This window comes from Lepus europaeus, chromosome 1, assembly GCF_033115175.1.
Source record: "Lepus europaeus isolate LE1 chromosome 1, mLepTim1.pri, whole genome shotgun sequence".
Taxonomy (NCBI): Eukaryota; Metazoa; Chordata; class Mammalia; order Lagomorpha; family Leporidae; genus Lepus; species Lepus europaeus.
In genome coordinates this window covers 100,928,832-101,369,634 of record NC_084827.1, presented here as the reverse complement: position 1 = coordinate 101,369,634, position 440,803 = coordinate 100,928,832, and the positions used below count along the sequence as shown (strand labels likewise).

Sequence of the window (440,803 nt, the reverse complement as noted above, 5' to 3'; positions counted from 1 at the left end):
AGTGGCATTGTTACCAGGAGCAGGACTAGAAATTATTGATAAAATAAGATTTCTATCAAAAAATAGGATTGTCAATAGCTACATAATTAAAGAATGAAATGTATAAAACATTTGTATCTTTAATATTTCAAGTCAAAGATCTATTTTAACACTGTACTATGAAATAAGGTAACCAGTTCATTCATATGTTCAAAGATCTCTACAAATTCTTATAAATTTATCTCCATAAATTGTTTCTACAGTATATTGGCAAACTTCCAAATGTTTGCACACTCCTAGATTGCAAACTAATATGACAAAATTCCTCTTGAGGTCATTGTTCTTAAATTGTTGCCACGTGTAGGCAGGGATTTCTTACATATTTTATTTTGAAGAAATATGCTCAATTTTGCTTATCAAATTAGTGGGGGAAAAGATATTATGCTTATTATAATGGGGTTGCCTTTGTAGTACAGTGGGTGAAGCTGTGGCCTGCGATGCTGGTATCACATATGAATGATGCTGCTCCACTTTGATCCAGCTCCCTGCTAATAATGTAGGTCAAAAGCAGCAGATGATGGCCCAAGTACTTGGGGCCCTGCACCCACATGGAGACCTGGAGGGAGTTCCAGTCTCCTAGATTTGTCCTGTCCTGGCTGTTGTGTCCATTTGGGGAGTTATGCAGCAGATGGAGGTTCTCTCCCTTTCTCTCTCTCTCTCTCTCCCTCTCTTACCCCCTCTTTCTGTCATTTGGTCTATCAAATAAATAAAGAAGCCTTAAAAACAAAAACTCATTTTTTAAAAATACTGATCTGGCAGTGCTTTGTCATGTAGTTAGATGTTCAGGGTCTCAGTCGGATGCACTCTGTTAGCCAATTTAAAAATCACAAGCGCTTCACAGTCATCAGTTTTGATCTCCACTTTTCCTTTGGTCTTTTTCACCACAAATCATTTCCCATGATCTCCACTGCACCTTTAAATGTAAGCGCTTTAGGTTATTATTCTTCAAATGTTTAATTTCCGTTTCCTGAGGCTGATCAGCTTTTAATGTTTCCTCATTAAAGAAAACTCTAAAGGTGTGTGGATTAGAAATAAAAGCTATCTGATCTTTCATTTTCATCTGAACAGTCCTACAACAGATAGTGCATTTAGTTACCGAGTGGTAACATGCCTAGGAACGTTTTTCTCGATAACCTTGTACCTCAAAAGGGACTGTCAGGCCCACTGCTCAGCCAGTCGCCAAGGAAACCAGTCCACCTGTGAATCTGGGGGACTCTGGGAAAGGCTGGAGAAAAAGGAAGCAGATTTTAAAACTTAAAGCTGCCAGGCCGGTGCCGTGGCTTAACAGGCTAATCCTCCGCCTTGTGGCGCTGGCACACCAGGTTCTAGTCCTGGTTGGGGCGCCGGATTCTATCCCGGTTGCCCCTCTTCCAGGCCAGCTCTCTGCTGTGGCCCAGGAAGGCAGTGGAGGATGGCCCAAGTGCTTGGGTCCTGCACCCGCATGGGAGACCAGGAGAAGCACCTGGCTCCTGGCTTCGGATCAGCGTGATGCGCCAGCTCAGCGGCCATTGGAGGGTGAACCAACAGCAAAAAGGAAAACCTTTCTCTCTGTCTCTCTCTCTCTCTCACTATCCACTCTGCCTGGCAAAAAAAAAAAAAAAAAAAAAAAAAAAACTTAAAGCTGGGATGAGGACGGCTGATGCTGCGCCCCCTATAAAATTGGCACAGTGGGTAAGCCACCACTTGGGACACCCGCTTCCCGTATTGGAGCCCCTGGGATCCAGTCGGATCTAGCTGCCCGCTAATGCACACCCTGGGAGGCAGCAGATGATGGCTCAAGTGCTTGGGTCCCTGCCCCCCTGCGGGAAATCCGCATGGAGCCCTTGTCCCGGCTTTGGCCTGGTCCAGCCCTGGAAGCTGTGGGCTGTGGGCATCTGGAGAGTGAACCAGGGGATGGAAGATGTTGTTGTCTCTCGCTGCCTTTCAAACAGAACAAAACAAAAGCTCCACATTTCAGGCATTGACTAGACCTTGGAACTTCTGCTTCCTCAGCTGAGGGAAAACTGCAGCGATGATACTCAAGTCAGAACTCCTGATTCTCCTAGGGCCTTAATTCCTGGACCTCTCCGACGGGGGGGGGGGGGGGGGGGGACGCGCATGCGCCCAGCTAATCCCTGTGTGGGTGGGGCCTGCCCTTGTGGGCGGGGCCCACTCCTTCCGTTTCACGGTCTCTCCGGGCACCAACTTCTCCCGCCGCACCTGCGCCTCACGTGACCTGCGCAGCCCGCGGGGCACCTGAGGGCGGATCCCGCGCTCGCAGGGGTCCCAGCGGGGAGAAGGGCGGCGCCCGCGGCAGGGGCAGGTCGGGAAGCTCGACTGGGTTCCACCCGCGGAGCGTCCTCTTTCGGGGCCTCTGAAGCCTCCATTTTCCCGGAATCCGGTTGTAAGCGCGCCACAGGGGCCGGCGGCGGTGTGGACGGCGGTGAGGCGCGCACCTGAGGCTGGCGGCGTGGACGCCGTCCGAACAGCTGGGGGTGAGCGCCTGGCCCAAGAGGCCGCGCCGCCCGGCTGTCCCCCTCCCGGCTTTGGGTCTCTTGGTCCGCGGAGACCCGGCAGGTCTCGGAGTTGGACACATTTCCAGTGCTTTCGTGCCGGAGAAGTAAGTGGCGTTGTTTTGGGGTGCTTGGCGCGTTTCGGGTCGGCTTTCGAGTGGATGGGGAGGCGTGTGCTGACACCGCCTAGGTGGCCCGTGTGCCCAGGGATTTAGCCGACAGTTGAGGTCCGGGTAGGCTTAGAGAGCTTTTTTCCAAACCAATGTTCCTCTGATGAAAGTCTCCGTGCTTCCGATTGTAGGGCGTCCGCAACGGGAGCTGAGTGCCCCGGGGGTGGAAGACAAAGTTTGTTTGGAAAATCACCCGAGTGCACTCGCACCCTTGGGATTTGAGAGTTCTCCAGAAAGCACCACCTGATCTTGTGTAATCAAGGCGATTATTATTTTTTTTTAGGCTTTATTGAAATTTGTGTTTGGGGAAAAAAGAGGCTGAACTTTTAGGGTAAGATGTAGATGAAAAAAAGATGCCTTTTTTTGGTAGAGATTATATACATAAGATTAGGACAGGCAATTATGATTTTTTAAAAAAGATTTATTTGAAAGGCAGAATTAGGGAGAGAAGAGAAAGTTCTTCCATCCTCTGGTTCTCTCCAAATGGCTGCAATGGCTAGGGCTTGGCCTATGAGAAGGCAGGAGCCAGGAGCTTCATCTGGGTCTCCCGTGTGGGTGCAGAAGCCCAAGGATATGGAATCATCTTCCACGGCTTTCCCAGGCACGTTAGCAGGGAGCTGGATTGGAAGAGGAGCAGCTGGGACTCCAGCCTGCACACACACACACAGAAGGTCGGCACTGCAGACGGCCCTCAAATTAAGAACAGGTTTTGCCTGTTCTTTCAGCAGGGCTGATTACTGCCTCCTTCTGCACCATTTTCCAATCAGTGTCAGGTTTTTTTTTACATTTGCTAGCCTTATTTTCTTACGGTTTCATATTATATTCCATATGCATATATGTAATATGAGAGACCTGGAATTAAAAAGATAAATTTATTTTGGTGCAGATTTTTTTACAACCCATGGATAATTTTTTTCATATTATGCATTCTCCATGAATTTTTTTTTTTTTAAGATTTATTTATTTGGGGGGCTGGTGCTGTGGTGTAGCAGGTGAAGCTGCAGCCTGCAGTGCCAGCAACCCATATGGGTGCTGGTTCGGGTCCTGACTGCTCCACTTCCAAGCCAGATCTCTGCTGTGGCCTGGGAAGGCAGTGGAAGATGGCCCAAGTGCTTGGGCCCCTGTGCCTGTGTGGGAGACCTGGAAGGAGCTTCTGGCTCCTGGCTTTGGATCAGCACAGCTCTGGCCATTGTGGCCAATTGGGGAGTGAACCAGCGGATGGAAGGCCTCCCTCCCTCCCTCCCTCCCTCCCCCCCACCCTCTGTCTCTCCTCCCTCTGTGTAACTCTGACTTTCAAATAAATAAATCTATGAAAAAAAAAAAACAAACCTGTCATATATTTGGGTGTAACATTTAAAGGCTAGAACTGGATTTAGAGAAAAAACTGAAATCTTCAAATTACATATTTGAACATTTTAGGCGCCTGATGCCGTCTTGACATGCAGCGGGTATAATAAATGATTACATTCTAGTTGGGGGACAGAAAGTATCTGATCACGCTAGCGATTGCTAGACTGAGAATTAAGACAGGCTGATGTGCTAGCCGAGAGATAGTAGTGTCCCTGCTTCAGGGACACCTGCTCTGAGGAAGCACCCTGACACTGCGACCTAACTGAGAAATAGGATCCCCAGGGCAGTTCTGCTGAAAGAAAACCACTTTATGAAGATGGGAGGACTAGAGCGAGGTTGACCAGGAAAGGTGAGAGGAAGAGAGGGGGAGGCAAGTGTTGAGGTCTGAGCAGACAAGCACAAAGCTCTCCACACAGGATTTTCTTGGCCTCGGAGAGGAGTTTGGGTTTTATTGTGAATTTCTGAATTTGTTCTTGAAGGATAAGTCCATGTTTTGCCACTCTTTCTTTTTGGTTTCTTTGTTTTACCCAGGGATGGTTCCTCTCCTAAATGTTTTATATTATTTTGTTCTTTGTTAGTTGATATATGACAATATAGCTTTCAATACTGCCACTTAAATTTTGTTGTTTTTTTATGAGTGAATCACACGGTTGCATCTTAAAGGCAGAGCGAATAGCCTTGGCCCCGCCCTGTGGAAGGAGCAGCTGAGACAGTTTAAGAGTTAAAAGAAGCCTTTGGGGTTTGAGATGAGCAGATCTGGAACGAGGCAGTGTGTAGAATTAATTCGTTATGGGGAAGGCTTCAAAGATGAAATAAATAGCCGAGGTTTTGGAAGTTCAACATCAAATCAGTCTGAAGTTACTCGACAAGAGTTGCACAACAGTGGTGGCTGGGATCATCCTCTGAGGTTACAGTTTTATAAATGTTTTCTGTCTCTCCAAATTATCCCTGTCCCAAGCAGTAGATTGTCCTTTAACAACATCAATGTAGGATCTTTCGCTGAGAAAAGTCTTGAACTGGTTTTGGCCCTTTTATATGGGTTGATGTTGCGTTTATCTGACTCCCAGGATGAAGTAACCTTTATCTGTTTAAAACCTGCAGGCTGTTTTACATCCAGTGAGGAACATGGTGAAACTGCTTCGCACACTGACCGATCACGGTGATGATGTCAACTGCTGTGCCTTCTCCTCTTCCCTCCTGGCCACCTGCTCCTTGGACAAAACCATCCGCCTGTACTCCTTAGGTGACTTCACTGAACTGCCACACTCTCCGTTGAAGTTCCACTCCTACGCTGTGCACTGCTGCTGTTTCTCCCCTTCAGGACACGTGTTGGCTTCGTGTTCGACAGATGGGACCACTGTCCTCTGGGATACTCAGAACGGACAGACTTTGGCAGTGATGGCACAGCCCAGTGGGAGCCCCGTGCGGGTCTGCCGCTTCTCCCCAGACTCCACTTGTTTGGCGTCAGGCGCAGCTGATGGAACAGTTGTTTTGTGGAATGCGCAGTCGCACAAGTTGTATAGGTATGGATATCTAAGTCCTGTTTGTTTTCATAACAAGATAGACCCTCCTAAATAAAAAAAGTCAAGAAGGAAAACAGCCCAAAATAACTTTGATGACTTTAGGAAGTAGATAGTTTTCCTGAAGCACTGGGAAACCTTTTCATTTGTCTGAAGGTCAAGAAAATGGACAGATGTTTTAAATTCCCAGTCTTTTTAAAATAAAGACTAATCTTATTAGACTTTCATTTCTTTCCTTTTTTTAAAACTGTAAGAGTTAGGCAAAGAAAGCAGTCTTTTGAATAAGCTTTGGTAATTTTAGGCTTCATTTTTGTCACTCACGGCACAACCGTTCTCAGTAATAAAGCAGTGGTGGGTATGGCTGGTGAAGCCGTGCAGTCCTTTCCCAGACTGGGGGATACCTGCTGGGTGAGGACCAAGCCCAGAAGAACAAAATTTATGACTGTGGTGGTGCTGAGTTGCTGATGATTTCTTTAAAAACGCACTGGAAAAACTCTTTTGGGAAAAGATACATCAGTTTACTTACCATGGATGTTTTGCACCTAACAACATTAAGATCATAGCCATTTATATTGTGGTGAAATACACATAATATGAAATTTACCATTTTAACTGTGTTTTAAGTGTATAAAGTGGCAGTAAAAACAATTCATGTTTAAAATGTTGGTAGGTAAAATAACCTCCTGTGCTTCTCCCTCGTTGTCCTCAGGCATCATACAGAGCACAGATCAGATCTAGCCTCCCTCAGCTAGCCAGGTGCTGATTTAAGGTCAGGTCTTTGAGATGAAGAAGTGAAGAGCATATGTGTTTGTGTGTGTTTTACTGTCTATTTATTTTGAGAGAGTTCCCATTCACTGGTTCATTCTCCATGCCCTCAAAGGCCAGGGCTAGGCCAGGCTGAAGTTAGAAATTTAAGAATTCACACGAGGTCTCCCATGTGTGTGGTAAGAGCTGTCACCTGCTGCCTCCTGGGGTATGCATTAGCAGGAAGCTAGAACTTGGAACAAAGCCAGGACTATAATTCAGGCTCTTAACAGCCTAAATGCCCGCCCTCCCCTGCAAGATAATTTTAACTTGTTCACAACATTTTCTTTCCATAAAAAATTTATATTTGAATTTGGGTTTAAAGGCATTACTAGTATGTCTGGGTGATTTTAATACAGAAGTTCAAAATACATTTGACTCCAATAATGTGTTTTTCATTAAAAATGGTTTTATACTATCTTTTTATTTATTTTTAAAATTTATTTGACAGAGTTATAGACAGTGAAAGACAGAGAGAAAGGTCTTCCTTCCATTGGTTCACTCTCCAAATGGCCACTATGGCCAGCACTGCGCTGATCCAGGTGCTTCTTCCTGGTCTCCCATGTGAGTGCAGGGGCCCAAGCCCTTGGCCATCCTCCACTGCCCTCCCAGGCCACAGCAGAGAGCTGGACTGGAAGAGGGGCAACTGGGACTAGAACCCGGCGCCCATATGGGATGCCGGCGCCACAGGCGGAGGATTAACCAAGTGAGCCATGGCGCTGGCCCCTCATACTATCTTTTTAAAAATACATATATGGCGGCCGGCGCCACGGCTCAATGGGGCTAATCCTCCGCTTTGCGGCGCCAGCACACCGGGTTCTAGTCCCAGTCGGGGTGCCAGATTCTGTCCTGGTTGCCCTTCTTCCAGTCCATCTCTATGCTGTGGCCCGGGAGGGCAGTGGAGGATGGCCCAAGTGCTTGGGCCCTGCACCTGCATGGGAGACCAGGAGAAGCACCTAGCTCCTGGCTTTGGATCAGCGCAATGCACCGGCCGTGGCGGCCATTGGAGGGTGAACCAACGGCAAAGGAAGACCTTTCTCTCTGTATCTCTCTCTCTCTCTCTCTCACTGTCCACTCTGCCTGTCAAAAAAAAAAAAAAAAAAAAAAAAGGCTATAGTTGATAATGTTGGTTGTCATGTTTTTTTTTTGTTTTTTTAGGTGTTTATTTTCATCTACTTGAAAGGCAGAGTGACAGAGAGAGAGAGAGAGAGAGAGAGAGATGTTTCATCTGCTGCTTTACTTCCCAGCCACAGCAACCAGGGCTGGGCCAAGCTGAAACCAGGGGCCTAGAACTTCATCCATGTCTCCCATATGGGTGACAGAGGCCCGAGCACTTGAGCTGTCATCCTCTGCCTCCCAGCAGGCATCAGGCTGGGACTCTGACATGGGATGTGGGTGTTGCAAGAGGCAGCTTAAACGTCTGCACCACAACACCTGCCTCACTGTTTGTGAAGTTTTATAGAGTTTAGTGTTTTCATATTGAGTTGCCTATAAGGGAAAATACAGACATAAAGGACTTTGGTTTAGATCCCTGTGATTTAGGCTTACTTGTGTTAGTTCTTCCCTATTTTTGGAAAGCATATGTCCATTGATAGCATGTAAGTGATACTTTATTGCTATAGGTATCAGCTTCCCTTTCTCTCCAGTTCTGTTATAGCTTTTCTCCTCCTTTGACGGTTGATATCAAACTGCTGTTATCTACTATGATACATAGTAAGGATGCTCCAAAATGGAAATCCTCTTTCTTGCTTTATTTCAGATGCGGTAGTGTTAAGGATGGCTCCTTGGTGGCCTGTGCGTTTTCTCCTAATGGAAGCTTCTTTGTCACTGGCTCCTCGTGTGGAGATTTAACAGTGTGGGATGATAAAATGAGATGTCTGCATAGTGAAAAAGCGCATGATCTTGGAATTACTTGCTGCGATTTTTCTTCGCAGCCAGTTTCTGGTTAGTAGTTTTACACTTTTAAGTACTAGAGATTCCTCTTTGTAATTTTCATGTCTTTTTATTCTTTTATTCATTTTCATTTCATCATTAGTAAAGTCAGGAGCTCTCAATTCATTCCTCTTAAGGAATCATCCCTCTGTATCTTTTTTAATATAAATCTTTTTTTAATATAAAATCATGAAATATTATATACACTTTAGTATATGTAGTGGATAACTTGACACAACAGATTGGGAGTTCTTGAATATGACAATTTAGAGAATTTTACCCCGTTGGTTTCATTGTGATTTTTAAAATACACTATCTTGATATTCAAATAGAAATGTGAGATTAAAAAATTGGAAACAAGCTATTTTCTATTAACTAGCTTAATCTTCCAAAAGTTAACTTTGTAAGTTATTTGACAACATAATCCTGTTTTAAAATGCTCTTACTGTAGAATCTTGGGTTTAAACACAATTGGGAAATTGTCTCTCTTTGTTTTCATTTTTTGTGTTAGGATGAAAGCTCTGCCTTTGACCTCTCCAGTCTTGTCACCAAACTGGTGCTGTCTATAGCAATATAATGCAAGATACATAGGTAAATTAAAATTTTTCTAGATGAAATTAATTTAAATACATTTTAATCAATATTTTGATAATTGAAAACCAATAGATATTATTAATGAGATATTTTACCTATTTTTGTGCTAAGTCTTTGAAATCTGATATATGTTAGAGCTGTAAGCACATCTGTTTGAACCAGACACATTTCAGGTTTTTGGTAGCTGTGTGTGGCTCAGTCATTATGTTACTGGGCACCACTGGTCCAGACTTGGACAGGGTTGCCTTGGCATTGCCCCATTTCACATCTGTCAGTGAATTGTTAAGATGTAATTAAGTTAGATAAAAGCCCACATCCAAAAAGCAAAGTCTGTAAGTACTTCTATATTCTGTTTCTCCCTAGTCTCAAATCATTCTTGGCTTTGTGTATTCTCTCTTGCCTTCTTTCATTCCTTGCGTGTTTCTTTTTCTGGGTTTTACATGTGGCTCCTTTAGATTTTGTCTGAAAAATCGCTTCAGTTGAGCCTCCGCAGCTCTCACTCTGCACTAAATTCAGATCGTTTTTTTATAGTCTTTTATTTTCACATTGCATTTTAAAAACAGTATTTAGGGAAATACCACATTCTAAAAGTATAGTTATTTAAATGGATAATGTTTAATTTTTTTTAAGATTTATTTTATTTACTTGAAAGAGTGAAAGGGGGAGACAGAGAAGAAAGAGATTTTCCAACTACTGGTTCAATACCCAAATGACCACAGTGGCTAGGGCTGGATCAGGTGAAAACAGGAGCCTCGAATTCCACCAGGGTCTCCCACTCTAGGAGCAGGGGCCCAAGCACTTGGGCCATCTTCCACTGTTTTCCTAGGCATGCTAGAAAGGAGCTGGATTGGAAGTGGAGCAGCTGGGACTCGAACCAGCACTCTGCTATGAGATGTCGGCTTCACAAGCCTGCCTTAACTTGCTGCACCACAACACTGGCCTTTGTTACATGATTTTCAAGTAGTTATCATAGGAATTATGGCAGTTAGGCTGTGCCTACTTAAAATATTAAGTACATATACTTTGGACTTGTTACTCTTTGATTTGGTGTTCATGTCTGTGAATGCCGGGACATTGACTCTTTTGTGACATTTTGCTTAAATTTATGTTCTCATTTGCACCTGAGGATAAAGGATCTCTCCAGTTTTTAACTGAGGAAGAAAGCTTGGGTTCAGTTATACTGAAACTTAAATAGTTTTCCTGAGGAAAAGTACATTTCTAATATTATTTTTAAATATCAAGCACAGGCATTTTAAGCTCTGTAATTTTCCATTGTCCTAGCTGAATTCTAATTACTTAACATAATTCAGAATTGGAAAGAAACTATTTAGTCAAGAAACAAAAAAATTGGTTTTCCTATCAGATTTAATAATTCATGTTTGCTCTTAGCCTTTTATTGAGTATTTAGCTTAAAAAGACTTAGTAGAGTGGATGTTGAACCTACTAGTTGAGACACTTGTGTCCCACCCACTTGCAAGTCCTTGGGTTAGAGTCCTAACTCCAGCTTCCTTCCAGCTCCTTCCTGGGAGGTAGCAGTGATGATTCAAGTAATTGAGTTCCTGCAAGCCTCATGGGAGACCCAGACTGAATTCCTTGTTCTAGGCTTAAGCCTCACCCATTGTGAACATTTGGGGAGTAAACGAGGCAGATGGGAGCTCCCTGTCACTCTGCCTTTCACATACATCTTTAAAAAAAAAAAAAACAACAAAAAACTTTTACTGATCACTGGAATTACTTATGTTCATCAAGGGTTCTCTGTGAAGAGTTATACTTTGAAACTGTGCTACAAAAACCAAAATGCTGTTGAAATGTGGGACTCTATTACAGAGTTAGAGAAACCTCCAATGAAACAGGCATTGCTTTGTTGTATGTTAATAAAACATACCTGCTTTCTATAAGAGTCCATAGAAAAAATTACATACCCAAGTTATAAATCGGTATATCTGCTAAATGTTTTTGAATCCGAGTGCAATCATAAGATGAAAATTAAGCTTCTTAGTTTTGCTTTATGAGTGCTGTGCCCTTCTCTGATGGAACAGCATCTGTGACACCAGGTGGGATGCATGTAACATCAAGGTGACAATATCAGTGTTTATATTACTCACAAATATTTAGGAAGTTAACCTACTGGATTTGTAACAATACACTGAAATTGTCTAAGTAAACAAACTACTAAGTGGATTTTCGAGATGCCAAGTTTAATTGACTACTTTCTTTAAATTATGTAGTATTTCCCACTGAATAGGCTGATTTGATGTTATTTTGGATTAATATAGTTCCAGCCTATATCTTGATTAAAGCAAATGGAAAAAATTCCAATTATTATTCTGTTCAAATTATAGACCAAACTTAAAAAAAAAAAAAAGATACATCCTAAGAAAGTTAACATTCTGATTATGACTGACTCTTCTAAGTTTTCCCAACAGCACTAGCCTTATAGCCCCTAAAATTGCATTGGAAGATGCCCTACTTTAGTATCTAACCATTGAAACCTTTCAGCTTTGAATTTTATTCTTAGTGGAAGGTAAATAAAAAACTTTTTATTGTTGCAGCTTTTTTAAAAAAAGTCTTTAACAAGTGTTTCATTAGGTGGGGTAAGTTAACATGTTTCTTGTGAACATTAAGTGAATTGCTTCAACAGATCTCACTATAAGAAATTGAAAGTTTTTGAGTTTATATGTTTTATCAGTTATTTATTTTAAAATAAATGTACATTTTTAGGTGGAGAGCAGTACTTTCAGTTTTTTCGATTGGCATCATGTGGTCAGGACTGCCAAGTCAAAATTTGGCTTGTTTCTACCCATATCTTAGGTATGTATTCTTCTAGTGTGTCTAAACTTTTTATGATCTGGAAAAAACTTGTTTAGTCTTTTTACATAAGGTACTCTGGATATCTGAAAGTGATTGTAAAAATATATTTCCAGAAACTTCCAATCAAGTAATTCATACACATGAATTAAAAATGAGGTACTCACTGCTGATTCTGGCTTCACCCCCGTCTCATCACACATATTCCTGTCCTCGAGAGGGAATTGCTTTGCGCTTGATAACGTTTTTAGCTCTTGGTGATTTTCACAGTTTCTGTAAACATTATTTATGCCACTGTCCTTGTATTGATTCACTTACTGTTTTTTTATATTTGTGGGTCCTTTTCCTATTCAGTGCACTATTCCCTCAGGTGACCCTTTCATTCAAGCGGCTGTGTTGTTCAGTTTTGAAATACGTTGTTCCTTTATATTATTTCCTTAATAAATTTTTGTCTATTTTCCCTGCTTCTCCTGACTCCCATCAGTTGAGTTGTTGGACCTCTTGAATTGATTCTTGATGTCTTATATTTTTCCCCTATATACCTCTTTTAAGTTTTTTTCTACTTACAGAAAAATTCTCAGCTTTATCTTAACCCTCTTTAGAATTTTTCACTTCATCTTTCTCATTGCAAATTTATAAAAGTACTTTTTTGTTTCCTTTTTATAAGGCCCTTTTAGTTTATGAATGTAAGATCTTCGCAAAACTCTCAGGATGTCAGTTGGGTTTTGTTATTGTTGTTCATTTGTTTTTAAGTTCCCTCTGTTTTCTTTTCTTTCTTTGCTCTTGGGCTCGTTTTTCCTTACCCTGATTCTGCTGTTTCATTTTGTTCTTTTCCAATGTCTGGTGATCTGTAGTGTTCTAAGTATATTAAAAACTAGACAGGGCTGGCCTTGTGGCATAGCGGGTAAACTGACACACGTGATACTGGTGTCCCATATGGACACTGATTCATGTCCCAACTGCTCCACTTCCAATCCAGCTTCCTGACAATGGCCTGGGAAAAGCAGTAGAAGATGGCCCAAGTGCTTGGGCCCCTGCCACCTGTGTGGGAGACCTGGCTGAAGCCCCTGACTCCTGGCTTAGCCCTGGCCCAGCCTGGGCTGTTGCAACCATCTGGAGAGTGAACCAGCAGATGGAAGATATCTTCTTCTGGTTCTCTTCCTCTCTCTGTAACTCATTCAAATAATTTTTTTTTTTTAAAAAGAACTAGATAATCACATGTTTAGAAGGCCTTTGTTGTTACTGGTTCCCTTTGGATGAAGAGGTGGGGAGTTGACCCATGCTGGAAAGGAGGGTGAAGAGATGGATGTCTGTGTGGCCCTAGAGCTCCCCATGCTGCAGTCATTATTTTCCTTAGAAAAGCTTTGCCTTTGGATAGCCCCTGTCTTTTGTGGAACATGCTGTGGGTGGGCCTGGGGAGGGATTAGAAATGGATACTAGCATTCCATGTACCGACTTTGAGTTAACCTTTCTGTTTTCAAGTGTATTATCTGTATCATTCTGATTTTCCTTTTCTCAGTTGTTGATAGTCCTCAGTCTTGAAGAGTTTTCTAGGTCAGAGTAACTTTCTGATCCTACCTTTGCCCTGTGTGCTGTTATCCCTCCATTACTGCTTTATTGGTTAATCTGCTTCCTGCCCTCCCAAAATTGGTTTCCATTTCTGATTTGCTGTTGATCCGCCTCTCATTCTCTTCATTCATCTACCCTTATATCTTTATTAGTTTCTTCCTTATTATTTTAATGGTGAGTTTGAAATTTTGCAGTCAGTTGGCCTTCTTCAGTCAGATGCTTCAAAATATGTTGTTTGTACCTTGTACCTCTGATTACAATAGTGTACACAGGAGAGTCCACATATTTTTAAGAAAGAAGTACATTGCCTCTTTTTAAATTAATTAATTAATTTTTTTATTTTGACAGGCAGAGTTAGAGAGAGAGAGAGAGACAGAGAAAGGTCTTCCCTCCGTTGGTTTACCCCCCAAATGGCTGCTGCAGCCGGTGCGCTGCGCCAATCCGAAGCCAGGAGCCAGGTGCTTCCTCCTGGTCTCCTATGCGGGTGCAGGGCCCAAGCACTTGGGCCATCCTCCACTGCCTTCCCGGGCCACAGCAGAGAGCTGGACTGGAAGAGGAGCAACTGGGACAGAATCAAGCGCCCCAACCAGGATTAGAACCCAAGGCCAAGGTGCCGGTGCCACAGGCGGAGGATTAGCCTAGTGAGCCGCAACGCTGGCCAGTCCATTGCTTTTTGAGTGGAAATGTAGCTATCCATTGCCTGTTAGGTTACAGTTAGTACTTAATTTAATATGTGGTTTGCTGGTGAGGATAAGAGTTCCTTTTATCTGGTCTACCCAGGTTCTTCATTATGTTTCTTCCTTTTAAAATTTTAAATAATTAAAAAAAATTTTTTTAAGGTATACAAGTTTCATATATTCCATATATACAGATTTAGGAACATAGTGATCCTTCTCAATCTAATCTTTCCTGCCAGCACTCCCACCCTTCTTCCTCTTCCTCCTATTCCCGCTCAGAATTTTTACGACATATTTTGAGTTTACATAATAGTCATAACATTAACTTTATACTAAATAAAAGTTCAACAAATAGTATGAAGGGAAAAAAACACTTCTTTAATAGCTGAGACAAGGGCTGTAAACAATCTTCGAATCTCAAAATGTCAATTTCACTTTTAAACATCACCTTTTAGGTATTCTATTAGTTACCACATATCAAGGAAAACATATAGTATTTGTCTTTTTGAGACTGGCTTATTTCACTAAGTATAATGGTTTCCAGTTGCATCCATTTTGTTGCGAAAGACAATATTTCATTTTTTTTTTAAACTCTGAGTAGTATTCCATGGTGTGTGTGTGTTTGTGTGTGTGTGTGTCTATCTACCATAATTTTTTCCCAGTCATTAGTTGATGAACATCTGGGTTGATTCCATACCTTAGCTATTGTGAATCGAGCTGCAATGAATGGTACAGATGGATCATATGGTAGGTCTGAATTCAGATTTCTGAGTTATCTCCATATTGTTTCCACAATGGCTGCACCAACAGTGGATTAGGGTATCCCTTCCCCCTACATCCTCACCAGCATTTATTGTTTATTGATTTCTGTATGAGAGCCATTCCACTGGGGTGAGGTAAAACCTCATTGTGGTTTTGATTTTCATTTTCCTGATGGCTAATGAACCTGAGCTTTTTTTTTTTTTTTTTTTTTAAGATCTATTTATTTATTTGAAAGTCAGGGTTACACAGAGAGAGAGAAGGAGAGGCAGAGAGACAAAGAGGTCTTCCATCTGCTGGTTCACTCCCCAATTGGCTACAACGATCCGGAGCTGTGCTGATCCATAGCTGGGAGCCAGGAGCTTCCTCTGGTCTCCCATGCGGGTGCAGGGACCCAAGCACTTGGGCCATCTTGTACTGCTTTCCCAGGCCATAGCAGAGGGCTAGATCAGAAGTGGAGCAGCCGGGACTTGAACCGGCCTCCATATGGGAGGCTGGCACTACAGGCACCAGCTTTACCAGCTACGCCATAGCACCAGCACTCCTGAGCATTTTTTGAAGTGTCTGTTGCCCATTTGAATTTCCTCTTTGGATCAATGCCTGCTCAAGTCCTTTGCCCATTTCTTAACTGGATTGTTGATTTTGTTGAGTTTCTTGAGCTCTTTATAGATTCTGGATATTAATCCTTTATCAGTTGCATAGTTTCTCCCATTCTGTCTACTGCCTCACTTTGCTGAGTATTTCTTTGGCAGTACTGAAGCTTCTCAGCTTAATATATTTCCGTTTGCCAATTTTGGCTTTGATCGCCTATGCCTCTGGGGTCTTTTCCAAAGTCTTTGCCTATGCCAATTTCCTGCAGAATTTCCCAGATGTTCTCAAGTAATTTGATGGTATTGGCTTGTAGATTTAGGATCTTGATCCATTTTGAATGGATTTTAATGTAAAGTATAAGGTAGGGGTCTAGTTTCATACTTCTGCATGCAGAGATCCAGCATTTCCCAGTACCGTTTGTCGAAGAGACTCCTGGTTCCAGGGATTGATTTTAGCTTCTTTGTCAAATATAAGTTAATTTCTATTCTGTTCCATTGGTCTACACATCTATTTTTTTTGCCTGTACTAGGCTGTTTTGATTATAACTGTCCTGTAATATGTCTTAAAATCTGGTATTCTGATGCCTCCAGCTTTGCTTTTGTTGTATAAGCTTGTTTTAACTATTTGGGATCTTTGTATTTCCATATACATTTTAGCATTGTTTCTTGATCTGAGAAGAATTTATTGGTATTTTGATTTGGATTGCATTGAATCTGTAAATTGCTTTGGATGGTATGGACATTTTGATGATATTGATTCTTTCATTCCACAAACATGGAAGATTTTTCCATATTGACATTTCTCAAAAAAGGAAATCCAAATGGCCAACAGACACATGAAAAAATGCTCAAGATCACTAGCCATCAGGGAAATGCAAATCAAAAAGGTTTCACCTCACTCCAGTTAGAATGGCTTTCATACAGAAATCAACAAACAACAAATGCTGGTGAGGATGTGGGGAAAAGGTACCCTAAGCCATTGCTGGTGGGAATGCAAACTGGTAAAGCCACTATGGAAGACAGTTTGGAGATACCTCAGATATCTGAATATAGTCCTACCATACGACCCATCCATCCCAGTCCTTGGAATTTACCCAAAGGAAATTAAATCAGCAAATGAAAGAGACATCTGCATCTCTATGTTTATTGCAGCTCAATTCACGATAGCTAAGACATGGAATCAACCTACATGCCCATCAACGAAAGATGGGATAAAGAAACTATGGGATATGTACTCTATGGAATACTGCACAGCAGTTAAAAATACAAAATCTGTTCATTTACAGCTAAATGGATAAATCTGGAAAATATCATACTTAGTGAAATAAGCCAGTCTCAAAGGGACAAATATCATATGTTCTCCCTCATCTGTGACAACTAACAGAGCACCTAAAAGGAAACCTGTTGAAGTGAAACAGACACTATGAGAAGCAGTTACTTGAACAGCCCTTGTGCTGACTGTCCAGGAACACTTTATTATTTCACTTTGTCTATTTCTTTATTCTTTTTTTCCTTCTCTACTTAATACCATTGGCTAAACTCCTTACTTAACATAGAATTAATCATACATGTATTAAGTCAATTGAAAATAGATCCCAGTTAAAAATAAGAGTGGGAATGAGAGAGGGAGGAGCTGTACAGATCAGCACACATTCCCACAGACCTACCCTTAAGAGGTGAAGCTTAAGGGGTGAACTTGCCATGGGGCTCCAAATCCCATTTAACTGGGTGGCACTAATCCCATCTTATGTGAAAAAGTGATCATAGTAAGTATGGAATTGATCATATACATAGAGATCATGAGTCAAAGGGATCACATAAATAAGACCAAGTGCCTGGTAATAACAATAGAAAGAATTACAAAGGAAAAAGCTGAAAATTAACAACTGAAGAATCTCTAGAACATATTGTAAACACATGGAGACTGAACAACATGCTCCTGAATGAACAATGGATCATAGAAGAAATCAAAAGAGAAATAAAAAATTTCTGGAAACAAAGATTATAATACAAGAAATCAAAATTTGTGGAATACAGCAAAAGCAGTGTTAAGAGGAATGTTTATAACAATTGGTGCCTACATCAAGAAACTGGAAAGTCACCAAATAAACTATCTTTGTGGTTAGAAAAGATACATGGTTTGTTTGTGATTATTTTTTTGAGTTTGCTGAAACTTGTTTTATGGCCTTCTGATTCTTTTAGGCAGAAGTGAAATCCTGGTAAGAAACAACAGCTGCAGTCGTGTGTGTGGATGTCCTGGTTAATGGTTAAAAAAAAAAGCCGTTCATTCTTTATCTGAAAAACATTTTTATACTGTTTTTTTTTAAAAACTATACGATAGTTTATAAATGTTCAGTTTAGGGGACCGGCATCGTGGCTCACTTGGTTAATCCTCCACCTGCGGCGCCGGCATCCCATATGGGCGTTGGGTTCTAGTCCTGGTTGCTCCTCTTCCAGTCCAGCTCTCTGCTGTGGCTCAGGAGTGCAGTGGAGGATGGCCCAAGTCCTTGGGCCCTGCACCTGCGTGGGAGACCAGGAGGAAGCACCTGGTTCCTGGCTTCGGATCAGCACAGTGCACTGGCTGTAGTGGCCATTTGGAGGGTGAACCAACGGAAAGAAGACCTTTCTCTCTGTCTCTCTCTCTCACTGTCTAACTCTTCCTGTCAAATAAATTTAAAAAAAAAATGTTTAAAGCCTTATTTTTTTTGACAGGCAGAGTGGACAGTGAGAGAGAGAGGCAGAGAGAAAGGTCTTCCTTTGCTGTTGGTTCACCCTCCAATGGCTGCCGTGGCCGTTGCGCTGCGGCCGGCACATTGCGCTGATCTGAAGGCAGGAGCCAGGTGCTTCTCCTGGTCTCCCATAGGGTGCAGGGCCCAAGAACCTGGGCCATCCTCCACTGCACTCCCTGGCCACAGCAGAGAGCTGGCCTGGAAGAGGGGCAACCGGGACAGAATCCGGCGCCCCGACCAGGACTAGAACCCGGTGTGCCGGAGCCGCAAGGAGGAGGATTAGCCTATTGAGCCACGGCGCCGGCCTAAAGCCTTTTTATAAAGCATTTTTCTTTATTCCTTATACTTTGACTTCCTTGTTTGTAGGGAGGAATAGTCAGACATTGGGTCATATACTGGGAGCATAACCTATTTTTATAGTCATGTTGCATATTTTATTTGGTTTATAGCTTTGTACTTTTGCTTTATTTCATTTTTAGAATGAAAATCTTTTGCAGTTCATTTAGTCTTTCTAGCACTTAGCATAGTGGCTTTAGTGTTCATATCTGTTCTTTCAGATAACAGTTTTTTTTTTTTTTTTCCTATTTTGAACCTTTACCTGCCCTGATGAGCTTTTGTTCAGTGAAGTACTGGCTGTCTTTATTGTGAGCCATTTCATAGGAGGCTTTATTTTGTGCCTACAGAGTTATAGATTTCACTTATTTCCTTGCCACCCTCAGGCTAACTTTGTAATAATTATTTTTATAGGTGGTTGCCTATATATTGAATTCCCTTTATTTACCTTTAAAATAGTAGTGATATTTATTTTCAGTAATTCTAGGAAGCATAAGAAGGATTTTAGTGTTATCATAATTTATCAGTGTTATGAAGATTTATTGGAATTACAAGATATGTAAATTACCTTTGATTGTTTATTTACAGAAGAAGAAAATGTTTTGCTAGTGCCAGATTTTAAAAAATTAAAGCATTCACTATTTTAGTCTTTGCAGTCAATTATTTTCTTGCCATCAGGCCCTAAAATTGCTTGTGGTACTGTTTAAAATTAATTTTGTAGTATAAAATTACCCCCTCCCTAGCCTTTGCTAAGTACACTGTTTCTTCCATCCATTACTGAGTTCTTGAAACCACTGAACAGGCAGTATTCCAGTTAATTCCTTGTATGTATAGATACCAGAGCATGAGGATTTTTAATTTTTGTGTTCTTTAGCCACTCAAAGATTATTGAGTAAATAAGTGAAGTCATGTTGGGTTAAAAATAAATTTTGTGTGTGGTCAGCTTACTAATTTCTCTCACTTGCTGTTTGTAGGTTTGGAACTAAAATATAAAAGTACACTAAGTGGGCACTGTGCTCCTGTTCTGGCCTGTGCTTTTTCCCACGATGGGCAGATGCTAGTCTCAGGGTAAGTTATTTAATTTTCTTAAACCATTTTGACGTGAAATAGAGCAGACATCAGAAAAGCACCTAAGAGAAAACTCTTGATGAGTTATTATAACTCTAGCAATGAAAAGCACTACTCAGGTCAAGAAAGAATAGTGCTGCTTCTGTGTCTGAAACCGTTACTTTGCAAGCGCCTCTTTTTGGTGACACTTCAGATCATATGCAGTGCTGCTTTTTGAACATTTTAAACTGATTTCAGATAAACCGTATTGTATGAGTTATTTTGTGTCTGGCTTTCTTTACCCAGCGTTATGAGTGTGCTGGTGAAATTCACTCACATTGGTGTAGCTGTGGTTCACTAATTGTCATTGCTGTCTAATATTCCACGGCATGTAGACATCACAGTATAATCCCTTTTAGTGTTCTTGGACGTATGGATCATTTCCAATTTAGCAGAAGCAATTACAATAATTCTGTGAATATGTTTTCTCTCTTTGTGTACATGTTCCTGCATTTCTGTCAGCTAAATACAAAGGAATGGAATTTCTGGATCATAGAATACTTCAATTTCCAATTTTGCTAGATGACACTGAAGTGTTTCCAAGTGATTGGATAATTAATATTCCTGTGGCAATGCTCTTTCTTTTTTTTTTTTTTAAGATTTATTTATTTATTTGCAAGTCAGAGTTACAGAGAGGGGAGAGGCAGAGACGGAGAGAAAGGTCTTCCATCTTATGGTTCACTCCCCAATTGCCCGCAATGGCTGGAGCTGCGCCAATCTGAAGCCAGGAGCTTCCTCCAGGTCTCCCATGCGGGTGCAGGGGCCCAAGGACTTGGGCCATCTTCTACTGCTTTCCCAGGCCATAGCAGAGAGCTGGATCAGAAGTAGAGCAGTTGGGACTAGAACCAGCGCCCATATGGGATGCCAGCACTTCAGGCCAGAGCATTAACCTGCTGTGCCACAGTGCTGGCCCCCAGCAATGTTCTTTCTTGTCCTAACCTATACTTGGTATTGCAGGCCTTTTAATCGTCAGTTAGTCTAACAGATGTCTGTTGTTACTGTACTATGCTTCTAATTGGCGTTTCTCCAAGGCAATGAGCTTGAAACCTTTATTAGCCATACGTATGTCCTCTTGTGACGTGCCTGTTTGTGTCTGTTGCTCATTTTTCCTTGGGTTACCTTTTTCATATTGATTTGTTTTGGTTGATGTGTGTGTGTTTATGTGAGCCCTTTGTTGGTTATGTATGTTTCAAGTATCTTACCAGCCTGTGGGTTTACTTTTGCGTGGTTGGTAATTTTAGCATAGTCAGTTTCTTTATGTTCTCTTTCTCCAGAGCAATGCAGTGGTGTGATAACCAAGCAACACCCTAAACAGCTCAGGCCTGTAAGGGCTTTACGGGGTTCTCCAGCAGTAAATGCCTTGGATGTATATGGTGTGAATAGAAACTGCTAGGGGTTTCCTGTTGACTTTTTTCCCACTGAACAAAGTTTCTCTTGGTTCAGGGTTGGTGTGGAGAGATGGATTGACAGCTGCTGTGTACTTAGTTTCCTTTTAAGGCCATTGTATATCTCTGCTGTGTAGTGTTTAGTCCTGTGCTTACTTTCTAGCCTCACACCCCATAGGTAATCTTCCATTCTGTGCTGCCTGAGACTGGGGGGGTGGTAATAGAGGAGGCAGTCTCTCCATCACTTGGCTCAGTTTCAGAGGCTCAGTGGGTGGGTACTAGCCTGGGGAAGGGTCTGGGCTCTGCCTGGCAGTAGATTTCACTGCGGCAGGCATGGTACTGGGCCTGGCACTAAGGCATACAGTGAGTTCTACCCCAAGGGCCACATTGTGCTGCTTGAAATTGAGGCAGCAGGTGGGCAACTCTTTACTTCCCGTCTTTCTTAATGTGTCTTGTCTCGCTGTATACTAAACCTGGGCACTGTGATGTCTTACCTGGCTTCCCCATTTCTTCCTCAGATGTATTGGTGTGTGACTAGCTCTTCAAATGGGTGTATTTGTGAGAAGATGATTGGTGGAGGACTTCCTGAACCTTTTAAAGTTTCTTATTTTAAAATTTTTGTATACAAAATTCTTATACCTTTGATATCTTCTGTGCCTTTGTGAACTGGCTAATAACTACTAGTGTAGTGTAAACAGTGATGTGAGGTGTCTTTGCCTCGTTCTTCCTTGGTGAGGGGGAAGCTTTCATTATTAAATATGACTTTTGTAGGCCTCAAGGAATTAAGTTTTGTTAGTTTTTTTTTTTTTTTCCTAGTGTTGGATTTCATCAGATGATTTTTCTTCCTGTGTCTTTTGAAATGACCATATAATTTTTCTGTGGGTGAATTACAGTGGTTTTCAAATGCTAAACCAACCTTGCTTTGTTGGGACAAATACAACTTAGGACTTTTTTTTAAATTGCTTTGGAGAAATTTGTCTCATTTTAATTTAATTTAATTTAATTTAATTTTTTTATATTTTTTTGACAGACAGAGTGGACAGTGAGAGAGAGAGGGAGAGAGAGAGAGAGAGAGAAAGGTTTTCCTTTGCCGTTGGTTCACCCTCCAATGGCCACTGCGGCCGGCGCACTGCGCTGATCGAAGCCAGGAGCCAGATGCTTCTCCTGGTCTCCCCTGCAGGTGCAGGGCCCAAGGACTTGGGCCATCCTCCACTGCCTTCCCGGGCCATAGCAGAGAGCTGGCCTGGAAGAGGGGCACCCAGGACAGAATCCGGCGCCCCGACCGGGACTAGAACCCGGTGTGCCTGCGCCGCAGTTGGAGGATTAGCCTATTGAGCCGTGGCGCCGGCTGGTCTCATTTTAATTTTTACTTTGAATGTGTTTAATTGTTCCTTTGAGTATATTTTTTCTCTGGCTTTACTTTTAAAATTTCTCTTTGTGGTTTTCTACAAGTTTCTACAAGTTCACTTCAGTGTATCTTTATTCAGTCTACTTGGAATTTATTGAGCGTTTATTATATCTGTTGTGATATTTCATCAGTTTTGGGAAATGTTAACTCATTTTCTCTTTAGATATCACCTGTACCTTTCTTTTTTTCTCTAATTCTAGAACTTTAATTAAACGCAAAGTGTACTTTCTCATTGTAAACCTGATGTGTCTAATCCTCTCATGTTTTTCCTTGTTTCTCTTCTGTTTCCTGTGTTTCCTTCTGAATTATTTACTATTTCTCGTTTCAGCTAATGCGATGCTAAACTGGTCACTGGAGTTCTTAATTTTGCTTATTTTATTCTTTGACTCTAGCATTTTTATTTGGCTTTCTTTTTTAAGTCTACTCTGACTTTTTGTGATTTTTAGTTTTCTATTGAAATTTTTAACCTTGGCTTTTATTGTTCAAAGCCTTAATTTCTGAAGTCATCGGTTTGGAACACAGTAGCATGATTTAATTACTTTCTACTCTCCTTTTGAATACTTTTATGTACTTTATCTTCCCTCGCTTTCCTGTCTCGTCTAGCAGGCAGTAGCATTCCAGCCCATGTTCATGGTTCTTCACAGCAGGCATTCGCATGTGGGATGCGGGCATCTTTAGTGGCATCTTCACTACTATGGCAAATGCCTACTCCTACATATTTTTCTATGTAATCCAAAACATCAAAGAGTTGTATAGCATCATTTTACCTCTTTGTTATTGCTGCTCTTTCTGAATGGACCTTTTACCATTGGCATTTCAAGACAGCTCTTTTGAGACTCACTGTGTTCATTCAGGAAGAGTTGTTGAGGACTTCATTTCTGTTTCATAAATCCTCGCTGTAAAGAACTTGGTAGAAGTAGTTCTGTTAGCGGTCAGTCTAGGGAATGGGTATCTTTTTTCCAAGCGCTGGATTGTGTTTATGTCATAAATTGTGTAACTGGTTATATTTCTATTTTTGCATTGTTGTGGAAGAAGCTCAGAAGTAACCTTGCAGCCCTCCTTAGCCAAGTAGATTGGATCTTATGTGTATTTTGCACTCATCTTAACCTTCATTGCTCTCCCTAATTTCATCCTTGTGTGCCTTTCCTCTGTAGTTTCCTCACATAATATTTATCTTGTTTTTGTCATGTCTTGTAAGAGACTGCACATCCTTTCTGTGTGAGAAGAAACAAATGGATTGAAAATGAAAATATTGATGTATAAAATAAATCTTTAACTTTAGGAGCATACTTGACCTTGAGAACTAACTGTTGGTAGCTTCATTTGATGACTTCTGTGGCCACTGTGCAAAGTTAGTTTGGAACAAAGTGCTTTAGGTGCTGACGTATGTTGCTATCCAGCATCTTGGCAGTGTAATGGATCTGCTTTGTTTTTTGTATGCTCTGCCATGTCCTACATGTAATTTCATGTGTTACTGATCTTGCCCAGTAGCTGTCTAGATAATAACTATTGTATTTTCTTTTGTGTTCTTGCACGAGCACAGTTGCGGTTTTGGAGAACTACAAAACCTTAGGGATGGAGTATCAGAGGCTTGAATACTAGTACCTGCCGCGTAACGAAAAGTCAGGTGCGGCACAGATTTGCTGGAACGTGTGTACTGAAAAGTTGGAGGAAGATTTATAGCGTGCAGAAAGTTTACAGCCAGGGACATCAAACAGTTGGAATTTTTGTTTATTGTTGATTCTATGTCAAATTAGGGGGTATGTTCAGGCTTTTCTATTTTCATAGTTCAGAGGTTTTTTGAGTCTGCTCTTGAGTCAACATTTTAGTCAAGTGAGAGGCAATAGGAGGTGAGTTTAAAATCCTTTTTATCTCTGATATTCTGTGGGTCTCTGGATTCTTTTTGCTTAAATTTGTAAGACTTCTAATAGTTTCTGATAGACTTCCAATAGTTGGGCCTTTTACTTCTCCATTCATTCCTTTATCTCATCCACAAGTGAACCTGTCCCACTGCCTTCACCTGCTATCTACTTGCTACTTGTGAAATTGAATTCCTTGGATAGACACTCAAGGTGCTTTATCCTTTCAAATATCCTGTCTACATTTTCAGCCTAACTGCTTGCAGTTCCCATATGTGGACTTCTGCATGTTACCCTATTTTCTGTCTTCCCTGTTCAGTACTCATAAAGATTACTAATGGTGATCCTGCTTCTCAAGAGAGATGTCAAAAAATGATTTAGTTTTAATTGCATCTGGTGGTAGTCTCAGAAGGTGGAATTTCCTGTTAGTTTTGTTGTTTTGACACCAGTGAGGATTGTATTTGAGATACAGTGTAATGGGAACCAGATGGAAGGACCATTTTCTATGTAAAATTAGCATGACTGAGTTCTAGCTGTTTCCAAATGAAATTTTGGCTATTAATATGTTTAGAAGGGCCGGGCTCAAGTAAGCAAGTAACCAAAAGTCAGTTCACCCAATAACCAGTTCACTTATTTTTTTAGAGTGTATTAATTTCAGTTGGCTGGTTTCCCTTTTGTCATCATAAAATAATTTTTAAAAAAATGTTGTGTTCCTTTATTTTAATCTTACTTGAATGGCAGAGAGAGAGATTAAGATTAAGGTGTCAAAAGAGATTTTCCATCTGTTGGTTCACTCTCCAAATACCTACAATAGTCAGGGCTGGGGCAGGCCAAAGCCAGGAGCACCATCCTGCATGTGGATGACAGGGACCCAAGTACTTGGACCATCTGCTGCTTTTCCAGGCACATTAGCAGGAAGTTGAATTGGAAGTGGAGAGCCAAGATTCAAACCTGCACTCCAGTATGAGATGAAGGTGGCACAGAGAGCATTTTAAACTGTTGTGCCAGAATGCTTGTCCCAGTTGTCATAAATCTTTATTAAAAAAAAAAAAAGTTGGAAAAAAAAATTCACTCCTGATTCCTAGTCATGTTGCTGTAGCTAGAGACTTGGTTTTCTTATCTTTTATTAAGGTGTTTTCATGCATGGGTAGTTGTTCAAATTGATGTTTCTGTAATGGGATGAGTACCAGGAAGCCCTAGTGTGCTATCTTGCTAGCATCACTCCTTAGTAGTTGTTGTTTTTAAGATGCTCAGAACTAATGGAATTTTCCCCAAGAATTCTAGGTATTCCAGAAGTAAGAGTTTGTACCTTGAGGAATCTAGGACTGCATAAAGTGCCTGTAAATTATGTCTAATGTACATACTCAAGTCATGTTAGCTGCTAATATTATTTCTGACTGGATTGTCTTTCTGTCTTAATTGTGTAACTGGTTATATTTCTATTTTTGCATTGCTGTTGAAGAAGCTCAGAAGCGACTTTGCAGGGTGTCGTCCCCCCCATTGCCCCCACAGCCCTCCTTAGCCAAGTAGATTGGATCTTACATGTATTTTGTACACTCATCTTAACCTTCATTTCTCTCCCTTGGTTTCATCCTTGTGTTCGTTTCCTCTGTAGTTTCCTCACATAATATTTATCTTGTTTTTGTCACATTTTGTAAGAGACTGCAAATCCTTTCTATATGGGAAGAAACATTAATGCATTGAAAATAAACGGTGATGTATAATTCCTATTTGGAACTGATGACATTGATTTTATAGTTGATATCATATGATGAACATTGAATGGCCTACTGAGCAAAGAATGGATTTCAAACCTCCTAATAAGTGTGATCAGCTACCTTTTAGTAATAATAAGTATAGATATTATTTAGAAAGTATTAACATTTATATTGCTGATATACAAATACTATTTTCGCACCATGCATTGTATAACAGGGTGGTGAAAAACACTATTATTAATATTAGAGAAAACAATAGAAGTAAATTTATTTGTTTTTTTAAACAATTATTTTATTTATTTGAAAGAGTAACAGAGGTAGAGCTAGAGAGAGAGAGAGGTCTTCCATTCCACTGGTTCACTTCCCAAATGACCGTAATGGCCAGAGCTGAGCTAATCTGAAGCCAGGAGGAGCTTCTTCTGGGTCTCCCATGTGGATGCAAGGGCCCAAGGACTTGGGCCATCTTCTACTGCTTTCCCAGGCCACAGCAGAGAGCTGAATTGGAAGAGGGGCAGCCGGAACTAGAACCGGCGCCCATATGGGATGCCGGTGCCGCAGGTGAAAGATTAACCTACTGTGCCACGGAGCTGGCCCCTGGACTTGGGTCTTAATTAAACATCCTAGATGCCTATTCTGTTTATGGCTATGTAGTATAAATAGAATATGCCATTTTAAATAGTTATTTTTTGACTTACGTATCATATAATTTTTTAATAAAAGTTTATTACATTTGAACTGTAAGAGACTGCTTTCTCGGTGTTTGTATGTCACTATTAGCCTTTTCTAAAAATGTTATAGAAGTGCTAGAAAAATATTAATTATTTAAATGGTATAATTTCTTTTTATAGACCTTTTCACTCATAATTTCCTTTTTTCCTTCCAAAGATCAGTGGATAAGTCTGTCATAGTATATGATACTGTAAGTATTTCAAAATCTTGTGACCTATGTAAATTATTTATTAGAATATTAAATTAAATTTACATAGACATAATAGAAAAATCTCTTTTTTGTTTAGTTTGCCCAAAAATATATACATTTTCATAAATACTAAAATAATTATGCAAGTATTTGTTCTGAGGCAAGCTTGCCCTTAAATATTTAATTAACAATTTTAAGATGGGCAGTTTTCTTTTTTAAAGATTTATTTATTTATTTGAAAGGCAAAATTACAGAGAGGCAGAGAGAGAGAGAGAGAGGTCTTCCATCTGTTAGTTCACTCTCCAGATGGCCCTGATGGCTGGAGGTGTGCTATCTGCAGCCAGGAACCAGGAGCTTCTTCCGGGTCTCCCACGTGGGTGCAGTGGACAAAGGACTTGGGCCATCTTTCACTGCTCTCCCAGGCCACAGCAGAGAGCTGCATCAGAAGTGGAGCAGCTGGAACTGGAACTGGCGCTCAAATAGGATGCTGGTATTGCAGGTGGCGGCTTTACCCGCTATGACACAGCACTGGCCCCAAGGTGGACAGTTTTGAAATCTGATCATAAAAGATAAAGATTGAAAAAGCACCAGAATAAAGAAAATATATTCAGTCAATTATTAAGTATTCATGAATGTGTACATCAGGGTTTTTAGAGAGTGCACTTGATAGTGGAGCACCATTCTCAGAGTTTTGAGATTTAGAGACTAGCATAAGAGTGAATTATCCTGGGACTAGAAAAATGATATTTTTTTGTGGATCCATCTGGGCAAAAAATCAAATTGCCTGAGTATGCAGAAAAGTGAATGTCTGACATATAACGAGATGTGGTATTCTCCAAGATAAATCAGTGTTGAATGGAGCCATGTAATGATTGAGTTCACTTTGTAGTTATGCCAGCAGTTAGAGGAGTAAATCACCAAAATATAGTAGGGTCCAGCAGATAAGCTAAACTATTTCTTTAAAATACATCCTTAATGGGGCCAGCACTGTGGCTCATTTGGTTAATCCTCCACCTGTGGCACTGGCATCCCATATGGGCGCTGGTTCTAGTCCCGGTTGCTCCTCTTTCAGTCCAACTCTCTGCTGTGGCCCGGGAGGGCAGTGGAGGATGGCCCAAGTGCTTGGGCCCCTGCACCCGCATGGGAGACCAGAAAGAAGCACCTGGCTCCTGGCTTTGGATCGGTCCAGCGCCGTTAGTGGTGACCATTTGGGGAGTGAACCAATGGAAGGAGGACCTTTCTCTCTCTCTCTCTCTCTCACTGTCCATAACTCTACCTGTCAAATAAAAAAAAAAAAAACACATCATTAATATTTCTCCTGGCCTTTTCATGAGATTTTACATTCACAAAATGGTTACAACACTAAATGTTCTCTGTAAAATATCTCTGGGTCCCAAACATCTTTGAATGTTTGAAGTGTATGTATATATTACATGATATGTGTTTATGTGTTTTGTAATATATTCTTATATCTGTGTCAGGTATATATAATTATATACCTGAGTGTACTTGAATTCCAAGTGACTGACAACTGCTCACTGGTTTGTAGTGTGTCCAAATCAAATATAGAAAAAATGCAAATTATATTAGATGGTTCAGTTATCATTAGTAAGTTCAAACAAATCAGCAAGAGCCACGGATGGACTGCACTAAAATTTGTAACAGGTATGAGTTACAGTAATGCTGACAATTAAGAAGGTGAAATACCTGATAATACTCTAACTAATGCCATTTCCTATTTATTGAATGAAGTTTTGATTTTTTAGTCAGTAATAAATATTAGAATAAATTTAGCACATAAACCATTTATGTCAGGTGAGTGTTCATTATAATTGTTAGTCTTGCCTGAATAAATATAAACTTTTCTTTGTTGTTTTTCAGAATACTGAGAATATTCTTCACACGTTGACTCAGCACACCAGGTCTGAACTTAACAACCTTGCTGTGTGTTAATTAATTGGCTAATTAAAAAATTAGAAGATATATAAAAGTTGTTTTTAATAACTAGGTATGTCACAACTTGTGCCTTTGCACCCACTACCCTTTTACTTGCTACTGGTTCAATGGACAAAACGGTGAACATCTGGCAGTTTGACCTGGAAACACTTGGCCAAGGTTAGTAAGTACATCATCTGTCACCCAGCGCAACCCCACTGTCCATTAAAATCAGCAATTCAACAAATCTGACAAGTACTCACATTGCTTTTCTCAATATAAAGAATACATTCCAGTGTAATACAACTTAGACATTTTAGAGAAGCTAGTGTTAAGGTAGCTGACCCATGTTAAAATTGTTGGTAAATGCTTTGGGTGCATGCTTGTGTGTATTACTAGTCGCATGGTGCTGCAGGCTGTTTGTTTATACTTTACACTAGCTTTTTAGATAAATATGTTCTGAGGACAGAAAAGAAGTTATAGTTGTATTTTGTTGGTTTTATTTTCTGTCTCATCAAACAACATTGGTGCTTAATTTTGGAGTTTTATTTTTATCACTGTTGTAGTTAACCAAATAATGGTGCTACTATGCAGTTGACAGAGCAAATAGAATGCTTTTGCTGGTATGAGCTTTATATAATAAAGTTCCAAAAGAGTAGTATTTAATGTAGTATTAAATAGATACTGTTAAATAATGTTGTTTGAAATTCTTAAAAGGAAGTTAAAGTATTAAAACATAAATTTAAGGAAACTATTTACTTTAATTCAGAGTAGAAATGTTTCCGAAAGACTTTATTGTTTGATATTATTTCACTTGCCTTTTTGTTGACTTTTTTAAGCACGGAGCCTGGAAGATCAGCCAAAGCAGTTTACTGAAGATTGGTCAGAGGAGGATGTCTCATCATGGCTTTGTGCACAAGGTTTAAAAGACCTTGTTGATGTATTCAAGATAAATAACATTGATGGAAAAGAACTATTAAATCTTACAAAAGAAAGTCTGGCTGATGATTTGAAAATTGGTAAGATTAGTAGAAAATAGTCAATCTTAAAAATAACAATACCTTAATCTGAGGTTGATTTTAATTCTGTTAATGGTTTATTCTTAATATTCTAGCACTAGAATTATTCTGGTGTATGTTTTTATACAGAAGGAGAGTCTATTTTTATTACATTAGGGAGACAATTTATTTTTTATTTACTTGAAATGTAGAGTTACGGGATTGAGGATGCAAGAGAGAGAGATAGAGATAGGTAGGTAGATAGAGATAGATATCTTCCATCTGCTGGTTCATTTCCTCAAATGGCTGCAATGGCTGGGGCTGGGCCAGGCTGAAGCCAGAAGCCTGCAGCTTCATCCATGTCTCCCACATGGGTGCAGGGTTCCAAGTACCTGTCCATCTTCCATTGCTTTCCCAGGATGCAGTAGCAGAGAGCTAGATCAGAAATAAAGCAGCCAGGTCTCAAGCGGTGCCCATATGAGATGCTGGCAACATAGGCAAGAGGCTTGACCTGCCATGGCACAACACTGGCCCCAAGAAAATATTATATAGCATTTCTTGGGGTAGCTAACACATCCTGTAATTGTAAGTTTAAAAAAATTGTGATTTATTGTTGATGTTTTAGAAAGTCATTTTAAATTTACTGTTATAACTTCCTTTATATATCAAATATAGTATCTTAGCCTATTTAAATCTCTTGGAAGCTTACGGTTTTTTTAAGAAATTAACAGAATGATGATGATGTGAGATTTCTCAAAAGTTGAGGTAATTGTGTACTGTATGCATACCATACCAAGATAGTTACTTTTGTATCACAAGTAACTTATTTTCCTTATAATTTACTTTTTTCTCTAGCGAGTAGGTAATAGAGTGAGGGTTTCTTTTGATAAAATATTTTTTAAAATTTTATTTCAAGTATACAAGTTTCATGTATTTCATATATGCAGATTTAGGAACATGATACTTCCCACCTACCTTCCCCCTGCCCATGCTCCAGCCCAGCCTCCTCCCTCTCCTATTCTCACTCTTAATTTTAACAAAGATCTATTTTCAGTATACTTTGTACTCATAAAATTAACTCTAAAAAATAACACTAAGTAAAGAGTTCAGGAAATAGTATGAAGAAAAAAACACTGTTCCTCAACAGTAGAGATAAGGGCTGTAAATAGTTACTGAATCTGAAAATGTCCATTTCTCTCCAGTACGTTACATTCTAGGTACTCTGTTAGTTACCCCAGGTCAGGGAAAACATAGGAAACCTGTCTTTTTGGAACCGGCTTATTTTACCAAGTATAATGGTTTTCAGTTGAATCCATTTTGTTGTAAATGATAGGATTTCAGTTTTTTGTTTGTTTGTTTTACAGCTGAATAGTACTCTATAGTGTATACATACCATAATTTCTTTATCCAGTCATCAGTTGATGGACATCTGGGTTGATTCCATACCTTAGCTATTGTGAATTGAGCTGCAGTGAACATGGGGGTACAGATTACTCTTTCATATGCCAATTTATTTTCATCTGGGTAAATGCCCAGGAGTAGAATTGCTTGGTCATATTGTAGGTCTGTATTCAGATTTCTAAGGTGTCTTCATACTGTCTTCAACACTGGCTGCACCAGTGTACATTCTGCCAACAATGGAATAGCGTACCTTTGCCCCCACATCCTTGTGGGCATTTATTATTCTGTATGAGAGCCATTCTAACTAGGATGAGATGAAACTTCATTGTGGTTCTGATTTGCATTTCCTGATGATTTTTTGAAGTATCGGGCAATTTGAATCTCCACTTTTGAACAATGCCTGTTCAAGTCCTCTGCCCGTTTCTTCACTGAGTTGTTTGTTTTGTTGTTGTTGAATTTCTTGAGCTCTTTATAGATTGTGGATGTTAACCCTTTAACAGTTGTGTAGGTTGAGATATTTTCTCCCATTCTGTCAGTTACCTCTTTGCTGAGTGTTTCCTTTGTAGTGTAGAAGCTTCTCAGCTTGCTGTAATCCCATTTGTCTCTTTTTTTTTTTTTTTTTGACAGAGTGGACAGTGAGAGAGAGAGACAGAGAGAAAGGTCTTCCTTTGCCGTTGGTTCACCCTCCAATGGCCGCCGCGGTTGGTGTGCTGCGGCCGGCGCACCGCGCTGATCCGATGGCAGGAGCCAGGTGCTTATCCTGGTCTCCCATGGAGTGCAGGGCCCAAGGACTTGGGCCATCCTCCACTGCACTCCCTGGCCACAGCAGAGAGCTGGCCTGGAAGAGGGGCAACCGGGACAGAATCTGGTACCCCGACCGGGACTAGAACCCGGTGTGCCGGCGCTGCAAGGTGGAGGTGTAATCCCATTTCTCAATTTTCGCTTTGATTGCTTGTGCTTCTGGGTATTTTCCAAGAAGTCTTTGCCTATGCTAACATCTTGCAGAGTTTCCCCAGTGTTCTGTAGTAATTTGATGCCATAAGGTCATAGATTTAGGTCTTTGATCCATTTTGAGTGGGTTTTTGTGTAAGGCGCAAGGTAAGGGTCTTGTTTCATACTTCTGCAGATGGAGATCCAGTTTTCCCAGCACTATTATTTCTCCAAGGATTGATTTTAGCTCTTTTGTCAAAGATTAGTTGGTTATAGATGAGTGGATTGATTTCGGGGGTTTCTATTCTGTTCCATTGGTCTGCATGTCCATTTTTGTGCCAGTACCAGGATGTTTTGACTATAACTGCCCTGTAGTATGTCTTGAAATCTGATATTGTGATGCCTCCAGCTTTGTTTTGTTGTATAAGTTTGTTTTAGCTATTCAGGGTCTCGTGTTTCCATATGAATTTTAGCATCATTTTTTTCTAGATTTGAGAAGAATGTCCTTGGTATTTTGATTGGTTTCACATTGAATCTGTAAATTGCTTTCAGTAGTATGGACATTTTGATGATTCTGATTCTTCCAATCCATGACCTTGGGAGAGTTCTCCATTTTTTGTATCTTCTTCTATTTTTTTTTTTAATGTTTTGTAATTTGGATCATAGAGATCTTTGACATCCGTGGTTAAATTTATTCCAAGGTATTTAATTCTTCTAGCTATTGTGAATAGGGATTGATCTTAGAAGTTCTTCCTCAGCCATGACATTTCCTCTGTATACAAAGGCTATTTTTTTGTGTTTTTTTAAAAATTTTTATTTATTTATTTGAGAAGTAGAGTTACAGACAGAGGGAGAGACAGAGAGAAAGGTCTTCCATCCGTTGTTCACTCCCCAAATGGCTGCAATGGCCAGAGCTGGGTCGGTCCAAAACCTGGAGCCAGGAGCTTCTTCCAGGTCTCCCATGTGGTTGCAGGGGTCCAGGCACTTGAGCCATCTTCCACTGCTTTCCGAGGCCATAGCAGAGAGCTGGATTGGAAGAGGAGCAGTTGGGACATGAATCAGTGCCCGTATGGGATGCCATGACAGCAGGCAGAGGCTTAGCCGACTATGCCACAGCACTGGCCCCTGTTTGTAAATTTTATATTCTGCCACTTTTCTGAACGCATGAGTTCCAGTTGTCTCAGTAGAGTCATGTGTATATAGAATCATGTCATCTGCAAACAGGGATAATTTGACTTCTTCCTTTTGATTTCTTTTTGATTCCCTTTGATTTCTTTTTCTTGCCTAATGGCTCTGGCCAAAACTTCCAGGACTATATCGAATAGCAGTGGTGGGAGTGGGTATCCTTGCCTGGATCTGGATGTTAGTGGGAATGCCTCCAACTTGTCCCCATTCAGTAAGGTGCTGGCTATGGGTTTGTCCTAAGTTGCCCTGATTGTTAGAGGAATGTTCATTCTATACCCAATTTATATCATAAAAAGTTGTTGTATTTTATCTCAGATGCTTTCTCCACATCTATTGAGATAATCATGTTTTTTGTTGTGATGTGTCACATTTATTGATTTGTGAATGTTGAACCATCCCTGCATACCAGGGATAAATCCCACTTGGTCCAGGTGAATGATCTTTCTGATGTGTAGTTGGATTCGATTAGCTAGTATTTTATTGAGGATTTCGGCATCTGTGTTCATCAGGGATATTGGTCTATAGTTTTCTTTCTGTGTTGTATCTTTTTCTGGTTTAGGAATTAAGGTGATGCTGCCCTCATACAAGGAGTTTGGGAGGCTTCCCTTTCTTCAGTTGTTTTGAATAGCTTGAGAAGAATTGGAATTAGTTCTTCTTTAAATGTCTGGTAGAATTCAGCAGTGAAGGGGCTGGTGCTGTGGTGTAGCGGGTAAAGCCGCTGCCTGTAGTGCCGGCATCCCATATGTCTCCGGTTTGAGTTCTTGCTGCTCTACTTCTGATCCAGCTCTCTGCTGTGGCCTGGGAAAGCAGTAGAAGATGGCCCAAGTCCTTGGGCTCCTGCACCCGCGTGGGAGACCCGGAAGCTCTTGGCTCCTGGATTCGGATCAGCACAGCTTCAGGCTTTGCAGCTATCTGAGGGAGTGAACCAGCGGATGGAAGACCTCTCTGTCTCTCTGCCTCTCTTTTTCTGTGTAGCTCTGACTTTCAAATAAATAAATAAATATTTTTAAAAATTCAGTGGTGAAGCTATCCGGTCCTGGGCTTTTCATTGTTGGGAGGGTCTTTATTAGTGATTCAATCTCTGGCATGGTTATTGGTCCGTTTAGAATTTCCCTGTCTTCTTGACTTCATTTTGATAGATTGTGTGTGTCCAGGAATTTGTCCATTACTTCTAGGTTTCCCAGTTTGTTGGCATACAGCTCTTTGCAGTTATTCCTGATGAAATTTTTTTCCTGTAGTATCTGTTATTACATTTTCATTCTCATCTCTGATTTTATTGATTTAGGTCTTCTCCCTCTCTTTTATGATGTGAATGGTATATCTGTTTTGTTTATTTTTTGGAAAAAAAAAGCTCTTCATTTCACTGAGACTTTTTTGTTTTTTGGTTCAATTTTGTTTATTTTTTCTCTAATTATTTCTTTCCTGCTACTAATTTTGGGTTCAGTTTGTTTCTCTAGGTCCTTGAGGTGCATTGATTGCTCATTTATTTGGTACCTTTCCAATTTCTTGACGTAGGCACCAACTTCTTGTTTTTTTTGGACAGGCAGAGTTAGTGAGAGAGACAGAGAGAAAGGTCTTCCTTCCATTGGTTCACCCCCCAAATGGCTGCTGTGGCCAGCGTGCTGCGCTGATCCGAAGCCAGGAACCAGGTGCTTCCTCCTGGTCTCCCATGCAGGTGCAGGGCCCAAGCATTTGGGCCATCCTCCACTGCCTTCCTGGGCCACAGCAGAAAGCTGGACTGGAAGAGGAGCAACTGGGATGGAATCTGGCACCCTGACCAGGACTAGAACCCGGGGTGTTGGCGCCGCAGGCGGAGGATTAGCCTAGTGAGCCGCGGTGCCAGCCCCAGAAACTTTTTTATTTCTCTTTTGATTTCTTCTATGACCCGCTGTTCATTCAGGAACTTGTTGTTCAGTCTCCATGTGTTTGTACATGTTCTAGAGATTGTTGAGTGTTGATTTCCAGCTTCAGTCTATTGTGGTTAGAGAAGATGCATGGTATGATTTTGATTTTTTTTTGATTTTGAGACTTGCTTTATGGCCTAGCCTATGGTGTATGCTAGTGACAGTTCCTTGCACTGATGAAAAGAATGTGTATTCTCCAACTTTGGGATGAAAAGTTCTGTAGATATCACTTAGGTTCAGTTTCTGTCTAATTGATCTTTCCATTGCTAAAAGTGTGGTGTTGATGTCCCCCATTACTATTGTATAGAAGTCTATGTCTCTCTTTAGATCTATTAACATTTCTTTTAAATAGCCAAATGCACTGTAATTGGGTGCATATACATTTATCATAGTCACATCTCCTATTGAATTGATCCCTAATACATTACATAGTGCCCTCCTTTATCTCTTTTAACAGTTTTTTTGTTAAAGTCTATATTGTATGATACTAGGATGGCTAAACCAGCTCTTTTTTGGTTTCTGTTAGCATGGAATATCTTTTTCTATCCTTTCACTTTTAGTCTGGCTGCAGTTTTGTTGGTGAGATGTGTTTCTTGTACGTAGCAAATAGATGGGTGTTGTTTTTAATCCATTCAGCCAGTCTGTGTCTTTTAACTGGAGAGTTGAGGCCATTTACATTCAAGGTTACTATTGATAAATAATAACTGGCTGGCACTGCGGCTCAATAGGCTAATCCTCCGCCTGCAGCGCCGGCATACCGGGTTCTAGTCCTGGTCGGGGTGCTGGATTCTGTCCCAGTTCCCCCTCTTCCAGGCCAGCTCTCTGCTGTGGCCCGGGAGTGCAGTGGAGGATGGCCCAAGTGCTTGGGCCCTGCACCCCATGGGAGACCAGGAGAAGCACTTGGCGCCTGCCTTTGGATCAGCGCGGTGCGCTGGCCGCAGCGTGCTGGCCGCAGCGGCCATTGGAGGATGAACCAACGGCAAAGGAAGACCTTTCTCTCTGTCTCTCTCTCTCACTCTCTCACTGTCCACTCTGCCTGTTAAAAAAAAAAAAAAAGATAAATAATAACTTGGCCCTGCCATTTTCCCCTAAATAGCCCTCTTGTTTACTTTGGATTTCCTTTGTGCTATTATTGGAAGATTTTAATTGGTTGATTTCTTGTTAATGTCTTACAGTAAATCTCAACAATATAAGCAGTACTTAACAATGTGAAATAGTTTGATTTGAAAGAAAAAAAATTAGTATAATAAAAATAATTGCATTTTTATATTTAGTCTTTAATTTTATATTTAGTTTTTGTAGCCAGGTAAATAAAGATTAAGCAAAATTCCAGGTTCAATGAATGGATTGAAATGTTTTTCAAAGATGAACCTCAAATTTAGTAGTAATAATTTCATAAATTTTTGTATAGCTTGTGTAATAAAGGACCAAGGAGCTAAGTCAAATCTTTTATAAATTATTTTTTAGTTATACTGAATTTCTTTTTGTGTTGAATTTTAAGGAAAGTGTACCCTTTCTCAAAACAGTAAGTTGGACTAATAGAAAATTAAAACTAAGTCTAGAAACAAATGTTAGGAGGCAAATGCATGAGTGTATGAATATATGCTAATGAATTTTACTGTGTAAATGCATAACTTTCACTTTTTTTTGTCTTTGAAGTATACTATTAGACAGTTCCCGTGTCAGTGTAACTCTAAATTTAACATTCAGCTTATGGAGAAGGTTGATTAATTGTGCAGTAAAATACACTGCAGTGGTTAGAGACCAAAGTAATTATGTATTATGTTTGACTTTAAAAATTATGAGTATTTTTAAGGAATTGAGCAGTCTCTCAAATCTTTTTTTCAGTTTGCCTTTTCCAAACATTCCATAAGGAAGTTTGTGCAGGCTTGAATGTCTGCATCAGGTACTTTAACTATGGATAATAGTCATTTTCTAGGATTGGGTTAATGAACACCTGAGGTAGAACAAACTTAGAGTTTTAGGAAGGAAATAACTGTCTGGCATTACATTAACATAGGAATGTCCAGATTATACATTCAGAAGATCTAAGATATTCTAAGGCACTTGTGCACCCTTGAATTTGTGAACACTACTATAACATTTAATATCTTTCCCTTTTAAACTTCATGCTATTAAGAGCAGTGAACTCACAGAGGTCATCTCGGGCAAGCAGGAAGTCCACTGGCTGCCACATGTGTCTGCACATTGGTCTCAGTTTGTATCTGGGCTGTGAGATTATTATGGTTCGCTGTGTTCTTAGGGTTTGGAATTACTGTAGCACGTGCAGTGGCAAAAACTTGGTGTGATAGATGCCAAGGAGCAGTTATCAATCATGGAATCATAGATTACTACTTGGGAAAGAGGTTTTTTTTTTAGAGGGTCACTGTTTTGTTCTTTTTTCCCCCAAAATACCATGAAAACACACAAGACATTTTTACAATTTTCTAAGTTAAAAATTGTATCAAATTCTTTTTCAAACTTTATACTTCAATTGTCTTCATATCCTCAGATTTTGAAAATTTCATGGCTCAGTTTGTAGTAATACCTCATTATGTGGATTTTCACATATAGCCCAGCTATGTAACTGCATATATCATTAAGGAATCGAACAGTTACCATTTTTTCCTTACGTACCATTAAAGCAGAATCACTTGTTCCAATGTAGTAGCTGTGCACTGGCCCACTGTTGAACTGGGCATGGCTCTTCCTGGTTGCCTGCTGTTCCCGTGAGTTCTCAGTGGGTTTTTGTGGCCACCTTTACTCAGGCCTAGTCAGTTGTCTCGTAGCTTCCGTCCACACAGATGTCATCACACAGATGTCGTCCACACAGATGTGGACACTGGTGGTTTGCCCGTAGTCACTCAAAGTGAGGTTCGTGAGGCTATCTGGCTACCTTTCTTTCTCCATGGGGTTTGAGTTTGCCATCAAGTTGCTTTGATTCAGAGACATTAAAAAAAATTAGACTGCTTCTACCACCATCTTCTCCAAATCTCCCTTTAAAAGTCCCTGATATACCTGGAGTTGTGTTGTCCACTCCTATGCTAATATCATTTTTGTCTTGTCTTCCTGTTTCTCTCTATATATTTTATCTTGGTCATTCTTTTCTGAAATTTGCTTTTTAAAATAAAAATTTCTTTAAAAAAATTAGAAGGAGTTCTGTAGTTGTCTTTCCCAGCAGCTAGCGTTTGGTTCTGTTGTTCTGAGGGCTGCACAGGGTGAGCGAGCGAGCAGGCAGGTGCTTGGGGAGCCTTTGTCTCCAGTCTCCACCGCCGCTGTGGCAGTGACCCTCCCACCACACACATGGGGAGAGTAAGGGCACCAGAGAATGGTCTCTCTCCCTTCGTGCATGCAGATCGCTGCCCTGTGCTGTCGTTTTCCATCTTCCAGGATGGAAACCCCGGGAACCCACTCAGCATCTGTTTCCTCAGGGCTTTTCAGAGTCTTGCTGTATGTTGTTTTGTACATTAGATGGTTATTAGAATGACAGAATTTTCCGGAATGACATACGAGGGAAAAAGGCAGGCACTGGAGCTAGTGCTCATTATAACCTGTCAAGAGCAGATGCTTCCTCAGGATGGTGAATCCTAGCCAGACAGCGTCCCTTGCCTGTACGGCGTTTACGGAGTAATCAGATTTATAGTGCTTATTCCCACCCCCAGTCCAAAGGAGGTGTTTGTGTCTGGGGATATGGCTAAGCGCTGTGGATGTGGTTTGGTAAAGGCTTTCCTGAGAGCATAGTGCTCTGACTCTGCTTTTAAAGTGACCTAAAATTGGACAAGGATAACACCCTAATGTAACCTTTTCTTATCTAGAACATTTTGAATTAGACCTCCTGTATCCTCTATTGTAAATACTGTAAGCACTCAAAATGTTAGTACAAATATATAATATTTTTGATAGGAAAAAGACCTTTGTTCCAGATTATTAAATGCCTCTGTTTTTATTATGAATAGTTTAGTTAGCTCTTTAAATGAGATGGCTATGTCTAATGGCAGCGTGTTCCACACATACAAAAAAACCAGGAGCTAGTTTGTCAAGCCCTGTGTGTGCACGGTGGAGGATTTTCACTGGGCAAGGTGTCAGGAAGCACAGCAGTCTTGTTTCTGCCATCTTGTCCTCTAGTACCCATACTGCAGTCAGTCCCCCCATTCCCAACCTTTTTCTGTTCATTTTACTTGTTAAATTATGTCTCTACTCTGATTTCATTCCTTACTTAGAGCACAGGGTCCATCCTAACTTCTTTTAAACCCTCCATTGTATTTGCCTGGCAAAATAAAAACACGCAGTTCAGGGAGCAGGCGTTTAGCCTAATGGTGAAGTGTTCTGCATTCCACATCCGAGGGCCTGGGGTTGATTCCTGGCTGCGGCTCCTGACTTCAGCTTCCTGCCACTGGAAATCCTAGCAAGCCGCAGAGATGGCTTGGGTAGTTGGATTCTTGGCTCCCAGCTCCTGGCTTTGGCCCTCGCTGTTGTGGGCATTTGGAAAGTGAACCAGCAGATGGCAGCTCCCTCTCTGTCTCTGTCTCTCAACTGAAAAAAAAAAAAAAAAAAAAAAAAAAAAAAAAAAAAAAAAGAATGTAACTCTGTCAACCCTTGGGAAATGCAGTAATTTGGAGGGGAGAATCCCAGTCCTGGGAATACATGGACCCAATAAACCATGGGAGTGAGTGTTTCTCTGACTTGTTGCATTAAGACCACTGTGATGGGCAGCTGACATGCTTGATTTTAGAGGCACCTTCCATAAATAGGCACTTCTGTCTTGCAATGGCTTCCTCTTGAATCTGGGTAGTGATCTCATAAGGAATCTCAGGGAATCTCTGTGACTCATCTGTAACTGTGTGAAATAGTCTCTATTTGGTTTCAGTGAATTCTGTAAGACAGAAGTCACAGCAGCCATCAGCAGCTAGCCCGACTGCCACATTTGTTTAACTACGGGCACCAGGCCCCCAGGTAGATTGAGCAGTTTATTGCTATCGGCCCTTCTTCCCGACTCCCCTGTCCTCCTGGGTGTCACAGGGGTGATTGGTGTTTGTGACAAAGCTGAGGAACCCTGAACTTAGCAAACTCCTGGTCTTCTAATGGGACCACCAGCAAATTAGCTCAGAAGGAAGATGTTGTCTCTACCCAGGTCGAGACCTGCCCTCTGGGCAGAGGACAGCATGGCTAGCTTCCTTTGAGAGACTGTCTGGGACAAAAGGAGGTCTAGAACGGGGAGCATTGGCTCCCTGCAGAGAGCAGGCTGGTTTTGCTTTTGTTGGGAAATAGGAAGCATCCTGAAATGTGATTTTTTTTCTTCTACCGCCCAGCCTCCCAACATCCCAGCCTACAGCAGCACTGTCAGGTGGTTTCACAAATGTAAACATTTCCCAGCATTCAGTATACTAGACCTTGTAAAACTGAAAAGTAAGGTAAAAAATGAAATTTGTGAAGTTTTGAACATACAGGTGGGCTTTATGATTTTCATATAAGAATCGGCAAATATATTTAACTTCATAGTTTCAGAATATTATAACATGAAATTTTATGTAATTAACATGAAGTAGTTTAAAAATGATTTTAGGGAAAAGTTTTTGTTGTGTAAATAACCCATAATAGTCTTTTGGTTTTGTGGATTATATTAAGATCTGGCAACCTAAAATTCTTGAACTTTTAGAATCTGAGATATTTAAAATAAACTGCATTAGCTGCTGTTGTGTTTTAACCATAGATTGTATGTTACGAACACTGGCTAAGTAATCTGTAAAGAAGAGTGCTGTGGTACAATGAAGATTCTGGGTTGGAATAGATAAAATGTGTGTTTGCTGGAGACTTTGTTGCATCAGGATTATCAGTAGTTCTCCAGGCCTAACAGATGATTTCTCTTCAGAATCTCTAGGGCTGCGTAATAAAGTGCTAAGGAAAATTGAAGAGCTCAGGACCCAAGTGAAATCCCTTTCTTCTGGAATTCCTGATGAATTTATCTGCCCAATAACTCGAGAACTTATGAAAGATCCTGTCATTGCGTCAGGTATGTGTGGCTCCCTCCATCCTGAGTTGAAGGGTGTGTTATGTGTTATGTCAATAAATAATGAAGGCAATTCAATTTAAGTTTGCTTAAATTTGGAAAATTTAAAAATTCATGTTTTATATCTCATAAGTTGCTTCTGCTTTTAAAAACTATTTTCAGTTGTAACTGCTCTACTTCAACTCTCCTACTAGTTGGTGTGTATATATGTTTGCAAATCTTTGTATTGTAAATAGCATTGTGCTGATGTTACAATACATGTTTGTTTCTATCCTTACATTTACTTAGGCCATTTCCACAGGATATATGCCCCAAAGCAGAATTAGTCAATTGGGAAATATATTTTATGAGTATGAAGAATCTTCCTCCTAAATTTTGTTAGATTTGTTACTTGATTGTTTTCTATAAAAAAGAACCTTGATTAGAATGCTCCCAGCAATATATTTAAGTGGATCTGTTTTACCTTAGTTTTGTCATCATTGAGTTTTGTAACTCCAATTATTCTTGTTTAATAGTAGCTTGAATGAGTTAATGTATGTTTTGTACTTAAAATAGTACCTGCATACAGTGGGCACTCAGTGAATGTCAGCTGTTTTTATTTCAGGCCGGGAAATTTTCCATTTATATAACAGTGGCTATTTAATTTTTGGTTTTGGTATACCAGGACTCTTGTTTGCATTGAAAGAAACTTGGTTAAGTTTAAGCAGAAATGGCAGTTGATTTATAAGCATCAGTCTCAGGAAAAAGTGACATGGAGACTTGGTGTTGCAGCGTTCTTTTATTTCTTCAGAGATTTCTCAATTTTTACTTTCTGTGATGTTCACTGTGCCTTTTACACATTTTGGTTTGACCCGCCAAAGGGGGACCACTCTGCCTTTCTTTCTGGTCCAGGGCCCTGCCAGTCGTACTCTATTACAAGCTGGAAGGAGGAGCTTGGGATCGGCCCCACTGTGTGGGCTAGGGTTATATGTCAACAAGGCGATGTCATGAGGAGGATGGGGTAGAAGGACCTTTCCCAAAGATGGGGACCAAACACAAATACCAAGACAAAGATTTTTCCATGTTTTTGAGTAATGCGTGTTTTCAGTTTGTGTCACTTTTAAATAGTGTTAATTTCAGAATAGTTTTAAGTTTACAAATGAAATTGTATAGTATGAGGAGTCCCATAAACACCATATCCAGCTTCCCTTATTAGCATCTTTTATATTTGTAACAATCATTATATATAATGTATATATGTCGTATTTGTCACAATAGTATAATTACTATATATTGTATATACAGTATACAATATATATACAATATATAGTATATATTACTACATATATTGTACATATATACAATATATGTAGTAATATATACTATTGTAACAAATATACTAAAAAGATGTTAATAACAGGATTAAAGATTAAGAAAATGGTTTTAAAGTTGTGGTTGAGGCTGGTTTTTAAGAGGAAAGGTGCCTAGTTTTGTTGCATGGGGTCAAACTCATGGTTAATTTCTGTAAGATTTAAGGTCACTCTTTAGTTGCAAAATTATTTTTTGCAACATTGCAGTATCAACATACAGATATCAAGCTTGTCAGGTGTCTGATTATATCCTCTAAGATTGCTGTCCAAGGGAACATTATTTTAATGATGGGAATGTTTTTTGTTTAATATCCATCAGACACATTGTAATTATCAAGCACTTGAAATGTGGTTGAGGATCTGAATTTTATTTCATTTCATTAACTAGGATATTTGTCTACTGTATTGGACAGTGCAGCTGTATAATCTTTTTTGATGAAATTAAGGCATAATTTTCACAGTCATCTCACTATTTTAAATATATGCTTGATGACAAATTTTTTGCAAAGTTTTATTTATTCATTTTTATTTATTTGAAAGGCAGAAGTCTTCCAGCTGCTGGTTCACATCCCAAATGCTCACAATAGTTAGGGCTGGGCCAGGCCAAAGCCAGGAGACTGACTCCATCCAGGTCCTATGTGTGGGCAGCACAGACTTGAGTACATGAGCAACCATCTTAGCAGGAAGCCAGATCAGTAACATAAAACCAAATCTGATGTGGGTTGAGGGCATCCCAAGTGGCATCTGAACCACTGTGCAACATACTCGTTAAGATTTGATAAGGAATGTTTCCACCATCCCAATAAAAATATAAATATTACCATGCCAGAAAGTTCTCTTGTGCCCTTTTTAACCAGTCCATCCTGGCCTTAAGTAACCACTGATCTGCTTTTTGGCACTATAGATTATATTACTATTTTTAGAATTTCGTATAAATAGAATCAGCATCATGTCTTTTGTGTCTGGCTTTTTTTGCTCAGTGGATGTTTTCCAGATTGATCTATCTTGTTACATGGATCAGGGATCTATTTTTCTTGCTGAGTAGTGTTCCTTTGAAAAGATGACCCGTAATGCTTTCATTCACCTGTAAGTGGACTTCTAGATCTCTTCCACTTTGTGGCTGTTACGAGTTAAGGTACTCTAACATTTGTCTACAAATGTTTGTTCACGTCTCATTTCTCTTGGTTAATATTTGAGCGGAATTGCTAGACCATATGGTGAGTGAATATGTAGCTTTGAATACACTGCCAAATGTTTCTCAGTGCAGTTGAACCATTTTAAGTTACCAAATGAGAATTCCCATTTCTCCACATCCTTGCCAGCACTTGGTTTGTTAGTCTTTAATTTTTACCATTTTGGTGAGTCTGAAGTGGTTCTTGTTGCACTTGTAGTTTAGTTTCCATGAGGACTAATGGTGCCGAGAATCTCTGATGTGTTTATTACCCATTCATGTACCTTTTAAAAGTATGCCTTGAACTCTTTTCTCCCATTTTGTATTGGGTTGATGGAGTTCTTTGTAAATTCCAGATACAACTCTGTTGTAAGATAGTGTGTTGCCTATATGTTCTCCCAGTCTGTAGCTTGCCTAGTCATTTAGAGACAGAGATGTCTTTCATCTGCTAGTTCACTCCCCAAATGGCCGCATCCGCTGAGCTGATCCAAAGCAGGAGCCAGGAGCTTCTTCTGGGTCTCCCAAATGGGTTAAGGGGCAAATGAACCAGGCCACTTTCCCAGGCCATTAGCAGGGAGCTAGATTGGAAGTGAAGCAGCTGGGACTCGAAGCTGCAGGCAGAGGCTTAACCTAGTATGCCACAGCGTCGGCTGTAATCAATTTTCCAATGGTATCATTTAAATTGGAGCAAAAACGTTTTAATTTTGATGAAGTTGAATTATTTTTCACTTTGATTCATACCTTTGGAGGCCTAAGAAATTGCCCTACCCCAAAGATTTCAAAAATTTCTGTTATGTTCTAAGTATCTTGTAGTGTTATGTTTAGGGCTGTAATTCATTGCAAATTATTGTGTATGGCCTGACATAAGAGTAACCTTTTTTAAAAATGGATAGCCACTTGTTCTGAGATGATTTATTGAGAAATCCTTTTCCTATTGTATTACTCTTAGCATCTTTGTTGAAATCAGCTATCTTTATATTGAGTTTATTTCTAAACTTTCCATTATGTTCTGTTCATCTTGTATGTTTCTGCACTAATTACCACAGTGCGTTGACTACTATTGCTTTGTAATTAGTCTCACAAGCAGGAAGTATCAGTCATCTGACAGTTCTTCCTAAAACCCGTGTTGGCTATTCTTGATTGATTGTTTGCATTTCCATATAGATTTCAGAAAAACCTTGCCAGAATTTTCACTGGGATGGTGGGGGTAAGTTGTAGATCAATTTGAAAATGATAGTTCAATGCATGAACATGATGATGTCGCTATATTTATTTAGGTCTTGCTTCCGTTGGTTCACCCCCATGTGACTGCTAGGCCCAAGCACTTGGGCCATCCTCCACTGCACTCCTGGGCCACAGCAGAGAGCTAGACAGGAAAAGGAGCAACTGGGACAGAATCCGGCACTCCAACTGGGACTAGAACCCGGGGTGCTGGCGCCGCAGGCAGAGGATTAGCCTATTGAGCCGTGGTGCCGGCCTAGGTCTTCTTTTAACAGTGCTCCGAATTTATTTTGTTCAGTACATATTTTATTAAAGTGATCCTTAGGTAGTTCATGTTTTTATAACATTACAGAGTTTAAAAAATTTCCACTTGCTGGTAATAGTACCGTTGATTGTGTATACTGACTTTGCTACATTTAATAGTAATAGCTTTGTGATAAGTCCTTAAGACAACTTTGTTCACACATGATGGCTCCATCTACAAGCAGATGTTTGTATTTCTTTGTATATAATTTTTTTTTTCCTTTTCTTGTCATACTGGCCAGGATTTCCAGTACAGTTTTGAAAAGTGATGAGAAGTGGCTGGCGCTGCGGCTCACTAGGCTAATCCTCCACCTGCGGCGCCAGCACCCTGGGTTCTAGTTCCGGTTGCCCCTCTTCCAGTCTAGCTCTCTGCTGTGGCCTGGAAAGGCAGTGGAGGATGGCCCAAGTGCTTGGGCCCTGCACCCGCATGGGAGACCAGGAGGAAGCACCCAGCTCCTGGCTTCGGATAGGCGCAGCGGGCCGGCTGTAGCAGCCATTGGGGGGGGTGAACCAACGGAAAAGGAGGACCTTTCTCTAACTCTGTCAAAAACAAAAAAAGTGATGAGAAGTAAACATTTTCACCTTTATTTGCTCATAGGGAGAAAGCCTTCAACCTTAGCATTAATTAATTAAACTGCCTAAAAGAAGTTCCTTTCTATCTTGAGTTTGAGAATTTTTAAATTTTTGTCCTTTAGTCTGTAATACAGTAGTTTTCTGTCGAGTCCTAAAATGTGTCTTTTAGGTCTTTCATTAAGTGTGTTTGTGAGATTTGTCCGTATTATTACGTAAAGTATGTCTCATTACTATAGGAATCCACTACGTGAGTATAATGTCTGTATTCAGTCGCTGTTGATGGGAATTATTGACTTACTTTCTGCATATGCTTTTTTGTGGACATGGTATGCATTTCTGTTGGGTATACTCTGGGACTGGATACATAAATTATTTTCTAGAGAGTTTGAATCACTGCGGTTCTACCAGCCGTGTGAAAAATTCTCATTGATCCATAGCCTTGCTTACTATTTAGTATTGTGCTATTCATTTTTTAAAAAGATTTGAAAGAGTTACAGAGATAGGTGTCTTCTATCCACTGGTTCACTCCCCACATGGCCGGAGCTGCGCCGATCCGAAGCCAGGAGCCTCTTCCTGGTCTCCCATGTGGGTGCAGGGGCCCAAGGGCTTGAGCCATCTTCTACTGCCTTCCCAGGCCATAGCAGAGAGCTGGATCGGAAGTGGTGCCTCTGGGTCTTAAACTCACTGTGTCACAGCACCGGCCCCTGTGCCATTCATTTTTAACCATTCTGGTATAACCCATTTATTTTCATTGAAATAACTGTCGATTCAACATGCAGTTGTAAGAAACAATAATAGACATACCTTCCATACTTTGCCTGGTTTCCTCTGCGCCCAAGTGTTTTTCAGAATTACACTGCATCACAATCATGATGTTCACGTTGATAGGCTCCATGATCTCATTTAGATCTGCCCAGTTTTCCTTGTTTTTATTTGTGTGCATGAAGTTGGACAGTTATATCTCATTTGGAATTTCTATATTCACCATTGCAGTCAAGACTTAGCAGTTTCCAAACCGCAGGGTTGTCCCTGTGGCTTTTTTTTGTTTGTTTGTTTTTCAAACCACATTCCACTCATCTGTCCACTTCTGAGATCTTGTTACTTTAAGAATGTTACATGAACTGAATCATGCAGTAAAATAACCGTTTGGGTGTTTTTCCCTGCTTAGCATAATTCATGGGGATTCATTACCCAATTCATTTTTAACCTTTCTGTGAGAATTGTAGTTGTGTTAATTTAACACCTAATCCTATCTTCAAACAGAATTGAACAAATTTATATTGTGATTATTGATACATTTAAGCTAATTCCTGCCAGCCCAGGGTCCTAGTTTGCTGCTTCCCTCTCTGTAGAGTTCCAAAGGCGTACTTCCAAGAACTGTTTATGTATGTCAATTTCTATTCATCTTTTAATTCGTGAAAGCAGCATGTGCGTGGTACAAAATAGTCCAGTGGTGGAGAACACGGAGCCTTTGCACTGGGCAGCAGTTGCTGGCAGAGCTTAGTTGTACCATTCCAGGTATTTGTGTTTGTAACATTGCTCACCAACACATGGGGCGGGCTGCATACATTTTAAAAGTGGTTTTCATTGACTCAGCAGTGGTGCCCCAGAGCACGCTCTTTCATTTTCTCATGCAGGATAGGACTTCATGGCATTGAGCCTGAATCCTGTTGAAAGCTCTTACCACTTAGTGCCAACTTGATAGAAATGGGTGTACATGTTACTGTTGGGTCACTTCCATATCCCAATAAACATTTATTGTCTTCATTATGTTTACCCTTCACTCTTTGAAAAAATTGCCATGGTCATTTCTGTCCATTCAACCCCCCAGAGAAATTTTCTAAGTTTCATTAAAAAAATCTGACTAGAATAACAGAAAACCTAAAACATAAATGTCTATGAGGGGGAGGTGAGGAGCAGAAATGACAGCTTTGCATCAGGCAGGTATTCCCCCTGTCTGTCCTTTATTCCTTTTGAGGCTAATTGGAACATTTAAAGGGGTGTTAACTCATTTGCATAGCTTTTTACAAAAGAAGTGATTAAAATTAGAGAACAACTAACCCAAAAGAGAGGGAGAAAGACCCAAATCAAAAAAATCAGAGATGAATAAAGGAGATGTAATGACAAGTACTGCAGAACTAAAAAGAATCACCAGGAATTGCAACAGAGTGTTGTATGCCAACAAATTGGGAAAGCTAGAAGAAATGGACAGATTCCTGGACGCATAGAGTCTACCAAAATTGAGTCGTGAAGACAGAAGGAAACCTTAACAGACCAGTAACCAAGACAGAGATTGAATCTGTAATAAAGACCCTCCCTAAACAGAAAATCCCAGGACTGGATGGATTCACTGCTGAATTCTACCAGACCTTTAAAGAAGAACTAATTCCAATTCTTCTTAAGCTATTCAAAACAATTGAAAGGGAGAGAAGCCTCCCAAACTCCTTCTGTGAGGTCAGCATCACCTTAATTCCTAAACCAGAAAAAGGTAGAACAGAGAAGGAGAACTGTAGACCAATATCCCCGATAAACACAGATGCCAAAATCCTCAGTAAAGTATGAGCTAATCAAATCCAACAACACATCAGAAAGATCATTCACCTGGACCAAGTGGGATTTTTTCCTGATATGCAGGGATGTTTCAGCATACAATAATTGATAAATGTGATATCACATTAACAATTAAAGAATAAAAACCATACAATTTTCTCAATAGATGCAGAGAAAGAATTTGATACAATACAACATCCTTTCATAAATGAAAACCTTGAACAAATTGTATAGAGGAATGTTCCTTCAATACCCAATTTATGACAAACCCATGGCCAGCATATTATTGAATGAGAAAAAGTTTAGAAGCCTTCCCACTAAGATCTGGAGCCCACTCTCACCACTGCTATTCGGTATAGTCCTGGAAGTTTTAGCCACAGCCTTTAGCAAGAAAAAGAAATCAAAGGGATACAAATTGGGAAGGAGGATGTCAAACTGTCCCTAGTTGTGATTCTATGTATAGGGGATCCAGAGACTCCACTGAGAGACGATTTGGGAAAAAAAACACACACAAAAATCAATAGTGTTTGTATACATGGACAATGCCATGGCTGAGAAAGAACTTCTAGAAACAATCCCATTCACAGTAGCTACAAAAAGAATCAAATACCTTGGAATATATATATATATATTTTTTTTGACAGGCAGAGTGGACAGTGAGAGAGAGACAGAGAGAAAGGTCTTCCTTTTTTTGCCGTTGGTTCACCCTCCAATGGCCGCCACGGTAGCGCGCTGCGGCCAGCGCACCGCGCTGATCCGATGGCAGGAGCCAGGTGCTTCTCCTGGTCTCCCATGGGGTGCAGGACCCAAGGACTTGGGCCATCCTCCACTGCACTCCCTGGCCACAGCAGAGAGCTGGCCTGGAAGAGGGGCAACCGGGACTAGAACCCGGTGTGCCGGCGCCGCAAGGCAGAGGATTAGCCTGTTGAGCCACGGCGCCGGCCCTTGGAATATATTTTAACCAGAGATGTCAAAGATCTCTACAATGAAAATTACAAAACATTAAAGAAATAGAAGACACAGATTCACTGTGATCCCAATCAAAATAGCAAAGCCATTTTTCTCAGATCTAGAAAGAACTATGCTAAAAATTCATATGGAAACACCAGAGACCCTAAATAGCCAAAGCAATTTTAACAAAAACAAAGTCTGAGGCATCACAATTAGGGCAGTTATCAAAACAGTCTGGACTCAAACAAAAATGGACATGTAGACCAGTGGAACAGAATACAAACCTCAGAAATCAATCCACATATCTACAATAAACTAATATTTGATGGAGTTAAAGTAAATCCTTGGAGAAAGGACAGTCCATTCTACAAATCATGCTGGGAAAATTGGATCTCCATGTGTAGAAGTATGAAAGAAGATCCCTACTTTATACCTTATAAAAAAAGCAACTCAAAATAGACCAAGGACCTAAATCTGTGACCTGATAACATCAAATTACTAGAGGAAAACACTGGAGAAACTCTGTAAGACGTTGGCATAGGCAGACTTCTTAGAAAAACCCCAGAAACACAGGCAGTAAAAGCAAAAATAGACTAATGGGATTATACCAAGCTATGAAACTTCTGCATTACAAAGGAAACACTCAAAGTGAAGAGGCAACTGACAGAATAGGAGAAAATATTTGCAGGCTGTGCAACTGATAAGGTATTAATATCTAGAATCTCTAAAGAGCTCAAGAAACTCCAGCAACAACAAAATAATCCAGTTAATAAATGGGCAAGGGACTTGAATAAGCATTTTTCCGTAGAGGAAATTCAAATGGCCAGCAGACACATGAAAAAATGCTCAGGATAACTAGCCATCAGGGAAAAGCAAATCAAAACTACAATGAGATTTCACCTCACCCCAGTTAGAATGGCATTCATACAGAAATCCGCAAATGTTGGTGAGGATGTGGGGAAAAAGGTGCCCTAATCCACTGTTGGTGGGAGTGTAAACTGGTAAAGCCACTATGGAAGACCGTATGGAGATACTTCTGAAATCTGAATATAGCCCTACCATATGACCCAGCCTTCCCATTCTTGGGAATTTACCCAAGGGAAATGAAGTCAGTATATGAAAGAGTTACCTGTACCCACAAGTTTATTGTAGCTTAATTGACAATAGCTAAGATACAGAATCAACCATATGTCCATCAACTGATGACTGGATAAAGAAATTATGGTATATTTACACTATGGGATGTTACTTAGCTGTAAAAAAATGAAATCCTGGCTTTTGCAACAAAATAGATGTACCTGGAAACCACTGTACTTAGTGAAATAAGCCAGTCCCAAAAAGACAAATATGTTTTCCCTGATCTGTGGTCACTAATAGAGTAAAAAATATATATATATATGAATAAAATTGACATTTTGAAATTTGGTTATGTTTTATAGCCCTTTTCTGTACTATTGAGGGATAGTGGTTTTTTTTTTTTTTCCTTCTATTTGTTGAATACTTAGTGGAGGGTTAGGCTCATGAGTATAAAATAGACAAGAAGTAGGTCATTCTAAAAATTTTTTAAGAAGGAGGAAGGGGCCAGTGCTGTGGCATAGTAGGTTAAGCTTCCACCTGTGTCACTAGCATCCTTGCGTCCTGGCTGCTCCTGTTCTGATCCAGCTCTCTGTTTTTGGCCTGGGAAAGCAGTGGACAATGGCCCAAGTGTTTGGGCCCCTGCACCCACATGAGAGACCTGGGGGAAGCTCCTGGCTTTAGATTGCCCAGCTCTTGCCATTGCAGCCATTTGGGGAATGAACCAGTGGATGAAATTCTCTAACTCTGCCTCTCCACTAAATAAATAAATAAAAGAGGGAGAATAGAATGAGATGTATTTTTCATAGATACAGATTTAGGAACATAGTGATACATGAAATTTGTTTACCTTTTATAAATTGAAAAAAATTCCATGTACACATTTATAATTCATGCCATAAAAACTAGACCTGCCCATTTTTTTTTTTTTTTTACAAAGGCTTCCTAGGGTTTTGTCTTTTTTTAAGATTTATTTATTTGAAAGTCAGAGTTATGCAGAGAGAGGTCTTCCATCTGATGGTTCATTCCCCAATTGGCCGCTGTCATTTCCAGAAGTCCTGCACAGCGTGTAGGTTAAGAGCACAGGCCCTAGAGCCAGACTGCTTGGGTTGAAATCACAGCTCTGTCCGTGTGACGCTGGGAGGTTATTGAGGCCATGCCCCAGTTTCCTCATCTGTAAGGCAGGGAGAAACAGTGTTACCTGTGTCATAGGTTGCTGTGCAGGGCAAGTGAGTTAAGTAACAGTGCCTTCTAAGATTACGCAGTGAGCAATGGGATATTGTATATTACATATTTGCATTTCATAGTATATTGGTTGGGCCTATTCATTTCATTTTTTGAGGGTCCTGGGATCCTAAACCTGCTCCTTGCTGTCTTTTTGTCTTGGGCTCCACTGCAGGATGAGCTGAGTGGTTGTGGTGGGAGAGAGGGCGTCACCGCGCTGGGGTGTGCCCTTACTCGGTCTACTTGTTTTCCTGAACAGAATTAGTAAATAAGTAGAGTCCTGACCAATGAGCTAATAGCTTATCCTTCAGCGGTCACTGAAGCCACTTAAATAATGCGTTTTTAATTTATTTGTAGGTAAAATGTTACAAGAAATTTTTTTTGTTTACTTTGCTTTATTTTGCCTTATAAAAAGAAGACTGAGGCAATGAATAAATTTTGTATTATGACTTAGTATTCTGTCAGAATTTACTCATCTGAGTTTTCAAACTGAATTATAGAATAAAGTTATCGGAACATACCCACTTAAATCACTTAGGAACTTCTTAAATATTATTTTACTGCTATAGCTCTTGTCAAACTATATGGATTTTACAATTTTAAAATTAGTAAAAACACAAACATTACTGAATTTATTTTTTCCTTCCTGGTGACTTTGTTTAATCTTAGCTATTAATAGTAGCAGTACATTTCTTAATTGTGGTTTCTTTTCTAAACTTCATATATCAGAAAGGTTCTGGTGGTCTCACCTGGTGCTTTGGGATGGTATCTGAATGTAACACAGTAGCACTGCAGACCCACTCAGATTCTGTTTGTCACTGTTGAAAGACTGATCAACCATGGCCAGGATAACCGAGCTCCCTATAGTAAGAAACCTGTACCACTCCCCAGAATGAACAATTTTGCATTTCCGTCACTGTTACACTCTGACAAAGAAAAAGTGTTCCTTTAAGAGAATTCAGCCATAGGTGACAAACATCATGTAATACAACTTTAACAAATGGAGAATAGATAATATAAAAATTTGAGTAAGCTTACTGATTAACTGTAAATAAAAGCTTACTTTACACACTGGAGAGAAAAAATTATTACCTTATTTAAATGTTACTCATAAAGGAACAGTAAACAATGATATTCTCGATCCCTTTCTTTTAGAAGATAGCCACTAAGTAAAAACCACAAACCTAAGCATTAAAAGCAGTGTAGGAAGCCAGCTCTCATGGCAGAAACCTTTTATCTGCCAATCTGATAAACACTACAGGGAAAGGCATTGAGCTAGTGAAGCAGAACTGGCCTCTGCGTAATCTATCCTCCAGCAAGACCCCTGCCGCTCAGAGAAGGTTCACCTGGACAGTGGACATCAGACCCAAGCTTTTTTTTTTTTTTTTAAAGATTAAAAGTGGATGCTATTTAATACCTGAGGCAACCATTGCTGGTCCTGGCACTGCAAACACAGCTACAGCTTTCACAAACCTGAAGTTATAGCAAATTTAGATCTGAGCATGGTTCTCCGTCCAAAATAGATCAGAGTACACAAAACGTTTATAAAACATCAAATTTTGAACCTTCAAAATAAAAAGTACACCTTCTTTGTGAACACCTGTGAAACATTCATATATATCAACCATACTTAGGGACATCACGACCCAAAGTAACAGGAACAGCATTATGTCACCTCAACGGAAAGTCACCACGTTAGGAACAATAAAGGGCCCTTGCACTGTGAAAGTGAAAAACATGCTCTTATCAGACTTATCTGGCCTGATGGCAAATGAATTAGCTGCCATCGAACTCAACAGTGTTTCCCACAGCAATACTAAATGAACATCATTCATCAGGAAAAAGCCAGCCTGTGTAAGATTGGGGTTCAGTATACTCAGCTTTTTATAAATAAAATTGAGCACCTTTACCTACTCAAATTGTTCTTACAACTCCACAATAAGAAATAATCCAATTAAGAATATGCAAATAATTTTTTTCAAAAGAACTTCCTCCAAGGAACATGTACAAATGACCAATAAGCACTCTAAAAAGATGCACAGTATCATTAGGGAAATACAAATCAATAACACAGTAAGAAACCATGTCACATCCACTAAGATGGCTGGAATCAAAAGTTGAAAAATGAATGTTGGTAAGGATGTGCTGAAATTGGAACCTTCCTATGTGAGAGAATGAAATGGTGTGGCTGTTATACTGCAGTTTGGAGTTCTTCCGAGTTAAACAGTTAGCATGCGACTCAACAATCCTACCTCAGGATAAACCAGAGATGTTCATAAAGTTGTGCAACAAGAGCAGCATTATTGGTAATTGTCAAAAAGGAGAAAAAATGGAAATGTCCATCAACCGATGAGTGGATAAATTAAATGTGGTGTAGGCACAATGGAATACTTTTTGGCCATAAAAAGGAACAAATACGTGCTGAAAGTATGGACAAACCTTGAAAACATAATGGTAGGTCAAAGCAGCTGGATACCAAATTCTATGATTCCACTAATACGAAGTGTCCCAAAGAGGCAGATTTATTGAGAAGGAAAGTAGATCCGTGGTTGCCAGAGGGTGGGAGAGTGATGAGCACAGGATTGCTTTGCTGAGTAATGAGACAATTCTGAAATTAAATGGTGATGGTTGCACAGCTCTGGGAAATAAACCAAGAGTCACTAATTTTACTATAAAAGTAGGTATCAAAACAGAGCAAAACGACACAGCTGCATCTGCAGAAAGCACCATCTCTAGGACTGAGGGAACACAGAGCAGCTGAGGTTATGAGAACTCATTTGGGCCCAGAGCCAGCACTCAGGCCCGAGAGGAGGCAGCGAGCTGGTGCTCACTTTAAGGGGCCAGATACAGCAGATTTGGGAAGCCCACACAAGTGTTCTTACCGAATGAATGGCCATGGACAGGAGCCTGCACCCTGGTTTCCAGTCTTCCTCTGGAGCGCCCATTGCTGGCTCTAATTAAGGAGGTGGATGCCCAAGCAGGTGCATGGTCTACAGGGTGCAGATTCAGCATGCCGAATCCTCCTCAGCCCTTAGGCTCATCTCCTCAAATGCCAAGAAACCTAAATAGAAATTGATGGAAATTTTCCTGCTATGTGTATGTGTTTGGTTCAAAAGCTAATGAAAGTGTTACCACTGAAGTCAGAAACACACAAGGTTGCTCAGCTCTCTCTGCTATTTGAGATATTAGCCAAGAAAATTAGAGACCTTCTCAAAAGGTAAAGAAGAGGGGGAGGGGAAGCCCTTTCTGTAGGACAATGGTGTTGTGGTGTAGCCAGTCAAGCTGTGCCACCGGCTTCCTGTATTCGAGCATTGGTTGGAGTCCTAGCTGCTCTGCTTCCGACCCAACTTCTGGCTAATGCTCCCTGGAAGCAGCAGATGATGGCTCAAGCACGGGGCCCCTGCCACCCAGAGAGTCCCCGGATAGAGTTCTCCGCTCCTGGCTTCAGCCTGGCCAAGACCTGGTTGTTGCAGCCATTTGGGGAGATGGAAGCTGTCACTCCCTTGCTGTTGCTTTGCCTTTCAAATATATAAGTAAACCCTTCCAAGGCCTAATGAGACAATTTACAGTAACAAACTAGAAGCCTACACATACACATTCAAAATTGACCAAATACATGAAGAAAGCTTTAAACTGCCCTCGTAACGTTTCCATGCGTAAATGGAAAGCACAGCACGCCACTGGACTGGAAGCGGTGAGGCGGGTTTTGTCCAGTTTCTTGAGATGTACCATCCACACAGATGCTGTAATACTCCCAGAGACACAGGAAGGTGCCCTCCAGGTCCCCTTTCCGAGACCTGGCAGCGACAACCCAGGAAAGAGCAGCAAGGCAGGCCCCTCGCCCTCCCAGAGAGCAGAACGTGTGCGTGAAAATGGAGTCCTGGCATGTGAACAGGCCAGTGGAACCAAGTTTAAGAAGCCCAGACTTTGATCCAAGGGCACTTGGAAATTTAGCGAAAGATCATACATTCTAAGTTGATGGTAAAAAGTAAGTAGTTTTAAACAAGTGGTATTCTGACAGCTAACAGCCATCTGGAAAAGGATAAAAGTGAATCTCTCATACAGTACATTCTAATTCCAGAAGCCCAGAAGTTTAAATAAAGAAACTTTAAATTCCATTAGAAGTTTAGGTGAATTCCTTGATGAAATTGGGGGGGGGGGGGAGCTTTCCTAAACAAGACTCAAGGGGAAAATCCATAAAGTATTGATTTTCCACATACATCAAATTTTCCCAAGGACAGGACTGCCTGATAGCAAACTGGGCAAAAAAAAAAAAAAAAAAGCACGAAGAGTCAGTTCATAGGAAAAGAGAGAAGCAGCTGGCGCAGTAAGTGTTCTGTCCGCGGCACGCCACTGCTCACCCACAGACGGACGAACATCCGAGAGTTTGCAGCACCTCCTGTTACTGATGCTGTAGGGAAAACAGCTGTTCTCATGGACACTGCTGGTCTGAGTGAAAACCAATAACTTTCCTGTGGAAGGAAGCTGGTGTTAGCTAGCAAATCAGTAAACGTATACAGTTAGTCCCCCTTCTTGAATGCTCCCAGATTGTTCAGACACCCAAGTGACAGAGGCACAGAACTGTTCATAAAAGGCCCAATCGGGAAACCACCAGGTGTCTGTGGGAACATCTCTGTACAGTGTCACGGAGACCCCTGCCTCCCACACAGAGGTGCAGAGTGGTGTGTGCGCTGCAGCTGGTGCAAGTGTACGACTGCGCACTAAGGGTGTGTACATGCATTCGCTTAGATTTTCCAAAAAACTCAGAGGTTACAAACATGGATGTCATTACCTGTATCGGAAGAGAGGGAACAAGGACTGGACAGCAATAAAACAAACTCTTCTAAATGTACCTTGTTTTATCGTTTTTACTTTGAAACACAACATTTCAAATAGATTCCTGTAGTTGGAGGCAGCTAGATGATAAAATCACAGGGAAGTCTTAGGTCCCTTCAGTATTGTTAGCAATGTTCTGTCATGATCTTGGAACACTCATAGGCGCTGGAGACGAAAGCTCCTCAGTTAGTGCATAAACGTAGTTAGAAACCAAGATTTTCATCTTCATGGCTACAAAATGCAGTGGAGTAAAAATTCCAATCTGTTTGTGTTTTGTAAATAATTTTCCAAGAACACGGTGTTAATAAAGCTCGGCCACTCTAAGTCCCTGTGCTGCAAGTCCTTGGCAGGGCAAGTTCCGTCATCTCTGGTGGCCACGTCCCTGACTGCCGGCGTGGGAAGCTCTGCTGAGCAACTCCTGAGGCTCGGCGTCCTCTCGCGTGGTGTTCACACACAGCTCACAGCTGTGAGGGGGCGGTTAGCGTCACTGCCACTGCCCAGCTCTTCTCTGCCTGCTTCTGAATTTTTGACAGGATTCCGAGTTGTAGTGTTCAGATAATGTAGTAAGAGTGTAGACTGACACCATTCTAGGTAATGGGTGCTTCGCAGAGCACAGTCCAATCTTACCGTAACTCAGATGGTAGGAATTTGAGTGGCAGAGATGTTCCGTATTCACTTTAGTTATCCTAATTTCTCTTTCCTACCTCACGAATAACCTGTTGGTTTCTTTTAGATGGCTATTCATACGAAAAGGAAGCAATGGAAAATTGGATCAGCAAAAAGAAACGTACAAGTCCCATGACAAATCTTGTTCTTTCTTCAGTGGTACTGACCCCAAACCGGACTCTGAAAATGGCCATCAATCGATGGCTAGAGACACATCAAAAATAAAGTTGTTTCTCTTGGATTGCTTGTATTTCTCAGTGAGCTCATTTGAATGATTCAAGGGTAATTTTACTTACAAGACAATATTAAAGACCAAAAGTGAAAGAGAAAGGTTAACTTACCTTGAAAATCGTTAATTTTTATTCTTTAAAATATGTGGACTAACTTCCACATCTTAACATCATTTCTGTTTTTACTCTAAAAACATCTGTACTAGTAAAAATGGTATAGAAATAAAGTTCTATTTCATCTTTAAGTTGCAGTGTCCAAATTTATTGTTAGGTTTAGGTCATATCCCAAAGTAACTAAAGATTGGAATACTCTAGAATATGTGACATATTTACATACTAGTTAATACCCATTCATTTGGTAATTCTTTAAGATATTTTAAAAAGACTGCAGCAAAATAATTATAGATGGTCCAGTTGAGCAAATTACTTCGGACCTTGTCTGATAAGCATTTTTGTTGGATTTTTAATTGCAGGATGGTACCTTTCCCTCATTGTCCAAACCTAGGTACAAATTAGGTTGTGTAAATAGTCAGGAATAAGTTGACTTTGCTGAGATGCAGAAAGGGATTGACCACTACGAGCACTGGCATGTCACGTTACCCAGAGAACTCTGCAAACAAGTACCCGAAATCCACCTGCTGTCTGAGGACGGATGGAGGTGACCTGGCGTGCAGCAGAGTCTAGAGTGGGTTCACTACATGATTCATGAGCCAGAGCCGCATATTCTTCTCTTCAGACGACCTCTTCCAAAAGATCAACAGAAATGAAGTGTGCCCGGAGATCGTCAGCTCTTCCCAAGTTCATGTGTATGTGTACAGAAGGGAGTAGTCAGTGAATACTTGAGGCGTGCACACATCTTCATCCATGCCTGTGCATGCTGTATTCTTCACAGCAGCAGAGCTCAGTTAATGCAGCTGCAAGCAGGAAGGTGTTTCCTCTGGCCGGTGTCTCAGATGTAAGTGCTTGTTTGACTTCCCTGTTTTGTTAAATAAAGTTTGTATGTTGTATTTGAAAAAACAAAACCAGTCCTCACATACAATTCAAACTAGGGTGACCAGACCAGGGTATTTTTACACAACAGCTTTGATATTTATTACAACGCCCTGACAATGCACCGAGAAGAAACTGTACAGCTGAGGAAGTTAAGGTTGTACTGACTCCTCACATGGCTGTTCTGAGCTGTGCTGCAGTGCCCTGCCCCTCAGCTGTTGTTTGGTTTTGATGAACAGATTTAATTCCCAAAGGAGGATGCTGGTTTTACGTAAGTCACTATCACTGCAAGAATAAAAAAAAAAAAAAAAAAAGTTATTTTTGTAGACATGCTAAAGAAAGTACTTTGTGGGACCAGTGTTGTAGTGTAGCAGGTAAAGCCACAGTCTGCAGTGCCGGCATCACACAGGGGTGCCGGTTCAAGTCCCAGCTGCTCCACTTCTGATCCAGCTCTCTGCTATGGCCTGGGAAAGCACAAGATGGCCCACGTCCTTGGGCCCCTGCACCCACGGAGACCTGGAAGAAGCTCCTAGCTCCCGGCTTTGGATCAGCCCCGCCCCAGCCATTGCAGCCATTTGGGGAGTGAACCAGCAGATCAAAGACTTCTTTCTCTCTGCCTCTGCCTGTCAAATAAATAAATCTTTAAAAGAAAAAAAAAAAAAAAAAAACTTTGCTTTTCTGTTTCACCAGGAAAGTTTCCTGTAAAATAAAATGAGAAAACTTAGATGCCAATAACTTACCAAACCCAAGGACCTGTTTTCCACAACACAGACAAATTACAAACACATCTGTACTGCAAATGCATCAAAACGGGGCAGGCCTTTAGCCTGGTGGGTAAGACGCTGCCACATGGCACACGGGAGTACTGGGCTCAGCCCCGGGCGGCAGCTCCCTGCTAATGCAGGCCCTGGGAGGCAGAGGTGATAGCTAAGTAGCCGAGTCCCTGCCACCCATGTGGGAGACCCAGCTCCCAGCTTTGGTCCTCCTGCATCGCCCTGCCCCCACCACTGCAGGCATTTTGAAGCATGAATCTGCAGATAGGACCTGTCTCTCCACCTCAAATAAGTTGGAAGAAGAATAAAAAATATATATGTATACCTTCGATCAAAATAAAAACGTCATGTTTAATACTGATACACTGGCTGCTGTACAGGAAATCAGTGACGAGAATTATCTATTAGCTGATAACAGTTTTTCCTCCCTGCCCCATTTTTTGTTTTTAATAATAATTTCACTGTATGGCTTTAAAGTGAGACTGAAAATACTTAACACTCGCTAGCAATAGTCAGTAGACAGTAACCTAAAGTAATCTTGGGTTTAAGATTCCAAATTAGAACTTTCGTGATACCAACAGTTTGCTGTTTGCTCCCCTTCACACAACTTTGAAACCTGTCAGCACAGACAAGTACACGCTTTTAACCTCCAGATAACACGAACAGGCCGGGAACAAGCCCTCCGCAGAGTTTGGGGCTGCCAGTCTTAGTCCTGGTATTGAAGATGCACTGTTGCCAGTAAAAAGAGATGTCAGAAATGACAGACTGCTCTCCTTCGTGCTTCCCATGTAAGGCAAAGAGACCGATTTGACCATGAGTATTCTGGAGTTTCTGAAGATGTCACTCTTGTTCTGAAAGCACAACGTGAAGCCAGATACACTTTTGGTAGTATTAATACAAAATATGCTTTCACTCTTTTCTTGAGGGTAACATGGATTAAAGCAAGGCAAACAGCTGGCACCAGGGTATTTTTCTACTTAACTGTCAAATCAGTTGATACAGAACCAATTCTATTAACAGTCTTTATTCTGGATGGAAAAGTACAGTAGTTGTGCAGAAACAAAACTACGTAACAAAAGAGTAAGACTTTCACAAATATTAAGGAAAACAATAAATAAGCCACAGTAATAGCAGACCTCACGGAAAGCTCGTAAAAAAGGGGCCGGCCACTGTCCGCAGCACGCTGTACACGGGGCCGGGAGGCACGCCACAGTGCTGCCGTGTGAACCGCGATGCTGCCCTCAGGAACGTCACCGCGACGATGCATTAAAACATTCTGCAAATATAGAACTTCCTTCTCCCTGGTTCTAGAAAATAAACTTCACATCCCAACATAGAAAACAAATACTCTCCCACCTCTTTCAAACTAGCATTTTTAACATCCTCCAATAACACCCATTTTCATAGAAAAATACCTTTAAACCAAGGTTCATTCCTGTACCTTAACTTTACAAGTGGATAATACATCAGGTTGGACTTGCGTAGCACCTCAGAGGTGTTCGTATAATGAGATAAAGTGCCTTACTGGTACACTGCTAGCATGCCCGAATGCCATTCAGTGCAGTCCCAGCACGGGGGAAGCTGACAGAGAACATGCAGATGTGTGACTGGGGCTCTGTTTGTAAATGAACTGCCTTGAAATCCTTCTATTTACAAGTCTGGAGAAAACTGGGCTACTTCATATAAATGGCATGTACCCATAAAGGAATGATTGTACGATAAAGCAGGAGCAATGACCAGCCATACCTTTTAAGTGTCCAGATTTACTGCTGTCCTTAGAGGACCGTGGAAGGCTTGCTCCAGGAGCACTGTCATTGTCCCCAGTGGTTCTGGAGCCAGGCGAGAGCTCGTCTCCAAGTGCCAGAGAACACTGCCTGGCATTGCCGCAGGCCCCAGCTTGCTCACCAGTCCCGATTCCAAATAGCTTCTGTACTGTTCCCAATATCCAGAACACCTTGAGGCACAAATACAGCTTCAAAAAAGGTGCTCTAAGTATCTTATGAAGACCCATAGGATGGAAATAAGTGTACAATCCTCTTAAAGGAATTGCTATCAAGGGATCAATACTTGTATGTTCTCATATTTTGCTTTTAAAAAAAGCAAAAAAACAAAAAAACCCAACCCTACTATGTTTACAGTCATATTTAGCTAGAAATCACTCAGGTCCTAGTTTTATGCTCTTACATGTATAAATAAAATCGGGATCTGACTCAGTGGACTGCAACTTGAAAATTCTTTTTCAGAAGACTTTACGTGGACTTTACACCATGAGTTACACCTACCCTTCTCTGTCAGTGGGCATTTGTATTCTCTAAGCAAATACTGATTTTGCCACATAGCAAAAGCTACGAGAAAAGTGATTAAAACCAAATCATTTCAGGAGAAAAGCACGAGTTAATATCTGCTTGGCTGTCTTATATTTTGAAGTTGATAGGTACAGCTAATTATTATTTTCGATTCCGTTTCTTGTTCTTATTTAAGGTGGCTTCTAGCTCTTTATAAGTTTTATTCCATATTTTTAAATATATCAATAACATTAGATTCACCCCAGAGGAAGAAAGGGAAAAAATACAGCTAAAAAGGTGGGTGTGTGTGTTAAATGAAAGAGCCCACGGGATGCTCCGTCCCCAGGCGCACGCCGCCCTCCAGGTGCGGCGCGGGCTCACACGTTGGACTCTATGAACGATCGCTTCGGCTTGCCCGAGGGCAAGTGGCTCCGGTGCACCTCGCCGCCAGCGTGAGGCTGCGGCTTCACCAGGCCTTCGTGATACAGGTGAGAGACGCCCTTGGCGACCCTGCTGTCCTGACAGGGGGCCTCTTCCAGCTGCTTCCCCTGCGCCCCGTTGCGGACGCTGCCACCCATGGGGCAGGCTTTGGCTTGGTTAGCGTAGGTGCCTCCGGGCTTGAGCGGGGGCTTCTCAGAGTTCGAGGCCTGCAGGCCAGCTGCAGGGGCCGGGCCCGGCAGGAGCCCCTCGGTGCCCTGGCAGTGCCAGGTGCGGTGCGTGGGGTGGCTCTGCGGCTGGAACCGGGCCGTCTTGTCCATGATGCCCATGAACGGGGTGTTGCGGGGCCTGTGCTCCGCCGTGCCACCAAGGACCTGGTGGCCAGCCTTGTCTTTCATCCGCGCGTCTGCACCTTGGACCTTGAAGCCGTCGGAGAAGCTGCTGCTTGACGTCAAACTGCTGGTTGAACTTGACATCTTTATGCTGCTGCAGGGAGACCCCGAAGAGCCGGAACTGGCCAGGGAGGCCGCGTCCACAGCCCCCGGGGCTTTCACCTGGCCGGGCAGCTGAGCGTGGTGGCTGGGGCCACGCCGTTCCCCTCCGTGGCTACAGCCCGCGCCCGCGTGGACGAGGCCTGCTCCCTCCACATGCTGGCCTCTGCCCGCCGTGGCCGCAGGGATCCGAGGGGGCATGGGACTCGGCGGAGGGTTCTGGGGCACGGCCCTCGCTCCCGGGCTGGGTGCCGGCCGCGGGCTCGTCTTCACGATCTGCGCCTGTTTGCTGGGCTGCAGGATGAGCCCTGGCTGGGCCACAGGCTCCCGCAGGGGCTTGCCCACAGCGGCCCTGCTCTGGGGCGAGCTGGGCCGGCCTTTGGACTGCAGCCCTTCTTGAAGGTTCCGGATGTAGGGCGACGGCTGGCACCTGGGCGGCGGGGAGACGGGCTCCTCCGGGGGAGACGTTTCTTCCTCTTCCACCTCCTCTAGATCGAAGCGGTCGTCGAGGCCTGCGGCCGGGACCTCCTCTTCATTGTCGGAGTCGTTGTGAGGAGCCGGCGGCGGGCCCGGCTGTTTCTGCTGCTGGCTCCTCTGTAGCTGCTTGCACTCCTCTTCCACGCGGGCCAGGAGCCGCTTGATTTCCTGATTGCTGGGACAGAGCTTCACAGCCTCCTGCAAGTCCGCCAGTGCTGCCAGGAACTGCCTATGGCAAGCATAGGAGACAGAATGACATGCCACGTGTGAACATGCTCCCAGTGCCACTCTGCGGGCCACAGCTACAGTCGGCGGCAGGGACCCACTTCCTTAGCCCGGAGTTCCTCAGCTGGGCCGCTGCAACCCCACCCACACCTGTGTGCCACCTGGGCACTGGGCACCCTAACTCAAGTATCACCTACAAGCCCCCCTTTCCGCTTCACTCCCCAGGTGGGCAGCTCCACTGAAATGTGGACACTGGGGGCTTTATTTTGCCATAAGTCTCAACCAGGCGTGGGGCGGTGGCGTTACTGTGGGGTCAGGAGCAATCACATCAGCCTTGCTGCTCAGAGCCACCCGCTGGCTTTTGGAAGCTATTTGGCAACAAAAGGCACATGAGGCAGCCCAGGAGCCCATATGGAGCAGGTGTGATCCTGTAGGGAAGGCTGCCCGACCCCTGGAAATAAGCCCGCCGGTACCTGCTGTTTCTCTTCGCCCTCGCCCTGGCATAGAAGGCTTCATGGGACTTGGGTTTCAATTCGAGGGCCTTGGAAGCAAACTCTTCTGCCATGCCGAAGTCCTGGTGTCAAGACGTAAACACAGGCATCAGAAGCAACCAGTACCCCGCCAGGCAGCCGCTGCTCTGGGACTCTGCTCTAAAGGAGAACGGGTGTGGGAGCAGCCAGGGGCTGACGCCAGGGAAGGCTTCTGTTCAGCTTGCTTTACTGCACAGTTAGGATCTTGTTGCAGCTTATGGATGCACCCAAGAGCAGAACCCCACAGAGAAGCAAGAGAGATGGTCCCGGGGAGCGAGCACAGTCTAGGCACAGCACACAGAAGGTGGGAGAGGGCGGCCTGGCCTGGCCAGCAGGGGGAGGCAGCACAAGGGTGCAGAGCTGGTGGGGGAGGAGAGTGGGAAAAAGGAGGAAGAAGGCAGCACAGGGGCAAACCCATTTAGAAGGCAACCTTGGGTGGGCCACTGCTTCTTGCAGGCAGACATTCGGGGCCGGCAGCTGGTGACCCCTGCTCCAAACAGAGTGCAGGCAGTCTGCACCTGCTTCTTCTCATGGAGGCAGCAGGAATTAAACCCCAGTGCACGCCAGCAACGTGGGGCGAGGTGGGTGTCACCACGCCCACCAGCAGCTGGCACCCAGGAGAGGCAGCTCGGCAGGAGCTCCGGATGTGGCCTGCACAGGGGCCAGCGAGCAGGCGGAGTGGGGTGGAGGAACAACGGGTCCAGCTTACGTTCGTTTTCCTTCGGCAGCGCGACAGGTTGAGATAGAGGGAAACCCTCAGCTCGTTGAACGGCCTCATGTCCTCTCCGAGCCCGTCTCGGGGGAACTTCCTTAGGGCGTACTGGTACCTCTGCGCCGCCTCCTTCATCTTCCCTTTCTAGAGGGGTTCAGAGTCACAGACAGGGAAGGGGCGCTTTTTCAGGGTCTAGAATAGGAGTAGGTGCCCGCTGACCCGGGGCAGGGCTCTCCCCCGCCCACCCCCACCAGGGAAGGCTGCCAGCCGCCACACATAGGGCCCCGCCGCCGCTGTGACACAAGGCCAGGTGGAGCAGGGCAGGATGTGGGACGGCAGGCGCCAGCCGGCTGCCAGGTGGATGGAGGCCTTAAAGCAGCAGATTAGCTTCTCTGTTACGTGCTTCCGACAATTGTTTCAGGAACGTGTTTCATCTGAGGATATTTTAATGCCCAGCAGCACAGAAATCAGGGTGGGGTAGGGGAGTGAGGCCGTTCCTAAGGCAGTATGTGGATGAGCCTAGAACCTGCTGCAGAATAATAATTTTTCTTTTCAGAGTGAGGACAGCATGGTCTTCAAAATCAGAATAGCACCACACCCTGCTTTCAAGGCTACAAAAATCCCGGTGCTCAGCCAGGCCCACCGCGCAGCGGGAAGCAGCCTGTGGAAAATGGCCGGACCAGCAGATGTAATTGCCAACCAGAATCCATATGAAAGCCACTTCAAAGCCACACAGCACAGTCTGAACTCAGCTTCAAACTGATTCCAAGCCGGGACTCCCACTGGGTTCCACGCTCTGCCCATTTATTTGTTACTATTAAATAAATGAAAAGGGAAAAACCTAGCAGCTCCAGCGGAAAGGATTAAAAGGGTTACCATATAGTGTTTTTTTCCCCTCCTAATTTTTAAATTCTAAATAATCACAGACCCAGAAGGAATAGTGATCTGTGTGAATAGCACCCAATCTATCTACACCAGCGCTGCAGGCCCTGTCTAGCCTGCCACCGGAGTTTCCTACTACAGTTTCACTGGGATACAGCCACATCTGTCCACTCGTGTGCCTGCTTTTGTGCCCCTTCCGCTGAGCAGAGAGCCGTGACAGAGACCACGTTGTCTGCGAAGTCTGAAATGTCCCCTGGCTGGTTCTGATCTGACCGAGGAAAAGCTGAAGTCAGGTTCATCAGTCTGTGTATCGTTATCTCCACTCTCCCTGGGGAAATATTTAATTCAGTCTCCTGAGTATTAGATGCTACTTGACTGTGTTCAATCGAGCTGTCTTGGAGGGCTGTGAAGGGAGGACGGCCAATGGGGAAAGTGTGCAGAACAGGGGGCCACATTCCAGTCTCCACAGCATGGGGTGCATGTGGTTCACAGTAACACAGAGAAGGGAGGAGCTTGAAGACTCAAACAGAAAGCAGCGACAAGAAGAGGGGACAGGGTACTGACCCTGACTGAAATACCACAGTGTACCCCGTGGATACACAGCATCACCAAGTGTCAGTCAGAAATTAAAAAATGATTAAGGAAGGAGATGGAAATGCTAACTTGATTTGATCATGATACGTCATTTGTATATATTAAATTACCACACTGTACTCTATAAATATGTTCAATTAAAACTTTCTTGAAGTATATTTCTGGAAAGTTTTAAATTCCATTAGTTTCTAGATATTAAGATTCAGATAGTAAAGGCTTGGGAGACTGAATGATTCTTTTCTTCTGGAAACATCTCCCGGGTGTTCCTTTCCCACGTGGTATTGCCACAGGCCGTGCAGCTGACAGAAAGGATGGGCAGGGCTGAGGGAGCTCCCGCGTGATATGCCACAGCTTCGGGCAGGAGGCCACAGCCATGGCCTCCAGGGCTGCTTAGAGTAACAGTTCCCAGACACAAGGAGAGTGCTTGCCACTTTCGAGGCCCTGCGGTTAGGACATTAAACAGAGCTGGGGCAGGAGGCCAGCTCCACCTCCCCTGCACCTTCCAGACCACATTGTTACCCCTGGGGCACGGCTGTGGCTGGGCAAGCCTGCGGGAAGAAGATGCTGGGAGCAGTGCTGTCAGCAGAGAGCAGGGCGCCACCACTTACTTTGTACATCACATTTCCTTCCTCCATCAATTTCTGCAAGAGTATAATCAGAATATCAGGTTTGGAGGTGGCCATCGCCCACGCAGCATTTCCTGCAGAAGAAACACGCGTTCAGAGCAGAGGAATGGCGCTCAGGCTCCTAGGCCCTACCACGCTGCGTGACACCAACACAGGGGCCACAGCATGACGAAGGCAAGGGGCAAGGCCCCGGGAGCTGGTGTGGCCCGTGACCTATCTGACGCTGCACTAGGCAGGCACTCGGGAGGGGCCGGTGCTGGGCAAGGCCGTCCTTGTCATCTACTGAAGAAAGCAATGAGAAGTTGGGGTGGCTGGGGAGAGCTTGGGGCGCAGCCCCAAATGCCCTCCTTGCTTCCTGCAGCAGCCTGCCCTCACAGTCTGCCCACCTGCTTTCAGGGCCCTGCCATCCCGCCCCGCTTCTCCTCCACACCCCACCACCGCTGTCCCGGCCACTGCGCTCTCAGCAACCCCTGGGGATGCGGGGGCCGGGGCACCTGGCTGTCCCTCCTGTCACCTGCCTTGGGAAGCTATGTAGCGCCTCTGTGCTCAGTTTTCCCATGGGGAAGACGATGTCATCATTACCACCTCCTTGCAGAGCTGTGGGGAGGGGACTGCACTGAAGTGGGCACCTGCACAGGACAGGGCGCTGCTGCCTCCAGCTGGCTCATCTCATTTCCACCACGGCTCCTGGCCCGAGGTCTCGCCTACCAGACCTAAACCCGGCCACTCTCTTCACTGCCTCTTCCACACATTCGGAGTGTGGGCCATGCTGCACCTGGCTACACAGACGGGGCTTCCCCGCCCAGTCCCTGCCCCTGCAGTCACAGTCTCCCAGAGACTGTGCAGGGGTCCGTCCCGCAACCCCTCCCTCCAGTGGACTTCTGCAACCCTGGAGCCACACATCTCAGCCTGGGCTGCTCTTCACAGTTGCCAGATGAGCATCGCCAGGTGGGCTCACACACCTGTCCAGGCCAACCCCACCCACTCCAGGCCCAACACTCCCTGGGCAGCGCTTGGGCATCTGAAGCGTCTGCAACACCAGACGACCCTTTGCCGTGAACCGATGCCTTCTCCCCACGCTGGCAGTGATAAGAGCCAGCTGAGCACTTCTGAGGGGACAGTGAGCCCCGCAGACATCGGCCATCCTCCTCCCTAACTGGCAGCAGGTGGGTGTGCGAGGCCTGGAGCTGCCCTCCCCCTCCCTGCTCTGCCGGGGCGGGTGGACTGCACTGACCCAGTTTGGCTCCTTTCCTGAGGAGTGTCACCACCACAGAGGTGTTTCGGCAGCCGATGGCTCTGTCCAGGGGACGCATTCCACTGTGGTCCACGTGCTCGATCACGGCTCCCTTCTCCACCAGATACAGCACCTGCAGTGGGAGAGCACAGGCCTCGGGTGGCAGCCAGCACAGGTGCACCGCCCTCTGACTTGGGGGCTGACTGAGCTTTACTGCTACTCCAGGTGCCTCTGGCCATGAGCGATCCTGGAACAGAAACGAAGGAGATGCGAAACACAGAGGAGCTGTGAGCCAGATAAGCCTGCTCTGTGATGGTGACCTTGCTGTCATTGACGGGCAAAGCGCCGGCCGCTGCCCCACACATGCCCTCAGCACCACAGGCGAGCGTTGGCAGGTGTGCGGGGTGTGTCTCAGCCTCCCCCACTCAGCAGCCACCTCCCTGCCTCCAGCTCACTTGGAAGTAGGCTTCTCTGATGAATTCCAACATGCAGCCCTTCAGAAACATCCACACCCACACCCACACAGCCTGGAGACTGTGAGCCACAAATGCCAGCAGCGCGGGACCAGTTGGGCCTGCAGACAGTTCACATGAAGACTCAGGAAGGAGACCTGGAGTGTGCCGAGACTGGAAAGACACATTTCACACCACGGCAGAAAGACTGACCCCATGTGATCAATCGCTGTCACCTGGACTGACCAGGGAATGGCAGGGGAACCGCTCTGGCCTCTGCAGTTCCTCTGCTTGCTGAAGTAACCCTGTGCCCAGTTTAGATGTCCACATGGATCTGACAGGACAGGCTGTCAGTCCACCAGTCAGTCACAGTTACTAAAGGGTTAACACCTAGAAAATACAGAGAACTACAACTCAACAACAAAGCAACCCAATCTTTTTTAAAGATGTATTCATTTGTTTGAAAGTCATTTATCAAGAGAGGGAAAGAGAGAGAGCTTCCATCCACTGGTTCACCCCCCCAAATGACCACAGCAGCCAGCAATGGGCCAGGTCAAGCCAGGAACTTCTTTCAGGTCTCCCACATGAGTGGCAGGGGTGCAAGCACTTGAGCCATCTTCCACTGCTTTTTCTAGGCCATTACCCAAGAGCTGGATAGGAAGTGGAACAGCTGGGACACAAACTGGCACCTATATGGAATGCTAGCATTGCAGGCAGTGGCTTTAGCCTGTTAAGACAATGCCAGCTGACAACCCAATTTTTAAAATGGACAAAGGACCTGAACACGTATTTCTCCAAAGATGATAAAGAGGGCCTAGAGGCATATGAGAAGATGTCCGACTTTACCAATCATTAGGAAAATGCAAATCAATACTACAATGGAATATCAACTCATACCCATTAGTATAGCTGCTATTAAAAAAAAAAAAACATAAAATAACAAGTGTTGGTGAAGAGGTGGAGAAATGGAAAGCCTGTGCCCTGATAGTGGGAATCTAAAATGATGCAGCTATTGTGGAAAGGATTGTGGCAATTCCTCAAAAATGTAAAAATGAGAGTAGAATGAAGGACTGGCATTGTAGCGCAGCGGGGTAAACTGCTGACTTAAGTAACTTAAGTGGCGCCTGCATCGCATACGGGAACCAGTTTGAGTACTGGCTGCTCCATTTCCAGCCCAGCTTCCTACTGATGGCCTGGGAAAGCAGAGGAAAATGATTGGGCCCCTGGCTCCATGTGGGAGACCCAGATGAAGCTCCTGGCTCCTGGCTTTGGTCTGGGCCAGCCCTGGCCATTGAGGCCATCTGGGACCAAACCAGCAGATGGAGGACCTCTCTACAACTATGCCTTTCAAATAAAAAAAAAAAATGACCACATGACCCAGAATTTCCACTTCCAGGCATAAGCTCAAAAGAACTGAGCAGGGTTGTGAAGAGATTTCTGCATGCTCACGGCAGCATTGTTCACAACAGCTAAAACTGAAAGCAACCCAAGTGTCCATCAATGGATGATGTGATACACACACCAAGGAATATCACTCAGCCTTAGAGGCTGGGGCCGGGCTGGAGCTTGCAGCCAAGAACTCAGTCTGGGTCCCACTACTTGAGCCACCACCTGTTCCTCTCAGGGGTGTGTTAACAGGAAGTTGGAGTCAGTAGCAGAGCCAGGACGTAAACTCAAGGACTCCAGTAGGAGATGTGAATGTCGTGATCACAGTCTTAACTGCAACGCCCATCCCCCCAGTATCTTTCAATTCCATTTTCCTCACATTTTCAAGTCCCCTGTATATACATAGTGGGATGCTGTTCAGCCTTGACAAAGCAGGAAATTCTGCCATGCAGTACCACAGAGGTGATCCTACAGGATATTACGCTTAGTGAAATGGGCCAGGTATACAGGACAAACATGGCATGATCTCACATGCTGTGTGGAACCTAAAAAAACTGAATCCACAAAAGTAGACAGTTGCAAGGTCGTCACCAGGGGCGGGGCGGGGCCAAGGATCAGAAGGGAAAAGAGCCATCAGTCACTGGATGCAGTCACCATAAGACACTGAAAGCTCTGGGGTAAATGGCAGCCACATCCCAGAGGCCCTGCAGCTGGAGACTGTATCACATACTTGAGAACGGCTAAGACAGATTTTAAATGTTCCCGTCACAAGAAATGCTAAAACCTGAGGGGATGGACATGCTCAGCCTGATCTGATCATTCTACAACGTATCCATGCATCCAGCATCACAGTGTACCTCATAAACACACACAATTACGACCTGGCAGCTAACCTAGGTTCTCCCCTATGGAAGTGGTTTCTAAGTGATCTATGCACGAACTCTATTTCAATGCATTACTATCAACCTGAAATGAAAACTACATGTGTGTGTGTATATATTGACTACGTGGTTTGCAGGCAGGTACCGTGAAGTGTTTTAGAGTCGACTGGTATCTTCAGTGCATCCTGGAACAGACGGCATGGCACAGAATTAGAAGACAATGCAGGGCCTCCACAGCACACAGCCTACGCTTGGGGATGGCTTCACGCCAACCCCGAAGCACGCAGTCCCCGGGCCTGTGTTTAGGTGCCAGGTGCCAGCCTGGGCACGGAGGGGAGTGAGCACCTGTCAGCACTTACAGTGTCAGCGTCGCCACAGAAGGCAGCCAGGTCCAAGGGCGTGCGGCCGTTCTTGTCTGTCTGGTCTATCTCGGCTCCCTCCTCCACCAGATGCTGGACCACGGCCCGGTGGCCTTTCAGACAAGCCCAGCTCAGCGCCGACAGGCCCTCTTTGTCCAGAGAAGAAAGCGCAGCGCCTGAAAGAAAAGCCCATTCACAGCGCGGGAACCTTGCAGGGCAGACCCCGTGGGGCCCTGTGGAGTGACAGGGCAGTGGCACAGCGGGCAGGTGGGCTGTGCTGCCTACCCTGCCCCTGGGAGCGCTGGACGTCCACCACGGCAGAGCCTTTCCTAATCGGAGCCCCAGAGTCCTGCCAGAGCCGGCTCTCTGACCCGCACAAGCCTGCCCGTGCAGGGCCCTGGGCAGCTACCTTTGGAGAGGAGAAACTCCACAGTGTTCAAGTGGCCTTCACAGGCGGCCACCATGAGGGGCGTCCGGCCCTGCTTGTCACTCAGGTTCACGTCGCAGCCGCGCTCCAACAGCAGCCTCACGATCTGAAAAAAAGGCTCAGGTTCAGAGTCTTCCTGCTGCATTGCACAACACACTCCCTCTACCCAGACACTTTCTCTATGGGGCCTGGGGTGTGGTGGCTCCCGTGTCCTCTGGCTCGGTCGGGGAACTGCCATCTACTCCAGCACAGCCAGCGGAGAGGATGCCAATCGCTCCAGATGCAAAGAAATGACAGACGCTTGGGTGGATGGGCATGCCAAGTGCCCTGGCCTGAGCACTGTGCACAGGCTGTACCCATCAAGGGGTGCAGTTCTTACCTGACAGCTTAAAACAAAAATGCATACAAATTTCAAAGCTCAGATGACTTAGAAACCCTTTCGTGTTGCATGAACTATAGGACCTGTAAGATCTTTCTGCTGCATTCCTTTGAGCAGAATCTCTTTTCCAAAAGTACACTCTTTAGCGCACCCCTTCATCGCTGTATCTCCAAACCACACGCATGCCAGGCAGAAGCAGTGCCCTCGAGGAGGGAGGGGATGTCAATCATGAGCAGTGACAAGGCAGCCAGAAGGTGAGCATCCCCAGGGACCTGAGCTGGCACAGAAGCTCATTCAGCAGGTGCAGAAGAAGGGCGTGGGGCAGGGGTGAGGGAGCAGTGAGGAGCTCACCCATCACACCCCAGGCAATGTGCTTCGCTAAGAGTCGGGGTTGGGGGGCAGAGCAAAGCTTCCCAAAGGAGGTTTTCGGCCTCAGGAACACACCTTGAAACTGCCTGCCGGGAAGGAGGCAGAAAAAAGGAACAGCCAGACAGGCATCCCATGCAGCCACCTTCCCGGGAGCAGCTTCATCTAAGGGTGAGCCCAGAGTTTCTCCCGCCTCACTCTTCAGAACGTGGCCACCATGCCATACGGCCTTGTGCTCCTGTAGCCCTCTCACCCCACACTAACAAATGCTTTCAGATTGTCCCATGACCTGGAAAACCTGGAGGCCAGGAGGCGGGGGTCTCCGGGGCATCAAGCTGGAGTTGCTGAGGATGCACGGACAACCCCAGCCCTCTGGACCGCAAGGGCGAAAGGCCAGAACCTCAGTGGGGAGTCACCATGGCTTCTACCAATGGAGCTGGGAGCAGTCAGCAGAGACTCCACTCCACAGTGTAAACTTTGGTCTAGAAACTTCTTACGACGGGTGTGGTAAGACTCTCTGCGTGTGTAGCTTATGTGTTGCCTGGCGCCAGGCACAGGGTCGGGGTGTGCAGGGATGCATGGCTGAACCGCTGCCATCCACGGCGAAAGTCAGCCAGGCGGACACAACACTGCACAGGAGGCAGCTGTTTTTCCCCCCGGCAGGCAAGCAGAAAAGCCCTTCTTCTCGCTGTGCCGGACACATGTGCAGCAGTAGCAGGCAGGTCAGGGCCAACTGGCCTTCCCACGTTGAGTCTGCCCATCTGATGCCCTCTGCAGCCACGGGCAGCAGCACGGGTCTGGCCCGGTTGCAGGCTCGCTTCCAACCCCGTGGGGCTGCTGCCCACCCTGTCCAGGGCACAAGTGGAAGCCAAGAACAGAAAGACCCAAACGGGGCTTGGGGAGCCACAGGAAGGCTCACCAGTGACCTCCAGGACCATTTGCAGTTTCTGGGACACTCAGGGCCCCCCCCGGGTACCTGCCAGTGCCCCTGGCGTGCGGCACAGAACAAAGGTGGGACCCCTCTCCTGTTGGTCCGAGACACGGCGGCTCCATGCTCCAGCAGCAGCTCGCACACCTCCAGCTTGCCCCGTCCCGTGGCGGCTGTCAGGGCTGAAGGAAGAGCACAGGGGAGGGCACATGAGTGCACGGTGGGCTACATGCAGCCACGCCTTCCCACTGAGAGGTGGGCTACACACGGCCATGCCTTCCCGCTGACAGGTGGCTCTCTATCTTCCACCCCTTCCCCGCCCTTGGAAACTGGGCAGGCTTGGAGGCGGCTCTCACCAGCCGGACATGGTGGTGAGCATGCCGGGCCATGTCTGGGCCCAGGGCCTGGGGGAGATGCTACGTGCTCCTCCTGGGGACTCGGGTGCAGGCTGTGGGGCAGTCCCGACAGAACTTGCCACGCCGCGCTCCACCAGATATAGGTGGGGAGCAGGGTGAGCCACCCTGCCAGGCCCTGCCCACACTGCACAGCCAGGAACCACCAAGTCTTGTTCTCCACAGCAGGAGGGGCGAGAATACAGTGCAACACAACAAACCAGTCAGTACTATCGTCCAGTATGGCTTGTTCCCCTACAGTCACACCGTCCATTCGATAATAATAACTACCAAGCCAAACGTGTATCCCAGCATTCCTGCCTTTCAGAAGCTCTGAATCTCTAACATGTCAAGGCTGAGGGTTAAGAAAGTCACAGAAGAAAAAAAGAGGGCCCTTGGGGTCAGCACTGTGGTGCAGGTTAATCCTCCACCTGTGGCGCTGGCATCCCATATGGGCACCGGTTCTAGTCCCGGCTGTTCCTCTTCCAGTCCAGCTCTCTGCTATAGCCTGGGAAAGCAGTAGAAGATGACCCAAGTCCTTGGGCCCCTGCACCCACGTGGAAGACCTGGAAGAAGCACCTGGCTCCTGGCTTTGGGTCGGCGCTGCTCTGGCTGTTGCGGCCATTTGGAGAGTGAACCAACGGAAGGAAGACTTTCTGTCTATCCCTGTCTATAATTCTACCTCTCAAATAAATAAATAAAAATCTTAAAAAAAAAAAAAGAGGGCCCTTGAGTGCTGGGTGAATCTGCTGGGGTGCCGTGGGGGCACTGTGGGGAAGTTTGTGAGGCTCAGAGGGGAAGGAAGAGCCAGGGTCCTCATGCCCCCCTCACGTCGGGGTCCCGGCCTCCCCTTGCCCTGATTATCAGTGAGGGCAGGTCGGGAACACAAGGGGTACCACTAGAACAGGTGCTTGTGCTGTGGAAAGGGTGCCCATGGCTGGCAGGGATGACCCCGGGTGGGACAACAGCTCTACACTGGGGCGAGCGGACACTCCTCAGAAGGGGCGTGCAGGAGCCCAGGAGGAAGACGGGGTGGTGCAGTGGAGTGTGAAGCTGGGGCTCCTGGGAACAGCTCTGTTTTGAAATGCAGCTTCCAACCCACACATGCCCATCTTCAGGAAGACACTGCGACAGACTTCTTAGGCTAGCATGAGCAAACACAGGGACAGGCCCCTCACAGAAAGGGAAGCCCAAATGCCAACCTCCTCAGCAGTCCAGGCCATCGGGAAAGGGAACGGCGGGAATCCGCCTACCCTGCTGGTGGGAATGAGGGTGGGTGACTACTCTGAAGAGCAGGCAGACTCCAGGGCTGCCTGGGAGATGCACGCATCTCATGGCCGGGCAAGCTGACTGGCAGGCAGGTGCCCACAGACACAGGCAACAAGGCTCATGGCAGCCCAAGCTGGAAGCACCCAGAAGGCCTGTGGCCACAGAGCACATCAGGAAACTGTGGTACAGAAGAGAATTACTCATCAGTGAAAACAAACGCTGTGCAGCCAAATGCCACAGTGTCATCAACTCGGTATTCAAAGAAACAAAATGCAAGACATACACACAGAGTTCAAGACACGGCACTGCTGGGGCTCCTTTTACAAACAGCGGGCCTGGCGCAATCTCGTGGGCATTCAGCAGCTTGGAGTCACGTGCTCAGGAAAGCTGATCCCCACACCCATGTGCAGCAAGGCCCACCTGTCCCCCGTGGGCCCCCCAGGACCGCTGGCTGATGCCTGCTCCCTCGGCGCCTGCAGGAAAGCCTGCTCAGGCTGGGAGTCAGTGCCTGACCTCCGACTCTTCTGGGTGCCCTACTCCAGCTTCCAACCCAGGGATGGAAACAGGACACCTGTGTCTAACCTCCTGGGACCAGCAGCAGCTCCACAGGGACCAGAGTCTCTAAGGATGGTCCTCAGGTCCCAGGGTCGTAACTTCACCTCATCACGTGCCACAGGGAGGCACCCACAGTATGCCTGAGCGCTGCTTCCAAGCTGCAAAGGGGAAAGACGCAGGCCTTGGGAGGGAGCAAGGGCACCGGGCAGCCCTAAGCCTGGGGTCCTGGGACATCAAGGCCTGGCCAAGGAAGACGGTGGGGCAGGTGCACCTTCTCCGTCCTTCCACAGGGCGAGTCGGCTCTCACTGTGCTTATGGCCCTCAGTCCGTGTGAGGCAGCGAGTGGGGACCTCAGCAGGAAAGGGACTGTGGCCTCACCGGGGACAGGCCATGAGGTGCAGTCTGCAGACGTGGCCCATTCCGACTGTTCCACTCCCTGTCACTCACCCGCTCCTGGACTGGGGCAGGTTCTCCCTCAGGAGAACACAGTGAAAACACAGAAAACACACTGAAAGGGGTCTGTCCTGACTCATGACTTCACTCAAGGGTGTGGTGGTGGGGGCAGGGGAGGTCACAGATCAGGAGCTGACTCCAGACAGCCCCAGCTGAGGGAGCCAGCTTCTAACTGGCCAAGAGCGGTCCCCATCCAAAGCGGCTGGCGTTTCCCATGAGGATTTGCTCTCCTCAGCTCCTCCCCACCCTGGCACAGCACTGTCCCCTGGAGCACTCTAAGCAGCTGCTACACATGGCTAAGGTCCTCATGAGAAGTCAGGGCTGGCAGCAGCGTTGTGTTCAGTGAGTTCCTGGTGCAGGGTGCAGAAGGCCTATAGACCAAGGTTCTAGAATACAAGCAAACCCAAGGATCAAGGACACAGGACAGGAGGCATGAAGACACAGTTCTGGTCCCACTTGCTGTGTGGGACCCTGACAAACCTGCCAGCTCTCTGGGCCTCTCAGCACCCACATTTGTAAAGCTGGAGTCCTGGTGTTTAATTCTGATTCCATTCTCTCAATGCACCTATTTATTTTTTTTATTTATTTTTTTGACAGGCAGAGTGGACAGTGAGAGAGAGAGACAGAGAGAAAGGTCTTCCTTTTGCCGTTGGTTCACCCTCCAATGGCCGCCGTGGTAGGCGCGCAGCGGCCAGCGCACCGCGCTGATCCGATGGCAGGAGCCAGGTGCTTCTCCTGGTCTCCCATGGGGTGCAGGACCCAAGCACTTGGGCCATCCTCCACTGCACTCCCTGGCCACAGCAGAGAGCTGGCCTGGAAGAGGGGCAACCGGGACAGGATCGGTGCCCCGACCGGGACTAGAACCTGGTGTGCCGGCGCCGCAAGGCGGAGGATTAGCCTAGTGAGCCGCGGCGCCGGCCGCACCTAACTATTTAAAAGTTTATGACAAGTGTAACACTGAACCATCCCATCTGCCATTACTAAGTTTGAACACTCTGAGGCCGCCCAGTGCATGAACACAGCTGGCCTAAGTCGCCAGTCATTGGGCAGTGACCATAACAATGCTTTTCCTGTCATCTGTCTCATCCCAGCATTCCTTGTCTAGGAAGAGCCACAGTAACAACAGCTGCCATCTGCCGCACTGATCTGGGTGGAAGCGGACCTTCTGCAGACGGTGTGATGGGGCAGAACACGGAATAGAAGTGGACGCTGCAGCAGGTGCCATTCACATGAAGTCCTGGTCCTTACCGAGCACACATTTAAGCTTATAAATAAATGGTCATTAACAGTTTTGATGCCAGTTTTAGAAACTGATGGACTGGGGTGCACGAGGGGAGAGTCCTGTATGCAAAATGTTTGCAGACCAGTGGCCTAGGTGACCCTGTCCATGCTAATTGAGTCTATACAGGCCAGTCGCAGTCTCTGTTGCCATGGCACTGTTAGCCTCTGTTTCTGCCAGGACAATGATGGGGCCTGTTACACTTACACAGTGCAGGAGGTCAAAACACGCCTCTTTGGTATAAGGATTGTTTAGCACTGATAATTTTGAGAAACTGCAGATTTAGAAGCAGAAGTGTATGTGCTGGGGGCAGGGGCTACAGTGGCTAAGCTGCAGCTTGGGACACCTGCATCCCACATCAGAGTACGTGGATGGAATCTTGGCTGTTGCCCTTCTGATCCAGCTCCTTGCTAATGCACGCCTTGGGAGGCAGCAGGTGATGATGGTTCAAGTACTTGGATCCTTGCCACTCACATGAGAGACCTGGATTGAGTTCTAGGTACCTGGATTTGTCCTGGTTCAGCCCTGGCAAATGCAGATGGAAGAGCTCTGCCTGTCTCCCTCTGTCTGCTTTTCAAATAAAATGAGAAACAAAACAGAGCTGGAATTACCCTCATGAGCGGGAAACTGTCATCTCTGAAGGAAATCTCCACATGGAAGGGTGTCTCTGACTGCATCACCAGAGACTTGACCAATGGAGCCCCAGACTCACCAACCTGCCCCTGCTGACCATGGTTTTCCTGGATGCTCGCCCATCACCAGCCTCCATACATCCTTCACCTTGGTTTCAGGTGCAGTGGTATTTAAGCTGAAGTCAATGCCTCCTCTCTCAGATCTACTCACTTCTCTGAGAGTCTCCTACTTATACAAGAGGTATTCACGGGGCCAGCATTGTGGCGTGGTGGGTAAAGCCACCTCCTGCAACACCCTCAGCTCATGTGGGTGCTGGGTCCTGTCCTGGCTGCTCCACTTCTGACACAGCTTCCTGCTAATGGCCTCGGGAAAGCAGCAGAAAAAGGCCCAAATGCCAGGGCCCCTGCCACACACGGCAGAGACCTGGACGAAGCTCCTGGATGCTGGCTTCAACCTGGCCCAGGCCTGGCTATTGTGGCCACCCAGTTAGTGAACCGGTGGATAGAAGATCTGTCTCTCTGCAACTCAACAAATCTTTAAAAAAATAAATAAATAAAAAGCCAGTACTCATGTTACAGCACGGCTTTGTCTTCCTGGTAACCTGGATGTTGTCCTGAGCTCTGTCCCAACTCAGAAGCATGAAGCAGGAGCAGAAAGCCACTTTTTCCTGCCCTACAACATATGCAGCTGGGCTGATACGGATGCGACCTGTGGTAGGTAGGATGGGAGAGCTGGAAATGAGCCGCTGGGACCTGCTGTACCTCACCAGCTCTGCTCCACAGGGGAACAGCTCTTCCTCCAGTAGCTGTGACTCACTGGAGAAGAACGGACCCACAGACACACACGAGCACGTACAGACATGCTCAGGTCTGCAGCCCGGGGAAGGCAGGGCTGGTGGGACACCACAGACACCGTCACATGGGACTGCCCCATCCCCACACAGGTCGGTCTTTTATTTGCTAAACAAGTTTGGTGCCCCTTAGAAATGGGGCCTCTAAACGAAGGCAGCTGGGCTGTTGCAGCTGGGGCTGACCTCCTGCAAGAGTGGGACATCAGGAATGACAGCTGGCACTGAAAATAGGGAGGAGCCAGACGCTGGAGCAGCTGACAGGCAGCAGCCGGGAATGCCACCCCAGACATGGCCACTTGGCCGGGCCCATCTTCCCGCATAGGTTGGCTTGCTGTGTACCAAGTGGTTAACTTCCTTGTGAAGGGATAAAGAACCTGCCAGCACAGGCAGCCTTTGCTCACATCTGAACACAAAGCCCTAACCAGGCTCTCGGTGATACATGATGCCACACACAAGGAGCCCTGTGTTTCTGGCGTGCTTCTGGGATTCAGTATTTCTGGCCGCATTGCCGCCAACTCCCTGGGGCAAGGATGCATCTCCAGGGTCAGCTGCATGAGGACTTGGGAATACCATATTGGGAAACAAAGGAGACAAAGGAATGCTCAGCCACAAGCCTGAGCAGACAGAGCACTGGCAAGGCCACGCCCAGGAATTCCTGTCACTGTGGCAAAGGTCACTGCTCTCTGCAAGCCGGGGGCGGGGCCAGAGCCCTGCTGGTACTCAATGGTCCGCATGTCTTCGGGCCAAGAACATCCAAGGGGGACTCTAAAATCAATGTGGACACATAGCACTTTTTAGAATGCAAATCAGACATGATCCCATTCCTTTGAGAAACCCTGAACAAGATGGCATTTCTGTAATTAAATCTGCAGGAAAGCACATGTGGTTTTTCAAAGACCCTGAGCTGGGGCGGGCCTGTCGCCACAGCTGCTAGTCTCAAGACAAACCTGATGCGCAACAGTCTCAACGGATTGAAAATATCAGTGAGGAACAGTTCTTTGTATCATAAGACGGATCAGCTGCACGACTCTAAAAAATTGCAGTTCTCTGGATAAAGATCTGAATTATCTAAACTCAACTGTCAATGAGGAACACACTCATTCCATCAGTAGGGCCGTTCACAAAGTTTTATAGCAGATCAGTCACTCAAACGCGCGGGGATGTGCTGCTGGGACCAAGGGTCATAACCGGGCATTATGCCTTCCTGAGCCACTAGAGACCTGGCGAGAAGGGGGCGAGTCAGCGCACACAGGCAGCTCCCACCTTGCCCATGCTACCCCTGCTGCCCCCGATGTCACATCAGCCAAATGGACTGCACTTGCAGGACACACTTCCTGTTGGCTAAGAGGTGTCTGGGCAGAGCGGCTTCTGCTTTGCTTGTATACTTGTGTTCACTTCTGCAACTTATTTCCTCTTATACTGGTCTTTCCTATCTTTCAAAAACATGAGAGAAAAATGAAAAACAAACCACCAAGTTTAGCAGTAAGCATAACTATCACTGATTTGTGGCCAAAGTGGAAGCATTAGAAGGGACAAAGGCTGTGATGTTTGACTCTCCACATAGACACCCCACCTGACTGTAAAGGAAAAGAAATGTCCTCAATTTCTCAGTTATCTAACATTTGGTAGACTGCCATTAGGGACTTTATCACTTTTTAAAAACCTTGTAGGAGTGACAGCCCCTCCCTGTGCCCTGCCCTGTGAGGTCGGCTGCGGCCTGTGTTTTGCTTTGCTGCCATCTGCACGTGGCTGTCATCTTGTGGGTCTCAGACAGGCTGGCCCACAGTAGCCCTGGCTCTAGTAGGGCTGAGCCCTGCAGCAGTCATCCTCACGGCGTGTTTGGTTGGGCAGTTCCTTGTGTCTTTGTGAGAGGGCCAGTTCCATGAGATGAAATGAACTTCCTAAGACCTGTACACTCTTCCACTCCACCCAGACTGGTGGGAAAAAATGGAAGTGAGGAACGATGGCTCTGTGGTGTTGGCATCCCATATGGGCACAGGTTCAAGTCCTGGCTGCTCCACTTACCATTCAACTCCCTGCTAATGCACCTGGATAAGCAGGGGAGGATGGCCCAAGCACTTGGCCCCCTGCCACCCATGTGGGAGACCTGGAAGAAGCCTCTGGCTCCTGGCTTCAGATCAGCCCAGCTCTGGCCATTGAGGCCATTTGGGGAGTAAACCGGCATATGGGATTTCTCTCTGTTTCTCTAACTCTGCCTTTCAAACAAAGAAATCCTGTTTTAAAAAGTGGTAAGCACCAACATCCACATCTTTAAGGAAAGAAAAATTGTACCTTTGTTCAGACCGACAAAAACCTGGATTTCAACACCCACTTCTTTTCCTGTGCCCTCTTAAAACATTCGCTGCAGAGGAAGGAATGCCTGGCTGAAGACTCCCCTGTGCTGATGAGATCTCAAATCTATCATTCTGCTTGTACAGCAAGAAGTCACTCAGCTTCTCCGTGCAGGAGAAATTTCATCTGTTGTTCATGGTCACACACACATGCATGGCCAACGTCAGGCAGACTCCTTCCTTTTGGTCCCTCACTTGAAATGCTTGCCCTGAGTGAGATGTGCATAGATGAATGACAAACTCAATCCAGAAATCCTTACCAAACAGCAGCACCTTCTCTCTAAAAATCCCAAGCTAAAGTGTCAATGAACCAAGGGTCACTTTTAAAGCAACAACAGGGCATCCCTCTGCCATCTGCAGTGGCCTCAGAGGCCATATGCCCAGCCATCCACAGCCTGAGTCCATGCATGCTGGGAGCTACAGGAGCTACAGTGTGGTGAATTGAAGCAGGTCCACAGAGACAAGAGGGAAACTTCTAAATCATCAAGTATGGAGCACAACTCATTACCCAGCTTCATGGCCCAACATGGAAACAGGTGTGAGCCACTCCACCTCCAACTGACAGGGTTGAGACTCAAGTTCACCATGATTGGCATACACGCTGAACTAAAGCGCTTCAAAGCACTTCCAAAAACAATGTATACTAACACAACCCAGTACCTCCACTGACAGTGGACAAAATCCAGGCCCTCTTAAAAAACGGAGGCAAATAACACGTTTTTTATAATAGCTTTAGCCATAACACATGATTGTTTACAAGGACTAAATCCTTTGGAAAGCATTTACCAATTAAAGCAGCACTTACTTGGGGAAGGTGCGTAGCCTAGTGGTTGAGATGCCTGCTTCCCATGCCAGAGTGCTTGGGTTTGATACTTGGCTCTGGCTCCAGACTCCGACTTCCTCCTAATGCAGATCCTGCTACCCATGTAGGAGCCTAGATTGAGTTCCCAGCTTCTCCTCCAGCCCTGGCTGGTGCAGGCATTTGAAGACTGAATCAGCGGATGGGAGTTCTCTGATTCTTAACTTAATTTTTGGGTTTGTTTGTTTTAGTTAGCACTGACTTCACACTGCATATGAGTTGTTTTAGGCTGAGATCCAGCCAGCTCTGATGGGGCACCCTCTTTCAGAAGCCTGGGTAGGGCAGCCCTTGGAAGCAGTAGGTATCCTGTCGTCATGAAGCCCAGGCCCTGGGCCTGAAGGCAGCTTGGGAGAGCTGAGTCAGGGTGGGACCTCCACGAGGGCCCAGCCCACCCGGGGTGCAGAGCAGGGGATGTTAGGAACGCAAACATGGAATGGGCATGGTCATCTTGCTGGGTCAGCCATGCTTACGCTGGGGTACGCTCAGCTGCCTCAGCGCAGACATGGCACCAACAACTTGGACCAGAGGAATCCAGCAGGACACGACACAAGGCCATCGGGACACAGGGTGCTTCTGAGTGGCCAGGCTCCTGACCCCTTCCTCACCGCCACAAATAACATGGACGTCCTCAAGATGTTCTGCAAAGTGACTACCACCCATCCTAAACATGAAAAGGCTTTGTTTTCTTGAAGCTCACCAGTCCAATCTGTCAAGAGCAATGGGACAGCCCGGCACTGGTCCTGCACTGCCAGTCTGGTGGCCACTCGTCACATGTAGATATTTAAAGTAAGAGGGTAAAATGTGACTCTTCTACAGCACTTGTCACACTTCAAGTGCTCAGTATACATGGTGGGCCAGTGGCTACCATGCTCGACGGCACACACAGAACATTTCCATCAAGACGGCAAGTTCTCTTGGACAGCACTTGATAAGGGGCACAGCTAGGGGAACGCAAGACAGAGATTTCTGTCCTCAATGAGAAAAACAGCCCCGTGTCAAATGAGCAGCATCAGGGAAAGTCCTGCAAAGGGACAGAGAGCAGCAGAAGAGGCATGGGGGCGAGGCTCTGCTCAGAACACAGCACGCGTGCACTGGCCAGCACTGGAACACAAGGAGCTCTCGTCTCTCCTGGCAGAGGGCAGGCTCCCACACTTGACAGTGGCCTGGAGTTCTGAAAGACAGGCTCTCTAACCATTTCCAGCAGCATGAGGTCACCAGCTAAGCATCTCTGGTCATTTCAGTTTGAGCTGATTCACATCGTACACTGACATGAAAACAGGAACTCTGTTTAGTCGAGACTTCACGGGAGCTGGCGTGAATGCGTCACAGCTGTGGAATGCCAGAGACAGATAACACAAGCATTGGATGGGTGCACGCCACGGTCCAGGCTGCCCAGAAACTGCAGGACTTCCTGAGTCTGTAAAAGCCACCAGAGCCAGGGGCCCCGGCAGCAGAGGGCTGTGCTGTTAGGTGCAAGTACCCGGCATGTGCTCTGTGCTCTCTTCTGGTGGGTCACAGGCCTCCTCATTCTGCACGACAGCCTTTAACAGCTGGAGGAGTGCTGAGTGCTAAAGGGCTGGGGAACCACACAACTCATCTCTCAAGAGCTGGTCCCTAAGAATTAGACCGTAAGGAAATGCAGATACTGATGGAAGAGGAAACTTCCTCAAGTTAAGTGCATTGCTCTCCAAAATTGGTAGAGATGGTCTGGAAGTTTCCAACACACTGCAGGTTTGCAGCAATAAACCCCCAAATTAAACACTGCTCCTGATGTCCATGAATGTCTCCAAAATCTGACGCATAGTTCCTCATCCCTTTGAACCTCAGATGGGAACCATGGCTTCCTGGGACAATGTCTGATAGACCCGGAGGGCCTGGCAGGGCCATGCTCAGGACACTGAAGGTGCAGGACCCTCCCGGCTCCTGACTGCCGGAAGGCAGGGGGCCCTCATGCCAGCCTGCTGACCCCTGCACTCTCTCCTCCCTGGCTGGCAGTGGTCATCATGTCTCAGTGAGGGCAGGTGCTTCCAGCCAGCAGCAGGCATGACCACCACACTCCGCAGTGTGAGGGAGGCACACTGGGACTCCAAGGGGCTCTGCTGTCAGGAAACCAAGAAGAACTCAATGCACAGATGTAGTACCCCCACCTCTGGACTGTGGCTCTGAGTGAGGGAAGAGGTGGGCAGGCAGCTGCACTCCACAGAGGGTGATGCCCAGAAAACAACGCAGACGGGCAGCTGAGCCGAGAACAGATGCAGCTGGAATTCAGGGCCAAGGTGCTCACAGCTACGTCTACACTGATCAGGGAGGTATACACACCAACAGAGAAATAACGACCTGCACTGTAAGCACAGAGCTTCCAGCTGTTCTGGGGCCTTCCACCACCCCACATGGCAGTCACTCACGGGACTCTTGTCCTTGTGCTGTAGCTAATGCCAAACAAGGTTCATTCCAAAGTGTTTTGGACACAAATCATCATTGAATGCATCTAAAAACAAGCACCAAACAAAACCAGGAAGCAAAATACCTGCTGTTCCTCCCTAGGGTTCCTACTGCAATTGTAGACCATGCACATGGCAGTACAGCCCACACAGATAGGGGAAGTGCCCGGGGCTGCTGCTGCAAGTGGAGGCGTGGCGAGAACTGGGAGCGTGAGCTGACCTGTCTGCTCCTGCCATCACTACCCAGGCTCTCAATTCTCTGCGGACTGCAGCCAGCAGGTGCTCTAGAAAGCTACTGAAATGGCTTATCTGCCATCATTCCCACACTCAGGGTCAAGTAGCACAGACCCCATGTTCCGGATGATGGAGGCTATATCCCTACGAAGCCCTACATTTGCATGTGTTCTCTCATCTAAAATTTTCCCTGCAAGATTTGAAGGCATTCCTATGACTAACACAGACCTGGAAAACAGGAAGGGTTGGGGGCAGACAAAGGTGGTCATTTCAAAGGAGCACAGGTGCACAGAGAAGGTAAGGTTGGTTTTATTGACAGGCAGTTCACTGAGACCTACAGTGGATCTCTTAAGATTAAAAAATACTGCTTTGCTTGCTTTTTCATGGTCTGCATTTTAAAAAGTGTCTCAGATAAGCTGTTGGCTGATGAAATTCACCCTGCAGCCTGCTGAGAAAGGGTGTGAACTGCTTCCCAGGCCGCAGGGATCTGCAGGTTATGCCCAGGTTTTGGAAGAATGGGGCTGAACCATCATGCACCTTTTCATTAAGACTCAGGACATAACCATGAAGAGGGGGACTCTGCCTACAACCAGACAGAGGCTGGAAACTGGTCCTTCCCCAGCTGACTCTGCTGAGAACATAACCCAGGCCAATGGTTAGAGTGCAGCCTGGTAAGACCCTCAAGCAGAGAACATAGCTAAGCTGTGCCCAGACTTCTTGCCTACAGATACTGACAGATATTCAATGTGTATTGCTTCAAAGAAAAACAAGACTGGGGCAGGTGCTGGGTGCAGCAGTTAAGATGCTTGCATCCCGTATCAAAGCGCGTGGGTTCCATTGCCCTGGCTCTGCTCCCCATTCTAGCTTCCTGCTAATGTGTACTCTGAGAGGCAGCAGGTGATGGCTCAAGTAGTTGAGTCCTTGCCACCCATATGGGAAATCCAGATTAAATTCCTAGCTCCTAGTTTCAGCCTGGCCCAGCCCCAGCTGTTATGGGCATTTAGGGGAGTGAACCAGTAGATGGGAGAACTCTTTCTCCCTCTCCCACTCCCTCCCTCTTTCTCTTTTTAATAAGTTGGGAAAAAAAAAAAAAAGATTGGTGGGAAGCCTGGAGTCTCTCCACATTTCTTTCTTTCTTTTTTTTTTTTTTTTTTTTGACAGGTAGAGTGGACAGTGAGAGTGAGAGAGAGAGATAGGGAGAAAGGTCTTCCTTTACCGTTGGTTCACCCTCCAATGGCCGCTGCGGCTGGTGCGTTGTGGCCAGTGCACCCGTGCTGATCCAAAGCCGGGAGCCAGGTGCTTCTCCTGGTCTCCCATGCGGGTGCAGGGCCCAAGCACTTGGGCCATCCTCCACTGACTTCCCGGGCCACAGCAGAGAGCTGGACTGGAAGAGGGGCAACTGGGACTGAACCGGCGCCCCGACCGGGACTAGAACCTGGTGTGCCGGTGCCGCAGGCGGAGGATTAGCCTAGTGAGCTGCGGCGCCGGCCTTTCCACATCTCTTTAGCTATCCACTGGCAGGCAGATTCTCAAGGAGAAACTGAAATTCAGGAGTGCTCACTGAGAGAAAAACTGAAGAGCTCACACGGAGCCTTCAGAGTCATCCCTTCTGGATTCTTCTTTCAGGAGAAAAAAACAAACCGTTCCTGCAGCTCACAGAGTCCTACCTGAGGTGAGTGGGTGGTGTCCCACGACTAGCTCTATCCTGTGCCGTTGTCATGGGCACCACACTGCACAACTACACCTGGGACGGCTCTGCACAGCTCTGCTCTCCCTCAAGCTATGCGTCACTGAAACGCCCTGGGACTCTGGCCTAGAAAACAGTCCCAGGCTCTCCCCAGACCCAGTGAATCAGAATGTCTAAGTGCAAATGCCCCAGGAGATTCTCGTCATCAGGTGCACCTGGGCAAGATGGAGTTGCCTCCCTACGTCCTCACTCAGCCCCAGGCAGCTACTGTTCACCTCACTGGATCAGAAACAGTAACTTGTCCAAAGTTGGGGACGTTGGCAATGTAAGTGCAGGGATTCGAACCTCTGGCAACCAGCAAATCAGGTTATTTATGGAGCTATGCTGCTGCCCACAACACAATATGGAATTTGGTGGAAACTTGTCTCTGACCAAATTGTAGACTGCACTGTTATTATTTGCAGGTGAGAAGAGGACTCCACTCAGAGCTAGTGCCGGGCACACTTAAACCTGCACACTTTTAGCCCTACATAGGACCCAACCAGTTGGGAGTCTGGCACTTCCTCTGCAGCCTAGAGCCTTGCCAAGCTCTGTCTCTGGCCCCACCATGACCAGCGGCAAACAGCGATAGCCCTGGAGGGAGCTGAGGCCCTTCCGCAGGGTAAATAGGTAATAACCTCTCCAAGCCCCCATTTGGCTCATGAGGAAATCATTTAGAACATCTGGAAAAAAAATCTGTGAGGAATGGAAACCACATATACCACGGACACACAAGAATATGACCTGACAGTGCTTATTAAACAGTCTGACTGTATCGATTGTAAACAACTCAGTTTAAAGTCTTGTTGTTCAGTCAAATAGAGAATTTCAAAACAGCACCACTGCCACTACAAATCTTCATGAAAACGTATTCCTCTAAGACTTTCTTCCCCTGCAACACGTCCCTGACCTTGTGTTCGGTGTTTTAAGTGGGCCCCGTGAGTCCCGAGTTCTCCCCTCGTTCTACAAAGCCTGCAGGACACAGCTGCCCTCCTGAGCCACCTTCCAATCCCCTGAACATTGGGAGGGAAGTTTCCACCCGGCTCACTTTGCCCTAGGTGCAGGGAGATCAGTGGGTTAGGGTTAGGCCGTGTGAAGGCTGGGAAACCAGAAGACGATACCTTCTCCATCCATCTGACATTCATTAGATGCATGGTAACTGCTGGTCTCATTCAACACAACCCCAATTCCATATGCTTCTAGCAAAATTTTACCGCTCATTTGGAAAATTTACAAAGCTTGAAACTTCAAATGCCTCACGATGGAGTAAAAATAGGACAAGCATCACCAGTCACTCTTAAGACAATTAGGCCACGACGGGGCTAACACGTCAGGCAGCTGCCCGGACTACAAGCAGTGGAAGCATAATTACCTGTTTCTCCCCACAGTGTGTCGGTGCCATTGACTTCTATTTCATGTTCCTTTTCCATTCCCAGCAAGCACTGGACCACCTGTCAGAAGTGGCAAGGTGATTTAATGAGTTCTCGTAGCAATGGGTGCTTATTATATCCCACGTATCAAAGGAGAGAGAGTGTTGTTTTTTAACCATTGTTATCTCATGCTGCACAAGGAGAGAAAATATAATGAAAATCGTTTTCGAGCATAATTCATATGCTATTCACACTTCCACTTGGAGAAGAATCTGAAAAAAAAAATCTCAGTGAATTTCAGCAATGTCGTTCGGGATTACTAGGTACTCAGAATTCTAATGAATTCCAACATGACCCAAATACGCCAGCCTAATCAACAAAGGACAGGGCAGATCACACAAAGTGCGGTTTCTGCAGAAATCAGAAGGTGGTAAACCCATTTTTATTTACTAAAAAGGAAAACACTGTGATATATGGCTTTTTCAATTAAAAATTGCTTTCTAAGTATTGTCCCAATAACTCTTCTACTGGCAGCTTTGTTCTTTTCCCTCCTGGGACTCTTCCTGTTGAAGAGCAGGCTGGGTCACACACGGAGGCAGGGGTGCTGGTTCTCAGGGAGACAGACACATCCGTGCTGGACCTGAGCAACAGCAGTGACAGGAGAGAAAGACAAAGCCATTATCCTGTCTCCCAGCCCTTACGCTTCCTGCTAGGCTGAATAATGGCTCCCAAGTACAACCACATCCTCCCCATAGAACCCGTGCTTGTTAAATGGCACGGGGGCACCGCAGATCTGAGTAGGAATTTTGAAACAAGGCAATTATCCCAAATCGCCAAGGAGTGTCTGATATACACCTGACACAAGCATGGCAGTATTCATCAGAGGCAAGAGGGGAAGGGGAGATGGGAGCTGAAGGTAAAATGAGGCTCTCAGAAGAGGGGGGAAAGGGCTGTGGCTTTGAGCAGACAGAAAGTGCCAGGAGACAGATTCTCCCCCAGAGGCATCAGAAGGAGCATGGCCACCTGCCACCCTAGGGTCAGACTCTGCCCCCAGAGCTGTACGAGGAAATGGGCACTGTTTTCAACACCCCATCTGTGGCCACCAGTTGGGACGCCATTAGGAAACCAATATACCCTTCATGACTCTGGAATAGACCCTGCTGTCTTCAATGAGACCGTCATCGGCTGTGCTCAGGCCTGTTCGCTCAGCGCTCCTGCCGGCCGGCTCTGAACAGAGCGGGAGCGGGAGCCAAGCCCAGGGCCACATCCACACGTGGCCCACATGTGCCTCCCAAGGGGGATTTTTCATAGCTCAGACCCGCTCTGACTTGGGCAGCAGGGTAAAAAGGAAAAACATCTACATGTTTGGACGTGTGTATGTAACACACTCCCTGTGTATATCTGCAGGCAAAATGTTTTATTTTTAATGCCAGAAGTTAGCCAGCCCGCAGGACATGATAACTTACGTGTGTGTCTGTCCATGGGTTTTAAATGCCAAAAGAGAGCTATCCAGCTCTGCATTTAAATTTACTTTTAGCCATTTTAGGGAAAGAATCTTACCAAACATTGGTACCTCTAATTGTTTACTATAATAGGGAGTAAGAAGTACAAGAAGAGAGAGAGAGAGAGAGAGAGAGAGAAATGTTATTAAATTCATGGATAAAGCTCAGACACACAGGTTAGGAGATGACAAATCTTTGAACTGAGGAATGCCGACACCTCTCAGAAATAAACGCCCTGGGTAACGACTGCATGGAGGGTCCCCCCCACCGCGTGCAGGAGGCCAATGGCCAGCATTCTTACATGCTATCCAAACATTCAAGTCCTATTTTTAAAAATTCTTCAAATACTCAGGGACAATTTTAGAATGAGGATTCCATGCAATTATTTTTAAAAGATCCCAAGGATGAACAAATCAATCAAAGTGGGGGAGGGGGCAGCAGCATAAGCTAGCGAGGCTGCAAGGTAAAAGACGACCAGGGAAGGAAAAATGGCAGAGGGAGGCGAGGGAACACCACTGCCAGGCTGTGCTGCAGGAGTGCCAGGCCTGCATGGGAAAGACACCTGCTAGGCCCCAGCACATGTGGAGCAGCGACAGGTCTCTGCCTTGGTTTCCACTCGCAGGCAGGATCCAAGGCCAAAGCCAGCAGCTAGTTCTTGAAATCCTGTTTTCCTTCATTCCGCCAGTGGTCACAGGCTCACAGCAATAAAGCTGGCTACAGCGTCTCATTTCCCCCAGCGGAGCCCCAGGTCCCCACTCACCGAGCTGTGGCCCATGCTGGCGGCGGCAGTCAGCGCCTGCTGCAGGGCTTGGCTCTTCCTCAGTGTCCCCGGCTGTGGCGGCCCCACTGACCACTCACAGGTCAGCAGGAAGCGGAGGATGTCACTGTGGCCCCGCAGGGCGCTGTGGACCAGCGCACACTGGCCTTTCTTATCCAAGTGGTCCACCTGGGGACAGCAGCAGGGGAAGAACACATGTGAGCGTTGCTTCTCCTCTGAGAACAGGAGGGTACCACACGTCCAATGTGCAAACCCCATCCCTAGTCCGACTTCCTTCATGGTAATGATGTAGCGCTCAGGGCCCGGGTTCCCTGTGTGGAACCAAGGATCAAGGAACACCTGCCTCACTCCATGTTGCCCCAGCAACCTGTACCCATGCCCGAGGACAGAGACCAAAACCTCAGCCATAGTCTTGCTTCCAGCTCTGGGTGTCCTGGTGGAGCACCCCAGACTGCTGTGACGAGCTGCAGATTCGGGGATGACAGCAGTTCTCTGTCACTGACCCAGGGAAGCAGGGAGAGCGAGGAATCTGGAAAACAGCTCTGACCCAGGAAGAGAAGGGAGTGAAAGTACACCTGCCTGGGGCAGGAAGCTGCCTGCAGGCAGGAGACCTGGACACGCTGGCAGGAGTCAGGGGAGCTGAGCTAGTCAGAAAGGGCGTGTGCATGTGCACTGCACACTTCCTACTGGCCCATCACTCCCTGTCTAACCCCAGGAGTACCGGTGCTAAAGAGGAGCTCAGGGCTCAACCTCGTCATGCTCACAAATCCTGGAGAGTTATGCACCCTCACTTGGAGGCTTGGCAAGAGCCACCAACATGACAGTCTCCCCCCAGTGCTTTCAGCTGTGATGGGAGGTGTCTGCTGCCCTCAGATCAAAGCTAAGGGACAGGTGGGCCTGGGAATGGAGGTGAGGTGACCTGCAGCAGTAATGCCATGTTTAGCTGCAACTTTTCCCTTCTTCTAGGAGTTCAACTTCAACTGTCTCAAGTGCTGGACTTTGGAAAGGGAAAAAAAAACAGAAATCAAAAGGTTCGGATAGCTACTATAAGCCTAATTTTTTTGTTGTTGTTTTTGAGCTTGAAATACCTCAATTCATTAACAAAAGATAATCACTAACAGTTTACCTCAATTGTTACTCAGAAGGCACATTTCCCAATGAAATGCTAATAGTAAACCTAGTGAGAGCTTACTGTGAGTTCAGTGTCCTTCCTGTTTGTTAACACTAGCAGTTCCAGGGTAACTTGTCTGATAATATGCAGTCATTTCATATGACTGTTAACACACTGGCTTAAGGCTCACACAAAGCCCTGTGGTGGACACTACTTGCTCTTTTGGCAGACAAGAATTCTGAGATGTAGAGGCTCAGTAATGCCCAGCACCCTTGCTGGCAGGAGCGCAGAGGGCGATTCTGAGCAGTGTAGCTCCTGTAGCTCAAGCACATGGCTTCCTAGACCCGTACCTTAAGCCTCATTGTTTTTTAAAGGGACATGAAAAGAAAAGGTAGAAGAGGAGAGAGAAAACCTCCACACTTCAGTGGAATCTGTTCAACCAGTCATGGTGCCACGCTCACTGCTGCTGTGAGCTCTAGGTCAACACTGGCAGGCTTCTTAACGGCCAGTCCGGTTCACGGGGCAGGTGGCCGGGAGTCTCCCCACCACTTGGCCTTTCTTTTCTGTGTTTCCTATAGTTTCTCCACTCACTGTGATTCAACAACACAGAGACAAAAGGGAGAGGAGACTGGCCCAGAAGGTAACAACCCAGCAAGGCAATGAGGCCACCTCCCCACCCGCATGCCCACGCCCCAGGCACAGGCTGCTGCTTACCCTCGCCCCCTTCTTGGTCAGCAGACACACCAGCTTCATGTGGCCAGCAGCTGCCGCGTAGCACAGGGCGGTCATGCCGTTCTCCGACATCCCGTCCAGGCAGGCGCCGAACTCCAGGAGCAGAGTGACGACCTCCTCGTGGCCGAGGTGAGACTGGACGCACAGGATGGGGGCGTTGTTTAACACTTCCGTCCTGTAGTTCACGTTGGCCCCTCCCAAGATCAGGAGACGGCTCACCTGCCAGACAGTGTCCCGAACAAGATTAATTTTTCACAGAACTGTCAGTCTCACCAGCATCAGTGGAGAAGGGCGGCACCCCTGGGTGTCTGCATCGTCATTTCTATGCAGGGGTTCTCAGGTGCACTGAGTGTGTGCCCTGTCACCTGGGAACATGGCCATCGCATATGCATGTTCTCATCGGTAGGGATCCGAGGTGGTGCAGCTGCAGGGGGAACCAGTATAGGGGGTCATGAAAACTAGAAACAGAACTGCTGTGCGAGACAGTAATCCTACATCTGGGTACATGTCCAAAGGAGTTGAAAACAGGACCTCTGGCCAGCGCCGTGGCTCAATAGGCTGATCCTCTGCCTGCGGCGACGGCACCCCGGGTTCTAGAATCCGGTTGGGGAGCCAGATTCTGCCCAGGTTGCTCCTCTTCCAGTCCAGCTCTCTGCTATGGCCCGGGAAGGCAGTGGAGGATGGCCCAAGTGCTTGGGCCCTGCACCCGCCTGGGAGACCAGGAGAAGCACCTGGCTCCTGCCTTCGGATCAGCGTGGTACGCTGGTAAAGGGTAAAGGAAGACCTTTCTCTCTCTCTCTCTGTCTACTCTGCCTGTCAAAAAAAAAAAAAAAAAAGGAAAAAAAAGAAAACAGGACCTCGAAGACACACCTGCACACTCACATTCACTACAGCCATGTTCACAACAGCTCAGACACAGAGCTACACAACAGCTAACGTCCACAGAGGGAGGAACAGATACAGACTATGTGGCAGACACACTCAGTACTCTCGAGCCTTACAAAGTCTGACACGTGCTATGGCACGGATGCATTTGGAAGATGGTGTGCCAAGTGACATAAGCCACACACACAAGGGCAGATACTGTATGCTACTACTTCTGAGGTCCCTAGAAGGGTCAAATTCACAGGGATAGAAAGAACACGAGGTGGGGGGGTTTCCAGGACATACAGAGATAGGAAAATGACAGTCGTTATGCATATAGTTCCAGTTTTGCAAGATGAGGAATTGTGAAGATTTCCTGCACAAGTATGAAAATATACAACATGACTGAACTATACTCCTAAAAATGGTTAACATGGTCCGGTCCCCATGATGTGTTTCCCCCTATTAAAAATAAGAAATTACAAAGCACACATGATCATCCCTTCCTGGATTTGTCTCTGGGGGACATGCTTCTAATGGGTTCCCAGGTGACGCTGATGCTCTTGGTTTGTGTGAACCATGCTTTGAAAAGTTGCTGATTAGCTTAAATAAAGCTAAAAAAATCATTTCTTCTGGCAAAGAAATAATTACAGGATTAAATAATTAACAGTGAGATAAGGCTACAAGTAAGCAGAAATACTTTCTTACTTTTCAAGGATTTATTCCTAAAGGAATAAGCAGAACAAATGGAAATGTGCACATGCCCTGGGCTGCCAGCAGCTCAACACTGCCACCACCCACGAACTCCTGCACCCAGCCATGGGGGAAAGGCATCTAGCTACGGATTTTAAAGTACAACCACTGCGTCTCCTTCGAATCTTCAGGTCCCTGGGAAAAGCGAGCCTCCATAAACACTACTGACATGCCCTGTGCATTTTCTCAGCAACTCCCTCAATGGCCCTGCTCTGCATCAATTGCTCCCCTCCAAACCAGGCAGGTCCTCTGGGTGGCCCTGGAGGTGTGACACCACAGAGACTGTGTCATTTATCAGACACACGGATAAAAAGACACACACAGATGACAAAGCATATGACACGCAGGATATACTTCAGTGATAAAAAGCTTGTGGAGTGAAACTGAAAGATAAGTTTATCTTGGTGCAAAATGCTTTTAGATCTATGCATACATGAGACTTCCAAAAAAGTTCACAGAAAATGCATATTAGGAAAAAATGCATGCAGGAAGAAATATTCTGCACTGAGATGAACTTATCTTTTACTTCCATTTTCCATGAGCTTTTTGAAGCACCTTTGTGTATGTCCCCAAGAGGAACTGGCAGAACATTTACAAGCTGATAGGTGCGCAATGGGAACACTACCAGGAAGTGAAACCATAGCTTGCAACGGTAAGTTAGACAGGTTGGAACCCAGACGTGAAGTCACAAGATGTCTCAGTGGCTGCAGAAGCTTGAGCCCCTCATGACCCAGGCTCATTTCCTCTCTGACCTTTTCTCTAGAGCCTTTTCCCTGGCTTCTCCCACTGCAGCCACCGCGGCTCCCATGCTTGTCCTGTGACAGTGCCAAGCCAGCCTCAGCTTTGCGGCTCTGCCCTGACAGTGCCTGCAGACCGAGGCCAGGGGATCCGTTCTTTTAGGTGTTTGCTCTAACACCTGGACCCCAGAGAGAAGCCCCCTCCTCTATAGCAAATCCTTACTCCTACCCCTGTGCACATGGCTCCTCCCCCACCACGTGCATAAAGCCCAGGCCTCTCCAGCCCTCAGCACACCCAGGGCACCTCACGCTGGTTCCACAATGCAGAAGTCTGCAGAGGAGAAAAACAGGCAAACAAAGCCCCTCTGTGGACAGGGGTGGCCCATGAGTCAGGTCCTTAAAATGTAAGGAGGACAGACCATGTGTGAGTGATGAGCCGGCCCTGTCTGGCCAGCCAACCACTTGGCTGCCTGCCCAGCAGCTTACCCCATCACAGGCCCACTGTGAAGCCTGACCCAGGTCTGCACCCACCCAGCCTCCTGCTGTCAGCCAGTACTTGTCAGTGAATGGCAGAAACACACCAAGGGACAAGCAAGTAGAAAGGCGTCCCCGGCCCAGTGCTGACATTTCACCAGGGACCTTGGGCCAACCGCCCAATTCACCCCTGCAGAACCTACTGTATAAATCAACACAGGTTTTTTTTTTTTTTTTTTTTTGACAGGCAGAGTGGACAGTGAGAGAGAGAGACAGAGAGAAAGGTCTTCCTTTACCATTGGTTCACCCTCCAATGGCCGCCATGGCCGGCGCACCGCGCTGATCCAAAGGCAGGAGCCAGGTGCTTCTCTTGGTCTCCCATGGGGTGCAGGGCCCAAGCACTTGGGCCATCCTCCACTGCACTCCCTGGCCACAGCAGAGAGCTGGCCTGGAAGAGGGGCAACCGGGACAGGATCGGTGCCCCGACCGGGACTAGAACCCGGTGTGCTGGCGCCGCAGGCGGAGGATTAGCCTATTGAGCTGCTGCGCCAGCCTAGCACTTAGTTTTTAAAAACGAACCAGTGGCCGGCGCCGTGGCTCAACAGGCTAATCCTCCGCCTGCGGCGCCAGCACACCGGGTTCTAGTCCCGGTCGGGGCGCCGGATTCTGTCCCGGTTGCCCCTCTTCCAGGCCAGCTCTCTGCTATGGCCCGGGAAGGCAGTGGAGGATGGCCCAAGTGCTTGGGCCCTGCACCCACATGGGAGACCAGGAGAAGCACCTGGCTCCTGCCTTCGGATCAGCGCAGTGCGCCGGCCGCGGCGGCCATTGGAGGGTGAACCAATGGTAAAGGAAGACCTTTCTCTCTGTCTCTCTCTCAATATCCACTCTGCCTGTCAAAAAAATCCAAAAAACAAAAAACTAAGTGCTAAATAAAAGTCATTATTATCAGTATGGAAACAAATGGACTATGCTGAAGCAACACTTGGGGGCTGTATCAAGGCCTAGGAGAACAGTTCTGACCAATGAGCAATGTAGAAGAAATTTCTGGATGCGTACAGAAACACTCACACCCCCACAGGGCCACCCCAGATGCTGGTCGCCACAGGACAGGCAGGCAGAGTCTGCACATTCCCTGCATGACTTTGCCAGCCCCACCCACTGTGTCGTTTTCAGATAATTACTCAACCTCTCAGAGCTTCAGAGCAGGCGTAGCAGGCCACCCTACTGTACCCAGCGGGTCCTCTTTGGGGTACGCTTCCAGCAATCTGGGGCACCCCGTACAGGACCTGACTTGGACGGTGTGTGCTTCTGACAGAGCTTTCTGAAAGATGAGTCATCAGGTCTCACTGCTTCCGGGGACATTTCCTCTGCCAGGGCGATGCTGTGGTGCTTTTGGCACTTACGCCGACGATGTCAGTCTGTGGCTCTTTCCTCCACCCACAGTTCTCAACCCAGCTGCACACTGAAACCACCTGGGAGCTTAGAACTTTCCAACGCCTGGGCCCCACCCTTGGAGACTCTGACTTAACTGGGGCTGCAGCGCTGGCACCCAGAGCTCCCTAGTGATTCCAGTTGGCAGTCAGGGCTGTAAACACAGCAGGTGACAAATGCACCTGCAGACAGGGCTTGGACTTTCTGAACACCAGGCACCCTTCTAACTGCATGATTTGGGGAAAGCTACCCACTAACCTTAACCTCAGTTTCCTCCTCTGAAATAGCTGGATTAAAGTGTTTCACTCCACTGGGTGGTTGTGACATTGAAACATGAGTATGCAAAAAACATGTGTATATCTACATGCATGTATCACTTCTTGGCCTTTTGGCTAAGATCAAGTGTGTCTATATGCAGGTAAATAAAAAAACTTCAAAAGGTTTGTGCAAAACAGAGTTAAGAGATAAGGTTGTTGTGGTGCAAAAAATTGTGAAACTCATGCTCATTTTGCATAATACACATTTTCTGCAAGTACCCACGTGTACATCAGCACATGCATAAAGCATTTAGCACAGTGCTCAGCATTCTGTAAGTGCTGATTTAACATTAACTGCTATTTGTTCAATCCCCTGTACTGCAGGCTTCAGAATGGACAAGGGCCCAGGTCTCTGACCCATAGGAGGTATAGGTGGGAGCTCCCTCGAGGCGCCTGCCTCCGTCCCCATCGCCTGTGTGCCCACCCTGAGCTGCTCCACAGCTCAGAGCGGCAGGCGGTCTCGTGCAGAGGTGAGGGCAGACCTGAGTCACTCAGAACCAGCAAACCTCTAGGCAGGCAGCTCCTGACAGCAGGCACTGCCACAGTCCCCAGGAGCCCGTGGCAGAGCCACAGGTTCCAGAGGAGAGGCAATGCAGCGACACAAACATTTCACTCAGACACCAAAGAGATGCCAAGTGTTTTCTCAAGAGCTTTAGCGTCTGTGACGCCTCCATCTTCATTCTCAGCACTCACTTCCCAGCCCCGGAACGTGGGCTCAGGGCGGATGACGCAGAGATGAGCTCTGAGCACAGAGCCCGCTGTGTCCCGAGCAGGGCAGTGGCACAGGATTCCTTCTGCACAGTTTTTCCTAACTGCATGGAAAGCTTGCCATCACCACCACAGCCACTCTGCTCCGATAACACTCAGAAGTGGCAATGTTACCTGTAAACGTACGAATTTAATAAAGGCAAGAAGACAAGGAAGGGGGCTAGCGAGGACAGGCAAAGCAATGGGACCACAAGGAACGAAGAGGCGCTTCCCAGTGGCTCATGAGACTTCCTCACTATGTATACTGTATGCCCCCATCAGCGCAGCCACTTCACAAAGTGATGTAGAATATGACCAGACCCCCAACCCTCACCAGCCAAGGGAAGTCAGGCCAGGCCTCAGACAAGAAGCTCCGCTCGCATTTTCCCCTGGGGCTGGCAGCCAGTCCTGTGAGACGGTGGGAGCAAAACCAGGCAGGTGCACAGGAGGCTGGAGTCAGTGGCAGCAAGGACCCTGGGGGCATCCGGGTACAGGTGGGTGAGACCCCGGCCTGGCAGCGGGGGCCCACGTCCTTGACAGCCAGCAAACCATGAAGTTAAAACCCTCCGACCAGTAATCACTGCAGAGCAAGCCACTTTAATTTACCAAAGTGGCAAACTGCAATTATTGCTCAGAATGACATTCATTCCTGTATGACAACATTTAATACTCTCTAAAAAAAGGTCCTTAATTGCAGGCACAATTTTAAATTACTGTAATTTGTTCAAGATTCTGTGAAAACCTTTTCCTCCTTTGAAAGATGAAAGAAACAGAAGGGCAACAGAAAGCTTTAAGACTCTGTAGCCACATAATGTTGGTCGTGTTATGTACATAGGTGACCACGGACCTTTAGAGAACAAAGTAGAAATGAACAACTCTTCAAAGCGCAACTAGTTCTAGTCCTGATTGCTCCTCTTCCAGTCCAGCTCTCTGCTGTGGCCCAAGAGGGCAGTGGAGGATGGCCCAAGTCCTTGGGCCCCTGCACCCCCATGGGAGACCAGGAGAAGCACCTGGCTCCTGGCTTTGGATTGGTGCAGCACCAGCCATAGTGGCCATTTGGGGAATGGAAGGAAGACCTTCTCTCTGTCTCCCTCTCTCTGTCTATAACTCTAGCTGTCAAAAAAAAAAACTTCTAAGGGCCAGCATTGTGGTGTAGTGGGTAAAGCTGCAGTCTACAATGCCTGATGCCAGCATCCCATATAGGTGATGGTTCACATCCCAGCTGCTCCACCTCCAATCCAACTTCCTGCTAATGTGCCTGGGGAACACAGTGGAAGATGGCCCAAGTGTTTGGGCCCCTGTCAACCTTGTGGGATGAAGATCCTGGCTTCAGCCTGGCCTAGCTCTAGTCATTGCAGCCATCTGGGGAGTGAACCAGAAGATGGAAGGTATATCTCTGTCTCTCCCTCTTGATCTGTAGCTCTGCCTTTCAAATAAATAAATAAATCTTTAAAAAATTCTATACCCATAAATTCATTAATGTAGTGAAAAAATATCACCATTTTTATTCTTTTTTGTCATCATTATATAATTTTATTAATTATGGGGAGGCTAAAAGATAAAAGTGCACTTTAAAAAGTTCATAGTAAGAGGAATTAAAGGGTAAATTTAAAATTTTTTTAGTCTTTATTTATCTATGTGAAAGAATGACGGAGAGGGGGTTGGGGGTGGAGAGAGATCTTTCAACTGCTGGTTCACTCCCCAAATGGCAACAGGCAGGGCTGGGCCAGGCCAAAACCAGGAGCCAGGAACTCCATCTGGGTCTCTCACATGAGTGGCTAGGGGCCAAGTACGTGAGCCACCCTCTCTGCCTTCCCAAGTGCATTAGCAGGTAGCTGGGTGAGCAGCACAGTAGGTGAGAGCTGAACTGGTATTCTAATAAGGGATACTGGTGTTGCAAGCAGCGGCTTAATCCATCACAAGCCCTAACACTGGCCTCTTGGTGTAAAAAATGTTTGAAATCCACGCATGGTGTTTTCATGATACACATTTTTCATCAACTTTTTGAAATACCTTGGTATCCTGTTAGCTGAAAGATTAAACAGTGTTATTATGAAAGTAATTTCAACTAATTTTTAAAGAATCTGAGTTGAAAAAATTCCTTAACAGAGCTTCTTCACTATGTGCATTCCACTTCCTGTTTCTTTTAGCCAATTCCTCTCTTTTAGACTAACTCCATCTCAAAGGTATGAGCTCCCGCTGATGAAGGGCAGCAGCTTAGCACTCGTTCTCCAGAGCGTGTCCACACTGTAACACCTGCGGGGCCTGCTCAGTGGGGCACAAGCACCCTGGCCTCCAGTCTGCAGCACAAGGGAAAGCTGGCAAGGAGTAGCACAGAGAGGGCAGGGCGCCAGGTCATGGGCCCTGCATTTGTGCTGCACCCTGAGGTGCCCAGCCACGGGAATCAATCGAGGCTAAAATCCAACACAGCTTCTATCCCTGAGTGCAGTGCTGAGCCTGCTGGATGTGGTGCAACTTTTACCTCCGCAAAGACACCACCTGTGTCTACCTGAAGGTGGCAGCTGCTCTGCAGGCCATGCCGAGGCCCTGACCGGGTAGCAGGGGTCTGGGCAGGCCGCCCTCAGGGTCCTCAGGCAGCTTCATGATGCCCTCACCTGCTCGAGACTCAGGAAGAGGGAGAAGGAAGAAGCACACACAGGAAAGTGCTCTGCAGATGCACTCCCTTCCCAGACGCAAGCACTGAGGGTGTGGGGTGTGGACAGAGGGCCCCTGATGGTCCCCCAGGGAGCCCACTCCGGCACACACAGTCCTCTCCCAGGTGGTGTTGGTGAACACAGTGAGGAGCAGGGAACAGCAGCTGCCAGCCAGTGCTTGGCTGACACCAAGCCAAGAGCTTGACGGGGGAGACACGGCTCTCTGGGAATTGCTCCAGAGTTCCCGTGGACAGCCTTAGGCTAGAAGACCTGGGCCCCAACATTCTTTGTGGCCCGTGAGTTTTTGATTCTCAGATGGCGTCACGAGGAGAGAAATAAAAGCTGAGCGTAATGGTGTGATGTGACAGCCACAGACCAAGGAGCCAGGAAGGTCTTGGCTCAGCAGCAGGGAACCTAACACCCTCTGGGTGGTCGGAAGTCTGTGTCCACAGAACCTTTGGTGGCCGTGGTTTTTCTACATCCCACCTCCGGTGTCATTCAGCAGTGCTTCAGTTCCCCTGAGCCAGAACGAGGCAGTTGGCATCAGGAGCCCGGGCACTTCAAGAATCCCTTTCCCTGGTTGTCTTTGCACCCTTTCGTTTCCTTTGTGAAATGCCTCCTGATGGCCTCCATCCAGAACGGTCACCAGTGCTCCCACGGCAGCCCCGAACGCAGTCACCAGTGCTCCCACGGCAGCCCTGACCACCACATCTTCCCACCAGAGAAAAAGCTCAGCTTCCAGAAGGCAGTGTGCAGTAGCAGCCTCCTCCTCCTCCTGCCAGGCCCCGGCGCAGGGGAAGCGGGCCTGCAGGAGGGACCGCGGGCTGGGGTGCTCCCCTGCTCCCCTGCACAGCCTTGCTCACCTTCACGTTGGGAGTATAGAGATTCCTGAGAGATGCGAGGGCAGCAGACAGCCCTTCGGTGCTGTAACTGATCCACAGGGCTTGGAGATGGCTCGATGAGATTCCCGTCTTCTTACTGAGGCCCTGGAAGCAATCAGAGACAGGTCTGCCGACGTCTCTTTCCCATCTACAGTGTCAGTGGCAAAGCAGGAACCGGAGGGGGCAGGTATATGAATGGCCAGCAACTGGCACAGAGGAAGCCTGGGGCTGTGAGCCTTCCCTGCCTAAAACCTGGGGCCAAGCCATTGGCACGCCCAGGCCACCCGACCTATGTGCCGGGAGGGAGGTGGAGGCCAAGGAGAAGGCTTCTTTGTACCGAAGTAATGTGGGGAAGGAATCAAGGGTAGGGTTAGAGGAGGACTGTTATCTGGAATTCCTAATGGACAGAGGGGCCTGGTGTGGCCAGTAATGGCTGATGGCATCACAAACTTGTGTTCCTTCTAGATTCTTATCACTGTAAGGGGATCCTCACACCTGCATGGAGACAATGAGAATCAAACCCATACACAACTCTCTAGGAACAACTACCAAATGACAGGGAGGCTGGTGGGGCGAGAGGCACATATTCCAGGATGCCACGAGAAACGAACGCCCCGGCGGTGTAAAACCATACAGCGCAGGAACTTGGGGTCCTCCACGCAGAACACTAAGGCAACCAAAGGGAGTGAGTGAAGTGGAGCCTTCAGACGCAAACAAGCAAGAGGGGGCAACAGCACAACTTAACCACAGCACGTAGGTCCTGGCTTGAGCGATAAACTACCAAGAGGTGCGAGGCAAGGGACTGTAAGAATGGGGGGCACTTTCAGGGAGGGGCTCTCGGAGGGCTCCTGAGACAGCTGCCGAAGCGGCACCGAATCTCTACAACCACGACCTCAAAGCAAAAACCAGAGGCACTGGCGGCGCCTCTCACCTTGAAGATGTGCGCCTTCAGGACGTGGTGGCCGAGCTCCATGGTCTGCTGGCGGTTCAGCTTGCCCTCTTGCCGCGAGAACATGAACGCCAGGAGTGCATGTCCATTCCTAGGGCAAGAAGCACAGTGTCTGGTGGCCAGAGGTCCATGCCGCTGCTCCCCTGGCCTTGGGGTGTGGGCATGGCCAGGTGGCTTCCGCACTGCCACCTGGAGTGTGCAAGCCACTGCCTGAAGAGGACAGCGAGGCTGCTGCAACCACGATTGTTTCTGGGCTTGTGCTGGAGTGCCCCGTGGCTGTGCACAGGCTCTTACAGATGCCTGGGGGCAGGCCAGGGCTTCCTCTGTGGAAGCACCGCTCCCTGCTGCCACCTTTCAAACTCTCGGCACCTAATTTACTGATTTCTGCCTGTCACAAAAGCATAGACGCCATAAGACAAAGGGTCTCGCCGAAGTTGCAGCAACAGCCACTAACAAAAGTGTCCAACTCTTAGCAATCACTCAAGTATGTGCTCCATAAGAAACTACATCATTTAATGCATCAACCTTTTCCTGGAATTCTAACTTAAAGAATAATCAAACACAGGAGGGAAGAAAGGAAAGAAGAGAGGGAGAGAGGTGCCAGATTCTCTTAAGAGCCACCATCAGTGTGGGAGAAGAAACTCCTGCTCTCTACAGATAAGGAACTAAGGCTTGGAGAATTAACTGCACAAGAAACACACAAGAACTGGTGGAGTCAGGATTTGAACCTTACTCTGTAAGGCACCAAGATATTCACCATAGGATTTTATGTTCATAAGTAAACTAGAAAGGACTAGAGGGTCCTAGAAAGAACAAGCGCGTGGTGAAGTCTATTGTGATTTGCCTGCTAGGAGGCTTGCACAGTCATAAAAAACAGAAATGACACTTTTTTTTAGATTCCCTAGCAGCTTACTAGCATGTCAGCAACATGTTAAGCAAACAATAAGATACGGACCCTAAGAGAAAAAGTTTGTATAGTGTTTAAAATGCTATGGAAAGAAGCAGGAATTTAAAAAAGAAAGAAGTTATTGTTTCTGGGTATGGGGCTTTGCTCCCATTTTTCCCTCTATAATTGGAGCAAAAATACAAGTAGTTGGTATGAGGGGTGAGTTGCTTAACCTCTTACAAGGTCACCATGTCTGGGAAATGATTTCCAGAAATTGCCTCCCTCCATGAGTCCCTAGTGCAGCGTGGCTCCCCTCCCCCTTCTCCCCCCACCATGGGAAGCCCTGCGGAGAGGGACCCTGCCCAGCAATCTCTGTATCTACCACAGTGCTGTGCACACAGCGGGGTCTCAGAACCTGCCTCCAACCTTGTCTGCTAGCCTCTGTGTGCTGGGTGAAGCTCAAGGACGACAGGGGTCTTGGGAAGCAGCCACGTGCCCAACTCAAGAAAGGTTTAGGCCGGCGCTGTGGCTCACTAGGCTAATCCTCAGCCTGCGGTGCCGGCACCCCTGGTTCTAGTTCTAGTCGGGGCCTCTTCCAGGCCAGCTCTCTGCTGTGGCCCGGGAAGGCAGTGGAGGATGGCCCAAGTGCTTGGGCCCTGCATCCACATGGGAGACCAGGAAGAAGCTCCTGGCTTTGGATCAGTGCAGCGCCGGCCGTGGTGGCCATTTGAGGGGTGAACCAACAGAGGGAAGACCTTTCTCTCTGTCACTCTAACTCTGGCTGTCAAAAAAAAAAAAAAAAAAGGCTTCGTTCAGTTCTATACCTGTCTCTCCTGCTTACACTTAGGCCGGACCCTGGCACAGAGCGATGTCCCCAGGCCCACCATGAGAAGTCACAGCACTCTGGAGCCTGTGACTACTGGTACAACTGTTTGTCACCCCACTGCAGACTGAAAAACCCTAGGGGCCCCATCTACCCAGGATGGAGCAAAGCTGAAGGATCACTACAGTCCAATCCTCCTGCCTCAAATCCCAGCAGCAGCCCACCCTCCCCACCCCCCCCACCCCCCGCCCACTGAAGTCTTTCCATGTTCTTATAAACTCAACTATACTCACCTCCCTGGAAAATGATCTGCCTTCCAGGAGATAATCTGACTTGGCTAGATAAATCTGGGTAAGCCGGCCTGGCTAAATATTGCCCCAAGGGAGGCTCCAAAGCTTACAGGCATGGTACGAAGCAGTAGCTAGACCTATAAGGTCAGTGTCAAGTCAACACCCTAAGGAAGGAAGGTGCTGTACCACTCACCAGGACTCCACTTCTGGAAACCAGCATCTGGTCCAGCGCCCACTGGAGTTCCCCGTCACTGAAATAGTGGGCAATCCTGACACAGAGAGAAGCTGTTCAAGACAGCACAGGCCAGGCCCAAGGGCAGGGCTTGGCAAGCTCTCATTTGAAAGCACCAATATCCTCAGATCCCCTAACCTCCTACCCTCACTGGTCCCTGGTCAAAGACAGACAACAGATGGCCGGCCTTCCCCCCATGGCACCAGCAACCCTGGCAATGCAGAAAGCTGTGCCTTGCCTGGACCAGTTTGTCCCACTACACCAGCAAAACAAGGTGGTCAGGTTGGATCATGACCACAGAGCCCCACTCCGTGCCTGCAGACACATCTGGCCCCTGGGCCGAGCTGCTACGCATTTAGGAGGTGGTGGTGTGTGTTTTTTTGGGGGTGTGTGGGAAATACCTTTATTTCATGAAATGAAGCAATTGTGTGACTGTAGAATCGAAAATAAAGCCAATGAAGATCATGGAACTAAATTATTGCAATTCAATTGTTTGACAGATCTGGCAGCCATGACAGGAATTGCGGAAGATGGCCAACTATGCCCGAGGCCCCTGAGGAAGGCAGGAGAGGTGCTACTGACCTTGTTGAGGCCCCTGTCCCGCTCACAAGGCCCTGTGAGTTCTGGTGAGACCTTCTCGGGCACTGAGTCCCAGGGTTAGCCTAACCTGTGGAAGACTGCTTGACCATGGGGCTGCAGTAGCTGAGATTCCCGAATTATAAAGAAAGTCAATTAAGATGGTTTAATACCAACAACAGCACAGGGGCTGGGGGCAGTGCTACTGAGGCTCCCACACAGTCCCCAGACACATATGCGGGCGGGCACACTGCCAGAGAAGCCCGCTTTCCCAGGAGTGGAGCTCACACCTTCCACGGGACCCCTGCCAACGTGGTGGCCAGGGTGCAGATGGGGATCCAGGAGATGATGGCCAGTAAAGAACACTTAGGAACTGCCTGGTTTCTCTTCCATCCCGGCACAGGGGGGAGCCCTAAAATCCTAGCAACCAAAGGACGCTTTTGGATAGGAGCAGCAAGAATTTTCCATGGCAGTCGCCTCTGCCAAAAGCAGGGAAGTGAGAGGAGCGGAAGAAATGAAGACACAAAGTAGCCGAGACTAAGGCATTCAGTCTGGGCTGCCTTTCCCTTAAAAGCCACGGACCACGACTGAAATCCTCCTAGCCACAGGGGCTCCCTGGCAGGCTACGGGGACTGTCGTACCTGGGCTCGCACAGGAAGGCTGTGTTCTCGCCGTCTGCCCTCCACACGAGCCATTCCCTGAAGGAGGGGTGGCAGAACATGCGGGTTTTGTCTCTCCTCTTGACGAGGAAGCAGGAGAGGGCATCCATCCGCTGCTGAAAGTCTTCCCATCCCTGCTCCCCATGGACGTGGCCGGCGTTCACAGCCTGGAATATCTGCTCGTCCGTCATGGGGTGCAGGGATGCTAGGGCCACGTTCAGAATGGGGAGCACTCGCTCAAAGGCCGACTGCGTCCTGAACTTCATGTTGCACTGCAGCAGGTAGAGCTCAGACAGAGACACCGGCACCACCTTGTAGCTGGCACTTTTGATGACCAGGTGGCCCCTCTGGAAGAGGTCCAGGGTGAGCTTGAGGTACAGGTAGGAGCCGAGGCTGCGCAGGACCAGGTGGCTGCTCACTTTCCCGATGAGGGCGGCGTCCGCCTTGCCGTTCAGGGAGATGTTGCTGAGGATGTCCTGGCTGCTCTGCACCCTGTGCTGGACGTAGGCATGCAGGTCGCTGTGGATGTGCTGGTTGTCTGGAAAGTCGTCCAAGGAGAGCTTGACGAAGGGCAGTGCACTTATGATTTCCTGCAGGGGGACAAAAGCCCAAAACCCCACAGTATCACTCTACAGATTGTTTTCAATTTCAGTAGTATTGCGAACCACATTCACTAGTTTTCTTTCAAGGAGGATTTTCATGGATTAGAGTGACTCATTGTTCTGTATTAAAACTTGTAATAGGATCAGGTGAAGATAAAAAGCTTATGTGAAAGAAATCCTGATGTGAGATGGAATCAGTAAAGGCTTTCCCAAGGCCCTGATCCAAGGACTTGGAGCCCCGAGCTGACGCTGGTAACCAAGCCAGCAGCAGCACTCGGGCAGCAAGAACGTGCAGTGTCCCAGTGCCCGTAATCCCTACACCTTGCAAGTGGTTAAACACCGAGGAAGAACACAAGCCAACAGCACACATCTGAGAGCACAGCCGGACAGGAGATCAAGAAGCATCCTCCCTGAGCTGGGAGAGGCTGTGCAACCCAGTCGGGAAGCCTGAGCCTGCTCCCAGGCTGTGTCCCAGCGACAGAGGGCAGTAGCAAAGCTGTCTCTTCAGTGTAGCACAGCAGTATCTGTGAAGCTGTTTTTGAGTAAACATTTATGAAGTACAACATACAGTGGTAAATGAATCACAGTTGCACAGTGTCGTTAATTTTAACAAAGACAAATATGTCTGTGTAGGACACCCCCAGAAGCCCAAGGCTTTGATCCATCCCTCCTCCACGGTAAAAGTTAGCAGAGAGGAGTTTCACCTCCCACTACCTTTTTGGAAGTATTTAAGTACATGTCCTCATTAAATGCAGTAATTGTAGGCAGAGGACAGAGTGTAGCTACTCCCATTCCACACGAGTGCTAACTAAACCTCTGACTGTTCACACAGCCAGCAAATGAGGCATATAGGGTCTTCTCTTCCTCTACTCTGTTGATTGCCAAATTATTCTTGGTGAAAAATGACTGGAAGGGGCCAGTGTTGTGGCACAGCAAGACTCTGCTTGCAACACCAGTACCCCCTGTAAGTACTGGTTCCAGTCCTGGCTGCTCTGCTTCTGATTCAGCTACCTGCTAATGTGCCTGGAAAGGCAGAAGAGGAAGGTCCAAATACTTGGGTCCCTGCCACCCACATGGGAGACCTGGATGGAGTTTCAGGCTCCTGGCTTCAGCCTGGATCAGCTTTGGCCATCACAGCTATTTGGAGACTGAACCAGCAGATAGAAACATGCATGCTCTCTTTATCACTTTACTTTTCAAATGAATAAAAATAAATCTTTTAAAACAATGACTGAAAAGCATAGGAATCAAATTTCCCTAAGAATAAATAACAAGTTAGGCTAAGCTCTAATTCTACTTTTAATGAGGAAAAAACAATAAATAACCTGAATGCTGTTTTAAAGTATCATCAAAAATCGGCCGGCGCCATGGCTCAACAGGCTAATTCTCCACCTGCGGCACCAGCACCCCGGGTACTAGTCCCAGTCGGGGCGCCGGATTCTGTCCGGGTTGCCCCTCTTCCAGGCCAGCTGTCTGCTGTGGCCCGGGAAGGCAGTGGAGGATGGCCCAAGTGCTTGGGCCCTTCATCCACATGGGAGACCAGGAGAAGCACCTGGCTCCTGGCTTTGGATTAGCGCGATGCGTCGGCCGCAGCTCACCGGCCGCGGCGGCCATTGGAGGGTGAACCAATGGTAAAGGAAGACCTTTCCTCTCTGTCTTTCTCTGTCCACTCTGCCTGTCAAAAAAAAAAAAAAAAAAAGTATCATCAAAAATCACAATCAAATGTTGAAATGCGGGGCCAGTGCTGTGGCATAGCTGGTTAAGCCGCTGCCTGCAACACCAGCATCCCACATGGATGCCAATTCGATTCCTAGATGCTCCACTTCCAATCCAGCTCCTGGCTAATGTGCCTGGGAAGGCAGCAGAAGATGTTCCAAGTGCTTGAGCCTCTACACCTACATAGCAAACCTGGAAGAAGCTCCTGGCTCCTGGCTTTCATCTGGCCCCGATCCAGCCATTGAGGACATTTGGGGAGTGAACCAGAGCTGATCAAAGATCTTTCTTTCCCCCTCTCTGTAACTCTTTCAAATAAATAAATCAATCTTTAAAAACAAAGTCAAAATGCTTTTACTAAAAAAAGGATAGGTCTGGAGAGACTGCTACTGATTAAGACATACATTGAGTTTCAATGAGGTAAGAGATGGAGGATGAAAAAAAATCACTTTTCTTCACTGCAAATGTTAACTCACGTTTAAGTCTGATGAAAAAAATAGCTCTCTCAGAACAGGCCTCACAATCTCTCTTCATCCCTCACTTTTCTCTCCAAAAAAAGCTCAAAGCCCTACCACAAACCCATGCAGATACGCACACGCAGAAATAGCATTCAACTCTGGTAGACCAACTGGCCCCATACACTGCCCAGTGAGAAGGCAGGCGGTACTCAGCACCAACCACATGCCACCTGAGTGTCCGTGAACACACGGTAGGGACTGACAAGGACAGAGTTCCTCCCAGAGCCGGGCTCTGTGAACTCACTGCTCAAAGTTGTCACTGTTTCCAAATTCAGCAGCCACATTGTTTATAACAGTTCGGGTCATTAGTATTTATCACACAGTAAAACTGGAGTACAGGGACTTGGAAAGAGATTTGAGAATTGTTTTGTACCTGAAAATTCGCACGCACAGTCACAATCAACTTCAGCCAGGCAGGAAATTTAGAAATTATTTTGGTAATAAATGAAGAAAGTGTATCTCCATAATCAGGTTTATGAAACTCAGCTTCATTTAAGCCATCTATCAAGATAATGTACTCTTCTTCAGGAATTTTCTGCTCTGAAGGATAAAATAAAGTCAAATTAAGAAATCATACATTTCTATCAGATGGCACCACCCCGTGTATGTTAACGCACAAAGTGTTAGGAAAAACTAAAAGGTTTACATATGGCAGAAGACATAGTTTTCACAGAAGCATATTTTCTATTAAATTTATCATGAAAACCAGAGCACAGAGCCAAAAGAAAACCAATTCTCACAAAGCAGTTTCCAGAAACATACTGTGTTACACACATGAGCAGAATCTCACTCATGTACGTAACACAGTTAGCTCCTCATAAGGCAGCATCACCGTGGGGGCCACAGCTGCAAACTGACACACACAGACACAGTCTGAAGAGACCCTCCGTCCCCTCTGGGAACCCTCCAGACGATCCTGTACAGTCCAAGGGCCGCCCACCCTCCAGAGCTAACTGCCACACAGTGGTGAGGGTGAGGCCAGGCTCCCGGAGCACCAGCCACCACCTAGCTTCCTACTGCTGAGGGCCAACTCTGGGTGCAGGGATGCAGAAGGAACGGTGGCATCCCTTCCCAACCTTCTCCCTTGCACCGTCTGGCAGAGGTGCCACGAGACAGATGAACGAGCCCCGAGGGTGGGGAGGAAGGATGGAAACCCGAAGGTTCCACCACGTCACTAATATCCTCTACCCTGCAGAATATTCAGGGGAAACCAAATCAGATGAAACCTCTAGAAAGCAACTCTTAGTATCAACTCAGGCAAAGAGGGTCCCTGGAAAAAAACAAACAGGCAGTAAGTTCCCCAAACAATCTGCTTATTTCCCTGTCACCTAGGAGTGTCAAACACAGCAGCAACATTCTGTTTTTGCCTGCAAGTCATCTAAACAGCTTCGTTTCAAGGGAGATACCCCTCCCCTGAGGCCGTCCACTGGCGCTGGGGGCACGTGGGCTCCCCAGACATAGGTAGGATGTCCCTCCCAAGCAAGCTGTCAGCTGTGGCTGGTAAGCCTGTCTCCAGACTCACCGGCATCTCCCTCACTAACAGCTTCTTGTGCTGCATGTTGTGACCCTGTGGCTTTAAATCACACCTCCAGGGTGGTTGCAATCTTTCACTCAGAGCTAGCAGAGGAGGGGGCTGAGCCCCTAAGGGAGAGACAGACGTCTCCAGGAGACCCATGCTATCTCCACAAGCCCCAAGCCAATCAACATACAGTATGTGAAACCCCCCATCCAATGGGCAGCCCCACAGAATGACCCAATGGAAAAAAATACAGCAATGCCTTAAAAACCCAGGACACTTCCTCAAAGCCAGTGTCCCACTCGGCACTCCGCCTCGTCTCCTCTTGGACCAGACACTTTCTCTGTAGCTTGCCAATAAAATAAAAGTTTCTTTTCTAATAAAAGCATCTGCCTCTTTGCAAACTGTTTCCTGGCTTTTTATTTCTATACTGAGCTGAGGAAAAGAACCCACGAAACTCACTCCCGTAACCGTCCTCCCCTCCAAGACCGGTAACATCTCCCAGACACGCAAGATCCTTGCTGAGGAAGGCAATTGGGAAACATGGAAAGGCTCTCTGCCCTCCCGTTTTGCCTAGGAGCAAACACAAAATTGCCAGTCTTCCTTCCCCACGGGGAAGGACAGCAGGTAATCACTGGACAGCACCAAAGGCTCCCAACCATCAGCTTTCCCGGTTTTGCCCTCCCAGGGTTTCCTGCCTTCTAAAGTTTACTGCTGTTTGTTGAAGATTCAGGATCAGCAGGAGGTTCTAGCCACTGCTTTGAGCTGCCTTTCCCTGCGGCTTCCCCTGCGTGACCCCTGGTAACAGCCTTGCTCCTCTCGTCAGTCTGTCTACTGTGGGTACACTGCACAGCCTCAGATGCCCCGGACCCTCAAGAGCATGGAGAGAAGACCTCCTCTCGTTCCAGTTACAGGCGGCCGTCTTGTACTTCTTAGCTGAGGCAGTTTACACTCTACCTTCAGGGCAAAAGGAGGGCCCACAAGGAGATGGTTCCCAGGAAGAGGACGGACATGTGTCATTCATCCACACCTCTCTCCTGCCCCGAGCCCAGTGAACCACCGAGCACCCGAGCCACGACTGGGAGGGGCTGTGGGTGACCGGCCACAGGTACCGTTTCTCAGGGTGATGAGCGGCTCCAGCACACCCCTCTTGAAAGCGGCCACGGGGTCCTGCACGCAGGATCTGAGGCTGAGCATGCTCTGCAGCTGTGGCTCCTTGATCAGAAGGTCTCTGTAGGCGGCCAGCTGATGGGAGCGGCAGAGCAAGGCCGCCACGCTGTGCACGAACTCGGGGACCAGGCAGGTGTACGTGTTGTCAGCCTGGCAGTAGTGGTAGGCCACCACCTAGAGGGGAAACAGAGCGGTCAGTGTCTCCCTGCCTCTTCACAGCAGGATCTCACAGGAAAACACAACTCCACCCATCCACTGCGACACCAAAATCCACTGCCGCCGCTCCCTAGGACTGCGTCGTTAATTTGCTTAATGGCTTCGTTTATTCCCTTCCTTTTTTCACGTGGTTTCTAAGTTCTCAGCATACCTTAAATTGCAGCCACAAATGCAGTTTGATTAGCAAAAAACAACACAACTGACAGTTCGGGAATATAATGATAGTCATTTTATAACCTGGCATAAAGCAATGCCCATGTTCTCAACACTACAAAATGCCACCTTCACTATATTAAAAAAAAATTTATTTATTTGAAAGTCAGAGTTACAGAAAGAAAGGAAAGATAGAGAGATTCTCCATCCGCTGGTTCACTCCCCAGATGGCCACAATGGCCAGGGCTGAGCCAGGCTGAAGCCAGGAGCTAGGAGCTTCATCTGGGTCTCCCACGTGGGCAGGAGGGGCCCAGGTATTTGGGCCACCTTCTGCTGCTTTCCCAGGCACATAAGCAGGGAGCTAGATCAGAAGTGAAGCAGCTGGGACTCAAATCGGCCCTCTTCACTACATTTCTTCCTCAGGAACATTGGCACTCTTCAGGGAGCCCTCTGCTCATCCCAGGAAACAGGTGAGGCTGCAGGCAGCCCAGGTCATAATGATCACTTGCTCAGGCCCTCAGCCCCTCCCCACACCTGCACTTCTTCAAGGAAGGCGAGAACATGATGGAGATGGTACACGGGATGTCTGAGGAAGCAAATCAGCAGGGAGCACGTGCCTGCCCATCCTGTTCAGGCAGGCACAGGGGGACAGCAGGGGCTGCCCTGGCACCGAAGGGTGAGGAGTAGTCCTGGTCACAGCGGGTGATTTGCTGGAGACCCCAAGGAAAGTGCTGGAAGCAGAGCTCCTTGGAGTGGAGGCACGCTGTGGATAAATGATAGCTTCACGACTGTCCCAAAGGAGTGTGTAGTGAGCAAGGTGAAAAGGCTAAACACAAGCAGAAAGGGCTCTTTGTTTTCTCCTGTTTAACGTTCAGCTAGCACAGCTGCAGAGCTACTGGCCCTGGGGCACAGCTGAAGCTCCTTGCCAAAGCCACAGGGACAGTCCTGGATGGGGGGAGGGGATCCAGGTCTGTGGGCTCTTAGAAAGGAAGCTGCAACAGCAAAGGTGGAGCAGCTTTTTCCAGGCCCACCTGGACGGGCCAGGCCAGTACTGATTGAGACTAACTTCTTCAGCACTCAGGAAAGCTGCCGGCTCTCCAGCTCTTACCTGGACAGAGATTAACAGGATCACACAGGAGACCCCAGGAGCTTGTGCAAACTGCCATGAGAATCCGAGAGCATGGTCTCACACGCTGTGGACAAGGCAGCTGAATGGTGGGGCCACCAACAGGGTGTTTTCCTGTTTTTTTAATTTATTTATTTCTAACTGGCTCATAAAAACTGTACATATTTACAGGGCACCAGGTGTTATCCTCATACATTTACACATTTGTACAATGTTCAAGTCAGTGTAAACCTATCTGTCTTTCCTCTGTTTTAGATCCACTTTAAATCACCAACATGTACTGTCAGATACAAGCATAAGCCTAGTCTTAGAGTAACTTTTATAATGCTTTTGCGTCTGTTACGTGGGTAATTATGTGTTCCTGAGTACTGGGTCTTGACTGAAAGACATATTTCTTGGTGTGGGTCATAGTCAGAGGGCTTTGAAAAGTCCCTGGAGCAGAGGAGGCTCTGCAGCTTGCAACACACACCATCAACCCAAGTGGCAAACCAGGGGTGAGAGATGCAGTTGCTCAAATGCAGGAGGGTGGATTATGAGCCAGGGATGGAGGATGTGGTTCAGAAAGAAACTTCCTGAAGGACCTTGATGACCATGAAGTTAGGAAGCAAGTGTCAACTGAGCCTCTCTCACAACCTCACAAGAAGCCACTGCTGCAAAGAGGCAGGGAACCAAGGGCCTCGGGTGACAGAACACAGGCAGAAGCCTAGGTCACGCTGAAAGCTCCAATCTCCTGCTCACATAAAAACTAAGGAGAGCATGTGCATATAAATCAGGATGGATGGGTGGTGGGCGTGCGCTATTTCCTGCTACTCTAATGAACAAAAGTTCACTGATGGTGTCGTAGGATATTTATTCTCATTCATACATTTGGAGTATTCTATCATACTTTTATCAACAGCTATATTTAGCATTAAGCAGTTGCTCTGTTTTTTAAGACCACCCTTTCAGTTCACCGCACAGAAACCAAACTAGCACGCTGCCCTATCAGATTACCTTAGAAGCGAGGTATTTTACTGCATCCTCTCTTGGTCTCTGGTTTTCGGGGGCCCCAGACCCAGCAGGTGCTTTAGCCGCATTGGGACCACTTGTAGAAGAAGCCGGTGAGAGCAGCGGAGCGAAAGGAAGCTCCTGGGAGGGATCCGCCGCTGCCAAGAGATGCATTTCATTATTTCCATCCACACAGGGATACAGTGGACACAGCATATTTCTTGACTGTCTCAGAGAGTGTTATCACAGGTAATGAGTGAAGACGGCCAAAATGAGAACACAAGTCCCTGTCTTCCACCCACCCAGTCTCCTTCCTGCAGAACACTGTTTCTGGTTTCCTTTATTAAATTAATTTTGGTTTAAAAAAAAAAAAAACTCTCATATGGCTCCCTTGTTGTTCACCATGTGTGGAGATGCTTTCTTTTAATGGGCCTGTAACACAGACAGGAAACAATGAACAGGCAAAGATCTGGCTACTCTATCCACCACTAACTCGGTCTTCATAATTTTGCAAACCCAGAATAGAAGACAAAGCCTGTGGCAAACAGGAAATGAAAGAATTTTCCATGATTCCCTTTGGCTTGTTCTGCGAGGAGCCCTACTCCTTGGGTTTTAGGACAAAAAACTCCACAGGCTTTTGGTCAGTCCTCACTGCCCACCTCTGCCCGTGTGAAGAGGGGCACAGGAAGGCTCTAGGTCAGGAGGAGAGCAGTAAAGGCGGGCCTCACCAGGCCACAGCCAGACACACACTATGACAGACACGCGTGTTCAGAGAGCTCACTTAACACACCTACACCACATCTGGAACAACCCGAGGAAGTTATGTAATTTATGTCTACGCAAACAGCCACTGCCTTTATCTAGCCTGCATCAATGTAACAAACTGGACAAGTAATTAAACACAGCCTTACCCTTGGGTGACGAGCTGGGGCTGTGGGAGGCAATCTGCCTCATGCGGCTCCCATGGCAGCTAAGTGCCACCAACTTGGAAATGATTGCTGTCTTCCCAAATCCCACGTTCCCAACGACAACCGCTCCTCTGTTTTCTGTCAGTTCCGTGTTCCTCAAGTTCTCTTCTATCTGGTGAAAGAGCCAGTCCCTTCCCACAAACACAGAGTCCGTCGTTATGCTTGGTACTTCAAACAGCAGGGGTTTCAACAAGATGTCTTGTGGCTTATATGGAGCAAATCGTGCTATATAAAAAAAAAAAAAGCATTGTTTTAGAATGTCAAAATGCCACACTCTAAGAAATTCAATATATCATTGCCTGTGTGTGTGTGTGACACTTACTAGAGCCTTCATCAGCCACATAAGGAATCAGTATTTTCAATCTGGTGCCAACAATGCTTCTGTAATTCCTCATTTCACACACTCTGTTGGTCTTACAAAGTGTCCTGCTAAATGGCCTTCCAGTCCATTCCTGCTACCAAGTTATTCTCATGACTCAACTCAGACACACAGAGGATGTGGTGCAAGGGTCAAACCGTGTCTCGCTGGTGTATCTGAAACTGTCTTTAAGACAGGTTTCTTGGGGCCAGGGTTTTAGCATAGAGGGCAAATCCACTGCCTGCCATGCTGGCAATTCATATGGGCACCAGTTTGATTCCAGGCTGATCCACTTCTGAACCAGCTCCCTGCTAATGTGCCTGGGAAATCAGCCGAGGATGGCCTGAGGACTTGGGCCCCTGCCACCCATGTGGGAGACTTGCCAGATGCCCGTGGCTGCTGCTGGCTTCAGCTCTGCCCAACCCTGGATGTTGTGGCCACCTATGGAACGAACCAGAGGATGGAAGACCTTTCTCTCTCTCTGTAACTCTTTCAAACAAATAAATGAATCTTAAAAAAACAAACAATAAAAAGCATCTTCCATGTTTCTTTCACTACTGAAGTAGTCACATGGAAGCACTCTGCCTGCAGACAGGAGCAGAGCTCTCGGCCGGGAGGGGTGGTGCTTTGCCCATGCAGTGAGGCTGTGCCTGCGTCACTGGCAGACACAGGACACGGCTGATGCGATCCAAGGAACCAAAGCAAAGCTGACTCTGTTAGGAACACAAAATCTAATCAGTGTTCAACCACTCTTCACTGCAGAGTAACTTCCTGCAGAGCTCCAGAAGCAAGCAGAGCACATATTTTAAGGAAGAAGCTCAAAACTGTTAGGGATGCTCTCCGAAACCACCCTATTGGTATTTTTTAAGCTCATGCATTTGTGCACACACTTCCCATCGTGCTCTAAGCACGGTCGGTCTGAACACTGGTTATCACGGACTTTCAGTGTGAAGTGAAGGAGTTCCTCAAGTCCATTATCACAGTGGATGCAAGGATAAATACCTGTAACTTCCTGTGCCCTACCTCCTGCCGTATTGTGCCATGGTAATCGAATTGATGTTCTTAGAGGGGCATTTCTCTGTCCATCTAAGTAGCTCAGATCTTCCAACTTCGTTGAGCTTGTTGCTGTAATATTAAACAGAAATTTAGTCTATTGCAAGTTGAGTTCAACATGGTACCTAAAATAGTTATAAACTGCAAAGCTGTTCAGGTCAGGCTTTGAACAAAATTTATTTGTTTGCCTTGGTTTATTCTTCTAGCAACGTCATGCATTGAAAAAACATAAAAACAAAGTTTAAAAATTTTTTAAAAGCAAAGTTACATTGGTATGTTTGTCAGAATTCTCCAACTCTCCTTAAAAAACAGTTTGCCATAATTTTTTTTAATGTAAAAACTTGACAATAAAAAGCATCACACAGAAAGCTGCTTCATACTTACTGCAAACACATGGCACGATACTAGATTCTCCTGCAGCCCTGGGGAGCTTTCTCAGTGTCTGGAACACCAACCTTACTAATTAAATGAGCAGATCTGTACATTCAATTCCACAGCCCTCAGAATACTGCAAGGTGGCTCTTGATGGTATAAGTATCAACATACTCCTAAGCTTCAAATATATTTTGGTATATTTTAATGTAGAATACATTTATACTATATTATGTATAATATATTGTGTATGTTTTTTCCAATTCTGAAAATAACCTCTGACCAAATCAAGAGATCATATAGCACATAACACATAGGCACTTGATAAAAAGCATTAAGGCTGAATTCTAAAAATAACCAGTGCAGAATAATTTTGTTAATTCTCTGCAAATCACAGAAGTAAATACACAGTTCATCTTTGCAGTAAAAAAAAAAAAAATCCTCCTTGTATTTACATACACATCCCAGGTCACAGGGAGAGAAATCTAAATAACGTTAGCCGCATGTGGTTTATGAGTTAAGTGGCTGCTGATCTTGGACGTAAGATTATCTTTCAAGATGACTAAGTGCACACATCATTTGAGGGCAAATGAGGAGGCTAATGGGAGCTGCATTCCAAGGGTTGAGGCTTCGATGGCTTCGTGAAGTCCTAAGTGGGACCAGGCTGCAGGGGACACAAATCAATTTGGGCCATCTGTCCTCTGAAAACCCTCTGGCCACCCACAGGCCCTGAGTCAGCATCCAGCGGCTGACCAGCGCCATCTGTCCTACCTGAGACTTCCTCATTTCCCCTCTTACAGTTTCAGACCTTTTCTTCCTCACCATCTGCACATCCCCCCATTTGTTCAGTGCGTACATGGGAGGCTCTGGGTCTGACTGTGGGAGAGTGTATCCCAGAAGGCCACAACAGCCAGGGCTGGGCTAGGCTGAAGCCATGAGCCAGGAGCTTCTTCAAGTTCTCCCACGAGGGTGGCAGGGACCATCTTGAGCCATCTTCTGCTGCTTTCCCCAGCTACCAGCCAGGAGCTGGATCGTAAGTGGAGCAGCACGGAATAGAACCAGAGCCCATATGGGATGCTGGCATTGCAGGCAGAGGCTAACCCTGCTATACCACAACGCTGTTCCCTTGCACAAACCTTTAAGTGAATCCTCTGCATCAGCTAATGACCATGCAAATCTTTCTGGTTCAGACAATTCCCCACACAGCACTTCCAACTGGAGCAAAGTATGACCATTTAAGGCTACCTCTGGCTCCTCTCCAGGACCCCCTGACTAAGCTGTGTGCAACTTCCGGGATGGCTAACAGGACACACCCCCAGGTCCCAAGCAGGATCACAGCTTGCGACTTATTTCTAGGCTCTGGCCCTCATGGTGAAGGGACCCGTCCTGGCCAGGGGAGAAGGGGAAGCCACCGCCAAGCACAGGGCTCATTTCTGAGCGGGAACAGCCATGCCTGTGTGAGAGGCTGCCTCAGCCCTGGAGAATGCAAACGTTCCCACCTCCCTCCTTTGCTGACCAATTAGAACATGACACTCGTTTTACAATTTGTGACAACTGCAAGGAGTAAAATTACAGGAGTCTGAAGGGCATTCCAAAGAAAGGCTGAAAAGCCCTAGTTCGACCCAGGTGGGGCTGAGAGGGAGACTGGAAATGCCTCTGCTGTCCGTTGTCCAGTTAACAGGGCTTCAGCTTCAGAGTGCACAGAACTGCCTCAGCAACCCCCAGCCTGGCTAACTTGATTTCAACCTTGACTGAGCTGAGCCGAAAGCCGCAGCAGGGCCACAAGCCACCAGCTACGCCTGCTTCCTATGGCATTTGGAGACACTTGAGAGAGCAGTGAAGCTTCAGCGGCTTGGCCATGGGCCCCGGTGGCCCCCACCTACTGGAGCGTGTCCTCACTCATGCCTATGGGGGATGCTCAGACATTTCCGGCACCTGTCTCAGACTCACCTTCAGTATTTAACAAGAAATGCTTTCAAAGTCCTAAACGCCACTCAGGGCCGAGAAAAATCAGAGGCAAAGCAATAATTTCATGCTGCACTAAACCTATGCTAATGCCTCTACAATTAAATAATTTATACACTGATATGTACGCGCACATACTGCTTGTAACATCTGGGTGAGAAACACACCCCAAGATGCAGCACGAGTCTGATTTGGAGGCAAAGTGAGGATGAGAAGGAAGGGGTAGCTTGTCTGCAGCAGAGAGAGAGAAACATCCACTGAAACTGGAAGTCACGGACCAAACGTTCCAAGGCGAATGCCAGTGAGTCCAGGGCAATTACCAGTTAGCGCTTTAAGAAAACTGAAACCCAACTGGTAACTATGTCTGTTGACTCCCTAGAACACTACACACAGTCCTATGATCCACTGGGAGTATTTCAAAAGGAAAAAAGTAGTCAAAAATAGTAGAAAAGATGACCCCACTTCTGGATTAATTTTAAAGGTTTCACATTCTACTTTTTCAATAAAGGAAAAAAAGTGTTCATGTCATGTATTTTTGAAGATGCACAGCATTCCAAATCAATCCCACTCTAACAAAGAAAATCTCTGTGTGGTCAAATTATCTCCAAATCTAGCCAACTCTTACAATCTTTCATCAAAAAAAAAAAAAAAAAATCCCACTATACTATCCCTCTGTACTACACAGTTAACACACAGAACACTTGCTGGCCTCAGGAACTAGTCTGTACCCTGAAACCCCAGCAGCCGGGTCCCCCAGGGGCAGTGAGCCAGGCCTGCAGTTACCCTTCCTTCACATGCCAGACCCTTCTCTGCCCCACACACCAGCACGCCTTTCCTACCAAACTCCTGTCCAGGTGGATCTAGACATGCAAATGCTGAGAGATTTCAGTCCACACTGCTTCAGGTTTTACTCCAATCCTTTCAACACTGAGCACTGCCTGCTGCCTGCCTTCTAATGACTCAACAGAGTCTGTATAACTTGAATTGTACTTTGTGTTCATACTTAAAAAATCTTTCCATTCCCTCAGAGCTGGGGGTCAGCATTAGGAGCAGGAAGCTGGACAATAAAGAATCTACCAGGTTCTAGTTTGCTAACAGATACCATGAGATAAGGCACTTGACTATTTCCTTGCAAAATATGCAGTCAGATTTTAAAACATGCAACACAGAAGAATGAAGCAAACCCATCAGGCCAAGTAGACTCTGCTAAACCAGGAGGTTTCACCGGAAGTCTAGCTCAAGGCATATGTGGAAGACAACGAATGAACACAGCAGAGATCAGCCTACAGGTGAAGCTCAGCTCACGCCCACTGTCATTTCACATGGCAGGAGACCACATGAAAGAACACCACGCAGAAAACACACCCCAAATGGGGTACTTTGAACACTGTTCAAGTTAATGTCTTAATGCATTGTAACAATTTTGAAGTAGCTTGATTAAACTGAATACCAGTTTGCTTTTTTGTTGAAGAAAATAAAGCTGTCATGTTCCAGGGTAATACAAATGACCCATTCATCACAATAAAGTAAATACGGCCTAAAGTGCCTTGGGTGTGATGTGTCACGGGTGCCGGGGACAGCAGTGGGGGGACACAGAGAGCTTTTGGAAGAACCCTCAGTCGATACCAGCACATCTCCCTGGCAGAAGGGCCAAATCCTTCTTCTGGAACAAGGCCATTCTGCTTGCTTTGAAGCAGAATTAAGAGTTATGCCTCAAAACTTTTCCATTAGGGCCATTTATTTATCGGCAGCTTCAGAGTTCCATTGTAAAAAGCACCCGACAGCAGCCAGTGTGACCCACCACATTCTGAAGCAGCAGTATACATTACAGGAAAAGCCTTTGATGTAGGAAAAGAGAACGTGGGTCCCGGTGTTAGTAGGGGAGACACCCTAAGCACTGCATTAGCACCGAGAATTACCCTAACAAGCTCCTCTTCTAAATTCAGCCCATGAGAATGGAGTTTAGAAACTCAAGATCTTAAAAAGCCGGCACAACGGCTTGTCTGCAGAGTGGCCCTCTCCTTGGCCTCTCCAAACTCCTCTCCTTGTTTGACAGCTACCCGCTGACCAGTCCAGGGAGAAACAGTCACCTGCATTTGTCATCTCCTCTCTCTCAGTTCTGGTGCTGGATCTTGCTAAAGCATCTCTGTCCTGCCTGTTTGCACCTCCTGCATTGACTGCTCTCCCTTCTGCTGCTTGGGTTTTAATCTGTGAGCTCTGTTATAACCAAATGATCTAAAAACTTGCTGTATGACGGACTTTCAACCATACAAAAGTGAGTCTGAAAGTTAAACATTTTTGGATACTAACAAACTCACTCCAAAAAATTTCTGTTTACCAAGATGCAATATGAAGTTACATTTTTATTCAGGCTTAAAGTAACAAAGAACCAAGGGAAGAGATTCTGTCTTTTCTTCCCTTCTATCCAAAGAGCCATATGGTCCATATCACAGATTTAAAGAAGAAAAGGTAAGGACCTGACCCAAGATCACAAGCTAGCTTCGGTCTGGATCAGATTCCCAGGGGGACGACCACTGGGCACCTGGGACTCCGTGAGATGCCCTTCCCAGGAGGGGCGTGCCTTACCTGCAACTGAGTTGGGCCGCGGCATTATTAGCGAGCTGGAGCTCTGAGAATAGGGGACTGGACCATCTCCAGCTGAGGATTCCGCTTTGGGCAGGCCGCTCTCCGCCGGCCCAGGGGGCTCCTCTTCTGCCACCGGGGAGCAGTTATCTGCCCTGCGATCATGAAGCACTCCCTTCTGAACCCCTAACCTTAGGCTTCCGTCTTTATTCCACTCCAAACTGGAGCCACTCCGGTCATCATTTTCAGAAGAACTCGTAATTGTGGCTGAAATGAGAGACCAAAACACTTTGAAGGAGGCCGGGCACAGCTGGGCCTGCCGAGAGTTAAAACCCACACACGCTGCCCTCCCCGGGATCAATGGAAAGTTTTCCGGTCTGCACAGATTTTTATCAAAGTATGTTTCATACAATGTGTTTTGGTAAATTAAAAGAATGCTGCTTATCAGGGGAAATAAACTGCTAAATCACTCTACAGGGAAGGAAAAAAACTGATGGGAAGATAATGAAAAAGCTGTCTGAAAGATCTCAGAGTTAACGGTAAATATATGTAGTCAGGAGATAATGTATCTTCTCCTTTTAACAAAGATGGATTGCTCACACAAGAATTCATATCCCATTAAATTCCTCTGAATCTTAAAATATCCTTCCAAATTAACAACATTTGTCTGCAGGGCGTTGTAGGAGGGTACAGGGGCCAGCAAGAGGATGGTTAATGCAGAAAAGATACAGGAGAAAGTCTACGGAAACAGAAACACAATTATAAAGTCAAACAGAGAATTTGATCCTTAGAATGAAAGTTTATAACATCTGTTCATCTTGATCCGGGGAGACTGGCTTGACTGATGCCTTCAGCAGCGCAGAATGGAAAATCTCTACGCACCCAGCACAGGGAAAGTACTAGCACGGGAAGGTATGCTCTCACTGCAGAATGAAAATGTAACCTCTAACAAAGAAAACCAGCACGTGAGGGGGAAAAAAAGGAGGAAATTTTTTCACAAACATTTTGGCAAAAGAGCAAGAGCAATACCATGGCAGACAGCAGCAATATCCACCCTACAGAGCTTCTGCAAATAGCCACTTGGCATTGAAAGACCCTAAGGAGCGTGGGATCCCTGACCAGGACAGGTGACCCAGGCCCCAAACACTGCCGCACTGCTGAGTCCTTGAGAACAGGGACTGTGCCTGCTAATTCTTCTGTGTTCCCTCTTTGGTGCCTGGCCTTTAACTGTGAGCCTACTGAGCTGGAAGTGTGCCCGGCCAAAGTGCATTCAAACCCAGGGGCCTGGATGAGGCGGTTTTATCCATACACCATGATGCTCACTTCACACTTCATGAGCTGATTGGTGGATCAGCTCAAACAGAGTCAAAGGGTCTGGGCTTGAAGTAAAGACAAAACAATTTCCTTGCTGTGACACAATTTACAATTCCAAGACCGCCCAAGCTTCTGGGGCGGCCCTTTCTAGCCCTCGGGCTACTCCCTATTAAACATCACCCCTGCACAAGGAAGTCTCCTTAGAGTATCTACTGCAGGCTCATCGTTCCTTTCTTCTTCTTCCTTTTTAGTATTTATTTATTTGAAAGGCAGAAATACAGAGGTGGGAAACAGGGAGAGAGAGATACAGATAGATATTAAGAGAGAGAGAGGGAGGAGAGAGAGCGCTATTGATCAATCTTCCATCCTTTGGTTTACTTCCCCCAAATGGCCGCAAAGGCCAGAGCTGGGCTGATCCAAAGCCAGGAGTCAGGAGCTTCTTCCACGTCTCCCAGATGGCTGCAGGGGCCCAAATACTTGGACCATGTTCCTCTGCTTTCGCAGGTGTGTTAGTAGGGAGCAGGATTGGAAGTGGAGCAGCTGAGACATGAACCAGTGCTCATATGGCATGCTGGCACTGCAGGCGGAGGCTTTACCCATTACGCCAGTGCCAACCCAAGCTCATCCGTCCTTTTTCTGTACAGCACAGGATCTGGCACACAGTAAGTGCTGAATAAGCAATTACTTATTGCATCACAGAGGAAATGAATAAACATGAATTCCACTTGTGGTCAGAAACACTGGGCTTAACTGTACTGTTACCAGCTGGGGGTCTGACCAAAGCCCAAGCTGACTTGTAATGGAGTCTGTCACGCCTTTGGATGCTCATTTCCAATATTCTATCAGCAGTGTTAAACCACACCTCCATCTCTCTGGAACCAATCACAACCTTCCCTGTTTTCAAATGGATCATTTATCTGAGCACAAATATACCAGGTAAGACTCTGCTATACAAATGCTGCTGTGGGTGCTGGTAATAGCAGCAACTAACAGTTACTGAAAGTTTATTGGATACCAGGGACTACGCCAATGCTTTACAGAACAGTCTTATTTATTAATGAGTATCACTTATTAATGGTGATTAATTATGAATGATATCAAATTAGTAAGTTGAAAGCACAATAATACAAACAGTCGTGGAACACAGGCTATGTTGTAAGTCCAATATTTGGAGGCACAATTAGGTAGGTTCTAGGCTATCCCACCATGCAAGTGAGAGGAACAGATTCAGATGAGCAGTGGGGGTAATTGAAATTGGCTTTACTTTTGTGGCTGCTTTATTTGGGGCACTTTTTTTTTTTTTTCCATTTTTGAGAAGCAGAGACACACAGAAACAGAAAGACAGAATTCCCATCCAGTGGCTTCGTATCCAAGTGGCCACAATGAGTCTGCAGCCAGGGGCCAGGAACACAGTCCAGGTCTCCCCCATTGATGGCAAGAACTCAACTACTTAAGCCACCATCACTGATCCCCAGGGTCCTCATTGGGGGGAAGCTGCACTCAGGAATCAAATCCAGGCACTCTGATGTGGGAGGCAGGCATCTTAACTGCAAGGCTGAACTGTCCACTCCTGGCACATAGTCTTATCGAAAAATAAACAAAGCCAGAGTGTTGTTTTTCCTCATTTGTTCCCTGAAATTACCACACACTTCAGAATCAAAGCCCCAAAGACCTCAGGCAGCAGAGACTGGGGACCAGACTCCTCCACTTCCCATTACAAGTGACAGCCCTGACTTTAGGGCCCAAAGAGCAGCTGGCGCAGCCAGGAAAGCCTAGCCAGAGCCCACAGATTGCAGGGCAGGCTGCAGCACCAGGACTCACTAAGAGCACACACCCTACACAGTGTCCAGGACCTGAAAGGTGGAGCCCTGAGGTCCCAGAAGAGAGAGGAAGGAAAAGGGGTGGGAGGGAAAGGCTACAGCGACAGCAGCTGGGAAGAAAAGCCCCAGAAAGGCAGCCGTTTCCTAAGGAGGATGCTCTAAAGCCAGTGTTTCTAAGTGAGGAAGGAGAGGCAGTCTTCCCTCATGGCCCTTAGGAAGTTCAAGTAAGAGAACCCAAGAGAACTGAGCCCCAAGGAGCCGAGAGGCTCTGACACCACGGGGCTCCCAACAGAGATGCCCCTCTTCACAAACATTCCTCCACAAGACCCAACACCAAACCCAGCCTCCGCGGGCGGAAGTCCCAGCGGTGGACCCCACACCCAGCCTCCATGGGCGGAAGTCATGGCGGTGGACCCCAGACCCAGTCTCCGTGGGCGGAAGTCATGGCAGAGGACCCCAGACCCCAGCCTCCACAGGTGGAAGTCCCCGTGATGGACTTTCACGTGAGCTCAAAGAGATCTGCTAAGTCATGGAGCAGCTCCATGCCCCGTGAGTACAGCTTCCCCACACAACCTACAAAGCACACGGAATAGCACAGCTCAATGGGCTCCAAAGGAGAAGGCTAGTTCCTTCCATACGCCACAGGCTACTCAAAAACCTCTCTCTTCCAGGCTAACAGAATTCAAACTCTTACCTACTCGTCCCCTCCAAGCAGGTGTGTATATACACACAAACATAACTAGGGCAGCACCTTAACTACGATGATTTAAAAATAAATAAATAAAAAAATAAATGCTATTTGCCATTTTCCAGAGATTAAATAACCTTTAAAGGTCTCTGACGACTCACAAATTCTTTTCTTTGAGAGGCAGAGAGACAGACAGCAAGCTCCCATTGGTTGGTTTACTCCCCAAATGCCTGCAACAGCACAGGTTGGGCCAGGCTGAAGCCAGGAGCAAAGGACACCACCTAGGTCTCCCACACAGGTGGCAGAAACCCAATTACTTGAGCCACAGCCTGCTACCTTGCAGGGTCAGCATTAGGAAGCTGGAATCAGAAAGTGGGAGCTGGGACTTGAGCCCAGGTATGCTGAGTAGGACGTGGGCATCTCAGCTGGAGTTTAAGCCACAAGCCAACCACCTCCAAATTCCAACATTTTATTCCTTCAACTGGTAGAGATGCCAGCTCAGTCAATGGAGGCCATTATTACCCAAACTGGGTCGCAATCACTCTTCCAACAGGTGTTCCAACCCTGCAACACGAGTGATCTGTCAGCCCCTAAGCCTCTTGTGGTCGTCAGGTTGGGCAGTGCCTCACAAGCCAGCGTTGTGTTAGGTTTGCTGCTGCTCACTGATTTCCATGCACTACTGTAGTTTGTAGTTTGAAAATCTTCCTCTGGAATCACAGCACATTAAACCAGTCCTACCAGTACCCAGGGCTGGAATAGTTCCAAGGGATCTTCTCAATATATTAGGGTATAGACAAGCTCCTCACAATCCACGAGAAGAGGCGGGCAGGCTGAGAACCATCAGCTCCACTTCACTGGTACAGAGAGACACAGGAAGAACTAATCACACACATGTACACGCACACAGAAACACACACACACACACACACGCACGAATACCGGCTCATGCAACCACAGCTCTTCTGACTACACAAGCAGTGTGATTTGGAAAGCCCCTTAACTTGCTCAACACCTAAGAGGAGTCCTGAGGGTGCTTCAAAAAGTCCATGCAAAATTAAAAAAAAACCCTTTTGCACCAAATAAACTTTAATTCCATTTCCATGAACTTTCCGAAGTACCCTTATTACCTAATGCTAAACATCAGTTTGCAGATCACGAAGTCACCCACTCAGGTTTTGCTATGAAAGCTTCTACAAGAAAATGGTAATCCTTGTCCTTCCAAACTTTTCCTCTTAAAGGCTCTTTTGATATTGAATGGGGATCTGAATACCATCAGAGAAAGAAAAAAATGTGAGTACAGGTCTAGAGCCCAGTAAGTAGTTTGGCGGGATCTAAATCAAGTTATAGCGGGCATGTTTGTCTTGACAAATGCCACCTTCTGTAGGCAAGTATTTCAAAAAGCTTGTGAAAAATGGGTATTACCCTTAGGTTCCATCTTTCCATGAATGATTTAAAGTACCCTCATGCTTGATTGTGGTTCTGTCTTTCCTTTGACAAGCAGGGAGCTTCACAGCAAACTTTCTGAGCACTTGGAAGAACAAAGTTCTATTAACCTGACTCCTGCCTGACTGCATCTTTTCTCTCACACCTATTTCTTCTCCCCAGTTCATAAACCCACTTAAAAAGGAAAACCTGACCTGTGCTTACTGCACATCTATTTGTGAGCAATTCTTATCCACTGGGGAGGAATTAATAAATAAACAAAGTAACCTTTGGAAATAACAGCTTAACCTTGTGAGCTATGTCCCAGGCTCTGTTCCAAGTCTTCCTTGGATCCCCACTCAGACTCCCTGTAACAGTCCCCTGGCCATGGAAGCCCCTAGCACCGGCTCCAGGATGGTGCTACACACTGTTCTGATCGTAAAACACCAGTAATAGACAATTTGTGGCACTCATCCCAAATACATGTTATATACAAAAATACACATTTTGAAAGGATGGCAAAAAAACCAAAATTTCAATTTTCTTCAAGTACTCCATAGATCATCTAACCCTATCCATTTTCAAAACAAGGGCTCTATATAGAGTAATTTTCCTTTCCTGGATTGTAGAGAAAAGCAGATACACAGGTATATGTAAAATGTCCAATATATTATAAGGACTCAAGAGTGTTATCCTTACAGACAGTGTTGTAGCACAGTGGGTTAAAACCACTGCTTGAGATGCCCAAATCCCTTGTGAGCACCAGTTCGAGTCCTAGCTGCTCTGCTTCTGATCCAGCTCCCTGAAAATGCACCTGGGAGCACAGTGGCAGATAGCCCAGATATATCCAGATAGCAGACCTGTAGGGAATTAGCCTGGCCCAGCCCTGGCAATTGCATCCATTTGGGGAATAAAGCAGTGGACAGAAGCTCACTCTATCTCTCCTCTGTCACTCTGCCTTTCAAATAAATAAATCTTTTTTTTTTTTTTTTGGGACAGGCAGAGTGGACAGTGAGAGAGAGAGACAGAGAGAAAGGTCTTCCTTTTCCTTTGGTTCACCCTCCAATGGCCACTGCGGCTGGCGCACTGTACTGATCCGAAGCCAGGAGCCAGGTGCTTCTCCTGGTCTCCCATGGGGTGCAGAACCCAAGCACTTGGGCCATCCTCCACTGCACTCCCGGGCCACAGCAGAGAGCTGGGACTGGAAGAGGAGCAACCCGGACAGAATCTGGCGCCCCAACCAGGACTAGAACCCAGGGTGCTGGCGCCGCCGGCACCGCTAGGTTGGAGGATTAGCCTATTGAGCCTTGGCGCTGGCCAATAAATCTTTTTTTTAAAAAAAAAAAGTTCTCCTCACCATAAAAAAAGGATTTGTAGCACTTAAAAAAATGTTAAGCCTATATTCAGTTTAATGGTTGACAGAAGTTTAACAATTTAAAACACTGGGCCAATGAATTAAAGATCACAGAAGAAAAGAGCTAGTACTCTACCATTATTATCCAGATTCTGTGGAAATGAGAGACGGAAACAAGTGAATACAAAAGGCAAAACCAACTACCACAGAGACTGCCTCCTTGGAGCCGTCTCAGTGAAGATCACCAGCAGCCTTGGATTGCTAGGTCTAAGTGAGAGGGTGGCAGATGAGAGTGAAGTTGAGGCAGCAAGGATGGGCAATTCCCGAGTCCCCTTGACCGGACAGAGGGCTCAGCTTCTCTCCTTTGCACTCCTGCCTCACACCCACCTGTCAGTCGTTCAAGCTGCCAGGCCGCATTCTGAGTTCTCCCTAAGTGACAAAGAGAAAGCCTGCGTGGATGAAGCCAGCCTGCCTTCAACCTTTCTGGCCAGAAATGCCAGCCTATGCTTCTCTCCCCAACTCGGACCCTGACCCTCAAGCCCATCCCACCTGCAAAATCCTAACCTACACACAGAACAGAATCCCCTGGCTCACCTGCAACTCTTGACCTCCCTCAGGAGAGGGGTCCAGGGCAGGCCTAGGACGCCAAAGGGAATGTCCCAGGTGGGGTGCCCCGGAACCTTCAGCTCTGCCTGATTTCTGGTTCTGCAACTGCTCCCGGATGACAGCTTTGCACTCGAGGCCAGCCCCGTCCAACGAGCTGCAGGGCCCCACTCCCCTCCTGGCCTGGTGCCGAGAGCCCTGTGCATTGGATTGTGACAGCCAGATCTCTGTACCAAATCTCCAGCCCGATGCTCGCCCATGTTGCGCAAGGCGTGCTCTGCTGTGACATGCAGCAGGGCCGGGGAACCAAGCCATGGTGCCCAGCCTCATGTACCAGGCCCCCTGCCTGTGGGAACACCTAAAGGGAAAGCTGGGGGCCGGCTGGGGTGGGAGGGGGAGCACCGGAGCTGCCTGGCCCAGCCAGACTGTCTCAGCCCCACCTGCCACCAGAGAAGAGCCTGAGGACTGAGCTGCGGAGGTCTGCGGTGACCACAGGCTGCATGGGTTTCCAGTGAAGCTTCGCAGGAGCCGTCCATGGCATCCACAGACAAGTGGGCTCCTGGCCCGCCAGACGACTCCCCTCCCTGGAACTCTCCCCCACCTTTGGAAAAGAGCTTGAGGCACTTAGTGGTTGGCATTATTATGCACCTAGGGTGTGCAGCTTCCCTCAGAGGTGTCAATCAATGCCCTGTTTTAAACTCTTGTCAGCAATTCACAGGTGGACAGGTTTTGAAAACAGAGCTAGTACTCTACCATTATTATCCAGTACTGAAGGAATCTGCTCTTGGTACACACAAGGGAGTCAATACATGCTTGCTCCACCGACAGAACAGCCCAAAGATGACACCGTAGTCAGCAACACAGTAGAGCCGGCGCTCTGCTGACTCAGTCATCACCAAGGATTCTCTCTCATCCACTCTATGACCAAATTATATGTGTAGAGAAGAATTCTCCTCCTTCACCCAAGAGATAAAAAGGCTTCTATAATTAAGGATGATTTTTAAAATTGCAGGCAATGTAGCAAAATGAGTATTAACCCAGATTTGAAGCACTCTAAATAGTTATTACCAAATCAATTTCAAAGCATTTCAATTTTGGAGGGAGCAGGGCAACACAGGGGGCAACAAAGGGGCACTAGCATAAAAATCCAAAGGGCAGGATTTACAAGTCAAAACGCAAAGAAAGTACAGCTCGCCAGCCATCGCTGTGTGCCTCTGCATCTGATCATCTCCTGGGGACACAAAGTGCAGGAAATGAAAGGACTAAAGTTACTTCTGGAATCACTTTCATTTTGCAAGCCTGGGGGAGGTAAAGGAGAGAGTCAAGGGAAGATAAAAGTCAGCCCATAACTTTTTCTTCCCCTAATGTCCTAAGCAACTGGGCAGAAAACCAAATATTATACTCCAGCAAGCAGCGCAGGTTACTAACCTAGAGGCCAATAAGATACCACAACCCGCTTTTGCAGGAGGAATATGTCAGCGAGGATATTCCCCTGTCTTTCTTCCTTTCTTCCGTACCTCAAAATGCACGAGAAGAGAACAAATGAAGCCCCACGAGGAAGGAAAGGGGAGGGGCAGCAGGAAGAGCTGAAATTCTGAGCGCTCAGCCATCCGGAAAGTTACCCAGGCCGGTGGAATGTGGTGGCTCCTGCATGCCTTAGCTGGGGCGGCCAGGCCAGGTGGGAGACACACCTGGAGAGGGAGCTGTCCTAACATCACTTCTCCGAAGGAAGCAGGTGCAGGCCACTACAAAAAGACCTGGGGGATTTTAAACCTCAATCGAGAATGAAAGGGGGGGACTCGCTTTTAATGGGCACCCTCCCTCAGCCAGAATTTTTCTAACTGCTACCTGTAAGTCCTTCCCCTTGACACATCTATCATTAATATATGGGAAGGATTTTTTGTTTTAATCTTGAGAGAAAAGTTGGGTTTTATTTGTTTCTACTCATCTGGTCCCTATTCTCTTTCTTCCTAAATGCAGAAATAGTCCACTTTCTTGAAATAAATAACTAAAATATTTATCATGCTATGGACATAAGCAAAAATTAAACAATGTATTTAATTCAAAAGGTGCTTTAAAGCCCACTACTCATATCCTTAGTAATGCATTTTTTTAAAAAAAGGTTGGTTTTCACACACATTCCTATGAATACACATACTTTATTTTCTCTAAGCTGGGATTAATGCAGCTTACAATTTCCATTTGTAACAGTTGGAAGCAAGTTACATCCAAAGGAGTGTCACTAAGAAAAAATGTTTTCTCAAGCATGGAGGAAACACCTTTCAAAGCAAATTTCTTTATGAAGTTTTTCTTTTCAAAGCCAGTCATTGAGAGCTATTTTATGATGATTGGGTACAGCTGGGTTTCACATTTAGACGATTTTCACGTTGCAAATTTGAAATCAGACACTAACTTCTAGGCAGTGCCAATGATTTTAATATGTAAAGAGTGAGGAACTGTACTTAGAAAAATAAATAGATTAGATAGTCACAGGGAATTCAGTTAATCCCATCCAGCTTAGACAGTATTTTCACATGACAGAATTATGACATTTCTAAAGACATTTATGTTGCAAGAACAAGGGCCTTCTGAAATTGGATAAAGTGGGACTCCCCCTCTGGATAACAAGATGAAGTTGAAACGGGTGGGGGTTGGGGAGGGAGCGCAGTCTGCTAAGCCCTGGCCCCCACAGAGAAAGACTGGAAGGAGCCCAATAAAGTCTCGTGGTCATTGGCCTGTCTCTTCTCCTTCCGACACCTGTGGCAGCCCTGAGCAGGTTGCCCGGGCATGTGGGAACACAGGCTGCCCGCCCCTGTATCTGCTGGGCAAAAATACGTGGGTTAAATATAACCAGCATGCCAGAAATCGGCATATGTGATAAAGGGAGGTCAGGGCATTTTTAAAGATGGATTAGTGCTGGTTGAAACTTCCCTGAATGCCCTAAATAAACTGTGCTGATACTGTAAGTGGAACACGGGATTGGGCTCAATGCCGCCCACAGTGGGCAACGCCATGGCAGCTGTGTGCCCTTTATACTGACCCAGCCCAAACCGTCACCATTCCCACCCCAGCTCGACTGGTTGACAGATTGTAAACTACTTACAAAGGAACAGTACACGGGAAGCCGCCACCTCCTGTCTGGGGCCTGTGGAATGTGGAATGTGGATCCTCACCAGCCTATTCACAAGCCACGGCTGGGCCTCCCAAAGCCAGAAGCCAAAGCATCTCACTTGTGTTTCTGCCTGCCAGGATCACGGTGCTCGCGATAGTGTCCCCTAATATTTAAGATGCCCAAACGCTGCCATTCCCAGGCTACACCTTCTAAAACAGGCGTGTTCTTCAGAGAGAAAGGACACGCAGCCCGGCCCAGCCAGCAGGCAAGCACAGTGCGTCACAGACACCTACTCTGTTAAGAAGCAGAGTGCTTTCAGAGTACAAGGTACTTTCCTCTGCCTATGGCACAGTCTATCTGGGGAGGAAATCCTTGCTTCTTTCCCTTCTCCTCCCTACCACACCTCCAGTGTGTCCCTTGTTCTAACTCAGCGGGACATGGAAGGAGAGAACACTGCCCTAGCACAGTGCTTCCCTGTCATCCACCTATGTCCTCAAGCCCTTCAAGGGAACAGCAATGGCAGGAGGTGGGGGGAGATGATGTCCAAAAGCTGGGGCCTTCCAAAAAGAGGGATTTATGACTACTTCCTAATCCCCCCGCTTGTATCAGCTGTGTCACTTTCCATGTTCAGCTGAATCAAGGCACAGTGCTGGCTTCAGCCACGGAACGCAGGGCAGCCTCAGAGACACACACAGTATCCTTTCCCACTGAGGCAGGCATTAAGAGGCGTGGCCCAGACAGCTAGGCTTCTGGAAAAGCCAACTGGAGGCTTCCTCCTTCAGCTTGAGAGCAGCAATGATTCTCTCCTCTTAATTTCTCTTTCCCAAAACCATGCTAGGAAGCCAGGAGATAGCTGGAATAATATGGGACTTCCATCCATGTGGAAACTAAATCAAATAAAACAAGAAGAAATCTGAAAGAAAATATTGAGAACTATAGGGACCATATAGAGGAACCTCAAAAAGTTCACAGAAAATGGAATTAAAAGGTATGATGGAGCAAGTGCTCCATCCTACACTGGAGTGCTGAGGTTCAGTTCCTGTGTCTAACATTCTGATCATGTATACCCTAGGAGGCAGAAATGATAACTCACATAATTGGGTTCCTGCCACCCACAGGGGACACCTAGATTTAATTCCTGCTCTGGCCTGGTCCAGTTCCAATACCGTAGGGATCTGGGGAGTGAACCAGCAGATGAGAACTCATTGCCCCCCCCCCCAACCCCCATCTCTGCCTCTCAAATTAAAAAAAAAAAAGATAAATGTATTTTGGCAGATTAAAAAATCAAAATCTCCCCATTATTATTTCATAATATGCATTTTCCATGAACCTTTTGAAGGCTCTGTATATCAATAGGGAACTCATTGGTCCGGGACTATATTAAGTTAGGAATTAAGAGCTCTCCCAGTGGCTCAATCTTTTGTCCACAATACAGAAAATCAAGGTAGGACCTTTTCTTTCCTCTGTTTAACACTTCTAAAATTTCAGCACTGGATCTCAATGAGACGGAGAGAGGACAGAGCAACAAATGAAGAGGTAGTCTTCTGTTGCTGAGAAAGTCTAGAACTGTCCAAAGGAAAAGCTGACTTGGTTATAATCGAAGGTGTGAAATGCCAGTGACCAGAACATACAAACAAAAAGTCTGTTGAAAATAATGATTATGATAACACAGCACTGCCCAAATCCTTGGGAAAAAGAAAGCCTCTAGAGGAGATGAGATTTCACAAGAGCTAGGAGAGCTGTGGAGGAAGTCACCTGGGCATCCCGGAAGGAATACCCAAGACCTACCTGTGGTGGGTGCTTCCAAAAGAGGCAGGGGATGGGGACAAAGCAACATGGAAACCAAACCTCATGACGTGTGCAGATATCCCAAAATCACAAAAACTTTGGAATCTGAAACTTCCGATCCCAACCATTTTAGATAAGGATACACAATCTGTGCCAAAATTCATTCCACAGTTTAAATAGGTGAATGTTATGGGATGTAAGTTTTATCTCAAGAAAGCAATTAAAGCAACATGAAGCAAAAACCCATGGAAGATTCTGACTGCAGTGAAAAGTGAGGGAAGAGGCTGCCTGCCTTGTGCTAAGGGTTCCCTCCCAAAGCTATAGTAAGGTCTACACAGAGGAACCCACTCCTTAGACTTTCTGGACATTCTCCAGAGTACAAATTGGATGACCCTGAACTTGGATAGTGAAAGTACACTGGAAAGAAACTGCAAGTGACTGAATAAGGAGCTTGAATGCCTTTTATTCCTTTTAATAACACATTAACGTGGACTGGGTGTTCCGCCTCACATGCCTCAAAGACATGAGCACAGCTGAGCAAGTGGAAGAGCTCCACTGTGAACCACCACCAGCACCTTAGAGCAGAGGAAGGCTGACCCATTCCGCCCGTCTCCCAAGGGTCTCACCAGCCTGTGACTGGAAAGGCACTAAGCCACGGACGCCCAAGCCCACCTGCAGAAACACGGATGTGGTCTGTCTGGGACGGGATGGACAAACAAGGGCACTTAAATGACCTGCATGGCTCTAGCACACACCTGCAGCCTAGACTCTTATGATTTAATAGAAATTCTCGAGTTCTAGGGAAGGAAAGATGTGGACGGAAATGTCAATTTAATGTTATTCAAGTCACCTAGCAAACTGGCCTAAAAGTAAGGAATAGTACCCTTGTCCCCCAAGCATCAGTTCAAGATAACCACACTTACTGTGGGGCTTGTGGGTGCGTCCGGGCTCAGGGAGGGCATCCTTTGGTTTCAAACAGTGGTCAGACCCCATTACTAGAAACTTGAGGGAACAGACGTCTGTGCAGTTGTCACAGACATGACCTTGAGATTGGGCAAGGAAGACTTCCCAAGGTGCAGGGATTTCACTGCCCTGCCATGCGTCCGGCCATTGGAACTGACTGGTGAGGAGGGAAGGTTTTCTGAACTTCCCAGACCACGTCTGATCTGGAAATTTTACCAAGTGAGCCCAGTATTGCAAAATAAACCTCAAGGAATGTAGAAGTTGATGCTGCGTTCTCTCGGCTGCATGCGGAACCACAGCCTTCTGCAAAAACCGGGGCAGGCAGAGTGCCCTTCATGGACCGTGTGGAAACTCTCTTCAGCAGTGCCTGGTGAACGCTCCAGGGGACGTGCACAAGCATTCCACTGCGAAGCGTGTGCTTCTTACCTATGATTCCACTGTCCTTGCTTTCCAAGGTGGAGCTGGGGCTGCTAATGGTCTCACAGGGGCTTTTGTTGGCTGCCGTCTTGCTGACACAGCTATTCAAAGTTGAGCAGGGGCTATCGGTGCTAGGAGATGCGGTGCTGCTTGTCAGTGTGGAGCAAGGGCTGATGCCTTGGCTCAGAGCTGTGCACTGCAAGACGAACGGAAGGAGGAGTTAGCACGGCTTCCACCCGACGCTTCCGCGCACGCTTTTATTTTTGACACTAAAACAGTAAAATGGAAAAAAAAAAAACAAACAGGAAACTGGAACACAGTTTTTTTAAAATTCAGGGAGATATCTGAGTAGACATAAATATATATGGGTACATATATGTATGGCTTTCCAAAGTTTAAAAAATAAATAGCTTTGTTCTGTTCCCCTCCTCGGGGACTTTCTTTTGTATTTAAAAGGGCAGTGCTGGCATTAATTTAGAGGAATGCACATTTGTGAAACAGAAATGGCAAACAGGCAGACTTCCTCTCATTTAAAGTCTGCAGAAGACAAATGGGTTATTTGACCTCTGCACAGAAAACCTGAGAATTCTGTTTTTGTGAGTTTCATGAGCATGGCAACCTCATTCAATGCCTGGAGATTTACGGGCTCTGCGATCAGGGGAAGGAGACTGGTGGCCACTGCAGCCTCCATCAAGGCAGGACACCCTCCTTGCAGAGAGCTCGCAGCGGGCAGAAACTGAGCACCTCCTGAGTGGCGGGGAGGTCTCCGGAAAGATCACCCCTTTGATCTCACCTCATTTTGTCTCTGCCTCATCTCCTACAAACCTTTTCCTCACCCCACTGAGCCTCCAAAAATCTCAACAGCCATAAAAGCAGGGGACAGCGTGGACCAAAGCAGCCAGCTGAAAAGAGTGGCGCTATAAAGATAACAGTCGTATCATTACGAAGGAATTCCTTTAGCCACTCTCATTCACATCACTGCAGTTCTCCGGGTGGTGACTGGAAGGTCAGCGTGGACATTTTCTCAGATGCAGTTCCCTTTTTCTCCCCCACCTCCCCATTACAAAAGCCCAGGAAGAAACATCTGCAATAAATCTCGATGCACAGCAGCCCAGACTCCTGGGGCTGAACAATGACTTCGCCACCCAAGGATGACGGAGAGATGGTCATGGCGTCCTGTGTCCTCTGAGCAGCTACGAAATGCACGTCTTCCTCAGCCATTACCATGGTTTCGTTTTTGTCTTCCATGGTTATATGTGTGGCACTCGGGATCCCTTCTCCCAGTAAAAATCCCAGCCTTGTCAACAGTTCTTGAGCTGCCGGCGAACAGCTCGGTTCATTATCAGCCTTTGCTTCTGGAACAAAGAAAGACAACAATGAAGCATTCCCTCCGGGGAATTTCAGGATCACATCTGGATGAGTCTGCACGGTAGCTGCGTGTCTGGCACTTTTGTCTATTTTTACACAATGCACAAAGTTTGACAATGCTGCCTGTCCTCTAAGTAATGCATTCCAATTAAGGGGCAGTGACAAGGGAAGAAAACTGTAAAAACGAAACTTCAAGTGCAAAGGGTGACATATTTGACCTGAGCCAGAGCAGCCCAGTGCCATCAAGCTGATAGCATTCCTGTTTCCATGTCAAGTGAAAAAGAGATATGTCAGAGAGCCACCCTTCATCTTACCCTGAAAGAGCCTAGTGCTGCCAGTGCCCACAGGAAGCTGAAGTAAAGGGAAACCCAGGCGGCATGCTGGCAGGGACCACACTGCTTAGATGCCAAGGTAAGACCCAATCCGAGTTCTCATTAAAGAAAGACGGAAGCCTGCTGCACATATCCCCCAGCAGTCAAAGTCAAAGCCGGGATTCCAACTCGGGGATCAATCACTGAGCATCCATGCTGAAGTACAGACTTTAAGTCCCAGGGAGATGTGTCCTGAGAGACAAGGCCCCGCAGCGTGGCCCACGCAGGCCAATCAGGCTGCCGTCTCAGGCCGCTCCATGGCAAAGTTGGCAAGCCTGGCCTCCCTGGGACTCTCTCTGAGAGTGCTCATCTGGTTTTTTGCATTTAAGAGAACTTTACTGTTGCAAAAGATTTAAACATTGAGCTATAGAGCAGGGGTGGGGGACCATTTTCTGCTAAGGGCCATTTGGATATTTATAATATCCTTCAAGGGTCATATAAAACTTCCAGCCTACAAATTAGTCTGTTATAGATTGACTGAGTTGTGCATCCTGCCTGCAGTTGCCTTGGCAAGGTCAGACTGCGTGATTTTGCAGGCCTTATACAGCCCACAGGCCAGAAGTTACCCACCCCAGAGCTAGAGGTCCATCTTATGTCCAAAAGCCCTAAGAGGAATTCATTACAGTTGCAGAATAAAATGATTTCTGTGTCATTCTAACACCCATAAGGAGGACAAACGTGCAAAGAAAACTGATACGAGGCAGAATTTGAGAACAACATGTACCATACACTATAGGCATTCAACGTCCTACTCTTTTCTACTGGTCTAGGTACACAGAACCATACACACAGGAACCCATTTACTGTAGATGTGGAAATCATCAGACATTGAGTAAGGGTCTTAGAAAAAATGAGGAAAGAGCCTTTGAGATACAACATCACCAACAACAGGCAATGCTACATTTGCCTTTTATAGGGAACCACAAAAAACAGAACAGAGTTTTCCAGAAGACCATGTGGATTATCACCACTCACACAAGTTCCGCTAAGTCATGCATGCAGGGTGGCAGTAACAAGGGACATGAGACTGGCAGTATCTTCCAAAAAGGAAAAGCACCCTCCAGTTGCATGCTCTCAAGTGCAGGGTGTTGAGGAAGAGTTGTTTTCCGGTGTGTAAGTTCTTCAGTCACTCTGGAAGACTACAGGGGTAAGGGAACCTAGGTTTAAGTGATCTGGGTTAACAGGGCCCATAAGATCAGTTTCTAGATCTTTTCAGTTAAACTCAATGGCAGTGGCCCCCAAGCCAACCCCAGGGAAGAGCCTCACCCCAGGGCAGACTCACCACACCCCTAAAGCGGGCTACGGATGTCCTTCAAGCCACATTTTGATTCTCGAGGTAGATGCGCACTTGGGCACGGAGGGCGGGGACCAAAACAAATCAGCAGGATCCCGGCACACCCAAGGGCTGCACCACTCAGAACAGGATGGGTGCTGCCCCCTTTCCTGCCCTCCCCTGGCCCAAGGTGTGGTCAGGGTGGCTGCTTTATCTTAGGTGGCAGCTGGGCTAGGGGAGGGAAGAGGATCCCTCTTCCCCTCTCAGGAGGAGGGGAAGAACTACGCAAGGGCTGGATCTCAGCAGTTTCTCTACTGCAAGCCCCCCTTTCCTTTTGAAACAACCTCCACACAGTTTCCCAATTGTGAATGTCTTGCTTCTGGTTCAACCTTAAGCACTCTGGGGACAGAGCCAGAAGCTCCTCCCAGTTGGCAGCTCTGGAGGCAGAGTGCAGCTGCACAGGCTTGGCTGCCACAAAAGTGCCCGACAACAAGCAAGACCACAGCCTGTGGCTCACCTGGGATTCTCCGCAAGACCCCGGACGCTGCGTAGGTCCCCCGTGCAGCCGTCCTTGCTACCTCCACGCTGTGACTGCAGACGCACACCCTGGGTTCTCGAGGTTTCCACTTAAGAGAAATCCCACACAACCAACCATCCAACCCCCTTCCACCTTCAGGAAAACTGGGGAACAGTGGGCTGAACTGAACGGCGATGCCCACATTCATGATTAACTGTTCTGTCACTTGTTCAACCCAGACTCCGTTACTATACTAAATTGTAAAACACAACCCAGGGCAGAATGAGTGGAGACTATTTCATCTCACATCCATCAGCCCACAGCAATTTTCTTTCTTCCAAAGGCTTCCCAATGGTCTTTCTCTTCTAAAATGCCATCCTAGGGACCTTCCTCTTACAATGCCCGTTTGCTTGAACTCCTGAATCCACATCAAGCCTGCTCCATCTCTTCCCAAACGCACAGGACTCTTGTGTCACTCAACTTTTCGTCCTGGCAAAAGGACGCGTGGGTGAAGAATGACAGTGCCATTCTGGGAGATGAGTTACCTGGGAACTCACAGTGATAAACCTGACTGTGAAATGCAAATGCATTTCTACCTCCACAGCACTTCCCCAAGCACTCTGCTCTGAACACAGATGATTATCTCCAAGGTAATTATTACTCTAAAACGACCTCCAAACAAAATTCTAATGGGCTATTCTAAATGGTCTATATTTATTCACACTGTTAATATGAAATCAGTCAGCAATAATGGGTATGCCTTACCTAACACCAGAGGGATAAGGGCTGCACACAAGAAAGGCCTCATTTCTTAACAACACTTTGCATGCCATATCCTTAAAAATCCAAAGAATTTATGGTGGGCATGTTTGGAATTGAGAGAATAGTTGGCCTTGTACCTGCTAGGGATCCCTTGGGCAAGTAGAGAATGGTATTCCTCACAAAGACATTTCCACAAAGTTCTTAACACGACACTATTGCAGAAGGTTAGCCGTAGGAGGAAGGTAATGGCCCATGCTGGGATTGCCTCCTGCCTGCCTCCATTTTTCTACTCACGTCTTGTTGGACTCACGTCTTGTTGGACTACGTTTGGGGGCACAGCACTGAGCAATAGCTTATAACCTGACCAGATCCCCAGTTACCACCACCATAACTCCTAACCATCAGTGCCTCTCCCAGTTCTCCTCTCACCCCTCTCTACTGTCTTGGAAGAAGAATGCTGTCTATCCTAAAGCCTTATGCTGCTGAACCTCAACTGCCTCATCACTGAAGTGGCTGCATCCACTTCCTACTGGTCATGAGGCTCAAAACTAATCGTGTGTGTGAAACACCTTAAAATCCACAGGATGCTAGCAAACTGATCATTATGTCTACAATTTTAACACCAACAGCCCACACTTCCTCACCCTTATTTCATTTTTTGGTTTTACAAGTTCATACCTATTTTGAATGTGCTTGTATGTATTTCTCCTACCTAAAAATATAAATGTTTATAATTTATCCGCCTCAAATAGCTTTTTCTGAATGTACTATCCCAAGACAACAAATCTACCCCCTTTTCTGATTACCAAACACCAAGTTGCCTGGGAGCTACTGCTTTCCTCTGTCATCTAATTCCTGCTTCTTCAAGCCACACTCCAGAGCAGCCAGGAGGCTCCCTGGAGACTGGCAGTGCTCATTCCAGCAAAAGGATACTTCTCTCCGCTCATCTCCTCCTCAAACTCTGCAGAGCACTGGGCATTGTTAAGAATATGATTATGGGACCTTCAACAACTGACTCAATGCCAAGTTTCCAAGATGGTACTTGTGAATCAGGTTTGTTAAGTGGGACAGGCCCTTGATTGCCCCGCCTTTACTTCCCCATGGCTGCTTCCTGTTGAATCTGTTGCCTTCCCTGACTTCTAGGTGCCAGCATCTTCCTGTTTCTTTCTGGCTGCTCCTCCTCCTCAGCCATCGACATTCCCTCCCTCCTTGGACTTCAAAAAAAGTGGTACTTAAAAAGGACCATCTATCAATGAACCTGCTGTCTCAATAATTATTTCTAGTCTGCAATACTAGAACAGAGTGATCATGCAATTATCTTTAAGCTTTTCATCTCATTCACTTCATCCTAACACCAAACTTACAATTTCTTCTTTATTTTTTTTCTCAAAGATTTATTTATTTGAGAGATGGAGTTACAGACAGAGGGAGAGACAGAAAGGTCTTCCATCCACAGGTTCACTCCCCAAATGGCTACAATGGCCAGAACTGAGTTGATCTGAAGCTGGGAGCCAGGAGCCAGGAGCCAGGAGCTTCTTATAGCTCTCTCATAAGGATGCAGAGGCCCAAGCACTTGCACCATCTTCCACTGCTTTCTCAGGCCACCAGCAGAAAGCGGGATTGGAAGAGGAGCAGTCAAGACTTGAATCAGTGCCTATATGGGATACAGGTGCCTCAGGCAGAAACTTAGCCCACTACATCACAGCACTGACCCCTGATTTCTTTAGAAAAGTGTCCTGAATGTACGTTTTCTCTTTAGTCAGATTGGCGCTTACCTCCTCCACCCTTCAACCTAGCAACTAACAGACTGCAGATCCATTTTCTCATCTTCTTGTTTTCCTCCCTCTCTTCTCTTCCTTCAAGCCAGTGGGTTTTCAAACTTTAAGGTTTCAGGGCTCAATCTTAAAAATTACTGAGGACTCCAAAGAGCTTGGTTCATGAATTATATCAATATTTATTGTACTAGAAATTAAAACTAAGAGTTTATATTACTTAAAATGACTCTGACAGTTTAATAAAAATTAACTATAGACTTTCAATTTTAAAAGTTCAGAAGAATGACGTAGTTTTACATTTTTTACTAATCTCTTTAATGCCTGATTTAATGGAAGACAGCTGAATTCTGTCTGCTTCTGCATTCGATCTGTTGAGCTATGTTCTTTGGATTACAGGATGTGAAAAACTGCAGCCAGAGAGAGGGGCCTCTTCAGTTAATTACAGATTATTTTTTGATACCTAAACAAAATCTGATAATTAGTTTCTTTAAGGTAAGTCACAACATTGACTCTGAATCCGATCAATGAACTTCTTGTACTCTTATGGAAAATCCAATGATCCCTTTTTACACATTAAATGGGACTATTTTTTATGCAAGATTTTGTAACATCGTACATTGGATCATTTGGGAAATACTGACTTTGTAGCTCTTAGAAATGTTGGTACACTATATCATATCAAAATTCCTTAATATCAACACAGATCTCAAACAAAAAGTCTTAGAGAGCCATCAGAATCACTGTGACAGATGCACATTTCCCAAACCCCTGATTCTCATTTGAAAGGTCAAGCTTTTTCATTAGCAACTAATCCTTTCAGGCTTTTGCTTTTGTTCTTGTTTTCCATTAGAAGTGACAGGCTCATTTCATGCTTTTTTGAGAAAATGTGTGCCAAATACCTATTTATGACTAACCATGGTTTGTAGATCATTCTTTCAAATAACACTGATGCTCCATTTAAAAAGTGGCTAGTTCAGCTTGCAACTCAAGCCATCACACAAGCACTTTCCCTCAAGACAACCACCCTACTTCAGCACGCAGGAGTGCTTTGTACACATTTCCCATCTTGTCACACAGAACATTAAAAACATGGGTAGTCAAGGGTCAAGATTTAACACCATCATTTTAAGTGCTCTGCCAAGGACATTCTTCGGTGAACTATTTTGATACTTCCATACCAGTAAAGGATGCCCTGACTACTAGTGCAGCCACTGTCCCTGCTTTGATGTGCATTTATTAAGGTGTTACAAGCTTCACTGACAACTGCTGCTTTGTACCATAAGTGCAAATGTCAACACAAGGGAAATGGAAACTCCTGTTAGTATTATTATACAAAGAGTTTTCACCTTACAAACCCCAGGAGGGTCCTGGGGACACCTATAAGATCAGGTGCACACTCTGAAAACCTTTGCACAAAGTTTACAATTGTGTTTAATTTTCCTTCTTAAAACATCAATCAATAAAAACCATAGCCACAGCAATTCGCACCCTAATAACTGATGTCTTATATTCCCTGACCCACTCAACTTCCCCCGGGGGTAAGAGAATTAGGTCTATTCCCATCAATCAGATTTCCTGATCATATCCTTGTAACTTCAACTCATCCTCACAACTCTCCTGAAATAGCCCTTTTTCCATTTCTTCCTTCCTTCCTTCCTTCCTTCCTTCCTTCCTTCCTTCCTCCCTCCCTCCCTCCCTCTCTCTTTCTTTCTTTTTAATACTGCACCTCTTCTTTTGATTTTCCTGCAGAGTTCTGATCCTATAAAAGCTCTGTCCTACATGGAGAAAGTGGCAATTGTCATTGGAGGCATGCAGAGGGAAAGTCCATGGTTCTAGGCACTGTGCTCTGATGAGCTCTCCTCCCAATGGCTCCTGCTGGTGCTTCTTTCACATGTTATTCACCACTCAGAAATCAAGAAACAAAGTGTCTCAGTCCTGCTGTCTCCTTTCCCCTTGTCTAACTCATATTGCCTTGCCCCATGACCACAAGCAAACAGCTGCCCAGCTGACATCCTGAACTCAGCTCTATTTTCCACCTGTTGGCTGGACATACTTCTCTTGGCTCCACCAGCACTTCAAAGCCAGCATGCCTGAAACTGAACTCAAACCACAATGGATGGTTCCTTCCCTTCCAGCAGACGTTGTCATATTTGTCTCTGACAGCTCCCAGGACCCTGGAATTCAAGAACCATCCATTTCTCACTTCTTCCCTGTCCCTGGTCTAATGTGAGACTTCATTCTCTCATTTAATTACTGAAGTCTTTCTCTAACCATTCTCCCTAGCCTCATCTCTTTCCAGCCCTACCCCATCCCAGTCTGCTCCCAGGTGCTATGATCTGAATGCTTGTGCCCTTTCCCCTCCCAATTACACCTTGAAATCCTGGCCCCCAGTGTTGGGATTAGGAAGGAAGGCCTTTGGGGAGTGGTTGGGTCCTGGGGGCTATATCCAGGGGGTCTCATCTGACCTTTAACCTGGAGGTCACAGTATAAAGATGGCTCTCTGGGAGTCAGGGAGCCCACCTTCATCAGATACCAAACCTGCAGGCTCCTCATTTCAGCTTCCAAGCCTCCCAAATATGAAAAATAACTATTGGGTTTTTTCTAGGCCATCTGGTTTATGATACTTTTACTACAGCAGCCCAAATGGACTAAGACACCAGGAAATCCTGAGGCCTACCTAGCTGCGAGAAAATCTTTCGATGCTCTAAATCTCCATCTGCTGAACTCCCAACTTATCCCAAAGCTAAGTCAGTATTAGTTCCTCCCTTGTATGACAGTCACTCTGTCTTTACAGGTCCTTAATCCTCTACCAGACCCTATGGCTCTGTGCAAAAAGATCCTGTGCTTGATAACCCATCTGAAATAGCATCCAGGATAGTGCTCTTCACAAAACTCAACTAGTATTTATTCACGGAAATGCAGAAAGAATGGACATGCTACCTCTGTCACCACCCACATACCAGGGAAGCCGCCTCTCTGTACTTCCATCGAACTAAACATTCAACCATTGGTTGAATGATGCATCACCATTCTAAGAAGCTGAAAGCCAAAGATAAAATAGGCCTGGGGTTAACTCCTGAGAAAGGAAGAATATGATCGGGATATACGTAGTTAGATCTTAAACTCAGAAGTGGGTAGATAAGTGCCCATCTTTGTTTATACTTCTTTAATCATTTTGAATGTCTGATAGAGTAATCAAAATAAGGCACAAGAGGCAGCATCATGACACAGTAAGCTAAGCTGCTGCCTGCCAACTGGTTTGAGTCCCACTGTTCCGCTTCAGGTCCAGCTCCCTGCTAATGCACCTAGAAAAGCAGCAGAAGATGGCCCAGTACTTGGGCCCCTGACAACAACGTGGGAGACCTAGATGGAGCTCCAGGCTCCTGGCTTTGGCCTGGACCAGTCCTAGTTGTTGTGGCCATCTGGGGAATAAATCAGCAGATGGAAGATTCTCTTCTCGTCCATCTCTGTATCTTTATCACTCTGTCTTTCAAATAAATAAATAAATCCTTTTCTAAAGAAAGGCATCAGTAAAATATTTATTTAAATCTGTATCTTAAAAAGATCCTTTCCTCCTAATAAGATAGTTTGATGTTAAATTATGCTATTTTTCACATATGATAATTTTATTGGCTAACCATACTTCCAGATAACAAGTTTCATAATGATTTGAGATTGATCCTCCCTGAGCAGTGACTCATGAGCCTAAAAACTTTCTCACCCCTCCCCCAAAGGTTGCTCAAGTTGCTAATGACATATGAAGCAAAGCTAAATGGACTGCTCCTAATTTTTTAAAAAAGGCTGTGAATTATGTTATAATTTAATATTTATCTCTAATGTACCTAAGAGATGACATTTTTCCCCTAAACAATTACAATGGTTTAACAGAAGGTAGCTCATTTATAAAAAGCTCACTCTGTATGACACACAGCTTATTAAGACTATCCGATAGGAAAAAGGGATTTGTATTTTTGATGACCTTATTAAGTCACTTTTTTTTTTTTTAACAGAGTACTGGGTTTCAAAAATAGTTTACAATTCCGAAATTCCTTTTCCTAAAAAATGTTTCCAGGTAAACTTTTTAAAAAAGGTTCTTTCTTAGCTTCTCAGATGGCTGAAACATGAAATTGTCCTACAGTGGGCACTTTGAAAAGTTCATGGGAAAAAAGTCTATTTTGGTGCCCCTGAAATTTGAAACTCATGCATAATTTTTTCAAAATGTGCATTTTCTACTAACTTGATAAAGACTCCTTCCTACATTCACTTATAAACTAATAAGCAAATTCAAATGGTCCTTGACTTTCTTTTATTTTGATTTAAACTTCAGGGAGTTAACAATTACAATTTCTGGTGCTGCATGACCACTAGAGCAAAAACAAGACACTACAGACTGGAAAGAATTTTTTTTTTATAAAAGCTTTTGCTTAATGAATGCAAATTTCATAGGTACAACTTTTGGAATATAGTGGTTCTTCCCCTCATACCTGCCCTCCCACCCCCACTCTCATCCCACTTCCTACTTCCTCTCCCATACCATTCTTCATGAAGATTAATTTTTCATAATTTTTCATTTAACTTTATATACAGAAGACCAACTCTATGCTAGTAAAGATTTCAACAGTTTGTATCCCCCCCCCACACACACACACAACGTATAAAGTGGTGCTTGAGAAAAAGTTTTGCAGTTAATTCTCATAGTACCTCTCATTAAGGACCACAGTCCTATGTGGGGAGTAAGTGCACAGTGACTTCTGTTATTCATTTAACAATTAACACTCTTATTTATGACATCAGTGATCATCCAAGACTCTTGCCATGAGCTGCCAAGGCTTGGAAGCCTTTTGTGACCACAATCTCCTTTCAGTATTTGGACAAGGCCACGAGCAAAGTGGAAGTTCTCCCCTCCTTTCAGAGAAAAGTACATCCTTCTTTGATGGCCCCTTTGGAAAGAGTATTTTAAATATTTAGGAATAACTTGGTATTTCACAAATCTTCACTATTTCACAAAATTTCAAAAGCATTTCAAGGAGTGGTTTTCAATGGGCTTTGCTGGGTGAAAATTGCCATGCAATTACTGACAGCACCAGGAAAAGAGTGTTCAAGAATTACCTAAGGGGGGCGGCGCTGTGGCATAGGGGGTGAAGCCTGAAGTGCTGGCATCCCATGTAGGAGCCAGTTTGAGTCCCGGCTGCTCCACTTCCAATCCAGCTCTCTTCTATTGCCTGGGAGGGCAGTGGAAGATGGCTCTGGTTCTTGGGCCCCTGCACCCACTTGGGAGACCCGGAGGAAGCTCCAGGCTCCTGGCTTCAGATCGGCCCAGCTCTGGCTGTTGCAGCCATCTGGGGAGTGAACCAGCAGATGAAAGATCTCTCTCTCTCTCTGCCTCTGCCTCTCTGTAACTCTGCCTTTCAAATAAATAAATAATCTTTAAAAAAACAAAAAGAATTACTCAAGAATGTCCAGTGGAAGTACTCAAAACAGAAGACCAAATTTTAAAGGAAAACCAAGTCATGATGCTAATACAAATCCTATAAATTAGGGCTTGATCATGATGCACCTGTATGTGCCTGAGCCAATTTTTACCCTTGATTAGTTCTTGTTGGCTTGAACCTTTCCTTTAGGTTCAATGTCCTCCACACAAAAATCTACCCTTTAATACGGCCGTCTTAATTAACCCCACTGAAACGTAAAGGACTCCATAAGGGTTACAGAACACCTCACTCTTCACTAATTGCCAAATTCAATTCTCTTCATCAACCAAAGACCAGAAAGCTCCCTTCGATGTCATGTTGACCTTCACACATGACCATGCACCCACGAACACAAGCCACATGCCTTCCCCATACACCTACAAAGATGAAAATGCACCCGGCCTCTTAATTTGGGGTGAAATGGAAACCTCTGGGCCTGTGTGCACAGCCCACATGCATCGTACATTTGGTCCCCATGAGACTCATGGCGTCAAATCACAGCCCTTGGGTCTCAGGAGAGAGCACATGTGCAAACGTCAGTGGTGCCAGCAAGACCAAGGACTGAGTGTGAACTCCACTCAGTGCACAGCCAAGCCCAAGAATGCCTCCTCTTGCCAAGAAAGGGAGCCAGCTCTGCCTTGGACAAGGGGAGGAGAGCTGACAACAGGAACTATTTATAACCTCCTTTCTTTGCACAATCAAAATCCTAAATTCTTTCTCCAGTCCCACACCAGAAGATGAAGATGTCCTCAACCCTACACAGAGCCTGGACAATCCTCCTAGGCAGCCAGGGAGGTTAAGGGTTACATCATGAAGTGCCGGCTGGCCAAATCGTCAGGGACATCATCCACAGGACTGCAAAGGGGAAGGCGTGGCAGAGCCCAAAATAGGCAGACAGCCTGGAACACTCGGTGACTGGTGCTCATTTCAGAGGAACAGGTCTGATTTTCCTTTTGACACACTGAAGAGAAATGAGAGAGAACAGACCTGCTGCACACGTGATCTCACAGCCGAGAAAGCCCTCCTGCAGTCGCAGATGGCTGACCTCACCACACACCGCCTTTGTCATGCACACTGGTGCTGTGCCCTCCTGGGAACAAGTCCTCTGATCCAGCCCACACAACAGGGGGCCCAGGCACAAAGGACAGGTGGCCGTTCTCACGTCTACAATAGCACCTCTCGCCTTCCCATAGTGCCCTGCACCATCTCTCCCCGACCCTGCCCCAAGCTCCTCTTCTCTTCCTGATTTTCAGCAGTGTCCCCAGGTCGGCTCCTTTCCAGCTATATTCCCAAAGCCACTACTAATGCTCCATCTTCCCACCACATGCTCCTTCCCTCCTGCCCTCTACTGCCCATCACCAGGGGCACCAAATGCACACACGTGGTTAGAACACAAGGGGCTGTATCCCCAGCCCCACAGATGCAGAGAAGGGATCCCAGTGTTCCAAAGTGGGTGAGTTTTCTTCCCCAAGCTCTCTTTCACCGTTATTCCCTAAACTGAGGGTCAAACAGGCTCCCTTGTACAAGCCAAACCAGAGGCCCCAGAACAGGCAGGCAGAGGCTCCTCAGAGGGCAAAGTCCTGAATGGATTTTAAAAACCAAGAATTGGTAATATATATCGATTAAATGCTGCAAGTATGTGATCCTATTAAACATATTTTCAAACATAGAAGAAAACACAAAACAACTTCATGGAAAGTTTTAATTAACCTGGATTTTTTTTTTTCCTTTTGCCCCTAGTTCAACATCCCCTAAAGAAGTTTCAGATATTAAAACAAAAAGTCACCAATGCTATAAAGAAAGCTATTAACAAGCTTTGCCCAGGTCAAGTTCCAGCAGCCAAAGCCTGTTGTTAAATACCCTGAAGCAGAGTATTAAGAACTATATAATCGCAGACACAGACTGCTGCTGACTTCTGCTGTCTCCCAAGCTGGGTAGGTCCCGATGCAGAGGAGAGGGGACTCAGCCCTTACACGATGTGTCTGCATCTATACTAGGTTCCCTACCCTGTGGGCACAGCCCCAGGTATTCATACTAGGGAAACATTCCTGCAATGGAGGTCCCGCCACGTAAAAGCTTGAACACGTGGGGGGAAATCACTGAAGACATTCTTACCATTCTCACTGGGCTCTGCTGGCTTGGCCACTTCTCTGAACGGGATTAGCGCTGCATCTCCGGGCACCCTGGGGCTTTCCACATACTTGGGCTTCCTGACGGGACCTGCAGGGGGAAAGATCTGAGTGTGGCTCATCTTTTCCAGAGGCAAAGCAAGCTTCACAGTGCACACTGGGGGTCCTCACCAGGACCAAGAATGCCTGCAGGAAGAGCAGGACCTCCCCAACCCTGCCCTGGAAAACACACACACACACAAATGCACACACGTCACTGGGGAACGCCCTGCCAGAGCTGCCGAGGGGAAAAAGGGTGCACTCGTTTTCCAGAATGTAAACTCTGACAAGAACTGAAGCTGCTGATCTGCTGTGAGGCCTCTGTCGCCGCCTGCACCATGTGTCAAGTAGGTGATTCTGACGTGTTCAAACCGGATGGCTTGGGATGAAGACATTTTTTACGCAATTTTCCCCTAGCTGGGATGAAGACAGTTTGGTGGCTTGGTATCTCCACAGTCCAGAGGGGAAAACTACAAACAGCTGGCCTCTAACAGGCTCTGCTCTGAGTGGGCAGGGACTAAGGCATCCTATCAGGACAGTGACACACACAGCGACTGTCATGGGCACGGGAGACAGGCTTTCTTGGCAGCTGACACAGCTGCTCCCAAGAGGGCACAGCAGCCAGTCCATCATATGATTCAGGGACACAAGAGGCCGCTTCCTCCTCCAAGCCCCATTTCTCAGAAAAATCTATAGAGTTTGTAGACTGGATAGAACCCTCACACGCAGCTGCTGGGGATGCACAGTGGTAGAACCACTTAGGAAAAAGTCATGCAGTTGCTCCAAAGGCTCAACGAGGAGTTGCCATAGGGCTGGTGATTCCACAATTACATGAGTATACATTCACACAAACTTTGACAGCACTACTCGTCATCACCAATGTCCCTTCAATGGATGACAACAAAATATGGTCTAGCCACACATGGATTATTGGACAGTGAAAAGGAATGAAGCACTGATTCATGCTACAATATGGATAGACCTTGAACACTTCATGGTAAGTGAAACAAGCCAGTCACAAAATGATCCTAGTATATGATGCCATTCACATGGAATGCTTACAACAGGCAAAACTAAAGAAACAGCAAGCATGAAAGGTTGCCAGGGTTGTAGGGTGATGGCTAAGGGGAATGGAACTTCTTTTTGAGGTGACAGAATGTTCTAAAATTACATCATAGTTATGGTTGGACAACCTTGTGGATATACTAAACAAGTACCGTATTACATACTTTTGAATAGATGAATTGTATGGTATCTGAATTGCATTTAAATTACGTTGCTTTTAAAAATAGGTCTGCCTATCCTGTCTACACTTTTCAAACATCACATTATATTTTGGTCCAGACTCACTCCCTTGTTTACCTTATTCCTAAAGGGGTAGTGGAAAGAACACCAGGCAGGTCTACAACTCTGGTCCCTACTCAGCCCTGAGCCAGCCCTGACCATCCTGGGGGGCTCAGCTCTGTCATCACACAAGGAAGAGTTGACGCAGGAGGACCCTGTGTACCTTACCATCTCAAGCACCGGATGCATCTGAGAAATTCCATTTGAAATACGATTTATGGTGAGGGATGCTGCCATCTAAAGGTTCACTGCAAAAGCATCTATACTACTATTTTAAAAAATCCAGTCCCCAGAAAGCTATGCTCCTCATGTACAACATCTTAAAATAAGCCACGTTATCAAAGACATTTCTTGTACTTTACAAATAAGGATGCTATTTCAAACATCAGACACCAGGACTTTTAAATGACTAATGTAGTATTTAATCATATGGCTGTCTCCATGTTTTATTTAACCCTGTAGAAAGAGGATTTTTTAAAAAGTGAAAATGGCTATGAGAGAAAGAGATAATATGCTCAATATCTAAGTGAGGAATGCAGGCTACAAAGCAGTATCCAGACTTTACCTAAAACACTTCACAAACATCCACACAGAAATACGTGTGGGGGAAACACAGGGGATTAGATAGTGTATGTGTAGTAGAACAAAGTAACAAGAAGTACAGACAGAAATGGAACCAGGGCAAGCATCAGAATCTGCCTATGGGGCCGGCGCCGTGGCTCAACAGGCTAATCCTCCGCCTTGCGGCGCCGGCACACCGGGTTCTAGTCCCGGTCGGGGCACCGATCCTGTCCCGGTTGCCCCTCTTCCAGGCCAGCTCTCTGCTGTGGCCAGGGAGTGCAGTGGAGGATGGCCCAAGTGTTTGGGCTCTGCACCCCATGGGAGACCAGGAGAAGCACCTGGCTCCTGCCATCGGAACAGCGCGGTGCGCCGGCCGCAGCGCGCTACCGCGGCGGCCATTGGAGGGTGAACCAACGGCAAAAAGGAAGACCTTTCTCTCTGTCTCTCTCTCTCACTGTCCACTCTGCCTGTCAAAAATAAAAAAAAAAAAAAAAAAAAAAAAAAAAGAATCTGCCTATGCGTGTGGCTCCCACGTGCTCCCTAGGGTAAGATGACTACTTGTATCTGTCCTCCCTCCATCTGCTCTCTTTCACTTCGAGGATTTGGGGAGGTAAAGTCCTCTATTATTACCGTCTGCTGTCTCACAACCCCCCAATCAACAGCAATACTGCTTCTCAAGACACCTTTGCTTCTGCTCAGCTGAACTCTTCAGAGTGAGCTAAACCTAGAGAGATCTCTACCCAGGCCCTAATCTACCTGCCCAAAACATGCTTCAAAAGCATTCTAGGAGTTAGTACTTTCTTAAAACGTGAGTTCTGGGGCTGGCGATGTGGCATAGTGGGTAAAGCTGCTGCCTGCAGTGCTGGTTCGAGACCTGCTGCTCCACTTCTGATCCAGCTCCCTGCTAATATGCCTGGTAAAGCAGCAGAAGATGGCCCAAATACGTGGGCCTGTGTACCCATGTAGGGGACCTGGCAGAAGCTCCTGGCTCCTGGTTTTGGACTGGCCTAGCTCCAGCCATCACAGACTTTGGGGGAGTGAACCAGCAGATGGAAGATCTTTCTGTGTCTCTCTCCCTCTGCCTCTCCCTCTCTTTAACTCCACCTTTCAAATAAATGAATAAATCTTTAAAAAAAAAAAAAGCAGGCTCTGTCATGTGAATGCATAACGGTTGCTATGAATGGCTGGAACGTGGAACTAGTGCAACACAGAGGCTGCAGAGAGCATCCAGACCAGAGTGTTTGTAACTTCTATCCAGAGGCTCAGGAGCAACCAGTGACTACAAGGAAGACTCAGCACTGAGTAGTCAGGAGATTATTTGTGTGATGGGTACACATGGGTGTACCCATCAAATACCGTATCCCTCCCTCCTCAGCTCCCCTAATCAGGCCTCCATCTGTTCCAGAGCTAAAAGCCGTGAGTGACCCTCCTACAACAAGGGGCACAGAGTAGGCCAGGGTGCTCCCAGGCTCAGTTACCATTAATGTCAGGCATGGAAGGAAACCTGGAACATACTAAAGAACATGATATATACAGGCAGCGGTCACACAAGGTTAACCATTTACATATGCTAATCCACCCCTAATTACTTTAGGAGAAAAGCACCATTTCCCCCAATCTGAGGCCTGCAGATGAAGGTTCAACAGTGCATCAGTTTGTTTGTGGCCGATACACGGTGCTATGGTGCAGATATGGGTTGAGTTTATCCCCAAAGGTTCCTGTGTCCTGTCATCCACCAGTTGATGCCGACTCCCAGAGCCGTGAGCTAAATAAACTCTCTTCTTTATAGAGTTGACCTGCCTCGGGTATTTTATTATGGCAACAACAGGTGAAAAGCAGAAGGAATCCAAACCCTGGTCTATGCAGTTCTGAAGCACATGCACAGAACCACTTCTTAGTATCTCTAGAACACTGACATCTAGATTAAATACGCAAAATTTCAGAAATCCAAGGCCTTCCACCACCCTGCTGTCCACAGTCCTTGGCTGTTCATTCTACTTGTCTCCGATCTCCTCAAACTTTCACTGGCAGCTGAAGTGTCATGAAGTGAATGTCAACACGCGTTCTCCAGCACGGCCCTCCACAAACTGCTGAGCCTCAAACCCTGTACCACGGGGTAAGCCGACAGCCACAGAGGGCGGGCTCTCTGCCCCTTTCAATCACTCAGTAGAGAATCTCGGCGTGCTTTCTAGGAGACAGAGCAGAGGAGCCCTCGCTGGCCTCTACTCCCTTTTGAAACATCCTAGACATGCAGTAAAGGGACTAACAGGAGACCATGGAGAAAGGGGGCAGACAAGAAACCAAACCTGTGAGAGTAGAAAGGGGGTGCCAAGGAATAGGAGGGCTGGACACAGCAGAAAAGATCCAAGCTGAGGGAGGCAGGACAAGGACTCAGTGCAGTCCACGGAGACCTCTGTGAACGCAGGGGCAGGGGTGAGGCTCCACACAGCGTGACTGGTTGAAAATCTACCTAAGGAAAAGTGAGGGGTAGGCGTCTGACCAAGCTGTTAGGACATGGGCACCTGCATCCCACATCTGAGTACCTTGTTCAAGTGCTGGCTCTGGCTCCTGATTCCAGCTTCCTGCCAATGCAGATGCTGGGAGATAGCTGGTGATGGCTCAAGCAGCTGGGGCTCTGCCACCTATACAGGAGACCTGAATTGAGTTCCCAGTTCCTGGCTTCAGCCTGGCGTGGCCCTGGTTGTTGTGGGCACTGGACAAGGGAGTCAGCAGATGGCAACTCTTTCCGCATGAGATATCGCCCCCACCCCGAATCTCTTCCCAAGCCAAGCGCACTCCCTCCCCCATCGTGGAGGCTGTGCCTTCTCTATTATTGGCTGAATTCCAAGTCTGTGGACTTTCAAGAGCTATCAGCTCCTGAGTGCTCAACCAAAGTATCCTGATTGAGAACAGTTCTGCCAGAGAAGACTGGTGGGTTCAAGGTATGTTCCCCACTCAGCTGTGAGAACAATGCCAGCCAAGCTTGCTCACCTGGGGGAAGAGATCAGAGGAACCCTCCCTGGGAGAACTTGCTAAGAGAACAGACCCATCAACAATCATAGAAACCTGCCCCATCCCCCTCCCCAAGAGCCACACACCAAGAAATGGCAGATCCCAGACAATCATGCTGCAGCTCAGCTTGCTGTCAATATCTACCTTCCAGACAGCTGTTTAGCCCTTAACACACAAACCAAGGATTGCTAGGCAGTAAAGACTCTTCCTGCAATACAGAAAAAAGGAACCACAAAGAATCAGAGAAACAAGCAGGACGTCCACCAGAGGACAAAACCATGCTGCACCTACAACCCAAGTGACAAAGCGCATCCAGGGTTCAGGAGGCAGCACAGGCTGTGGCTGCACAAGGCAGCTGGGTCACCCCAGTTATGAGCGGTTGCCTTCAGCCAAGCATGATCTTTAAGATTTATTTATTTTAAAGGCAGAATGACATGGACATCTTCTATCACTGGTTCACTCCCCAAATGGCCACGATGGTAGGGGCTGGGCCAGGCAGAAGCCAGGAGTCTAGAATTCCAGCCAGATCTCACATGTGGATGGCCGCAGGCCAAGTACTTGGGGCAAGATCTGCTGCCTTCCCAGGCATATTAGCAGGGAGCTGATCAGAAGCAGAGCTGCTGGGACTTGAACCAGGGCTCTGATATGAAATGCCAGTGTCACAAGCTGTGGCTTAAACTGCTGCACAGTATCACCAGGCCTCTATACCTAAACAGCCATTGACAGAAACACAATGACACAGACTTTTGTGCCACTGCTATGACAAAACTCTCTTGGATAAACAGGCATTAAGCCTAGAGTTAAGACACCTGTGTCCCACATCAGAGTTCCTGGGTTCAATACTCAGCTCTGACTCCTGACTGTAGCTTCCTGTTAGTGCAAGCCCATGTTCACTCAAATAACTGGGTCTCTGTCACCCATGTGGCAGACCTGGACTGGGCAGAAGGAGTGAGAGGGTTGAGCCCATATACTTGTTTACCCCTCAAATGAGTGTATGGGCTCAACCCTCTCATTCTCTCTGCCCCTCAAATCAATGAACTTGAAAGTTTTTTTAAAGATTTATTAAAAAAAAAAACATGTATTTATTAATTTTGAAGACAAGTGACAGTGAGAGAGAGAGAGACAGAGAGAGACAGAAATCCTCTACCTGCTGCTCTACTCCCCAAATAGCCACAACAGCTGGTCTCTCATGGGGGGCAGGGACCCAAGTACTTGGGTCACCACCTACGGCTTTGCAGGTACTTTTCAGGAAGCTGAATAGGAAGAAAAGTAGCTAGGACTCGGGGCTGGCTCTGTGGCACAGCGGGTTAAACCCTTGGCCTGAAGCACCAGCATCCCATATGGGCGCCGGTTCTAGTCCCAGCTGCTCCTCTTCCGATCTAGCTCTCTGCTATGGCCCGGAATAGCAGCAGAAGATGATCCAAGTCCTTGGACCCCTGCACCTGTGTGGGAGACCTGGATGAAGCTCCTGGCTCCTGGTTTTGGATCAGCGCAGCTCTGTCTGTTGCAGCCATCTGGGGAGTGAACCAGCGGATGGAAGACCTCTCTCTCTGTAACTCTTTCAAATAAATAAATCTTTAAAAAAAGAAAAGTAACTAGGACTCAAACCAAGACTGCAAAATGGGATGCAGACATCCTAAGCAAAGGCTTAGCCTACTGTAGCACAACATTCACCCCAAAAGCATTTGTAAGAAAAAAAAAAAAGTAGAGCAATCACATTTCTTGTTGACAGAGCTCAAGACTGAAAAATCCACCTCCACAAAACCCCCATACAGTCAGGAAAACTATTGCCCAATGTCTTTCTACACGAAGCTCCTTGTTTAAAAGAAAACACTACTCCAGATGCCCAAGCACAAGCTGCCTTCAAGGAAAATAATTTCCTCCTTTTACACAGACCAAATGATAAAAGGTTAATCCCCTCCACTTAACCAGAATGTAATACCACACCATAATTACCCAGATAGCATGATATTCTGGCTACTAGCTATGACTTTAGGCAAGAGGCTCTTAGGAACAAGACCTGACTGTCAGGTATTAGCTCATCTGGAAGCTGCTTGGTCTCCCAGGGGCAGGCCTGCCTCTCCAGCACTCCCGGCGGCTGATCACCACACAAGATCAAGCAGCGTGTCCACCTTCAGCATGCACAGGGTACCCTGGGGGTCTGGACACAATGTGGATTCAGATGCTCTAGGTATGGGGCAGGACTCAGACCATGCTTTGACAGCCAGGGCAAGCCCCTAAGGGAGGCCACTGCTGACCACCGACTCTTGTCAGCTCGCGGCAGGAGTCAGTGGCTGTGGCTGGAGCATCAACCTGCCCAGTTTCCAAGAATTCAGATCAACAGGGGTTGTTCTTGATCATAAATTAAACCAACTCTGCCTGAACTCGAGATGGATTTCCTCATCACAACTCTCCCGAGCCCCAACATATGATCCAAGGGCAAGGGGCTCTTAAAATGCCAATAAGCAATAGACACGCCCACAAGAGGTTAACAGCCATGAACCTGCAGGTGCCACGTATGCAGTTTGCAAAAGAATGGCCTCTTCCAGCTTGGAGAAGGGGGTACGTGGGCCTGGAAGGAGCGGCCAGAATCTTTCCTGAAGTTTGCCACCCCACACCTCAAAGGCACAGCCTTCTCCCAATTCAGGGTTCTCCCTTTACATAAATCTCCAAATACACTCTTCCCCGAGGCCAGGTTCCTCACTCTTTTTGACATTTTAATCACACAGCTATGTTGCTGCTTAGAAACTGCCATATAAGGAGTATCTTTTAAAAGGAGGTGGTGGAAATAAACCAAACTGGGCTTTATCTGCAGGCAGTGAAAGAGAGAAGGGCAGGGGTTACTTTTCATTTCTGAGTGTTTCAGTTAAAAATAATTACATATATATGAAAGCAATATTTGGGGCGCAGGAGCACCTGAGGCTACTTATTGCATTTAAAGTAGAGCTTGCATTTTTCACGACATCTGGGGACTATGAAAAGTGGCACTTTGGGTTATCAATCATTTGGGGGATTTTTTTAGTATCTTGAACTTTCACAGTAAAGGTTCCTGTCAATTTTATCTGGTCTAGGCTTTCATTTCACATCAGGAAATGTTCACATAAAGATGAGAAAAACAGAAGATGAGTAAGCAGTCTTGGGGTATGAGGTGGAGGGCCAATCTATCACAAAAGCAGACGTCCTTAAGTCACCAGTTCAAAGGGTAAACTGAGGTAATTGGCCAGATCACAGAGCTGGGCTTTTAAAGAGACAGGCATCCAGATAAATAAAATCTTTTTTAAAAAAGAAGCTCTATCTATTTGAAAGGCAGAGTTACAGAGAGGGAGAGACAGAGAGAAAGGTCTTCCATCTGCTGGTTCACTCCCCAAATGGCCGCAACGGCCTGGGCTGGGCCAGATCAGAGCCAGGAGCTTCATCTGGGTCTCCCATGTGGGTGTGGGGCCCAAGCACTTGGGTCATCCTCAGCTGCTTTCCCAGATGCATTAGCAGGGAGCTTGATGGGACTTCCAACTTCTGATCCCATAGGGAATGACAGCACTACAGGTGGCTCCTTAACCCACTGTGCCACAGCACCAGCCCCTAGACAGAGCTTTTGAAATCTGACACACTTCTTCCCTCTGGTACCCCAAAAGAAAGTTTAGCAGAGAAAAGACACACAATTTGGGCCTAGAAAACAGGAAAAGTTGGCCTAGCCATAGCTAAAGGGAGAGCTCTCTGGTTCCCTCCTGGAGTAGAGGCAGGGCTGGTGAGCTGGTGTCACTGTCCCAGGCACACTCTAGGAGGGGTAAGAGGCTCTGGGAAGAATTTACTCTGAGGGTAAAACCAACAGAAGCAGTCAGAAAGCTGTGGCCAAAGACCTGGGCAATTTCTCCCAGCATGGTGTCCTTTACTCGGATTTCTCCCACGAGAAGCCGTACAGAGGCTGCAAATAAAAAATCTGCAATGCTGCTGGCAACCACTGTGTCTACACCAAGGACTGGTATGAGTAGCACTCGGCTTCCCTGCCCCACAACGCCTGGAGGCGGGAGGGAAGTGCACCAGCTGCCCCAGCTGACAGAGCACTGGGGACTTCCAGAAACTTTCAGAAGCAATTGTACAAGGGCCTGGGACCTTGTGTGATAAGAGTAGGAGAGCAGCTGGGTGCAAATTGAGTTATGACTGCTACTGTGACCTCATCTGTCACAGAGCTGCGGCAATTCCAGGGAAGAAAAACTGAAGGCCCAAGACAAAAACCGGGCCACCTGCGGATGGTGAATAAAGTACGAAGGCTACTGACTCTGCTCCCGGTGAGCCTCCTTCTCCATAGCCCACATACGTTTAGGAGTGCCCTGGGAAAGGGTGGGTAGCCTTCACTCCTGCACACAATGCACAGGGCACCGTGGAGATGCACACAGGCACTGCCACCGAGGCGCTCAAACCTGCTAGGAAAACAGGCTGTTAACATGTTTCCTTCAACAACATGGGCAAAGACTGTCAAATGTCAGTTTGCAGGCTGCCTGTGCATGTACTATGAGCACAAGAAGCTTCTAGAACACAGGAACATGACGATGTTTCTACTTTCAAAGCACCAACGCAGTGTGACCTCTCATGCTGCTCCTGTACTGCACCTGTATTGTTTTGATATATTAAAGCATGGCAATGCATTAAATCACTCTATTTACTCAGCAAGTATCTGTGGCACAGGTATCGTAAGCCAGGCCAAGGCTGAGAGCCAGACACGATGGAGCTCTCTCAAAGCCCTCGTCAGAGAGGGCAAGAGTCTATTACAGCCCCTGGATTTTATTTTAAAGCACGGCCACATAGAGAGAGGGAGAGAAATGCAAGAAGAGCAGCTTTCCACCCTCACCCAAAAGCAGTTAGTTGTCTTAATCTGGAACACAGGCTCCGGGAGTAGTTAACTGTGTTTTGTTTTGTTTTGTTTTGTTTTTTTTGTTTGCTTGTTTTTTTTTTTTTGACAGGCAGAGTGGACAGTGAGAGAGAGAGAGATAGAGAGAAAGGTCTTCCTTTTTGCCATTGGTTCACCCTCCAATGGCCGCCGCGGCAGGCGCGCTGTGGCCGGTGCACCACGCTGATCTGAAGGCAGGAGCCAGGTGCTTCTCCTGGTCTCCCATGGGGAGCAGGGCCCAAGGACTTGGGCCATCCTCCACTGCACTCCCAGGCCACAGCAGAGAGCTGGCCTGGAAGAGGGGCAACCGGGACAGGATCGGTGCCCCGACTGGGACTAGAACCCGGTGTGCCAATGCCGCAAGGCGGAGGATTAGCCTATTGAGCCACGGCGCCAGCCCTTTTTTTTAATTAATTAATTTATTTACTTGAAAGTCAGAGTTACACAGAAAGAGAAGGAGAGGCAGAGAGAGAGGTCTTCCAACCCTTCCTGGTTCACTCCTCAATTGGATGCAACTGTCAGAGTTGTGCAGATCCAAGCCAGGAGCTTCTTCTAGGTCTCCCACGTGGGTGCAGGGGCCCAAGCACTTGGGCCATCTTCTGCTGCTTTCCCAGGCCATAACAGAGAACTAGATCAGAAGTAAAGCAGCTGGGACTTGAACTGGTGTCCATATGGTATGCTGGCACTGCAGGCAGCAGCTCCACCTGCTACGCCACAGTGCTGGCCCCTTAACTGGCTTTTAATGGCAGGGCCATGCCCAGAAGGGGCTGTGGGAAGCAGTCCACTGGCCACCCTTGTCACCACCTGCAGCAGGCATACTTCCTAGGCTTCAGGTCAGAGACAAGCACTGCTCATCAGCATTATGGCCGCCGGTAAGTGCAATTCAGTGGTGAGAGTCGTGACATTCAAGGTGAGGGCATCACCCAGAAATGTCATAGAAGCAACTCTGCCTTGCAGACACCTGGTCCAAGAATCTGGTCCTCAGATGTGAGGGCTCTCAGTAGGAACACCCTGGGTTTGAAAAGTGAATGGCCCCAGACCCAGCTGCTAAGTCCAGGGACTTGTTGGGCCCCTGCTGTGGATGGGCTGGCAATCCTGCATCCTCCCTGGGAGGCCGGATTCTAAACATGTCATTCCACGATTCCCCCTGCTCTTGAATCAACACAATCTCTGTGTTGTAGTGGGCAGCACCCCGGGCTCTGCGAGGAACTAAGAAGAAAGGTTACTAATTAGCTGACCTTGAAATAAGGCGATTACCCTGGATTACGGGGGTGGGCCTGATATAATCACTTGAGCTTTTAAAAGCAGGAGTCAGGCAGAGGAGAGAGGAGGCCGAGGTGGGAGGGATTCCAAGGGTGGGATGGACTCCAGCCTCTGATCTTGACATCCTGAAGGAGGAAGGCAACAAAGGCATACAGGCAGCCTTAGAAGCTAAGGGTGATCCCCAGCTGACAGCTAGCAGGGACGTGGGAACCTCAATCCTACAGCTGCATGGATTCTGCCATCTGAACGAGTTTGGAGGTATCTCATCCCGAGATGCCACGAAGAAAGGCTACCATCTTGGTTTCGGCTCCATGAAACCCAGGGCAGAGAGCCAGCTGGGCCATGCTGGACACAGACGGCCGACCTACACGACTGTCAATAACACGCCTATTTTAAGCTGATAAGTTTGTAGTCATAGCGCAGCAAGAGAACACACATGTAACGTCTTGGAAATACTGTCTTGTGTGCCACAGGGAAAAACGTCGACTGCTAGGTGCTGTCAGCACCACTTCTGGAGCGGGGCAGAGCTGGGGCGCAACCAGGTGTCTGAGGGAGGCTGCAGGGCTGCCCCACCCCAAGGTGGCTAAGAGACCACTGTGGGGGCAAAACACAGGCTGGGCCCCGTTCCCCTCCCACCTGCTGGCGGTTTAGGGGGAGAACTGTCTAGCCCTAACTTCCTCTAACTCTGTGTGTGCATGCGAAGTGGGGGGTATGTAATTATAATTTACCTGAAGCTGGTTTCACCGGGTTTGTAAGAATCATTAACCAAATCATTACAAACAAAACGAACTGCCCATGAAGCTTGATTTTAAGGTGTCTCAGAAAGAGGTCTGGATCCTTCCTGAAATGGCGATTTCAGAATGCCTCCAAGGAACTAGGGAAACAGGCCAGAAGGCAAAGGGGCTTCTGTTCCACAGAGGCAGGGCCTGCGCCCTCACTGCACAAGGAGGCAGAACCCTTGATGGCCTTCTATCCTGGTCTGAGGGAGGTCCCTGGACCAGAGCACCAGGAGCCCATAGAACTGGCTGCATGGGCAAACTCTCAGCTCCCCTCTGACCGTGCAGGGATTCCGACGGCCACTCAGGGGTGCAAACCTCTGGCCGCATCCATCAGGACCTTGCGGCACCAGGAGAGGAAGCTTGCAATAAAGTATGCAGACAGACACAGCAATTATGGGATATGTACATCATGGAATACTACATAGAGGTTAAAAAAATGAAATCATGTTTGCATTTAGTTTGCAACTAAATGGATGAAACTGGAAAACATCATACGTAGTGAAATACGCCAGTCCCAAAAGGACAAATACCACATGTTCTCCATGATCTATAATAACTAACAGAGCACCTAAAAGATAATCTATGGAAGTGAAATTGACACTTTGAGATGCAATGACTTTGAACGGCCCTTGTCTCAGCTGTTGAGGAACAGGGTTTTGTGTTTTTTTTTTTTTTCATATTATTTGAACTCTTTATTAATATAGTTAATAGTACGTGTATGAAGTTAATTGAAAATAGATCTTAGTAAAAAATAAGAATGAGAATAGGAGAGGGAGAAGGAAGAGGGTTGGGAGTGTGGATGGGAAGGCAGGTAGGGTGGGAAGAATCACTGTGTTCCTAAAGTTGCATTTATGGAATGCATAAAGTTTGTATTCCTTAAACAAAAGGTTTCCCCAAAGGCTCCACCTGTTGAAAGGTGCTCCGTGGCCCTCCATAACCATGCAGGAGAAGCTAAGAGCAGAGCAATCCTCTGCCCCACTCGTCTGCTCACTCCAGTCTCCACAATGGCCTTGCATTCTATCCCACCCACACACGCATGTACATCCGGCACCCTTCCCACTACACTGGAAGCCTCATGTCCTCCACACCACAGAGAAAATGGCCGGCAGAGGGAAGGACCCGGAACTTTCTGCCTCACCCTCACACTCATCTGCACTGGCACTCATCCCATCACATCAACCTCAAGCTACTCCTCTCCTGGAGTAGCCGGGTTCCACACCTGGCTCTGGCTTCTGACCCCTGTTTCCTGCTTATGCAGATCATGGGAGGCAGTGATAATGCTTCAAGTAATTGTGCCTCTGCCATCCTCAGGGGAAACCTGGATTGAGTTCCTGTCTCCCAGCTTTGGCCCCAGCCCCAGCTGTCAAGAGCATCTGCGGAGTGAGCCATGGGATGGGAGCTCTGCCATTCAAATGAGAGAGAGATTGAGAAAGAGAGAGAAGGAGAAAGAGAGGGAGAGAGAGAGGGAAGTAGGTTTATATTTTCTTTAAATTATTTTGCAGTTGATGGTTTTTCACTTGAGGCCACACCTAAGCCTAACACAGTAGCATAAACCCCACCATGCCTGAGTTTTGTCCTACTGGTCTGTCCTGCAACTTGAGCAAGGTTTAGAGACAAAGAAAGAGTTGCAATAAATCAGTCTTGAAAATTGATACAATTGCTTTACATTTAGGAATAAGTTTGCCATCTTTGCACAGAGAATACAAAAGGTCTTCAAAAACCTTCAAGGGAACCTATTATTAAAATACTCTGCATGGATTTCAAATTTTGATGCTCAAATAAGTAATACACTTACTTACATGAAAGGCAGGGATAAAGATCTGCCATCTGCTGGTGCAGCCCCAAATGCCTAAACAGCCAAGGCTGGGCCAGGAGCCTACAATTCAATCCAGGTCTCACATGTAGATGGCAGGGACCCACGCAGCTGAGCCAGCCCCTGTGCCTCCAAGGGTGCACATTAGCAGCAAGCCAGGACCAGAGGCAGAGCCGGAACTCAGACCCAAACATTCCAACACAAGACATGGGTGTACCAGGTATCCACCCCCAGCTTATCATTTGCTTTTATTTTTCCCACATGCTTTTTGAAGTACTCTTGTATATCTACAGAATTTTTAATGCTTTTTTAAAAAAGTGATATCTTGGAGTACCTGACTGATGAGGCTTAAGATATTTTAAATATGCAAAATTTTAGCTTTAAACAAAATTCATTTTAAATATGATTTTGGATTAGTTTCTAATTACAAGATTTGTGAGTTTAGAGGCTTGTGGGAAACCATGCTTCCAAATTTTAACTAGAATGTAATGAACGAGAACTGGAAACTTATCTGTACACACATGCTGCTCTCAGACGTCAAAAGGCTCATCCTGTAATAGGCGCTGGGCAAAGGCAGCCTCTCCCTTTGAGAGTGCTCAGTGGAAGGTGAGTCAAGACTCTCTCACCTAAAACGGAAACACGTGTCCTTACTCCAGGGCACACGGTCTGCTGCCTTCTCCACAGCTCCTGCTGGGCTACCAAGGGTAGTCCCTCAGCTGAGTTCTGGAACCTTCTGTGCACTGCTGCCCTGCTGCCCACACAGAGCCACATGTAACGTCATCGCCATGTACTCTCCAGCATCTGCACAGAGACAGCCCTGTGGCCCGGAACCCCTTCTGCTGCTTTTTTACAAGGTCATCAGCAGGGAGCTGGAACAGAAGTGGATTGATTACCCAGGACACGAAACAGCACCCATATTGGATGCCGGCATCACAGGTGGTAGTTTTACCCACCGTGCCACAGCACCGGCCCCTGGCCAATGACATTTTAAACCATCTTAGCAACTCCCTCATCAACCCAGGTGAAGTCACCTTTGATGGATGTCACCATTCCAGGGGCAGACACAGTCCCAGGTGGCATGCAGGGACTTTGCAGACTGCCTGGCTATGCCCCACACAGGCTTCAGCATTTCAGGCATGGGCACAAAAACATTTGGGGCAAAGATGAATGTGAGACTTTAAAAAAAAAAACGCCCCAGCCTGCCTGCGCCAGACTAGCTCCAAGGTTCAGAACGTTGACCTGTTTTACCTGTAGACCTCAGCATTAAACAATCTCGAGAAATCTGGGAAAAATCTTACCTGGAGATACTTATTTTGTATGCCAAAAGAAATGACTACTGAGATTTCTTACTTTAAACTTTCTTTTCTGTGTAAACTTGATCATGTGTAAGGCAAAGTCAGAAGAAAGCCTCTTTCTTTAAGAACTTAATATTTTTTTCCTGGTAAGAACGGGGCCATCAAAGAAGGAGGTACCCTTCTCCGAAGGGAGGAGAGAACTTCCACTTTGACCATGACCCTATCGGAATAAGATCAAAGTCAGCGAACTCTAAAGGCTTCCATAGCCCTGGCAACTCATGACTAGAGCCTAGGGAGATTACTGACGCCATGAACAGGAGTGTCAAATTGTTAAATCAGCAACAGGAGTCACTGTGTACTTACACCCCATGTGGGATCTGTCCCTAATGTGTCGTCTAAAGCCAAGTGATGCTATAACTAGTACTGAAACAGTATTTTTATACCTTGTATTTCTGTGTGGGCACAAACTGATGAGGTCTTTACTAATTATATACTGAAGTGATCTTCTGTATATAAAGAGAATTGGAAATGAAAAAAAAAAAAACAACCTGGTGTTAAAATGGAAATGGCATAGAAAATTAATTAATTTGAAAAAAAATTATGTAGGATCTCTGTCTTTAATGTGCTGTACATTGCTATTTAATGCTATAATTAGTAATCCAATGGTAGTTTTTTCACTTTATGTTGCTATATGGGCAAAATGTTGAAATCTTTACCTAATATATACTAAACTGATCTTCTGTATACAAAGAGAATTGAAAATGAATCTTTACATGAATGGAAGGGGAAAGGGAGCGGGAAAGGGGAGGGTTGCGGGCGGGAGGGAAGTTATGGGAGGGGGGAAGCCATTGTAACCCATAAGCTATACTTTGGAAATTTATATTCATTAAATAAAAGTTTAATAAAAAAAAAAGAAAAGAAAAAAAAATATTTTTTTCCTGGTGCAGGTCTTGTAGAGCCGCGGGTTAGGCTACGCTGGCAAGGTTGGCATTCTACACTGGAGTGCTAGTGGCTGCTCTGCTTCCAATCCAGCTCTCTGCTATGGCCTGGGAAAGCAGCAGAAGATGGCTCAAGTGCTTGGGCACCTGCACCCACCTGGAGAACAGGGTGGTACAGGCTCCTGGCTTCAACCAGGCCCAGTTCTGGCTGTTGTTGGTATTTGACGAGTAGACCATTCGATGGGAGGTATGTGTGTATGTGTGTGTGTGTGTGTGTGTGAGAGAGAGAGAGAGAGAGACTCTACCTTCTGAATAGATAAATCTTTTTAATTTTTTTTTTCTTTAAAAGCGCTTTAACTAGTAGAATAGCACACAGGCCACATCTGTCACAACTCTGCCTAAATTGCTCCTAGACTAGGAGCACAAGCTTACTCAGAGTTTACCACAAGGTGGCGCTGCTTCAATGCTAATTCCAGACAAGTTCACCATCAGTGACAAGGCCTGTGGCCCTGGAGCATCACATTTCTTGTTGGGGCTCCAGGCCACACAATGGCTGACAGCCTATGTGGGGAATTAAGGCACTGAGGCAACAACCTTCCGCCCCACTGTAGGCCCGGCCTCACAGAACGCATTCTGACATACTCGGTCCCTGCAAAAATTCATTTCAGGCTCACCTGCGACCAGCAAGGCACCTAAGGGAGGCAGGAAGGCCTGAGCACTCCTGCAGCAGACAGAAGTGCAGCACTGAAGGGTCAGTGACCCTTAGGTCCACACTGAAATACAGGGTGACGACAGACAGGGAGATTCCAAACAACCCACACAGACTTACATAAGTTACAGTGGTCCACTCTATTGCCAGGAAGGGGACGGCTGATGCCACCCCTGACGTGTGCATAGGGAGTTTCTTCCAGAGAGCATGGAACACTTCAGGAGCAGGGAGGAAAATCAAAATAACTCCTCCCACGGAGAACACTGGCAACCACACCTCAGCCAGGCCAACGTCGCCCGAGACACAGCACATCGCCAGTGCGTGCCATCCACACGGGTGCTGACAAGGACACTTCTGGGCTTCCCAGACGTCCCTAACTCGAGCCGAACCACGAGAACAATACCACACAAATTCCTATAGAGCCAGGGCTCGTCAAAACCATGAAGGTCACCCAAACAAGCACAGTTGGAGCCACTGGCCCAGCCACGCGGCGTCTGAGACGTGGCAACTCACGTGCCGGGTTGGGGTCCCGGAAGCAGAACAGGACATGAGGTATAGGCTACGGCATTGGTTCAGGAGTTGTGAGAAATGCACTGTGCTCATGAGCTATGTCAGTGACAGAGCAAAACTCCGTACCACCCCTCACAACTTCTCCATAAATCTATTCTGAAACAAAAAGTTCTCTGAAGGGAAGAGTTCAGCCAAGGCTCAATGGTCACTACGAGGTGCTGTCGCACAAGGGATCCCCTTACCTCCTGCGTTGAGGTGTTTGGGCTGTGTCCCCTGCAGTCCCTGGACAATCGATCGTCACAGAGGAAGAAGCCAAAGCAGGAAAATGCTGCCCCGCGGTAGACCCCATGAAGGACGGGGGGCGGGAGCACAGTGCTCGCCGGCACCCGTGCGCCCTGCACATTGTGAGACTGATCTGCCCTAAGGCAGCTGTCCTGGGTGGCAGCAGAGCGAAACGGAAATGACCCCGGCTCTGGAACCAGACGGGCCCAGGTTCAAGTGCCAGCCAGTCATTAACCAGCTGGGTGACCTTCAAGAAAGTTATCTAAACTCTAGGGGCTCCCCATCTACTGCCTGTGGTGCTTGCACTGGCACCTCAGGGCTGGAAGTGTTTATAAAGTGTGCCGTATGTGATAAGTACTGAGCAAACGCTAGGTCTCCATTCCTCCTTTCCCTTCCTCTGAGGCCAGAGGCACGCAGGGAAACTAGAGTCCAGGGCTCAACTCAGACCACGACGTGTTTGCCCAAGTAAAACTTTACCGGCACAACAGCCATGACTCTATGAATTCTCTCTGGCAGCTCTGAGCTGTAAAACAGAGTTTTTAACTCACAGAGTTAAACAACAGAGGCTGTATGGCTCTCGAAGCCTAAACTATTTACTGCCTGGCCTTTGATAGAGAAACTTGGCCAATTCTGCATGAAGGTCATCAGTTACTGAATTCCCAAAGCTAACAGGTACCTTTCATCTCTTATTGTACTTGACCCTCAAGATACCTGCCTCAGATGTCACATCTAGGAATCCATTCTCCTTCCCCAGGGCCTGGGATCCGAGCTCAGTCTGCACTTCAGCTTCCTGGCGCTCCTCGCACACAGAACTCCAAGGGAGCACCAGATGGTCCAGACACGCAAAGTGCACCTGCTCCAAGCTGCGGCTCATCATGGCCACACCTGCACCTCCGGTAGTGAAGAAGCAGCAGCATTATTTGGAGTGCTAAGACGATACTCTACCTTTCAGAGCCTTCAAATCCTCACCCAAAATACAGGTGGAATGCCTGCCTTGGGAATACCACAAAAACTGAAGCTGAAGAAAATGTAAAGCTACTAGGCACAACATTTAGAAAAATCTGGATCCATCCAGCAAACCACCTCAAAAGCCAGGCCTTCCCAAGCGTCCCCAGTGGCATGCAAGCGGTGAGTAAATTATGACTCCCCTAGGCTGTCAGGCAGCATGTGGAGCACGCCTCAATGGACAGTACACTCATCCAAGGGCTGTCCCAAAAGTCCCTGGACTCCTATGTGTGCGATATGAAAGGGGCAGTGCTTGTCTTCCTCCCCAGTCTCCTATACAAAAACATTTCCCTAAAATGTTCTCAAGTCACCCTCCACTCCACGCCATTCTCCTCTGCCGGGCAAAGGTTTAAACCCCTCTACTTAGTACAAGGGTCCCAACCAGCCTCCTCAACTGCAAGACGGCCTGCAGGAAGCCACCACGGCCCTGAAACTCAGACCTATTTATACACATCTCCCTGCCTGAAAATGGCCGCAGGACACCACTGCCGAAGGAATCAAATCCGTGCTCATCTCATCCCTGATCTGCTCCAACTCTGCTCACCTCCCACACTACCCTCCCCTAGGCTCCAGCAGCACAGCCTCTGTGTGCCCTGGGGACCTCACGTGGGGCTCCTCTTTCCCTATGGGAAACCCACCTCCTGAAAGCTCCCGTTTGCCACGGAGCTCCTAACTCCTCTTTAAGAAGCCCCTCGGCAGTCACACTCACCGGGAAACCTCCCAGTGTCCACGAGGTAACACCCCTTTGCTACCCTTCCTCCCCAGCATCATTCTCCCCCAACCCGAGGTCTCCAAGGCGTAGGGCCAAGCGTTCCTGACGTTTGTATCCACCTCATGTCCAGCCCAGTGCCCAACACATGGCAGAGGCTCAAAAACCAGCACAGAACCAGTGTTGACGGAACCTCACGGAATCATCGATTTAAAGGTTTCACTAACTCCGGGCCATTCGGAAAATAAAGCTCACCACCAGAAAGCGTCAATCCACCTCCACCATGCCGTCTGACAGTCGCAGGGATCCTGGCACAGTCCCCGGCCAACTCGGCTGCCAACCTGTCCAGGAGAGCCGGGGGCGGAAAGGGCTTACGAGGGCACGGCAGCAGAGCACGGGCGCTGAGAATCCCAGCATGGAAGGAAGCAGCACGGACGCGAACCAGGAACAACGGACGGGTGTCAAAATGCAAGCAAAGCACGATTCTCGGAAGCCACGTGCTGGAAAGCATCTTTCCAATCCCAGGACCCGTGTCAGGCTCCACAGGCCTCCTGTATATGTCCCTGTGCCTACCACAGATATCTACGAGCCACAGTGTCAGTCCACAGGACTCACGGAATTCTGGGCACAGCTAAGATTCCTTTTTTTCTGCCTTAAAGGGATCTTCTATTCCTCAGTTTCTTATTAGTACATCACAAACTACAGGAAAAATAAAGTGCTGGGGCTGGCATTGGGGTGTATCAGGTTAAGCCGCCACCTGTGATACTGGCATCCCATATAGGTGCCAGTTCGGGTCCCGGCTGTTCCACTTCCCATCCAGCTCCCTACTAATGCGCCTGGGAAAGCAGCAGAGGATGTCCCAAGTGCTTGGGCCCCTGCACCCAACTGGGAAACCTGGAGGAAGCTTCTGGCTCCTGGCTTTGGCCTGGTCCAGTCCTGGCCATTGTGGCCATTTAGGGGAGTCAACCAATAGATGGCAGATCTCTGTCTCTCTGCCTTTCAAATAAGTAAATTTAAATATTAAGAAACAAAACAAAAAGGAAGTATAGAACATATAGTATAAAACATCTTTCACCCAGCCTGATTTCATTTTTTTTCCCTGAGAATATTCTAGGATTTGGCAGTCGCTGTGAGGTATCTTCATGTCCAGGCCAAATCCATCCCTCAGCTCAAGACAAGGCCAGGTGCGGGGTAGCTGTCCTACCCCCATTCCCCAAAATCTTTAAGATCAGTTTGCTTTGTGACTTGCTTCTCACACACCTCCCACACTTGTGCTCTCACTGGCTGATCTTTATCATGTTCAATAAGAGCTACAACAGAACCAAGAATAAACAACATAGGCATTTAGCTGGAAGCAACTCACACTATGGGAAATAAGAACCAATTAAGTATCCAGCCAGAAGGGAGCCGCGGGGTCAGCTCATCCACAAAGCCGTGCTCAGGATTTCCAAAAGCAAATCCAAATATGGACTTTGTCAACATCTACTAACCCAATCCCAACTACAGGCAATTAGGTGGAGTCCCTGCATCTGAACAGTGGTGACTTCCCTGTCCTCCACGTCACAGCCACAGACAAAAGTCACAAGTAGCTGACATAAGCGAGAGGACAACAGAAGGCAGAGGGGAAACGTGCCACATCTCAGCAGTGAGGACCAGTCTGCTGCAATACAGAAGAAGCTTCCCTCCAGCCCCTTCTAGGAGTCAGGCACTGTACAAACAATCCCTCCCTCTCCCCTTCTCACAGACCCATACGGTACAAAGTTCATCCTCAGTTCCAAAGAAACCAAGGATCAGAGAGGTAAGTGTAGGAAGTTCCAGGGACACAGAGGTACCAAGAAGAGGGACTTGGCGGGCCGGCGCTGTGGCACAGCGTGTAAAAGCTGCGCTTGCATCCCATATGGGCACTGGTTCAGTTCCTGGCTGCTCCACTTCCCATCCAGTTTCCTGCTAATGCACCAGGGAAAGCAACAGAAGATATCCCAAGTGCTTCGGCCCCTATACCCACATGGGAAACCTGGAAGAATCTCCTGGTTGTGGTCTGGCCCAGTTTTGGCTGTTACGGCCATTTGGAGAGTGGTAGCAGATGGAAGATCTCTATCTCTGTCTCTCTTTGTAACTTCACCTTTCAAATAAATAAAATAAATCTTAAAAACAAGATCAAGGATTCGGGATTTTGAACCCAGGTCCATCTGTCTTCCAGCACACTAGGTAGCCTGGGTAGAACTTTCTCAACAAGACGGTAAGAGAAAAGGGGTAGCATTCAGAAGTTCAATTTTATGCAGTGCAGCTAAGGTCTGCTTAAACTTCACAACCTCCTAAAGAAAACAGTAACAATACTCCCTCTATGAATCTTGTGTGCACATATCAAATTTTAATGTATATAAGACTATAAACATACACAATCCTCAGAGTACACATCTGGCTCTAAAAAAAAACTGTATAAAATTTGGCCGGCACCGCGGCTCACTAGGTTAATCCTCTGCCTGTGGCGCTGGCACCCCGGGGTTCTAGTCCTGGTTGGGGTGCCAGATTCTGTCCCTGCTTCTCCTCTTCCAGGCCAGCTCTCTGCTGTGGCCCGGGAAGTCAATGGAGGATGGCCCAAGTGCTTGGGTTCTGCACCCGCATGGGAGACCAGGAGGAAGCACCTGGCTCATAGCTTCGGATCAGTGCAGCACGCTGGCCATAGTGGCCATTTGGGGGGTGAACCAAGGGAAGGAAGACCTTTCTCTCTCTCTCTCTCTCTCACTGTTTAACTCTGCCTGTAAAAAAAAATAAATAAAAAAAAACTATAAAATTTTTTAAAAGTGGCACATTATTTTATAAAATATTTTAATAAGGAAATCTCGATTAATTTAAAAATCCTTTACCAATTGATTTGAAAGGCAGAAACATACACATACACAGCGTGCACTTCCACCTGCTGATTCACTCCAGGGCTGGGGTAGGCCAAAGCCAGGTGCCTTGAACTCAATCCGTATCTCTCAGGTGTGTGGCAGAGACCCATGTATTTGGGCCATACCTGCCACCTCCCAGGATGCACATTAGCAGGAAGCTGGACTGGAAGCAGAGCAGGGACTCAAACCCATGCACTCCAATATGTGATGCAGGTGCCCCAAGAGTTGACTTAAGTGCTGTGCCAAATACCTGCCCCCTGAATTTTCCGCCTCACAAGAGTTGCCTAGTGGCTGGCGCCGTGACTCAATAGGCTAATCCTCCACCTTGCGGCGCTAGCACACTGGGTTTTAGTCCCGGTCGGGGCGCCAGATTCTGTCCCGGTTGCCCCTCTTCCAGGCCAGCTCTCTGCTATGGCCCGGGAGTGCAGTGGAGGATGGCCCAAGTCCTTGGGCCCTGCACCCGCATGGGAGACCAGGAGAAGCACCTGGCTCCTGGCTTTGGATCAGCGCAGTGTGCCGGCCGCAGTGCGCCAGCCGCAGCGCGCCAGCCGCAGCGGTCATTAGAGGGTGAACAAACGGCAAAGGAAGACCTTTCTCTCTGTCTCTCTCACTGTCCACTCTGCCTGTCAAAAAACAAACAAACAAAAAACCCAACCAAACAACAACAACAACCCAAGAGTTGCCTCGTAACTACGTAGATTCCTATTCCATGTACCTCACTTCAGCACCTCTATCCACAGCTAATATTAACACTTGATCCCATGATGCACACCTGGGCATGAGTTTCCTGTGGTTACCAAACACCCTCAATGCCCAGTGTTAGAGCCAGAGCCTTTGTGAAACTTCAGGCTGCGCAAGACAGAAGCATCCATGATACCTGCTGCATTCTCAAACAGCTCCTCCCTCCAGCACCACAGGGGCGTCATGAGCGGGGCGCAGCAACCCCACTTGTATCCCACTATGTGCACTCCACTGAGGCGAGTAAGCGAGGATGTGGCCCACTGGGGCGCACTCTCACCAGCCTGGTGCCTTGGCCAGCCTCTGCCCGTGAGCCCCTCACACCATGGAATGTGGCATACAAGGGATCTATTTCTGGTACGGGGTAGTCCTAACTGCAGTACCTGCTTCATCTGGGGCTCATGCAAATAAACAACAGTCTGTTTCAGCAGCAGAGTAGGACCACTGTGCCATCGAGAGGAAGGACATCTGCGCAGGGCTTTCCTGGGCAATTTAAGGGATGCGTAAACAACCCTGGACACACAGGCCTCTGCCTCATGTGCTGACTTGGTCAGCTGCCTGCGCCGGGCGCCTCACTGGGATTCTGCTCTCACGCGGCATACCAAGCATCACACAGCCCCTCTGCAGTGCTGTCTTCTTCCAGCTTGGGGAGCAGACCTAGACCATTCTGGAGCACTCACTCCATCAGTTCCCTGAATCACGAGCTCTCGTGTCCATAGAGAGCACAGGGGAGAGCCACGAACCGCGGAGGTAGGGCACCGCCAGGCATCCCACCTTTTGGCTTCACCGAAACTGCTCTTAGAGCTTTCCACCCACGCCGACAGTCTAAGAGCCGGCTTCCTGCATCAGGCAATTTTACACGCACAGCATTTTAGTCACTTCGCATGGACCACATACAAACTGAGAGATGAATAATCCAGGGAGCTGGCGGCAGAGCTGCACCTGGAACTCACGGCACTCTGCCACACTCATGTCCTGTTCCGCAGGGCAGTGCTGCCCACCACGCTGCCACACCAGCAAGCACGTGGCCAAGGGTCGAGTCCCACGGAAGGCATCCGGTTGAGGACAATCGCTGCCGAGGGACTCATTCACCAAGGAAGCCGAGACCTCGCGATCACCCACCACAGCCCTACTTGTGATGGCCACATCTCATTTATGTTCTACTGCGCTTGTCTTGCTAGCCCAGGCCGCTATAACGCAAGTACCATAAGCAGGGTCGTTTAAATGCCAATTTATTTCTCACAGAGCTAAGAGAGCCAAGTGCAGTGTCCATCCCTACCTGCATGCAGCCTGGTATGCCTGGGCAGGCTGTAAGGGTTTCTTCACGTGAGATATAGGTTTACTCTTTCTTTTCCCAGCCAAGAGGTTGCTATCCCCACAAACTCCTCTGAACCTAATCACCTCTCTCAAGGTCCCACCCCCTACTACAGGGCCACCTGGGGTTTAGATTTCACTATGGAGTTTTTGGGAAGACATAAATGGGCAAGGTCATGACAACCTTAGGAGAAGCTTCATCACCACCCCATCTCCCAGGCAAGGAAACCCCTACAACCCGCCCGGGCACACCAGGCTGCAGGTGAGTTCCATCCCGACTGCCCATCATAGGGCAGATGGAGACAGATGGCATCTACCAGGCCCCTTCACACTTCAGTCAAAACCAGAACCTCACGAGGGAACTTCCAGCGACTTGAGGTATAGAATTTATTCTCCTGGGCTCTTCAAATGGTGAGCTCATGAGCTGCACCTGGGACCTGCAGCCAGGCGGCAGGACTTTGTTGGTGATGGAAGCAAGGAGAGAATCACACCACCTTGGGAGAGTGTTTCCTAAATTATGTCTCTCATCATCCTTGAATGGAGAAAGGGTCCCATGAGTGACAGCAAGAGGTACTCTAGATAAGACTCTGTCCCAGGAAAGATTACTGATTTCAGCACTCAGAGCCCTGATAATGAAGACTTTTCCCAGGTACTCTAGTGCTCTCTGGGCTCTTTCTTGCAGAAATCACCATGCTACATGCACCTTAGCTTCCCAGCTCCAGCCTTTGCACACCTCTACCTGGTACATGGTCAGCCACAGCTGCTCAGGCACAGCCACACCCAGGCACATATGTGTGTACGCGCACGCACACACACACACACAATTTGAAGATTCAAGCCAGAGCATCATTAGGCTTTTCTTCCTGTCTTTCTTAGCTTTGCAGTAATGTGCATTAATGTTAGATATAATAGCTTCCATGGGCTCTGTGGTTTCTGTGTCTGTGAATTAGAAATGATTAAAAAAAAAAAAAGTCCCTATCACCACTGCCCCTGCCCCCATCCATTTCCTTTGAGGGAAAAACATTCGTTTCTGAGCATGGCACTGGGTTTGTTCCAGGCGCCATCTGACACCACCATGGGGTGCAGCTGACACTGCTACAAAGTGTGAGTGGAGAAACCTCCAGTCATCATTAACTGCAGGCAGTGAGGCAAATACAGCAAAACCCCCAAACGCCTAAGAAAACGGGAGAGTGACAAGAGCATGAGAAAGCAAGGATGCAAGACTGCTGAAAACCCCAGCTTAAAACAGAACCTCTGCTCACCACCTCATGGCAGACAAGACCTGAAAAGGAAGCAGTCCCTTAATTAAACCACCAGCTCTCTCTAGATAGGTCCCCAGCTTTATAAATGTAAGGGACCCTTACCTCTAATTGTTTATGCAGTCACTGGTACTTTCAACCTACCACATGGAGCTTATGAACATGGAATACTAAAATCTACTGGTCTTAACAGTTGTAGACCCATCACCAGGACAAGGGCAGTAATGGGATCCTATTTTTAGGACTCCCATGGGGAAAAGACTCCTGTCCTAAGAAGCTCATGGAATATCAGGGCAAAGGAAGGTGATAAAAGGCTATGCCGAGGGAAGCAGCACAGTACAACAGGCATTTGGAGCAAGAAGAGGCTACTTCTCATGCACGGTAAAGGACCCAAAGCAAGGCTGGAGGAAGCAAGAGATGCAAGCCACAGGTGAGGCTGATGCCAAAGGAAAAAGGGAAGAGATTGAGCAGAGGGGAAAGTGTGGCAACAGAACTGATTTAGGCGATGAAAACCATCCAAAGGGAAAAGAACAGTTTTTTTAATACACAGGTCTGGGACAACCGGTATCTACCTCTCAAAGAATGAGGTTCGTCTGTACCTCACACCACACACAAATAATTCAAAATAAATTGATCACAGATTTCAGTGTAAAACCGTAAAACTTTTAGTAGAACACATGGGTCTATATTTTTGTGACCTTGAATTATGCGGTGGTTACTTAGACATGGCATCAAAATACAGGAATAAAATAGTAACAAACTGGGGCCAGGGTTGTTGAAAGTGGGTCAAGATGCTGTCGCCTGCCATGCCAGCATCCTATATGGGTTCTGGTTCCAAGTCCCAACTGCTCCACCTTTGATCTAGCTCCCTGCTAATGCACCTGGGAAAGCAATGGAAGATGGCCCAAGTACTTGGGCTCCTGTACTCACATAGGAAAGCCAGAAGCTTCTGGCTTCAGCCTGGTCCAGCCCTAGATACATCAGCCATTTGGGAAGTGGATGGAAGATATCGCCCTCCCTCTCCCTCCATCCCTCCTTCTCTCTAACTATTTCAAATAAATAAATCTTTAAAAAAATAATAAACTGGACTATAGAAAAGTTTTCATGCTTTAAACAATATTGCTGCGGAGGGTGTTGGGGTGCAATGGGTTAAGCTGCTGCTTGGGACACTGCATCCCATATTTTAGAGTCCCTGATTCAAGTCCTGGCTGCTCTGCTTTAGACCCAGCTCCCTGCTAACATGCCTGGGAGACAGCAGATGATGGTCCAAGTATTTGAGTCTCTGCCACTCATGTGGGAGACCTGGGTGGAGTTCTAGGCTCCTGGCTTTCCTCTGGCCCAGCCCCAGCTGTTGTGACCATTTGGCAAGTCAACTACCGGGCAAAATACTGATCAATATCTCTCTCTCTGACACCCTGCCTTTCAAATAGATAAGGAAATTTTAAAAAAATATCAAGAAAATGAAAAACAGATAATCCACAGAATGCAAGAAAATATTTGCAAATCACATATCTGATGAAGAACTTGTACCCAGAATATTTTAAAAAAAAAATTTTTTTTTTTGACAGGCAGAGTGGACAGTGAGAGAGAGAAACAGAGAGAAAAGTCTTCCTTTGCGGTTGGTTCACCCTCCAATGGCCGTCGCACCACGCTGATCCGAAGGCAGGAGCCAGGTGCTTCTCCTGGTCTCCCATGGGGTGCAGGGCCCAAAGACTTGGGCCATCCTCCACTGCCTTCCCGGGCCATAGCAGAGAGCTGGCCTGGAAGAGGGGCAACCGGGACAGAATCCGGTGCCTCGACCGGGACTAGAACCCGGTGTGCCAGTGCCGCAAGGCGGAGGATTAGCCTGTTGAGCCACGGCGCCGGCCATTAAAAAAACTCTTACAACTTAATAAATCTACAGTGAGACACCAGTTCACACATACTAGGATGGCTAAAATAAAAAGACAGACAAGGACAAGTGTTGACAGGATGCAGAGAAACCTCATACTTGGCTGGTAGTAATATAAATGTTCAGCCATTGTAGAAAATAATTTGGCAGTACCTTAAAAGGATAAACACAGACTTATAGCATCCAGCAATTCTACTTTTATATATACCCAAGAAGAAAATAAGACAGCTATCCATACAAAAATTCAAACACAAACCTTCATGGTAGCATTATTTATAACAGCCCAAAGTAGAACCCAACCCAAAATCCATCAACCAAGAAATGCATAAACAAAATACATATTTACATACAAAAATATTACTTGGCAATAAAGCAGAATACTGATACCTATAGCATGGATGAAGCTAGAAAATGTTACACTCCATAAATGATCACATGTGATTCTAGTAATATGAAACGCCCAAATAAGCAAACCCATAGATACGGAAAGTAGATGAGTGGTTGCTCCAGGCCGGCTGGAAGGGAGTGAGCGTAACATTAGAGAGGAATACAAAGTGACTAATAATGGGTATGAGTTTTGGGTTTTTTTAGAGGAGATTTTAAAAAGTCCTAAATTGAGACTGTGGAAATTGTTGCCCAACTATATGAAAATGCTAAAAAACACTTTGAACTGAAAACATTTAATGGGTGAAATATATGGTCTGTGAATGACTTCTAAATAAACCTGTTTTTTAAAAATGCAATAGGATAAATCACAACGGGAAAACATATAAATTTGACTTGAGAAAATGAAAAACTTATGGATGTCATAAAACACTATAACCTAATTAAATGGAAAATGATTAGCTAGGAATTTTTTTACAACATACATGACTAATAGCCTCAAAACAAACAGCAACAAAGTTATGATAATTCAGTAAGAACCACATATTGCCCCAATAGAATCAAGAACAATTACGACAAAAAAGTCCCTGAAGAAAAAAATCACAATTAACCAATATATATTAAAATACTTCATCCTCAATGTTAGTAAGTCGATGGATTAATCCAACACTTATTGTCTACCTGATGAAAACATGAGACAGCTTTAGGTATTAAGATATAAGAATGTTCTAGGCCGGCGCCTGCGGCGCCAGCACAGCGAGTTCTAGTCCTGGTTAAGGCGCAGGATTCTGCTCCTCTTCCAGTCCAGCTCCCTGCTGTGGCCTGGGAAGGCAGTGGAGGATGGCCCAAGTCCTTGGGCCCTGCACCCCATGGGAGACCAGGAAGAAGTACCTGGCTCCTGGCTTCGGATCAGCGCAGCACGCCAGCAGTAGTGGCCATTTGGGGAGTGAGCCAACGGAAGGAAGACCTTTCTCTCTGTCTCTCTCTCTAACTGCCTGTCCAAAAAAAAAAAAAAAAAAAAAATACAAGAATGTTCTTGCACTGTTCTTTATTTAGTAGGAAACTGGAAATATTTTGTCTAAAGCAACAGGGAATGGGCATTACTACTGGGCATGTACCAAAGAAATAAGGCAGGAAAGTGGCTGTCTTCTAGAAGGAACAAAGGAAATCAAGATTATATTGCGGGGTCGGCACTGTGTAGCAGGTGAAGCCGCCGCCTGAAATGCCTGCATCCCATATGGGCACTGGGTTCTAGTCCCGGTTGCTCCTCTTCCAGTCCAGCTCTCTGCTGTGGCCCGGGAGGGCAGTGGAGGATGGCCCAAGTGCTTGGGCCCCTGCACCAGCATGGGAGACCCGGAGGAGACTCCTGGCTTTGGATCGGTGCAGCTCCAGCCATTGCAGCCATCTGGGTAGTGAACCAGCAGATGGAAGACATTTCTTTCTTTCTCTTTCTCTCTCTCTCTCTCTCTCTCTGAAACTCTACCTTTCAAACACATAAATAAATCTTTAAAAAAAAAGATTATACTGCATCACTATTTTATCTATTTTTATGATATATTTACTCCTCAAATACTGTTTCTAAACTTTAGAAGATAAAAAAGATATATGCACTTATCTTCACTGAACTATGTATTCAAAGAATTATGTAAGGTAATCACATATTTCTTATGAATAGTTCTTATACTTGCTACATCTTAGAATCAGCTGAGCAGTCAAAGAAAATCTGAGTTCCCAGGCCTTTCCTTAGATGCATCTAAATGATATTAGAATCTCTCAAAGTAGCACCTAGATACTAATACTTTTTTAAACTCTGGGGTGGGGGCCAGGCCGACACTGTAGTGCAGCAGGTAAAGATGCTGACTTCGACACCAGCATCCCCTAAGACTGCCTAAGAGTGCTGGCTGCTTCACTTCTAATCCAGCTCCCTGCTAATGCACCTGGGACAGCGTGGAAGATGGCCCACATACTCGCACTGAGGAGCTCCAGGCTCCTGGACTTGTCCTAGTCCAGCCCTGGCTGTTGCAGCCATTTGGGGAGTGACGGAAGTGCATGGAAGATCTCTCCCTCCAACTCTGCCTTTCAAATAAATAAATAATTCTTAGGAAAAAAAACTTCTGGGTAAATCCAAAATTTATAATGAAATTGAATAAGGATGGGGGCCAGCCCTGTGGCATAGTGAGTAAAGCCGCCATCTATAGTGCTGGCATCCCATATGGGTGCCAGTTCAAGTCCTGGCTGTACCACTTCCGATCCAGCTCTCTGCTGTGGCCTGGGGATGCAGCAGAAGATGGCCCAAGTCCTTGGGCCCCTGCACCCGTATGTGGGAGACCAGGAAGAAGCTCCTGACTTTGGATCAGTGCAGCTCCGGCCATTGCAGCCATCTGGGGAGTGAACCAGAGGATGGAGGATCTCCCCTCCCCCACCGCCTCTCTCGGCCTCGGCCTCTCTGTAATTCTGCCTTCCAAATAAAATAAATCTTTAAAAAAAAAAAAAAAAACTAAATAAGGGTGAACTATGTCCAAAGTGGAGTAAATGCACGCACACTGGTTCTCCATGCAAACGCACATGCTCATCAGAACAACAGAAAATGTGTCACTTTTCACAGCTGGACAAGCAGTGAGGCTCAGGGAAGGCTGTCTCCTCCTTGGGCTATCACATCACAGGACTCCAGGAGGAAACCAAGAATGTCTCCCTGTCGGCCACTTGACGAAGGGCTGTCCTTGCTGAAGGGCAGGTTCCGGGCTGTGGCCCTGACCTCAGAGATGAAAGCAAGCGCTGGACTAGCAGAACGGTGCATGCCCCCAGAAAGCTCCAGACACACCTGTGCACAACCTCGCACCACCCCTGTGCATGACGGAGAACACAAACTGTGGCCCCATCCTGCTCACGTGTCAACCTACAGGCAGAACCCCAGGGCCGACTGGCACGAGAGGACCAAGCCCTGCATGGACTGGGGGCAAGTTCCACCACAGTTGAGAGGCCTTGGCTTGTTGTGCACCGAGGCCCTCGCGCCCCGACATGCCTGTGAGGTTCCACAGGGTTCTCCAGGAGCCTCGCCGAGCACTAATGACCACGGTGGAGGGGAAATCTCAAAACCAGCTGAGTGTTTTTCTGCCCATGAACTTGATCTGACTCAGCTGTGATAATTCCCCTGACACACTATCCTGGAAAGAAAGAAAATGGAAACTGTCTGAGAAGTGCAGACAGAAGGAAAAGTTCAAAAGATGAAAGGGCACAGAACGACGTCTCCCCACCGCCTCTTAAAATTCTCCCTAGTCACAGCGAAGCCTGATAAAACAGCTGGGAGCACTAGCCATTAGCAGGTCCCAGAAGATGTTAACTTCTGAGAGAAGCCTCTCAAAGAGCTGCTGGGAGGAATGTGCAATCAATACAGCCTCTCTGCAAGGCAACTGGGCACTGGGCATCAAGGTCCCATTGGCTCGGTAATGCCACTGCTGGGAACGTGCCCCCTCAAGGAGCGCGCAGAGCGCGTATATGTTACTGGGGAGAAATATTCACGCCAGTTCTGCAGAGAGGTACCTTCTCACTGTTGTACAACCCACTATGCAGCATATAGGCTTAAAAATGGCTCAGGTGGCAAATTTTATTTCACCACAGCTGAAAATAAGAAATTTAATAGCAAAACCAAAGCAAAACACCTTGGCTGGAGCTACAATTCTAACAATCAGAATTCAGTTTAAAAGTTTTTTGATCGCAGGATATTTAAACTATGGCAGTAAGTCTCAAGTCCTTCAAGCAAACTGAGCCTTGCTCATGTGAACATACAGGGTGAAAAAAAGGCAGAATGTGAAGGTTATACAGTGGGGTCACAGGTTTAGGAGCAGTAAATTAAAGGGGAAAAAAACATATATATCAAAAATGCTAACAGCAGTTCTCTCTCCATGATGAGATTTCCAAATTTTCTGTAGGAAACACTTTTGTGGGGTGGCAGGAGGGGGCTCTTGGCCTATGTTAACTCTGGGTCTAAGTATCAAAGAGCCGGTGTGAGCTCCACTTCATGGCCTGTCAGCATGGAGGATTCCCCCTTAAGGAAACTGCCGGATCAGCCATGGCAACAGTGAGACCCAACCGGAAGTGGAACGGCAGAAGTGGGAAGGCTTGCTTTCTCCGGTCTCCCCACACAGCAGGGCCCAGGACAGGAGCGATGTCACCCTCTGGTTACCACGTGCTGCAGCACTCTAGCACAGTGTTTCAAAAGGCTGCTTCTCCATGACGTCCACCTTTCGGATGGTCTCCTAATGGGCCCACAGTGATCTGGCAAAGAGTAACGCAAACACCAAGTAACTAATGATATTACTAATAAACAAGCCGCCGGAAGCAGGCGTTTCTCCTCTCGGGAAGACAAAAGGATACACGGCAAACACTGACAAATTCTCAATCCACAAAGACTTGCATCAGCCACAGAACTACTTTCATGGAGGCTGGTCATTGTTTTCATGACCAGAAAATGGATTTTCCATTGAGGAAAAACACAAAAGATTCTGAAACAATAGTCTGAAAATAGAATTTCTGGCTAGCATGAAAAAGCGTAAGAAACAATGGAGAAAGGTGGCAGAAGAGTAAGTATAAACAGTGACTCTCAATACAAGTGTCAGAAACTTGATCACATAAAACGTATAGCCACATGATGATCAGGTTAATGAAACTACCCCTGGCCCAGAGTTCTCAGGACCCAGCAGCTAACTGCCAACTGCGTTAATATACACATTCCCATCAATGCAGGCCTTTGTACACAGTGGACAGTCTTGGGCCCTAGCTAGAATAATAGCTCCAGTCCCTGACAGTTTCTTAATTAGCATCAATTATAAAGAGTTTCTACCCAGACAAGTAAAACAGGCTTGTATTTTTTTTTTTTTTTTTTTTTTTGCAGAGTCAACCAAGAGGAAGAGGAAGGGGCCTAACCCTTCAAATCAGAACAGAAGTCACCAAGGGAATGGAGGAGCTGTGTGTAAAGGGAGCACGGCCTTTGTGTAAAGGGTTGGGGACAGGGCTCGATACCCTCCAGGCGCTGCTGTATTTCCTGTATCACTAGTGGGTGACAACAGGGCTAGCTTTTAAAATAGATGGGTATTTTTAAATCCACAGCACATTCACAACCATATGTCAACTTTTTTTTTTTTTAACCAGCAGGTAGAACATTAGGGCTCTGGGTACCTTTTTAACAGAAAGGATGTGTGTTAAGAGACTGTGGAAAAGTATTGTGTATAGTTTGATGTATTCAGTCTCTGCCATTTTTCAGCAAGCATCTCTGCCCTTAATGTTTCTTTTCCAATTAAAATTGCTGAGGTAATGAAGCCAAATTACCACTGTGAGCCATCAATTTGCTGCAGAAGCACTGCTCTGTTAGACATATCTGCTTAGCTGATTTCATTATCATTTGGACCAAAACATCTAAGACAGGATATTTTCTTCAAGGCAGGGAAAGGTTGAATGGTACAGAACTACGACTCCCTTCTACTCGCAAAGTCCTGCAAAGCATTTGGCAAAAATAAATTTCACTCCCACAGAGAAAACCTTTGGGATGTTCTCTCAAAACCATAAATACCTCATCTGGTCTGGACATAGAAGGACGCAGGCCTTGCCCCCATTTCCCTGCCCACACACCTGCAGCATCTACAAAACCCTTCTGGAAATCCACACTTCCCAGTTTTCCACCGCTACTCCAGGTGCCCACTGAAACAAACACTGAATGTGTTAATAAGAAAATTATATCAGAAACGCAGTATTTCCTGGACTCTCTCAAGTCTTGCCCAGTCCTAAGGTCCAAGCAACATCAATTCATTTGCAGTAGTGCAGACAACAGGAAGGAAATGTTGTCCAAAGGCTCCAATCTCTGCACTTGGCCTTACCTTCAACTGAGGTCCCTTAAAGAGACAGATAGGCAGGGAATACTCAGAAAAGGCACCTTGAGGATGGTGTTATGGCACAGTGGGTTAAGCTGCCATCTGTGATGTATAGGATCACCAGTTCAAGTCCTAGCTGCTCCACTTCTGATCTATCTCCCTGCTAATGCACCTGGGAAAGTAGAGGAAGATGGTTCAAATTCTTGGGCCCCTGAAACCCATGTGGGAGACTGGGATTGAGTTCTGGGTTCCTGGCTGTTGTAGCCATTTAAGGAGAGAACCAGAAGATGGAGGATCTCTGTGTGTGTGTCTCCCTGTAACTTTGCCTTTCAAATAAATAAAAATCAATCTTTTAGACAAAAGAAAAGACTTGCTGCTTGCCCTCAAGCATCAGACATGGAAAGCACATATTAAAGAAAAAATTACTGATACTGGTCAATGCACAGTAAGGCAGACTTTATTTGGATGTAGGGCAGGACACTGCAGTGGAATTTTGCAGTTGAGAGACAGATGGGGCTCAACCCCCTATACAGCATGGACCAGTGGGAGTTTATGGCCAAGCAGCCCAGTTGCAGAGGGTGGGGTGGGGGGAGGGTGTCCATGGATGGAAAATTAAGAAGGGGAAAGGGGAGTCTGGCTAAACTGACCTAACAGGGTTCTTGCTGCAGCCAGGCCAGGGTGATCAGACACCACCCGGGGGACAAGGGATGGGCATTAGGCTCCCAATCCGGTCAGAGGAGTTATTGCTAAACTGACTTAGCAGGTTTGTTTGCCTCATACTGGATTTTTACAAGAAAGTGCACAGACGGCCCTGCAAGAAGTTTCTGCAGCCTCACTAAATGTCAGTTATAGACACCATTTCAGAGTAACACAACAAAAGACACAGTTGGTATCAAAAAGTAAAATCCTGTGCACAATTTTTAGCAAGTCGAGTAATTCCAGTAGGCACAGGCCAGCGAGAGAGGCAGTGTGGGGCCTGGGCTTTGAAGCAATGAGGAACTTTGACAGCTATGCAACAGGGGAAGCCAAAGACAAAAGCAAGGATGCTCCAGGGATTTTCCCTGATTTGATAGACAGGTTGAACACCTTGGCACAGGAGTCACTTCACACCCAAGCCTTCTCCAAGCTCCAGCCGATGACTGGGTTGTAAACAATGCCATCCCAAATTTTTATGTAAAAGAATCCTAGAGTGGCTGGCACCGCGGCTCACTAGGCTAATCCTCCGCCTTGCGGCGCCGGCACACCAAGTTCTAGTCCCAGTCAGGGCACCGATCCTGTCCTGGTTGCCCCTCTTCCAGGCCAGCTCTCTGCTGTGGCCAGGGAGTGCAGTGCAGGATGGCCCAAGTGCTTGGGCCCTGCACCCCATGGGAGACCAGGAGAAGCACCTGGCTCCTGCCATTGGATCAGCGCGGTGTGCCGGCCACAGCGTGCTACCGCGGCGGCCATTGGAGGGTGAACCAACGGCAAAGGAAGACCTTTCTTTCTGTCTCTCTCTCACTGTCCACTCTGCCTGTCAAAAAAAAAAAAAAAGAATCCTAGAGCAATAAAAAAAAATCTGGACCAAATCCACAGCAACATTTCCAACTGAACATTTGCCCTCTTAATTTCATCCCTAAACCTCAAATATCCATTAAATGACTCAGAAATAATGCAGATATCTTTTCTAGGAATATAAATATCTAGAAGACCAGCAAAACAGATACCAATTAATTCCACAGCCTCAGGGCACCTGTTAGATGAATTCCAAATATGTTTGCACAGAATTGAAAAGAACCCTTGAGTGGCACATGATGCAGAAGTCTCAATTTATCCTGCCTTTTGTAAATAAACACTCAGCAAGCCTGTAGGAGTATCCAAGAACTCTTCATGACTTCCAGGCAATGGCATTGTGGAAAGGCTGTCCTCACCTCTGAATCATAACCTCTCAAAGTGCAATCATGTTTGACTTTTTCAGTAACACTAAGTGGGAAAAGCACATGACAATGGGGGAAACCAAACTATATCACATGAGTGATCCCTAAGTCCCTGTGCCCCATCCCGTCACAGGTCTGTGTCTCTACAAACACCTGAATGTTACAGCTACTCAAACACTGATGCAATCGATTAAGCACATCAGTATCAAACACTTGGCAGTAACAGATGGACTGTTGTCAGGTGATACTTGCCTACATCCATAATCTTTAAACATACCTCATGTGAGTTTAGATTTTGGTGCTCCTTAATTCATCAACAAGAAAACTATACAACTGATGGCTAACACTAGCACTGATATTAATATCTTGACTCTAAAAAATTTTAGCCTGAGCAGTCCAAACAGTTTTCATAGAGAACAGGACAAATCTATTAAAACCATACTTCTTTCTTACAGAATTTTTTCTTCTCCCAGAAGCTACTGTAACAAAGACAAAACACTCTCCCAGATTTCCTATGGGCACTAGTTTCGCTCATGTCACAACACGCAGTACCCTTGTTTGGGTCCTGTTCTGAGGCTTCTTTACCTGGGGACTTTTTGTTTGATCTTGACTGCACCAAGTGAGACTGTCGAGGCAGCAAGGGCGATGAAGGCAGAGACATTGAGACACCTTTGGCCAAGCTCACCCTATAGGTGTCCTCTGCTAGGGGAAGGCTGCTGATGGGAGAGTCGCCAGGAGGCAGGACTGCAGAAGTCTCAGGACCGAAGTCTCCTCCTGGAGTGGAGAGAGAAAATAACTCCAGTTAGACCATCCGGTACCAACTCATGCAAATTTAACTGCTACAAACTATATTCTTAGAATATAATTCTCATGTACCAGATGCATGTGTGTTGAGTATTTTTAAAATTTATTTATTTGAAAGTTGAGAATTACAGAGTGGGATATCATCCATCTGGTGGTTCACTCCCCAGATGGCTGCAATGGCCAGGGCTGGGCCAGGCTGAAGCCAGGATCCAAGAGTTTCATTTGGGTAGCTCACGTGGATTCAGGGGCTCAAACAATTGGGCCATCTTCTGCTGCTTTTCCCAGGCACATTAGCAGGGAGCTGGACGCTAAGTGGAGCAGCTGGGACACAAACTGTCACTCATATGGGATGCCAACATTGCAGGTGGCAGCTTTACCCAAAATAGCAGCCCCTGTGCTGAATATTTTTAAATGACTTTCCTCTGGCCTTCTCGAAACTTTTTACCACATAAGGAAAACTCAAGCCTCACCCACAAGCATCAATAACTGCCCTCTATCCCTTTTTGTCCCACCCCAACAGGTTTGGTTTCACTCTTAAAAACAGGCCCAGAAAGCCACTGACCTAAGATTAGATCAAGTAGGAAAGACCCATTTTTTTTTTAAAAACTTTTATTTAATGAATACAAATTTCCAAAGTACAGCTTATGGATTACAATGGCTTCCCCCACCCCATAACTTCCCTCCCACCCGCAACCCTCCCCTTTCCCGTTCCCTCTCCCCTTCCATTCACATCAAGATTCATTTTCCATTCTCTTTATATAAAGAAGATCAGTTTAGTATATATTAAGTAAAGATTTCAACAGTTTTCACCCACATAGAAACACAAAGTGAAAAATACTGTTTGAGTACTAGTATAGTATTAAATCACAATGTACAGCACATTAAGGACAGAGATCCTACATGAGGAGTAAGTGCACAGTGACTCCTGTTGTTGACTTAACAAATTGACACTCTTGTTTATGGCATCAGTAATCACCCTAGGCTCTTGTCATGAGTTGCCAAAGCTATGGAAGCCTTTTGAGTTCACCAACTCTTATCATATTTAGACAGGGTCATAGTCAAAGTGGAAGTTCTCCCTTCAGAGAAAGGTAACTCCTTCTTTGATGACCTGTTCGGAAAGACCCATTAAAAGCTTTGATTTCAATGGAAGTAAGAGAGGTGGCTTACTGGCCTCACACAGCTATCACTGGAAGAGAGTCACACACCTTGAGCCTTCCATAGCTCCTCTCCAATAAGGCAAGCCAAGGGAGGAGCCAGACTTCTTCCATGACCCTCCCCATCACCACCCCTCTGGCCTCTCATCCCACTACTCCACACCCCCTAACACAGGGCCCAGCGCCCTAATACTTGGCAAGCCACAAACAAGTCACAGGACTAAACCATGGCTTGCTTACTGGCCAGGATCCCCTGGGTGCTCAACCCCTAAATGAACCTGGGCACAAAGAAGCTTACTCTTATGACACTGAACACTCTAGGGCAGGCAGATCCCTGGAAGAGAGGATGCAACCACAGTGTAGGCAAAGCAGGCAAAGGGGGCCACCATTGTGGCTCAGTCACGGCCTGCAACACTGGTGTCCCTTATGGGCGCCGGTTTGAGTCCTAGCTGTTCCACTTCTGATCCAGATCTTTGCTAATATCCCTGGGAAAAGCAGTGGAAGACAGCTCACGTCTTTCAACCCCTGTCACCCATGTGGAAGACCTAGACGGAGTTCCAGGCTTCCTGGCTTTGGTCTGGACCAGCCATTGCTGTTGCGCCATTTGGAGCGAAAATCAGCAGATGAAAAAATCTCTGACTCTGCCTCTCCCTCTCTCTGTAACTCTTCCTTTCAAATAAAAAAAATAAATCTTATTTAAAAAACAAACTATACAAGAATACAAGCAACAGAGTATCTTATTTGGGGCAGCCTCTCCAATAATATACAGCCAGTCCTCAAGTACTCAGAAAATATTCTTTCCTCCTAACTGCTACTACTCCTCTCCCCAGCACACATGTAAGAAGCAACCAGAGGGGGGCCAGTGTCCTGGCATAGCAGGTAATGCTACACCTGCAACATCAGCATCCATATGGGTGCCAGTTTGAGTCCTGGCTGCTCCACTTCCCATCTAGCTCCCCACTAATGGCCTGAGAAAATCAGTGGAGGATGATCCAAGTGCTTGGACCCCTGCACCCATGTGGGAGACCCAGAGGAAGCTCCTGGCTTCAGTCTGGCTCAGCCCTGGCCATTGCGGCCATCTGGGGAGTGAACCAGTGGATGGAAGATTGATCAATTTCTCTTTCAAAATAAATAAATCGTAAAAAAAAGAGAGAGAGAGAGAGAGAGAGAGAGAGAGAGAGAGAGAGAGAGAAGCAACCAAGGATGTGCAGGAAAATCACTACCCTGACAACCACAAAGTATCTGCAAACTCTCAAAGACTGACAGCAGAGTCAGGAAGACAGGAGTACGTAATGTTTTCCACAAGCAAACCATTCTGTCTGACAAAAGCTATCAAACTGGTCTTTGCAATGCCTAACTTCAAAAACTCAAGGACTAGATTTGAGAAAAGAAGAAAAATGGAAGCTGACTAGCTGGGCAGGAACTCAATTTTTGCAGATCTTTGTGTACGAGGCTTGGAACCACCCTGTTCCAAATGGCTTCACTGAGTTTGTTTTTCACGTTAGGAGCCATGGCAGGTAGAGTCACTGTCTTGGCAGCCTGTGGTGAGCTCATTTCTTACTTCCAAAGGCAACTCCAAACCAGCAGAGCTGTGAGCGGAAAAGGAGTGAGCTCTGCAATGGATAAGTCGGCAAAATGAGAAATAGAACTTTGGTTTCATCTGAGCCAGCTGTGCGTGAATAGATTTTAATAAACTTAGGTAACTAAAGATTCATCCTCGATGACTGGCATGTGAAGCAATAACAGAAATACTAGGACATCCTTACTGGAATTACAAAAACAAGGACATTTGTGCAAACACCCAGTTCTGCCCTGTAGGAGGGAAGCAGGCAGGCGCAGGTACAGGCCTCCGCCCCCGGGGACCATGCGAACAGCAACAGTCTGTCACCCACCCTGTTTCCCTACTGGGCACCCCATGGTAGCACTGTCACCATATTCCCAGGCCCACAGGAGCCAGCCTGGACCCTTCAGAAGCCTTGAGCCAGTGCCTGAAGCTTCCTGGCTGTCTCCTTCCACTGTCTGGCAATGAAACAGACCTCATGGCAATGGGCTGCTGCACCTTAAACTATTGGGATGGAACGCTCACTGCTGTGACGAGCCTGGTAAGAGAAGGGGGACGGCAGTTTGTTTTGGCCTAATACCTGGTTCTCATGGGAAGGAGGCAGATCTGTGGATGTTTAGGCAGCAAATACAGGAGTTAGCCAAGAGCTGCAACTCCAAGGGGCTACACACACACACACACACACACACGAGGGTTGTGAGGAGCTTTAAAGAGGTGCCACTTGGGTCCCTTGTGTTCTGAAGAGAGCCACAGTACCCTGTGGCTGTCCTTACGTTGCCTAAATCACAGGCCTGGGTAGCCAGACAGCTGTGGAATGGCCACAAAGACAGTCTCCCCAGTCATTCAGGACGGTTCCTGACCTACACAAAAAACAAATAAAAATCCAGGCTTCGAGTCCCTTAATTTGGATGGGTATACAAAACAAGGGAGAAATACGTATATTTTAATGACACACGAAATAAAGCCAAGATCATTACTGAGAAAATACTGAGAAAAAGTATTTTCCTAAATACTTAAAATTCTCCAACATGATATGTAACAAAAGGGTAAAAGAAAATTAAAGAGTTTCCTAATTACAAGTTCTGCCCATAGAGTTTGTTTATATCAAGCAAAGCAAATATTTTCATTAACTGCAAATCTGGTGGGGCTGAATTTCCAGAACGTGCCATGGCAGCCGGGACCAGCAGCCTTGCAGCAGCTGTGTATCAGCTGCAAGGCAGCCTGGGGCCAGGGCAGGGGCCTCTCCTTCAGCGTCCCCTCGCGGGCCCACCTCTGTCCCAGACCCAGAGACACGCAGTTCTGTTTGGTGTGTTTTTTCAGAAACACTTGAACTTGTGGCTTCCTTAGAAAGGCATGGAGCAGGGAGAGATATGGATGAGGAGGAGGAGGCCAGAGCTTCCCACAGGCGCCAGGGCAGGGGTGGGGTGGGGGTCCCAGAAGGCCTGGAGAGTCCTGGAGCCAGAGGCAGGAAGTGGAAGTCCCTCGCAGCATCCACACCCAACAGCGCCACCAGAGGCTCCGCATGACTGAACGTTTCTCTGCAGCTGCTTGGAGAGCCTTAGGAGGAACGAAACACACTTCATGGCCACAAGGGCACACCCGCAGCAGTGCCCTGAGCTTTGAGCAGATGTTGCTTCCTTTTCTCTGTGACCTCTCTCACTGCCCCCTCCACTGGGGACAGAGGGCACCCTTGCATCCCCCATCCCGGGGCAGAGGGTGAGGCGGCTGCAGAAGCGCCCTCTCCGGGGTACGCGAAGCCAGTGACCAACCGAGGCTGACGTGTGAGGCTGCCTCCTGCTCCTCGGGCAGCAGGTGCATGTGCACGCCACAGCCAGGGCCTCCCACCGTGCCACACTTTCATCTCAGACAGCACGCGTCCAGTCCCTGTCCTGGACAGCAAGCTGAGGTGGGAGCACTCATGAGGGGCCGGGCCCCACAGCGTCCACCACCCTTGCCTCTGCGAGCACTTAAGAACCGGACTCAGCAAAGATGCTCCCCACAACAGACGCATTTCAGCTGGGTTAGAAGTGGTCAGCACAGGTCACACGTTTTCCATAAAGGCCTGAGAGTAAGACTTAAGGCTTTGCAGTCACAGCCTTTCATTTCTCTCTCTCTCTCTCTCTCTCTCTCTCACACACACACACACACACATTTTAAAGACACCAATTCTTGCAATTCCAAAAATAAAACCCCAGAAAGGGCATGGAGTCACAGGGACATTTATGAGGTCCTTTCTGTTCATAATAAACACATACAAACACACACACACACACACACATGAAATGTTAAGCACACATCATAATTTGCAAACATGATGGAATTATCAAAAGGGATAAAGCCATCCAATAGGGTACTTGTAAATTAGCTATTGATAATAGTTCTGAATGTCAACATTTTTGCAATATTGCAGATTGTGAAAAGGGATTTCAAGTCACAATGGAAGAAAAACGCAGATCTGGGAGATGAAAGCACACAGGCGGCAACACAGAATGTTAAATCCAGTGTTACAGATTAGAGTACCCAGAGTGCAGGATTAGAGAAGGGCTTTAAAAATGAGGGCGGGCAAGGCAGGGAGATGAAAGCGAGTGCGTATTTCAGAAAGGGGAGACCCACGAAAGGCACGGGTGAGCTCAGACATTCAGGTAAATAGGTCTGCAGAGGCAGGAAATAAGATTTCCCATTTACTGTGCCACTGAAGTGGCTGGTGGCAAGAGGGGGATGGAGGCTTAGAATAGACAAGATGTTCTGTTTAATCAGCTCCAGAAAACAGGACTTGTTCCATACGCTTATCTGGGGCATTAAATGTATTAGGGCATCTTTTGAACAGGACCTGCCTTAGACTGTGCCAATATTTCTTAAACATATTTTCCATCATAAAATTTTATAACCATACAAGTCATATATGTTTACAGAAACCTACAAAATTGGAAAAAATTTCCACACCATGATGTAGTGTCGCTGCTGGACTCTGCAGAAGAAGGCTCTCTGGGCACCTAAGAGCACTTGAAGCCATTTTGCTTCTTAGAGGATCTCCCAGTGTCCAGGCAGAGCTACTGACTGTTGATGCACACTGTCAACAAGGAAGTTAAGATATATGCATTCAAGAAAAATTTTTCAAAGATAGTCATACAATCATGAGTAACTCAAACAATACAACTAAAAGGCAAGAAAGCAACTAACTCAAGGGCACAGAAAAACCTGCCAATGGGAACAAATTCCCTCTGTCTTCCAAAGCCCTGGAGGCCAGTTCTAAATACATGGTAAATAGCACCCTCACAATGTTATTCTTACTTCTCAACAGTTACAGAACAAAGTGCACAAGTGTGCTCTACCCTGGACAGAGGGGCACACAGACTAGTGCTTCTTCTCTAATTGCCCAAGTTTTGGGGAAGGTGGATAGCATATTAGTTAAGACACGGGGACAGGGACCGGCGTTGTAGCTTAGCGGGTAAAGCACATGAGCACCAGTTCAAGTCCCAGCTGCTCCACTTCAGATCCAACTCCCTGCTAATGGCCTGAGGAAAGCAGCAGAAGATGGCTTAAGTGTTCATGCCCCTGCAACCCAAACAGGAGACCCAGATAAAGCTTCTGGTTCCTGGCTTTGGTCTGGCTCAGCCCCAACCACTGAGGTCATGTCAGGAGTGAACAAGTGGATAGAAGATCTGTCTCTCCCATTCTCTCTGTAACTATGACTTTCAAATAAATAAATCAATAAATCTGAAAACAAAACAAAACAACAACAACACTGGGATGTCCACATCCCATATCAGAGTACCTGAGTTTGAGCCAAACTCTAATTCTGATTCTAGCGTCCTGCTAATGCACACCTGGCAGGCAGCAGGTGACGGCTCAAGTACATGAGTCACTGCCACCCATGTGGGAGATCCAGATTGGGCTCCCGGTAACTAGCTTCGGACTGGCTCATCCTTGCCTACTGCGGTCCTTTGGGGAGTAAACCAACTTATAAAACCTCTCTCCCTCCCCACACTCTTCAAATAAATAATTTTTTTTAAATTTGTCTATGTCTTTCCATAAGACATGTCACCATACAAGAGTTTCTATGATTTGGGCCTGCTTGGTGGTGCACTAGGTTAATCCTCCACCTGTGGCCCCGGCATCCCATATGGGCGCCAGGTTCTAGTCCCGGCTGCTCCTCTTCTAGTCCAGCTCTCTGCTGTGGCCTGGGAAGGCAGTGGAGGATGGCCTGAGTGCTTGGGCACCTGCACCTGTGTGGGAGACAAGGAAAGAAGCTCCTGGCTCCTGACTTTGGATCGGCATAGTTCCGGCCATGGCGGCCATTTAGAGAGTGAACCAACAGAAGGAAGACCTTTTTGTCTGTCTCTCTCTCTCTCTCACTGTCTATAACTCTACCTGTCAAATAAATTTTTTAAAAAAAGAGTTTTTGTGATTTAAAAAATATAACTGCAGGGGCATTTGGTATAGTGGTTAAGACACTACCTGGAATGCCTGCATCTCATATGGAAGTACCTGGGTTCGAGTCCTGCCTCCACTTCCAATCCAGCTCTCTGCTAATGTGCACTCCAGTTGGCAGTGGGTAGTGGCTCAAGTACTTAGGTCCCTGCTACCTATGTGGGAGACCCAGAATGGACTCCTGGCTTTGGCCTAGTCCAGTCTTAGCTGCTGTGGGCATTTGGGAAGTGAACCAACAGATGGCAGCTTTCTGGCTGGCTGGCTCTGGTGGCTCTTTCTCCACCTCTCAGCTTTTCAAATAAAAAATAAGAATAAATATTTAACATATATGACCTCAGAAACACTGTCACTACAGAACCCCAAATAAATATACCTTGAAATAATAAATGTTGGGGCCAGCACTGTGGCATAGTGGGTGAGGCCACTGCCTGCAGTGCCAGCATTCCATATGGGCACCGGTTCAAGTTCTGGCTGCTCCACTTCTGATCCAGCTCTCAGCTATGGCCTTCACAGCAGTGAAGGATGGCCCACGTCGTTGGGCACCCATACCACTGGGAGACCCAGAAGAAACTCCTGGCTTCTGGCTTTGGATCGGCTCAGCTCTGGCCATTGTGGCCAGTTAGGGAGTAAACCAGCAGATGGAAAACTCTCTTTCTGCCTCTCAAATAAATAAATACACCTTTAAAGAAATAAAATAATAAATGTTTTCTTAGAGGTAACAGGTGCCAGGATGGGGTTTTAGGTGCTTTATGTACCTTATCTCATTTCATTACCTGTCTTCTTTGGATGAGAAAACCAAGGCACTGAAAGAGGATGCCAACAAATGACAGAGCTGAGTTTAAACCTCCCAGCACCTGCTGAGGAATGTTCAATCAACTGGAGACTCATGTCATGTTGTCCAGGCCAGCATCATGTGGATAGTATGGATGGATCCAAGTCAACTGTCCCAGCACCTCTGCCCTTTGAGAACGCTTGTGAGACAGGCTTTCAATATTATGTCACTTTGTATACTTAATAGGGAAAACCAAAAATAGTGTATGTAGGTCTGTGCACAGTACTGGGCCACAGGAAGAAACCCGTCCCCCTGTCTGTGTTCCCTTTCCTGCCAGCTGCTTAATTAGTTCCCCAGCACTGGGGAGGTACCCAGGCCCCGCGATCATTAATTTTCCTTCAGTCATACCTTTTTCCGTTGCCACACAAGTGAGGCATATCTGAGACAGATGTTTAGTCATCAGGCACCCTAAATAGTTCCTTCTGCTTCCCTTGGTACTGAGCGTTCATTAACTCTGGCAGCATTGGGGTCTGCTGCTTCCCTGCCACCACACAGATACCCCAGCTTGGCCCAGATGAGAGAGGACACTGCAGGCAAGCTGGGGCTCAGAGCTGCCAGTCAGGGCTCACCTGGCATCGATGAGGAATTCACCACTCTACATTTCTTAAGGAGCACACAGCCTACCTTGGTCCTTGGGTCCTGGCCCATACCACAACACAGGCTCTGTGGCTCAGCAGGGTCTGCATTGGGCGCCTAATTGTAGCAGTGGCTCCTATGCCCTGCACACAGAAGGAAGCTGGAACCCTGCCCAAGCTCAGTGTTTTTGTTTTTGTTTTTTTCTTTTAAAGATTTACCTATTTGAAAGTCAGAATCACAGAGAGAGAGAGAGAGGAGAGACAGAGAGAGAGAGGTCTCCCATCTGCTGGTTCACTCCCCAATTGGCCGCAACTGCCGGAGCTGTGCTCATCCAAAGCCAGGAGCCAGGAGCTTCTTCCAGGTCTCCCATGTGGGTGCAGGGGCCCAAGGATGTGGGCCATCTTCCACTGCCCTCCAAGGCCAGAGCAGAGAGCTGGATCAGAAATGGAGCAGCTGGGACTTCAACTGGCACCCATATGGGATGCCAGCACTGCAGGCGGTGGCTTTTACTTGCTACACCACAGTGCCAGCCCCACAGGCAGTGGTTTTTAAAGCTCAACGAGTGACTCTCCTATGCAGGCAGGACGGACAGCCTTTGAGGCCAGAAGGCAACAAAAAGATGCCAGAGGTGTGTGTTCTGATCATCTCGAAACAAAGAGGTAGGAGAGAAGAAAAGGGCAAGAAGCTCAGCAGGTAGCCCATTAGGATTTCCACTATTTAAAATGTCCATTCTTGGGGCTGGCACTATGGTACAACAGGCTAATCCACTGCTTGCAACACCAGAATCCCTTATCAGAGTGCCAGTCGAGCCCCAGCTACTCCATTTTCAATACAGCTACCTACTAATGTTCCAGGGAAAGCAGAGAAAGATGGCCCAAGTGCTTGGGCCCCTTGGGCCCCTCCCACTCAGGTGGGAGACCTGGTGGGAGCTCTTGGCTCCAGGCATTGATCCAGCCCACGTGGCTGTGGCAGCCACTTGGAGAGTGAACCAGCAGATGCAAGTTATGGGAAATCCATCTGCGTGTGTGTGTGTCTTCTTCTCTATGGCATTTTGCATTATGAATTAATAAATAGATCTTTATTAAAAAAAAATCCATTCCTTAACTGTGTATAGGAACAAATACAAGTATACTTGTATACATAGCCAGACATATGCACACACTGAATATTTGTAAATATATACGAACATACTAACACAAACATGCATGGAGGCCTCTAAAAGGACACACATGAACTAGAGGCAGTGGCCATCTCTGGGAATGGGCAGTGACCAGCCAAGAACACAGGTGCAAGGCAGACACACTGATAGGCTCGCACTGTTTTCCATAAATATTTATATTCCCTGGGACGGAGCCATGTGTAGATTTGAGAGGATCTGTAGGTTAAATGGGCCACCCAGGTGGCCTAGCTTGCTAAAGGGGTGAAATAAAGCTCTATTACTGCTTGGCAGTGAGCCTGGCAGAGGTGACTGAAGTCAGCATGGGACACGAGGAAGGGTGCCAGCGACCCGCTCTGAAGGTCGGGTGCCGGCAACACTGAGCGCCACACTCTCATCTCTGCTGGGCTTGGAGCTCACAGCATCTCTTCTCTGCCTATCCTGAACTCAGTCCCCTCTGCTGAGAATGGCAGGCTGTGAGTACAGCTGCTGCTGCTCACTTACCTGGGGATGCTTGGGAAACTGGAGTTTTGCTGGAGAGGGAAGAAGGGAAGAGAGGAACAGGAGAGGGGTGGGGTAGGGATAAGAGAAGAAGGCTGATGGTCAAAGGGAAAGAAATGAGGCAAGACAGGAACAAGGAACAGAGTTGGAAAGGGCAGAGGGAGAACAGCCAGTTCAGGGGCCGGGAAGGCAGGTGGTAAAAGCATGCATTCCTGGTTCTGTTTAAACTACATTGGGCTCACAGGCCAAGCAAAATCTCTCAACACCTTGGTTAAAGCATCTCTCACTGCAAAGGACAGGACAAAAACCAGGTGCAAAACTACACCAAAGATAAAGGGCTCCTAGGAGAGGCAAGAGTTCCTGGGAACTTTAAGGAGGATAAAGGAGCATCCTTTGTTGTTGCAATGAAGAGTGACCTAACTACAGTGGCACAACAGCAGAGCACAGCCCACTGAGGGGCAAGATGTGGGATCCCTCATCCTGCGGTCTGCTCCAGGCCACATATGCCTCGGAGCTGGATAAAACAAAAACTCTCCTGGAATAATCAACTGTGGGAACTGGGAAAACATACAGCATATTAGTGGAAGGAGAGGGCACATCTTCCAGAAGACTTAAAGACAGAGAACAAAACACAGTGGACTGCTCTGCACCCCGCAACAGGAGGCTGTGGCCTCTGCATTCCATGTGGTGCCTCCTTCTGATTATTTAACAGGTATCAAAGACCAAGGTTAAAGACAAGGGAAAAAAAAGTAAATTTAAAAAGCAATAACAACATTATGATCCATACTCAGACAGTGAAACAGAATTAACACCACTGGGCTGGGCATTTGGTGCAGTAGCTAAGATATCACTTGTGATGACCGCATCCCATATCAAAGTGCCTGGGTTCAAGCCCTGCCTCCACTTCCAATTCCAGCTTCTTGGATGTATACCTGGGAGGTATCAGGTGATGACTCAACTACCTGTGTCCCCATCACCTATGTGGGAGACCAGGATGGAGTTCTAGGCTTTGGCCTAGCTCAGCTCCAGCTGTTATGGGCATTTGGGGAATGAACCAGTCAATGGGAGATATCTTCCCCACACCCTGCCTTTCAAATAAAGAAATTATTTTGAATAATTAACACTATAGAAGAACCAACTGATTACATGGAAAATACAAAAGCTTGAAAAGTTTTCCCAGGATAGAGAAAGAAGGGATAAAACTTTGTAACAATGCATAAAAACATTACAGTTGTGGAACACAAGTAGTATTTCTGCAACAAAATAATTTTTAAAAATACTTTTGCACTGAATAATATAGGACAAGAGGAGTCACCATGCTCTAGGCTCTTTCACTAAAGGGTGACTGACCCACACCTAGGCTCATCTGGCAAAGCTTCTAATTGAAAGTTCAAGAAAAAATGAACACAGGCATCCAGGAAGGATAAACCAATGTTTAACAGAAAACAAAGACACAGGGGCTTTGAAAAGAACCAGAACCCAGCAGCCCTGGGGTCCAGGGTGGAGGACTTCTGGGGGAGCACAAGGGGCAGCCTGCAAAAACAGGCTGCCCCTGGATTCTGCAGGTGCACCTCCACCATCAAGGGGATAGCCATGCCTCCAAAGCTCCTGGTCAGTCTAGTCCATGTCTTTCTCCAGTTCTACTGTCACTAGCAATTCCCTGGCATACCCTGACTTGTGGACACACCACTCCAATCTCTGCCTGTGTCACAAGGTGCCCTCCCTGCGTCTACATCTCTCCTAAGGACACCATTCACACCATTTCAGGGTCCACTGTAATCCAGCAGGACCTCATTTTAACTTGATTACATCTGCAAAGACCCAATTTCCAAATAGGGTCATTTTCATAAGGATCAAGGGGTGGGAATTCAATGAATTTTTTGGGAAAAGAAACAATTTAGCCGACAACACGTCTCTCCAATACCAAAAACCACAAGCCAAAAAGCCACAGCTACGCAGGCTGAAGGGGGGAACGGCAGCATCACAATCAAGTCCTGGTAAAGCTGCAGCAAGTTTCCATCATGTGCCACATCAACAGGAAACACTCTCAGCTGGTTAACGACTCAGAAAACCCACTGTCCAATTATCCTCCTGAAGAAAAAAAAATCAGCTACTTAGAGAAGAATCAAAATTAACTACTGAACAGTGGGGACATTATGGCTTAAAAAAAAAAAAAAGGCAATAAACTCTATAATCCAGGCCTGGCCTTCCAGCACTTCACTCAACTGTCCCCCCTCGCACTCCCTTCACATTCAGGAAATGTGTTTTCTGAACCACATCTTTCACCCCATGGTGCAGAAAGACTGTCTTAGCTCATCTGGCAACCTCTGAAAACAGTAACTGGCACTGCCCTGCAGGAACTTGCTAACAATGGCCCACATTTTTCACATGACTGGGACACTGCCTCCCAGCCCTGAGCAGGAAAACAAGTACAGTAGTACAGAACATCACAATGACTGCAGTGACCATTGTCACAGCCAAGGAGCTAAAGTTCAACAGGGAAAAAGGCCAGTGCGGGCTGGGGGACAGCTAAGGAAGACAGAGTTTAAACCTTGTGATGAGCATTTCTTAAAACACGAGGAATACACCTTGAAGTAGCATACACAATTTTTCCATGCCATCTGACGATGGGGAAAGAGTACACGCAACCCCAGGCTGGAAGCCTTTCAAGAGAATGCTGATGATGGTTACTCTTAAGGGGGTGAGGTAAGGATGGTTTCTCCCTCCCTTTGACATTTTCAGCTTCACAGATTCTGACACTTTTTATAATAAGGATGTTTTATAAACGCAAATACACTTTATTTCCCAGTAGGCAATTATTTAAAACATGAATTTCTATCCACCTCCTTTTACTTCTTGCCAGCAAACTACTTCACTGGGTACCTGTCCAGTTCCTGCAGTTCTGCCCTCATTAGTCCCATTCCCCAGGCACAAAAGAAAGAGGCCCCCTGTTCCCACTCTGTTCTCTTGGGGCAGGCTTGCCCTTGTCTGCCCCTGGCTCAAACTGCCCAGAGCTCACTGACGTTGAATGATCTTTGGGGACTGTTCTTATAGGGAAGGTCTGACCAGCTTCCCCTGCAGGCACCATGGGGATCAACACCTAGGGCTTCTATTTAGCTCACTGGTTGAAGGCTCAGCATCCAAACAGCCATGTCCCAGGCTTAGAGTTTGGTCCTGTCCAGGAGCCTCTGCTGGAAGGGAGACAGCATACAGAGGAAGGATCACAAGGCAAGTCAGACAGGGGAAGGGGGTGGGGAGGCCTGGGCCCAAACTCAGGCTTTTATGACAACCCTCTTACAAGAACTACTTTCTGAAGGCAAGCCCCCAGCTACTGAAGGACCTCCCCCGAGGCCAAGCTCTTTCAACATATAATGGCTTTGGAGTTTCAAGTCTTGCGTGCATTTGAGAGCCAAGTCATATTCAAACCACCACATACATTAGTTTATCATTCATTCTATTCCATCTGAAATAGATGCTCATTGTCCCCTCATTCCAAATGAGGACACTAAGACTTACAGGGACACAGTCAGGGGCCTCAGGCCCCACAGCCTGAAGGGATAGATGTGGCATGGAACCCAGGGAGTCTGGCTCCAGGTCAGAACTCCTCTTAATTGCACTGGCACACTAGAGGGTCATCCCAGACAGTGGATTCCCTAACCAAGGTGCAAACAGCACAGAGCACTATTCGGCAATTGAGAAATTCTGACTGTTATCCAGAGATAGTTTAGCAATACATGTTTCCCTGAATGATAATCACCAGGAACATTCTGTCACATTGGACATGCTGACATTTTGGGGGTGGAAAAATAAGTGGAGGGAAAAAGACTTTTAGAACAATGCCATCACCAGTACTCCACCCCCTCGCCAACTACTGAAACCCAAACTCTGGCAATCCCGTCAGCAAAGCTGTCTGCCAACAGGCCTCGGTACAAGAGACAGAATCAAAGGGAGCTGCTACCATTTATCTCATTTCAATTCCTTACAAGGAAAATAGGATCTATAAACATTTTGGGAAAAAATGGCCCAGAGTTTCTAGGCAGCATTTAAAGTTTCCTCCCCAGAAAAACATGTTGAAAAAGGCAACACAACCAACTCAGTTCACACTCTAGAAAAAGGCAGACGAAATCAACTGCATACATGTGGCTATGAGCAAGATCCTTCACAGGGCTGTGTTGAGAGGCAGGGAATAGGGAGACAACCAGATGACTTTGTATTTTCTCTATCTTGTTTATATGGATCTTATTTTATTTCTTATATCCTTGCTCCACCACCACCACCAAAAACAAAAAAAAGCATTGCTCAGTTTTCAAAGCAACAGGCTCAATGGCATGTCTGGTAAAACAGCTTAGCAACAATGTCAATATTGTCTCACTACAGCTAACCATATTAACATTCCACTCTAATCATGATTTCTCAAATATAAAATGGAATGTGAGTTACTCACTTCATTCATTCTGTAGCTATCTGGTAAAAAAGCCCTCTAACAATTGCTATAAATGTTGTATATAAACTAAACATCAACATTATTTTCAATAGCTATTCTTTTTTTGTGTATCTAACTTGCAAGTGTAAGCCTGAAAATAAGCCACTGTTGACAAGGAATCAACATAAACACAAGAGCCAAATAAAATATACTGACAAACTGCTTTGATCAAATCCTGTCCCTTGTTATAGACTCCTTTCACTCACCAGCTTATCTGTATTTAAGTTCATCTTTATAGAATTGCCAAGAATAGGGTTTTCCAAATAATGGGCAATATGCTTCCCCTAAGAGTTTTCAAAGTCACATACATGAGTATCTACATGGCCAGTAGGGAGTGGTCCTGCAGAGACACAGGAACAAGTCTCATTGCAGTGCATCCCAATCCTGGCCAACCAGTCAAAAATCACTATCACGGAAACAACAACAACTGGTGATTCAGTGGATGTGGTGAGAAGCTGAATCATGGAAGCCTAGGTGAACCAGCAGGGTTGGGAATCACTGTATTAGTACACTAGAGCCCACTGGAGTAAAGCCGCGGTGAACCCTGAGTTACATGTGTGTAATACCCTTGAATGCACACACATCTTCTTTGCAGACGTACACACTTCTGCTCCAGATCCTTGTATTCTAACTTCGTATCCCTGCCCCCTTTCCATCTCCTAGCACACGCATGCCCTCCCAGCAACTGTCCCTGCAGCAGTCTGCCAGGACATGCCCACGACTACAGCCTTTCCTCCATCTGTACCAGATGGGATAGCAAGGGTTGTCTGTCATGCAGAGGACTGAGCTAAGGAAACAAGTCTCCAAGATGCTGCCGTTCACTGAAGTCTAAAGAGTCAAGAGGCAGAATGGTGTCAAAATGATCATAAATTATAATAAGAACAAACATTTCTAAAATGCTTATTATGGTACCAGCAATAGTCTAAGCACTTCAACTCATTTAATCCTCACAACCAACAGCCGAGGAGAAGTGGATACAGCTGTCCCTTGGTGTCCATGAAGACTGGGTTCCAGGATTCATCCGCTCACCAACCCCTGAGACACCAAAACGGGAGGGTGCTCAAGTCTTTACAGAAAATGGCATAGTACCTGCATACAACTTACCCACATCCTCCCATATGCTTATTAAAAAAAGATTTTATTTATTTATTTATTGTCTATTTATTTGAAAGGCAGAGCACCAGACACAGAGATCTTCAGGCACTGGTTCACTCCCCAGATGGCCACAACAGCCAGGAATTCTACACAATGGAATATTATGAATAAGAACGAAAGCCTGGGGCTGGCGCTGTGGCACAGCGGGTTAATGCCCGGGCCTGGAGTGCCAGCATCCCGAGAGCCGGCTGCCCCTCTTCCAGGCCAGCTCTCTGCTGAGGCCTTGGAAGGCAGTGGATGATGGCCCAAGTGCTTGGGCCCTGCACCCGTGTGGGAGACCTGGAAGAAGCACCTGGCTCCTGGCTTGGCATTGGCACAGCTCCAGCCATTGTGGCCAATTGGGGAGTGAACCAGCGGATGGGAGACCTCTCTCTCTCTCTCTCTCTACCTTTTCTCTCTCTGTGTGTGTAACTCTGACTTGCAAATAAATAAATAAATCTAAAAGAAAGGAAAAGGAAAGGAAGGACTATACCTCAGTCTCCCATGTGGGTAGCAGGGCCCAACCACTTCAGTCATCTTCCGCTGCTTTCCCAGGCACATTAGCCAGAAGCTGGATCGTAATCAGAGCAGCTGGGACTCAAACCAGCATACCAACATAAATGCCATGCAAATAGCTGTTGTAATGTTTACAGAATAGTAACAAGAAAAAAAGTTGATACACTGATCAGGGCAGGTGCAATTTTTTTCTCCAAATATGTTTGATCCAAGGTTGGTTGAACCCATAGATGCCAAGGGCCTACCATGTTGCTATTATCCCCATTTTACAGATGCAAAATGGAAGCACAGCACAGTCAAGTAACTCGAGTAGAAATTAAGCCCAAGCAGCCTGGCTGTTGTATTGCCCAGATGGCAGGCTTTGGAGACCATGAAACTGGATTCAAATCCTGACTCTAACACTTAGTAATGCATAGTATTTTAGGGGAGGTTTTTTAACCTGTATGAATAAGCTAATGATAGTATGAGGTAACAGTTTATAAGCATCTAGCCCACTGCCTGACATACCGTACATATTCAATAAAGATCTACTTTTCCTAAGTACATGTTTCTCTAGAACAATTACTTCCTGGTGAACTGAGGTTCACTTCCTGGTTTCCTTAATATTTTGAGTAAGAAGAGAGCTATCTCACTCCTTCCCCCACATCTGGAGACAAAAACTTCAATACAAACTTAAATATTTGTATGCGTACACTGCATTTTCTTGTTTAATGAGCACTTCTCAAATACAAGGATACCATGTGCTTCTGTTTTTTAAAGGACTATTTGCTAAGATTTGATTTTTTAAAATATTTATTTATTTGAAAGGCAGAGTTACAAAGACAGAAACAAAGAGATACATCTTCCATCTGCTGGTTCACTCCCCAAATGGCCACAAAGGCCAGAGCAAGGCTGTTCCAAAGCCAGGAGCTTCTTCCAGGTCTCCCATGTGGGTGCAGGGGCCCAAGCACTTGAGCCAGATTCTGCTGACTTATAAGGCACATTAGCAGAGAGCTGGATCAGAAGTGGAACAGCTGGACTCAAACCATATGGGATGCCGGCGCTCCAGGCAATGGCTTTACCCACTATGCCACAGCACCAGTCCCTACTGTGTGGTTTAAAAAATTCCTCACATCTTCAACATTTTGTTCACAATATTACAAACTTCATTTCATTTGACCCTCATAATTGTTATGCCACATCTTTGTGTTATGAAGTTCAGAAACATAAAACTAGACCAGGTACACTCAGACTGAGATTCCTACTTGAGTTTTTTGAAGCCAAATCAGCAGGGCTCTTGTTCATCTTTAAATCAGAAGAGATCTGAGGTACCATTTGCGGAGTCCAAAAACCATGGTAACAACTTAATGGATGCAGGGGGAAAAGCCTTCACAAACTCTAATCTTCAGAATCTGGGAGCTAAGAATGTAGCTCTAAGAGGTTTAACCCGATTAGCAGCATCAAAACTCACACACAAAGGAGGGAAATAAAGAGAGCTGACCTTCCTGAAATAATGTTTGTAACTGTTTGGTCAATTTCAACACTGAACTTACAGAATTTATTCACAATCCTTCACTTAATCCTATCAAAAATAAAGGATGACTTAAATGAATCCCTTTATAATTCAAAATTAGATACAACACATTTGCTTTGTTTAAAACTTCAGCTACTAAGTTAACAGTTAACCACTTACTGAGATAATAAAACAGCTACTGAACCCAACAGAAAATCAGTTAAATAGGCAAGACAATGTTAAGAAATTTAAATTTTTATTCATTTCCAACAAATACTTTAAGAACATGAATTATGTGCAAAGCAAGGACTTAAGCAGTTTATAAATATTAATTCATTTAAAAAGATAAATAAATAAATATTAATTCATTTAATCCTGATCATCAAACCAGGAGGCACAGAAAGGTCAGGTACTTTGTCTACATTTACACAGTTGGTTCAGCTGCGGAGCCAGGGTACAAACTCAGCCAGCATGGTTTCAAATGGTGAATACACATCCAAAAGTGTGTGTGACTTCATTCTAAAGAACTGCATAATTGGCCGGCGCCGTGGCTCAACAGGCTAATCCTCCACCTTGTGGCGCCGGCACACTGGGTTCTAGTCCCGGTCGGGGTGCCGGATTCTGTCCCGGTTGCCCCTCCTCCAGGCCAGCTCTCTGCTGTGGCCAAGGAGTGCAGTGGAGGATGGCCCAAGTGCTTGGGCCCTGCACCCCATGGGAGACCAGGAGAAGCACCTGGCTCCTGCCATCGGATCAGCGCGATGTGCCGGCTGCAGCGCGCTGGCCGCAGTGGCCATTGGAGGGTGAACCAACGGCAAAGGAAGACCTTTCTCTGTCTCTCTCTCTCACTGTCCACTCCGTCTGTCAAAAAAAATAAATAAAATAAAATAAATAAAAATAAAATAAAAAATAATAATATTAAAAAAGAACTGCATAATTAAAATGAGATGAAATTTGTACATCATAGTCATAAAGATGAAATAGCTCGACCGTAACCTATGTCATTGAAAATTTGAATAAGCAAGTATCCTCATATATTGCTGGTGGAATTGTAAATTTAATACCATCTTTTCAAATAACAATGACAAAAATCTACAAAAATTATTAGTGAACAAAGTTGTTGCCCAACAATTTCTCTTACAATTTATATGAAAGCATGGTAAGCTTTATGTATATGGAGATTCACTCTAGGATTGATTTGTAAAGACAACAAAAAAAAAAGACAACAACCTGTCCAGCAACATGGGAATAATAAATTATAGTCTATTGGCCTGAAGTAATACTGAACAACTTCTTATAAGTCTATTTTTCTTTTTTTTTTTTGACAGGCAGAGTGGACAGTGAGAGAGAGAGAGACAGAGAGAAAGGTCTTCCTTTGCCGTTGGTTCACCCTCCAATGGCCGCCGCGCTGCAGCCGGCGCACCGCGCTGATCCAATGGCAGGAGCCAGGTGCTTACCCTGGTCTCCCATGGGGTGCAGGGCCCAAGCACTTGGGCCATCCTCCACTGCACTCCCTGGCCACAGCAGAGAGCTGGCCTGGAAGAGGGGCAACCAGGACAGAATCCGGTGCCCCGACTGGGACTAGGACCTGGTGTGTCGGCGCCGCTAGGCGGAGGATTAGCCTAGTGAGCCGCGGCGCCGGCCAGAAGTCTATTTATTGGTATTCACTTATATGTAAACATATCTAAAACTCCACATGGTAACTTACAGAATAAAACACATTTGGGACACAGTAGGTTAAGTTGCTGTCTACAACGCTGGCATCCCATATCGTAGTGCTGATTCAAATCCTGGCTGCTCCACTTGCTATTGAGCTCCCTGCTAATATGTCTGAGAAAGCAGTGGAAGATGGTCTAGTGCATGGGCCCCTGCCATCCAGGTGGGAGACTGGGGTGGAGTTCTGGACTCTGGGCTGTGGCAGGAGGGCTGCTTTGACCATTTGAGAATGAACTAGTAGATGGGGCAAACCATGTCTCTCTTTCTCTCTCTCTCTCTCTCTTTCTCTCTCACTTTGCCTTTCAAGTTAATAAAACCTTAAACAACAGCAGCAGCAGCTGTCTTTAGGGCAGTGAAAATGGAAACAAAATAGCAATGGTGTCTAGTCTTTACTTTTGCTTTAATATCACTGCCTAGCTTTTGCTTTGACAATTAAGGATGTTTAACTATTACATGTATGGCCTATTTGAATGGCTTTAAAAAACTGGTTTCTGAATAGGATGAAATCCTAACAGCATCAAGGAACCAAGGAGAATTTCACTTTAAAATCTAGAAAAATAAAGATATTACTCAGTGACTATGATCAGAATCTCAGAAATAATCCTTCTAGCAGAAAGAAAAAAATCTAGAGAAGAAAAAAATCCTCAAAATAAACATCCCCAAAGAGAAATTACAAATGAGGTGTATTATCTTCTATCCCTGGAACAGAGACAAAACATGGAAATATGTTTTCCTTTACATTTACTCAGCGAAGACATAAAGGCCAGAGACATAGTGTAAAAAACCCATTTGGAGTAAAAAATGATCATCTGATCCCTTCTTTGTTTTAACTATGTGACTGTAGGTGGCTGCTCAATGCCTTTTTCCCAAACAGTACTGAACTCAATTTCTAAGTTACCTCTAGATGTAAAACTTCTGAAAAACTTTGTTACTTTATCATAGTTTGAAAAAGAATTCCTACGCAAAGGGAACCAGGAGCACGGAGCTGTAGTAAGAGCCTCACTTATGAATACACAGCTCATTATTACAGCGATGCTGCTGGCACTGTCCCTGCCTGCAGTTCGGAGTCAGCGTCAGGATTACAGAACGTCCAGTGAGGGAGGGGCACAGAACACTGTCAAATACTGTGCACCACTTGATGATTCATTTTAGTGGCCTCCATGTTTCTATTTGGAGTTCCCTATAAAGTTCTTGAATCTAAGCCAGAGTAGCACATTTCTAGCCTTTGCATAAATGTGCAGTTTTAACAATGCATTGAGACACTTATATCCACAAACATAGGCAGTTTCAGTATCACCAAAAACTCCCCAATGAGTGACTTTATAAGAAAACCCCATTAATACACACCAGGGGCCACAGCAGAAAAAGCAAAAAAACAGCCCAAAAAGGCTCTCACAATGCCAACTAAAAAATAATCATAAAAAGGACATGCAGGGCCAGTTCTGAAGCATAATGGGTGACACTGCCACCTGAGGTGCCAGCATCCCATGTGGGCAGCGGTTCGAGTCCCAGCTGCTCCACTCCCGATCCAGCTCTCTGCTGTGACCTGGGAAAGCAGTGGAAGATGGCCCAGGTCCTTGGGCCCCTGCACCCACATGGGAGACCTACAAGAAACGCCTGGCTTGGGATCAGCCCAGCTCCATCCATTGTAGCCATTTGGGGAGTAAGCTAGCAGATGGAAGACCTCTCTCTCTGCAACTCTGCCTTTCAGGTAAATACATAAAATCTTTTAAAAAAATAAAAAGGACATGAAAAGGCAACCATGAAAGAATATAAACAACCACTAAATAAAGACATCTACCAATCTAAAAGACTCAAAGATTTGCTAAAAACAATGGAACTCGTTTTAACCTATTCAATTGGCAAAGAGTATTTAAAACCACAATACAGTAAGAATTATGGGGTAGACAGCCTTAACAATTAAGATGCCGGTGTCTCACAATGGAGTACCTGGGTTGGATGCCTGGCTCTGACTACCTGATTCCAGCTTCCTGCTAACGTGGACCTTGGGAGACAGCCGGGATGGTTCAAGTAATCAGGTCCCTGTCACTCATGTAGGAGAACTAGATGAAGTTCTGGGCTCCCAGCTTTTACTGGCCCAGTCCTGCAGATTGTCGCAAATATTTATGGACTGAGCCAGCCAACTGGGAGCTTACTCTGTCTATCTCTGTCTCTCTCTTTTTTAAGAATCATGCAAGCAGGCATGTTCACATACTGTTCATATAGGTGGTACCAATACAGCTTTCCTGGAAAACAATGTGGCAAAAGCAAGAGCTTATAAAAAGCTTGTTTCCTTTTACTGTTAATTCCATGCCAAGAAATATTCTATTAAAATAATCAGCAATTCATACAAAAGGTACTTATTTTCTGGAGGGTTTTTTAATGAATGAGAAAAATCTGGGGGGAAAATGGGCACAAATCATAATATACTGGTCCTATAAAATATTAAACATTGTGCAAAGACTAATGACATTATGTATAAGTAGGATAAAGCAGAAGATACGCAATATCTTTGTTTTTATTTTCCTTCATTCTTATCAGTATTTTCCAGATTTCCTACCAGGGGCATAAACCATATTGGGTATTGATTCAAAGACCAATACTTATTCCTCTGTACTTCTGTTGTAGAAATCTTAAGCATAACAAACACTTTAAGTGACTAAGTATCATGGCAGTTTAACTGACAGCTTTTTCTTCCTTAGTAGTACATAATATAATGGTATGTTTTATAATCATTGAAATATGGTGTAATTAAAACAATAACTTAACAGTTGGCAGCATCTCAACATCGCACGCAGGCAGTAGCTGTGACGTGGCAGTCACGGCCTGAGCAAGCCTGGGTCAGCATGCATGACGGAGTAATGAGGTAACTACTGTAGGCCCTTCCAGGTTTCAGCTACCAACCACTGATGGGCCACTGTGGAAGGAATACGAGCTCTGGGTTTTATGCGAAAGCCTTCCATTAAAACCTCCCTTTGAGATTGTGAAAGGGATGACATCAAACTTGCAGAACAGACATTTGTAGCTAGGAACGAAGCCCTGCAGAAAACAGGGAAGAGACAAAAAACACTGCATCCCCAACACCTCACAGCAGGAAGACAACACAGTGTGGAGAACAACAGACTCGGCAATCACAACAGAAAAAAAATCACACTGAATATATTTTTAAAAATTCCTTAATCCATTTATTTCATTTCTGTTTTCCTTTTATTTTCTGGAAAACGGAAAGATGACTAAAGATCAGTTTAAGAGAAATTTTAACTGATGAAGTATTGTGGTAGTTCAGTTGACAACAGCTTTTTCTGCCTTAGAAGTACACAAAATAGTGGTGTGCTTTATAATCAATGGTATGATGTCTATGATCACAGGAATACAGTGCTGTGGAGGAACCCATGTGGAACTTAACCCCCAAGGCAATGGTATTTATGAATGGTGAGGGTGGGGTCCTGGTGATGAGGCTAGTATCCTTACAGGAAGAGACCAGAGCACTCGCTGTCTCTCCTCTATACGAGCCCAGGACAGCCCTCACGAGAACCTGCCCATGCTGGCATCTTCATCTCTGACTTCCAGCTTCCAGAACCGTGAGAAAGCAGATTTCCATTGCTTAAACCACCCAGTCTATGACATTTAGTCACGGCATCCCAAGAAGATTATAAGATGTCCTTATCAAAAATCAGAATACTTCTAACATCTAGTACTTGGAAAGAAGTTTTCTAAATAATTTTATAGTTACCTAGGCAATTTGTTTCTCTGGTTGGGGAAAGAAACAAGCCGTTGGGGCAGGAACTATGGCATGGTGCAGGTTAAGCTGCAGCTTGGGATGCCCACATCCCATATCAGAGCGCCAGCTCAAGTCCCAGCTACTGCACTTCTGGTCTGGCTTCCTGCTATGGTGTCTTGGAAGGCAGAGGTTGACGGCCCAAGTACTAGGGCCCTGGCCACCCATGTGGGAGACTAGAACGGAGTCCTTGACTCCTGGCTTTGGCCTGGCCCAGCACTGGTTTTTGCAGGCATTTGGGGAGTGAACCAGTGTCTGTCTCTCTGTTTCAATCACTCAACCTTTCAAATAAATAATAACTCTCATTAAAAACAGAAACAGGCCGGCGCCGTGGCTCAACAGGCTAATCCTCCGCCTTGCGGCGCCGGCACACCGGGTTCTAGTCCCGGTCGGGGCACCGATCCTGTCCCGGTTGCCCCTCTTCCAGGCCAGCTCTCTGCTGTGGCCAGGGAGTGCAGTGCAGGATGGCCCAAGTCCTTGGGCCCTGCACCCCATGGGAGACCAGGAGAAGCACCTGGCTCCTGCCATCGGAACAGCGCGGTGCGCCGGCCGCAGCGCGCTACCGCGGCGGCCATTGGAGGGTGAACCAACGGCAAAGGAAGACCTTTCTCTCTGTCTCTCTCTCTCTCACTGTCCACTCTGCCTGTCAAAAAAAAAAAAAAAAAAAAAAAAAAATTAAAAAAAAAAAATTTAAAAAAAAAAAAAAAAAAAAAAAAAACAGAAACAAGCCCTCACAAAGCAACTTTGCATTTACAAACTGCTCAATTTCAGGAAGTGAAATTAAAACACAACCAGCCATGTATAACCATGCTCTATCATACTTAACCTGGAATGTCTATGTAGGCTCCTGGCCTCTGCTGTCAGCCAGTTCTCTGATTTCCAAAAACTCCATACAAGAGTCCAAACCACAACAGCCACCCTAGTGCATGTCCCACATCAGAGATGACAACATTCCTGAATACTCTGTGTCTGAATGTCATCATGTACTGATCTAGCAGTAAGCTCCCTTTGTTTGTTTATTGCTTGTTCAAACATCTTCTCCCCTCTAAGGAAGCTCCCCTTAAAACTGGAAACTCTGACAAACTTTCTGAATTAAAACAAATTGCTCAGGTACATGTTTAATCTTTACTGTTAAGACAGCATGCTGTGGTCTCCAAAACAGGACAAGAACTTGAGTCCCCCTGGCACTTTAATGGCCGGTATGTTCTCACTAGCCTGCCATCAGTGAGAGAGGTGTGGGATAGAGGGTCAAGAGACAAGGGTTCTACTTTCCACTTCTACCATGGCCATCTTAGTCAACCGCAAAGCAATTGCAAAGCCAAAGTCCCCATCCTCTTCATATTCTGATGAGAAATACAGGCTACATCAACCTCCACAAAATAAAAGCCAACAAGGCCAAAATCTTTGGTATTCTACCACACCCCCCAAACCCAGGAACTTCATGTGCCAGCAAGTTAAATGTAATCAATTTTTTTTTTCAGACTGCTCTTCATTTGTTTTACTATTTTTTAAATTGCAGTTTTTTTAAATTTTAATTAGTTTTTAACAGATTTAATATGGTTTGTAGATACAATGCTTTTTCTTTTTTCCTCAAAGAAACCTTTTATTTAATGAGTACAAATTTCATAAGTACAACTTTTGGAAGACAGTGATTCTTTTCACTATACCCGCCCTCCCACTCCCACTCCCATCACACCTCCTCCTCCCTCTCCCATTCCCATTCTCCATTAAGATTCATTTTCAATTAACTTTATATGCAGAAGACCCACTCTATACTAAGTAAAGATTTCAACAATTAGCACACACATGTATACCAAAAAAAACTGTTTGAGAACAAGTTTTACAGTTAATTCTCATAATACAACTCACTGAGAACAGAGGTCCTGCATGGGAAGTAAGTGCACAGAGACTCCTGTTCTTAATTTAACAATTAACACTCTTACATATGATGCCAGTGACCACCCGAGGCTCTTGTCGTGAGCTGCCAAGGCTATGGAAGCCTTTTGAGTCCACAATCTCTGTGAGCATTTAGACAAGGCCATAAGCAAAGCAGAAATTCTCTCCTCTCTTTAGAGAAAAGTACATCCTTCTTTGATGACTTTTTTCCACTGGGGTCTCATTCACAGAGGTCCTTCGTATAGGACATTTTTTGCCACAGTATCTTGGCTTTCCATGCCTGAAACACTCACATGGGCTTTTCAGCCAGACTAGAATGCCTTAAGGACTGATTCTGAGGTCACAGTGCTATCTAAAGCTGTTGTCTTTCTGAGTCTGCTGTGTGAACTGCTTCGTATGCTGGAACATTCTCTCCTTTTTAATTCTATTATTATTACCAGACATCTGATCTTATTTATATGATCCCTTTAAAACTTAATCCTTGGGGCCGGCTCTGTGGCACAGTGGGTTAATCCTCCACCTGCGGCGCTGGCATCAATATGGGAGCCAGTTCTAGTCCTGGCTGCTCCTCTTCCAATCTAGCTCTCTGCTATGTACTGGGATAGCAGTGGAAGATGGTCCAAGTCCTTGGGCCCCTGTACTCACATGGGAGACCCAGAAGAAACTCCTGGCTCCTGGCTTCAAATCAGTACAGTTCCGGCCACTGCGGCCATCTGGGGAGTGAACCAATGGAAGGAAGACCTTTCTCTCTGTCTCTCCCTCTCACTACCTGTAACTCTACCTCTCAAATAAATAAATCTTTAAAAAACAAAAAAAACAAAAAAACTTAATCCTATCTATATGATAAAGTGACCATATTCAGTGTTAAAATTAACACTTAAGATGCCATTTTTACTACCCAGCTTAATTAGATTTGAGGAAGCTTTTAGACCATACCCTTGGAAGTAATTCCATAGGAACGTATGCAGAATCATACAGCTTTACAATTACAATCCCTTTTATTCCCATTTTTTACTGAGATCTATTTTCCATTGACTTCATACACATATGATTAACTCTATGTTAAGTGAAGAGTTCAATAAATAGCATGAAGACAATTGAAAAAAAAAAACAAAACACTGTTCCTTGACAGTCAATCAAGGGCTGTTTAAGTCATTGCTTCTCGGTGTCAATTTAACAGGGAGAATATGTGGTGTTTGTCCCTTTGAGACTGGCTTATCTCACTAAGTATGATGGTTTCCAGATTCATCCATTTTGTTGCAAATGACTGGGTTTCATTTTTTTCTTTTTACCTCTGTGTAGTATTCCATAGAGTTCATATCTTTATACAGTCTTCAGTGACGGGCATTTAGGTTGATTCCATGTTTTAGCTTTTGTGAATTGAGCTGCAGTAAACATGGGGGTACAGATAACTCGTTTATTTGATGATTGCATTTCCCTTGGGTAAATTTCCAGGAGTAGGATGGCTGGGTCATATGGTAGGTCTATATTCAGATTTTTGAGGTATAACCGCACTGTCGTCCACAGTAGTTTTACCAGTTTACATTCCCACCAAGAGCGGATTAGGGTACCTTTTTCCCCATATCCTCACCAGCATTTGTTGTTTGTTGATTTCTCTGTGAAAGCCATTCCTTTTCACCAGTGGCTTGGGCTACTGCAGTCTGGTCTCACCTCACTCTCCAACGCTGTTGTGGAGGTTCTTGACTACTGGGGTCCTGAGTTGTGCATGTCCTCACCCTGCATGTAAGTCCATTCTGCCCCTCCAATTTGTATAGAGTTTCCTCTGCTGTTTTCTCCCTAACTCTTCCCTGAGACTTCACTTTTTCCACGTTTTTCAATCTTCTCCTAGATTAGAGCAGCAAACTCCCTCCCTACTCCACCATCAAATTGTTAACATTTCTGTAGAACAGAAATAAAACCTTAGAATTCCAATTCTAGGAAGTTCAAACAGGTCCCATGGAAAAAAAATACAAAATTTTCCATGGGAATTCAGTTACAAATGGATGCATCTCTTTGAAAACTAAGTTTATATAAAATATGACCATTGTTTTGTATTTGCATGAAAACGCTTTAATGGAAAATTTTTTTAAATGAGGCAGCTGTTTGACTCAACAGTTAAAGCACTGCTTGGGAGACCTAGGTTCAAATCCTGGTCCTGCTTCCAATTCCAGCTTCCTGCTAACACACATCCTGACAGCAGGTACAGGCTCAAGTGGTTGGTCGCTGCTACCCACGTAGGGGACACAGATTGAGTTCTTGGCTCCTGGCCTCAAGTGGGCACTTAGAGAGTGAACCAACAGATGGACCTCTGTCTATCTTTCTCCCATTCAAATAAATTTAAATGAAAAATCACTCTGAATTACAAATTTAAGCTTCCTACTGCATTTACACATATATGCATATATGTACAAACATGGGCCCAAGTAAAAAAGTGTTGTTTAGGAGTTTTGCCACATTCTTTATCATGATCAAGTTATGTCATGTCTTGCTGAAGGTCTCATTGGCAATAAAGGGTGGAAGATCAGGGTAGCTGACTCTCCTTCTCTTGGGTCCAGAGCTTCTACAAAGTACACCCCTCACAAGAAAGGCAGTTCATTACAAACCAGTGTGTCCCATGATGTGTAGGTGCCTGGAACATGATAAAAGTCTTTTATCCTTTATCGCTCTCTAAAACACACAGGAATGCCAGAAAGAGAATGAATGCCAGCGGCCCTCCACCTTCACTAACACACAATGTGTTGCAACAAAGTTCTATAAACAGGTAGAACTTTATTCTCAAAACTATTGGCTGGATCCTTAAATCTCTTTAGCATGGGAAAAAATGTTTTTCTATTTAATTTTACAAAGAAAAAGGGTAAGATGCAAGTACTTGATAGAGGATAGAAAGTAAAATAAACAATGTTAAAGTATAAGCCATCAGATAAAGTCACAAATGACTCAGAACTCTCCCCGATTCATTTTGGGGGAAAGGACAACCAGGGGAGAAGCATCCTCAGTATCTGAAGTAAATGGGCAAAGACAGATTCTGGGAGTGGCAAGTCATGGGGCTATCAGTCCTGCTTCTCTTCAACAGGGAAGGAACAAGAAGTTTTCAGGGAATTTGGATTGTGCTTTTCGCTACTAGTTTTCTTAAGAAAGAAAAGACAGGGCCCAGTGCTATGTTGTATTGAGTAAAGCTGCCGCCTGCCATGATAGCTAGCATCCCATGTGGGCCCTGGTTCAAGTCCCGGCTGCTTCACTTCTGATCCAGTTCTCTGCTAATGGCCTGGGAAAAGCAGCAGAGGATGACCCAAGTGTTTGGGCCCCTGCCACCCAGGTGGGAAATCCAGAGGAAGCTCCCAGCTCCTGGCTCTGGCCTTGCCCAGTGCTGGCCATTCATGGCCATTTGGAGAGTCAACCAGCGGATGGCTCTCCTTCTGTAATTCTTTCAAATAAAATAAATAAATCTTTAAAAAAAAAAAAAAAAACAGAAAGAGTGAATGTCTAGCAGAAGCCAAATGCAAAGTGAGACACTTTTACAGACGGGTTCTCTCATCCTGGTTACAGTTGTGAGGCTAACACATTTGTCCAAGTTCAAGTTCACCTGGAAGTGACCAGACAAGGGTCTGAATCTGTGTCTTTTCATTCTGAAGTCTGTTTTTTCAGACTTTGCGACATGCATGAGGGATAAGAAAAATAAGATGGAATCCATCAAACCAGAGGGAACAAACAGCATTCCTGCCCCTACTAAAAACCAGCCTGATTGCATTCTGTGCTTAAATCGTGCCCTAATATTTTGCAGAATGTTTAAAAGCCTGGTTCAGAAAAATACAGCACCTTTAGAATGAACTGTTTGCGCTTGTTTTATTGTTTGGGGAACATTTTTGGAGTTTGTTAACAAGACACCAAAACCCACAGCTCAGCAAGACGGTCAGCTGCACTGAGTTTCTGAGAGTCCACAACCACAGAAGACAGGCAAGGCAGCCCAGAGTAATCAGAAGCAGCCTCATATTTTCTGGATAAAACAAAGCATCGTTTGTACTGAGGCATTTTTAGAAGGTACCACTGAAAGCCAGACTACAGCCTGGAATGGCTTAAAATACCAAGCTTAACAATCACATCAATGGCTTTTAAACTTTGGAGGCAAACAGCTTCCTTTAACTTCAAATTCAAAGTGAAGAATTAGATGCAAAGCTAACAGATTAATTCAGTACACACAGCCCTAGAGACTATCCAATACCTTAATTAACACTATTACAAGTGGATTTAACCAACCACCTGGGTTTTAATGATGGGAAAGGTGAAAGTCAAATGCTGTTTAGTAAATCGTTTCAAACTAAGCCCCCCTGCTGAAAAAGAACACAAATAATTAAACTGAAAGGGGAAGACTAATAAAAAGTTATTATTTTTACCCATTAAGAAACTATTCCTTAGTCAGCCTACATTATAACTGAAGCGAGACCACAATTAAAAGTTCACTTAACTTCGCCTTTTTCATCAACTTCAACCCACTTCCATACCAATAATAGACAACTTGAAGAGATGGGGCAAAATATTATGGGCTTGGGACTGGCGTTGTGGTGCAGCGGGCAGCATCCCATAACAAAGCACAGGTTCAAGTCCCGGTTGCTCCACCTCCCATCCAGCTCCCTGCTAATGCACCTGGCAAAGGAGCAGAAGATAGCCCAAATGCTTGGGTCCCTGCCACCCATGTGGGAGACCCAGCTGGAGTTTCAGGCTCCTGGCTTCAGCCTGACCCATCCCTTGATGTTGAAGTCATTTGCAGAGCAAATCAGTGGATGGATGATCTCTACTTCTTTCCATCTTCCCCCCCACCCTGTAACTCTGCCCTTTAAATAAATACTTATATATATACACACACATACATATATACACACATATACACATATATTGTAGACTCAAAATAGCCAGAGTACAAGACACAGAAACAGAAAGAAAGGGATCAGTCTCCTCTAGAGGAGGGAAAAGGACTTGCCTATCTAATGCTTCCACAGAGAGGGCAAAAATCTGAGGTTTACAAACAAAAACACTATCAACTGTGAACTTCTGAATCTAACATAGGTGTTAGACAAAATTGTTTCATTTCTTCAAGACCAGTAGAGGAAACACAACCCACAAGACCTAGATGACCACTTATCTGCTATGTTCAAGCAGCAGCTACGACCAGGAACTGTACTACATATACTGTTAGTTTTGGAAAGAGAGGAGGACCTGCCCAATATGCACAACATTAACATCTACAAAGTGCCAGTTGGTGAAGGTAAAGTCTGATTTGCCCTATAAAGCTAAGAAATCTGGACACACACTCTACTGGCCTCTCTTGCAGCTGGAGGCCAGGCATTTGAAGCAGGATCAGCCATTACATGCACCTGCCCCACCTGGCTACGCTTAAGCATTTTTCCCTTCTAGAGGAATTTTTAAATCAACTTTATGCTATGTTAGGAGGAAAAAAATGACATGATTTTCAGGACAGTAAAAATATTCCATGTAACACTATGATGGGGTAACACGTCATTATCTGTTTGTCCAAATCCATAGCATGTGAGAGAACCCTAAGTAAATCACAGACTTTGGGTGATTAGGATGTATCCATGCAGATTCATCAATCACAACAAATGCACTATTGGGGGGGGGGGGGCGCAGCTGTGACAATGGGAGGGGCTAGGCAGGGGTCAGGAAAAATCTCTGGACCTTCAATTTTGCTGTAAACCTAAAATTGCTCTAAAAACACTAAAGGTTTTTTCCCTTAAATTGGGATTTCATTAGAGATTAAATGAAATATACAAATAATTTTCATATGAATCTGCCTATTCAGGAAAATGGCATTTCTGTCCATCTACTCAGGTCTCCCTTCAAGTCATTCCATCAAGTTTTGACATTTCCTATTGTAAAATGGGATTTTTTCTCCCTACCCATTTCCTAAACAGTGTTGCAGTAATGAAAGGATATTAACTTCCTGTATTGATCTTAAAGCCACTCCAAACTCTTATTAGGTCCGGATTTGATTATCAGAATACTCCTAATCTTAGAATACTTATTTAATTTTTAACTTAGGTAACAGTTTAATAGTGGTTACCATAAAGTTTTCTGATAATACAGGTCACTTAAAATAAACATATGGTAGAAGGTTGTGGACCTCTCTGGAGAGTCTCAAAATAAAAGAACGGGTCTCACGTGCTTGTTTTACATCAGCGTCCAAACTTAAGAGCAGAGAGAGGGAAAAAATAACTGATGTCCTCGCCTGGCTCTCCCCCATTATGGTTTAATATTGATTTCTGTTCCTTTAGGCCTAACTCAAGGTCAAGAGAAACAGAGTGCTCATTTGTACTGAAGGCACCACGGGGACAAGGTGAATGTGAACATGCTTTCCAAAAAAGACACTTTCAGGTATTTATGACTACATTCTCCAACGTGCCTCTGCAGCCTCCAGAATACCTTTCTGTCCAGCTATAAGCATTTCCTAGGTACAAGAAAAAAACAGCATCATCAAAAAAGTTTTGCTGACTTCTTCAGAATTCTGTCAATTACCTTCTGTTAAATCTCACTGTATATATTTCCAATAAACTTACCTACATGTAACTTGAATTTGAACACCTGTTTAAATTCTGCCGAAGTGTAAAGTACATACATGTGACGTACGTTTAGGTATTGGAGCTGAGGAAATAACTTTTCAACATTTCTGAAACATATTTGGTTTCTTTTGAAGAATATTCAATGTAACACACTGATTGTACTTTCCAAATTCTCAAAACAGGTTCTGACATAAAAGTATAGTAAAAGGTTGTCTGGAAAAACAATCTCCAAAGGCTATGAAAAGCTAAATTCAATTTTTCAGACATAAATATTTCCTAAATTTCTATATGATTGTGAGTTCAAGCACGTTAAAATGAATTTTCTTTTGTCTCTGCCACAAAGATTGGTTTTAATTGGAAACAGTAGAGCAACATTTTTCCATATTGCAGGAGATGCTGTTATCCAAGTTTCAGAGTAGTCTCAGTAGATCAGCCAGCTTTAATTTATATAGAAACGTAGCTATAATTTACTTATATAATGAGTGCTGGCACAGAAATCAGTGTAAGAACGGTCGAATTCCAAGTACTTCCCCCAATCATGTTGTGACATAACTTCATCAGGATTTCAAATTCCATCTGCTTTGTTCCCAACCTAATACAACCAGGTTCCAGTTAAGAGCAAACAGGCACATACCATACAGATGTTTTATGAGAAATGTTCCCATTGCTTTTTCAACTTGGTTTGCATTAGTGAAAAAGTCATAGTGTGTGGGACTTATTATAAAGAAATGATTCAGAGAAAGCAGTAGTTGCTTTTAAAGACCAAAGGGAGACAAAAACCCCAAATCACATGCTCTGAAGCTGGAAGAGTTTCAAAGGCAAACTATGTTCCCTGTCTGGCCTCTCTGCCTCAGATCATTCTTACTACACTGCTACTTCACACGATCCTGGTACTGCTCAAAGAGGATGGGAGCTCTGCTTGGGAAGACTCTGTTACAGAGCAGGGAGCTTGGGCTTGGAGACCTCACACTTTAGGGTCCAACTTTATGGTAGAAATTACAAAAGATGAGCCAAAATGTCAGGGAGGGGTGGGTGAGATTTTTTTTTTTTTTTAAGCAGCTTTCAGAGAATGAATGAATAAGAAAGATGTTTTTGGGGCCAGCGCTGTGGCGTAGAGGGTAAGGCCGCCGCCTGCAATGCCGGCATCCCATATGGGTGTCGGTTCGAGTCCCAGCTGCTCCTCTTCCCATCTATTTCTCTGCTATCAACTGGGAAAGCAGTAGAAGATGGTCCAAGTCTTTGAGCCCCTGCACCCACATAGGAGACCCAGAAGAAGCTCCTGGCTCTTGGCTCTTGGCTTTGGATCGGCGCAGCTCCAGCCAGTTGCGGCCAGTTGGGGAGTGAACCAACTAATAGAAGACCTCTCTCTCTCTCTCCCTCTGCCTCTCCTCTCTCTGTGTAACTCTTTCAAATAAATAAATAAATCTTAAAAAAAATACATCTTGGCCATGACACAGCATAGGATGAGCGTGTTCCCTAGATATAAAGATGAACTGAAGGACCAGCGCCTGCAGCACCAGCATCCCATATGGGTGCTGGTTTGAGTCCCAGCTGCTCTACTTCCAATCTAACTTGCTGCTAATACGCCTGGGAAAGCAGCAAAGGATGCCCCAAGTGCTTAGGCCTCAGAATCCACGTGGCAGGCCCAGAAGCAGCTCCTGGTTCCTGGCTTTGGCCTGGCCCAGCCCCAGTCATTGTTGCCATTTGGGGAGTGAACCAGCAGATGGAAGACCTCTGTCTCTCAGTCTCTACCTCTCTCTGTAACTCTGTCTTTCAAATAAATAAAATAAACCTTTAAAAATAAAAGATGAACTGAAATTCTCCAAAGTACAATTATAACATTATTTGAAGTCAGAGGTTGAGCCTTAGGGTTAGAACTGACTATGGTTTATTGTTTGTATCATTAAAAACTGGTTTCTGGGGTGAGCACTTGGCACAGCAACTAAGAGGCTGCTTGGGACACCCACATCCCATAGCAGAGTGCATGAGTTTGCGTCCCAGCCCTGCTCCTGACTCCAGCTTCCTGCTTATGTGCACCCTGGGAGGCAGCAGGTGATGGCTCAAGTACTTGGGTCCCCAGCACCCATGTAGGAAACCAACATTGAGTTCCCAGCTCCTGGCTTTGGTCTGGGAAGCCCCTGCTATTGCAGGCATTTGGGAAGTGAATCAGTGGATGAGAGATGTCTATGTCTCTCAAATAAGTAAAATAATAATTTTTTTAATTTAAAAAACCCTTTCTTCTTTTCATCTGTTTTCTCGAACACTAAGGAAAAGCTTATAATGAATTTTCACAACAACCCTACAGTAAGGGCTCTACTTTTAAGTGAGATTGACTGAGTTTTTAAGGTATAGTTGGTCATAAACAGAAAATTTGTCTAGGTTCCATATAACCAAAACATTTAGAATTGCAATTAGTCCTTTACATAAATACAGAAACAACTGACATTAAAAATATTACTGCAAGATATTACAGGATCTTTTGAATCGAGTTAATCATAATTTGGTGATGTTTCATTAGTAAGCACACTTATATAAGGGTACTTCGAAAAGTTAATGGATGATGGGATTAAAAGATGTTTCTTTTGGTGTGAATATTTTTGGAATCCATGCATAGTTTTTCATAATATGCATTTTCCAAAAACTTTTGTAGAAGACCCTTCATATGTATGGATTTCAAAATTTGTTTGCACTGAAATAAAGTGATCTTTTAATTCAATTTTCTACAAACTTTACGAGATATCCCCACATTTTAATAGAAATCAGAACAAAAATGTTATCTAATAAACAATAACTAATAAAATCAACCATTCTCCAATGGGACAGGATTGACGTAAGTTTAAGAATGAAATGCACCCTTTCAGGAAAGTCACTTTAGCCTAACAGAGTTTAATTGTGCAATATGGGTTGACAAAGAGTGGTTTTTCCAGGGTGTGACACTAGCAATCACCAAAATAACCAGTGAAGAGGCTACCCCATGCAATGAAATGCTAAGAGCGCCACAATGACCACACATGCATCAGAACACAGGAATACTCAGCATTATGACAACTACAAGTCTGCATTAAGTCTTGTATTTAGTGGGACTACACCTGTTGGGAGTAAAATCCGATACTCAAAAAAAAAAAAAAAAAAAAAAAAAGGAAGGACCCGTCAGCCAGCAGTTAGTCAAAGCTATAAAATTCAACTGCAAGTGGGACAAAGGAAATGGCTTTCTAGCAATCAAATTCCTGAACACACAGGCTACCTCAATGTCCTTAATCTGACTACTTCTGGATCTGGCCGACCTGTTAAAATGACGAACCCTGAAAGCCTACTGGGGAAGAATTTGGTTCATAGACCGAACTCAATTTTCAAAGTCCGACTTCTAATAAGCGCAGACATTTATTGAGTTTCTCGTAGCCCCTATTCCACTGTTTGTTCTAACCTTCTCTGACCCATTCCCACAGCAATGCACCCACCCAGGCTCGAGGCAGCAGGGGCCGCTGTCGATGCCCACCCCGCAGGCTCAGGTCGTTCCTGCACACATACCGGCTTCCTTCTTGCTTCCCTTTCCTCCCTCTCGGCTCTTCTTCAGCACAGCCTTTAACATTTTCAACACGCTGTCGTCTCTGACGAGAAAAGGAGGGGAGAGAAGAGGAATTAAGGGTTGAGCATTGGAATATAACTTGCATATTGTTACAAGAGATAATTTGGGTCCAATTGTTTGAGATAATATCAGGGTACCCTGGGTTTTACACTGATTTTCCATGAGCAAACTGTGGTGGAAAACTAAATGCTCAAGACACAAGGAATGTTTTACAACTTTTAATGCAGTGACCAGAAGTTCACTGTCTTGTTATAGAAGTTAGAAAACCAAACACAACAGTGCATTCTCAGAATTCCACATCTAATTAAGGTTATGAGGCTAAACCTGGGTACGTTACTGTATGATATTTGGCACAGTCCCCAAACCCCAGTTCATCAAAAGAAGAAAACATAAAAGAGGAATCAAAAAGATAATGGTTAAGAAGGAAGCCACATGGTTAAAGGCAATGTTTTACAGGTGCTACTAATTAAATAACCACAAGGAAAACATTTCAGAAGGTTATGGGAATGGAACATACCAAATGAGCATTTGCAAGGCAAATACAGTGGGAATGCATTTTAACCCTGATGTCAGGAGATCCAATTCAACAGCACACACACACATCGCTGTGGGATTTGCTAAATATAGTTATGACTTTGGGTGTGGGGAGCGAGTAGAATAGGCCTGTGGCATTATGGCCGAATCCTTTAAATAAGGAGCTGTATTTTTAAGCAGGGCTGTACTGAGCTTGTAAAAACAACACAATGGCCCAGGCCTAAGATGAAACACGAAACCATCTCTATGGAAAAGACAAACAAAAGGACCATTATTTCACTGTGAAGCTAGTCTCCCTCAGCTCTCTCTTCCTCCCCCAACTCAGAGGAGATGGCTGGTCAGCCCCAAACAGTAACAAATCCTGGTGTATTGTGTTACCATCACACCTTTGCTAATGCACAGAGAGAGGAAAGTAGAGGGCAGGCAGGTCACTCCTGATTAGACAAGAAAGGAGAGGGGAAGAGAGGGAAGATGGGGAGAGCACTCCCAACCCATCTAGTGAACTTGAATGCTCTGAATGGCTTCAGTGTAACCCCCACACCACCTCTCAACCCTCAGAGTAAAGCAGAGGCTTGGCGGGTCCCATTGAGAAGGAAAAGGAGCACCCCACCCCCGCCCAAGGTTCTGCCATTCACAGAATCACACACCATAAGCACACAGGGTGACCTTTCTTATCGCTTAGTCCAGGCCTATATTTATTTTTCCAAGCCTTTGTTTTACTGAGGAAGAAACAGAGACCCTGGGAGGCTGACTTGCCCAGGGGTCACGCAGCTAATTAACAGCAGGGCCTGAATCCAAGTCTGCAGATGCCCGGCAAGGGTCTGCCTTCCTCCACTCCACTGGCCAGCCCAGGCTTCTCATCTAGGATCAATGAAAGCTTTGGGCAATGAACAAACAAAGCTTAGAGGTACTAGGAAGATATCATTTTAGGCAGAATTGGGAGAAAGCCATATTGATTATTGGGTTAAATCATCTTACCAACAAGTCTTCACACACGAAGGGAGCATGGATTAAAATCTAATTCTTTTAAAATGTTACTTGATGAACCCTGGTAAAAGCATTAGGTCTCATCTAAATGGCAAGCATGAAGGAGACGCTTCCATATGGGGAGCTGTGGCACACAAATTTCTCCCAACAGTCATGCTTAAAGCAAACTGTGAAATGTGGCATTAAGAAGTGGTATACCCATGTGGGAGACCTGAAAGAAAATTCTGGCTTCAGCCTGGCCCAGCCCCAGCCATTAAGCCATTTGGGATTAAAATAAACCAGAAGATGGAAGATCTGTCTCTCCCTCCATAACTCTGCCTTTCAAGTAAATAAAATTTTTTAAATGATAAAAAATAGCAACGGAGCCTGTGCCATCATTGTCTAAGGTCACACGTACAAGCCTTGCTAACCTCTTCCAGAGCCGTGTATGCACCCGGATCACTGACCAGCTCAGGCCCCACCATGGCTATGAAGGTCATCATCATTGCAGTGGCCCTATGCCAATCAGAACACACATCCCATCAGGCAACCACTAGGTGACACTGACTTTGCATCTCAACCCAGACACCTTGTTAGCCTGTTCTGGGACCCTCAGCTGTTACTAGAATAGTCACATCTTTCACATCAGTGGTCTTGAATTAGGTCAAAGAGGCTATCAAAATTTTTGCTACACTTTGTTCTTCCAGTTTATGTTCTGCTCCATAAATAGCAACTCCACACTGTGACCCAGAGGACCTTTAACTAATTATAACTGAATGCAAAGGCAAGGAACCTATCAGCACTGCTGCACGTGCACAAATACATACATACACACACACACGGCAAAAATACTTCCCAGCACATTGAGAAATTAACATGGATCAGAGTGGAGTCCTGCAGAGTCACGTATATATCTGAGGCCTAAAATTCCTAACTAGAACTTGATATTAATCAACAAACCTAAAGACTGTGCCAGTCTGAAAGCAGACCATCAGAACTAGCAGGTACAGCTACAGACCGGAGAGGCCCAAACTGGCAGTGTATTCCTGAGCGGATGACCGGGCACATCTGACAGTCTCTAAGCCCTTATAAACACACACACACCTCCTAACATCCAGTTCTGGGAATGGATGTGTTGGACTGATGGAGCCATGTGGCATTAAACATTGGCATAGTATGAATACTTCCTCTTGTGATTCTGTTCTCACAGAAAGCTCACCTCATAATCTGGCTCCTTCCTCAGTTTGCCAACAGTGGGGAGACAGTGTAGTGGTCCAGTCAACATAACTGTCTGGGCTGCTGTCAGGACTCTGAGAGTAAATTAATAAACCAGTATTCTGGCTTTTAACTGAAGCTTTCATGTATTGCAGCACAGCACATTAAGCTGCAGTTTGCACGCCAGCATCCCATATGAGAGCACTGGTTCGTGTCCTGGCTGCTCCACTTCCAGTCCAGCTCCCTGCTAATGCACCTGGGAAAGCAGCAGAGAAAAATCCAATGTTTCAGCTCCTGCTACATGTGTGGGAGACCTGGATTGAGCTCTTGGCTTCTGCCTGCAGCAGCCCAGGCTGTGGCAGACATTTGGAGGGTGAACCAGTGAATGGAAGATTCTCTCTCTCTCTCTCTCTCTCTCGCTCTCTCTCTCTCTCTCTCCCTGTGTCACTCTTTCAAATAAATAAATGTCTTAAAAAAAAAAAAAAAAAAGCTCTCATGAACTTTGTTAAAAGGCAGTCACTTTGCCAAGTCTCATCTACTTAAGCAATGGAGAATTCTGGGTTTCTGACACCCCAGTTTGAGGACCAAAAGGCCGAGTGTGATAAGTTCTTCAATGGCGAAGCCATAGTGAAGCCACAGTGAAGGAGATTTGTGAGGGCAGCCAGCAGGCTCTACGTGAAGGATTCTCTCTGAATCACACATTTCACCAGTGGCAACTTCTTTTTTTTTTTTTTTTTTTTTTTTTGACAGGCAGAGTGGACAGTGAGAGAGAGACAGAGAGAAAGGTCTTCCTTTTTTGCCGTTGATTCACCCTCCAATGGCCGCCGCGGTAGCGCGCTGTGGCCGGCGCACCGCGCTGATCCGATGGCAGGAGCCAGGTGCTTCTCCTGGTCTCCCATGGGGTGCAGAGCCCAAACACTTGGGCCATCCTCCACTGCACTCCCGGGCCACAGCAGAGAGCTGGCCTGGAAGAGGGGCAACCGGGACAGGATCGGTGCCCCGACCGGGACTAGAACCCAGTGTGCCGGCGCCGCAAGGCGGAGGATTAGCCTTGAGCCACGGCGCCGGCTCCGGTGGCAACTTCTAATACTGTCATTGCCCCCAATAAGGGTGAACGTCAACTTGTAATGGCCAAGAAGCATGTTAAAATGATGTGAACCAGCCTTCCCGACACAGTGAGACCCAACTGATTACATGACAAGCCCTACACACAGAAACTTCCAGAAGCAAGTTGTTACTAGAGACCCATATATGTAGTAAGGAAGACTTACATACAAATGTCACAGGACAAAATGTAAGAAACAATCCCTTTTTACTTTCAATAGTATAATACAGACCAAAGGCACAGGTATAACTGGTCAAATAGAATTCCTTCATTTCTGCCTCATGAAACCACAGTCCCTGTGACACTGAGTAGAACAAATACACGGTTGGGTTAAAATACTTAAGAATAAATCTTTGACAAAACTGGGAACGCCAGCTGTCATCTTTATTTTATATTCTTTGAAGGAAGAAGCTGTAGTATCTTTTCCTTAGCCACTGTGCAAGGTGCATGGCTGAAACCTCGATAACAAGAGATAGATTAACAATAGAAAAGCATACACTTTTGTAAACCAAATTTTAGGAGACACAGGAGCCTTCAGAATGGAAGACCCAAAGCTCCATGGAAAAGTTTTTATACTTAGGTTCAAAGAAGAACGACAGTCATGCAGACTGTGAGTGAACAAAAAGGGGGTGTGAGGGCCAGGGTTGTGGCGCAGCGGGTTAAGTCACTGCTTGCAATGCCACATCTCTTATCAGAGTGCCAGTGTGAGTCACAGCTGCTCTGTTTCCCTGTTAAGGCGCCTGGGGAAGCAGCAGAGGATGTACTTGGGCCCCTGCCACTCATATTGGAGACCTGGATGGAGTTCCTGGCTCCTGGCTTCGGCCTGGCTGTTGTGGCCATTTGGGAAGTTAACCAGCAGATGGAAGGTCTCTCTCCCTCTGTCTCTCTGCCTTTCCAATGAATAAATCTTTCAAAAGGGGGAGGGTGTGCAAATGATAACAAACTGGGGGGAACTCAGCAAGGCCTCATCCAGGAATAGGGCAGGACACCTTTGGAACAGGGATCTTATGACCGACCTTCAGGTGAGGTCAGCGAATTCCTTTAAGACCACACTTAGGTAGCAGGAGGTCAGAGCGATTCACAAGTCTGTGGCTTTCTCAAAACCCAACTTGCCATATTTTGTGGTACCATGATCAGAGTCCCAACAAGATGAAAGGTCAGCCTCTAGGTTACTACAACTGAAATTAACCTACAGGAGATGATTTCCTATGATGTTCATTTAAAGGAAAAAGTGAATATATGACATCATACTTAAAAGGTCAATGACCTAAAGTCAAATGCCATAGATTATTCTCCCAGAAGTTAGGCAAACTATCAAAAGCTTATTTTAACTGTGGGCATTTCCCTTTCTGCACATCAAGTCTTTGGGTGCAGGCACATCTCAATGTTACATGTTACGATTCTGCACAGCACATTACACTAGCATAACAGAAGAAAATTCAACCTAGATAAAACAGGAAGTTGATTTCAAAACAAGAAAAAATCTACTCCAGCTTGCAATCACAATGGCATCAAAATCATGAGCACCTTGTCTGAGACCACAGAACAGCACTGGAGTGAAAACGTTCTTCTCCTATGTGCCACAGCCTCTACTTACTCAGTTCCAAGTTGAATCTGGGCACTGAGGGCAGGGCACTGTTTCTTCTTTGGTAGATGCTAACAGAAACCAGGACACAAACTTCCTACCTACTGTTCTCCGTATCTGTTGACAGAGTTAGCTAGGCGCAGTGAATACAGATGAGTGATTTCCTCCCAATGAAGCAATTATTCAACACTTACAGCAGTTTATAATTGACAAGGAACATTCCTAGATATTCTCATTCACAAGGAATGCAAGAAAACAGCTAAATCCGGGTGACATCAAGGCAATGAGAAACTAGAGAGGAAAATGTTACACTTCATAATACCCCTTTTCATGTCTACACCTGAATTAACCTTAAAATCTCAGGGCAGTGATCCCAATACCTAAAGTCACATGTTTTTGAGATGGAAAGGCAGGCAGCTAGCTTGGTCTGCTGAGCTGGAAGTTCTAAGCCTCCATGTAATTGTATCCTCCTATCTGTCAATCAAAATGCCCCCTTTCCCAAGATGTATCTTCTTCATTCAAGACCTAAGAGAGGACACCATGAATATATAGGTAATGAGTTCCACATGGAAATTTTGAAGGTGACATAATTCCCGGGTAGCTTTAAGCCAGGAGGCACAGCCCGCAACCTCATAAAAAAGACCAGCAATTGGGAAGGGCTTGTTCAATCACGGTCTTCCACCAGACTACAGCTGGAGAGGCTACTGGGTGCTTGCTCTAACCCTCCCTCACCCCTCCTCCGTTTGGTAATCTGGTCCAGTGCCTCCTTATCACAAAGATTTGTGTGGGGCAACCCATGCTTGTGTATGTGTGTTAATTTTCTCACCTTTCATATTTAATCACCTTATATGTGTCAGCACTTGTGTATGACCAGAGTCTGGAATAAAACTAATACAGCCCTGTCCACATCACTTTGTGTATGCTCCCATCCAACCACCTACCAGGCCTCAAAGCAAAACTGAAGATGCCTCCTTTCTTTTACAAAATAAATAACAGAAGTGGACATTTGGTGGAGCAGTTAAGATGTCCAGAGTGCTGGCTCCGCTTCTGATTGCAGCTTCCTGCTACCGTATACCCTGGAAGGTGGCAGGTGATGGCTCAAGTAGTTGGGTCCCTGCCAGCCATGTGGGAGACCCAGATGGAGTTCTGAGCTCTTGGTACTGCCTGGTCCAGTCCTAGTTATGGGGGGTATTTGGGGATTGAACCAGCAGATGAGTGACCTCTGTTTGCTTTTCAAGTAAATAAAAACTAAAATAATAGAGTTGCAATATTTGCAAGTGAAAGACTGGAAAATAAGGTACACAGAACTATGAAGAATTTTTTTTTTTTTTAACTTCAGAGGAGATAACAAAAATATCCTCAATATTAGGTGTTCAAAAAGTTTTTTCAAATCCTGCTGGTTCTGACCCATTAGGATATCTTCTATATGGTCACCTTCAGAATCTTTCTATCAGCAACATTTATGTTTGTCCAAAGAAAGGAAAAGGGTGGTGGCAGCAGTCCTGCAGCAGCCTACAAGACAAATAAGACAGAATGGGGTAAACAGGAGAAAACAAAGGGAAGCAGAGACCACAAAAGGAAACAAGGAGGACTGCTGGCAGGACCTTGCTTGTTGGCTGCAAATTCATGGAAAAGCCTGCACCACAGAAGCTTCCTGAAAGAGAGAGCGGCTCCACACTCTCAGGGATCCCACGAGGCCAGGGGAAAATCAACCCTCTGTGGGTTCTTGAAATTCCAGAATCTCTCACAATTTTTCCCCTGTAGTAGAAATAGCCTAGAAGCTGAGAGCCCTGGTCTTAGCAATATGCCTGGGAACAAGTGGTGGGACTTCTTTAGGATTCAGCTGCCTCATCCACGTGGGGGTGAGGGTGTAAAACAGCCAGAGAGCAACTGCAACAGTAAGTGAAGAGTTAGCCTTCGGTTTTGCTTAACTTGCAAAATAGGAAAAGGGGCTGTCATTAAGCTATAATTTATTTTATAGGACACACAGCCCCAGCCATGCATTTTCATTATTCAAACCTGTTCTATAAACTGAATCTGTAATTCTGTCTCCTCCTTTACAGTTTGGTTTGTCAGAGGCAAAAAAATAACAAAAAAATCATATTTGTGTTATTTAAAAAACAATAAATTTACAGTCATAAATAGTTTTCTTTTTTTAGAAGTTTTTTTAAGTTTTAGGTATGAAGTCTGAACTCATGCTGAAGTTCTGATGCCCAAAATTAAGTGGAAATCCCCCATGATGACATAGTCACTTATAACCTATACTTAAAATATTCTGTAGGAGGAGATACAAATTGTTTCAGGAAGAGTTTCTTCAAAAAGTAAAAAAAGCCAAAAAACAAAACAAAAAAAAACCTTTCCTAAGCCAATGCTTCAAATTCCCAGAAAATTGCTATACACAAATCTGTTTACAGAAGTTTTCATTTTGTAGCTACTTGGCAGTAATGAAATCTCCCTCTTGGAGGAAGCTAGGTTACTGCTGGGTATGGACGCACTTTCATGTACACCCGGACCTGTTCAGTCTCACTTTCAACACTACCTCCTGCAGAAAGCTTCTCAGGCCACATCCTGTCTCCAGTTCTGCATCCCACCTGACATGATCATCCATCAAAATCAAACACCAAACTACAAACCCTCCATGACACCTTGTGTTGCACCTCATACACAGCGAACACTACAGAAAGTCCTTACGTGAGCTGGAGGGCTGTTACAGAACGGAAACCAAAATCAGTGGCAATTGTCTCCCAAAAGGGGTTCTGACTACTAAAGAAATCTAGTACCAACTAGTTACTGATGCCGCCATGGTTATGGTCTTAATCTGGATCGTGTGTGAACAGCAGCACAGTAACATGGCAGGAACTGTTCTAACACCAAGCCTTCAGAGCACCAGCTCAGGGAGCCTTCAGCCTGTTACTTCACATATGCATCCAGAAGGAATGAGAGCAGTGACAGAAAGATCAAAGTCTGAAATTAATCCATTCTCCCTCAAACCAGGAAAGGCTCCGAAGTAGCAATAACCACGGGCAGCATGCGTGGCAGTTATCACTATTCCTCTGAGGGCCAATGGCTATGATGCAAAGATGGGGCTCCAGCCTTGTAGAAAAGCCCTTGCTCATCCACAGCTTGTCTGTCTTCTCACCGGGATGCTCCCCAACCAAGTCTCGCCTGCCCACTGCAGCGGCAGAACCTACTAACTAGAAGACAAGTAACTGCAAGGCTGAAGCAGGCAACTGGTGCAGTGGTTATGGTGTGGGATGCCCTAGGCATTCTGTCCTTTCCTCCCTTCTCCTTCCTGTTAACTCTTCCACTTGAATCAAACAACAGGGCTACAGGCCCTAGTTTACACTGCCCACTTTCTTCTTGTGGGTGGCAGTCACCACCCCCTGAACTAAGGTAGGCAGCATTCTGTATACAAAGTCATCTGGGGCAAGTTCCTTCACCTCCCGTGGATTATCAAACAGGAATACTGCTCCCTTGCTCACTGGACTAGATAATCTCAGGTCTTTACCCCTAAAGGTGCTATAATTTTTAGGAGGAACCTTTATTGCTTGTTGACAAGACCACTGTCATCACAGTAGCTAATAAACCATCACCACAAATGAAAAAAGGTCCACTTCAAAGGTGCCCCACGGAAGGCAGCTATTCATTACTGAAGGACCTCTTGCTCCCAGAGCTGACAATGGCTCCTTCCCTTAGTGCTCCAGAATAAAAGACATCGCATTCTCTCCTGCACTCTGCTGGCGACTTGCAATGATGATGAGCAAGATCATAACCCCCTCTCCCGGGTCCTAACTTCAGCAGGATGGGAGTTCTCAGTACCCATCTTGTTTTCTAAATCTCCCCAACCTGAGTCTCACAGCCAGCCAGCAACACTTGTTTAGCAGTAGCCATATGCCAAGCCCTGCTCTTAAACCTCACAACCTTCCTCTGAGGAGGGTGATAGTCATACCCATTTCACAGAAGCACAGATAGGCAAGTGACCTGCCCAGGGTCTCACAGCTCATCCAGGGCAGAGCCTTGGTGCCCATCTAAGCAATCTGGCTCCAGAGCCCAGCCATGCAGACTGTTTTATGCCTTTTCTTTTGTATAAAGAGTGAGACTCCCTTCCAGGAGCCTGGTGAAGAAGCCAAAGGCAAAATCTAAATAGGGAAACAAATAATCATCTTCGCCTTTCACCTCCCTGCCTGCCCTTCACACCCATGTGTACTCCCAGAGCAGCATCCCGTGCCTCAAATCTATCCCAAAAAAAAAAAAACCTGCTTTCCCTGCAAGACACCCACAGCCCAGTTCCTCCAGTTCTGCTAGGCCTCCAACTAATCAGCTATTTTGAAGCACAGTGTTGAGACCTGTAGGCTCCATGGAATAGCACACAGGCTAAATGGCAATCAACACTGAGAGTTGAGAGATCTTTGTGTCACATGGGCAATGCTTCTTGAATTCTTACCACTTACCTAGAAGTTAGAATTACATCTCAGAGGAACACAAAAGTCACCCCAGGTTTGGGCATCCAGCCTAGCAGTGAAGATACCCGTGTTCCACATTTGCGTGCCTGTGTTCAATACCTGACTCTGGTTTCTGATTCCAGCTTCCTGCTTATGCAGACTCTGGAAGACAGCAAGTGATGGATCAAGTAAATCAGTTCCTGCCACTCACATGGGAGACCTGGATTGAGTTTCCAGATCCTGGCCTTGGCGTTGCCCAGCCAGAGCCTCTGTGAGCATAAGGGGAATGAACCAGCGGATGTGAGTGATCTCACTCTGGGCCCCTCAAATATCTAAATTAAAATTTGGAAAGAAAGAAAACAAAGCTACTCCACTTCTCACTGACCGAACTGCACCAAGCTTTTTAAAAGGTTGTGGGATGCAGCATACTATATGGAGTGACACCTTGGATTTCCTTCTCTGGGCAGTTTCACGTTGATAAATAAAGCTAGTAAGGTTTTAAACTTGGACATCAGATGCTAAATTAAATCAGGGTATGCCTGTAGTGATGATGCAGGGAAGAGCAGAATCCAACTCTCAAGCCACACGGCTTCATCTCTTCCATTGCTAAAGCAGATGTCAGAATATGCACCATTGTACTCACCTCTGAAGACTCTAAGGGAAAGCATCGTGGTCACAAACATTTGGCTGCAGTAAGCAGCCTTCAAGGGGACTGCCACCAGGGCCCGTGAGAAAGATCACTTGGGTACGGGTGATGGCTTTATTTCTTAATTGATTCCAACAGCCCCCAAATGGGGAATACCAGAATGCCAGATGATAAAAGTCAAAGACAAGTCATTCTGGGAAACAAAAGCCAAGTAAGTTATGACTGTTTTTTACAAAAATGTTAACAGATCCAGGTTTAATGTTAACAAATCCAGTCTCAAAACAAAATGAGAAATATTCAAGAGTGTCATCCAAGGCCTAAGTCTGTAACCTTTTGTATGCCATGGATTGCTTTAAAAATCTGGACACTCTCATCAGAACAATGTTTTTTGAATAGTTTTTACATAGAAAAATATGATTATGAAGGAAACTATATTGAACACCTATCAAATTATTTAAGAAGCAAATTGGTGATTCAGTCATAAGTAAGACCCAGAAGCATGTCAAAGAACTTTGGCAATTTTTAAAGTGGTGATGAGTATAAATGATACTTTCAACTATGAGATACAAAACTCCAATTTCTATGTGACAGAGTCATAGAAGTTGATAATATCACATGGCTTCTTGCCTACTTTTAGGACTGAAGCAGAGGCTACATTTTGGCTAGAGTTAGTGAAAACAGAATTCTAATTTTTTTTCTCCCATTCTCTCATACCCAAATCCATCCAAAGCTTAAGGACACTGATGCAGAGGAGAGATCAAGACTTCCCCAAAATCCATGCTAATCACTTAGGTGCTTCAAAACAAACAGCAACTCAGTTTTGTCCCACCCGAGGAAACAACGAAATGCAGAAAATTAGGCAGGAACCCGTGGACTGGCTCACACGAGCAGGCTCAGGTATTCCAGGGACGCACCACTGCCAGCCACTTGATGCTGACTCCCAGAGCCGGTGTCCAGAGGAGTCTGGGAAAGCTCTGTTTAACGAGGAAGTCCATCACCACCAAGCTATGAGCCCAGCTACAGTAACCAGGCCTGGCACTGCAGGAGAGACCTCGGGAATGCTCAGGCTGAGACAATGCGCAAAGGCTGAAAAGCGAGGTTTGGTATTTGGGACAAGCATATTTTACATACACCACTGGTTTTTTTTTTTTTTTTCTTGGTACTCTCCTCCCTTTTAAAAATATCTATGGCCTGGCAACCACAGATCTTCAGTTAACTGGATCAGGCGTCCTGGGTGAGGGGACAGCCGAAGCTCAGCTTCTCCCTCCCCCTTTTGCCTCATACAGTCAGGCATGTTTCCCAGCTGCCCTAAATCAGGGGATGCCCATAGGAAGATAAATATAATTCAGAGTCTAAAACACAGACTCATATTGGACCACTGCCAATTTCTCATGGATCCTGGGTAACTGAGATGGTTTCTGTTTTCATGGTTAGGAACTACAACAGCAGCTGCAAGAGTGCAATACTTTTTCTAGACCAATAAAATTACCTAAGTCTGGCTGACTCTCAGCTGTGGTAGCAGCCACGCTGCCCAGAAAGATTCATGTCCATGCAGTCTTCACGAGCTGGAGTGGTAGCTCTGACCTAACTGGAAAGCATTCACTTCAACCCAAGAGCAAAAACAAAAACCAAGACTAACAAAAAGTTACTTCAGCTAGATTTTGAGTTCCAGAGTAATTCTTATCGGTGGAGATGACAAATGTTATTTTAGGACCAACTCCCCTCCCAGCCCCAGTAAAACCTTAATCAAACCTATGCACAATTCTAGCTTTGCACTTGAAGGTTTGTCACACACCACGTTAGAACATTAGCATTTTTCCTCCTTTAAACCAAATGGAAGGTTCAGTTAAAGCCCTGAGTTAACTCTGCAGTGAAACCTTTGATCACCGCTTCTGTCACCACTTCGCCAAAGACATAGACAGGAGGAAACCCAGCTCAGACCTAAGAAACAAAACTGGTATTATGAAGTTGCCCAGAAACCACACATGTACGTAAATGCACGGGCAGATCTCTTCTCCTGTGGGGAGGAGTCTCAGAAGCTTTGGTTTCCAATCCAAACGAGAGGTTCCTTACACTTTGGTATATATGAAGCACACTTAACAAAGTTACTTGCTAAATGAACGTGTGTGGTCCAAATGCTTCCCTTTAAACAGCCCAATTAGAATTTAGTGGAAAAAAGGACACATGTTTCTTGAATGGCTTTGCATCACAGACAGTGGATGTGAAATTATTCTAGAAATAATGAAGATGTTGCACAGATGTACAAAGTTTTCATGGTCTCAGCAAAACATCTTTCTAGTGCAGCATGTGAATCTGCAACAAAGCTAGATACATAAAACAAATTTTTCCAAGATCTGAATCTTGTTTTTATGCAGAACTTCCCTAGCCAACCCGCTGCTGCCTTCTCACAAACCTAAGGAAACCCATATTTCAGGATAATTTACTGAAAGTCATAAATTATGTTCATTACAAATTAAGACTTAGAATCTGTTAGGGGCAGGCATTTGGCACAGTGTTTAAGGTGCCATCGGGGATGACTATATCCTGAATCTGAGTGGTTGGGTTCGAGTTTGGATTCCACTCAGAATTCCAGCTTCCTGCTAATGTATACCCTGTGAGGCAGTGGTATTGGCTACAGTACTTGGGTCCCTAGCCGTGTAGGAAAACCCACACTGGGTTCTGAGCTCCTGGCTTTGGCCTGGCCTAGCCCTAGCTGTTGAAGTGAACCCGGGAATGGAAGATATCTCTGCCTTCCAATTAAAAAGTAAGAATTTATAACTTAAATCTGTTACAAGCGAAAGAACTTTACCCAACAAATTCAACCATAAAAACAGTAACAGAGCTCAAGGTGCTCATTTCACAGACATCGCCTTGTTTAGTTCCCACCATCACAAAAGCATATATGAACTATATCCTGTGTTACTCCCTTCTGACAGAGATCAAGACTCAGGAAATCTCAGCAGCCTGCTCCAGATCACACCTTAGTTCCTAATGTCTCAGTCCACTCCCTCCTATAGAGTCAAAACACACCCTGGAACCTTGCCTTGCACCCTAAGCCTAGATCCCAAGATGATGTCCAAGAAGTCTCTACTACACAGCATGGAGCCTACAACTAACAAAACTTCATCACTTGTGATGACTTGGTTTTAACTGGGAGTCATGATTCCCAACACCAGTCCCATAGCAGTCTCTCTCTGGCTTTCTTCTCTATGCCATTTTCCTTGGGAAAAGTGATCAGAAATGCCCATTTCAATGTCTACCTCCATGGAGGTGACTCACAAAATCTGTTTGCCATTGTTTAACCTAATATGGTACTTTATTTCCACCCTGCTGACTACAGCCTGGACAACACAAACTCAACATGTCCAAAATTAAACTTTCCCTCATCCCTACCTCCAAAATCCACTCACCTCCTGTGTTCCAGGGTCCTGCCATTAAACACCAACCCACCGTCAGTGCACCAGACACACAGCCTCTGTGTCCTTGTGGCCCCCTTCCTTATCTGACAATCAATGACTCTGCCTCGCCTTTTCCAGGCTTCCTCTGCACTCTCTCCCACCAGTCAGTCTCAGGACGTCCTGGCTGCCCTGGGCCACTCCCAACACTTCCAGGTGGATGTCTATAACTCTAGGTCAGTTAACTGCATGAGGATCTCCTGGAGGGCAGACCACTGGGTCCCACTCCCAGAGTTTGTGATTAGCAGGTCTGGGGTGCAGCTGAGAATTCACATTTCCAGTGGATCCCATCTGATGAGGAAGCCTTAAGAACTGCTGTAGACTCTGCTCTCTCCCCAAGTCTCTCACAGCAATTCTCCCTGAATCTTTCTAAAATGTAAAAGTGTTGGCTTCGGAGAGCTGGGTTAGAACAGTCATGGCTCCACCCACCAAGTCCCTCCTGTGTATCAAGGACATTCTGTCAGGCTGCAGTCAAAACCACCCTGCAAAAACACATGGCACAACCCTCTAAAGCACACAGCAATTTTGTAGGGAACCAAGACTTTGAAAATTAAACAACTCCTGAACTCCACAATGACCAACTGGGTTTTACAAACTCTCCAAAGGGGACTCTCTCCTTAGACAATCCTTGTTACCAAAATAATGATGGAAAAGGGAGAACGACTGGGGGTGATGGGTGCGGGGAGGGAGAACATGTCCTTCTCAGAACCCAGCAACAGGAAAGACTAGGGAAACAGAATACAAAGCCATCTGTGGCACAACTTAGGGTATACTTGGTATAGCACGAAACAGGTCCACATCCATCCTCCCCAGTCAGCTTCACAGAATAAAGACAACTCTAGTAGACGCTGCTTTATTTTATTTGCCTATACCTGAACAGCATCTGATTCCTGTAGATCATAACCTATTCTGTCCTGCAATAGTTGTACTAGGAACCAACAACAGAAACTAGTTCTATGTGCATCATGTTTATTAACAAGGTCTTTACTTGAAAGAGTTTTTCCTGCTATTTCTTGCATGTGAATGATTCAATAAGCACAAACACTCGAGATCCACGAGAGTTTATATTTTCACAGGCTGTCACTTATGAACAAGGAGAGACTCATCTGGAACAGGTAATTATCAACTCTCAGAACCCCACAGAACTTCTCAAAAATTCCCTTGGGTTGTAGACCGGTTTCCCTCATGGTGATCCATTTGCTTCTCCTAAAAATCCTGCGAGGGCAACAGCATGACCCCATTGCTCTTGTCTCAGGCCACACAGCTGACACACAGCTGGGAGAAAACCAAGGCTGGAGGCTAGATGAAGCTGCAGATGATATAGACCACGGTTTTGCCTTTAAGACTCTCATCCCTAGCATCCATTATGTAAGACAACATATAAATCTTGACAGATGCAAATTTGAATAAGACCCAATTCCTACCCTCCACGTCAATGCCTCTGACCAAAGTTCAAAGCAGAACCTTAACACGATGGGGACAGGGCAAGCCAGAGGGCAAACCAGCCCCTGGTGCAAACCCCAACTCCATGCAATTTCCTTGCCATGTGACCCTGGGCCTGTGCTCATCTCTCTGAACCCTACATTCCCCACTTAGAACAGAGGTTATACCTTAGAATCATTATAAATATAAAAATCCAGAACTACGCATAGCATGAAATGTACATAACATAAATGGTTATAATTGTCTTACATTATTGTACCGACTTAAGAGACAGAGCTACAAGTTTTAAAGCCCATAAGAATTAACCATTAGTGCCATTACTCTAAAATGTCCCTTATCCTTGTTTATTTATGATATTAAGATGACAGCACTTAATCAACAATTAAATTATGGGGTTGACAGGGAGGGGGAAGGATGAGTCACAGATTTCTGGCTTGAGCGATAGAGTAAAAAGTAGTGCCAAAAACCAAAACGGGAAAAGCAGACAGAAGCATGGGGGTGAGGGGTTTGAAGTGGGGGCAGGAAGCAGGCGATAATTAGGGGGGAAATGAGTTTGCTTCAGATATCCTTGTAAAGCACCTATGAATCATCCAAATAGAAATGCCCCAAAGATTTGGATTGCGGGTGAATTCAGAGAACATTTTGGAGGTCATGAATGTGTGGGTGGTGCCTGAAGGCTCAGATGTACTGAAATCCCCCGAAAGGAGCTGAGTAGACTGTAAGAAAACTAGCAAGGATGAACGTGGCCTGGAGAACAAGAACACATCAGGGCAGACACAGCAGGACCCTGGAGAAAAGCAAAGTGATGAAGAATGGGGCAGAGGATCCCAGAGGAGAAAGATTCAAATGGGGGATGCAGAAGCATCAACAGCTGCCAAAAAGCCACATAAAGGATGAAAAAGTGACCACAGGCCATTGTGACCTCAACAACCGCAGTTTCTACTGAGTTGAGACCATGGGAATCAGACCACAGGCTGCCTGCCTCTGAGGTCCTTCCTTACCTGTAAAAGTCTTTCACTTCAAACTCAGGAGCCCACATTGTGGCACAGTGGTTAAGCTACCCAACACACTGGCATCCCAGAAAAGCACTGGTTCTAGTCCTGGCTGCTCCACTTCCAATCCAGCTCCTTGTTAATGTGCCTGGGAAAGTAAGGAATATGATTCGAGTGTTTGGGCCCCTGCCACTCACGTGGAAAATAAGGATTAGGCCTGGCCCAAGCCCAGCCATTTAGGGAGTGAACCAGTAGATAAAAGATCTTTTTCCGGTATCTCTCCCTCTAACTCTGGCTTTCAAATAAACAAATAAATATTTAAAATAAAAACAAAAACCTGATGTTCACCATTCTCTGCAAACCCATATGCCTGATAAAGCCTCAATAGCAATGGGTTCTAAGGTTTATTTTCACAGAAAATGAATTTGCACAAAACAGACTCAGTTAACAAAAGCAGTTAACATGATTTTTGCAAGTCCACTGCTATCTATTTCTTGAAGTTGACCCAAGGGAAAGAGAAAAATCAGCTAATTCTTGGGGCATACAAATTTGGAGGGGGAAAAACCTTTACTAAATAAACTCAACTGGGTCAGTCTTTAAGGGCAATACATCTAAGTGCTATTTCTTAGGAAATGTGTTTCCACATGTAGAAAGTCGGGCTTTTAACATGCAAATCTCTTATAAAATTCCACCTAAACAGATTTCCACCTGGATTTCTAAAAAAACCTAAACTCTTGCTGAATTTAGCAAATTACTCTATAATGTCACTTGCCTTGTTCTTCATATAGTTACGATCACAGAAAATGTTGTCCCATGTAGTATTAAGCTGAAGTTGTACAGCTGCTCTACTCATCGCATTATGGCACAAGAAGGGCATGTTTGGCTTGGCAGTGTCAACTGGCAAAACTCGTCAGTGGAGTTCAAAAATTCCCCCAAACATCTGCTCATGCTAAGAAAGAGTTTTTTGTTTTTGAGTCTACTCCACACACAAATATTTTTCAAAAATTTAAGCATCTCAAATATCAGTAACTAGAACAGTCATCCATATATAGCAAAAATCTGACTATCTGAGAATGCTGAAATGTGTTCCCCTAAAAATACAACTTACTCTGTGCAGATGTTGTTGAATCTAAGCAGGTGGTTTCTTCAGATCCTCTGGCATGAATTCTGCGTGTCCTTCAAACTCTATCCTATGGGGCTATCCGTCTTAAGTAGGGATATACACCATCACCTCTTATAGAATCTTAACCGAAAAATCCACCTACGCAGCGAGTTCCCACGGCTGGAATTTTAGTTCTGCCTACCTGGGGTCAGCCCCACAATCCTAATCTTTGCAGCATCACAGGAGATTCTGATATGCGCACCACTGCCAAGCCCCTGTTGAAAAGCTTTGCCTTTTGGCAGGATTCCTCAAAGTTTTGTGGAGCAATGTGGTTACTCTGTCCTTCGTGGATTAGCAGGACTCAGCAGGGGAGGCGAATGCAGAAAATGAAATCCTGCTGGCTAGGCACACAGGACAGATGGCAGAGCACAGGGACACATCACACAAGCATTTCAAGAACTCACAGAGGTTTGGAAGTAGCTTTAACCTTGACCCTGTCCCCAGTGGAAGCACATTTCCAGTACCCACAAGCAGGGATCCAGCTCAGAGCCCTCAGTACTCCCCCATTAGCCATTCTGTCCTGGAGGTGATGCGTTTCACCTATAGGCAGCCGATCGTAAACAGCATCAACCCTCCAAGCTGTGCTCACTTCACATCCAACTGGAGATTAGTCTCAGAAAATCCCCCTCTTCTTCCAGGAAAGAAGGGTTCACTTGAGTCCTACTACACACAACCCATTGGAGACAGGGAGCAGAAATGCAAGCATGCATGCATGGATTCTAAAAAATTTTTGCACCAAAAATCAGCTTCTGTTTTAATTCCATTTTCCCTGGGGCTTTTTGAAGCCCCTCCCCCCTCATAAAAAGATGAAAGAAAAACCCTCAGCATTCTGAAGCCTCCAGCTTCCCCAACACCCCCTCCCCAGAGGTATGTCTGCAACACGGCTCACACAGAAGACCACGATAAGGAAGCCACAGCACAGGTTCAACCATTTTCCCAAAGATTCCGAGGCCACACAACCAGCAAGTCCTCCAAACAACCTGGTGCAGGTGGAAGTGGAGGAGGAGGAGACAACCCAACTCCCAGTTAACACAGAAGTCTATGGAACCTGCAGGGAACAGGACCTGAGCCAGCGTCAACCCACAGGAACCCAGGAAGCCATTCTATGAAATGCATTTGGGGCAAGGCAGGTTGTAAATGACCTCCCTGGAAGTGAGGAGGCGACTTGTTATTAATTACACTTTACAAAGTTTTCAGGGGAATGAGGAACTGGAGAATGACAGTGACAGAGAACAAAGAGCCAGTGTGACCTTATTAAAAACCTGAGAAAACTTTATCAGGTTGTACTAATTCATATGCAAACTAAACCTGCCATTCAGTCAACATACATTAGATGCATTCAGTGGGAAAGTACCGTCCTAGACTCCACGAAGAGAGGGCCAAAAGCTCAGAAATGGGCCCAAGTTAATAAAATTAGAAAAGCTTTGAACAGATGGCAAACACTTCCCTGTGATTAGGAGTGTTCAACACAACAAGCCCTGGCTAAATTAAAAGTCATGCTTCATTTTCTTTAAATAAATTTTAAAATAACAATTTACTTTCAAAGTCCTCAATGTATTCAAGAGAGAGCCTGTCTCGGAGCTGTCAGTGGGACCAGGGGTCTCCCTGGGCTCGCTCACCCCAAGTTCCACTTGTAGCCACCCAGAGTGGCTGTCTCACTTTCTCAGGGCACCTGGGAAGTTCCTCAGTGCAAGGTGACCACAGAAGCTGGGAACAAACTACAGAAAGGGAAACCTGCCAGCCACGCATCACACAGTTGCCAGAACCAGCCCACAGCAGCAGAGAGAACCCAGGCCCTTCTCAGGTACCCTCTACCCAAACGACTGTTACTGAAAGTGCCCGGGCTTCAGCAAGGTGCGGCAAGTGTCCTGGTTACCTGCACTACCTCAGTTCTCTGTGTGTGACGCCAGTGAGTAGGCAGCCTCACCCACAATGATCTGCTTTAAAGCAGGGTTGGGGAACAGCCAGCCCGTGGGCCATATACGATCTGTGAAATCCTTTGGTCTGGCCCTGCCAAGGAAACCACAGGCGGGAAACTGAACTTCCACACACCTATAGCAGGCTGGTTTTTAAGTTGATAATTCTGTATGGCCCGTGAATGATGTCATCAGTGGTTAAGTGGCCCTTGGCAGAAAACGGTTCAAAGGTTTCAGCCAATGAGCCAAGAACGTCTCTCACCGGGTTCAGGGCACTGTTTTCGCACAGTCCCCCGGGTCTCACTCCTCCCCAGTCCCAGCTTTCCAGGCACCTCCTCACTCCCCCCACTTCACACTCTCCCGGAGAGGCTCCCCCGCCCTGGAAATTAGTCAGCCTCCAAGCAGAGTCCAACTGTCACCTGCACGCCCGCCCCACCCAGGATCTCACCAGCCTTCCTCTGCGCTCAACACCTGCCTGGGACCTAGCGCCAGCACTTGCCTCTCTCTGCCTCCAACTCCCCGCCTTCTGCCTTCTGCCTTCCGCGGGGCCACCCTCCTGTTCTTTCACAAGCAGAGGCAGATGCTCAACGCATGCTTGTCGACGGAAGGATTCCAAAGACACGCTTCCCGGGACTGACTCAGAGCCTATTTCCCTGGGAAACAGTCATTTCGCTGCTACACCTGTCCTGGAAAATGCAAACTTTCAAAGGTGCTCTCCATGCTCAAACACACCGGCACCCAGGCTCTGACCGAAATCAATCCCCTCCCAGTAACGCTGCCAAAGAGCAGCAGGGAATCGTGTGGAGTCACGTTTGGGCCAACAAAACCGCCTTGGCAGGGCACTGGGGCACTAATAGGTCTGTGCTTGCATAGGCTGGGTGGAGGCCCCCTCCCCCCCCCCCCCCCCCCGCTCCCCTTCAAGCTGTTTAACAAGCAGCTCTCGGGGACACACCCCCGCCTCCTTAGCCCGCAAGACTTCAAAGGTGAGAATGGAGTGCAGGAGTTGTTCTCTGGAGGGCAACCAGGGACTGATACAAGGCACAGGCTCAATGCCACGCCCCCCCCGGGGGGGGGGGTCAGCTAAGGTCTCACTGGAGCAGAACAGTGGAACGTGGAGGAGAACCCTCCATGAGTCGCATCAAATGTTTAATGTTTTCTCTGAAGGGCCTCGGCTCAGGTCCCGCAACAGCCCACACCAGCCACACAAAGCCTCTGAGCTGCCCGGGTGTCTCCCTCCCGGGGCTGGCCCTTGTGGGCCTTGCATTTCAGCATTCACTGCAGGACAGCACCACCTGGTGAACAATCATTCAAGTACTGCAGGTGTCCTCCTGTTATATGCGCACAAACAGGATCACCTGCCCCTTTCCCCGGGGCTCTGGCAGCCAGGAGGGGCGCCATCTCCCAGCTGCCATGAGTCCTTCAGCCAAACCTCCTCTGACAAGGCACACCTCAGCAGAGAAGGCAGGCTTCTCATCTGTCCAGACCACAGCCGCCAGGCAAGTGGAAAAGGACATTTATCATAGCCCGCGACGTGCCTGCTGCCACGCAGGCCCTCTGCCCAGAGCCCCCTGACCTGCCTGTATCCAAAAACCAGACTGCAACCAGCTAGGGGCATACTCACTTCCTCTCTGGCCTCTTCCCCACCTGGAGCCACCCAAGAGCCACTCCACTTCTGTAGGAGCAAAGGAAACAAGTACTTTCTGAGCCTGAGACTACAAAGGCGCCATCGTAAATTACAGAGCTCCAGAGGTCCCAAGGGGAGGCGGCCTTCCGAGAGCAGGACTGTCCCCACAGAGCCTGTGTTTGTGGGGACCAGATCACAGAGTCTAGATGCTGTATTTGGTTCTCCATGGAATGTAAGGGCCTCGTGCAGTAATTACAGAAAGGAAAAAGGGAGGTCAGCGGGGCAGAGGAAGGCAGTGGAGCTCAGAAGTCAGACAGCTGCAGTCAGTCGTCCACCAGTCTCAGAAGGGAACCTGGATCTCAAGTTTTTGTGTCCTCTGACATCAAAGTTAGATTATAAAAAAAAAAAAAAGCTACTTTTTACTGACCTGTCTGGGCACCCCCCTATTGAAAAGCCTTTCCAGTGTAGAACCCACCCTTTGAGACCAAGAAAGTTCCAGGAAAAAACAAGCATTATGCCACAAAATATTCTTAACTAAAAGATGACAAAACCTGGGCCAGCATTGTGGCATGGTGGGTAAAGCCACTGCCTGCGCTGCCGGCATCCCATATGGGTGCTGGTTGGAGTCACGGCTCCTCTACATCCGATCCAGATCCCTAATGCTCCTGGGAAAGCAGCAGCAGAAGGCCCAAGTACTTGGGCCCCTGCACCCAAGTGGGAGACCTAGAAGAAGCTCCTGCCTCTCGGCTTTGGTCTGGCCCAGCCCTAGCTGTTGTGCCATTTGGGAAGTGAACCAATGGATAGAAGATTGCTCCCTCTCCCTTCCCTCTAACTCTGCCTTTTAAATAAAAAGATGACAAAATATTCATATGAAATAATTTTTATAATATATATTTTTAAAGATTTATTTGAAAGAGTTACAGAGAAAAAGAGAGAGATTCCATCCACTGGTTCACTCCCTAGATGGCCGCAACAGCTCAGGCTGAGCCAGGCCAAAGCCAGGAGCTTCTTCCATGTTTCCCACATGAGTATAGGGCCCAAGCATTTGGACCACCTTCTGCTGCCTTCTGAAGCCATTAGCTGGGAGCTGGATTAGAAGTGGAGCAGTCAGGCTGGCACCGTGGCTCAACAGGCTAATCCTCCACCTAGTGGCGCCAGCACACTGGGTTCTAGTCCCGGTCGGGGTGCCGGATTCTGTCCCAGTTGCCCCTCTTCCAGGCCAGCTCTCTGCTATAGCCCGGGAAAGCAGTGGAGGATGGCCCAAGTGCTTGGGCTCTGCACCCCATGGGAGACCAGAAGTGCCTGGCTCCTGCCTTCAGATCAGCGTGTTGCGCCGGCCGCAGCACACCGGCCGCGGCGGCCATTGGAGGGTGAACCAATGGCAAAGGAAGACCTTTCTCTCTCTCTCTCTCTCTCTCACTGTCCACTCTGCCTGTCAAAAATAAAAATAAATAAATAAATAAAAACAGAACATGAGAACATGAGCTGATGCCCAAATGGGATGCCAGCATTGCAGGCAATGTCTTTACTGGCTATACCACAAGGCCAGCCCCATATGGAAGAATTCTTGTGGAACCTAAAACACAGGAGTTTAGAGACTAGCTGAATAAGAATTTCAACTGCCTATCACTAGCTTTTTATTTTCAGATCTAATTTCTAACTGACTCCTTAAAAAAGGAAAAGAAAACCCTAGAGGGGGCAAGCACTTAGCCCGGGGAAGACACAGGTCTCCTGTGTGGGAGTGTCTGGGTTTGTTGCCCAGTTCCAGCTCCTGATTCCAGCCCTTTGCTAATGTAGACCCTGGGAGGCAGTCTGAGGGCTCAAGTCACTGGGTCCCTGCCACCCACAAGGGAGGATGCACTGTATTCCCAGCTTCCAGCCTCCACTTGCCCAGTCCAGACTGTTGTGAACATACAGGGAGTGAACCAGTGGATGGGAGACTGTCTCTCCCTCTATCCCTCTGTCTCTCTGCCTCTCAAACAGAAATTTTAAAATGCATTAACTTTACAGTGCTTTTCAGTAGCATTGTTAGGTTTTACCCTGCTTGTCTTCATCTGTTTTAAGGATGAACAGACTTCAAAGTTGTTTACCCAATTGAAGCAAATATTCAAAAAAATGTTTTCTCTGAAGTATTTTCCTAAAACTCTAGTATTGGGCCTCCTCAGATCACAAAACAAAGACTACTGTAGCCCAAATGGATCAAAGGGTGCCTCCGTGGATTCCACCCCAGGGCAGTGCAGCCTGCCTGGAGCATCAGGCAACACTGCCTGACAAAAGCCAGTCAGTCACACAGGGAGGATTCAAGCCCCACTCAGCTGTGAGATGAGGTGGGAAACAGCAGCACAGAAACTCTAAGCAAATAAAAAACTCCTGGGTTTGTTGGTTGGTTTGTTTTTTGCTTGGTTTTTTTGTTTTTTTTGTTTTTTTGTTTTTTTGGTTTCTTCTCAAACGTTGGTGCTTAACAGAAAGCAGGCTTACAAAACAGGGGCCAGTGTTGTGGTAAGTGGGTTAAGCCACCGCCTGCAATGTTGGCATCCCATATGGGTGCCGGTTTGAGTCCTGGCTGCTTCACTTCCAACCCAGCTCACTGCTAATGTGCCTGGGAAACCAGTGAAAGATGGAAGATACTCCTCCCTCCCTCCCTCCCTTTCTCTCTCTCTCTCTCTCGCTCTCTCGCTCTCTCCCCACTCCCCTCTCTGTAACACTGCCTTTCAAATAAATAAAAAAAGAAATCTTCAAAAAAAATCAGGAACAGAGGGAAGAGGAGAACACTGTGGGGATTCCTCTCAACACTTTGAGGCTTGATTGGCAAAAGGCATGATTTTTAAAATATCCATTTCCATTGTAAATCTTGTAAGCCCTCCATTTCCTTGCATCTTCTAGACATGTGTGCCTACCAATCACTCTGTGGTGGGTTTGATCCAACTGCCCGTCAGGGTCTCCTGAGAGAATGAGGACAGATTCTCTTGGGAAGAGGGTCCAAACACTAGTACTTTTAAACTTGGCCCTCTGATATGAATGTAGCCCGGGCTGGGAATCACTATACCGAACCAATCCCCAGGGCGGGAATTATTTATTCTAAGAAGCAGGGAGACCAGGGGAGAGAGCAGAAGGAAGCAGAGGTGACTAGCAGCATGCAGGGGATGAGCCCGGGGTGCACGGAGCAGCCGGAGAGGGAAAGCAGGAGCAGGGAGAGTCTGGTTCACCACCTAAGCAAGCCCTGCTTGGCACTGTCATGTAGCTGCAGCGCAGGCAGAGGTAAGAGGCAGCAATGCAAAGCTCACCTGCAAAGAACATCCCTACATGAAGTGTTTACTATGTGAGAAGTGACTGCATGATGGTTTTCATACGTGAAGATGCACTTAGCCACATGAGGACAGAGGGCAGGAGCCGCAGGAACACCAGCGCCCCCTGAGTTGCTGACTGTTCACACTCGTGTTTTTCTTTACTCCCAGGGCTACCTGTCCTTTTGGAGGAGGAGTGAGAACCATCTACTCAGCTTGGATGCCTCCTTCCCTGTCTCTGTTTCTCAGCCTCGCCTCACCCACCCTTTCGCAGAGCTCCTTAGGGGTGTCCCATCTGTAGCAGTGACCTGGCCTGTTCCTGGGCACCACGCAGGAGCGCAGGTGACAGTCACACCGCCATCTGTGCACCAGTCCCCAGACCCCACCAGTTCTCCCTCTGCAATGGCTTCCTCAGTGTACAGCTAAATCTCTCCCTAACCTCTGCCACTTCCTAACTGGGGTTTCACGAGCTCACCCCCCTCGGTGGTCTCCCAGAAGGTTCTCTCCAATGCACCATTTGCCCCTGAAATCCGTGGTTAGGCATGTGTTGATGCAACCAATTGTGGACCAAAAATACACACACACAGAAAATTGAGTCATTTCTTGTCATTATTCCCCAAATAATGCTATTTAACAACTACTGCCACAGCACTGGGTATTAAGAGTAACCGAGAGAGGATTTAAAGTATACAGGAGGAGGTGTGCAAGACAAATGCAAATATTATGTCATTTTATAGAAGGGACTCGAGCATCTGTGGATTTCTGGTATCCTCGGGAAGACTTCAACCTCCTGGCTTCAATTCCTGACTCAGCTCACTTTTTTTTTTTTTTTTTAAGATTTATTTATTTATTTGAAAGGCAGAGACACAGAGAGAAGGAGGACAGAGAGAGCTCCTCCATCCACAAGTTCACTCCCCCAAATGACTGCAACAGCCAGAGTTGAGCCAGGCTGAAGACAGAAGCCAGGAGCTTCTTCCAGGTCTCCCACATGGGTGGCAGGGGCCCAACAACTTGAGCTATCCTCTGCTACCTTCCCAGGCACACCAGCAGGGAACAAGACTGGAAGTGGGGCCGGCGCCATGGCTCAATAGGCTAATCCTCCACCTTGCGGCACCGGCACACCGGGTTCTAGACCCGGTCGGGGCGCCGGATTCTGTCCCGGTTGCCCCTCTTCCAGGCCAGCTCTCTGCTGTGGCCAGGGAGTGCAGTGGAGGATGGCTCAAATGCTTGGGCCCTGTACCCCATGGGAGACCAGGAGAAGCACCTGGCTCCTGCCATCGGATCAGCGCCTTGTGCTGGCCGCGGCGGCCATTGGAAGGTGAACCAACGGCAAAAAGGAAGACCTTTCTCTCTGTCTCTCTCTCTCACTGTCCATTCTGCCTGTCAAAAATAAACAAATAAATAAATATTAAAAAAAAAAAAAGACTGGAAGTGGAGCAGCCACGTCTCAAACTGGGGTCCATATGGGATACTGTTTGTACTCAAACTGCACCCAAAACTACTGAGTCCAATTGACCAAAGCTACTGCATTCAATTGAGAGTTTCAGGTCTGTCAGCTCTGTCTGTCAACAATGCTTCTTGATGACTGGGCCCTGGGAATCACCCACAGCACGCAGACGGCCTTAGGTCTCGGAACGGTGGTTGACAGACAAGACAAGCGCTTGCCTCAGCCCCAGTTCTTCCTTCATTCACTTTCTTGCTTTCCCTGAGAATGCTTTCATTTTCTCATTTCCATACAAAATTGATTCAGGCAAGGGAGAGGAAAAGATTGACATGTTCCTGGACAGCACAGGGGGAGCCTAAGAAAGATGGAAGTCATAACCTGCGACCCCCACTCTCCTGGAAAACAGCCAGGGACCAGACTCAAAGCAGCCTCTGGAACTGCCCAAATCTGCACACACAACGCAGAGAAGGGCTCCCCTTCCTCTACCCAGCATCTCTTCCGGGGCCTCCCTTGCAGCCATTTTACTGTTTAACTTTTTATTTACCTGCTATATTTATACAAAAGGCAGAGACACAGAGAGAGGTATCTCCCATTTGGTGGTTCACTCTCCAAAATGCCAGCAATAGCTAGGGCTGGGCCAGGCTGAAGCCAGGAGCCTAGAACTCAGCCTGGGTCTCCACTGTGGGTGGCAGGGACCCAGCTGCTACGGCCATCACCTGCTGCCTCCCAGGATGCACATCAGCAGGACGCTGGAATCAGCAGCACCAGGACTCAAACTCAGGCACTCCCCTAGGCAATGTGCACGTCCCAGGCAGGGTCTTAACCACTAGGCCAAACATCTCCTTTTAAATACAATTCTAATAGAAGGGAATATTTGGTTTGGATGACTGCCAGATCAAGGCACAATGACAGCCCTGAGAAGTGACAACTGACGGGACACATTAAAAAAAAAAAAAAATCCAAACCAATACATTATAGCCTTTCAGTCCCTAAAAGTGCCCCCAAGACACCAAGACAAAGCACTTCAGGGCCACACCAGTCACTGTGACAACAGTCACTGTCGGTTTTGTTGCAAGTTCATTTTTGAAGTTGCCTCTTAAACCCTGAGACCCATTCACATACAAACAGGCTGCAGTGACCAGGCCACTGACAACCTCTCCACGGAGGTCGGGGCTGTCAGGACTCCCAGGGCAGGGCCTGCTGTCCTCAGCGTCTGCAACCCTTCCTTCCTCCCAGTGAAGCCTCCTCGGCCCTCGCCCCCACGCCCCTGGCTGGCTCTGTCCAGTGGGAATTTCTAAGATAGAGATTTAAATAGCTCTTGCTGCTTAGCAGGTCCTGACCTTGTGTCTAACAACTTGGCATCTTTCTCCTGCATTCCACAGGCCGAACCCACCCTCCAGCTCTGCTCTGATAAGGAGCACAAGGCTCTCTGCACAACCTACTAAGTCCCTGGGGGCTGAGGTGCTGCCTTGCTCCAGGCCACCTTCGGGGGGGGGGGGGGGGGGCTGGAGGTCCCTCTGAATCCATAAGGCCAAGGCGGGTTGAGGACAAGGGTGGCTGTGTCCCCCATTTGCCAGGCACCCCTCCTGAAGACAGCCCCTCCCCCACTTCCTCCTGACACAGGGACTTCCTCCCACTGGGGCTGCAGGCCCCACTCCACCCTCATGCCAGGAGTTCCAGACCCAAGGCCTGGGGCCGCACTCGGAAATGACTCAGATCACAAAAATCTGAGGGTCCTCTGTCCGGAACACAAATAAGTCACAGGATCTGGATCTCACCTATCAAAAATAAAACTCCACCAACAAAAACAAGAGAAAATAGGACGTCTCTTTTCCTTGCAAATACAATACCCCTATGTTGGCTTGGGTATGCTGAAACCACTGCGCTCTGGTTCATTATTTCTAAGGTGAAAACCAAAGAAAAAAATCAAAGAAATGGCTGCAACTATGTCTTTCCTGGGTGGATGAGAATCAAAGAAGGCTTCTTATCGACAGCTTCAAGGGTAGCACCATGGTTACTGAAATTACAAATATGAAAATAACTGCAAAGGTCTTCTCTAAGAAATCAAGTCATCTTCTAAAACCCTATTAAACTAAGCTAAAAGTTTATGTGTGTTTTTATCGATGCCCTTGAAAAATCAGAAATTAAAACTCTAGCTGGCTGAAGTACCTCAACTTCAGAACAATATGAACAAGATTCATTTTGTGAGCAAAGCTTAGTTTTTCAATACCTAGTATCATCTACAAAGTTCTAGCATTTTCTGCTTTCTATCACTGTTTGTTTTATACAAAGACTTTTGCCCTTGGCTTTCTAGCTTTGCTTTTTGATCTAGTTAACAATCCAGAAAATTCCAAGCTTGCAACTTTTTCACTCCTGGGAAGGAATAATACAGTCATTTAAAAACCAGAAGCAGTGTCAACACTTCCTCAATGACACAGCTGCTAGGAGTGACCAGCGAACAAAAGGTTTTGGAGAGAATGTTGAGTTCTCTCCAAAACTGTCAGCGTTATTGATGACATGGTAAAAATAATAAGGCATTATTAGTAAACAAGAAGAATGGCCACCCATGATGAAGTACAGTGAATATACAACAACTATGGGTGCCAGCTCTCAGAAAGGCTGCCCAAACAGGAGAAGACACTCTCAGCTGGCCAGGAGTTACAGGAGGAGATGTACAATTTCTTTGTTACAACTTTTCACTTCAAAAACAAAAAAAGTAGGGACAGGTATTTGGCCTAGTAGTTATGACACAAGTAGGATGCCTATATCCCATATCTGAGCACTGGCTCTCGACTCATATCCTGCTAATGAGCACCCAGTGAGCAGCAGTTGATGGCTGAAGCAGTTGGGTCTCTGCCCTCCATGTGAGACCTGGATAGAGTCACTGGTTGTTGCTGGCATTTGGGGAGTGAAATGGTACTTTTTCTCTGTCTCTCTGCCCCTCAAATAAATAAAATTTTAAAAAATGCTTAAAGGTGAATATAAACCAGCAATGTCATTTCTGGATATTTATCCAAAAGAACTAAAGTCAGGCTCCCAAAGAGATCCATGTATTGGCACTCTCATTCACTGCAGCCCTAGAACCAAAACATAGAAGCAACCAAAATATCCATTGACAGAAGAAAGGATCAACAAAATGTGGCATATACACCTACAAAGGAATATTTACTTAGCCTTAACAAGGAAGGTGTGATACATGCTACCATGTGGATGAACCTTGAGGACGTTATGCTAACAGAAATAAGCCAGCCCCAGAAAGACAAATCCTGAGTGATCCCCCCCGCATGAGTATGGAAAGCAGTCAGATCACAGGAGGAGAGCAGAGTGGTGGCTGATAGGGTCTGGGAAGGGGCTGTAAGCGATGAAGAATTCTAGAGAGCTCTGAGCAGCACTTTGCTTACCATGAATGGTACTGTACACCAGACCATCTACCCAGGGGAAGAGCTCCCATTATGTATTTTGTTTTGTATTTTATCTATAATTTTTTAAAATACAAAAAAAAAAAAAAAAACAGTCTCAGGAACTCAGACTACATTGACTTCAAGGTGTCAGTGGTTTTTACTACTTCATTTTGTCTACACGGCAAGAGACGTATACACAATAGAGATCAGCATCTAACTATGGGCTAGAGTTCAAGAGAAGAGGAGCCAAAGGAGCTGAAGATGGAGCAGCAGCAAGGAGGCAACATGGGTCCAAGCCTGAAGAATCGCACGGAGGCTGAGGGGGCTACTGCTGCAAGAATGAGCAAGACGGCAAGGGCAGCTCTCAGACTGCCGGCAGGTGGTGATGTAGAATCGGCTCCCTACTTGCCGCTCATGCGCGCGACACTGGAAAGCTGAACAGAGGTGAAAGTCCACGGAACGGGCGGAACAACCTAAACCCTTCAGAACTGAGTATTGCCTGAATCCTGGAAAAGGCCATGGCATATGGCAAACAAGCAATATAAAAACACGCTAAGGCACCACTCTCCCCTGGGGCCAGTCTCATCAGTAAAATGAACAGAAATAGGATCAAAGTGTATAACATTTCTAAAGAAAAGAATAAAAAATATAAGGCTGGGGCTGGCGTTGTGGCACAGCAGGTAAAGCCGCCGTCTACAGTGCTGGCATCCCTTATGGGAGCCAGTTCGAGACCCAGCTGCTCCACTTCCAATTCAGCTCTCTGCTATGGCCTGGGAAAGCAGTAGAAGATGGCCCAAGTGCTTTGGCCCCTGCACCCAAACGGGAAGACCTGGAGGAAGCTCCTGGCTCCTGGCTTCAGATGGGAGCAGCTCCGGCCGTTGAAGCTAATTGGGGAGTGAACCATCAGATGGAAGACCTCTCTCCGCCTCTCCTCTCTCTGCATAACTCTGACTTTCATATAAGTAAATAAATCTTTAAAATATATATATACACATATATGTATATATGTGTATATAAAATGTATATATAAATATATAAATATATATAAAATATATATATATATAATGTTAAAATTCACTGATACAATATCACTCAAGAAAACAGATGTCCTGAGGGGCCGGCACTGTGGGGAATGGGTTATATTGCCGGAGCGCCAGTTTGAGTTCCAGTTACTCCACTTCCAAATCAACATCCTGCTGATGTGCCTGGGAAAGCAGTGGATGATGTCCCAAGCACCTGGGTTCCTGACATGCATGTAGGAGACCAGCATGGTGTTTGTGGCTCCTGGCTTCTAGCCCTGGCTGTTGCAGCCATCTGGAGAGTTAACCAGGGGCTGGAAGATTTCTCTTTCTCTTTCTCTCTTTCTCTCTTTCTTTCTCTCCCTCTCTCCCTCTCTCTCCCTCTTTCCCTCTCTCTCTCTGTCACCATGCCTGTCAAGTAAATAGATGAATAAATAAAAATCCGTGTGTTAGATGAATCTGTTGGATAATTAAACCTGTGTTAACAGGGAAAATCCACATGTTGACTGGGTATTTTATAACTATCATGGAGTTACCCTCATTTACTGTATGACAATAACATGAGAGGGGAAGTCAGTTAGAGATGTGTACTATTTACAGGTAAAATTACATAATGTCTGGGATTTTCTTTCAACTGCTGGGGGAACATGGGGAGAGGTAATATAAAGGTGACAAAGTTGAGTTATGTAGGGTGAACAAAGTCCAGAGATATATTGTTCAAATGAGAACTGTTGTTAATAATAACAATACTGTATAGTGGTAATTTGCCAAGAGAGTAGGCCTGAGAGATGGAGGATGAGAAGTATTTAATGATGGATATGTTGCTTTTCTTGACTGTAGTAATCACTTCACTTCGTATGTCAGGCTGTACACTTTAAATGATAAATAATAAGTAAGTTGCTCCAGCCACGAACAACAACATAGGGCTACTGGAACAAGACTGACAAGATACTGGTTTTTGTGACACTGATGAATGAGTGCATGAGTAGCAATTAATTTTGTGCATCACTACTTGCATCTTTTTAACAATTTTTATAATGACATTTTAAAAACCCTCCACTACCCATTGTTATAACATTTTCTCAAAACTTTCCTACCAAAGGGTGTGCATTTAGCTTAGCAGTTAAGATGCCAGTTAGAGGCCAGCGCTGTGACAGTGGGTTAAAGCCCCAGCCTGCAGAGCCGGCTTCCCAAATGGGTACCAGTTCAAGTCCCAGCTGTTCTGCTTCCAATCCAGCTCCCTGCTAATGCTTCTGGGAAAGCAGCAGAGGTTGGCCCAAGTCCTTGGGCCCCTGCACCCTTGTGGGAGACCCAGAAGAAGTTCCTGGCTCCTGGCTGTGGATCCGCTCAGCTTCTGTCACTGCAACCATTTGGGGAGTGAACCAGTGAATGGAAGACTTCTCTGTCTCTACCTCTCTTTGTAACTCTGTCTTTCAAATAAAAAAAAAATATAGTCCAGTTAGGATGCCTGTATCCCACGTAAGAATGTCCAAGTCCTCGGCTCCTGCTCCTAATTCCAGCTTCCTGCTCATGTATACCCTGAGAAGCAGTGACAGCTCAAGTGTCTGGGTTCCTGCCACTCAAATGGAAGACCAAGATTGAGCTCCCAGCTCCCAGCTTCAGCTCCAGTCCAGCTCCAGCTGTTGTATGTATTTAGGGAGTTAGCTGATGGGTGGCAGCTTTCTCTGATTCTCTCAAGTATAAAAATAAATATATATTGTGTTTAAACTTGTCACCTAAATTTCAGCCCTTTTACTGACATGCAGTGATCTCTCTCTACCTCCCTACCTACCAACCTAGAATGTCCCTTTATTACACCTGGACAACTCTTATTCACCCCCTAAGTTCCTTTCACTCTCAATTTCCCCTGTGCTCCCACTATATTCTCTTCATTTTCCTGTGTACTTCTCATTACACTGTCTTGTATTTGCATATAAAACCATCTGCCACAGCAGTGCTGTGGTGCAATGGGTTAAGCCACCTCCTGCAGCGCTAGCATCCCATATGGGCACTGGTTCAAGTCCCGGCTGCTCCACTTCCAATCCTGCACCTTGATAATGCTTCTGGGAAAGCAATGGAAGATGAGCCCCTGCACCCACATGGGAGACCCAGATGAAGCTCCTGGCTTTGTTCTGGCCTAGCCCTAGTCATTGTAGCTACTTAGAGTGATGGAAGATATTTTCCCCCAACCCTTCTGTCTATGCCTTCTAGTCATTGTAGCTACTTAGAGTGATGGAAGATATTTTCCCCCAACCCTTCTGTCTATGCCTTCTCCCTATCTCTGTAACTCTTTCAAATAAATAAATAAATCTGAGGGTTAAAAAAAATCTGCCCTCCTAGATGTGAACAAGAAGGTCCTAATTTGCTTGTCATCATATAGCCAGGGCCTGGTACATGGTATGCACCCGATAAATACCTAGGAATTAAATAAGAACTCACCTGCACTCACTATAAAAACCCAGTTATTAAGTTGGCACTGTGGCACAGTGAGTAAAACTGCCGTCTGCAGTGCCAGCATCCCACGTGGGCACCAGTTCTAGTCCCGGTTGCTCCACTTCCGATCCAACTCTCTGCTGTGGCCTGGGATGGCAATACAGGATGGCCCAAGTCCTTGGGCCCCTGTACCCACGTGGGAGACCCGGAAGAAGCTCCTGGCTCCTGGCATTGGATCAGCTCAGCTCTGGCCGTTTGTGGCCACCTGGGGAGTAAACCAGCAGATGGAAGACTCCTCTCTTCTCTCTTTCTCTCTCTCTGTGCCTCTCCTTCTCTCTCTTTATAACTCTTTCAAATAAATAAATAAATCTTTAAAAAATAATAAATAAATAAATCTTAAAAAAGAAACAGTCATCGTCCTGCCAAGGGACCTAAGGAAGGTCTGCCAGGCTGCAGAGCTCAAGCTGTTCCCCAGCTGATGTCCTTACACAAACCACCTGCGCTCTGACTTGTTATTTAGTATGGGCAGAACTCGAACACGCATCCTTGATTCAAACAGCCTCCAATCAAAGACAGAGGTCCTGGGCACATACTTACGAGAAAAGTATCCTCATGGCAGTGTTCGTACCATACATGTACCACATGCACCTGCTACACCGGCACTGTCTGCCCACAGGGCGTTCTTGCTTGATTCCTAAGTTGCAACAAGATTTTCCAGGCAATACCCACATCTCCTGCCCAGGCAACAGACCATCAACCAGCAAGAGAGGGTGGCAATCAGGTCATTCCCTGATAACCAGAGTCACCTCTAGGAAGTCAAGTCACTTCCCCTCCATCAGCCTCCAAATCTTCCATGATAAAAACAAAGTCTGCCAAAGGTTGTGAGCAAGTAAAAGAATGTATACCCAGGATTTTCAAATCTACTTTAAGGAAGTGGAACATTTTTTTCATATTTTTGAAATGATGACAAAGATACTGATGTCTCCATCAATTTTTGTTGGAAAATGTCCAGCTGTCTATGTCTCTTTTCCAGTCTTCCTCTAGCTCTATGGCCCGCACACACATCCTGGCTCTCAATGACATGCCCATCTGAACCATTTACACTTCTCCTGCATGCAGACAGAATGGTGAAGCAACAAAGATGAGAACTGGAAAGTCACAATATTCTGGATTTCTACAGCTGACTCATCAATATTTTTCATAAGTAAACAGTCCCCAAATTCCAATGGTTCAACTTTGATTTTTCTTCCTTTACAGAGGTAAAAAACGATGTGCATTCAACAGAAATCGTACTTCAAAATTCTATCCACCCTGGGCTAGACACATGTAGTACAATATTCCGTGGCAATGCTGTGCAGCGACAGTGAGCTGCAGCCCCCTGCCAGCCGGAGATCACGAGCAGATACCACCATACTCTACGTGTGCTGAACTGCAAGTGCTTCTTGGATATTGTGTTTTTACAGCCTATCACGTCTGCAAAATGTCTACCTATGAGCACACATAAGATAGTCAACACTTTTATCATAAAATAAGATTTTAGACTGGCATTTGGACTTGCAACTAAGATGCGTATCAGAGTTCCTGGATTCAGCAGTGTCCTGCTCCTCACTCCAGTTCCACGCTAATGTAGACTCTGGGAGGCAGTATTGATAGCTCAAGTGGTTGGGTCCGTGCCACTCACATGAGAGACCTGGATGGAGTTCCTGCTTCAGCCCCAGCTGTTGCAGGCCATTGGAAGACTAAAACAATGGATGGAAGATATGTGTCTATAGATCCCCACTGCCCTCGACCCTCCCACCCCCAGGCCACCAATTCTGCCTTTCAAATTAAAAAAAAAAAAAAAAAAAGGTAGACTAGGCAAGTACAAACTCTGGACCAACCAAAGCCTGCACATTGCTGCATCCTTGCGCCCCGCGCCTCTGTCTCACTGCTGCGGCTGCCACCCTCCCCAAGAGAAAGGCTGAAGGGGTGCTGAAGGGAATCAGGCCAAGGTGAAGGACAAACCAGAGAATATCCGCATGGCTGTCTGCTAAACCAGCTCCTCCAAGCCTAAAAGGGCCTTGCAGAAAACAGAGAGAAGGTGCCCAAAGGGGAAAAGGCAAAAGCCAATGCTGGCAAAGAAGGAAATAACCCTGCAGACAATGGAGACGCCAGACGGACCAGGCCCGGAAAGCTACAGGTGCTGGAGACCCGAAGTGAAGCATATGTGTTTTTAATAATTGCATGCTTCTGGTGACTACAGTTGGAGATACTATCTTTTATCAAGTTTCATAAAGAATTTTGTTTTACTTTTTTCAACCTTGTTGTTAGGACACTGAACACTTCAGTGTTGTTTTAGGGTGAAGGGGCATAGGTCACTAACAGAAAGTCTCCGAGGCTGGTTTGATGAGGGGGAAAACACCTTTCCCTTGGAGTTTCGACAGACTTCCTCTTGGCTCCCAGGAAGGATCCCCTGCCAGCGACACACAGCCACCAGGGCACAACACCTTGTGGTGTGGAAAAACTAAATTCAGTTTATGTCCTCTTCCTCCACCCTGTCTGCCTTCAGCACAGATAACGCCCTCAGACTCAGAGACCTGCTGGGCCTGACCCCCAGAAACTTGGTACAAGCGTGATGGGAAATCTGGACTCCACAGTGACGCCGCTGAGGTGTCCCTCGAAAGGGCAGTGGAGCCTTGTCTAGATGGTGGATCTTCAGCCTGATCATCCTGTCGTTTTCATTTCGTTTCCTGAAACTCAGGGTCGGCTTGTAAGAAGCTGCTAAACAACATGCCAGAACTTTGCCTTTTCAGAGCTTCAAATGAAGACTTCACTGGGTTTCTGATCTTGGTAGTCCACTGAGGAAAGGAATTGAAAGTTGTTGTGCACATTCCCAGTGGAAAGAACGGGGCTATCAAGGTAGGAAGGGAGGAGAGAACTTCCACTTTGACTATGACCCTGTCGGAATAAGATCGAAGTCGGCGAACCCTAAAGGCTTCCATAGCCTTGGCAACTCATGACTAGAGCCTAGGGAGATTACTGACGCCATAAACAAGAGTGTCAAATTGTTAAATCAACATCAAGAGTCACTGTGTACTTACGTCCCATGTGGGATCTGTCCTTAATGGGTTGTCCAATGTGAAGTGATGCTATAGCTAGTACTGAAACAGTATTTTTACACTTTGTGTTTCTGTGTGGGTGCAAACTGATGAAATCTTTACTTAGTATATACTGAATCGATCTTCTGTATATAAAGATAATTGAAAATGAAAAAAAAAAACAAACTTGGGGTTAAATTGGAAATTACATAGAAAATTAATCAATTTTTAAAAAAAATATCATGTGGGATCTCTGTCATTAATGTGCTGTACACTGTTATTTAATGCTATAACTAGTACTCCAACAGTATTTTTCACTTTGTGTTGCTATGTGAGGGCAAACTGTTGAAATCTATACTTTATGTATACTAAACTGATTTTCTGTATATAAAGAGAATTGAAAATGAATCTTGATGTGAATGGAAGGGGAGAGGGAGCGGGAAAGGGGAGGGTTGCGGGTGGGAGGGAAGTTATGGGGGGGAAGCCATTGTAATCCATAAGCTGTACTTTGGAAATTTATATTCATTAAATAAAAGATAAAAAAAAATTTTTTTCATAGATATATTAAAAAAAAAAAAAGAAAGTTGTTGTGCACTGAAAATAATTGTCTGCCTGGGTCCTGCCTGAAATACCATGATTTTTATGAAAAGAATCTTAAATAAGGTATAGTTTGGCTTGGGAAAAAATAAACTGTTTTTGTAAAAAAAGCTTTGATGATTGTCAGCTGAATGAGAGAAGGGTATAAATTCTGTTCCTTCGTCCTCCCCACTAGAGAGAGACTTGAGACCCACTGATATCTAACAAAGTATAGGCCATCAGAGATGTGATGACAGTGATACCATCCATTTGGAAATTATCTGTTTTAATTTAAAATTCTCCCTGCATTCTCATGGACATTATTATCCATAAGTTTATCTGATCGTTTGGTTAAGGGGCCTATGCCAATGAGGTAGGACTTGGGACTCTTAACAGGAACTCCAGACCGAGGCATCTCACAAGGGCATAATATACGCTCCAAACCCTAGTGTCAATGTGTACGTCCCTCAAAAATTCATGTCGCAACCTAATATCCTGGTGCTAGCACAGCAGTCCTCCCCCATCCATGGTTTCCCTTTACGCAACTTCACCCTTGGTCAACTGCAATACCAAAGCATTGCATGGAAAATTCCAGAAATAAGCAATTCATAAATTTTAAGCAGTGTGATGGAATCTTGCACTGTCTCTGTCTAGCACATCTCTGCTGGAAATACTACTCAATCATTAGTCACTTAGTAGATGTCTTGGTTATCTTGTTGACTATCATGATGTATTAGTATATTGTTACAATTGCTCCATTTTATCTTACTGCGCCTAATTCATAAATTAAACCTTATCAAAGGTATGTATGTATATACATATAGGGTCTGGAACTATCTGCAGTTTCAGACATCCACTAGGGGTCTTGGAATATACCTCCAAGGATTATGGAAGACTATTGCATAAAGAAGAGGAGGAAGGAAGGGCATGCGTTTGGTGCAGCAATTAAAATGATTCTTGGGACACCTGCATCCTTATCAGAGTGCTGTGGTTCGAGTCCCAGCTCCATTCCATTCCAGCTTCCTGCTAGTGTGCACCCTGGGAGGCAGTAGGTGATGGTTCAAGTAATTTGGTCCCTGCCACCCATGTGGGAGTCCCAGACTGGGTTTCAGGATCCTAGCTTCAAGCTGGCTGGGTCTGGCTGTTACAGGTATTTGGGAAGGCAACCAGCAGACAGAAGACACCTCTCTGTTTCTCCCCCTCCCTCCCTTCCACCTTTCCTCCCTTCCTGCCTCACAAATAAATTTTAAAAACAAATATATTTCAGCATGATTGACTATCTGCAAATCTCCTCTTAAAGAAAATAAAAGTGGCAGAGCCTTTTGGAAGGTGGATAAATTGTGAGGGCAGAGCCTTATACAAGGGGCTGAACAGAATGCCGTAATGCCCTTGCTGCCCTTCCACCTTCGGCCACAGGAGTGCAGCAACAAGGTGCTAGCCCAGCAGCAGGGAGCAAGCAGCCCTCGTCTCATGGCACCTCCATCCTGGATTTTCCACCCTCCAGAATACCTGGAATAAAAAAATTACCCAGTCTCAGGTATTCGGTTATAGTGGCACAAAGGGACCAAGACACTAACTATTTCAAATACTCTGGTGATGACTGGCAGTTCAGAAGCTATTTATTTGAACGATAACACATTAGTACATTGCAACAAAACCCATCTTTCCAGAGATGATGGGCAGATAAAAGCAGAAGTGCTAAAGTATCTAAAAAAAGATTATTGGACCAGAGGCCAGAGGGAGAGGAATGGTAGACTCTGGCTGCATATGCTGCAGATGTGGGTATCCAGAGGGGTTCTGGCTGTGCAACAGATCTATGACTTTGGGTTAGCCTCTTAGATTGGCTGGCCCATCAGCTTCACATGTAAAGTCAATAAACTGAAATAGATACATTCCAGTCCTTCCAATTCTCAAATTCAACAAAAATCCACAAATTCTTAATTGATTGACTCCACAGTAAAAGAAGACAGACAGACATGTAAAAGCCTTTACACAGTAGCTAGTAACTGGGATACATATCCTAAGTGCTGGCAGCCATTATTAAAATAAAGGGGTTTAGGTTTGCATGTGTTATTCATAGCATATATTTGAACATCTTTGGTGAGATTTTTTCTAAAAGAAAAAAAAAAAACCACCACATTAAAGTCCTATTTTAATCAATGTTGTTAAATCAAAGGAGCCCAAAATGAAACAATAAATTATGAAGCTCCACATGAAAGGATGTATGCTTCTCAAAGTCGCCTGGCTGTGTTTTGTTTTAAATTAGACTTTCAGTGAACTCTTGGCAGCACTTGGGAAGAAATCATGAGAGCTGTGAAGAGTCATTCACTCGGCACACATTACTGAAAATTGGGATATGAAGGTTGCAGCTGGGGAAGCAAAAAGCGGCAAGACCTGACCTCCGTGCCCAAGCAATGCAAATAACGCAGTTCCTAGGGGTGCACGGGGGCTGCTATCTGGAAACCTCCAAGGCAAAGGCCTCCAAGTGATGGGCCACAGAGAGTGAGTCTTTAGTTTTTAACTGATTTAGGTTGCCCTACAAATCAGGAGGTCACCCGTGAGTAAGGATCTCCAGCTTCTCTTGAAAACCTAGACGTGCTGGCAGGATGGAGCCTGCACTGCCACTCAGTAGCAACCAACAGTGTCTGAGCAGAATCTGTCTCCACTACTCCCTTAATGAACCCCAACACTGGGGCTCAGGACTGGCTGCCAGGTGGCACCAGCTCACTCCCTGGCTGGCTCTGCGGCAGTTTCCCTTTGCCCAGCCCACTGCACCTGTGCATAATCAGGAAGCCCTCAGGAGCTCGGGCTCTGGCGCAGACGACTGAGCTGGAATACCTGCTCTGCCACACGCTAGCCAGTTACTCTCTTAAGCAACGGATTCGTCTCTATGGACATCAGTTTCCCATTGCAAAACTGAAGTATTAACAGTATCTAGCTCACAGTGCGGTATGAGGGTCAACGTGTCATTTTCTGCAGAGCGCTTAGAGCTGTGTCTGATACACAGCGTCTGCTGTATAAATATCAGATGTCACTACTGCTGATCCCTGAAGGCATGAGAGTTTTGACTTTCTGTGCTACAGCTCTAATGTTCTGCGGTTATCTACCAAATTATTTTATGATCAAAAAGAAAATGGTATATAGTGAAAGCTGTAGAGATACAACCGAAGAGTCACTAGAGCTGCCAGACACACGGGCACAAATCCGTGATCCTACTGTATGAGGTACACAGAATAGGCGAATTCAGAGACAGCAAGAAGAAATTAGAGAGGAGGGAGTCAGGGAATTCTCTTTTTAATGGGTAGAAAATTTCTTTTTGGGATGATGAAAAAGGCCTGGAGATGGATAGTGGTGATGGGTTTACAACAGCACAGACATATTTAAAGCTGCTGAGCACTGCACACATTAATGTCTGTGTCCGGTTTTTGTTACTGCAACAGACACCTGAGAGGAGCTTCCTAGGAACAAAGGTCTAGTTTGGCTTAAGGTTCTGGAGGTTCACAGCCCAGGAGCAGGCAGCCTCATTAGTCTGAAGGCTGCAAGACTACATGGCGAGCCAGGAGGCAGAGAAGCTGGGCCAGACTTGGCTTATAAAACCAACCTGCTCTCAAGAACCACTTTCCAAGGGCAAGCCACAAACAACCTGAAGACCTCCCGTTGGTTCCATAGCTTAGATGTCATAATTAGATCAGATCTCCATTCTTACTCCCTCAACTGTAACATAAGACTTTGGGACCAGGTCCCCAATACAGGAGACTTTAGGAGACATCCAAACTGCTATCCTCACTTTGGTGTGCTGCTATTTGCTAAAATTAAAGTAATGACCCCAGTGATCCCAAATGTACTATAAGCTCATGCTCTCAAAGCCACACGCTGCACACCTCATAACAGTAAGGGAAGCACAGTATTAACAGCTGTGCAGCCAACAGTGGGCTCTCTTCAATCTGGAGGTCCTACGGGAATGCATCTGTAGCAAATGCAGGGTGAGGCCGGTGGGCTGGTCTTTTAAAACCTGTCTACAACAGCTGGGCTGTTCTTCCTTCACTATAAAATACTCCACACGGACTCCTCATTCTCTCCTTTCTCTCAACGATATTTAAAATGGGAGGCTTCCTGCCAAGCAATATGTAACGGGCTGCCTTTGAACTATGGGATGCTATGTTACACTGATGAAAGGTTTTGATCCACACCCAGTCTATAGTAGGATTCAGCACACACACACACACACACATGCACACACACACTCATCCTACCCTGCTGCAAATCAACACACAGAGGAGACTGTCCCGATAAGGATCTTATTTTTACATCTCTAAACGTCGCTGCTTTCCAAGGCATCTGTCTTTGATTTTTCTGAAAAAGAAAAAAGCTTAAAACATACGCAAATTTAAAGTTGTTTTGGAAACGACCATTAACCTGAGAAGCACATATAAAACAAGTATATCCAGTATGTGTTCTCAATCTTCCAACCCAGATCCACTGCAAATATTTATTTCCTAACATTTACAGGGCCATCCCCCCGGAGGCCACAATCTTGAGTTAAGACAGACGGCACTGAGCTCAGAAAAGAAACTTCCTTACACTTTGGGAATTTCTTAAACAAACTGGTGTACTTTGGATGCAAATATTGTCTGGCATAAAAGATTCCTTGAAATAGCACTGAAAATTCAAAGTAACAGAGTTACTATCGTTTATCTTCTAAATACTACATCCTGAGTGCCAACCCGAATTTGGGGTGGGAGAAGAACCCGGCTCCTTGGTTTCTACAGCTGCCTGATAGTTAAGGCAGCAACTCCCAGGTGCTGTCCTATATAACAAGCCCTCCAACAAGGATAATTTTCCCATACTAGGGCACAAAAAACTGTTCTAGAAAGAGTAAAAAGGAAAAGATCACAGGCAAAGTGTACAGTTTTAACCCCTTTAAAAACCAATGTATACATCAAACAACAAGTATTTTTATATGCTAGAGATCAAACAGGAAGAAGATAGCTGTTTTAAAAATTCAATGAAAAACATCCTCAAGCAAAACTGTCACCATCTAAGAAGTGGTTTCGATCTATAAACCAGCAGGTAGGAAAAGGTAAGGAGCGGGATAGCTATTTCTATAAGCAGGAAACTTGGCCTTCCCAGTCCAAGTCACATATAAACCAAACAAATATTTAACAAAGAAGGCAGGGGGTGTTACTGAATTAGGAGACAAAGTGGGACAGTGGACCCAGCTCTCTGGTGTCATTGTTATGTCACTCCAAAATTCATGCTGAGGTCCTGGTGCCCAGTTCCCCAAGACAATGGCCATATTTATACATATGGACTTCACAGAGAAGTAATCAAGTTACAACGAGGTCACTGGCATAGGTTCTAATCCATTGTGACTGTTTCCTTATTAAAAAAAAAAAAATGGAGGGAGGAAAGAAGGGCAGAATTGAACACAGAGACAGACAGGACTACAGAGGAAATGGGGTGAAGAAGTACAGGGAGAAGAGGCTGTCTCCATGCTGAGGAGAGAGAGGGGCCTGGGTCAGATCCCTCCCTCACAGCCCTCAGAAGGAACCAACCCTGGCGACAGCATGAACTTGGACCTCTGGCCTCAACAGCCTGAGCCAAGTGCTTGGGTGCCTCTCCTACCCAAGTGGATAGAAGACACCATGCACTCCAGTGCCCCACAGACCTGTGGACGGCTGCACTGCGGTCAGCAGTGTGTCCAGCATAGTGGATTACAGGAGAGACTGTATTCTCTTCACCCTCTCCTGCAAAGATCCTACCAGCTGGCCCACACAGGGAACACACACTAGGAAAACATACCACCCATTTGCCAAGTTGCTGTAACTCAGGGACAAGTATTTATCAACACAAATAACAAATTCTTTGCTTATCAGTCAACAACCACCACCAAAATAAATAAATAAAAATAACCCAAGACCAATTAAGACGGAACATTTTCCTGGGACAAATGGTAACTGGATTAGAAGCATCCTTGTGCTGTGAAGTTTGGGTTCATCCTGTGTGCCTCACCCTCTGGGTAAACAGTTTCACTGCAGGAGTATGATGACGTAACTGTCTTGCTTGCATCCACCAAACCGAGTACAATGTGCCTTCAATATGTCAGCCTGCTTCATCTCCCTAAATACATAATTGATTGTCAACATTTTATGCTCCAGTTACTGTCTGAACACAGGTCGGGACAAGTTCCTATTTCAAAAGTTCCCTCCTTTAAAGTAGAAAAGGAGGGAGCAGGAAGAACCATTTGTGATTGTCTTCCATTTTTCTTGGACAGTCACCGACGGCCTTCTACAGTCACTCTCACGGATCAGGAAGGTCAGAGAATTCACGTAGCCTCACTCAATACACAGGGCTCTGAGCGCTTCAAGAAAGGACCAGCAAGGAAGGACACTCTGTCTTCATTTGGAAGGAAGAAAGAGTAGCCACTTCCACTCCACACAGCAGCAGAATTAGCACCAATGTCAAACAAAAATTAAAAGCTTAAACTTCCCGTTTACAAAAAGTAGAGCTATATATTTAGGTCGTTTTATTTTTAACCACAGCCTCCTGAATGACCTGAATATCCCAGCATCCATTCTAAGTGACAAGTTCTGTAATTCCTATGAATAATTTAGATGGGAAAATTTGTTACACTGTTGAATAAAAATGTTACTTCAGAAATTGACAAGCCAGTTGCCCACAGAGTTAACAGGATGTGAGGGGAGAGCACAACTTTAAAGCTGGGTCTCCTGCACAGTGGAGACTTCCACAGCCCTGCATGAAGGGGTGGTTTGTGCTCACACGACATCTGTGATCCAGCCACTATGGGCAAAGAGCAGGTGCCAAGGTTCCTTCAGGCTCCAAAGACATATGTTTCAATTCAGGTTCAAAAAGACATTGCTATTAGCACCATCACAGAAGATGACTTTCTCTGAACACTCAGTGAATAATACTAGGGTACTCCAGAAAGTTTATGGGGAAATGGACTTAAAAGATAATTTATTTTTATGTGAAACAATTCTTCAATTAGTTTTTTTATCATATACATTTCCCATAAACTATCTGAAGACTTCTCATGTGCATAGGTTTCAAAATAAATAAAATAAATTTATCCTTTGACTCCGTTTTCCACAAACTTCTTGAAGTTCCCTCATCCATGCCGAGTATCTCACTTTGACTTCTACCAAGAGAGAAACAGTGGCATCACTGACCTCGGCAGCAAGGCTAAGGTGCATTTTTGGCTTTCTGGGTTTTTTCTAACCCAATATCACTTTTTACAAAAGCTGCTACCTCAAACAGGAAAAACAGTTTATCCAGAATGATGCTGGCTTTGGGCAACAGAAAAGCCCTTGTTATTGAGGAGATTAGGATGGGGATCATCTGCCTGGCTCCTGGTTCCTCTTAGCATAAGAACAGGCCTCCAACTCAGCTTCTGAGCCTCTTTCCTGGCTCCTCACTGACAACTTTCTACAGGCCTGGTGACTTACCTAACCTGTGAGGCTTGGTAGCAGCAACTGGGCACGGGCCCTGGCCTCTCCCTCCATCTTTTTGGGGGCCATGCTCCTTTCTGGAAGTACACAATGAAGTCTGGGTGCAGCTAGCTCTGAGAAGTAGGCTTCCTGTGGGGCAGGCTTGCCCGCCCTGAACTTCTGGTGAGCAGGGAGGCAAACCTACCATAGCATTCTGAACTGGGAAGCCCACTGTTGATACAGATGGAAATCACTGTTATAAGTATTTATGTCTTTGGGGCCAGCACTGCGGCATAGCCGCCGCCTGCAGTGCTGGCATCCCATATGGGTGCCGGTTCAAATCCTGGCTGCTCCACTTCTGATCCAGCTCTGTGCTATGGCCTGGGAAAGCAGTAGAAGATGGCCCAAGTCCTAGGGCCTCTGCACCCACGTGGGAGACCCGGAAGAAGCTCCTGGCTCCTGGCTTCGGATCAGTGCAGTTCTGGTTGTTGTGGCCAATTAGGGAGTGAACCAGCAGATGGAAGACCCCTCTCTATCTGCCTCTCTTTCTCTGTGTGTAACTCTTTCAAATAAACAAATAAATGTTTTTTTTTAAAAAAAAAATAAGTATTTATGTCTTATTCTCCTATACAAGTTCTACTGACTTGTTTTAAAAAGTGCAATCTGAATTTCATGTGTCTTCTTTCTCCTTGTCTCTTCCAGACTCAGGGGAAAGGGGAGTGCCATTTACTCTGCTGCTCCCGCTCAAATCTCAGTAAGCCAAAAAAGGCTTTTCCGCTTCAAGGGGGGAAAATCTGAGTTCTCACTGTCTTTTAAAACATTTATGGGGGGCCCAGGTTGTGGAGCAGCGGGGTAAGCTGCCTCCTGCCACCCTGGTGTACCATATGAGCCTGGTTCAAGTCCCAGCTGCTCCACTTCCGATCCAGCTCTCTGCTAATGTGCCTCGGAAAGGAGTGGAAGACAGCCTAAGTTCTTGGATTCCTGTCACCTGTGTGGGAGACCTGGATGGGATTCCTGGCTTCTGAGTTCAGTTTGGCCCAATCCTGGTCATTTGGGGTCATTTGGAGAGTGAACCAGTGGATGAAATATCCATATCTTCCCTTTCTCCCTCCCTCCCTCTTTTACCCCTCCTCCTCCTCCTCCCTCCTTCCCTCTCTCTCTAACTCTGCCTCTCAAATAATGTCTTTTCAAAAAATTAAAAAATAACAAGTTCATGTACCTTGAAATACATAGGAAAGCACATGAGAATAGAGAAAAGAGAATAATTCTAATACTCAAAACATTAACTTGTTCTCCTTTCATCCAAATCTTATAAGTGACAATAAAATTCATATATTATGGCCGTTTCCCAGTGCATCCCAACTCAGCCCACATTCAAGTGGGAGCCAAGTGAACTTTGCACATCATTCACCCTCATTTGTAAAGTGGGAGTAGTATTACCCCTACCTCAATGAGCATGAGGTATAGAGTAAATGAAGTAACGAAGGATTAAAGGAACTATAGTGCACAAAGACCCTGGAACAGATATAGCAGGCAGGATTAGATAAACGTCACCTTCCATATCACCTATTCAAAATGGATGCACACAGTCAGAAACAGCAGGAGTGTGACAAGATAATTCCAATAATCCTGTCTTGCAGGCCAGGCATTTGGCCAGGCACTAAGACTCCTATTAAGATGCCCATGTTCCATATCAGACAACCTGAGCTGGATGCTCAGCTCTGCTTCTTGGAGGCAGAAGCAAGTCCTGGGAGGCAGCAGGTGAAGGCTCAAGCCCTTGGGTCCCTACTACCCCAGGGGAGACCTGGATTGAGTTCTTAAGCTCCCAGCTTTGACCTGGCCCAGCCACCACCATTGTGGGCATTTAGGGAGTAAAGCAGTGGAAAGGAGAGCTGTCTGCTTCTCAAATTTTTTTTTAATAAAGCCTGTCTTCCATTTTCAGATGAGGAAATTGAGGCCAGTGTGAACAAGCAATCTGCCAAAGGCCACTCAGAGAAAACTTCACAGCTCTTCATTCATTTCTCCACAGTTAGAGCTCTGAGTGTTGCTCCCTTCCCATATCCTTGTCTCGGGCCTCGACAGATTACAGTCTGGGAACTACAGCTCCATGTTCTAGATCCTTCTTTACTGTTCACTCACAGGGAGGGGCCTCACGGGGCTTCGGGCCCTCCCCTAGGCTCCCACGGCCTCCCATTCAGAGGGTGAGGAAGGCCATGCTTGCCTTCTGCGCGTGAGTCATGTTCCTGGAAGCAGCATCGTTCTGATTCACTCTCTGGTGCGGCCACTTTTCTCAAGGACTCCCGATTCTATTCCTGTCGCTCTGACTTGCAGTTGGCCCTCCCTACATGTGGGCTGTGCTGTGTGTGTGCTGACACAGGCTTTTCTTCTTTGCCACGACTCCCTCCTTACAGCTATGTACACACTGTTTACATGGCGTTTAGTAAGTAATTCAGAGATGACTTCAAGTAAGGAGGATTGTGTAGGTTACATAAGAGACTTGAGCATCTGGGGATTCTGGTATCCACAGGATTTCCAAACCCATTCGCTTCTGAGTACAGAAGGATGACTGAATTTGTCAAGTAGTAGAGCTTTTCAAATTTTCCCCATCTAAGCCACAAATACTTATCAACTAATTAGTTATACAAGTGACTAGGTCTTTTTATATAAAATTAAGTAAGTAGGAATACTTACTACTACTGTTCTCTGCATGATTCTGCAACTAGCTTTTAAGAGAATTTCTCCAGGGGCAGGCACTGGAGCATAGCACAGTCCCCGCTGCTCTACTTCTGGCCCAGCTTCCTGCTGTTACAATTTGGCAGGAAATGATGGCTCAAGTACACAGGTCCCTGTCATCCATGTGGGAGACCCGGACTGAGTTCCACATTTCACACTTCAGCCTGGCCCAGCCATGGGTATCACAGGCATTTGGGGAATCAAACAGCAGATGGAAGATATTTCTCTCTCTTTCTCTGCCTTTAAAGTAGAGGAAAATAAGTATTTTTTAAATAAAACTTCTCCAGCACAGAATACTGCCAAAGACTAGGCCCCTACAGAACCCATCGTGCATGGAAGTCCCTGATGGGCTAGAAGGTACCCCTCCATCAGCCTGTATTTGCCATTTCCACTGGTTCTTTCCTATCTGACCCACCTATTTCCAGAGCAGCTCTCTTCTCACCCGCTGTGAAATGCTTAATACTTCAGTAACACATGACTATCTTACCTGCTGATAATCCACAAACTGCCTCACTGCTGAAATGCCCTCAGATTCCACCTTCTTTTCCGTACTATGGACATAGCTTTAACACGCTCAAATGAAAACGCAGCATTGGGCAACCCATCATTTATTTCTTAAGCCTGCTTCAGTTCTTCAAGAAACAATCATTTGAATTCTAAATCTGCCTAAAATTCCCAACTTACTTCAGTGGTTGAACCCAGTCCCTAAGACCGACAGAAAGGTATGGATGATCAGCCCACCACAACCATCATCCCAGACCAATTCCTGTTCCTGACCCTGCTTGGGTGGCTACTGACCCTACTGGGGCTGCAGGGCTGGTACATTCTGCCTGGAGTCCAATACAAGACTTCCTAGGAGTACCAGGCCAACTTAACTTGAGAATCCCCATTCACATGAGCTTTTAAATACAGAAACAGGCAAGGGATTTGAGAAAATAGTAAGCCGTAGGGAAATCAAAGAATTACCAACAAATACTCCACAATAAGGAGAGCCTAGCACCCCACTCTGCGTGCTCATCTTGCCTTTCCGGTTTTCAGCCAGCCTCTACCCTGGTCTCTCCTGGAGGCCAGAGACACAGTCACCTCCCCATGATCCTCTGTCTTTCACCCACGCCACTCAGTAAGGTCAAGTTCAATGATTTCATCTTACATGTACTTCCAAGTGATTAACTTGATTTTCTTTCCACTTCATTCAGGTTTATTCCTTTATAAACTCGCTGAAATGCCTTTCAATTTTACATGCCTTGTGTATGAACTACACTTTTCCTCTATTCCCCAGTGACTAGCACTATCAGTTACGAGCAAGTTTCCAATGGGGACTCTTTAATCCTTAGGGGTCACGTTTGTGATACCTCACCAATATTTTTAGATCCCACGGCCAAGGATGGCTTTCTGGTTTACTCCCCAAACCTCCTGCACTCAATCTGCCTGATAGTTTACGTCTGTGTCAATTTTTCATGCACAGACCACTCCACAAAACTGGCACACTGCCTTCAAACGCTGCTATGTGCTCCCTCCTCTAGGTGACTGCCTTTCTAAAACAGAAGTCTCCAAAGTGGAGGGTGCAAGGTGACTCCAGGGACACAGGAAGAAACGGTTTCTAATCATGTTTACTTGTCTCGGTATTTTACTTCTATTTCTGTGTATTTTAGAATGCAAATAACTTCTTACTAAACAAGTGTGTAATTATAACATAAATATAGAAATGTCACAGGTGTGAAGAAAACTATTTTATTGATAGGATTGCAATGTCAAAAATGTTTAAAGACTACTGGGATGACACTTTCTCCTAACATACCTTCTTGGAGCTCAATGAACTATCCTACTAAAATTATATATTTGTTATTTAATATTTTGTTTTCATATAGTGTTTAAATGGTAACAAAACATCCTTATTACTAAAATCAGACCTCACTCTTGGCTTTCCTCTTTTATCTTGAATTATACTTTTGTAAAACTCAACACACCTCTAAAACCATGGCCAGCACTATCTTCATGAGGAGGTTCTTTGTGATGTCCACTTGCTTCATGCCCACTGTGAGTAACCCAGTCGCCAACTGTATGGCCTTGGGAGGCAAAGTAACCTCCCTGTGCATTAGAATCCCTACCCGGGGGTGTCATTTGCTGTAGCGATTAAGTCGCTGTTTGGGACACCTGCATCCCATATCAGAGTGCCTGGTTAAAGTCCTGGCTCCTCGGCCAGCGCCGTGGCTTAACAGGTTAATCCTCCGCCTTGTGGCGCCACCACACCGGGTTCTAGTCCCGGTTGGGGCACCGGATTCTATCCCGGTTACCCCTCTTCCAGGCCAGCTCTCTGCTATGGCCCGGGAAGGCAGTGGAGGATGGCCCAAGTCCTTGGGCCCTGCACCCGCATGGGAGACCAGGAGAAGCACCTGGCTCCTGGCTTCGGATCAGCGAGATGCGCCGGCCGCAGTGGCCATTGGAGGGTGAACCAACGGCAAAAAGGAGACCTTTCTGTCTCTCTCTCTCACTATCCACTCTGCCTGTCCAAAAAAAAAAAAAAAAAGTCCTGGCTCCTCTGCCAGTATCCTGCTAATGCACACCCTGGGAGGCGGCAGGCAATGGCTCAAGTACTTGGGTTTCTGTCACCCACACAGGAGACATGAGTGAGTTTTGGGCTGTTTCAGTCTGCCCAGCCCAGGATGTTGCAGGCATTTGGGGAGTAAACCAGCAGATGGAAGCTATTGCTCTGTCTGGCGTCTCTCTCTCTCTCTCTCTCTCTCTCTCTCTCTCTCTCTCTCTGCCTTTCAATCAAAATGAAAATAAATAAAAAACATTTTAAAAAATCCTTCTCTGCATTAAGTTCATTCACTGGATCACCTACAATGAATGCACCAGGCACTATTCCTGGCTGATGGATACAGCAGTGAATAAAAGACAAAATTCCTGGTCTGAAGCAGCCTGTTGGGTAATTCTGAGACAGCCCGGAAGATAACTAGTCATTATACCACCAACCATTGTTATTTCCCAAAAGGAAGGGCTACTTTAGTAATCATTGCTCCAGTCCCACTTGCACTGAAAGGTAAATCCAATCCAGCTCCCAGCTGTTTCTTAGCTGGTGAAGGAAGGGAAGAAAAGGGGACAGTGGGACTGGCCCGGTGGCAGAGAAGGTTAATCCTCCGCCTGCAGTGTCGGCATCCCATACGAACGGCGTTTGGAGTACTGGCTGCTCCTGATCCAGCTCCCTACTGATGCACATGGGAAAGCAGTGGAAGATGGCCCAGGAGCTCCTGGCTCCTGGCTATATGGCCTCGCCCAGCCCTGGCTGTTGTAGCCATTTGGGTCATGAATCAGTGGATGGAAGATCGATCTCTCTTTCTCTTCCTTTCTCTCTGTATCTCTGCCTTTTGAATAAATAAATAAATCTTACTTAAAATTATTTAAAAATAAAAGGGTACAGTTAGGTTCTCAATCAGAATTAGGCACCAGTGAGCACATACAACCTCCACCTTTCCTTGAAAAGAACCACCAGAAAGCTCTATAGATCCAGCCAGCTCGTGGGAGCAAAACTTAGCTGGCAACAAGGTTGTGCCAATGCCTTCTGATGGACAGCATTCCTCAGTGCTCTGAGCCTCCCCACCCTTTCCAACGACGCTGATGAAGGTCTATTTACACCTGGAGGTTACAGCGCCTGTACCACGGCGCATGACAGCTGCAAAACCAACCGCAGTGCACTTGCTTCCAGGCTGCCCTCGCAGGACCTGCCATCAGACAGCTTCTGATGTGTTCCAAATTATGATACCATCACAGGCCTCACGCTCCACGGTCTCCACTGTTACACAGAAAGCAGTGCTCAGGCAGCCTGCCTTTCAGCACACGATTTAAAACAATCAGCAGGAGAATCAAAGAATCCTGCTGAATCCAAAGTAAACACATGAAGTAGAATGATAACAGAACTCTCAAAGGAACACTTCCTTATAAACAGCTTAGATCATTTCACAAACACCTCACCAAATGCAAATCTCTGAGACAGGCCCACGTCCGGGGTCACAAATAACACTGGCTACCGCGGAGGAGTGGACACAGACTCCAAATCTCCATGGGGAGCCAGGCACAGTCTGCTTCTTCACACACAAACGTCACTCCACTCTGCAGGAAAGAAAGAAAACTCACAACAACCCAGCTTGTGGATGGTCCACACAGCCAGGTAGCTGGCCGTGACTTGACCTCACCCTTGGTATTTGCTCTGTCAGCGTCAGAAGAGTGCTCAGCCCTGCTCAGTGCCTCCTCCTCCCTGAGCCTGCACACCTCCGCTCAGGATCAGGTTGCTGACGGCAGACTCCACGGGCAGGTTAGCAGGAAGGAGGGAGGACGGGCAGGCGAGGACAGGCCGAGCCCACCTCTGCACTGTGCCTACCTCCGGCCCTAGGTCCCAGTCTAGGGAGACTCTGCCGAGATGTCTGCTGATGGCATAGACTCCCCCACACCAGGCCTGAGGCTTCTCTGTCACACAGCCCCCTTCTGTCCTTCAGGCCTGTCCCACCCCAACACAGGGCAGCTGGAACACAGGACAGTGCCTTCCACCCAGCTTCTCATTCCTGTGGTCCTGCTGCTCCCCCAGGCCCCACCCTCTCTCCTCATTGTCCTCTTCCACAGGCTTCCTCAATCAACAACCTCCTCTGTGCTCCCTTCCCCCGTAGTCTCTGGAACTCTTTCAGTTCTCCAGGAGTCACAGGCAAGGGCTTTGGAGTCAGGGGGATGTGGGAGCACCCACTTCCACCATTTCCCGGAAGTAGGCCCTTGGGCAAACTGCCTAATCTCTTTTAACCTGAGAGTCCTCATCTGTCCAACAGGGCTTACCTCATCTCTGAGAGTGAGGATTAAATGAAAAAAAAAAAAAATACACATAAAGCATGCAGCAAAAGCCCTAGCATGCATTCAAATATTTAAGCAGTGTCATTCAGTACCAGGCCAAGGTTCTACTAATGATAGCAATTATTATTCTCTTCCTCCACCACTTTTTATTTTTTATGGTGATAAGATAGACATAACGTACAATTTACCATTTTCAGTGCACCGTTAGCTCAGCGGCACTACGCACATCCACTGTTCTACAACAATCACCTCCACCCTAACTCTTTCACCTTCGCAGCAGAAATCTATAGCCATGAGAACACACCAAGCTCCCCCGACCTGGAGGTGCTGGCTCAGGGTGGATCCTGGCGGCAGAGAGACGGCACCAAGTTCTCGTCCAAGCACTTGTGACAATTCCCCTCCTTTGAGGCTCTCACTACCCCCAGTCACACCACCCCTACCCCAATCCTCAGCTGTCACCTACCTATTTTTGGTGACCTTTCATTCAGCAGGAAAAAGGAAGGGAGGGTTAGGTCCCAATTCTCTCGTCCTGCCTGACAGACGTTTGTGCCCAGTAGTCGGCTCCTAAAGAATAGAGCAGATGGGACAATCTGAGTTAGAGTCCCAACTTCTTCACTGATCAGCTGGGTGACCCTAAGTGATGACATCCCCCCCCCTGGGCCTTGGTGGCCTCATCTATAAAGGGGGACGATAACGGTACAAATTGGGGGAGTTAGTGTTGAATGGGCCACTCGGGGTGGTGGCCAGCCCAGGCTTGGTGCATGACGGCAGATTGTAGTGCTGTTAGCACACTGGGCTCCAATCTGGGCTCTTCACCCCAGCCAGCCATTCCCAGGGCCACATGTCACGGCTGGAGGCACAATGTGACGTTCTTGGTTGGTGAACGCAACCTTCTTTTCACCCCTTCTCTCCAAAGGCCCTTGCCCTTTGCTGTCCCTCGAGTCTGTCCCATCTTCATCACCGACGGCACAGACAGCCTGCTTGCTGGCCCTCCATTCTCTGCGGCACTCTCCTTGGGCCACACCATAGGCATGAACACCACGCTCTGCTTCTCTACACCTACACCCTGGGCACAGGAGACCACAGAGAAACGCCGTACCAGCACTGACACAGAAGCCATGACACTGGAATTCTCTGGCCAGAAAGGCCCTCAGTTATCCTCAAAACCAAACAAAATCATCCCCACCTGTTCCCCTCGATCACTCTCCTCAATCCTGTTCGGCGAGGGTCCTTTCTTCCCACTTGAAAATCCAAGCCAGCAGGTGTAACACCCTGACTTCCTGTGGCCTTTATGCACCTCCCTCCCCTGGCTCCTCCTGTCCACTGAGATTCCAAGCCAGCATTTCCATTTGTCCCTCTTATAGCTGGTTCTCTGCTCCATCCACAGCTGCCCATCCACACCTCTCCCGAACCTGGCTGTTCCCTTGAGAGGCAAGGCAACATCACCTCCTCCAGGAAGCCTCCCCTCCCTTCTCCAGCTGCTCTCACCCTCCAGGCACCCCTCCATAACCCTCAGGGCGCTACTTCCTCTGGTCCTGTCTCACCCAAGAACAGGAGCTACATCATGCACTGTGAATCCTCAGGGCTCGGCACACTAGTGCACCAGTAACTGCTGAATGAATACGACGATGAGTTTGGTGCACCCTGCTTTCCGCTCTGAAATGTTTTATTCAAACGTCTCAGTAAATGACCGCCAGGTAGGAGCCACGAGCAGCTGCATAGGTAGGGTGCCGTACGTTTTCTTCCTCTGATCGAGACTGAGGGACACCCATCCCTTCCCCTTGCCATCCCAGAACAGATATGCCTTTGATGAAAGAAAAAAAAAAAAAAACAAAACAGAAATAAAAACACAACTTCCTCCTCAACCAAAGCAGAAAACCTAAAATAGCAAGATGGCTTATGAAAAAAAAAAAAAAAATCCAGCTGACGCAGGCTTAGGTAGGGATCAAGGCAGTTGTCCAGGCTTAAGTGGACACAGGGAGGCCTACGTTCACGTGCTATAAGAGAAAGCTGACCAAAATAATACATCTCGGGCTTACTGACAACACAGGGAGGAAGAAGAGACGGGCGGCTCCAGCGGAAATTCCCTGCCTTTGACGAGTCTGACTTCCGGTGTGGCTGCCACACTCACTCCTCAGCACTGACTTAGGATCTGATTTGCAGGCAGTGACTTACAGGGAGCTGCAGGTGGTACCTCGGGGGCCCATCTGTTTAGGGATGAAAGCCCAGCACACAACCACCCTTACGTCACTTTGACCTTCCTCCACAAGTTCCTAGCCATGCTCTGTCAACAAGATATTTGTGTTTGTCCCCGGCTGCAGGCTTCAGCTCCTGATTAGTTTTAAAATCATTATGCACCCACACTGAATAGGGCTACTGTTAGCAGCTGGAAGGTCCTCTTCCGGGCAAACCCCCAGCTCTGTGGCCTTAGGGAGTGATTTCTGTTCCTTCTGCATAATTGCACACTCCCCTGATGGATGAGCTGGCCAGTCCTCCTAGCCCCCCCAGAGCTGAAGCCTCTCCCGCCTGCCTCTATTCATTTCCCTAGGAGAATGACAAGGTGAGGCGGGGCTTAGCTGCTTCCCAAGCAAGTGCTCAGGCACTCCACGCTGCAGCCTTAGCAGCTCGGGACGGTCCCAGACCAGAACTCAGGCCCTGCCAGCCACCCTTGAACTGCCTCTGTGCCAGGGAAACAGCTGTTACCTCCTGGATGCTCAGAACACTGCACCCCACACACCCCACCCCAAAGCACAGCCCCACACAGTGAAGTGTGGTCACCCAGCCACACACATCTGTGATCCCCTTGAAAAGCGTCCACGTGGCCCACGTCCTCCTCAACTTTCGCCAGCCCAGCCCCAGACCCTGGCTGGGGCTGGACAGCAACCTGGGCAGAGAGTACAGCAATCACATTCCAAACGGGAAGGGGCATGCACTCAAGCGTCCAACTTACTTTGAAATATTTTGTAAAATACGACAGATGGGTTCACAGATACATAATAAAGCAAAGATCACAAAATCTTAACTGCAGAACCTATGTAGAGATTCACTGTACATTTTTTTTCAACTTTTCCTTTTTTAAAAAAAATATATTTGAGAGGCAGAGACAGAAAGAAAAACCAAAGACAGAGAGCTTCCATCCACGGAGGCAGGGCTGAAGCTGCAAGCCAGGGAACACAATCCAGGTCCCCCATGTGGGTGGCAGGGACCCAGTTACTTGAGCCATCACCACTGCCTCCCAGGATCTGTATCAGCAGGAAAAGGGAGCCAGAGCCCAGGATCAAACTCAGGCATCTTAATTGGTAGGTTAACCACTCACTCCCCAACTTAATGTTTGAATGTTTTCTTAATATAATGTGGTTGGGGGGAATGTTTTTAGTGTCTTCTAAAAAAAATTAACTAAACTCTGGACTTGATTCTGGCTTCACTCATCTTTCCACTGATGACTTTTTTCTTCTCCAGGATCCTACATGCTGCTTTCACTAGTTGCTGCCTCCTTGTTTTCCCTGGTCTGTCCCAGTTTCTCAGTCTTTCCAGGTTCACGGTAAGAACAGCCTTGATGAGTCCTGGTCAAGGTCCTTTGCTGACTCTCCCTCCACTGGGGTTTGCCTGATGTTTTCCCATGGAGACTGACAGGGGCTTTGGGTTTTAAGGGGAAGACCACAGAGGACAGCGGCCTTCTCATCACGCCATGTCAAGACTAGATGCTAGCAACATGATGTGCTACCGCTGAGGCTGGTCAAGGTGGTGTCTCTCACATTCCTCCCCTGTAAATTTACTTTGCTCCTTCCCTTCCATACTCCATCCTGTAGCCACGAATCACTAAATTCAGCCTACACTTAAGAGGCAGGGACATTAAGCTCCAGCTCTCGAAGGGGGAAGTGTCAACAAACTATATGAAGCTCTTCTACAAGGAAGGTGTGTCTTTTGCTGCTGTACATTTATGGACTTTTATTTTATACGTTGGGTTATACTGCACTACCATATTTGCTTTGTTGCTCAAATTATTCCTGCTTTGGCTATTAGGAGTTCTCGGAGGTTGGCTCCTGTGACCTCGTCATGCCCACATCCTTTGTTTTTTGAGCACTTCCTTATTTTCTTGGCAAGACAAGGTGGCCCAGACCTATAATTATCTATTTCTGCAAGGAGTCCTGGTCACTGTTATTGGAAAATGGCACTAAGGAACCACGAGCTTGGTGTGGTTGTTGCTATGCAGGTCACTGCTTCTAGGCCCTCTCAAGTGAACAGATCTGGGACACACGTGTATCAAACCATGAATGTACTCTTATCAGTAGTTATGCTTGTACCTAAGCCAAACCTAAGTCCATACTGATGTCTCTTTAAAAAGAAAAAAAGATTTATTTATTTGGAAAGTCAGAGCTAAAGGCAGAGGGGAAGACACACAGAAAGAGAGATCTTCCATCCACTGATGCACCCTCCAAGATGACCGCAATGGCCAGTGCCAGGCAGTAGTAGCCAGGAGCTTTATCCAAGTCTCCACGTTGGTAGCAGGGGTTCAAGCACTTGAACCATCTTCCACTAATTTTCCCAGGCCATCATCAGGGAGCTATCAGAAGTAGAGCAGCTGAGGCATAAACCGGCACCCATGTGGGATGCTGGTGTTGCAGGCAGTGGCTTTACCCACTGTATCACAGGGCCAGCCCCTATATTGATATCTCTGATTCTACCACAGTACCACTTGGTTCATTCTAGGCTCCCCCTTTTGCTTGCCTGTAACTTCCCTCTCATTACCCACCTCCTATTAATGATCTATTTAATCATCTATATAACACGCAGTGGTTCACCAGTGCCGCGTGTGAAACTTCACCATGAACCCAGTGTTTGTGTGTAGCTCCTATTGTCTTCAGACTTACAGTTTACAGTCGCAACACCACCTGTCAGTTACCCAGTGCAGCTTTTGTGACCTCACTCTCAGTGTTTATGCCATACACATGTCTCTCGTTATAGCCTACATCTTCGTACCCATCCCTTAACACACACAAGAAAGCTTAAAGTCTTCTTCAATTTACATATGCTAATGTTCTTAAGTGCTTATTTTTATCTAAATAAATCAAGCCTACTTATTTAAATACCTGGTAGACTTCTTATTGGTATACCTGTTGCATTTCATCCTTAGCACTACAGTACTTATTTCTGAGCAGATTCCATGACACCAAGACAGCCCGCTCAGATCCAGACCACAGTGACCTCCCAGATATTAGTAACATGAACTCAGAAAAACTTACTATGCTTTAATTAGTGGAAGTCATTCAGTAAGACTAGAAGCACAGTATTCACAGTAGTGTCACTTAAAATTCAGTGACAAAGGAGCAGGCGTCTGGCTCAGCAGGTGAGACATAACTTTTTGACACTCAAATTCCCATATTGGAGAGCCTGGGTTTGAGTTCTAGCTCAGTTTCTGATTCCAACTTCCTGCTAAATGTGCACCCTGGGAAGCAGGGGTGATGCTCCCTGCTCCCCACATGAGAGGATCCTGGCCTCAGTCTGGCCCAGCCCTGGTTGTTGTAGACACTTTGGGAGTGACAGCAGATGGGAGCTCGGTCTATTTCTCCCTCTTGACCTTTCAAATAATTTTTGAATGTTTCTTAAACAAGTAATAAGCAAATACAGTCCACCCTCTAAGTCTAAGGGATATGTATCTGGGAAGATGTGTATAGACTGTTTGCAAATACTATATCATTTGTAAATAGAACTTCAACATTTGTAAATTTTGGTTTCTTCTGGGGTCCAGGAACAAATCCCCAGTGAAAACTGAAAGACAACCATAGCTGAAAAAACATGTTACACCTACAGGCTGGAAAATGAATTACATGCCATCATTAGAAATAATCTGTAGAAGAATACGTATTGATAGGAGATAACACACACCATACGTTTGTGTACAAAAATAGCAAGCTATACCACAGGAAGAGTGCATATATTTAACATATGTCTAAGAAAAAGAAAACGTTGAAGGAAGGACACATACCAAGTTATTTTAAGTTCTTTTCTTCTGTTGGCATTAAAACCAAATAAGAGAACTGTGCTCACTGTGTGGGAAACCTTACAGACAGCATTCTCCCAAGACAGAGTGTGTCGGACTCAACAAAGAGTACCAAGCTCCACAGGGCATCCAAGACTGAGCTGGGCGGTGTTGTACAGAGAGTACAACCAGCTCACCAGAGCATGCCCTCTGGTCAGCCACCATCCGAGACGAACATTCACAGGGCAGGACAGTGAGTGGTGTCACCAGTGTGCCACTAGACAGAACAAGGCAGAAGGCAGTGTTTGGTGCAGCAGTTAAGGCAACACTTTAGATGCCCTCTTCCAATACCGGATTGCCTGGATTTGGATCCTGACTCTGCTCCTGACTCCAGCTTCCTACTAATACACAGCTTGGGAGGCAACAGATGAAGGCTCAAGTATTTGGGTCCCTGTCACCTACACGGGAGACCCACGACATCTAGGGAGTAAACCAGTGGATGGAAGACATCTTCTATTTCTGTCTCTATACCTGTCAAATAAATGAAATGAAATGAAATGAAATGAATGAACATCTGATTTTTTTATTTAAAACAAAACAAAACAAAAAGAAATACCAGGGTGGAACAGTGAGCTGTCTGGGGCAGTGCCCTGAGCAATGTGAGGTTTAAAGGATAGGGAAGATTTAAATGGGGACAGGGAGGAGGAAGGGAGGTAGAGTGAATGGAGAGTGATAAAAGTAAGAGCAGTCCTCTGCCTGGAAGGTTTCTCATCACCCCATTCTTCTAAAGACCAAAGGAAGAACTTAAGCCGTGAGCACCACAGCCAGCCTAGTGTAAGGTTTCCACATGCCTGGCCCTCCCTCCAGTAGCTCTGCGGCAATGCTATGGGAGAGGGAGAACTGCCTTACAGGATCTGGGTAGCCTCTGCAAATGTGATAACACTCAAGTGGCTGATAACAGGAGCCTAGCTCTGAGTGTTTGAAGATTAACATTTTTACACTGGAATTTCCACCACCACCACCACCCTCCTTAAATAAAGCACTTTTTAACAAGGAGTAAGAGAAACATGTGGTGGGTATTCATGACACAGCAAAGTCCAAAGACAGTAGTCACAAACCCTTAGTTTGTAACAATTTTCATCACATGACACTGTACCCACTAGCCAGTTACCTTCATGACCACATCACATGCTAAAATACAGAGCTGGGGCAGGGATTTGGTCCCCTGGTTAGGATGTAGCTTGGGATGCCTGCATCCCACATCAGAGCACCCAGGTCCAACTGCAGACTCCACTCTAGAGTCCAGCTTCCCACTGATGTGTACCTTGAGAGGCAGCAGGTGATGACAGCTCAAGCAGGTGGGTCCTTGCCCCTACATGGGACACCTGGATTGAGTTCCCAACTTCTGATGATGTTGTGGAGTATGCAAGTGTCTCCAGCTCGATTTATTCCAAGTTCTCATCTTGATGTGAGAAAAGAATTCAAAGCAGAGATACACAGGGCAAGAATGGGACAGGATTTATTTAAGAGACTGAAGGGATAGTACATACTCAGCAGTGCAGGCAACCTCATGGGGGAGAAGCGCTTTCACCTCAGTTCGGCTGCCACGTTTATCAGGTACAGGGTGCTGCCCTAACTGAATATACAATTGGGGTGAACTCAAGGTGAGGTTCAGCGCACAGGGTGATCTCCGGGAAAGTTTCATGGCATGTCCATGTAGAGCTCAGCAAACATATGTGTTCATCATGGTGTCTTCTGCGTGATGGAGGTTCAGATGCATCATGGGAAAAATGGTGTAGCAAACTGGCATGGAACAGGACAGGTTTTAAGCCATGCAGGGCTACAGAAAGGAGACAGCTGGCAGCCTCCTACTTCCTGCCTATCCCACATCACTTTCAGGCCTGGCTGTTAAAGGCATTTGGGGAGTGAACCAGCAGATGAGAGGGTGTGTGTGTGTGTGTCTGTCTGTCTGTCTGTCTCTGTCTCCCTTTTGAATAAATTAAATATATTTTTAATAGAACTACAGTACAACCTTACACACACAGGGGCAACACACACAAAGATTTCCCCATTGGAACTCCATTAGCCTAGGAAGAACTAGCATTTGCAAACTAAACAATGAGTAGATGTATCACATGTTTTGTTTCTTGATCACACCAAAAAGGCAGAGATTAGCCCATAAATAGCCACTGGAATGGAAACAGCAAGATTTAAATTCACACCCAGATCTGTCCGGTGCCAAGGCCATCAAGTTTTCACTGAAGAGTGGTTTCAAGCAACTCAACAAATCGAAAGTAGGCTGAAACATACAATTAGTCTCACTGGATACAAGTAAGGAATCTGATCAGTTCCTTCTCCAAATAGCTGTTACTAGTGAGATCATTCATTAGTAACGCCAAGAAGGCAACTTTAAAGCATATGCTCAAGTTCCAATGGAGCAGAGTTCCGAACCTGAGATTTAACGCAGCTTCACAATGCCCACAAAAAAATCAAATTGATTACAAACTTGTAAATTAAAAAAATGCAAATGCAAAACATAACTCAACTTCTTGCAACATGAAGGTCTCAAATTGAGACACACATCTAAACTGTTGTTCTTCTCAATGAGGACTAACCTAGTTTGCATCCTGAAATGAATCCAGTGAACCCTTCCACACTCCCCCTCCCACCCTTCACCTGCGTTCTCCTCGTAATCCACTCAGCCGCCAGCCCCAAACAGGATTCTGCTTCTATAGTTAACCGAAATACAATTCTCTCCTGTGACCTGTAAGCCGTGAAACTGAAAAGGTTAGGAGATGGAAATCCTCCAGGAAAGTCAAAACAGCAGGTACCAGAGATCCTTCAAGCTACACAATGCACCAGAGACACCTTCAGTGTGTGCAATGCCCGGAAGGCACTTGCCCAAACCACCCAGCAGCTTTTCCATATTAAAGCAAGTTAATTTTTAAGCAAGCTGTAAATGGTTTAGTGTGATAGTGCTGTTGGTGTTCAGGACACACTGCTCCATAATATGACTGTAGGAGACCAGAACATGTCACACGAAACATACCGCTTAGGTGTATCCTGAGCTGGTTTTTCTGAGTGACTGCAGATACTGGGGCAGCTCTGGGAAGCAGCGATGGGGAGAAAAGACTCTGTAGCCATAAAGGAAGTAGGAAATCAGTGGATGTCTGTATCAGGAAGAGGGCTGCTCCAGGACAACTTCTATCACCTGAGAAACTTTATCTGCATAACCAGGCAAGCTTTATTCACCCTGCATTTCTTCCCTCCCATAACCTGTGTTCCACCACCTTCCAGAAGCCCCCAACCCCTGTGCCTTTCTGTAGCTCAGGACCCTCTGTAGGTTTCAATCAGCTGACCCCTCCTCTGCTCTCCTGTTTTGTGGAACTCCTGCACATATGCACATAATTGAACCTGGTCTCTCTCCTGTTAATCTGTCCTATGCTAACCTAATGTCATGAGGTTGGTGTGGACCATTTCCCCTCCCTGCAGTGTAGCTATGGGAGGTGCTTCTGGCAAGTACCCCCACTCAGCACACTCCTTTACACAGTGGGCTCTCCAGTACTATTTATCAAGAAGGAAAAGCAGTTCAGGACAAAAAACAGCATCTTCTCTCCCGAAAAGAAAGAACAGCCAGGCCACCATGGAGCTGGACAGAACAGCTAAGGAGAACTCCCCCACCCCCACCGGGGATGCACACACAACCACACTGACCAGAAAACCTGTAGTACATGGATACTTCCATCCCAACTGTATTTTTTCAAAAGGTATATGCACAGAAAGGGGATAAAACTGTGGCTATTGCACCACACACATCACATCCATCTTTTCCAAATCTCATAGAGCATCTTTTAGCATTTATAATTCTTAAAATACTGTAATTGCTATGAGAGCACAGATGGAGGAGTGATTAATTCTGACTGAAATAATGTACGTGAAAGGTGGAAACTCTGAAACCCTCCATGAATGGTATTATTGTCAGAGTGTAGAATAATCTAGCATTATGCATAATACCATCACAGAACAGGAACACAGGATATTTTTATGTTCTGCCACTTGGCTTCCGGCTCACCTGATAATGTACAATGTTAGTCATTTCTTTACAGTATTTTTTTTTCCTAGAGAAATGCATGAATATGGGAAAATAGCCGAACAGTATAAAAAGGCATGCAGTAAAAATCAAGACCTTCCCTCCCAAGCCCCGGTACCCTTCCCAAAGACAATCATCATTAGTTGTTTCTAATGTATACTCTCCAAAATACTCTGCTTATATACTTTTCATTTAATATTACTGGAGATTTCTCCCTTAGAATACACATAAATCTGTTATTATTTTAATATCCACAGATCACTTTATTGTAGTTTTGCCATAACGTACGTAATCATACTGGGCACTGCGGGGGTTAGCACTGTGGCTTAGTGAGTAAAGCCACCCTCTGCAGGACTGCCATTCCACATGGGTACCAGTTGAGTTCTGGCTGCTCCACTTCTGATTCAGCTCCCTGCTAATATACCTCAGAAAAAAGCAGAAGGCGGCCCAAGTACTTTGGACCTTGCACTCATATGGAGACCTGGATGAAGCTCTGGCTTCAGCCTGGGCCAGCGCATACTGTTGTGGCCATCTGGGGAGAGAACCAGGGGATGGAAGATCTCTCTCAGTCTCTCCCTCTCTCTCTTTTTCAAATAAATACATCTTTAAATATATACATCACAATGTTATTAAACACGATTTACATATTTCCCCCTTACATTTTTATTTTCTATCCTAGAAAGTTCTTCCCTACCTCAACCTGAAATTTACATGTGAGTAGCACTAGCATTTTATCGGAGTGCATTTTAATCCCTAAACTTTCTCTAATCAGCCAGTACCCAGCTACTTGCTGAACTTGACCTAAATTCCAACAGCCACCTCAATAGCACGTGCCCCTAACACCCCACCTTCCTGGGGGAGGAAGAGCGTGCTTCTTGTCCTGCATTCTTTCCCTCAGCACCCAGTACCCAGAAATCAGGACCCCGGCCTCTCCCTTTTACCTTCCCTCCACACTTTGTCAGTCAACTGCTACGGATTTCACCATTTTAATATTCCTTTCTGCTTCTTCCATTCATGCCCAAGTTGACCTTATCAGCTCCAACCACGGAAGAGCTTCCTGCCAGGTTTCCTATCTTCCTCACACTCTTCCTAAATTCATGCCATTCCCAACCTCTGCTTGCATGTGATGCAACGTTGCCCTTCCCCTACTTAAAGCCCCTAGGTGCTTCCTTACGGCCTACGGAACCAAGTATGAGTTCTTCTGCAGAGCACACAAGGCTCCCCAGCAACTTCGCTCACCAGGCTCTCCGAGTTCACTTCCAGGACCTCCTGCTTCCCACTGGACTCCGGCGGTCAAACCCAGGCCACACACAGCTCTCCTGAAGATTCCATCCATTGTTCAAGCTGCTGCTTTGGCTGTAAGCCATCCACCTCGCTTGCTTAGCTAATTCTTACTCTGCCCTTCAAGATAGGGCTTAGGCATCAGATCCTTCTGGAAGGAAAAGATCTCCCGAGCCTGGAGACAGTGCTGAGCTCAGGCCCCATGGATGCTGATGGCACCTGACCTCCTCCTGATAAACGTGCATGTGTCAGTCTTGCCCAGGATGGCGGAAGCGCCTCTGGGACAGAAACCACATCTCACTCATCCTAATCCCCAGAGCTTGCTACAAGTTAAAGTTCACTAAATCAAATAAGACAGGAACTTCCAAACACCTGTTAGATGCCCAGCCCTTCTTCTAGATATACCGAACAATGAGTCCCATTCTACAGTGAAGAAACTGAGGCTCCAAAACTAAGAAACTTCCCCAAAGGCATTAGAGGGATTTTGAAACCCAGTCTACTAGGGCTGGTGCTGTGATGTAGCAGGTAAAACCTCTGCCTGCAGTGCCAGCATCCCATACTGGCACTGGTTCAAGTCCCCACTGCTCCACTACTGATCCAGCTCCTGCTAATGCACCTAGGAAAGCAGCAAAAGATGGCCCAAGTGCCTGGGCCCCTGAACCTATGTGGAAGACTGGGAAGAAGCTCCTGACTTCTGATCAGCCCAGCTCCGGCCATTGCAGCCATCTGGGGAGTGAACCAGCTGATGGAAGAACTCTCTTGGTATCTCTCTGTACCTCTGCCTTTTAAATAAATACTAAATGAATATCTAAAAAAAAAAAAAAAAAAGAAACCCAGTGTATTTTACTCCGGAATCACTGATCTTTCTGTTATGACATCCCATGCACATGTTGATGCTCGGTGAGAGGGCCAAAAGCAGGATTCTGAAACACGTGACATCTTCCTGATGACCATGAACAATCCCCTTCCCCTGCCCTCACTCCAGGAGAGCTGGTCAAAAGCTCTAGAATGTAGCATGAGACAGCAGAAGGCAAAAAGGATATTAACGAGAAAAATCCTGTGAACAGCATCCACAAATCCGCTTTGAGCACATCCCGTTTTTCGAGGCCAGTCCAAATCAAGACGGCCCAGGGTTGAGCAATGGCAATGGCCCCAGCTTGCTTTCCCCATGAATGGTCAGCTGCATCCCAAGTGTGTCTCCCTCCCCTCCCCTCTACAACACCACAGCCCACACCACTCATTAAAGATAAACTTTGGGGAAGGATCCCTAAAGGATTTAAAAGCTGATTGATTCAGGACAGTCACCCCAAGAAAACAGCTATGGGGGAAGCCTACAGTGGAATGGCAAAGGGACAGGCAAGAAGAGCAGCAGCTCAGTGCTCAGTAGCAGGCGTGGATGCGGGAGCTGCTGCAAGACCTGGGGCACAGAACTTCATCTGCAGCACACACCTAGCAAGAATGCCTGCCCGCACTCCAGGCTTTTGAAAGCACTGAACTGTACAGCCTAAGAACCAGCACTCAGCATAGAGCCTGGTACAGTGGAAGGCCTCGCCCAGCTTCTGTTAAAGGGTTGAACAAAGGGGCCAGTGCTGTGGTGCAATGGATTTAGCCACTGTCTGCAGTGCTGCCATCCCCAGTGGGTTCTGGTTCCAGTCCTGGCTGCTCCACTTCCAATCCAGCTCCCTGCTGGTGACCTTGGAAAGCAGCAGAAGATGACCCAAGTCCTTGGATCCCCTGCATCTATGTGGGAGATTTGGATGAAGCCCCTGATTCCTGACTTTGGCCTGGCCCAGCATTAGCTATTGTGACCATTTGGAGAGTGAACCAGCAGATGGAGGATCTCTCTGTCTCCCTCCTCCCCTGTAATCTTGATTTTCAAATAAATAAATAAACCTTTTAAAAAATCATAAAAATAAAGGGTTGAACAAGCCAATCACTGGGCAAGCAGACTTCTGCCATTCCCTGCCCAGCAGAATGGGGGCTGTGGAATACAGGAGCTGGGAGCTGAGAAGCTGGTCACTGAGACAGGAAGCAGCAATGGCATTCGGCACAGGGGGTAGAAAGAAAAGAAAGCAGATTGTGCCTCCCTTGCACCTGAGGGACGAATCGATCGGCAGCAAGCAGTTAATAAACCCAAATCATGGTCACTAGGATAGGTAAGCAAAAATTATCCTGAAGGTAACCAGTCACAACAAAAACAAGACATAAACACTGAAACCAAAACATAAAACCTTCTTTCTCAACGACTGTCAACCAGAAACACACAGACATGCCGTCCCACCCTGGAGAAGAAGTGGAACAAGGTAAGTAAGGGTTGTAAAGCAACACAGTCAGCACTAGCAGAGTAAGCCAGAACCTGACTTCTGTGGAACGAGGCCCATGCCCAGGGCCCACGCTTCCTCCCAAAAACAACCCAGTGTGGTCAGCTCAGCTCTGGGTGCTTTGACTTTAGGTCTCTCGCAAACAGCCTTCAAAAGTACCCACTTTCCAAACCCACAGAAGACACACTTTGGAAGGCTATGCAATCTGCCAGGGTCAAACCGGGACCAGGCCTGGGTTAGGACCTTAAGTCAGTCTGTCTCGCTTCAAAGACTCCACTCATCAAGGACAGACACACTTGGCCAAGAACGGGCAACAGACTTAATTATGCTCATGACTAATTATAAGCCAATGACCAAATAAATGATTGATTAGGTTTACAACTCAGATCCCCAGGCATTAAGTACTTTTCAGTGACTTTTTAAAAGGTTTTTTTTTTTTAAGTCTGACACAGAGAGAGGGAGAGATACAGATGGACAGAGAGGACAAGCTCTCATCCATGCATCATACCCTAAATGCCTGCAACCACGCCAGGATGAACCTGAGAGCCAGGAACCTGATTATGGGTCTCCCACATGGGTAGCAAGGACCCAAGTACTTGTGCCATCATTGCTGAGCCCAGGGTCTGCACTGGCAGGAAAACTGGAATCAGGAACAGAGATGGGACCCAAACCCAGGCACGCCAATATGGGATGTGGGCATCCCAACCTGCACCCCAACCACCACACCAACACGCACCCCTCCAGTAACTTTTTAATCTGTGACAATCTTGGCAAAGCAAGCACTCCAAAACATTACTCCTCACTCTCCACCCACTTTTATACCCAAGAAAAAGACTTGGAATCTAATTTCACTAGAAACCTTGCTGGGGCAGGATTAAGATACTGCTTGGGGTGGACATTTGGTGCAGGAGTTAAGACACCCACATCAGGTGTCAGAAGGCCTGGGTTCCCATCCCAGTTCCACTTCCAACTCCAGCTTCCTGCAAACGCACCCCCTGGGAAGCAGCAGGTGACGGCTGAAGTAACTTGGTCCTGCCACCCATGCGGGAGACCTGGATGAAGTTCCTGTCTTCAGGCTTTGGCCTGGCCCAGAAAGTGAGAAGTGAACCAGTAGATGGAGGATCTCTCTATATGTCTCTTTCTGCCTTTAAATAAATAAATACATAAATTATAAAGACTATTTTCCTTTACAAAAAAAAAAAAAAAAAAAGCTCTTGCCAAATGCCCACTTAGAAGGCAACAACAAAGCTAATTTTGCAAGCTTGCTGCTTTTGAGTGTTAATCCAAATAACTAAAAAGCATCTTTGGCAGAATCCACTATGAATGTGCACAAGTTCCTAAAAACCAGTGTGTTTCCTAGGTGTTGCGTTTTAGCAGACATCCATGTCATGCTGTCTGACAGCTATCAAAAGCTCCCTGAGGCCGGCACCGTGGCTCAACAGGCTAATCCTCCACCTAGCGGCACCAGCATACCGGGTTCTAGTCCCGGTTGCCCCTCTTCCAGGCCAGCTCTCTGCTATGGCCCGGCAATGCAGTGGAGGATGGCCCAAGTGCTTGGGCCCTGCACCCCATGGGAGACCAGGAGAAGCACCTGGCTCCTGGCTTCGGATCAGTGCGGTGCGCCGGTCACAGCGCGCCAGCGGCGGCAGCCATTGGAGGGTGAACCAAGGGCAAAGGAAGACCTTTCTCTCTGTCTCTCTCTCTCACTGTCCACTCTGCCTGTCAAAAAAAAAAAAAAAAAAAAAAAAAAGCTCCCTGAAAGAAGTGAAATTAAGGGACAGGCTATTCGGAGTCAAACATTCTCACAACTACGATCCTGCTGCAGCCACCTCACTCAGCCTAGACCCAGTGCAGATTCCCAAACTGCACCCTAGAAATGCTCAACCCCCTGCAGGGCAGCACCTGACATCACCTCCTGAACAGCGTCCCAGGAGACTCACCCACACCTACCCAGAGACACGACCCTGACTTAAAGACTGTCTATAAGAAGGCTGGGGACCACTTCAATAACCAAACGTGCCTCCTGAGCATCTCCAACTGGATGCCCCAGAGCAGGGCCCAAACCCTGCCCCTGTCCTGCAGAGAGAACACGGGACACCAGCATCACCCACCACCCTCACCTTGCAGTCCCACCTGTACACTCTACCCTCAGTCAGTGGCCAAGTTTTTCTTTTCTGTTCTGGCAGAAGCTTCCATTTCACTGCAAAAACCATCTCCCATCTGCATCCTCTCCTTGTGTTCTCATTCTCCCTTGTTAAATAAAACTTCTCGGAAGCCAGTGGTTTGGACTAGCTTCTGCACAAGACCCTAACAGACCAACCCAAAACAGAGTCACTCACACCAAAGCTTCACATCAGCAAACCATGACCTAGACTGGTTTTCTTTTTAAGACTGATTTATGTATTTACTTGAAAGCCAGAGTGAGAGAGTGAGGGGGAGACACAGAGAGATCTTCCATCTGTTGGTTCACTCCCCTAAATGGCCACAACAGCCACAGGTCTAAGCCAGGCTGAAGCCAGGAGCCAAGAACTCAATACTAGTCTCCAACATGGGGGCAGGGACCCAAGTACCTCGGCCATCTTCTACTGCCTTCCCAGGCCCATTAGCAGGGAACCAGATCAGAAGCAGAGCAGCAGGGACTCAAACCAGCACTCTGACATGGGATGCTGGCATCCCAGGCAGCGCCTTAACCTGCTGTACCACAATGCTGGCACCATAGCCTAGGCTGTTTACTTGTAAGATCTGGCTTTCTGAAACACTGGAAGAGAGATGATACTAAAATTCCCAAATAGTCTAGTTTTTTCAAAGGACAGATTATAGCAACCAATCCAAGGGTCCCTTCCAGCCTGAGCAGGCATGGGAAGTCCCCACCCGTGGGAGTCACCCACGCACTCTGCACTATGCAGTTGCCTTGCTCCTGCTCAAACTATCTTACAAAAACAGTCGGCTCTGCCATGCCTGGTGGAGCGTCTGTTTTGTAGATGAGCTGCCACTCACTTTGTGAATCACTAATAAAAGCCCATGAAACCTTTAAAACTCGATGTGTTGAAATGTCATCCTCTGACGTCCTCTCTGACAGTGTGGTGGCACAAGACATTCAGGCCGAGTTCAAATCCTGACTGAGCCTGGACTTGGAGTCCCCTTGCTTCTCTGTAGCCTGTGAAGTTTTTCTGGGTGGATCGGCCATCTTCTACTGCCTTCCCAGGCCCATTAGCAGGGAACCAGATCGGAAGCAGAGCAGCTGGGACTCAAACCAGCACTCTGACATTATGGGATGCTGGCATCCCAGGCAGCAGCTTAACCTGCTGTGCCACAATGCTGGCACCATAGCCTAGGCTGTGGTGCTACTATACCTTAAATGCACCATACAAGGTATTCAGCTGGCATCAATTCTCTTCCTCTCCCTAATTCAGGTCTCAAACACATCTCTCACCTGACCTGCCTCAACCACCTCCTAACCGGGAGCGCTGCCGCCCATCTGTTCCCACGCCAGTCTCTCCCTCACACCACCCACACCACTGCTGCCAAAGTGTCCTCCACCACACAGATCTGACCGCATCATGCCCTGGCTGAAGAGCCTCTGACAGCCATCACTTCACGATCAGGTCCACATTTCTTAGGCTGGCATGCAGGGCCCTAGCAATCTGGCTCTCTCCTCGCTGCCACTGCACCCAAATGCCAGGCACCGTCTGTTCTAGCAACACCACCCCAAACATGATGTGTATTTTCATGCCTTCCAGCCTCGACTCACTGAGCTCCCCGCACCCCCTCCCCCCTGCCCAAGTCCTACGCACCACCCTTCACCTCCTCCCAGAGCCCTTCCCCAGCCACCACGGCTGCCTCAGTCCGAGATTCTCCTCTTCCTCCTGCTGCTCCTGAGTCTCCACCACACCTCCCATTAGCACCCGCCCGGAGACACAGAGCTGGGCCTCAAAGTGATGGGCACAGCGACAGCTCTCAGGAACCAGTTGTTGGAAAGATTCATGCAAGACCTCCAACCCTGTGACAAATGAAAACGGTTTCTAATTTGGCAGTTAACACTTTCTTGGTAACTTTTTAATTCTAAAAAAACTCCCAAGGATATTCATTGGTTGATCTGCCTACACAAAGAAGCAAATGCCTTCGAAGATGCAATCTCTATCACCTCCATCAGCTTGGAACTCAGTCACTGTCCCCCTAGAAACAGCATCACTCGTGCTATGAGGGAAGAGGGAAATCACTCTGACTCCCGCTGGCTTGATGTTCGGTTTATGGGGCTGGACTGTGGAAGGGCCCCTGCTGCTTAAACAAAACCTTTCAGAAAGGAAGACGTCAACGATGCTGTCACTTAGTAATAGGGACACAGTATAAAAAGCTCAAATGCAGCTGGACTTGGGCACCCTTGGGGCACTGCATTCGTCTGTCTCCATTGCCAAAAGCACAGTGCCACAGACTGGGCCAGCTATAGAAGAGAGGTTTGTTTTGGCTCCAGTTCTGGAAGTGCAGGTCTAGGGGCCCCATCTGGTGATGCGCTCTTGCTCACGGTCCCGAGGTGCTGCAAGGCCTCACGTGGCAGGAGACAGGTGTGTGCATGTGCGTCTCTTCTGGTCTCTGCCTCTTCTTACAAAGCCACCAGTGTTCAGTCTCAGGGGCTCCACCCCATGACCTTACCTAATCCTAATCACCTCCTGAGGCCCCCCCACCTCTAAACACCACAGCTGGATTAAGTTTCTACCCTCTTACTGCCTCACAGTGGGGATTAAATTTCTACACGTGAAGCCTTGGGGGCCATGCAAGTCATCCAAACCACAGCAGGAATCAAGTTCATTCTCAGAGAACAAGTCTACAGAGGCAGGGAGCAATGTGAGCCCTCATTCTGCCAAGATCCTTTCTCATATAAAGCCAAATATCCTAAAACTTGCAGACAGCTGAAATGAGAAAACGCTTCTTGGTTTACCCATAGAAGTTGAGGCGCCTTCCAAACTGTTCCTTGACTTCTCTTGTTCAAAAACTTAATATGTAGGAATTCTATCTTCACATTAGAATTTTACAAGACACAAGTCCACCTCGCTCCTCTCCAAATGTGGGACCTATCTCTAGAAACCGGCTCTCCTGGCTGGCAATAGACTGTTCATAGGTAAAAGCGTATGTATGATGAGTGTGGCACTTCCCACTAACTCTGAATAAAGTTTACTGTTCTAAACCACACTCAAGTACTACTTTAGTAGTCCGAGGAGCTTCTTGAGTTCTCAGAGTCTAACTAAATGGACTTTTTTTAAAAAAAAGATTTATTTATTTGAAAGGGAGGATGATGAGAGAGAGGGAGGGAGAGAGAAAGAGAGAGGGAAAGAGAGAGAGAGAGGCCTTCTGTCTACTGGTTCACTTCCCAAATGGCCATAATAACCAGGTCTGGGCCAGGAGCCAGGAACCCCCATGTATTTGGGCCACCATCCACTGCCTTCTTAGGTGCATTAGCAGGCAGTTGGGTCAAAAGTGAAGTAGCTAAGACTCAAACTGGCACTCCAGGGACTTACGTTGTGCACAATGAGTTCAGCAGCTGCTTGCAATGCTGGCATCCCACATCAGAGCACCAGTTCAAGGCCCAGCTGCTCCACTTGTGATCTAGCTTCCTGCTGATGCATCTGGAAGGCAGCAGGTGATGGTCCAAGTACTTGGGTTCCTGCCACTCTGTGGGAGACCAGGACAGAACTCCAAACTTCTGGCTTGAGCCTAGCTTACCCCTGTCATTGTGGCCATTTAGGAAGAACACCAGCAAATGGAAAATATTCATTCATATTCCCTCTCCCTCCCTCCCTCCTAAATCAATCAATCAATCAATCAATCAATCTTAAAACAAAAAACTGGCATCCTCATCAGGGATGTAGGCATCCCAAGCAGGGACTTAACCCATTGCACCACAACACCAGTCCCATTTAAAAAAAAAAAAAAAAAGATTTCTTTATTTGAAAGTCAAAGAGATAGAGAGAGGGAGAGAGAGAGATCTTCCATGCACAGGCTCATTCCCCAAATGCTCATAATATCCAGGACTGGGCCAGGCCAAAGCCAAGAACCAGGAATTCTATCTGGTCTCCCATATGGGTGACAGAAATCCAAGTATCTGGGCATCATCCAGTGCCTTCCCAGATGCATCAGCAGGAAGCTGGATCAGAAGGCAGCAGAGAAGCCAGGACTCAAAACGACGCTCTAATATAAGACACAGGCATCTCAAGCAGGGGCTTACCAACCGCAACACAACACCCACTCCATTTTTTAAAAAAGGATTTATTTATTTATTTATTTATTTATTTATTTGAAAGCCAAAGTGACAGAGAGAGAGAGACAGACAGGCAAGAGCAAGAGAGAGCAAGAAGGAATTTTCCATCAACTGGTTCATTCCCCAAATGCCCTAAACAACCAGGCTGAGCCAGGCTGAAGCCAGGTACCAAGCATTCTATCAGGGCCTCCCACATAGACGACAGGAACCCAACTATCTGGGCCATCATCTGCTGCCTCCCAGGTGTATCAGCAGGAAGCTGGATTAGAAGCAGAGGAGCTGGGACTCAAACTGGAACTCACCCCAGTATGGGTTGCAGATATTCCAAGTAGCAGTTTAACCCACCGTATCACAACACCTGTCCCAAATGAATGTTTAAAATTCTGATTTTCATAATGGTCAGTTTGTTAGCAATATTCTTGTGGCAACACCAAATATCCTTTTTTTCCCTCTGGTTGCTTCTTCTCCATCAATCACCAAAGGTCACACTTGTTCAAAACATTTCCTACACTCAGCTGTTTTTATATAAACAACCAAACAGCACCTATGCACGTTACCTTGAAACCTAGATCTTTCCTGGACTTCTGTAGCAAGTACCATGACTTATCAACTTTAAAAACACTCAGAACAAATAAAAACTTCCAAATAAAAACAACTGACAGAGAATGTCCCAGTTAAACATAGAAAAGTGGGCAGTGGAAAAGAGGCTGCGGCTCTGGCACCTCTGGGTGAAGCTGAGCAGCCAGCAGCTTATGTTGAGTCCTGCCTGCAGCCCTGGTGCACAGCTCACGAAACAGGAATCACGGCCCCATTTTACAGACACAGAAGCAGGTCACGGCACAGCCAGAGAAACACACAAAACCAAGCTTTCACCTGGCCTCAGTGATCATGCTTTTTTCACCACACCCTATATATTTTGGTTTTTCTAAGATGGAGGGGGGAGAAAAGGAGTATGTATGTATATTTTTAGTGCACTACTATAGTTAGAAAACATTGATTCGTCCAAAGCACCTTGTTATTCACAACAGGCGAATTTTAATGTATGTAAGAGCCTCTCTGCCAGATAAGGGGTTGAATCTAAGAATGTGCTGGGAACTGCTTCTGATACCTACCATTCATCATGCAAAGCTACTTTATATATAGCAAGCTATTCTTCATTAAGACATGCAGAATTCTTTTAAGTTTAATTTTTCCCAGACATACAATAAGCACTTGGAAGAATATCAAGGGGAAAAAAACTTAAACAGCAAATTAAGTTAGCAAAGTCAGCTATGATAGGAACTTTTATTTACATGTCTGAGCTTCCAAGACAATGTATATATAAAATTATCACCCTGAGGGTATCCTTAAATTTATGGCTCTACTTTAGATTAGCCTAAGCATTTATCACACACAAAAAATTCTGTTAAATATCTACCCAGTAGACAAAGGATTAATGCACACACCTAAATTAACATGCTAAAAAAAAGTCTTTATAGAATAGTATTTTATGATTACAACTCAGATACACTGTCATTATGAATAAAGTTCAACCACCAACTATGCTTAACACCCAAGCCACTTTACCCAAGAGATACATAGTTTATAGTCTTAAAATATACTGAAAACTTATATCCCTTTAACCAGGCCAACTACTCAGAATATCTTTCCAACCACAACTGGAATAAATTCAACTTGTGTCCCTTTGATATACTAATAAGACTCTATGCCATTATTTCTCTATATTAAAAAAATTAAAAGTAACTTAAAAATTAAAAATTTTAAAAACTTAATGAGTTGCTAAAATGGAATGCCTATTCCCAAAAAAGCATAATCTAGGGCCTATTTTTGCCAACAGCATTTAACTTGAATCTAACCAAGCCATTAGAGCTAACCTTTGGCTTATAGGAAATACAGGGGACAGAGTGACAAGTTAACACTACAAGAAAACAAAGTTAGAATATGGGACATCTAGCCGGCGCCGCGGCTGAATAGGCTAATCCTCCACCTTGCGGCGCCTTGCGGTTCTAGTCCCGGTCGGGGCGCCGGATTCTGTCCCGCTTGCCCCTCTTCCAGGCCAGCTCTCTGCTGTGGCCAGGGAGTGCAGTGGAGGATGGCCCAAGTGCTTGGGCTCTGCACCCCATGGGAGACCAGAAGAAGCACTTGGCTCCTGCCATCGGATCAGCATGGTGCGCTGGCCACAGCGCGCCAGCTGCAGCGGCCATTGGAGGGTAAACCAACGGCAAAAAGAAGACCTTTCTCTCTCTCTCTCTCTCTCTCTCTCTCTCTCTCTCTCACTGTCCACTCTGCCTGTCAAAAATTTTAAAAAATTTAAAAAAAAAAAAAGAATATGGGACATCTTACAGGTTCTTTTCTAAAAGCTAAGACAGCGAGGGAGGGAGGTGATGAAATAGTATTTTTCTACATTTAAAACAACTACAGGGACAAAATACACAAAATATGTCAACCTTGATTGAATCTTGGTTCTAAAACAAAAATGGTGGCAAGTGACATTAAGGGAGCAATTATATGATACTAAGAAAGTATTAACAATTTTATTAAAAGTGATAATGGAATAGTACTCATATATAGTATATTATATATCCCCAAACAATATAGTAATCATGTAATTATATACTAGATATTATAATGAAGCCCTCAGAGGAGCTGGTGCTGTGGCACCAGTGGGTTAAAGCTGCCACCAGCCTCGACAGCATCCCATATGGGTGCCAGTTCAAGTCCTGGATGCTCCACTTCCAATTCAGCTCCCTGCTAATGTGCCAGGGAAAACAGCAGAAGATGGCCCAAGTATTTGGGCCACTGCACCCACGAGGGAGACCTAAAAGAAGCTCCTGGTTCCTAGCTTCGGATCAGCCCAGTTTCAGCTGTTGCGGCCCTTTAGAGAGTGAACCAGCGAATAGAAAATCTTTTTGTGTGTGTCTGCCTCTCTAACTCTGCCTTTCAAATAAAATAATCTTTTAAAAAAAAAAAGTCCTTGGGGCTGGCACTATGGCACAGTGGGTTAATACCCTGGCCTGAAGCACCCGCATCCCATATGGAATCCATATGGGATTCAAGATCTGGCTGCTCCACTTCCGATCCAGATCTCTGCTGTGGCCTGGGAAAGAGTAGAAGATAGCCCAAGTTCTTGGGCCCCTGCACCCGCGTGGGAGACCCAGAGGAATCTCCTGGCGCAGCTCCAGCAGTTGCGGCCAATTGGGGAGTGAACCATCAGATGGAAGACCTCTCTCCCTCCCTCCCTCCCTCTCTCTCTCTCTCTGCCTCTCCTCTCTCTGTGCAACTCTGACTTGCAAACAAAATAAATAAATCTTTAAAAAAAATAAAGTCCTTAAAATGCATACTAAAGTTTGTCAGGTAAATTTACAAGATGTCTAGGATTTGCTTGAAATACTTCAGCAAATTAAGTAACTTAACAAATATCCTTCTCTGTACAAAGGATGCTTTGCAAAAAAAAAAAAAAAAAAAAAAGTTTCTACAGTACAATGCATTCAGGAAATACCGAACCTTCTATTTTCCTTCAAGGAGATTCAAAACAAACATTGTATCTAAGGGTGCTCAAAAATCCTGCAGTTAAAAACAAAAACAGGTGCAGGTATGTGGACTAGCAGATAAGAGGCCAGCATGCCACATCAGAGTACCTCGGTGAAATTCCTGGCTCCAGCTCCTGACTCTGCAGCTTCCTGCTAATGCAGATCCTGAAAGGCAACAGTGATGGCTCAAGTAATTGGATCTGCGGGTAGGCAGGGAGTGAACCAGCAGGTGGGAGCTCCATCATGCTTGCTCTTTCTCAAATATATAAATAACTGTAAAAACAAACACAATTACCTAGTTTACCAGATTTTCCCACTCATTTAACTATAGGACTCTTTTATTCCATACATAACACCTATTTGTTTCTTGAGAACCAAACCGCAGCTTTACCTAAATCAATCTGATGTAAGGTTCCCTTTTAAGTCACACACACAATCCTAGAACCCCAAATAACAAGAATTTCAAAATCCCATCTATTTGCAATCTAGTAGCCATTCACTATTTGTGTCTTTTGTATCTGTAATTATGTTTAAGTTAATATGTTTTAATGTATTATAAGTCACACTCTTTCTATAATATGAATTTCCATTGAAAATTTTCCCCCAAGTACAGTTAAATCTTACTTATTTAAATCCATCTCCTAAGGTGAGCACTTGCAATAGTGGTTAAGACATCTGAGGCTGACACCGCGGCTCCCTTGGCTAATCCTCCGCCTGTAGCGCCGGCACCCCAGGTTCTAGTCCCGGTTGGGGCACTGGATTCTGTCCCGGTTGCCCCTCTTCCAGGCCAGCTCTCTGCTGTGGCCTGGGAGTGCAGTGGAGGATGGCCCAAGAGTGCTTGGGCCCTGCACCCCATGGGAGACCAGGAGAAGCACCTGGCTCCTGACTTCAGATCAGCGCAGCGTGCTGGCCGCAATGCACTGGCCGTAGTGGCCATTTGGGGGGTGAACCAATGGAAAAAAAGGAAGACCTTTCTGTCTCTCTCACTAACTCTGCCTGTCAAAAACAAACAAACAAAAAGAAATCTGAATTCCAAATCACAGTGCCTCAGTTCAAGTTCCAGCTCCATCTTGGATTACAGCTTCCTAACAATACGCAACCTGGGAGGCAGTGGGTGATAGTTCAAGTAGTTGGGTCCCTGTCACCCCCATGAGAGACCTGGATGGAGTTCCTGGTTCATAGCTTCAGCTCTGACCATTGCAGACATCTGGGGAGTCAATCAGTGAATGGGAGATCTTTCCTGGATTGTGTGTGTGTCTACCTTTCAAAAAAAATTGTAAATTTTTTAAAAATCCCATTACTTGGAAATCTACAATGCAAACGATTTCAAATTCATCCAAATTGTCAAATCACACTTAGTTTTCATGTTCAAAACTATCTTGAGCTATTTCCAAGGTATTCCAAACCTCCTCTAGACACTCTTCAAAATATATTATTAGCTTCACGGTAACAAAAAGTCATTTACAAACTCCAGAAATCAAAACTTTCCCTAAAGTCCCTTTGCGTGGTACTTGAAGACATTCGGAAATTCACCACAAAGCCCCAGATTTCCATTTTTCTGTACGAGAAATGAACCTATTCTTATAAAACCCTGGCCTAGCACCGGCCATCTGAGGAGTGAACCAGCAGAAGGAAGATGTTTCTCTCCATAACTCTTAACTTTCTAAATAAGTAAATAAATCTTTAAAAAAAAAAAAAAAGAAAAAATGAAGTAATGAGCTTAGAAATCACCTCCACAAGGAGTAATCAAAGCTGATATCTCCCTGCCTCTGGGAGGTAGCTTACAATGTTCAAAACACTTTTATAAACATTCTGTCATTCAACTCTCAAAACCCAACAGAGATGTCTGTCTTCCATCACAGTAGCACAATACAGTTCAACGTGAAAGCCGACAACTTGTCAACCCTCAACTGTCCCTTCCAAGCAGCGAAGAGCAGCACAAAGCCCATCACTCCCAATGGGTATGCTCAGGCTGAACTCCAGGCCAGGGAATATCTCCCATGATTGTGCTTGGTGATACCTGCACACAGGCATCGAGCTCTTCACACATCCCATCCACGAGGCCTTTCCTGTTACTCACAAAGAGAAGGGACTCTACTGTGAACTCACAGCATCTGCCTAGGACTGTCCGCTCCCTGTTTTTGCACCATCATCCCATGGAGCTTTCCATTTTCACCATATGTCAGTGTTCCCACGTGAAAGGAAGGCAATATGTAAGTGTAGGCATATGTGAGGACAGACTAGACAGCCTGGCAGATCAAAACCACAATAAGCTATCGCCTCACACCTGTTAGAACGGCTCTCCTCAACAAGACAAGATAGCAAGTGTTACTGACAGTATGAAGAAAAGGGAACCTTGGCATACTGCTGGCGAGAAAGTAAACTAATACAGCCATTATGGAAAAATATGATGAGGGCTCCTCAAAAATTAAAAACAGAACCACCATACAATACAGCAATCACTTCTGGGTATGTAGCCAAAGACAATGAAATCAGTATCTTGAAGAGCTGTCTGCACTTTCATGTTCACTGAAGCATTATTCACAGTCACTAAGTGTCCACCGACAGATGAATAGATTAAAAAATCGTGGTAAATGTATACAATAGGGTATTACCGATTCATTTAAAAACGGAGACAATCCTGCCATTTCTGACAACACAGACGAACCCGGAGAACATGTAAAGTGGAATAATCCAGAAACAGAAAAGACAAATACTGTACAATCTCAATTATATGTCGAATCTAAAAAGAGTAGCATATCAGCAAAGTGAAGAGGTGAACAACTGCAATGACTGCATGAAATACAGAAAGCAGAAAAGATGATAATGAATGCACAATGTGCTAGGGGGAAGTCAGAAAAATGATCACGAGATTTATTTGAGTTAGGCCTTGAAACATTGTCAAAACTGCAGCAGTAGTGTGGGGGAGATGATAATAGAAGAGCTTCATCAGGGCAACATTGACTGTTATAGAGACCAGATCAGAGAAAATAACTTGCTCAGAATGAAAGAGGGGGAGGCCTTTAGTCCAGCAGTTAAGGCACAGGCTAAGATGCTCTCATCCCACATCAGAGTGCCTGGGCTTAATTTCTGCCACCAGTTCCTCACTTCCGTTTCTGGCTAATGTAGACCCTGGCAGACAGCACTGAAGGCTGAAGTCACTGGGTCCTTGCCACCGTTGTAGAAGACTTGAATTAACTTTCCAGTTCCCTAGTCACTGTGGGCATTTGGGGAGTGAACCAGCAGACAGGAGCACTTTCTTGCTCTAATAAAAAAATTTTTTTTAATGAAAAATTTTTAAAAATAAAAAAAAAAGGAGGGCGGCACTGTGGTGGAGTAGGTGGGGCTGCCGCCTGCAGTGCCGGCATCCCATATGGTTGCCAGTTTGAGCCGGGACTCACTCCAATCTAGCTCTCTGCTATGGCCTTGGGAAGCCATGAAGATGGCCCAAGTACTTGGCCCTGTACCCACGTGGAAGACCCCAAAGAGGCTCCTGGCTTTGGATCGGCACAGCTCCAGCTACCGTGGCCATCTGAGGAGTGACCCAGCGGATGGAAGACCTCTCTTTCGGCCTCTCCTCTCTGTGTAATTCTTTCAAATAAATATAAAAATTTTTTTTTGATAGGCAGAGTTAGACAGTGAGAGAGAGACAGAGAGAAAGGTCTTCCTTTTTCCATTGATTCACCCCCCAAATGGCCGCTATGGCTGGTGTGTTGCCACTGGCGTGCTGCGCCGATCTGAAGCCAGGAGCCAGGTGCTTCCTCCTGGTCTCCCATGCGGGTGCAGGGCCCAAGGACCTGGGCCATCCTCCACTGCACTCCCAGGCCACAGCAGAGAGCTGGACTGGAAGAGGAGCAACTGAGACAGAATCCGGCGCCCTGACTGGGACTAGAACCCAGAGTGCCGGCGCCGCAGGCGGAGGATTAGCCTTGTGAGCCGTGGCACCAGCCAATAAATATAAATCTTTAAAAATAAAAAATAAAGGCCGCCGGCGCCACGGCTCAATAGGCTAATCCTCTGCCTGCGGCGCCAGCACACCAGTTCTAGTCCCGGTCGGGGCGCCGGATTCTGTCCCGGTTGCCCCTCTTCCAGGCCAGCTCTCTGCTATGGCCTGGGAGTGCAGTAGAGGATGGCCCAAGTCCTTGGGCCCTGCACCCCATGGGAGACCAGGAGAAGCACCTGGCTCCTGCCTTCGGATCAGTGCAGTGCACCAGCCGCGGCGGCCATTGGAGGGTGAACCAACGGCAAAGGAAGACCTTTCTCTCTGTCTCTGTCTCTCTCACTGTCCACTCTGCCTACCAAAAAAAAAAAAAAAAATATATATATATATATATAAAATAAATAAATAAATAAATAAAAACAAAAGGGGAAAAAGATACTGCTCTTACTTTTTCCTCTATCAGCTATTGTGCTTCTTACTATAAATAACAAATAATGTCTGATTTCTCACGGCAAAGGTGCTGTGTGAGATGCCCACATACCATGCTGGAATGGATACCTGGGTCTGAGTCCTGGCTCCACTCCTTATTCCAGCCTCCTGTTGATGCGCACCCTGGGAGGCAGCAGATGGCAGCTAACTAGCTGATCCCCTGCCACCCATATGGGAGACCTGAAGTGAGTTCCTGGCTCCTGGCTTCAGCCTGCTCCAGCTCCAGCTGTTGTGGGCATTTGAGAGTGAACCAGTAGATGGGAGATTTCTCTGTCTCTCTGCCTTTCAAGTAAATAAAATACATAAGTACTTTAAAGTGCATTTTCAAAATGCCTGACAATAAGTCACTTAAACTGTGGTCTCAAACTTTTTTGATCATGGAGCACTATCAAAAAAAAAAAACCTTAAACATATACCCCAATCATATACTACTCATTGTATATATTTATGTATAATTAAAACCCTAGAGTGTCTGGTCTCCACACTGTGCTCCAGCTCCTGACTCCAGCTTCCTGCTAAGGCAGACCCTGGCAGACAGCAGTGAACAGTGATGACTCAGGTGACTGGCACGTGGGAGACCTGGATTCAGTTTTCGCTCTTGGCTCAGGGCTGGGAGTAAACCAATGGATTGAATTCTCTTGAATTTTTTTAAAAACCTAAAGGACCAGATTCAAACAGTATCTTTAAGCTCACGTTGATTCACTAATAATACAAGTCTAGGGGCAGGTATTGTAGCATAGTGGGATAAGCTGCCACTCACGATGCCCAGATCCCATGGAGAAGTGGCTGGTTCGAGTCCTGTGCTTCCAATCCAGCTTCCTCCTACTGCACTTGTGAGGCAGAAGATGGTCCAAATACTATGGCTCCTGCCATCCATATGAGAGACCTGGATGGAGTTCCCAGCTTCTGGCTTTAGCCTGGCCTAGTCCTGGCCATTGTAGGTATCTGTAGGCATTTGAGGAGTGAACCAGAGGATGGAAGATATCTAGACATTTCTGTGTGTGTGTGTGTGTGTGTGGCTCTGCCATTCAAATAAATAATTTTAAATAAACAATATAGGGGGCGGGTGCTTTGGTGCAGCGAGTTAAAGCCTTGGCCTGAAGAGCCGGCATCCCATATGGGTGCCAGTTCTAGTCCTGGCTCTCCTCTTCCGATCCAGCTCTCTGCTGTGGCCTGGGAAAGTGGTGGAAGATGGCCCAGGTCCTTGGGCCCCTGCACCCTTATGGGAGACCTGGAAGAGGCTCCTGGCTCCGTATGGGTGCAGCTCCGACCTTTGTGGCCAACTGGGGAGTGAACCATCAGATGGAAGACCTCTCTCTTTATCTCTACCTCTCTCTTTGTAACTCTATCTTTCAAATAAATAAAATAAATCTTAAAAACAATAATAATAGTGGCCGGCACTGTGGCGCACTGGGTTAATCCTCCACCTGTGGCACCAGCATACCATATGGGTACCAGTTCTAGTCCCGGTTGCTCCTCTTCCAGTCCAGCTCTCTGCTATGGCCTGATATAGCAGTGGAAGACGGCCCAAGTGCTTGGGCCCCTGCACCACATGGGAGACCTGGATGAAGCTCCAGGCTCCTGGCTTCGGATCGGCGCAGCTCCAGCCATTGCGGCCATCTGGGGAGTGAACCAACAGAAGCAAGACCTTTCTCTCTGTCTGTCTCTCTAATTGTTTGTGACTCTATCTGTCAAATAAATGAATAAAATTTAAAATAATAATGTATACATCTTTGTGCCACCTTTGTCAGATTTGATTTAAAAGTCACTTTCTAGCCTCATAGGAAGACACCTTCTTGTTGCTGTATACATACCTCATTAGTATTACTCTACACTTCCTTGCAAAGAATTTTTAAGCCACCTGCCTACTTTGCGTGGATCAGTTAAAATGCGATAATATAATCCATAAATACATCTGAACAGGTAGCGCTAGCCAAGGCAGGAATGAGAATGAGCGTCTCACTGACCATTCCAGATGCCCACTCTTTCCTTAGTTAACCCCACATAAGCTAAGTGACATAAAGCTAGCCGACCTGCCCACCACTGTCAACTCATATATTAAATATTCACAAGGGTTTTTAGTTTTTGAGATAAAGCTCTAATGTTTTCTTCCCTCCCAAACTGGATAATCTAATCCACTCCACTTTGGAGATCACTGTCTAAATAATGAAATTTTTTTTTTTCCCCACAGAAGTTCTGAGTCACAGTTTGGTTAACCCAGTAGCTAAAAAAAAAAAAAAAAGCCATTGTGGTCTTGGGCATCTTCAATCTTAATACCATATGCACTTTTCCTCTTGTGCTGATAACCTTGTGTCCCACATACAGCAGGACCCAATAGGTGTCACAAACCTATTCAGCAACCAGTCACTGGCAGCAGGTATATTACTAACACTGACTCGGCTTCATTGGGATTCTCCCTAAGGCAGGGGACACACCCAGTGAGCCCTTAAATACCAAGCCAGTGGATAAAAAGTAATAATGGGAATTATTACAGCAAACCCCTCCCCTACCCCAAAAATCATGTAACTGCCAGGGCATGAGTGAGCCAAGCCCCTGCAGAAGAACCATACAGCAGAGCCTAGCTCCTATTTCTGAATCCCAAGCAAAGAAAGAGTTGGCTTAACTCCCAAGAAGCAAGAGGGGCCCTCACCTGCAATGCTGTTGTTTGGGCAACCAACCACCCCTTCCAGAGCCATCCATGTATGTATGTAGGACAGTGGGGAAAGAAAATACCACACTGTTTCATCTTCATAGGCTTCTTAAATTCAAACAGCCAACTCAGAGTCGGCAGGCACTCAATAAATATGAATAATTGATGTTTCCAATCCCAAGTAATTGAGAGCAAAGCACGGCAGAGAGGGGAGTGTAATGGGTTACATGGGAATAATGACCCTAAGTTTTCAGCAGTCATTCAATGTCCTCCCCAGTGTGTGCAGCAATTCAGAGTTCCACAGAGGGTCGACAAGCCCACTCTCAAGACTACAGTGTGGACATCACTCGGATCCACTGGCATGGGGGTATGATGTCATGACCAGTAATGTCACTTTTGGAAATACAGGCTGCATGTGGCCTGCTTTGCTGCTTATCCAGCTCCCACCCTCATGCACTAACAATAACCCCCTTCTTTGCGGGATCCTATTGCTCCCCACAGTCCCATCCTGTGGATCTATTAGAGACTGCAAACTGTAACTCTCCTTTGGCTGGCACCAGGCCAATTAGAGTTCTCTCCAGGATTTTCCCAAATTGGAACTAAGAGAAAAAAAGGCAGTCTCTTAATGAATGTGAAATTCTGGAGCTGCCAACAGCCAGGTACACTGTGCTGGACACTGGGCTGGGCCCTGGTGATTTAGTGATCAGTAAATCACATCTCAGCCAAACAGCTCTCACAGTCTCAAGAGACATTTCTTTCCAAACACACCTAAAAGTCAAAAAAGATTGGTTCAACAAATTATGGTAACATATGTAATGGATTGACTAAGTAGCCATTAAAACAGTGCCAATGAAGAATGTATCCTGGTCCCTCCCCCTCTCTCTCCCTCTCTCTCCCTCTCTCTCTCTCTCACACACACACACACACACACACACACACATCCTACCACATGAATTTAATGACATGACACATGTACCCTCAGGTGTATGATCTTTCTCAATTCTTCAAAGCACGTGGAATATAGGGGCCTGTGCTTGTGTGTACATACTTGCATATGCACGTAAAGGTCAGAGCCAAGTGTGCCTTAGAGCCTTCCCCAGCCTCCCACCCTCAGAGGTAAGAAGCCACTGTTCATGACAGGTGTGGAACCCTAGGTGTGCTGGGGCAGGGCAGGGAAGGGCTGAGTCACTGTGGCTCTAGGCTAGACAGCTGAACATTCTAGGTTCACTTCCATCCACAACCGTGGCTGAAAAGTTTTGGTTTTTGTTTTGTTTTGTTTTGTTTTGTTTTACTAATAAAGTCCCCCATGTTAGTGGCAAAATCTGTGCTAAAAGCCAGGGACTGTCATCCCTCTGCAACAGTTTTTTGACTGTGACACTCCTGCCTGTGGGTCTCCTCTGTCCAGAACATTCTCCTTAATCAGACACACCTGCAAGAGCCCCTAAAGACAACACCTGCCTGAGAAGTGCAACCCCCATCATAGCCAAATGGAACCAGAACTCTTTTCACTCTCCATGAGATGTTTCCTGAAAGCCTTCCATAATACAGGCCCTCTGCTAGAATTCAAAATCTCTTCTCCTGGTGATAACCCCGCAGCCATTCGGCTTTGCTGGTACACTGATAAGGTCTCCCTGCTTCAGGAGCAAACACCGCTTCTTAATGCTTCTCCTACTCTCACCACAGCAATGGCAGCGATTTCCGATTTCTGTACCTCCTTTACAATCAATCCCCGGTACTGACTGGTTTCCTCTTTAAAAGGTTTAAACTCCACTGCTCAATATTTTTAAGAGATTCCTCTGAGAATAAAGTTAAAAGCTCAAGATGGGGGCTGGTGTCATGGCGCCGAGGGTTAAACCACCACTAGCAATGCTGGCACCCCATTTCAGAGTGCCAGTTTGAGTCTTGGCTGCTCCATTTCTGATCCAGGTTCCTGCTGATGTACAGCCCGAGAGGCAGCAGGTGATGTACTTGGGAACCTGCCACTCATGTGACAGATGCCATGGAGTTCCTGGCTCCTGGTGGCTGCCTGGCCCAACCTTCGCTGTTGCAGCCATTTGGGGAACGAGCCAGCAGATTGAAGATTTCTCTATCTCTCCCTCTCTATCCCTCTGCCTTTCAAGTAAATACATAAATCAGCAACAAAAAGCTCAAGATGGACAAGCTACAAAAGACACAAAAGAGCCTGCAGTTTAGCGCACAGCTTCATGGCAGAGGCTGTTCACTGGATACCAGTTTCCAAGTCGGGCATCAAGCTGCACTTGGTGCTTCTTAATGAGCAAGCAGGACACAGTACAAACATTTAGCGACATGGTGAAAATGGGTCACCTGCAACTCACTACTTTTTTACAGTTAAACCAATACCATAGAGAAAGACTTATCTAGCACAGGAAGGGCAGCAAGATCAGACTTATCCAGTCGTCAGTGCAAAGAGCCCAGAGCGATGACACCAAAACAGGGATACTCACCCAGGCTTTGTAATCAGGCTGAGAGATAGCAAGATGAAAGGCAAGTGAGACGCTCATTTCTCATTTTTAAAAAGAGGAACAGATTTGAGAGGTGATTTCCTTAAGAATGCTGCCTGTGTTACTAGTATGGAAGCCTATTTAATAAAAGAGAAGTTGAAAATAAACAAATGATTAGCTTGAGGTATGTGACTTTCTGAAACTCTCTTGGGGAGAAAAGTTTTATTACCATTATTAGTGAACTGTTTTTAATCCCTGACATCAAAGCATAGATGTTAACCCTAGGGTTCTGAAACCAAAATAACCCATAAATGAAATACTGTGGGAAACTGCCACAAACTCACACCAGCCTGTTGATCAGGTTTTAACCAATTCACAGGTGACTCCACGTATAAACAGAGGTGTGGGGAAGGGAACAAGGAGAATCAAGACCTGTGTTCAAGTTCACCTCCACTATTTATCCTCAAAGTGGAACCAGGCAGAGTGACCTAACTTCCTGGGCCTCACTTTTTTCACCGACGAGGATTCAGGGATGAGATAGTTAAGTTGATAAGTTCTTCTAAGAAATCTCCACAGCACTGTTCTCATATTATAGTACAGGCTCTGGAATTCCTACATTTCTCTAACTCCTGGAGAGTAACAGAACTTTAAGATTGCAAGGGAGCCCCATTTTAGGGATGACAAAGATGAAAAAACCAAGCCCTAAAAGTCTTAAGAGTCTTGTACAATAAACACTTTTTTTTTTTAAAAGATTTATTTATTTATTTGAAAGTCAGAGTTACACAGAGAGAGGGGAGGCAGAGAGAGAGAGAAAGTTCTTCCATCCAATGGATCACTCCCCCGTTGGCCACAATGGCCCGAGCTGCACCAATCCTTAGCCAGGAGTCAGGAGCTTCTTCCGGGTCTCCCATGTGGGTGCAGGGGCCCAAGGACTTGGGCCATCTTCTACTGCTTTCCCGGGCCGTAGCAGAGAGCTGGATTGGAAGTGAAGCTGCTGAGTCTCAAACTGGCACCCATATGGGATGCCGATGCTTCAGGCCAGGGAGTTAGCCCGCTGCAGCACAGCGCCGGCCCCACAATAAACACTTTTGCAAATGAGGAAAGCAGATTCTAGTTTTTCTACCACTGAAATAGGCAATTAAAACTATTCTTCACATAGGTGGGTGTCTGGTGCTGAGGTTGGAGGCCCAGCTCCACATCCCATCCAGCTTCCCGCGACTGTACATCCTGGGAAGCAGCAAGTGTGGGCTGAAGTACCTGGGTGCCACTCTTGTAGAAGACCTGGATTGAGTGCAGGGATCCTAGCTTCACTGTGGCCCAGTCCCTGGCTGTTAAGAGCATTTAGGGGGTGAATCAGTAGATATAGGCTTGCACTCTTTCTGCCTTCCAAATAATTAAAAAAAAAAAAAAATGGAACCTGTGCTGTGGCATAGTGAGCTAAGCCTCTGCTGTGGTGCCAGCATCCCATATGGATGCCGATTCATATCCTGGCTGTTCCTCTTTCAATCCAGCTCTCTGCCATGGCCTGGGAAAGCAGTGGAAGATGGCCTGAGTCCTTGGGCCCCTGCCTGGGAGACCTGGAAGAAGCTCCTGGCTCCTGACTGACCCAGCTCCAGCCACTGCTGCCATCTGAGGAGTGAACCAGAAGACAGAAGACATTTCTATCTCTCACTCTCTCTGTAACTCTACCTCTCAACTAAATAAATAAATCTTTTAAAAATATTTTTTAAACAGTTCAAAACATGGGGCCCACACTATGCTATAGCAGGTAAAGCTACTGCCTGTGACGCCAGCATTCCATTTGGGTACTGGTTCCTGTACCAGCTGATCCACTTCTGACCCAGCTCCCTACTAATGACCTGGAAAAGCAGAAGATAGCCCAAGTGTTTGAGCCCCTGCCACCCACATGGGAGACCCAGATGAAACTTCTGGCTACCAGCTTTGGCCTGGCTCAGCACCAGCCTTTGCAGCCACTTGGGGAGTGAACCAGCGGATGCAAGATCTGTGTCTGTCTCTGTCTCTTTGTGTGTCTCTCTCCCTGTAACTATTTCAAATAAATAAGTAAATCTAAAACAAAGAGTTCTAAACAAACTATTCTAGTCATTAAAACAAATCTCTCCTTCCCCAACGTCTGTAAGCATTCTGCTTTATTTTGCTTCTGTAAATGGACTGCTGTATCTTACAAGTTACACTAAACTTTTCATCAGAAAGATAAAAATAAAGCCATTCCTCTAAGCCACAAGAAACCTACTCTCAGCTCAGCGGAAACCAAACCTTTGCAGCTGGGTTAGAAACATCTCATGGAAACACGGACATAAAGCTAACCTCCAGCTATGCTAGCAGGCAACATCAGGATATGGATGGCAGCGCTACTAGCCAAGGGATACTGGTTTCAACATTCCCTGGGGAGATAAAGAATTAATCAGCAACTCATGACAGAACAGTGACTAAAAATGGACAACTTAATCATGACAATTCCATTGTCTCTCAGATTGTAGCCTCAATCATCTAGTGTCAAAAACCCACTATGGCACCAAATAAATTGTGTGCTGTTAAAAAGACAAAACGTTCTTTTTTCTACAGGCTATTATGGAAAGCAGAAAAAGGCTGACTGTGAATCAGTTAGGTTTTAGCTCCACCACGGCCATAAATTATGATAATTTGGACATTCTGGTGGTTAAACCAAGTAAGCAGGAAACCATTGCTTTCAAGTTCCAGCAAAGTCAAGCCTGTGGCACCACCACTGCAAGGAAGGGTCATGCAAAGTGACCTTCGGTTTATTTCTGGACTTTACTGCTTCCACTGAAATCGATGACATGATTTCCCATCCCTCACTGTCAAATCGCAACAGCTGGGAAGCCTGGACGCAGCTCACTTGGCAGGTAGCGGCAACCTCCCTGGGAGGAAGCGCTGAAGGATGTCAGATACCACACTTCCTTTCCTTCCGCATGCCTGTCATTTTTAAACCGCCAGGATATAAAAACGACGACGATGCTTCTCCACTGACACAAACTTGGGAGAAACTGGCTCACTCTAGGGAAAGACCCCTTGTGAGATGTTTAAGTAGCTGAGACGAGTTAAATATTCAGACCAGGGCTATCATGAACAACTCCCAGCCGCTCATAAATTCTTTCATTCCCAGCAATCAAGAAGCAGCTGTTAAAATCCAGGCATCTTCCAAGGAGCCGCTCCGAAATACCTCCAGGCTGGCCAGAGAAGCTTCGCAACTGCTTCCTGCTCCCTCCCCGCCCCCCTACCAGGAGTGCCAGCCTGGCAGGAATCAAGATGACCCAGGAAGGGAAAAGCGAGACGGAGTAGCGGATCTGGTGAAGGCAGCGATGCAGGCTCCCTGCGTCTCCAACCCTCTGTGCCAACTAACCAGGTTCCTCCTGCGCCCTCCGCCGCCCCCCTCCACACTCACACACACGCCAACTTCTGCGGTCCGAGGGGCCCCGCGTTTCCAGAGGCAGAGCCCTTTCCTCGGGTATTCCAAACCAGGAACTGCCATCCTGCGCCCGAGTGTGCGGTCCTTCGTCTCCTTTTTACCTTGCGACCGCCGCGGAACCACGCAGCTCCGGGGGTCAAGTTCAAGATGAAGGTGCCCTCCTCGCGTCTCCCGGAGTCGACGCTGGCCGGGAGCAGCAGCGCAAGAGACGCCAGGGCCACCACTTGCAGCGCGGGGGACCGGGGACTGCCCGGAATGGGCTGGAGGGGGTTGGGGATCTCAGAGTGTCACGGAGCCCGGCGTTCTCCGCCCCTTGGCCGCCGCACCGCACTTCTACCTGGCCACCGCCGCATTTCCTCCGGGAGCCTTACACAATAAGTCTCCCAAGTTTTGAGTACGCCACTCCAGGGACCTTTCTGTCTGCAAACAATGGCTAGGGCTTCCTTCCCAGCCAGCCGTTCCGGAAAGCCGCCGCGCCAAAGCCGGGAGCCCCCCACACCCCAGCGCTGCGCGCCTGCACCCCCAAAGTCCTCCAGGAAGAAAGGGAGCCCTACGCGAAGTAACCCCCAAAAGTGACCACTCTACATCCAGGAACAAGGAAACTCACAGTATTGACAACTCTCGTCTTTCTCAGCTTCCCCCTCCCCAAAAAAATTCTCCATGTTTAACCCTCCGCACTCCCCCCCCACACACACACACAATATAAGGAAAAAGCGTGGATATGCAAATCGCCAAGTGTTTTGGGAAGCGAAGCAGCATTTTCAACCCTCGGTTTAAGTTCACTCAGCAACTTCGCGACCCGAGCACCCTAACGCCCCGGAGGGCGCCCTGGACCCCGTGGTGCCAGGCGCGCTTCGCCCGCGCCTCCCCCGGCCCAGGTACCAGGCGCAGCCCAGGCCCTGGCCAAGCCCCAGAGCTACAGAGGAGGCGGAAAAGGGTGCGAGCGGCAGCGCCGGGGTTGGGGGGGGGGGGTGATCCCGAGACTCCAGGGTGCCCCGTGTGTTTCCCGGTGCTGCCTACCCCTGCACCGCCCGAGGCCGCCTCGGTCCGGCGCGAAGGAAACGGCGCAGCGAAGGCGCGGACTCCCCCCAAAGGCTCCGAGACCAAGGCCCGGGGCGCCCAACATGCCTGTGCCTATCCCCGGAAGGCTCCCGGGTGTGCCCGGCGGAGGAGGGGGCGCTCCAGAAACTTTCCCACACGCCTCCCCACCTCCCCATCACCCTCTCCGGCTCCCCCGGACCCTCTCCTGTGCCGGCGCCCCAGCCGCTGGCCCTGCCCGCCCGCGCCGAGGCCCGCAGCAGCGCCCGGGCGGCCGAGTTACCTGCCGGGAAAGTTTCCAGCTGCTCGGCGCGTCTCCCCACCCCCAGGGCCGGGCCTCGGGGCGCGGCCGGCTCGGCGCTCCGCGGCTGCCTCTCCTCGCGCTCCCGAGGCGGCCGCCGCTCCCGCAGCTGCCACAGCGAAGGCTGCGCTCCGGCCCGTCCCCCCGCCTCGCTCGGCCCACACCGGGGCCTCATTGGCAGCGCGAATCCCCGCCCTTGCGCGTGTTCCCGAAGGCACCTTCCTCTCGCGCGCCCGGCCGGCCGCGCCTCCCGCGCCCCTCCCCGCCCCGGGCTGCGGCGGCTCCGAGGGACCCGCTGGGCGCGGCGCGCGAACTTTCCGCGGGGCGCGGGCGCGGCGCCTCCCCGCCCCTCGTCTAGCGGCTGGGTCCCTGCGGGCGGCGCCCCGGCTTCCCTCAAAGGGGGCCGGTCCGCAGGGCCTGCGCCTGGACTCCCTCCGGGACCGCGCCAGAGGGGTAATAGTATTTTTTTTTTTTTTTTTTTTTTGCAGCTTCTTTAAAATCAATAAAGTGACCTGGCTTCTCTCCTCACTGCTTTTTAAAAACAGCCGCGGAGGACATATGGGAGCAATTAACCAGCTGAAGTTTCCGTGGATGCTTTAGGGTGGCTTGTGTGGCTTTCTTGCATTTTCTCTGCCTCACTTCACTACACACATACACACACACTCACTCACTCACTTTGTGGGGCCAGATGAACCAGAGCTGGAAGGTGTAAGAAGGCATCTGGCCGGGCTGAGGCTTCTCTAAAGGCGAGGTCGATTGCGCTTAGCTTGCCCTGGGCCGGGGTCTACAGCCCCCGCGACCACCGGCAATGTCTGTGCATCCGCCGAGGGCCCGTTTCGTGCTTCTGTCGGGAGCGAGAAGGGAGAAGCACAAAGATGCTATTATTATGTCGGTTGGCGGCCATAAATTAAACTCCCGAGTTGCCAAAATGTTTTGTTATTCCCCAGCCAGGCAAAGGCCAGAGAAGGGTCCAGGGATTCTTTCGGGAGTCCCGGGCCCTCCAGATCCTCCCGGGAAGCACAGGCAGCCAGTCCAGCCCACTGCGTCCCCAGAGCCCCTCAGGCAAGGCGTGCTCGCAGCCGGATCCCCTGGAAGCGCTGCGGGTCTCGTGTGGCCGGCGGGAGTTGTGCACGGGGCACCCCACGGGTGTGTCTGGAGCCCAGAATACAGAAGTTGCTATAAATGGGTTTACAGGAAACCCCTAACCTTGCTGTAGCAAACCTGCCTTTACAGACAACTGTGTTTTAAACAAGTTTCCCCCATAAAAACTTCAACTTCACGCAGTGCTTCCCCCATTTAAAGATACTGGCAGGAAGAGTGTTCGTATTTACAGTTCTTATGAAAGGGGACGGAAGCAAAACGCCACACAAGCCCATAAATAAAAGATGACTGGGACGGGCTGGGTCTTTTCACCCATCGTTTCAAAGGCCTGATGATTACCGTGTTGATATTTGAGTGGTCAACAGCCACAGCCTGGAAGTCGGCCTGAGACAAGGATATGAATATTTCAAATAAAATCCCAACTTATCAAAGCAGGAAAGCTCTTCTTTCTCCACTCTGAAGTGTCTCACTGATGAAAAAACATGGTAATATACCTTTTAATTAACTTAAGATGAAATGGGCAACAGTTACGGAGCTTTCTATTACACATGTAAAAGCCGGATAGCAACCTTAGTGATAAAAAAAAAAAAGACAAAACTCCATAGCAGTCTAATCTGGTACATTAAGATAGAGGAGAAAGGTCTGAAGGAACTAGCCTGGTGCAGTCTCCTGCTTCAGTCTTCTTTATAATGGGCCAAATGCATAAAGGATGACGTTTATAGTTCATATCATGTTCTTCTGTCTTCAGCTTTTCTCAGCTATATTTCCAATTTTTAATGAAATTGCTTAGTTATCATGGGCTTTGAAGGCAGTGAAAATTTTTTTTCCTCTATTCTCAAGCTCCCTAAGTAGCAAATAGAAAGTCACATAAAATAAATATGTTAATTACTGGCATCATTGGTATTTTTAGTTAAAAAAGTTTTGCCTTTCTAGTTTCAGAAGTCACAAACACTAAAGGAGTAACTTCATCACTGCCTCGTTAGGAGTGTTTAACATTCTAAACAGGCCTCCAGCTAGCAATCTGAAATTTGTACACAGAAGGGCCCTGTCTCCGCTTCTTCCTGTAGTGTTTATATAATCCAAACTACATATGTTACTATGCACGATCTGATCCCCTGCTTTAAACAGCCAACATTACATACAGAATGCTGCACTAGGAACATCAAAGCTGTCTAGAGCTATGGGGAGAAATGGTACGTCTTACAAAAGACAAGGCTAAAACACAATAAAAAAAAATCATGGGTGAGGAAAAAGGGGGGGCTTCCATTAACATCAGTTTTGTAAGGAAAAAATGTGAATGTTTCCTAAGCATCTTAATATGTGAAGACAGCTGAGCACAGGTTCAAGAAACGAATGTTAAATGCTTTTTAAAAACCTGCTTTTCACTGAAAAAAGAAAAGGTGTTCTTAGTTAGGTGTTCATCTGTTTGTATTTTGGGGAGCAGGGGACGAGGACAAGAATTACCCCCTTGCTTTTCTGAGGATAGCTCTGCTCCTATCCAGTTTATAAGGCTCATTCATTGCATTTCTGTCTATACCGACCTGGGGAAGAAATTAATAGGGAAATATAGATCACATGAATATGAGAGTATTTCAAAACATTCTCAGAAAAATGGAATGAAAACTGTGAGTTTATTTTAGTCCAAAAATTATTTCAAAATGTTTTGTAATACATGAAAAATGCATATATGAAAAAATTATTCATGGATTTCAAAAAATTTTTAAACAAAATAAACTCATACTTGACATTTTACTTATTTGAGAGGAAGAGGGAGGGAAGGAGGGAACAAGAGGGAGAGAGAGAGACAATGAGGATGAAAATGAACCATCTATTGGTTTACTCCAAAAATGCCCGCAATAGCCAGGATTGAATCTGGTCAAGGCCAGGAGGAGAAACTCCATCCAGGTCTCCCATGTGAGTGACAAGGACCCAATTATTTAAGTCATCACTGCTTCCCTCCAGGTTCTGCTTGAATGCATACTTTTAATTCCATTTTTCCAGGAACTTTTTGAAGCACCCTCATATTATTTGCTGAACACATTTGTCAGACATACATACATATACTGGGTTCCATTTTTAGCAATTTTCTGTCAGCTCACCATCAATGTAGCTTTTCTCAGCAGAGTGAAAGAAAACAGCAAATAATAAACTGATTATTTTACTGGACCACTTACTACCCAGGGCCATACACTGAGGAAGGCGTGAGAAAAGAATGTGTCGGCTGAGTGTAGTATGCTCAGATTTCAGAGTACTTCTATTTTAAATCATAGGATCATAGCCAGTGTTTATTATGGTATGTGCAGTATAGGATACATGGTGGGAAGTGAAATGTTTGAAACGGAGGCATAATTAAAAACCAAAACTGAGACGACTGAAAAAAATGTAAGGTAAGAGAGCCTGACAAAGAACAATGCAGCACACACTTTTCTCTTTCTTTGGGGCATCTTTTTCATTTTCTTTCCCCTTTTAAACTTTTTTTTTTTTGGGGGGGGGGGAAGAATTGTTAAACACAAGAGGAATAATAAAAATAGGTATGGTAGAAGTCAGTTGGGAACAGCGATGGGATGACATAGCCCTACACAGTGCCTGCGTGTGTCCCCATCCGTGGTCAATGCCATGGTCAGATGCAGACTGACAGCAGACGCTCATCCAGGGATGTGGGAAGTCAGTGCTGTGCAGTTAGCCAGGCAGCGAAATTAAAGGAGCCGTGAGATGCATAAACCCTGCCCCCACAGGTCCAGCACGTGGGCTGCCCATGTTGTAGAAACTCATCCAACATGGGCTAGGCAGTGAATTATTTAAACCGATAAGGAATCCACCAAAGGAAGAAAGCAGTAAGATGGATTCAGAGGTTCACGTTTCCTCCCAAGGACACAGGAATAGCTAGTCCTGGGAGAAGCTGGTTTGAGGCAGCATTGCTACCTCACTAACATTTTAAAGGTAGATTTAGATCAATTTAATGGTCTACGGGGGAAACAAATTTTCCTTGTTCAGAAAGCAGAAGGTAATACACTCAGGTAGTAATCCCTCCCAAAATGATGAGTCTTAGAGCAGGCATGTGGTCTAAAGGTTAAGAACCCACATCCCATATGGGAATAGCTGGGTTTGAATCCCAGCTCTGCTCCCATTTCCAGCTTCCTGCTAATACACACACTGGGAGGCAGCAAATGATAGCTCAAGTATTTGTATCCCTGCCACCCATGTTGAAGAACCTGACTGTGGGCCGGCACCACAGCTCAATAGGCTAATCCTCTGCCTGCGGCACCGGCACCCCGGGGGTTCTAGTCCCGGTTGGGGCGCTGGACTCTGTCCCAGTTGCTCCTCTTCCAGTCCAGCTCTCTGCTGTGGCCTGGGAAGGCAGTGGAAGATGGCCCAAGTCCTTGGGCCCTGTACCCTCATGGGAGACCAGGAGAAGCACCTGGTTCCTGGCTTCAGATCAGCGTGGTGCGCTGGCCGCAGCATGCTGGCCACAGCGGCCATTGGAGGGTGAACCAATGGTAAAGAAAGACCTTTCTCTCTGTCTCTCTCTCTCATTGTCCACTCTGCCTGTCAAAAAAAAAAAAAAAAAGGACCTGACTATGCTCCCAGCTCCCAGCTCCCAGCTCCCAGCTCCCAGCTCCCAGCCTTGGTCTGACCTAGCCCCTTGGCTGTTGTGGGCATCTGGGGAATGAACTAAAAGAAGGGAGATCTCTCTACATGCTCTACATGTATGTATCTTGCTCTGTCTCTCTGCCTCTGAAGTAAATAAACAAACCAATAAAATTTAATGCAGATGCTTTAAAAAAAAAAAGTTGACTCATTAAAACACCTTTAAAAATGTTCTGGGGCAGGCATTTTAGAACAGAGAGTTAGAGTACCACTGGTGATACCTGCATCTGTATCAGAGCACTGGTTTGAGTCCCAGACTGCTCAGCTTATGATCCAGCTCCCTGCTAATGTGCCTTGGAAAGCAGCAAAGGATGCCCCAAGTCCTTGGTCCCTTGCACCCACATGGGAGACCTAGAAGAATCTCCTGGCTCCTGGCTTCAGACTGCCCAGCTCTGACTGTTGTGGCCATCTGGGGAGTGAACCAAGGGATGAAAGATCTCTCTCTCTCTGTTTCTCCTTCTCTTTCTCTCTTAAGTCTGTTTTTTAAATAAATAAATAAAAATCTTTTTTAAAAAAAGGTACTAAAATTGGAGTCATAATATGTAGACTGCAGTCTCACTTCGGCACTCACTGTTTATGACTGTTAATTCATTTAACCTTTTTTTGAAATGTATTTATTTATTTGAAAAATGGAGAGACAGAGACAGTCAAAGAGAGAAATCTCTCATCTGCTGGTTCTCTCTCCAAAGCTCACATCAGCCAGAGCCTGAGGAGACAGAATCTAGGAGCCTGTAACCCAATCCTGGTCTCCCACATGGATGACAGAGACCCAAGTACTTGAATCATTACCTATTGTCTCCCAGGGTGCACATTAGCAGAAAGCTGGAATGGAGACCTGAACCAGGACTAGAACCCAGGCACTCTTATGTGGGATGTGTCCTCCAAGAAGCATAACTGCTGTGCCAAATGCTTGCCTGCCCCCGTTTAATCTTATTGAGCCCCAGGCTCCTGAGCTATGAAATGAGGAGGGTGACAGAGAACCCCTGCCTCACAGCTTTGTTGGAAGATCAAATGAAAGTGAAAACCACTTAATAAGTTTAAAGTGATCTACAAAAGTTAACTTTTACTTAATGCACGATACATTGTCTAGTGCAGGCCTTCCCTGTTACCTGGGACCACTCTGGTTGCAATAGCAACCTGAAGGTCTGAGCAGGGCAGTACAGAATGCTCACATTTGCACCTGCATACAAGAGTGCCTTAAAGGCGATTTAGTAGTAGGTGATAACTCCAGTCAAGTGCTCAGAGACTCATCCAAGGATGCACTGGCCATTCTGATCTCAAACAGCAGCAGTAGGAGGCATGTACAGAGAAATATTTTTCTCCTGTGCTGTGGTAAAGAGGAAAAATTATAGTATATACACGTAGACGGTACAGGCATATTTCACTATATTTAAATCACCATACGAAAATTATTAATTACATAATATAGTAATAGAAAAGAAATGCTTCCTGGGGCCGGTGCTGTGGCGCAACAGATTAACGCTCTGGCCTGAAGCGCCGGCATCCCATATGGGCACCCGTTCGAGACCCAGCTGCTGTACTTCCAATCCAGCTCTCTACTATGGCCTGGGAAAGTAATAGAAGATGGCCCAAGTCCTTGGGCCCCTGCACCCACGTGGGAGACCCAGAAGAAGCTCCTGGCTCCTGGCTCCTGGCTTCGGATCAACACAGCTCTGGCCGTTGCGGCCAATTGGGGAGTGAACCATCGGACAGAAGACCTCTCTCTGCCTCTCCTCTCTCTGTGTAACTCTGACTTTCAAATAAATATATAAATCTTTAAAAAAAAAAAAAAGAAATGCTTCCTTTCAAAAAATTCTTGCTCAGATTCTTTGCCCATGCCACTACAATCTTATTTACATTATTAATTAGTGATTGTCTTTCCCATTCTGTGAAATAACACTGATAAGTACTAATGGGATTATGAACTTGAACCCCTATAAAAATTTCTGTGAGATCAGACACTAATCAAACCTGCTTGGAGTTGCATATTTATCCAGAGAAATGCAAATTGGAAAATAGCAGTGACCAAAAAATTTGGCTTAAAGGAATTAGGGGGCAGTGGGAACATAAAAATGGAAAGTCCAGACAAAAAGGAGACATCAGTCTTTGTTTTAAAAAAATCAAGCAACCTCATCCAGAAATCGATGAAGATTGTTGATATTACTGAAGATAATTTGATAGAGATTTGTCATTGCAGGACAATATAAAGTAGACAGCAGTAACTTCCAACCCAAAAAGTGCATGAAACAGGAAAGCTAGTTTTTAAACTCATCTTGTGACTTTAATTCAATAATTAGAGGTTCTATGAGAAAATGGAAATTTTCATGGAAAAATGGAATCAAAAGACACGCTTATTTTGATACCAAAAACATTTGTCGTCCAAGCAGTCTTTATAACTCACATTTTACATGAACTTTTTGAAGACCTCTCCTGCATGGATTTCAAAATCTTTTGCACCAAAATAAGCCTTTTAAAAATTCATGTATCAGGGCCGGCTCCGTGGCTCACTTGGTTAATCCTCCGCCTGTGGCGCCGGCATCCCTTATGGGCGCTGATTCTAGTCCCGGTTGCTCCTCTTCCAGTCCAGCTCTCTGCTGTGGCCCAGGAAGGCAGTGGAGAATGGCCCAAGTGCTTGGGCCCCTGCACCCGCATGGGAGACCAAGAAGAAGCACCTGGCTCCTGGCTTCAGATCGGTCAGCGCCGGCCAAAGCGGCATTTGGGGGGTGAAGCAACAGAAGGAAGACCCTTCTCTCTGTCTCTCTCCCTCACTGTCTATAACTCTACCTGTCAAATAAATTTAAAAAAATTCATTTATCTATTTTCTCTATATGTGAAAAATGGAGAGAATCAGACAAAGAGAAAAACGTTTCCTTTAATTGCATTTTCTGCAAAATCTTGACGGATCCTGGTCTTCCTCTAACAGTCTGTTAAGCAGCTGAGCAGTTTAGGTTTGGAGCACAGACTGTGTAAATATAAACTTTTCTTTCTCTATATCTTTCTGGCCTGTGTCATATCTGAACGTTTCCTTGACTTTAGCGGGAGTCATATCTGCCTAAGAGAAAATAGGGCACTGCGTAATTATCAGGAGAAATTAAACCAGCAGGCTTCATTAGAGAAGTCACCTCTTACCTAGAGCATTTGCTCTACAAAGAAGCTACTTAGTAAAGATTGATTTGACTACTTAGTGAGCTGTAGCTAAAGCCGGGCTACCTTCCAGTGATTTCAAAGCTCTTCCTAAACCTCCTTTTGCTTTCACAGCTGATCTGCTGCTTCTCACTCTTTAAGGTTTTCAGTGCTTTGAAAAGACCACCTGAAGGGAAGGTGATTACTGATACAATTACAATAGAAACAGGTTAAAACGATGTCAGGAACCCCAAATAAACCAGCAATCACTGGGGGTTAAAATTGGATGGTGTCCTCTTAGACCCTTCATCTTCTTTCTAATCAGACACGCCCCACCCTACCTCCAGGAGTCAACCCAAATGACAGAAGCCTAAATCTTGCTGGACAAAGAAAGAATCAGTATGTGCAGAATGGGGAAGGAGGGAACAAAGGCTAATACTCATATGGGAAGCTCTATTTAATTTATCATTCAAAATCAGAATTGTTATATGCAGATAAGTTAAATCATTTATCCATTGCTGGTGGGAATATAAAATAATACAGCCTTTCTAGAAAATGGTTGGGCAGTTTTTAGAAAAACACCAGACTACTATAAAACCCAGCAATTTCACTGCTGGGCTCTTATCCCAGAGAAATATTGGCATTTGCTAGGAGTGACAGGCATCAAAGAAGGTGTAAGAACAGTGAGAGATGAGGCTATAAAAGGGCACCAGGATGGATCCCTGTAGTGATGGAAATGTTCTGCTTCTTGGCTGTATGACTGTCAACATCCTTGTGATAGTGTACTACACTTTTGTAAGATATTAATTGCCATTTGGGGTATACTGGATGAAAGGTATTTTATCTCTTTATTGCTCTGTATTATTTCTTATAGCTGCCTGGGTACCAGTGATAATCTTAAAATTTAACTAAAAAACAGATGGCAAGAAAATACTCAGGAAGCTGAAAACCAAAATAACAACAGAAAATATGCTTTGAAAAAATCTCGTGTGTCATCACTTAGAATATGTCAAAAGCAATGACTATCTCCAGGTATTGGTTAAAATTTAACACCTGGGAGTAGTTAGGAAGTCCTTGTCCCACATTGGAGTGACTGGGTTCAATGCTCAGCTCTGGCTTCTGACTTCAGCTTCCTACTGATGCAGACGCTGGGAGGCAGTGCTTATGGCTCAACTGGGATCCTGTGACCCACGATGGAGACCTTGATTTCATTCCTGCATCCAGGGAGCAAACCAGTGGATGGAAGGAGCACTTTCTCTCTCTTTTTCCCTCTGCCTCTCAAATAAATTTTAAAAGATTATATTTATTTATTTATTTGAGATGTAGGGTTACAGACAGAGAGAGAGGGAGAGACACAGACAAAGATCTTTAATCCCCTGTTTCACTCCCCAAATGGCCGCAACGGCCATAGCTGGGCCAATCCAAAGCCAGGAGCCAGGAGCTTCTTCCAGGTCTCCCAGGCGGTTGCAGGGGCCCAAGCACTCAGGCCATCTTCCACTGCCTTCCCAGGCCATAGCAGAGAGCTGGATCAGAAGAGGAGCAGGGAGGACACAAGTCAGCGCCCAATGGAGTGCCGGCACCACAGGCAGAGGCTTAGCTCACTATGCCATAGCATCAGCCCCTCAAATAAATTTCAAACATTTTAAATGCCTATTTTAAAAACCATAACTTCCAGAGGCGCTGAAGAAGAATGGTCTGTATGATAAATAATCCTGATGACCAAATGGCAGAGCGGCTTCTGAAAACTACTCCCCCTGGAATATGAGTTGCACGAGGACAAGGAGCAGGTTGCATGATTAAATGCGTATAAATGGTGCGTTTCTCCCCAGTTATCTGCTGTTGTGTAATGAATCATTTCTAACTCTGTGACTTCATACAGTAACGATCATTTATTTTGCTCATAAATCTCAGGTTTGACTGGGCTTAGCTAGACCATTCTCTTAGTCCACCATGCAGTTGCAGTTGGAACAAGGCTGGGATGAAGTCTGTCCCCGGGACTATGACAACTCAAACAGCTGAGAGCCAGAGGAGCTGGGGCTCCTCAGAAATCTGTCTGTATCCATGTGGTTTCTCTCCATGACTCTCCCGGCACATGCAACTTTTTTACATGCAGCTGAAGGCTTCCAGAGCGAGTTCCCAAGGGTAGCAGCAAAAGCTGTGTGGCGTTTTCTGACATGGACTCTGAAGTCACGTAGCATTCTTTAACCTCTTGCTGAGAGCTCTCGTGATGTAACACAAAGCCCTTGGCTTCTGAGCCAGAAAGACTTGTGTGCGTGGCCAGCTCTCCCTTTCTTAGCCAATGATTTCACCTCTTTGCCCCAAGGCAAAACTGTTATCTTAATAGTTGGCACAGGATCCCCCCCTGGAAGGTAGCTGTCTTTATGGGGAAAGCATTTATTGGGGTAGGGGGTGAGACCTGCTGATGCTGAGTAGGCGTTAAGTGATAAGGAACCAGAGACAAAGGCCAAACTGTCCTGAGTATGGCAAGAAAAGGAATTTATGCAAGCCTCTAATGCTACTGAGAGGAGCCCAGAGAAAATGAGAGAGAGCAAAAACTATGCATACAAAGGACTTTGCTCCCCACAAGAAGTTCCTTGCAGTGGGGTGGCTTTTTCTACAAATTAGGCTCCTTCGTGTTACATTTAAAGTGGTCTGTGGTCATGAGTTGCTTCTGTGTGTCCATCTGTATGGTTCTCCCTCCCTTTACCACTGACATCCATTTTTTTTCTGGTTTAAAAAAATGTTTATTTTCATCTACTTGAAAGGCAGAGAGAGAGCAAGCGAATGAGAGATGGAGAGAGGTCTTGCATCTGTTGGTTCACTTCTCAAATGCCCACAACAGCCAGGGCTTGGTTGAAGTCAGGGTGCCTGGAATTCCATGTGGGTCTCCCATATAGGTAGCAGGGAATCAATTAATTGAGCCATCATTTGCTATCTCCTAGGATGCATTAGCAGAAGCTGAATTGGAAGCCAAACAGTTGGAACTTGATCTTGATCCAGGACTCTGGTATGGGACTTTTTTTTTTTTTTTCTTCTTTTTTTGAGAGGAAAAGAGAGAGTGAGAGAGATAGTGTGTGCTCATATTCACTGGTTGACTCCCCAAATGCTCATGACAACCTGGCCTGGACCAGACCAATGCCAGGAACCAGAAACTTAATCTAGGTATCTCACAGGGGTGGCAGGAAACCAATCAATCGGGCCATCACCACTGTCTGCTAGGGACTGCATTGGAGCCAAGCTGGGTATCTACCTCTAATATTGGAAATAGATGTCAACATGGCCAAATGCCCAACCATGCCATATTTTTAATGACAATGAGTTTATGATTTTAAATATTTTGCAATGTAAAGATACATAGTAGATAATAAATAGTAACAAAAATTTCAATTATTAGAATTGGAGAAAACTCAGTTTAGCCAACAGTAGAGTGTTATTTGTTCATTTGAGTGGCAAGATCACAGGTAGAGCAAACTTAAATTTTGGTTGATCCAGCAACTCAACAATGCCATCAAGAATCCATTTTCTTTGCATCTTCTGCTCAGCTATGTCCCATGTGAACTTCATCCTTCACACTAATAGTGATCCCCCTTGTGGAAGGGAAGTAGCTGGTAACTACCTCTTGGCTGTGCACCTTCTTGTCTATACCCAGCTGGGGAGAACACAATTTCTGTCCCAACATTCTAAGCAAGAGTCCTACAAGTCTCCTTGATTGGACCATCTGAGATCCAAGGTCCACTTCTAAATCAATGACAGTGGCCAGTGGGGGAGGGTGTGTGCATTTGGACCATGCTAATTGGCCTAAGACAGTCCTGACCTATTCCTGTCATTAGTGGAGGAAGTGGTTACTTTGTCACCAGGCTCGTGGGCCACATCAGGAAAAGGCAAGTTCTTAAATGAATATCTGATTAGGTAGGAACAAACCAACAAATGCCTACCATAATGCGCAAATAGGAATTACAGAGAACATTCTTCAGATTATGAACTAGATGAGGGGAAAATAATCAAGGAGATCTTTCAACCACGGTAGAAAAAAAAATCAGGTTGGAAATCATTAATAAGATGGGGAAAAAAGAAAGCACAGACACTAGGATAGATTGAAAACAAAAAAAAGGATTGAAAGGAAAAAACAGAGTAGCAAAGATAATTTTAAGAGTCTTGACTCAATAAAAAGGGAATGGCACAGAGGCCTAATTATAAGGTTTATTAGGAGCCATCAGCAAAATGGGACAGAAAAGCAGAACAGAACAACTTGCAATAAACCTCATCTGCTAAAGGTGAGAACAGATCTGAAATAAGAGATGGATGCAGATAACAGAGCAACTGAAACCCAATACCCACTGACAGTATTTGTGTGACCTTTCCCCCTTTAAGATATAAGTACTTTGAATACTACAAATTGAATAAAGAAAAAAATCGTTAATTAACAATATTGGAAATTCTATATTTATATTATTTTGTGTGGCTGCTGAAGCAAATTACTCCCAACTGGGTGGCTTACAACAACAAGAGATTTATTTTTCTGATGGTTCTAGGGTCCAGAGATCCAAAATTCAGGTGGGCAGGGCTGTTCTCCTGGCTCCCTCTGAAGCTTGCAGGGGAGAATCCTTCTTCACCCCTTCCTGTTTCTGATGGGCTCCGGGAATTGCCTGCCTTGTGGCTGCAGAACTCCAGTTTCTGCCTCCGTATTCATAGGCCTCTTCTCCCTGTCTCAAGCCTATCTTGCTCTCTTCTGTCTCAAAGTTCTCTCTCTGCCTATCTCTTTTTTTAAAAGATTTATTTTATTGATTTGAAAAGCAGAGTTACAGAGACAGAGAGATCTTCTATCCACTGGTTCACTCCCTAAATGGCCACAACAGCTGGAGACAGGAGCCAGGAGCTGCTTCTGGGTCTCCCACATGGGTACAGGGGTCCAAGCACTTGGGCCATCTTCCGCTGCTTTCCCAGGCTGTTAGCAAGGAGCTGGATTGGAAGTGGAGCAGCCAGGACTCGAACCAGTGCCCATACAGGATGCAGTCATTGCAGGCAGCAATTTTACCCACTATGCCATGACATTGGCCCCTCTGTACCTTTCTCTTATCATGACACTTGTCATTGGATTCAGTAACCCTATTCAGATAATCTAAGGTCTTCTAATCCCCAGACCCTTAACTTAATTACATTTGCAGAAACTCTTACTCCAAATAAGTTCATTCACAAGTTCCAGGTATTTGAATGTGGACATATCTTTTTTTGGGGCAACCGTTGAATCCACTACAATATTTCTTTTTAAAAAAACTAAGAAATTTGAATAAAAATCCTAAAAGTACATTTAAGTTTACAAATTGATTATTCTTGCTTATAAAATGTTTACTGTTTTTATAAAATCTGTTTCCCCTAGTTATTTGTAAAAATGCAAAATAAATGGCAGGTGTTCAATGCAGTGGTTAGGCCCCAGTTTGGACACTGCATGACATTTCAGAGAGCCTGAGTTCAAGTCCCAGCTCCACTCCTAACTCCAACTTCCCGCTAATGCACACCCTGGGAAGCAGCAGGTCATAATTCAATTAGTTGGGTCCTTGCCACCCATGTGGGAGACTCAGACTGAGTTCTGGGATACATTAGCCTGGCCCAGCCCTGGCTGTTGTAGACATTGGAGAAGTACACCACTGGGTGGAAGATGTTTCTCTGCATTTCAAATAAACAAAAATTAAAAAAAATATTTAAGATGCAAAATAAGACTGTAGGTTTCCATCATACTCACATTAACCTAATAAAACATGTATTGGGGTGGGTGCTTGGCACAAAAGCTAAGATACCACTCAGGACACCCACATCCCATATTAAAATGCCTCATTCAACTCCTGGCTCTTCCACTTTCCATCTACCCTACTTTCCACGTATCCCAGGAGACAGCGGGGATGGTTCAAGTACCTGTGACCCTGCCACTCGTGTGGGAGATGTGGATTGAGTTCCTTACTCCTGGCTCTAGACTGGCCCAGCCCTGGCTGGGAGTGGACCAGCAGATAGAAGATCTCTGACTCTCTGCCTTTCAAATAAATAAATAAAAATTTTAAAACACATAAATTATATATATATTAGAATTCTAAGACCCAGATTATAAATCGGGATCTAGGCAGGACAGTAGAAACCAAGCAAGATCTTTCAAAGAGAAGGTATTTAATTCACGAAACTAGATTGTCAGGAGAGCTGCAGAGACACAAAGTGAAAGGGAGGAAACCCTGAAATGAAGAGGGACAGAAAAGTATGGGATTTGGTGCAGCAGTTAAAATGCCACATGGAATGCCCACATTCCCTAAGTGGGCGCTTTTGTGGGGAGTTCTTGCTCTGCTTCTGATTCAGCTTCCCACTAATGAGCACCATGGGAGGCTACAGGTGGTGACTGAAGCAGTTAGGTCCCTGCCACCCCTGTGAGAGACATGGATGGAATTCTAAGCTTTCTGGCTTTGGCCTGGCCCAGCCTCAGCCCGAGCTCTTGCAGGCATCTGGGGAGTAAATCAGTGGATGGAAGAAAGCTGGCATTCTCATTCTCTCTCCCCACCCCACTTTCTCTGTCCCTTTCTCTACTTTTAGAATAAATTTTAAAACATTTTTTGAATGACAGAAAGCAGCTGATGGAACATACAGGAGGAGGTCGCACTATCCCAGCACAGGATTATTACACTTCCGACTGTGTCACTGGGAATTCCAGGGAGGGGGCATCCAGAAGTGAAGTCACTCCTAGAGACACTGCCAGCAGCACGAAGAAAGGGAACTGTGGCTTCTCCCTTCCTTCCACTTTCTAACGTTCTGCTACTTTTAGCGGAGCCTGACAGGACACCAGCTTGATGCAAAGTCTGGGAGACAGAATTTGCAGGCTCCTGGCCCCAGCATTAGGAAGCAGACTATAGTAGGGTTGATGTGGCGCTAAGGACTACAGGTGAGCAACTGTAAGTCAGAGCGCAGGTAGAGAAGAGTAACCGTTCGTGCCTGCTGAATACAAAGTGCTACCTTGGGGAACCTAATCCTGAGAAACAAACCTTAGAAGAGAAAAAAAGGATTTGCTAAAAAGAAAATAGAAAGAAAAAACTTTGCAAAAATGTTGGAAGTGGCTATCAGTTATCACAGCATAAGCGTGACAATGGTCCAAACGCCCAACAATGAAGGGGTGCTGATGCCAACCACAGTAAACCCATGTAACAGAATCCTCCATAGCTGACAGCAAAAACTAAAGACATATGTTTCAAATAAGCATGAAAATGTTCGGGAGAAAGAAGGTTAAGTGAAAAAGGCGGAACACAGAACGGTGAGTCTACTACACTAATTACACCTGTGTGAAAACTGACGGCTGTGTATTAGCAAACACCAAGGGAAAGTGGGAGTAATGTTCCTTAGTTTTCTTTTCTTCCATAAAGTTGCTTGGGTTCTTAATTGAAAGTGAAATGAAAATGAGCCTTTAATTTTATTTTTAGATTCCAAAACAATGCAAATTATGTGTTTCATATTAAGCTGCTTTGAAGAAGAAACCAACTCATACACACAGACACGCATCCCACAACCTGGCTAACCATTCCCACACAGCACTTTTTATGACTCTGGCATTAATCACTGCTGTGGCCTGAGGCCAGGGTCCGATTGGTCTAGAGATTTTATTTTACAACCTGAGAACACTGGCTGGCTCCCAGCGCGCCTCTGCTCTCCTGCTCTCCTGGCCCGCGGAACCTTTCTTCTTGTTGCTAGATTTCATGTGCTTTACTACAGGCCAGGAGCTGTCAAAGTGAACTAAAACAAGGAATAAAGATAACAAGGTGAGTACAAAAACCTCTGGCGTTTTAAGGACCATTTGAATTTTTGTAAATATTTATTGCACCAAAATGGTTTGACTCACTCCTTGAGGCTGAAGTGCCTTATTTCGTGTCTGAAACACAGACTCTAAGCCCACAGGGCAGAAGGGCCACGCCTTGGGTCCACTCCTCCCCCAACCCAGGTGGCGGCCCAGAACCTTTGATGTGCCAAGTTTTCTGGACTCATGAACTCTGCCTCACTAGCCAGCTAACACACATGCCTTTCACAGCTGCCTTAGGACTGGCTAGAGTCTGAGAATATGACGACATAACTGCCTCCGGTAGAGACCTGCTGGCAGCGTGCCCAAGAGACCTTGGCCATGCCCTGGGCTGGTTCCATAGGCAATAGCTGAAGCAGTCTGAAGATGGAGAGGGGAAGTTTCTTTGGTACTCATAAACTTGACCAGCTTTCCCAATCTTGGCTTTTGTTCTCACTTGGGAGTCACCCTCCCAAGGGTGCCTACTTTCAAATCCAGTTTCTTACCACCCATCATCTGTGAAACCCTAGGTAAGCCAATGCAGGCCTCTATGCTTTATTTCCCTAATCTATGAAATGGGGAAAAATATGGGTGAGTCCATAGTCCTGCTGTACAGATCGGAGAATCGTACACTCACTGCTCCTTGAAGGATACTGCTAATTGTTGATCCAAGATCCACTCTACCCTCTTTTTCATTTGGGGTGGAAACATGCCCAGCTAGAACACTCCTCCAACTCCTTTCTAAAACTGTGGTGACCACATGACTCCACAGGGAGAGGCTTTCAGGAAAGCAGCAGATTCCAGTGAGCAAGGGACAGATCCATTCAGCAAGTCTAGCTTGCTCTTTGTCCTACCTTTTTCTTTCTTCTAGAATGGGGGTACCTGGGAGAAGAGCCATCGCCTTGCAATGCAGAGATCAAAGCTACCCACTGAGGATGATAGTGCAGGAAGCTAGAAGTAGCCTGGGTCCCTGAAGACTTTCTCAAGCAGCTGAATCAGGAGTGACTCCCTAACTCCAGACTTCTGTTCATGTGAGCAAAATGAATTCCATGAGGCTAAGCTACTGTGGTTGGCTTTCTATTATATGCAGATGACTGAAAACCCGATCCAAGAATTCAGCATATTGCCTGCTAATACGAAAGTCACCTTTCATTTTTCCATGAAGTCTGTTGATTATATGTCAGCTATCATTGCACTGGGCACGAGAGAGGTTTACAATGATTGTTCTGGAACTCAACTACGGTAAACACTGCTTAAAGTTATCAATGATTACCTAGGGCTGGTAGACATTCTTGTAACTCAGAGACACTGGCTGTAATGACACTTGTTGAAATAGAATTTCACAGTCTAGGGTAGTATTTTGCTTTATTATTTTAAATTGATTTTCATTTATCTAAGTCAGAGAGACATAGACAAAGCTCCCATCTGCTGGTTCACTCCCCAGATGCCTGCAGTGGCCTGGAATGAGCTGGGCTGAGGCTGAGGTTGAGAACTCAGTCCAGGTCTCCCAAGTAGATCGGTCTGCATTAGTAGGTAGCTGGAATTAAGAGTGGAGCCAGGACTGGAACCCAGGCACTCTATAAGGGATATAAGCTTCCCAACCACTAGGCAAGTGCCCGCCGATAGCATATTGTTTTATTGCTGCTAGGTTATATTCAACTAGCTCTCCAGGGAGATGATTATACTGATAAATCTAGTAACTCATGAGAGGGAGGGAAATAGGAGAATGAAATATTTTAGCTAATGTATTTTGTTTTCCAAAAATTAAATTTTACTTGGGAGGAAAGGGATATTCAATTCCAATAGATGCTTTCTTTTTAGTTTCTTTGGTACTCAGGAACATTTTAATGTCTTCTAAGGCAGACTAGTGGTGAAAGTGGGGAGAATAGAATGTTGTTGATTCACCCCAGAGCAAATCTGAAATACGTAAGAGCCCTAGGAGACTTCTCAAGAGTTTCCCAGGCTGGCACTGCAGCTCATTAGGCTAATCCTCTGCCTGCGGCGCCGGCACACGGGGTTCTAGTCCTGGTTGGGGCGCTGGATTCTGTCCTGGTTGCTCTTCTTCCAGTCCAGCTCTCTGCTGTGGCCAGGGAGTGCAGTGGAGGATGGCCCAAGTGCTTGGGCCCTGCACCCGCATGGGAGACCAGGAGGAAGCACCTGGCTCCTGGCTTTGAATCAGCGCAGCGCACCGGCCATAGCAGCCATTTGGGGGGTGAGCCAATGGAAGAAAGACCCGTCTCTCTGTCTCTCTCTCTCACTGTCTAACTCTGCCTGTCGAAAAAAAAAAAAAAAGTTTCCCAACCATCAGTGTACGGTACCATAAATAGCTCACCCTCATATGTCTGCTTCCCCGAGTTAGTCTACTGGAAATGAGACATGGATCCAGCCCCAACACCAGAAAAGCTGTTTCTAGCTTTGATCTGGAAGTGAAACTTCATCATCTGACTAGGGTGGGATCAGAGAACCTCTCATACATCTCCTCAAACCACTAATTGAATTACATTGATTTCCACTCCATGTTTATACTTGGTTATTCAAGGAGAGGAAATTGACAGAAGCAACATGATGATCAGCTTATGCTACTAGAACAATACCAAAATCTCAAATGGCTAAAAATGAAATTTGTTTCTCGCTCATTCCACTCATCCTCCGAGAGTAACAGGGACACGTTCCTGAGGAAAACTATGGAACCTAAGCTGAGAGAGCAGCCGGGGCCAGGATTGTCAGTGGTCACCATGACAAAAGGAAACATAGAACCTTGCCCTGGTGGTTTCAAGTATGGGTCGCTTTCACTCAACTCATTAGCTGGGCCAAGGAACCAAAAGTGAGCCCTGAGGTACAATCCTCCCATGTGCTGGAAGCACCAGAAAGAACTGGCAAATTGCACTAACAGCTGCCAGAGAAAGAGCATTATTGAGCCTAGTAAGAGCCAGCTGTGTCATATGACTTACAGTATCTAATTCGCACAGCACATTTTGTTAGAGCTTGACTTCAGCTTTCACATGAGAAATTAGAGGTTTGCATAGGTCAAGCAGTTTGTCCAGAGTCCTGCAGGAGATGAAGATTTTATTTCAGGTTCATCTGATTCCCAAGTCCCTGCTTTTTCCACTGTTCCCCTGGCCTTCTAATATAACACATTCAGCAGCCCACAATCTCACAAACTGGGTGGTAGGAGGAGTAGGAAGGGAATGGAGGAAAGGGTTTATTGTAAGAAGTAGTTGTGCACTGTCTGATGTTGGACTGGATATACGAAGGAGGTCCCAGATGTTTGTATTGCCTGGTGATGTCATAGCCATTTTAATTTGTGTAATCCTGATGTTTGCATGATGATCAAATAACCCATCAACATACCTATCAGCCTGTGTCCCCATTATTAAGCAACGATGACTGTCCCTGTTCCCACAAAGCTGAAGCATCCACACTTCCTTGGCCTCATTAGTATCAGGAGGTGACAAGCTGAACACACTGACCCAAGGATCTGAAACGATGACTACACAACCAGAAACAAAAATGACTAAAATGAGATTGTGGAGAAGTAGGCACTAGAGATGCCAAGTAGGTCAAGCAGACAGGACCACAACACTGAGAGGCACCAGTTTCTATTTCTGTTCCTTCAAGTGATCACTGCAGGACAGCCCTTATCTCCCAGGATGATACCCCATTGCTTCGAGAGCTCTCTTCACCAGTATGTAAGTCTCCCCTTAATCCCTAAGACATGTTGGCATTTTGTGAAGTTCATCAAGAGCATCAGATATATACTTCATATCTTTTATCTCTGTAATTTAATTTCTGCTCTGAATATTCTAACCGTGACAGGGATTCCCACTGCACAGTGAAGTACGCACTCGAGCACTCCAAAGGGAGTGATTCTGTCTGGAAGGCTCAGGCAGAATGGTTGCATATCACTGACCTGCTTCTATGAGAGGTGGCATTTTTAACAGGGAGAGGATGGTCTTTTAAGCATTTGAAATAGTTTTTCACTGTGGCTGATTTCTATTATATAGCTAACAGTAAGACCTGCAGTATTCAACCACGGTTGAAGATGTTGATATAATAGAGGTAGATTTTTATTTCTCTATGTTCTTTAAACAATTACAAATCTGAAGAAATGGAATTCCACCTATTATGAAAATTGTACCTGAAGTTCTTAGAACATTACATGCGAAAGATATTCTGTATGCATTCATGCCACCACTGGCTCTAACACAGACACACCAGCTTCAATGTATGTTGAAGTGGGCCAAGGCCCCATCACGGTTCTGGTTAAGTGTATGTTAGCAGTAGTTATGTGTGATTAATAGATTATGGAGGATTTTCCTCCTGCTTCTCAATTTTTCTTTTATAATACTTGCATAATAAAATGTTTATGATTATTAAACTTGAAAAGAGCACTTATGAGTTCAAGTACTTCAGATTACACACTCCTGTATTCCTATAGATTTCTTTCGATGAAAATCACTGTGAAGATAATGTTTCAAAGACTCAAGTAATACTTTGTAAATAATCAGTTGGGCATGAAAGTCAAAACTCAATTTTCAGAGGAATGTCCGAGAGTTGAGGGTCAAGCCCTCCCTCTGATAATAGGCAAGATGTAAGTCACCTGAATAAATAGACACGCGAAGGAAAGGCCCTCTGAACTCTGCAACCTCTCATAGGTGGAAGAAGAAACAGAGGAGGTAGTTGGAATTGACCTTTTGTGTTTTTATGGGTTTTGCATCTCTGGGAAGGTTAAGATGACAGCCCATTCTAAACACATGTCCATTTACATTAGCAGCCTTTTCTATGGGTGACTTAAGTGCATATTTGAAACATTCCAACCGAGAAACAAAAAGGACATCAAAGAACCAAATAAATCCACACAAGCATGGGAATTTCTGAGCCTGTTTGTTTGGACTTTATCTTACCCTGTTTGCCTACAACAATCCAAATGAGACTGTAAAACAGTCACTGCTCAAAAGTCCTGCTCTCTGTAGTCAAAACACAACAGACCTTGGCTGTCTTTTGGGAGAGCTACGCTGGATAATTTGTGTTAGCTAGGGGGACTAGGGGAGGATGTTGGGGGAACTGTTTCACTAACACATTTTCAGTGTGTCCAATAGGTATCAAGTTTCTGTCTGCACAACAGCTAAGCCTGGATGCTGAAAATGAACATGAACAGGTTGAGAGCAGACTTTGGACTACTTGGGAGGTTAGCCAGAGCGACCATGACCGGAGTGGCCCACGGCGCCCCGGCATGGGTTGATGATGTCATTCACGGAGCACAATTACTGTAACTTTTCAGACAGTTGGTCTAGGTCTAAATTCCTTTGTCTTAGCCTAACATTCTGCTTTTAATGATTTCTCCCCTTCTTCTCTTACACGTCTCTTCCTTTGAAGGTATCATTACACATGGAAAACCGCAGATGTTTAATTTATATAACAGGAAGATTAATATTCACTTTAAACAAAATCTGGTACATGGATAAAATCCATATAGCAGTACATGCAATACTCACACAAAAAACTCTGGGGCTGTTAATTTTAGTGAGAGCTAAAAGAATGTTTTCAAGTGCAGAGGAAGAAGTGATGGGAATATTTGCTACAGGGTGCAGACATCAGTCCCCTGGTACCATTAGCTCAACAAGAATTAAAAGTAACTAGGAGCAGAGGAAGTCATTAAACCAATAGTATTTTTCTAGGAAGTCCTTACTGTGCAACCCAGCTAGATGGATTTATATGGTTTGCCAAAAGAGTGCAGAGATAAATTGGTTAGGTAGAAAAGAAGAAATGATGTGAGAAAGAAACAAATATTGAAGTTTTAATGGGTGCAACCCAGAGGAAGGTGTGAAAGTGATGAGAAAGAAGTCAATGCTGAATACTTCCCAACTTCTGTACCTGATGTCTTAACTAGTGGCATTACCATTAATCAATACTGCAAGTCGAAGTATTGGTTATGAAAAAAAAAAAAAAACAGAAAGAGGTTCTTTGTCCTTTGTTAGGCCAAACCTAAACATTTATGCAACAGAGAGAAATGCCCTTCTGTGATTTCCCTCTCTGTAAGTCAGGGATGCCTGGGTAAGATTCAGTCAGAGAAGCATAATAGTGATCGATGACTGGCAACGGCTCATGTTTTATGTCACCGTTTTTGGCCTGTTTCACTGTATATGCAATCACCACTATTAGTCACTAAAAGAATTTCTGACGTTTCTTTTGAAATATGTGTTATTCTAAGACCAGCAAAGGATGACCTAGTACTTTTCTTTAAAACTGGCCCCCTGCCACTTTTTAACTTTAATCTTTAAATTTAACAATTACAGATGCTAATTATAAGATACAAACAATGAAGATCAATATACATATTAAAAAGGTAAAATGTTTTTCTCTGCCCTTCTGTTCTTGCTCATTTTTCTCTCTATTGCTGCATAATTCCCCTCAAAACAGAATGGCTTAAACCAACAGTAAACATTTATCACCTCACATGGCCTCCGTGGCTTGGGAATCCAGAGTGGTCTAGCCAGGTGGTTCTTGGCTCAGGGTCTCTCAGGGTTGCAGTCATGAGGCCGTCAGGGGCTGTGGCCGTCTCAAGTGTGGAATGGCGCTGAGGATCCACTGCCAAGGTGATGCACCCACAGGCCTGGAGAGGAAGCACTGGGCGTTGGCAGGAGGTCTTACCTCTTCACCACATGGCACTGTTGGGTGTCTTCAGAACATGGAAAGTGATGTTCCCCAGAATGAGCCATCCAAAAGAGGAACAAGGAGGAAGCTGAGTGTCTTTATGACCCAATCTCAAGAATCAATCACACCCCCTCATTCCAGCCCACACGCAGTGGGAGGGAGATTGGGCCCCATATTTTGGAGGGAGGAGCATTGAGGTGCTTGAGGACGTATCATCCAACAACCCCAGTGCTCCTGTTCCACTATTGATTTATTGCTATATTACTGTGTAGACCTTTTTCCTATGTATGAGCAAACACATACGTGGTATACATAGGTGTGCATGTGTGTTACATGAAATACATTTATATATATTTATAATTGTTTTACTGAGCTCTTAGAAAAAGGTGAGTTAGAAAAGTCTAATGCCATTCTGAGACCTGCTCCTTTGTGTGTCACCTGTTTCTTCTTTCTTGGAGGTTTTAGGTACTTCTCTTTCCCTGATGTTCTGGGATTCAATGAAGCTATGCTGTGACTTTGCTCATTTAGCTCATTTGTTGCACAGAGCACTCAGTGGGAACTTACCCTCTGAAAGATCACATCAACTGGTTATGGAAACTTCTATTATTTCTTTATTTTCTGGACACATTGTTTTCTTTCCTTCCTTCCTCCCCCCTTTTCTTCCTCTCTTCTTCCCTCCCTCCCAACTTCCCACCTTTCTTAATATGTCTCTATCATATTACTCACACAGTAGCCTTCTGAATTGATTCTCTGATTTTCTTATTTTCTCTGAGAAGATACAATATCAGCTGCCTACAGTTGCAGCCTTTGTTATCGCTGCCCTCTGGGTGTGTGCTGACTTTAACAAAAATGAGATGGACTGAATTACAGAGACCAGACTAAGACCACTCAGCAACTGGAGTGCTGCCCCCACCACCACTTGGATGGGCATGTGTCCCCTGAGATCTCTGTGCCCAGTCCTCATGCCAGGGCTGCTTAAATCCCTCAACTTCTACTTGCAACCAGTCAGCCCTCCCTGTCTGCGGGCTCTGCATCTGAGGATTCAGCCACCTGCAGATGGGAGACATGTATTTAGTTTAAATTTCATCTGAAGTGGGCATATTGCCTTGCAGGAAAACAGCACTTGAGACAATCATGTCCCACATCAAGGTGTCTGGGTTTGGTTGCGGTCACTGGCTCCTGACTCCAGCTTCTTGCTAATGTGGACCATGCGAGGTAGCTGACGATGGCTCAAGTAGTTGGGTCCCTGCCACTTAGATAGGAGACCTGGACTGAGTTCCTGGCTTTAGGTTTTCACCTGACCTAGTCTCAGCCATTGAGGACATTTGGGTGAACCACTGGACTGGAGTGCGCTCGCTCGTTCTCTCTCTCGCTCGCTCGCTCTCTCTCTTTCTTTGCCCTATGGGGGAAAAAAGGCTAAAAATTTTCATCTGAAAATGTACAGATTTCTTCTTGTCACGATTCCCTAAATAATACAGTAAGCAACAATTTATAGAACATACACATTGTATTAAGTACTATAAGTAGTGCAGAGGTGATAGGGAAGGTGTATGAAGGTTATACACTGTGATAGGAGAGACTTGAGCATTTGCAGAGTTTGGTTCTGCAGCGGTCCCAGAACCAATCCTGCAGATACTGAGAAATGACTGCATATTTTCTCTCCACAGGCACCTTCCTCACATCCACACTTCACTTACTGATGATTCCCAATGCCTTGTGGTATCTGCACATGACCTTCTCACCTCTAGTGTCTTTTAGTTTTTCCTGTAGAAACCACATCCTCCCTGTGTTTGCCACAAAATGTTGCCAAGATAATCTAATTACCCACCTAGTCATCATCATTCCTGTTTGGGCAGAGTTGTTGATTCAGGCTACCCCCTGTCTCACTGCCTCAGAGCGTGGCTGCCCGGAGCCTGGGTATCACCTCTTGGTAGGTCAGGAAGCGCCATCAAAGCAATCCTTGTTTGAGGAACCAAGAGGCAGGGGGCACAGCAGGCATTCAGAAGTGCGACCAGTACTGTACAGTGACTTTAAACTGGATACTCAACCTTGGGTGCCTTGATGGCCTCTTTGAAAAGTAGAAATAGGTATCTCTCATCTATTTCTTATGGCTGCTGTTTTATTCTTAAATTTTTATTTATTTATGTTTACTTATTTATATTTATTTAGAAGGCAGAGGACGAAACACAGAGACAGAGATGTCCCATCTGTTGGTTCACTCCCCAAGTGCTGAAACCACCCAGACTGGGCCAGGCCAAAACCAGGAGCCAGGAACCAAATCTGGGTCTCCGCCTGTGTAACAGAGACCCAACTACTTAAGCTGCACCTTAACAGGAATCTGGAATCAGAAACAAACCCAGGAGTCAAACCCAGGCACTTTAGTAGGGGATCCTGGGATCACAAGCAGAATCTTAACTGCTGAGCTAACTGCCCACCCCACAGGACTGTTGAGAATGAAATGAAATGTTGTACATTATAACACAGGATGCACTGACAAGAAGTGAGATTGGAAGTGGAGGAGCTGGGACTCAGATTGGCAATCTGATACCTGATGTGGGCATCCCAAGTGATGACTTAACCTACTGGTGACCACAGTGTTTATCCTAGCACTGGAAAAGAACAAATTTACCCACACCAATTTGCTATCCAAGTGATTAACTCACATTGGACAGAGACCTGTCAGAGTCAAACATTCAGATCATTCAGTGCCCCCAGTCCTTGTGCTTTCCAACTAAAACCCTCCAAATCATAAGTCAGAGTCAAGCCACCCTCCTGTGCCCTGTCCTGACTCACAGAAACCGTGAGATAATACATGGTTATTGCTGTTTTAAGCCACCAAGGTGTGGGATGATTTGTTATACAGCAAGGGGTAACTGATGCACCACACGTGACCACATGGGACGTGTCCTTGCCAAGAATTCAATCTTTTGAGTAACTACATACAGTGAAATAAAGATCTAGTTCCATTTAAGCCCTAATTTCCTCCCGTATCAGATGACGTCTCTAGATTTAATTACATGTTTAGAAGAAACAGAGGTAACAGAGAGACATATTAAAAATACCACAGGAATGCAATTAGCAAAATCCAGAATGCAGTATATCCTATAGCACCAATGGCCCAACTTCTTCAGCTAACAAATTGAAGGGACAAAAAATATGAGGAGAGGAATGTTTAAACTCAAAGAGACTGGAAAGGTTGGCAGGTTCTCCTATTCCCTACCTTGGCTGCCTTCTGCGGGACAATTATCCTTTCCTTCTCTCCACTGACATCGGCTTTGGCCACACGATTAGCTTTGACCAGGGAAATGTTGATCAAATCTGACGGTTGCTACTTCTGAGCTGAAGTTTTAAAATGTGTTGTGCATTCCCACCACTTCTCATTTCCCTCCGCCAGGAAGTGGGCACATCCCAACAGGGCTTCAGCCAGTGGCCAGGGCTGAAGAGGATGTGGGGAGCTGACTCACCACGGAAATTCACATGATCAGGAAAGAAACCGGGGTTGATGTAAGCGCTGCGATTTTGGAGTTGTCAGCTCCAAAAGCATAACAGAATGGACTCGGGGTCATTCAAGTAATGTTTCAAATAAAACATAGAAACCTTGCTGGGACCCCGATTTAAGAAACAATTGGAGGCCGGCGCCACGGCTCACAAGGCTAATCCTCCGCTTTGTGGCGCCGGCACACCGGGTTCTAGTCCCGGTCGGGGCACCGATCCTGTCCCGGTTGCCCCTCTTCCAGGCCAGCTCTCTGCTGTGGCCAGGGAGTGCAGTGGAGGATGGCCCAAGTGCTTGGGCCCTGCACCCCATGGGAGACCAGGATAAGCACCTGGCTCCTGCCATCGGATCAGCATGGTGCGCCGGCTGCAGCGCGCTGGCCGCGGCGGCCATTGAAGGGTGAACCAACGGCAAAGGAAGACCTTCTCTCTGTCTCTCTCTCTCTCTCACTGTCCACTCTGCCTGTCAAAAAATAATAATAATAAAAAAGAAACAATTGGAGAAATCTGAATAAGTATTGGATATTTGACCACAACGAAGAAACCGCTTAGTGTGTGTTTGTGGGGGGGTGGGGGTTATGTTGATGGCATTGTAGTTCTGTTTAAGACAACACAGGGCTGGCATTTGGTGCAGCAGACACCACTCTGGATGTCCACACCCCACACCCGAGTGCCTGGGTTCCCGTCTAGGCTCCACTCCCAATTCCAGCTTCCCATTCATGCACACCCTGGAGGCAGCAGGTGAATCCTCAGGTAGTTGGGCCCCTGCTGTGAACAGGGGAGGACTGGAATGAGATCCCAGCTCCTGGCTTTGGCCTCGCCCCACCCTAGATGTGCCATTCTTTGGGGGAGTGAACCAGCAGTTGAGAGATGTCTCTTTCTTCTCGGTTTCTCTGGCTTTCAAATAAAAACTATTTTAAACAACAAAAGCATTCTTATACTTTGGATATAAGGTCCAGAGAAAAGGGGAGTGGGTGGGGACATTGACAAAACAAGATTGGCCCTGGGTTGATAACCCATAACCATTGAGCTGGGTGGTAGCTACAGGACAGTTTATCACACTATGGTCTTTGCTTTTGTTGATGTCTGGAAACTTCCATAATAAAAAGTCAACAAAACACTTTGTTAACTCCCAAAGAAATACACAAAATAGGGGGCTGACCAGTGTGAGTATGCAAAAGAAATTGCTTGGATCAGGCCTCAGGGAAAAAGAAGCAGAGACTAATTCTTTTCAGTGAGAAAGATGTTTCCTTAGGAGAACTCTATGAGGTCAGAGCAATATCACAGGAATTTTGAGAGCCCTGGGCAGGTGCAGGGAGCTGTGGGGTGTCAGCCATCACCTCAAGTGTGAATTGGGCAGGGCGTGGCTTAAGTAGAACCCTTCTCTGCCTAATGGCGTATAGCCTATGTTTTTATCGGTTAAAGCATCTAATGTGTTCTGTATCTGTTTACAGGGCATTAAATTGATACATTTAATTGGGAGATGGACTGGGAGCTTGGTCTATCCTGTCCATGGATAGAGGGCTTCAGCACAGCATTGAAATGCTTCCAGGAATGGTGTATTTCTTTTGAATTAGTGATATTTTCTGTTATCCCACTTGTCTCCTACAAAGTGGTCTAATTCATTCTTAATGAGGTTCCAGACTGCATTTCCACCATTTGCACTGCTGAGGATAGAGTTTCCCATAAGTGGAGTCTACAAAGTAGCTGGCCTTGAGCCATCTTGCCAGTATTGCATGCAGGAGAGTGTTGGATAAGAGGACCAGTGGGTAGAGGGGCAGCCTGGGCCTCAGCAGAGAAAAAGCAGAGCCAGAGCCAGAAATCCCGAGTCAGGGGACTGACCTTCAGGAGCAACAACAGGGCAGTGACAGAGCGGGGAAGGGCTGTGGGAGTTGTAGAGACAGAGGCAGCCGCAGCCTCGGCGGGAGCCCTCAGTGCCCTCCGTGAAGAGGGGATCAGTAAGGAGATGCTGCCTCTTGCGCCAACATCCACACTGAGGGTGGCCCTTTCTGGAAGGAGCAAGCAGACAGGTCTCCCATCCCCACCTGACTGGTCTGTGGCCTATACTGGGATGGTGTGGGTGGGGAGGAGAATGCCCTGTCTTCTGATGCTGACATTTTGATTTTGTGATTCAAAGTCTAAAATGAACAGGACTGGGGATGGTGCTATGGTGTAGTGGGTAAAGCCGCTTTCTGCAGTGCCAGCATTCCATATGGGCACAAGTTGGAGTCCCAACTGCTCCACTTCTGATCCAGCTCTCTGCTGTGGCCTGGGAAAGCAGTGGAAAATGGCCTGAGTTCTTGGGCCCCTGTTCCCATGTGGGAGACCTGAAAGAAGCTCCTGGCTCCTGGCTTTGGATTGGCACAGCTCTGGCCCTTGCAGCCATTTGGAGTGAACCAGCAGATGAAAGACCTCTCTCTATGTAACTCTGTCTTTCAAATAAATAAAATAAATCTTAAAAAAAAAAAAAAAAAAAAAGGCGGCGTGCCGCGGCTCACTTGGCTAATCCTCCACCTGCGGCGCCAGCACCCCAGGTTCTAATCCCGGTTGGGGCGCCGGTTCTGTCCCGGTTGCTCCTCTTCCAGTCCAGCTCTCTGCTGTGGCCCGGGAGTGCAGTGGAGGATGGCCCAAGTGCTTGGGCCCTGCACCCCATGGGAGACCAGGAGGAAGCACCTGGCTCCTGGCTTCAGATCGGCACAGTGCTGGCTGTACGGCCATTTGGGGGGTGAACCAAAGGAAAAGGAAGACCTTTCTCTCTCTCTCTCTAAAAAAAAAAAAAAAAAAAAAAAAAAAAAAAAAAAAAGCAAAACAGGGACTCCACAAGAGGGAGCTGGCGCATATGCTTCCTGCTTCTACCCCAATGCATTGCTGTTCCTCAATGATCACAGGATATTTTTCATTTCCCAGAGCAACACAACAACAACAAAGCAAAACAACAACGTTGGTTTAGATTTTCAGTGATACACCTTGCGCTTCACGCTAGACAAAGGCTGACTTCAACAACTGACCATCTTAACGTTCCCTTCCTTTCCATTCTCTCCCTTACCCTGCAAAAACATCTATGCCCTCCTGCAACCCTTCTTGCAATTAACCAGTGCCAAACTTATGTACCTCTAAAAATAAATATCTATATTGTCCTAATATTTTGCCTACTGTGACCTACTTTCAGTTCCATTTCGAAAGCAAAGGGGTGAAGTGTGTCCTAAATAAACATCCGTGAACTCTGTGTTAGCATTGGTTGCAGAGCTTTGTATCAGAAACCAAAGATTTGTTTCCTACAGACAGCAAAAATGGAAAAGATTTCCTGTGTCCATATATCGACATTTCAATCCCGAAATTCTATGTGCTTCATCAAACATCTTTGAGGACCGTCTCCCACCGATAATCCCGGCATTAAAGAGCTCTAGTTAGTGTCACCGTGGACGTGCCTGAGTCACATGTGGAATCACTTCCAGCCCACCCCCGCATCTGAAAACACATTTTCCTGTGATTATAAAATCAGGAGCTGTGAAGGCTCCTTGCAGAGCGTTTGATCAGCTGATGTTATTTTAATTATTCATTTTTAATGCAGGACTCACGAATGCATTTCAAAATCAGTCAATGGGTAGGCTTTCACCAAAAAAAAGAATCTATGGCCACTATAGCTCCTTCAACTAGTCCTGAGTCTGCATGAGAGAACTTACTATTTAGCATAAAGATGTTAGAAATACCTTTTTTAAAAATATTTATTTATTTGAAAGTCAGAATTACAGAAAGAGAGGGGGGGGGGTCTTCCATCTGCTGGGTCACTCCCCAATTGGCTTCAATGGCTGGAGCTGTGCCGATCTGGAGCCAGGAGTCAGGAGCGTTCTCTGGGTCTCCCACACGAGTGCAGGGGCCCAAGGACTTGGGCCATCTTCTACTGCCCTCCCAGGCCATAGCAGAGAGCTGGATCAGAAGTCACCCCACCCACACGAGTGGAGGGTGTTTTGGGTGAGTTTGGAATGGTGCCCTAGGGCCTGGGTATTTGCTTCCTACTATGCCTCCACCTACTGCAGGATGGAGTTACCCAATCCCCTGGCTCTCGCTCTCAGACATGGTAGCATCTGCTTCAAGTGAACATTTCACGCCAGCTTCTGGCCAGAGAACCTCGAGCACACACAACTTTCAGGGATGAGTTGCCTCACTCTTGAGCTTGTTTGCTACTAAGTGTTTGAACATGGGGTTAGGTCTGAGACCAATTTGCATAGCTTTCTTCAGTCAGGGGGACCCATGGTAGGTGAGAAGACCTACGCTCCCTAACTCACATTGGTGGAAGTCACCTTAAGATGCTGACAGCTGTGCTCTGCAAACTAGCTCAGACCAGTTAAGAACATTTGGTCCATGGCCAGTGCTGTGGCGTAATGGATAAGCCTCTGCCTGCAGTGCTGGCATCCCATGTAGGCGCTGGTTCGAGTCCTGGCTGCTCTTCTTCCAATCCAGCCTTCTGCTTGTGGCATAGAAATGCAGTAGAAAGTGGCCCAAGTGTTTGGGACCCTGCATCCATGTGGGAGACCCGGAAGAAACTCCTGGCTCCTGGCTTCGGATTGGCCCAGCTCTGGCCATTTGAAGAATGAACCAGAGGATGGAGGAACTCTCTCCCTCTGACTCCCTCCCTCCCTCTCTCCCTGTATTTCAGATAAATAAATCAAATCTTTAAATAACAACAGCAAAAAAGAACATTCAGCCCACAAAGAGTTACTGTAAAATGTGTTTAATGAAGAAAAAAAGAGGAGGCCTTATAGAAAGAAAAATCTGTCTGCAACGACAAAGATTCAAGGAAGATTTGTAGAGACACATGATCTTTCTGTATAATAATAGGAATAACAGAAGAAATACACTGTGTACCAGGCCCAATTCTAAGCTACAACTCTATGAGGAGATATCACTGTCATATTGTCATCTGCGTCTTATTGACATGTAAACAGGCACAAAATATGACTTGATCCAGCTCACACAGATTAAATAAATAGGCAAGCAATGATTTGAATACAACCAGTGTGATTCTCGAACCCAGGCTTGTACCTGTTTATTATTATCACTTATTATCTCTATCATTATCACTTAAAATGTTTTTTATAATTCATTTATTTGAGAGGCAGAGTCAGAGAGAGAGAGAGAGAGAGAGCGCTCCCGTCTGCCCATACTCCCCCAAATGCCCACGACAGCTGGGGCTGGGCTGGGGGCCAAAACATGTAACTCAATGCATGTCTCCCACAAAGGTGGCAGGAAGACCATCACTTGAGCATTACTGTGTTCCCCCAGGGTCTACATTTGTAGGAAGCCTGGGTCAGGAGCAGGAGCTGGGAACAGAACCCAGCTACGGGATGTGGGCTTCTTAACCTGTGACTTAGCCACCGCACCAGGCCCAGTGCCCACCCCTGTACCTGTTTCAGAGATCATAGTTCGCTTTCTGATGGGATATATGACTAGGAAGCCCAGCAGGAGTTTATAGGGTTAACGAAAACAGGACTTGTTTTAAGAACCCAAGGGAAAACTAAGGAATTCTGAGGTTTCCCTGGGCTTCAGAAAAGGCATTACCAACAAGAGGTTTTTCTGTCAAGCATCATTTGGGCAGCAGGCTTCTGTGATGAATTAAAAATAAAGACCTGTCACTTAGTTGATGATGTGTATAACAGTTTTCCTAGATGCTAAAAGGCTGCCGAGTTTTAGGAGGCCTTTCAGAGAAAGGCAAACGACTTGCCTCTCTCTTTTCATATTTGACTTCCTTTAATAACTGCCTATAATATCTATTCTCGAGCAACCATTGACCTGGGAGAAGATACTGATCTAAGCTACAGCAAAACAGGTTTTTCTCGGTTCCTTTCAGTTGCTCAGTGAGGGCAGGCATTGGAATAACCTGATTCCTAGCAGAGTAATTTGGTGAACTCTTTAGGTGCAGCTGTGAATCTCATCTTCCACGGTTGTTTTTTTTTTTTTGACAGGCAGAGTTAGACAGTGAGAGAGAGAGAGACAGAAAGGTCTTCCTTCTGTTGTTTCTTTTTTTTTTGTTTTGTTTTTTTTAAACTTTTATTTAATGAATATAAATTTCCAGTGTACACCTTATGGATTACAATGGCTTCCCCCTCCCACAACTTCCCTCCCACCCGCAACCCTCCCCACTCCCGCTCCCTCTCCCTTTCCATTTGCATCAAGATTCATTTTCAATTCTCTTTATATACAGAAGATCAATTTAGTATATATTAAGTAAAGATTTCAACAGTTTGCACCCACACAGAAACACAAAGTGAAACATACTTTTTGAGTACTAGAGAAATGAGGGAGCAAGTCCTAGATCGCTTGCTGACAATAGAAATATCACATGAATACTTAGCAAACAGTTTCAACCATTAGATAACAATGGCCGCCACGGCACGCTGCATTGATCCAAAGCCAGGAGCCAGGGGCTTCCTCCTGGTCTCCATGTGGGTGCAGGGCCCAAGGACTTGGGCCATCCTCCACTGCCCTCCCGGGCCACAGCAGAGAGCTGGACTGGAAGAGGAGCGACCGGGACAGATTCCGACACCCCAGTCGGGACTAGAACCCAGGGTGCCAGTGCCACAGGCGGAGGATTAGCCAAGTGAGCCGCGGTACCAGCCAATCTTTCATGGTTCTTAGAAGAGACAGAAAGCATGGGCCTACACCCATCCCTCTGTAGATGTCCCGAGCTGGTTACTTTAATTTCCACCGCAGGATTTCACTCTCACAATGTTTCTGTATTTGGAGGTCCACGGGCCATTTTCCTGTCCCTGAGGCAAAACACAGTGCTCATCGACAGCCATCCTATTTTGTTTGGTTTTAAAGATTTATTTTAATCCAAAAGATGTACTTTGGAAATTTATATGTATTAAATAAAAGTTGAAAAAAATAAATAGGAAGGACATCATAAAAATAAATATTTATTTATTTATCTATTGCATTTGAAAGAGTTACAGTGAGAGGTCTCCCCGAACACAATCCTAGTCTCCCATATAGGTGGCAGGGGCCCAAATATGAGGACTATTCCCAACTGCCTTCGTAGGCACATCAACAGGGAGCTGCAAATGGAGCAGCAGGACTTTAACTGGTGTTCGTATGGGATGCCTTGTCACAGGCAGCAGTCCAACCCATTGCACCACAATGTGGGCCTCAACAGCCATCCTGTGGTCTCAGCCTAGCTCTGGGTATACTCAGAATCCTAGTGAGCATCTCACTCAACCACATCAAATACACAGAACTATAGGAAACTGATCCTGGGAACAGCAGACTCACATTGTGGTTGGGGGGAGGGGTTGTCAGATCCCAAAACTTTTGGAGGTTCCAAGATTTTTAGAGTTCTTATAACTATTAGTTACTTTGCAAGTTTCTGATTCTTCTAAAAAATCTCCAGTGTTTACACATATCAGATTGCTCTTCTGTAAAAATATAATTAATGCATTCATCAAACTTGAACTGAGTGCTAGGAATTGAACCCACAGCTGAAAATTCAGGAAGAAAAAGATATGTACCCTGAGTATTTGTTAGGGTTATGGTTACAGGTGATGGGTAACCTCACTTGAAATAGCTTCAACAAAAAAGAAATTTATGGATGGGTATTTGGCATAAGGAGTAATATACCACTTATTATACCTGCATTCTGTGTTGGAGTGCCTGGGTTTGAGTATCAGCCCGACTTCTGATTCTAGCTTCTTGCTAATGCACACTCTGAGAGGCAGCAGGTGATGGCTTAAGAAGTTGGGTTCCTGCAACTCACATCAGAGATCTGGATATATAGGGGCCAGGGTTGTGGCCTAGAGAGTAAAGCTGCCACCTGTAATGATGGCATCCCCTATCAGGTGCTTGTTTGTGAGCCGCTGTTCTCCTTCAGATCCAACTCTCTACTCATGGCCTGGGAAAAGCAGTGGAAGATGGTCCAAGTGCTTGGGCCCCTGCAACCCAAATGGAAGAACTGGATTAAGTTCCTGGCTTCAGCCTGGCCTAGCATTGGTTGTTGCAGCCATCTGGGGGAATGAACCAATCTGCAGATGGAAGATTTCTATCTTTCTCTGTCTCTCCCTCTCACTTACTAACACTGTCAAAATAAATCAATAAATTTTAAAATAAGTAAAAAATAATTGGATTTTTTCCTTTAAAAAAGGCTATGTATTGACTTGTATAACTGAAAAAGTCAAGGTGTATTTCAGACGTGACTGGATCAAGGTTGCTCAAATTATTTCCTTAGGACTCCGTTTTCTCTTTTCATCTGGGCTCATCCTTGCCTTTCTTTGTGCGCTGGCCTCCTTTTCTCTCGCTAAAGATAGCTTCCTCCAGGAGAACCTGGACAAACGGTTACAAGAAGCTCCAGCTTACATCATTTTTGGAGCCCTAAATAATATAGGAATAGAGATCTTCTCTCCTCAAGAATCCATTTATCAACAGTCAAGGAGGATCCTGATTAGCTACCGGATCCCATGTCCTCTGGACTGAGGACTCCGGCTAGTGGAAAGGCAAATTCAGATTGGCCAGCCTTAGATTACCTGCTTCTCCCTCTGACGAGGAGGGTTTAACGCCAGTGCTACAACATGAAAACTATTTTTTCACACAGGGAAAAGGGTGAATGATGGACAAAAAGAATAGCTACTATGGTAGCCAGCCTCCCAGATAGCCCCAAGTGACCCCAAGTGATCTATACCTTTCCATAGGTACATCCTTGCAAAATCTACATTGAATTATTGCTTGCCTGCGTGACCTACAGAATACAGCAGAAGTGACAGTGTGTGATCTTTGAGGTCAGATCATCAAGGGCATTGAGGCTCCCATCATTTCTGTCTTGGATTATTTGCTCTGGAGAAAGTCAGCTGCCATGTTGGGAGGACACTCAAGCAGCCCTGTGAAGAGGTTCATGTGAAGAGGAGCTGGCAGCTCGCACCAATTTGCTAGCCAGCTGGGGGAGCCAGCTGGACAGCGGAATTTTCCAGTCCCAGTTAAACCTTCAGGTAACTGCAGCCCCGGCAGACAACTTGACTGCAATTTCCTAGGAATTTGAGCCTGAAACACCCAGTAGCTGCTTCTGAATTCCTGAAGGCCTCAAGCTATAAGTTAACTTGTGTTGTTTTAAGCCAATAAATTTTGGGATAATTTGTTACTTAGGAATAATACATCCTAAGTAATTTGTTACTTAGGAACCAATGTATCCACTGCTCTTGCCCTCAGTAGCTTGTTACCCAGCCTGAAATCCTAGACATTGAAAGGACTAACTCCAATTTGATGGATGTAGGCAGACAGAGAGAATAGAAGACTCTGGGGCTAGCGCTGTGGTGTAGTGGGTAAAGCTGCCGTCTATAGTGCCGGCATCCGATATGGGCAACCATTCCAGTCTCTGCTGCTCCACTTCTGATCCAGCTCCCTGCTATGGCCTAGGAAAGCAGCAGCAGATGGCCCAAGTGCTTGGGCCCCTGCACCCTTTTGGGAGACCTGGAAGAAGCTCCTGGCTCCTGGCTTCAGATCAGCCCAGCTCCAGCTGTTGTGGCCATTTGGAGAGTGAACCAGAGGATGGAATATTTCTCTGCTTCTCTGTAACACTGCCTTTCAAATAAGTAAATAAATCTTAAGAGAGAGAGAGAGAGAGAGAGAGAGAGACTGACTCTGTGAGGGTTTGATAGAGGAGAGTACCTTTGAGTTGGGCTTTTAGGATGCACCCAAGGTGGAATGGAAAAGCAGCCCAGGGAAAGGCACAAAGGCCCTACAGCTATTATATGAGCCAAGTGTTTATGGAAACATACATAGAGGACTTAAACAATATGCAGATACTGATGATTAGGAAACACTGGCTGGGCTTTCCTAGTTGTTGTGGTTTGGGGTTGGTTGGTTAGCTGGTTGTTGGAGGACTGTGTGCAACAGTTTGCTCAGTAGGGTCTCTGATCACATACTGCACTGAGTGGGAAATAGGGGTTTTCAAGCTCAAATCAAGCCCAGTGAAATGAAACTTTTTAAAAAGATTTATTTATTTATTTGAAAAGCAGAGTTACAGAGACAGAAGGAGAGAGAGAAAAATCTTCCATCCACTAGTTCACTCCTGAAATAGTTGCAACAGCTGGGGCTAGGCCAGGCAGAAGCCAGGAGCTTGGAGCTTCCTCTGGGTCTCCCACGTGGGTGCAAGGGCCCAGAGACTTGGACCATCTTCTGCTGCTTTCCCAGGCACAATAGTAGGGAGCTGGATCAGAAGTGGAGTAGCCAGGACCCGAAACGGTATTCATAAGGGATGCTGGCACTGCAGGCCAGGGCTTAACCTGCTGCACCACAGTGCTGGCCCTGAAACAGGATATTTGTGAGAGGATAGACTGTGTTCCAGATATTTACATTTTAATAAGTACCTTAGCAAATATTTTTGCACATTAGTGTAGCAGTCACTTTCCTAGGAACTGTTTTTATCACATAAAGACAGATTTCCTTCTCATATTTTCTAGTCAGCAAAATGAGTGAATTATAGAAAAACAAGGAAAGAATTATTTTATGGAAACAAGGAGAGTTTCAAGAAGGAAGTGATGACTCCAAAATTTAATATGCATTCATGCTATAACGATGTGAGAAAAAATGCTTAAAAGATTAGCAGAGAGGCTGGTGCTGTGGCATAGCAGGTAAAGCTGCTGTCTGCAGTGTTGGCATCCCATATGGGTGCCGGTTGAGTACTGGCTGCTTCACTTCCAGTCCAGCTCCCTGCTATGGTCTTGGAAAGCAGTAGAAGATGGCTTATATCCTTGGGCCCCTGCACCCATGTGGGAAACCTGGAAGAAGCTCCTGGCTCCTGGCTTCAGATCAGTACAGCTCTGGCTGTTGTGGCCAACTGGGGAGTGAACCAGTGGATGGAAGACCTCTCTCTCTCTCTGCCTCTGCCTCTCTGTAACTCTGCCTTTCAAATACAAAATATTTAAAGAAAAGAAAAAGATTAGCAGGAAGCATGCAAAACAAGCCTGGGTTATGTCAGTAGCAACATTGTAGATGGTAGATTTCTAGATTTTGTAGTGCAGGTATCTTACTTCTGTAATTAAAAAATGGTTTTCAAGGAGCTGTATTAATGCTGTAGAGAAGTCAAGTTGGACAAGAGTTGGAAAGAGGTCATTGGTCTTGGCAAGTGGAAATCTCTGGACAAGGGGTGGAAGCCAAATTACAATGGTTGGATTCAGTGGATGGGGAGAAATTGAGGGACCAGTATAGATCACGTTTGGCAGCAAAGACAAAATTCAAAATAAAAATCTCGTTTTTTAAAAAGTCAATTATAAAGTAATCCTCATATAAAAACTGGGTAATACAGAATATTAAGAACAAAACAATTCACACTCAGAATCTCACCATGCAAAGCCAACCCATGCTGGCAGTTTGGTTTATTGGTTGGAATGAACACTACCTCTTCACAATAATACTTTGAGGTAGTCAAAGTCATCCACATCATTCTCAGTTGAAAAAAGTTTAAGCAGCTTTCCGGAGGCACAAACACAGACCTCTATAAAGTGTTGGTTTCCAGTGATTTTTTAAAATGATTTTTTAATTTATATAAGGTGAACAAATTTCATGTATTTCATATATACAGATTTAAAAGTGTAATGATACTTTCTACCCTTTCCATAGTGATTTTTTTTTGACAGGCAGAGTTTGACAGTGAGAGAGAGAGAGAGAAAGGTCTTCCTTCCATTGGTTCCCCGCCCAAATGGCCACCACGGCCACACTGCGCCAATCCAAAGCCAGGAGCCAGGTGCTTTCTCCTGGTCTCCCATGTGGGTGCAGGGCCCAAGGACTTGGGCCATCCTCCACTGCCCTCCCGGGCCACAGCAGAGAGTTGGACTGAAAGAGGAGCGACCAGGACAGAATCTGGCGGCCCAGCTGGGACTAGAACCCGGGGTGCTGGTGCTGCAGGCGGAGGATTAGCCTAGTGAGCCGCGGCATTGGCCTTCCATAGTGATTTGACTTTCATTCCCGGTTGTTCCTCCCCATGCTCAGCAGGATTGACCAATCCAGCCCTCTCTTTGGGCCCCATGGTGTACAGATTTCAGTGATGGTCCCTGTAACATTCCATGCACCTATGAGCTTACACACTCATGTCACCCTTTAGGCTTCTTCTCTGTGATAGCAGGACCTGGGTTTCATTCCTCTTGGTGCTCCTAGCTCTGATGACATTTGACACAGAAACATTGTTTTTATTTATATATTTCATTTGACAGAGTGTGCTTCATTCCCCGAAAAGCTGCATGCAGGGCCTGGGCCAGGCCAAAACCAGGACCCAGGAACCAAAGGATATGAGCCGTCACCTGCTGTCTCCCAGGGTGTGCATTAGCAGGAAGCTGGAATCAGGAGCAGGCACTCTGATACAGGATGTCAGCTTCTCAAGCATCCCAAGTGGCATCTTAACCTTTGTACAAATGCCTACCCTGACACAGAATCATCAGTAAAACATGCTTGTTCAAGGGCCAGTGTTGTGGCACAACTAGTTGAGCTGCTGCCTGCAACACCAGTATCCCATATGGTCACCGGTTCGAGTCCTGACTGCTCCAGTTTCGATTCAGCTCCTTGTTAATGCACCTGGAAAAGTTGCAGAGGATAGCCTAAAACCTTGGGCCCTTGTACCTATTTGGAAGACCCAGATGAAGCTACCAGCTCCTGGATTTGGCCTGGCCTAGCCCTAACCATTGTGGCCATTTGGGGAGTGAACCACCAGATGGAAGATCTCTCTATCTCTCCCTCCCTCTCTCTCTAACTCTGCCTTTCAAATAAATGAAATGAATGTTTTTTTTTTTTTTTTGTAACAGGCAGAGTTAGACAGTGAGAGAGAGAGACAAAGAGAAAGGTCTTCCTTCCATTGGTTCACCCCCCAAATGGCCGCTATGGACGACGCGCTGCGCCGATCCGAAGCCAGGAGCCAGCTGCTTCCCCCTTGTCTAGAAATCTGGGGTGTGTTTCACAGTCACAGCACATCTCAATTTGATCTAGCCATGTCTCAATTAAGTATTCAGAACCATACACAGCTGGAGGCCATATTAGACAGTGCATGTCTACTCAGCACTGAAAACAGCTCCATGGAATTCTAACCTGCAGCTGAAAACTGGAGCCACAAAGTATTTCTTCTGTGCACAAGAATCTACAGACGAGCCTCAAGGAGCCAGTGGACATGAGAGCTTGTTCTAGGTTCAGGGGAAACACAGCCCTGACTGCATGGGCAGAATGGACAGAGGGCAACACAGGTGTCCCAGTGGGCCTGATAGGGAGGTGACAACCCAGAGCCATGCCCACACACATCCACAATGTAAACCCTGGGGAACTTCAATGCCACCCCAGGGAGAGAGGAGATTGAAACCCCAATCTGATCATGATTAAACTGTTGCACTAAGTAGGTAGGGGCTGGAAATCAAGGCAGAAGTTAAGCTCTGAATAGAAAAATACAGTTACTATTCAATGTTCAGACTGACTTCTTTGTAACTTCTGCATATGAGAGAGAACATGATTTTTGTCTTTCTGATATTTGTCTGGCTTATTTCCCCTAACATAATGACCTCCAGTTCCATCCATTCTTCTGCAAATGACAGGATTTCACCACTTTTATGGCAGAATGATATTCCATTGTGTATACATACTACATTTTCCTTGTCCATTCATCCACTGATGAACACCTAGATTGATTTCATATCATGGCTATTGTGAATAATGCTGTAGTGAACAGGAAAGTGCAGTTACCTCCTGATACGCTGACTGAAATATTCCACTGTGCCATGTAACAGTGTATAAGAATTACATGTTAATCAAATTTCTTAACACAAAGTTATATTTATTTTGTGGACTAGGACTCAAATGCCACAAAAAAGAATGAATGAGCATAGGTAAAATTGGGGCTCCTCTTAGCCCCATCTGCTGTTTTTCCATGGCTGCAAGCAGATGATTTAAAGGAGGATGGTGGCTTTTCACAAAGTCCATGTCAGTGGTAGGCTTTGTGGTGCAGCAGTCAAGATACTGCGCGTGCGGGCTGGCACTGTGGCGTAGTAGGTTAAGCCTCCACCTGCAGCGCCAGCATATTGTATGGGTGTCAATTCATGTTCCAGCTGCTCCACTTCTGATCTAGCTCCCTCCTGAAGACCTGGGAGAGCAGTGGAGGCTGAAGTGCTTGAGCCACTGAATTTACGTGGGAGACCTGAAGGAAGCTCCTGGCTCCTGGCTGTACATTGGCCTAGCTCTGGCCATTGCAGCCATTCGGAGAGTGAACCAGTGGATGGAAAACCTCTCTCTCTCTTCCTCTGTCTGTGACTCTGCCTCTCAAATAAAAAGTAAATCTTAAAAAAAAAAAAAACCAAAAGGTCTCAGAGTGTATTTCTTAAAAATACATGAATAAATAAAGATCCTACTTGGGATGCCTGCGTCCACAATTGGAGTTCTGGGTTCAAGCCCCCACTCTGCTTCCAATCCTGACCCATGATGATGTGCTCCTTGGGAGCCAGCAGTTGACAGCTCAAGTTCTTGGGTCCCTGCCATACATGTGGGTGACCTGGACTGAGTTCTGGGCTCCTGAGTTCAGGTTGGCTCAGGTGTGCCAATGTAGGCACATGGGGGAATAAACCAGCAGATCTCGATCTCTCTCTCTGTCTCTCTCTCTGTCTCTCTCTCTCTCTCATTGTCACTCTTTGAAATAAAAAAAAAAGCATCAAGGAAAAGGATAGCATTTTTTTTTATCTGAAAAAAATACTCAAAAGACCTATAACCAAATGCAATATGTTCAAGTATTGTGTTGATTGGGTCCTGATTTGAACAAATAAAGTATAAACCATGTTTTTGGGAAACCTGTATTTTTGTATATTTGATTGGGTTATTAGACAATTGTTAATTTGGATGGTGGCTATGTTAAAACAAAACGTCCTTGTCTCCTCGTGATGACTATTAAATCTGTTAGGAGAGGCAAGATGGCAGAATTGTGATAGGGAGGTCTGCTCTGGGCCACGCAAATGTAATAGAAAAAGAAGTGGAGAAGGTTGCAGGGGGAAGTTGCTGGAAAAACTGCAGTGGGAGGTCTTGCAAAAGCAGTGGAAGGGGCCTCCACCTGAGTGGAAGGTGTGGATGTACAGCAACAAGCACAGAGCACGAACACAACAAAGGACCCAGCAGCCTGCTCTGGCAAGCAAGGTGAGGTCAGGCTACACCGGCCCACACCATAGTTGTACAGCTTGGGGGAGAGTCTAGTGGATGGCACCACGTTTGAGTCTGGCCTGGAACCCTCAGGGGAGCTGGGCGACTGCTCCATGGCTGGAGGTGGGGGGGTACATGTGTCTCTCTCTCCACTGCTTTCCTCTCCACACCAATGCCCTGTGGCTAGCTGTGAGAAGGCTGGTGCCATTTACAACATTAACAGGTAGGAGCTGTTCCAGCTCTTCCGTGCGCACCTAGCAACTAGCAGGGGCAGCTACAGCAGTCCAAGTCAATTGGTGGGGGCTGTTCTCACCTTGTCAACACCAGCTCTGCTACGCCCACCCAGCAACTGGTGGAGAGGGGGAGCCATCCCCATGAAAGCAAAGTGATACCTGCAGGGATTCATGTACCTGCCCAGCACAATGGTGAAAGGAGTAGGGTTGTGGCCAGCCAGTGGATATTGTGCACACTTGTGATCCAGGATTTTATGAGGAGTGATTGGACTCCATCTGCCCAGTGAAACACACACAGGGCAGTAGCTCTGGGAACCCCTTAGTCTCTCTGTGGACAGGTCAGGCTAGTGGGGGTGGAGTGGACTCTCTGGCACTTCTTGACCATGTGTGTCCTGGGTACTTTTCTGTGAAAACACTGTGAGTATCTGAGAGGGGGCAGGGTGCAGCTGGGAATCTGGATAAGCCCTGGGTGCAGAGCCACACTCTCCAAACACCTTGGTTACCGGGGCAGCTCACTGAAGCTGGAACCATGCTCACAGTGAAGTCTGCACAGATCATTCGCACCAATGGAACAGAATAGAAACTACAGAAATCAATCCATACATCTACAACCAACTTATCTTTGAAAAAGGAGCTAAAATCAATTCCTGGAGTAAGGGATTACTAAATGGTAAGAGATTAATAAATGATGCTGGGAAAATTGGATCTCCATGTGAAGTATGAAACTAGACTCCTACCTTATACCTTATACAAAAACCTACTCCAAATAGATCAAAGACCTAAATCTACGTCCCAATACCATCAAGTCATTAGAGAACATTGGGGAAATTCTGCATGACATTGGCATAGGCAAATATCTATTGGAAAAGACTCCAGAAGCACAGGCAATCAAAGACAAAATTGACAAATGGGATTACATCAAGCTCAGGAACTTCTGCACTGCAAAATAAACATTCAGCAAAGTGAAGAGACAATGAAGAGAATGGGAGAAAATATTTGTGAACTAGACAACTGAAAAAGGGTTAATATCCAGAATCTATAAAGAGCTCAAGAAATTCAACAACAAACCAAGCAATCCAGTTAAGAAATGGGCAAAGGACTTCAACAGGCATTTTTCAAGAGAGGAAATTCAAATGGCCCAAATGGCCAATAGACCCTTGAGAAAACACTCAGGATCACTAACCATCACGGAAATGCAAATCAAAACCACAATGAGGTTTCTCCTCACTCCAGCTAGAATGGCCCACATGTAGAAATCAACAAATGACAAATGCTGGTGAGGATGTGGGGAAAAAGGTACCCTGGTCCACTGTTGGTGGGAATGTAAAGTGGCGCAACCACTCTAGAAGACAGTAATGAGATACCTCAGAAATCTGAATATAGACCTACCATAGCATCCAGCCATCCCACTCCTGGGAATTTACCCAAATGAAAAGAAATGAATATATGAAACAGATATCTATATCCCCATGTTCATTGCAGCACAATTCACAATAGCTAAGATATGGAATCAGCCCAGATGTCCATCAACTGACGACTGAATAAACAAACTATGGTATATATACACTATGGAGTACTACACTGCTGTAAAAAAGAGAAATCTTGTCTTTTGCTACAAGATGGCTGCAAATGAAAACTATTATACTTAATAAAATAAGCCAGTCCTAAAAAGATAGATATCATGTCTTTCCTGATCTGGGGTAACTAATAGAATACCTGAAATATAATGTATTGGAGTGAAATAGACATTTTGAGAATCAATGACTATTTATAGCCTCATCTCTTTCATTGAGGAACAGTGTTTTGTTTTGTTTTCTCTTCATATTATTTGTTGAACTCTTTTACTTAGGGTAGGGTTAACTATATGATCATTAAGTGTACTGAAAACATTATTGTAGGCCGGTGCCGTGGCTCAACAGGCTAATCCTCCACCTAGCGGCGCCGGCACACCAAGTTCTAGTGCCGGTTGGGGCGCCAGATTCTGTCCCGGTTGCCCCTCTTCCAGGCCAGCTCTCTGCTGTGGCCAGGGAGTGCAGTGGAGGATGGCCCAAGTGCTTGGGCCCTGCACCCCATGGAAGACCAGGAGAAGCACCTGGCTCCTGCCTTCGGATCAATGCGGTGCACCGGCCGCAGCTGCCATTGGAGGGTGAACCAACAGCAAAAGGAGGACCTTTCTCTCTGTCTCTCTCTCTCACTGTCCACTCTGCCTGTCAAAAAAAAATTATTGTAGAAAATTAAGAGTGGGAATCCAAGAGGGAGGGAGCGGAAGGGTTGGAGCATGAGTGGGAGGGAGGGTGGGGAGGAAGTGCCACTATGTACCTAAATTGGTATAAAGGGAATATATGAAACTTGTATAACTTAAATAAATTTTTTAAAAAATGTCATGTTATGTGTATAAGGATGTTTGTAGCAACATTATTCATAATAGCCAAAATGTGGAAGCAACCCAAATATCCATCAACACATGAATGGGTAAATAAAATGTGGTATACCCAAACAATAGGTTATAACTCAACAGTAAACGGGAATGAAGTATTGATTTGTGCTATAACAGAAATGAATCATGAAGCCTTATACTAAGTAGAGGAAGCCAGTCACAAAAGACTGTTAAGACAATGTAAAATTCTATTTATGTGAAATGTCTGCAATAGAGACAGAAAGCAGATTAGTGGGTCCCTGAGGCTGTGCAGGATGGGGGAAATGGAGAGTAACAGCTGAAGGGTTTCAGTTTTCCTTTGAGGGTGATGAAAATGCTTCAAAATCCATTGTGATGATGTTTGCACATATCTGTGATATACTACACAACCTGAACTATATGGTTTTCCCCCCAATTTATTTGAAGGGGAGAGTTGCAGAGAGAGAGAGAGAGAGAGAGAGAGAGAGAGAGAGATTCCATCCATTGGTTTACTCCCAAATGCCCGCAACAGCAGGTGTTGGGCCAGGTTGAAACTGGGAGATGGCAACTTAATCCAGGTCTCCTGCACGGGTAGCATCAACTACCTGAGCCATTACCTGGTGCCTCCCAGGCTGCACACGAGAAGGAAGCTGGAATGGGGAGTCATGTCAGGATTCAAATCCTGGAACCCCAGGTATGAGATGTGCGTCCCAGGTGGTGTCTTAACCACTAGGCCAAGTGTCTCAAATGTCTGCCCCGAATGTGTTCTTCCTTTTTTTTTTTTTTTTTTTTAATGCAGAGTTACAGAGAGAGAGGGACACACACACACACACACACACGGATCTTTCATCCACTGGTTCACTCCCCAAATGGCCTCAAAGGCCAAGGTTTGACCAGGCTGAAGCCAGTAGCTTCATGCAGGTCTCCCACCTGGGTGCAAGGCCCCAAGCACTTAGGCCACGTTCTGCTTTCCTAGATCATTTGCAGGGAGCTGGATTGGAAGTGGAGGAGGCGGGACTTGAACTAGTTCCCACGTGGGTTGCCGGCATCATAGGTGGTAGCTTTAACTGCTACACCACATTGATGGAACCCAGAATTTTTTTTAAAAAGAATTTTCCATTCATATACTGAGAAGTTGACCCTGTATTCTAACAACAAATAAATAGCTGAACAAACTGGGCCGGGCCGGGGGGAGGGGAGGGACTCCCCTTAAATCCATCACTTCCCCAAGGCAGACAGGTGTCGGTCTCAGCAGGCTCCTCTCTAGGAGCCACGGCTGGGCTGGGCAGTTCTCTGTGGTTGGTGAGCTGCTGGAGGCCCAGTGTGAAGTCCGAGAGTGGAAAGTTCCAGGGGGACCCATTCAGAAGAGGGGACCCCACAGTTTGGTGAGTTTCACCGGCAGGAGCGAAACAGGAGTTCTTACCGTGAGTATCAGAGGAAGGAAAACCCCTTCGTCTTTCTGGAAGGAGCAAAGGAAAAGGAACCTTTTGAAAGACCAGAGCATTCTGTTCTGAGCAAGGTCTGTCCTCCGGAGAAATTCCTTGCTGGCGCGCCCCCACCGGTGGGGATGGATATTACCAATTGGCCTGGCCTAGGAGGAGCGGAAATGCTCACCTGACGACCCCTAGGGCCAGGCGAGAGGCGCCCCTGGTGTGCTCAGTGCAAGGGCACAGGCTCCCCGGCTGGGACTGCAGGATGCTTCCCACCCCACACATCTTTCTGCTATGTCACTGATGGCCTGCGGCCCACAGTCGCCTCGACCAAGGACGTCGTGTCTAGCTTGCCGCAGAAATACAACAGGGAAACTGAAGGTACAGACCAGTCCATCCGAAGAACCAGAGTCAGAAATGGCAGGAGCGTTCGACTTATCCGAACAAGAATTCTTAAAAAATAAATAAATAATAAATAAATAAATAAACACCTGTGGATTTATATGCTAAGGGCTTTGATGGGAAAAGCAAACATGCCAAATGAAAGGGTGATATAAGCAGAGAGGTGGAAATGCTAAGAAAGAATCCGAAGAAATGCTGGAGATCAAACCCTATCCCAGAAATGAAGACGGTCTATGATAGACCCATCAGCAGATCGGACACAGGTGAAGAAGGAATGCGTGAGCTGCAGGAGGTGGCAACAGAAACGCCCGAGACTGGGAGCAAAGAAAAAGGAATGAAAGACACAGCACAGACTCTCCAAGAGCTATGGGACAGCTACAAGGTGCGAACACCTGCATGGGAACACCATACAGAGAAGAGAGAAGAGAGCAGAGCAACAGTTAGAGCAGTCATGATGGAGAATCTCCAGGATGAATGTCAGCTGTGAAACCACAGATCCAGGAAGCCCCAACACCCCCATGGAGGATAAATGCTCAAAAACCAAAAACTGGGGTCAGCACTACGGCACAGGGGGTTAAGCCACTGTCTGCTGAGCTGGCATGCCATATGGGCACAGCTTCGAGTCCAGGTTGCTCCACTGCCATTGCAGCTCCCTGCTAAAGTGCCTGGGGAGAGCATCAGAAGATGAGAAGATGGTCCAAGTACTTGGGCCCTTGTACCCATGTGGGAGACCAGGAAGAAGCTCCTGGCTCCTGGCTTCAGCCTAACCCAGACCAGGCCATTGTGGCCATTTGGGGAGTGAACCAGCAGATAGAAGCTCTCTCTCTCTCTGCTTTTCAAATAAATAAATCTTTTATTTATTTTGACAGGCAGAGTGGACAGTGAGAGCGAGAGAGACAGAGAGAAAGGTCTTCCTTTTGCCGTTGGTTCACCCTCCAATGGCCGCCGCAGTCGGCCACTGCGGCTGGCGTGCTGCAGCCGGTGCACCGTGCTGATCCGAAGGCTCCTAGGAGCCAGGTGCTTCTCCTGGTCTCCCATGGGGTGCAGGGCCCAAGCACTTGGGCCATCCTCCACTGCATTTCTGGCCACAGCAGAGAGCTGACCTGGAAGAGGGGCAACCGGGACAGAATCCGGTGCCCCGACTGGGACTAGAACCCGGTGTGCCGGCGCCGCAAGGTGGAGGATTAGCCTATTGAGCCGCGGCGCTGGCCCCAAATAAATAAATCTTTAAAAACAAAAACACCTCATTGATGGAGAAAAGATAAGAGTCACACCTGACTTCTCAGAAAACATACAAGGAAGAAGAGAAAGGAATAAAATCTTCTGGTTTTATAAAACTTTTGAAAACATTTATTTTCATTTACTTTTAATTTGAAAGGCACAGAGAGAGAGAGAGACAGAGATTTTCCATCTGATGACTCACTCTCCAAATGCCCGTAACAGCCAGGGTGAGGCCAAGCCAAAGCTGGTAGCCTTGCACTCAGTCTGGGGCTCCTTCATGGTGGCATCATCGCCTGCTCTCCCCCAGGGTGTACATTAGGGAAACTGGAATCTGCCGAGGAGCTGGGGCTCCAGCTCAAGCACTCCGACCCGGGATGCGGGTGTCCCAAGTAGCGTCTTAACCACTGCATGAAATGCCCACCCCGGGAGTGAAATATTTTAAGTCTTGAGAGAAAAAAAAAAAAGCCCAACAACCTAGAATTCTGGAACCTGAAAAATTATCCCTCAAAAGGTGAAAGAGAAATAAAGATTTTCTCAAGTAAGAATTGAGGGAAGGTTTTGCCAGTAAAAGTCCTTTGCAAGAAATGCTAAAAGGAGTTCTTCAGAGATGAGGAAAATGATGCAGTCAGAAACTCAGATCTACATAAAGAATATGAAAGAATTTATAAGGTAAATAAATTTTTATTTTAAAAATAAACAAAATGCTAGTTTCAAATCAAGAAATATAGAAAAAGTATGAAAGACAAAGTTAGGGACAAAGACAAGGCAATACATAGAAAGCAGTAACATATATGGTAGCTATTAATACAATCATATCAACAATCACTTTATTTTTTTATTTTTTATTTTTGACAGGCAGAGTGGACAGTGAGAGAGAGAGACAGAGAGAAAGGTCTTCCTTTTTGCCGTTGGTTCACCCTCCAATGGCCGCCGTGGCCGGCACACCGCGCTGATCCGAAGGCAGGAGTCAGATGCTTCTCCTGGTCTCCCATGGGGTGCAGGGCCCAAGCACTTGGGCCATCCTCCACTGCACTCCCTGGCCACAGCAGAGAGCTGGCCTGGAAAAGGAGCAACCGGGACAGAATCCGGCACCCCGACCGGGACTAGAACCTGGTGTGCCGGCGCCGCAGGCGGAGGATTAGCCTAGTGAGCCGCAGCACCGGCAACAATCACTTTAAATGTCAGTGATCTAAATATGCCAATTAAAAGACAATAATCAGAGATAAAGGGGGGCATTACATGGTGATAAAGGGGTCAATACTCCAAGGAGACCTAGCAAATCTTAATGCTTGATCCAAACAAGAGAATATGACATGAGATAAAAACTAATAGAACTACAAGGAGAAAGAGAGGAATCCACTATATAGTTGGAGACTTTAACTATACTCTATCAGAAATGAACAGATTCAGCAGGCAGAAAATCAATAAAAGTATAGTTGAATTCAACAACACCATCAATCAACTAGATGTAACTGACATCTATAGATTACTTCACCCAAAAACAGCAGTTTGCACATTCTTCCCAAGGCCACATGGACCATTAACCGCAATAGATCATACTTTAACACATTTAAAGGAATAGAAATCAGACATTGTATCCTGATGAAAGATATGAAAAATTAAGTTAATAAATGAAGATATGCTCCATGTCTGTGGATAGGAAGACTCAATATTGTCAAGACGTCTATTCTTCTAAACTTGATCCAGAGATTCTAGGCTATCCCAATAAAAATCCCAGTAAGGTATTCTATGGATATTAACAAGTTGGTCCTAAAGTTTATAAAGAAAAGCAAATGACCCAGAATAGCCAAATCACCATAGAAAAGAGAAAAACTGAACGACTGACACTGACTTCAAGACCTCTCTGTAATTCTTTCAAATAAATAAAATAAATCTTTAAAAAAAGATGATCGACGAATCTTTGACAGAGAAGCAGGGCAATACTATGGGGTAAAGATAATCTTGTTAACATATCATGCTGGAAAGACTAGACATCCATATGCAAAAAAAAGTGAATCTAGACACAGACTTCATTCCCTTCACAAAAATTAACTCAAAATGGCCTAATGCATTTTTTAAAAGATTTATTTTATTTATTTGAAAGACAGAATTACAGAGAGAGGTAGAGACAGAGAGAGAGGTCTTCCATCCTATGGTTCACTCCCCAGATGGCCGCAATGGCTGGAACTGTGCCAATCCGAAGCCAGGAGCCAGGAGCTTCTTTCGGGTCTCCCACGTGGGTGCAGGGGTCCAAGCACTTGAGTCATATTCTACTGCTATCCCAGGCCATAGCAGAGAGCTGGATCAGAAGAGGGGCAGCCTGGACTAGAACCAGTGCCCATATGGGATGCTGGTGCTTCAGGCCAGGGCTTTAACCCTCTGTACCACAGTGCCAGCCCTGACCTAATACATTTTTTAAAAAGATTATCCATTTATTTAAGTGGCAGAGTTACAGAGAGAGAGGTCTTCCATCTTCTGGTTCACTCTTCAAATGGCTGAAACAACCAGAGCTGGGCAGATCCAAAGATAGGAGCCAGGAGCTTATTCCAGGTCTCCCACATAGGTGCAGGGGCCAAGCACTTAGGCCATCTCCCACTGCTTTCCCAGGCCATCAGCAAGGAGCTGGATCAGAAGTGGAGCAGCCAGGACTCAAAATAGCACCCATATAGGATGCTGGTACCACAGACGGAGGCTTAACCTACTATGCCATAGCACCGGCCCTCACCATATGCATTATTTTATTTATTTTATTTTTTGAGATTTATTTATTTATTATTTGAAAGGCAGAGTTACAGAGAGGCAGAGAGAGAGAGGTCTTCCATCTGCTGGTTCACTCCCCAAGTGGCTGAGATGGCTGGAGTTTTGCCTATCCGAAGCCAGGAGATTCCTCCGGGTTTCCTATGTGGGTGCAGAGGCCCAAGGACTTGGGCCATCTTTCATTGCTTTCCCAGGCCATAGCAGAGAGCTGGATCGGAAGTGGAACAGCCAGGACTAGAACCAGTGCCCACATGGGATGCTGGCACTGCAGACAGCGGCCTCACCTGCTAAGCCACAGCGACAGCCCCCATATGCATTTCTAAGGAAGAGTTTCATGAAGGGAGGAGTACTTGAGCCAAATATTTTTTTAAAGCAAAAAAAAATTTTTTTTTGGACAGGCAGAGTTAGACAGTGAGAGAGAGGGACAGAGAGAAAGGTCTTCCTTCTGTTGGTTCACCCCCTAAATGACCGCTACGGCCGGCGCGCTAGGCCGATCTGAAGCCAGGAGCCAGGTACTTCCTCCTGGTCTCCTGTGTGGGTGCAGGGCCCAAGCACTTGGGCCATCCTCCACTGCACTCCTGGGCCACAGCAGAGAGCTGGACTGGAAGAGGGGCAACCGGGACAGAATCCAGTGCCCCAACTGGGACTAGAACCCGGGGTACTGGCGCTGCAGGGGGAGGATTAGCTTAGTGAGCTGTGGCGCCGGCCTGCAAATTTTGTTTTTTAAAACATAAAAATAATCAAAGCTCATTACAAAGTAGAGAAATAGAAAAACCTAAGGAGAGCCGGCGCCGTGGAGGAAGCACCTGGCTCCTGGCTTCTGATTGGCGCAATGCGCCGGCCGTAGCGGCCATTTAGGGGGTGAACCAAAGGAAGGAAGACTTTTCTCTCTGTCTCTCTCTCACTAAATCTGTCTGTCAAAAAAAAAAAAAAAAACTAAGGAGAAAATAATAAAATGTACAGTCTAAGGATATTTTAACCGATATTTGAAAGTACTTATACCATCATGTGCTGCTTCTCAGACATATTAGCAGGATCTGGATTGGAAGCAGAATTGGAATTCAGCTCCAGGCAGTCTGATATGAGTAGGCATCCCAAAAGACACCTTAAACTGTTGTGCCATACACTACCTTCCCCAGCAATAATCTTTTAGATATTAAAAGAACAATCCATGAAAAGATAACTGCTAGCTGAAAACGCCTGCTCTGCAAAAGGCAACGTCAAGGGGATGAGATGGCAAGTCACAGACTGGGAGAAAAATACTTGCAGAAGCCACAACTGAGGAGTGGCATTTGGCGTAAGGGCTAATGTGTTGCTTGGGACACCCGCATCTCATTTCAGAACGCCTGGGTTTGAATCCTGGCTCCTCTCCCATTCCAGCTTCCCTAGGAGGCCTGAATCCCTGCCACCCAAAGGGGAGACCTCGATTGGGTTCCCAGCTCCTGCTTTGGCCTGGCCCAGTCCCAACTGTTAGGGGCAAGTAGATGGAAGGTATCTCTCAAGTAAAGTATCTAAGAAATAAAAATAAAATTTTAAGGCAACTGAAAAAGGGCTGTTATCCAAAACACACAAAGAATCCTCAACAATAAGAAAACAAATAGGCACTTGGTGGATTGGTGAACGCACTGCTGGGATGACTGCATCCTACTACATCCTGCGTAACAGTGGCTGGTTTCAGGCCCAGCTCCAGATTACAGCTTCCTGCTAATGCATTCCCTGGGAGGCAGCAGGTGATAATGTCAATAATTGGTCCCTGCTACCCATGTGGGAGCCCTGCATCGGGTTCCTGGTTCCTGGGCTCAGCCTATTACAGCTTTGGCTATTGCAGATGTCTCTTTCTGCGTTTTGAAATAAATAAAACAAGTGAATAAAAATATTGAAAAGCCTTATATCCAGGGAGCAGGCATTTAGCCCAGTGTTTAAGAGCCCCATGTCCCATATGGGAGGGCTTGGGTTCAGTTCCTGGCTTCGGCCCCTGATTTCTAGCTTCCTGCCAATGCAGACTCTGAGAAGCATTGCTGATGGCTCAAGCGATTGTTCTGCTGCCTCTGACCTGGAGTGTGCTCCTGATTCTGGCCCTGGTCTAACTCCAGCCATTGTGGGCATTTGGAGAAGTGAACCAGCAAAGGGAAGCTCTTTCTTACTCTGTCTCTCTGCCTCTCAAATAAGAAAAGATTTTGGAAAACACACACAAAAAATCCATACAAAAACCTGCACCTGGATGTTTATAATATCTTTATTCATCGTTGCCAAAACTTAGAAGCAACTACTATGTTCTTCAGTCAGTGAATGGATTAATAAACTGTGGAATATTAATATACTGGACTATTATTCAATTCTAAGAAATAGAGGGGGCTGGCGCTGTGTCACAGTGGGTTAGGTCACCACCTATAGCACCCAATATGGGTAACCATCTGCGTCCCAGCTGCTCCAGTTCCAATCTAGCTTCCTGATAATGTGCCTGGGAGAGCAGTGGAAGAAGACCCAACAACTTGGGATGGTGCCACCCATCTGGGAAGTCAGCATGGAGTCCCTGCCTACTGGCTTCAGTCTGGCTCAGGCCTGGACACGCCCTGGTAGCAATGGCCATCTGGGGGAGTGAGCACGCAGATGGAAGATCTCTCTCACCTGCCCTTTCTGTAACTCTGCCTTTCAAATAAATAAATCTTTAAATGACAGAAATGTAATGAGCTATGAGCCTATAAAAAACATGGTGGAAACCTAAATACACATAACTAAGCGAATGAAGCCAATCTGAAAAGGCTACAGACTGTATGATTCTAACTGTATGACATTCTGCAACAGGCATAACTAATCAGTAAAATGATTATCACCACCGGGATTAAGGGGGAGGAGGGGACAAACAGGTGAAACCGTGGACAATAAATGTACTCCTAGGGTCTGCGCTGTGGCGTAGCAGGTAAAGCTGCCACCTGCAGTGCCGGCATCCTATTTGGGCACTGGTTCAAGTCCCAGCTGCTCCACTTCCGATCCAGCTCTCTGCTGCGGCCTGGAAAGGTAGTAGAAGATGGCTCAAATCCTTGGACCTCTTCACCTGCATGGGAGACCTGGAAAAGGTTCCTGGCTTCGGATTGGCACAGCTCTGGCCATTGCAGCCTAATGGGGAGTGAACCAGGGGATGAAAGACCTCTCTCCCTCCCTCTCTCTCTGCCTCTCCTCTCTCTGTGTAACTCTTTCAAGTAAATAAATAAATCTTTAAAAGTAAAGGTACTCCTTCTGCTTTGCATAGTAGCCGGTTCCCTCAGCTGTCCAAACTAACAACTCCTAATAGTTATTTCCTAGCCTGTTGCATAGTAACCTGCTATCCAATGGTTGTTGTCACGGCTAAACTTTTGTGAGCTCTCTTTGCACACAGTACCTGGATGGACAGAACCAGTCACAGCCAAAATAGCAGCTAGACTCTGCACAGACCCACGCAAGTTATCAGGTATTACCTTATAGTTCATTGAAGGCTAAGCACCACACTCCATGACCTTTCAGCACCATCTTGGAAACTGCCAGGCATGGGGAAGCCTGACTGCTAATGTGAATGCCCAAGGGACTTTCCAGGTGCCCTTTCTTCCCCCCTATTGTGTTCCACCACCCAGGTCTGTCAGTTTGGTGCCCCGTTTACTCTAGCTTCATACATTTTAAAGCCCCTTTTGGAATGGGGAGGACAATTTGGGTCCTCCTTCTCCTTCCACGGCTGTCTTGTAGATAAAGCTTCTCTCTCAAGATTCTGCTGTGTGGTGTTTGCTTTTTGAGTCCTTCAGGTGAGGTAAGCCTGTTGCTTGGCAACATGGGCAGGGTGCAGAGGATTTTCAGTGAGACTTCTCTGTATGAAACTGCAATTGTGGGTACATATCATTACACATTGTCAAGGATGGATGCCCAACACCAGGAATTTACCCTAATGTGAACTATGAATTGAGGAGGTAAGGACATGGCAATGTAGGTTAATCAGTTGAAGCAAATATGGCACTCTAAGAGGGGCCGTTGGTAGTTGTGGGTGGGGAATGGGGGTAATTAGGGGAACTCTGTACTTTTTGCTCAATTTTGCCATGAACCTGAAACTACTCTAAACAAGGTTTTATTTTTTAAAAAGTTTATTTATTTATTTGAAAGGCAGAAGTACAGAGAGAGAGATCTTCCATAGGCTGGTTCACTCCCTAACTGGCTGCAATGGCCAGAATTGAGCCAATCTGAAGGAGCCAGGAGCTTCCTCCGGGTCTCCCACACAGGTACAGGGGCCCAAGCACTTGGGCCATCTTCTACTGCTTTCCCAAGCCATAGCAGAGAGCTGGATTGGAAGTGCAGCAGTGTAAGATGGCCCAAGTGCTTGGGCCCCTGCCACCCATGAGGGAGAGCCAGATGAAGTTCTAGGCACCTGACCCAGCCCTGGCCAATGCAACCATTTAGGGAGTGAACCAGTGGATGAAAGCTCTCTCTTGCTCTCTCACCATCTGTTACTCTTTCAAATTAATCTATCCTAAAAAGCAGAGAGTGGCAGTTCTAATCTAAAATACATGCCCTCAAGACTACATCTGAGAAGGCAGTTCCTTGCTATGAGTTGCAATTAAAATGCAAGAACACAGTATGCTTCTGTTTTGGGGGTGTCTATGATATGCAAGACTGTATGAAGAATTGTAGACACTACTTCATTTCTATTGCTATTGATAAGCTGTCTGGGGAACAGTCAGTTGGTAAGACAATGGGGCTATAAGAGGCCACTGATGGAAATGATGTCTCAGCCTTACAGGCCAACATATTCTACAGGGCGCCTTGCTCTTGGCAGGGCAGAATCAGCCAAAAGAAATGTGAACAAGGGAGATAGATGGAGGAAGGGGCATAATAGTTGTGATTTACTGTAAGAAAAATTTATAATTCAATCCTAGAAGAAAGTTAAGGAAATTAAAAAAATATTCCCAATTTTCTATAAAAAGATATTTTAAATACATGTGATAATAAAAGCTAACAGTTGGATAACAGTATGTTCATTGTTCTGTTTTCTGTATACTTGACTCATTTACTTCTCATTATAATTCCTATTGTACAGCTGAGACAAGCCAAGATCACAGACACACACAACCACTAAAGGATGGAGTCAAATTTCCAGAGGCAAACTCTTGACTGTTCTCTCAATGCCACCATAGTCTGGGGATTCTTCCAGAACATAAGGGATTCCAGGAAACTTGCATTGGCTCATTCAAGTCCAGTTTTCAATCAACCATCTTGAGACAGGATTCAGTTGCTCCTTTCCATTCAGAGGGTTAGTTCTGAGCCATAAACTGTGAAGTCCCCCAGGCGCCTACGGAGAGGCACGGTCTGTTACACTGCCACCTGCAAGTCCACAGACCACAGACAAGGCGCCTCTGATTTACTAGGCCTCTCCCTGCTGGTCCACGGAGTGGTTAATCTTCTGCCCTGGGGTAGAGTCTGACAGCTCCCAAAGGTCCCATGAAGTACTCTTTTCAAAGTGAAATTCTCAATCACATAAATTTGCACCAGACTTGGTCTGGATCCAACTCCAAGCTCCCGCCCTGAAGGCCCCAGGCAGCAGTTGGCTGCACTTTACTTCCTGGGTTGTTTGAGTCCTCGGGTGCAGACCACAGTCTTTGTTCAATAAAACAGTGATTTAAAACTTCATTCTTCCTGTTGTAAGACGGTGCCAGGGCATCATCGTCCTGTCTTCAACAGGGAGCACCCAACTCTGCAGCCGCCCGATGGGAGATTATTAGATGCTCTTATTCAACCCTCCATCTGCTTTTTGAAGAATTTACTACCCTTACCCATCAAAGAGATTTTTTTCCATTTCTCAATTCAAGTTTTGGGCCTTTGTAAGGATTCCATTTCCCTTAGACATTCAGATTACGCCTTTTCTTAGGTGAGAGTACTTGGGGTTTCCTCACCTCTCCCCGGGCGCCTCCATGGTTTTCTGAAGATGACGATGAGAAGGAAGGGGTTTCCTTATTCTGCAAACCCTAACTGAAAAGAAACACAAGCAAAGATGGTGTCTTCGTGTGGGGCAGTGCTGAGGGAAATGTTTATGGCAGGAGAGAAGATATCTAGTGAATTTCTGATAGCCTTAAACTTTTTATGAACAATTCTGTAAGAATTCCATTACACGGGGTTGTGTGTGTGTGTGTGTGCAGTGCCATGGCTCACTTGGTTAATCCTCCACCTGTGGCGCCGGCATTCCGTATGGGCACTGAGTTCTAGTCCTGGTTGCTCCTCTTCCAGTCCAGCTCTCTGCTGTGGCCCGGGGGGGCAGTGGAGGATAGCCCAAGTGCTTGCGCCCTGCACCCCATGGGAGACCAGGAGGAAGCACCTGGCTCCTGGCTTCGGATCGGTGCAGCACGCCAGCCGTGGAGGCCATTTGGGGGGTGAACCAACAGAAGGAAGATCTTTCTCTCTGTCTCTCTCCCTCACTAACTCTATTTGTCAAAAAAAAAAAAAAAAAAGAATTCCATTGCAGGGCCCTTCATCCTTCTCACTCATTTTATCATGGAGTATGCTGATGTGGACATCATTCATGCCCTTTCCATCTTTCTTTCCTCCTGGTGTTGTGGGAACATGTTTCCTGGTTGTTTTATTCCAGTTTCTCGCCTTTGCATGAAGTAAGAATGGAAAGCAGGGACATAAGTAAAATGCAAAAAAGGGAGTTGGATTTATTTAAAGAGAGTGAGTGTGCATTCATACATGAGTGCAGGCAAAGTTACAAAGAGAGATGCTCACCATGAGAGAGAAGGGGGCAGGGGAGACAGAAAACAGGCTGCCCATCTAGTCCAGTGGCCCTCTTTATGCAGAGGGGGGTGCTGTAATTGCAACAGGATGGAGTTCAGGTGGGATTCAGTGGGTATGATGTCCTCTGGGAAAGTTTTCATGCTGTCTCCACATGGAGTTCAGTGTATACATGCTCATTATGGTGTCTTCATGGTACTGGAGACAGTGCATCAGGGGAAAGTGGGTATGCTGGGTTGGCATGCAGGGGGATGGACTTAGGGTGCAGGGCTAGAGACAAAACTGAGGAAAGTCTTCCAGCTCTCTTATTCCCTGACTCCTTGCCTAGCCACATAGCTCTGACACATGGTAGGACTGTACTTCTTGGCTCCCTTCAAGTAAGGTGAGGCCATATTATTTTCTTTGCCTACTGGAACTTGAGAAGTGACATGTCATTTCTAGGTGAGAAATGTAAAAGCTAGTACTGGGACAGTATGACTCCAGATTCTTTGAAACAACTTGTATGCACAAATTATAAAACAAAATTTTACACCAAAATAAATTTATCTCACTTTTGTTTCTTTTATGATTTTGTTTATTTATTTGAGAGGTAGAGTCACAGACAAAGAGAGGGTCTTCCATCCACTGGTTCATCCCCAAACGGCCCAGACAGCTGGCGCTCAGCCAATCAAAAGCCAGGAACCAAGAGCTTCCTCTGGGTGTCTCAAGTGGGTGCAGGGGCCCAAACACTTGCTCTATCCTCTACTGCTTTCCCAGTCCATTAGCAGAGAGCTGGATCTGAAGAGGAGAAGCTAGGACATGAACTAGTTCCCATATGGAATGCTGGTGCCACAGGCAGAGGCTTAGCCTACTATGCCACAGTGCCGGCTCTCTTATTTTAACTTTCCACAAACTTTTTCAAATATCCGAATCTATGCAACCCAGTGGGTTGAAATATGATTGAAATGCAAAAAATGTGAGTTTAGAAGTGGCTGAAAGCTTTCCAAATGTTGGGAAACCTCAATTTATAGATTGAAATTGCTCAATGAGAGCCTAATCCATATAAAGAGAAAACTGTCCTAAGCAAAGCAGAAATGGAAGAAATCTAAATACAAAAAAAAAAAAAAAAAACCACCTTGAAAATGTGAAAACAAACGATAGTGTGTGGCACATCCCCGAGTGATGGCTGGCTTCTCCCTCAGAAACAATGGAGAGACATCTTCAGTGTATTCAAGGAAAATATCCTCCACTTCTGATTTATATCTAGTGGAACTATTATAACATGAATTGTACAGGTACTGATAGTGTGGTTCAGTGGGTTGAGCTGCCATTTGGGATGCTTTCATTTCATATCAGAGTGCTTGTCTATTCCTGATTTAGCTTCTGCCTAATTCACACCCAATAAGGCAGCAGATGATGGCTCAAGTATTTGGGTCCCCACCATCCACATAGAAGACCTAGACTGAGTTCTGGGATCCTGGCTTTGGTTTGGTTTTGCCCCAGCTATTATGGATATTTGGAGAATGAAGCAGCAGATGAAAGATCTGTCATTTTGTCTTTCAAATAAATGTATATAAGCATTTCAAATAAATATATGTAAACATTAATGTATAAGATGAACAAAAACTATCTTCTGAATAATGAAAAAACAACATAGTGAATCAGCAGAAGACCCATTCTCCAGGCTTGAAGAAAATGATGCAAGGTTGTTACTTGCTAGTAGAAGAAAGAATCATAACCACTAAAGTAGTAATCATCTCTGTGAGCAAATATGAAGAACTTCAGACCTTTTATTTCTCTTTAATTTTTTCAAATGAAATATGATTATTTGCCTCACCATGTGATACATTCATATGTTAATTCGATGTGTGAATACAGGAATAAAACTAGCATAATATAGAGAGATCATAAATGGAACCATTCAACTGGAAAGCCCCTGTATTTCGTATAAAGTAGTGCAGTATAACTCCAAGGGTATTGTGATAAATTACTATTATAATACCTTATAGCAATTAGTAACAAATTAAAGCCTACAACCATATGTCAGTCAAAGGAAATTAATGCAATAAAGCAGCATATTTATTTGCCAAAGCTGCCATAACATGATACTATAGAGTGGGCAACATAAACAACAGAAATTCATTTTCTCATAGTTCTACAGAATGAAAGATTAAGAACAAGATGCTTGGGGCTGGCATTGTGCTGTAGTGGTTAAGCCACTGCCTGAGATGTCAGCATGGCATACGGGTGCTGGTGAGTTTTAGCTGCTCCACTTCAGATTCAGCTCTCTGCCAATGGCCTGGGAAGCAGTGACCCCTGTCACCCATGTGGGAGACCTGAAAGAATCTCCTGGCTCCTGGCTCCAGCCTTGCCCAACCCTGGCCATTGCAGCCATGTGGGGAGGGAACCAATGGATGGAAAACCTCTCTCTCTGTCTCTAACTCTGCCTTTCAAATACACAAATAAATTACCTAAAAAAGAGGAAGAACAAAACGTTGCAGGCTTGGTTTCTGCTAAGGTCTTTCTTGTTTGGTCAGTGATGGCCAGTTTCTTACCATTTCCTCATAGGGCCTTTTCTTTGTGTGTGTCTCTCTTACAAACACACCACTTGAATTGGGCCCACCCATAGGACCTCCATTAACGTTAATTTCTCCTTTGAAGGCCTTATCTCAAAATATAGTCACTGGTGTTTAGTGTTCACATATGCATTTTGGGGAGACACAAATATTTAGTCTATGACAATAGAGCTAACTAGCCAGAGTACCTCATTTAAACTATTTTATGGGCCTATGCAACTATCCAATGCTTAAGTGTCAGTTAAGATGCCTGGAATACTTGGGATTGAAACCCAGCTTTGCCTCCTGACTCCAGCTTCCTCATCAATCGACCCTGGTAGGCTGTGGTGATGGCTCAAGGAATTAGGTTCCAGCCATCCTTGTGAAAGATTTGGATTGAGCTACCATCTCTTGCCTAAATGACTAGTCATTTAGGGAGTAAACCAGTAGATGGAAACTCACTCTCTCTTTCTCTATATATATATACACACACAATAAATGCATATATGTATATATGTACATATATGTATGTATATGTGTACATACATTTATCAAATAAATAGAATAACATAGCTATACATGTTTTATATATAAATTTATATACAATGAATGAATATATTTTGAAAAAAATTATTAAAAATATATCATGAGCCAAAAACAAGGTAGTTAACAAAAACAGAGGAACAAATCAGATGAGATAAACAAAAAATAAGTGACTAAATAGTAGACCTAATTGCGCCATATTCATAGCTTAAATGTAAATGGACTAATAATTAAGGCAGAGATTACCAGTATGCTATCTACAAGTGCCACACTTGATCTACAAAGACAAAAACAGACTGATAGTGAAAGGATGGAGAAAGCTACACTAAGCAGAGTTGGGTGTAAAGCCTAGTAGTTAAGATCCCTGCATCTCGTATTGAGGGATCTTGGTTTCTTGCCCACCTCTGGCTCCCAAGTCTACTTTCCTGCTACTACAGACCTTGCAGAGCAGCAATGTTGACTCAGATAATGGAGTTCCTGACTCTGGCTTCAGCGAAACACATTCTCTGCTATGGCTTTTATCTGGGAAGTGAACCAGTAAATGGGACCTCTTCCTCGCTCTCATTCTCAGGGGAGAGATTTTTCATCTTCTTGTTCACTCCCCAGATGGCTGCAATGGCCAGGGTTGAATTGGGCTGAAGCCAGGAACTCTATTCTGGTCTCTCATGTGGATCATAGGGACCTTAGCATACTTAAGTCATCAACTGTTGCCTCCCACGACTTCATTAGCAGGAAGCTGGATTGAAATGGAGTAGCCAGGACTTGAACCAGGCACTACGATACAGGATACAGGTGTCCCAAGCAGAGACTTAACTGCTGAACCAAGTGCTGCCCTACAATTCAGTGAATTTTAACACAGCCACAATCAAGACACAAAACTGTCATATCAGTGTAGACTCTCTGGGCTTCCCCTTGGTGGCCATACCCTCCCCAGTCCTAGCCACCACTGCTCTGCTCTCTGGTCCCATACTCACACTTTTATCTTTTCAAGAACATTGAATAAATAGAATCACATAGCTAACCTGGGACATCTTAAAAATTTTGAAGTGATTATAGATTCACAGAAAGTCTGAAGAGTAGTCCTGAAAGATCCCAGCACCCCTTGACCTAGTTACCCCAATGATGAGATGCTATATAACTATAGTGTAGCATCAGAGCTGGGGAGGTGGTGTCGTACAAGTCCCAGACCTCATTCAGATATCATCAGTTTTATTTGCACTCACTCATGGGTGTGTGGGTAATTCTGTATAATTCTATCACATGAAGATTCATAAAACCATAATTGCAATCAAGATAGAGAACTGTTCCAGCATCACAATTATCCATTTGGTACCCCTCTATTGTTCCATCTTGTGGAGTTAATTTTTTAGGAAGCTTTTGTGTGTTCAATCCCTCTACACCCCTACCTCCCTTTAAAAATTATTTGAGAGGCAGAAAGAGCAAGAGAGGAGGAGACAGAGAGGGTGAGTGTCTATCTGCTGGTTCATTCCCTAGATGCCTACCATGGCCAGAGTGCCAAAGCTGGGAGCTAGAGATGCAATCCATGTCTCCTTTTGGTGGCAGGAATCCAATTACTTGAGCCATCACCCTCCTTGCCAGGGTTTGCATTAGCAGGAAGTGTCTAGAACTGGAGCTGGGAATCTAACCCAGGTAACTCCAATATAGGAGGTGGGTATCTTAACTGCTATACTACATACTCGCTCTCCTCCCCTGCCCGTTTTTAAACTAATGCAAGAAGCAGAACCAACTCATTACTTTTTCATGTATTTTTTTCACTGACGTGATTGTATGGGAAAGATCAACAGAAGAAAAAATTCACTCGACTTCATTTCATTTCATGATAGTTACTGAAAATAATTTTGTCACATGCAGAGAGGGGCATTAGAAAATTATCTTTCCCAGGTGTCAGGTGCCCTCCATGGGTCGCTATTTGGATATGTGGACTTCCCCAGGCGTCAGGTGTGAACAGAATCCCACCCCTTGAAATGAGTCCTAATTCCCTTACAGCTGGTGAGATAAATGGCAGACTTTTAATAGTTTTTCCTCTTCAGTGGTTTTTTAAAAAAACACATTTCTTAATAAAAAGTATGGCATGTAAAATGTCACGGTATGGTACTATATAGATGAACTGTGGAAATGGAATAAATCAAATTTATTTTTTAAGTTAATAAAACCTTTTTTTTTTTTTAGGGGAAAAGTACTTTTCAAGCCTGTGAAATCTCAGTTTTCCCTCTGGCTTCTTTTGCCAGCCAATCAGATTTATTATTTCAACAGCTGCAGATATTCAGTTTCCAATTTGGGTGTATTTGCTTCAATTAAACAGTGTTTTTAATTTGTGAGAGAGAGAGAGAGAGAGAGAGAGGGAAAATGAGCTCCCATTTGCTGGTTTACTCCCCAAACGCCTGTGAGGGTATGCACTGGCAGGAAGCTAGAACTGGGCGCTGAAGGTGGGCTCAAATCCACATACTTGGATATGGGATGCAGGTGTCTTAACCGCCAGGTCAAAGGCCCACCCCCATAAACATCATTCTTTAAGAAGCCTGCTGCTTTGGGATTCATACTGATTGACAGAGGACTCTGACTTCTTACCCATGCACAATCTGCTTTGTACATTCCTTCTGTCTTGGGTTAATATTTATTAGAAACATGAAGATGGTGCCTAGCATTTTGGCACATTATTCCTTCACAAATGTCTGGTCACAATGGGATTTTTCTTCTAGAGCCTGGACAGAGGCTTTAGCTCCTGAGGGCACATCTTATTTGCCAGATCCTGGACTGGAATAACATACAAACTATATGCTAATGGGCAGGGACAAGCAGGAGCCACTTTTCCCTCCAAAATTTGCTTTTCAAGTTTTCATTGATGCTTTTTATGTGCAGTGTGTGTTCTATGAAATGGGAATTATAAGCCAAGGTGTGGACAGTTTTCAAATCCGATTTAAGCAATTCATTATGTGATTGAATAAATGTGTTGTCTGTGGTTCTCGGCAAGTAGCTTTCTCTGGGGTCCACCCACATGGGTACTGAGGAATCCCGCCGGACACTGAAGTGCCTCTCCGTGGAATATCCTCCCTTTGCCTGTGCGGACTCTCTACGCTTCCCCACTTACAGCTGCCTGATCTAGCAAATAAAAGTACAAGATGAACAGTGACGTCAGACATCATCCCCCACCCCACCCCCGCCCGCCCGCGGCTCCTCCTGGGTCTGGCTGCTGAGTACCCCAGTGCCCCTCTGCACAGGCCTGGGCTCTGAAGGTGGCCTTTCTCACAGCTGGAGTTACTCTCTGTGCGCAGAAACTGCTTCTTCTCTTTTTTTTTTTTTTTTTGACAGGCAGAGTGGACAGTGAGAGAGGGAGACAGAGAGAAAGGTCTTCCTTTTGCCGTTGGTTCACCCTCCAATGGCTGCTGCAGTAGGCGCGCTGCTGCTGGCGCACCGCGCTGATCCAATGGCAGGAGCCAGGTGCTTCTCCTGGTCTCCCATGGGGTGCAGGGCCCAAGCACTTGGGCCATCCTCCACTGCACTCCCTGGCCACAGCAGAGAGCTGGCCTGGAAGAGGGGCAACCGGGACAGGATCGGTGCCCCAACCGGGACTAGAACCCGGTGTGCCGGCGCTGCAAGGCGGAGGATTAGCCTAGTGAGCCGCGGCGCCGGCCTGCTTCTTCTCTTGACACGTGGTCCCTGCAAAGGGGATGCTCTCACCATTCCTCTGTGGTCTCCTCTAATCCCGCCTCACCCTTGAGCCCTGGGAATGGCCCGTTGTTACCTTCTCCTCAGTGTCCCACTCAAAAGAGCCACTTGTTTCCTGCCAGAACTCTCAGTGACACAAAGTGGCTCTACCATTGTAATTTTTAGAACTATAAATGATAAATGGAAGCAGAGCACTACTGAGTTGCTTAGCTCGATGCTGTGGACTTACGTAACTTCAAGGATGCTTTACCTTAATTCATGAAGCTTCTTCAACTGGAGGTGGATCCCAAGAGCACTGGTTTCGGAGGCCTTGGAAATGGGTCTACTCATTTACTATTACGTATAACCCTACGCTGAAGATTTCTATCCACGTAACACTGTGCTTCCTGTATTCTCTTCCTTGCACATATCCAATTGTTTGAATCTTATGAAATTCAAGTCACTAAATTCACTTCCCTTTCAAATACATGTGTGCATGTACATGAGCATATGTGTGTGTAAATTTAGAAAGGAAACAGGGTAAATTCATCTTGATAATACTACAGAATATTGTATAGTTATTGAAAATACTGAGGTGGCAGGTGTTTTGCTTAGCAGTTAAGATGCCCACATGCCATATCGTAGTGCCTGGGTTCCACACTCACTCTGGCTTGTGATTCCTGTTCCCTACTAACAGAGACCCTAGGAAGCAGTGATGATGGCTCAGATAATTGGGTTCTTTCCCCAACTCTGGGCTTCCTGGGATTGCTGCAGACATTGGAGAGTGAATCAGTGGATGGGGAGCACTTTCATGCTCTCAAACAAAGAAATAAAAGAATGAAAAAAAAATGAACCTGAGGTTAAACAATATGAAACATTTCTGTTTGTGCTAATATGGAAATTGCTCCCAGACTATTTGTCACTTAACGAAACCAAGACCAGAACAAAAACCATAGAAGCAAATGATTTGTGAAGATGTATACCTACATTACATTGTCCTCCTTTGACTCTCTGCCACTATCCAGTTGTTTGGCGGTATGTAGGTGTCATCACTAAGAGTAGATTGGGGGAAGGGGTTATATAGCACATCACCGACAGTGATTTCTTTAGGGGTCATGGAGAGATAGAGTGTGACCTGTGCTTTCCCACTGGTTCTCAATGCTAGGTACTGTGAAGGATTATTACACATCTTTTACAACTCATGTTCTGTGTTCATGTATGCTTTCTCATAAAACTTTACCAATATGACAGTAAAGATATGAAGAGACACTGAGGGACAACTCCAGTGGCTTAGAGATGGCAGTGAGATGTTAGAGACTGAAAGTTTAGTATAAGTGATGACTGAATTAATAGAAGAGTAAAAACTGAAACTTGGGTTTCTGCCAAGACATTTGCCTATGAGAAGCAAACTCCTTCATGGCCCATACCACTGGGGACACTCAGGAGTAAGAGACACCATGTGCCTTCAAAAGGACAAGATGCAGTTTACAAATGGGATATTATTTGAAGGTTAAATATAAGGAGTTTGAACTTCTATCCCATCCCCTGAAGTTCAGTGATTTCCTTGAACTTCTTGAACAAGTAAATCCCCTAAACTATGGATCTATCTGAATTATAAGGAGTCTTCAAAAAGCTCACAGAAGTGAGAGGCATTTGGTGTGTTGGTTAAGACATTACTTGGGTTGCCTGTATCTCAGATAGGAGTACCAGAATCTACATCTTGGATCCACTTGAGGTCCCAGTTTCCTGCCAATGCACACTGCGGGAGGCAGCAGGTGATGGCTCAAGTACTTAGATCCATGCCACTCAAATGGGATATCTGAATTGAGTTCCTGGATCCAGCTTTCATCCTGGCCCAGCCCAGCTGTTGTGGGCATTTGGGGGAAAAATAGTAAATAGAGATTTCTATCTGTGTGCCTCTGTCATTTCTTTCAAACAAATACAATTTTTAAAAAGCTCATGAAAAATGTGTATTGTGAGAAAACTGCAAGGATTTTTTAACAATTTGTTGTGCAAAAAGAAGTTTCTTTCAATTCTATTTTCCATGAATATTTTGAAGTTCCCTAGTATAGTTCTTCCTCAACTACTGAATCATTGAACTTTTACCCTATCCTCTGAAGTTCAGTGATTATACCCCAACAAACCAAGAAGGAGAGGGGAGGTCTGATCCTTGGAGAAATTATACTACAGATGCTGAACTCAGGAACAACAGATAGGACTGAAGGCGGGATGAGGTACTGGACAACAAATAGTGGACTGAATGAAAAGCCACGTGCCACATGGTCCACCCCAGGCCCTCCTCCCTCCTCAGCCCTGAGAATGGAAGACCTGGGCCCCTCAGTCAGGAACTGGACAGTTCTTCTTTGGAGAAGTTCCAAGAAAAAGGCCTACTCACTTCTGGGGGGGTCATTCAATAAAACATCCAAGTTCACATGATGACTATATAGAGACATCTATCAGCCAGCAAACCCCATTTACATATCAAGAGTTTCTAAATTGCCTTTCAGCACCTCACTTTTAGATATGACTGGGCAGATTTTTTAGGGAAGTCTCTTATGTGAAATATAGGAACAGGAAAAAAAAAAAAACAACAAGAATCAAAGATATGCACAGAGCAGAAAAAAGCCTTTAAGCTACTAATATCCTTGAAAGATACGTGATGACACTGCCACCAGAAGTGTGCAATGAATATATTAATTTTTGATTCTCATCTGCAGAGATTGAACTACTAAGCAGAAACTGCCCCACACTGTGAAATACCTAAAGTGAGTGGGCCGAAGAATTGTCCATGAACTAGAGAGAAAGGAAAAACTGAAAATGGTACCTCTAATGGGAAGGGTCCATCTGATTGTAGGAGGGCAGGACAGTAGGAAAGGTCCATCCATATGCACACACTAGTGGTATGTCTACATGCATTCCAAAGAGGAATAGAGAAACCGGGAGCAGTTCCACTAAGAGAGGTCCATGGTAGGAGGAGAGTGAACAAGAGGGACACATTTAAGCAGGGTCCATGGCAAAAAAAGAGAACTCTCTCCTTCCTTGCACCTCCTCTCATAAGGGAAGGGGTGGCAACCCAACTGGATACACAAACACAGTGGTGTCTTGGCATGCACATTAATCCCTGGCTTGACAGATGCATTCTGGGAAGGTGGGCAAATCAAATGGACAGTTACATAAACAGCATCATTTTGCAAGGATTAAGAGTTCCAGCTTGCCTAAACTTTAACTGTCTGCTTAGTTATCCACATCACGTCTGAGAAATAGAAATAGGGCACTAAGGTGATAGACTAACCATAGAACAATAAGGAGCTTTAGAAATGGAAACTATGGGTACTGGCCTGAAGCACTGGCATCCCATATGGATGCTAGTTCCAGACCCAGCTGCTCCACTTCTGATCCAGATCTCTGCTACGGCCTGGGGAAGCAGTAGAAGATGGCCCAGGTCCTTGGGCCCCTGCACCCATATGAGAGACCTAGAAGAATTCCTGGCTCCTGGCTTTGGATCGGAGCAGCACCGGCCACTGCAGCCAATTGGGAAGTAAACTATCGGATGCAGGACCTCTCTTTCTCTCTCTGCCTCTCCTCTCTCTGTGTAATTCTGACTTTCAAATAAATAAATAAATATTTAAAAAAAAGAAATGGAAACTATGTTGTCTTATGTAAAAATTCAATAGAGAAGTTAAAAGACAAATTTGAAGAATCCTTCAAAAGTAGAACAAAAATACTAGAAAAGGAGAAAAATAGTTTAAGTGGTTATTGTATAATTGATAGAGTTCAGAGAAGAGACAAGAGAAGCAGAAATTGCTGAAGATACTGTGTTGGTCTGAGTTGCACAGAGAAATGGAAGCCACAGGAAGATATGTGTGGTATAAAGGACTGGCTCATAGGATTATGGAGGCCAAGAAGTCCCAAGACCTGCATTCAGCCAGCTGGAGGCGCAGGAGACACGATGCTGTAAGTTGCTGTCCGAGTCCCAGTCCGAAGGCAGGAGAAGACTCTGTCCCAGCTTGAAGACAATCAGGAGGGAAGAGCAAATTTTCACTCAGCCGTTTTTGTTCCTGTAAAGCTCCAGTGGATTTGATGATAAACACCTACTCTGAGGAGGGCGATCTGCTTTACTCAGTCTACCAATTCAGATGTTAACCTGCTAGTTCCTTCTCCAAACACCCAAAAATGTTGGGGCTGGGCCAGGCTGAAGCCAGGATCCCAGAGCTCAATATAGGTCTCCTATGTGGGCAGCAAGGACCTACGTACTTGAGCTATCTGCTGTCTTCCAGGGTGCAGATCAGCAGGAAGCTGGATCAGAAGCAGAGCCAAAACTCAAACCAGGCACTCAGATATGGGACGTGGGCATCCCAAGCAGCTACTTAATCTCTGTGCCAAATGCCTGCCTTAAGATAACTTTTAACCAAGTATCTGGGCATGCTATGGCTATGGCTCAAATTGACACAGAAAATTAACCATCACGGATAAGACACAGGAACACGTCCCAGGGTGCAGAACATGACTCCTCAGTAAAGAGCCCCACTGAGAATGGGAAATGAAAATGACCTCTACCAAAACAAATCACTGTAAAATTTCCCAAGACTCTAATGGCCTCCATAGAGAAAAAGAGAGATCACCAGGAAATAGAAGAGCATAGGACTCCCAACAACAACACAAGTTAAGAGACAATGGAACAATGCTTTCAAAATTCATGAGGACATCTTTGTAACCCAGTTCTCTGCCAGCCAAACTATTAAACACAAGGACAGCCAAAAAGTTGTTTTCACAGAGGCAAACAGACTTCAAAAACTTTGCCCCCCCCCCCTTTTTTTCATCTTCTGGAAGCTTCTGGAGCTTATGAGTCACTAAAAGGTGAATGAATCAAGAAAAAGGAAATTTGAGTGTGGAAACAGGAATTTCAACAGAGGAAAGAGGCTGGCTGAGTTTCTAGAGTGTTGGTGAAGAGATGTCCAAAAACAAACAGAAGGAAGAGGATCCAGGAGAAACATCTCCACTAAGAAAAAGGTGGAAAGAAAACAGAACGTGTTGCTAGAATGCTTTTGGTGCTTGACCATGTTGCCTTAAGAGAACTGGGGAAGTATAAGGCAAAGTATGTACTATATACATCCACTCACACATACCAGAACAAACAACATGAATAGGTAGGCAGCATTTAATTCCAGGAAAAGCAAAAATATATAGGAAAGAAAATGTTAACAGTGCATTGCTTACTCATGAGCAATTTTTTTGCCTTACAATTGTATTGTAAAATTTGAATATTTACTTAATGAAAAATTATGATCAAAATACATAGGGAAGGAGAAGTGTGTGTGTGTGTGTGTGTAAAGCTGGTGAAAAGGGCACCAAATTCCTATTTTTCACAGTGGGGTTAAGTAGATAATGTGTGTCTTAGCTCAGGCTGCTGTAACAGAATACCATACATTGGGTTGCTTACTAACTCACTGATTTCTTACGGTTCTGGAGGCTGGAAGTCTGAGTTTAAGGTGCTACCATGGTTGAGTTTTGTTGAGGGTCTGCTTCTGAGTTGCTGACTGCCAACATCTTGTGACCTTACATGGTAGAGACACAATAGGAGTCTGGGGTCTCTTCTGTAAGGGCACACATCATGCATAAGGCTCCACCCTCATGCCTCACTCACCACCTGAAGACCCCACCTCCTCAGACCATCACACTGGGGGTTAGGATTTCAACATATAAATCTGGAGAGGACACAAACTTTCAGCCCATTGCAAAGTCTAAAACTGTTTAGATAGGGTCCAGCACTGTGGCACAGTGGGTTAAGGCTAGGGACTGAAGGACCAGCATCCCATAGGGGTACCCGTTTGAGTCCTGGCTGCTCCACTTCCAATCCAGCTCCCTGTTAACACACCTCAGGAAGCAGTGGAGAATGGGCCCACTCTACCCAAGTGGGAGACCCGGAAGAAGCTCCTGGCTTTGGCCTGGCCCAGCCCAGGGCCATTGAAGGCATTTGTGGAATGAGCCAGGGGGTGAAAGATCTCAGTCTCTCTTCTTGATCTCTAACTCTGCCTTTCAAATAAAGAAATCTTAAAAAAAGAAAAAAAAACTGTTTAATAAGTAGCCGCATAAATTTATTACTAGAAATAGAGTGGGGGTGGACATTTAGCCCAGCAGTTAAGATGCCTGTATCCCATACTGGATTACGTGGGTTCAACCCTTGACTGCAGTTCCTGCTAATGTGGACCCTTGGAGGCAGTGGTGGTAGCTTTAATAACCATGTCCCTGCCACCCATGTGGGAGACCTGGATTCTGTTCTTTGCTTCTGGCTTCAGTTCCAGCCAGGCCATTGTGGACATCTAGGGAGTGAGCCAGCAGATGGGATCTCTCTCTCTCTCTCTCTCTCTCTCTCTCTCTCTGTGTCAAATAATTAGTTGAGGAGTAAAGGAGTTAAATGTAAAGGGAAAAACAATGAATTGGACTAAAGGTTGCTTATACCTTTGGGTTGCTAATTCTGGTGCTAAGTACTGCTGGTTCTTTGTTGTCATTGTTATTTGGTAAAGTTGCAGAGCATTCAGTTGACCTTACAAACCATCTCTGGGCATTTTGTGACTGTACCAAGTTTAAATATGTATATATATGTATGTTTATTTCAAATGCAGTGAGGAAATGAAGGGGGTGGGGAGGGAGAGAGAGAGGGTACAAGAGATAGATCTCTTCTCCTGATTAACTTTCCAAGTGGCTACAACAGCTGGGGCTGTGCCAGGTTGAAGCCAGGAGGCAGGAGCTCAGTCCAAGTCTCCCACGTGGGTGGCAGAGATCTGATCACTTGTGTCATCATTGCTGCTTCCTAGGGAGTGCATTAGCAGGAAGCTGAAATCAGGAGCAGAGCTGGGACTTGAACGCAGGCACTCCCATATGGGAGCATCTTAACAGCTTTGCCAATTGCCTGCCCATATCCAAGATATCTTTATAATCCAAAGAAATTATATATAAAGTGATATAAAATATATCCATGGTAAAGGTTTTCTTAATTTTTCTTGAATGAGTTTGGGTCCAAACAAGATAGCTTGATGTTAATTACCTATTAGTTTTTAATTTAATTAATTTATTTTTATTTTTAATTATTTTTTAATTTAATTAATTTAATTTTAATTCAAATACTTAGACAAGTAAAATGGTTAAGTGCATTAAGAGACATACTTTATTACATTAGTATTATTTAGAAAACATTTCCCTGAGAGTAAAGCAATTTTATCATAAATTAAACGTATTAGCTCGCTTTGAAGTACTGTTGCTAAGAACCTTTATATAGAATCAGATAGTTCTGTAATTTTATTTTACTCTTCTACATGAATTTTTAGCACATTTCCTAAATAACCATTAAAGGAAACAACCGTTGATTAATACTTTAAAAGTTAATGAATTATTTAGACACATCCTTTAGAGATATTTAGAAATATCTTCTCAGATAATTTCTTCTTCCTAATCAGGGCTGAAGAATTAATATCCAGTGTCTATATCTTGGCTTGAATTTCTTTAAATTATCTTCACATAAGTAATGTTCTTAAAATAAACATGTAGCTATGCAGAAAAGAATCCGGAGGCATAGATAGTAAAAAGCCCACAGTGGAGAGCTGCAAAATGGAACTGGGAAGGGCTTTTCTAAAGTGTTTTATGGCTTTGGAGAGTTCATTTTATAATCAGAATACCCTGCACACATGCCCGTGGATGCAACATGTACACTGGGCTATGTAAAACGAAAGAGGGGACGCTACCCAGGGCTTTGTGCTCATTACTGCAGCTCCTTACGGTCTCCACCTTTGTCGCAGAAGCATTTCACAGGCACAAGCCTCAGAGGATTTCCTGTTCGGCTCCACATGACATTCCAGGATTGAGTTCAGTCACTTTGGTCAAGTGACCCTGAACTGGAGTGACCAAAGGCAGCTGCTTAGATGCCAGCTGGGGGAAGTACGTTAATGTTATGTCCAAGCCTGGCCAATAGGCAACCCCTCTTCAGTTTAAGTCAGCCACGGAAAACACACTGGAAAGCACAGGAAGTGTACTTTACAGGTTAAAAAAAAAAGTAACAGAAATAAGTTATGATGATTAGTTTTACTTTTTATTTGAAACAGAAAGAGGAGATCTTCCCCAAATGCTCACAACAGCTATGGCTGGATCAGGCTGAAGTCAGGAGCCCAAACTCAATTCAGGTCTCCCATAGAGGTGGCAGGGACCCAATTACTTGAGACATCACCTGCTGCCTCCCAGGGTATATATTAGCAGGATGCTGGAATTGGGAGTACAATCAGGATTTTAACCCAGGCATTCTAAGGTGGGATGCTGGCATTCCAAAAGGCATCTTGACCACTGTGCCAAACATGCACCCTACTAATAATGACTTCTTATTATTAATTGTGATACATTTCAGCCAATTTTCGTATCTCCTTTTGCTTTGCCCACTTCATGTTGACCAGAAAATACCAATAACAAAGTTGCAGCTTTATTTTCTGAATTCTAAAGTCCATTCTTATTTTTTAATAGTTTATTTATTTGAGAGGCAGAGAAAAAGAGAGAGCGAGCCTGAACGAGAGTGAGAGCGCTACTTTCTTATGATTCATTTCCCAAAGACCTACAATGGTCAGGGGTGGGCCAAGCGGAAGCTGGGAGCTGGGGACACGTGTGTGGTAAGGACCCTACTAATTCAGCCATCCCTGTTGTTGCCTCCCAGAGTCTGTATTAGCAGGAAGCTGGAGCCAGGTATCGAACCCAGGCACTTGGATGTGGGATATGGGAGTCTTATCTGCTAGGCTAAAAACCTGTCCCAGTTGCTTCATTTTGCTGTTGCCCTTTTGGTGTGGGAAGCTGCATCTTCTTGCCTGAGATCTTGCCAGGGTTTGTTTTGTTCTTTAAGTTCTAGGCCAGAGAACAATATGGTTCTCTCTCTCAGGGCCTCCACCTTTTATATTATTCCAGTTCTATTCTTATCGTCCATTAAGAGACACTGTTAAAGGATACACATAATTCTATAGGTATGGAGGTTCTGTAGGTAATTTCTGATGGAATCAGGCATAGAACTGTTTGATGCTCTTTGTTCTACATCTACATTTGCTCAAATGATGCTGACAATAAAAAGTTCCTCAAGGTCTCCTTTGACAACCCTAGATCTCTCCTGATCCACAGTGAGCCCATTAGCAAATCTTTCCAATTACAGTCTGCCCTTCAGATCCATGGAGTTCACATCCATGGATTCAACCGACCAAGGAATGAAAGCACACTATATAAATTTGCATTTGTACTGAACACATACAGACTTTTCTTGTCACTGTTCCCTAAACAATACAGGATGACAACTGTTGAGATAGCATTTACCTTACATGGCATTAAGTAACACAAGTAATCCAGAATGACTTAAAGTATGAGAGGGTGTGCATAAGGTATGTGCAAACACTACACAGTTTTGTGGAAGGGAACTGAACGTCTGTGGATTTTGGGGCAGGGGGCGGTGTCCTAGAACAAATTCCATGTAGCTATAGAGGGACAACTGTACAAAATATTTCTCTACTGGTCTGCTCCTCCTGTCTTCCTGGCCCTAACCCTGGACCCAGCTGTCAGGAGACACTGTCTAGGGCCACTGTAGTAGCAACTCCAAAACCATGTCCACTCTTGCTTGCTCTAGTCTATTTAATAGGCAGCAACTAGAGCGATCTTCCAAAACAGAAGTTCGCGCATGCTTTCCGTCAATGCATTCTACCTTTTTAAAAGTCAGGCTTATTGGCCGGCGCCGCGGCTCACTAGGCTAATTCTCCGCCTTGCGGCGCTGGCACACCGGGTTCTAGTCCCGGTCGGGGCGCCGGTTCTGTCCCGGCTGCCCCTCTTCCAGGCCAGCTCTCTGCTGTGGCCAGGGAGTGCAGTGGAGGATGGCTCAAGTGCTTGGGCCCTGCACCCCATGGGAGACCAGGATAGGCACCTGGCTCCTGCCATCGGATCAGCGCAGTGCGCCGGCCGCAGTGCGCCTACCGCGGCGGCCATTGGAGGGTGAACCAACGGCCAAGGAAGACCTTTCTCTCTGTCTCTCTCTCTCTCACTGTCCACTCTGCCTGTCAAAAAATAATAATAATAAAAAAAAAGTCAGGCTTATTGAGGTACAAACTTATAAATGTAAAATTCACCTTTTGAAGGCCTATAATTCTATGAACTTTAACCTTTGCAGGCAAACCTTTCTCCACTCCGTCATCCGCCATGATGCTTTGTTTTTCACAACGTCCAGAATTGGAGTCATACACTACGTAGGCTGGTTTCTTTCACTTAGCAGCACACATTTGGAATTCATTCATGTTGCTGCATTGCCAGTAGTTCATTCTTTTTTACTGCTGTGTGGTATTTCAGCATAAAACTGTTTATTCACGATATCACAAATTCATAGACATTTGGATTGTTTCTAGTTTTCAGTGACTGTGATTAAAGCTTCTACAAACATTTTGGGTAGCTTTTCTTTTTTGGAGGGGTGGGGGCAAGGATTTGTAGGATTGGGATTTCTGGGTAGTATGGCGAAGTTTGTTAACCTTATAAAAATGGGTATTATTTTCCAAAGTGGCTGTTCCATTTTCATGCCTATCAGCAGTGTTTGAATTCTAACTTCTCCATGTCCTCTTGACTACTCTGTATTGTCAGTTTTTTGTCTTAGCTGTTCTGACTTTAATTTGCATTTCCCCAGTGTACAACAACACCAACAGTATTTTCATATACTTACTTGTGAAATATGTATGTTTGTTGTCCATTTTTAAAAATCTGGTTATGACTGGATTGTGAGATTAGTTTAAATGAAAATTCCAAATAAATAATACATTCCAGAGTATTGAAAAACAAAAATTATATAAAGTCATTCATGCAGAAATGCTTATCTTTATTTCATTAGCCTGTCTGTTCTGTCCTGGCAAAAGACTGTCTTCATTAATCTCTTATGTTTCCTTCTAGAATTTCCTTATGTAAACACAAACACATATTCCTTGTTTGATCCTTATTCTTGGGGCAGAGAGGATGAACTACATACATTGCTGAGTACCCTTCTTGGCTTTTATTTTCTAGTTTCCTATTGGTGGACATTTAAGTTTCTTACAATCATCTGTTCACAGTTTTATATGCAAGGTATATTCCAGAACTGACTTTTCAAATGACCCTTTCTTAAAGCCTGGCATTCCTTAATGCAAATGTAAACTTCTTCTGTTCATTTCACCCCAGCTCAAGGGGCTTGGGGAAACCTCATGTATACAAAAGAAAATTGCTGTGTATGTGACCTGGTGTGTGTGTGTGTGTTGGTGGAGGACGGGAGAAGGGTGGCACAGGCAGCTCCGAATCCAGAACTCAGAATTCTGGCTTTCCCCGCCGGGAGAGGTCTACAGCGAGGACTTTGAGGAGCCTCTCAGCCCTGCAAAGTTCTCTGCTGATGGTGACATTCTGAACCCTTCTCCAGATCTTCCCGCTCCGTCTCCCTTCTATTTATTTTACAGCAGACGTCCCATGCTTATATCTGTGCCTTTTGCTTCTGATCCTTATCTGTCGGAAGAGGAATTTTTCTGATCTGCATTTCAGTCTCACCAGCAATTTATGGAGTTTTGCTCTTTCTAAGTTTTTCTTTTGATCATCGCTCACCCTCAGTTAATTCGCTCAAATAGGGAGCAAAATCCCCAGAGGAAGCTTGTGAGGAGAATAACAACATGTAGCGCCATGAATGAAGCGTTGCTGAATTTGATCACTCCCTTCTCACTCAAGAGGAAATTTAGGATGTAGCAGTAGCCTCTTTGGTAACAATTTCATTCTCTCATGTATGTCTTAGAAGGGCTATGCTGACTTTAGATTCTGATTATTATTTTAAATCCTAGTCACATGCTTACAATGGGAGTTGAAGGTAGAAAGCAACTACTAACCAGACTGCCTTCTGGTCAGTTCTAAATTTAACCTGCACATTACCATCAGCATTAGAGGAACTGCCGAACTGTGGTCTTTGGCGCATACACACAGGTATTACGGTAAGCTGTGACTGGATGCCTTCTTGGAAAGAGGCACTAGCGAAAAGTGGAGTCCCAGAGCTCCGCCCGGCCCCGTGCCACGGGTTCACCTCTCCTGAACAAGTTATTTTCAGAACTGCTGCAAATAGAGTCGATAATATTTTTCTTCCCACGTTGTTTATTTAAAGAGACATGGGAACCATCATGAAGAAGATGCATCGGCTCCGAATGTAAACCCCGCGCCTCTGTTTGGCTTGAGTGAACCAAGAGGCGATTTTGGAGCCACCTCTTCCTCCAGTCCTCACCTCTGCCCTGGGAAAATGGCAAGCCCTAAAAATTTATGGGAATTCTGACCTACGGGGCCAGGAAGTGCAGGAGACTGGGGAAGGTGGGTGGCAGGGAGGCTGGCCCTGCAGGCGAGCTCCTCCCGGGAGAGAAATATTCCTGGCAACTCTGGGTTGCACAGCACCGTCTTTAACCACTCGGCTTTGTTTCTCCTCTTGAACCGGCTCCAGGCATGAGCTTTCCCTTTATTTTTGTGACTCCCCTGCCCGTCCACATCTTAAGGCTGCTAACCTGTCTTTTTAAGTGGAAAAAAAAAAATCCTGAAGCAGTTAGGAAACCCCTAGTTTAAAACCGTAGATACCAGTCGCACATACGTAATCCAAACAGTTTTAGGGAAACAAAATGATCCCTCTTAAGTTGAAGTTTACTGTGAAAAATTGTATTTCAAAAGATCAGTTTTTTACCAGTTCTATTAAGTGAAGGGAGGCAAGGCAAAAGGCTGGAAGAAGCCTTAGAGGAAGGCATGGAAGTTCTGGATTAAAAAATATTTTTTAAATGGTCTCATTGAAAAATTTTTCAAGTGAGAGTCACCCTTGAATGAATGAATGAAGGCTGTTTCCAATTATCCAGAGACAAAGAAGGGAAGCCATTCTCCCCGAACAAATGCAGCCTGCTTTGTCTCAGGGACAAATCATTCTTGCAGCCAGTTTGGAAATGTCACTGTTAAGTCAATGAGAGTTGTGTTCTAATAAGAGGGGGATGCAAGACCCCATTATATTCTCTAGGATGTGATGTTTTGCCTCTGAATGGTTTCTACAGTGCATGAAAATTCCTCTTTTGGGGAGAGGGGGAAGAGGACTTTTTAATGTCTTAAATTGCTTTCAGGTTTTATAAAGTGCTTCAGTTTTCACATTTAAAGGGCAGACATGATCACACTGGAGCACCAGTCGTCCAGCCAGGATTTCTGACTTTCTGGAGAGGCTTTGTGAGCGCTTTGCTTGGTGAACACAGATCCAGGGCTCACAGCTGTGCAGCCCTGCCACGCACTGCCTGTTGGTGATTCCACCCACCAGACCCTGTCCAGAGCAGGGCTAATTTGGGCAGTGGTGGTGTCCAGTGGAACAGGGAGTTCAGAGATTAGACTGAGGGAGAAATCAATCCATTGTTGAAAACTGGCCATATCAGCTGGCAAGTGTAGGTATTATGGGTCAGGCAAAAGCAGCTTGGCCCTCTTGGTTCATTATGGCAAACTCCAAGTCCCCCAGTACCATCAGATAATATCATCAAATCAATTTGCTTTACTGTTATTGTTAAAATTTTTTTTTTAAAAAATTATATTTTAAGAGACCATCCTAAAAAGAAGAAGAAGAAAAAAAAGAGACCATCCTAAGCAACACTTCAATGCTGTCAAAGTCTTCTGGTAGACCTAATAAAACACCTAAAATGACTGATGATGTGTTTTTGTACCATTTTTCCAGGAGGTATGACCTTTTTTTTGAGAGGCAGAGAGAGAGAGCAAGCATTAGCTTGTATCTACTGGTTCATTCCTCAAATGCCCAGAACAGCCAGGACAGGGCCAGGCGAAAGTCAGGAGCTGAACTCCATCCAGGTGTTGCACATGGGTAACAGGGATCTCTCCACTGAATCTCCTTGCCGCCTCCAAGGAAGGACAGGAACGGGAACTGGAGCCAGTATCCAGGCCCTCCCACACTGGACGCAGGTACCCTAACTGGCAAGTGCCCCTCAGGAGGTGTGGATTGTAAAAGACAAGCTTGCTGTGCTGAGCAGAGCATGCAAATCCAGCCATCGGCGCTGAGTCATCCTTGCTCAGTGGCCAGTGCAGGCCTGGAAGCAGGGACCAGCTTAAGGAGAAAGCAGGTGCCTGCTCAGATCTGTGAAAATCTGACTAGCAATCAAGAAGGGATGACAACTTGTACACAATCATATAGCAAAACCTTGAGGGTTTTGAATGGTCTAAGTGAAAGATCCACTTCGGACAAGAGAACAAGTTTTAAAGGGGCACAAATTGTACACATTGTTGACAAAGGTCAAGTTCTCTTCTTAGTTGTGCCATTTTCCAATTTGGTTTCCAGGTAGAGGTAAAGCTTTAGCAAACTGGTAAGCATGTTCAGCCTTGCAAAGAACCAGAAATTACATTCCATGCTGCTATTTTTCATCTATGCCTTCAGGGAAGCACTAAATGGCACCAATATCAGTGCCAAGTTTTTCATTACAAGGCTAATATTAATATCATTAGTAATTATAAAAAGAATATTAAAAGTAATATGAATAGGGTGGAAATTGTGGCACAGCAGGTTAAGCTGCTGCTTGCAACACCAGCATCTCCACATCAGAGCGCTGGTTTGAGTCTTAGCTACTCTGCTTCCAATCGAGGGTCTTGCTAATGTGCCTGGGAAGGCAGTGAAGATGCTCCGACCTGGGTTCCTGACACCCACATAGAAGATCAGGATGGAGTTCCTGGTTCCTGGCTTCAGCCTGGCCAAGACTTGGCTGTTGCAGCCCTTTGGGGAGTGACCACTGCAGTAGACGGAAGATCTCTCCTCCCAACTCCCGTCACTCTGCTTTTCAAATAAATACGTAAACCTTTAAAAATTATATGAATATGCATAGTTATATTTTACTGTATGCCAGGCCCTGTGTTAAGTGGGTATGCACAATGTCTCTTCAAGCAATCACCTGTGTTATTAGCCCCATCTTGCAGATGAGGAAATGAGGCTAAAAATAATAACTTCGGGGTGGGAATTGTGGTGTAGCAGGTTAACCTGCTGCTCAAGATGCTTACATCCCATATCAGAGTCCTGGTTTGAGTCCCAGATACTCTGCTTCCCGTGAAGCTTCCTGCTGATGACCTGGGAGGCAGTGAACATGGGCCAAATACTTGGGTCCCTGCCACTCACATGGGAGACTGGGGTGGAGCTGCTGTCCTCTCCTCGGCCCAGCCCCAGGCTGTTGCAGGCATTTGGAAGAGTAAACCTACAAGTGGAAGATCTCCCACTCCTTCCTTTTCTCTGTGTCTCTCCCTTTCTGTCACTCTGCCTTAAATAATATGTATTTTTTTTTTTAAAGTGATTTGCTCAAAGTCACCCAGCCATTTAGTTTGGCGGAAGCAGTATTTGACCCCAGGCAGCGTAGCTCCAGAGTCAGAGCGCTCAATCTTTACCCAGAGCTAGCGCTTACAGAGCATGCGCACTACGGCTAAGCGCTCAGTTATGTCTCAGACATTACCATTGTTTCACAGAAGAAGCAGCAGGTTGAGAAACTTTCCCAGGGTCACACTGGTTTTGAGGGTGGAAATGAGATTCAAACCCACTTACTCTGACCCTCGACTCCAAGCACTTTATGTTTAGTTGTCTGACTGGCTCGAATATACATTTCTCACGGGATTTAGTAAGGATATATTCATTTAGGGCTTTTAAAAAGTGGGGCTTGGATTGTTTTGCCTAAATTGGTCATTCGGATGAAGTAGCTGTTTATCACTGCTTAGTCTCAGGAATGTGGCGGCCACGGGATGGCCAGGATTTCTGCTGGTCTATACTCCCCTCTAGTGGTTTGTAGACGATTCTGACGCCATGGCTATTGGATGCCAAAGAAATACAAAAAGACAACGTTCGAATGCTTGGATGGTTTTCTGTAAGAACTGGACACCCATTCTAAAGCAAAGGATCAAATCTAATCAATGTTTGCCATCCCTGAGCTATTTTACCTGGTTTTTGCAGAGGAAAAATTGGGGAATTTTTAAGGAAATGCACAAGGAATTCATGACAAATTTCCTGGTGAAGATACTCTAGGGTATTTTTCTTTTGGATGGCAGAGACATTTGCAAACTGCTGCAGTTCACCCTGAAGAAACAACATGGACAGTGTCTCGGGCACAGATTTGTTGTGAAATGGGATTCTCTGCCAGTCCCATCTTGAGCCCTCAGTTTCTTAACTATCCGTGTATGTATTGCTTCCTTTGAAAGTGGCTTTTTCAAAATTAATTGGGAGTATTTGTTAAATATGAGTGAAGACAGCTGTGCTGTTGAATGTGTGAACAAGGTTGGCTCTGACAGCCCCTGATGAATTCGCAGAAGTCTCAGAGACAGAAAGCATAATGCTATCCATTTCTGCAACACAGCAAACATAGGTGTGTGTCTCCCTCCTTCTAAAACAAGTGGCAGTTTACAAGTCAGTCTTTAGAAAAGTATCGATCCATGGCATGGTTCCTTATTCGTCCTGTAGTACTTTATTAAAAATGTCTCTCTGATTTGATTAACTTTGGGGACTCCATGTGGAGGCTGCTATCTTCTTTTCCCCAAAGAAACCTTTTATTTAATGGACACAAATTTCATAAGTACAACTTCAGGAATATAGTGGAGGCTGCTATCTTGACATGCCATGTCAGCAAGGACGTCGGAGGTAGGGATTTCCATGAGGTCTCTGAGGTCTGGTTTAAGGCAAGTTTTCATAGGGACTGGACAACATTCTTGAGGGAATAGTTTAGTATTGGTGAGTGCAGTGAAGTTAGATAGTTTAAACAATTTTTAACATGTAATATTTGTATATCTATAGGGTACTGTGTAATATTTCAACACATGTATACAGCACAAACTGATCAGACAGTAAGATTTAAGATTTTTTCCTTATGTTTTCTGTTTGCAGCCTTCCAGATCCTCTCTTCCAGACTCTTATACACTATTGTGAACTATTGTCACTACCTTGTGCTGTGAAACATGGAACTTTATTACTTCTAGCTATGTTTCGGTGGCCATTAGCCACTATTCCTCTGTCCACCATCCACTCTGCCCCTGCTTCCCAGCTTCTAACAACCACTATTCCAAGTTCAGATCCACTTTTTAAAACTTCCAAAGGAGAGAACATGTGGCATTTGTCTTTCTGTGCCCGACTTATTTCACTTAACATAATGACTTCCAGTTGCGTACATTACCAATTTTTTTTTACTTGTTTTATTTATTTGAAAGGCTCAGACAGAAAGAGGGAGACAGATGTCCTATTCCCTGGTTCATTCCCCAAATGCCCAGAACAGCAGGCAGGCTGAAGTCAAGAGCCATGAACTCAAACCAGGTCTGCTACATGGGTGACAGATACCCAACCAGGTGAACTATCATCTGCTTCATCCCAGATAATGACTCAAGTGTTTTGGTACCTGCAATGCATGGGCAAGACCTACACTGAGGTATAGCTCCCAACTTCTGCCTGGCTCAGGCTCTTCCATTAAGGGAATTTGGGGAGTTGAGCTAGAATATTGGAGCTCTGTCTCTTTGCTCCACAATAAACTTAAAAGATCAGGATTTCAAATTTCTAAATAAATATATATATTTCTAAATATATATATATATATATATATATATATATATATATATATATATATATTTGAAAGGCAGAATGCCAGAAGGAGGGAATGGAAGGGAGAGAAATCTTCCATCTGCTGGTTCATTCCCCAAGCATCTATAATAGTGAGGGTAGGCCAGGCTGAAGCCAGGAACCAGAAACTGCATTTGGGTCTCCCATGTGGGAGAGAGGAACATTAAGTACTTGCACCATCTTCTGCTGTCTCCCAGATGCATTATCAGGAAGCTGGATTAGAAGTGCTAAGTAGCTGGGACTAGAACAGGGCACTCCCATGGGATGTGGGTATCTGAAGCAGCAGCTTAACCCACTGTGCCACAACACCTGGCCCAGGATTTCATTCTTATTCATTCTTCTTCTTCTTCTTTTTTTTTTTTTTTGACAGGCAGAGTGGACAGTGAGAGAGAGACAGAGAGAAAGGTCTTCCTTTGCCATTGGTTCACCCTCCAATGGCCGTTGTGGCCAGCGCACTGCGGCCGGCGCACTGCACTGATCCAAAGCCAGGAGCCAGGTGCTTATCCTGCTCTCCCATGGGGTGCAGGGCCCAAGCACTTGGGCCATCCTCCACTGCACCCTTGGGCCACAGCAGAGAGCTGGCCTGGAAGAGGAGGACAGAATCTGGCGCCCCGGCCCCGACCGGTGTGCCAGCGCCGCAGGCGGAGGATTAGCCTAGTGAGCTGCAGCACCGGCCATTCTTATTCTTATTGACAATATTTCATTGTGTGTATTCACCACATTTTCTTTATCCATTTTTCCATCAATGGAAATCTAGGTTGATTCCAGATCTTGGCTATTACAGTATTTTAGTGACATGTGAGTACAGATATCACTGTGATAGAAAATTGCATTTCATATGGATATATGCTCAGAAGTAGGATAGCTGGACCATATGGTAGAAATATTTTTAGTTTTTTGAGGAAACTCCACACTGTTCTTGACCATAGTTGTACTAATTTGTGTTTCTGCCAACAGTGTTCAAGGATTTCTTTTTCTCCACATTCTTGCCAACATTTGTTTTTGGCTTTTTGGTAATAGTCATTCTAACTGGAATGAGATAATACATTATTATACTTTGATCTGTGTTTCCCTAATGGCTAATGAAACTGAGTATTTCTGAAGTTAGAATTTTGCAGTGGGTGTTCAAAAAGTAAATGATCAGGGTGAGCCTTGTGGTACCTCCAGTTAAGATGCTGCTCAGGATGTCTGCATCCCATACTGGAGTGCTGGTTCGAGTCCTGGCACCTCCCTTTCCAATCCAGCTTCCCACTAATGCATCCTGAGAGGAAACAGATGATGGCTCAGGTGCTTAGGACCCTGCCACCTGTGTGGGAGACATGGATGGAGTTCCATGCTTCTGGCTTCCACCTGGCCCAGCTCTGGTTGTTGGGGGGTATTTGGAGAGTGAATCAGTAGGTGGAGATGCTCTCTTGTGCTCTTTCACACTCTCTTTCTAGCTTTCAAGTACATGAAAATAAACATTTTTTAAAAGCCTGTGCTGATTCGGTTGAAAAAAAATAAGTAAACAATCATCTGATAAATACAGTGAGTGCTCAGTTGCTTGGAGAAGGCACTGCTGACCCTTCGTTATGGATTGAATCATTGTGCCTTTTCCCCAGCCCCTGCATATGTCAAAGTCGTAATGGTGGCTTTGGCAGGTGATCAGGCTCAGATGAGGCTGTAGGGGGTGGAGCCTCTGGAAGGGGATAGAAGCCTTATAAGAAGAGGATATATATAGGTAGATATAATTAATCTATCTATCTATCTATCTATCTATCCTACACAGAGGATCTCTGTGAGACCTCAGTGGAAAGAAAGGGCCATCAAGAAGGATGTACTTTACTCTGAAGGGAGGAGAGCACATCCACTTTGCTTATGGCCATCTCCAAATACAGGTGGAGCCTATGGTCACAAAAGTCTCCCATAGCCTTGACAGCCCATGGCAAGAGCCTCAGGTGATCACTGACATCATAAATAAGAGTGTTAATTGTTAAGGAACAGAAGTCACTGTGCACTTACTCCCTATGTAGGACCTCCGTCCCTAATGAGTTGTACTGAGAATTGAGTGCAAATCTTGTTCTCAAACTGTACTCTATATGTTGTGTGTGTATGTGTGTGCAAACTATTGAAATCTGTGCTTAACACAGAGTTGGCCCTTTGTGTATAAAATCAAACTAAAAATGAACCATAATGAAGAAGGGGATGGAAGAGGGAGGTGGGATGGTAGTCGGGGTGGGAAGGTGGGTATGGGGGAAAAGAACCACTATATTCCTAAACTTGTACCTATGAAAAAAATGCATTCATTAAATAAAAACTTAAAAATAGAGAGGGGAAAATGTGAGCGGGCTTTCTCTCTAGGAAAGGTGGGTGAGAACAGTGAGAAGGTAGCTGTCAAAAAGGCCCTCATCAAGGGCTGAGGCTGAGGGCACCTCGCACTTGGCCTGGCGGGCTTCCCGAATCCCAAGAAAGGCAAATCTATTCTTGAAGATACCCCACTGAGGCAAAGTGCGAGTCTACTATTTGGGTAAGTCTATTTTTCAGGAAATTCAACTTTATCTTCCTGATCAAGATTTTTCTGGAAGAGTAAAACCATGTTAATACAGAAACTAAGCTGTGTGTCTATAGACAGTTTCAGTTCTCAAAATATATAATGTTTAATGATTGAAAGTCACTGCATTTCTTCAAGTTATTGGTATTAATTCCATTTCACAGTTATTCTGAAAATAAATTCATCATATAAAGGACAGGTGTGGATGGGCCTTTGGTGTACCAGTAGGCTGCTGCTTGAGACACTACATCCCATACTGGAGTTTCTGGGTTCAAGTCCTGGCTGTACTCCCAATTTCAGCCGCCTGCTAATGCAGACTCTGGGAGGCAGTGGGTGATGATTCAAGTAATTGGGTCCCTGCTACCCACATGGGAAACACAGATTAAGTTCCAGGCTCCTGGCTTCTGCCTGGCTCATCTCCAGTTGTTGGGGACATTTGGAGAATGAATAGCAAACAGAAAATCTCTCTTTTGTCTGTTTCTCTGCCTTTCAAATAAATGAAGAATAAAAAGTAAAAAAAATCTGTTTTTGATCGCTAGTTATTTAGGGGGCAGAGTGGGTGGGAGCAGTGCTGTCAGGTGGCCCATGGTCTCACAGGCATGAAAGAGAATGAGGTTATATAAGCAATCCCCTGTGAAAGCTCCAATTATCCATCAGGAAGTGCTTCGTTATTTTAAAAATATTAATTTATACACCCATGTTCACATTAGTATTATTCACAAAAGCCAAAAGGTAGAAGCAGCCCAAGTGACCAGCAATATATGAATGGGTAAACAAGACGCGGTACATAAATACAAGGGAATATTATACTGCCTTAAAAAGGAAGACTATTCAAGGGGCTGGCACTGTGGCGTAATGGGTAAAGCCGCCATCTTCAGTGCCAGCATCCCATATGGGCGCTGGTTCGAGTCCCGGCTATTCCACTTCCAATCTGTTCTCTGTTATGGCCTAGGAAAGCAGTAGAAGATGGCCCAAGCCCTTGGGCCCCTGCACCCATGTGGGAGACCCGGAAGAAGCTCCTGGCTCCTGGCTTCAGACTGGCGCAGCTCTAGCCAATGTGGCCAAATGGGGAGTGAACCAGCGGATGGAAGACCTCTCTCTCTCTGCCTCTCCTTCTCTCTCTGTGTAACACTTTCAAGTAAATAAATCTTTTTTTTTTTAAAAAAAAAAAAGGAAGACAATTCTGACACATGCCACAACACACATGAACCTTGCAGGCACTATGTTAAGTGATTTAGCTTACACAACATATCTACAATAATAAAATCCACAGCAACAGAGAGAGTGGTAGTTGCCAGGGACTGAGGGGAGGGGAGGATGGGGAGTTATCATTGAATGGGTGCAGTTTCAATTTTGCAAGATGCAAAGAGTTCTGAAGAGTCATTGTGCAACAGTGTAAATGCATTGAGTATTACCACTGTACACATAAAAATGGCTGATAGTAAAGTTTATGAGGTGCATTTTGCAACAATTAAATTTATATATTGAGTGGGCTTTTGCTGCTTGGGTTATCCACATTCCATACTGGAGTGTCTGTGTTCGAGTCCAAGCTCTGCTTCCAATTCCAGCATCTTGCTAATGCACACCCCGGGAGGCTGCTCAAGTGCTTGAGTCCCTGCCACACATGTGGGAAACTTGGATTGAGTTAGTCCCCTGTCTTTGGCTGGGCCCAACCTCAGCTGTTGCAGGTCCTTGGGGGAATGAACCAGCAGGTGGGAGCTCTCTGCCTATGTGGTCCTTTGTTTCAAATAAAATTATTTTGTTTCATTGTAGCATTGTGATCCACTACAATTTGCATATTTTGGCATAGTTTCCTTTAAAAAAAAAAAAAAAGTTGGCATTGCAGCCAACCTCCAAAGTACCTCTGTGCAAATATGCCATCTGCGGCAAAATTCTCTAAATGCAGGTACAAGGCCACAGTGATCACGGTCTGAAGGGTGCCCCCTAGAGTTGGGCAACTCATCTGCTTTGCGCGTCCTTCAGAGTCCGCACCAGAGAGCTTCACAGGAAAGGAGCGCCCAGGCCTCCCTCCCGCCAGGAGGTTCTACAGACTGGGGTGTGAGCGGTGTGGCTCGAGAGAATGGAAACTGAGTTTTGATTTTACCAGCTGTCCCGGATGAATATACTGGCGCATCGAGGTTCATAATCCCCAACCCCAGTGTCCCAAGGTGCCCAGCTGGGCAACCCAGGAGGGAGGCTCGAGTCAGAAGCGGTGGGAGGAGATGTGGCAGCCGGGGAAGCAGCTCCCACCAGGGTCAGCCTCATTCGCAGATGAACGGGTCTCCTTACATAGAGCGCTTGCCCATGGTGAGAGGCCCTTGCACGGAAGACACTGCCTGTGTTTGGGGAACACCTGAGACTCCGATCCCTCTCTCGAAGCTCACAGTTCATAGAGTACAAAGGCCTTTTGGCGGCCCTGGTTGCAGTCTCTCATTTCTCACACGAGAGGCTGCAGTCCTGAGACGTCAAATGACACAGCCACAGTCACACACAGTGAGTGGCTTCGCTCTCCTCCTGAGCACCTGCAGGAGAAGTGTTCCTCGAAGGCCAGAAAGGTGGAAGATTCCAGAGACGGAATGCCCTACTTTGCCATGATTCTAATTTCGCCTTTCCCCTAACCTTAAACTCCAGATCGAGTAAATGGGGAAAGCAAGAGGAGTAGTGCATGAACAGTGATTAACACTGGGAAGCATATTGAAGCTGAAGAGGAAACGGTAAGATGTATTTCACCTTTGATTCATTTTTCACTAGGTATACTGAGCGTCAACGTACGGCAGACTCTGTGCACCTGGATCTTAGTCCAGTGAGAGAGAAAGATGCAAGCAGGTCAATGACGCTCACTTTAGCGGTGTGCTGTATTAGAGGCCTCAACCTAGCACTGAAGGGACCCTGAGAGGGACCAGCCATCTTTCCATGGGGGCCTAGAGGGCAGCTCTCTGGAGGAAGGGATGTTAGAGGAGACCCCGAAGAATGAATAGGAGTTTGGCATGTGGGCAGGATGAGAGAGAAGGTTCTAGGACTTCCGGGCAGGATTAAGAGCCTGTGCCCTGGGGCACTGCTGACAGACTCTTAGACATCCTCCGTCGGAGCAGTATGTCTTGGCGCAGCACGTGTCGGGGGACAACCAAGGCCAACCCAAAGGGCTGGCGTTTTATTCCGCACCCTGTAAGGTCAGCAAGAGCTACTAAGCAGAGTGGGTCAGGGTTCCTTTTTGAAGGGAATTGGGGCTTCCGCCGAGGACAAGCGGTGTGGGAGAAAGCGGGGGCGGGGGGGCGCCTATTGCAATACCCGGGCTGTGCCACATCATCCAGTGGACTTGCCCGGACAAGCCCGGAAGGAGGTGGCAGCTCAGCCGCAGCCCCTGCAGCCATCTGTTTCTTTGCGCACAGACTGTGTCTCCTCCCACTCCTGAGCAGGCAGAACTTCTGGCGCCGGCGTGTGCGACAGTGGGGGAGGCCTGCGGTGACTGCCCACGGCCCCAGCTCCCACTGGGGCTGGGGTCTGAGTGTGTGAGCGGATGCACACGGCTTCCACGTGCAGCACACTGTGCCGGAAGTCGGTAGGTACACCACGGGCATCTCTCATCCCTTCCGGGCGAAACAAGCGGCCTCTAGTTCTGAGAGCGTCAGGAGAAGCCAAGCATCCGGGTGAACGCAGGGAAGATGGCCAGCGGCAGAGAAAGGGGCTTTCATCTGGAAGGTGCTGGACACCAGAAGATTCTGTTGGAGCGAGCGAAGGTTGTCAGTGGCTTCTGTAGGAACAGGCAGGGCGTCTGTGGCCTGGGAGTCAGTTCAGCTTCAGAGGCTGAACTGGAATATGCGTCAGCTTTTGATTACAACAAAATACCTGAGGGAAGCTAGCTTTATAAAGAGAAAAGACTAATTTAGCTCACGGTTTTGGAGGCTCAAGTCCAGGAGCGGAGACCCCACTGGTTGATCTGTTGATAGCAATGACGGAGCTTCTGCTAGGGGTACCCACGCAGTGAGGCAGGCAGCAGAGAGAACAGCAGGGCTGACTCTGGCTTTTACAGCCAACACTCTCCCGTGCGCTGCGGAGGGCACGCCCAGTGACCCGAGAACCTCCCACCTGAGGCCCTCTCCCCAAACACCAAGATTGGAGTAAATTGCACCCCTCTCAGTGCCATTAAGTCTTGACTTTGGGATTTACGGCCAACATGAGCCAAATCTTGTTCAAACCATAGCAGCTGACTTAGGCACTCAATCTTGGGACCAATAGAATCTTAGGTTTACCCAGCTGAGGACATTTGCTAGCTGAGAATTTGGGGCGAGCTCCTGGTTTGCTAGCTCCCATGATGCTGAGCTCCGCAAACAGTTCTTAAATGCAATCAAACTCAAGTGAAACACATCCTGAGCTGCTTCCCTTATTACTGGGTGCACCTGCATGGATGTTTACCACTTCTTCAAAAGCTGCACCTCATTATATGGACAGGTTAACACTGGGAGAGGGAGGTGCAAAAATGGTGCAGGGGGCTGGGGTCCAGAGCAGAGGTGGGAGTGAAGGCAGAACTGTGCTGAGCAAGGTCCTGCGGTCCCCTGTGTAAACACAGTCACAGTGTTAACCTTTGGTTGTTTGACAGCGGAAACTCAGTGTCCCTGGGAGAGGTGGTGGTGATCAGGTGGGGGTGCTTGAGGGGCTTGCACACCTGGATAGAAGTTTCTTACTATTTTATTTTTTATTTATTTTTTAATTTATTTGACAGGTAGAGTTAGAGAGAGAGAGAGAGACAGAGAGAAAGGTCTTCCTTCTGTTGGTTCACTCCCCAAATGGCCGCTACGGCCAGTGCGCTGTGCCGATCCGAAGCCAGGAGCCAGATGCTTCCTCCTGGTCTCCCATGCGGGTGCAGGGCCCAAGCACTTGGGCCACAGCAGAGAGCTGGACTGGAAGAGGAGCAACCGGGACTAGAACCCGGTGCCCATATGGGATGTGGGCACTGCAGGTGGAGGATTAACCAAGTGAGCCTTGGCACCGGCCCCCATTTCTTGCTATTTTAAGTAACTATACCGGTGCACCTGGTTACTGTGGGCAAGAACGACTTGCCAAGACACATCTAAGGAATAATAGGGTGCTGTGGTGCACCAGCTGGAGAAGACAGGAAATAAAAGAACAGGAGTTTCCAAGGCCTTTACACTTGTGTAAATCATTTAATCCTCACCGTAATTCCATAAGGTAGATAACATTTATTATCTCCATTTTACAAAGGAGAAAATTGAGGAGTGCACTGGATCATCAAGTTAAAAGACTGAAAACTATGGATGAAATATCAAAGGCATCCCTGCTTCACAGGAATTCTAAAAACAGTAGTCACCCTATTACAGCCCGTGCGCACCACCCAAGGTCTCCAACAGCTGTGATTTACACCGACACTTTGTTTGGTGATGGATGAATTTGCAGGTGGGAGAGTTGACTTTAGTAGAACATGTGGGAAATTGCTTCAGAATTCTCTGTCATCAGTGAGAACTGAAAAACAGAATTCTTAAGCACTGTGTTTTTAAAAGTTTTATTATTTCATTGTATTTCAAAGGCAGAAAGATGGGAGGGGGGGTCAGAGAATGTGAGAGAGAAAGAGAGAGAAAGGGAGAGAGAGAGAGAGAGAGAGAGACAGAGAGAGAGAGAGAGATATTTTCCTCTCATTGGTTCATTCCCGAAATGCCTGCAAAAGCCAGGGCTGGGCTAAGCTAAAGCCAGGAGGCCAGCACTGAATTTGAGTCTTCCTTGTGGGTCCATGGGACCAACATCTGCTGCCCCCCAGGATTCGCATCAGCAGGAAGCTGGAATTGGAAGTGGAGCTGGTACTTGATTGAGACCTCTGCTAGAGGATGGGGGTGTCTCAAGTGCGATGTCTTAACCACTGGTCAAATGCTACTCTTTCCTTGCTTGGAACAATGATGGAATCAAGCAAAAGCAAGTGAGCTGCTTGTTCTAGAAAAGATATCCTGGAAGAGACGAGTATGAACCAAAACCAACAGCTTGTCAATCAACACGATAGCTCACTCATTAAGACTCTCCTGAAGGGGTGGGTCTTTAGGCTGGCCATTAAGCTACACAGGAACCACATCAGAGTACCTGGTGTAGGTGCACAGCTCTACTTCCTGACTCCTGTTGATGTGCACCCTGGGAGGCAGCAGGTGGTGACTCAGCAGTAGATGATTCCTGCCTCTGTGGGGAGACCTAGATTGAATTGCTGGTCCTGGCTTCAGTCTGGCCCAGCCCCAGTTGTTGTGGACACTTGGGGGGTGAATAAGTAAACGGGAGCTGTCTCTCTGTTTCTCTGACTCTCAAAAAAACAAAACACAATGACACCCAAGACCTCCTCTCACCAAACCCACCGATATAATCTGTTATGTTTTGAAGTTGATCTGCTCCCAGCCAGTATCTCACCTTGTAAGACACATCTGAAACTCTCTCCACCTGGGTCCTAAAACCCTGAACAAATTCTGCCTTGCCTCCTCATGTTGAGCCACTACTCATAGTTCTGCCCTCCACCCAGGTTGTCAGTGAAGCATGTCATTAGCGGTTGTCAGCCTGGCCACACAGGTTGGACAAAGACAATGTTACATGTCCTAATTAACAAGAGTGGAGCCTTCTGAGATGGCTGAATGTGAGGAATGATCCGAACATGGAGCCGGCTGTAGAATTCCAACTAACTCATTCGATCTTATTTTGATGGTGAGAGAGGGAAGTAGGAAAAATTGCAATGGCAACCAAGAAAATCATAGATACAGGCAGCAGCAGAAATAATTGAGAATTGAGAGCAAATCTGAGTCGTAGCAGTGTAGTATCTCTAGCCTAGAGAACAACAGATGCTCAGTTGTGATGGAACCACAAAATGCCAGCATCGTGGGGCTGCTGCTATGTACTGAACAGCTGCAAATCCCCTTCCAGTTCTCCATGAAGTTCCTGGCATTGATTTGTTGTAACAAATAAGTTATCTTATCTTGATGTGTAATCTATCATGATAATTTACATAGATCTTAAATGTCTGCAAACCAAAGCAGGACATAGCATTATCCTGACCTAGGAAGTTCTCTTGTGCCCTTTTCCAAATAACTGTTCATACCAAAAGCACCGTGGATTCATGTGCTCTTATGTTCATATACAATTTCCTTTTTGTATTTAGCTTCTTCTGCTCAGCATAATAGTTTGGAGGGTCATCCATGTTGTTGCAAGGGTCAAGAGTTGCTTTTTATTTATGGATAAGAAGTATTCCATTGTAGGGATGAGCTACAACTTGTTTCTCTTTTCTCTCGATTATGGACATTTTGAATTTTTTCTACTTTGGGATGAAGAACAAGGCTGCTATAAACATGAATGTACAAGTCCTTTGGGGGAGGTATGTTTTAATTTTCTTGGATAAATTCTGGGTCATAGGGTTAACACACATATACATTTATGGAAAGCTGCCAGGCTGTTCTCCAAAGTGACTAAAGTATTTTAAGCTCCTACCAGTCACATACAAAGATTTCCAGTTTCCCTGCATCATTGCCAAAATTTAGTGCCCCCATCCTTTTTTCATTTTAGCTGTTGCATTTGGTCCATTGGGTTTGAAATGGTATCTGTGTGTGTGTTTTAAGATTTATTTATTTATTTGAAAGCCAGAGTAGCAGAGAGAGAGAGAGAGAGAGAGATGTTCCATCTGCTGTTTCACTCACCCAAAAAGGCTACAACAGCCACAGCTGTGCCAGGCTGAAACTAGGAGCCTGGCACTCTACCTGGCTCTACCACAAGGGTGGTAAAAGCAGGGGTCCAAGCATCTCCTTTGCTGCCTTCCCAGGTGCCGTAATGCTGGCCCCTCTTACTAGTGTTTTGGGATGCAAGAACTAACATTGTTTTGAGGACCAGTCACACTTTAACTAGTAGAATGATAGAATGATTTGGGATAGAGTAAAAGATTAATTTTCCTATTTTACAAATGACAAAGTCTGTGTGTGTGTGTGTGTGTGTGATTCGCATACTGCTCACAACGGGAGAGCCAGCATTCGAATCACTAGGCCTAACCGCAGAGCCTGAGGTCTCAGCCACATCCCTGCCTTCTTCATCAACCATAAAGGCCCCTCCCTGACGGCCTGGAGCACCCTCTCTGGGGCGGGGGCAAACTCCACCCCTGGACCTGGTCTGTTTCTGCAGAGCTGGAGTCCTGCTTGAACCGTTGTGATGACGGTCAATCAACAGTCGCTGGGGAGGAGTTCTGACCACCACCCCGGGGTACTGTACTTCATCCTTGGTTGTTCCGAAAGGCAAGACTTCATTAAAAGCGCCCTGGCCAGCTCTAGAGTTAGCGACGGTTCTGGAGTTCAGAGAGAGGTTTCCTTCTGGGAGGTGCTGGGTTGGAGGCTTGCCTTGTCTTTTCTCAATTCTCCCCCCTCCTGCCTTGTGTTCTCAGGTAGGGTCCTCTGAACAGTGCTAAGCCGGCTTTGTGCTTTATTGTGTGGGTAGCCACATCACCGCTGGTAAATATGTATACCCTTGTTCTCTCGAGGGTCTGCCATAAGACAGCATCATTTGAACTTGCATTACACAACTCTCTGCCGCTGCGTTCCGCTTTATCAAGCCTGAGCACATGGGGCAGAAGAGGACTCTGTAACAAAGGCAAAATTAAAGATAAAGAGAGAAATCTCGGGTGAAAGGTCCCTGCCCAGCGGGAGGTCTGCAAAAGGAGGGGCCCCTGGGGCTGAGGAAGTTGTTTAATGTGCAGTTGACAAAGGGCAAAGGGAGGTCTCTGGAAATGTTTACAGGAACGCTCCAGAATTTAACCTGACACCACCAGCGCGGTGAGCTTGGGGCTCTGGGCTCCTAATGAGCAATACGGAGCCTGGGAGATTGTGTTTGCCTCACTTGACATGATTCAGTGTTTACCTTGGCTTATTTGGTCCCAAAGTGCTCATTTTACAAGGGCTTGCAATGCCTTGCTCTGCTAGTTCCTTTTCCCTCACCCTTAAATGCCAAAATTGGGAACCATATAAAGCTATTCTTTTTGGCCATCTGATCTTCTGCTGGCATTCAAATTCAATAAAAACAGACAGACAATAATACCCCAAACCTTTTTTTTTTTCTGGTGTAGGGCGAATATCAAAGCATTTCATAGGTAACTGATAATGCTCTAGTTCCAGAGAGATGGCCCAGGCAAAAGAGCATGCGCCTTGAAGGCATCCTTACCATTATTAACTGCTTTTCTGAGCCTCAGTTTCCTGGGGATGCTAATAATACTTGCCTTATGTAATCACTGAACATGAAGTGAGACACTGAAGGTCTACAACACCACCCAGTGTTTAATAACCCACTGCATGTGAGCCCCTTCCTCGCCTGTCTAGGCTTACCTTCATCTGTGAGGTAAGACTTGCTTCATCTTTGCCTCCAAAGGAGCCGAGCAGTAAACACACAGGCAGATGCTTTGGAAGCGTGAGGCGCTGCGTGTAGCAGCTGCCGTTGTGGGGCAGCTCCTGATGTTTTCACCATACTTGAGTTAGTCACTCCTCTGTTCCAGACATTCCCTACAGCCGCGGCGCCAGCCTGAAGTTTTTCTCTTAATTCTTGATTCATAGAACATTAAACCTGAAGTTTCAGCTAGATGCCAAGCTGCAAAAGATTTGGCTTTCCAAAGTAAGACCCTGGACCACTACAAGCAGAATGAAGGAACAGTCTCCTGACATTTGACCTCTTTACCCAAGGGAGCTGAGCCGTGTGTGTGTGTGTGTGTGTGTTAAGGGGGGTGTTGAAATTGTTTTGCAGTGACTTGAGAACTCTTCCCCACAGCTGTCTTGGCTGCTCAGATGAGTTAGGCTGTGAAAGCGGAAGGGTAAGGAAGCCCACAGAAGGTGCCCCCACTTTGGGGTTTTCCAGAGGCCTGGACCCTTAGCAGCTCTGGCCTGGATAAGCTCACTGTGAAAGACTGGGATCAGCCCTAGGTATGGTGGGCTGAATAACATCCCGCTCCCCGACACCAGTGAGTATGCTACTTTACCTGATCAAAGGGACTTTGCTAATGTGATTAATTTACAATCTGGAGATGGGAAACTGTCCAGTTATCCAGGTGGCTCAATGAATTCACGTGATCTTTCTAAGAAGGTGGCAAGATGGTTAAAATCAGAGAAAGGAGGTGTGATGACAGAAGCTGAGGTTAGGGTGATGTGTTTCCAAGGCACAGGGGTGCACTTGGCTTCCAGAAGCTGGAATAGGCAAGAAAATGGATTCTCCACTCAACCTCCAGAAAGGAACATGGACTCGCCAACATCCTGGGTTTAGTGCTGAAGACCCAGTGTGGACATATGGTTTCCAGATAGCCAATGTGTGTGTGTGATTTGAGGGGCAGAGTGATAGGGAGAGATGTATAGATAGATAGATACAGAGAGAGACACTGAGAGCTCTCAATCACTGATTGATGCTCCAAATGCCTCCAACAACCTGGGTTAGGCCAGGCCAAAGCTGGAAGCCAGAAACTCAGTACAGGTCTTCCCTGTGGGTGGACACCATCACTCAAGTACTTGCGCCATCATCTGTAGCATGAGCAGGAAGCTGGAATGGAGAATGAACTCAAACTCTGGTGCTATGATGTAGGATGGGGTGTGGGGTGAGGGCATCCCAACCCCTGGACCAAATGCCTGTCCTTGGTTTGTGTGTGTCTGTGTTTAAAGGTTCATTTATTTATTTGGAAGTCAGAATTACACAGAGAGAGGAAGAGACAAAGAGAGAGAGATCTTCCATCTGCTGGTTCACTCCCTAAATGGCCTCAATGGCTGGGACTGGGCAAGCCTGAAGCCAAGAGTCAGAAGCTTCCTCCAGGTCTCCTATGGGAGTACAGGGGCCCAAGCACTTGGGCCATCTTCTGCTGCTTTCCTAGACACATTAGCAGGAAGCTGGATCAGATGTGGAGCATCTGGGACTTGAACTGGCACCCATAGAGGATGCTGGCATCTCAGGCGGTGGCTTTACCCACTAATGCCACAAGACCAGCCCTCTGGTGTGTGGTTTTTTTACACCACTAATTCAGCAGTCACTTGTTACTGCAGTCATCAGAAAACAACGTACCTGGTTTCAAGCGCACAGAATGTGGCAGAAGCCTTCCTACTCAGGAGACCATGGTAACTTTAACCTGAAGAGCCTCCAAGCCATGACATAACCCTGCCTACCAGGAAGAGGGATTCCAAGGAGATAGCAAAGCTGCCCTGGCAAAATCTCCCTCCAGAGCCTGTCAGCAGTTTGCACTCACAGGGCGCTGGCACACAATACACACGCACACACATGCAGGGAAGATCACACGTGAAATGCAAAGGATTTCCACGTTACCTGGGCTTTTCCTCCCTGGACTTCCCTAGGCCTGGCTCCATTGCATCAATATAACTGCGTGCTTGCAAGGGTTTCTCTCCCCATGTAAACCCCCAGACCAGGTCCAACGTGATCTCAAGAAAAGCTAGAGAAGATTAAGTGGACCTTGTTGGTTAGCACTCCTCAGCCCTTGCTTGTTTGTCAGACTGAACCATTTAATACGGCCGGAACTCCAGCACCATTCTCAACATCTTCTGCTACGCCAACTTGACTTTGCCCTCTTTCTTCAGGCCAGAGGTAAATATTTAGTCGCAGACTTCAAAACAGACTAAAACCAGACTGCTGGTTTATTTGACAAGAAAGCTTAGTATCAGATATTCAAATCATTAAGGAGAAAAGTCAGCCTGAGTGATTGGAATACTCAAGATGATCTGGGAGTCAATATAGATTCTACTTGTCTCAGTCGGAAAAATGTCAATTTACTCAGAACTATAAGCTATGTGCGCTGGATTCCCTGGGAAGGCCTCGTTTCTCCCAGGAATACTAAGTGTGGCATAGGGGAAGTAAAAGCAAATTTAAAAAAAATAATAATTTCTGGGGCCGGCATTGTGACATAGCAGCTGCTCCACTTCTGATCCAGCTCCCTGCTATTGCACCTGAGAAAACAGTGGAAGATGATCCAAGTGCTTGGGCCTCCGCACCCATGTGGGAGACCTGGAAGGAGCTCCTGGCTCCTCGCTTCCTACTGGCCCAGCTTTGGCCATTGCAGCCATCTGAAAAGTGAAATAGTGGAGGATCTCTCTCTCTCTGTCTCTGTGTTTGTGTGTTTGTCTCTGTCTCTGTCTCTCTCTGCCTGTCTCCTCTCTCTATAAACTCTGCCTTTCAAATAAATAAATAGATTTTGAAACAATCATTTCTGGGTAATCATTTTCTCTGGAGAGTTACAGAGACAGACATTTATGTTGAATGAAAGCTTTCTCTGTACCCTCACTGTGAATGTCAAGTGAAAATGCACAGAATGGGCTCCCTTGGCAGCTCGTGTCTACCTTTGATATTTCAAAAGACAGCAGGTTTCCTGTTGTCAGCTGGAAAATTGGGAAGCAGAAATTTCCATGAATGTTTAACAGGAAACAGCACAAGACAGAGTCAATATTACGTATGTAGATCCTAATTTTGCTAAAATCTGACAAATGTGAGACAAGTAACTAATGCATGCTGTTGAGTGCACTTTACAAAATCTAGGCACTTGAAGAAGTGCTAACTGTATGGTGCCAACGGGCTACGGTAGATGAAGGTCCCCTGGTAGAACGTGTGGCCAGCATGCAGGATCCACTCAGTCTAGAAGGTTCTCTGCACCTTCCTGAAGGCTCTGGCACCTGGCTCACCCTCCTTTCCACTGCTACCTGCTGCACCTGGGGGACCTTGGCAACAGCCTTGTCCCCCTCCCTGGCTCCACAGCCCAGAGACTTCCTCAGGGAGGTTCTGACCACATCCTCCCACTGCCATGACAGCCCTCAGGGATCCCAGGGAGACCTTGAACTCTTTTCCTTCTTGCTTTACTCTCTGTGCCTAAGCTCATGCAGATAGCGTCAGTTATCCACCTGAAAATCAGGGCCAGATGAGATGCCCTAGGTGCTGAAAAAATTATGTGCGTTTGTTCCCAGAAATCAAAAAGTATAAAGAAGTCAAAGCATTGTGGTATAGCAGGTAAAGCTGCCGCCTATGACACCAGCATCCCATATGGGCACTGGTTTCAGTCCTGGCTACTCCACTTCTGATTCAGCTCTCTGCTAATGGCCTGGGGAAAGCAGCGGAGGATGGCCCAAGTGTTTGGGACCTACTACACGTGTGGGAGACCCAAAAGAAGCTCCTGGCTTCTGGCATCCCCCTGGCCCAGTGCTGGCCATTGTGGACCTTTGGGGAGTGAGCCAAAGGATGGAAGATCTCTCTCTCTCCATCTCCCTCTCTCTTTCTTTCTCTCTATAATTCTGACTTTCAAAATAAATGAATAAATCTTTTTTTAAAAAAATCAAAATAAATGAATAAATTTTTAAAAAGACTTGCTTCTCATGGTGACTGCTTTATGTTTTTTAGGGGAAGGAGAGGGAGGAAAAGTGGCCTCAAATGTGGGTTCATTCTGTTCCCTGAGTCATTGCAATTGTTCTTTTACAAATATCCTCATCTCCACAGCCCACTCATTCTCTCATTTCCCCTGCCAGGTAAAACCCACCACTGGTTCACCTGTGTTCAGCCTCAGGCCATTGGCATCCCTCCCCATGCCTTAGCCACGGGGACACATTCCAAGACCCCCAGTGGGTGCTGGAACTACAGGCAGCACTGAACCCTGTGGACATGTCATATTTTCTTCTATACACATGTACTTATGCTAACGTTTAATTTATAACCTGGGCACAGTAAGTGATTCACAATAATAACTAATTTTTTTTTCAACATTTTGCCCATATAGCAACATAAAGTGAAAAAACTACCATTGGATTACTAATTATAGCATTAAATAGCAATGTACAGCACATTAAAGACAGAGATCCTACATAATTTTTTTTTCCAAATTAATTAATTTTCTATGCCATTTCCATTTTAACACCAGGTTGTTTTTTTTTTTTTTCATTTCCAATTCTCTATATACAGAAGATCACTTCAGTATATAATTAGTAAAGACCTCATCAGTTTGTGCCCACACAGAAACGCAAAGTATAAAAATACTGTTTCAGTACTAGTTATAGCATCACTTTGCTTTAGACGACACATTAGGGACAGATCCCACATGGGGTGTAAGTACACAGTGACTCCTGTTGCTGATTTAACAATTTGACACTCCTGTTCATGGCGTCAGTAATCTCCCTAGGCTCTAGTCATGAGTTGCCAGGGCTATGGAAGCCTTTAGAGTTCGCTGACTTTGATCTTATTCCGATAGGGTCATAGTCAAAGTGGAAGTTCTCTCCTCCCTTCGGAGAAGGGTACCTCCTTCTTTGATGGCCCCGTTCTTTCCACTGGGATCTCACTCACAGAGATCATTCATTTAGGTCTTTAGATGTACAATGTAATACTTTATCCTTTTTAGTATTTGTTGTTGTTGTTGTTGTTCTAGTACTAGTGGTTGAACTCTGTAATTAACACACAATTAATCTTAGGTGTTTAAATTTTAACTGAAAAGTGATCCCTGTTAAATCTAAGAGTGGAAAAAGAGAGGGAGGAGATGAACAATTTGGGACATGCTCAATCGGACTGGCCGCAAATGGTGGAGTTAGAAATGTGTCAGGGGATTCCAACACAATCCCATCAAGATGGCATGTACCAATGCCATCGCACTAGTCCAAGTGATCAATTTCAGCTCACAATTGATAGCTCTGATAGGTCTAAGAGTCAAAGAGATCACACAAACAAGACAAGTATCTGCTAATACTAACTGATAGAATCAAAAAGGGAGAGAAAGATCCAACATGGGAAGTGGGATACACAGCAGACTCATAGGATGGCAGATGTCCTAAACAACACTCTGGCCTCAGAATCAGCCCTCAAGGCATTCAGATCTGGCTGAAGAGCCCATGAGAGTATAGCAGGCATGGAAAGCCAAGATATCATGGAATAATAACTAATTTTAATAAACTAGAACAGACATAACAACTTACTGTAATAAAATGCCAGCATCACTGCTCCTTTTTTAAAAGATATGTTTTATTTACTGGAAAGTAAGAGTTATAGAGAGAGAGAGGAAGAAATGGAGAGAGAGATCTTCCATCTACTGGTTTACTCTCCAAGAGGCCGCAATGGCCAGGGCTGAGCCAGGAGCTTCATCTTGGTCAATGATTTTTTGTTGTTGTTGTAATACAGTGTATCTCATCTTCCTCCGGAAGCAGGCTTCCGTGGGTTAAAGGTGTTAAGCTGCAGAAAAGAAGGGGATATAAAACCCCTAGGGAGTGGGCATTCAGTGCAGCAGTCAGGACACAGCTTGGGATGTCAGGCTCCACATCTGGGTGCCTGGGTTCCAGTCCTAGGCTCTGTTTCTGATTCCAGCTTCCTGCTAATGCGCACAATGGGAGGTAGCAGGTCCCGTGTTTCTTCCTTGCCGCCCAAGTGGGAAAACCTGGATGGAGTTTCATGCTTCCGGTTTCCACCTTGCCCAGCCTTGGCCATTTTGGGGGAATGAACCAGTGAATGGAAGATCTCCCTCTGTCTGTGTCTCTGTGACTGTATCTTTGGTTTTCAAATAAGTAAAATGAAAAAATATATAACCCAGGGTTATATTAGAAAATAATGTATATCCCAACTGTGGGCTGCTAAGTGATGTTTTTGGCTTGGTCAGTGTTTGAAATAACATGTATTGGCTGGCGCCTCAGCTCACTAGGCTAATCCTCCGCCTGTGGCACCGGCACACTGGGTTCTAGTCCCGGTCTGGGTGCCGGATTCTGTCCCGGTTGCCCCTCTTCCAGGCCAGCTCTCTGCTGTGGCCAGGGAGTGCAGTGGAGGATGGCCCAAGTGCTTGGGCCCTGCACCCCATGGGAGACCAGGAGAAGCACCTGGCTCCTGGCTTCGAATTAGCATGGTGCACTGGCCGCAGCGTCCATTGAGGGGTGAACCAACGGCAAAAGGAAGACCTTTCTCTCTGTCTCTCTCTCTCACTGTCCACTCTGCCTGTCCAAAAAAACAAAACAAAACAAAACATGTATCTAGTTGCAATGTTTTCTCCCGGTGATTTAATCTAGAAAGCTGACTTACTGCCTTTCTCTCCAGTTTGCTGGCGCCCTCTGCCGGCCACCTGACTCCTGGCTGCAATGGCCCAACCCCGGAAGGCACCTATAACCTCTCTCCTGGGCGGTACTTTTCAGTTAGCCTCAAGCACTTTTGTCATTCCTCTCACAAGCTATTCCAGACCTTTGCACCTTCCTTAACCTCCCTGACCACTCCAGCTCTCACTCCACACTCTCGCCAGACAACCAGTTTTACGAATTTCTGAATCTTCTATCTCCTGCCACACCCACAAATTTTTCTATATCCATCTAAATCTGCCTCTCTCTCAGAGGATGGGATAGTCTTCTTTTTGGTCAAAATAGCTTCTTCAGTTAATCTCTATAAAAAACACTGTGGGGGAGGGTGTTTGGCCTTGGTTAAGATGCTAGTTGCTGGATGGAGCTCTGAGTTGGTGTGCCTGCATTTGACTCCTGGCTCTGGCTCCTGACTCCAGCTTCCTGCTAGTTCAGACCCTGTGTTTTATACTGGTATTGTATGCCAGTGATGCCTCAAGTAATTGGGTTCTTGCCACTCTCATGGGAGAGCTGGATTGACTTCCTGGTTCCAGCCAGCCCCAGCCCCTGCTCTGTGGGCATTTGGAGAGTAAACTAGCAGATGGGCTCTCTCTCTCTATAGAGATCTTTCTCTCCCTCTCTCGCTCTCTCATATGTGTGTGTGTGTTTGTATATGTATATACACACAGATGCATTTCCTTTTATAATTATAGAAAGGGTACAGTCTCATAGCCAATCAAAGTTTAAAATAAAAGTCTCTCCCTCCACAAATCTACAGTGATACCCCTGCCCCAAAGTAAATACTATTAAATCACTGTTAAGTATTTCATAGATATCCTCCTGGTTTACACACATATCTGTGTACACAAAATTTGATTGTCTTTTTTCTCAAATGCTAACTGTGTAGTGTTGCATCATTGTCTTTGTCTACCTATCAGTCGTTGTGCATGACTTCACGTGTTAGCTATTGTCTTCTAGTGGCTAGTTGGCGCTCCAGGGATTCAGTATTTAAGACTTACTAAACCTTTTAAAAAATGACAAAAGTACTGTGTATTTACTAAAAGTAATCCAAATTACACAGATGTTTATAAAGTGAAAGATAAATTCCCACTTGTAGTCCTCAAGAGGTAATGATTCTTAACAGTTTCCTAGGAATCTGCACAAACCTTCTAAAAAATCAGGTTTATTGAAGTATAATTCACATGTAGTTAAACTGACCATTTGTAATGTACAGTTCTTTGAATTTATAGAAATACGTGAAATCGTGTAAATATCACCACAATTGAGGTAACGAGCATTTCTATCGCCACAAAAAACTTTCCTGTGTCCCTTTGTGGTTTTCCCCACCCTAGGTCCTAGCCCTAAAAAAATGGTCTGTTTTCTTTCCTAGAGTTCTGTGTCCCATGAAACATACAGCATGCAACCCTTTGAGTGTGACTTCTTTCCCTTAGCATAATGCATTTAAGATTCACCCATGTGGACATTTTATTAAATCTCTAGTTTGTCTAGTATGTAGAAATTATTTGTGTTTCCAAAGATAAGATCTTGCCCTACCCGGAATGTAGTTCTTTCTTTTGCATTTACTTAAATATTATAAGCCTGTTTCCATGCAGTTTTTTTTTAAAGATTTATTTATTTATTTGAAAGGCAGAGTTACAGAGAGGCAGAGGCTGAGAGAGAGAGAGAGAGGTCCTCCATCTGCTGGTTCACTCCCCAAATGGCTGCAACAGCTGGAGCTACGCTGATCCAAAGCAAGGAGCCAGGAGCTTCTTCCGGGACCCCCACGTGGGTGCAGGAGCCCAAGGACTTGGGCCCTCCTCTACTGTTTTTCCAGGCCATAGCAGAGAGCTGGATGGGAAGTGGAGCAGCCGGGACGTAAACTGGCGCCCATATGGGATGCCGGCACTGCAGGCAGCAGCTTTACCTACTATGCTCCAGCGCCAGATCCACAATTATCTTTTTGAAAAAAACAAAACAAAACAAAACAAAACAAAACAACAACTTTCCTTTAATTGGGTAATAAAATGTAGTTTGTTTTCCCCAACTAATCAGGACCACCAGAGCATAACAAGGATAAGGGCTATGAATGCCATGGGATCAAAACAAAGATAAAAGAAGTAGAGCATATGGATCTGCATTTTAAAGAAGAAAAAAGCAGTAACATGACTAAGTGGCACGATTGTTAATACCCAGCAGCAAGATGATCACACTAACCTAGTATCTGCACACAGCACGCACACTGATGTAGTGAGTTGCGATTTCCTAGCTGTTATCCTGACATATTTGTGTGATTGTGTAAAAAAAAGTTGGTTGTTACTTAAATTAGCTGGATAACTGATAAGATTATTAGCTCAGTTTTTTGTTTTTTGTTTGTTTGTTTTGTTTTTTAGAAAGCTTTTATTTAGTGAGTTCACATTTCATAAGTACAACTTCAGGAATATAGGGAAGACAGGTGTCTTAAGCAGCATCTTTTTTTCTTTCTTTCTTTCTTTTTTTTTTTTGACAGGCAGAGTGGACAGTGAGAGAGAGAGACAGAGAGAAAGGTCTTCCTTTTGCCGTTGGTTCACCCTCCAATGGCTGCCGCGGCCAGCACGCTGCGCTGATCCGATGGCAGGAGCCAGGTGCTTCTCCTGGTCTCCCATGGGGTGCAGGACCCAAGCACTTGGGCCATCCTCCACTGCACTCCCGGGCCATAGCAGAGAGCTGGCCTGGAAGAGAGGCAACTGGGACAGAATCCAGCGCCCCGACCCGGCACCGCAAGGCGGAGGATTAGCCTGTTGAGCCACGGCACCGGCTTTAAGTGGCATCTTAAACCTTAAGCTACAAGCCTGTCCCCTCTGCTTCAGTGATGCCAAATGAACCAGAGTCTTCTTCGGGAGACTACACACAAGGCCCACCTTCACTTTGTCCCTGGACAAAATGGCCACTGAGTGACCTTCTGTTGCAGGTGAGGAGGTGACTTGTGTCCCTGAAGCTGGTGAAACGCTAAAAATCATGCCTGTTAGTGTCCCCAGAAGTCTCTTTTGCTCTTCCCTTGCATGCAAATCAAGCCTTTCATTCCTAAAAGCATGCAGCTTCCCTGAAGTCCTAAATGAAAAAGTTATACGTGTTCCCATTGTAGCTCAGAAATGGGATTGGGAGGAGAAGCCTCAAAAATACTTTTCTAGAGGTAATTTTGAAGGGCTGGTGCTGTGGTGTAGCCGGTAAAGCCATCGCCCATAGTGCCAGCATCCCATATGGGCGCCGGTTCCAGACCTGGCTGCTCCACTTCCGATCCAGCTCTCTGCTATGGCCTGCGAAGGCAGTGGGGGGTGGCCCAGGTCCTCGGGTCCTCGCACCCGCGTGGGAAACCTGGAAGAAGCGCTTGGCTCCTGGCTTCCGATTGGCGCAACTCCAGCCATTGCAGCCAACTGGGGAGTGAACCAGCAGATGGGAGACTCCCCTCCCCGCCGCCGCCTCTCCTTCTCTCTCTGTGTAACTGACTTTCTAGTAAAGCAAATAAATCTTATTAAAAAAAAAAAAAAAGGTAATTTTGAAAATTCAAAGCTCCTGGGGGCCGGCGCCGAGGCGCACTAGGTTAATCCTCCGCCTGCAGCGCCAGCATCCCATATGGGTGCTGGTTCTAGTCTCGGTTGCTCTTCTTCCAGTCCAGCTCTCTGCTGTGGCCCGGGAAAGCAGTGGAGGATGGCCCAGGTCCTTGGGCCCCTGCACCTGCATGGGAGACCAGGAGGAAGCACCTGGCTCCTGGCTTCAGATTGGCACAACTCTGGCCATTGTGGCCATCTGGGGAGTGAACCAGCAGAAGGAAGACCTTTCTCTCTCTCTCTCTCTCTCTCTCTCTCTCTCCTCACTGTCTGTAGCTCTGTCAAATAAATAAATAAAATCTTTAAAAAAAAAAGAAGAAAATTCAAAGCTCCATGTTTCAAATCTACCTGTTGCTTCCATCTGTGAGTGTGGTAAACATGGTCAGGGGCTGGATCTGCCTTTTGTTCCTGGCGCGAAGCTCAATTTAGCTATTGTTGGAGAAAGAGGAGAAATACAGAGGAGGCAGCAACAGCAGAAGCCCCAAGGAGGACAAATGGCGGCCCTGCTCCCCTGTGGCTATGCTGAGCACCCGGAGCCTCACACAGCTGCTTGACTTAGAGGTAGTATTTTGCAGGACCAAAGTGAGGCTTTAAAAGCATATCTCAGAAATGTCCACAGACACATCAATTCCAGATGACATGTTTGGGGCGAATGACATAGAAGAATAGTCTATCATTAATAGGTACTGCCCTGCAATCCCTGTGACAAGTTGGATGCTATTCAGAAAGTGACCTCAAGGCGCGTGACATGTCAGCCTCGGCTGGGACTTGTGACCTGGGCGGAGGGAACCTTCTTCCCTCTTACTTCCCTGTTTTTTTCTCATCAAGCCCTGGGCTTCCCACAACAAACCCTTCCTGAGCTGAGCCACAGAGACAAAGGGATGTGCTGTGCTCTACGTTAGCCATGCCCTTGTGGGAGGAAATAGAGATTTTTCTGCAAAGATTTCCCCCCCCCCCCCCCCGGCGTCTATTGCTGTATATACAATACCTTGATGAAAATCCTTATGTTTGTATACATATCATTGTTTGTTTGTCCAATGACTTTCTAGGATTACTTAATTAATTTTGAGCAGGGTGGGGGGGATTTCCAACCACTAGTTCACTTCCCAGATGCATGCAACAGCTGGGGCTTGAGCCCTGCCTACTGCCTCAAAGAGCTGGCGTAAGTGGGAAGCTGGAGTCGGGAGCCTGAACCAAGCGTTGAGTCCAAGTACTCCAACATGGGACATGGACATCTTTACTGGTGTCTCAATCACTCGGCTAACTACCACCTCTAGCATAAATTTGAGAAGTACGGCTGCTGGATCACAATATGTGCCCTTTTAAATACCACTGGATACATCTGTCAAATGACCCTCCAGAAAGTACTAGTTTACAATCCCACTGAGCGTGTGTGAGAACGTGGGGTTCTATGTAAGGAACCAGCTGGCTCTGGAGGCTTGTGGGGCAAAGTCCTGGCTGTGGTTTTGGGATTTGTGCCCTGGGTATGCCACATGTGAGCGCCACTCTTTAATAAGGAATATAGTTTCACTAAGTGATTGTGGAAGTAAATGTGAAATGCTTATACGATGCCTGCTGCACGTCACTGCCTCCGGTGCCAGCCCAGGCTTGTGAAAACCTTTTCAGCTGCCCTGCCCAGCCTATGGCCCAAGGCATGGTCAGGTCCCAGTACCGAGGGTATTGAGCTTGGGGATTAGACCTCCACTGGAGTTGGTGAGGAAGTGACATAAAAATCAACGTCCACAGGCCGGCTCCGTGGCTTAACAGGCTAATCCTCTGCCTTGCGGCGCTGGCACACCGGGTTCTAGTCCCGGTTGGGGCGCCGGATTCTACCCCGGTTGCCCCTCTTCCAGGCCAGCTCTCTGCTATGGCCCAGGAAGGCAGTGGAGGATGGCCCAAGTCCTTGGGCCCTGCACCCACATGGGAGACCAGGAGAAGCATCTGGCTCCTGGCTTCGGATCAGTGAGATGTGCTGGCCGGAGTGGCCATTGGAGGGTGAGCCAACGGCAAAAAGGAAGACCTTTCTCTCTGTCTCTCTCTCACTATCTACTCTGCCTGTCAAAAAAAAAAAAAAAGAAGTCTTAAAAAAAAAATCAACGTCCACCTTTATTACCTTCTTTGTGTGTTTCATGACGATTGATGCTTCATAGCCAGTTGTCTCCTGTCTCTCTTCTTGGTAACAGCTTTATTGGAATGACTGATATTCCGTATACTTCCGCGTACTTAAGTGAACGTGTCAATGGTTTTTAGTATTTTTACAGAATTGCACAAGTATGAATACACTCAATTTGAGAACATCTTCATCACCTCCAGAGATATTGGATGCTATTTAGGGTTAAAAATGGTACCGCTGTCTTTCCCTATCCTGTCAGCACTAGGCAACTGCTGGTCTACTTGCTGTACATGTAGTTTGCCTGTTCTGAACATTTCATGTAAATGGAGCACTTTGTGATCCTGTGTGACAGCTTCTCTCACTTAGCACAATGTTTTCACTGTGCATTTCTCCTCACTGTCCAACGGCACTCCAACGTAGGGAGCTACTCTAGTGCTTACCTCACTCGCTAGCTGATGGCTCCTGGGTTTGCTTCTGACTTTGGGCTGCTATGAATAATGTTGCTCTCTACATTGATGTACAAGCTTTTGTGTGGACCTAGGTTTTATTTCCTGGATGTATACCTAAGAGTGTAATATTTGTTCATCGGTTGGTTTTTTTCAATATTGTAGATAACATTTCAGTATTATCTTGGCAAGGAGAGTTCTGGGAAGTTTCTACATAAAGGAGAAAAGCACAGATAAAGGCCCAGGGGCGTGGGCAGTGTGGAACCTGTAAAGTGGTTGTTGTACATACCGGAGGTTAGATGTATTGGACAACCCATGGCACATGGTATATCAACAAATGCTAGTTACTACTTTACATCCTCTAAACCTTGAGGCACAAATCCTCATGGGCCTAGCTTCTTCAATCACCACACTACCAATATTGTCAGATTTCCCTGTGTAAGACCTCAGCAGCTTCCAGAATAGCACCCCCCATGGAAATGCTGCTTAAAACATGCCATTGTCTGCATCCCCCTTCTTGCCTCCTCTCCGCACTCTTGACTTCTTTCCCTGCCCCTCCACTGTGTTAGTTGGGGTTCCTCAGAGAGTCAGAACCAATAGGCTGGCTGCCTAGATGGATCAATGATCGGTAACCAGAAAGATGGAGAGATAGAGGAAAAATCGATGGAAAGTTGGGAGGGGGTTTATTGGGGGAACTGGCTGGAGAAGCAGGGCAGTGGGTAGTCAAAGTCTGAAGGCCTCAGAACGAGGGAAGGTGATGGAGGAGGCCTGTGTCTGAGACGGAAGGCCTGAGACAGGGGGCGGCTGGTGTAAATCCTGGAGTCCACAGGCCAGAGAGCCCAGAGTCCCGATGACCCAGGCAGGACAGAGAGGCAAAGAGACGACACGGCCTATTTTTGATTCAGGGGGACACCTAAAATTAACTGCCGTACCCACTGCAGGAGAGGCCAGTCCTGCTCTTACATGGCCTGGGTCACTGGGAGCACAGTTCATGGCATACCCCTGGGGTGACAATCCTGGCTTGTATGAAGTGGTGGTTTATGGGCCAGATCCCACATGGGGGCTGGAATTTTTGGGTCCATATTGTGTATAGTAATTAACAAGGTTGAACCAACATGTAAAGGTCAGGAGATTTCCTACAAAGCCCTATTTTAGATTGCTTCACAAAAAAAAAAAAAAAAAAAAAAAAAAAAAAATCAAAGGGTATGGCAATATTGGGCCTTCTTTCTGGCCCCGTAAAATAGACTCACTTGTGCTACTTCAGTGTTTTCATGTGATAGGTTTCAGGGCCACAGGGAAGGGAGCCAAATGGGAGCACAGCGAAGACAGTCCTTTCATTTTTCAAACAAATTGGTGTGTGCCCACAGCACTGTGCCCTCTCTCCCACCTCTATCCACTTTGTCCTTCATCCCTGCTAAGCCACTGGTATTTTTTTTTTTTTTTCATTTCATGCCAGTCCCGATGACTTTTTCTTTTTTTACTTTGTCTAACATTCTGCTTACGTCGTGGGAAACTTCCTATAAAAGTCTCCTGCATGCTCATGAAGATAGTGGCTTCCAGTCACCACGTCTTCCTTCTCTTCTGGAAAATCTGATCACCAGCTCCTGGCTGCACTACATGGAACACTTCACTCCTCTCTCCGGTGTCTGCCATTGAGAACAGTGTTTTGCTCAATTCTTAAAAGCCTGGTGCCACTAAGCTGTGCCTCTGCCAGACCCACGATTGCTTCTTTGCTTCCAGCCCAGCTCCCTTAGACCCACGTGACCCATATATCTGCTGTCGGGTGGCTTGGTTCTGCTCAGCCTACAGCCAAGCTCAGTGCCCAGGCTCTCCTTGCACGTTTGGTTAAACCCTTCCCTTATCTCCCGGCTCTCTTTTGGGGCCCGCCTTATTCTGCCCATTTTAATTTTGCAACGATCCTCTCTGCTCCTGGATCTCAGCTTTCTGGAGTGAGTGTTTTTGTTCTTGCATGACCTTTCCCTGCTCCCTCATCACCTTCATTCTCTTTCATCCCGTCTTTGATTTCGCTATTTCTGCGCCAGGGTCTCCACCTTCCTTTATTTGTGCCCTGCCTTAAACGCTTCTGCAGCAACATCTATTTTATTCTTGAAAGCTTGAAAGCCTCTGGCTGTGCTCCTTGGAAAGCTCTCTTTATGTCATTAAAAAAAAAGTTTCATTATTCTGAAATCTTTAAAGGGGAGCAGGACTTCTGTTCTTCATTTCTTTACCCAATTTCCTGTATTTTAAGAAATTAATTTCAATCCCAACCATTGCATGAACAGAAATAACATTTTTTTTTTGACAGGCAGAGTTAGACAGTGAGAGAGAGAGAGACAGAGAGAAAGGTCTTCCTTTTTCCGTTGGTTCACCCCCCAAATGGCCGCTGCGGCCGGTGCACTGCGCTGATCTGAAGCCAGGAGTCAGGTGCTTCCTCCTGGTCTCCCATGCAGGTGCAAGGCCCAAGCACTTGGGCCATCCTCCACTGCACTCCTGGGCCACAGGAGAGAGCTGGACTGGAAGAGGAGCAACTGGGACAGAATCCAGTGCCCCAACTGGGACTAGAACCTGGGGTGCTGGTGCCGCAGGCTGAGGATTAGCCAAGTGAGCTGCGGCGCCGGCAGAGAAATAACATCTTTCATTACATTTCACGACCTCCAACACTGTCGCTTGTGCTCCCGTATTCAGATGGCTAGCATGGACAGCTCAGTGCATAACCCTTTCTCAGCTCTGATGTTTCTTAAACTTGAATAAGGGACGGATCTCTTTAAGCAGGGAAAAAGAATCTTCTGGACTCGCAGTGTTGACTCATTTTTTTTTTCTTATAATAAGTGGCTGTGTCAACACCGACTTGAGTCTGGCCGAAGTGAATACTTTCTTGACTTCAGCATGCTTATGACGACTCCAGTCTCTTTTTTCTCTTCAAATGGCTGTGAAACTTTTGCTCATGAGCAACATCTATGTGTTTTTAAAAATTCTTTTTGTAAGTTTCAGATTAACACATGGTGGGTGTTTAAGGATATTTCAACACATACACACTGCTGCGTAGATGAACCGCACCAGGCAGCTCTGTTAGCGTCTCTGGTTGCTTGGGTTGAATCTCCTTTTTTCACAGGGTTCTGGAATCACCGTCGTGGCACTGTGGATCCTATCGAGGTGGAAAACACCATGTGGACTTGTGCCTGGATCAGGCTTGCTCATTAAGGGCATCCAGGTCACTGAAAATATGCTTCTGTAGTGACTGAGATGGATTTGAAAAGCCCGGAGTCTCTGTTGCTACGTCTGACAGTCTGAGAATAAACACTTCAATGCAGGGGCCACCTTTTGTTTATCTACTCCTTCCTGGAGCTCCTTTTCCCAGGCATACTTGGGCCTCCTGCCTTTTGCTGCACATGGGCGAGGTATTGTGTGCAAAACACTCTTCATCTTCCACTTAGGGTTTGAGTGCTCATCCTTGTACACTGGATGTTTTCTCCAAACCTTGTTCAGTTCCATGATCTTTTTTTTTTCAAGGTAAACAAATTTTATGTATTGCATATACACTGATTTAGGAACATAGCAATACTTCCCCACCCTACCCTCCCTCCCGTCCATACTCCCATGCTTCCTTTCTTATTCCCTCTCAATTTTATTTTAAGATTTTTATTTATTTGTTTGAGAGGTAGAGCTACAGACAGAGAGGGAGAGAGAGAAAGAGAGAGAGGTCTTTCAACTGCTGGTTCACTCCCCAAGTGGCCGCAATGGCTGGAGCTGGGCTGATCTGAAGCCAGGAGCTTCTTCCATATCTCCCACATGGTTGCAGGGGCCCAAGCACCTGGGCCATGCTTCACTGCTTTCCCAGGCCATCAGCTGGATTGGAAGAGGAGCAGCCAGGACTAGAACTGGCACCCATATGGGAGGCTGGTGCATCAGGCAGAGGCTCAGCCCACTAGGCCACAGCACTGGCCCCTCCCTCTCTTAGTTTTTACAATGATCTACTTTCAGTTTACTTTATACTCATAAGATTAACCCTACACTAAGTGAAGAGTTCCACAAATAGTAAGAGAAAAACACTGTTCCTCAACAATAGAGACAAAAGCTGTAACCAATCACTGAATCTCAAAATGTCAATTTTACTCCTATACATTACATTTTTGGTACTCTGATAGTTACCACAGATCAGGGAAAATATATGGTATTTGTCTTTTTGGGACTGACTCTTTTCACTAAGTATAATGGTTTCCAGTTACATCCATTTTGTTGTAAAACACAGTATTTCATTCTTTTTTTATGGCTGAGTAGTATTCCATAAGCTTCCATATTTCATCTTTTATACAAAAACCTGAAAATATGAACTTACAAGGTTCTAGGCCTAATGAATAAATTGGCTAGTCTCAAAACATTTCTTTCACACACAGATTTCTCTCTTCCAATTCAGTTCTATTTCTTATGTCAAAATTACATTCAGACTCTCTTTTTGGAGACTCCTAGGAGTTTCCAGAGTACCAGAGGCAGCTCTAGACTTGGGATTGAAAGAGTCCCAGAGAAATTTCCGCTTGACAAGCTATAAAGCGTAGGGGACTCTATTAACTTCCCAGAGGCTCATTTTTCCCAGCTGTAAAATGGCATAATAATAGCTACCATTTTTGCAGGGTTTTTGTGAGAATTTCATCAGTGTGCACAACCACATTTAACATCTCATCTGTGTTGTGCACGACTAGTTGGAGCTTTGCCACCAGAATGTGGCATGTGTTTTTCTTTCAGACTTTCAACATTTCCTTTGTAAAATCTCCTCTGCTTTTGCTTTTGGTTTCTCGTATGTCTTAGCTTGGGTTCTTTGCCATATCATTTTTCTAGTTATTAATTCATTGTTCATTCTATGTCATGTTTGGATGAAAATATTTATGTCCCGACGGTTGATATCAGACCTGTTGGGGGCGGGGAGGCTGTTTTGGGTAAGGGGACTCCCTGAGGATGTGGTTTTATGGGAGTCAGAGTTCAGAGAAATAGCTGATTGAGAACTGAGCAGAAGGAGAGAAGAAAAGAGAGGCGAGGCAGAGTAGGGGATTCAGCAAGGTAGCGGACTTCCGGGGGCCAGGTGAGCAGTGCGCCCGCGCATCGGGAAGGTGGGGTTGGTGGTGGAAGGCGGCAGAGCGAGGGCAGATGCAGCAAATTGGAGCTATCTGGTATTCCACTGGCGCTCGTCTGGTTGCTGTGATGTGAACTCTCTCCCGAATCTTTGGGGAAGTTTACCACCCACTGGAGTAGAGTTTTGGGGAAATCAAGGGAAAGAACTGAGTCCAGGTCGGGGTGGTGGGGCACAGGGATGGAAAATGAGCACTCGTCTATTGGTTCACTCCCAAATGCCTGGAACAGCTAAGGCTGTGCTGAGGCCAAAGCCAAGAACTGGGCATGCAATCCAAGCCTCCCAAGTGTGTGGCAGGAAGCCAATCACTTGAGCCAGAGTCTACATGAACAGGAAGCTGGGATCAGGAGCCAGAGCTGGGACTCAAACCCAGCTACTCTGATGGGGGACACAGGATCTTAACTGCTCATCTAGATACCCAGCCCAGTAATCCTATTGGGCTAGGATCAGAAAAATGGAGTGACTCGCTTAAGTTTTCAGAACTAGTGAGGGTCAGAAGAAGAACCCTAGTCTCCTAATCTTAGCCAAGTGTTCCAACCTGCATCCACCTCCTGGCTCGTTTCTCCCCTGGAGAAATAGTGACTGGCCTTGAACTTCTGGATATTTGACTTACAGCACTTAACTTCTTGGGATATTTCTGACAAAAGCCCCAGGGAATTGGGAACTGAGCTAAGCCAAAGTAGGGTTGCTAGGACTGTTTAATTGATTCTTGCTGGCATTGCTTGAAGGCTCAACATTATCTCAAACAATTCTCTTATTCCTGAAAACCAGCCAAACAATGCAGGGGTTGGGGATGAGATGCATCCTCATGCCCACTGGGCTTTTGCCAAGTATCTTTGGATTTCCAGGAATCAGAGACTGATTTGGCAGCAGGTCATACTCCAAAGGTTGTTCTGCCCCCTTCTTGGGGTTACGAGAAGCACTGATTGTCAGACAGCATCATGAGCTAGAAGTGCAGAATGGTGGAACAGCGAGGAGGTCCTCTGTGGAGGAAGAACGTGATTGTTCCCACTGCCTCACCTGAGGATGCCCTGGTCTGTTTACTTGTGAGTACAGGTGCTCCTTAACCTACAGTAGGCTTCTGTCCTGATAAACCCATCGTAAGTGGAAAATTCACTGAATACATCTGATCTGTGGTGCATCCTAGCTTAGCAACACGGCACACTGTAGAGTGCTGGGTGTTTCCCCTCATGAGTGCAGGGTTGACTGCGAGCTGTGTTCTCTGCCACTGCCCAGCACTGTGAAACAGTAGTGGCTTGCATGTTGCTGACCCAGGAAAAAAATCAAAATTCAATGTATGGTTTGTATCGAATATGCACCAGTCAAATCATACTTATGCACCATAGTCAAATCAAAAAATTGATGGGGAGGGAGGGAGGGAGACAGGAAGGGAATATCATTATATTCTTAGAAATGTAACTACCAACTGTAATGAGACTATTAAAAACTAATAAAAATTTTTAACAATAAAACATAAAAAAGAAAAGGTAGTAATTTGAATCATTATGAGCTGAGGACTGTCTGTATAGGTGGTAAGTGTGTGGGTGTGGTAGAGAGAGCTACAGCAGGTTCCTGGATGGCAATTCCTTCTCTCCCACCCCACCCCGGTGGAAAGTCAACTTCTATAGCTTAACCATGGTGCCCTGTAGTGTCTGGATCCCCTCAGTTCTAGTCCCTGATCAAATCTGCCTCCGAAACCATACTTCTTCCTTCTGCCCTTGATTGCCTGGCAAAAGACAATACTCTCGTAATCCATCTGACTTCTTCCTTTTGCCCCACCGAATCTTCAAAACAAACCATGTAGTTATGGGGGAGGCTGAAAAGGCCATTTTTACCTCTAGGAGAAACTTGATTATTCTAAGACAAACCAATTGAGAAGATTCACTTTTGTGTTGGTTGCCTTTGCACAGGTCAGTGTACCCAGTCTACCCCATGCCCTTGACGAGAACTCAAGTGCCAAGGGGCAGGCCACTGGTCCAGGGAGGTGGAGTGGGTCAGCCGGTGAGCTGAATCTCCATTTTGCTCCAGAATGTTGAGTAGCAGTGCATCCTGACCTGCACCAAAAAGAGGCACAGGAACATGCTGGAGTTGCAGTTTTGGATGCTTTATTATCTGAAGTCAAAAGGGAGCATACAAAAGCTGTTTTATTTACCAAGCAAGTGCACCAGGCCTATGGGAAGTGTTGATCCTTTTTGCTAAGCCGTCAGATGCTGCAGGCAGTCAGCCAGACGGCTGGGTTTTACATGCTGGCTTAACATTTCCGAGGCTGCTGAATAATGTAGATCCTTTTCAGCGGAGCGACCTTCTCCAGAGCAGGTGTGGGTTTTTGATGTGCCGTGTGCACTGTTGCCGGAAATTTATGGTTGAGCTAGAGGTGAAAAGGGAAGGAAAACTAAGCACATTTGAATCTTTTTGGTCATGAAATATTAAAACAGTAGAAAGCAAGCCAGTTGGTCAGGGGAATTCACAATTTTGTTTATTTCTTTCATAATACTTTTTTCCATATCATTCCATATCCATTGGAGTATATGTTAATCTGGGTTTCCCCACACTCACAAGACATGATATATAAAGAAATATATGTAATATATGAAGAGGTTTCTAAATGTTAATAGAAAATATACTTTTTAAATTTCATTTTATGATGTACTTTTTGAAGTCTCCTCATATATATGCATTTAGACACATGTTTTGAAGTGAAATTCTATTTTTTTTTAAGTTTTAAAAGTTTATTTAACAGGCAGAGTGACAGAGAGAGAGAAGAGATGGAGAGAGACAGCAAAATCTTCTATTTGCTGACTCACTCTCCAAATAGATACAATTGCCAGGGCTGGAAATGGCATCTGAGTTTCCCATATGTGTGGCAGGGCCCAAGGACTTGGGCCATCCTCTGCTGCTTTCCCAGGTGCATTAGCAGGAAGCTTGATCGGAAGTGGAGCAGCTGGGACTCGGACCGGACTCTTTGATATGGGATGCCAGTGTTCTAAGTGGACGCTTAACCCAGTGTGCTACAGCACTGTTACTTGAAGTGCTATTGTAAGTAGAAGAGGTTCATTACACTGGTATGTGCACCATTCTTTTGTAACATTAGCAGTCATTCTGGCACTAGTATTTGTATATAGGTCAATGTTTTCTAAGTAGTCTGTGAACATGGGAGATGTTTTCAGTTATCCAAAGATCAGAATTTTAAAATTTCTGAAAAGGTTAGGAAAAGTTAGGTTTAGTTACTAAGTTGAAGCTTATGAAACTGCTATTTTTTTGTAGGCCAAAAATGGTGTGTTATTGGTCATTCCATATGATTCAATCCAACTAGGCCGGTGAAAAGTGGACTGAGAAATGAATTCCAAGCTTTAGGTTACTGAAGTCCTCATTACTCATCTCCATAGAAGACATCTATGGGGAAACAGGCTTAGCGAGATTAAGGCTTTTTGACAGTAAGAGGAATTTCCTATGGTGCCAAGAGAATTTAAGAGGGAACAGACTCTCAGTGCTGCTGGGCACTTCGCACAGTTTTCCTAGGAGAACAATTTGGACCCAGTGACCTTTTGTGCCCACTCCAGTTTTTGGTCTCCAAGCCCATCAGTGTAACACACAGCTACCCAAGCCCACCCTGCTCCCCTCCCTAAGCCAGCAGAGCCTTGGCTCAGTAGGAATTCAGCTTATCACTGTTGAACTTAGATGCTGCTGCCTTGCCACTCAAATTAAATAGAAAGGGAGGTGAAGTGTTCATGACCCAAGCACCACATTGCTTATGGCTTGTTTGGGTCTTTCTCAGACAGGGAGAACCTATGTGCCTTACATCTCTTCTCAAATGACCCTGCCCAAGCTCCAAGTACACAGCAGTTCCTTTCATTTGCAATCTGACTCCAGAAAGTCTTTTCTTCTTGATCTTAAAAAATTAAAAGCACTAGAAAAACATAAACTGAAATGTGTACAATGGTTATCGCTAGCAGATAGATTATAGGCTATTCCTAGTCTTTTTATTTGCCTTAATTAATTGTATTTTTCTATTTTTTTTTCTTTTGCCATGAGTGGGCACCAGTTATATAAATCACGGATGATCAACAACAGGAGTCACTGTGCACTTGCTCCTCATGTGGGATCTTCTGTCCTTAATGTGCTGTACATTTTGATTTAATGCTATAACTAGTACTCAAACAGTATGTTTCACTTTGTGTTTCTATGTGGGTGCAAACTGTTGAAATCTTTATACTAAATTGATCTGTATATAAAGAGAATTGAAAATGAATCTTGATTTGAATGGAAGGGGAGAGGGAGTGGGAGAGGGGAGGGTTGCGGGTGGGAGGGAAGTTATGGGAGAGGGAAGCCATTGTAATCCATAAGCTGTACATTGGAAATTTATATTCATTAAATAAAAGTTTAAAAAAAAATAAGTCACGGGTGATCTCTGCCAACATCCTAGTAGAACCGAAGAGAAATGGGTGAGCTATTGGCCATACACATTGCTTTAGAGTCTTAAAAAAGGCTGGCGGCTTTTCTTTTTGTCACATCAATTATCATCAGAGCACACGATGTGTGCTTAACAACATGGTAAGGGCAGCATTTTGTTTGGTTTTTCTTTTAACATGAGAGCCAGGAGGAGATTGAAGAGGTCACTGACTTGAGCAGTTTGCTTTTATTCTTTAGTCTCATCTCAAGCAGATGGATTCTTTACATGAGGTTAGCTTTCAATCACATTCAAGAGATTACAGGTAGAGAACAATTGGCAAGTTACTTAAGGTCAGCTATAAAGAAGGGATGAGGAAGAAAACAACTAATAACTCTGATGTAACTGAGATCTGGGCAATTAGCCAGGGTGAGGTGGGGCAGGGTGACAAGTTGGGACTGGAAGAGGGAAAGCCATGCTGACTGCTGCTGTCAAGGTGTGAGTGATGCTGGGTGGAGGCAGGATGGAAGAGGGGAGGGAGAACAACATATTAGAGCACACGGCTGAATTTAGCACTGACTTGGGATTTGATCATCTTAGGTGATTGCCATAATTTAAGGGTTATTTTTTAGGGGGCATCATTTAAAAAAAAACTGTGGTAAAATATGCATAGCATGAAGTTGACCACTTTAGCCATTTCTTAATTTATAGTTCAATAGCATTAAGTAATTCACATTGTTGTGCAACCAACATTACTCTCTGTCTCCAAGACTTTATCATCCCGAACAGAAACTTTGTGCCTATTAAACAGTAACTACCATCTTATCTTCCCCTGTCCCTCACAACTTTCAATTTATTTAACATTTTAATTTTTTTTTTTATTTTTATTTTTGACAGGCAGAGTGGACAGTGAGAAAGAGACAGAGAGAAAGGTCTTCCTTTTGCCGTTGGTTCACCCTCCAATGGCCGCCGCGGTAGCGCGCTGCGGCTGGCGCACCGCGCTGATCCGATGGCAGGAGCCAGGTGCTTCTCCTGGTCTCCCATGGGGTGCAGGGCCCAAGGACTTGGGCCATCCTCCACTGCACTCCCTGGCCACAGCAGAGAGCTGGCCTGGAAGAGGGGCAACCGGGACAGGATCGGTGCCCCGACCGGGACTAGAACCCGGTGTGCCGGCGCCGCAAGGCGGAGGATTAGCCTACTGAGCCGCGGCGCCGGCCTAACATTTTAATTTTTAAAATTTATTTATTTTCACTTTATTTGAAAGGCAGACACACACACACAGAGAGAGAGAGAGTGAGCAAGCTTCTGTCTTCTGGTTCGCTCCGCAAATGTGCTGAACAGCCAGCAACAGACCAGGCTAACGCCAGGAGCCTGGATTGCATGCAGGTCTCTCATGAGGGTGGCAGGGACCCAAGCTCGGGGGCCATCACCTGCTGGTGTGTATTAGCAGGAGGCAGGATCAGAAGTGCAGGAGCTGGGACTCAAACCAGGCACTGTGATATGGAATGCGGTGTCCTCATGCCAAACACCTGCCCCGCAGCTTTCTACTTTCTGTCTGGGAATCTGACTCTTCTCGGTAGCTCGTGCATGTGGAACCATGCAACATCTGCCTTTTTGTGTCTGGCTTCTGTCACTTGGCATAATGTCTTCATAGTTCAACCATGCTATACGGTGTGTCAGAGTTTCCTTCCTTTTGACGCTGAAAGACATTTCCGCGAATGCAGATGTCACATTTTGTCTATACATTCATCCAGCTCTCTACCTCTTGGCTGTTGTGGCTGATGTCCTATGAGCACTGGTGAATCAATGCCTGTTTGAATTCCTATTTTCAGTTCTTTTGGGTATATCTTCAGAAGTGGAGATGCTGGATCTATGGCAGTTCTATATTTAATTTTCTGAAGACTCACCATATTGCTTCCCAGAGTGATTGCACTATTGTACATTCCCATCAATATGCCCAGGGTTAGGGGTGTGCATTTAACTCAGGCTCTAAAGAGCTGCTCAACTGTTTCTCGTGAGGGCAAGGCCTGAGATCACAATGCCAGTGAGACCGAGGCAGCCTCTGTGGCCTGTTGGCTGTATGCGAAATGGGGTGGAAACGTTTGTGGGACAGGGGCAGGCAAGAACATCAGTAAGACTGAGAAGAAAGTGGAAATAATATTCCGGCAAAGATAATAATAGCCTTAGAGAACCTCCCCTTAATTGTTAGGCTGCATGCGTACAAGGTTGTGTGGGGGCAGTAGCAGAGGTTTATAGCAGCCCTTGAAAATATGATGCTAGGAGAGTCATGTTCTCTCCCGTATCTCCCCATGACCCTTAATCACGAAAATCCTGAAATAGAAGGTCTTGGGCTTGTGGGTGGGAAATGTATAAAGCCCTCCATCCAAACTGATGAAACTGTAAACAAAATGCTAACCCCTCAATGCAGGATTTCTTTGCTGTGGCTGTCATAAAGGGGGAGAGGAAGATTTGTTCTTCAAGTCTGAACCAGAAATAAGTAGAAAGAGCTTTCCCAGAGCACAACCTAAAACCAGTCAGCTGTTTCACTCTGGCATCTTAACTTCAGGGAAGCTCTGGAAGTTTCATCATCAGTTTTTGTAAAATGATAGTATTTGTAGAAAGCCATGTACTTCTTGTCCGGCTTATTAGGGTAAAAGAACCTAGGCTACCCTACACAGGAAGAATTGAGGGCGAGTAGGGGTGTAAATAAGGATTCTGCCTGGCTGTGGTGCCAGCACAGGAGTAACATCAAACTTGAACAGCAGATCAGTAGAGGCTCCCATGCTGAGAATTCACCTTGATTGTGGATAGCTGTGACCTCAGAATCTATATTTTTGGTTTCATAGAAAAAAGCGTAGGAAATGTGATACAGATCTCTGTGACTGGAGCTGTGAAAGAAATTCTCGAAGCAAGAAAATCAGAGCCAGGTTTTGTGTTAGGGCTTGAAGTTAGTATTAGCAGACTGGCAGCCCTTCCATTCATCTTTCCAGGGTGTTAGCTTCCAATACGAAGGTTGGCACTTAAATTTCCACACCCTGTTAAGCAAAGTGCTTAAAACAAAACATTCAGCTCATGTCAATGAAATTCAAGGGTACTCCTGCAGTGATGAGAAGCCTTCTGAATTTGCAGATGCCTTTCTCTCCCCCAGGATCTCATCACACATACACCTCAGCGACTCTGGCCGGGTGACCCAAAATCTGGCAACTTGAAAAAGTGGCCCAACTCTTGGCAAACTTCAACATTCTGCTTCCTGCCACACCATAACCCAACTCCATGACGAGTGTTTTACCTGGAAACGTCTAGATTGAGAAGCTTCACAACTATTGCCCAATTTCCCTCTCATGACTGCCCAGAGAATTAATATCTTTGGCAGTATCATTCTCTTTCACTCCCTTAAATTTTTTTTCCTAAGTAAACGAGCAACCATAAATCTCAGCGGAGTTATGTGACGTCCAAAGGGTCAGATCACTTCTAAATTATAGGTGGGCTTTGACCTAAGACCAGGTCTCCCAGATTTTTAGCCTATAGAGCTATCAGGTTACTTGCCTTTTCTACACAAGTATCACACTGTGTGTCCCATCTCTGGCCAACATTAATTCTCTCAATATTTATGGTTTGGAGAGATGGAGAAGGGATAACTGGAGAGGTAAGGAGGGAAGGAGAAGTGGAATGAAGAATCTCTGTGGGGCTGGTGCTGTGGCATAGCAGGTAAAGCTGCCGCCTGCAGTGCCAGCATCCCATATGGACACCGGTTTGAGTCCTGGCTGCTCCACTTCTGATCCAGCTCTCTGCTATGGCCTGGGAATGCAGTAGAAAATGGCCCAAGTCCTTGGGCCCCTGCACCCACGTAGGGGAGACCCAGAAGAAGCTCTTGGCTCCTAGTTTCAGATTGGCGCAGCTCCAGCTGTTGCGGCCAATTGGAGAGTGAACCAGAGGATGGAAGACCTCTCTTTCTCCTTCTTTTTCTGTGTAATTCTGCCTTTCAAATAAATAAATCTCTTTAAAAAAATTCCCTGGACAATGAAATTAAAAGGTTATTTATAAAAAAAAATCTTTGTGGAGGGAGGAGATGGGGAATAGTGGTAGGGAGGGATTTGAGGCTGATTCCTACTTAGATTTATAAAATACCATTTCCTTTGGGATTTCTTCTCAATTTCCCAATTTTAAACCCCAGAGTGGTTTTAAAAACATGTTTTCTATTTTTCATCTACTTGAAAGGCAGGATGATGGTGGGGGGGGGGGGGAGGGGAAGAGAGAGAGAGAGAGAGAGAGAGAACCATCCTGCACCCAGTGGTTCACTTCTCAAATGCCCACAACAGCCAGGGGTGGGCTTGGCTAAAGTCAGGAGCCTGGAGCTTCATTTAGGTCTCCCACATGGGCAGCAGGGGCCCAAGCACTTGAGCCATCACCTGCTGCCTCCCAGGATGCATCAGCAGGGAGCTGGATGGGAAAGCAGAGGTGCTGGGACTGAAACCAGCACTCCAATATGAGATGTGGTATCCCAAGCAGTGGCTTAACCTGTTTGTGCCACAACTTGCTCCCCTAGGTTTGCTTTAAAATGGGGATATTCAGAGAGGAATAGCATGCAGAGAGAAATTGCCTGCCATGACTGAATGGCGATCCTAGACTCCTAAGTTCCTAAACTAGGCGTGAGAAGTAACATGGGTTCTGGTGGCTGGCTGTAATTGCAGCTGAGGGCATCAACGAATGTCAACAAGTACAGTGGAAATGACCTTCCCTTGTGCTACTGTGTTTCTCTGGACCGATTGTATATTTTTAAATCTCCATGACAAAATATACTGTTGTGGGACTCACTGCAATGCAGTGCAAATTTATCAAAAGATTCCTATCTCTGTATCTCTTATATGTCTGTTTTTAATCAGCCTAATCATTTACGCAACATCTTCAAAACAAACTTTTCAATGAAACTATAATTTACGTACAATAAAACTGATCCTGTTTAGTAAGCTGCTTTATGAACTTTGAGAAATGCATCGTCTGTGACTACTACCACAAACCAAGACCCAGAACCGGTCCAACATCCCCTAAACTTCCCCCCTGTCCCACTGCGGTCACCCCTTCTCCCACCCCACAGCTCCTGATGATCACAGACCTCAGCAGACCTCCAACCCAGGCTGACTTCTGGGAGGAAATCCTGCTATGCTGCAAGGTAAATATTGATCAGGACGCTTTCTCTTTGCTGTAGGGAAAGATACGGATTCCACCAACTTCCCTGTTTGAGGTGGTCACGCCTGTAATCTTGGAGCTTCATTTTTGTTGCTGCCTATTGCTCTTTGCCTGGGATTCCAAGTGATGGAAGATGCACATGTGGGAGTAGAAGTTGACACACACTGCAGACTAACTGCCCTAGGTACCATCCAAGTATCCTAGAACTTCATTTCACTCTCACAACCCTCCTGCAAAGCAGATACTATTAATCAAATGCCAAGGCACAGAGGAGGAAAGAAAGCACGGAAAAATGAAGAGACTTGCCCAAGGACACGCAGTCAGTGAGTGACAGCGAGGAACTGGGTTGTCTGCGGTTGCTGCCAGAACCTGTTATAACCAGAGACCGCCACAGTCTTAGCCACAGCCCTTCTCCAGGAAACCCTGAGCTGAGCATTGCAAGTTTGGTAGTTTATTTTAGGCACCGTGGTTGTTGCGGGTTGGATATGGTTTGTCCTCAGGGGTTCACACAGTGGAAGCTCGGTCCCTGGTGTGGCCAGGGGTGGGTCCTTTAGGAGGTGGGGACTGGTGAGCCTCCTGCCCACCATGTGATGTCATCTAGCTGGAGGTCCACACCAGACCCAGACAGGAAGTGGTGACACCACAGGACAGCTACACAGTTTCTACTCTAATCTTTTCCAAAGGCTCAGCTGCTGCTCCTCAATGCCTGATTTGGGCAGCAGTAGCAAGTCTGTCTTCTGCGGAGGATGCCTAGCCCTGATCTGCAGTAAGTGTGGGAATAGCAGAGAGAGAGGTTCTTTATTACCTTGAACATGATGGACAGTCATCCCTTGGTATCCAGGGAGACTGGTTCTACCCCCCCTCCCCCCCAGATACCAAAATCCTCGGATGCTCAAGTGCCTTGTGTGAAAAGACAGCCGGTGCACATCCTTGTGTATACCTTAAATCATCTTCACATTACTTATAATACTCAATGCTATGGAGATAGTTATTACTCCATATTGTTTAGGAAACTATGACAAGATAAAATGTCCATACATATTCTGTGCAGATGTAGCTTCTTTTTCCCATCCAAAATTGCAAATACATATGAAGGGCTTATGGCACCTGCTCCTAGAAGCAGAGTAAGAGCCCTCACTTAGGTTACTTACGAAACTTTAGGTATTCAATCTAAAAACCCCACTGTCTACCTGGAAAGAATTTTCTGAGTTTCTTGAGAAGAAATTCAGGATATGGAGGTAAAAATAGCACTGGTTAACTATCCTCCTAAACAGCCCTACTGGGTAAACCCGGCTGGTGCTCTGCCTTTCGCTAGCTCTACACCATGCAACCCTCGACTGCCCACCTTCAACTCAACTATTTCCTTACAGGAAGGCCAAGGTGGCGAGGAAGGCCAAAAACTTCTGACTTCCCAACACACAGGCCGCCTTTCATAAAACTGCCAACATTTCTGAGAAATATTCGGGGTGGCCAGGGAGAGTTCTCTGAATTCAGCGTCATGGATGTTACTTGATTTCCCATCTTATTCTAGAAATGACTTACGAAAAGGACTCTTCTGGGATTTGGGAAAAACAGCTTTTCTCACCCAGACCACTTCACACTCCTCTGCCCAAAACAGATTCATTCGCAAGGGCACCCAGCTTCCAGTTTGCAAGGAATTCCAGCAGTCTTCTGCTTGTCCCCCATGTGGCCTGACCCCCCAGGGTGGCTACGGGGCAGCTGTGAGGTCCCCCAGCCTCACCTATGGCTCACCTTGTCCAGAGTGTCATTCAGTACGTCCAGCGTCTGGATTTTGGCAGCATTCGCAATGGCACTGTGAAGATGAAAAGAAAATCCAGAGAGAATTTTAACACTTTCCCCTCTAAGAAGACTAAAGGCTTTATATAGAGGGCTGTCTCCTTGGCCTTCACGCTTTCACTGCAGGAACATCTAAAAAACAAAAATTCTACCCACATGCTACAACAAGCTTTGTAAGCCAAGTTATTACTATGATACCTCTGAAACATTTCATTGACGTATGAGTATAATAAATATAGAGAAATGCACAGACGGAGTGCCTGGAAATTTTGGATTCAAGGAGAATGTGAATTGTCCATGACTGTTTTGAAGCTCCAGTGTGTTCTAAGTGTACAGCTGGGCGAATATTCACAAAACTGAAACACCAGTCAAGCTGGTTGTCCTTATGGAGACCCACAACCTTGACGTACAGCTCCACGCCTTGGTTCTGACTGGTTTTGTGCTCATGAATTGAATCATCCACGTGTACTCTTTTGCGAAAGGCCTCTTTCTCTCAGGCCAAATTATTTTGTAGGAGAGTTTCAATCAGGTCTGAATATGCAGTTCAATATCTTGAGCTTGGGGATTTTTTTTTTTTCTGGATGGTAGATGTTATTAGAAAGTGGATATAGGTTGATAATGCTTGGGAATTTTATTTTTATGATACAATATATATTTCAAATGCATCCTCCTGAATAAGTTCCTAAGAAGATGCAAAGAGAGGTGCTGTCCCTGAACGTGAGGCACTCCTATCCCCTGTCCCCTGCACATGTCAGGGACAGAGGTGGATTTGCAGTGGAGGGAGTAAGGCTTAAGCCCTCAGACTCTTTCCAAGGGCCTGGTTATTTTTGTAATTTTGATTACTTTTCTTTCAAAGAACCCTCAAATCTTATGAACTTCATGCCCCCATGGAACCTGTATCTGTCCCTGGTAATTACAGCAAGAGAGAGAATTACCTGTAGCAGTCCAATTCCAGTGTTTTAATGCCTATTAGAAAATAGTAGGGTTTTAAAGAAGGGTCTAGTCCCCACTTGATCACTCTGTGGCCAGCTTCTCCACCAGCATTATTTGGCAGATGTGAGAATTAGTAGTAAGGCCCCATGCCTGAGGTACAGGAAAGGCAGATGTTGCCTGTTGGCTGTCCACTAGAAGTCAGTTCCAAGCCAAGCTTCTTTGGTTCCTAAGCCGTTGGCCTGGGCATGTGGATCAGGGTCACAATAAACAGGGTCTATGCACCGCGCAGGTTTGAGAAACAGAAGAGGCTCTCAGAATTAACCGGTGTGCCGTTCGTCAACCGTCTGCTGTCCCAGAGTGCATTCACTATTCTAGGAACTGTCCTTGGGGCTGGGCCAGGAGATGAAGAACCCATGACCCACAAGCGTGAGGACGCACACATTGGCTTTCAGCATTGTGAATGTTCTTTTCTAGTATCAGAAGAAGCAAAAAACTTGCTGCCAGTGGGGCAGACCAGCATTTCAACCGAAAGCAAGGGGAGCAAGGGACTTAAAATGCTCAAAATACTCCTTCCCAGAAATCGGGAAGAAAACTTTAAAAGATGTTTAAAATTTTTATATGAAAGAGTCAAAGACATTTCATAGCCCATTTCTCACCACATTCTCTCTTTGAAAGTGGAGCTATTAAAATCCTAAGGAGGTGCCTGGAGCATCCTCTCTAATCGACTCCTTTTGAATCATTCACCCACTGATCTACAGAAACATCCTAAAATTAATAGTCTCTGCAGCACCCTGCCATGCTACTCCGAGGAAACAGCTCTGTATGCTTCTTTTTGAAATGCACTTGCTTTCCTTAGCCAAGGCTTAGAGTGGTTGGACAGTTTCTGAATTGGACCCAGCCCGAAGCTCTCTGCTTCGTTCTGGGAATTGCACAGTATGTCAAGGTCACAGAGAAAGGAGCAGGGAGAAACCAGCCTCAGTACCTGTGTGCCTCCGGCTATGCCAAATATAGTGGCCATTAGTTTTCTACGTGATTGAGGGATGAATTTAAAACAAAAAAGAAAAAGGAATTTATTTTTAATTCAGGAGATTTACTTCAGCAGAAAGCATATTACAAAAACAGGGCCAGCCCAGGGATAATATTTTAAAGGCTGATCTGAAAATAGGCTACAGGGATGTGTGTCAGCTTGGGATGCATTGAGAACTGTGCCTTTTAAATAGGAGGCAGCTGGGCCGGCCACAGGGAGGAGGAGGATGGTGGGGGTGGGGTAGTGATGGTGGTCCAGAGAGAGGCTACAAGATGGTAAGCACCCACCTCTCCCAGACCCCCCAAATCATCACCAGCCTTGACCCACACCACCATGGCAACTGCCTCCAAATGCAGAGGAAGTCTTGCTTTGTCCTAAATTAACCTCTGGAACCCACGTCATTCAAAATTCCTTGACAAAGAAGAAACCAAGCAACGCCTACCTTGTCTTCTCTAATCCGGATTTTTTGCTTTGTCTCTCCAAGACTCCAATGTCTTGTTTTTTGGAAATTCGCTTTCCTCCAGCCTTCACTATAAACAAAGGGGCATCAACATGAAAGTTAGAATGCCAGCGAGGGCTTACTCTCTTACTCAAAGTAGGAATTCATATTTGAAAAAGTTTTCAGCATTATATATTTAAAGATCTAAACTTTTATCCAAAACAGTACAATTAAAAGAGAAAAATATTATTTCAAGCAAATAAGCTGGGGATAGAGGGAGGGCTGAGGTCTGTTTGTTTATGCTGGGAGAGCAAGCAGCAGGATAGGCCTTGGATTGGGGGGTAGGGAGGGAACAGCAACATACTCCCTTAGGCATTTCACTGGGAAACATTTTCTTGTTGTTATCGAACCAATTACATTCTTCAGGATAGCAGCCCACAATCACAATGTGACCTTCTGTTTTCCCACAAGATTAAAGCTTTTGCATGACTTGCATTTTTTTTTTTCCAACCAAAGCTTTCCAAAGCCAGATACTGAGAAGTGAGCCGAAGTCAGGGCGTGCAGTGATAACAGGCATTTAATTCAACAGAGGTGCTTCTGATTCCAGCAGATACCCACCTTCCACCCCAGACCCCCAACCTCCCGTGTTAGTGGAGCGCAGATATTCTACTGAGTAATTAAACTGCATTAATAATCCTGCCATTCAAGAGATCAATTAGTGTTAATTAGGCTACAGATGACCTAACAGCAATTCAAGTGTTTAGCAATGTCAGATGAAATCAACTTTTGAAAAGGAACAGCCTATTTCAGACTGCAGTCAAAGCAAATACTTTTTCTTGTTCCCAGGAAATTTGCACGTCTAAAATCAGACAAGCTCAAAAGAGGAAGAGCTAAATGGACATTGACTTGTTTGAACCTGTTAATTCTTTTTGTGGAAATGGCAAATTGGCAATTTTCTAAAATAGTTTCCAATACAATGAAAAATAAAGAAACCAGTTCCATTTCCAAGTAAAGAAAACTAGTTCTATATCTCATCATCCTCATATCTTGTGAGTTGACTTCATTTTTGTTCTGCAAAAATGATTTATGTTTTGGTTATGTAATACTTGCACAAGGCACACTACTCAGAAGTATAAAAAGGTACGCAATCTCCCGCCTACCATTATTTCTCCAGCTCACAGATCACCTCTCTACATACTACTAATGTCACAAGTTTCCTATGTCTTAATCCACAGACATTCCATGCATAAAACTATATTTTCTATATATAGGCTTTAATACATAGGATGGCAGGCAGCATAAGATACTCATTATTCTGCATATCTGAAAAAATTTCATTTATGTCATTAGAAAAGGAAAGAGAAAAAAAGGGAGAGAAAGCTTCAATCTGGTTCATCACCCAAATGTTTGTTATAGCCTGGACTGGGCCTCCCATGTGGAATTCCATCTGGGTTCCCCATGTGGGTGGCAAGGATGCAAGTACTACCTCCCAGGGTGTGCATTAGCAGGAAGCTAGATTGGAAGCAGAGGAGTAGGAACTTGAATCAGGCACTCTGATTTGACGTGCAGGTATCACAAGGCATCTTAACTACAGTGCCAGATTCCATGCCTATATCTTTTTTTTTTTTGTTCTTTAACTATGTATTTGAGAAAGTTCCATATCTTTATCTAAACTATATCTATATCAGTGTTTTAGCATCTGCTTTGAAATTTTATTATATGAACATTCTCTGTTTGCTTAACTGGTTCCTTAATGCTGGATATTTCATGTGTTTCTAATCCATTGCTATAAAAAATAATGCTGCAATAAATACCGCCCTTATATACACAATTTTGCACACATACAAATACATTCATTGAATACATTCTGAGAAGTGATCTTGTTCTTAGGAGGTGCATTTGGAATTTTGTTAAATCTTACTGAATTTCCCTTTGCATGGGTAGCACTGGTTACAGTCTCAGCAGGCACCATGGCAGTGATTGTTCTCACACTCCCCTGGCAACAACATGAGCTACAGAATGTTTGACTGTGTCAACCAATAAGTTAGGAAATAAAGATGTTTGATTGCTCAGTTTGATTTCTCATTAATGGATGAGAAAGCGTTTTAGAGTCTTTTTTATGAACTGTTCAAAAATTTTTTTTCCACTGGATTGCTAGTTTAAGAAATTAATTTATATTTAATTATTTTTATTTACTTCAAAGGCGGCAAAACAGGGACAAATTTTCCCATCTGCTGGTTCACTCCTTAAATATTTGCAGCAACCAGTGCTGGCTCAAACTGAAGCTAGGAGCCAGAAATCTCAATGCAGGTCTCCCATGTGGGTGGCAGGGACTTAAGTACTTGAGCCATCACCTGCTGCTTCCTAAGGTGTACACTAGCAAGAATCTGGAATCAGATGCAGAGCCAGGGCTTGAACCTGAGCACTCAAACATGGGATGTGAGTCCCAAGTAGCATCAGGAGTACTTAAGTACTCCTGTGTAAACACTTGCCTCTAAAACTTATTTATAGTAGCTGTTTGTGAGATGTCTTGCAAATAGAAAATATTTTATTGTATCAATAACTAGCTTTATTTTATTGATGACTTAAAATATTATTTGAGAGACAGAGAGAAGGTCACTTCCCTAGTTTATTCTTCAGATACCAGCAAGGGCCAGGGTTGAAGCTGGGAACCAGAAACTCAATCCGCGTCTCCCTGTAGGTGCAGGGACTTAACTACTTGATCCAGTGCCTCCCAGGGTCTACATTGGCTGGAAGTTGGAGTCAGGAATCAGAAATGGGAATTGAACCTAAGCACTCTGATGTAGGATGTGGTGTCTTAACTTTTAAGCTAAATACCTGCTCCTATTAATGATGCTTTTGCTATGGTGAAACCCATTTGAACTTTCCTTCCTTCCTTCCTTCCTTCCTTCCTTCCTTCCTTCCTTCCTTCCTTCCTTCCTTCCTTCCTTCACAGGCAGAGTGGACAGTGTGAGAGAGAGAGAGAGAGAAAGGTCTTCCTTTTTCCGTTGGTTCACCCTCCAATGGCCGCCACGGCCGGTACGCTGCAGTCAGTGCACCATGCTGATCCGAAGCCAGGAGCCAGGTGCTTTTCCTGGTCTCCCATGGGGTGCAGGGCCCAAGCACTTGGGCCATCCTCCACTGTACTCCCAGGCGTCAGCAGAGAGCTGACCTGGAAGAGGAGCAACCAGGACAGAATCCGGTGCCCTGACAGGGACTAGAACCTGAGGTGCCGGCGCCACAGGCGGAGGATTAGCCTATTGAGCTGTTTTCTTTTGGAAAACACATTTTCTTTTGGAAATTTTATAGTTTCATTGTGTACAATCTTTGATTATATATTTAAATCTTTGATCCTACTAGAATGCATACTGTATAAACCATGGGAAATTATGCAAGATTCTTTTCAGATGATTGCAATTATATTGAAAAATCTGTATTTTGTCTATTGATTCAAAATGCTTGGGCCACCCTCCACTGCTTTCCCAGGCCATAGCTGAGAGCTGGATCAGAAGTGGAGCAACCAGGACTCGAACCAGCACCCATATGGGATATTGGCAATGCAGGCGGTGGCTTTACCTGCTACGCCACAGCACCGGCCCCCAGATTATTATTTTTTAAAAAGATTTATTTATTTATTTATTTGCAAGGCAGAATGACAAAGATAGAGAGTAAGAGAGAGAGAGAAATAGCTTCCTTCAGGGGTTTATACCCCCCTCCCGTACCCCCACTAGTGGCCTCAACAACCAGGCCTGGCAAGACTGAAGCAAGGAGGCAGGAACTCCATCTCGGTCTCCCTCATGGGTAGCAGGGACCCAAGTACTCGGGCCATCATCTGCTGCCTTCCCAGGTGAATTAGCAGGAAGCTAGATCAGAAGTAGAGTAGCTGGAACTCCCCAGCTTTTCAGGCAGTGGCTTAAACTATATGACAATGCCAGCCCCCAGGTTGTTATTGTTTTAATGCTACTGATTTTTCCCCAGGCCATACTGAATTCTCTTATTACTTATAATAGTCTTTTGGTACATTCTCCTGGGTTTTTCAGGTAAACAAGTTATATAACCTGAGACAAATATATTTCCTTCTCTAGAACAACACCAAACAGTGATGATAGTCTACATCTTTGCCTTCTTAATTTTAAGGAATTGCTTTTATTGTTTTCCCGTTACACATAGAGTATACTTTCGTGGCTCTTTGTATATATGTAGTCATATGCCACATAGCAATGTTTTAGTCAATAATGGACTCATTAAACACGATGGTCCCCTAAGTTAAGTTCTTTGCCCTTCGATGTATTAAATGGAAGAAAATAAGTCCACTTATCAAGAACATCTTAGGAGAATTTTGGACAATTGGGTAGAAGTTGAATTAACCAATCTTTATTATAAAGTCTTCACTGTGATTTTAATTCTTCTAATCTACTTCCCAGAGAAAATCCACTACTATCTCCCTTTGGAAAGAACACAGAGCACTTAAGAGAGAAATGAATGCCAAAAGAAATAAATTAAGGAGAACATGGGAGTTCTTCATTCTTAAGAACAAAACAGGGGCATTTATGGGAAAGAATTAAAATCCTCCCCAGAAGATTCCTAATTCTATCTAGCAGCCTTGGAATCCACTCTGTTTTAGGACTGTGATTTAGGGAGCATTAGGGAAACACACCTTGAATTTCCAAAACATAGTTCTTGTTCCAAATTTGTTCTGTAAGCAATCTCTCTTGGTCATCTATGTGTAGTAGAAAGAAGCAGAAGTTAATATGTCCATTGTATGAATGGATGCATTGAGAATTTGGAAGACTCTCACTACACTGGGGTAGCTGAACCAGATGGAATCAGGTTGTGGGAGTGTCACCTGCAGAGCTCTGCTGGGAGCACCTGTCCATTGCTCACTGAGAATCTAGATGAACCATCATTTACAATGCAGCACAACCAAGTTCTTGCCTGTTTTGTTTATGCCAGAGAAGTCAAACTCAAGAGAACTTTTCAAAGTCTCATTCTATCCAGATGAACCCATTTAAATTTGCAAACATTTACCTAATTCCATGTTTGGAATTGTATTACCTCCGGAACCCTTATAGAAAGACCAACTGAATTGAGTAAAAGTAAAAGATAAACTAACATTTTAACAGGCCCTGGAGTACAAGTATGAGGTAAGACTAAGTCCTTTCAATAAATACAATGAATAAGAGTCAGAAAATATAAGTGAGAAATGTTCTTTTAGATAATTTCATCAGAAACCCCAATCTATGTGAGGAAAATGAAGCTTTGCTTTCCTGTCTCTGAATAAGTTATATTGTTGTGGTTTATAACTTAAAAAATAAACCTTTGAGTTTAGAATTCTAATAATTTTCCAGTTAATATTTTTAGACGTTTTGCAGTTTTTGTTGGAGAGTAGTTAAGATAAAGTGAAACCTACTAGAAAAATTAGACTTCTGTTAGTAATCTATGGAGAATGATGTCAAAGTGGAAAGACACAAAAGTTTAAGTAAACTCTGGCTTGCTTAAACTTCTAGAGGAAGGTTTTAATGACAAGCCTAGATATTTGCAAAGGTCTTTGCATTCACAGTTGATTTATCAGGAAATGTTATTTTATTGTATTTTTACAATTTTCATGTGTTTGTGAAAGGTAGAGAGACGAGAGAGAGAGCTCTCCCACTCTGCTGCTCCACTCCCCAAATGCATGCAACAGCTGGGTGTGGGTCAGGCCAAAGCCAGGAGCTGGGAGCTCAATCCGAATCAACTAAGTAAATGGCAGAGACCCGAGTAATTGAACCTTCACCTCCTGCTGAACAGGAGCAGGGAGTGCACTGGAGCAAGAGGCCCTCAGCCCTCAGCCATAGGCTGGCGGGTTCCCCAGTCCCAGTGCCGCTGCCCTCTGGCTGAGTGGATTTATGCAAGTCCCTCGAGCTCGCCCGAGTTTCATTTTGCCCCACTGTCAAGCATTGCCCATCTGTAGGGTTCTGCTACATCTAGAAGTTTCTGTCCAGGTGCACAGTCAGGATTAAGCATTAAGCTGTCGTCTCAGCCATCAGACCTCACCCCTGCCAAGAAGCTTGACCCCTCCTTTGCCCCATAAGTTGACTTGGGCCAATGGAATTGACAGAATCAAGTTTCCAGTAATTTTTGTTTATCTGTTTTTAATAACATTGACTCTTACGCAGATATGGTGGTAGTCCGTTTTCCAAGTTAGTTTAACATCTGGGGATGCCTTCCTCACCAAACCTCCCTCTCTTTAATGAGCCAGAAAACTTTTCTTTCTAGGGGTTCAGGGGTGACCCCCCGAAGGTCTAATTCATAGGACTTGCACTAAATTAAAAAGTGCAAAGGATGTAGAAAATCTCATTAACTGCTGCTTTTCTTTTCTTTCTATTCATTGTGCATTTGGCTTCTCAGGATCGCCTTCTGCTCATACATTTTTGATCTTGTGGTTCATGTATTGAGGTTCTTATGAAGCTAAGAGCAAGGCAAAAAAAAAAAAGAAAAAAAAAAAAAACAGCAGAAAATTCAAAGCTGTGCTTCCTAGAGCCCTGGCTTCTTCGTGTCTGATATAGCCTTGCTTCACAGCTTCACAGCATAAATGTATAACCAGGGCTAACTGAGGTGAAATATATTATATTAATATACATAAAAGAAAAACCAGTAAGAGCACTCCTCATGCAGGTGGAAGGCGTTCTGGCTGGCTGCCTTCTGAGTGGTTTCATTTTTAACTGGGATGGGGCAGGCGCGAGCATCTTTTCCATGCAGTTTCCTTCTGTTCTGCCTGCTGCAGTAGGGCCTAATGCAGCTGGAATATCAGGGATGTCTGAAAAGCGGGGAGAATAATGTCTGCTGACAGTAATGTGATTTCCTAGACCTGCATTTTAAGGGGTCAACATTGATGTGCCAGGACACTTTACATAGGCCAGCTCTTTTAATCATCACAACAACAGATTGATGTCAGATTGCGGCTATTCATTACACCCTGTTACAGAGAGGAGAACACTGAAGCTCCGAGTTGTGGAATTAACTCAGGGTTCGAACTCAGGTCTGCCCGATTTCGCAAGGCCACAGCGCACGTTCCCATCGTATTACATCAGCTTTCCACTTTCAGCGATCTGTATTTTGCTTATAAAAGCCAGCTGAAGATTTAATAGAATTTTGGCACCTAATTATTTCTGTTCCATAAATAAAGTTTTGCACCATCACAAACTGATTCAGATTTCAAATATGTAGCAAGACAAGCTGAAGGGTGAGGCTTCTTTGTTCTCCGCGCTCAGTGGGGAGGCAAAAGTCTGCCTTCATCTCCATTCTAATTATCCAAAACCTCTTATCTGCAGTGTCACAGTTCATAATAATTAATTGTCGTGCCAGAGGCATTGTGACATGCTTGATGGAGCCGTGGTGAGCTATGTACACAGAGTAATTAGCAACCATTAGTGGCAGGGACAGAAAGTTCCTGGTGGTTTCATTCAGACTTCCATTTGGTTAAGTTTATCTCTGTGTTCTTTGGGCGGAAAAGTATTTTAGCAAATCGGGCTTTAGCTGAAGCATTTTAGGAAAGGTTGGTGTGGAAGTGGCGGAAAGAGAATCACGCTCTTTTTCACTGTGTCTTTATCCACCTAATAAGCTTCTCTTCTAGGAATCTGCGTACGTCAGCATAGTTCCTGGCCATTAGTTAGCATCATTAACGTTAAATATTGATAATGTTAAATATGGCTAAACCCAACTGCAAATATAAAATGTCACAGGCATGCCAAAGGGGATCAGGGCACGGGGTCTACAATGGGACATGCAGGACTCGCACAGATTCCGACTCTTTTTCAACTGGGCTGCCCACCAGAAAGTAACTGAAAGGGTGTCAGACTTGATGCTTCGTCAAGGCTGTGTCTCCATCACCCTCTGCAGTAAACAGGGTGGAAATAACCTGGGCTGAGAAGCGCCTCACAATGACACCACCGACTACATTTTGTAAATACGGAAAGGCAAGAGTAAAGCGGCCAAACTTTTGAGGTTTTTTCTTAAGGAAAAAAGAAGGAAGGCAGAATGAAAGAACATAAAACTGACTAAAAATAAGCCTGTCTGCCTCTGCCAATCTGCATGAACATATGGTTAAGTACAATAAAAGGAATTTCCATATTTCAGAGTTGATATAGTATAAATTATTAAGAAACTGCAGGTGCTTTGCCAAACACCTTCATACCTAACTTTTCCAGTCAGTCCCCCTGCTCCTTGTCTGTATCAAAAAGCGCTTCTCAGCTTGTTGACAGGCAATGTGTTCCTGCTAACACTGCGCAAGCGCAGAGCCTGGGGCAGGCGGGGGACAGGTGCTCCCTGTCGCGGCAAAAGCTGCTTAGGTGAGGAGTGAGGTCATGTACAGGCATCTTGGGCAGACTGAGATTAACAGCTGGCGAAACTCTAGGGAGGAAGGTTTCCAGGGTAGTAAACCATCTGCCAGGTAGGCTTGTATCACTGCCAGCCCACAGCCCCGAAGAGAAGGGGGTCACCTCCCTCCTCATCTTTCCTCAAAACTACCCGGATCCCTCCTACCTATTTGTGTAGGGTTTAGTTCAGCGGAGACCTGACGAATCTAAAGGCGGCTTTACGCACAAGCTAAAAAGCATCAAAGATGCAGGAGGAATTCAGGTTGCATGAAATTAAGCATGGGCCGGCGTGCTGCTGTTGGAGACACTGCAGGGTGGAGGGGCTGCAGCAGCTGTTTGCAGGACAGGGGTGTATGTGGGGGGGGCAGCCTACCTGCAGGAGGGTGCCCCCCTTTCAGCGGCGAGAGCAGGACTTGCACTTCGGTTGCCATAGTGCGTGCCAATGCGGCGCTGGTGCTCTGGAGGCTGGGTGCCAGCTGTGGCTGCCCCACCACACCCTGGCTTTATATGGGGAGGGGGGCGGGGCCCCTTGAGGGCATTGCTGAGCAGCAACAGGGCTGGTCAACCAGCTCTCTGGGAACCCTCACGTCCTTGGTAAGTTTTCTCTTACAAGAAAACTCTTTTTCTCTTCATCTGGGAAGGCAGGGTTGATGCCGCAGGAGACGGGA

The 440,803-nt window shown here is 45.8% G+C and overlaps 3 protein-coding genes across 16 annotated transcripts; 1 reads left to right on the top strand and 2 right to left on the bottom strand.

Moving 5' to 3' along the window:
• Window positions 1-2,226: 2,226 nt before the first annotated feature.
• Window positions 2,227-57,371, top strand: WDSUB1 (WD repeat, sterile alpha motif and U-box domain containing 1). The gene is made up of 11 exons (XM_062187111.1): window positions 2,227-2,638; window positions 5,153-5,574; window positions 8,135-8,319; window positions 11,623-11,712; window positions 19,341-19,434; window positions 26,729-26,762; window positions 28,644-28,684; window positions 28,771-28,877; window positions 29,537-29,716; window positions 40,985-41,125; window positions 57,108-57,371. The coding sequence occupies exons 2-11, from the start codon at window positions 5,177-5,179 to the stop codon at window positions 57,263-57,265; spliced, it is 1,428 nt and encodes a 475-aa protein (XP_062043095.1). The 5' UTR covers window positions 2,227-2,638; window positions 5,153-5,176; the 3' UTR covers window positions 57,266-57,371.
• A 130-nt stretch (window positions 57,372-57,501) lies between these two features.
• Window positions 57,502-400,098, bottom strand: TANC1 (tetratricopeptide repeat, ankyrin repeat and coiled-coil containing 1). Of its 14 annotated transcripts, none has more exons than XM_062187057.1 (27): window positions 400,039-400,098; window positions 329,785-329,945; window positions 218,489-218,568; window positions 182,947-183,135; window positions 146,947-147,051; window positions 134,519-134,649; window positions 133,304-133,490; window positions 119,817-120,080; window positions 114,843-114,965; window positions 113,426-113,707; window positions 112,521-112,672; window positions 109,975-110,206; window positions 107,720-107,886; window positions 104,496-105,103; window positions 101,030-101,138; window positions 100,081-100,203; window positions 91,223-91,459; window positions 89,380-89,565; window positions 87,120-87,198; window positions 72,754-72,887; window positions 71,015-71,138; window positions 70,606-70,781; window positions 67,528-67,660; window positions 66,276-66,367; window positions 64,189-64,335; window positions 63,423-63,523; window positions 57,502-62,953 (listed from the first exon to the last, which is right to left on the bottom strand). In XM_062187057.1, the coding sequence occupies exons 1-27, from the start codon at window positions 400,042-400,044 to the stop codon at window positions 61,696-61,698; spliced, it is 5,586 nt and encodes a 1,861-aa protein (XP_062043041.1). In that variant the 5' UTR covers window positions 400,045-400,098; the 3' UTR covers window positions 57,502-61,695. The 14 variants fall into 14 exon arrangements, with proteins under 14 accessions (XP_062043041.1, XP_062043052.1, XP_062043050.1 ...); XM_062187068.1 differs by having other exon boundaries at window positions 114,864-114,965; XM_062187066.1 differs by having other exon boundaries at window positions 134,519-134,646.
• A 20,126-nt stretch (window positions 400,099-420,224) lies between these two features.
• DAPL1 (death associated protein like 1) lies at window positions 420,225-440,566 on the bottom strand. Its single transcript, XM_062199904.1, has 4 exons — window positions 440,509-440,566; window positions 431,785-431,872; window positions 429,338-429,398; window positions 420,225-420,379 (listed from the first exon to the last, which is right to left on the bottom strand). Exons 1-4 carry the CDS (start codon window positions 440,564-440,566, stop codon window positions 420,263-420,265), a joined length of 324 nt encoding a protein of 107 aa, XP_062055888.1. The 3' UTR covers window positions 420,225-420,262.
• Window positions 440,567-440,803: the final 237 nt, after the last annotated feature.

Excerpts from the sequence above, each read along its gene's own strand:
- WDSUB1 (XM_062187111.1), top strand. The coding sequence starts at position 5,177 with ATGGTGAAACTGCTTCGCACACTGACCGATCACGGTGATGATGTCAAC. Across the intron at positions 19,435-26,728 it reads GGGCAGATGCTAGTCTCAGG|ATCAGTGGATAAGTCTGTCA; the intron begins GTAAGTTATTTA and ends TTCCTTCCAAAG. Across the intron at positions 29,717-40,984 it reads GGCTGATGATTTGAAAATTG|AATCTCTAGGGCTGCGTAAT; the intron begins GTAAGATTAGTA and ends ATTTCTCTTCAG.
- DAPL1 (XM_062199904.1), bottom strand. The coding sequence starts at position 440,566 with ATGGCAACCGAAGTGCAAGTCCTGCTCTCGCCGCTGAAAGGGGGGCAC. Across the intron at positions 431,873-440,508 it reads AGGGGGGCACCCTCCTGCAG|TGAAGGCTGGAGGAAAGCGA; the intron begins GTAGGCTGCCCC and ends CTTTGTTTATAG. Across the intron at positions 420,380-429,337 it reads TGAATGACACTCTGGACAAG|CTCAACCATAAATTTCCGGC; the intron begins GTGAGCCATAGG and ends TTTCACCTCTAG.
- TANC1 (XM_062187057.1), bottom strand. Across the intron at positions 112,673-113,425 it reads CCCCAGCTCGTCACCCAAGG|CGGCGGATCCCTCCCAGGAG; the intron begins GTAAGGCTGTGT and ends ATCTCTTGGCAG. Across the intron at positions 72,888-87,119 it reads CACACTGTGGGGAGAAACAG|CCCTGACAGCCGCCACGGGA; the intron begins GTAATTATGCTT and ends CTCTTCCTTCAG.